Below are 569,879 nucleotides of genomic sequence, written 5' to 3'. Positions count from 1 at the left end.
GAACAGATCCACCGTACCTGTCGTGGGACTTAAGCATCTCAGACACGCCCTTTGTCATGGCCCTCAGTGCATGTGATGGCACAGGTGCCCGTCGCGTGTGTGGAGCCTGCTGAAGACAGATAGAGCACGCCTGGGCAGTCTGATGCATGGCACAAACTAAATCCCAACGGTGTATGCCGATGTTTATTTTTCTGGAGCTGCAACTTACATTCAGTACAAGCAAATACCAACATATGTGTGATGAATCTCCTGTACAGTGTGCACACAGATACATACGTGTGATCTCTCACTGGCATAAGAGGACCCCCAGCTGTGCCAAAACCTGTAGGATAGTGCTTTACTTAAGATGCACAGGCCCTAATCAGACAGACTCCAGTGTCACTGTGTTAGAACTGTGTATTATTATTATTATTATTTATTTTATTTTATTTTTTATTTCTTGGCAGACGCTCTTATCCAGGGCGACTTACAACAAAAGTGCAATACAAAGTGCAAGAATACAGTTAAGTACAAGGCATCAAACATTACAAATTCAAATTTGTGTATGCTAATGAGTGTACCTTCTGCAGTCATATCTCTTCCTGGGAGGAGAGTCCTGTTTTCCTTGGCACGCATTTACTGACATGACTGACATGAGTTTCCACACCAAAGGGAACACTCAGAGCACGGCCATGTATGTTAAAGCCAGTGTGATGCACAGCCAGTAGTGCGGTGGCGACCCCTACAGGCCAGGCAGCAGCAGGGGTGCCTATGGCAAGCCAAATTGTCATTTAGAGATTTCTCGAAATACAATTTATCTTAAATTTAATTGCAGATATCTCTAACTAACTCCAATTCGCGATATCTCAAATTGACTTCCTGTTATTTGAGATATCTTAAATTGCATTTTTTCATATCTCTTGAAGATATATCTTATTTCCAGATATGTCTAAATAACTATTTGGCTTGCCATGTGTTTCAGACTGTGTGATGAAACCAGTAAAGCCAATAAGACTCGCTGTAGTACACCAGCACGAGGTTAGTCTTAGTACCTAAATCATGGCAAAGATCAAAAAGCTATCTAGAGATTTAAAACAATCTTCTGGCTATAGACCTTTATATTCTCCTTAATCACCCTCCTAATACTCTACTGCTAATAGTAATATGAAGATACAGTAAATTCACAGGTACTTTACCATATTTACATATGTCTTCCACCTGCAGAGCTGAGCTATTACTAGCAAACAGCCTCAGACGGTGTGAACTTACTCGGGACTACTTTAGCAAAGCTACATTTATTTATCGACTGATTTCCGCTCAGAGGAGCTCCATCTTCCTCTCCTGCGGGTTGTTCATGTTCGCACCTTCATTTTTTACGATGCGCTACAGGAAGGCTATGTAATGGCTAGATGTAGGCTGTTATTAAGGCCAGCACTCCCTCTAGTGGTGTTGGTAGAAAAGTACATTCAGCATCTTAATGATACATCACAGCTGATTCCTTCGATTCCCACTGACAATATTGAAGCAAAACTGGAGCCACATTTTTAATATACGCAGCTGTGAGACAACTAGTGTCTAAGATTGTGTATAACAAACACTACACTGACACAGGGCAAAGACACACACACACACACACTGACACAGGGCAAAGACACACACACACTGACACACTGGCACAGGGCAAAGACACACACACACACACTGACACAGGGCAAAGACACACACACACTGACACACTGACACAGGGCAAAGACACACACACACACACTGACACAGGGCAAAGACACACACACACACACACACACACACACACTGACACAGGGCAAAGACACACACACACTGACACACTGACACAGGGCAAAGACACACACACACACACTGACACAGGGCAAAGACACACACACACTGACACACTGACACAGGGCAAAGACACACACACACACACACACACACACACTGACACAGGGCAAAGACACACACACACACACAAACATACACACTGACACAGGGCAAAGACACACACACACTGACACACTGACACAGGGCAAAGACACACACACACACACACTGACACAGGGCAAAGACACACACACACACACACACACACACACACTGACACAGGGCAAAGACACACACACACACACACACACACTGACACGGGGCAAAGACACACACATACACTGACAAAGGGTAAAGACACCCACACACACACTCTGGCACACATACCCACACCCACATACAGACATAAGGCACACACACACACTGACACAGGGCAGACACACACACCAGATCTGGTATTTCTGTACTATTTTAGAAGAATAACAGACCCAAAGTGAAGCACAAAAACTAACCAGAGGTGTTGCAACCAGTGAGGGAATTTTAATATGTCATTAAACAGGAAGGTGAAATGGAGACAGGGGAGAACTGAACCGGATGAGGAGGGAGTCTAGTCTTGATTCTGGCCACAGCTAAGATCTGTTTCCCAGCAGAAAATGGGGAAGTGATACTGAGCAGAAACTTTCCCTCTTTCAAAAAGATGAGAGAAATCATCATCATCATCATAGTAAAGCAGAGATTAGAACATGAATTCCACCAGCTTTACCCATAAAACCTGAATCTATTTATTACACACTTAAAAAAAAAGTACAGTAGCTAACTGGCAGCAGACGTATTGCAAATAAGTTAATAAGTTAAGTGTCAAACTGTACACTTTACAGTACATATATATAGACCAAATATTCCAGAGGCTTGGCCAGTTTGGGTGGGTTTTGAATCTGTTCTGAGCGCAGCCCAGTGCAGCTCAGTGTATGGTGTGCAGAAGAATACCAGAAGGCAACTGGAAAACAGGAAATTCAGCCACTCATATCAAACACACCTGGAGGTATAAAAGCAGCTATAAAATTTAAATTTAAAAACGAAATATAACTATAAATAATATCCCAACATAATACAAAGAACATAAATTGTTTGATAAAGACCCTACCAATATAAGGAAAGAATTAGGAAATTATCCAACCAAAAACACAGACACCCAGAAAACCCAGATTTACGGCTTAGTTACTATGAAACACTGAAACACTATAAACACACACTCTGAACAAAAAGAACAACATAACCCACAGCAGTAATCAAGGAGTCCAACAAAAAAAGGATTCTGGGAAAACAAGTCAAAACCTGAAGAATTGTCCATCCAAAATGGAGATTCAACACACTGATAAATTTATTCAAAATAATATCAGTATGGAACTAAAAATAATGGAATTGGCATTTATATACAAAGGACCCCCTGGACTGCCCCATTACTAGGAGCAGTTCTCATTAGGCGAAGCTGCACGCCCTGCAGCCCAGGAGAGCCTGCAGGTCTGTTGGCATCTCCACTGCGATGCAGAAACAGCAGCCCTGCAGCGCTGTGACCTGGGGCTCAGTGTGGACGACTGGAATCAAGGACTGATCTCCCCATTGATAACAGTGGAGACAAGTTGGACCTCAACAACCACCACCTGGGGCATCTGTGAGCAGTAACCTGGGAAGGTGTTCTGCAGTGCCCGGACAATGTATCGGCTCCTGGGAGAGGAGACCAGCTGTATTATTATGAGTGTTATTATTAATCTATTTAATAAAGATGATGTGTGCAAATGATTCTCAGCACTCGTTAACTCTCTACCGCTGCTCTTGTTGCTTACCACTGTGCTGGAGACCCAGGTACACACATATATGTTAATAAAACGTTTTTGTCATTGACACAGTTTGTGTGCCAAAGAAGAACAACAAGAAAAAGAACAAACAAACATTACTATTACTGTCATTATTATTTATACTCATTATCAGAGAAAACGAAAGAGCCCAAAGCACAGGAGCATGAGGCTTAAAGAGGAAAAGTGATGTGTACTGACAGTTTCGTAAGGCACAATACTGGCATTGGTTAATGGGGAGCTGGAAGGACACCTTGCTCAATTATAGTGTGCTGTGGGAGCCGCAGCACCGGGACAATGCAAAGACACAAACCACAGGACACACTCTGAGTCACTCACACAGGACAGACTCCTGCAGAGAGATAACGCCTCTGATGTTCATGGTATTTTGTATAAAACAAATTATAATTATTGTCTTATTATAATTATAATTGTATTATTATTATTACATATCTATTTAATCATTCATTTTTTATTTTGTTATGATGTCAGCACAATATTTTGCACTACCCACCTGCTATATAAATATAAATAGGTCATTCCATAACATTCTTCCAGGGAAGCTGCCCGACCCTCCCAGATTAAGCTAGAAAAATTCTAGAGTGTTCTGACGTATGCTGAGTCTTAAATGCTAGTCATTACTATTTTTTAAATTTCCCCTTTGACCTATGACCTGCCACACGTTGATCTAATGTGCAAAAAGGACCATGACAATAAAAATCACTCTGGGCTCATCTTAGACACTGCAATGTGTAGCAGCTCGTTCAATCTGTAAGGGATAGCGCCTTCAGGAAAAAAATACCAGGAGCCCTTGAGTCACGTGATAGAAACTTGTCTTGTCAGTGACCAGTTTTATTCAGACTCCAGCCCTGTAGACAAGACCCTGCAGTATCTGATAGCTGTTCACACATGTCACAGGCCCTGACGTGGATGGCTTACTGGAGATGTGTCATTATCTGTTTTTTTTTTTTAAACTTTCCCTGCAGGTGTTGTGTTTATCTGGAAAGGTAGCACTGCTGTCCCTGTATATCGAGAGAGGAAATTAGGGTAACCTCTTTATGATGTCATGGCACACATCGCCAGGAGGTGGAAACTGGGAAACTGAGCAGCCGACCATTTCCTGTCTGTCCACTGGGCCTTGGCCAGGTATCGAGACATGACAGTAATCAATTATCTCTGTGTCTTAGCAGCAATCTGCTTTCCATTTATGTATTGCAATGAAGAAAATATAATTTAAGAAGTTTGTGGTCACATTTAGTAGACTGTCACTGTGCTGAAGTGTAGACATGAGTGTGGCTGTCAGTAAGGTTGCACCACTACTGGACATGCAACTAAAGTGATACCAAACACACACACCCTGCGGAACAGTCACAAACGGAGAGCAAATGGCGGACACATTATGTCGCTAGAGATTTCAAGGGAAATCACGTAGGTCAGATCCAGTTACATATACTGTATTAGAATTGGGGGGTCACTGGTCCATGTGCTGTACAACTAAGACTCTTTGAGAAAACGTTAGGAGGAAAAAACGTATCAACCATTCAATATTTTTCAAATTTCCTTTGATACCGACGATTCCCTGGTTATGCAAGATGCACAGCTTAGGGACTGTGCATGACGTGCAGTTCCACCGTGTCTCCACTGTCCTACAGCTGGGATTTCTCCCCCCTGTGTGTCCCTGGCACTGTGTCTGCTTCCCCTTTCTACGCTAATGGAATTTCACTGAGCATTCACACTTCCTCTCTGTGCACGAGTTTGTGTGCGTCTGTGTTCCTGATGTCAAGTACTTGGATGGGTATTTGCTCCATTATATGATATATTAATTTATTTTCCATCCTACAGTGAAGCGAATCCCAAGCTCCAGTGGGACGATTACAGAGCAGGCGCCACTGCAGGGAGCACGTCCGTGTTGGTCGTGCGTATCTTTCTCCGATCTGCTCTGTGTTTATTATGTCTGTTACATATACGGTAGTTTATTTTCTTTCATACCTATACATATGATGATGTGTGCAAATGATTCTCAGCACTCGTTACCTCTCTACCACTGCTCTTGTTGCTTACCACTGTGCTGGAGACCCAGGTACACACAGATGTTAATAAAGCTTTCTTATCTAGCTTCAGTCACCTTCATGGCTGAGATCCTGGGCACAGTTTGTGTGCCAAAGAAGAACAACAACAAGAAAAAGAACAAACAAACATTACTATTACTGTCATTATTATTTATACTCATTATCAGAGAAAACGAAAGAGCCCAAAGCACAGGAGCATGAGGCTTAAAGAGGAAAGGTGAGGTGTACTGACAGTTTCGTAAGGCACAATACTGGCATTGGCTAATGGGGAGCATGAAGGACACCTTGCTCAAGTGTGCTGAGGGAGCTGCAGCGCCGGGACAATGCAAAGACACAAACCACAGCGCATTTCATTAAAGTGCAATAAAGGTGTGTGGCTGCAAGGCTACAAATCCTTTCCTGTGAAAATGGAACAGAGGAACTCCAGTGGTGCAACACACTGTTTAATGAAAGCCTGGTGCTGAGGGCGTGTCCTGGAGACATCCTGGAGGCCCTGCTGTGATGAAATCCAACAGGAAATAGGAGGATGGAAAGAATGCATCTTACACACACACACACACACACACACACGCACAAACACAAAACCATCAGCACCTCCATGTGCTCTGACTGCAGCAACCCTGCCGGCCATCTAGACATCAGGAACCCAGAGAGCTCCCACACTTCACCCCCTCCCAATGTGCAAAGGTGGAAATACACCTGTGGAGCAGAGCAGGAAACCAGAAAAGTGTCTGTCCTGTTGCCAGACTTTCTCACCGCGTCAGTTCTCAGCACTGAAATGCAGGCCCATGGCAACAGACTTGGCACGGCGGCCTTGCAATTGATATGCCCGTCTGTTTGCCACAGCAGATGCTTCACTTCCTGTGCTGTGTGCCAGCTCTAGGTACCACGGCCGCAACAGCTGCTCATGCACCCATGCAGTTAAATCAGTTTCCTGTTTCGGGAGTGAGGAATTTCTGCGAGAGTCAATTAGTGAATTAGTTCACTGACCATCCGCGTCAGATCTTTATCTGGCTACTCATGCTACAGGAAAGGAGTCAGCAAAACTCAAAGCCTATACTGAGAGAAAGGATTTTTTTTTCTTGGGACATCAAATTATTAATGATATACATGTAATAATTATTTCACCCAGTGTCCCTATACCTCATGCACCTTGTTTCAACATAAAATAAATGGCCAGCTTAGGAGTTTCAGGAGTTTGGAAACCCTAACAGACATTTGTAGAAGAAGGCAAATAAGACTGAGGGAGCGATGGTCCGGCCACAAGGGTGAGGTCATCGGAAGCACCCCCCCACGACCCCCCAACTAGATGGTTGTCTGTATTCCTGAAATTTAGTTAGCTATTTATGTTACATCAAATTGAGGTGCATGAGGTGTATAGGGACACTGGATAGGGTAAGTATGACATCTTAATTTGCCAAAACAAATCCATTCTCTCAGCATATGCTTTCTGTTTCGCTGACTCGTCTCCTGTAGCATGTGTCTTGCAATAGCAAACTGACGCAGATTACTCAACAAATCCCCTGACTTACGATCTGAGAAATTCCTTGCTGCCTTCCTCTGGGCCAGGTTGTGGGCCGAAAATAAACTCCACATAGTTTTTACTAGATACATCTGTTGGGGTTGTCCGTGACCCAGCCTGGAATCTCACTAGAACAGGGGATAAGAAAAGTTCATTGGTCTATTGCACAGCCAATGGCCTGACCAGTATCCTGCTCCATTAGCAGAGGGCATCAGAACGTGTAAACTGCTTAGGGCAATCACACAGAAGCAAGGGAGACCCAGTGTTTCTGGCTGTGCCTGTCTCATTTTTACCCATGCAGGTCAATTTTTATGTTCTCTCCCAGGAGGTTATACTAGTTTGCGCACGCGTTGTGTGAGAGCAAACCCCCTGAACACACAAGATTACAGGCATGTCACTTTTGTTTCCATTCTTTTCCAAACAAACTGCCTTTGTTGACACTGTACACCAGCTCCACCACTCAATGCCGGGGGTTCCCAGAAGACTGCGGGGTTCTGTGATTTTATAGATAAATACATAGGTAGATGGATAGATGGATGGATAGATAGAGATATGGATATACAATTCTCAGGAGGATTGTCTTATCTCAGATAAAGAGAAGTGGATTATTTCCAAAATCAGATTATAGAGAAACAACAACTTCCACAAACAAAAAAACACTCTTGCCACAATCCAAACATTTCTTAAACAGTGCCCCTACAGCTGCAAGACTGACGATATTCACCGTTATCTGGACTTCACCACAGCAACCAGTTTGACTCCAGGCCCCTGTAGTGTCAGATCACAGGAGAAGCCACAATAGCAGGTGGGTCTGTAAATAAGCAACTTTTATACGACCAGGTTCGTATAGCATGAGCTATGAGCTGACCCACCCACGAAGAGCAAATTACAGACTTGTACCTTCTTGCGTTTTCATGTGTTAGTAGTAGAACACACACAGTTTTGATTTGATCTAGGTCTAACTATAGCCATGTGATGTATCCTGGAGAGGCTATTCTTGGAAGATGTTATTTAAGAAAAGCTGCTGGGTGACAGGACTAGGCTTGGATCATATGCCCTACTGAAAAACCTGACAGCCTTTACCGACTGCTCTTACCTTTTACTGAAACAGCTTGTCCAATTATTGATAATAAACAGTGACAATACTGTTCATATCATTAGGAAAAGTGCATGGTCCCATTGATGCACAGTTAGGTAACAGTAAAATCAGATCATGCTCACAGTGCCATTTGGCAGCCTACATCAGACATGTGTCATGACAAAGATTCCCTCTGTGAAACATTTGCAGGCAATTTATGAATGATTGCTGCAGTTTCGGATAACTTGTTGTAGGAAATAACATTGAATTAACATTAGTTTCAAGTATCAAGTTGAATTAACATAAGTTTCAAGACTGAAAACCAGGGATTCTTTAGGTTCTTTTGGGGATTCTTTAGGTTCATTAAAATAAATAGCATTTCTTTTTTTTATAATTAGTTCCCCAGAAACTCTAGGACTTTCCTCTAGGACTGACATGGGGGAAGGGTTATGGTCCTAGTGTGGAATGTAATTTCTTTAGTTTATAGGTTAATGTTGTTTCTTCTATGTAACCACTCTATGTAAACTTATTTTGGCAATGTATGTTTGGGGTTGTGTAATTTTATTTATTCTTGCTACCATGATTGTCTAATGGTTTGGTCCAGGGGGTGGGGCTAAATGGACTATAGTAGAAAAGCGGGACGAAGGAGTTAGTGCGGAAGATGGTGCTGGAGTGGGTTGGATGGTAAAGTGGGCCTTTGCTAAATATATAGTTAACAGCGAACCTGGGACTGGGAAGCTGTGTGGCAGTAGTTATCCTGCTGGTGGGGTTTTTGGTTCTTTTGTTTTTGTTTCTTTTTTGGACTGTGTTTTGTTGGAATCTGTTATTCCTTATGGCCGTTTTTCATAACCAGTGACTATGAATAAACTGTACGTTTTTCTGCACACCTGTTCCTGTTTTTTTTTTCCTAACATCTGGCCCTTGGTCCACAACAGTTCCCAATACATGTTGCACCACTTTATTGAAGTCAAATGTGATTGTGGAATAAAAAGTACAAGCTAATCTCATCTCTTACTCTTTCTTCACCCCGGGTGTTCTCAGGAGTGAGTGTTACAGTTTCAAATTGCGTCCTGGGTGAATACATTACACTTTGCCAATGAGATGCGTGTATGTGAACGAACATGCATTCGCTGCCCGAAAAAAAAAAAGAAAAAAAAACTTTCCAATTTGCCCCAAAATCCCACCAATGTTCCAATAAATGAAAACCAAACAAAACCAAACAAAACCAAACAAGACCAAATGAAACTCTGGAATGTACTGTCGATTTCATTTTGTTTCCTCATTTTATTTTATTTTTAATTGCCTTGTGCTTCAGTTGAGTTGCAGGTCCAGTTAAAGCCCCATTCACACATAAACTTTTGCAGCTTTTCATGGCATCAAGGTCTGTGTGAAAGGGTCTAATCCGGCATATCGACACCAGAAATTTTCCACCTCAGGACCTAGTCAAAATGCAACCAAATTTGTGGCAATGGGTCTAAGTGAATGGAGCAGGAATAAGAATGCTGGTTTATGACGTGTCATGTCTTTGCATTGTCGACGCAGTACGTTTGCTAACTGGAGTAAACAATCAAAGATTGAAGTATTTCCCTCCTGACTATTTGTTGTTTTCAAGAGGCTGGGTCCTGAGTACGAACTGAACCGATGCCCTGCTTGGAACCAATAGCCCGGTAAACACAATGGAAAGAACGTGGCAAAAAGGGGAAATTATTGAACTTTTACAAATATGTCCAGAATATCGGTCTGTGTCTGCTCTCCCAAATCCACATGCTTCTGTTGCACGTTGATCCCAAGGCTACAACGTTCTTGCCAGCATTTTCTGTTTTGTGTGTGAAAGGGGACCTCCCAGCATTTTACCGTCTTTCAAAGTCAGTTTGAATGGGGGTGTCAATAGGAAAAAAGCAAGCAAATGCTGCCTGCATTGTATTGGTATTTGAGTGTGAAAGGGGCTTTAGACTGGGCCTCAAGCTATGGCCGTTTCGGCAGCAGAGCCCTGGAGGGGGATGAGGGGCACGCTTTGTACTCCATATGTCAAAGGCAAAAGCCGTTGACACAACTGCTTGCATACAGTACGCAGCTCCGAAGGCGTGTTAATGTGCCTGAAAGCCTCAACAGCAGACAGGACTTGATGTCCGAGAATTCGGGACTCAAGACATTGAGAAAGGCTTTTACCCGGGAAGTGAAGCAATACTGCAGGCAATTCCTTACTCAGGTTTCTACATGCAATCGCATTGCAAAACATGTTTCATCGCGCCGCATTTACCATGTCTTATGTAAGAAAAACACTTTTTCATAATGTGAGACTTTTTAGTGGAGATTTTACAGAAATACAAACATTGAATCAGGGCAAACAAACTCCTCAAATTTTTTTACCTAATTATTATTACTTATTTATTACCAGATGCCCTTGTCCACCTACATTTTACTAATTCTAATTGACACAAGTGTATACGAGATATACAGTAAACAATATATAAGGTCTTACATCCTGGATTGTAAAAGCTGAGAGCAGACAAGCAGTCAAGGGCCAAGGAAAAGGGAGCATAGGGGAAATCAAAATAACAATACGAGTACTAGTAATGCAAGGCAAGTAGTATGACAAAACATTGTAAAGTGCAATCTTACAGTAGAGTAAATGACTAAATTATAAGTACTGTCTGAAAAGATGTGTCTTGAGTAAGCACTGGAAGGAGGTCAGAGACTCTGCTGTTTTGACTTCGGTGGGCAGGTCGTTCCACCACGTAGGGGCCAGGGATGAGAAGGAGCGGCTCTGGAGGAAGGAGAGTGGAGAGGAAGCAGAGTTAGTCTTCTGGCACTGGAATGTGGCCAGGCTAACTGAATATTAAATAATAATAATCACTATGGTCAACATTTCCAGTAAAGCATAGGAAAAAACAAACACAACCAAAAATCCAGCTTGTTTAAATAGGCTCTAACGATGGCACAGGAGTGTCAGTGATGTTACTGGACATTAGGGTATTCTTTCCTGTTGTCTGAAACCAGTCTTGCCATCATCACTTCCTTTAGTTGACACAGCATGACACACCTTGCTCCTTTGCATTAAGCAGGGCATGGAAATACAACAAGCAGGAACTGAAAGATGATTCAACGATGAATTTCATGTTTGCCTTAAACCAGTTTTAGCATCCTGTCACATAAAAGTTTATTCCTTTGTTTCAAAACAACAACACATTTCAAGCACTTCATGAAAACTCAAGTTATATGATTTTGTATGATTTATATGATTTATCAAAAGCAGGTACACAGTATGTTCTGTTACCCCAGGGTCACAATGTGTGGCCCCCACAAACCTCATGTGCAAAACCCCCTGGCTCTGTGCAACTGCTGTATTTGTAATTAGTTGACTATTAGTATTAGTTTACTGTAAGGGATAGAAAGGCGTTCGATGACAGAAACAAATAAACAAAAAGAAGCAAAACAAATATATCAGCGACCATGTATGGTTTTTCAATCCAGGTCACTACATTCTTATCTCTCCCGGCGGCCTGTGGGATGTGTCTTCCTTCTGCTTCAGCCCCCCTCCCACCCTCAAGCCTTTTGAAAACAAACAGCAGCTCCCTCGCCCAGGAGTGCTATTGTTTTCTTCCCCCAGTTGTTTTGCTATTGTAGGGTCCAGCTTTTTCAGGTTTTTAATTATTTTATGGATGATTGTTTTTAAAACGATTTTAAAATGAATCTTAACTGTTTTTAAAGATTTAGTTGTTTTTAAATCACTAATTGTTTAGGGGTTTTTCTGGTTTAGGTTTGTTATATTTTTTTGTCAAATACATTGTCCGTTTTGGATTTAATTTTAAATGCATTGGACCTTTTTTGTTTGTTTTTTATTTTTACCTTTTTAATGGTTTCTTTATTTTGTCCAATGCATTTTCAGTTATTTTCAATGTATTTGACTTTTATGTTGGTGAGCAGTTTTGCTTTAATCACGTTTGTTTTGTTGTTTTGTGCACATGTTTATTTGAAGTTAATTATTTTGTTTTTCGTTAAATCACAAAGATTTTAAAAATTTTAAGTGATTTTAAGAATTGATTTTAAAAGTTTTTAATCATAAGTATTAAAAATTTGAATTGTTTTTATATGTAAATGTAAAATACTATACACAATAAAACAGTATTTTTCAGGTTTTTAAGACTTCCTAAGTTGAAAGTCACTTACTAATAACTACGATAACAAACATCACTACAGAAACTAGTCCATCTTGTTCTTAATTCTTCCCCTTTATATCTGACAACCCCAACGCATTTACATGATCACCACTCAGGAAACTCTTTGCAAAAAACAACAACAACAAAACAATAAACAAAAACATGGCTGCCAACATGGTCTGGTGTGAGAAACTGTTTTCCTGAAAAGTCTTATTGCAACATCCAATATTTAATCTGATATCAAACATCTCTGCACATCATTTTTCAACTACATATGCTGGACTGTAAAAAGCAATGAGCTTTCATTTGGAATAGGAAAACGTGTGACCTGTTAGCCTGTCGTTTACTCTGAACTTCTGCCATAAAATGTATATGTCATTTTGCAAAGCAAGAAATTCAGCAAATTCACCTCTACAGTGTGATTTTGTTTTTTATTTTATATGTTTATCCAGCAATGTACAATTTCCAGCTTGCTTTACAGCAAAGCACGTATCACCCCAATGTTTTGGTCCTGTGTCTGGCAGTGTACAGCATGCTTTTGGACTGGTTTCAGAATCCACTCCACTGTCAGCACGACGACCAGCATGTCAGCTCAGGACACAAACAGGTCACACAGGGCCCAGCTGCCGCACCCTGCCCTCTTCAATCACAATAACAATAGCAGTATTCATACTAATTATATTCGCAATCAACGACCGACATTGTTTGTTTATCTTATTGGGACAGGGTCACATTTACACTTTAAGTCCCCATATCCTGAGTCTGAAATGACACCAGGTTCTACACAGATCATGGCACTAGGGTGCGTAAATGATGTGCCAAGACAATAATAATGATTCAGTGAGTATAGAAAACATATTTTATATGTATACAAATTGAATTCCATACATACAAATGGAATTTGCCATAAGGTTGAACCGAGGAACGTATGGAAGGCTGTTTCCCGACCCCCCCCCCCCCAAAAAAAAATAAAATAAAATAAAAATAAAAACCTTCTTTCTTTCTTTCTTGGTTCACGCAGTGTCTCCTTATTTGGACTTAGTATCTCAAAATATCAACTTACTGTGATGAACTGTGAGTATAAACATGTTAATTAACTGTAAGAGAAGCTGGCAGTTGAGGCTCCTGGTTTGCGTTTGGCCTGTTGATTTATTTTAATGAATGTAATATGTTAATACAGTAATCACTTGATTATAAGTGCAGGCTGTGTGCGTTGTGATTGTATTACATTCTTGCTCGTTGTGACGTCAGCGTTGTGCCTCTTTTTTATTAGTAATGTAAGTGATCAGCATGAGTCTATCATGAGTTGTCCTGCCTCATTCATGATTAATGAATTAATTACACATCCAGGTACAATTGCGTTAGCACAGGCGTTACTAATCCAGATCTCCCAAAAAGTTAAAAAATGTGTGACCCTGTGGCGCGGTGATCATCAGGACACTGAGACAGCCGGGATTGTAAACTTGCCTTCAAACGGAAAGACCGCTAGTTTATCTGCTCAAACATCCACATGGTTGTACTGTATTATTGCCCTTTTGTATTGCTCATGTAAACTGCAAGTCGCCCTGCAATGGCGTCTACAAATAAATAGGATATATATATATATATATATATATATATAATGGTTTGGTAAAGTTAGTTAGCACACCAGTAGATATTGCGGATTGTTGGGGGGGTCAACAGAAGTGTTCAAGTGGGATGAGGAACATTTGGTAGAAACAGCACACAACTGAAGATGCAGTTTTCACCAGTACAGACTAACATTGCTCATGTACTATTGCCTCCAAAATCTGGCCACTTAACGTCAAACGTATACAGGGAGTCCAAACAACCCGTGCAATGACACTAGAGACAAGAAGCGCACGGGTCCGACCACAAGCCAGCGGCGTGGCATGAAAGATCGATCATTAATGGCCATATTGTGTTGATTGTGCGTATCATGGAAAAATACGACCTCACAAATGCAGGGTGACTTTTGGTTATGATAGTTCTTTTGTGTATGTGTGAAAATAAAAATATGTTAAGCGCTTAAAATGTAATGTATAGATATGCGTGCATTGTAATGCAACATTTATGACAAAATGTGTTAATCTTGCATGTGAAGCAATTTGGGGGATCATGGAAAAATGAAAAACAAACAACAAAAAACAAAAAGTGAAACCCGACAAACTGGCCGGGCCGGTGCCGCACACTGCACGCCCTTCCTGCCCGGCCCGCCCACAACTGGAAGTTCCCAGATAATTGAATAAAAGAGACCGGCGGGCTCTGACTGCAGCAAACCAGCAGCACAGCTACAGTTGCAGTTACAGCTGAGTAACTCTTCACAACCAGCAGGTAGGAATTGAAATAATACATTACCATCGATTAAGGATTACAATGAAAATATCATGGTCAATAGGGTGCGTTGTCAATTGAGCTAAATATGTCTATAGCACTTCTAAAATAATAATCATTACATATTAATAATATATTACTTGTATATTATTAATAATATATTTTCTTATCAGATGATTTTGTCCAGGGGACTTGTATATCATTAGTCAAAGTAAAGATCTCTAAATGTAGAAACTTTTGCCTTCTCTCTATATTTGAAAGGAGAAGTTGCAGTAAAAACAATTAAGTGTTTTATCCTAGTTTAGTGTTATGAAGGTTATTTCAGGCAAATACGTTAAAGCTGAATCGCATTTGTGGAGCAGATGCTTTGCCAATATGTGCAGAAAAGTGACTGTAAGTGTAATTATATGCGTAGGCGTCACTGTAATTGTTGCATCTCTTTGTGTTTGTTCCAGCTTCAAATAACAATGAACAGCCACTGCTTGGACATCAGCTCAGCCATGAGCAGGTAAGAGAATCTGTGATTTGATGATAAACCCTGACTTTGTATTCGTATTGTCTTCAGTATCACATACGTATATATTTTTTAATTGAAAAAGGCTGCATTTATATGTATTTTTACACAAAGCAGAAAATGTAAAAAAACTAATAATACAATACAATTGCTATAATACACTATACACCGCTAGTTAACAAAATGCTGGAAACGTATAACCTGTGATACACAATGTCTTTTTCAAACCGGTAAACTATTTTGTCACCAGAAAACAAAAAAAGCAAAAACGATTCAACTGAATACAAATGAAGCTACAGTTATTTTTTATTCTTTATCTTATTTTCTAACGTTCTGCTGACTTTGGTCTTTGCAGTGACAGTGCCAGCATGAGTATGGTGGAGGTGGACAGCCCATGGGCAGCTGAGGTGAGTCACTGCAGCACTTATTTAAAGCCCTTAATGTGCCCCTGACACATCCCTTATTAAAACGAATCTGCTTCATTGAAAATCTGTTCACAAAAGTGATGAAGATAGAAATGATGGCATACACATATGTACATGCAGTGACGAATGTGTGGATTCCCATAAAATGAGCAATGAAGTTCCTGATTAATGTCGCTTTTAAAATAACTCGGTTTCTGCTGGAGATGAACTGGTTGACATAATCCAATCGCTATCAGTCCAGCTGTGTTTGGCGTGAAGAAGATGAAGACGCCCAAAAGCCTCCCCTTCATTTGATTGTACGCACTCCTGGATCACTTGAATTTATTTTAAAACCATCAAAAAGAGGCTCCTGTTAGATAAGACGATTGACAGGTGTGGGCCGCAGGAGCAGAGAGTCTGACTCCCCCTCTCTCCCCACAGAGCTGCTACGCAAGGGATGGCCTGTGCTCACACAAAGCGTGGCACCGCTTGGGCGAGGGGCTGGAGCTGGAGCTGTCGGTCCAGCACGGCATGCACAGCATGAGGCAGGTGGCCACGCTGGTCATCGCCCTGGAGAGGATGAAGAACGTGCATGAGAAGACGCTGAGCACCGAGTTCACAGATGACGACCTGTTCAACATCCTCATGGACCAGATGGTGGAAGGTGGGTGTCTCTTCAGTGCCGGCAGTGTGTAGTGTGCTGACAGTCATGTACATCAGTATCTATGGTAGATTATTATTATTTTATAAGGGGGACGGGACTGTTTATTTATTTATTTATTGGCAGACATGCTTGCCCAGGGTGACTCACAGATGTAAAAAAAACACACACTGCACAAAATGTATTATGTAAACGCATAAAACTTAAATGAGTACACAATTAAAACATGAGTCATAACTAAAGCAAATAAAACTGAAACAAAACCCAGTTCAAGAGCCTGATCAGGGGCAGTTCAGGTAAAAGCAGAGAGGTGATAATTGATGCATTAGTGCTACATCTGGTGGACTTCGATGAGGAGGAGAAAGCTCACCTGTGTTTTTTGCCCCCCCAGAGTGCGTAGTGCTGGAGGTGTTTCCGGAGAAGCTTGCGCAAGAGCCTGTGTTCCAGCAACAGCAGACGGGCCTGGTTTACAGCTTGCGTGACCAGAGACAGAAGTGCTGGATTCTGAACGAGCTGCCAGGGCGGGCAGCTGAGCTGCTGGCTGTCACCCTGCAGGGACCCAATGCCTCCCGGAGAGGTAAGACAGTACAGCGCCACACTCTCTGCCCTGCCCACTGTCACACAGCGCCCGACTGCACTCTGCACTCCCCACTCCCACCTAGCACTGCAGCTACATGGCAAACTTGGCAAACTGTACAAGCCGATGAAAGACTCTGACGCCCCCTTGTGTTTGTCTGTGCAGTGCAGCTGAACCTGTCCACCTACATACCCCAGCCTATTGCCCTCAGGCAGGGCCAGCCTGTCACCCTGAAGATCGACGGGCGCAACCTCTACCTGTCCTGCTCCAAAGGCAACGGCAACCCCATCCTCCAGGTCGAGGTAAGCACAATACTCTGTGTTTCACAAGGCAGCGAGGCGCCCAAGAGACGGTGGTTTGAGTCATGGGGGGGGGGGTGGGGGTTGTTGTTGTTGACTGACCTTGATTAGCAATTGGGTGACCCAAGACCAGAGTCTGAAACCAGCTCACAGAGTGTCTAACCCATGGCTCCTCTCCGATCTGTGCCCCGCAGGAAGTGACTGACAAGAGCAGTCTGAGCACCCTCCACTCCAGCAGCGACATGGCACGCTTCCTCTTCTACAAGAAGGATGGCGGCAACTCCAACACCACCTTCGAGTCGGCCATGTTCCCCAGCTGGTACATCAGCACTGCCGTGCGTGATGAGCGCCGCCCGGTGGCCATGTGTTCCGAGGAGCAGTCCGATCGCATCATCAACTTCATGGTCAGCGCAGAGTGAAGAGAGGGGGTTGAGGCGGCTCAAACCCACCGCCCCGTAAAAGCCAAGGGTTGAGGGTATGTACCAAGTACAGGCTTCACAAGATTTCTTCAAACTGCTCAGACTTTCAAGAGCTTTAAGAGCTGTCAAAGGTCATTTATATTTGATCTTATTTTATGTATGTATGTATTTATTTATTTATTTATTATGTTCTCCCCCTAACCATGATGGTAGATGAAGCTGAATATACCAGTACAAATATTTTCTATTTTGGGGGACTCAAACTGGAGAGTGGGTGTGTATATCAATGTAAAAATGGCCCAATGTACTTTTTAAAACTTTGGAAGAATGCAGTTTGTGAGTCACGAGACGTATATACATAATGTATGTGTGATCATATGTAATGCCCCATTCATATTGAATGCCCATTACAGATACTGTATGTAAAGCTTGACTGATGCTAGTTCTCTATATATATTGTGATGTTTCAATACTGGCTCGTACTGTTTCTCCATCTGTTCATTCCAATGAAATGAGTGTTTTGTTACATGGTGGTAAATGCAGCAGCTGAATTATAATTCACGACTGAAGCAAATGATATTTGTGTGGAATGTTAATCTGCAATGCATGTGCTCATGAAAATTATATATTTAATATTTTTTATACTTATATATTTATTATTATAATTATCCTTATTATTTATTTCTTGGCAGATGCCCTTTTATTTATACTATGCATAACTGGATTATGTATTTGCACTTTTTTAACATTGTTTTTTTTTTTTAATAAAGCTTTATTTATTTGTATTCTGAATTGTTGGGCTAAAATTGACCCCTATGTATTGTATATACCCACTGTATAACTGTTAGAAAATATAAGAAACTTTCCAGTAAGTTACTAGTTAAAACTTGTTCTTATTAGGATTTCTCTGCTCAGACTTATCTGTGTGGCCGTGGACATTATTGGGGTAACGAACCGAAATGATCTATTAACACGTTTTTATTAGGACAGTGTGGCCTTGGTTAGTTAGTTTAAGCATGGAGGCTTTGATATCAAAGACACAGTAAACAAAATTGCAGGTTTTCTTTGTAATTAGTTCAGACATGGAAGCTACCAGCGCTTCCATGTCTGAACTAATTACAAAGAAAACCTGCAATTTTGTTTACTGTGTCTTTGATATCAAAGCCTCCATGCTTAAACTAATTATAAAGAATACCTTATTAATGATCACTTTACTGCCCGTAAAATACATGTAAAATAAGGCACTGTTTGTGGATCTGAGAATAGATCTGTTCCACAAACAGTGCCCCAGCATAACACCACTGCAGGTTTAAAGGGGACCCTTAATACTATCAGTAGGACCTAAAAATATTTGTAGGTAGTATTGTACCTTAATGCCACTATAACTTTTACAAATTCTGTTGAGTTTAACAAATTGTAGAAAATGTGTATTCATTATTATTTGTATTATTATTATTTTTGTTGTTATTATTACCATTAAAGTATTAATATTATTTACACTATGTAATACAATATTTTCAATTAAAACACACGTTTCTGAAGCCCAGTGTAAGTATTGTTCTGTTTTGGACGTCTTTGTAAATCTTTCCACTGTTCCGACGATCCAGCTTTTCCCCAGATCCCCCAGTGATGAATCAATTGCCTCGCCAATCAATTATTTAATGTAATAGAAAACCTAATGCTACTGTGGATCAGGTGATCGGTTTTTAATAATGATTAATTTGCAGTGGTAAATACTGATATCTGAACTCACTAAACTCGGGACATAGCTGTTTGCAATTAAAGAAAAGAAAGCGCTTTATCACCAATAACCTGAACGATCTAGGGCACACACCTCGTACGCATGCGTAGTTCTTTGTTTTGTTCTCATCCATAACCCCGCCCACAACAAGTGTCCAGTAGCCAATAGCAGTGCCGGAATGTGCGTGCTCAGCCACGTGCCTCATCCCCCCGCCGGGTTCCGCGCCACGAGTGGCTGGTTTAAACATTTGAACTGACCAATCAGAGGGAAGGGGCGTGAACCCCGGAAAAGTCAGTTTGCGCGATTGCATAGAGGCTGCAGCCGGTGTTTTGTGTGTATTTGTTGTTATTTTGCGGTAGATTAATATACAACCGCAACAATAATCAAATAAGTAAACATCGATCATATTATAATTGTAAAGTATTTGATAACCGAAGTGTGATACCAGATCGTGGAGTGGAAGTGGGGCACTATGGACAGATGCGATGGAGGGGTCGTCCCCATCCTTTCGGCTCAAGGTATTATTCTTATTCTATTAATCACTCACATCCTAATTTATGTTTTGTCTTTTGAGTCTATATCACTAACGACTGTCTGTAGCTTTCGAGTACTTTGATTTCGATCACTCAATTGGCAACTGTGCTCAACTTACTAGTAGCAAGTTACAACTACGTGTGATCGTTGTTAAATTACTACTAACAGTACAGCTACTACAACTCCCAGTGGACCGCAGTGCTGTTGCAAAGTCGCAGATACTCTGGAGTTGCATTGCGGGCTGAAGTCTTTCCAGTTTCAGTCTGTCAAGTATGTCTGCATTGCACGTTTACTGCATCTGACAAGGAAACCCCACAACACAGCCCCAGACCTGCGCGACATTCCTATTCGTCTGTAAGACAATTCAACCCTGTGCAGACCGGATTGATTTTAATGTATAACATCTAGGCTACTTTGTTGTAAAATACATTAATAAGACACAACTGGAATGAAGAGAACAAAAGAGATTTGGAATTGGATTATAATTAGTCGCAATACATGTAGTCGTCGATAGATGGCACTATTTGCTAAATTGTTTTAAATGTTTTAAAATAATGGAAAAGCTATTTACTGCTTGTATACATATGAAAGATGAATGAATCGGTAGTTGTCTAGAGAAAGATGCCAGGCCAAAACTGCCTACGTCAAGTTGTCCATAGAAAATATTAAGAAGAAATATTAGGAAGATTGCAAATGTATACTATTTAGTTCACTATACTATTCAGAGCACTGATTTCTACCTGTGTTAAATGCAAGGATGGATGCTGAACACATTTGTGGTGGGGAAGATGGCAGTTAAACACTTCGCCTACTCAGCTCATGGCATGACAAGATGGCAAATAATGTTGACTCTCACTTCTTTTCTTTGCACTTTGATTAGGCAGGTGTTAGTGTTATCTACAAGTGAAGAATCATTGCAAATTATGAATCTACACTATTCTCTTTAATTGGCTGAGAATGATACAAAAATACTTTTGCATCAAAATCACCTACTTGTTTACATCACAACGGCACATACATTGTGCTCAAGAAGGCATAGTGTAAGAAGCGTGTAATGTTTTGTATGCTGAATCGTCTAGATCATTTTATTATGTGTGTAATCTTTTTCTACACTTGTTTTTTCCAAATGTTTTAAGTGAGTTTTACATTTCTTTTGTTATAAATCTGACTGTGTTTGGGACATTAACATGTTAAATAACGTGTTAAAGAAGCAACAAACATTCCCTTATGCACTGTAACATGTTTTCCATTTGACATTGTATTGTTCTGTGTCTGAGTTGGGATTAAAAGGTGCTCATAACTTCAGGACACACACTACCATCACAACCAAACAGCCAGACCATAGTTTCCCCCTGGGTATACGAAGCTTGTCCCCGAAGCTGCCTTGAAACAGTATGTCGAACACCTATCTTCCCATTAAACTCATGCAGAAAAAAAAATGACCCGAGCAGCTAAAGTAGTGTTTAACTGCCACCTTCCCACAAAACATGTAGGCCTATTCAACACCCATCTTCACAAACGCATAAACCAATGAGCTGACTAGGCTAACTGTTTATCTCGCAACCTGATATACTGAAAATTGTTTGTTTTGATCCACAGAGCTGCGGAAACAGAAACTGGTGGAGTACCTGGCAGCCAAAGGAAAGCTGAAACCTCCTAACCCAAAGTAAGAAGTGTCCTACTTTCTTCTGGTGTCCTGTGTCCATGTCGCATACAGTATATTTCCTGCCAGCAGTACTTCCCCACCTTGGATAAACTAGGGGTGTCTCCAGGCGGGGGGTCCAGGAGGCTGCATCTCGGATCAAGACCACATTTCATTATTAAAATATGTACAGTTGTGCCTGAATGATTGAAACAATGGATTAATTCAGCCATCCAGGGCTCCAGCAGGGATGCCAAGGCCCAGCACACAGTGGCCCTGCAGGAGCTGAGCTGGAGAGTGCTGCACGAGTACAGTACGGGTGTCATGTTACTGGCAAATATTTGGTCGTTTTTGTTTTTTCTTTCACTGACATCCTGAATGCCTTTATGTGGAGGCGTTTGTCTTTGTTTTTGGTGTTTCATCACGTTATCCCGTGTTTGCCTATTTTATTGTTGAGTGATTAGAGGGAAAAAATAAAATAATAATAACATGCATGCTTATCTGATGTGAAATGTGTGGAAATTAAAGAAGTAGGGGGGAAACAAGTGAAAATCCCAAAATACTAAATGTGACCAAGCTAATCTTAAATTAGGGATATAGATGAATGTAGGTATGATCTATTCTACTTTTTGAAGTTAAATTGTCAAATCGGTAACATTATGGTCAGGGCTAGGGTTATGGTTAGAGTTCCCAATAAACTTAGGCTTTCAGTAGTGTTGCTTTTCTACTGACTTAACTGAATTGGGTGTAGATTTGTATGGGTCTACCTTGATTCTTGAAACTTGGACATTGCCTAGGGCTGGGGTTCAGGCAGTGGCTTGGCCTTTAACTGGGACAGATAACCTAGTGATGTAATAAACTGGGTTATAATGAAATGTAAGTCGGAATTGTCAACCTTTGAACTATGATATACATAAAAATGAGAAATATGAATGAATTAAATCAATTATACACAGCAAACAGAGACATCCGTTGATATACTAGTGTACAGCAATGTTAGCCACACGCACTGATAAAACCTGACTATTTCAAATGGATACGTTTTTAGACAGAGGACGTAGTCTCTTAGCTGAGAAAGTTAATACAGAAGAGCCTAGTGTGAAAAAAATGAAATTGCGAAAATTTGGCGACTCGTACATAAAATATGGCTTCATGGAATATAGTGACGGCAGACCACAGTGCACGTTGTGCTTGAAGATTTTATCTGTTGAAGCGCTGAAACCATATAAACTCAACCGACATCTCGTAACAATTCATCCGGAGCATGCAAATAAAAGTGAGGATTTTTTCCAGAGAAAGAAAGAAGAATATGTAAAGCAAAAGGCACAACTGACTAACATCACGACAATTCCTGAGAAAGCGCAGCAAGCATCTTATCTTGCAGCCCTGCGAATAGCCAAATGCAAAAAGCCGCACACGATTGGGGAGGAATTAATACTTCCAGCAGCAGTGGATATGTGCAGAGTGATGGTCGGGGAGGAGACGGCAAACGATTAAATCCATACCACTGTCCAACGATACAGTAGGCAGACGGATCAAGGACCTGTCTTTTGATGTGAAATGTCAACTGACTGAAAGATTGCGATCGTGTGAGCAGTTTGCGCTTCAGCTTGATGAATGCACTGAAGTTAGCAGTGCAGCACAATTGTTTGTGTTGGTTCGATATTCATGAGATAATACAATTTTGGAAGTTATTTTATTTCCCAAAGAACTCGAGGGGCGAGCTACGGGTGAGGAAATGTTGGACGCTTTCACGATAGAAAAACACTCTTAGGATGAGGTGTAATCAGCAGACCCCAGCAGAATTTGGGCCCATGGTTGCAAAGGAGTACAAGGAGGTTGCTTTTCAGGCCATGAGAATATTTTTGTCTTTCCCAACCACATATCTTTGTGAGACATCTACAATGGAAATGGTAAATGAATGTTCAATAATATTATTCACTTTTGTTTCACTTTTCCAAGACAAAAAATTCTGGAAGTATCAGTTTCAACACAAAACTATTTCTAACTGTCAAAACAGTTTTATGACAATTTGTTCATTTTATGAAATATAGAATTTATCATAAATTCTGTGTAATCAAACATCAGAGAAATAAGGCTACCAACCAAAAGAATTGATGTTCCAGCATTGCATAATTTAATATGTTTTTGGTTTAATTAAAATTGTAAGTTTGAGATTGTTTTGTGTCATGAATTTTCTTTGGGGGGCCACAAAGGGATGCACCCTACACAAGGGGGGCCCCACAATGAAAAAGTTTGAGAACCACTGTTTTAGAACAACTCAATATTTCCAGGTTTTATTGAAATGTACATAGTTTAATGCCTCAGTGTACTTAAATTAAAGCATAGAACAAATAAACAATTGGAGATAAAAAGAAAGCATGGAATAGTTTTGTTTAAAAAAAAATGTAACCCCTTAAGCTGAGAAACCCCTCTGGTACCCTGAAAAGGGCACCAAATCCATGTGCTTCTCTTTAATCTCATGTGTACTCCCACTTGTTTGCCAAGTGTTTGGTATTCCATGAAAGCTGAGACTCTCTGCTTTCTAACCATGTGAAGCAAAACATTTTTTATTTTTTATTTTATACCCCGGCTACTGAAATGGGTGTCTAAGTAGGAATACAAAATCTCAGAAAATATTGACAATTATGACATATTCTGGAATCAGACAGTCTATTCATCAAAAAAAACCATCCACGTTTTGGTAGAAGCAACACACACCAGTAGACCGTTCAAAATGTCAAGATGGAAAACTGTTTACAGTGTACTAATACACAACATTTTTACATAATTGCATGTGAAATTCTCTGTTTTATAGAACATGACAGGCTCTGAATGATGCCGGGCGACATGGAAACTGTAAATCGGATGTGTTTGAGAGTGAAACGCGCTGGTAGCCAAGAGAATAAGCATTCAAATGATGTGCGCATTGTAGGAATACCGTGTAACTTCTATGCACAGGAGCTGTGTGTAACACTGCCAAATAATGCTTAAGAGGGTGTAGTAACAGTATATAACTGACATGTACATTATTTTTCAGGTTTTGGTAACCTAAACTTTTTTTTTTTTTTAACCTCTGGCAGTTAACTGCTTACCTTTGTACCATTTCAGGTTATTCACTGGACTTGAACTGCTTACATTTCAATACAAACTGGAAAAAGGGGGTGTTCTAAAACTGTTGACCAGTAGTGTACATGGTCATGACTTCGTAGACCCTGGTCAGGAAACCCTACTATCGCAACCTTTTCCAAGAAACCATTCCCAATCTAGAGTGTGTTTACAGCCATTGTTCAATGAGTGAGTTTTTCCTAAAAGAAAAAAAAAAAAACAGTCCTGCAAAACATCTGCTTTGACCCACTCACAGCACTGACACAAAGGAGATTTATGGACAGACTTGAACATTGTTCAGGGCCTTGATCATGCCGGGCACCTGTTGAGTACCTCGATTGTTAGAACAGAAGCGGGCGTGAAATTCTCAGAGCGAGACCGGTGCACAGTGTGTTGAAAGTCCTAGTAAAAATGTATGTTCATGGTTTATTATTTGATGGCAGACCAAATGGGAAAATATAGGGAGGGCATTAGGAAGTGTCGAACTGTAAAGGCACACACTTTGAAAAGGAATTGTTTTGATTCAATAAAAGTGTGGATGTGTGCTGTGATTATTGACAAGAAACGTGTTTAAAAACGTGTTGCGTTTACTGGAGCTGGTGAAATACTAGCTGTGTCTAGGCCTTTTATACATAAATTCTTCTACAGTATACTACTAACTGATCAAAAGAGCACAATATTACATTACATATGTTAAGTAAATGTTAAAACAGCATTATTCATCTTGATTTTCAACTATGGACATTCAAGTAACGGGCGGCACGGTGACCCCGTGGTTAGCGCTGCTGCCTCACAGCTCCAGGGGTCCCGGGTTCGAGTCTTGGCATGGGGGCCTGTCTTTGTGGAGTTTGCATGTTCTCCCCATGTCCGCGTGGGTTTCCTTTGGGTGCTCCGGTTTCCTCCCACCGTCCAAAAACATGCAGGTTAGGTTAATTGGCCACACTAAATTGCCCTGTAGGCAGGTGTATGTGCTGTCCAGCGATGGCCTGGTGTCCCATCCTGGGTGTATTCCTGCCTTGCGCCCTTTGCCTTGCTGGGATCGGCTCCGGCTTCCCCGCAATCCTCACCAGGATAAGTGGTTTTGAAAATGGATGGATGGATGGACATTTGTTTAACTAGTTAGTTTTCCTTCCTCCTCGACAGTTTCTCTGAGTGTGTCATTACAATTGAACTTGTTATTTATATGAACTTGATTATGAACAAATATTCTAACACCGGATACACTCTGAGTAAAGGGGTTCAGTTTGGCCCATCTACTATTGAGATGCCTAGCAGCAGTTGCACACAGCTCCTCGTGGGAATGCGGGTGAATTACTCACATTGGCTCAATACATGTTAGCAACAGTCATTTAGTAGCTGAGGCTGATGGCACAAATGTGAAAAATGGAGAAAACCAAACCAAAATATTGATCTAATTTTCCCTTCTAGGACGTTTCAGTTGCTGCCATATCTGGCTGTATTCTGTAATGGAAAATGTGTATTCTGAAATAGAAACTGTGATCTAACTATAAGCCCTTTGACACAATGCCTCAAGGAAATGAGCCAGCAAGTTTATGGAAACAATAATAATGTTTTAAATGATTTCTTGCCAAACTTGGATGGCTTCCATTTTGTTCCTCCCAACCACTTGCACCTGGCCACCTTGAGCCATCAGTGTCTTGTGTCAAAGACTTCGGATGCAGTCGGGACTGGGTCCGTTTGGACCTTATTCTTCTTTTCCTTACACAGATCTGTCTCTTCCACCAAGGCTTTTATAAATGGAGAGTAGAAGGCCTGCCTGTTGGGGATTCTCAAAATATTATTTCATTAATATAATTAATTAGATCTGTCTAAATATTCTGCACTGTGGAGACAAATGTGTTCTCGCACACAGCAAAGCATTCTTTTCCATATATTTGCTGATGGCGACAAGCTTCAATATTATTTTTAAGTTTAAGTAAATTACTAAATGTACTGTGGGGAAATGTTTCACTTTAGTGGGTATGTTATTATGTTTTCTAAATGAACATCCACAAAAGAAAATAACTAACCTTATTGAATACATATATATTCAGATAATACACTTTCAGTAAAACGAATTATTTTATCCAGAAAAAACAATGCTTTTGTATGATCCTTTTGGGATTTGATCCTCCATTTTAAAGCATTGGAATGTTCAACAAAAGCCTATAAACTGTGGGATTGAATAGAATCCTCATTGCCAGCTGGGTCAGGTAGCCTGTCTTTGTTTCATCCAAGTAGTAATGAATACATTCTGTCTGACTACAGCAATAAATAAGAACCCCACATTCCACTGTGTTTTCATTAGATTCTTCACATAAGGCCGTATGTGTGAACTGTTATGGGACTTCTCACAATAACCTTTCCTCCAAAACAGATGCATTGAAAGGGAGAGAGCGTTTCCATTTTAACCCTAGCCTTTCCTCTACAACTCTGACACTCGTCTCTCTTGTATGTGTGCACAGGCCCTACCTGAAAGAAAACATGATCAAGAGCAAGCCGCCTCCTGCCTCTGTGGTGAAAACGGCTCCTGTAAGTACAAGGGTAGAGACCCTCTGTCAGACCCGTTTACATGGCACTAGTATTTGGAGGATTAAGCACAAACGGATGCACACTGCCAGGGGTAAAAAAACAACTAATATTATATTGAAACTACTGGAAGATGCACACCCGAAGTCCATTTAACTTCTGAATGTTCACATTGGCAGATTAAACATAGGATAAATGAAGATGAAATGTTGTTAATCTTGAACCTATAATAAACAAATGACTGCAATAAATAACTGAATTACATAAGTTCAAATACCATTTACACAAACTCAAATGTATAAATCCAATATAACACAAATATTCATAACTCAAATAACTCAAACATTTAAACATCAACATTTGTACTGTTTGCTTCAGTATGTGTTCTGCAGTGACATGGCTCTCATGGCCAGGTGCCCCTCTCAAAACTCGTATCGTTAACCGTCCCCCATGGCAAATTGTAATTTCAGATGTGCTCCCCACACATGCCCCGTCACTGTAAAGCATTAGTTATGTGGCTGATGTCAGGATGCACTTCATTAAGCCTGGGGTACTGGGCGTGTCAGGTCCAAAGGCTCGAAGAAATCAAATCTGACGCAAAATCCCAAACCTCAGCTCGTCAGAGACCAGAACTGCTGGATTTACAGGCATAACTGGAGCTGCCAAGAGATGTCAATGTGACGGCTGTATTAAAAACATCAATATTATAATGAAAGTTCAAAGAATCTGTTTTGATTCATAGTTTTTAAGTACATCAAGTACAAACTAAATAAAGCAGGTTATATAGCAAGTCCTAAAATGCAAATAGGCTACATGTAGCCAAAACTTGAATGCTGAAACGGCTGACAAGTAAATGTCAGCAAGAACTAAAGAGGTAAAAACTGAAATGTTGATTTGCATAAGAATTCAGACTTGTCAAACACTTTTGGCAGCAAGTTTTTTTGGGCAAGTCTCTGCTAGGTTTAGATACTGTTTCTGAACCAAGAGTATTGTATGAAATTGTAGTGTAAATACTCTATGCATGGTATATGACATGAGCCCGACTGGTCCTGCATTGCTTTAGAAATATAACTGGATTGATAACATTTATATAATGTATATAATACTTGCAAAATAGTCTCCCTTATTGTGGAAGCTCACTGTTGACACTGGACATGCATTCATAGTGCTCAGCTCTCTCACTGCTTGAACTACCTCCCTTCACTGTACCTTCCTTTTAAACTTCTGTGGTAATCTCAGGGATAGCTATTTGCATTTTACGGGCATGCCTGATTGAAGGGTGCAGATGTAGTATGTGCAGTTAATTTCAACTCTGCGTGTATTTGTGATCCTGGTGTGATCAGCCATCATAACATCCTTGCTCCAGTTGTGTATTGGAAGAGTGCTGCACATTTAGTCATTAGCAATATCTGCTCCCAAATTAAACTATGATATTTCAAGTCTTGGCAAAATGCCTGACAATCATATTTTCGAACTCCCAAAATATATTAAATACAGGCCTACTGCATGGATGTAATTTGAATATGAGAGAGAAGACTGTGTAGCATTTGAAGATGGTGTTCCTTTTTGTAGATGCTCCTGGACACTGGTTTGTGGAAACATAACTTCTTATACACTTCGGGACCCTCACTCTGTCATTTTTGCAGACATCTCAAAAGTGACCTGTATAGGTACAGGTATTCTCCGCTGTGCTTGATCCACTATGCACAGGTTCGTTATAGCACAAATTGATTTAAATTAATTTAAAAAAATCATTACAATATCATGACAACACTAAAAGCCTTGCTTTGCATAGATGAATGGCATTGCTCTTTAAAAAATGTGAAGGCATATGTAACGTAATTTAAAAACATGATTCAAATTTTGAGTCAGAAATCAAACAAAGTGCCTGTTCCTTCCCTACAGTCAGTCTGACTGCACCTCCCCTTGAATAAAGTGTTGAAAATGACAGATCTGTTTTGGTTCACTTTTTGTTAACTGATTCGCTGCTGTACAACTCTGTGCCCCAGTCGGCCCAAGCAAGATGGCTGCCAACGTTCCAGTCTGACCTGCAAAAAGGAGCTGCTTTCTTCCTGTCCTGTCATCTACCTGTCACATTATTGCACACTGTCACTAATCTGGTCCCATACACATGATATACACCGATCAGCCATAACATTATGACCACCTGCATAATATTGTGTAGGTCTCACTTTTGCTGCCAAAACGGCCCTGACCCGTCGAGGCATGGACTCCACTAGACCTCTGAAGGTGTGCTGTGGTATCTGGCACCAAGACACTAGCAGCAGATCCTTAAAGTCCTGTAAGTTGCGAGGTGGGGCCTCCATGGATTGGACTTGTTTGTCCAGCACATCCCACAGATGCTCGATTGGATTGAGATCTGGGGAATTTGGAGGCCAAGTCAACACCTTGAACTCGTGATTCATCAGACCAGGCCACCTTCTTCCATTGCTCCGTGGTCCAGTTTTGGTAGGTACTGACCACTGCAGACCGACAACACCCCACAAGAGCTGCAGTTTTGGAGATGCTCTGACCCAGTCGTCTAGCCATCACAATTTGGCCCTTGTCAAAGTCGCTCAGATCCTTACGCTGCCCATTTTTCCTGCTTCTAACACATCAACTTTGAGGACAAAATGTTCACTTGCTGCCTAATATATCCCACCCACTGACAGGTGGCATGATAACGAGATTATCAGTGTTATTCACTTCACCTGTCAGTGGTCACAATGTTATGGCTGATCGGTGTATAATAAAGTAAGCAGTGCTGTGCACATTCCAACACAGGGATTATTCTGTATTCGATGTACACATGGGAAGCCCGTACCGTACAACCTCAGTTACACAGCAGTGACTTAAATCATAATGGTTTTTGAAATACAATTTATGCTTGAACTGCAACACTCAGGGTATGTGCAGTACATTTCCACTGCCCCCCACTCCATGCAAGGATTAATTGTAATTTTCATGACTTCTCTAGTCATTTAACTTCTACATTAGTATGCTGAAAACTGCCTTAATGCTGGCACCTTCTGAAAGAGGCTGATGTCCTGGTTTAATTTTCAAAGATGGTCCATTTTACCGTAGGCGCCAAAATGTTGTTTTTGCAGTAATTCAAACCGGGAAGGGGAGGTGTAAGATATCGGAATACACCACATGACCTTTTACACGGAACACTACATAGCCATCCCCACAAGTTTGGGGGTGATGAATTATTGCATCCTGACATCTTGATCATTCTAGTATGCTCCCCCAGTTTGCACATCCCAGTTGTGTGTGTAGTGAGGTCATCAGTCAAAAGGACATTTTTGTTTAGACCAAAATGGTGAGGTGACGCTTGTGAATAAATTGTAAATAAAGACACATCCACGGAAAAATATCATTTTCGTCTACAGACAGCTCACGTTAGTCATAATACTCTCTTTGATGGTTTTGTACTACTTGATCTGCATATGTTACACATTTTTAAAATAATCTTCTCAGACTTTTTATTGCTTGCTCTCCTTTATTGGCTAACCTAGCTGCTTGTTTTCTTGCTTATTTTGTTGTCTGTCTGTACTGTCCTGCTGTTTTGCATATTTTTACTGTGTTTTGACTGTTGCTTGAGTGTAGTGCGTGGGTATAATAAGCGCATTATAAATACAATGTATAATAATGTAGTTGAGGAGCTTGCGAGACGCACACCAGTTCAAGTAATGGGAAAGGCTGAGTACTTTGTGCGGTTTAAACAGATCCAATGTGCAACTTTTCGGATCCAGAGGCAGCGGCCTGCACCAGCTGAGCCTCTCTCTCCAGCGCTCTGCGTCACTGTCGTGATCGCCATGGAGGTCAGCTGTGCACACGTCTCCCGTGTCAATTCAATGTCAAGTGCTCCTGTACTTTCCACGGATGTAGCTGCTGCCTCCGCTATCTCTCAAGATTAGATTTAGTAGCTGCACCCCAGGTAGAGCCAATTAATCAATGATTCATTACATTTTAAGATTTTAGTAGATTTTAATAATAGACTTTATCGTTAAGTTGTTGCAGTCCGCTGTTGCAGCCCGCGGGACTTGTAGTTTTCGTTGCCTTCTCGGTTAAATGCGACAACCCACAACCGAACTACATTTCCCACATTTTCTACCGTAATAAAGATTAGTGTAAAATATCGTTATTAATCATGTCAATGTAATATTTCCTTATTGAGTTAAAATAAAAATATTCGCACTGTGTGCCCAAAATGTATTTCACACTCTCACAAAATTATATTTACTCGCAAATGTGAGTAAAACGCTCCCACTGTAGATATGAAATAATGTTATGGGTCAGCACTACTGCATACTCTTTTTGACCCTGATCATGAGGCATTGAAATCAGAGGGGCTGTCGCGTTATCCTGATTATAGGCAAAACTTGCAGCTCACTCTGGGATCGTTAGTTTATTTTATGCATAGTAATGTGGGTTTGATTGGGGAAGGAAAAAAAAAAAAGTTATGAGTTATGCGTGTCTGTTTGAGAAAAGTCTCCCAAGCAGTATAGAACACTCAGGAGCCCAGACTAGGAAATGGGTTAATTTGGTGTCAGGCCCTTTGCCCTAATGATTACTGCAGTGCTTGTAAAAAGTGGCTGAAGATGGGAAGTCACTTTCTGATCTCTCATTCTAGTTCAGAGTAGTCTCCCTCTACCCCTGTGTTACATTCCCTGCTTCTTGGCAGGGTGTGCTGAAAGGGGCTGCTCCTTCATACATTTCCGTTCCATTTATTCAAGGGCTTGAAGGAAGTAATAAGTCACTTAGCTTAAGGCAGATTGTTTTTAATTAATTTTGGAACGGCAAACAAGTTTCCATTAAGTGCTGGGGGGGATATTTACTTTGTTCTTATCTTGCGCTTATGTTTGTTCCAGGTCTTGAAGCAGAAAGAAAACAAGCCCAAACGATCCGAGACAAACATCCAGTCCACCCCAGCACTGCTACGACCATCCCACCCAGCCGCGCCAGCCAGAGCTGCCCCTTCCAGGCCTGCCAGCAACTTCGCTCAGACTGCACACAAAAGGGCCACCGTGGGATCGCAGCCTGCTCAGGCCAGACCTGTCCCCGCTAATCCAGTGCAGCGGCCTATTCTGAGCAAAACGGCAGCTCAGAGATCTTGGTGCCCACCTACTACTAATGCTGCCCGTCCTAAGTCCGCTATAATGCAAATGGCTCAGCCCAAAATGACTCCAGCAAGGTCTGCAGTACTGGGGAACCCAGCCAGGACGGCAGAGAACAAGGTTCAGGCAAACAGCGCCCAGGCTAAACCACTTGTGTGTCCAGGCCCTGCTAAGGCTGCTCCCAAGAGACCACTCCAGACACGGCCTACCCTCATGGGTCCTGGGGTTCAGTCCTCCAGAGTAGGGACCCAGACCCAAGCCCCTGCAGATCCTCTGGGCCTCCCTGCTGCCCCCCGGGCAAGGAGCATGAGGGGGACTGGGTTGAATGAGGTCCAAAGGCAGCATTGTGCTCTGAAGAGAGCTCTGGGACTGGCTTCGGCTGTGCTGGGGGTAGAGGCCCAGCATGTTGGAGCTGCGACTCGGGTCAGCCACAGTGTGGGGGGAGCAGGGAATCACAGCTGCCCTGCTGGAGAAAGAGCAAGCACTGGAGCGGGGCAGGGCAAACGTGGTAATACTGCTGGGTTAAAAGAGCAGCAGAGGGGTCAGGGGAGCAGCACCAGTGCCTCCAAGAGACCGAGCCGCAACTCCTGTTTCCAAGCTGAGCCAGGGCAGCCAGGGGTGGCAGCAGGGAGGCCGACACGAGAGCGCAAGAGCACGGGGCCGCCCTGGCAGTGCAGAGCAGCCAGCTTGGCCGGTACGGCAGCAGAGGCCAGGCCCAAACCCCACCCTACCACTATGGCCCTGGCCCACACCAGACCCGGGAGTCAGGGCCCAGCTGTGAGGACCATGTCCACGGAGCCTGCAAGGATTAACGGTGGCAGGACTGGCACTCACAGTAGCAGCGGAGAGCAGGGTACAGTGCGTCCCGAGAAGACATTCAGTAATGCGCAGGAGGAAAGGATGTAAGGATGATGTTTTTTTGGATTAACCTCCTGCTTGCTTTTCTGAAATCCTGAGATTCCATTCGATTTCTCTCCCTTCCCCATTAATTTACCCTTCTTGCTCCAGAGCCCAGAGAGCATCAGGTTTCGTGTGGCAGTTTTTCAAGGGAGTGTGCGGTAGCTCTCAGTGCAGTACGGCACACAGGCAGGGCTGCAGCCCATCTGGGTTTGGAGTTCAGGGCCCTAGAGTATTGTACTTGTAGGGTAGCTAGCTAGTGAGGTTTGGTTCTGTAAAATTCTTTAGTGCTAAGTATTGCTTCTCTTTGCTTCATGCCCACAAACACACATACATGAGTACACCTCTCCCCTTCTTTATTGTATTAATATTTATGTTAAGGGGTGCTAGTCAGACCTTTTCTCAAATCCATTAATATTTCCAGCAAGAGAGCTGCCAAAAAGCATACGGACACACACTAACACAGAAATGATGATGAAATTACTTATTGTAAAACCACATTACAAACAGATTCATACAAATGTGCAACACCAAGTTTACTTGGAATCGCACCATCTGTTGTATTTCTGACACACTATGCAGTAACTACTTGGCCAGGCTGGTGACAACCCCGGAAGACGTAGTAAGAGATGTATCTGTTTACATTCCATTGTTCTAATTTTCCCATAGACCTTCATTTTATTAACTTTAATTTGTGAATGAAATCTTAGTGATGTTGCTGCCCTTGTGACTGAGTATTTGAATATTAGAAAGGATTTTACTATTCGATTACTGGAGAGTAGTTCAATTTTGGGAGATAAAAAAAAGTCTAGGTATATTTAAAAAATGAAAAACCTTTGTCTAAATCAAATATAAAAAATAGCTTCCTGGGTTACATTTTCCTAAGGGTTGTGATATTACAAATCATTAAAAATCAAAGCACTCACTCACACGGCACTGCTCCCCCCCACGGTACAGCTAGCACATCAAAACTGCCGCGGTTTAGATCACATAGCAAGAGGCCAGTCTTGACACACAACTCGTGGGCACCCTTGCTGAGTACACTGCCTCACTGGGCTCCTGCAGGATGAATCTTTTACATTCCAGGTTTGTGTCGGTTCCTGCCAAACCAACTGAAAATAAAGGCCTCTGCTGGTTCCCTTACCTTTTTATTTGTGTTCAAACTCGTGTCCATTTTCCGTCTCTCCTCTGCCCAGGCGGAAGCTGCAGGAGTGGCGCGAGTCGAGGGGCATCTCGTACAAGCGCCCGCCCATGCCCACCCCCAGGAAGTCGGCAAAGAAGAAGAAGCCGCCAGCCCCACGCCAGTCCTTCTGGAGTGCCATCGAGGAGGAGGACCAGGTCAACAGCCTGGTGACAAGTGTGGAGGCCACGCTGGCCGACTGCCTGAAGCTGCTGGAGGAGGTCAGTGTGGCAGCCGGGGCCCTGGCAGCCCATCTTATCGCTAGTCTTAGTTCATATTAACGGTCTGTGGCTTGGAGTGCCCTGCTGTGTGTACTAATGGATTATAATATAATATACTAAATATACTAATATAATAAATTGTTGTATGAATTGCCATAGTAAAGTGCAGTAAAGGAATGCAAAATTATAGTACAGCAAGGAGGGGTACAAGAAGGCCCTCTGCTAAGAAATCTATATTGAATAGTATTGTGGTATGACACAATCTATACAGCCACAGCAAAGCAGAGCACATGCATAAGGCAAGCTGCCAGATTATTGTGTGCTGAATTTTCATTACATTGCACATCGCTAATGATTGTGAATGTAGTTTGTCGAGAAGAGGAGAGACTGTGTGAAAGTGAAGGCGTCTTGTGCTGCTGTTAATGGTGACTCTGTGTGTGAAGGGCTTTCCCTCCCAGGAGGTGTCCACTCTGCTGTCTCGGGTGCCCATGGCCCAGAGGTTTGCCCGGTACTGGATCTGCCGGGTGCGACTGATGGAGCGAGCCGGAGACTACGAGGTGCTCCCGCTGTTCGAGGAGGCTGTGCGGGTGGTGCTGGAGGTGAGGCCAGGCGGATATTGGAGGGGAGGGGTTGAGAGCAGTCTGTGACGGTGTTGGCCGGGGTCGGGGTGGGTGGCAAGGTAATGTCAGTCATTCTCATTGTTATATGTCATTGTTAATTTAGTAATCATTTTTTTTTTTTTTTTTTTTAGCCGTAGTCTTAGTCAGGTAGACTAAATGTCATATTTTAGTCATGCACTTTTCGTTTTAATCACATTTTCATCATATTGACCTAAAACTTGCATATGTTTAATCCAGTTTTAGTCTTTAAATAAATTATTAACTTACCCTTTTTAACATTAAAATGAAAAATCCTAATCTGTTAGCATTTAAATCCCTACAATAATTGTGGGGCAACTTATTACTTGCAAAACAATTTAAACAACGAACAATTAATAAAAAAGATAAGGAATCTTAACTATTACTCTAAGATAGGGCTGGGTGATATTGCCAAAAATGTTATCACAATTAAAAAAACTTCATATCAGTCGATATCGATAATTATCACGATAAATGTCAAATCATTATTTCTTTCAAGTTTAAAGGACGATTTTTGCTCCTGAGTGAAAGTTGAAGAAACCTGATGGTTAATTGTGGTTTTAAACTATTCTTTATGGCAGTGGATCATTTCACAAATCTGAGGTAGAACATTCAAAACAATTATAATGATTCAATCTTTTTTCAACATAAAAATATGCATGAGTAAAATTAAGTAAAATCCCTTTTCAGTCCTTTTTCTCCTCCACAACAAATGATCTGCCACACGGCCGGTTTCACAGACAGCTGTGGGGCGCTGAGCCGGTGTGGAGGCGCTGTGCTGCAGTGCTGCTCCTCTCAACGGCTACTGTCACTCCTCCGTGCTGCTGCTGCGTCACAGGGGAACTGGACTGCTGTACCTAATTATCGACATTATCTTTATATCGTTTTCGAGATAGGTAATTACCACGATAATTATTGTTATCGATTTATCGCCCAGCCCTACTCTAAGAATATATAACAATTGCTGACTAACATCCATTCAGAACAATTATTTTACCTCCAAAAGCCTTCACATGTTTGTCTAAGAAATAAACAAAACTCTTACAAATGGAATTTGATTTTCACTCTTCAGATGTTGCTTCAAATTCGTTGTATTTTTTCCATATTGTAGCCACATTCGGTTTCTTCTACTGCAGTTAATCTTACAAGACGTTTTCTTTGTTTTCTCATTGTATTTGACTGCAGATTTCTTCCAATAACTGAATTAATGTTTACATGCCATCTAGGAACTAACCAGTTGTATCGACTTTGCTGAAATTGGCTGCTATTTGTCAGATAGGCAGGCAGTAAAAGTGCAGTGAGTTCTGAGTTTTAGTCAAACTGCTGCTTGTCTTATTTTCCCAAAATAAAAATGCAAAAACATTTAGTCGTTGTCGTTATCATCTTGGATTATTTATAGTCAGCTTTTCATTTTCATTAACTAAAATGAAAGTTATTTGACGAATATTTTTGTCATCAATTTCTTCAACAAAGTTAACACTGGTCGTGGTGGAGGGCTAATGAATTTGAGCAGATATCCTTAAAAATAAACTATGATTTTGTAGCTCCTTTTTAATCTTTATTTTATTAACCTCTATAGAGCAAATGAAAATGTGGGCTACCAAACATAGCTTTGATGACTTCACAAAACAATCTGTATTTTCTCTGAATTGTTTTCATTTCACTATCTAGCCATATGTCCTCAAATGTACTGATGCATTTTCAGTAGCTCATATCTTAAAAGTGTAGGTTAATAATGATATCATGAAAACAGTTCAAACCACACAACTATATGAACTAATCCACATTATTATAATTTAAACTATATGCATTTAACTGGAACACATTTCCATTAAAAACAATGCAATACAATGGAGTATGCAATTATCCCATATGGAATTATAAGGAGTGGACTGTAATTACTTTTCTTTCCTGGATTGGTCACTGAGTATCTGAGACATGTACTGCGGCCAGGGCTGAGCTCCAGGGAACTGCACTGGAATTACCGTAAGCTAGTGGTCCCTTGCTGTAAACTGTGATGAAAACGGTGATTAGAAGCGTCTATTGTATGGTTGGACAGGATCCCAGACACTGATGATAGTGAGGTGCATAGCGATGTGATTTATTATTTTGCACTTATGTTGTAAGTCGCCCTGGATAAGGACGTCTGCCAATAAATAAATAAAATAATAATAATGATAATTGTGTAATAGCTGCAAGCATGTGATTCTCAGTAAGCCAGGTCTTCCCAAAACCCTATGCTGTTCCTGGGTTTTTTTCTGTCACTGAATACCCCCAGTAGTCTTCTCTCCCTGCTGATATGTGTGGGTGGTGAATTGTTGTCTTGCTTCTCCCACCCCCAAATGTTTAGGGAACTCAATACTAGGTACATGTCCTGGAAGTAATGTTGTGCATTTGCTGAACCAATTATAATGCATCACTTATCATGCATACACATTATCTCTGAAAAAAGGTAATGATCACAATCACCACTCTAAATGCTTTTCATCCCAAGCTACTAGACATTAAAGCCCATAAAACAAGCTTTATGGTGCCTCAGGGCTTCCAGAGCCCTCTTACAGACTCCACAAAACAGTCTTATGAGCAAATGGCAGGCTGCCATTGGTATATTCAACTGTTACCTTGCAGTAACAGCCTGTAACTACAGAACTGAAGCCTATTTATGTGTATTATGTAGCAAAAACTGGGATGTTATCCTCGTTTTACAATATTCAGTAGAGATCATATGCAATATATTAGGGCTGCAACTAACGATTATTTTGATAATCGATTAATCAGTTGATTATTTTTCGATTAATCTGATAAAAAGCTAAACAGTTTTTCAATTCGATTGTTTTGTTTATTATAACTAAATAAAACCCTAAATCAGGGTATTTGTGTAAAAGTGTATTTTAAAAAGTGCAAATGCCATATGTTGAGTTTTACTAATATAATCTTAAATTTTTAAACCTTAAATGTAACCATCGTTTGTCCATGATTTTATGCAGCAAAACTTTAAATATCCAAAATATAAATAATCAAAAACAAAGCCATAAATTGTTTTAAAAATTTAATCCTCACATTATAAAAAAAAAATCAATTTTTTAAACAACAGTAAAACGTCTTTAAATATCCAAAATATAAATAACGAAAACAAAATATTAAGTTGTACTCATATAAACTTCACATTATGAAATTAGGACACAAATTGTAATTAGATATTAAGCAGCAGAATTTGTTGAAATATCGAAATTAAAAATAATTAACAAACCACAAATGTTACTGTTTGATACAGAGGTAGAAGAGGAAAACTGTCACTGTTCAGTGTTGTTCATGTGAACATGTTTCTTATTCACTCTTCCAAAACTTTGAATTGGAATGTAAAAATGTCAGCATGTCCACATGCTCAGGGCTGAGGCTGGCTCTCTTTTTGCAAGCTATGTTACCTGCAGCAGAGAACAGATGCTCAGATAGTGTTGAGGTGCTTGGGCAACACAAGTAGGATTTAGCGAATTTTGCCAAGGTGGGATATTTATCTTTATTATCTCTCCACCAATCCAATGAACATCCAATTAATAATAATTAAAGGATATACACTCACCTAAAGGATTATTAGGAACACCTGTTCAATTTCTCATTAATGTAATTATCTAACCAACCAATCACATGGCAGTTGCTTCAATGCATTTAGGGGTGTGGTCCTGGTCAAGACAATCTCCTGAACTCCAAACTGAATGTCTGAATGGGAAAGAAAGGTGATTTAAGCAATTTTGAGCGTGGCATGGTTGTTGGTGCCAGACGGGCCGGTCTGAGTATTTCACAATCTGCTCAGTTACTGGGATTTTCACGCACAACCATTTCTAGGGTTTACAAAGAATGGTGTGAAAAGGGAAAAACATCCAGTATGCGGCAGTCCTGTGGGCGAAAATGCCTTGTTGATGCTAGAGGTCAGAGGAGAATGGGCCGACTGATTCAAGCTGATAGAAGAGCAACTTTGACTGAAATAACCACTCGTTACAACCGAGGTATGCAGCAAAGCATTTGTGAAGCCACAACACGTACAACCTTGAGGCGGATGGGCTACAACAGCAGAAGACCCCACCGGGTACCACTCATCTCCACTACAAATAGGAAAAAGAGGCTACAATTTGCACAAGCTCACCAAAATTGGACAGTTGAAGACTGGAAAAATGTTGCCTGGTCTGATGAGTCTCGATTTCTGTTGAGACATTCAGATGGTAGAGTCAGAATTTGGCGTAAACAGAATGAGAACATGGATCCATCATGCCTTGTTACCACTGTGCAGGCTGGTGGTGGTGGTGTAATGGTGTGGGGGATGTTTTCTTGGCACACTTTTGGCCCCTTAGTGCCAATTGGGCATCGTTTAAATGCCACGGCCTACCTGAGCATTGTTTCTGACCATGTCCATCCCTTTATGACCACCATGTACCCATCCTCTGATGGCTACTTCCAGCAGGATAATGCACCATGTCACAAAGGTCGAATCATTTCAAATTGGTTTTTTGAACATGACAATGAGTTCACTGTACTAAACTGGCCCCCACAGTCACCAGATCTCAACCCAATAGAGCATCATTGGGATGTGGTGGAACGGGAGCTTCGTGCCCTGGATGTGCATCCCACAAATCTCCATCAACTGCAAGATGCTATCCTATCAATATGGGCCAACATTTCTAAAGAATGCTTTCAGCACCTTGTTGAATCAATGCCACGTAGAATTAAGGCAGTTCTGAAGGCGAAAGGGGGTCAAACACAGTATTAGTATGGTGTTCCTAATAATCCTTTAGGTGAGTGTAAAGATACATTAAATATAGGAAGACTGAAAACAAGCATGTGAACGTAGTAGAGCCGCAGTAGATTGTGTTTGAAAAACAGATAAAAGTTAATTGTAGTAGACAAATGCTATAAAAATGGAACAAAACGGAGAAATGCAGCAAGCTAACAGGCTTTGATAAAAAGAAAAGGAAAAATTAAGCATTTGTGCACAAGTGCATAAGCATTCACTGAAAACCACTGCAGTACTTATATACAGTGAGGGGAAAAAAGTATTTGATCCCCTGCTGATTTTGTACGTTTGCCCACTGACAAAGAAATGATCAGTCTATAATTTTAATGGTAGGTGTATTTTAACAGTGAGAGACAGAATAACAACAAAAAAAATCCAGAGAAACGCATTTAAAAAAAGTTATAAATTGATTTGCATGATAATGAGGGAAATAAGTATTTGATCCCCGATCAATCAGCAAGATTTCTGGCTCCCAGGTGTCTTTTATACAGGTAACGAGCTGAGATTAGGAGCACTCTCTTAAAGGGAGTGCTCCTAATCTCAGCTTGTTACCTGTATAAAAGACACCTGTCCACAGAAGCAATCAATCAGATTCCAAACTCTCCACCATGGCCAAGAATGAAGAGTTGTCCAAGGATGTCAGAGACAAGATTGTAGACCTACACAAGGCTGGAATGGGCTACAAGACCATCGCCAAGCAGCTTGGTGAGAAGGAGACAACAGTTGGTGCGATTATTCGCAAATGGAAGAAACACAAAATAACTGTCAGTCTCCCTCGGTCTGGGGCTCCATGCAAGATCTCACCTCGTGGAGTTTCAATGATCATGAGAACGGTGAGGAATCAGCCCAGAACTACACGGGAGGATCTTGTTAATGATCTCAAGGCAGCTGGGACCATAGTTACCAAGAAAACAATTGGTAACACACTACGCCGTGAAGGACTGAAATCCTGCAGCGACCGCAAGGTCCCCCTGCTCAAGAAAGCACATGTACAGGCCCGTCTGAAGTTTCCCAATGAACATCTGAATGATTCAGAGGAGAACTGGGTGAAAGTGTTGTGGTCAGATGAGACCAAAATCGAGCTCTTTGGCATCAACTCAACCATGTTTGGAGGAGGAGGAATGACCCCAAGAACACCATCCCCACCGTCAAACATGGAGGTGGAAACATTATGCTTTGGGGGTGTTTTTCTACTAAGGGGACAGGACAACTGCACCGCATCAAAGGGACGATGGACGGGGTCATGTACTGTCAAATCTTGGGTGAGAACCTCCTTCCCTCAGCCAGGGCATTAAAAATGGGTCAAACATACAGCCAAGGCAACAAAGGAGTGGCTCAAGTAGAAGCACATTAAGGTCCTGGAGTGGCCTAGCCAGTCTCCAGACCTTAATCCCATAGAAAATCTGTGGAGGGAGCTGAAGGTTCGAGTTGCCAAACGTCAGCCTCAAAACCTTAATGACTTGGAGAGGATCTGCAAAGAGGAGTGGGACAAAATCCCTCCTGAGATGTGTGCAAACCTGGTGGCCAACTACAAGAAACGTCTGACCTCTGTGATTGCCAACAAGGGTTTTGCCACCAAGTACTAAGTCGAAGGGGTCAAATACTTATTTCACTCATTAACATGCAAATCAATTTATAACTTTTTTTTTTAATGCATTTTTCTGGATTTTTTTGTTGTTATTCTGTCTCTCACTGTTAAAAGACACCTACCATTAAAAATATTGTCTGATTATTTCTTTGTCAGTGGGCAAACGTACAAAATCAGCAGGGGATCAAATACTTTGTTCCCCCACTTTGTGTGTATATATATATAATTTATGCTGCTGTTATTAACTGCCTTTAGATGTAGTGCTTCACTTTGTTCACACCATTTTAATTTAACCTGTTTTTGTGGTAGCACTATTTTAATCTATCACTATGTTGCGCAACCTGATAGCTGATTGCACAACCTGATGCTCGAGACAAAATAGATGTAGTGTGACTCTCCCGAAGTTAGTAAACGAAGTTTGTAATAGGTCTATCGCATAAGAACATTTAGTTATATGTATTGTCAGTCTTTTTTTTACTTTGGTATATCTTTGAAAACGATGTTTCCTTTAAATCATTCAATATTAATTTAGCTCACTTATTCAATGGTTGTAATTTTATATTTCTACAGTATCCTTAAAATCCTTACTCTTTCCCTACTTCACTCATCTTAAATCCAAGGTCTAATTTTAACTTTTACTTCAGGTATTTTATGCTAGGCACCAATAACCAAACATTTTCTGAAAGTAAGACTATAATATGTCACTATTCTGTTTTCATTCTCCTGCCTGGATTTTACATCAGGCTGTCTGTCTCGTATTTCCTGTTTTCTCAGGCTATCAGGGCTGCACCAGTCTCTGCTCGGTGCTGCTCATGTGGATTCCAGCCTTTCATTTCCTTTAATTTGACTTTACAGAATTTGTCCATAATATGATTTTTAACAATCAAATCCTTGTCCTTCTGAGTCTTAGAGGACACCATGACTATTTATTTATTATTATTATTATTATTATTATTATTATTATTATTATTAATCTATTTATTTAATGTTTATTGAGTATTACTTGTATTACATCACTCTTACAGTAGAACATATTCTTTCTTACTTATTTCTGATGCCTTAGGAACTCTGTTTACAATTACATGTTTAAATCTTCATGAATCTGTTTTTAAAACATCAATAACTATTTTTTAAATATAATTCTGAAATTATTGGTTACTTCCTATCTTAGTCTTATTCTGGGCTATGCACAACATTAAAAATACAATACATAAGAAACATAGACATTTACCTTACATAACCTTCAGACTATACATATAGATAAACACACAAAGCACATACACATTGATATCCAAAGATAATTCAGATATCAAATTTGTGGTGTGTTTTATTGACCCTGCAGTGTCTCAAACAGTCCTTATCATTTATTTATTTATTATTTTATTTATTTATAAAGCTTATTATTTAGCATAACATGTAAAATCTCTCTCAATTATTTCACTACTTCTGTGTTTTCTTGATTCTGTTACTCTGTTACCTGGGAGTCCAGTCAGGATCCCACTTTGCCTTTTCTATTTTAACTTCTCTTGTAGTGTAAGGTACACTTATAAATTTCAGTTCAAAGAAGTGAATTTATAGTATCACCTTATCAAGAATCCTAGAATCTTGAAGAACTAAATTTCTGCAATAATTGGACGCAGACACCAATGCCAAAGATATACATTCTCAAATTTATTACAAACAAAGATAAAATGTAGCACTACACTAGTTATACAAAAAGGGAAAACACTAATTAAAATTCACTCAAGATCAACAAATCAAAGACAAATCACTTCCATGACCAAATCAAAGACCATGGAATGGCATATGATGACACAAAACGTTACACAAAATTACAAACACATTGACTACAATACCGGTTAGTAAGACGAAGGTGAGTCTCTCATTATTATTGTTAGTCGTACATTAAATAACTAATGCAGGTTAGTATTTAAGTCAAATAACTTCTCGTTATATATATCAGTCTCATTTACGTTTGGGTGCCGAGAAAGATTCTATCATTTCTTGTTACCGTAATTCTCCATAATTGATTACTGTTCAATGATTAAGGATAGACAGGGCCACCTATAATCTAGTGTCTATTAACGTGTGTCAATTTCAGACTAAACAGTTAAACAGGAATGAGAAGATATTTCTCGGCGTTGACAGATTTTATTTCTAAAATTGTCAAACAAAACCGTTTAATGCAACACTCATTTATATTTAATTATATTATATTTATCTGAACTTCGTCGCAGAGAAACCTCTCTGTCTTCGGGCTCAAATAACAGCACACAACACGACGTCCGTGTGGTTTGGAACAAAGGCAGTCCGGTTCGGCTTTGTCCAATAACTTCCACTCAGTCGATGCACCTGGAAGTTGGGGTTTCGCGAATGTAGTCTTTTCCAAACAGATTTTCCACTGGTTTGAAGGCTCCAAGGTTGTGCACAAAATCTTCTTTGCAAGCAGGGTTTCCACCATAGTTACTTGAAGACAAAGTCTTTGAGGAAAGCAGGGCCCTGTTCGTTTCCAAGGGTCAAGTTACTTAAGACTCAATAGCTATTTAAATGACTGAACACTTTCGTATTGCAGTCGACTTAGTCAATTGTCCAGCTGTAAAACTCCACTGATCAGATGAGTACAGGCGGGCATGCACAGTTTCTAAAGTTCTTTAAAGAATTCTTCGTACGGTTCAATCTCCTTCTCCCAGTTTAACTCTTCTGTTGCTGGCAAAGACTTAGTTAGTTTCTGGTTCTGGCAACAGAGCTACAGGTTTAGCTGTGGCATCGAGTTACTAGAGAGAGAGAGAGAGAGAGAGAGAGACCGTGCGCTGCCTTTTAATGCCTGTCAGATCAATAGATGATTGGTTCTTGAGTTTGTGAGATAGGATATCGGTTTCAGCCCCCAGTGTCCAATTGGAGGGGGGCTCGATTTATGACTGATGTCAATCCATGCCATCTTTTGGAAATGCCGGTTGGCCCGGGTTCGTAGCTCTGTTTCGGGATTTCGGCTCTCGTCCACTTCAAAGCCTTTTTATTACCTCTAGGCCCTATTCCTCAGACATTTCACCCCAGGGATTCCAAGCCATTTGTCCCATTCTCGGTGCCGTCCTCCCAAGACTGCCACTTTGATATAGAACAGTTCACGTGCTGAAGAGCTAAGGAAATCTGATAACTTTGGGGGAAAGGTCTTCTTTAGATCAGAGCCAAAATGCTCTATCAAAATACACCCCCCCCTTAACGCTACACTCTCATAGCTATTCACATACAGACATGTCCTCGGACACCATTATGCCAATCCTATCTTTTGCAAGTGATGGGGCTAATCTTTGGTCTTACAGTACCTCAGGTTCAGTTTGGCTATTGACCGCCACCAACACTGGCCTTCGCATACAAGGATTTTCTTGCGTAACATAGGGCTCAGTATGCCTTGCCATGCCGTTCAGTTCCCTTGGCATCAATCCACGAAGATCTGCCTCAACCTGGAGTTCTCCTCGCTGAGCTTCTCCGCTGCGCAGTCACTAACACACAATACACATAACAACTGTACAGTCATACATTTACCCTTTATCTTCTGTGTTTGTACTTCACTGGTTCAATTTTAAATTACACTCGAGCCTCGAAAAGTCCTGAGACCAAATCTAAATATAGAGGGTGGCAGAATAAAAATACTCACCCATTTTGGTCCCGGGAGTGGAGGCAAGTTCAGATCCTCATTCGTGACACCAAGTGTTGAACCCAGGTAAAGAATTGATGTCTTCAAGCACAGAGGATAATGTATGTATTTAACATGCCCAGCCTGGAAGGCCCTGACATGGAAGCTCTCCACCTGTGCAGAGTCTCTCTGAACAGCAAAAGTTTTATACAATGCATGACATGTGGTGCTGTGGGCAGGGTCACTCACATGTTTCCAAGAAGTCTTGCCTCCAGGTCAGGTTCCTGGCCCTTGTAATGTTCGTGGTTGTCTTCCTGGGGGAAGGTGTGGGATGCGGAAACCAGATGGCTTCCTTGCATATACTGGGAGAGGTCCGGTCCCATGGTCATCACTAGCAACTGTTAATCAATAACCATGATGTGACCTCATCAGCCTTAAGATAAGCCACAGAACACCTTGAAGCAAATGCGCCCAATTAAAAGTTTACAATACAAAAAAAATGCTTAATTAAGTTTTATCGGTCTCGGAAGCAGTACAATGTTCAAAACATCCCTCATTTGACTCTCACTTATTGAACACTTTTCACCATTTTTTCCATCTCCTTGCAATACGAAAAATCATATTCAGTCACCTTACCATGAGCTCCATATGTTATGGGATCATGTGTGGTCACAGCCTCGCAGGCTAGATGGTTTTCCGAGTTTACGAAATACCCCAAAAATGGGCCCCTTTCTATTAAGACTTCAGTTGACTCGACCTCTGTGAACTCCAGCTATATACACAAGTTTAACCGCGTAGCAATGTGAAATGACCAAACTGTAGGCTGTCAGGAGACACAGGCTCTCACACGGAGAACTGTTTTTCAGTGCACACACTTTGATCTCATGTACAGTTAGGTCCATAAATATCTGGGCAGTGGTACAATTGTCATCATTTTGACAGCTTTTTTAAAATGCTTTATTGCTACATTCTTGTTTTTCAGTATAAAAGCAAAAGTGTCAATGTGTGTTACTGTCCAAATATTTTTGGACCTAACTGTATATATTTATGCGTATACTGTTTGATCGCCATTTTCTTTTCATTTGTCTTTCAGCCCGTGGAAGAGCTCCGGACAATAGTGTTTGAAATCCTGAAGAAAAAACCTCAGGCCAAAGGTAATTTGTATGAAGCTGTAGTGTTACCTGGCGAGACTGTAGATAGTGAGGCTGTGATTTGATTGTATTTACTGTATTCATCAGATTGACTTTCGGACCTGTTTGCAGAAGTCAAATGACAGGATTGTAAAATGATTAAGCTTTCTCCTTTATTGAAATAACGATAAGAACTAAAACATTATTTCCATTGATTTTATTTGTATAGATGATGCTAGTGAATTATAATGTTTTACTTGGATGATATACTGTACCACTATCAGGATCTGGGAATAACACAATTTCATGAACCATACCGCCTCGATTTATTGTTGAAAGAGCAACGGCAACAGCGAGAACAAGATGTGTTCATTAAAACACTGTACTAGTTTTCTGTAATTTAACTCTGAGTCATTATTAAATCTGCTACTGTACCTGCAGCACAAGAGCATGGTTTTCAGTTATAGCACCATAGCAGTTGCACAACAGAAGTACTAAAGAAATAGTGTTTAGGTTGAGTTTTCCTGAAAATTATGTAGTTGGAATGCAAAGGAAAGTATAAAAATCCACCAAAACAAAATCAAAGAAAATATAGAAATACCCTTATGTTACAATCCCCATGCAGCCAGATTTAACGAACAAAAATGTGGGCATGCTTGTGTTTCTTTCAACAAACAACATAACTGATCCACTGTTTGTTCCCTGACTATCCCCAACTGAGAAATGGCTATGTTGGAGAACAACAACTAAAGTCTTTCGGGGGGATGAACACATCGTGCTCCGAGTTTGCCAATGTAGATTACGTGTGCTGAAACAAGTAATATGATAGGAATTTGTTTTTCTTCATTCAATTCCCCAGCAGTGCCGGAGACAGATGAGGAAGAAGTGAGGGGCCGGGATGAAGGCAGCAGCCCGGGGCTGGCAGGAGCCGACCCCGTGACCCCAAGGGTCGTGTGCGCCAAGATCCGCGGAGAAAAGGAGGGCTCGTCTGTGGTGAAGTACAAGATCACAGCTACACCAGGGTGAGCCCTGTGCCTCCGCGGCCATTCTATCGGCCACCACTAACACCAGGCTCCCTGTTAGAAAAGCAAGCGGATCCCGTCACTGCCTCACACACCAGACGCTACATCAAGCTCTCCACATCAGTATGAAATGCCTGCTCACTGTATCCTTTCATGATGCCCAGAAATGACTACAAAAAGTGCCAAGAATAGCACTGCTGAATAAAACTTCTGGAAAATAGTATTTGCTTAACTCATTAATAACTGACGTGTTCACAGTATCTAGAAATTGGTGATTTAGGGTAACCTATAACAAAGTGGACTGGGGCTCTCCAGGACCAGGGTTGGAGACCACTGGCCTAGAATAACAGAAACATTCAAGCTTTAAACTATAATCCATTAACAGAGAAATGCACATCTTCAGCCATACAACCTTCCCAAAAAGAATGCTAAAATCTGAAACCTACTGATATAGCGTAGAAGCCTTAAAAGTTGAATGCAAGTTCTAGTTATCAGCAGCAGTCATTTCAGGTAAATCATAGCCACTGTCAATGATGGCTGTGTGTGAGTGTGACTCTCGTCTGTGTGTGTCTGCAGAGGGAGGGCGAGCCAGCAGGAGGTGATGCGATTGGATGGCCAGGAGCTGCGGTTCTTCACGCCGGTGCGCCGGTCCCTGCGCATAGAGAGAGCAGCCGCCCGCTACCCTGCGGCTCTGCAGGAGCACGGCGCCTGCGTGGCCTCCTTCCAGGACATGCTGGCGGAGGAGGAAGAGGAAGGGGTGGGGCAGAGTGCCGGGCCCACCGAGACACCGCTGTACATCTACCGCGAGAACGAGGCCCTTGGGGACCAGGTCCACATTGAGCTCCTGCAGTCCTGAGCAGGGGGAGGGGTGGGGAAGCCCCACCAGGAGGGTGCCCCGGGTCGACCCGTGGGAGCACAGCACAGTGTCCGAGGAATCGGCCTCTGTGGACGGGTGCTGTGCTGCGAGACCAGAGTGGAAAACGTCCACCTTGTGGTCCAAGCGTGAACGATTTTACAAAATTCTGTTTCTTGTTCATTGGGACAAGTGAATCGTGAGTAAACTATTCAAGGACTTTGACCTGTGCTAAAGCAAGCACACTTATTCTTTACTTTATTTTTGTTTAGTTATGCTTTTGAAAGCTCCAATTTTTAAACCCCTTCAAGTCGTCTCCTTGCTCTCTGTGCCTTGTGGTTTACAGAGCAACATGTAGGGTTATAGTCCATTATTCATCCCAGAGTGAGCTGCCTGAAGTACACCAGCCATGGCTTCCACAGGCTTTGAAAAAAATAAATATTGATGCTGTGCACCTTCATTCAGAGAGAGAGCCCCCCAGGCCTTGACTGATCCGCCTTCCAAGGGCATGATCAGAGAAGAAACTGTCCCCTTTTCGGTAAATTATCTGTGTGTGTATAATGTATGTATAATCGTGCGCCGCTGCCTCCTCCAACAGGACAGTGCTTTTCTCTGTGACCAATCACAAATGCCCCAGCAATGTTAGTGTGGGCTTTGTACAAGTTATTGTGAAGGAAAGTTAATATGAATGGTGTACAGAAGCAGTTTTTATGGGATTACACTTAGGAGTACGAAAGAATAGAATGTATTTAAAAAAAAAAAAAAGTGTACATGAACTTATATCCATAACAATGGAGAGAAAAAAATAATAAACTGCTTTTTTAACACTAACAATTGATGGAAGGGTTTTCATTTTCTGTGGATCTGCCATCATAATGGGCTTTGTGTGGGCCCGGTTCAGGGACACCCCCTTACTCAAGCAAGCCTCCAGTCTGTAGATCTGTAAATGCTTGGTTGGTTTTTGTTATTTTATTTTAATAAACTCTAACACTTCTTTCAGTTTAATTTAAAGGTTGCATATATTGGCAATCTTTGAAGTGCCTCGCTGGGGTTTTGCAGTAAGAGCATGGTGCTTATGATTTATGCAGCCCAAGAATTGTGGAAATGTTCCCGTGTGTCACTGTAGACCAGGGGTCAGCAACCCAAATGAGTAAAGGAGCCATTTTGTTCAGTTTGGGTCAACAATACCATACCTAAGGAGTCACAAGTTGAATGACAAAACATATAATCCCACTCCAGGATTTTTATCGGATCCAGTCTCCGCCCCTACATTGCATTTCATTTTGGCACTCTTCATGCTGAGCCAGTGTGTGAAACAAAACCCTGACACACAATATGTGTTACGTTCAGTCACTACCATCGCGCTACTTTAAGCAACGTTTAACGAGGTATATTGGATTTCATTATGGGACAACTAATTTACTACATCCTGTAATGCAATACCCTGATATTGGTTGTATTTCAACATGTACGTGTATTTTGGCACAAGAAAGCTTCCATAGTCTTTCTCTGAATTTCATCAGAAAACCATCTGTCAGCTCAACAGAAACTTTAGTTCAGGACGTTCATTCCAGCTGATATTAATAACATCCAAATGTTTTTTCATATGTATTAGTCTATTTATTACGCGCATTGGAGTTTTCATGTGATTTATGCATGAGATAAGAACATAAGTTTACAAACAAGAGGAGGCCATTTGACCCATCATGCTCGTTTGGTGTCCATTAATAACTAAGTGATCCAAGGATCCTATTCAGTCTATTTTCAAATGTTCACAGATGTTCAGCTTCAGCCACATCACTGGGGAGTTTGTTCAGATTGTGTCGTCTCTCTGTGAAGAAGTGTCTCCTGTTTTCTGTCTCGAATGCCCTGAAGCCCAATTTCCATTTGTGTCCCCGGGTCTGTGTGTCCCTGCTGATCTGGAAAAGCTCCTCTGGTTTGATGTGTTCGATGCCTTTCATGATTTTGAAGACTTGAATCAAGTCCCCACGTAGTCTCCTCTGTTCCAGGGTGAAAAGGCTCAGGTCCCTCAGTCTCTCAGTAGGACATTCCCTTCAGACCTGGAATAAGTCTGGTTGCTCTCCTCTGAACTGCCTCTAGAGCAGCAATATCTTCTTGAAGTGTGGAGCCCAGAACTGTCCACAGTATCCAGATGAGCTCTAACTAGTGCATTGTACAGTCTTAACATTACTGCCCTTGTTCTCAATTCTACACTTTTGACAATATACCCTAACATTCTGTTTGCCTTTTTTATTGCTTCCCCACATTGTTTGGATGGAGAAAGTGAGGAGTCCATGTAGACTTCTAGGTCTTTCTCATGTGTTACTTCATCCAGTTCTATTCCTCCCATAGTGTAATTATAGTGGACATTTTTGTCACCTGCATGTAATACCTTGCACTTGTCCACATTGAATTTCATTTGCCAGGTGTCGTCCACAACTGAATATTATCTAAGTTCCTTTGAATAGCCTGTGCTGCCGAGATTGTATCTGCTGAGCCACCTATTTTAGTATCATCTGCAAATTTGACAAGTTTGCTAACTATCCCAGAGTCCAGATCATTAATATAGATTAGAAAAAGCAAAGGCCCTAGTACTGATCCCTGTGGAACTCCACTAACAACCTCACTCCAGTTAGAAGCAACTCCTCTTATCGACACCCTCTGTTTCCTATACATCAACCAGTTCATAATCCATCTACTTACATTACCCTGAATGCCTACAGCTTCCAATTTGAGGATCAGTCTTTGGTGTGGAACCTTATCAAAAGCTTTTTGAAAATCTAAGTACATCATATCATATGCTTTCACATGATCTACAGCTGCAGTTCTAATAAATTAGTAAGACATGATCTGCCTCGTCTAATCCCATGTTGACTATCTCCAAGAATATGGTTTTCATTAAGATGCTCCTCGATTTTCAGTCTAATCATTTTTTCCAACATTTTACAAGTAATGCAGGTGAGACTGATTGGTCTGTAATATCCTGGCTCAGTTTTGTCCCCTTTCTTGTGGATTGGTATGACATTTGCTGTCTTCCAGTCAGTTGGCACATCCCCTGTTCTAAGTGTCATTTGGAATATTTGAGTTAGAGGCCCATAAATGTTCCCTCATGTCTTTAAGTACTGTTGGAAATATACCATCTGGTCCAGGTGATTTGTTTGTTTTTAATTCTGCTAGTCCCTTTAGTACCTCCTCATTTAACATGATCTCTCTTATGGTTTGACTGGACTGGTTGTTAACCAGTGGCATGCTATGTGTTTATTCTTTTGTAAAAAAACTGTGAAATACTCATTTAGAACATTTGCCATTTGTTTTCCAAGATACTTCCATTCTTGCCCTTTATCTGTTTCACTTCCTCCTTTATTGACCTCTTGCTGTTCTAGTATTGAAAAAAGCTCTTTGCATTAGTTTTAGCTCCAATAACTGTTTCTTTCTATCTCTCTTTGCTTTCCTGATCCCTTTCTTAATATCTTTTCACAGCTCAACATATTCTTTGTATTTTGTTTAGTCTCCATTCCTTTTGTATGTGCTATACAACATTTTCTTTCTCTTGATATTGTTTTCAATACCTCTATTAAACCATTTTGGCCAATGCTTTTTGGTCCTCAATTTGCTAAGTTTTGGCACAAATTTCTCCTGAGTCTCAAGTAGTATATTCTTAAAATATAACCATCCATTTTCAACTAACTCTGTATCCAGTCTACCTCTTCTAAGTGCCGCCTCATACCTTCAAGGTTTGCTTTTCAAAAATTGTAGACCATTGTTTTAGACTTGGTCCTTGTTTTTTGAAAGAATGCCTCAAAGCTAACCATATTGTGATCACAGTTTGCCATTGGTTCTCTAACTAGTGTCCCTCTGACTCTATCTTGGTCATTTGAAAAGATCAAGTCAATGCATGCTCTCGCTGGTTGGTTCCCTGAGAAATTGAGTTAGAAATGGTTGAGATGGTAAATGACTGCTTTCTATTTCTGCTTCTGTAGTCCCAACTGGGCTTTCCCAGTCTATGTTTGGGAAACTGAAATCCCCCATTATAACAGCTACAGTGAGGGGAAAAAAGTATTTGATCCCCTGCTGATTTTGTATGTTTGCCCACTGACAAAGAAATGATCAGTGTATAATTTTAATGGTAGGTGTATTTTAACAGTGAGAGACAGAATAACAACAAACAAATCCAGAAAAACGCATTTCAAAAAAGTTATAAATTGATTTGCATGTTAATGAGTGAAATAAGTATTTGACCCCTTCGACTTAGTACTTGGTGGCAAAACCCTTGTTGGCAATCACAGAGGTCAGACGTTTCTTGTAGTTGGCCACCAGGTTTGCACACATCTCAGGAGGGATTTTGTCCCACTCCTCTTTGCAGATCCTCTCCAAGTCATTAAGGTTTCGAGGCTGACGTTTAGCAACTCGAACCTTCAGCTCCCTCCACAGATTTTCTATGGGATTAAGGTCTGGAGACTGGCTAGGCCACTCCAGGACCTTAATGTGCTTCTTCTTGAGCCACTCCTTTGTTGCCTTGGCTGTATGTTTGACCCATTTTCAATGCCCTGGCTGAGGGAAGGAGGTTCTCACCCAAGATTTGACAGTACATGGCCCCGTCCATCGTCCCTTTGATGCGGTGCAGTTGTCCTGTCCCCTTAGCAGAGAAAGGCCCCCAAAGCATAATGTTTCCACCTCCATGTTTGACGGTGGGGATGGTGTTCTTGGGGTCATTCCTCCTCCTCCAAACACGGCGAGTAGAGTTGATGCCAAAGAGCTCGATTTTGGTCTCATCTGACCACAACACTTTCACCCAGTTCTCCTCTGAATCATTCAGATGTTCATTGGCAAACTTCAGACGGGCCTGTACATGTGCTTTCTTGAGCAGGGGGACCTTCTGGGCTCTGCAGGATTTCAGTCCTTCACGGCGTAGTGTGTTACCAATTGTTTTCTTGGTGACAATGGTCCCAGCTGCCTTGAGATCATTAACAAGATCCTCCCGTGTAGTTCTGGGCTGATTCCTCACCGTTCTCATGATCATTGAAACTCCACGAGGTGAGATCTTGCATGGAGCCCCAGACCGAGGGAGACTGACATTTATTTTGTGTTTCTTCCATTTGCGAATAATCGCACCAACTGTTGTCTCCTTCTCACCAAGCTGCTTGGCGATGGTCTTGTAGCCCATTCCAGCCTTGTGTAGGTCTACAATCTTGTCCCTGACATCCTTGGACAGCTCTTTGGTCTTGGCCATGGTGGAGAGTTTGGAATCTGATTGATTGATTGCTTCTGTGGACAGGTGTCTTTTATACAGGTAACGAGCTGAGATTAGGAGCTCTCCCTTTAAGAGAGTGCTCCTAATCTCAGCTCGTTTCCTGTATAAAAGACACCTTGGAGCCAGAAATCTTGCTGATTGATAGGGGATCAAATACTTATTTCCCTCATTAACATGCAAATCAATTTATAACTTTTTTGAAATGCGTTTTTCTGGATTTGTTTGTTGTTATTCTGTCTCTCACTGTTAAAATACACCTACCATTAAAATTATAGACTGATCATTTCTTTGTCAGTGGGCAAACATACAAAATCAGCAGGGGATCAAATACTTTTTTCCCTCACTGTATATATAATTTTAATTGCCTTTTGACTGCTTTTGGTGCTAGTACTAGGTAGGCTAAGTTGAAGTGTCAGTGCTTCTAGTGTTTAACCATCCCTGAGCAAGTTTTACACATCTGATTACAGATCTAAATGGATCTACAGGAAATAAATATATCAAATTTAGAGAGAGTTATTCATAATACATCTTGACAATGACTAAAAATAATAATAATATTACAGGTGATGTTTAAAGGTGTGTGTGAGTGTGAAAGGGTTCACAAAATGCAGCTCCTACAAAGGACCTGCTCTGTGGTTTATAAGACTGCCAGCAGGCTTGTTTTTTTAGGTTTGTTTTCATTTGTAATCTTTTATTTATTTTGTGTATTTCATTGTATAAACACTTCTCAAAAGGAAATTAAGACCTATTCAAACCAGAGGGAACATAATTTATTTTTTCCCAGCGCAATTACGGGTGATAATTCTTTAAACCTCTGGGGCCGTCAAATCTGAGTACAATCAGTTTTTATTAAGAATTTAAGACCCACACAGAGAGGAAAGAAAAGGGAGATGAAATTTTAGAGAATCTCAGGGACATGTTAACATTGATTCAAAGTAGGTAGCAGAGTCCAGGGAAGGGGTGCATATCAATCATCAAACGCTGTAGAACTATTATGCAGTAATCAACAAAAATGTGTGTTATGCAGATAGTAACTGGATAGTAACTGGAGGTTAACCCCTGTGAACTGGGCCTAGACAATATCATAATTTGAAACCTGTTCATCTTGTAAAACAAATGGGTATATTTTGGAACCTGCTAATTTAGGGGTATCCACTGTATAAATACTGCCTGTGTGTGGATGTAAACCTCAGAGAAGTTATTGGTATTGTGACAACTGCTCCCATAATCTGGTTCTTCTCTCCCGGGTCATCGTTTTAGTCATCGTTTAATCTTAATCAGGTTGACTAAAATGTGACATTTTAGTCATGCACTTATTTTTATTCTACTAAACAATTACTAAAATCTTTGTTAATCTTTAGTTTAATTTTGTCATATTGACCTAAAACCTGCATACAGTTAATTCAGGTTTAGTCTTTGGAATATTCAATACATTACAATAATTTACCTTTTGTAAATTTAGAATTCAGACCGTTCTAATTTGTTAGCATTTAAATCCATACAAAGATTGTGTGGCAACTTGTTACTTACAAAACAATTTAAGCAACAAACAATTAATAAAACAGGTTAAGAATCTTAACTATTACTCTAAGAATATATAGGAATCATGGACTAACTTCCATTCAGAATAATTATTTTACCATCAATGCCTTCACATGTTTGTCTAAGAAATAAACACAAAAATCTTACAAATGGAATTTGGAATTTGATATTATTCTTCAGATTTGTTGTATTTTCAACATATTATATTTTTCAGTACTTCCAAGTACTGAATGAATGGTTACTCGCAATCTAGGAAATGTTGTATCGACCGTCTTAGGTAGCATAGTTACTCCTTTGTTTTATCAGTTTATTGTGTATAATAGCTATTGATGATAACAGTAACAATATAGATAACATAACAAGTTTTTATCAAACACTCTTTGATAAAATGTTCATTAGGGAGGAAATGATCGCACTCTCAGAACTCTTGATTCTTTCCCCGCTCCTCCTTCACCAGCCTGTGCTCTAGATCCCAGTTGTGTTCAGCCAATATAAGCTGCACTGCATCTCAGCAACAGTCGTACTGCCTGAGATTGGCTGCTATTTGACAGATAGGCAGGTGCTAAAAGCACAAAAGCACATAAGAGTTCGGAGTTTTCGTCCGATTTCGTCATGTAATATTTTTGCTAAAGAAAATACAAAAACGTTTAGTCATCGTTGTCCTTTTAAAGGATTTTAGTAAGATTTTCGTCTTCATTTACTAAAATGAAAAAGTTTTTGATTTAACATTTTCACCATCAATTTCATCAACAAAATAACACTGCTGTGACACATGATTTAGTATGTCTCATGCTGCTGGTGTATGGATTCCTCATCCACCCCCAACCTCTCCTCACAGGTGTAACCCAAGGCTCTGTCCTGGGCCCCCTCCTGTTCTCTCTCTACACTCGCTCCCTGGGCCCCCTCATCACATCCCATGGTTTCTCCTACCACTTTTATGCTGATGATGCCCAGATCTTCCTGTCTTTTCCTCTTCTGACCCTCTCATCCCCTCTTGCATCTCTTCCTGCTTGTCTGCTATCTCCGCCTGCATGCACTCGCACTACCTCAAGCTCAACCTCTCTAAATCGGATCTCCTGTTTTTCCCCCACTCTTCCTCACCTTCTGCTGATCTCTCCATTTCAATCCACTTGGAATCCACTGCACTCTCTCCTTCTTCTTCCACTAAAAATCTAGGAGTCACCCTTGATCCTGTGCTCTCCTACACTCACCACACTGACAGGCACCTGCAGATTTTTCCTGAGCAACATACGCCAAATCTGACCATTGGATCCATTAAAGCATCACAAAGTACACAACCTTTCCAGGTTATTGCACTGGTGTGAGTTTCTTTAACTCCTCAACTACAAAAATAATATAATTATAATAACAATTAGCCAATAATCAATTGTATTTATAACGCGCTTTTCTCATACCCAATACCGCTACAAGTCAAACAGTCAAAACAGACAAGATCAAACAGACAACACCGCAGAGCAGCTCAAGACTATTTATAAAACTTGCAACTAATAGAGATCCAAAAGCTTTTTTTAATGCTACAGTCGTTTGTAATGGGGGTGCTGGAGAAATAAGATTTTACATTATTTTTTACAGTAATGTAAATAAATAAAGACCTAATCACACACAAACTACACCTCACTATAAAGACACAAAAGCAGAATGCACGGTTCAACATTATAAGAACATAAGAAAGTGTCCAATCGAGAGGAGGCCATTCGACCCATCATGCTTGTTTGGTGTCCATTAATAACTGAGTGATCCAAGGATCCTATCCAGTCTATTTTTAAATGTTCCCAAATTTTCAGCTTCAACCACATTGCTGGGGAGTTTGTTCAGATTGTGATGCCTCTCTGTGTGAAGAAGTGTCTCCTGTTTTCTGTCTTGAATGCCTTGAAGCCTAATTTCCATTTGTGTCCCCGGGTGCGTGTGTCCCTGCTGATCTGGAAAAGCTCCTCTGGTTTGATGTGGTCGATACCTTTCATGATTTTGAAGACTTGAATCAAGTCCCCACGTAGACTCCTCTGTTCCAGGGTGAAAAGGTTCAGTTCCCTCAGTCTCTCAGTCTCTCTTATATTGTTTATTTGAAAGTGCAAATCTTTGTAAATAATATAAGTCATATTTTCGGTGTAGAAAACCAGACTTGTCTACACCCATAATAACCTAGTATTTGTTGAAATCTGCCGGTTGCAAAATCTCTCAACACTAAACGCAGCTTCAAATGTTTTGGTAATTATGACTGCGCTTCGATGTAGGTCCTAAAACAGGATCAGTTATGTCTGTGAGGTTAAATATGCTTCATGATGTTAATCTGTACTGCTTTAAATACCAGGGTCTGCATGTTTGACGCCGCCAAACTAGATGAAGTCTACAGAGTTCCAGCACTTTAAAAAGTCGCATCAAGCTCTGATCCTGATTTAAAGCAGGATAATTTTTGAGTTCAGATTGTACCTTCAGACCCTTGTCTCTCCATACATCCCCTCCAGACCACTACCTGGTGCCAGAAGACTAACTCTGCTTCCTCTCCACTCTCCTTCCTCCAGAGCCGCTCCTTCTAATCCCTGGCCCCACTGAAGTCAAAACACTAGCGGACTTTGACGCTTCACACACAAGTTGCACACAAAAAAGAGATCCCTACAAACCAACAAAAAACTAACAAACCAAAGACAGTTTAAATCAGACAATCTGCAAAAAGCCTCAGTCAGGAATATGTGCTCCTACTTCCTGACATCTAACTTTTAACAGGACTGCAAAAGAAGTAAACACACTTATAAAAGGAAAACAAAAATACACCAAAACACCCGCAGCGTCCCGCGTCGTAGCCCACCTCATACAGGTATGTGGATTTCATTTCATTAAACATGGGCATGTATTAAGGTAATCTGCATTTGTTATACATATAATAACTGAGGTTTCAAGGTTATTTATTCAAAGTTAAGAGATCTGCGTGACCATAATGACCTGCCAGATCTCATCACAATGCACTTCATCACAAGGGAACATTACAATGTCTGGACCATGACCAATATACCAAGTCAAGGACAACTCCAAATGAAAAAGTTATATTAATATACAATGATCATTAGATAATTTGGGGTCTTAAACATGTGAAATTGAAATGGAGCTCTGCAGGTGCCATTGAGTTTCTCGGTCTGTTTCTCTTAATGGAGTTTTACACCAAAGTTCGGGAAGAAGGTACCCCTGAATTCCCCTGACTTCAATCCTCCCCAGCACTAGTGTCCAGCAAGAAACGCTCTGTGGACATTCACAGAACGCCCTCACTCTGATTCTTGGGACACACAGTCTGGTTGGGTGCCATGTGCGCCCTATGGGTAATTCATGTTTTGTGATCTGAAAGTGTGTTTGTCTTTGTTGTTTGCACCAGGGCACTACATTTCAACATTAGGCCATAAGAAATGAGATCCAGGTTATGTAACCGGACTGTACTAAGATGTCCTGTGATCGGAACGTACAGGAACATAAAAGGTTCTTGGATATTAAACAATACAGCAATCTGTCATACAAGATAGCAATTCAGTGAAGGAAATCATTCATATCTGCAAAGAAAAAATCCTACACGTCTAAAAGGGGGGTATTGTCGTTGCTTCCTGTGTTCAAGTTATTTAAGATGGCAAACTATCTGCGCGGTTCCCGTTTGTCAAGAAATATACATACACAGTGACATAAATCCATAATCTATATAGTTTAATGGGGCGACCACTTCCAAAAATACCCAGTTCCTTAATGGTGAACCTTTTTAAAACAGACCCTTTGAATAAGCAAAATCTTTCAGCACCAAGTTTATTTTCTGATATTGTGAAACCTTTAAAGAAACAATAAACCAGGAGCTAAACTTTTTTGTATCATTCCTAAACTGCAGAAAGCATGATTGATCTTTTGAAGGGCACAGTTAGTGGGCCGAGACAAGATGCTGATTGCCGGTTCCTATCTAACCACGGTTTGCAGAATTCACCTTGTGTCCTCTGATGTCAGCGAATGGCGAATTCGGCAGCTTCATCTTTGTGGAGTTAACAACATGTGTTGGGAGGTCCTCATGGCAAGAATACTCCAAATTTCTTTGTATAACACCACTTTGTATAGGCTAGTTCGTAGACTGGTGCCTGTGGGCCATTCTGAACGTTTGTGAAATGTCGGTGGCTGTGCTCCAAATATCAAGGATATTTTATAATACTGAATACTGAAAATACTGAATACAAAGCCAAGACAAAACATGAGACACACAAGAGTACAGGGAGGGTCAGGTAATGCAACTGCAGTTTGTAACCACTATTAACACAATGTTTATGCACACAATAATCCATTCCAAATTTTTCTTCAAATGATTTTATAGCACATTTACAGCTATTCATAAGTCCAATTCCAATACTGTGCGCAAGTAGCAGAGGCACAAAAACAACCTCTGCACTTCAATTCAATTTAATTCCACTCGTTATTTAGTAATGCAAATATAATGCCGACAGGTTCAGGCTGTGGGGATCAAATAAATCCTCAGAGGCCATGCAAGAATCCTGTTGACTTCTTCTGTCATTTTCTAGGGGCTTCTGGTTTCTGTTCCCATCTCATCTGTTCTGTGTTCTACTTTCCTGTGTTTTGTATAAAGGTTTTGTATAAACAGTTTCTAAATCTAGACTCCGAAAGTATGTCTATGAGACAGACTATGAACAGAGGAAAGGCAGTAAACAGCCTCAGAACACTACTGTACCCAGTTCAACCTTTTTTTCTTTTTCTTTTTTTTTGATTCAGGAATTATAAAATACTATAATCTGTTATTGTGAAACAAACTCACGATATCAGAAAATCAACATCCTGTGCTGAATAAGTGGTTATTCATTGTGTTTTGTATTGTTAAAAAAATGTAATCCATTATTGAACTGATCTATATTACATGCCAACATTTTCAATCCAGGACAAATAAGAACAATCTGTTACTGATTGTTTCAGTCAGAAATTACCACTTATTTTATGGGATGAAAAATAATAATATTTACATGAATTAGATACCGTTTCAATAGCACACCACCAAAACAAAAGTAGCTTAGTGTGTGACAGTGTGAGAAAGTGTGCGTGTATGTGAGAGTGTGAGTGTGAATGTGTGTGTGTGTGTATACAGAGGATTAAATATGTATTCACCCCCCCCCCCCCAAGGACTTTTGCACATTGTGGAATGTTACTATTTGGAACTAAAATTAATTTAATTGGGATTTTCTGTCACTGATCTATGCAAATTCCCTAATGTTGATTTTAGGGAAAACATATAGTATCTTCTTTAATTAGCTACAAATAAAAAAAACTGAAAAGACTTGATTGCGTAAGTATTCAACTTTGTTATGACACACTTATATATGTCAGAGAGCATATCCATTTCCATAACAATTTCAAAACAAGCCTGAGGGAAAGTTCAACTTTTTGGCCTACATGCTAAATGCTGTGTGTGGCATAAAGTCAGCACTGCTCATCTCCCGGAGAACATCATCCCCACGGTAAAGCATGGTGGTGGCAACATCGTGTTATAGGGATGCCTTTCATCGTCAGGGACTGGGAAACTTATCAGGACTGAGGGAAAGATGGATGGAGCCAAATACACTAGCACCTCAACATTTGCAAGGGATATGTCCCTTAAACTCTCACAGAAGTAAAAATTTGCGAATAAGCATTTTGATCTGATTATACTACCCCCACTTAGTATACAACCTTCATATTGTCTCATACTTAACACTAAACCTTAAATTAGTGTTCTTAGGCTAGAAAACCGTGAAAACCAGAAAATGTGAATAAAAACAAAAATGTATACTTTCTGAAGCACAGTTCGTTGATCTGTTTGAAGTTGATTCACTTGTACCAGATGTAAAAACATGTTTAAGTAAAAATCCTAACAGGAAATAAAAAATAACTAAGTTAATACATCAAAATGCAAGAGATGACTAAAAGTAATGAAAAGCAGAGCAAAAAGGTCTTGGGAAAATATCCAGATGTAAACAGGGGTGGCGTAGTGTGTGACGTCACAGCGTGGTTTTGAACCATTGTAGTACGTACTAGTATTTTGGGTTTATAGTCATCTCCTTAGGCAATGTGATCTCAGGACTGTCTACTGTTAAGTTTCTAGCCTAAGGACATCACACACGTACATGCCCAAGGCAGGATTTGAACCTGTGACCTTAAGGTTAGAGGGCAGGCATGCTACCTACCTAGCAGACAAGGAAAGCTTTTCAACATTTTTAAAAGCTTTAAAAAAATAATAAAATGTGAATGCAGAACTCACAGATGCTGAGGTGCTGGTGTATAGGAAAATCCTACAGGAGACCTTGTACTGGGGCACAGGTTCACCCTTCAGCAATACAATGATCCTAAACACACAGCCAAGGCTACACAGGAGTGGCCTAACAACAATCCAATTGAGAATCTGTGGAAATAATCTGTGGAATAATACAACTGTACTGTACTGTTTTCTATTTTATATTAATAACTATGCAACACTATCTATCTGGGTCTCTTTGACTAGTGGTTTAGCTGGGGAGGAGTGACATCCTCAGCTAACAAAGGGTCAGTATGGTGGTAACACGGGAGGTGGAAGGTCTGACTATACATTTTTTCAAAACAGTAATTTTTACTTGTCTTTACATACTGTAATTATAGTATCAAAAAGTGGTACACATACACTCAAAAAAGGTAGCCATGGTAGGGTATATTGATAGTTGTAGTTAGTATTTATTGGGCCATTGTGTAAGGATTGATAGAAAAAACATTCTGTGAGATGACAAATTGTGCTGTTTTGGTAGACTTATTTGATTTTGTGACATATATTCAATGTTTTGGGTGTCTTTGTGCATTTTGCATATGAAATGCATCATTGTGGCAAACACGATTCAGTTTTGGCAGCTGTGCTAATTGTTTTGCAAAAGTGACTTCTGTTTGGAGAAATGTGCTCAAGCAACATAGAAAACCTGTAATTGCCAGTCTGTACAGGTCAGGGCTCTTTACAGTAATGCATTTCCTAACAATATCTAGTTGCAGACAGTGGCTACCCATGTTCATTTTGTGTTTCCATTGAGGCAAATGTGTTGCCACATGTATATACATGGATGAAGCGATTAGAGTTTTTCTTGATTGCTTGAGCACATTTGTCCAAACAGAATTAACTTTTTCAAAACAATTAACACACCTCCCCAAACTGAAACACATTGCCTGAAATGAAACCTTTAATTTGCAAAATGCACTGAGACTCTCAAAACATTAAATACATGACACAAAATAAGCTACCTCCATCAAAACATACAACCTGTGATCAAATGGAAAGATATTTCAATCATTCATTACATAAAAGCCCAATTAATTCTAACTACAACTTTCAATATCCCCTAACATGGTTAACCTACTTTGACGTGTCTGTGTCATTTGTTTATACTATAATTATAGTTATCATGTTATCACAGCATGCGCTGTATTCTTTTTTTCCCTAAAATATTTTGACCAAAGATGATCAATGCAGAAAAAATGTCACTCAAGATCAGGAATAACCAGAACCAACAGGCTATATTTCACCTTCTTTCATTTTGTCCTTTACAAATGCAATGATGCTATAGAAACAGAGAATACAAATAAAATACTCCAAGCTGACAAAACAATCAAAACAAAGCCATGTTAAAACAGGCAACACAAATAGAGTATACACCACAGTCAGTCCATTCGTTGCTTTCAATCAGGCCACGTTTTCATCAAAATCACACTGGATGCTTTCCCTTGTAATGCAGCGAGGAACAAATCTCCTTGCGTGGCACATCCATGCTTGGCCGTCCTCTGCAGTGATTTCCAGACAACTGGCATTCATTGCATCTAAGAGAGACATCTGGTCATGTGGACAGAAATTATAAACTTTCCACCTCCAAGCAGAGAAGAATTGCATCACAATTACTGGGTGGGCTGCAAACCATTCAGTACCCAGATGGGAGAGGTGGAAAGCAACATTGTCCCATATGATGAAGAAGCAGGAAATGTCAGGTCTCACCAGCCCTCTCTTGTCTGGTGGAACCACTCTCTGGTGCATCAAGCATTGTGAGGAGATGTCCTGTATCGTATGGGCCAGTTGTAGGGATGTGGTAAAGAACCCCACCGCTGGAGAGAGCGGCACACATGGTGATGTGTACACCCCTTTGCACATTCACAGTGGCCCTCTTACCAGCGGGGTTCCTCCCTCGACTCGACTTACATTTGAAAGGTTGAAGGCGGCTTCACTCACATAAATTGCAGTAATGTAAGGGGAGTTGCGTTGCCCAGCATCTCTCATGGAAAGGCCATAATTGACAAAATGGTCAATAATTGTGGCACAAATGTAATCTGAAACAGTAGCTCTTTGTATTCCCCTTTGAGCTACTCCACCACCACACATCTGATCCCCTCTTCCTCTACCTCTCCTTTGTCCTTGCCCTTGTGCATGTACTTGTCCTTGCCCTCGCCCTCCACCTTGCCCTCAGCCTCTTACTTGGTCCATCCTTGCAAACAGCTCAAATGTGGGCTCTTTTATGCATGAAGAAGGACTGCTTACTAAATGAACAGTTGTGCAAAGATGTTTTGCACACGTGCAGAAGAGGTTCACATTCACGGCAGTAATTTGTAGTAGATGTGACCAAATGTTTTAATTTTGTTTGACATGATTTACTCAACTGAGTTTTGTGTCTTTTGTAGAGAATTGTGTTTACAGTTTTGCAAAACTGTGCTTAACATTTGCATTATGTGTGAAAGCTATGAGAAATGACTACTGTTTTGCTCATTAGATTAAGATGGAGATCAAGTTGACCCCAGTTTCATTAAAAGTGCCTTAGCAATCGAGAAAAACTGTAAATTTGTCTTGCGTGAGTAGACACGGGAGGAGCCTCATCATGTATTTACTGTTTTGAGAGTCTGAGTGCATTTTGCAAAGGATTTGTGTCATTTTGGCCAAACGTGTTTTAGTTTGTTTTGAAAAAGTTTATTCTGTTTGGAGAAATGTGCTCAAGCAATCGAGAGAAACAATTAAAACAATTTCATTCCAGATTGTAACATAACAAAATGTGAAAAAGTCCTTGGGGGGTGAATTCTTACAGTGGCTCTCAAAAGTTTTCACCCCCCTTGGACTTTTCCACATTTCATTGTGTTACAACATGAAATCAGACTGGATTTAATCAGGGGTTTGTGCCAATGATCATCACAGAAAATATCCATAATGTCAAACTTAAAAATATAATCTGCAAATTGTTCGAAATTAATTACAAATACAAAACAGAAAATAACTGAATGCTTAAGTAATCACCCCCTTTGCTATGACGCACCTGACTGAGCTGTGGTGAAACCGATTGTCTTTAGAAGTTACTTCATTAGTCCACATAGTTGATTAAGGTGTGTCACATAATTTCAGTTTAAATGTTTGTCTCTGGGAGGTTCCACAGTTGGTTAGTACAACACCTATCAAAAACTACATCATGAAGACGAAGGAACATTCAATGCAAATTATTTAAGATTAAGAACATTTAATCTTAAATAATTTGCATTGAATGTTCCTTCGTCTTCATGATGTAGTTTTTGATAGGTGTTGTACTAACCAACTGTGGAACCTCCCAGAGACAAACATTTAAACTGAAATTATGTGACACACCTTAATCAACTATGTGGACTAATGAAGTAACTTCTAAAGACAATCGGTTTCACCACAGCTCAGTCAGGTGCGTCATAGCAAAGGGGGTGATTACTTAAGCATTCAGTTATTTTCTGTTTTGTATTTGTAATTAATTTCGAACAATTTGCAGATTATATTTTTAAGTTTGACATTATGGATATTTTCTGTGATGATCATTGGCACAAACCCCTGATTAAATCCAGTCTGATTTCATGTTGTAACACAATGAAATGTGGAAAAGTCCAAGGGGTGAATACTTTTGACAGCCACTGTACGTGAGTGTGTGAGTGTGTGTGTATGTGAGTGAGACAGTGAGTGTGTGTGTGTGCATGTGTGAGAGTGTGTGTACAGACGTGCTCAAATTTGTTGGTACCCCTCCACAAAAACAAAGAATGCACAATTTCCTCTGAAATAACTTGATACTGACAAAAGTAATTGCCATCCACCATTGTTTATTCCACATTTAATAGAAATCAGACTTTGCTTTTAATTTTGTTTTTCAACATAATATTGTAAATAATAAAACAAATGAAAATGGCATGGACACAAATGATGGGACCCTCAACCTAATATTTTGTTGCACAACCTTTAGAGGCAATCACTGCAATCAAACGTTTTCTGTAGCTCTCAATGAGACTTCTGCACCTCAATTTTTTCAATTCTTTCCATAAATGTTCGATAGGATTCAGATCAGGACTCATAGAAGGCCACTTCAGAACAGTTCAATGTTTTGTTCTTATCCATTCTTGGGTGCTTTTAGCTGTGTGTTTTGGGTCATTATCCTGTTGGAGGACCGATGACCTGTGACTGAGACAGACAGAGACACTGGGCAGTAGATTTCGCTCCAGAATGCCTTGATAGTCTTGATTTCATTGTGCTCTGCACAGATTCAAGGCACCCTGTGCCAGGCGCAGCAAAGCAGCCCCAAAACATAACTGAGCCTCATCCATGTTTCACTGTGGGTATGGTGTTCTTCTATGAAAGCTTCATTTCTTCGTCTGCGATCATAGAGCCGATGTGACTTGCCAAAGAGCTCCAGTTTTGACTCATCTGTCCAAAGGACATTCTCCCAGAAGGATTGTGGCTCGTCAATATGCCTTTTAGCATATTCCAGTTTGGCTTTTTTATGTTTTTCTTTCAAAAGTGGAGTCCTCCTGGGTCTTCTTCCATGGAGGCCACTTTCGCCCAAAAAGCGACGGATGGTGCGATCAGAAACTGACGTACCTTCACCTTGGAGTTCAGTATCTCTTTGGCAGTTATTCTTGGTTCTTTTTCTGCCATTTGCACTATCCTTCTGTTCAATCTGGGGTCGATTTCACTATGTAACACAATTTTTGTTCCTGGGTCCTGGGTAGTAAGTGTTATTTTCTAATTGCTTATGCCTTAAAAGTATAGAAAATGGCTATTATTCCCCACAAACTTTGCTTTTGTGACCAGGACAGTGATATTTAGAAATTTACTTATTTCCAATGAGAAAATGTACAAATTTGTGTCTTTTCGTTCACATAAAGTCAGAAAAAAAAAACATATGAATCCAAATTAACATGCATTTATACTAAAGTAATTAGTTATTAAAATTAAGTTATTAAAATTATTAAAATTATAGACTGATCATTTTTTTGTCAGTGGGCAAACGTACAAAATCAGCAGGGGATGAAATACTTTTTTCCCTCACTGTATAAAGTGGACATTAATTGTGCTATTAGTAGTCCTGCATGGGAGGGAGTGCCATCCTGACAGCCTTTTGTCATTCAACACAACACAGGTGTGCACTGTCCTAATTAGTTACAGGTGAAGTATTTAACAGCCCCCTAGACCTCTGCACCAGCAGCCTTCAGTGCCCCCCTTCCGAAGGGCCCCATCTCCAAAGGGCAGGTAGCTATGGGACTCCAGTGAGGAGACACCGCACAGCAACAGCAGGAAGCCATGACGATCTCTCCGATTCCCGCCCTGCTCTCTCCATCTTCTCGGCCTGCACCTGCCCACCATTGCTTCCCTAATCCCTCCAACCTCATCTCCCTTCATCTCCCCTCCTCCTCCCTCCCCTCTACTCCCCTCTCTGGAGGCCTGTGGAACTGCCACTCAGCTTCCAACAAGGCTGACTTCATCTCCGCCTTCGCCTCCCACCAGTCTCTGGATTTCCTCGATCTCACCGAGACATGGATCTCCCTGGACAACTCAACCACCCCTGCTGCCTTATCCTCTCTATTTGTCCTGTCCCACTCCTCCCGTCTTACCGGGCGGGGAGGAGGAACAGGGCTCCTGCTCTCCCCTTCTCTCCTCTTCTCTGTCCCCCCCTCTCTCTCCTCTATCACGACTAACAGCTTTGAATTCCACACAGTGGAACTCGCCTCTCCCTCACACCTCTTCCTTCTAGTTCTCTACCGTCCTCCTGGTCCACTCACCTCCTTCCTGGATGAACTCGACTTTCTTCTCTCCTCCCTTCCCTCGCTGTCCTCACCTACCACCCTCCTTGGAGACTTCAACATCCATCTCTCCAACCCCTCCCACTGTGCCGAATTTCTTCCTCTCCTTCACTCCTTTAACTTCTCTCTCTCCCCGTCTCCCCCCACTCACAGGGGAGGCCGCCAGCTAGACCTCATCTTCTCCAGAGGCTGCTCCCCTTCAACACTCTCCATGACACCCATGGACATCTCAGACCGCCACTTCATCTCCTTCTCCCTTTCTCTCCCCTCCCTCCCCGCCCCACCCACTCCCCGCCCCACCCACTCCCTCTGTCACCTTCCGCCAGAATCTCCGCTCCATCTCCCCCACCATCCTTGCCTCCGCTGCGCTCACCCTCTTACCTTCCATTGACTGTTTTTCCCATCTATCTGTCAACTGTGCTACCTCCTCTTTTTTCTCCTCCCCCACCTGCTCCCTTGACTCTCTCTGTCCTCTCACATCTTGTCCTGTCCGTCCTGCTGTTCTCCGCTCAAGCTGAACTAGTCTGCATGCCACTGAACAGAAGTGGAAAAGGACCAAACTCCCAGCTGCCCGAACTCTACCGCTCTCTACTGTCCACATTCTCCTCCTCACTCACCTCAGCCAAGAAGTCTTACTTCCAATCACTCTTTGAATCCACTGTCAACAACCCCCGCAAACTCTACTCCACCTTCTCCTCCCTCTTTGCCCCACCTCCCCCTCCTCCTCCCTCATCTCTCACTGCTGATTATTTCACCTCCTTCTTCTCCTCCAAGATTGCAGACATCCGCAAGCTCTTCAACAAACCCCCCCTCCTCTTTCATGTCACCCAAACCTCCCACCGACCAAGCTTCCTTTTCTTCATTCTCACCTCTCTAGGACTCTGAAGTTTCCTTTCTCCTCCTATGTCACAAACCTACAACGAGTGCCCTGGACCCTCTCCCGGCTTGCCTCCTCCAAGCGACCGCTCCTGATCTACACCTCTTCATCTCCTCCCTCCTCAACTCCTCACTCCTCTCTGGCTGTTTCCCCTCTGCATTTAAACAAGCTGCTGTCATCCCACTGCTCAAGAAACCAACCCTTGACCCCACCTCCCCTCAGAACTACACCCTGTCTCCCTACTTCCCTTCCTCTCAAAAACCCTCGAGTGTGCAGTCCACCATCAGCTCTCTGCCTTTCTGTCCCATCACTCACTCCTGGATCCTCTGCAATCCGACTTCCGCACAGCTCACTCCACTGAGACGGCTCTCCTGGCAGTCACTGACTCCCTCAGCTGTGCTCGAGCACCTCCCTCTCCTCAGTCCTCATCCTCCTTGATCTCTCTGCAGCATTCCCCAAGGCTCTGTCCTGGGCCCCCTCCTGTTCTCTCTCTACACTCACTCCCTGGGCCCCCTCATCACATCCCATGGTTTCTCCTACCACTTCTACACTGATGATGCCCAGATCTTCCTGTCTTTTCCCTCCTCTGACCCTCTCATCCCGTCTCATCCCGTCTCGCATCTCTTCCTGTTTGTCTGCTATCTCCACCTGGATGCACTCACACCACCTCAAGCTCAACCTCTCCAAATCAGATCTCCTGTTTTTCCCCCACTCTTCCTCACCTTTTGCTGATCTCTCCATCTCCATCTCCTTGGAATCCACCACACTCTCTCCTTCTTCCGCTAAAATTCTAGGAGTCACCCTCGATCCTGCGCTCTCCTACACTCAGCACATCACCACGCTGACACACACCTGCAGATTCTTCCTGAGCAACATACACCGAATCCGTCCTTTCCTCACCAACTACTCGACTCAGCTGCTCATCCAGTCACTGGTCTTCTCCTGCCTGGACTACTGCAACCTCCTCCTGGCCGGCCTGCCTGCAACTACTACCCGCCGCTCCAGCTCATCCAGAACTCTGTAGCTCGTCTGGTATTCTCTCTGCCCCGATTCACACATGCTACTCCACTGCTCTGCTCCCTCCACTGGCCCCCGATACCGGCACGCATTCAGATCAAGACACTGACCCTCACTTACCACACTGTACCAAGTTACCTTCAGACCCTCATCTCTCCATACATCCCCTCCAGACCACTGCGGTCTTCCAGTGCCAAAAAACTAACTCTGCCTCCTCTCCACTCCCCTTCCTCCAGAGCTGATCCTTCTCATCCCTGGCCCCTAAATGGTGGAACGACCTTCCCACCGAAGTCAAAACAGCCAACTCCTTGACCTCCTTCTGGCGCTTACTCAAGACACACTGTACTTACCTATGTAATTGGAAGTTGTAAAATGTATTATATTTTGAATTGCTCTGTTTAATGTAAATTTGAATTTGTAATGTTTGATGCCTTGTAATGAACTGTATTCTTGCACTTTGTATTGCACTTATGTTGTAAGTCGCCCTGGATAAGAGCGTCTGCCAAGAAATAAAATAATAAAATAATAATGTTCTCATTATACAGTCCTTGGTAGCAGCGTTCAAAGTCCAGTATATCCTGGTGGAAGTGCTCCTCCGAGTATGCTCCCATGTTCTCCTTGAATTTATCAAGATGAGCATCAAGGATATGGACTTTGCGGGACATCCTATAGCCCATTGTGCCGTAGTTCTTCACCAGAGTCTCAACCAACTCCACATAGTTTTTGGCCTTGTGATTGCCCAGGAAGCCCTGAACCACTGCGACAAAGCTGTTCCATGCCGCTTTCTCCTTACTAGTAAGCTTCTTGGGGAATTCATTGTACTCCAGGATCTTCTTTATCTGTGGTCCGACGAAGACACCGGCTTTGACCTTTGCCTCAGACAGCTTAGGGAAGAAGTCTTGAAGGTACTTGAAGGCTGCCAACTCCTTATCTAGAGCTATGACAAATTGTTTCAAAAGGCCCAATTTGATGTGCAGTGGTGGCATCAGCGCCTTCCGGGGGTCCACCAGTGGCTCCCACTTGACATTGTTCCTCCCCACAGAGAACTCAGTCCGCTGTGGCCAGTCCCACCTGTGGTAGTGCGCCTTGGTGTCCCGGTCGTCCCAAAGGCAAAGATAGAAGGGAAACTTGGTAAAACTGCCTTGGAGACCCACCAGGAATGCCACCATTTATAACTCTCCTATGATCTCCCAGCTGTACTCATCATACTTCAAGAAGTCCAACAAGGTCTTGATGCTGTTGTAATCCTCTTTGAGGTTCACCGAGTGAGCCAGGGGAAGAGATGGGTACTTGTTACTATTATGGAGCAGCATGGCTTTGAGGCTCCTGGATGAGCTGTCAATGTAGAGGCCCCCCTCCTTCTGGTTACAGGCGATTCCGATTGCCTCGAACAGACTGGTCACATTGTCGCAGACGCAGAGCCCATCTTGATGGGTGAAGAAGCTGGAAAAAGGTTGGTGAATGCTGATCTGCAACTTGCACACTTTCATCCAACAAGTTCCACTGCTTGAGCCTAGACGTCAAAATCTCTGCATTGGACTTGGTGAGACCAAGATCTCTAATCAATTCGTTGAGGTCTTTTTGATTGGGGTATAATATGGGTTTCTCTCCTCAGCTCCACCTCTGAAATTGTCATCTGGATCTACAACGTCTTCCTCGCTTTCTGACTTGCTGCTCTCTTCTAAAGACGGCTGCTCTCTATCTGAAGGAGTGGGTACAGGGAGCTCTTGGCAGTGTGTGAAGGAAGGTCCGGATACGTGATAGCAGGTGCATTCTTGCCAGTCCAATGTTTGGAAGGGTCCACCATGCAGAAGTAGCAGTTGTTTGAGTGGTCAGTGGGTTCCTGCCAAATTCTTGGGAGAGCGAACTTCATGGCTCTCTCTTCCCCTCTGTACCATCCTACAAAAATACATTTATTTCACCCATGACTAATGTGTAAGAGATTCTCGCATTTTTCAGATATATTTTTTCAAAAACATTGAAATTTGTAAAACATTTTAAAATTAAAAACTTTTATGAAATTTGTTATAACATAAAATTTCGAGCAACAATTGTTCATCTTAACTTCCAGAGTTTTTTTGCAGTGCTCGCAGGTGAAATTAGGTGCCCAGGCAGACCGAAATATGCCTACTTTTTCGCTCTTGTCTTGATAAATTGGCCACAGACATAGCAAAATGAGTTGCCGGATGCTTGCAGCCTCTTGATGCCATCTCAGAAAAATGCAGATATGTATCCACTTAGGCAGCTGGAACTAAACTGAATTGGTGGGCTTTTTGAACTGGTGGTCTGCATTTTTCTGAGATGGCATCAATTCTGCGGCCAATTTATCAAGACAAGAGCGTATTTATACTACTATTTATATTACTGGAAAGTTCTAGAAAGTTCTGGAAAATAGGTAAATTTCAAAATATTTAAAATTATTCAAAATATTTTGTCCTGGTCACAAAAGCAAAGTTTGTGGGGAATACTTTTCTATGCTTTTGAGGCATAAGCAATTAGGAAATAACACTTACTACCCAGGAACCAAAAAAAACAAAAACATGTTAGACGGTGTTTTCCTCTTGCGGCCGCGCCCAGGGAGGTTGGCTACAGTTCCACGGACCTTGAACTTCTTAATAATATTTGCAACTGTTATCACAAGAACATTAAGCTGCTTGGAGATGGTCTTGTAGCCTTTACCTTTACCATGCTAGTCTATTTTCTTTCTGATCTCCTCAAACAACTCTCTCCTTTGCTTTCTCTGGTCCATGCTCTGTGTGGTGCACACAATGATACCAAACAGCACAGTGACTACTTTCCTCCATTTAAATAGGCTGAACGACTGATTACAAGATTGTAGACGTGTGATACTAATTAAAGAAAATAATTAGTTTGGAATATCACTATAATCCAATTACTTATTATCTTTTCTAAGGGGTACCAACAAATGTGTCCAGGCCATTTTAGAATATCTTTGAATGAGCAATAATTAATCTATTTTCACAGCTTCTGTGCTTTATTCTATGACATACCAAAGGCATGCAAGTATACATGATGCAATAGCTTTTAATTTAGTCATGTTTCAGGAGGAATGAAGCATTATTTCAATGAGCTGTAAGGGTACCAACACATTTGAGCATGTCTGTATGGGTGTCTATGTGTGTGTGTGTGTGTGTGTGTGTGTTGTGTGTCTCTGTGTGTTGTGTGTGTGTTTGTGTATGTGTGCCCGCCTGTTTTCTATTCTCTAGGAACAATTAACAATCTTTCTTATCGCCACACACAGCAGGTCGTGAGGCAGTTTCCCACATTGAGATGCTGGTGATGTTGAAAATAGTTGGCAGGTAGAAGCATGTGCTGACCTACAGTACGCTACAAATGGGTGCTTTTTTTTTTAAGAGCCCTTGTCGTACTCTTGGTTGTTTCTATAACTGCACGCCCCTCTGGCTCCAGCAGAGTGAGTCACATGACCCTCTGGACCTGCAATAAAACACCAGCACTCTCCTGCTTTACACTCAGTGTGCCTCCGCAGTAAACATGGCAAGCGGTTTGAGAACAGCAACATCTCCTAAGCCGGTAAGACGATATGCATGCCTTAGTGTTATTTGCTGTAGACAATGCTGTGTGTAAACATGTCAATTCTGACTGCATAATCAAAGACCTACATTGTGCTTGTGGTGTTTAATCCTTTCATTGATAACGCATCCTGCCTCTGCTAGATACCAGTGTGGAAATGTTGGTTTAGTCTGTCTTTCATACAGCAAGACGTGTTCGGATTCCTCAGTATCATCAGGTTGTTTTTATGAGTTGGTTTAAACCCAAGAGAGCTAGAATGGCCAGTAATAAAATAAAATCAACCAATTCAATCGTGCAGAGACTTAAACGATTTAGACACAGCCAGCACAGTTGAACTGTTTCAACTCTGAGAACTTTGGCACAAGTCCTTTTCTTTTCGTTAAAACATTGTATGACTCTCACTCCACCATAAAATGATAGTGTTGCACTTATGTATTGGCTTCTGCTCAAGACTTGTAAACCGACTGTGGGAAATAGATAGATAGTGTGACTCTAGGGTGACGTTTCACAGCATGGAGCAATGCCAGCGTTCAGATGTCTGCAGATCACTCCCACTGGGGTTTACAATCTTCAGGGTTAAAATAGCACAGATTAAATATGTTAGTGTTGGCTGTGACGTCAAAGTCCTCGTAGTGAATTAACCTAAAAAAAAGCCACCATTAAACCTGTGATACCCTGTGTTGCAAATATCCAACAATATTTTGAAAGAACACAAAAATCATGTAATTATGAGTTAAAAACTACATTTTCCTTCTCCTAAGACTGTGGTCTGGGTGCATCCTTTGGCTGTGGCCATTTGTACCTCATATCCACGACACTGCAACACTTAGTTTAGTTATTACCATGGCTCCCATTAGGTACGGCGTCATTAACCGTAATGAAACTTTCCTGGGGACAGCCTAGCATGCTTTCATGACTATGACACCTGAGTACCGTGCAGACAGTATGGAAACAAAATGTGTCGAATTGAGGTATTAGTTAAATTAATATAGTTAGCTTCTGAATCCAGGAAAACCGGTTTGTTTGCTTTTCTCTCCATCTAAATATGGTTCTGTCAACATTTCAGGTAAGTGAATAATCTAACTTTTTATATATAATATTGAGTAATTGAAGCTGAGACAGAACAAATAATGCCTTTGAAATCTTATCTGGGATCCATTTTGTACAATATAATATTGGGATCAGGTGGTCAGTCCCTTTAAATTGACAATGAACGTAAAACGAACTGCAGTGCCATGCCAGGATGAAATATGCACACACACACACACACACACACACACATACACACACATACACACACACACACACACACACACACAAACACACACATATATATATATATATATATATATATATATATATATATATATATATATATATATATATATATATATATATATATATATATATATATATATATATATATATATATAACATGTTTTTATGAAATGCACCATAAAGATATACCCAATTGCCAATGTCCTTGCACGTCTTTAATTTTTGATTCATCTGACTGGAGTGCCTTGCACACTAATTATGTGCACATTTTCAAATATATAGATGCACAGATCAATAGGTATACATATAACAGGACTTTAGCTGGCCCCTTTATGCAGGGTTATGGTGGAGTGTACATTTGATTCTGCCATTGCACTGTAATCCTGTTGCAGCAGAGTGTGTTGCATATCCTGTGCAAAGTTTTGTGGGGTCGTGAGTGGGGTCATCTAACGCATTCCTTCCCCCTGCGCCAGGAGCTCCTTCCATAGCACCGCAACCACACCAAATAAACTCCATGACTTCAACCCACCTGCTTCTGGGGGTTGTCTGCAGATACTGAAATGAGATGAGTTAAAGCTGCTGTCAGTCGCCATACTTGCAATTGCAACAGTTAGGAAAAGAAAACTCTGCAGCGATTATTGAACTATGTTGCTGTTACCACAATCGTTAAAGCCAGTAGCTGCTGTGCGAGTGACACACTGCTCGGTATTTGGTGTGGCACAGTGTGACGTGATCGGCTCGTTCGATTGCTGTTCATTTAAGGAAGAGAGGTGGACAAGCAGAGGTGCCAGTTGGGTGGGGGTTTCAGGCTGCCAGTCTGTCTGCCCAGCACTATGCCCTTCCACTGGGGGAGAAGGGAAGGGCAGGGTCAGAAGAGACCCCGCCAACAATTGCAAAACAATGACTTAAACAATTACTTGTCCAGCCAAAATCCGCTCACACCCCCCGCACAATTTTTAAAATGTGGTCTGGCACTCCGGCGAAAGCTCTATCATGTTGTTGCCGTCAGCTCCGCCCCCCCCCCCCCGCTTTTACACGTTTTTCCCAGCAGCACGCCCCCACCACCGCGGCGATGCCTCCGCCACACGCAGGGCCGAGGGGCACACCGCTGCGCACGGCGGGTTGAAATTCCTCCCGGCCTGAGACGGTGATCAGGAGCCGGCTGTACTAACAGGAGCTGAAAGCAGCATCGGATCCGGGCTCACTGGATCCGGATCATGAAGGCCCTGTACGAAGCAGATCGTGATCCGGCTCCGCTGATCCGATTACTAAGCAGCGCTGCTGCTCCTCAGTCACGTCTGTGAGGTTAAATGTTTTATTTTATTGTTGTAGCCTATATGCTCAGTTCACAAAGTTTGTGAAGAGTTCATTCAACCGACTACTTTAAATAAAATGCATTGTGTTGTATTGCTGTTTAAATGTAGGCTATTACATGGCTATTTAAAACATATGTCCGGTAGTTGTTCTATATGGCCGGAATTTCTGGAATATTAACGTCTACCGCCTCCGACCCTGACGCATAATGGTCTGTACAATCAGCAGTAGCACAGGGAGACAGAGATCACATGGACAAACAGACAGCATACTGGGCCCTGAACTCAAGGGTTTTAATGCCAAATTTAAATGACCAATAGTTTATTTTTTTCCTAAGATGAATACAAATCAAAATAAAGTAAAAAAAAAATCTCAGTCGTAGTGCCAGCATTTTAAATCTGTGGATGTTTAAGTCATTGTTTTGCAATTGTTGGCGGGGTCTCTTCTGACCCTGCCCTTCCCTTCTCCCCCAGTGGAAGGGCATAGTGCTGGGCAGACAGACTGGCAGCCTGAAACCCCCACCCAACTGGCACCTCTGCTTGTCCACAGAGGCGGAAAGGGTGTGGTAGGGCATATGTAACAATAGGCTGGCCATGCACTATCCCGCCAGTGCTATTTAATCGGATAAATAAATCTTATCTTGCTAAAATATGCAATATACTCATTCTGCTGTCACACCTCCTCATTAGCACATCCTCTCTTGGTGTGATATGTTTACTTTAATGAATGAGTAACGAGATGTTGACTTTCCTCTGTTTCAATACAATGTCCTGTCTTAGAAAGCCAGGCTTCTCCTTATCACTCATAGAAAAGGAGCAGAGCAAGTAGCCAGTTGGCCCGGATCCCTGGCTTGAGCACTGGTCCTTACTGCTGACAGCACATGTTAATAGACTGTGTTTTCGATTGCATCAGCCTAACCCGTCCAAAACCACTTTAAGGACAGCGCACATTGCAAAAGGGGTTCTGATCTGGAAAAAGCCATAAATCAAAACTAGCTGTAACGCCGGAGGGTCCTAGGGGCTAGTGAACCCAGGTACAGAGCACAGGGGACGGGTCAGAACAGGAGAGGTGATTAAAGCCAGTCAAGAAATAAAACCGGGGCAAGACAAAACTCATGGTCAGAAAAACGAGCGGGTGGTCAAGGGATCAGCCAAACATAGACTGGGGAATCCGGAATGAGAGGGGGAGATGACCAAAAAAATATGTTTAAGGGACTCGCACTACTGTTGTATATTTTTATATAAGCAAAACAATCGCCATTAATTAGCATCGCAACACTGATTGTAATATGAACACAAGTCAACAGAGTAAACACGTACGTGATCCACGAACACAAACTAGGTATTAGGTAGAGATTGAGTTTGCAGCAGATGTCTTGATGTCTGGATAGCAGTTACTTAAGTGTGCGATGAGTGGATGTAATATTATTTTGAAGTGATGTCCAATCAAAGCACAGGTAACATACATTTAAACTCCTACACACAAAGATAGGGAACAAAGGGTTATATGCTCTGTAATGAGAGCTAGGGAGCTAGTGTGCGGAATAATGGGGAAATGATTAATTAACCAATTGAGCAGTAATTAGGGGAAAAAACAGGAGAAAACAAAACTAGAATTCGGGAGACAGGGACCTCTGGAGGCGGACTGGGGATGAGTGATTAGGAGACCTAATACCAGTTTATCGTTTTTCCTTTGGCCTTGCAAATACTCTGTGGAGAAGCAGAGCCTCAGTGCAGCCTGCCTCGTTAATGTAGGACTTGGCCCGGAAGGAAAAACAAACCAACGAATTAATGAAAAATGTATTTCAGAACTAACTGGAAAAAAAAGCACATGCCAGAGTATGTTTCTCCTGGACCGGAGTCAACGTAGGCCTGCTGTGCAGTGGTGGAGCTTGTGGACCAGACACACACCAGTCCCTGACTTCACAGTGCATTCCATTCCAGCTCATTTCATGTCACTGTCTTTTATGTTTTACAGAAAGCAAAAGTAATGCTGCAGACGTCCAACAACAAAATAGTCAAAATTGAGACGTTCCCAGCACTGCAGATCTGTGCGAAAGACCTGCAGATACAAGCAGTACACCCAAATGAAGGTAAGCATCTCAGTCAGACCGAGGAAGTGTCAGACATGTCACAGCCAGGAGTTCACCTAGGCCAAATACCACCAAAGTGCCCCCCAAAATTGCATTATTAAAATGTAAAAGTACATAAGTTAACAGGCATTAAATGATAGTAAATACTCATTGAGTCACATTTAAATTAAATAAAGAATATTCATTTTACTTAATTCACACTTTAATAACATATGAACATCAAAAGCCAGCTCATAGGTTAATGCTGACAAACTTCTGATTACTTAAATTCAGGCAAAATGAGAGTTCAAGAAATAGTTGCTCAGTTTGTACTTTTAATGTGAAAAATGTCTGATTAGTTTGACATGACCAAATCATAATAAACAATAGTTGTATTTTCTTAAATGTTTAATATTTTTCATTAACCATATCAAAATGTATTGCATATTTAAATCTGTTACACAAAGCAAATTTGATTTAGATTTGAAACAATTTTGTACAGTTTGAAGCTCCAGCAATTTCAACTTGTCCCTCTTGCAACATTGAAGATCATACAAGATTGAGAATGACAGCGATGTACAAATCAAATATTTCCTCATGAAATTCTGAAAGCAATACGCAGACAAAAATTACAATCATGATAAAAATCTTAGAATGAGCAAACAATTAATCTTAGAATAATTTACATTTGATACAACTCACTTTACAGTTGAAGATCAAGTCCAACAAAAAATATTCACAATACAGATTTACAACTATGTGTACATATACAAATCTGTACTTAGTACAATCCAATTACATATAACCGCCCCCCCATGTGCAGTAGTACTACAGTAGTACTTATTGGTAAATGTTATTATATGTTATTGTTATAGCTGTATAACCTAGTCAATCCACAGTCAGAATTTTCCATTTTCAGGATTTGCAGGTTATAATGCAGTGATATTCCGCCACTAAACGATGGTGCCCTATGATACGGTGGCCTAGTGGTGGCACCAGTACTGATACTAAGAACTTTTGACTTTTAGTTCTGCTGTCACCACCTGCTTTGTTAATCCAATTCTCAACTGGAACAGAGAAATCACACTTTTATATCCTTCAAACGGATGCTAACAATACTATTAGCATAATGAACTCAGTCACTGTTTTGAGTGACAGGAAAGATCCAGAGAGGGTATATGTCAGCAGTAGTGTTTCTGAGATTGGCACCGGGTGAGTCTGCACCCTTCACATTGTCTTACGAAATTAACATTGAAAGCAGGTCCCCCGTATACACGGTACAGCGAACACTGAGACGGAAGCACTGCATCCCTATAAGCATGTCTCTCCTCGATTGCAGTGGCTGTGACACAGCACTTCTACAATGAAGACCAAGACCAGACCAATATCGCTTTTGCCTTTTGGAAGAACAACAAATACTACTACCCGTTTGTGGAGGGAGAGCAGCTAAAGGTAACGGGCTGTTCCTAAAGGTGTTCCTATCTGTCTCTGACATATACAGGTGCATCTGCAAGTCTCCACACCCTGAGTCGGGAGTTCTAATCAGAATTTATTACGTGCATGGGAAGAACAGCAGACACAGAACTCAAGAGATTTTAGGCTAGCAATAGACTGTTCTTCAAATGTTTTGAGGTAGAACAAAGCTTTTATATCCATCCTTGGACATGCCCACAAGGGGCTTTAACATTTCATAAACAGTGTCTGATTGGTCATTTCTGATAACATTAGCAGTGATTTCATTGGCATTCTAAACTAAGCCTTCGCTTGCAGATAATACGTTGCAACGTTGATAGAAAAGTTAAGACAAGAATGCAAGCCATTAAGGTTACTAATGCGAACTCCAGAGTCATGGCACACAAAATACAAAGAAAGACTAGAATATAAATATTTCCCCTACAAGTGTTGTTTCATTATTTGCTCTCTTACAGTTTTAACCTGTGCTATACCTGTGTGTTACCTGTGCTATCCCTGTGTGATACTTGTGTTATACCTGTGTGTTACCTCCATGTTCCTGTGCTCTCCCTGTGTTACCTGTGTTATACCTGTGTTTTTTGTTTGCAGCTGGATGAAAAGGAAGGTCTGCAAACCCCCATAGACTCGAAATATAAATTCAAGTGGAACTGTGAGAAGATCGAGTCCGTTGCCAAGCCTGACTGGTTCCTCACTATGGAAGAGGGAGGGACGGTCAAAATAGACACAAGATCAGACTCCGTCTTCAAGCAGTCAGTGATCTCAGAATCTTAAACATAAACATCATCAACGAATTATTAAAAGTACTGGGACATCCAGAAAAAAAATGTAAAAAAAAAACGAATACACCCCTAAATACATAAGTACAGCAGAACATCATGAATTGAATTGGGCGTAGGCCTGAGTGACAGCTGGGCTTGCTAGGGGGCTGGAGTGGGAGGCTGTCACAGCGTACTGTCGGGTGGCGAGCCAAGAGTGTGTCCCGCACATTGAGCTGAGCCAAGATATGAGCCGAAACAGAAAACTTCATTAAAGTTCATTAAAGGAGAAATTTAGGGTCATTATAGGAGAAATTTGTTCACAGCATTTGCAGTCTGGCACCTCAATCTGGAAACGCTAGCAAAAACAGGTACACCAAAAAACCCAACACATTCATAGTCACAGAGGTCAGTCTGAAGACAATCTCCAATCTGTTTTGCAAGATGCAAGTTTTTCCTCATTACGTGTTGTGGAGTAGGCAAGCCTAACTTCCCTCCGGCATAGTTTCACCACAGCTGGCCTACGCTACAGTGTTATCCCGAATACCATAATGTCTTCACTGGGGGTTATTGCTGCCTTTGGTAAGATTCTGGTAAGATTCAACAGCCATGGTCTCTGCTCTGGCTTGTCCCACTGCTCTTAGTTCCAGTTTAGTTGTGGGGGGGAGGGGGGCCGATGAAAATACCAGTGTAGGACATTTTTGTATCTGCCTGTGTAGGAGTAACTTGCTCTTCGAGGAGGATGGTCATTAGGGTAGTATGACCACAAACACAACCAACGCAATGTTACATTGAATAGTCTACATGTTGTTGTCTAGCGTTTAGTTTTTAGCTGCATCTACAAATCACCCTAACAAACACAGTATATCTTTTAATAGGTCTGAAATATTATTTCCCCCTCCACTGACATGTATTCATTCCAACTTTTTATTACTGTTATTATCAAGAATCTGACTTAACTAATCTTGTATTGTTTTACTACACTAATGTATTCAAGTTATTCTTGTAACTTTTTTTAAAATACTAATAACTATTATAATCTTTGATATTGTTCCTTTGATATGTATTGTAGCCATTCAGCAATGAAAACTGTATTAATAAAACATGATTTTAAAACTGAAAATATGTCAGATAATATTTTATAATATCTGGCATCGCATCTGGACTCACTTCATTATTATTATTATTATTATTATTATTATTATTATTATTATTATTATTATTATTATACATACATTGTGTAGTTTCTCAAGTAAATTCAGCAACGTGTTAGAGAAAAGTAGTTGTGAGAAATTGATCGTTTTGTGAGAAAGGGAGAAAAGCATCCAATACAAGCTGAAGTGAGGGCAGCAGTGGAGGTTCCAGCAAGAAGCAATAGCCGAAAATATGACGAAGCTTATTTAATACTGGGCTTTACATGGAGCAGTTTAACTGCAATTAAAACCAAATATCACTCCCGGCTTTCTTTAGTAGATGACTTATGTCTTTTCCTGTCTAAATTGCAACCCCAAATGCCACTACTTCAAGTACAAATACAGCCTTCCCACTGATAAGGTAGAAATAATGCATATTATACTGAATTGATCTATCTTTGTGTCATGTTTCTTAACTGGTTGTAAAGTTGTATTTTAGCTGTTTCCATTTCTACGGTTTTTGATCTCAAAATGTATACTTCTGTAACTCACACTGATGTATATATTGATCAAATCCATACTTTTGTATTCATGATTTTGCAACATATTGGTGTATTGTTTTAGTAAACTATGGGGAGGCACAGTATTGTGATAAAAATTGAGAGTGGGGGGGGGTGGGTAAATCAAATCCTGCTTAGGGCCCCCAAAAGGCCAGAAACGGCCCTGATATATATATATATATATATATATATATATATACCTTATATTAATTAAAAAAACACCATCACGTGTGTTTTATTAATTTATTTCTCACTTTAACTATATATATATATATATATATATATATATATATATATATATATATATATATATATATATATGTATTGCTGTTAATTGTATTGATTGAACTGATTGAACAATGCATTAATGAAGTATAATGTTGATGGTTTGGTTTAAAGCGTATTTCCACAGTTTTGTTGAAATGCTTTATTTAGAGAGAGATCACAGTATATCACAGACTTCTAACAGAATCTTGTTTTCAATCTAGTGTATAGTTCACCATTGAAAGTGATTTTTTGCAACATTGGAAAGCAAATTATTAAACAATAATAATAATTAAATAATAATAATAATAATAATAATAATAATAATAATAATAAGCCTGGCCTATTAGCCTACTTCTACAATGAAGCAATTTCTCCAGGCTCTTCTTACCCCGCTTGAGTCCGCGATGTCTTTTTATTTATGAATGTTTAATACAATCGCCGTCTCCGGGGCCTCTTGCAGTTATTTGCAATAAACGCTGGGGGCGTTTAACTGAAGTTGAACTTCACTATCATATCGCAGCTAATCCTCCATTTGTTTTTGCCAAGATGCAAGGAAATGGTAATAAAATATTGAGTTTCTGGAAATGTTAAAATACTATTACTCATACGAATATGTTCCATTAAAACATGGAAGCATAACATGTTTTAGCGATTCGTTTTTAAAGAAATAGTGTGTGAGTAGGTTTGTGTCTTTTTGTAGGTTGCAAAATACATAGCTTTCTTATGGTGATAACACATCAATTGAGAGAGTTCTCTTAATTGTATATTGTGTAGTTTACTAACAAATCTCAAGTGCAAAATAATAGTCAGCAAATTCACAAATAAAAAAATAAGGGTCTAGTCTCCATACTTTACACACTAAGCTACACTTATGAACCATGAACAACGGGAACTAATTTGTATAATTTCTCTGCAGGCAAAATACATTAGAAATAACGTTGTTTCAACGTCATATTTCAACGTTGAATATACATTGAATTTTGATTGGATTTGCAAATGGAATCGATGTTGAATTTTCAACGGTGAATAAACAACATTGAAATTTAGCTGCAAATTGGTTGCATTTGCAAATGGAATCAGTCGAATTGTCAACATTCCTTCAACATCAATGTAATCAGCAAATGCAAACAACCACAGAAAGAGAGAGAGTGATGACAGTTAATCTGGGGGGAGAAGAAAAGAAAACAACTAAAATACACTTTCTTGGTGTTAACTATACCAAAACACTAGAGGAATAAACACTGTACAGCTTCAGGATGAACCTAGAATGAAAACTCCTAACATCATTTTTTTGGATGTGTTAGAAGAAAGACAGTACCCTGCACATATTGTGTAGAAAATAACACAAAATGTGTCATAGGACTAGTAACACATTTTGACTAGTAACACATTTTTTTTTGTGTAGAATTTCTACAAATTACTTCTAAGAGTGTATATTAAACCACCTGAAAAACAGAGTTTAAAAATGCTATCAATCTTTTTAAAAATAGTTCCATGCAAGTTATGGTTAGAGAGCACTTTTATACACACCCACAGTTTTTCCAATATGTTTTATACAGGTCTCCAGCTGAATTAAAGTTAAAAAAACAACAACAACAAAAAACGATGGATGCTGACATTTTTCAAATTTCAAACGGTCACTGATAAAATATTTTAATTGTAGTTACTATTTTGATAATACATTTGATTAATGCACGCATAATACAATTTTGTTATCCTGCACTGAATTACTTTTCTAGTAAAATATTTGAGTTAAACTAGCCTTATTTAAATTAACGAACACTCACAAATATTTTTCCTTTAGAGGAATGTGCTTAAATTCTAATTATATACCTTCATCCATTTCTACAGTATATAGCAGTTAAACATTCAAGCAGCAAAAACCCTTTCAATAGCCTACACAAAAAAATATATATATATACTCTTACTGGAGAAAACCTTCCTCCACACAGCCAGCTTAAGTTAAAATAGAGGTTCTTCCCAGGCTGTGTTCAACTTTAGAGGCTTTCCCGCTTTCATCTAATTGTACACATATGTATGTGTATTTATATATATATGGATATATTAATGGATATATATTTGTTTATTTATTAAGTGGAAAATATACTTTAACTTTGTGCACTCTCAGCATGGCGATACTGTAGCTTTAGACGTATTAACATAAAATGCACGTTGTATTATTTACTACTGAGACATTAAACGCGATGGGGAGTTGGCTATTATTAATATGAACTTGGTTGTCATTTTTGCTTCCCCATGTCTGCCTTGGAACTGTAACCTACCCGCAATTCATACTCCTTATTGATGTAATCAATACACATTAATTACGATTACGACCACACGGAAATATTTGGCATCCCCCCTTGAGACAACATGGGGTGCCAAATATTGCAATATCCCTGCTGTAATAATTGGCATCCTCTGGAGCGCATGCGTCAAATCAATGTAGAGCGGTCTGCGCATGTGCGGAATCAAGGCGCTTGCTAGAGGATGCACCCTATCCAGAGGTTACGGGATTCATCATAACACCTGGACTTCTGCGGGGTGACAATGAGGGGAGCCAGGCCGTTCACATACATTAAAACACAAATACTTTTAAAGGTTTCAATATGTATAAAATCACAAACACAGACCCAGTGAGCAGTACAGACGAGAGGAGCCAGTGTTGATTTTAAACACATATTTCTGCCATTAAAATGAAAGCTGCTTTGCACTGCACGGGGACTGGAGGACAACACAAATCAAGAGCAAATGTGTAAAACATGCTTCTAATTAAAGTTAACAAAGCCGACAAACGTGCCGTGGGCTGAGACTGTCACAGTAATATAAAGCATCCATTGTCACTGATATCCAGAACATGTGTTTTAGGTTTACACATGCTAGCGCTTGACTGAATTGTGTACTCGGGTTCAAAACAATGGCCAAGATCCTGAACTGGCTGCGCACTGATTACTGAAACGAATGCTAATTCATTTTTCTGTTACACAATCTGCACGGATGACATGGTTAAGTAATTTAGCAATATGCTGCTTGAGGACAAACACTGTTATGTTGCCACCACGTTGTCCCAGGACGTTGATGATGGCACGGTGTCCGATGATATTTCTGTTTTTGCATGGTTGAAACATATATTAGCTCACGATGCACTGCTGCTTCTTCTAGCTCCATGACTCTGAAAGAGACGAGACAAAACAATGTAGCACAGTACGAACAGACAGGGGTCAGGCAATGTGATGCAGCACCAGATCCAGTACCAATGATAGGATAGTATAGCTTACCTGCACACATTCATATCTCAGTTGAGTTTCTTTGGAAAGGGACTCTGTACAGCTGCTTCATCCTAATTTGATTGCGTTTGAGTAGACGAGACTCACTCTGTTGATGTCTTGCAATGTGGTGTTATCTGCCATTATGTGGTCCTGCAGTTCTCTGAGTCTGATGCACTTATTTACAATGACCATGTTTACAATGTGGGTCTCCTGCTCTGGGGTGAACAGTCGACGTCTTCCACCAGATACTGGTTTTCTTGCAGTTCTGTAAAAACATTTGAATGGTTTTAGTGATAGATCCTTCTCATTATGAAATTACGGTACTTATTACTGTACCAGTAAGAGTACAGCACATACAATTACTTTACATATTTGGTTGAACCCGTGGCCCAGCCTCCCTCATGTTCATCCTATGGTTGACAACATGGTCAACCACAGTCACTCTGATTTCATCAGTTATTGTGTTCCTGACTCCTCTTCCCCATCCTCTCCTTCTTCCCCATCCTACTTCACATCTTCCATCTCCTCCTGCTCTTGTTCTCACCCCTCTTAAGGCTGGTTTATATTCTGCGCCTGCGTCTTTGCGTACATGCGCAGACGGTCACAGCTGCGTGCCAACATACCTGCACGTAAGAGTGACGCGTCCATAGGGGGCAGTGTCGCATTAACATCTCAATCTACAGAAACGAAACTCGATATCTATCTAATGTAAATTAACACATACTGTTAATGACTTGTTATTTTATTATTATTACAGAAACTACACACACACATACAAATTGCATCCTGTATGTGCAGATCTCTATTGTCTTGCTATAGTTGGCTAGACACTTAACACTAGAACATACATACACACGTCTCCGCGTGTGTGGATTTCTCCTGCATATCCGTTCTTATATGTTACTATATATTTGAATTAGATACATCTGTGATACAGCTGTGTAAATGAGTAAAAAATAATGTGATGTGGGTGTCTGCTAAGAAATCAAGTAATAATAATACATACATCAAGAACTTAAATAAGTACATTATAATGAAGTATAATAAGATTTTCTCTCGCACTTGCAAGTACTAACTATGCAATCATGTATGCACTTTGTCTGTATGACATTGGTCAGCTCCTTGGTTTTTATATTAAAGATAAATAAATATGTTTTATTTTTAGTCAGATGATGGTGATGAGCGACTAACAAATCCCATCTCCTTAACTTCGTCGCTGATGGTGACCCCTGGTGACAGGCCTTGGTATTGCATCTGAACGGGTCCCCTTCTCTGAACCGCAATGAAAAGGACAAATTAAGACAATTAAGGGAATGGCGCCCACTGGTGGCCGCAGACGCACTAGGTTACAGGCACTTGCAGGTGAAGTGAAATGAAAACTCCAGTGCCCAGCTGGTCTCTCGGGTTGCAGTGAGTTATCCAATGCTATGGACCTCAATACACAATCCTACTTCATTTGACCTCAGCGTGCTGTGCACCCAGCTGAGCTCTCTGTGTCAGTGCTGAATTTAATTAGGTGCAAACTACATACATGGCAGCGTTTTTAATTAAGTCATATGAAACAATTAACTCACGAAAGCCAAATAAACACACCCTGCTATTGAACTCTCTTCCTTTCCTCCACTCGTGTCGCTGTTCGCAGTATTAAGAATCGAAAAATAATCATAATCATCATCATAATAACAGTTTTCGTGCTGTGGACCCTGGAGGATGTTGCGCGCAGTACAGTGTCTCCGTGTGCGTGTGAGCAGAGCCGGCAGCCGCTGCGCATTCTGGGCACATGGCAACACGGGCTAAATATAGCGCAGCCGGCAATGCTGTCAGCTGCACTGCTCCAGTTTGAATGGGATCCCTTATTCATGCAACCAACGTCTCCCTCCCCCTCCTTGCCTCTCTCTCTCTCCCGGTAGGTTTCGGCTGCGTTTTCCCGGTTGATACCCCGATAGACAGGCACCCAGTACGCTTATCCGGACAGGAGTTTGTTACTGCCTGTCACACAAAGCAGCTAATCCCATTGCAGTCACTATCCCGCCTCAAGGTCAGTCTACAGTGTGTGACAAAGAACTGACGAGAAGAGAAATTCTGCACATTGATTATCTGTCTTCTTTATTTTCCCACCGATTATGTACAACTTTTTTCATATTTTAAATGCACTGGGCTGTGCAAAAGAACCTGAGGGTCTACAGATCACCTAGCAATGTGTCACATTGACTGCTCTGTGTACCTGTTACCTGATCCAAGTCTGTGTCTATTGTGATGTCTCTCATGGCTCAGTCTAGCCTAGATGTAAGGGCCCCAGGTCTCAGCTGTGGACACTGGCTACCTCAGCTAGTCAGGGGCTTTTCAACACTTTTCAGAGGGTGAAGGTTGCATTTGTTTTTTTTTTCAGGCAGGGGGGCCCTCGGGGAGTTCAGAGGTGCCGTCCGATCCGGTCCTGCTCATGTGAAGTGAAGGACAGGAGTGTGGAGTGTGCAGCTCACATGTGTGTGTGCGTGTGCATGTGTGTGTGACATGACACTCGTCACAAGGCACCGGGCTGCAAGTCTCAGCTCTCTCAGCAGGATGTCCCATCCATGTGAAATAATCCCAGCTTTGTCTGGATGGAGGCCCAGTATGGTTATTGCTCGCCCTTGTGCCTTTGACCTTTCCGTCTCCCTGCATTATTGTCCATGGGGGGGTGCAAGTGGAGCAGTGAGTGCTAGGCTGGAGGATGCACACACACACACTCTGTTGCTCTCAGGGGGAGGGACTGGTTATTTTGTCTTTAATTGCTGTCACACCAGGGACAGCGCGTCAATGATTAGAGTGCAGCATCCCTTCAGCAGCCCCGAGCTACAAGCACTGACAGCAACAGCTCAGCAACCCCTCCCCTCCCCTCCCTCTGCCCCCCGACTCCCTCCCTGCCTGCCTGCCTGGCTGCCTAAGTAAATTAGTAAAGAGCTACAACAGACAGCTGCTCAGGGCTGTTTTCCAAAGCTTGTTGCTCCTCAGCAGAATCATCTTCCTGAAGACGAAACTGGGAAAGCTGCAAATCCAGCAAGGCAACCCGACAGTTTGGGAAATTTTTGATGGTGGTGTAGAGTCCGCACCACATCTCTGAACCTAAACAAAATGTAGTTTTGGAGAAGACAGATGGTTCTAATACAGTGTAATAAAGTGTTTTCTTCGTTTCATTTAACCGTATTGTGATAGTGGCTCCCTCCTTGTTTGACTCTTTCCTTTTCCTCCTGGATGTGGAGAGATGAATTGCCCGTAGCACGTAAAATGTTTGTTGTTCTTAACTCTCACAGAAACACACGATGAGAGCAGGGGTGTGAGAGAAAGAGCATTCGCACACGTCCCCGATTCGGCCCTAGAACGGGCTCGAGGGCCCAGAACCACTCTGCTGTGGCTGCGCACTGCACCTCTTCCTACTGCTGTAGGAGCCGAGGCCCGTGGGGATCAATTACATCATCCTCAGGCAAGCCCTGCTAATACCACCTCTGGAATACTGGGTAACGACACACAATCAGCTCACGGTCCCGATAATACAGCAGGCTGGGTTACTTCTCTCTGTATTATCCACTCCTCCAGATGTGAGGCACTGTTGTCTTAATTAGCCTGGGTAACAAACAAACAAACAAATAAAGAAAGAATTGATTCTTGATTCAGGCAGTTAACAAGCTCAGGTGGACGGAAAGGCTGAAGGTATTGTGCAGGTGGACATGGTGCTCACTCACCTCCATGCCTAACCTAATTAGACTGACTGATCATCTCTGTGGGTGTGAGGCTCCACACAAGCCAAAATACTACCACTCTGACCGGAACGTTTTACGAAGCATTCCCTATTTTAGTTTAACCTGTAGCCATGTCTGACTAGACTATATACACACACACACTCCCATCACATTTTTTTAATCTGTTTTTCAGACTGTAAAAGAAAGAAGATGACACAGCCCTGGGGGGCTTGAGAGGGAGGCAATCTCATGCTTTTTGTTAATTATAGGTTTCTTTATTTGATACAAACATACATTACATTTCTAAATATAGACTGTAAAACTCCCATTTGCAAAAAAACAAAACCAAAAAAAACAAAAGGTGACTAAGCAAGAGCATCGGCAAGTGGTAGAGGGGCGGCGCAGCGACCCTGAGGGGTTTGCTGGACAGTGGTGTGTCTGGGTCTCTGCCGCTGTGCTGGCCATCGGTGTTGGAGATTTTGCTGGGAAGTCCACTCTCCAGCCCCCCCACCCCAGAGTAGACCCCAACCCTCCCCGGCCCACCCTGCTGCTACAGAGAAAAGCACTGACAGAAAAGTTTTGCTGCATCTCTCGAAAGCTGACCTCTGGATATCAGTAATAATAATAATAATGATGATGATGATGTTGGGACTGCAGCCCTGCTATGGGTGTGTGTGGTTGTGGTTTCCGTTACCGAAATGGTCCTGGAAGCATTTCAGACGGAGGTGTACAAACTGACATTAAGCCCAGAGACTACCAAATACTTCCTCACCAGGGAACCCAAACCAGGGATCGCCATAAATGCCCGTTTCATATCCACTTTCCCCGTCCACCTCCTTCCCTGCTGGGGAGGAGCTGTGTCTGACCTCGGCCCTGTCCTGGTCCATGGAGACCCTGTAGGTTCCAGTCATCAAAAACAGTAACGCTCTTTCGCAGGTTCGCGGTTCTGGAACGCACAACGCGGCTCTACACCACACCCCCTATTGATCTCTTCCTCCTGGTGTTACAAACTCGTCCTTTTCCAGACGCCGTCCCCATTCCAAGACCTATAGGAATGGCTCTGAGCAAGCTGTGGAGCTGAAGGCTAGGCCAGATTAAGATTTTAAGAGGCCCAGTCGTATTACCAAAAAAAAAAGGATTATTGTAACACAAAGGACCACGAGAGTAGAAATTTGCATCCGTACATAGTCTATGGCACAATAAAAAGTAATTACAATCTAACTGAAACAGATATCTCACAATAGAGCTGTAGTTTATTTATCGTAGCTCATGGCAAAATCCAACATGGCTAAAGGTTTGAAATTCAGGCTGTTCAACTCCCCCAGTGACCTTCCCATTCCATCACCACCTACCCCCGCCTCCCTCACGCAGCCACAGCGCTCCACACACAGTCATCACCTCCCTACCAGCATGCCCCAGACACCCGCCAGGCAGCCCCTCGCCTCCCTCAACACTTACTGTGCCTTGACAAGTCATTGACGGGGAAGATTTCAAACTGACTCGAGTCAGTAAAGGGATCAACCCCACCATCATCAACTAAGCATCTGACAACCCCCCCTGTATCCACAAATAAAAAAAGCAACCTACAGAAAACATCTCCAGAGCTCCAACGCTCCTTTCCTACCATTCCCTCCCCAGCCTGACACACTGTGCCGATTCCTTCACAATAGCTCCCCTGGCATTGAGCAAAGCTGTGCGTTTAGATGGCATTCTTTAAGTCTAATGCCCCACAGACGGTTAAGACAAAGTGTGAATACTGTCGTTGTTGTTGTTTGTAGCCCATGGGCATACATCAAAGTGAGCATGCGTTCTTGTGGCAGTGGGTTTGTTTAAGACACAAGGTGATGTTTCTGACCCTGATTGAACTCTGCCTGTAGTGTTCTTTAGACAGCAGCAGTGAGGTAGCGCACAGAACAAAACCCCCAACTTCTCCACTCTGATTCACACTGCTCATCGGCTTGCAAGTGTTATTTGAAGTCAGCATTATATATATATACAGCTCTGGAAAAAGAGACCACTCCAAGTTCAGAAATCAACGTTACGTGGTCTCTTAATTTTTCCCAGAGCTGTATATATATATACATATGAGTGTGTGTGTTGACTTTGCTTTCAAAATATACACAGGTACGCTAAGTATTTTTTAAATCCTGATTTTCCCCCTTTCTACAAATTGTTTCAATACTGTGCAAGACATTTAGTCCACATGTTATATAATTACATGTAACACATAACAATAATAGTAGTAATAGAAGCAGCGTCAAATGTTTCACTGAGAATGAAATGCAGAATCCAGTTCATCCAGAGGACCGTGGGGGTGGCTGCACTCTCTGCCAGCCCCTCGGGGAGACACCAGAAATGTCAGCCCCGTATGTGTGGCAGTAATTGAACGGGAGCAGCCCCTCATATCCCCCCCCCCGCAGATCTACGCTGAATGTCTCTGTTATTCACAGCCCACACAGCACACAGGAGAAAGGCTGTGTTGGGGTTCTGTGACCGTACTGCACGGCACTCAAAGTCAGGGAAATATCAATGCAGCAAATCTGATATTGCGGGGACAGTTCCTCCCAGGTGGCCCTTAAGTGGCCCTGTCCTTTGCTGGTGATCCTTGGGTGTGTCCCCTTTAGTGGGAGGGCGTTATATCAACCTCCCCCCTTCATGGCTGCTGTCTCACCTCTGACCCGCAATGCCAGAGCAGCTGAACCACAACTATCTCACACAGCTGTCACAGCAAAGCACACACCTGCTGACTCTTGATCCCCCAGCAAACACACACAGGGTCCCTGTCTCGACACACATACCATCCACGTCTCAGTGAAACGCTCGCACACACAGTCTGCTGACTAATGGAAACGCTCATATACACACACACATAAGTCGCACGTGCTCCGTCCCAAGCAACACCTGCAGTCACTAGCCTCGACTTGTCCCCACATCACTTCCCTTTGCTCTCTCTCCCACACCCCCCCACCCCAGAGCTGCAGAAAAAACTATTATGCGCATTCCAGCAGGGAAGCAGATTCCCCTAATAGTGATCAAGGACAAGGATGTATACATCTACATATCTTTTTTTCCCAGTACACTGTAATCATTAAAACCTGAACACATGCTTGGGTGGAGTCTTCCTTTGCCCATGCAACTCTCTCTTTCACTTTCTCTCTCTTTCTCTGCCACTAGGTGCAAAATTCCCAATCCCATCTCCTCCCCCATTTGAGTGCTGATGAATCAATGCAGGGGGCTGGCTGGCTGGCAGCTGTTCTTTCGGTTTAAAAGTGCTATTCAGGTCAGTGTCACTCCCAGTGAAGAAAAAAAACACTCAACGGATAATCATGTCCTACAGCTCTCCCGACCCCTGCGCAGACCCACACACGCCATACAGCATCACACAGCACAGTACAGCTGTTGCCAGTCTCTTTAACACGCAAAGAGGTTTAATTATGTATATTTTAACTCCTTTCTCTGGCTTTTATTATTCAAGGGTTAAATGGAAGTGAGGCCAGCATTAATTCAGCCCCAGTTATGTAATCAAAACATGTTTATGTCAGGGAGTAAACGTGCGTTTGTCACACAACATGAACACATCCCCCCCAATCTCTGGCCTTCAATGATTGTAACTGGTCCTTTGGAGGGTGAACGAGGAGGGCGGAGGGAATACACACCAGAGGAGCTGCACAGCGGTCACTCTTTCGGTTTTCTGGTGTATTTTTACACATATCTCTCACACGCCAGCCAAGGCATCCCCTCGTGTCATAGCACACATCTCACTCTTTCTCTGCGTGCTCGCTCTCCCCATGGCTCTGGATGAGGGGAGGCTCTGCTCTGCCTGCCCACAGCCGCCCCAGTTCATGGGAGAAAAGTGAATAAATATATCTGCGCCTTTTTAAGGGATGATGTACGAGGCCCATCCCTCACCAGCACCGCATCAACTCTCTGAACACACCCTCACTCTCACCGTCAGCGTCGCACGCTCTCCCTGTGTGTGTCTGAGCCCAGAGCCAGAGTGAATGAGTGTAACCCATGATCCTAGACAACAGTCATCAGATCTCCTGGTTTCCCAGAGCTCGGGAACATCTCAGCACTCAAACCTAAGCTATATAACCTAGGATCTAGGATTTTTCCTTTTTCCTGATTTTGAACTACCGTTTGAAATACTCAGGGCAGTTTACACATTCACATCCACTTGGATCTGGAAGCTGGACAGCTGCAAGGGCTGGGGGGCTGCAGATACGCTGCCACCAATAGCAAAACACCAAACTTTAAGGTTGTGAGAACTTATGGGCGGAGTGAACAGCATGGAGACGTTTCAGCTGCCTGTCTCGTGTCTTCTGCAGTCACTTCCTACTGCCTGCACACAGACTGGATTTATTTTATATCGAACACGTGCGAGTTTGACCGATACCAACCCCCTCTCCCCCTCCGAGACAGTGCAGCATGGCCCGCTGATGGTAAGAGTGATATTTATTTTTATTTTGAAGTTGAAAGTTTTAATAAAATACAGAGAGCCTCTGAGAGGAGATGGGGTGACTTGCTCTGAATGCCCCCCAGCCCTGATTGTGCAGATTTTGCAAGACCTGGGGAAGAACAGCAGATGTGTCCAAAACCCCTCAATGTGTTGTTACGCAATTAATAACTTGCCTACAGCGTGTGGCCCTCTATTTGAGAATGAATGTATGCCTGCACCCCAGGGCGCCCCTCGACGACACAAGAAGTGACCTGCCTGCTCTAGTGTGCGTGTCCCCCCTGAGCTGGAGACATGCAGGGCCTGAACCAAGAACCCGTCATCGGTTCCTGAAGTGCAGTAGGCTCTGCTGCTTTTCTCTTCCCATCTTAAGCTCTCGATTACCTCAGCTGATCTAATTACAGGCTCAGCTGGTCGCAGTTAGTATGCCCCCCCCCCCCCCCAGGTCTTTTACAAGCGAGCATAAAAAGTGCACTTGCTTTTGAAATACAGTACACAGTACAATCATTGAGGGGATGCAGGAAAGCACAGATCACTTCGTAAACCAGACCAATTAGGTAACAAAAAACTTGAGAAGAATGAACAAATAATCATTAAAAATAAGTTTACGTAAAGAAGAAAAAAAATCCTGAAGAGATGAGAGGCTGCCCCCAGGGACCCTTTCAGACCTGTACCCTGCACCTCAGAGTAACTGCAGCTACACCAGGCTGCACCCAGCAGAAACCAGGCAACAGCAGAAGCAAACACACAGAAAAGGTGTTTTCAGAGCAGATTCGAGTGGCAGGGCTTCTTCATAGTGGACTGCCCCTGCACAATCCTCACTGCCCATCCGACCGCCGTGAGCTTCCATCCTCAGTCCCCGGCCTTGTGTCCCACAGTCCACTGCAGTGCTGAGCGTGGTCGCCGTCCTCGGACAGTGAAACTGGCGAGGAATGTCCTCCTCCTGTATATCAAACAGCTGCCCATTCTCAACCTACAGCAATTTGCAGCACAGTCACCCGGCAGCCTCAATCTCACAGCTGCCATGATTGTAGACTCTTACAAAAAGGGGTGGGCTGGTGTGTTGTACAGTACAGTTCATATAATTCAATGAAGGGCAAAGGAAAAGGTGAGTAACTGAGCCTGCTTCAGTTGGCCATCTTGGCTCCAACTTATTCCCTGCTCCTTATGCAGGGTGCAGAGGGGACCTCGGATGCAAACTGGCACCAGTTTCATAGCCTTAATTGCATTGGTATACCTTCACCCCCCTCCCAGTCTCCCCTGTCTACCCATCACCTTCTTGTCTTGAAGGGGATCAAAATTTGCCTGCTGAAAAGTGTGAAGTCTGTTTTCCTCAGCAAAGAATTTTTTTTTTTTTTTTAATATACGTTTATTTATTATTGAAAGGAACTTGATAGAATATTACAGCAGAACACATGACTGAAAACAGCTGCCATATCACGTAACACAGTACAGGAATAAGGTTGTAGTTAAAACTATATATATAATGATAGTAATATTAAAAAACAGAAAAAAACACTATTGCTCCCATAGGGTTTGAATGAGAAATTCTTTGCTGTGGAGAAGAGTAGTTAAATTAAAAAGAAAAAAAATCACATCAAACTTAAAAAAAAAAAAAAATGTACTCTACAGTGAAATAAAGTTCATTTTTTTCCTTTTTTTTTTTTTTAAAGTGCAACAGATGACACGTGTCAGAAACACAACACATTCTAGTCTGTATCAGAGAATCAATTTAGTTAACTTTGTTTATCAATTAAGAGGGGGGGAAAGCTGTCCTTTCAGACTGGGAATCAAAACTAAGCAAGCTCTGCCACAAGACCTTGATGTGGACAGGTAAGCTTTGTCGTTTGATGCGTAGTTCTGGTTTGCTTTGTTTTGTTAAAAAAAAAAAAGTATAGAGCTGATTAATACCAACATACAGTAATCAGAATATGCAATAAATTAACACAAGGCAGCTCCAAATTAGAACAGGCATGCACAGTTTAAAAATACTAAAGGACCACAGTTGAGATGGATATACTCTCCTGCTAAATCTTGTGCTAAATTAATACAGCTAACCCTGGAATGAATAGCAAACTACTCACTTCCAAACTGGGACAGATTTCACCAATTACATAAAGACAGCAGAGGTGTTGTTTTGGGGGTTCAGGGAGGGCAAGGGTATCCGAGCTCTAAAAATACACAGTCAAGATTTTTCTTATTTGTTTTTGTTCAATTGTAGAGGGGTTTATACTCCATTTTTCATTTTTTTTCCTCACAAACTACTAAAAAAATAAAATAAAAATGAAGACCATAAAAACAAAAAAATGAAATCCTCCCGGACGAATCTTCACCACATCCCAGCACAGTTTGTGAAATAAACCTGTTTTGCAAGCATTATAATTCCGTAATTCATATATATATATATATATATATATATATTTTCATTTGGTTATTTAAAAAATAATTTCTGCTGTTTGTTCAAAGACTGATTTTTCTTCTTTAAGTATAACCTCCAATATTATGTATAGATGTTTTTTTCTTTTTTAAACCACCCATCCATGCATGCATTTATGTCCACAAACACAAAATTGTGTTCCTTCCTTGACACACTTGATTTTATTTTTTCCCAAAAAATATTCTCCTCTCCAATTTCTCAGTTCTTAAACGTCTTGCTGTAAAAGAATGGTTGCCTGGCGATCTGAACTCCAGGGCAGGCTGCTGGTTTGATCTCGCAGCGTGCTTCCCTTTAAGGGACAAAACCAGGCTCTTCCCAGGGTTAGTTCTTTCACAGCCCTGGGAGAAACAGTAGCAGTTTTCCGTGCGTTGGGAACACTTCGGGAGCTGCAATGTTATGTAGTGTGGTGTCCGGCTACTTGGTTCACTTTCTCCAAACTCCAGTTTTTCTTTTACACATCTGCAGCTTAAGACGACTAGAAACCTATTCTCTTTCCCCCACCAATAGACACCATAACACGCCCTGTTCTTTACACTGTATCTGTTGATACCTAATTAATAATTTTTTAACCGGGAACAATAAAGTCACCCGCGGAGACTTAATCCCCCTTAACCAGGATATCCTGGATAACATCAAATATATAACTATATATATATATATTTATTTGAAAATTAAAAAATACTAATTCTGTACCCCAATTGACCCCTCCCCCCACACTCACGAGCTTCATAACCAATACTAGTCATGACTATTACCATTAGTCTTTTTCTTTCCTTTTTTAAATGAAAATATTTCACTACCGCATCCGATCCCCCCAACCCCGGGCACGACGACGCCGTGGTCTTCATTGTGCCCCTGTCGTTTCTACAGGCGCACCATCGGGTCAGGGCAACAATGTGATTTTAAGTAACAGTTTCCAAATATTTCTCCATCTGAATTTAGTGCCATTGTTTTATCTGCCCCCCATCCCCCTACACGTGGTGCCCACACCAGCGATTCTGGAATCTTTCAAACTTCCATTAAAGGACAGGGGCGGTGGAGGAATTCCTTCCGGACTGCTCATAAAAATAAAAAATAAAGTATCCCCAAACCGCCAAAAGCACACAAGACCGTGTAAAAACCGTCAAATACAACAGATGCTGGTTTCCTTATTATGTTTTCGTTAAATAGAACATGTATATATATATATATATATATATATATATATATATATATATATATACACACATACATACACACACATATATATATATACACACATATATATATATATATATAAGAATGTTATAGTACTTTATGAATTCAAGTCCAGGTGAATTCCGTAACTTTGTGTAGGACTAATTATCTCAAAAGAAAGGATTATAAAGATTAAAAACGGGGTTGCTGGTTTACAAGGGCGATCTTTTCGTTCGTGACCAGAAAAAGACGATTATATTTAATATCCAAACCGAGGAAGGAATCTCTCATTACACCCTCTACATACACGGCTTCCTTCTCTCGTTATTAGTCCGCCTAAAAAAACTCGAACAAGCTTGGTTTTACTCTTATGCGACAATATCTCAGTCAAATGTACTGAACTCCACGATATATTTGTTTAGTATTTATGCTCGATTCGTCATGCACTTAAATTCTCTCATGTATTTCTGCTTTTTTTTTTTTCTTCGTCATGTTATTATAATTCTTACTGCGTTTTTTTTTCTTCTCTCTCTCTCTCTCTTTAACTCTCATGAACCGAGTAGATCAGTCGTCGTCCACGTCCTCCCCCTCGGACTCCTCTCCTCTCCTCTCGTACATTTTGTCCCGCTGTCTCTCCTGGATCTCCTTCATCTCCTCGGCGTAGCGGCAGAAGGCCCCCCCGAACTTGCTCCACGCTTTGTAGGGGACGGTGATGGAGTTCCGGTAGCTGGGCTTCACCTCGCTCACCCGCAGGAACACCCCGTATTTGTTGGATCCCACGTCGAAAAAAAACCTCTTGGAGTCCACCATGATGGAGGTGCCCTCGGGAAGTTCTCCGTATCCGCCGGCCCCTGCGCCGCCGGCCAGCTCCTCATCGTCGCCGCCATAGTCGTCTATCAGTTTGGCCAGGGCATCTCGGAACTCGATCAAGCCCTGCGCGGGGAGGGCGATGGTCTGCCCGGCCTGCATGCTCCCTCCGGGGCCGCCACCCCCGCCGACTCCGAACCCGGGCCCGCGGTTGACGGTCTGTCGGATCCGTAGGAACCTCCCCCGCTGGTTCTCCTTCAGATCGAGGTAGTATTTGCGGTTCTCACGGACAAGGAACTCGCTCTTCAGGGCCCGGCGCGGTCCGCCGTCCTCGCCGCCCGCAGACTGTGCGATCTGCTCGGGGCTGCTGGGCCCGAGTTGGGCGTAGTGCTCGATGAAATCCCCCAGGTAGTCGCGGAACTCCGCAGCCACGGACATGGAGAGGGTCAGGCGGCTCTTGGAGCCCCCGGCTCCGACCTCGGCGATCTTAATGAATCTGCCCTTCGAGTTCTGCTTCACGTCCAGGTAGAAGCGCTTGTTCTGGATGTCCAGCCTCTTGGAGGCCAGCTCTTGGGTCTCCTGCTCCCGCTGGAAGTGCTGGAACCCACTGCCGGCTCCCCCTCCGCCGCCACTGCTGCCACCGCGCTCGCTCCCACTGTCTCCATCCGCCATCTTCGCCACCAGCAGCCAGTTTCTCCCTCCTGCGTTTCTCTCTCCCGCACACACCCCCTTCATGGACGCCACGACGTCCCGCCCCGTAGAAGTGCACCGACCGCGGTCATTGGTGGTTGTTCTGCCAATCACCATCGCTCAGCCCACATCTGTCTCTTCATTGGTCGCGTTGTGTTATCAATCACTGCCATTTTCCCAATTCTGCCCTTTCTTATTGGTCCATTTTATTAATCCTCCATTATAGCTTCACTTGTTTCCATCTGGATTGGGCCCTTCTCCTGTTCAATCACCGGCCTAGTCGCCATCTCTGCGGACGCTATTGGTCAGCACTTGACTGTCATGTCGGAATTCTGCCTCACGACTGTGCTGGTATAGAGCAGGCGAGCTGTCAATCAGTCTTAACTGGGCGCCAAAAGTGCACATTATTGCCCCGCTTGCTTGTCAATCAATATTTTATAATCGATTTTCTATTCTACCTTTTAGTTGCCAAGGTTCGTGGCGTGAAGGGGAGGCTGAAACTGCCACCATTGTGGCTCACGTATGGAATGCGCATTATTAAATGAACAATTAACGTGTTGGAGCCAAGATGGCGTAGATATAGTTGCAGTTTCATAAGAGTGCAAGAAACCTTCCATCCTTGTTTTTTCCTTTTGGTTTTCCCACTTTCGTCATAAAACGTATATAGGAAACGTTTTAAAACAGATGTATTTATTTTTCTTGACAGATTCTATTAGTTGTACACTTTGCCGGCCACATTTAGGTGGCTTGGTCCCATAGGTGTATTTGGCTGTCACTCTTCTTCCCTTTGGCCGGGGATTGGGTCATCTCACTGTCCCGCCCACTTTGTAGGTCCGTGCGCAAAAAAATGAAAAAAAGGCCGTTGAAGCTTGATCTCGGATGTGGGGGAAGGGCACACATCGTACAAGCAGCGCTGTCATTGGCTGGGGAGATATTTCAAACCAGCATCGCTGTCCGCCATTGGTCGGCCGCTCTGCTCGCGAGGGTCCTCGCGCACAGGCTCGCGGAGGGGTTTATTGTTTCTCTCTGTCTCGAGCGGAAAATTGTCTCCGACCTCTCGATTCCTGACAGGAATTTCAATAAAATATAATAAATAAACAGCGAAAATGGTAATTAGACGAATAATTTATTCACTTCTTCGTGATAATAATTTGGTTAATCTTCCGGTGTAATGTTGGGAGACGTGGGGTGTTTTTTTTTTTAGTGTGATTTTATTTTAAAGGCTTAGGGTATTTATTTTACGGGTGATACTGTAAGGGATGTTTAGGTACATTATGTGTTTATACATGTTTCGATTAGTGTACTTTTTAACCGTAGAGAATTGTATTATTTTTATCGCATGCTTTTCAGAAAATAATTGTTAGTTGGAAGGGATTGTAAAATAATTGTAAATGATTCTATTTCCTTATATCAATAATATGCTTCTTTAATTTTTAAATCTGTTTTTGGTGATGTTTGGTTATAGTAATAAGAAAAACATCTGCATTTCTTTTACTTTATCATTCAGAAACAACGTGATTTTTTTTTTTAAAGAAATCGAGGTAACTTCAATGTGTTGGCGGGAAAAGTCTCTTACAGTGTGTAGTTGTATGTGTGTGTGGAGTGGGGTGTCGGTGTAATGTGAACGCAAATAATCATCATAAATGAATATTAGTCCCGGTGTAATTGGAGAAAGAAACGTGCAGTGGAGAATTAAAATGTTTAAAAAGATCAAACTCTGTGACTCGTAGCTTATGCGGCGTTTGCAGCTCCGTGTGTCACAGTCCGCCTGGCAGCCGACTTGGGATTAACCTCTGACCATCTGGAAGGAGCTGGAGCCTCTTCTGATTTCCCTCCATATGGGGATATTTGTGCTGCATTGGAGTCTCTAATTCCATATCTGTCTGTAGCTGCACCGCTGAGAGGTTGGCACACATTGGCGTGTTTCATACATGCAATAGTATATGATAAAGCTGCCACATCCATCAGTCTTTGGGTGGTAAAAATGTCTTATAAAATACCAGTAGCTCATGAGTTCTTGGCAGTGGCTGTCTGGCCCAGTGTGTATAATTGACTAGTATGGGGGCAGGTAGAGCACCTGCCCACGCCGTGTCAGAGGCGAGCGGCCGCGGTTTATTGGGCTGAACATGTGCGTCTAGTCCGTGACTGTCCAACGCTTGGGGAAGTGTTTTTGAGAAGTTGGCTATGGGTCGGACCGCAGTTAACAGTAAAGTTATGCAGTGTGTAGTTACCTGTTGGACAGGATGTACACTTGGTACATTACTTTTTACAGGGATGGGCGCAGTTGCGTGTAGGTTTGGAATAGCGTCAGATTTCATATCCTTTGCAGGCGGATTTAGCGGGATTACCCTTGGTTGATCGTCCCGTTTCCCCCTAAAGTGGCTGATCTGTGAATCCGTTAATATCGGAAGCGGCGTGTTTGGTCAATTTAAGGAAGCAGCAGCAGCCGCCGTGCATTGGGCTCCGGCCATAATACGCCTGTTGAACATGCACCTTGTGACCCAAAGACGGCCAGTTTTCAATCTATACGGATCTGTAAAATAACATGAAATGTATATTACATTTATTATCATTATTTTAAATGTATAGAGCATCTGATGTAAGCTGGCTCCAGGCCGAGTGATGCTAATGTTGAGCTGAGCAATATTAGAAACGCGTGGTATCTGGAGCGCTGTGAAGGGAAAGGCATTCGCCTGTGCGCAGCAACCCGGGAAGCGACGAGTGTGAAGTCGGAGGAGTTGAACCCCAGTGGGCGTGTTGTACTTTACACAGTCTTGTATTGTGTGCTGGGGACAGAGCACTGCTGTAATCGAAGTGCGTGTGCAGAGCTGATGTCAAGGCAGATCGTCTTGTGTCTTTGACAGATGTCGTAGGAAGCACTCGGTCAGGTAAAAGCATGTTTATAGAGTCCTACTCGAAGCATTGAGTCTCTGCTTATTCCCGTGGGAATTCTGCACTGTTCCGTTGATGTTTTTTTGTTGTGTAGTGTGTCTGGACACATTGTTTCAAACATTTATTTCCAATAATTAATGTTGTTCAGTCTTCAGATAGGGGCTTAATAATGTACCAGTTTAGTGTTGGTCAGCCTCGAGATTGCAGTAGCCTTTTTGTATTTATGCAACAGCACAAGTTTATCAAATGCCTGGAATAGTTAATATTCCCAAACCAATGGCATTGCTGCTAAAATCTTAATATGGAGCTGATATGAAGATATCTATGTTATCTGGTTCTGTGGGAAGGGTATCCCCTCCTTTTTTTTCCCCTGCTCTTCATTATTAGAGAGCTGTTAAGTGCCCGAAATGGTGAGGATTGGCTTTGCTTATGTAGAAACCCGAAGGTAAAATAACATTTTCAATGATGGACAGGTTTATTCTTTAACTGTGGTATGTTTTTTATTTATTCATTTATTTATTTATTTGTAAAGGACTGGATTTATGTTAGTTCTATAACTTTTTTTCCTTCTCTCAAGCTGTTTGTTTCTGAAAGTTGAATGGTGCAATACACCCAGTTGACTTAAATATCTAGGCCTGGCGGGTGTGATTTTTACACATAGTTACAGGCTTACTGGAAATCTGTGACTTATCATTGATGTATGCTTTGTTCATTTAGTTATTAATTTAGGGAAATATTAGTTGCTAATATAGAATAGTTAAGTCTGTTCAGTCTCTGTGGCTGATATGAGTGTAGAGCATGTTCTCTAGCAGTTTCATAAGCGCCCCCCCTGGTCACAGCTTAGTATGCTCAGTAAACATTTGCCAACCAGTGTAGAAGACCTGTAGTTCTACCTTTCAATAACTCTTGCATTACGGGAGGAGAAACCCTTACAAACAGGCCGGACCACAAAATGTTAATAGCCAGTCTGTCCCATTGTCTTGGCGACAATGACTTTTCATTTAAAGATGGTCGGGCTATCGGACAAAGACATTCTGGAGCTGTTTGAGAGCAAACCTCGTCTTCAGATGCCTTGGAGGTGCAGCGTGTTTGAGGAGCTCTGACCTGAAGCCCCCTGACTAATGTCTTGTTCTTCTCTCCCAGGCAGGAGGGAAAGCTGGAAAAGACAGCGGCAAGGCAAAGGCTAAAGCGGTGTCTCGCTCACAGAGGGCTGGTTTGCAGGTAACATGTTCTGCATTCAGATTTTATGTGATTTCACACAATGGCAAACAAAAATTTTTTTTTTTTCCTCAACTCCTTTACAAACTTGATTACGCTTGATTTGTGCTGACAAAATGCTTTGTTTTTAATAATAATGTAAGCTTTCATAGAGAAAAACAAACACATTTTTCTTTGTTTTATTGTTTTAATACAAGTTTTCTACAACTGAGATGCTCTTGTACAGCAGTTATACTCATCCCCTGATCCTGGAAAGTCTCATACTTGCATGTATTTGGAGGGTTTTAAGTAGCCTATATGGCTAAAGGCTTGGAAACTATTGAGATCAATTTAGTCAATAATGGACTCAATTAAGTAATTAAGATTAATGAAAAGCACAAAGCCCTGTGGCTCTCCAGGACCAAGAGTGGGTATCTGCTCTACTGTTTCAACAGTTCAGGCTGTTTGTTTTCTTTCTCTCTCTAGTGGTATACAACTACTTAAGCACCTTCCTGCAAATACTATGTTTATCACATAAGCTTGTGCTGTTGCCTTTGGGAACATTTGAATTCTTGCCCCTCTCTTGCTCACAATGCTGTTATTTTTATAATATGATGTAATCCATATTACTGCATGGTTTATGTAACTTAATAGATTTCTCTCCTTAATTTTTTTTTAGGGTGTATTCATTTAGATTTGTTTATTATTAAATACCAAACTGTCCCTCTCACACAGTTCCCAGTGGGTCGTATCCATAGACACTTGAAGACCCGCACCACAAGCCACGGGCGTGTGGGGGCTACAGCAGCCGTGTACAGCGCCGCCATCCTTGAATACCTTACTGCTGAGGTGAGGCTCTCCGAGGAACATGGCCATTATACGAGGAGAGGTGTTGGGGGGCGAAACGCACTACAGAGAAGGAGTTGTTTTTTCCTCCTGAATCAGCTGTGAAGTTTTAATCCTCGGGCCGGAGGAAATGATTTCAAGGCAGCTGGCTGTTGGAATGTCTTAGTCTGTGACGTCACTGTTGGCCATGACAAGCATCGTCCTCTTGTGTGGCCTCGGTTTCCTTGTTTAGTAGTGGCACAGTGTGTGTATTTGGGTTGGTAAATGGACTACCCTCACCCATCATAGGTTCCCATCCACTCCTGTGTCCCGACCTGCTCCCTCCTGCACACGCACACTCCACATCCCGTGTCTACCTTGGGCTAACCAGCCTCTTGCTAATGGAGCCGTTTCAACTGTAATAAGTCTGAGGAAGCACTTCAAAAAAGAATGAAAGAAAGGATAGGCTGCTGGAGGAGATCTTGGTTCTTTTAAGCAGAATGAAACTGCTGCCCTACTGGATCCTCGCTCCAGCGCTTCAGTGGAGGCTGAAGCGTGTGTGTGCAGTGAAAATGGGATATAGACGTATATATATCCACACGTAGAGAGCCTTTTCTAGATTATTTTTCTGTTCGGGTGCTATTTATAGAAAGCTATTTAATTAAATGGAGATCAAAGTATTAGTTTAGGTAGTACTTTTTTGCGTTTCTGGAAAAGCCCGTAGCTGAGCGCATGATTGCTGCACATGCAACATAAACTTTCCCCTGCTGGGATTTTAGAGAACAGAATTTACTCAAGTCCCTGTTCTCATGGTAGAAACTCAACACCCCATCCCCCCCCACCATCATCTCTGAGGAAGAACAGCCTCAGCCTGTCTGATTGTAGGCAGCCCCGTATTTGAACACTATGCCAGCTATCTTGAGTGGGTAACCTGGAGCGTGGTATTGCCACAGATGTCAGTGCTTTATGTGTTGAAATGTGCTGTGTAAGTCACCACACATTTTAGTGCTTAAATTGGAAATTTACACTTAAATCGTTTTTTTTGTTTTTGTTTTGGTTGATTTTAATTTATATAGGAATTGCTTTTGGGTAATGACTTTTTGCTAAATGGATGGTATCTTAGGACGATGAACGAGCTCCTTTAAGGCCTGCAGCAGATCCCGTTTGAGGTTCTTTTGATACTCGACAGATCCTCTTTCAAGTTGAAGGTTTTCCACATTCTTTCTATAAGCCAATGGCTGCTGCTGGGAGTTTGTGGATGGAATAAGCGGGGAAAGCAGTACGTGTCCTTGGCTGTCCCACAGACGAGACATCGCAGAGATTTGTTTTGAACAGACGGAAGGCAGCGAGCTCTTCTCCACAGTGTTCCCATAGTAGGGAGGGCTGGGCAGAGTAAAGTGTCTGTAGAAATTTTTATGAGGTGGTTCATGGACTCTGGGCTGTGCCAGTCCTGGGTGGATCCTCTGTGCTCGGTGCTGACGGAGCTGTGTGTGTCTGTAGGTGTTGGAGTTGGCAGGAAATGCCTCCAAAGACCTGAAGGTGAAGCGCATCACCCCTCGCCACTTGCAGCTCGCCATCCGTGGAGACGAGGAGCTCGACTCACTCATCAAGGCCACCATTGCTGGGGGAGGTGAGTATCTGTGGCAATGAGCAATGGGATGTTTGAATGTATGTTTCTGAAGGAAAAACTGTTGCATGTTATTGAATGTGAAATAAGCATTGAAAAGAGTGAGCACTGAAATGTTTTGTAGGACATACAAGAATATTGTCAGCTGCCCATTACATAAAATATATGAAGTAGTAGAATATATATGGAATGGAATCAAAAACATGTTTAATATATTTTTATTTTAACAAGCTCTGAAAATGTTATTAAAATGAATGTATAATGAGTAGAGAATCTTAGGCTTACCCATTGCCGAGCGACTTTCAATGTGATGGATATTTAAGTGTAAATTTCTCGCAACATATTGATCTTCCTGTCTTCTTGTATTCAGGTGTCATTCCTCACATTCACAAATCCCTCATTGGGAAGAAGGGGCAACAGAAGACTGCATAGAGGAGCGGGTGAAGGGGGCGGCCCTCTCGCTGCGCTGTTGCGGGGACGGGCTGCAAGATTATTCCTTTTCCCATTTATTTTTTTTTTATTTTTTTTAAACCGTAGTTCAAGTTCAAGGAACGATTGTTAGGTTTTTTTTGTTTGTTTGTTTTGGTTTTTTTTTTAGTTGTAATAATACAAAACAAGAAGAAGAAAAAAAAACTGCAAAAGGAAAAAAAATACTATATAAAACATTTGTACGTTCTTTTAGATTTTTGTTTGATGGACAGGGGAAAAAAATGTATTGTCATGTTGTGGACGCAAATTTGTTGATTGGCTAGGGGTTCAACAGTGTTTTATACAAAAAAAATGGAATTGTTAAACCATTTTTTACAAAAGAGACAGTCTCCTGGTTTTCTTTTGGCTTTACTAGGGTGAAAAGACCTTGAGGGTTAAATTGATCAGCCATCTAGCTTCATGTGGTCAACGCCTTGATTCTAATCAGCTGAACTAGCCGTTTTGGCAAGTGTCCTAAACACAGCACTACACTGGACTCTCTGCCCCTGTGTGATGCCTCCGTACACTGTGCCACACTTCTTTTAAACACACACTGATCTATACATGTGTGTGTATGTATATGTGTATATATATATATATGTGTGTGTATGTGTATAGATCAATTTCCCCTAGCGGTTTTGTATCCATTCATTTTATTCACTGTGCAGACGAGTACTTCCGCTAATCTATATTTATGCCCTAGAGAGAGACTGAAGTGAATTGGAAATGATTTGGACAGAAAGAGGAGACTGCCCAAACGGGCAGTGAGTTGGAAAGGCACACTCTGAAATGCCACATCCTTATCTTATACAAAATGTTCTGATTCTCTTTCCATGGGAGCACTGGCACACAGTAGTTTACATGTATACCGAGGTCTAGGATTAAATCTTCCTGGTGTCACTCGCGACTCGTGCTTCAGTGGAGGTGGCCTGACTTTGAGAACGCCTCTCTGGGTCTCTGGTCTTGCTGAGCGGCAAATGTTCTCCCATCTGCGGTGCGCGTCGCAAAGGGAGAGATCTGAGCTGTGTGGAGCAGCTGTGATCACGTCCGATAGCGTTCCTCTTCAGGGTCCGGTGTGTGACTGCGGTCATAAGGTTTTACAGTGTACTGTGGTATGACCTTAAAACCTTGTTTGCGGTGTATCACTCGAGCTGCTGAGGTTTCAAAGCTAAAGTGTGATACTGGTGCAGGGAGAGAGGTTGGTGAAGAAGACTGAAGTATGAATGTGGCTTCATAATAAACCTACTTCCAGTCTGTAGAACTATGGAAAATAAAATCTGTTCCTGCATAAGCACACAAAAAAGCACTGAATAAAAAAATACACAAAGGCAAAATTCACTTTTGAGAACATTCTGAACCTATACTTTCCACTTTTTTGTTTTAAACCTTATGAATGTCAGTCCAATGACAATGTTGGGAATGCACAAATGACATGAATTGAGTTTCCGGGGTGGTGTTCAGTCATTCATTAGCAGAGGGCGACAGGGTGATTTGTGCAGCGCCGCATGGAAGGGAACTGGTGTGAAACCTGTGGCTTCAAACTGATGAACCTGTATAGAGCTGCTAATTCGTGGCGCTGATCTGATGGATGCAGCCCTTCAACACGCCACCGCAGCCCTGCACCTACTTTACACTGGTAAAGCACACCATAGAGCGTATTAGAAGCGCACCCAGGTTTCGCATGATCTTACTGTGTGCGTTTCTCTAGTGCACCAGGTCTTTTCCCTGCTCGTATTATATTGATGATCATTTCTCCGCACAGGGCTATAATAATCCACACGCTTGTGAGATGTTATATCCTCGTTCGCCAATAGAGGATGTTATAACACCGCTAGAGCCCAATACATGTACAGAGTGTGTGACGTGCGCCGCCGGGAACATGTCAACACAGCAGCGTTAAAGAAAGCCTCTCCTCGTACTCTCAATGGCGCCGCCGTTTGGATGCGTTTCGGTACTACAGTCACATTGTGTTCACCTGAGCCACACTACCACAAACTTCTTTTTTTCGTTTTTATTTATGTATCAGGGGGGAGAAAGTTTCACAAAACTAAAGTCGATTAAATGAAAATGCCGGATTGGCAGGCGGGAGACCACGCCCACTAATCCGAATACGGGCATCAGAATACAAAGAGGCCGCCGCCACCTGTCAATCACCGACAGCGTGAAGATAGTTTAAAACAGATTGTTAGAAGATAGTAATAGCTAATAAGTAATAACTAATAAGGTTACCATTTTAGTTACGACATAGCCTACTATCTCGTATATATATAGTATTAGTATTATAGTAGTGGTTATTGCACATGTAAGAAGTTTTCCGAGAGCTGCGAATAACCCCCGGCGTGTGGGAGAGAAACCATTAAGGTAGGTATCTCTTTGATGTGCTCCTCCAGTTTTAATGTTTTACTTCCTTTAGGAGTCTCCAGTCGAGACACTAATGGCCCAGTTTAGCTTTTTATTATGGACGGCTTGACCTGTTTTATGGTAATTGTTAATTTGAGGCGTCGGACACGTTTCCCTCATAATTTGACATAGCGCTGCTTTATTTTATTGTTTTTTCCCCCCTCGTTTGTAGTTGCGGTTATTCAAATGTAATGATTTAAAGTACACTGCAGTACATTCACAACCATAGGCTGTGATGAACTTAAAGTCAGAGTTTGTAAGACGCAATAAAGGGAGATGACGATAATAAACATGGGAAGGAAACAATTATATGTTCATACAAATGGGATTTTATTTTTAAAACAAAAAAACAACCCCACTGTTCAAAAACATCACAAAAAAGTACAATTAAAACTATGCAATATACTTTTTAAAAAGAAACCAAATCTCATCCGTTTAGAAATAATAGTAGTCTGTACATTTTTATAATTAAATAGATCACAAAACAATTATAACATAACAACAATAATGATTGCACTGTGCCCTGGACTGTAAACACTGATTTGTATTTATTTCTTCTCTCTCCTCACACACCTGTACCCAATTCCTTCACCCTGAAACAACCGCAGACTAATACTTCTCTGGCAGGAGTCTGTGGCGGTCCAGTCTAATAGCGCGGGCTGTACGGGTGGTACCTGGGCAGGATGGTGGCTCCTGTACCCCCGGGTGGCAGGAACATGGGGGCCACACTGTAGGGGTAGAGCGGCGTCTCCATCGCCAGGGGGGAGGGGGCATAAGGTAGGCCGGGAGGCGCTGGGTACGTGGCCGGGCAGTCCTGGCCAGGGTAGTAGCCGGAGTAAGGGGCGGTAGGCCCGAAAGCCTGGAGCTCGGGGTAGTGCAGCAGCTGGGAGGCCACCTTGGCATGGCAGGCCTGAGCCAGAGCGTCCTGCAGGGTCCGCTTCAGCTTCATCCTGCGGTTCTGGAACCAATTTTTAATCTGGAGAGAGAGAGAGAGAGAGAGACGAGGTGAGACTCTTAGCATGTGAGTTTCAGTCGATATGTAATGTGTGTGTGTGTGTGTGTGTGTGTGTGTGTGAGACACAGTGCCAAGACTTGGTGGATGCAGATCAGTGTGGCGGGGGTCAGGGCTCAGGGGTCAGGGGGTGGCACCTTACCTGCTTCTCGGACAGGTTGAGTTTGCGGCAGAGCTCCTCCTTTTCACGTGTGCCCAGGTATGCGTGCTTCTTGAAGGTGCGCTCCAGGCGGCTGATCTGCTCGGCAGTGAAGGCCGTCCGGGGGCGGCGTCCGGGGGGGCTGGGGGACGAAGAGGAGGAGGCGGAGGAAGGTGATGGGGAGGGGGGGCCTCCGGTATCACCCTGCTGGGCAGCTGATGATGCAGATCGGCCCCCTTCGCTCTCGTATCCTGATGTTTCCTCTTCCTCTGCGCCGCTGCTGAAACCTGCTTCTAGTGCTGAGGAGAGGAAAAGGGAGGGAGGGAGTGAGTGAGGGAGTATTTCAGATACACCTGGTTTAACTATTTCAAGGACTCCTGCTAAGTAGCCAAGTTTTGCAGCAATGCTTTTTTACATACAAACACACACACACACACACACACATACACACACACACAGGAACAAGGACTAATATTCAACAGCTTGCACAGGTCTGCGTGGCAGGGGACTGCATTTTGCATTTCTGGGGAACACAGACAGACAGTTCAGCCCAGCAAGGGAGAGAGGCAGGCTGGGAGAGAACATCTTGTTTGCTGAGATCAGTAGTTGGGAATCCCCTTTTGATGTGTAAGACAGACAGCAATCCTGTAGCAGCTAGATAAGCCAATCTCAGCCCGTTTGCAGTGTGTGCAACCTTGTCAGGAACTTAGTGCTTTATCAGTACTGCTAGGAGTGTTTTCGTAATGTAGTACAAACTCACGCTCAATTGAAATCAGACTAGGCAACAGACCTTTATAAAGTGTTACATTAATTATTAGCTGAGTGATAACACATGATAATACAAAATAAAATAAAAAAAAATATATATATATTAAAAATAATGTGTTGCTTGACTTGGCGGCTTCATTTATTGACACATTACATTTAACCCTGTCCTGTGCGGGCTCCCTGGCCTGGCCGCTCTCTTTCTCAGTATTGTGCGGGTCTGACTGAGCCGAGGTGCCCAGCAGTAGATAAATACGGCCCATAAATAGAGCCCATGTGTTTTGGTCCCTCACTCAAAGCCTGCTGGCACCTCTGATCTACAACTCACTGTACAGCGTAGCCTCTGCGGGGTCAACTCTCACTCACAGGGCCCCTGAGGCCCAGCTGGTTTTGTCCAGCACTGGGCAGCCTAAACCCCTATAAACCTCCTCAATTAACTTCTGCGTTGTAAACCTGAGGTAAAGGCAGGAGCCAGATTTCATTCCACCATTACCCTTCCCTTCAGCGCAACAACAACACAAAACTGGATATAACAAGCAGGCTGATGGAGCCAGAGTGGAGCACAGGCACCATATAAACACACACACACACACACGCACACATACATATATGGGCTATTATAAAAGCAGTACACAATTTAAACGGGCTATTATAATCAAACAACATATTTCTGATACACAAATAATGATGTCAATGGAAACAGTAACTTGCCATTATCTTAGTTTTCTTTTTTCAGTTTATAGATGCTCGTGAGGAGCTCTGTGGGTAACCCTGACAACTATTTGTGTATGAGAAATGTACCGCTGGAGGCGACCTCTTCCCCTGTCCGTCACAGAGGAGAGCGTTGCCCCAGCCACCCCTCCATCAAGAGTGTCTTACCATGGGCGCTGGTTCTGTGGCTGAGATCAGGCCTGCCAGCTGGGTTGAGCTCTGGCTGCAGTGAGACCGAGGGGCTCCCCTGGGCCGAGTGTGGGGCGATTCCCGGTAGCCTCCGAGGACCTGGATGTGGCACCCCCCAGCTGCTGTAGAACCCGGGCAGGCTCTCGGGGGCGGTGCTGGAGGTGCAGGGTCCAGGCAAGGCCGTGTCTCTGGGCTCCGGCCCGGTCTTCTGACTGCTCTGGGACAGCCACTCGATGGAAAAGTGTCCCTTCATGGCAGAGATCTTTAGTGTCGCAAACAAGAGAGGAAGTGTACTCCACGAGGAAGGAGAATTGGGACTAAGAATAATGATAGGGATAATAATATGAATATTGGGGAAAATCCAGGTATGAGCTCCCGTCTGTTTGTCCCTTTGAGATTCCGCAATTAAAAGAAACAAATAGATCAAGTTCTTGGCGATGTTTCCCAAACTTTCCGGCTGAGATGCAGTGGTGAGCTGTGCTGCCGAGGGAGCCGTCCCCTGTGTGTGTCGTGTCCGTGTGAGAGCAGCTCTGATCCTCTCCTCCCGCTTCTGTGGTTTTTGCCGAATCTGTCAATGCCCCCCCTGTCCTGGCTTCTGTATTTATAGAGGGCTTCCCTGCTTCATTTACAATTCATTTAGAGGAAGATCAAAGGAACCCCCCCCCTGCACTCCCACCCCTTGAGTTTTCACAAGTGCAGTAATTAAGATGTCTCATTCGACTCCGAATGAAGCACATTAATCCTGGCTCCAGTGAGTCTAGGGAGGACCCCCCCACCCCCCCATGTCTCCACTCTCCACACATACACAGCACCACCACCCCCCTCTCCAACCCCTCCCTCCCTCAACAACACTGTCCCTCTAATCTATGTGTGTGAGAGAGAGTAAATGTGTGTGTGTGTGAGACTCGAGGGGAACAAGTTCAACCTGCATGCTGTTGCTGTGGTGAGCTGTTTCCCTGGGAGATCTCTCCTATGTGCTCTTATTAACTTGGCGTCCCATGCCTTGCGATAACACCTCGGAGCGGCGGAGAGGGTGAGGACATTTTTAAGAGACCTATACTATGGCGATGCGGTTTGCCAAATGGAATGAAAGGCCATGTTCACAGGCCTTTATGCAAATGTGGTGTCACCTCTTCCCTTCAACGCAGAACAAAAGAAAAACACACAAACAAACAAACAAAAAGTGTGTTTTAAGAAGCTCTGGGTGTGCGGTCAAGCGACACACTGGGTGTGCAGTCAGGCGTACTGCGTTTATACGCACGCTGTGTTTCCCAGGCATCAGGAGCTTGTGCAAGAGACGTCCTGCTCTGAGAGGTGTGTGCATAGAGATGTATATCTTTTACTTATAATAAACTATATAAGTAGGCTGAAGGTTTATGAAAATTGATTGTTCCCCTGTCACATCACGTGGGCTGAGCTGTCCGGTCATTGAGGGGGACGGGGGCTCGGTGTGGGGGGTCTCAGCCTGGGGGAATCTGGGCCCCGAGTTTCCTTTCAGCTGAGCTCTCAGTCACTGAATTAAAGTAAGAATTTTTGGAATGAGATTTGTTTGCAGCACAAAAATAAGAACCTCTTAGGAGACAAAAACACTCGAATGAAAGATCCAGTTAAGAATTATAAGTAAATATGAATTTGCTGACAACAATGATTAGAAGAGGGAATTAAATCAGGATTAATCAATGGATAACAATGACTGAATCATGACCCAACCCACCCCCCCAAAACAAACAAACAAAACCTTTATTTATTTCTACATGTATCTGCGTTTCTGTATGTATATTGAATGAATTGACAAATCTACTCAGCTTTGCATAAATGTATGTATTTACTGTAGTTTTGCCAAGGTTATCCAGGCAATTGTTTACATCATTTTCTGTTTTATTTACTTCAAACAGAAGTACACAATACATGTTGATGTACTTTTCCAATAATATATTTAATTGCATCGATCAATCCGGTGTCTTGTGACCATAATCACCATAATCATAATTCACATTTGATGTCCAAGCTAAGCAAAACGAAATGTATCACCATGACAAATCACGTAAAAATGAATAATTGAAGTCATAATTGAATACGTTGTTGACAAGACACAGTATTAAATCTATCCCCTGGGAGCGGGAGATGTGTTGCACGGACACCCACTTAAATGCAAATTAATGTGTCGTCGTCAGTTGCTAAATCGTTTCGTATTTGTCACGTAGGGCACTTTGATGCCTCCAGTTCGTTAAAAGTTTAATGCCTTTCATCCGAATGATTATACGATTATGAAAACTGTAGATTAAAAAAATGAATTGTGGTGTCCATCTGTAAGCAGGAATATGAAAATTGCCCACTGGCCAGTTTTGGAAGCTATTTATCTACATATGTGTGTGTGTGTGTCTGAGCGAAACCCAGTTGTTATTGATTTGTTGCTTTATTTCTCCAGAAGTTGTCCAGGTGTTGTTGACTCGGTGTTAAAGAAAACAGTTTACCTTGTAATGAATACCTGCCCTGGGCCAGCCGCCGACTTAATCATTAAACACGCAGGATGCCCGAGTTTGTGTGCCACTGTAAATATACTGTTTGCAGGGGTGTGGGGCTGGGGGGCTGGGGGGCAATAATGAGAAGGAGATATGAGGAATGATTGTTTAAAAATAACTACGTTAATACACTGGTACAATTCTTTTGCGACGAGATTAAAAGTTCCCAGTTTACGTTTCAGATAAGAAACGGCAATGAAAAAACAAAACAAATACTTAGTTTAATGTTCTACAATATGAAAGAAACGTCGCCCTGATGAAGCTGTAGTGTTGAGTTAATTAATTCCCTCACACATTTACAGAGGACAGAGGTGGATATGAGTAGATGTAACAGATATCTATAATTATAACAATAATAAGTGTACACTGTGAATATGTGCATGCTCGGGCGGATCTTTTCTGACTTGTCCGCACATGTTGGTATTGCAATCAAAGTGCCGGCCTCTTTGATGTGCCGCCGGGTGGTTAATTGCCTATTAGTGGCGCTCAGACGGCCGTCTCGGGCTGCTGAGATAGCCGCTCCGGCCCGGCTCCATTCACACGGGACAGGCGCTAATTATCTTATCAATCGGCTAATTGGTGATGGCCCCATTGATGCCGTGCGCAATACATTACTGTTCACGATGCCCTTTGATTGCACCCCCCACTCCTCCCTCCTACCATTCTCTCCTTCCAATCTCCTCCATTGATACAGAATGATACCCCGTTATCGCCTCCGATGCCCAGGATAGACTAAGCTGTAGTTTATCCACATTTTAAAAACTCAATAGAGAAATGAATAAATGACAATCGGCTCAATGGGACTGAGACACAAGGCGCCTAACCACTGACCACTTTCAGGGATCTGCGGCCTAAATATGCAAAACGCTGCATAAATTGGTTATTGGTCGTTATTGTTTTTAACAGAGGCAACATTTAAAGACAATGAGCCGCAGAGGTGTAAAAGTGATCTATATAGTGCATTAGGAAATTGTTAAAATGCAATGAAATCGCGTTATTTCAGAACGGATTCCCCACCTGCTGTGTTATGTCCCTTACCGACTTTAAAAACATATATTTTCATATACAAATTGGGAACAGCTAATCGATGGGAAAGTTGATGCTAAATATTGGTAATTTAAATGTTTATCCTTTGAGATCAAACAGAAAATCATATCCCATTCACTTGTTATGCAATACATTGATCATGTATTTATTTATTTGTATTATTATTATTGAGATTAACTGGATTATCCTCCAACTTTAAGAAATTGCTCATTTTAAAAACATTTTATTTTATATAGCCCACACATAGGAAGAAATCATTTTAATTATTCAACATGGATCCCTGTTATCTATAACTTACATTTTAATGACTAACAAATATCCTAGTCGGCTACCAACTATCAAGGATCTTTTCCACTTTTTTATAATTATGATTGAACATTTATGAAAAGCAAACACTTGGCCATAGTTACATAATGCGCTTTAATAACAATGAAATGTGTGTAAAGGAGTATAAAACTGAATATTATAATAGCATAAAATAACAGTGAAAAGGTGTTTCCATCAGTTGAGCTATTTGAGTCTCTGTCCCTCATCTCCGTCCAAAGGTTTGCAATCGGTAGGACATATTGACCTATTGTTGATATAGTTGATTGTATTTAATTTTTAACATTTTAAAAAAGTGCATTCCCAGTCAATATTAAACAATAATGGCACCTTTGAGGTTTATCTGGTAATCACTCTGGTTTCAAACACAATTAAAGCACTGGAGCCTCCTGTCTGACAGGGGTCTAATGGGCGGTCTCGTTCACACTTCAATTATTGTGTAAATAAAACAATTAAACCCTGGGCCACAGTGTAGCAGTTTTCATCTGATGTTAAAAAATATGCTGTGGTCTTTTTTAAAGCGACTATCAATTTTTGAAGATGTTTGATTACCCGTTTGTTTGTGAATGTGGAGAGGCAAGAGGGGCGGATGGTTGAAGCAGAGTTGTAGTTATAGTCTATTGTGTTCGATAAATAAACGGTTTCATCAAGAAATACGGAATTGAATGGACCTGCCCAGTTTAGAGTGAACATTATTATTATAATCATTATTGTTGTGGAACACTATCATTTTATATCCCACTCATTTGTATAGTCTACTAGGACAGCAATGGTTCAAAGCACTATTCATTACATTTGTTTGTTTTTAGGAAAACATCTCCTGTAAATACTGACCACTTGGGGTTGAATTTCTGACATAATGTATCTTTCTCTTAATCTTTTCAATTAATTTAAAATATGTAACTCTGTAGTCATGTATATAATTTAATAAATGAACCTCATGGAATTAAGGTGTCTGTGATAAAATCTGTGATCAAATTAAACTGAATAACCAGAATTTATTTTTTAGTGAGTGGATACCGTTATCTAGAGCTTCAAAGTATATGCAGAATAAATGATCCAGATTGTATACAGAACCCCCTCTCTCTGAGTTAATCAGAACTGGTCTTGTCATGTCTTCTCACAAACACACACTCGCACACACAGAGATAAAGTAAAGTAAATCTAACATATACTTGTACACACAGTAAAAACTAACTAAATCTGCCCTTTAGTTCCAATACATTTGTTGGCTGGGAATGGATGACACAGAGACGGCCTATCTTATCCACCTCCTGATATGTGCTGATGATGATAATACCACCTTTGATGTTGGGAGCAGTGGGTTGCGGAGGGATACCGTTCAGACGGGAGCCTGCTTTAACTGATGACTGAGGGAGGGGCAGGAGACGTGGCTGCTCCTACAGGGTTCCTGGGATTCCTTCAAAGGTGAAAATGAGGAGAGGTTCCAGTCAGCGGCTAATTGCTCGTGCATTGTTGCTCTGTTTATGCATTCGTCTGCACTCACAAGATTGTAGGTCTCTTATGTTTATAGTGTGGGGGCCTGTTTTCGCCAAGACTGTCCCTAGCCAAGACAAGTCGCAACATTTCTTCCCCCTCTCCTCCGTCTCCTTATTGTACCAGTGTCTGTTTTTTTCCCTTTCTAATTTTACTAATTAAGTGGCAGTTTGCATTCTCACTGTGTGTACAGCAGCCTGAAGGACCCTCTGGATGGGTTGGGGGGGTCTGGTCTCTCTCTGATGGGATGAACTGCTTCCAAATTGAAGCTGTCTGACTGGTAAAGTTACTGTGTCCTTTTCTTGTTTTGGGAAGAGATTACTTCTTGATCAGAAGTTGCTTCCATCTTTAAAAAGTATATAATAATAATAATAATAATAATAATAATAATAATAATAATAATATGACTGTGGTGTTTCCGGGTGGCTGAGGGCTGTTCTTCAGAGCTGCCACGGTCTCTCTCTCAGAAACTTTGCTGTTGCGTCACACAGTGGGGTGTTTCTGTAAAATGTGCTGTGGCCGGATTGTGTACAGCAGGAGAAAGCTTGCCTTGGGGCGGAAAGGCATTTGCAGCTCTTTTGCACGGTACCATATTAGATCACACGGGAGAGGGCGGGCCAGGGTGCCCAGACTCACACACCCCAGACACCCCCCACCCTTCCTTGTACATCATGAACTTTTGAAGATACACCTCTTTTTCCTTCTTCTTGTTAACTATGAATTATTCTACTTTTACACATATATATGTGTGTGTGTGTGTAAAGATAACAACAACATAACAACCTCTTACTCAGTGCAATGGTGTGATTGAAGGCTTGACGCTGTCCTCATGTCCACAGTGGCTGACCCCAGAGGGAGCAGGGCTTTAGCCTGTCCTGTATGAGGCTGTCCTGCTATCAGAGGCGGCCTGCAGCTCCCAGCCCTGAGAAGACACACACGGCCCCCCAGGCTGAACACAGACCGCTGTCTTTTAGGCTAATGGGCTCCCATGGAGACACTCTTTGATTGCCGTCAATGAGCCCCTTTCATCTCTAATGGGGCTGTTTGCTGCCCTGTTACAGACACAAACGCCTCGGCCCTGCCTGTCAGGCTCAGTAACTGAGCCCTGTAGACGAGGGATTAGCATTCTGGGAATCAAAGAGCAGCCTTCCTCTACACAATGTGTGTATGTCTTGTGCAAGTGGGTCATGGTGCAGGACAACAGGGGGAGCTGCTGCTGGGGTTCTCAGGACAGGTAGGGCAGCCACGTGTCACACTGAGCTGAAAAATAACAACCCCGTCCTTGTGACGGACAGTAGTATTTGTAAGATCACGTGTTTCCAGTGGCAGGGATAATAGAGTGTTCAAATATACTCGTTGTGACATGTCTCAGAATTTATTTCACACTCGGGGAAAGGCAGGTGTATACTGTATAAAAAACAGACAACACTTTGCACAAATAAAACTGATACTGTAACAGCATGAATTTTCAAAAGAGGGCTGAGCACCATGCTTGTGTGTCCCTTTCTTTAGGTGAATATGTGCATTTATGGAATGACTCATTTCCCTCGGCACCCCACCTCAGGGCAGCGTGCTGTACTGGTTTATTTGTTGATTACTGACTCCTCAGGGGGAGGAGGAGGAAGAAGAGGGAGACTTTCTTGCCCAAATGTGATGGTCCTGAATAGAACCATGCATCGCAGTTTGAATTTGCTCTTAGTTGACTGTCCTCTTCTCGGGACTAATGTTTTATATATTATATTGTATTTCCTTGCTCTGCAGTGATCTGTGTTTCTTGAAATTTGTATTTTGTGAGAGCAGTGGCAGTAAGTTGCTTTGGGTAAGGGCATCCACTTATATATAAAAAAAACAATAAACAAAATAAATAAATATGTGTAATAGCCATGCAAGCTGACTCTTCTCAAGAGTGGCTTGTGATTATGCGCCTGGTGGCAGGTCTGATGGCTGCTGGGGGGCCACGGAGACTGTCCCCCAGCCAGGGCATTGTTTCAGTCTCTCCTGGAGCAGACGTCCTCCCTGCTTCCTCACTCACTGCTTCTCTCCCTCCCCCCCAACAACAGAAAAAGAAGGTGGTGGTGTTTGTTTCTCATTCAAAACTTTTGTTTCACACGCCTGGCGCGGGGAAATAGTGTGAAGGAGATTATCCGCCATTCATCCGGGCCCATCCCATCCCACCCAATATGGAAAAGCTGCCCCTGTGCCCCCTACAGGCTTCCTGGATTGTTTTAGGAAGATTCAAGGAAACCAGCCTAACATGCCTGCCTGTGAATGCTTAGTTGAGGGTTTTGTTCTTCTTTATAAAACAAAAACAACATCTACATTTGTTTTGTTATTCCTATTTCTGGGGAATTTTATATGCAATTGTAAAAGGGAAAACAAGTATCTGTGTGTGTGTGTGTGTGTGTGTGTGAGAGAGAGAGAGAGAGAGAGAGAGAGAGAGAGAGAGAGAGAGACTGATTTCTTTGATGAGGTAAGAAGTGAAGGTCTTACTTCTTGAACTTCGACTCTTCAAAGCATCTTTCTGAGAAGTACGGTGTCAGTCCGGCTCACTGGTGGGTTTGAATGGGAGCTTTTCAGAAGCTTCAGATCACATTTACACCTCGATTTAGCATTTGCTGATCCGGTCTCGCAGTGTCTAAACCCTGCTTTTGAAGAAGGCAGCTTGGAGAGCCTGGCTTAGGCTGAGCGGGTTACACTTATTCTAGTGTGGAAAAGGCAATAGAAATTATGCAGTAACAAATCACTGGGAAAACCCCCCAAAAAACTCCCTTTGAAACCAGGAAAATCCAAGGCATGCAAACACTGGGTGTGATCCCGTACTGAGCTCTTACTAACCAAACTCAAACTCACACTGTACCATAAAGGAATGGGGTCAAAAAGTTGGCGATGATTTTGGTTTAATGTTTTTCTGTCCTGTTATTTTTGTCAATATAAAAAAAAAAAAAATTATTTTAAACACCTTAATTTGAAAGGATAAACCACATTAATGTGCACAGTAATATTCTTGATTACAATCAATTTTGGGGGTTGCAGACACATTGGACGATGCTTAGATGGGGTCTTGGCGAATTTGTGAATCTGGGAGGTGCTGCCCTGGACGCTTTTTACTAGTCTGTCAATGTCACAATAACATCCCACTAGTCTGTACGGGACAGGGAGGGAGTCGAGTAAAACTGAAGCTCTTGCAAACTGTGTTCATTTTTAATATTTTTATATATATTTGTTTTGTTTTTCTCCAAAGAGAGCAGCCCTGGCCCAGCAGCAGACCTTCGGCCTCAGTGAGAACACCTACCTGCAGGTTCTGACCGTCCTGTACTTTCTTTCCTCCCCGGGAATCTCAGGTGAGGTAGTGGTTAAGGCTGTGCTCGGTGCACAGCAGGGACACACTGGCTTCTCACGTGCCTGAAAGGTCTTGTTTGCAAGGCCTAATGGCGTAACTGCACTACAATGCCACTGAACGTATTTCTGCACCCTGCACCTTGAGCCAGGAGGGACGCAGCCCTGGGCCTCCTGGGTCCTGAGCCCGTCTCACCTGTGTCCCACCTGACATCTTAATTGCGTCATCTTTTCTTAATTGCTTGTTTAATGGGGGTGATTGTGACTTTAACTGTCAGTGAATCAGAACAGTGGATCAGATTCCAGTTGAAAAATAAACAAATGGACCCTGAGGTTTCCTGGACCCCAGAGGGCCTGTTTCTATTCCTGTGATGTTTTCATACAGAGACAGTGCTGCTGCTGGTGGCAATATCAGATGTGCGGCCGTTCCTTTACCCACCAGGCCAGTCAGGCTATAGGCTCTGTCAGTTACACACACTCGAGCCCTTGCCACTGACCATGCTGACCGGCTGCAGGTTGCAGTGTGTTGTGAAGGATCCAGGTGAAAGAATGGGAATTTCACCGCAGATGAGAGCATTTGGTCGACAGCTCTCGTGGCACAAAGTTTGAAAAGAAAAAAAAAAAAAAAAAAAAAGGATTATACATTTTTCCACATTTAATTAACATTCAAAAATCATGTTGAAGTATACAATTAGTAGTCATAGTAATAATAAATATTATAATACAATCCACATCTGTCATTTCAATAAATATGTACAACAGTGGTAAAAGGATTTTTATTGCATTGAAAACAGTTCTTCAGGTTCTGTGCAATTCGAGCTCCTCTGATCTGCTCTTAGTGCTTCAACACTGTGTCTCTCACAGACTGGACAAGAGCAGTCGCTTACACAGTACTAGTAATCACTACACTCACAAGCACACACGCACGCACAACATAGACACACACACACACACATGAATGAATGCGTGAATGATTCCCATGTTCTGTGGGATGCACTGCACTGCTCAAGAACCGCTAACACAAGATGGCAGACAGCGTACAGGGAAGAGCTTTTCTGTAGTGTCCCATTGCTCAGATGCCTCCCTTACTGGCAGCTTGGTGGCTATCCAGTCCAGCCCTCAGGTCGCGTTTCCTGTACCCGGGGGGGAGGACGGGAGGTGGGAGGACTTGGTATGATTTCTTCCAATTTCCCATTAAAAAACAATTCATCTTTGCGTCTGGACGGTTGGCTCTTCTATCTTCCCTCAGACTCCCTGACTCTTCACAGCGGGCTTGGGAGGCAGCTTGTCTCTCATCTCATGGCAGGTAGGCAGGCGAATGGCCTCCTGCACAGAAATGGGAACATCCGAGTTCGATGGTAATCCCCCTGGTTTACGGAGGGGGGAGCTGGCTGGACTGTCTCAGGGGGAGGAATTGAGTGAAATTAAACTGGAGTTGAGGTTTGCAGCCCCTCCAGGTTCTGTCTGTCTCGCAATCTGGGCTGAGCGGCTCGCTACAGCTTTCTACAGGCCCGGCTTAAGCGGGACACCGAACCCACCAGTGCTGAGTGTTGATACGCCCATTGCAGCCTCCACTCAGCTATGGGGTTTTGTTATTGTGTATTTCACTCCGAGCCTGCCTGTGTGTGTGTGCACGCCTGCCTTTCTGGTGACACAACCCAACCCAGCCATGCCCAGTCCAGCCCGGCCCAGGGCCTTATCCCCCAGGCTTCAGCACCAGGTGAAAGTCCGGCCGACCATGTGGAAGAAGTGCTGGTTGGGCTCCTTGAAATATTTGCAGAGGGTGCGCAGGACGATGGGGCTCAGCTCGGGGTGGGGGCGGCCCTTGGACTCGTCCAGGCACTTGTCATGGCCATCGGAGAGCAGGCAGTAGAAGCCCTTGGTGCTGTTGAAGTAGAAGTTGGAGGGGGTGATCCTGGGGGGCAGCCGCAGGAACCTCTCCACTCGGTGGATCTCGGGGAAGGGGTCCCGGATCAGGGCGTCTCCGTCCACCACGTGGATCTGTGCCGAGGGGAAGTAGCGCAGCCAGTTGCGCAGGTGTAGGTGGTACAGGCTGCGCTGGATGGCCTTGTAGTTGGTGTTGAGCTGCCCCTCGTGCATCAGCAGCTGCTCCAGGGGTGGGTAGGGCTTGTGGCGCTGGAGGCGGTTGTGCCGCACCTGCGTGTAGTCGGAGACGAGGCGCTCCGCCGGGTCACGCACGATCAGCAGCAGCCGCAGCGCTGGGTTCATCCCCTTCGCCCGCGCCGGCGCCTGCGGGGCTGTGAAGTAGCCCGGGGTCTTCTCCACCGTTACCTGGCCCGGCAGCGCCATCGGCATCTGGGCGCGGTACCAATCCAGGCCGCGGTGGTAGTGGTCGTCCAGGTTGAAGAAGTGCACCTCGGCCTTGGCCACCTCCACGCCTGGGTGTAGGTTGAGCATCTCCAGCAGTGCCCGCGTGCCACCCTTGCGCACGCCGATGATGATGGCGCTCGGCAGGCTCTGGCTGGCGTTGGCGGGCGGGGCAGCGCCGCGCAGCTCCTGCAGACACGTGCACACCTGGCTCTGCAGGAGCAATAGGAGCAGCAGGGCAATCAGGACGAGCAGCACCGCCCACATGGTCTCACACGCAGGGGGGAGAGAGGGGATATGGTCTTCAGGGGTCAGTGGAGCAGTCAGCTAGTGGAGGGGGCCAGGAGTCTGTGTCTGCAGGCAGGCTGGTGGGGTCAGGGGTCGAGGCCTGTGGCACAAAGAGTTTGGCAGGACCCTCACTGACAGGATGCCGCCCCCGTGGCCCGGAGTGTCCGTCTGTGACCTCCCGTCAGGGTCACACGGGGCAGATCTGCGGTGGAGAGATCAGAGGAGATGATATGTCACTTTTCTTGTTTTCACTTGAGTGATCTGTGTGTTTCAGCTCGGTATTTTCCATGCTGTTAACCTTGTGAGTTTGAATGCTGGGCCAGCTGTACTCGGATCATGGCGCTGCACAGAAGGGGGTCAATGTAAAGCGCTGTCAGACTATAGAGCTCAGCAGAGCAAATTAAACCAGGATAACAAAGCATGCAGTGTAAACACCACCGTGAATGTGACCTGGGAATGGAATTACCCATTTTCATTGTGACTGATAGGTAGAAAATTACTCCATCGATAGAAGGAACACTCATGGCCCGATTTAATTAGAATAATACCAAAGTCGTTTATTCAGTTATAACAAGGAGGCCAGTCTGGAAGATTCATCTGAAGTTTTCAAAAGAACATACTATCATATAGAAGATTACTCCCATGGTTGCTGAGCAACTGCATGATGTCAGTGAGGTTACTAAGGTACCCCAAACTTTATCACAGACTCCTTCTTTGTCCTGCCTTCTCTATGGCCTTGGATGGAGATATTTTTCTAAAAATTGGCTACAAAGAACTACTGCGCCTGGCCTCTCCGGAGACGGTGTCAGTCAGTTAGTACTGATCTACACAGACGCTCGTTTAGACTCATAATGAACATTAACATGTTTTCTTTGTTAAAATATTAAATATGTTAATGGTATGGAGGTAAAAACGTCCCATTAAATCCACATCTTAAGAAGACAAATGCTTTTACCCGGCAGCCCAGGATTAGAAAGCTTTTAAAATAAATGCATTAATCTGTGATGCTTTAAATTGGCGGCGAGGTGGGGGGCGGGTGGCTGTTAAGTTGCATTACATTATCTCTCATATTATAAAACCAGAACGGAAATGCACTTCAAAGTTTCTTGTTAAAAGCATCGCTGAATGTGCAAGCGAGACATCTGCGGGTCTGCGGGTCTGCGGGACGGCGGGACGGCGGGACGGCGGGTCTGCGGGACGGTGGGACGGTGGGTCTGCGGGACGGTGGGACGGCGGGACGGCGGGTCTGCGGGACGGTGGGACGGCGGGTCTGCGGGACGGTGGGACGGTGGGTCTGCGGGACGGTGGGACGGCGGGACGGCGGGTCTGCGGGACGGTGGGACGGCGGGTCTGCGGGACGGTGGGACGGTTGGACGGCGGGACGCGTCCAGACAGTCGCTGTGCTTCGCTCTGAGAAGCGGAACGAGGGACGCCCGTGTCGGGGGGCCTCTGTCGCCGCCCAGCGGTGACTATTGGCATCACAGGCCGCACAGAGCCGCGACTGGTTTGACGCAACACGGACGGTATTGATTGCGTTGTGTTTCATAACCACCTGGATTTCTTGATAGGCTTGAAATGCGATCATTCGAAGCGATAGGCGTAATGAATACAGAGATGCTCGTTGATTTATGTAATTAAACTTTACATTACATTCATGTGATCCTTACAAGTCTGACTGAGACGTATCAAAAACCACTACATTCCTCGGCCCAAGATTTAATTGCATCCAATCTTGTAAAACTTAAAAATCAATGAATCAATGAATGGATTTATCATTCACAAAACAAAACGCAAACACACTTTTGATGTTTAACCCCCATTAAGTGGACGATCCTCAGTAGGGAGGTGATCAGTACGATTAAAACCATGTCTTCGTGCTGTGCAGTAATGAATGCTATATGCCTACACGGCTGCACTGTATGTAGTTCAATTGATGCGCTAATGTCGTCCCGGCCCGGGAGACGGTCGGTCCTCGCTCTTCTGCCTCACATCCTCCCCCGGGCCGCAGCGAGCTGTGCGGGCGTCTCTCCGGGGCTCCCCGCGGCGCGTCACCGGGATCTGAGCTGCCGAGCCCGGCGTCACCGGCCCCCGCCTGAGACTCGTCCTGCGTCGTTTCTTGTTGTTGTTAGGTTTCTTTTTCTCACACCTTCTCTATTTCTACTTCTTGCAATTAGAAAAGTTTGGAAAAGGTAGAATACGATGGAGGGATATAGTGAGCGACTCATACACAGTCATGTGTCAGGAGATCTTTTAAAGTATGGGAATAGCAAATTAAATACTTAAACGCAAAGGCAGTTTATTGTATTATTATTATTAATATTAATAATAATACAATAATAATAATAATAATAATAATAATAATAATAATAATATAGTTAAAGGCTTTCTGCTGTGTCCTGGTTATTAATTAGCCCATACTATAGATTTGGCTTTCCTAGTTTCCTAGATTTTTCCTGTTTACTGAACTTAATTGCCCTTTTGGGGATATCACGTCCCTGCACAGTCCCCTGAGTCTGTGACTCTGTTGTTGCGAATTTGTATGATAAATGGCTACATATCCATTGTGATTTTTGTTATTATTACTGTTATTGTGATTATGATAATTTTGTGACTAAATCCTAGGGACTTGCAGTCTCACCCCAGTGTCTCTTTCAATTCATACAACACATCCCAGTCCCGCCGACTGGTTAATCGATGTTATGATTTCTTTCATTGTGTGTGTGTTGTGGTGGGGGGGAAGTGTGTGTGTGTGTGAGAGAGAGAGAGAGATTCTCATTGAGTGAGACAAGTGAGTTGTGTGTGTGTTATCTGCATGTGCGTTTGTGGGGTTTTATGAGCACAGTTGTGTGTGAATGCACGTAAGAGTGCTCCAATAAGGCAGGCGAATGTGTATCAGTGTGTAATGCTATTTCTGGCAGTAGAGAAAAGGAGGGGATTAATGCTGTAATGTGAGCCTTTAGGAGGGAGGGTGGAGCGGCTGGTGTGTGTGTGTGTGGGTATTGGTGTTCTCAGTGACAACTGAGGGGTGGGGTGTGGGCATAGTGTACAACAGAGTGAGAGATTGCTCCTGGTGGGGGTCGTCTTGGCTAAAGACACCGATTACCCCCCCTCGGCAGCTCCAGTGCTGTGTGCTCCTGATAAACCACACATTACACACTCTCAGTCACACACTGACAACAGCTGTGGTATCTCACACACACACACACACTCCTCTACAGCAAGGGTGAACGAGGGAGAGGAAGATTAGAAAGGGGGAATTGAAGGATAGGCAGGGAAGGGGAATTGGGGGATTTGGGGGAAAAGAGGGAAGGAAAACTGAACTGGAGGTTTTCTTTTTAAGAAAACAAAAAACCCAAAAACAATGACAAAGAAAGGGCTGTCACTGACTGTCATGGCTTGGGGGAGGATGGCACAAAGAGATTGTTTGCACAAGCAGTGTGCTATAAATAGGGCTGAGTTTTTTGGGTTTGTGTATTGTTTTTTTCTGCTTGTCAGTATGGAGGAGTCCCAGGTCCTCCAGAAAGCAATGACTCGCAAACCGCCTGTCGGTAAGTCGTTGTCATAAGCCACCGTGTAAACCCGGTCCAACGTGGGGGCGGACGCACTGCTGCTGCTGGCAGTTCACACATTTTTACAATACACCTGACGTTACATTTTCTTTAACACCACAATCAAACCGTGATCAGGCAAGAGCTCGTGTCTCAATGCGTGTTTATGACCAGCTGTGTGAGATGAGCAGGTGAAGGTTCTCTGTTTCCGTTCAAGCAAACAAACACACAAACAATGTGCACATCTGTTTTTCAAGAGCAAAAAACAAACTAGACATAAAAGTGAAACGCTGGGTTGTTCGAGTTGACCCCCAAACTTCAAATGTGAGGCGAACAGAAGGTGGAACATCTGTTACAGGCTGGTTTCTTGCAATGTTTTTACCGCCGAGTGGCTGGCATGACAGAGAGGATCCCCATGCCGGTCCACTGGTACAGACAGGCTCGTGCTGTAGGCCCGTGGTGCCACAGAGTGACGGCAGTGGCCAATGACAAGCAGCGCCATCGAGTGAAGCTCTGTATCGGTGACTCTGGAGCACGGCGACACACTGGCATCCCGGCACTCCAGGTGGACAAAGAACTTATTTAGCTTATCATAAAGGACAATAAAAAAAGAAAAGAGATCAATTAATCTACATAGCTCTGGAGATAAGCAGGCTTGGTTTGTTTCTTTCTTTCCTCCACCTCCCTCATCTTCCCTCAAAATTGTATCATCTTCCTTTATTTTATTTCATTTTCTCTCTCTGCGTTGAACGTGACCTTCGCTGGAGCTCCGCAGCGTTTGCAGACTGACGTCCAGCTGTGTTTCAAATTAGACGCTTTATAAACCCCAAACTCCCGCAACTTCACAGATCTGGGTCAATCGTATAAGACATCGAAAAGCCTGCCCTCCATCCCGCCAGCTCCCTTATTGACAATGAGAGCGCAGAGAAGGGGGGCACAGCTTAGACTGCTCTAATTAAATGAGCTCTGGCAAACGGCAGCTTGGCGGCAGCAGTGGGTCGATTGGCCGACATACCCCTGCCCCCCACAGCCCAGAGACTCTCTCTCTCACCCTTGTCTCTGACTGGTGTCTCTGTACCTCCTGTTCTGTTTGGGCCGAGGATGTCTCGATGGACCCTTAACGTTTCTTTGTTTGGTTTGTTTGTTTGTTTGTTTTTTAAAAGCAGACTGATAACACGGCTACTGCTACATTAGATCTTGCCAGACTGTTCTCCTCCTCCTTCTGCTGCTGCTCTTTCTTCTCTGGATTCTGCTTCAGCATCCATCCCTAGCCAAGACACTATCACTCAATTTCTCCTGCTTTGCCTTCCTCTCACTTCAGTCTCTGAGTCGAAGGAGGTGTTGGGGGCACCCTGGAGCTCAGCGCATCGCAGTCAGTACGGTGGCTCAGGGCAAGAGGTGCTGGGTTCGCTACTTGAGGCAGTGGGGACCGAGCAGGAGGGGGAGGAGTGAGTCGAGAGGGGTTTCCGAGAGAGGAGAGAGGGAGAGAAAGGAGAGGAAGAGCTAGAGAGAAAGAGAAGGAAAGGGAGCGAGGGGAGAGGGGTGGGAGATGATGACACGGGTGGGAAGACGAGGCTGTCAGCTCACAGGGCGCAGGTGCTCCTCAGCTCATTATAGCCTGACAGGTGAGGAAGTTAATATAGACTGGGGGTGTGGGGGCTGGGGAGACGCAGCGCACCTCTCACTATGGCAACCATTCATTAAAACACAACAACATCTGCGGGGTGGGGGGACACACAAGATGCAGAGAGAGAAGCAGAGTCGGGCTGGAGTGTAGCAACGTCTTCATTCACTTGCTGCCGGTGTGTCGTTCTCTCAGTCCTGTGGGTGAAGACCCAGTTAAGCCCATTAACTCAGCTACTCCTGTCGTCCACTTCCTTTTGCAGTCTGGACTCACACACACACACACTAGCGCCACTTCCTGCAAATAGGATGACTGACTTCTCACTACACAACATGGCGCTTTACCAAATCTGAAGCTACATTTTGTTGTCTTTTGTCTCTTAATCACCCCCCCACCCTCGTATGTCCTGTGGTCTGAAGTCTAAATCGCGGCAGTGAAGTGCTGCTCGGTCCTGCCATCAGTCATCCCGTCAGCCTGCAGCGGGGAGCTGGTAATGGTGCTGTAATGCACCATGTCCCCGGAGAGGGGAGGCCCGGCAGACACTGTGCTCATCTGGACAGGGAGACATTAAGCCGGGGGCCAGCTCCGGCCCTCAGGTTTTTACGATCCCCGGGACCACTAATGGCAAAGCCTCGCCTGGTCATAAGGACGCTTCCGCAGCTGTTCTCTCCAGAGCCGAGCGCAGTTCCTCAGCTACAGGCCAGGGAGGTGGGGTGTACCTGGGCAACATGCTGCACCTGACACTGTATTGTATTGATACCTATGCTATATTACTACAAGATAACTTGCATTTTCCTCTGAGTTGGTATATAGTGATTGCTAAACTTAGTACACTCTCAAGGTCTGCTCTTTTCCACTCAGGCCTCAGCCTCTCTCTCTCTATCCCTTTGTTCTCCACCAGCCTCTTTATCAGCCCACCTGACCTCACCTGTGTTTGACAACTGTGTCTGATGTGTGATCGGGGAGGATGATTTGCTGCAGACCGAGGCCCCTGCAGGTCACTGTACTGGTACTGCAGGCCTCCTTGGGGAATAGCTGACATATCTCTCTTGTGTCACCAGTCCTCACACTTCACCTTATACTGTAGGTGATTTTTACTCATTTTCTACGTACATAGTTTTCGAAGAGATGCTGGTTAGCCGCTCCACGTTCCTGTGCTGTGTTGTCAGTGTGGGATGTGAAAGAGAGACAGCTAGCGAGCCACAGCGACTCCCTACGGGTTCAACAGGCCTTCTCTGAGCACCATTGTAACTCAACTTTACCAGACTGACCTCCACATATATAAATGTCTGCTCTATAAAGACATGACATCAAGACAGAGACATAGATTGGCCTTTTCGAGAAATGCACAAATGACGTCTGTTCTATATGGATGTCCTTGCTGGGGCATCTGAGCCAGCCCAGTGTAATAAGGTGACCTGGAAGGGCGACAGTCTAGCAAAACAAAGAACCAAACCAACACACTTCTCGGCCCCGGCACACTCGGCAGATGGCACAGAGGGGGCTGAGGCGCGTGCCAGCCCAACCGTGGCTCAGAGTTTTTGAGTCTGAATTGGAATGATCGTCTGCTGGGGAGCAGTCCCCCCGCCTTCCCCCCCTGCTGGGCTCAGCCTAGCGCTCTCCCAGAGCAAGACAGCAGCCCCACAGCCCCCTCACTCAATTACAGCGAACAGGAGCCGCGGATAATGAAGCCATTCCTACAAACGAAGACAAATTGTGTTGTGTACCTGTTGGGGGGGGACCTCAGCTGGAGAGAATGGTAAAATGTTTTGAACATGAATGGAGGAAGAAAAAGCAAACAGATTACACCCTCTCCCCAGCCCCCCTCTGCCTCCCTCCCTTCCGCTGCCGTCCCTCTCTCTCTCCCTCCCTCCTTGCCCCTCTCTCTCCGTCTGCTTTCTCAGATTGCGGAATACACATTGTTACGTGGGGGTTACTGGGGGTTAATCACTCTTAAATAGACCATTTATACAGAGTGGCCCTCCCCTGGGGCAGGGAAGCGGTAATTTGTACACACATTACGGGCTCTCCGCGTTCGCAGAGCGGCCTCCCGACACAGAACATCATCTATTCATTACTGTCAGTCTGGCGCAGGATAGAGCTGCAGCTGCCCGTGGAGCAAAATCTCTTTTCGTTCCCCTCCTGCACTAACTCGCAATGCACCAGCCGCGGCCCTTCTCCCTTCTCCCTGCTCTCTCTCCCTCCCTCTATCTCACTATCTCTCGCTCTCTCCATTTCCTTCCTCGCTCTCTATTTCCCCCGGCTGCAGATTGAGTTCTCCACAGGGCCCAGGGTCATAATGGAAGGTGTCTGCCTACATATGCTAAAGATGTCTGTCCTGTGACACGGGAAATTGTCTTTCGCAGCACTGGCCTAATTTATTTTGATTTTTTAATGCAAGGTTCTTGAAGCCAGTAGGACACGGGCAGGAGAGAGGCTGTGAGCTGGTCCTCGCTGCGGAAAGGGACGCAGCAGTCGCAGTTTGAAAGAGACACTTCTGTGGGATTCGTGTTGTATTGATTCAGAGCAGCTGCTCAGTGCAGAGTCTGATTTCCAAAATCTGCAGTTCTCTTTAATAATAAGGAAATCATCCGAACAATAGCACTAATGAAATAATTAGCAATACTTCAGTCAAGAATCAAGAGTGATTGAAAATCCTTATAAACAAATACTGTGATGAGTGATGAGATTCTTATTTTCTACTTCATGTTTTGAAAACTCGACACTTCCTGTCTTAAAAAACAAAAACAAACCACCACCACTGTCCCGGGTCACATGACCAGCCTGTTTCACAATCGACAGTATTGGAGAAACCCATATGGCTTTCAACAGTAACAAGGTCACTGTCCCATATTTCAGCACAGACCCCAGGGGCATCATTGATCGGAGGCCTCTCTGAAAACAAATCAGCTCCCATCTCTCTGTCTGTCTGCCACAGATAATGTTTATGTTTTTTTTGTGTTTGTTTGTTCTGTGTGGCGCAGATATCTAGGGGACACTATCAGTCCACCTCTCTCTCTCTCTCTCTCTCTCTCTCTCTCTCTCTCTCTCTCTCTCTGTAAGTATCCCATATTTCTGTCTATGATGTAGCTATTGACTGACTGTGTGTACATCTCTTTGTACCTGTCTGTCTGCCCATGTCTGTTTCCGGTCTACTGACTGTTCTCCGTCACGCCTCAAAGCCCTTCAGGTCTTCAAGGTCAAGGGCAGGTGAGGATAGGGGAGTGCTGTCCGCTCAGCTCTGGGGGGTTAGCTGTGACCCTGACAGGTGCAGTGAGGGAGCGAGGGAGTGTGGGGGCACAGGGGCGAAGGAGAGAGGGAGTGCAGGGGCTCTGTGACTCTAGATGACTCTATAATTAGATGACTCTAATTACCACAGATAGGGCAGGCAGCTTGTAGTGCCACCCAGCCCTTCAGCCAAGGGCTCAGTGGGCAGCCTTGAATACAGATGTCAGCACCAGTTTTCGCAGTCCCCCCACCCCCCCCAGTAAAACAGATTACAGTCAAGTCCTTGTTTGTGCTCCTCTTCACTCCCCGTGTGACTCACTGCACATTGTATTGTGCGTGTGTCCCTGCGCACCAGACCAAGTGGGTGTTCCTCTGCATTGGGTGCCAGTACTCGTCTGTAATACACCTCCCCTCAAGATGGGAGTTCCAGGTGAATGTTAGAGGAAGGGATGAAGACAAAGATGACCTTTCTGCAAAATTCTTCATTAATAAAAAGACGTTTCGGGGACTTGAAATATGTTATCGATGTTGTGAATCTGCTTGTCTCTGTGCCGCCTGCAGCTGGCTGACTGCAGAGAACACGGAGGGAACAAGTCCTCAGAGACTACTGTGGGGGGTTCTGTCTCATTTCACACTTTGCTCTCTTTATGACTCTTCACTCTCTGCTCTACTGCGTCTCCATCCTCGCTCAGCTACTGTGGCTGGACAGAGACCCCAGGGTGTGGCCACTGGACTAGAAGCTGTGGTTTGGTCAGCAAACTTTTAATACCTTCGTGTTACGATAGCAACAGACCTGGGTAGGCTGGTTGGGTCAGGCCAGGACAGGGCGAGCGTGCGTGTGGATGCCAGGAGCTCGGTCATAAATGCCAACTCTAGCGCAGGCCTCCCTTTCGCTCCCTGCCAGGTTTTTTTGTTCCTCACATTTGGGAGCCCAGAGACAATAGCAAACATTGTGTGACACTGTGACACTGCGTAGGAAGAGTGTAGGGACTCTGGGCGCTGAGCCACAGGGGTCTCTCTGGGTCAGCCAGACTGGGGCTCTCAGATCAGTTAGTGAGAAGCAACCGGACAGGCCGTCTTTTCCAGGGAGAGCACGAGAGAGCTTTTCTCTTTCACTTTTTAATCTTTTCTCTGTAAAGTGCCGTGAGAATACTTGGTAATGAAAGACACTACACAAAATACAGGTGTTATTATTATTATTTGGGATATATTCTTATTTTACATTGTGCTCTGTACTCGGTCCAAAATGGATTTGGTCTGGGGGAGGATTGCATGAGGCAAAAAATGGTCAGGCGACACCTTTACAGAGTCACTCGTCATCTATTTCCAATTGATAATGGGTTTGTGCTTTTCCACTGCTGGTATTTGTGCCGGCTCTGACCCCCTGCCCACAGCATCAGCGTATCTGCTTCCACATGCCTGCTTATAGCTGCACTGCCTGGAGGAGGGTCGTGCTCTAGGACTTGGATTTGATTTTAGTGTTGTTTACATTCAACTAGGGTTGACATGGTATGCTATATGCATTGTTATTTTTGTATTATTTTTTGTGGCAGTTTTATATGTTGTGACAGCTGTGTGTCACGCTTGATAAGGCTGTCTGCTAAGAAATCAATACTACTACTACTACTACTACTACTCATAATAATAATAATAATAATAATAATACCCATAACGTGGAAGGTGTAGAGAAGAGTATGTGTGACTTACAGACCCATATGTAACATACTACACTAGGGAAGCTAACATTTAGCAAATGATTTCTGATGAAAAACGCATGGAAATTGATTGTGGGTTATATCAGATTCAGCCGCCCACTCCTGAAGCACATTCTTGGCTATCTGTTTCAAGAGTCTGACCGGCTCTGACGCAGTGCCCCCCGGTGCCCCCCGGTGCCCCCCCAAGATACAGGCGGACTATGTAAGGATAGGCGCATATGGAGACCCTGTGCATTTTAGCGTGGGCGCAGGCGAGTTACTCCAGCACGCCTCCCTCATCAATAATGAGTGGGTTTATTCACACAGCGTGTCTTCATGTCTCGCAATGTGGACAGAAAGGAACACAGAAGGCAACACGAAGGGCCTGACCTGGGCTCGTATGCACAAAGTAACCACCACAAGGACAGTGGGACAGTTTCTGTGTGTTTCGTGACTGTGACATATGCGCGCCCGCACACACACACATACTTGCGTGCGATCCTTTCGGCGGTTGTTGAAACTAAATATTAAAAATTTAAATGTTCAAGATCGTTATTCTTTAATGCATATCTGTGATTTTTTTAATGAGATTCCAGAAAACACATATGAACCTGAGATCCTGAGAGGCTGCTCTTTTAGGACCCAAGAGGCAGGAGGAGCGGGTTTGAAAGGCAGACCGCTGTGGCCACATCTGGGAGCCAGGTCTGACATTCAGCCGCACTGTGCCGATCTCTGGCCGACTTCTTACCGATGTCTGGTATTGGCATTAATAATAAAACACCTTGTCACAGCATTTTATAAAAACAAAATCCCACAAAGCTAAAATACATGTATATATATATATAAAAAAACTGTCATCTAAACTAAACTGCTCAGTTGTGAATTTCAAATGCAGAGAGAGAAACTGAAAATGTTGCAAATAATTATTTGTGAAGTACAGGGGTTTCTGAGCTCGGCCCAGGGTGCCAAGAGATTCCGCTCTGGTCTGCTGACACATGGCTCTCAGCAGCAGTAATCTTTAATAAACCAACGGCTTCAGTGCCAGGGATTAGTGCTCCAGCAAAGTACTACGGCCAAACAGAAATATAACACCGACAGACACATTACTACTGTGTTTGATTACGGTGTCTTTCTCTGACAAAAGGCTCTCAGTGCAGTTCAAATCAGAGGTATGTGGCCTGGAAACGAATCTGTTAGCGAGCACTGACATCAATCAAGATCTCCTTCTTGTCCACAGAGCTTTATTTTTATAGATAAACTAAACAACAGAGGGAACTAAGTAACTTCGGAGTGCACTGCATTTATTTATTAAAAAACATGTTGATATTGAATCACACTCTAAATAACACCTTATACCCCCCCAACCCCTTCAATAAAGCATCAGCTTGTGGTATAACCCTGTTGGTGGGGTGAACACATTAACAAAGACTTGCATGCTGCCTGTTTTCCCTCAAGCCTACCAGCCACAGACACCAACTATTAGTTCATCTTCCCTGAAGTCCTGACGCTGAGTCACAAGGAGTGACGGGCAACTTTTCCCCCCATTCCTGTCTGCCACCTGAAGGCGCGATGAGATAAAATGATTGTATAAAGGGGTTTTCCCTTTCCCTTTACTCACTGATACAAAATAACCATCACTGTAAAAATAACAACAATCATTACAAATACATATCCAAACTGAACTGCCAGCAAGACCAGTTTTGAAGGGAGATGTGTCCCTAAAGATGACATGTTCAAGCCCAGACTAGCAGCTCCTATCCCTTGGATGCTCTATGTTTTTTAATAGTGGAACATAACCCACAATGAACTGATAAATAAATAAATAAATACATACATGCATATATACATACATAAAAATAAGAAAAGTGTGGCTTCAACACGACGCTTTGCAGGTGACTATTCTGGTTCAGTACCAGAAGGCAGGACATTAATAGGGGCAAACATTAAAACTTTATCAGCATGAAGAGCTCAGAAGTACAGAGGTTGTGGGGGGGGGGGGGGTCTTTTGACTGCTGTTCTAAAGAGAGAGAAAAACAGAGCAGCCAGCTGCACAGGGAGGGGTTGGGAGAAGAGGCAGGGAAAGTGCCAAGTGCAGAAACGTACCTGTATCAGGGCAGCGGCGCGGGGGGGCAGGCCGAGAGCAGTCTGTGCAGGTGGTCAGAGCCACGGGTCATCAGCACTGGACACTGCAGGCTGAGGGGCAGAGGGATCCTCCCGTCTCCTCCTTTCCCGTGCCTCTGCTTTGTTTCCCCTCTGCCTGTGTATCTACCTTCCTGGCTTCTTGTGAGATCTGTAGTTTTTTTTCCTCTTCTTCTTCTTTTTCTGTTTTGTCCTTAGCTCACCAGCTTCCTGGCTGCTCAGAGAGTGCAGGCTGTGTGAGAGGAATGTGTGTGTCTCCGAATCAAAGGCTTGAGCGAAAGCGAAAGAGAGAGACAGACAGAGAGAGAGAGACCTTTGTGACTTGGAGCTCCTCTGCCTGTTTAAGCGAGCAAGTGACTGAGTGAGAGAGTGTGAGCGAGTAAGAGGGGGGGGGTAGAGAGAGAGAGAGAGAGAGAGAGAGAGAGAGAGAGAGAGAGCCCAGTTAGCACAAACACTCATTTTTCCACTGGGAAATTTCCACTTCCCCTCCCTCTCCCTCTTCACCCTCCCCTTTTCCTTCTTTTCCTCTCTCTCTCTCTCTCTCTCTCTCTCTCTCTCTCTCTCTCTCTCTCTCTCTCTCTCTCTCTTTCTTTCTTTCAAATTTCACCCCACCTTTCTTCTCTCTCTCTCTTTCCTGTGTTATTTTACATTATCCTTCATTCCTATCTCTCTCTCTCACCTGTACCCTCTCTAACTCTGTTTATGTTACCCCTCAGCCTTCGCCATATCTTTTCCCTCCTGTTTTCCCTCTATGGGATATGTGTCTGTTTACCATCTACTGTTTTTCACGCATGTGCTAAATTAATATTTGCTTGGTGCTCATGTTAGAATCCTGCCAGCATATTCTCTCAATCAAACACACACACTCACACTCTCTCTCACACACACACACTGTAACAAATCCCTGTGAACAGACATGCTTAAAAACTGATTTTTATTTTGGATACAAACACAACAGACAACAGAGTGAATGCCTGTATTGTTTATGACATATCTGTGATATTCTGAAGTGCCTGGGAATTTCAGCAATACTAACAAGGGCAACTGAAAAAGTGTTTCAAAATAATGTGCGATAGGCTAATAGGGTGTGAAGATATTATTATTATTATTCTTTTTATTGTTGCTATTTATTGATGTATGTATTTGTTTATTAAAAAGAGATTCAGGAAGTTAGAAAATATTAAATAATCAAAAAAACAAAAGCTAGGAGTTTTATTTAATCTGTCAGGGCGGTGACTCTGGGTGTAGCTGCAGGGGGTGAGTGCTGCATGCTGGGAATCAGGGGCTGATGTTGGGCTCGTGGTGACTGGGAGCAACTGGTCTCAGGCTGGGGATTCCCCTGGGAGGACTGGCGGAGATGAACTGTGCTGGAATATCAGATAGGCAGATTTAATTTGGTTTGTCAGGCAGGTTGTGCGCAATGGTTTCAACAGAAGTACTCCTGCCAGTTTGATTGAATGCACATCTCTACATATATATATATATATATATATATATATATATATATATATATATATATATATATATATATAAATACGGTATGTGTAGAATAATGCAGCTGAGCTAGTTATCTATTGGTTTGAATATAAACATACATAGACATAAATGTCAGATTGAATCAAAACCCCAGCGGTGGAATGTGGTGGAAGCCCTTTATCAGTTTGTGTGTTTTTCTTATTTATTGATTTATCAGTTGACTGATTTGAGGGTTGTTGTTGACTCGTCCCCCCCTTCCCCCCACGGTGTCATTTTCCTTTTAGCCTATTCTGTAAGTCTCTGAGTCCAGACTATGGACAACCCGAATCTGTTCTCAGTTGATTTCCCTTCTTAAATAATGATAAACATTATCATTGATTAATTGATTTACTAGTTGGTTAGTTGCCCAAGTGATAAAACGATAAAAGTGACAAACCCATAACCCAATAGTTCCATTATTGTCCTTAAACCAAGTAATCACACATCCTTGTCTTCAGTCCAAACCCAAGGCAAAGGTAAATTCTCCTCAAACATCTGCAGAACAGGTGTGTTGACCTTGGGGCATGCACCACCTATCGACCACCTGTGTCGGCATCCATCTACAAACTAGGGCACTAGGGCAACAAGTGGATGGGGGCCCAACTTCACAGTTTACTCCCCCTGTGACCAAGCATGCCCTCCGGTTGTGCCCTGCCAAGGTTTTACTCAGCTTTGTCTAGATTATTCATGTATTGATTTATTTTACATGTAGTAGAAGTAGTAGTTGTCATAAAAGTAACAGCAGTAGGATTTCTCTGATTGTTGTTGTAATAATTGCTGTGGCACCTTTTTAACAATTTATCTCCTCTGCATAAGCGTTGGGAAGAACTGAACAGGGCGGAAAAAGAAAAGGAGTACGAGCATCTCAGCCCCCCAGTGTCAAGCCAGGCGGAGCGCTCTGCCGTCGTGAGCAGGTGGGAGGAGGGAGAGAGAGGGAAAGGGAAGGGAAGGGAAGGGGGGGAAGGTGGTGGTGGTGGTGGTGGTGGTGGGGAGGGTGACTGGCTGTGTGTTTGGAAGATGGAAACTAAGCCCCCCTGTGCTATTTTAACTTTCAAAGACCGCCCCCCCCTCCACCACCCTATTCGCTTTGTTACCCCCCCCCGCGGCTCTCATCCTCAGTTCCCCAGCTCTGGGATTACTGCGCATTAAATACTAAAAAAGAAAGGAAAAAAGGAAAAAAGCCCCTCTCTGCGAGCTCTCTGCAGGGGGTGCGCTCGGCTCGCTATCCTGCTCTCCTTCAAACATGCGGTGCATCCTCTCAGCCCGCCTGCCTCTCATCCCCAGCTTTGTCGAAACACTCCTTCTCCAGAACAGCCGGCTCTTATACTCAGAGCTGCTGTCACTAATTGCCATTGTTATCATCTTCATCATCGCTGGTGTTGGCATTGTCAGCGCGGCTGCATGTGCGAAATGCCACTCTGTCATCTCCTCCCCCCCCCCCCCCCCCCCCCAAAGAGGCAGCTCCTTGTGCAGCCCTTTACTCAACAACTTTCTTTTTAAAATAAATAAATATGTTTATTTATTTATTCATTCCTTTATTCATTTTCATAATAGGACGTGTTGGGGATTTACTGTGTGTCCTAAAGCTTCCTCTTACTAATGCAAGAAGAAAATTAAATAAATAAAAAGGAGGGGGGGCTTGATGCTAGGCCAAATTTCTTGTATTAATCACCAGCTTTGCAGAACACTCATTAACATACAGGGGGGTTAATAAACAAATATCCCAATCTCTCTTCTTTTAAGTATGCGTCGTCATAGACAAGGCAGTGGAAGTAGGTTAATCTTAGGCAATGCGTGTGGATTTTGTTTCCTGCTTATTTGCCAGCATGTCACTGTGATACCCTGTATCGTGATGTATATTTGTGTACTGTATACACTATATATATATATATATATATATATATATATATATATATATATATATATATATATATATATATATGTGTGTGTGTGTGTGTGCTCAAGTCATGGTCCAGGATGGGCCGCAGTGTCTCCAGGTTTTCTGTTTCACCCTGAGCTCTCCGCTCCCTAATTCGTTCTCATGGTAGTATAAACAGATCCAGTGTGACTCTGATTCCCCATTTCTGAGAGGGGTGGGAGTGCACAGAGGGGCTGAAGCCCTGCTGGGTGGAGGCCCCTCCAGGACGGTGTTTAATGTTGTCTCCCCAGCTGTGATCGTCCAGGATTATTCACTGTACTGAATTTACCTGCTGGACAGCACAGCTCCAGACCCTCCCCCCAAAAAGCCATTCAGTTAAATTCAAGAGGGAAGAAGAGATGTATGTCTGGACAATTTAAGCTTAGCCTTTCTCTCTCCCTCCCTCCCTCCCTCTGTCTTTCTCTCTCTCTCTCCATGTTAATAAGAGTGTGTGTCTATAAGTGGGGGGAGATGAATAGAAGGTCAACTGTGAATTTAGGGGAATTAATAAAGTCTTCACTGGAGGATCAAAATGCAGCGGCACAACACAGAGCAGGGGCCTGACTCTAGGGCAACAGGAGCGAGGGGGGATAGCAAGGGAATAAGGTACAGATGAGTGTTAGATCAGAAGAAACAGATAAACAGAGGGAGGAAGAAATGCAAACCGAGGGATGTACCAAAGAACATTGTTTAGGGAGCAGCTGGGACCCTCAAAATGCGTAAACCACTGCATTATTGAACAGTGGAGCTGCCTATCGATTTATTAATTTATTTCCCCCTTTAACCGGAGCATCAGCTTCTAAGTGTTAAAGGCACCTTTTCCACTGAAGGGTTAAAGCCAAGGAGGGAAATTAGGCTTGAATCAATTTATGCAACTGCCCAGTGTAAATCAGCAAAGGGGCAGTAGCAGAGTGCACCCACCAGGGGCCGTTTCTGTTGGCAATTTCTCTCCAAACGTCCGATGTGTGGATTCAGGTTATTAGCTGGGGCTGTGGATCCCCTTGGTAGCAACCACTGCATATATTAAAATAACGAGCTCCCATGAAAGAGCTCTGATATCACTTGATTCCTCTTCACACCCATTTGATTCCTCATTAACGTTATTGAAATTAATATCAGGCCAGCCCCGAGCTCAGATCTTACCCGTGGCGTGTTGCAATTTTACACTATCCTTGGTGTTTGAGAAATCCCTGGGTGACTGGATACTTTTAACGAGGGACCGGTTATGCTAATTAACACACCGAAACACCCAAACCTTAAAAAAAACTATCATAAATTGATCATCCCGAATTTCGTTGTGCTCCTTAATGAAGCGTTGTAGAGTTTCAGCTTATTAAATCTTTATGACGCATGAATGAATAATGAAGTTGATTTTCTAGCCTTTGAACCCTAAAAAAAACCAACATGCTGTAAAATACATACAGATTATACCAATGCAGAAACGCCAAGAGGTGTCACTGACCACATATTTGGCAGTCGTGTGAGTATGTAGTGTGAATGTGTAGTGTGTGTGTGAGAGTGTAGTGTGTGTGAGTATAATGTAGTATGAGTGTGCAGTGTGTGTGTGTGTGTAGTGTGTGTATGTAGTGTGTGAGTGTGTAGTGTGAGTGTGTGTGAGTGTGTGAGTGCCCGAGCGTGAGTGTGTAGTGTGTGTGGAGGGAGAGAAGGGCTATGACTGCATGAGACCTTGCTCGGGATGCCTGTGCAGCCAGGCTAATTACCTGCCGTTAGAGCGAGCGTCTCGGGCTCCTATTCCTCAGGCGATCAGAAAAGCAATTTGCGGCGGGCAGAGGGCGGTGCGCTGAGCTGCGGCCCTGCAAGCCTGTCAGGGGAGCTCCTGGGCTGCCACGGGATCTCAGCAAAAATTAAAGAACATTTACAGCAATCCGATCAATCAATACAGCCCTGGAAAGAGCCTTCCCTCCTCCCTCCTGCCTGCTCTCCTGTGTGCAAACACTATTCATTTTCATCCGTAGCGCTCCTCCCTGTGGCCCAGTCTGTGGAGGCTTGAGTTCAGCTCTCAGGCAGACTGGAGCAGGCTGACGGGGTGGGTTAGGTTTCACACACACACACTAGCTCCAATGTTTGTCTCCATCTTTGCACTGCAACTGATTAATGTGACAGTACTTTAAACCCGGGGCCAAACTGCTGTGGATCTCAGCCGGGTCGTGCGTGTCTCAGCCTGTCCAGTGGGGATGTGCGAGACTGCAGTACTTGAGATGAGGTGGACACACGTGGGTGTATAGTATGCTGGGAAGGGTGTGCTAAAAGTTGGGCATCTAACCTAGTTTTTTATCAAATGTTTTTTAATTAATAAAACCAAACATACAAACAACACAATTATGTACTTTTGTCCCACCCCCTCTTCCCCTCTTCCCTTCTTCCTCCAGATTGCAATGCTGCCACAACCTTATTTGGTGAGCTGGGAAGCCAAAAGGTCCCATTTCCCGCAAGCTGCAGCTCCTTTAAATATTTGCTCGCTTGTCACGCTCTTGGCGCCAATTATCTTTCATGTTTCTTCCCTTCGCAGCCTAATGGCAAAAGACTGCACGCTGCACGGCCCTTAAACCGAGGTCCCGCCGTATTAATATTCAAGGGTAGTGTGTCATTTCGGCTGTTCTCCTCGATCGCCCCGAGCTCGGTGCTGCCTGCGCCCCCCGCTGAGAGACACGGCGGGGATGGGGTTGGGGGGGGGGGGCGGCAGGATCAGGCCAGTGCGCTCAGTTTGGAAGTGTAAGCACATTTGCCCAGAATGGAGGGAGGTTGTTCTTGCAGCTGGGAATGGGGCTTCAAAACACAGAGAAGAGCAACACAAATCACAGCGCAAAAGCAGAGAAGCTCAGGGAAGTGTCTAAGGTGTGGGAGACCAGAAGTCACACAAATGGGAAAGATATATATATATATATATATATATATATATATATATATATATATATAATTATATATACAGGTGGCCAATGTGCAGGGCCTTCCATCATCTTAAACCAGGAATCAAAAGTTCCCTCCTCTTCTCCCTCTCCTCACTCCTCTTCTCCCTCTCTCACCACTCTGTTCTCTCTCTCTCCTCTACTCACTGCTGCTCACTCCTCTTCTCCCTCTCTCCTCACTCCTGCTCACTCCTCTTCCCCCTCTCCCCACTCCTCTTCTCCCTGCCATGCCTCATCCTCACACGCCACTCATCGCCGGATCAGACACACAGGAGGTAAAACCAACAAACCCCCCCAGCATGCAACACCCAGGAGAGCCAGCCCAGAAGCCACAGAAACGGATTCCTTCACGGCAGACACCTGTAAACACGATAAGAGACCGCAGCAAAGTAGCGGATTCCCTCGCAGCCCTTGAAATGAATAATTATGCAAGAGTACGGTTTCAGACGTTTCCTTTTTTCTTCTTCTCCGTTTTATGTCAGTAAAGTTCGCTTTCATCTAAAAAATCATCTAACGTGCCATGCCAAAACAATCATAATAAATTAATAATTAAAAGAAGAAGAAAAAGCAGTTGAGTGTTGTGTTAGGGCTACAGTGAAGTCAATCTGCTACAGTTACCCCCCACACACACACACACACTCCTAACCCCCCAGGCACTTTCCTGCCTCTGCTGGCACAGTGTGTTAGCCAGCAGCCCATTGGTTTCAGGGCTGGAATTCATACGGCACCCGACACCTCCTGAACCCCCCTTCTCCCATGCCATTATTAATATTATTATTATTATTATTATTATTATTATTATTTCTTGGCAGACACCCTTATCCAGGGCGACTTACAACATAAGTGCAAAAATACAGTGAAGTACAAGGCATCAATCATAACAAAATCAATTTAGCTAAAACAGCAATTCAGAAAAATACATTTTACAAATTCCAATTTACAATTTACACAAGTACAGTAAGTGAGGTCCTACATCCTGGACGGTGAAAGCTAAGTGCTGTCAAGATGTAGGGTTACAGACGAGGGCTGAATTCGGTGGGCAGGTCGTTCCACCATTTAGGGGCCAGGGATGAGAAGGAGCGGCTCTGGAGGAAGGAGAGTGGAGAGGAAGCAGAGTTAGTCTTCTGGCACTGGGGGAACGCAGTGGTCTGGAGGGGATGTATGGAGAGACGAGGGTCTGAAGGTAGCTTGGTGCAGTGTGGTCGAGACAGCAGTAGGTGAGGGTCAGTGTCTTGAACTGAATGCGTGCCGCTATCGGGAGCCAGTGGAGGGAGAGGAGCAGTGGAGTAGCGTGTGCGAATCGGGGCAGAGAGAATACCAGACGAGCCGCAGAGCTGAGCTGGAGCAGGCGGGTCTTAGATGCAGGCAGGCCGGCCAGGAGGGGGTTGCAGTAGTCCAGGCGGGAGAGGACCAGTGACTGGACGAGTAGCTGAGTCGAGTAGTCGAGTAGGTGAGGAAGGGACGGATCCGGCGTATGTTGCTCCGGAAGAATATACAGGTGCGCGTCAGCGTGGTGATGTGCTGTGTGTAGAAGAGCGCAGGATCGAGGGTGACTCCTAGATTCCAAGGGGATCGAGATGGGGAGGTCAGCAGAAGGTGAGGAAGAGTGGGGGGAAAAGAGGAGATCCGATTTGGAGAGGTTGAGCTTGAGGTGGTGCGAGTGCATCCAGGCGGAAATAGCAGACAAGCAGGAAGAGATGCAAGAGGGGATGAGAGGGTCAGGAGAGGGAAAAGACAGGAAGATCTGGGCATCATCAGCGTAGAAGTGGTAGGAGAAACCATGGGATGTGATGAGGGGGCCCAGGGAGCGAGTGTGGAGAGAGAACAGGAGCGGGCCCAGGACGGAGCCTTGGGGAACGCCTGTGAGGAGAGGCTGGGGGGTGGATGAGGAGCCTCGCCATGTCACTTGGTAGGACCGGTCACAGAGGTAGGAGGAGAACCAGGTGAGAGCAGTCCCAGAGATTCCAAGGTCAGCGAGGCAGGAGAGGAGGATGGAGTGATCAACGGTGTCAAATGCTGCGGAGAGGTCAAGGGGGATGAGGACTGAGGAGAGGGAGGCCGCCTGAGCACAGCTGAGGGAGTCAGTGACTGCCAGGAGAGCCGTCTCAGTGGAGTGAGCTGTGCGGAAGTCGGATTGCAGAGGATCAAGGAGTGAGTGATGGGACAGAAATTCCGAGAGCTGACGTGGACCGCCCGCTCGAGAGTCTTGGAGAGGAAGAGGAGTAGGGAGACAGGGCGGTAGTTCTGAGGAGAGGTGGAATCAAGGGTTGGTTTCTTGAGCAGTGGGATGACAGCAGCTTGTTTAAATGCAGAGGGGAAACAGCCAGAGAGGAGGGAGGAGTTGAGGAGGGAGGAGATGAAGGGGAGGAGATCAGGAGCGGTTGCTTGGAAGAGACAAGAAGGGATAGGGTCCAGGGCACACGTTGTGGGTTTGTGATGTAGGAGGAGAACAGAAACTTCAGCATCTGAGAGGGGTGAGAATGAAGAAAAGGAAGCTAGATCGGTGGGAGGTTTTGTGTTATGGGAGATGAGGGTGCAGTAGTGAAGAGCCTGTGGATGTCTGCAATCTTGGAGGAGAAGAAGGAGGCGAAATCATCAGCAGTGAGAGATGGGGGAGGAGGAGGGGGAGGGGGGGCAAGGAGGGAGGAGAAGGTCGAGAAGAGTTTGTGGGGGTTGTTGACAGTGGATTTGAAGAGAGATTGGAAGTAAGACTTCTTGGCTGAGGTGAGAGAGGACGAGAATGTGGACAGTAGAGAGCGGTAGACTTAGAGGGCAGCTGGGAGTTTGGTCCTTTTCCACTTCTGTTCGGTGGCACGCAGACTAGTTTGGGTTGCGCGGAGAACAGCAGAGAGCCAAGGCTGAGGAGGGGAGGGATGGGCAGGACGAGACGTGAGAGGACAGAGAGAGTCAAGGGAGGAGGTGAGGGAGGAGAACAAAGAGGAGGTAGCACAGTTGACAGATAGATGGGAAAAACAGTCAATGGAAGGTAAGAGAGTGAGGGCAGTGGAGGCAAGGGTAGAGGGGGAGACAGAGCGGAGATTACGGCGGAAGGTGACAGAGGGAGTGGGTGGGGCAGGGAGGGACGGGAGGGAAAGGGAGAAGGAAATGAAGTGGTGGTCTGAGATGTCCATGGGTGTCACAGAGAGTGTTGAAGGGGAGCAGCCTCTAGAGAAGATAGAGGCTGCGCTAATACCCCCCCCCCCACTCCCAGGGAAGTCACACTGTGGTTTTAGTGCCCCCCCCACTCCCCTGCTTATCCCACACAGAGATATCAAGGCCCAGTGCAGCAGTGCGGTTGTGTCTTTTACAGCTACATCTTTCCCTGCTTAGTTAACATCCAGCCCTTACTGTACATGTTTGTTCTCTCTCTCTCTCTCTCTCTCTCTCTCTCTGCAGGTGTTCTCCATCCATGACTCATTCACCGGCCCATAAAACTTTAACATCATCCTAAATTTACCAGCCGTTTTATGTTATATTTAAGATGAGACGCAAACACCCAATGGCACTAACATTTATTTATGTATTAAGGCTGCTGCAGCTGGTATGTACTATATATCAGATATACTACATATTTATATACATATATATATATAGGGGGAAAAATAAACTCCTTGGGACTCAGCACACTTGATTTCACAATCAGTCTTTTCTGGTTCACAGCGTCTGTGTTTGCAGGTTGGCTGGTTCTGTGAGGCCGGTGTGGTGAATTACCCTCCTCGCTCATACCACCGTAAGCTCATCGTCTCCAGAGATACCTGCCGACTTGGGGGTGGGGGTGTTTGTGAGCAGGGCCAAGTGCAGAGCTCTTCAAATCAAGATCGGTCTTTATAGCATCGCCTGCATTAGACCTGCTGCAGGACGCGGGCTGTATTAGGCCAATTCAGGGCCTGGCTAGTTCAATTAACCAATTACGACTCTGGGGTAGAGTGGGAAGCAGGCCCAGGAGGTGTGTTCGTCTGAGGAGGGGATGCTGGGTAATCCATGTCTGTGGGTTTACTGTGTAAGCGGCTCTTTGCTGTGAGGGAGAAGGCCGGCGGCGTGTCCTTTGTTTAAGACTCCCACTGCTGCAAGTGAGAAAAACACTAAAAACAAGCTCAAAAATAAAAACTCTCCAAGCGAGAAAGCTGATGAATAATTCAGATGCATATCAAAAATTAGCCATGATCTGTCAGGAACATGACCTAGCTTTCGCTCTCTTCCCCCGAGACCCCACTGAGCCTCTCTCTCTCTCGCTCTCCATCTCCACATCTTGTTTTTTTCTTCCGTTATCTGCGTTCACATTTGATCGGCAACAAGATCGTTGGAGCTTTCCCAGAGCAAATGCTGTCAGCGCGCTCCCCTTGGTCTCCATGTCAGGTTAAATCGTCCTCCATCGCTCCCCCATCATGTAAAACAGAGCCCTCGTTCTCTGCTGTTTAGTTTCAGATGCTGCGTTCACTCCGCTAGCCGCTCTCCACCTGCCGGGAGAGCAGCCACTTAGTTTGTCACCATTATACACTTGAGAAAGCAGGCGGGAAAACAAGACGGTGTGCAAATCTATTTTGTTTTCCCTCTGTTTAATGTTAAAGGTCCCCCCCCTGCCCCTCCCTCATCACCATCCCCGCCTCACAACCCCACCACCCTAGCACCTCTCCAAGTAAAAATTTGAAGCTGGTTCAGAAAGACCCAGAGCAGTGTGGGACAATGTGGACAGTGGAGAATTATACACATCTGAGCAACGAGAGAAAGGTTTTACACTCGGACTGTCAGTCATTCCCCCTGAAAAACTCCTCTTACTTCTCATCTGAAGCAAAACTTAGCTTCTGTAACAGTTGGGTACAGCCGAATGCGATGGTTTCGAACCTGGGCAGCTATTCTTTTTTCTGCTACCCAGTTTTAGTGCCAGAGGAAACACCTTGAACAAATACACCTGTCACAAGTGACTGGGCAGCAGTGATGCTGAGAAACACTTTTGGATAAGAGGTGTCTAATAACCAATAACATTGAAGTTGTATCCCCATGCATGAACCCAGCCATACAACCCTCCTCCCTTTCCTCCGTCCCTCTCTTCTCTCTTTTCAAGTGAAAAATCTATCAGTAACACCCAGAAGCCCCATGTGTTATGCATTCATTACAGGAGGCCGTTAAGTAGTCATACGAATCTGAAATGCAAAACTGCAGAGGTCTGAATGTGGCACTTGATGGCAACTGAAGACTGAGGAGAGAGAGAAGGCAGTGCCAAGGGTTGAAGAGGGTAAATTGGGAGGAGAGAGAGGGAGCGAGAGAGAGAGAGAGGAAGAGAGAAGGGGGGGCTGTGGCGTCAAAGCGGCTGTGTTAATGGCTTTTGCCGAGTGTTGCTGTTGGGGCCAGGTCTCCATCAATATTACAGCACGCAGGGCGAGGGCACGGAGGAGAGCAGATCAAATATTCATCAAGGGCCTTTTACTTACTTTTTTTTTTTTTTATTTGTGTTATTTTTTCCTTGCAAATTCCTAACAGAATAACCTCACAGAAGAACTTGGCCGTCCCCCATACACTGCCGAAGGTGTTGCTCTGTGGGACAAGCGGTGGCAGCAGTCTTAGATTACACTGGACAACGTCTCCTCTCGTCCGGCCCAGCAGGGGACCCACGCTGAGGTCAGATCCTCTTTAGCACGGCTGGAAGGGGTGGAGGGAGGGAAAGGAAAGGAAACCAAGAGAGGGGGAGGAAAGTTAATGGAGAGGGAAAGAGAGAGAGGGAGGGAGGGTGAGAGAGAACCACACCACACACACACATCAGAATTCCCCCCCCCCCCATCTCAAAATCAACAGAGGAGCATTACTGGTGTCTAATTTCTTGTCCCCAGGGTGTTTTAACCAGGAGGGGGTGGTGAGGCAATGCAGAACAGACAGGGACAAACGGGGACACGTGTGTGGAGAGGGGAGACTGGGACAGGGTACCGGGTCCCTCTGCACTCACAGCAACTCTCACGCAGGTACTAGAATATATCCAGATGAGCAATGATCTTTCTTTAGGAACACGATGTCAATCCGCACCCACGAGCAACACTGAGTAACACACATAGGCCTAAATGTGTCCCGCCAGCGCTGATGTCACTCCCGCACGGGACAGCGGGTAACAGGACCCAGTGTCCAAGAAGAATACCAAAGGAAAAACAAACGTACGTATTTTTTTATATATTTTTTCGGTTTGTTGGGTTGTCGTTTTAGCTTTGGTACGAAGTGTGTTGTGTTCTGGAATTCGCAATTCTACCTGGGAACTCCTTCCTGTGATGGGCAGTGCCACCTAGTGGTCCACCAGCACCACTGCACTGCACTGCACTCTAACCTCAGACCCAAGCTGTCCTGAGAGCTGTTTTTTTCTTTTCCAGGAGGGAAAGGGGGGAGGGCAGCGTCTCAAAGTTTTCATGCAGGGTGTGAATCATCTCTCTCTCTCTCTAAACTGCTGTGGAGAAGAGGCGTGACAGGAGTTATTCTGACTCAGACACCCTGTCCCTTCTCCGCAGACAGCCGTTACTGGAAAATGTGCAGAGAAGTGAGGAGAAATGCAGGTGCCCCCCCCCCCCCACCAGAGAGAGAAGGAGCATCTCTTTACCCTGTAACACAGCACAGAGGCAATCCAACACCCAAAACAACAAACACAATTCAAAGCCTAAAAAATAAATAGCTAAATATATACATCTCCAAACCTTCAAAGCACAGGGGTTTGGACTGGAAAAGAACTTAAAATGAACAGGAAAGGAATGTGCAGGCCCAGTTGTTTATTGTGGTTTTATTCCCATCGGCTTCAGCTTCAGTTTTTCATGGCCCTGTTTCCACCCTCCACTGAGTGGCGTTACATAACCGGAGCGGAGAGAGAGACGGAGAGAGGGGAATGAGATCATATCATGTGGAACAGACACCCCAAGACACTTCAGTAATGGATTTTAAAACCTCAGCACAGCAGTCTCTAAAGTTTTCATAACACCGCGTTGTTTAATAAACAAAACAAAACAAAAAAACACTGCCTTTGGATCTCTAAACACGAAACCAGTCGAATCTGTAGACAAACTGAAAGAGACAAGTCTGAGCAAACACTTCGGCTTTCGCCTCTTTCAGCAGTGTCCGTCTCCTCCCCAGTCTCACAAAGAGCTGACAGGCATGAATTAACAGCTTCCAGTAAGAGAATCGCCGCGAACCCCAAAAAGAACAGAAAATAAATTACAATAAAAAATAAAATAAAGAACACTGGAGAGAAGAAGTTGAAACGTTTCTTTCGGGTCCCGACATAAAACGAGTCTCCGCCGCTGCCTGGGGGTCCTGGCAACCTGCACTGGGGGGGCCGCAGACTCAGAAAAAGCCTGACAACAACAACTTCCTCCGATAAAAGTTGCAAATTCAGCATCCCCTTCAATTTTTTATATAAAGATAAAAGCCAAGCTAAACGGGGATTAGATCGATGAGCTTCAGTCGGTCTCCGTCAGCAGGCCTGACTGGAATGTACAGAGAGAGCCTGGAATCTCCCGTCTGCTCCGGCTGTGGAAACTCCACGCGGTCCTCCCCATAGGAAGAGTGACATAGGACACGCCAATCACATTGTCCTGGTCCACTCTGGACATTTATATGGGACATCTCTGCTGTACGACCCCCTCGGTGGGGGGTGTGGGTGGCAAGGGGAGGTCAGAGGTCAGAGGGGAGCTCAGGCGTTCCTCTCAGATGGAGGGATATAGTCCAGTCCTAAATGGGTGAAAATCTCCTCTTCTGAGCTGGCAGGCAGGAACTTTTTCTGAGACAAGAGATTGATAGATCAGAATACTACTACTATTATTACTATTATTATCCACAAGAGGGAGGTGGGTTGACTGTAGAATATAAGGTGTGTGTTCATTACAGGTTCATACAAACAACACGTGCTTCTCTGCTGACATTGGATATGTATGTACAAACACGTGTGTGTGTGTGTGTGTGTGTGTGTTGGGGGAGGGGGGGGTATTATTACTTCAAATAGCAATCAAGAAGATTTTAAAGGCCCATTCTGAGGATTTAATTTGAATAGAGGAGTTTTTACTTGTTTAATCTTTGATGTTGCCTTTTAATTACTTGTGTTTTACATCTAGTAATAGTACGTGCTACAGTCTTAGAGGAAATGTGTGTCTGCATTATCCCAGGGTATGTATGAGTGTGTGTGTGTGTGTGTGTGTGTGTGTTTGGGCGAGTGTGTGAGTGTTTCATCCTTACCTGCCTCCTGTCAAACAGAGCGTGGCTGTTCAGGGACATCTGCTTCTCCTGCCCAGCCCAGCGGCGCAGCTCTCTCTCAAAGTGCTGCAGGACAGAGACAGAGGGTTAGAGGGAGGGGGAGAGGTAGGAAATAAATTAATAAATAAAAGAATGAAGACTGTGACAGCAGGGGAAAGTAAGAACAAACAGACGGCACAAGAGCATCAGGAAATGAGTGAGAGAAGAGAGACAGGAGGAAAGGAGGACAGAGGGTTGGGGGCAGCAACCGGAACACAGTTTGTTAATTAACCTGAGGCAGGCGGATAATTGAGTAATTAGCACATGATTCCCCCAGTTTGTGACACCGGATTGTGAGACTGTGACGAGCAATTAGAACAGCATAATTGTCACTGTGTCCATAGGCCATTTGTCTCAATAATAACGGCGAAATCCACGAGACAGATCCATCGTGTCCAACGGCACGGCAGCTGTCAGAGCATTGTTTAATGGGCTGCCGGTTCAGCCCAAGATCACAAAGAAGCAATTATCAAATTATTTCATTTTATTATCTATCACCGTGTTTGTCTTGTCTAAATTAGCTGGTTGTTTATGAAGAATTATAATTTGCAGTTGTGAAATAATTAAGTCCATGATTGCAGACACAACAGGCTGTTTCTGTAGAGTGGCCCAACACAGCTGCAGCAATCCAGTCACATGTCAATCTTTGTCTCCTTTGTTTTTGGGGAAGTTTGTCTCAAACTGTAAAAACCTCATGAAGATTTTGTCATCTGTGAGAAGATTAATAATAATGATTATACTTGCACACTCTCCAGCCAAAGGAGACCAAATAGATCTCATATTAAGAAAAAGTACATTTATACTTTATATATGTGAAAAAATATATAACATGAAGTGACCCACAGCAAATGAGGAGCGGAAACAATATACTAATTAACTGTGCTTTCTTTCAGTTTCCAGTGCAACAAAGCCCTGGATGCAGTACCTGTGACCCAGTCCAGCCTAGCAGGGCGAATGCAAACTGACTGATGGGCGTCACCACCAGGTCCACACGCACGGCCTTCCAGCCCCGGGGCTCGCATGCACCCTGCCCCCCGAGAGGTGCACTTCCCTGGGCCTCCCCGGCACTCGAGGCCCCAGGCTGCTGTGTCCCGGAGGCAGGCTGGTCCAGCCTGAAGATGGAGAAGCACCTCTCAAAGCGATCCATGCTGCTCACGGGGCGGCTGTGCAGCTCCTTCGCCTCCCCATACGAGTTCTCGTTCATCTTATTGTATAGCAGGAGGTCCTGTGAGAGAGAGAGAGACTGCATCAGCAGGGACAGACACACAGTTCTCCCATTGTGTTCTCCTGGCCCCAGATAGCAGTACTGCCAGCCAGTCAAGCCTCTTTGCTTTGTGTATTATATAAAAACACAACCTCCTTCAAGCTCAACATTTCAGACTCACTGGTGGTGGTGGGTGGGGAGGGTTAGAGAGTAGAGAACAAAACTGGGTTCTCATCCTGTTGTTTACACGCTCAAACATTAAAATCAGTTGCACCGAATTACAGTGAAAGGCATGCTACAGTTACAGCTGGGGGCTGCTGTTCCGTTGCACCACTCAGACTCTTTGTGTATAAGCAGTCGGTTTGTGTTTGTGTGTTTGGGTTTCAGGAACGTTCCTCCTCGTGGTCATGTGGCAATGGAAGCCCTATTTGGCTCCTCCACTTTACCTGGCTTTCCAACCAGCTGATGACTTTGGGCAGAAGCCCTTCCTCCTTGCCCTCCTCGGGGTGCGTGATGAGGAAGTCCACATCGTGGCCTGTCTGTTTCCCTCTACACGGAGACAGACAGACGGGGGGGTGGGGGTAGGGAAGAAAACTGAAATAGTGATACAACTGGAGACGGCATGACAGAACTGCAGCCCGTTCCCTGCAGTCCCTGATCTCTGCTTCACAGTCGCTTCTATGTGAAAGGCAAGTCAATACCGGCTCCCTCCTCACATTAGAACAGGGATGTCAAGATCCATTCCTCAGGGGAGGCACCGTCTTCTGTTTTTCCCTTTTTTTTGTTCTAGACAACCCAGCTCTCAGCTACTAAAGCTTGGATGAACTGAATACAGCTCTGCAGCCTCCCAGTAGCTCTGCAGTGTATTTTAAGCTGTCAGCTGTATTTCAAAACAAAAAGATGAACATGTAATTAAATTTTCTTAAATAAGCTTTAGTGAGAAAATAAATTAATTTAGTGACAGAGTACTGCAGCTGGTATGAAAGCCAGAAGAAAACATTTAAAGTTAAAATCGTATACATGCCACCCCAACACAGCTTGGGTCTCTGCCCACCTTCTGAACCCTCCAGTGAGAGTGAGCTGCACCCCCGGCAGGACAGCAAGGACTGCCTCTTTGACAATCCGCTCAATGGCACGTGCCTCTGCCCTGGTCACCGGGATGCTGAGGTGTTTGTAGTGCCGCACGCCTGCGTGAGAGAGCAGAGGGGTGTGACCACAGAGAGACAGGAAAACATGCTACTAAATAAACATTATTAAATATTACTAAAATATTATGAAACATCTTTCTAGATTTTGAAATTAATTAATTTCTGTCTATCTGGACCCCTAAAGCAGCCTATTCAAATTGAATTGAGCTGAAATATAATGCAGAACAAATTAAATTGAGAGGCAGTAATTACCTATATTGGCAATATCAGGGATAATGACAGTGCGTTTATCATTGCAGTCTTTGAACTCCAAACACTGTGCAGAAAGGGTCCTGGGAGCTGCTGTGCAAGACAGCGGCAGGGACTCCCATAGCCCTGAGGTAATTTCATACCCCATCCCCTCTCCCCTCCCAGGTCAAACTATTAATCTGCACATGGAACCTGGGACTCAGACCCAAGGTGCCCTTCCTCTCCCTCCCATCCATCACTCCATCCCTCTCCAGCCGGGCTGCGTGCTGGCTCTCCAGACCAGACCAGTCCCAGTAGCCGCTTCTCCTGTGCCTGTCATTTGTAGCAGAACTTCAAGGGGCCGTTGCCCACAATGCACTGCCCCAACCCTCACAGCGAGGGACACGCCAGATGCTTTTACCAAATGTAAGACTTTTTCCTCATACAAAAAACTGACCTTCATGATTCATTCATTTATGTTTTTAATAACTATTATTTTTAGTAGTACGCCACCTGCCAAGCACCGTGGTATTAGGAGCAAATAGGGGGCTTGTCTTTTATCATGGCATGCCCAAATTATGTAGGAACTGCGGGGCCCTGGGTCATTTAGCCGCAGCCTGTACCGTTGTTAAGTGCAAGGTCTGCGGCGGGGAACATCAGACCAGGGCCTGCAAGCAGGAGAGGGCCTGCAACCTGTGCGGTGGGGGAGGGCACCTCTTTAGGAATTGTCCCTCCTCCTATGCAAATAGGGCGCGGGCCCTCGGGGGTGGTGGAGAGAGAGAAAACCAAGCGGAGGCTCCTCCAAAGGTGATACCCCAAGATGGGGGTAGAGAGGAAACAATCCTCAGGAGCCTCATAGGCTCCCTCTCTGACTCTGGGTCAGAAGTGGAGGCAGAGGGAGAGTGGACAGTGGTAGCGGGGAAGAGAAGGAGGGCTGAGAAGAGGAGCATGGGTAGGGGGGGTATGATGAAAAAGAGGATTCATTCTGCAGATTCTCCCCCCCCTGCCGGCTCCTCCCCCGCTCCAGAGTCCCCTCCCTCTAATTTCTATACGCCCCACTCTGACTCCGGAGAGGAGAGCGGTGGGCCTTCTCCACTGCCCCGAGTGGGCAGCCTGGTAGATGAGAGGCCCCCTAGAAATAACATTCCTCCTGCCCCACAACTGAGACTCTCCCAGGGGAGGGGTCAGGTATGCCCTCCCGGCGGTAGTGGGAGAGCCGCAGGTCCTCAGGAGACGAGAGTCGGCGCCAGTGTCCTTTCCCAGAAAGACATCAGGGACGTGATGGCAAGGTCACTGGCGCTGGGGGAGGAGGCCTGCGGCGGCAGACAGCCGGGAAGGGAGAGACCACCCCCTCCCCCACCATTAGTTAAAAGAACGACTAGCGGGGTCTATACAGTTTTCTCCCCAGTCGTACATAAAGCCTCTGCCCTGCCATCTGTTCGTCGGGCCTCGGCCTCAAAGGAACCAGGGAGAACCTCCAGCACCACGGGCCCTGAGCCCAGTGGAGTTTTGCCCGCCTTACCGGGTGGCGGGAGCCGAGCCCCCCCCATAGTCTTCCTAGAGGATCAAGCGGTGAGGCAAATGATTGAAATGATGGGTGCTAGCGCTAAGCTAGGTGAGGGAGAAGAGAGGAGTGGGGAAGAGAAAGGTTTCTTTACATGATTGTTACGGAGCGGGTAATTGCCCTCACAGCCATTATGGCATTAACCATTATTTCAATTAATGTGAGGAGCATTGCTGAGGTGAAAAAGAGGACCGATGTTTTAAACTCTCTGGCTGGCATGAAGGCGGATATTATCTGTTTGCAGGAGTGCGGCATCCCGTTCCAAAAAGAATACAAAGATTTCCGGGACACTTGGACCCTAGGAGAATCCTTCTGGTCGGGGTCCAATGTGTCCCGAGCGGACGGGATTGCCGTACTCCTGAAAAACCCCTTCTTAATAGTTAAAACATTCAAGGTTATAGAGGCGGGCAGACTGGCCAGCCTCGATTTTAAATACAAGGGGGCTGTATTGAGGCTGGTCAATGTCTATGCCCCCACCAGCCAGAGAGAGAGAGTCCTCTTTCTCCCTCAGCTACGCCCGCTCCTGATCGGCACCTTGCCAGTTATCATTTCAGGTGATTTCAACTGTGCTCTGAGGGATGTAGACCGGAGTAAGCCCCGCAACGATAGATCCAGCAGGGACCTCGCTGCGTTCGTGGAGGACTTTGAACTCTGCGACGCAGGTCGGGACCTGGTCCCCTTGTTCACCTGGGTGAGTTCTTCTGGCTCCTCCTTCTCCAGGATAGATCTCGTCCTCCTCAGCAAGCCACTGGAGAGGACCGCCATGTCTTCGGAGGCGGTCTTCTTTTCAGACCACAGGCTCCTGACGACAGAGGTGCTCATTCCGAGCACACGGGAGTCGGGGCCTGGGGTCTGGAAGCTCAACACCTCTCTGCTCGATGACCCTCGTGTGATTAAGACCTTTAGCAGACGCCTCGAGGAGTGGAGGACCCTGAAGGACCTTTTTGATTCTCCCATAGAGTGGTGGGAGATGATGAAGAAAAGAACCAAGGGCTACTTCATTCAGCTGGGGAAACGGAAAGCTCGCGAGAGGCGGGCGAGATATTTCCATCTAAACGCCCGCCTCCAGCGCCTGAGTCTTTTACAGCTCAGAGGCTTCGACCTAGCTGAGGAGGTGGCCCGGGTCAAACTGAGTCTCTCCGCCCTCTATCGGGAGGAGCAAGAGAAGATCAAGGTCCTTTCCAGGGTCCGCATCATGGAGGACGATGAGAAATGCAGCCGCTTCTTCTTCAAGAAAACGAAGGAGAGGCGGCCTGCAATGTCCTCCATGATCGACTCCTCGGGGCAAGAGGTGGAGGGCAGAGAGGCTGTTGAGACAGTGGTGCGGGATTTCTACAGGGAGTTGTACGACCAGAAGGTGGTGGATCAAAATCTGATCCATCACTTTCTGTCCCTGTTGGAGTCCCGCAATGAGGGGGACGAGGAGGAGGAGGAGGATCCAGAGATCACCACCACTGAACTCTCCCAGGTGATAAAGAGTCTTAACTCTGGAAGGACACCGGGTCCCGACGGGATCCCTGCTGAGTTCTATAAGATCTTTTGGGAGGTGCTTAAGGAAGATCTGGGCCAGGTCCTGGGGTCGATGTACAGAGAGGGCAGATTGGCCCCTTCGATGAAGAAGAGTATCCTCTCCCTTCTTCACAAGAAGGGAGACACGAAAGATCTGAGGAACTGGCGGCCAGTCAGCCTCCTGTGCACCGACTACAAGATACTGGCCAAAGCACTGACGCTCCGGCTGCAGCGGCCACTCCCTCAAGTCGTGGGTCCCGACCAGGTCTGTGGTGCCCGGGGGAGATCGGCGGCCGACAACGCCATGCTGCTCAGGGATGTCGTGGCCTACTCGAACGAGAGAGGGCTTCCCCTGGTCCTAATCAGCTTGGACCAGGAGAAAGCCTTCGACAGAGTGGGCCACGAATACCTGCAGCTTGTTATGGAGAGGATGGGTCTCGCTCTTGGCCTGAGGAGGTGGGTTAAGATCATCTACAGCGGCCTAAGCAGCAGGGTCCTTGTGAACCGCCACCTGACCGAACCATTTCCGGTCAGGTCGGGGGTCCGGCAGGGTTGTCCCCTGTCGGCCCTGCTGTACGTCCTCTGCTTGGAGCCGTTCATGCAGGCGATCCGCCGGGACGTCCGGGTGACAGGTTTCCATCTCCCGGGTTCCGGCGGAGAGCAACTGAAGGCCCTGGCCTATATGGACGACGTGGCCGTGGTCTGCACGGACGCTCCGTCCGTGGCCAGGGTCGAGGAACTGCTGGACGGCTTCTGCAGGGCGACGGGGGCCGCTGTGAACAAGGCCAAGAGCGAGGTCTACCTCTCCAGGGCATGGCCTGTCGGCCGGGGCCCGCCGACCGTGTTCCCTGTGAAGCCGTTTATCAAGGTTCTGGGGATCACGATCGGCGGGACCAACACGGGCACCCGGAGCTGGGAGGAGGCCATAGCAAAGGTCCAAAGGAAGATCCACGGCTGGAGCACAAGGACCTTGACGATGGCTGGTAAGGTGCTGGTCGTAAAGGCCATCCTCTTCCCGATACTCCTCTACGTAGGAATGATCTTCCCCCCAGACAAGGTCATCGCAAAATTAGTGACCCGAATTATATTTCGGTTTGTCTGGGGGAGCAAAATGGAGAGGCTGAAAAGAGTGCAGATGGTGAAGGGTACCCTGGATGGAGGCAGGGGGGTCCCGGACGTTGTGCGGCTGATAAAGGCGCAGGGGCTGGCCTATGTGGTCAAGAACATCCAGGCTGCTGGCAAGAAAGTGAGTTTCATGAACCGCTTTTATTTTGCCAGCAGCCTGAGACCATTCGGCCTCTGCGCCATGGACAACACCAGGCCGCACTCGTGGGATCCCCCGCCGTTCTACAGGGCGCTCCGAGCCTTTGCGCTCGAAGTAGGCCTCCATAAAGTCGTGCTGGCCTCCTGGGATTATAAGACCATCTGTAGTCAGATGAGATCTGCCCAGGAGACCAGCCGGATAGAAGATTTCCCTCCCGAAACCTGCCGGTTTATCTGGGCTAACGCTACGCACGTTTGCCTCACGAACACGCAGAAAGATGTCTCCTGGATGGCTGTGAGTCGGTGTCTCCCCACCCGAGTGTTTATGCACAGAAGGGGCATAGCTCCTTATGACACCTGCCCCTATAAGGGTTGCTTGGGGAAGGAGACGGAGGCTCACATCTTTAGTGAGTGCCCCTCCGCCCACAGGGTCTGGCTCCTGTTTTCTCCGTTCCTCCACAGGTTCGCCGTTCCTGCGCGGGCGACCGCCCAGCAGATCCTATACGGTCCAGCCAAGGGAATTTCTACATCTACCTTGAGGTGCTGGTGGCGTGTCGTCTGCGCAGTGAAGCAGGCACTGTGGGAGGGACGGAACATCTGTTTGTTCAATAAGCAGGAGCTGGACCCGATCGTCATCGCGCGGAGGGGCATGGTGTTTGTAAAAGACTACGTCAATCTGGAGGTCCATCAGAGGGGCAAGGAGGAAGCCTTTAAGAACTGGCGCATACAAGATCTGGGGGAGCTCAGGATCCCGTGATGGGACCCACCTCCGGGGACGGTTAGTTCCCCCTGCTGGAGCCCGAGTCCAAGATCTTTTAAAGATTTTATGAATGATTGTTTTAAAAGAAGATTTTAAATAATGATTCTTAATTGTTTTTAAAGATTTAGTTGTTTTTAAATCACACTGTTTAGGGTTTTTTAGGTATAGTTTTGTTATATTTTGTTGTCAGATACATTGACCGTTTTGGGTTTAATTTAAAATGCATTGGACCTTTTTTGTTTGTTTTTTATTTTTTCCTTTTTAATTGTTTTTTTAATTTGTTCAATGCATTTTCAGTTATTTTCAATGTATCTGACTCTTTTGTTGGTGTGCAATTTTTTGCTTTTATCACGTTTTGTTTATTTGATTTGAGCACGTTTATTTTAAAGTTAATTGTTTTAGTTTGGTTAAAAATCACAAGATTTTAAAAATTTTAAGTGATTTTAAGGATTGGTATTTTAACGATTTTAATCATAAGTATTAAATATTGAATTGTTTTTATTGATGAAAAGAAAATACTTAACCCAATAAACAGTAGTGGGAGAGCCGCAGGTCCTCAGGAGATGAGAGTCGGCGCCAGTGTCCTTTCCCAGAAAGACATCAGGGACGTGATGGTAAGGTCACTGGCGCTGGGGGAGGAGGCCTGCGGCGGCAGACAGCCGGGAAGGGAGAGACCACCCCCTCCCCCACCATTAGTTAAAAGAACAACTAGCGGGGTCTACACAGTTTTCTCCCCAGTTGTACATAAAGCCTCTGCCCTGCCATCTGTTCGTCGGGCCTCGGCCTCAAAGGAACCAGGGAGAACCTCCAGCACCACGGGCCCTGAGCCCAGTGGAGTTTTGCCAGCCTTACCGGGTGGCGGGAGCCGAGCCCCCCCCATAGTCTTCCTAGAGGATCAAGCGGTGAGGCAAATGATTGAAATGATGGGTGCTAGCGCTAAGCTAGGTGAGGGAGAAGAGAGGAGTGGGGAAGAGAAAGGTTTCTTTACATGATTGTTACGGAGCGGGTAATTGCCCTCACAGCCATTATGGCATTAACTATCATTTCAATAAATGTGAGGAGCATTGCTGAGGTGAAAAAGAGGACCGATGTTTTAAACTCTCTGGCTGGAATGAAGGCAGACAATATTTGTTTACAGGAGTGCGGCATCCCGTTCCAAAAAGAATATAAAGACCTCCGGGACACTTGGACCCTAGGAGAATCCTTCTGGTCGGGGTCCAATGTGTCCCGAGCGGACGGGATTGCCGTACTCCTGAAAAACCCCTTCTTAACAGTAAAAACATTTAAGGTAATAGAGGCGGGCAGACTGGCCAGCCTCGATTTTAAATACAAGGGGGCTGTATTGAGGCTGGTCAATGTCTATGCCCCCACCAGCCAGAGAGAGAGAGTCCTCTTTCTCCCTCAGCTACGCCCGCTCCTGATCGGCACCTTGCCAGTTATCATTTCAGGTGATTTCAACTGTGCTCTGAGGGATGTAGACCGGAGTAAGCCCCGCAACGATAGATCCAGCAGGGACCTCGCTGCGTTCGTGGAGGACTTTGAACTCTGCGACGCAGGTCGGGACCTGGTCCCCTTGTTCACCTGGGTGAGTTCTTCTGGCTCCTCCTTCTCCAGGATAGATCTCGTCCTCCTCAGCAAGCCACTGGAGAGGACCGCCATGTCTTCGGAGGCGGTCTTCTTTTCAGACCACAGGCTCCTGACGACAGAGGTGCTCATTCCGAGCACACGGGAGTCGGGGCCTGGGGTCTGGAAGCTCAACACCTCTCTGCTCGATGACCCTCGTGTGATTAAGACCTTTAGCAGACGCCTCGAGGAGTGGAGGACCCTGAAGGACCTTTTTGATTCTCCCATAGAGTGGTGGGAGATGATGAAGAAAAGAACCAAGGGCTACTTCATTCAGCTGGGGAAACGGAAAGCTCGCGAGAGGCGGGCGAGATATTCCCATCTAAACGCCCGCCTCCAGCGCCTGAGTCTTTTACAGCTCAGAGGCTTCGACCTAGCTGAGGAGGTGGCCCGGGTCAAACTGAGTCTCTCCGCCCTCTATCGGGAGGAGCAAGAGAAGATCAAGGTCCTTTCCAGGGTCCGCATCATGGAGGACGATGAGAAATGCAGCCGCTTCTTCTTCAAGAAAACGAAGGAGAGGCGGCCTGCAATGTCCTCCATGATCGACTCCTCCGGGCAAGAGGTGGAGGGCAGAGAGGCTGTTGAGACAGTGGTGCGGGATTTCTACAGGGAGTTGTACGACCAGAAGGTGGTGGATCAAAATCTGATCCATCACTTTCTGTCCCTGTTGGAGTCCCGCAATGAGGGGGACGAGGAGGAGGATCCAGAGATCACCACCACTGAACTCTCCCAGGTGATAAAGAGTCTTAACTCTGGAAGGACACCGGGTCCCGACGGGATCCCTGCTGAGTTCTATAAGATCTTTTGGGAGGTGCTTAAGGAAGATCTGGGCCAGGTCCTGGGGTCGATGTACAGAGAGGGCAGATTGGCCCCTTCGATGAAGAAGAGTATCCTCTCCCTTCTTCACAAGAAGGGAGACCCGAAAGATCTGAGGAACTGGAGGCCAGTCAGCCTCCTGTGCACCGACTACAAGATACTGGCCAAAGCACTGACGCTCCGGCTGCAGCGGCCACTCCCTCAAGTCGTGGGTCCCGACCAGGTCTGTGGTGCCCGGGGGAGATCGGCGGCCGACAACGCCATGCTGCTCAGGGATGTCGTGGCCTACTCGAACGAGAGAGGGCTTCCCCTGGTCCAAATCAGCTTGGACCAGGAGAAAGCCTTCGAAGGCCACGAATACCTGCAGCTCGTTATGGAGAGGATGGGTCTCGCTCTTGGCCTGAGGAAGTGGGTCAAGATCATCTACAGCGGCCTAAGCAGCAAGGTCCTTGTGAACCGCCACCTGACCGAACCATTTCCGGTCAGGTCGGGGGTCCGGCAGGGATGTCCCCTGTCGGCCCTGCTGTACGTCCTCTGCTTGGAGCCGTTCATGCAGGCGATCCGCCGGGACGTCCGGGTGACAGGTTTCCATCTCCCGGGTTCCGGCGGAGAGCAACTGAAGGCCCTGGCCTATATGGACGACGTGGCCGTGGTCTGCACGGACGCTCCGTCCGTGGCCAGGGTCGAGGAACTGCTGGACGGCTTCTGCAGGGCGACGGGGGCCGCTGTGAACAAGGCCAAGAGCGAGGTCTACCTCTCCAGGGCATCGCCTGTCGGCCGGGGCCCGCCGACCGTGTTCCCTGTGAAGCCGTCTATCAAGGTTCTGGGGATCACGATCGACGGGACCAACACGGGCACCCGGAGCTGGGAGGAGGCCATAGCGAAGGTCCAAAGGAAGATCCACGGCTGGAGCACAAGGACCTTGACGATGGCTGGTAAGGTGCTGGTCGTAAAGGCCATCCTCTTCCCGATACTCCTCTACGTAGGAATGATCATCCCCCCAGACAAGGTCATCGCAAAACTAGTGACCCGAATTATATTTCGGTTTGTCTGGGGGAGCAAAATGGAGAGGCTGAAAAGAGTGCAGATGGTGAAGGGTACCCTGGATGGAGGCAGGGGGGTCCCGGACGTTGTGCGGCTGATAAAGGTGCAGGGGCTGGCCTATGTGGTCAAGAACATCCAGGCTGCTGGCAAGAAAGTGAGTTTCATGAACCGCTTTTATTTTGCCAGCAGCCTGAGACCATTCGGCCTCTGCGCCATGGACAACACCAGGCCGCACTCGTGGGATCCCCCGCCGTTCTACAGGGCGCTCCGAGCCTTTGCGCTCGAAGTAGGCCTCCATAAAGTCGTGCTGGCCTCCTGGGATTACAAGACCATCTGTAGTCAGATGAGATCTACCCAGGAGACCAGCCGGATAGAAGATTTCCCTCCCGAAACCTGCCGGTTTATCTGGGCTAACGCTACGCACGTTTGCCTCACGAACACGCAAAAAGATGTCTCCTGGATGGCTGTGAGTCGGTGTCTCCCCACCCGAGTGTTCATGCACAGAAGGGGCATAGCTCCTTATGACACCTGCCCCTATAAGGGTTGCCTGGGGAAGGAGACGGAGGCTCACATCTTTAGTGAGTGCCCCTCCGCCCACAGGGTCTGGCTCCTGTTTTCTCCGTTCCTCCACAGGTTTGCCGTTCCTGCGCGGGCGACCGCCCAGCAGATCCTGTACGGTCCGGCCAGGGGAATATCAACATCTACCCTGAGGTGCTGGTGGCGTGTCGTCTGCGCAGTGAAGCAGGCACTGTGGGAGGGACGGAACATCTGTTTGTTCAATAAGCAGGAGCTGGACCCGATCGTCATCGTGCGGAGGGGCATGGTGTTTGTAAGAGACTATGTCAATCTGGAGGTCCATCAGAGGGGCAAGGAGGAAGCCTACAAGAACTGGCGTATACAAGATCTGGGGGAGCTCAGGATCCCATGATGGGACCCACCTCCGGGGACGGTTAGTTCCCCCTGCTGGAGCCCGAGTCCAAGATCTTTTAAAGATTTTAAGGATGATTGTTTTTAAAAAGATTTTAAATAACGAATCTTAAATGTTTTTAAAGATTTAGTTGTTTTTAAATCACATTGTTCAGGGTTTATTGGTATAGTTTTGTTATATTTTGTTGTCAAATACATTGACCGTTTTGGGTTTAATTTAAAATGCATTAGACCTTTTTTGTTTGTTTTTTATTTTTACTTTTTAATTGTTTCTTTAATTTGTTTAATGCATTTTCAGTTATTTTCAATGTATTTGACCCTTTTGTTGGTGTGCAGTTTTTGCTTTTATCACGTTTGTTTTGTTGATTTGAGCACGTTTATTTTAAAGTTAATTGTTTTAGTTTGTGTTAAAATCACAAAGATTTTAAAAAATGTTAAGTGATTTTAAGGACTGACATTTTAATGATTTTAATCAAAAGTATTAAAAATTGAATTGTTTTTATTTACGCAATGTAAAATACTCAACCCAATAAACAGTATTATTTTTAATACGAAATGGACAGTTCTGTTTCTTGGTATGCCTTGACGTATTGAAAACGTTAGTCATTACTGATCTTGGTTCACCTCTGCAAACTTCCACACCGGAGGCATGAGACAACAAAACACAGACACAGTCCACCCCCACATCTAGAACATAATAATATAAGAAAGTTTACAAATGAGAGGAGGCCATTCGCCCCATCGTGCTCGTTTGGTTTCCATTAATAACTGAGTGATCCAAGGATCCTATTCAATCTATTTTTAAATGTTCCCAAACTTTCAGCTTCTACCACAACGCTGGGGAGTTTGTTCAGATTGTGACGCCTCTCTGTGTGAAGAAGTGTCTCCTGTTTTCTGTCTTGAATGCCTTGAAGCCCAATTTCCATTTGTGTCCCCGGGTCCGTGTGTCCCTGCTGATCTGGAAAAGCTCCTCTGGTTTGATGTGGTTGATGCCCTTCATGATTTTGAAGACTTGAATCAAGTCCCCACGTAGTCTCTGAAAAGGTTCAGTTCCTCAGTCTCTCAGTAGGACATTCCCTTCAGACCTGGAATAAGTCTGGTTGCTCTCCTCTGAACTGCCTCTAGAGCAGCGATATCTCTCTTGAAGTGTGGAGCCCACTCACCACACAAGCACACAACAGGGAACATCAGAGCATCACCCCGAGATCTGACGCAGCTGTCCCCGCTGATTCTCTTTATGACAGTATGACCAGGGCCAAGGTGACTGTCTCCGTGGGTTGACCACCCAGGATTTGTCATGCCTTTGCTATGAACACCACAGCCCTGAACACAGACTCCCGCTGCGAGGTGCACCAGTCCTAGCCTGGGCCGTGAAAGGAGAGTTGGGGCCTGGCAGACTGGTGTCCCATTTCAGGAATTACAGCACAGTGACCACACGTACCTGCCTCCTGCTCCCGGGTCAGTCTCCGGCCAGAGGTCACAAGTTCACCTGGGGTCCTCACCCCCTCCCTGAACCAGCGGTCAGCTGTCTTCACCCCCACACCGAAGACAGAGGTCAGCACCTGCCATACAGAGACAGAGGAAAAGAAAGAGAGACAGAGCGAGAGAGAAAGAGAACCTGTTAGACATCTGGGCAAACAGACCTGTCTGTTGCTGAGAGGGGCCGACTAAATGAGAAGATGCTCCTGACCAGTGGAGACCCACCTTCAAAACCTGGTAGCGCTCAGACTCCAGCACTGCCTTTACCTCCCTGGACACACCATACTTCAGGATCTCCTGAAAATAAAGAGACGGGGAAAAGTGTGGTGCATATCTTAATATTAATGTCTGCTACAAAATAAAGAATTACAAATTATGCATAAAATGGATCACAGCAGCCCCCTCCTCCCTGAATTCTCTCAGATGGTGTGGCCTCACCTTGATGACTCTCTGTGAGTGCTCCCCCAGACATGGTACGCCCCGCAGGTCTTCCATACTCTGCACATCCAGGGGAAGAGCCTTCAGAACTGACCCTGCCTTCCGAAAGGCCAGGCTCCGCCCCTCACTCTCATGGAATTGCGCGTTCTCTGCCAGGACCTCCAGGGCATCCTGAGGGCGGGACAAACAGCTGGGCTGGGCTGAGCTGACCAATAGCTGGAACAAGCTGCTATTCAACTACGCAGTAGAGTGAAACTGGTCTCTTTGCAGTCACTGACTCCCTCAACTCTGCCCGGGCAGCGTCCCTCTCCTCAGTCCTGATCCTCCTTGATCTCTCTGTAACCTTCAACACTGTTGATCACTCCATCCTCCTCTCCTCTCTTGCAGACCTTGGAATCTCTGAAACCACTTTCACCTGTTTCTCCTCTGACTTCAATGCACCTACCAGGTGACATGGCTTGGATCTTCTTCCGCACTGCAACTTCTCCTCACAGGTGTGCCCCAAGGCTCTGTCCTAGGCCCCCTCCTGTTCTCTCTACACCTGCTCTCTGGGCCACTCATCACATCCCATGAGTTCTCCTACCATTTCTATGCAGATGAGTATTAGAGCTTCTGGTCTTTTCCCTCTTCTGACCCCCTCATCCTCTCTCGCATCTCTTCCTGTCTGTCTGCTATCTCCTCCTGGATGCACTCCCATCACCTCAGACTCATTCTCTCTAAGTCTTTCCCTCCTCCTCACCTTCTACTGATCTCTCTCTCGCTCTCTTAATTCCCTTAGAAAATATGTCTCTAAACACAGGCCGCTCAGCTGTTTGAGGGTGGGCCTGCAAGACCGGATTGATACATTTCAATGAGAAGTGTACTTTTTTTTTTTTTTAATGCGGACATAATTTACTATGAGGATGCTGTTATGGTGCTGCAGGGGGGTCCTCCTCTGGCAGGCGTAGGGGCTCACTGTCTGCTCTCTGGCATCACAGATGGGCAGAGTCGGCACCTGGAAATCAGAGTGAGTTGGTCAGCATCACAATGTCACAGTGAGTGATCAGCATCACGAGGTCTCAGAGGGGGAGAGACTGATCTGCTGAGCATGTGGCTGCAGACTATATCACCTGAGCCTTTTACCACTTACCTCCAGCATGTGTCTGTCCTCAATGTCTACAGGCCTGGACGCCCCCATGCTGTCTGTGAACCAGCTGATGTCCAGCAGGTGGAGGGGTCTGTGCGTCTGTCTCCTGGGAGCCTGTGTGTCCAGCCACTCCTGCACCTCGCCTCCTGAGTTACCCTCTGACACCACGTGGGTGACCACAGTGCTGGAAAACAAAAAAACATCTGCATGATATTTGGTTAATTTGTTAATTAAATACAAAATGGTTGTCAGTACTTTGCAGTGGTGTGCTGGAACCACTAGTAAGTTAAAGTGGGACTTATTTGCATCTGAAAAGTGTTCTGTTAAAGAGAAACTAGTCAAGATGGTGGTTAAAACTTGGCTCGTCATAATATCGTCACTGGGTATTGTTCAATCACTTGATCAGTGAACTTCTCTGCTTTACAGAGTATTTGTCTGAGTCCCACCTGAATGACTCCTCCACGTGGAAGCCCTTGCTCCTGCCCAGGCGCGTGAGGAAGGCCCTGCGGCTCGAGCCCATTCTTCGTTCCAGCAGGAAAATGACGACATGGGGGTACTTGATGGCGTCATGGGTCTCGCCGCTCACGTCACGCTTTCGCCGCTTCAGGGGAACCATCATCTGTCGGGTCGTGTGTCAGGGCCGTGAGATGACCTATTCGTCGCCCGGCGGCAACTGCTGATCACCAGAGTAAAGCTGAAAGTAAAAATACTGAAACTCAATGCAATCTCTAGAAAAGCAGACTTACAGAAACTCTTGTTCCTCAACAAAACGGATCCGCTACTAAGTTGCACGGAGTTTTCGAAGAAAGGGTAGAAAGTTCTTCAGAGCCACACAGTGTTAATAGGCGTTAGTGTGCACTCGCAGTCTGGCGGGTAGACTCACTGGCACCACAGTCGCTATGAAATGTAAAACACGAGTATCGTGTGGGCCGAGCAGCGCCGGCTGCTGTTTCACTTCCTGGCTGCCGCAGATGCTCGCCGGCGCAGCTGCACTATTTCTAACCTCAGTTACGAGTCAAACATGCCGCTGTGTCGCATGTAAATACGACCGGGAGGCAAACAAACCACCACAACTTTTCAGTTCCTTAGTTATAATGTACCTTCAAAGTAATTATATATATATACGCCTATCCTATTGTAAATGTTGTACCGTATTTCCAGTGCTATTACAGAATTAGTATTTCGGCATCATTGTATAACTTACTTCGTGTACAACATGATAAACGTACTGTTATTCACTGTACATGGGCTTGGTTCAAGGGCTCGGTCATGTTAGGAAGAATGTATAAAATGGCATGTGGGTTGGAGGTATTTGTGTGTGTGTCCCCTTTTGGCAGTAAACGGTTTGTCTAATCGCATCACTCTTCTCAACCGCTCTTTTCGGACTTTGTAATCTAATCAAACAATCAAACAATGCTTCCTGTCCACCTTCGCTCCTAAATTGTGCCATATAACACAATAACATATATATATATATATATATATATACCAAAGGTACAACTGACTAACTTTCCAATTGTGTAGGCTGATTGGTTCAAAATTCAAAATACAAAATAGTGGGGAATGCTGGTTGGCTGGTATTAATGTAAATCAATGGTATTGCAAAGCAACAAATGTAGCCTATATGATGTCCAATCAGAATCGTGCATTGTAATTAGCATGTTTGTACACCATTCAAGTTGCATAATAATATGCAGATGTTTTGTGACACCGTTGCTAATTTTCAGTAAGCAACCACGGCTTAAAACCAGCCCAAAATATACCAACAAGCGGCAAAGCTAAAATATAAGCGACTGCGTGGTCGGACGAGCCCAGTTCCGCGGGTTATAAGCAGAACCGGAACCCTGTGCGAGTGATACCGGACAGCTGTCTTATTAAACTCTGCTCTCAATTACTCATGTGCATGGTTAGCACTTCTGACACCAGGGACTGAACTCCATGCTTGCACAAGGATGTACTGCACTTTATGTGTTGAAAATGTTTCTGGTGAAAGGGCTAATGGCGTCAAATAAATAAATAGTAATAATAAAAGTAGCAGTAGTCATATTTTTTGTTCAGCTTTTTACCAGACTATTTCCAATAAATGAATCATAATTCCGACATTGCTGCGTGGTAGGCAGCGGAAGCGCGGCTCTTGCGCAACTGCAGCCTCTGGGATGCGGATCAATGCCGTGACGGGAGCCAGAGCGCAGGCGTCAATCAAGGGGCACAATTGCGCTAGGCCCCGCCTCCTCACGGCCGTGATTGGCTGCTTCAAAGCGACCGCCTTCACTGTGCGATTGTGATTGGCCAACTAAGCACTTCTCCTTTACGGCGAAGACGTAAAGCGCATGCGTCCCCCAGGCGAGTCCGGCTGAAGCGAGTGGTTTATTCAGTGAATTACACAAGTTATGCAAAACACATTGTACAATATCATTCGCTGCGTGTTTTTATATTTACACGTATATAATATTCCCCAATCGTTTTTTTAAAGAGATATATAAATCATGGAGAGATCTGATTAGCTACAACAAAACATTTGTATTAGTGCATTCCCAAGACCACAGGGTTTCATGATGGAGTAGGTTTATGGGGTAGGAGACCGGCAGAAGTGCTGTGTTTGCTTGTTTATGAACTGCGATGCGGATACAAGACAATTCATACCGACGGACACACTTCTCTTTCAACGCCCACCTAAAAATCAGCGAGGCAGTCATATGACCGCCCGGCCCGAGTTCAGGGTTACTTTCCACTTCCTCAAAGTTTGCGCCAGCAGCCCCTCTGCGCTTTCAGACTCACTGCGTGTTTGTCTTTCGTCGCGCCCGGGCGAGTGCATGCTGCGCAGCCCGACACAGCGGCCGCTTCTGTGGAGAGAGACTGAGCGGGACAGCCCGATGGCCGGCTCGGAGGCGACGGTGTCTCCCGGGGTAGAGGCTCGGTGGCGGGGCCGCTGCCGCACTCCCACCGCGGTGCTGCTGGTGCTGTGTACCTGTCTGCTCAGGTGCGCCGGCTGCACCAAGCCCAGCAACATCGTGCTCATTCTCACGGACGACCAGGATGTGGAACTGGGAGGGATGGTGAGAGTCCCTGTGCTCGTTATAATTACATGATTATTAGTTGTCTAGGAGTACAGTAAGAGTGGGAGGATTTAATATTCAAAATTCAGATACGTCGAAAGCTAACACGCATGAGTTCAAACTATTGTGTGTCGTTAGGTATGTGCAAATATTATAAATCATAACAATACTGTCTTGTTTAACAATAGGATGCATCTGCTCTTGGTGTCATGTGCCGTCTCGTCACAATCCTGTAATCAACACTGGTACAAAAAGTCGCTTGAAAATATCCAACTAAGCGGTTTCTCTGGTCGATTTGAAATGCGTTTAAGCCCACCATGGGTGGCGAGCACGCCTGGTGTTTGGGGGGTTTAGTGTTGAAGTCCTCCGTGTCTGGTGGAGCTGCGGTGAGAGCCTGTGCTTCAGGCAGTGGGTTGCGGGTCATGTGCTCCTTCTCTGCCTGAGAGCAGCTGGCCAGGCTGAGCGGAGTGAGAGAGTCCACCTGCTCCCATTCTCTCTTCTTTCCTCTGCTGTCTTTCTCTTTCACTTCTCTGCTTTCTCATGCACAGCCCCGCTCTCCTTCACCCTCTATTTCACTGCTGTCTGTCTTTTGCTCTCTTGGCCCCTCTTTGTCGGCCACACATTCTCCTTCCTGCCTTCTCCTAGTGTCTCTCCTTCAGCCTCTGTCTGTCCATCTTTGACTTTCACAGAGGCATTATTTCTCCTTCTTTCTCTCCTGTCCAACGCTGTTTTCAGTGAATTTTTCGACTGCCGTGATGGTTTGCAGGCTTGACCATGGGAGATGAAATAACTGCTTTCTAACCATTGAATCATCATAAAACTGCCAAATTTAGATGCAAATAAATGGATGTTCAATATTAACCTTTTTACAGTGTCTAAAATTTCGATCTGTGACTGAAGTTGAAATTTTGAAAGGAAGCGCTAACTGAATTGAGTTAGAACATAAGAAAGCTTACAAATGAGAGGAGGCCATTCGACCCATCGTGCTCGTTTGGTGTTCATTAATATCTAAGTTTTTTTTAAAGAAAAATTCAAAAGCAAGGCAGTAGAAGGTGATTTCCCCTAAGTTATAACAAGGAATCACCAGGAGATACCCCTGCTTTCTGGGATACCCCCATCGCTCAATATGCAAATAGCGAAACAGTTACTGCTGGAGAACACAGTGGCCGCTGATCGCATAGATTTTGTCATACCTATTCTCAGTGTCCCCCTTTCAGTGTGACACCGTCCCTCTGTTCTCCTCTCTCTGTGTGTCTCTCACGCCCCCTCTCTGACTGTCTCTGTCCCTCTACAGACGCCCATGAAGAAGGCCCGAACTCTGATAGGTGATTCTGGAGCCACCTTCTCCAACGCGGTGAGTCTGTCTGTGGGCGCAGGGGTCATGGCCAGACCTGTTACTTGGGGGGGGGTGAAACCATGTAGATTCCTGTGTGTTTGCAAACTCATTAATTAAAACTGAGCTGGATGTTTATGCTCTCAAAATAAATATATATTTAAATATTAAGTACTTAAGTACTTAATTACCTTAATTAACTAGCCTTGTGCTAAAGGTTTAATACATCCTAGCCTCTGTCTCTCTGTTTGCACAGACTCTATTACTGTGTGTCTCTGGACATAGTTCACGGTGACTGTGTGTGCGTCTCTGGGCCCAGTTCAGTGACTGTGTGTGTCTGTGCCCAGTTCACAGTGACGCCACTGTGCTGTCCCAGCCGCAGCAGTATCCTCTCAGGCAAGTACCCTCACAACCACCAGGTGCGGAACAACTCCCTGAGTGGCAACTGCAGCAGCCCGGCCTGGCAGCGGGAGCAGGAGACGCAGGCCTTCCCTGTGTACCTGCACAAGCTCAACTACCAGACCTTCTACGCTGGCAAATACCTCAACCAGGTAACCCGCTGGGCACACTGTCTCTCTCTCTCCGTGTCCGTCTGTCTAACAGTCCCTCTCCCTTTCTCTCTCTCTCTCCGCCCCCCCCTTGCACTCTTACCCAGTCTGACCTCTCTCTTTCTCCCCCCCCCCCAGTATGGGAAGCCTCAGGCAGGAGGCGTGAGTCATGTACCGCCTGGCTGGGACCAATGGCACGCACTGGTAAGTTACAAACTGCACACACTGTCGCACACTGACACTGAGAAACACACACACTCTCATACAGACACACTGACACTGAGAAACACACACAATCTGTTATACAGAGTACACGGCCTCAAAACAAATTTAACAGTAGGGTATGACAGGAAATAGTCTCTAAATCTGTAACTGGCCGGGGGACACCTGAAATTCAGTCTTAAGTCAGTCTGTATGTGTGCGAGTGGGCGCTTGTGTGTATCTATGTCTCTATATATCTTGTGTATATATATGTGTATGTGTGTGTTACGAGTTGGGCCATGCAGAATGCCCCCTGTTGTCAGTGATCGTCCTGTGTGTGCTGTGTGCAGGTGGGGAACTCTCAGTACTACAACTACAGCCTGTCTGTGAACGGCAAGGAGGAGCAGCACGGGGACCACTACGCCACAGACTACCTCACCGACCTCATAGTGAGTCACTCCGCCACTTGGTCATCACATGGCCTTGACGTTGCCCATCTTCCCCACCCTGTGTGTGTTTTGAATGTATATGCTTCTTATTTTTTTATGTTGCATTGCTTTCTCATGCTGCCTGACAGATCCTGTACAGAGATCTGGGGGAGAGATATAAAAACAGTGTGACGGGGAAACGGTCATCGTTCTCAGTCTGTTGCTATAGTCGGGGGCACTGCACTGTGTCCCTCCACACTGTTGCTGTTGCTCTTCAAGGATGAATCCAGCAGCTCTCGCCAAGACTTAAATAAATTCACAACACGACTGTCGATAACCTGAGGGAAAACGGGCCACTGAAAGCATGGCGTTTTCCGTTCGAGTTCCCTGCAACCTGACCAGTCAGTTTATCGCTCGCAGGTGTGGGAGAGACACCGTCCTCGGCCCCGTGTTGGCACATGCAAGATGCCCTCCTCCAGCAGCCCTGACCGCCGGGGCCCTGAGGCTGCTTCACACTACGCTTCATAACTTTTTAATAAAACAAAAAGAAAAGGAAACTATTTAAACCAGGAATACAAGATAGACGGGTTATTTAGACATTCGTAGCTATATGTGAAAGGGAGGAAGGGAGTTTTTAATTTGTGTATATTGAGAGGTGAAGAGAGAGTGAGAGAATAGGGAAAAAAGGAAAGCACAATCCCAGCGACCCTAGTCGAACTTTCCTCTTAAAGCTTTGGCCAGTGAGGGAGACCTACCATGGAAGGACAGATGATGGCACTCGCCTGGTTTTACTGAACTGTTAGTGTCTGAAAACGTGTCCCGTCTCTGGGCGCCTCCCAATTCTAGGACAATGGCTGTAAACAAGGCGTTGGAATGTTCCTCAGGGGGGATTGTTACTGTCTCTTACTGGCCTTTACTGTTTTGTTGCATGTAGATTTCTATCAGAAATTTCTGTTGGGTCTCAGGCAGTTGTCAGTGGGGCAGGTCCTGTGAAGGCCACCCTCAGGGCCTGGAGCTTCCCATTCCTGGCAGCCTTCTCTGTGGCCTGACATGCACATGCACTTTCTCTTCACTTCCTGGCATTAATATCGCAGTACAGAGAGGCCTCGGTAAGCAAGAGGAATGGCACAGTCGGCAGACCGCAGGCGATCACGCAGGTGGGGTCCGTGACTGGCGAGGAGTCAAGCGTGAAGTGCTGTGGGCGAGGCGAACAGTGTGGCTGTCCTGCTCCCAGTGCTTTCTCTTTATTTCTGTTATTTTTATTTAGTGTTTTTTCCTTTCTCATGATAGCTGACTTTTCCTGTCATGCAAAGGTGTCAAGGGCAAAGGATATCATTCTCAGTGTGTTGCTTTTGCCAGGTTGTGGTCAGGGGGGACAGCACTGCGTCCTGTTCCTGCCACGCTTTTTTACGGCCGCTGCTCTTGGAAACGTGCACTCCAGCACGCAGGACGTCAAAATTCCCGCTCTTTCGCCCAGCTCTCTCCATCTCTCCTCTCCTCCCTCTGCAGGTAAACAGGTCCGTGGAGTTCCTGGACCACCGCAGGAAGAACCAGCCGTTTTTCCTGATGCTGTCTTCCCCCGCGCCCCATTCCCCCTGGACCCCTGCCCCCCATTACCAGGACTCCTTTGTCAGCACCAAGGCCCCTCGGGACGGCAGCTTCAACAAGCCCGGCGGCAAGGTAAGGGACCACAGCTTGGCCTGTGTGGCTGTCGTTCATACCTAGCTGCAGGCCTCAGTATGAGTCTGAGGTTCATGTTGACACAAAGACGCAGGAAACACTGGAGATTTAATCCGAACGGTTCTTAATGGAACCCAGAAGGTAGTTTGTTGTGTGTGTGTTTCTCTCTCTCTCTCTCTTCATTCCTTCTGCACTATCAAGTTGCTCTGATATTGATATATTGATCTTTCCTGCCACCCAGTGGACAGCAGCTATACTGCAACCCAGGAACTCTTATACAGCTTCTTGTTGTTTTTTTTTTTTTTTTTCTCTGGAGGCTGAAACAGCAGAGTAGAACAGCAGCCCCAGTACAAACCACATGAAAGAGGATGAGAGAGACTTAAATAATGACAACAATCTGAACTTCCGCTTTTACCGCTGTGGGCAGTTGGCACGGCACCCAGCACATCGGCCAACTAAACAAACGTCGGCCTACACAGACACTGTATTGCAAAGGGTATTTAATCCAAAAGAATGCGCCGGAAAGTAGGGGTCAGACAGGGGTGAGATGGCGTGCCTGTGTTTGTCAGCATTTACACTGTCTTGCTGTCTGTATCCCCCCACCCATCCGCACAGGACAAGCACTGGCTCCTGAGACAGCCTCACAGCCCCATGGCCAACAGCTCCATCGACTTCCTGGATAATGCATTCCGTCGCAGGTGAGACACTGCTGAGAGAGAGAGAGAGAGAGAGAGAGAGAGAGAGAGAGAGAGAGAGAGAGAGAGAGAGAGAGAGAGAGAGAGCTTGGTCTCAAGCTTGGACATAAAAGGACACAATTAGCTGAAACGACTGACTGCAATCTCCATTCCGGCCTCCAGGTGGCAGACCCTGCTGTCTGTGGATGACTTGGTGGAGAAGGTAGTGCTCAAGCTGCAGGAGTTGAAGGAGCTGAACAACACCTACATCTTCTACACCTCCGATCACGGCTACCACACAGGTACACGCTGACCCCACGCATGTATGCAGATTTCAGGATCTCTCCGTGGGGTACCTGGTGCCAGACAATCCACTGACACGGAAGAGAGCCAGAGCTGATGCCCGCGTGGCTCTCCTCCGTGTCAGTGGATTGTTCGGCGCCAGCAACCCCACGGAGAGATCCTGAAATCTGATATTAAGTCGTCCTGCATTCTGTTTCAAACCGAACCATAACGACAACAATAATAATAATTTTGATAACATTCATTATAATAAAATAGCTCATTCCAGCAACAGCGCACACCCATGCAAATCTGCAGGGAAGAGCGGTGCTGTGGCTCCGTGGAGGGAGACAGAGCCGTCTTTGTCTGCTGGTGCTTTGCTTTGGCCCCGGTGGGTTAAGTCCTTCTAATTGTGTGAATGCAAAGCACGCTTATCTCGGCCTGCTGCTCCCAGCCAGGCTGTCTGTTTCTGTCTGCGACACTGTGTGTGTGAGTGTGTGGCCCTCAGTATGTATGTGTGTGTGTTACATTCTTTGTGTGTGGGTCGGTAGCCCTCTCTGTGTGACTGCGTGCATTTCTTCGCAGGTCAGTTCTCGCTGCCCATTGACAAGAGGCAGCTGTACGAGTTCGATATCCGTGTCCCGCTGATGGTCCGTGGCCCAGGAATCAAGCCCAACCAGACCCTGCAGGTGGGGCACACAGGGAGGGGACCAGAGCCCTTGATGGTCACGGTCTTTCTGTAGAAAAATGTATCGATCCCAACTACTGTGAAAGCAAGATAAAGGAACCAAAGCAGGACCACCCCCTGCACGGTTCAGATACCTGAGAGAAATGCAGCTGGTTTACTTGAATTCCCAGAAGATTCCCCCACCCCCGATTTATATTTTTGTTTGTTTTTCCTTCTTTGGAATGAGTCATTCTATGCATGAGTATTAAAATAAAAAGATAACACATCTCTAAAAGCAACACCTTATCTCTTTTGTCTTTAGAATAAAAAGCAATAAAACCACACAATTATCATGCTGGTACTGGAAGTAGAACTGGAAGTCATGTTCTGTTGTGTTCATTTCACATGACTGATGTCCAGTGAGTAACCTCTGTGTCTCTGTGTGTGTTTGTGCCCCTCTGTCTTCCCCAGGGACCAGTGTTGAACATTGACCTGGGCCCCACCTTCCTGGACATTGCGGGGGTCGACGTGTCCCGCACCACCATGGACGGACAGTCTTTCCTGCCCCTTATGGTGGGTGATGGGAGGTGCTTGAGGTGGGAGGGGAGCTCCTTCGGCCAGCAGTCGTGTGTGTGTGTCTGTTTGTGTGTGGCCATGATACAGGCACAGCCTCACTGCGTGTCTCTCCCACAGGCCCCTTCTCTGCGCAATGGCACCTCAAGGCCCTACTTCCTGGTTGAGTACACAGGAGAAGGACACACTGACCAAGACCCCGCCTGTCCTTTGTTGGGCCCTGGACTTTCTGTGAGTATGAGAGTGTGCGTGTGGCGTCTCTCTGTATTTGCTACTGGTGTTCTCTAGTTGAAGCAGTACATACAAAACCCTCAGTGGCCAAAAGGTACCCGTAATTGGAACAAATGCAGTATCTTCGGAGATCACTTCTGTGACGCACACAGCAAAACAGGATATCCTGCACAAACAAACAGGCCTTTATTAACGGGCAGTTAGAAGTTACAAGATCTAACCACAGTGCGGAGGCAGTGGTGTCTCGGCAGGATGATCCAGCAGGCTGATTGTATCTCACCACCTCTGTCTCGCTGTGTTGCTTCCCCCAGCAATGCTTCCCAGACTGCGTGTGTGAGGATGCCTTCAACAACACGTACGCCTGCGTCAGGACACTGAGCAGCGTCAACCTGCAGTACTGCGAGTTTGCGGACACTGAGGTGGGTCCCCCGGGCTACTGGGTCACACGGTGCGACATACCTGAGCCCCCTCCCAGCAGACTGCCGACAGGAGGGGCGCAGAGAGGTGCAGCTCGGAGGCCTTGTCCTGTTTGTTTATTTTTTAGAGGGATGAAAGTTTTAAACACTGTCTGGTGTGGCACGCTCCCAAAGTGTGCACGAGTATTATTTGTATTTCTTTCTTTTTTTCTTAGCAGATGCCCTTATCCAGGGTGAATAGATGGTATCTTCCCTGTGGTTATCATAGTGTTTGCAGAAGTGTTTGGATTGTGTACAGACAAGTGTAAATGTGTCAGTCTGTGTGTGTGCCGGCTTTTGAGAGTCAGCGTCTTGCAATCTTTTGCTTCAATCAATTGTGCTAAGCTAACTAAATGATCACTTCAAATTTCTACAAACTGGGTGCACAGAATTATAAAAAGGTTTCCATGGATTCGTATGACTCTGGGTGAGTAAGACACCAGGCTAAAATGCCAAAATAACAAAGTATCCCTTTAAGGAAGTACCATGAAATAAACAGTTAACACTCACTCCACTCAGTGAACCCTCCCGTTAGGCGGCCCGGTCACAGCACAGGCTTGACCAGTGTACGCCCCAGTGCCCAGCTAAAGCCTGCCAGGGCTGCTGTCTATTTCAAACACTAACATCTATTCATGGCGATGATGCAGGCAGGACATCCTGTGAGAGCTGATCCACTGGCTTTCAGAAACCACGTGTCTGGGAGTGTGTGGGAATCGCTCAAAGGCAGGTGCTGTGTGCTGTTGTCCTCAGTCTCCACCTCATCTTGAGTCTCTCTCCCCCTCTCCCTCCCCCCAGTCCTTCGTGGAGGTGTACAACTTGACCTCTGACCCCCACCAGCTGGAAAACATTCTGAAGAAAGTGGACCCCAGCCTCCTGCAGAGCATGAACCAGCGGCTCATCCGCCTGCAGTCCTGCACGGGCGCTGCCTGCAGAGACACCAAGCACTGAGTCTCGGCCGGCACAGGCAGCCAGGTGCGTTTCTACAGCGCCTTGTAAACACACATGCGTCTCGCGCTGCTTTACACGGGTTAAGATAATATTGTTATTATATTTTTACATTCGTTCTCCTTGCCTGCATTTCCCCAGAACATTTTAGAAAAGAGCAGAATGTGTTATATAATCATCCTAATTGAAGTCAACTAATGCATAGTACGGAATATAGAGCAGGATTCTCATCATCAGTTATTTTTAATGCATATTTTAGTGTGTGGTAATTAATTGCTTTTGAATACAGAGCAGGATTGTCATGCATCTGTTTGCAAGAACTTTGTTGCAGCATTAACGTCATTACAACAATCGCGTGAGTTGCTTGTTTCCCATTTGCAACGTGGCAGTTTCCTGTTTATTGCTGCAGATCTGTCGGGGGTGCTACAGGGTTGCGTGTGTCAGCTGGGGGGGGGTTGAGATCGGTGTAGCAGAGGCCTCCTGGCGTGGGCCTGTCTGTTCAATGCACAGGGATACTGTGTCTCCCTGTCTGCTCTTTCTATGACCTTTTCCAGAAGAACAACCACCACCACCACCAACTGGCACGAAGTGTTGAAGAACAGAGCAAACATGATTCCTGACTTTTTTTTGTGCTGCTCACTCTGCTGATGTTTGCCCCCCGCCCCACCCTGTAACTGCAGTTTGGGATACAGCTCTATTCCACAGCCTCCTCTCTGCCCTCACACCTGACTCTGGGGAAAGAGCAGAAACACAAGTCTTAATGAGCCTTTTCCTACGTTTTCTCTGATGTTCCCCTGGAGAAGGTCAAAGTTCACTGCCGATGACTGACTATGCCCCTCCCATTTATACCTGAAACCAGACAGGGTGCCAGACAGCAGCCTCCTCACTGTAGGTTTGAGAGACAAAAGAAAACCCCTAGGACACACCGGGGGCCCAGAGGAGATGGGGAAGACGGTCGATTCATTATTGTGTGTTTTGGTTTGGTTTTGAATGTCGTTGCTTTAATGGGTGGTGGTGGCTGAACCCTGTCTTTGTCTTGCAGGATGTGAAGCACTTTCCCTCGGTGGTGGTGAAAAGCAGATAAGTCTGCAAGTCATCAATGTGAAACCAAAGACTGTACTTTTTTGTATTTTTTTCCTCTAATTGTGTTTTTTTTTTTTTTTTTGTAATGATCACAAGCTTTTTAAATGAATAAGGGATGAAGGAGGAGGCGGTGGTGTGGGTGAATGCAGAAATGTCCCAGCCCAGTAATAACAACAACTGCAATAATTATTAATGATGATAATTTTACTCTGCGCTATGGATCGATTGCAGCAAAAGGAGGACAAGTGTTTGTTGTCATGGGATGAGATCAAACCATCTGTAAAGACAGTGAATGTGCACAGTCAGATTTTTTTGCTAAAGCTGTGATGGTTGGGCAGTGGTTGATTACACTAGATTTGCTTTCACTCAGTCCTGACCTCAGGGTGTGTAAAATACAATAATCACTTTTTTTGTATTCTTTTTTTTTTTTATCATTACCTCCCTCAACACAAGCTGTGATTACCATTCGAGGTGTTTGCTTATTTGCTAATTAATGATTAGCAAGTGGCTTGTAGACATTGTATGGGACATTGTTTTGTTTGCTTACGATAAAAAAATTAAAATAAAATTATTTAAAAGGACAGCCAATGGCTTATCATGCGTTATTAAGCCACGTGGTTCACCTGACCAGCCCAGAGTGGATGTCTCTGCAATCGCAGCTGCTTCAGTGAGTGAGTCAGTATCACTTCCTGGTGCCTGTTTCCCTATCAGGTAAAGCAGAAATAGCACTTTTGAGCTTTTGTGTCCTTCAAGCTCCCCCTCATTTGGCACACGGTGGGGAGAGCACCTCTGACCTCCCCTCTTACTGCACCAGCACAAAATAGACCTGTTTTTCTTATTCTTAGGTCTTATTTTAGTTTTTTTATCTTTTAATTCAGTAGCGATTTGTAACTCTATTGGCAGCAAAATTACATTTTATGTTGTATTGTCTGTATGCGGTTTTCTGATGTGGTGTACAAAAGTGGATTGCACCGTGCAACCGGTCTCTGCAGAATGAGCGTCTCTGCCTAAACCGCGATGCCAGGACATGTAGGACAGCAGAGCATGGTCGGCTGCAGCAGCTTTCTTGACGAGCTCCACTTCAGAAGCACGGCTGGCTGACTAGTTCATCCCAATGCAACCTCCGTCCCCCACAATGTTTTGCCTCCTGTCTCTGTTTATTATGTGTAATTGGTGGATGGGAGCAGTTACTCTCACAGTCATAACCTAAGTGTGCGGGTGGGTTCACCTCTCAACACCTCCTACACTGTCTCGTATACTGCCTCCTGTCTGCATGCAACAGGTCCCGCCATTCACCAGTCTCCCTCTCTCCTCTCTCGCCCACCCGCCGGCACAGTCGTATGTTTCTATTCCTCTCAGAGTAAACGGTGCCCATGTGAAATCCTGTAATTAAAGTGCTTGCTATGAGAGGCTGATGGGGGGGCAGTAGTTGGGCTCGGGTCACACTCGTTTTTCGCGCCCAATTCTGTGTCTGCACTGCCGTGTAACTGTCTGACCCCCGGGGCCCCAGGCACCTCGCTGCCTCTGACGAGAGCCGCTCTGAACTGCCCATGCACCCGGCCTGCAGCTCGATTTGCATAAATTTTCCTGCTTGGCCGCCTCAGGCTCACTCCGCAATAATGAGCACTTTGTTGGTATAGTGAGGGGGAGGAGGAGGAAGAGCAGGCGAGGCCATGCAGCTTCCGTGTTCTATGACTATCTCCCTCTTCATTAATTCTCAGGTTTCTGTTTTCATCCAGGACAAGAGCCTCATTGTGCGCCAGTCCCCCCCCACCAGTCACAGCACGCAGTGGGCTGCTCTATTCTGTGCTGGTGGGGGTGTAGGGAGAGAGTAGTGCTGGGGCAGTACAATATGTGTGGGTTGTATCAGGGATGAGAACATTTCCCTGTGTCTTTGGCTCCTCACTGCTGGATCGATCATGTTCAGATCACGGGTTTGCTGTTGTACTGAAATACACGCATGTACCATGTGTAAGCCAGTGCTCCCCACCCCCCACCACACCGCTCCACCAAGTAGAGGGATAAAACTGCTCCTGCAAGAGGCCGGCTCGCCCGATTTATACACACTACTGGTTGCATTTCATACAGGAGAAATGTCACCCTCCGGGTCACGGCACCATTACAAGCTCATGTACGAAATGAGCCCCGATACACATATAGTTTAAAAAAAAAAATAATAATAAATAATAATAATAATGTGAATAAAATAATGGCCTTTGTGGGGGGGTTATGCTTGAAGGGCCTGTAAAAAGGTATTTGTTCCTGCTGTTCTTTACTTTATCTACAACGCATCCTCTATGCAGTGTCCCGTGGTGCTGCCGTGGTCTCGGAGAGCTGCTGGACAGAGTTTCCGAGTGTTTTGGTGTATCGGTGGGAACACTTCGCTGGCAACGCTATGAGGAGAATCCATCTGTTGGGCCAACGGGAAGTTAAAGACCTAGCTGTAGCTGATGGTCACCTGGCTGACATCTATTGATGTGTGAATTTGATTATGAATCTATTATTGTAGATTTTTTTCCTAAACCAATGAATAATGTATAGTACAGTGGCTCTCAAAAGTATTCACCCCCTTGGACATTTCCCCATTTCATTGTGTAACAACATTAAATCAGACAGGATTTTTTATCCACTGATCAACACAGAAAATGTCCATAATGTCAAAGTGAAAAATAAAATCTGCAGATTGTTCTAATTATAAATACAAAACAGAAAATAATTGAATACATCTTCAGTCAATATGTGGTAGAGGCACCACAGCAATTGCAGCCATGAGTCTATGTGGATAGGTCTCTACCAGCTTTGCACATCTGGACACAGCAATTTTCAACTCTTTCCACATATTTTCAATCGAATTGAGGTCCGGGCTTTACATACGGCCAACATTGTGATTTAGTGTTTAGTGAAAAATCCAAGGGGGGTGAACCCTTTTGAGAGCCACTGTATTTACACTCTCCATGTGAATCTGTGATTTAAGTTAATAAATAGTGTTAATTAAACTACACTTGTTTATTAAATGTATATGTTCAAGGTGTGTTGAGCACTATAATGCTAGTTGACTGAGCTGTGTAAGAGACAAGACCAGAGAAATCAATGAAGTTTGTTATATATACACTCACCTAAAGGATTATTAGGAACACCATACTAATACTGTGTTTGACCCCCTTTCGCCTTCAGAACTGCCTTAATTCTACGTGGCATTGATTCAACAAGGTGCTGAAAGCATTCTTTAGAAATGTTGGCCCATATTGATAGGATAGCATCTTGCAGTTGATGGAGATTTGTGGGATGCACATCCAGGGCACGAAGCTCCCGTTCCACCACATCCCAAAGATGCTCTATTGGGTTGAGATCTGGTGACTGTGGGGGCCAGTTTAGTACAGTGAACTCATTGTCATGTTCAAGAAACCAATTTGAAATGATTCGACCTTTGTGACATGGTGCATTATCCTGCTGGAAGTAGCCATCAGAGGATGGGTACATGGTGGTCATAAAGGGATGGACATGGTCAGAAACAATGCTCAGGTAGGCCGTGGCATTTAAACGATGCCCAATTGGCACTAAGGGGCCTAAAGTGTGCCAAGAAAACATCCCCCACACCATTACACCACCACCACCAGCCTGCACAGTGGTAACAAGGCATGATGGATCCATGTTCTCATTCTGTTTACGCCAAATTCTGACTCTACCATCTGAATGTCTCAACAGAAATCGAGACTCATCAGACTAGGCAACATTTTTCCAGTCTTCAACTGTCCAATTTCAGTGAGCTTGTGCAAATTGTAGCCTCTTTTTCCTATTTGTAGTGGAGATGAGTGGTACCCGGTGGGGTCTTCTGCTGTTGTAGCCCATCCGCCTCAAGGTTGTACGTGTTGTGGGTTCACAAATGCTTTGCTGCATACCTCGGTTGTAACGAGTGGTTATTTCAGTCAAAGTTGCTCTTCTATCAGCTTGAATCAGTCGGCCCATTCTCCTCTGACCTCTAGCATCAACAAGGCATTTTCGCCCACAGGACTGCCGCATACTGGATGTTTTTCCCTTTTCACACCATTCTTTGTAAACCCTAGAAATGGTTGTGCGTGAAAATCCCAGTAACTGAGCAGATTGTGAAATACTCAGACCGGCCCGTCTGGCACCAACAACCATGCCACGCTCAAAATTGCTTAAATCACCTTTCTTTCCCATTCAGACATTCAGTTTGGAGTTCAGGAGATTGTCTTGACCAGGACCACACCCCTAAATGCATTGAAGCAACTGCCATGTGATTGGTTGGTTAGATAATTGCATTAATGAGAAATTGAACAGGTGTTCCTAATAATCCTTTAGGTGAGTGTACATTTGTATATACAAAACATCTGTATTTTGAAGTAATTTTAACTTTTGTTGCAATCTGCAACCTATAAGACCTTAATAACGCAACAGAGATTGAGCAGCTGCTGGTTTGTTTTTGAAATAGCCCAGCAAACCGAGTCACACAGCGCCACTTCTGTAAACGAGGAGCCGGGATTCATATCTTATCTGCGCTCAGCCAAACCGAAAGTGCAGCAGGTGGTTCCTGACCCAGGCAGGCAGCCCGTCTCTGCACCAGCTCAGCCAGGTAACCGGACTGCTGTTCTTATGTTAAATTATATATATATATATATATATATATATATATGAACTCTAAACTGTACTTCCTGGCCACAGTGCAGTAACGGGATAGAGCAACGCGGGGGAGAGACGGAGATATGCAAACGAGTTGGCTGTGAAGGCAACCGTGCCCTGCTTTTAATCGTCTATTTCCATTTCTCTTTCTCTTTTCCTTTTTTTTGTTTTTTTTGTTGTTGTTGGAATGTCTATTTGCATCCGAGATCCAGAGGAGAAGGTTCAGTTTCCAGATGAGTTGAGAACAAGATAAGACGAGACCCCCCCCCCCTGCACCACTACATCCACCAGCAAGACAATGGTAACGTATGGGTTTTCATCCTAATGATGAAGGGGAGAGGATTAGTCGTGAGACTGCAGGGTGTCTGTGCGCCCGGCTTTGACTTTCTGGGATTGAAGGACAAGAGAGAGAGAGAGAGAGAGGAAGGTCCTGGCTGCTCCGAGCAAAGCATGTTTACCAATTTACGGGTGGGGAGGCTCATAGTTTACTATTATTATTATTATTATTATTATTATTATTATTATTACTGTTATTGTAGTATTAACGAGAGCTTTGGCTGTCATTTATGTGTCGTGTTTTGTGAAATCTAGGTCGCGCTGCATTTCTTTAACGCTGTGTAATAATACGTTCATTCTTGTATTGTGTGCGTAATTTATACAGTTACATTACATAAGAAAGTGTATTTTTTATTCATAATTTTGATATTTGTTGTGAACTGCAAGGAGTTGTTTGTTGACAGACTGAGGAGATGCGTGTTTTTCTGCGCTCTATCGGTGTCATTAAAACGGATTCTAATAGCTGGGTTTCTTTATGCTTGGTTTTATAGTGATCGTTATCACTGCTAGAAGTTGTAGTAATAGGACAGTGTTAGTGGTATTAATTGAACAAACAGTGAAAGAGGCAGGGGAGTGACAGTGCTGGCAAAGTGACGACTGACTGCTGCGGCCCTTTCACTACTGTACTGACTGCAGCGCATTCATTGCGCCGGCCTGTGCACTTTGCACCTCTTTGCACTCTCTCTCTCTCCCTTTGAATGCACCTCAGCAACATGACAGGGCAGCCGGAAAACCCACCCCTCCCTGAGAGAAAAGAGAAGAAAAGAAGAGAGAAGTGTGTGTTGCCAGGTTCTGTACTCTTGTGTGACTCTTCTACTGCTGCTGCCTCGTCCGGCTCTGTAGATGTCAATGTAACAACCTCTGTTTGGGAACTGTCTTAACTTCACACTGGGGTCTGGATGAGTACCAGACCACACTCCCTTCAGAGGAGAAAATGCATAATGCGCCTCCAAGAGACAACAATCCTCTGGGGGGGGCTCTTCTAATAACTTGTGTGGAGTCGAGGTGGGGAAGCATTTGAGTGTTACGCAGCCCTCGGTGTGTGACTGCAACAATATGGACCCTCAGCCGTGCTACAGTAAGGGCACCCACATCTGCATGCTTTCAGCCAACTTGATCATTTTGAAGATGCAAGTCCACTTTCTCGGTGCCCCTGGCCTTTTCCAACGTTTAACATTTTTTCTTTGGTCCACCTTTAGTGAATCATTCGCTAAATGCGTTGGAGTCGCGCTGACTAATAGATCACTTCCCTGCTCAGTCCAGCTCAGAATAACACACTCGGTTCCTGTTGGCAGTCAGGCTACAACTCATCAGTTTTGCTCCTACACTAATCTATTGACTTCTTTTCTCTACCTTATTCCCTTTTTTTTTCCTGAAGCGATTATTAACTCGAATCAAGGACGAGCCAAGGAGGCCAAGCAGAAAAACACCGCCAACTTCCTTGTGTGTCTGGATTTTTCCGTGAAACCTCAGGCTTTTGATTGTGGCTTTGCTTAAAGGTCTTGCTGTCCTGTCTTGTCAAGCTGTCTCTCTCTGTCTCACTTTCTCTCATTCGATCACTCACTCAGTCAGTTGCATTTTTTAATAACACCTGTTGGTGCTGGCCTGTCTCGCACACGGGGAAAAAAAAAATAGCAATGAAAACATAGTGATTTGATGCACTTGCCTCTTTTAACCGCCCGTCTGTCTCTTTCTTTCCCCCTCCAGAGTTTCTTCAGCAAGTTAAAAAACACGTAAGTGTCAAAGCAGACCTCCAGCAGTGTGGTTGGGATAAAGAAATGAAATGTAGTTGTATCAATTGTGTGTCTGTGTTTATGTATTTAAATGATGCAGTCATGCCAGCACTATGCCAGTAACATATTTCCCCATCCACAATGCTGTGTATCTAAGTCATCGGTGTGTGGTTAAGTACAGCTGGTCTCTGCATCTTCAGTTCAAGCAGTTTGTCATGATGCTGCTTCAGAGGACTTTCTGCTCCTTTTGAAATTGATTTATTTTAACTGTAGGACGGCTGTGATTCCTGTCTGTTTCAGGATTGTTCGGTACATTGTGTAATTTAGAGAGTCCCTGTATACTGGCACTGCAGATTATAATACCAGGCTCTGTGCTTTGTGTGTGTGTAGTTTAAATTACCTTCACTATAGAGGGGCCTACAGGTATCTACAGAACACTGACGGCGCCTTCTGGCTTGTTGAACTCTGACCTCTGCGCTGACCCCCTTGATTTTTGTTTTTCTGTCTCCCAGGCATATTCCTCCCCCAGCCCCGCCCAGAAGGATAGGTAAGGCCATCTCATTGGTCGGTTGCAGTGCCTGGCCTGTGTTATTGTGTTATTGATCTTCTTATTGATGGGTGTGACTCTGTCGTCGCAGCTTCGGTGTTTCGTTTGTCGTCACAGTTTTCTCTTCCCTTTTTGCAGATAACGGCGCAGCCTACGGGTGGTCCGTCGATGGCTGCGTAAGTGTGTTTGATTTGATCGCTAAGATATTTTAGTCACTGTCTAGACTGTCCGTGTGTGTGGCAGCAGGGACTCTTGGCCCGTCTGTCTGTCTCTTTTTTTTCTCTCTCTTTCTCTGTCTCTCTGTAGTTCCCTCTTTCTGCCTCAAGATCTTTTAAAGATTTTATGAATGATTGTTTTTAAAAGAAGATTTTAAATAATGAATCTTAATTGTTTTTAAAGATTAAGTTGTTTTTAAATCACATTGTTTAGGGCTTTTTAGGTATAGTTTTGTTATATTTTTTTGTCAAATACATTGACCGTTTTTGGGTTTAATTTAAAATGCATTAGACTTTTTTTTGTTTGTTTTTTATTTTTACTTTTTAATTGTTTTTTTTAATTTGTCTAATGCATTTTCTGTTATTTTCAATGTATTTGACTCTTTTGTTGGTGTGCAGTTTTTGCTTTTATCACGTTTTCTTTATTTGATTTGAGCACGTTTAGTTTAAAGTTTATTGTTTTAGTTTGGTTAAAAATCACAAAGATTTTAAAATTTTTTAAGTGATTTTAAGGATTAATATGTCAATGTTTTTAATCACAAGTATTAAAAATTGAATTGTTTTTATTGATGAAAAGAAAATACTAAATCCAATAAAATAGTATTTCTGCCTCTTTTGTTATCTCTCTCTCTCTTTTCCCTTTCTTAAACTGGTTGGGGACGTAAGGTGAGGTCGGTAGCAGACAGTCTTTTTCTATGCCCAAATTTTGTGTCCGTAGATGATGGGGAGTAGGTGGGATGTGAAGTAATTGATATCAGCGGTGTGTGTTACGGTCTGGGTATTTACACTTCATGGGGTGGAGGTGAGTGGCTAGAATATAGGGGTTCTCTGCTCCCAAAATTGTATTTAAAATTTTAAATATTAAAAACATGTGGTGATGTATTTTAAATATATCTTAGTCTGAAATCTATAGATTTATTTTACATGTTGATACTTTACTGTAGACGTACACACACAGTTGTACGCAGACACATCAGTGCCTCAAATTTAGATGCGCCCCTGCAAACGCACACAGTGGGGATTATTTCTGCCTACACTTCCTGAGAGAAAATTCCCCCACACACTCGCACACGCATACATGCACAAAGTCACACACACACACCTGGCTTCCTCTTCGCTGTCTCTGTAATCTGTTCTTGTCAAAAGCTTCAATGTATCTCTCTCTCTCTCTCTCTTTCTCAATTAGTTTAAAATTTAATTTTAAAAAGCTTTATAGGCATGACTAATTGACGTCAGTGTTGCCAACACTTTGACAGACAGGGCCAGCGCTCAGGAACATGGCAATAGGAACAATAAATGCAGCAATTATACAAGTTAGACTTTAACGTATGTTTACAGTCAATCGTTGTGGAGTGCTCCGTGCGTGGCAGGCAGTGATGTATTGTTCCTCTCTATGCTGTCTGTGTGTCCTCCCCGGTCTGTTGTCCCTGCCTGGGTAGTTGAGGTCAGGGGTCAGGCCTGCGAGTGTGTGGAAGTAGCCCTGATGGCAGTGTATTTGTGGCAGTGCAGCAGGTAGTCTCATGTTTCTCCTGCACGCAAACAGCAGAGCCCCTGTGTATCTGTACTGACTGCGTCTCTCTGTCCCCCTGCAGGATGAGGACGGAGACACCTACGAGGCCCCCCCCTGTGAGCGCCCCGCCATGAAGGTGTTCCCCGGACAGGTGGAGGAGAATGTCTACCTGGGTGAGGGGATCGACAGCAGCTCTGTTTCCTGGGGCGGTCATTTCGATGATGTCATGTTGTTTGGTTTTTGTTCGCTGTCCGTGTTCTTGCGGAGCACTGACCCTTGTGATGTTGTGATGCGTGTGTCGGTGATGTCACACTGTGTTCTCTCCTCAGAGAGGACTTCAACCCCCCCAGTCCTTAGACAGGCGGCGCCGCCCCCCCGGCCTATCAAAGCACAGCCAGGGAAAACCCCGGTAACCAACCGACCAACCGACCTATCTGTCTGTCTGTCTGTCTTTCTGCATGTGTGTCAGTCAGTTTGTTTCTCTGTCCGTGTGTGTTCGTCAGTTCATCGGTCTGTCTCTGCCGGTCTGTCTGGGTTGAAAATAAGAATAGTTTCCAAGCACTGTGAGTCTTGTACACACTATATAATGCTGAACAAATATGTTGAAATGCCAAAAATCTATTTGTGTATATTGTGTATAATAAACATATTACTTTAACTACACCCAAAATAATAATACTAAATTAAATCTCTGGTAGCACACCCGAAATATGCAGAGCCTGTGTCTCACCTGTAGTTTTGTTTTCGCAGAAGCCTGAGCCGCAGGAGGATGCAGATGACACATACATTGACCCCAGCGCCAACAACCGTGAGGCCCTGATCTGCCTTCCATACTCCCCGACCCTGAGAAACTCACTCCCTGTGTGCCAAAGTGACCAGCATGCTAACTGCAGCATTGAAATTAAACAAATTACCCTGATCTCTGGAATACCCTGCTATTGCCTGTGGAGTAGAGTTTATTATTATTATTATTAATAATAATAATAATAATAATAATAATATTATTATTGATAACTATTTTTATGATTTACCTTCTTGATCATGTATTTGATGGGGCGATGCTTTTATCCACGTTTGAGCTGCTATTCTGAGAACGTACCCACATTTTTCATCACATTATCTATTAAACATAACCACCCCCCCAGATAAAAATGAAAAAACGGGCCAAGGCTGAGATCAATACTGTCTTCTCCCCTCAATCTCTCTCTACATCTTTCACAATCTGTCTCTCTGTCCTTCAGCCCCTCAGGTGAACCGTAAGGACAAGCCAGGAAAGAAGACTCCCCCAAAACAGATCCTTCCCCCTCGGCCTGCGCAGGGCTCAGCCTCGCTGCCAGAGGAAGGTGAGGGGCACTGGTAGGGTGGGCTGGACTGCAAACTGGCCCCATTGCCTGCTAGGATTGTAGTTCCTGCACGGTGGCACCCCACTGTGGCCACACAGTGCCAGTGTGCCTGTCAGTGCTCATTTTTGCTTTGGATCATTTTTTGGGTTGGTTGATTGATTGATTGCTCTGGGCTCAGTGTCTTCCCTGTTCTGTATCGGGCTTGGTCTCTCTGCCCGTTTAAAACACAGCAGCGCTATGAGGGTGTAAAAGCGTTAAGTGTTACCAGTAACAGGCCAGCGCTGCAGAGCTGCACCGCCCTCACACTGACCGTCTCCCTCTGCTCTTCCAGATGTGTACCTGGACCCCAACGAAGGCCAGGTGAGACACGCAGCTGCACAGCTGTTAGAGCAGTACTGCAGAGCGCCCGGATGTTTTCAGTCTTTTTTAATTACTATTGTGTGTGTGATGCCTGGGCTGGGTAACGCATTGGGATGAAAAATAAAAAGCAAAAAGTTCCCATTGTAAAATATATTTATTCTTTCATACTTATCTATGTTAATTGCTTGTGATGCCCATCCTATAGGCGATCTCTTGAGTGGCGTTTCATTAACACTGTGGTCGGTCTCTTGCTTTAGGATGACGAACTGTACCTGGAGCCGAACCCCGGTGAGTCCCACTGACGCCCTTCTCCCTGCCGTGTGTCTGTGTGTGTGTGTCTGTGTGTGTCTGTGTAGGTAGGTCTCCTGCTTCTTTGACTGGGTGATCACCTGTGTTCCCCCCCCCCCCCCCCCCCCCCCCCCCCCGTCACACAGCACAACCCCCCAGCCCTCGAGTGGTTGCCAAGCCGACGCCTCCTTTTCCAGCTTCGGCCCCCCGGGGTGGACCCCTCCCCATGTGAGTAACCCCCCCGAGGAGCGAGAGCAAGTTGGGCAGGAGGAGCCGCAGCATCAGAGAGCTGCTGACCTCGGTGTGGTTTTGAAGGGGAAAGAGATCTCTCCAGGGTGCAGCCTTTATGAGAAATGTCATAAATAAAAATAATATAATGAATGTGAACTCACTGAACTGATCCTTGAAGGGGAAAGATTTGAGCTTTCGCACATCCTCCCCACAGAAATGAGCTGTATCATCCTCCTCAGTCACTGCAACCATACTGAACCCGTCAGGAATGAAAACACTGCCGGGATGTCTTTTTATTATAGCCCGCTATTAATGCACACACTCTCTTTCTCTCTCATCCTCTCTCCCTCTGTTGGGTTTCCCTTTGCAGGACGAAGCCCCCTATTCCCAGAGCCAAGTCTGTACGTATCTCCCGAGTGATTTTTTTTTTTTTTTTTAAGATGGTTACGAAATGATTGATAATCACAGACATATAAAGTTTTCTCTTTTATTCTTATTGGTTTTGTGCATAACCTGTGCACCATTAGTGTGTGATTAGGGACAGGTAGGCTCCAGAGACCAGCCTGTGCCTGTGACAACACCCATCACTCCTGGTGAGCTGGAGACTCTTGAGTGCTGTCTGATGTCATGTGTCTCTCTCTCTTGTCTTTTTCACAGAAGGTGGACCTGCCCAGTGATGGTACAGTGCCTCCCCAGATCCTCTTCTCTCTGGCCAGCCTCTCTCACTACACCCTACACTACACACTACATACTACACACTTACACAAATGCTGCACAAACCTAGAACTCTGAGTTTTTACTGCCTATACCGGAAGAAAATGGCAAACACTTGTTTTCCAGTTGGAAAATGTGCATTCCTTTTTCTAACTAGCAGATCAGCTTTGTTAGCGGAAATTATCTGGACATGAAGTCAAAAGAAGCATCACGTGAATGTAGTTTTTATTTTTTATGTGTTGCACTTTGCTTCAGGCAATTAGCAGCGCCGGTCTGAGACCAACGAAACTGTGAACATAGCCAAGCCAGGGGCTGTGTTCTCCTCATGTCCCTCTATACTTAATGGGATCAGACTCTCGCAGGTAAAATCAACACACTGATCTCTGCGTCTGCTTACTATACAGATCTCCTCTCCCCCCCACCCCCCCTCACAGGTCAGGAAGCCAGAAGGACGTCTTTCCCAATCAAGGTGCCCCCCCTGACGTCAACAGCCAAGCCCCCCCTGCCCTCCCAACTCAAAGAGCCCAAGCCCAGGTAGGGGAGGCCGGGCCGAGAGGGGTGTTTTTTAGTGTCCCTGGACAAAGGTGTCAGCGAGTTACATACATTGATTGACTGATTGATTACTAGAATGTAGTATTATATGGTTATTGAAAACGGATGCATGGATGGATACAGTAATATAATACAGTCTGGTGGGGTTCAGTCTGGCGGTTTGCAGGTTGTGCATGAATCATGATTGCATCGGGGGGGGGGGGATTGCAGGAAAACTGGACATGCTGTCTTCATTTAATAGAGAAAGAAAAAGAGCAAACAAAAGCACAGAAACCTGACTCTCCCTGTGTCTGTCCCATTCCGTCCCCACAGCCCTCCAATCCCCAGAGCCCTGGCGGACAGTCCCGGAGGTAAGAGCATGTTGTATCCCTGTGTCCTTCTCTTTATATAACTTGTTCGATGTCCTACGTTTAACATGTCGGCTTCTGCTCGTCACTAATGGGCACGAGCTCGGCTCCCCACCAGAGATCTGCAGTGTTTTTGAGTGACAGACTCCTTCAGTCCCGTCTGCTCATCATTTTCCCCCGTTCTATTTATTTATTTATTTACTCTAATACTTACTTTCTCCCACAACAGCCAATCACACACCGCCCAGGTCGTCCTTCCTGTCAGGGCCAGAGGTGGGTGTGTCAGTCATTTAATTTGGCCTGCCTTCCCTTCTCTGTGATGTTTATGTAGTGTTATTATTATTATTATTATTATTCCTTTTTAATTGGGGTGTGGGGGTACTGTTACTGAGAGGATGCTGATTGTGACGATGCTGGTTCCCCAGGAGGCCAACCTGCAGGGCAAGGAGTGGTTTGCAGGAAGCTGTGATCGCAAAACTGCAGAAGCAGTGCTCCACAAAGTCAAAAAGGTAAGGACATGCTGACACTGACACACTGACATACTGACCCACTAACACTGACACACTGACACTGGCACAGAGACTGACCCACTGACACACTGAGACTGATCAGCACTTAAATGTCTTGAAAGACGATAAAGACCCGTATCAAGCGTCTGTGTTTTACAGTTTTGATTGACATCATTCACACCTGTCGGTATTCTCTGGTTACAGTTCACTAATTAAACTACACCCACTCATCAGTATATATGTGCCCAATGTGTTGAACTCTTGATGTAGCATACAGAGATGATGATAAAGAGTCCAGTGGATTGAACTGAATTAAAATGATTATTTGGTGTCTAGCACTTCATTGATTTTCTGTGGGTTGATAATAAATAACCTTTTAAAAACAGTCAACCACACTTTTGTAATTAACAGCCGAATGACCTCAAGTGCAACATATAGCTAAACAGAAACTAATATTTGAATGTATAGTACAACACTCCAACTACTGGTGATAGTAAGAATAATGCATATTTATAAATACTGAATATGTATTAACCACACTATTAATTAACTACACTATTTATATTAACCACACTATTAATTAAGTATATTATTTATATTAACTACACTAATTAACTACACTATATTAACCACACTATTAAAGAACTACATTATGTATATGTTAACAACACTACTTATATGTTAACCAGACTATTAATTAGCAACACTATTTATATATGAACCCTGCTGTTCAGAAATTAACCCATCATTTCATTATTTAATTGAGCAGAGCTAAAAATAATATAAAATATATATAATAATAGAAAATAGTAGAGGAAGAAAAATAAGAAATGAACTTTAGTGGTCATCTTAAATTGAACATCATTGTATATGTTAACCACACTGCAAAATCATCAACTGTATCTATTAAACGCATATCTATATATATATATAATATAGATATATATACATCAATACATTATGATTTAATGTATACTATTACTCAAGCTACTAATTAATATTAAACATTTATATATAAATAAACCACATGTTTATAAATTAAACAATGTATAATGCATTTAATGGCACCTCATAAAGTGCAGCTAAATGTGCTATAATAATTATTATTACATTTTACCCAAATTAATCCTACATTGAAACTGAATGTAAGCTACTATGATTGGTCAAAATGATAATATATGTATAAATAAATCATCTTTAAAATGAATGTACCATATTGCTTAAAAAATTAATGAATGGTATCAGAAAATACAATACAATGTTAATTATAATAACCTGAATAGAGTGAGATTATGATTTGATCTACTTTATTATCCCCGAGGGGGATAATGTGCAGACATAGAATCACAACAATATAATGACATAATACAAAGCAAGATAGAACTATTAAAATAATTTAAAAATTACATATCAGTCTCATGTCAGTCATACAATCCAATAGCAAAATAATATAAAACACAGTCCAAAGTCTCTGCATGTTTCAATATATAGGTAATAAGTAAGTAAATAAATACGTCATAGTTTATAAATGAGTGTCAAAAAGAGCAATGGCAGATTAAATTAAGACGTTTCTTGTCCTGGTGCTCTTAGTGTGAGGTGCCCGGAGGTGATGTGCTGAAGTTCATTATAGAGGGGGTGTCGTGGGTTTGTCAACAGCCCAGGTGTTATAGAGGCACTGACGCCGTCTTGTTTGGCACCCGGAATTTTTCTGAAAATATTTATCGTCTTATTCAGCATGTGTTTCTGGGAGACATTTGTGTTGCCAAACCAACACACAAAATGTTCAAATGCTTTCAATGAAGGCTTTTAAAAAATATATTAAGACAGCTCGAACTGTGTTGAAAGATGAGAGCTCCCTTAAGAAGTGCAGAGGCTGTTGACTTTTCCTGTAAGCGTGCTCTGTATGCTGATCCCATGTGAGTGTATTATCGATAAAGACAAGATATTTATATCCGTCGGTGGATTCCTGCAGGGCTGACGGCCTGTCCCAGCCTGTGGAGGGAGAGGAGGGAGACAGTTGGCAGATGAATCACAGTATAAATACAAAGAAGCACTGTTTGAAATCAGAGAAATGCGCTGAATGTATAGAGAGCAGTGTCGACCGCACAGTGATTCACATTATTATAATAATAATCATTTATGTGGTCTGTCTGTGTTCATGCATAATAATAATCATAATATAATAAACACAATAATTAACTTGATGTGTGTATTAATAATAATGACGATTCTGCTATGTGACAGGACGGGGCGTTCCTGGTCAGGCTGAGCTCGGCCCAGACGGGTCGGCAGCCCTACACCCTGGTGGTGCTGTACCAGGGGAAGGTCTACAACATTCCTGTGCGCTACCTGGAGGACAGCCGCCGCTACGCACTGGGCAAGGAGGGCAAGAGGAGTGAGGAGGTGAGGGCAGACTGGGACACAGAGATTATACACAGCCCCCAGCATGCACTGACGGCCGCATTGACAGGGTCTCTCTCTCTCTCTCTCTCTCTCCCTCTCCCTCCTCCAGTTCTTTGAGACTCTCTCGGACATCATCTCCCACCACACGAAGAACCCCCTCCTACTGATTGACAGTAAGAGCCAGACCAAGAACACCACCTACCTCGCCCACCCTGCCCGCCCCTGACACCCCCTGACCAACCCCTCACCTACGGACTGACTGACTGACTGATGGACGGACAGACTGGCTGACTGTTGGATGCATTGAATGACGGAAACACTCGAGCTGTCACGCTGGCACTGGCGTCCCGAGAGGAGCCCAGGGAACCCGAGTGCCTGTGACAACAGGGCTGAACGCCTGTCCCAGCCTGTGGAGGGAGGAGGAGGAAAACAGTTAGCAGAAAGCCAAGGTAAACAAAGGCACTTGTCTACATACAGGACTGTAGCTCCCCCGACAGATTCCACGTCACCTCACCCCTGTTGAAACCAAGAGTAAAACGGACTGTGTTTCGACAACCACAACGACTGGAAATCCCTCCTTTCTCTGTGGCATTGCATGTGCGAGGGAAGACACGGGGTGAGCCGGCTAAAGTCCATGACCAGCCCACCACATCAGCCCCGGAATATGAACCCCAATAGAACACACGGGAGCATCTTGATCCATTCCCTCCCTGCAGGAAATGGGGAAACAGGGTAAAGGTGAGACCAGAGCAAAGACACCCACCACAGCACAGCACACTCCTGCTACAGCACAGCCACAGTGCTGCAGGTGTGCTCTGGTGCTGAGACCTGGGAGAGGCCCTCTGTAGCTGGTGAGTGGCCCTTCAGGCTCTGGGGAGTCGTGCTGGCCGCTGCTCTGACTCATGTTACTGTGGCTCACGCCTGCGATGATCATGATCATGTATTTACAGTGTCTTTGAGTAGACTCTGCTGCTGTCTCTGGTTACTTATATACGAGTGTACATCAACATATACAGGTATATCGATACTGCGGCGTGTATATGTCAAGTAGCGGGGACTGAATTACTATATACAATGTTTTTATGTAGAGCGTTGCAATCCTCTGAACAACACTACAGTGTTCAACAACATGACATTACATTTATTTAATTCTATATATATTTGGTTTTTTCCCAGTTATTCTGATATAGGTTTTAATTATCCATCTTAGCACATTTTTAAACTATATACATTCTATTTTCTGGAATTGATTTTCCTTCAAATCGTGTTGTTTTTGATTGTAAGCGGGGTGATGGTTTATACAGTTTTCTGTGTCTGTACTGCATGATCTCCTGAAGAATCCCCTCCGCACACTGCAGCCCCGCAGCAACACCAGTGATAGAAGGCTCAGCATTTTACAATATGAATCACTGTACAGCCCTCTCTCCCCTTTGCGACCTCTGGACTGATGTCACCAGCACTACGACACCACCTCTCTGACACACTGCCTCTCTGACACACTGCCTCTCTGACACACTGCCTCACTTTCACACTGCCTCACTTTCACACTGCCTCTCTAACACGCCTCCTTTCTGACACACTGTGTAAGTGCCTTTCATCTGATTCACAGTGTTTTGCTCCTACACATTTCCCTGCTGTGCCATATTACTTATGGAATCATGCTGCAAGGTAATAACAATATAGGTTGTAAAGAGAGAAATAAAATAAACAAACCACTGCACTAGTTTGCAGTCCCTTTGTGAGTTTGACCAGACTGGATATATATAGTCTTAAATATGGTTTGTGAATTTAAATGCATATAACAAAATAACCATTCTTTGAAAATAACAAAATGACAGTATATGTGTGTGTGTGTGTTTAGTCATTGAAATACTATAAATAGTAAATATACTCTTAATAAATAAATTTTAACAGTAGTGTAATGATGCTGAATGCAAATTGAAATGCTTCTTAACCTTCATCAGTAACCAGCTACACTGGCTGCTGAGGTCAGATTTACCAACTGAGACTAATAATTTCAATTATTCTTATTTGGGATTAGTTGAATATATGTATATTTTTTCAAAAGGTTTATATATAATATATATATATATATATAGTGTGTGTGTGAGATTATTTTTTTAAATAACCAAATTGTTTTTGTGCAATCAATATTTGAATAATAAAACAAGTAATTTCCTTAGTTGAACATATACATTTTAATTTTAATTGTATTTTGTATTCATTCTTAATTTGATTTTGTATTGAATTGTAACGCTGCATTTGCTTGTGTAACCTGTAAGTTGCCCTGGATAAGAGTGACTGCCAATAAATAAATAATAGTAAATAATATAATAACATGTAAATTGATGAGCAATAAATATTCTCATTAAGCAATATAAACCACATACAAGAACAACATAAATCAAATATAGTCATGAAATACAGTCCTGTTCTGAAACGGGTTCTGTGAGCAGTCAGTATTGGGCTTCACTGGAGGCCTGCGTTCACATTACAGAAACCAGCTCGGTCTGCAAGGGTTAAAACGGCTGGTTTTCTTCACACTGCAGGGTTGCAAATTTGGGTAATTTGTAAACCGATACTTTTCTTCCTCACGGGGTGGCGCCAAAATCCTACTTGTGTTTCCAACTTCTTTATTATTTTAATATCAATTATAAACTTTCACTTCAAAGTGATTATTTGCTTTTCCATTTCTGGTTACCAAAGTTAGATTCTATTTATTTAAAATTGATTGTGATCCAATCTTACAGTATTTAAAAACAGTTTAAGGGATGGACTGATCAGCTGGAGGACTGTTATCTCAATAGTAATAATTAAATATGTAGATAGAAATATGTTGATTGTTTGATTTTACACCTGATTAATTGATTTTTCAGGTTTTTGTTCCACCAGAGATGCATTACTTGGCATGCTTTGGAAACTCAATTAAGCTGCAATACTTTAATTTCTCTCCGTCTCTCACCTGAACCACCTCCAATTGTTCAAAATATTCAAGACCTCAGCTGGCACAGAACTAGCTGAATGCTTTCAATTAAGCAATTAGGGCTTAATTGAGTTTCCAATTAAGCAATTAATAGCAAACCAAACAAACCTGAAGGCACCGGGGGACTGCAGCACCAGGGCTGAAAACTAGTATTAACTGTGCTGTTGACTGATACCATACACTGGGAACCCCACAACACCTGGACAGAGCAGCACTGGTCTTGTCTGGACCTCTCACCCACCTCCATCCCGACTAGATGCTTCCTTAGCTAACATGATCCATTTAGTTACAGAGGACGCTCATGCTAATTAAAATTAATAAATATTGGAATTAATAAATAACTAAATTGTATCTATACATCTGCACAGCAGCACATTTATTTCAGCATTCATCCATTTATGTTTATATCACCACTTTGCTTTTTATATTCCAGTGTCTCCATTTAAATGTCTGCTGCCACTGTAAATGGTAAAGGAATAGAGATGAAAACAGACATAAAAAGCCAAGTAGCAACACATTAGTAAACAATTATATGTGTGTAGAAATAATGAGATTTATTAATAAATGGGGAATTATTGAAACATGTTCATGTCCAGAGATTGTGATAATTTGGTGTAGGAGATTCCCATCTGTTCATTATATATTTGGAATATAGTAAATGTATAAATTAGTAACATGCATGAACTTTAATTTTAGAGGGAGAAAACCAAAAGTTAGTGTCAGCAGGTGAAATGCCATTCCTGCCTCAGGTACTAGGGCAGTATACCGGTGTAACTTACAGCAGTATTGAGGCCGACCCCCCCCCCCCACCGAGTGGGAGACGCAGCTGCAGGGTTATTTTATACACTGCTGGGTTTGCAACTTTACTCCTGTGCCTGAAGTGCACAGTGCAGACTTCCTATAGCAGCTGGAGATTGAAGAATGGCAGCTGCACCCCACTGCTGCAAACCCAGTCACGCTCCACTGCCTTCTTGCCTCCAGCACACTTCCCACAGACAAATGGAAGATACCACTGAGCAGCTGCAGCCTGGAGAGGACATCAATCCATACTTTTCCACTGTGCAGCCTGTCCCCTCCCCCATTAAATGTCAGATGTTCAGGCCAAGGTGCACATTACCAAAACGCACATGGCCATAACTGAACAGAGGACTCTGGCAACCTGTAGAGCACAAATCCCACCAAGAACTTGCAGATACAAGTTCATCTAGGCAGGGTTGCATAGAAATACATGCAGCGGGCACAGAACAGCAAAGCAAGGCATCATACAGAGCCCTCCAACCACATTAGCATAGCCAGTAGAGGCCAACCATGCCACCAGACAACTTTTACCTCACTTGTACCTGTGCAAAAAATAAATTGACCCAGACACCCAGTCATGCCCCTGTGGCTTGGTGCCCTTTACCATTACCTGCACCTGGTTTATGGGGGGGGGGGGGGGCAAATCACCTTCCTCTCTCCCTCACTGTAAATTCAAGCATCAGATCTCTTGCTTAGGCAAGTCAAGAGCACAAATGAGGCAGGAAAAGCTACCAGGCAGTCGGCACAAGCACAGCAACTTCGTCATTTAAAAGCAATGAGGGAAGTCGAGCCCTGAATGGAGACTGAACACATGTAAGCCGTGCAGCAGTTCTCTCCTGGACCTGCCAAGAAAACAAATAACCAGCCAGACCGAATTCCATTTAAAGGAGTTTTGCCCCCACTTTATTTTAAATTGTTTATAAACAAAAACAAATCAAGTGCCACAAGGTAGCAACACTCAAGACAGACTAGGGGATGGGAGGAGAGGTGGGGGGGTGAAAAAAAAAAAAAAAAATCTCCATCGGGGCTTGCAAATGGGAATGCGAAGGGTGAGCGGTCAGAGGTTGGAGGTCAAGGGGCTCAGAGCTGGCCACAGTCTGCGATGGTGATTTTAGCAGAAGTCTTTCCGCTGTTGGAGCCGAAGCCCTCCACCTTCCGGATGATGTCCATGCCGCCGACCACATTGCCGAACACGACGTGCTTCCCGTCCAGCCTGGAAGGAACAGGGGAGAGGTTAGGACTGGGCTGAGGGGGAAGTCTTGGCAACAAACCTACAATGCAGTTGCTATTCTGAATGAAGGGGCAGTCATTGAAGTTGTGACAACATTCCGGGTCTTTGAATGGCTATTCTACACGACTACTGCATGTACAGTTCTGCACAGGCACTCCCAGCAGCACCCGGGTCGGGCTGGCACTCACCAGGCGGTCTTTTCTGTGCAGATGAAGAACTGGGAGCCATTGGTGTTGGGCCCAGCGTTGGCCATGGAGAGGGTGCCTGGCCCCTCATGCTTCAGAACGAAGTTCTCATCTGCAAATTTGTTCCCGTAGATGGACTTGCCTCCAGTTCCGTTGTGGTTTGTGAAGTCGCCGCCCTGTGGAGGGAGAGGGGGACATTTCATACAGGAGGATTGAAAATGAGATTACAATTAGTAGCAGAAACAATTAACTTAAGGCCACCACACACAGCTATTCACTAAGAGCTTCAGGACTTCTCGTACAATTGCTACAGTGAAGACCCATCAGATTCTCTGGGAACACGCAGAAATCTGCACATCCTCTTACAATACCCCTTCACTGTACAGATCAGATCTCCGACTCGCCCCACCACCCAAAAAGCCAGCCTGCCACTGCTGCTGCCCCCAGCTCACCTGGCACATGAACCCTGGGATGACACGGTGGAAGCTGGAGTTCTTGTAGCCAAAGCCCTTCTCTCCGGTGCACAGGGCACGGAAGTTCTCTGCAGACCAAAGGGACAGACATCAGAACAATATTCACCTAATAGTTTATTCATGTATAAGTGGACTAACACTAGGGCAATTGCTTTGGAAAGGGAATTAAAAGAAATCAAACCAGGAACCACAAAACATCTGCAGTCAAGAGACCGTATATCCTCATCTACCAAGATGAGAGGAGATTCAAGATTCCTAGGAACACATTTACACTCAAGGCATTAGCCCAACTAAACAGACAGCCATACTGGACTGAACAATGCCACTGGTTTGAGTTACAGCAAGTGGGGGTGCCAGAGGGAGGAAGACCAGCTTTCAAAGGCATCAGTTACAACAAGAAGTGTGGCACAGTGAGCAGGGAAGTGATGGGCTCAGCCAGGTGCCTCTACACTACAGACACTTAAGGGAGGAATAAAAATCATACCTGCAGTTTTTGGGACCTTGTCAGCCCTCAGCTATGGAGAAGGAGAAAAAAATCATGAAGTCAGTGAGATGGTTAAGATTACATCAGAAATACCCATGAATGCTAAACATTGTCAGACTGCTACACTGGAAAAGACACCCTCTACTGCTCTACAGTTAAAACTACAGCTTTAACCCTATTGAAAAACAGTGTATTGTCCATGAATAGTGCGGATAGCGTGACAAAGTAAAGCAGGGGGGGTTGCACGAGTCTACACCTAGAGGCACGCCCCACATGCATGGGGCACAATGGCTGCTGCCGCCAGAGGGGAAGTTCATTGCCGTTTCCCTGCGGTCCACACGCAGCTGTGCCAGAGGAAGCCATGGGCGGTGTCGGCACACCCGGAGAGAAGCGCCCGAGCCGGGGGCACCCAACCCAGAGTACTCGGTCTGGATTGCAAACCAGTTTTAAGAGTTGTTATCCATCTGAAGCAGTTGTAAACGGGAGACTTGGGAGAAAGTAAAGCAGCATCTTTCTATAGCATGAGAAATTGGTGCTGAATAAAGCAAACCCTGGAGACTGAAGTGTATCCACTAGTGGCAGGACAGAAATCAGCCAGGAATGTTGGACAGTAAGACATAGGATCTGAAAATGTACTGAAGGTTAACATTTAATTCTTTAGCTGTAGGCTTTAGATCCTGCTTCAATACTCTAATGCAATTGACTTAATGGTTCTAAAATTAATTCAATTGCCCTCACGCATGATTCGAGTTTCTAATCTCAAACGAGCTGGTCTCCGGGGCCATGAACGCGACCCTGTTCTCCCGCAGTGCAGGCGGCAGGACTCCATGGCAGCCATGTTGTCTACCGTGAGAGTCCGCAGACTCGGGGTTAACAGGTCGTTGAGCGGAGACCCGAGGCTCGCCGTTGGGGGGACGGGGGTGAATACAGCTATGCGCCCATAGCATATGAACTTCGCCGCCAGTGGGGGAGGGGACCCCGCAGCCCCGCACACTCACTCGCTGCGTTTTCCGCCGAACCGGCAGCAGGACGCGCCCGAGTCACGACAGCCCGGCGCGACAGGCCCCGCCCCCCGTGACGCCACCCCTATAGGAAGCGCCGAGCACGTGGCAGCGCGCGGGCCGGCGCCAGACAGAGGCTCTGCACGCGGCCTGCTCCCGCGCGCACAGTGACAGTGCGGCCCGCGCGCCGACTGCGGGAAGCCCCCCCCCCCCCGGGGCATCTGCCCCCCCCCGCATGGGAGGCATCTGGTATCCAACTGAAGTGACGCCGCCTCGGTTCTTCTGGAGAAGCGACCGAGCCGCGCCCGCTTCATTCCCGCCAGCCAAGACCCTACATGTTCGCGATCACTGGCCCGCCCGCCCGCCCCAGGAGCGGCACCGCAGAGGCCCCGCAGAGGCACCGCAGAGGCCCCGCAGAGGCCCCGCAGAGGCCCCGCAGAGGCCCCGCAGAGGCCCCGCCGCTACTCGCTGGCAGTTTGAACATGAAGCTGCTCTTCCCCCCGCGCGGAGGCCCAGGCTCGCCCACGCGCAGCCGCTCTGCCAACAAAGACGCCGCGCGCTGCAGCGGGGTCCCCAGAAGCAGGAAACGCGCGTCTCCCAGCGCGGGCAGTTGCGTGACGTCGGCCCGCCACCGCAGAGACGCGCAGCGCCCTAATGCCACCCCAGTCTAGTCTAAAGCCGTGATCCTGGAAGATCGTCCGATAGCGACTATCGGCGAATACGTCCATGCGTGAAGCCGAGGGAGTGCCGACAGGTTGCTCAAGACGCCATTCCCCAACTCGGCATTTCTGCTGCAGAACAAAAGACCCCGCCCGGCTGCGAGCGTCTGACCGCGAGCAGGGCACCGCGACCCCCCGCCACGACCCCCGAGGCACGCGGCGCCGCGCGGGGACACCACGCACCCTCGAGCCCACTGCTCGAAAGCAGAGGTTTTCCCCCAAAATGGCCCCTTCCGCGGCATGCACGGATGACAATGAAAATGGCGCCCGTCTTAATACAAATAAGACCAACTGGACCGGGATACAGAAAACACGCAATTCTTACAGAATTCGGTTTTCCGTACACTCTACACATCACTTAAGGCAATTTAAACATGTTGCATACATTCACGTTCTACAAATGCATTGCATTTTAATTCCACCGGCAAATGCCCAACGAAAATGTAGATTAAAATGTGCTCCAGCTCCCACCCTGCAGTTACGTCACATCACCTCATCAATACCTGAGCGAATGCATCACTGCGGCAGAGCAAGCCGCACAGAGGGGGGGCCGCTGCATCAAGTCGCGTATTAAAGCCCTGCGGACATTTAAGCACGTGTACCTTATTACCCCGATATGGATAAATTGATGCGCAGCTGCATCCATACCGGGACACAGCACGACCCCCAGCAGCCACACGCAGGCAAGCACGCTGGATCACATCCGTACGCGATTACAGATTGAGAAGCAGCAAGACCCGAGAGCTGCTTGCCGCAGAGCTCAAAGCACACATTTACCTGCATGGTCACTCGACCGATCACTTTGCCATCAACGGCGATATCAAAGAAGACTTGTGGGGTGGCCATTCTTGAAGATGTGGGGTTCTGGTTTCCTGCTAAAGCACTTCAATTGGGGATTCAGTCACAATCCGAGCCGTGCCACAGCTGAATCGGAACAAAAAGGGTGCCGGCTAAGGCTGAACATTTATACGGTGAAAGTCAGCCCCGGAGACTGGCTCAGCCAATGGGGAGAAGGCGATTCATTGAGTGGCGTAGCGCTTAGCCAATGACACGTCAGACAGGCAGATACACCCCAACCTCCGCCTCAGAAGGCGGTGAGCGGAAGTGAGAGGCAAGAGCTGTGACTTTTAGGGAACTTTGTGAATGATGGCCAAGTCGCTTGTCCAATCAGATTCAAATATAGTCGATGGGCGGGCCTTATCCACCCAACCATCAGTAGCTTGTTTCAAAATGTCTGGAAACTGGCGGCCATTAGGGCTCCACTCTCGGTTGCCTTTCGTAATGGCGCCAGTAACTGTATACTCTGCGTTCAGTGTAGTGCGCATGTAATTTATTTATTTATATAATTAGCTCCGCATCATGACTTGTGTGGGAAATATACATTAATCATCATTCGGAGAGAACATCCAAACGATTAATTCCAGACTGTGGTATCTGTAATTAACACAGTCGTTTTGTAAATTAGAACTTGTACTTATTTTGTAGCTCTTGTAGGAAACCCCGTCTGTGACGTCATTGTACACCTCCCATGTTATGAAGGCCTATCATAAAAAGTAAATGTAGGAATTACTGTTGATATTCCACTGTCTGATAATGGTATAATCGATCGGGTATAAAAGTATTAAAACCTGCCGTATTCAAATATAAAACACATAAAAACACCTGATATTTGTGTATGTTAGCAATATAACTTCAGCGAATCTTGTCTGCACTTGTTAACTATTAGAATTAGGATATACGACATTTATTCTATATTAACTGTATATTTTACCCGTCCACTTATGTAATTTTGAAACTAATTTGTATTAGGCCTGATTTGCACTTTTGCCCTGGACTAGGGCGTCTGCAATGAAATAAGGATGAATATATATGAAGTGAGCAAATTAAGTGCTATGTAAACTTTTACATATATATACGAAGATTATGAGGCAGGCTAATAATATTGAATATGTTGGTTATTTTATTTTTGTAGCTGTATGTATTTTAATTTTTAAGTTTCTGTTGGGTGCATGTGAATGGGAGGAATCCTGAACAGCGGCTCAACAGGAGTTATTCTGGAGTCAGTGGGAATTAGGGCAAAAGTATTATTGCACTGCAGAATTAACGCAAATTGTACATATGTACAGGTGACGGAAGAATACAAGAATTAAAAGGTCTGTCTGTCGTAAATATTTGAATGAATTCAAAAGTTTATCTTAATGCTGCTAGTTAGTAACGTCTTGTGGCTCCCTGTCCCACACTGTCGGTGCTGGATCTCTGCAGGTTTTGATGCACCTTTCATTTAGTAACGGATTAATATCTGGAAATAGTGGCTAGGTGATTAGTTCAATTATCTAATTCATGCCCTCTAGAGATTCCCATTATTTCCCATTATATTAATGAGTCGGTCCGAGACGCATTTAAGACATCAGGCACTCGCAGTCCTTATTTCAATTAGACCAAGATCCAAATGGCATTGAGAAGCACAGGCCAGACGTGGGCCCTCGAGGACCCTGGCTGACCCTCCATGGCCTGTCAGAACAAAAGGCTCTGAAGGCTTTTAAGAAAGTAGCTCCCTCCCACTTCATTTTCCGTAGGCCAACAGAGGCCCATGGAAAATGAAGTGAGAGGGAGCTACTTTCTAATAAGCCTTCAGGTTGATTTTGACCCCCTACCACACATGCACCTCCCACACAGACCATGGAACCATTGAGACAGACACACTGGGTACACCAATTATCTTTATTAATAATAATAATTATAATAACATTATTAATAATAATAAAAAAGATGAATATGATACACATATAACTTGAAACAAAACACAGTTGCACATCAAGGAACTCCCACTTGATCTGGGTCTTTATCATACAAACTGCGCAGAGCCAGCACCGAGTGAGGCAGCAGTCATAAATAATAAGATCAGACAGGGCTGGGAAAGGAACAGCTTTCCTCACTTCCTTCTGATTGTCCTCGGCAAGATCAAGACAGACAGGAAGTGAGCGGCGGAGAGAGGGAGGGAGGGAGGGTGTGTTCATATGCAGTCTCATTATAGTGTTTTAAATATTTACAGGGAGAAAAATGTATTGTGCTTTAAAAAAAATAATAATAATAATAATAATAAATCATCCTCTGCACATCTATTATGGTTATCCCAGATGTCATTGCTCTCCCAAGATCCTACCCAACGTTTCTTTTTAGTCCCCTTTAGTTATCATAAATGTAACTTGTTTGTTACTTGAAGTATTGATCCACAGTGTGCATTATAGGATTGAAAACCAATCAGGCCCGATGTCGTGATCTGGAGATGAAAGACAGCGCGGGAGGCGTGTGCATGTAAATCTGTCCTTCAAGAGTCAGAACGAGGACTCGAATCCTCAGAGTAAGAGATACATATACAGAAACAAATTAAAATTGCAAATAAAAAAATAATAAACAGAGTTGGGAAGGGATTCTGAAGAGCTCGGTGTGGAAATAAGGACAGGCCTGTTCTCTGGGTACATTTTACTCTCAACACCAGCTACTGAGCCACATGGAAACCAATCTCGGGATTTAAAATTTGCATCTTCTATAAAAAGGCTTCCTGTGGCCTAGATTCTCCAGATTGAGGCAGTGTCAGTGTGGGTCTGGGGGGCGAGCGCTCGTCTAAACACAGCTCCGGTGCAGTTTTCCCTTCAGTTTGGCCCTGCAGTGTTCCTAGACTTTAAGGAGCGACACGAGCGCCTCGACCCATTGAAGTCAATAGGCCGCTTAAATGGAAAGCTGCTTATGTCATTAACTTATTCGATAGTCAAGGTGTTTTAAGTAATTGGCCCCAGGGTTGAGTCTCGGAGGCCCATTAGATGGTGCTTTAAGTACTGCAGTAATTTTGCACTGGGCAGGCAGCAGCTCCGGCTGGCACCAGTATCCAGGCAGCAGTCGCCCACAGTGCCGTCTCGCAGGGCAATGCCGTGGGACGGGGCGGGCGGCACTCGGCTCAGACTGGGTGAAGCTGGTCCGAGAGGCTGCAGAGCTGTGGCAGGCTGCACGGAGGGAGGCCTTGGTGTCTTTCCACTGCATTTTAAATGTCTACACTGTTGATATTATAAATTAAAGAGGCAGGGAAACTAAATAAAATGCAACTTTCTGTGGGAAGGCCGAGCTCAACTGCATGTGCACGAAGGGGAGGACTGCGTTGTGTCGCCGCGCCCTCACAGACAGGACGGGGGTGAAGACGAGAATAGCACCTGGCCCTCTCCTGCTATACGAGTGAACAGACCGTGAAGCAGAAGTGGTCCTGGATCCCGGAGATGCGTTTCCCAATGCTGTGGACCCAGGGAGCAGTTTGTCCTCAGCCCAACAGCCAGGGGCCAAATCCAGCCAAACCAGAGGAGTTCACATCACAGCAGGCACCAGGCCTCAGTCATGAACTGCCAGTGACAGGAGCGAAGGAGTAAAAACACTCGGGTCTGTCATTAGGTCACGATGCATTTCTGTCTTTTCTTTTCGGTTTAAAATCACATCAAATAGGAAACCCTGTTCCGGTCAAATTAAAATTAAGAACGAATACAAATGTGCTTCACGTTAACGATGCCCAGCGTGTTGGGTATTGTGCTCTAGTACTCCGTGCGTATCACACACACACCCTGCTTGTGCCACTGACTCTGGAGGACTGCCAGATCGGGGAGCAGTCGGAGAGGGGGGAGGGGAGGGGAAGGTGGGACAAGCAAATAAACAGATTGACCTTTAGACTCTCACCCTGTAGGGTAGACTCCAGGTCTGTGCCAGAGCGGCAGACAGACTGGGGCAGTGGAGAGAGGAGGAGGAGGGAGGGAGACGACGACACACAAATCGCAACGGAGGGTTTAGTCACACAGCGTTCTGTGGCAGAGCTCACTTCGTCCAAGCCTTTATATGGACAAGAAAGGAGAATTGCTTATGGTTTTATGGCAACCTATGAATAAATGACTCCGTGAGCATCCAAGATTGCGGTTGCCTGGCCTCTCGCATGCGTCCCTTCACAAGACACAGGCTGCCACTACAGTCCAAGCTTCAGCTGCCAATCCTCAGCACACAAAGCTGCACTTTTGTGGGTCTGCTTCTACCCAGTGGCAACCTCCCATGAGGCCCAGGGAATGGCAGGCGCAGCTAGGTTTGATGTCTTGATTTTAATCCATGACGCAGTTAAAAAATATATATAAATGGACCAAAGAAAAAATAAAAATAAAGTCAAACACAATCTTGTTTGGTCTCTCGAGTGGGGCGGGGGTACTGGGTGATTAAAAAAAAAAAAAAAAGCCTTTTTGTTTAGAGGGCCTGGGAAACTTGAACTCAAATTGACATGAAATACATTGAAGCCAGTTCAGCGATGAGCATGTCACCCTGCTCTACAGAGGATCGTCGCAGGCTAGAGAACAGGAGTCTGAGGAGAAAACGAAATTCAAAAACTGTGGCTGGACACGGCGCGATGAGACGCCTCCCACTGGACCTCATCGAAGTGGGACAGGTGGTCAGGCGGGCGCTCAGTACAGCTCTGGGATCAATACAATGCTCTACTTTTTCCTATAGATTTTTTGTTGTTTGTTGTCTTCTAAAGAAGAAATATATATAAAAAACATACAAACAAAACAATTTAAAACCATTTCTCGCACTTTTAAAACAATTTCTTTCCCCAGAACACCCCCCTCAGGGACAGTCCTGGGGGGCGATGGCCTGTGGTTCCGGGACCAGGTTGTGCAGCGTGGTGGCATACAGGTAAAAAATAAAATAAAAATGCTTATAAAATAAGAAGAGGACACCCCTGCTGGAGCCAGAGGTGGCACCGGAAGACGACGTCTGGGCACAGGGGCAAGCACCTGCGTGCGGCAGTGTGGAGCCCATGGAGTCGGGGTCTTGGGTGCGGGCACAGGTGGGGCGGTGGAGGGCCCTGGTCAGCAGTATGGTCTCCCCCTGGTTCCTGTCCGTCTCAGCTGGAAGTTTCCAGATTATGGGACAATTTCTATTCTTCCTTTATTTTTTCCTTCCTTTTTATTTTTAAAAATGTTGTTCCTTCATTCATCGATTACATTTAGTAACTACATTAAATTTAATCTTTTGTGGGTTTTGTAGTCCTCAATTGTTGCCCCCATCCTCTGCCCTCAACTCTGAGCCACACTGCCCCTCTGCAGAAGCAGGGTTGGCCGATTGGCTACCCCACCACCTTCATCACCACCAAAGGAACGCCGCAGTCAGAGACCTGCCCTAAAGGCTGCTGAGAGATGCTATTTGCAGTGGCACACATGGATACAAATGCCAGACTCACATGACAGTGGCTGTGATGGCTTTTGGGGTGGGGGGGGTGGGGGGGTATAGAAAGCAAGTCAGGAGGGTGTCCCTCTGGTTCAGAGTTGAAAGGTCATGGCCCAATAATTGTGTGTGCTGTAGTCCTGTGCCACACACACAGATCGGCACCACACTGCTGCCCTTTAAAAGTTTTCAAGTCTGCCCTAAGGAATTGTGGGAAATGTGTGTTTTTTTTTTTTTGTTTTTTTTGCAGTTTCCAGCTGCAGGGGACTAAAGTAGTTCATTATTTTCCAATTGTTTTCTTCTCATCCCCCTCAATGGATTCTGCAAACTGGAGGCAAAGTGTCCGTCTCTGGAGAGGATCTCGGGATATGAGGTTTCTCAGTCCCTGTGGGGGACGGGGGGCGGGGGCCATGGGGGCATGCTCAGTTATTCTCAAACAGCGAGAGCAGGTCGTCGTTGCTGTTGTTGGGAAGGTCGGGGGGGCCGAGGTATGACAGCAGCTCATCCGGGTTTGTCAGCTCTGGGAGCAACTGCACAGAGGGAGAGAGAGAGAGAGAGAGAGAGAGAGAGAGAGAGAGAGAGAGAAGGGAGATTTAGAGAGAGGAAATGGTAGGGACTGGAAAGAGGTCCCTAATAAACGGAAAAAAACTGACACGGATGCAGGGGAGAGTCACATATCGAGAGGAAGAAATCTTGAGACAGGTTGCAGTCTCTCTGCAACAGAGGCACATGCAAAAGCAGACAAACTCACGTCAAGAGAAGGTTCCGGTACCTCCCCTGGCCCTCCCGGCCCCCCCAGCCCAAAGGAGCCCTCCGTGTGTAGCCGGGGATTCTGGGAAGGGTTGCGGGAATGGAGGGATGGCCCTCCCTGCCCCCCCCCTAGGTGGGAGTTACCATGGAGACCCGGATGCTGCTGCTGTTGTTGCTGCTGCATGGGATTGTGGGAAGGGTCCATGCGCCCAGAGTGAGGCATCTGGAGGTGGAAGAGAGGCCAGGGCGGCGAGGGTTAGTTGATGTTGGGAACAGTGAGTATAAGCATAATTTCACAAAAGATAGCAGCACTAAATTATAAAATATATTCTGCGAGAAAGGAAATAAAATCCTATGAAGACAGCCAGCGTGAGGATTCACAGCCATGAGGCCCTGAAATGGATCTGGTTTGCACAAATAAACTGGGCTCTTATGGGGGGGAAAGTCTCGCCACAGGAACGGTTTAAATAAACATCTGAAGGCCCTGATGACTAACTAATAAAACACTGACAGTGTTGTGGCCAGAGTCGACTGAGAGGAGTGCGCTGTTTTCTGCAGGAGAGAAACCTGTCAGTGACAGCGGGGGGGTAGATTGTGCTGCTGTCACTACCAGATGCACTCTAAAACACATGTGCGAGGCATACAGCAGTGGGCTCCGACTTACCTGTGCAGACATAGGGTGCCCCAGCGGTTTCTCGGGGGTCAACAGCCCACTGGGCAGGTCGGCCTGGTAGGACAGAGGAGGGGGTCCCGAGGTGAACTCGCCCAGGGTGGGGGTCCCCGGGGCATTTGGGGGGAAGTCAGGGAAGTTGGGCTGGCCGGAGTAGCCCGAACCTGCAGAAGAGCAAAGACGTTAAATCCACCAAGCGGCACAGAGACTGGGAACCACCTCCAAAACAACAGCAGCAGCTCTCAAACTCCCCCTGCACTGATGTATAACATGCTGTTGCCCCCACCCCATACAGCAGTAGTTCCTTGCCTCCCATAGCCTAATTAAGTCAACGAGACGCATACAGTAGCTAGACCTCCAGGCTGCGGCACAGAGAGTGTACAGTGGGAACCAGGGCAGTGCTGCCGCACACTGCATCCTTAACAACGACTTCCTGTCTGCAGACATTTACGACAATCCAAAAGAGCGCTTCTGTGCGCTGCAGAGCCAACCCCAGGCTGCGGCCATGGGCAGCCCTAATAATGCTCCAATTCCCAGCCTTGTTTGTTGCTCTTACCCCAGTTGAGGTGGATGTATATTAATCTTGCCCTGGAGAGGGGGGTGGGGTTATAATTCTTAACCTATTCTGGATGGGTTACTTTCCATTCCTACCCCAGGCGAGTGAGTCATTGTCGGAAAGCGGAGTGTTTCGGTTACCCTGGCTGCGGTGCCTGTTTCTCTTACCCTGGCTGGGGTACTCAGGTGTGCTGTTGCTGCCCCCCTGTGGCAGCGGGGGATAGGGCGTGGAGCCAGGGCCCAGGGAGGCGATCATCTCCATGACGTTGGGCAAGATCATGTGACTGGGGCTCAGCGTGCGGCAGCGCTTCAGCGCCGGCCCATCCGGGTCCTCCTTGATATGCAGGTCGGGCTTCACCGGCACTGGCTTCCAGCTGCACAGCGGGTCGATCGTGATCTCCTCGTAGTCCGAGCTGAGGGAGGGAGAGGGGGTTTGTACATTTACAGAGGCCTCCGCTACGGCTTCTTACACAAAGAAATATTCTTACACATAAAAAAAAAAAAAAAAGATTTCCATTTAAAGATTGCTATTCAGAAAAGGGCCAGAGAGGGAGGGAGCAGACTTACTTCTGGATGTAGATGAGAATCCCTAGCATGTACTGGTCCACCTCCAGTCCCTCCAGCAGAGCGGTCTTACTGCAGATACAGAGACGGGGACAGTGAGGCACAGCCACAGTGGGAACCCTGCGCATTGTTCAGCTGCGTTCCTGTGTGTACTGAATCCCTGTGCTCGACACACTCAGTGTCTGTTTCTAACCGAGGGTTGTACAGACGTGCAGGCAGAAGGCAGTCATCTCTTGTGTCTCATGGCTGAGAGGTGGGAGGTACACAATGTATGTTCTTACAGGCGTGCTACAGACAGGTGTGAGCAGTATCTTACTTGCACACTGGGCAGCGCCAGGTTCCTCTCTCACAGTTTAGCTGCAGGTAGGACTCCAAATCAAAGCACTGCACACAGAGAGAGAGAGAGAGAGAGAGAGAGAGAGAGAGGTGTTACTGGGATTCCTATGAGAGATGGGTAGTTGGTGGGGAGGCTGGCACAGAGTACCCAGTCATGTAGCTGTATGTGACTCGGACCAGCTCCCCAGGTTGATGACGTTCAGTTGCAACAAACTAGCTCTGTCCGGCCCCTTCTCTCTATCTGAAGCCTTCCCTCAGTCCCAACCCCGGATCAGCTGTCCCTGCCCAGCAGCAGAGCGAGAGACTGGGCTGAGCGGCACAACGCCATGGGCCTCGGCTGCTCACCTGTATGTGCCGACAGTCGTGCCCCCTGGCCGGCAGCTGGATACGGCGGAAGGTGATGGGACATTTGAGCGATACTTTGATGGCTGTCTGCTCCACCCCGTCCTCCCCGTTCAGCCCTGGGGTGCCTGGGATTGTGCCACTGCTGAAGTTACGCTTTACTGCACAGGGAGAGAGAGAGACGTTCATTAATCCTCTCTGCGAGGAAGAGAAGCGAAGGCGTTTTAGCAGGTGCAGTGTTGGGGCATCCGGTGCCCTGGGGTGTCAGTGTTGGGTTACAGGCTGGTGTGCGTTCGTTACAGCCCATCACTGTGCGATACAGGGGTCACAGCAGGATGCATTACAAGGCAGGACTTACTCTTAGTGACGCAGTGCTCTGCTGGCAGCAGACGCTTCTTCATTAAACCCTGCAGCACCGAGCGTACAGAGGGTCGGTGCACCAGCTGCAGCACGAACAGGTGAGACTGCGGAGAGGAGAGGAGAGGGAGAGTCGTGTCAGACTGACTGACACGCACACCCGCCCAGTCTACGTCCGTCAGTCAGCAGGTGTCGCTCAGTTGATGTGTCCGTCTGTCAGTCAGCTGGTGTAACTCACACAGCAGCAGGCGGTGACCGTGATCTGGATGGTGTTCCTGCCTGGCTGGCACACTTGCTTCAGGTACAGGGGCTTGTGGGAGGTCTTGTTGTCGCCCCTCTCGATGGTGAGGGGCGTGGCGTTCACGCTGACCTGCACGGAGGCCGGCCAGTTGGTGTTCATCTGCCGGTCCTCGTGGTGGTAGCACTTGAACTGCAGCTCCAGGTCCGGCCTGCAGGGGGAGACAGACGCACACCACTGAGGCTGGGAGACTGGAGTGGACACCCTGAGGGATGGCAGTTGGCAGACAGATCGTGCCCACCACAACATTTCCCTAGCCTTCCAGTGTCACCAGGCAGTGAGCACGGGTATGTAAATGTTCACGGATGTGGACGAAGCGACAAAGCAACACAAACGCAAAGCAAGAGTATAAACAGGCCAAGCTCACTCTGACAATCTCACTGAAACGTGTCACATCACACTGCTCTCTGTGTAGGTTATCTTTGGGTTGCAACGGTACCCTTCCCTCCTCCTCACCTCATCATCAGGGTCTTGTAAACGGAGTCCCGCAGCTGGAACACGTGGTTACTGACTGCCAGGTTGTGCTCCAATCGGAACGGCTCCAGCACAACCCCGTCCCGCACGGGAAAGGTCAGCCGGAGGTCATCACTGGGGTTTCCTGAGGAGGAAGAGTCAGAGAAGATATGCCAAGCTGCTACCCAGAGCAGAGCCCACACTGCCTTTCAATGCATTACACAGACCACACTGACCCACATGGGCTCCAGTAAATCATCTTCATTAGTACATTTATTTATTATTTTTGCAACTTATTTTGTCAGAAATTGAAAGCAGAGCAGCTTATTGAATTGTTTTTTATTTCCTTATTGTGCATCGACCCTGCAATGCCCTTGTCCTACCTGTTGGGGGTGGCGGCAGCGAGCTGATGTTGGGTTTGATGTCAGGCAGGAAGGGAGACTTCACATCCTGCCCTGGGGACATGTAGGGGGCCATGTTACTGCCTGGGGTCATAGGGGGGGTAGGGTTCCCTGGGAGGGGTGAACTGGGGTACCCCGGCATTGCTCGTCCCGGCTGGAGAGAGAGAGAGAGAGAAATGGAAGGAGCGGTTAGACCAAACTGCTCAGATCAGTCAGGTATTTAAAGTGGAAGCTCAGTCCAAAATACATCAAAACAAAAACCTAAGCATCCCTAACCACAGCTTTTCACTCCAGCACTTAATATTAAATTAATAATACATTAACAAAAAAACAACTGTGGTAAACAACAATGACAAATCTCAACAAGTGTATTGTGCAGATGAAGGCAGAACATGTGAAGACACACAGATGAGAGGGGAAGCCAGGACTGCCCCCCTCAGAGGGCAGGTAAGCCAGCCTTACCCCATTGACAGCAGGCTGGTTGAAGTTGGTGTAGCCGCCTCCTCCCCCTCCTGCTCCAGACAGGCCGCTGTTCTGTCCGTTGAATTGCTCAGGCGCCTGGGGGGGCGAGTAACACAAGCAGATCAGAAGTGAGACACGATCATAGGATCACACAGAGCGCTATGGGCGTCCGGGACAATCCACCCCCAACTCTGGAATCGGCCACTCAGAAAAACGCTAACAACAGGCCTCAAAAGACAGACTGCTGCACCCGAGATTGACTTCCTGGGTCGACAATGAAAACTACAGTCACCTGAAACGGTGCAACTCACCTTGTAATACTGCCCTGGGTTGCCTGGTGCGGGGGGGTACTGCCCCATGCCACCCTGCTGCATTGGCATCCTGTGGCCAGGGTAGGAGGGAGAGGGGGCAGAGCGCTGGGCGCTAGGGTGGTACTGCATGGGCTGGCCTGGGTACGGGCCGGCACTGCCCATCCCAGGGCCATACTGCTGCTGCCCAGGGAATCCCTGCGAGAGAGAGAGAGAGAGAGACACACACAGAGATTTGAGTGTCCACATCATACTTTTGGGTGCACTCACAGATCGCCTCAAAAGCCCTGCCACCAGTGCCAGCCCTGTTCACTGCACCCTCCATTCAGATGCACAACCCAGAGCAGATCTCCCACACAGATGACACAAAATCACACTGCTCTCAGACACAGATCACTTCATAGCTACAATTTATCATCTCTATTGCTGCCCTTTTTTCCCCCCAAATCCAACGGCAGCAGTTGAGCAAGTTTTTCAGGCCTCTTCCAATTATTCCCTGGGTTAGATGTGACGAGAAAAAAAGGCTTAAATTCATTCGTTAATTGAATAATTAACTAAATTAATTAAGAGATCGGGTTGAATGAAAAGCAGAAGTACTGAGAGCGGGAGAGAGAGCCAGATCCCACACTCACCTCGGAGTTGTACGGTCTTTTAAGGCCCTGCTGGGTCCGGAGAGGCCCCTGCTGCCCCCCTGGGTACCCTGGGTGCTGGGGCAGCCGCTGGCCCTGCGTGTTATACATGGGCCCCATGGAGGGGGGTCGGGAGGGGCCCATGCCCGTGCCTCCCATGCCGGGGGGGCCCCTGGGTCCCCCGTGAGGTACGAACTGACTATTGTAGGAGGAAGCACCACCCATCTAGAAAGTCAAAGAGACGCACCAACAATTTTACCACCACACTTTTTCATCTCTTCACAATGAAGTGTATTTCAGTATACTAGAGGTATAATATTAAATTGACAAAGATGCACTGAATCCTTGTGTGTGTGTGTGTGTGTGTGTGTGTGTGTGTGTGTGTGTGTGTGCTCTCTTACAACTCCATCTTCGCACCGTGTCATTTCAGGAAGTCGTTTCAGTCCCACAGTGACAATTTGTGCTACAGCAATACAGACCTCCCCCCAAATCCTACACCTCACAGACCTTGTGATGGTCGAGTGGATTGGTGAATTATAAAGCACAGCATACCACAGCATTTACCAATATAGACACCTAGACAAATCCAAGACATACGTGAACTTGCATGTATTAACATGACTGCCAATGTACTGACTAAAAAATGAAACCGCTCATTCCAAATCACACTGCAAGCATAAGGCACACCACAGAGATCATTCACAGAGGTTCAACACAGCCTCACTGCAGTAAGACTGACTTGCCAACTCCGGCCACAAGAGGGAGCAGCACCTGCAGACATGGTACCCGAGATAGTGTTTGGCAGCATCTGCAAGTGTGTGAAGTGTGTGGGGGTTAGTGTGTCTGTGTCATGCAGCGGGTTCTGAGTCAGCGGGGGCAGGGTTGCTAGTGTCATGGATTCCGTGTCTCTGTCACGGTGTCAGGATGTTTGGCTGGAGAGTCACTGACTGCCCCTTACTGCACCCTGCGTCTCTGGTGCCGTGTGCATCTGCAGTGTGGGTCAGTACTCTGGTGCCGTGTGCGAGTGGCTCACCGGTCCGTAGTTCAGCTCCTGGTTCTGTTTCTCCTGCAGCGCTGCCACCGTTGCCGTTGCTGTAGCGGTTGCGGTGGCGGCTGCCGCAGCCACTGCTGCCGCCGCTGCCGCCTGGGTGAAGTCCGAAGGGGGACGAACGCCATGAGGGGGCACCCCCATTGAACCCCCACCACTGTTCTGGTAACTGGGAGTGAGACAGAGAAAGGAGCAGAGATGGAAAGAGAGGGGAGAGAAGATTAATTTATTTGAGTACGAAGATGATGTGCACCTTTGTAAAGAGGGTCCAGGTTTTGAGGGTTTATGTCTAAGTTAAAAAAAAAAAAAACTATAGCAATAAAGAAACGTGTGATTTCGTGTCGACGGGCGTTTTGGTTTGCTCTTCCCTGACGGCTGTCATGATTGTGTCTTGCATTCGGTTAACCGGTGCCTCCTTGGAGACTTGCAGACCTGTGCACCCGGTGCCATTACCCACGCTACTTTGCACCGAGCTCCTGCCACACAATCTGACTCCCAGCAGGGGCGATGGGGAGATCAAATTACAGCTGCCGCAGGTCACTGATGCAAATGCAGTGGCTCTGATTGGGGGTGGGGGAGGGCAGAAGGCGTGAAAAATTGGGGGTAAAAAAAGAAAGATTTTGCAGTGATTCATAATGGTCTATTTGGAAGCCCGGCTTAGAAGCACTTTTGTTTGTTTTCTGTAGATAACGAATGTCACGTGACAAGAGGAGACCTGACTCGACGGAAAAACAGAGAGGGGATTGTGTCGCGCCAGGAAATCTAAGCAGCTGCTCCAAACTCTCATTGCCGGACGAAGGGGAGCGGCCACTCCTGGGCACCATCTCTGTCGGTACTCCATTGCCACCCTTCAACTCCTCCACCCCGAGTTGGTGGACACTCACGTGGCACTTAGAGCTTCACTGCAGGTGGGGACGCGTGTACTGCCATCAAGGGCCACGTATAGCATGCAAGCCCTGGGTTCTCTTGTTTAGGGAATCGAAGCTTACTGCACACTGTGATAATGTTTCTTCTTATTACAGTGTGCGAGTCAGTGCGTGTCAGAGCGAGAGAGAGACGCCTTACCTGCCCCCATATCCCGGCCCTGTGGGGTACCCTCCCCCGGGCCGTCCGTACTGCATGTATCCCTTGTTAGGCTCTGGGTAGCCCTGCTGACCCATGAACTGCGGGGAGTTCATGCCAGGGCTACTGCCGGGCATCATATGGTTGCCAGCGGAGTTTCCACCTGGACCCATCGGCGTGCCCAGCACCTGCTGAGAGAGAGAGGGTTCAAGGTTAGGACTGAAAAAGAAAAGCAAGAAACACACATCCCCACAAAACCCCCACATGCCTGAACCGATCGGGAAGCATAAAGAGGTACAAAGATCGCCATCGGCCCCTACCTGGCTGGGCGAGGGATTAGTCACCCCCCACACAGTGGTTACCACGGAGAGGGAACCTGCCGGCTGATTGGTGCCTTGTTGCCAGGAGACAGGGTCATACGGGAAGGAGCCGTCACTGGTAGTGCAGAAGACAGAGAAAAACCATTATTTTAGGATAGTACAGAAGGGATTTCTAATTAATATTAATTATTTTGATTAATGAATTAATTCTGCTTCTCAAATGGCAGTTGTCCCACTATCTGATTCACAGCCTGTGTGTCATTCATTGACAGGGTGAGTAAGGCTATGTGGGCGTTTGTCTTCCTGCCTGCCTGTCTGTCTGTCTGTCGCAGTGAGATTGTGGATTCTTGTAGTATCACACCGTAGCCCATGCCTTGTGAACTCATACAGTGAGTGTGTGTGTGAGGGAGCAGGCAAACATCTCAGTTATGCACAACCCTCCAAAGGGATTTTGTGGAGAAAGGAGAACAAAAAAAATGAAAGTAAACCCTAAACAAGGTCAAAAAGTCACACCAGTAACAGGAAATGGAGAGCAGGTGAATTCAGGGCTGAAATTTAAGCTTTTCTGACCTCAATAAATAAAAATAATCAAATCATAAATATACACACATACACATACACTCACCTAAAGGATTATTAGGAACACCATACTAATACTGTGTTTGACCCCCTTTCGCCTTCAGAACTGCCTTAATTCTACGTGGCATTGATTCAACAAGGTGCTGAAAGCATTCTTTAGAAATGTCGGCCCATATTGATAGGATAGCATCTTGCAGTTGATGGAGATTTGTGGGATGCACATCCAGGGCACGAAGCTCCCGTTCCACCACATCCCAAAGATGCTCTATTGGGTTGAGATCTGGTGACTGTGGGGGCCAGTTTAGTACAGTGAACTCATTGTCATGTTCAAGAAACCAATTTGAAATGATTCGACCTTTGTGACATGGTGCATTATCCTGCTGGAAGTAGCCATCAGAGGATGGGTACATGGTGGTCATAAAGGGATGGACATGTTCAGAAACAATGCTCAGGTAGGCCGTGGCATTTAAACGATGCCCAATTGGCACTAAGGGGCCTAAAGTGTGCCAAGAAAACATCCCCCACACCATCACACCACCACCACCAGCCTGCACAGTGGTAACAAGGCATGATGGATCCATGTTCTCATTCTGTTTACGCCAAATTCTGACTCTACCATCTGAATGTCTCAACAGAAATCGAGACTCATCAGACCAGGCAACATTTTTCCAGTCTTCAACTGTCCAATTTTGGTGAGCTTGTGCAAATTGTAGCCTCTTTTTCCTATTTGTAGTGGAGATGAGTGGTACCCGGTGGGGTCTTCTGCTGTTGTAGCCCATCCGCCTCAAGGTTGTACGTGTTGTGGCTTCACAAATGCTTTGCTGCATACCTCGGTTGTAACGAGTGGTTATTTCAGTCAAAGTTGCTCTTCTATCAGCTTGAATCAGTCGGCCCATTCTCCTCTGACCTCTAGCATCAACAAGGCATTTTCGCCCACAGGACTGCCGCATACTGGATGTTTTTCCCTTTTCACACCATTCTTTGTAAACCCTAGAAATGGTTGTGCGTGAAAATCCCAGTAACTGAGCAGATTGTGAAATACTCAGACCGGCCCGTCTGGCACCAACAACCATGCCACGCTCAAAATTGCTTAAATCACCTTTCTTTCCCATTCAGACATTCAGTTTGGAGTTCAGGAGATTGTCTTGACCAGGACCACACCCCTAAATGCATTGAAGCAACTGCCATGTGATTGGTTGGTTAGATAATTGCATTAATGAGAAATTGAACAGGTGTTCCTAATAATCCTTTAGGTGAGTGTATGTATGCATGCATATATGCAAGTATGGCAGGGGAGCACAGATGCAGCCCTGTGGATGGAGCGACTGGGAGGCTGTGAGGGACAGTTGAATGAGGTTCTGTCATTGATTATTCAATGATCATCTGAAGGAGTGTGATTGGCAGCACAAGGAGCTCCCCTCAGGCGTCTCATATTGTAGTGCGTTTCAATACATCACTGTGCGTGTGTGAGTGTAATACACACACACACACACACACACACACACACATATAGTACTGTGCAAAAGGTTTAGGAAGGTGTGAAAAAATGCTGTAAAGTAAGAATGCTTTCAAAAATAGACATGTTAATAGATTATATATAATTAAATGCAAAGTGAGTGACCAGAAGAAAAATCTAAATCAAATCCATATTTGGTGTGACCACCCTTTGCCTTCAAAACAGCATCAGTTCATCTAGGTACACTTGCTGAGTTCCTTCAAAAATTGTGTGCAGGTAGGTTGGCCAAAACATCTTGGAGAACTAACCACAGCTCTTCTGTGGATTTAGGCAGCCTCAGTTGCTTCTCTCTTCATGTAATCCCAGACAGACTCGATGATGTTGAGATCAGGGCTCTGTGGGGGCCAAACCGTCACTTCCAGGACTCCTTGTTCTTCTTTACGCTGAAGATAGTTCTTAATGACTGTCGCTGTATGTTTGGGGTCGTTGTCATGCTGCAGAATACATTTGGGATCAATCAGATGCCTCCCTGATGGTATTGCATGATGGATAAGTATCTGCCTGTATTTCTTAGCATTGAGGAGACCATTAATTCTGACCAAATCCCCAACTCCATTTGCAGAAATGCAGCCCAAACTTGCAAGGAACCTCCACCATGCTTCACAGTTGCCTGCAGACACTCATTCGTGTATCGCTCTCCAGCCCTTCGGTGAACAAACTGCCTTCTGCTACAGCCAGATATTTCACATTTTGATTCATCAGTCCAGAGCACCTGCTGCCATTTTTCTGCACCCCAGTTCCTGTGTTGTTGTGCATAGTTGAGTCACTTGGCCTTGTTGCCATGTCAGAGGTGTGGCTATTTGGCTGCAAGTCTTCCATGAAGGCCACTTCTGACCAGACTCCCCAGACAGTAGATGGGTGTACCAGGGTCCCACTGTTTTCTGCCAATTCTGAGCTGATGGCACTGCTGGACATCTTCCGACTGCGAAGGGAAGTAAGCATGATGCGTCTTTCATCTGCTGCAGTAAGTTTCCATGGCCGACCACTGCGTCTACGGTCCTCAACGTTGCCCGTTTCTTTGTGCTTCTTCAAAAGAGCTTGGACAGCACATCTGGAAACCCCTGTCTGCCTGGGAGAGACCTTGCTGATGCAGTAGAACTACCTTGTGTCTTGTTGCTATGCTCAGTCTTGCCACGGTGTAGGACTTTTGACAGTAAACTGTCTTCAGCAACCTCACCTTGTGAGCTGAGTTTGGCTGTTCCTCACCCAGTTTTATTCCTCCTACACAGCGGTTTCTGTTTCAGTTAATGATTGTGTTTCAACCTACATATTGAATTGATGATCATTAGCACCTGTTTGGTATAATTGTTTAATCATACACCTGACTATACGCCTACAAAATCCCTGACTTAGGGACCCTGTACCTAGAAGAACTGATGCTGTTTTTAAGGCAAAGGGTGGTCACACCAAATATGGATTTGATGTAGATTTTCCTTCTGTTCACTCACTTTGCATTTAGTTAATTGATAAATATAATCTATTAACATGTCTATTTCTGAAAGCATTCTTACTTTACAGCATTTTTTCACACCTGCCTAAAACTTTTGCACAGTACTGCATGTATGTACACCAATCAGCCATAACATTATGACCACCTGCCTAATATTGTGTAGGTCCCCCTTTTGCCGTCAAAACAGCCCTGACCCGTCGTAACATGGACTCCACTGTGGTATCTGGCACCAAGACGTTAGCAGCAGATCCTTTAAGTCCTGCAAGTTGCGAGGTGGGACTCCATGGATCGAACTTGTTTGTCCGGCACATCCCACAGATGCTCCATTGGATTGAGATCTGGGGAATTTGGAGGCCAAGTCAACACCTTGAACTCATGATTCATCAGACCAGGTCACCTTCTTCCATTGCTCCGTGGTCCAGTTCTGATGCTCATGTGCCCATTGTAGGCGCTTTCGGCAGTAGACAGGGGTCAGCATGGGCACCCTGACTGGTCTGCAGCTACGCAGCTCCATACGCAACAAACTGCGATGCACTGTGTGTTCTGACACCTTTCCATCAGAACCAGCATTAACTTTTTCAGCAATCTGAGCTACAGTAGCTCGTCTGTTGGATCGGACCACACGGGCCAGCCTTCTCTCCCCACGTGCATCAATGAGCCTTGGCCGCCCATGACCCTGTCGCCGGTTCACCGCTTTTCCTTCCTTGGACCACTTTTGATAGGTACTGACCACTGCAGACCGACAACACCCCACAAGAGCTGCAGTTTTGGAGATGCTCTGACCCAGTCGTCTAGCCATCACAATTTAGCCCTTGTCAAAGTCGCTCAGATCCTTACGCTGCCCATTTTTCCTGCTTCTAACACATCAACTTTGAGGACAAAATGTTCACTTGCTGCCTAATATATCCCACCCACTGACAGATGCCATGATAACGAGATTATCAGTGTTATTCACTTCACCTGTCAGTGGTCATAATGTTATGGCTGATCGGTGTATGTATGCATTATATGAGAGAGAGAGAGAGAGGGAGAGTAATTTAATATACGTGTGTGTGTGCGTTTGAGAGTAATATATATCATATATAGGTGTGTGAGCGTAATATGTACATTTGTGTAATATTATATATGTATGTATGAATGTAAAATGTGTGAGTGAGATAAATATCTATATAGTATTGTGTGTGAGATGTTCACACAGTCACATGCTCCAGCAGCAGCACCGCGCTCTCCACTCGGTTTCCATGGAGACACTACTGTCACCTAGAGACGAGGAAGAGCGGTTGTGCCTCAGAGAGAGAGGGAGGGAGTGTGCGTGTCATGGTGAAGATTAGTTTGTGTAACTCATACTGGATTCAAGAGGACTGCTTTTATGATCCCTCTGGCTTTCCATAATTAAACCCCAGAGTGCGCACTGCTCCACTGGGCCAACACGGTCGCCCAAACCCCGCCGGGCATTAGTGTTCAACCCTCTCAAGCCCAAACGTCCCGCAGCCGAAATGAAACGCACTGCAAGAGAAGCGTCCTGCAGCTCCAGCACATTGTGGGAGAAGCATGAGGGTCAGTCTGTAACCAGGCTGACCACAAAAACAACTACAGACAATCACACAAAACAGACAAACATCTAAAATCCACACTCATAAGGAGCGAAGCAGCAGCAGCTGCAAGAGCAGATGGAGAAGACAGCCGGAGTGGTTCCCCAGGCTGACGAACTGGAGTTCCCACAGTCCCGGTGCCATCTAGCCATTATGAAAGTGACAGCAAAAAGGTCTCGTCTCCCTTCCTCTCTCTCTCTCTCTCTTCTGCTTTTAGTCTAATTTCGAACGTGCCGGATCCTTTTTCCCACACGTTTAGCTGGAGATTCCCCATCCTGTGCACTGCTGTGCTTTCCCGCTCTTATTGTGCTGTGTCACACTGCACTTTCCCCCCCGGTGCCCTTTCACTGGACTCTCTCACTACCTTCCTGTCCGAGGGCAGCCGCTGTGCTGAGCTGTACTGGAGTAGAACACTGAAGACGGCAGCCCCCCGGGGACAGGGGGCTTCAGAGAAGGATCTGTGGGGTTGTAAACTGTAGCCCTTTTGTTCCTGATGCACAGAGTCAAAGTGATGCACTGAACAATACTGTACTGTGCAACAATACTGTGGATGGTGTTAGGAGACTGTGCTGTAGTGGGTTAGGGTGCTCTACTGCAGTACAGAAGTGCTGTAAATGACTAGTATACTGCAAGGGTACTGTACCAAACAGTACTGAAGTAAAGCTAAGAGCACTATAACCCACAGTGGTAGAGAAGTTGCCTCACTTTACTGCTCAACTGAGTGCGAGGGGACTGCTGCGGTCAGCCTCCTGAGAGGCTTTATGTCGAACAGTTTCCCCTCCTCAAACCACAGGAAGTCAGGCCCTCAGCAACAGGAAACCAGTGTTCCTGAGCAAACGTCTACAGCGAACCCTCACAGCCAATGAGCCGCGAGGATCCGGCTCTGTACACTCTGCTCAACCAATGGGCCGGTGAGCCACCCAACCAACGGTAATAAGTAAATAGATGACAAGATAAATTAATTACACATAATAAAAAAAATACATTGAAATAAAAGCGATTAAATGTCTTGCTTCGGATTGGATGGATGGGCGGACAGCGGGATTTCAGAGGACGTGTGCGCATGCGTCCCCGTGTGTGAGCCATCAATAATAGGGCTCTTATCTTGGCATTTCAGTGTTTCCAAATTGGGAAACTATTGCAGAAAATAAAATTGGCTCCTTCCATTTTTTTATGTTATTATTCATTGAATTCATTATTAATGCCTTCATTGAAGCCAGAAGCCCGACCAGAGAATCACAACAGCCCCTGTATAAAGGGTGCTGATGAATCGAGAGTCAGATACAGCACAGGCACTCGGTGTGAGTGAGTTAAAGTACAAACAGGCTTCCCCCACACACTATAACAATATTGCTGAACTATCTTGTTTTCCCATAGTATCATATTAGATTTCAAAGCTGGCATTTTGAATTAGACATCCATGAGTTCAGGCGGCTGACTGGATGTCATTTATAGAACCAACTGCAAGCTGCTCTAGGTGTCTGACAAACACAAACAACAAAAGGTTCAGCTCTTCCTCTGAACCCAACACCTCCCCCAGCTGCTTCTGACCAGGGAGAAACAGCATCTGGTTTGTCTACACAGGTGCAATCAGGAATCGGTGAGGAGCTGGTATTTGTTTCCGTGTTTGAGTGTCTATGGAGTGAGTCTGTGTGTGCATGTGTGTGCATGTGTGTGTGCGTGTAGTACGACGGCAAGGGCACTGACCTGTGTGGCGTTGGAGGCAGGGCGGGTTTCATGGGGTTGATTGGGTTCATCGGAGGGGCGTGGGGATCAGTAGGGAGCCCCAGACACCACAACCCAGCAGGCAGCCTGAGAGAGGGACACAGAGAGAGGAGTGGGAGTCACCGACACTGACAATGGACTGGACACACAATTGCAATACCTCTCACACGACCTGTGACTTTGGGCCAACAAGACATTTCAAGGCAGGTCCTGGGGAGGACTGCAGACCAGACAGCTTGCCACAAACCAAGAGAGCCGAGCCAGTGTCTCCAGCACTCTCAGCTGGAGGCGGACGTCCAGCACAGGACAAGAGCTGGGTGGACACAAGGACACTGAGACACAACGGCGCCCCTCTAACACCACAACAGTACTGCCAAGCAAGCGTCAACACTTCTCTCTGGCAGTTTGACTCTGCCACTCCTGGCGTACGAGAGCTTTCGTGTAGATGGAAAGGGAGAGGGGCGAAGTCTTGCACTGTGCTCGTGTAATTGAGGTTTGGTGCGTTTGTCCTAATCAACAAGTCGTTTGAGTGAATTTTGTTAATAATTTTGCACCTTTTCAACTGCACTATGGAAACTTGGAAACCAGCTCATTCATAACCAACACACAACCAAGCCAACACATAACCCCCACCCTCTGCACACGGCTCGGTCAGCCTCCCCTGCTCCTAGTGATCCCTGGGTGACGAAGAGCAGGGGAGATCACCATGGGAAGGTGCCTTAAGCTGTCTGGCGGGTGGAGGGGGGGGTAAACGGGCCAAGCTGGGGTCCAAACCTCCTGGTATGAAGACCTCATCCTCGATGATCATTTTGTGCCCACCTCCACGGCTGCATTCTCCGCTAGTGCTCCTATCAGCGCCCTGCCTGGGCCGTAGTCTCCCTCTCTGTGGTTTTTATAGAACTGCCACAGAGTTATTTAAAGCGCTCGGCAGGGATTGTGCAACGCAGCTCTCACGAACACAAAGAGGTCGATTTCTCAATAACTCGGAAGCATCAACGAGAGGGGGGGGCTACACTGCCATGCATCGCTGATATTTATTTATTCATTTGCTTATTTCTTTTACACACTAATTTATTCACGAGGGCTAGCGATCCTGTAGGCAGCTTACGATGGGAGATTTTATTTGTCTCTGACAGAAGATGAGACGTGGTGTTACCAGTCAGCTAAAAATAACACCGTAGAGAGAAAATATAGAAGAAAGGAGGGAGGGGGGTGGAGAAAAAGAAAAAGAAAAAAAAAAAAAAAAAAAAAATGGAGAATGAAAAAGGTAGATGACTTTGGATATGTTCAGTGTCTTGCAAGAGCAGGACTGACCAGCGCGTGAGGGAGGCTACAGACATGGCAAGCAAAACCAAATCTGTCATGTTGCAGACGCTTTTGTCTGTGCCACACGCACAGTGGGGCATCAACCAGCCCCTGGGAGGAGCTGGGGGTCTGAACCACCTGGTTTCAAGGCCTTGTCCTTCAACCACTGGAGCACCAAGCCTGCAGTCGGCTGTCCCCCTCAGCCTAGCCTTCCATTAGAGACACGAGTTCAAGGTTACAGCAACCCCATCCACCTCGCAGGCTTCCTTGCTCAGTAAGTGCCTGGCTGTTTGTCCCCCTGACCCCCTTCCCTGTACTCCCCTCCCCCCAACCCAGATGCCCCACCCCCCCGCTGTTTAAGTGAAGGAGGTCAGTTATCCAAGCCATATTCACCCTGCCAATCTCAGGGATAAACTATATTTACCGACATGCTAATTTGTAACAAACATCACTGCCTTTCACCCTCCCTCCCCCGATTTAGGTCACTCACCAAAGCAGACAGCCTACAGCTGGAAGAGAGAAAAGGAGCAAAAGAGAAGGGGGGGGGGGGGAGAGCAAAAGACAGACACACGCACGCACTCACGCACACACGCACACAGAAAAGCAGGGGAACGTTAGGGAGAGGAGAGAAGGACAATGATATTGGATGGGAGGGAGGGAGGGGGCACAATGAGCGAGAGTGAAGGAAATTATATGCACAGAGAACATGTGTGTTGAGAGAGAGACTAACGAGAGGGGAAGGAGAAAGGTGAGGGAAAGCAGCAGAGATTTGGAGCGGTGCCTCAAGCCCGCCAGCACCGCTGCAGACAGGAAACAAGTCCTCTGTCGCCCAATAGTTAACTGTTACACTGCCCCCGAGACACACACAGACCTGCACACACACGGATATACTGCAACTGCACATATGGACACACACACACACACTTTGTGTACAGGTCTGCTATTCATGGGGACTCCTAAAAATCCCCCCCCTCCACTCCGCACACTTCAGAGAACAGTGCTGTATTCCAGTGTGCTACGCTCTCAACTGACTGGGATGATAAATACTAACACATCTACTCTACACTTGCACAAACACTGCTCTCAAACATGCACACAGCTCAATGTAGACAACCACAGCGCTACACCCTGCAGTGTTGCTGCCCAGTACACACACGGATGCCCACAGACACACACAGGTGTGTTGGCAGTCCTGTGCAGGATTGTCGCTCCTCTCTGCAGCAGGACCGATGCTTTTTATGAGCGGTGAGCTACTGAAGCATGGAAGCCCACTCGCCCCCCCCCAATCCACCGCCCAATGCACCGCCTCCCCCCCGCTCCGCGTGTGACGGAGTTCGGAGCACACACTGTTCCTGCCCTGGAATGAACAGAACGCACTGTTCTCGATCTCCCCTCCTCCTTTTCTCTCCTTGCTACTTTCTCCTCATCTCCACCCCTGCTTCCCTGTTGCCTTCTCTCTCACTCCATCTCTTAATCCACCACTCCCTTCCTCTACCTTGGCATTCTCTGTCCCCCGGACCACATTCATGACAGGAAGAGCAAAAGGGGACAAATGTGAAACGGGCCAAGGGGTGGGAAAGGAGGAATTAAACTCCCTTGCCTTCCTCTGCTCACAGGGAAGACTGACTGAAACCTTGTTTAGTTCTCTTACAGTGGATTGAATCTCTACCCCATATTTATCATTATTAAGAATCATTGTTTTAAATTTCTTCCTTTCCACGCAGCCCCAGTTGACAGCTGTGCGGACGTGTGTGTTGACCCAGCCTCCCTGTAGGGGAGATGATAATCTTGGGTGGCCACCACAAAACTGAGCCAGCACAGCACCCCACCCCAAATAATCTGCTTACAGGGACAATGGGACCCAACCCACCTCACTGAGCCACTCTGCCCTGGAGCCTCAGCTCAGACTCCACAGCGGACACAGAGGTCAGTCAGGGAGACAGTGCACACATCACTGTGTCTCTCTGTGCGTGTGTGTGTGCGTCTGTCTCTCCCCTTCCATCTCCTCAGGCACTGCTTTTGCCCCCTCTCCTCAGGGGAGGCCCTGACTGCAGCTCTCCTGCAGGCTTAGCCACAGCCCTGGTTAAAGCGAGAACGCAGTGCCATCTCTGATCTGATTAATCATCTTTCATCCCCGCCAGGGGGGTGGTGGGGGCGAATGGCAAACAGGCGGCAGACAGATGGAACACATGGTGACATGGCTAGAAAAAAAAACAATACACACACCCCACCCTGCCTCCTCCTCTCCTCTACATCCCACAATGCATTGCAGGCCAGTGCTCTTCAGGTTATGACAACTGTAAGGCTCCTTGCATACAAGCCAAGACCAAAATCTCATGCTTGCTGCCTTATCTAATGTATGTCTGCACTGACCACTAATCAAATATTAGCCACCAACACAAGCTACGCAAACATTACAAAATGGTCATTACAAAACTGAATTTCCATTCAAAAATACCAAGGGGGAAGCTATTGTCCTCCATACTAGATCCACTCTTCCACAGCATCTGGCACATTCCCTACCAGCCCCATAGTGGCTGGACAGGTTGATGTAGGTGAAACCAAGGTGCCAAGGTGCTGCAGTGCCAGTGGATTGTGCGCGATACAGTCATGGAATCGGCACTCAAAACCCCCCTTGCCCCCAACAGTCTCCCGCACGCATGCACGCACACACTCTTGACCCTCACACACTAACCAACTCAATGACACACACGCATACATACTCCCACCCCAACCTCGCCGGCACACTTTCCTTCTCCCCACTGTGTTGTCTCGCAGTGCAGGGTCACTGTGACTGTACCACTGGGTTATAGGCACTTGCTGCTGGCACCTCCCTGGTCGAAGGTGGGTGAAAAAGCACATACGGCACACTTCCCTACACCCTCACAGGGTTAACCCACACACTACGTGTATGAGTAGAACAAACCCCAGTGTCACTCCTCTCTAGCACGGTGGGAAGATTACTGGGTCGGTGTCAAACTGTTAAGATGAACCGGACTGAGGTGCTAAACATTTAAAATACTAGCACACCTACAGGGTCCTGCGTAGATGGATGGGGGCCGTGTGTGCAACAGGAAGGTAAATCAATACACACACCCACACACCCCCACCCACCCCCACCCACCTACACTCACCCACACCAACCAAGCATGTAAGGGGTTCCCCTGGTAAAAGAGGAAACAGAATTCTTGGTCTGACTGCAATTTCCTGTTTTCTGTAAGAGCCCCTAGTCAGATGCCAAACTGCATTAGAACAGTTTCTCGCTTGACTTCGTAACTGGAATAACCCGACAACAACTAGGCTTAACACAGAGGGGAAATCAAGCAAACACTACCACCCTCCTCCACCACCAATCATTATTAAATCCTCTTAATAAACTGAATCTGGTTAATACAGTAACAGTTTCTCACAGATCTGCCTGACCCCCTGGCCAGTGGCAACATTATAAAAATACAAAAGTCCCTCCCTGCATCACTCTATGCATGTGATGGTTGGTTTGTTTATTTATTTATTGAAATGTCAATATAAAGCACTGCCCCCATTAAACTGGCGAGACTGCAGCAGCAGCGAGAATGGAGGGCGACAGTGTTGGGACACTTAGGAAATCAATCAATCAATGAATACATAAACATGTTTTGGGAAAGAGGAGTGACAGAAATGGGAGGCAAAAAGCCACTCTCAGCCTAATGAAAACCACATTGCAGGGAAACACGCACGCACACACACAGAAAACTATCTGGACAGAGCCCAGCCCCTCAGTATTACATAAACCATAACCGCAGCCACCCTTCCCCTCCCAGGACCAGACAGACCGCACTCCCACAGCCCCGTACTCCACTTGGCTTTCACTGGCTGCCATCAAACGAATTGATCGGCAGGTCAGTAGACGTCTCTGTGAGAGTGTGGCTCTGGTGGGTTCTGATGCATTTGGTTGGCGGACTTGTTTGTTCGACAAGCTCCCTGCAGTGCCAAAACATGGTTGCACAGTAAGCAAAGAGCTGGAGTGGAGAGAGAGAGAGGAAAAAAAAAAGGGGGGGGGGGGGGTTCCCATTCCAGAAAGTTACAAAGTGGCAGCGACTGCTTGTAACCAAGTCATGGATTCGTTTACACTACTCTGAACAGTGTACAAGCTAGACAACTCTAAACAGGAAGCACTCCTTATCACATCTCCCGCTGCGCCAAATGATACGCATGCAAATATAGGTAAAGAACTTCACAACTACTTTTTAATCTATACAGTGCTCCTCCATTGTACTGTGCCCTGTTACGACATCATTGGAAACAGTGCTGCTAACCACTATAAACACTATAAAACAACAACACTGATTGATAGGACTGACTGAGGGGCTGCTTGATTGGTTATAGAGTAGCTAAGTAACAGCTCTGGTTCTGAAGGTGGGAGTCGAGGCGTGCCTGCTCTTCCCGATTCTCTTGTGAATCATCTCTGGAGTTGAGGTCGTGACCCTGAGCAGACCCACCTCAATATTGTCAGTGGTATTCCCCAAGCACAGAGTTAGTCTCCGCTCTAAATGTACCTTCTGGCGATATCACTATTGTCATCACTACTGTTCTCATTATTATTGTTATAAATGTTTTTGACAATTGCGATTATTGCTTTGTCAATACGGTCATTGGTCATGCCAATAAAGCTTTCTGAATTTGAATCTGAATCAGAGAGAGACAGAGACAGTATGTGTTGTGAGAAAGACTCCTGTAGAGATTGTGATAATGTGCATAGTATTTAGTTATTTCTATTACGAATTTTCTATTTTATTGTAATTTTTATCATTGCTATTATTTATCTATTGAATCATTCATTACTTCATCTACTCAGTAATCATTAAACAGTGTCAGAGTCTACGCAATCTAAATGCATCCAAACAAAAAGCAACAGATGACAACCACAAAACCTGCCCTTGTCACAAAAGGTAATTTGTTTTGAGAAACTAGCAAGTAAATGTACGAAGAGTTTGGATTAAATTAATAAAAATTAAATGCCTAATGGTCAATCCATTCACCTGTGTCTATGGCACACAAAAGTATTTTTGCACTTATATTTTCAGCAGTATTGCCAATGCACTGGGTTGCTCTCTCCACTTTGGGACTTGGCATGTATGGCATCTAATAACATGCTGGTAAATGTACAGACGACCACAGCATGAACTTCTGCTGGCTCTACACGGTGGTCCAAAATATTGCAGTCAAGTTACCCTCAAAAAACACCAGCCACTGAGCCACCTAAATCTAACCCAGGAGAAACCCGGTTCACTCAGCTCCAATCCTGCACTGGCGGCCATCTTTACCAGAGCAGGCCGAGCCCAACCGCATTTACAGCGGTGGTGTCATTATTTACATTAGCCGGCCAAATGACCCCAAGTGTTTTCTAAGTGCTGAGAAAACAATCCCAAGGTTGAGATATAATACTTCCAGATAACCGGCGATAACCAACTTTCTCCTGATGCCGACGGCAGCAGTGTGCCCCATCAGCCATGCAAATCCAGCCAGAGTAAAAAAAGTCAAGCACGTCACGGGCCCCAGCGCTGCACATTCCTCCCCGGTGAGAACTGGGGGCAGCAGAGGGCAGCGGAGGACAGAGCCCTTTGGCGGTTGCTGAACTCCATAGACAGACTCACCGTCACACTCACCATGACTGGGCTGTTTCAGGAACACAGTCACCCATTCACACCGCTACAGACATACTGATTCACACACCACAGCCACCCACAGAGGGGGAGAGAGATGCACAGAAAGTTAGACAGAAATAGACATTGATTTTAAGTTAACGAGAGAGAGAGTCCTCAATCCAACAGAATCTAAACACATCGAATTGAGAAACATATAGGGGTAATCAAGTCACCGACGCACTCACGTTGGAACCAAAAAAAAAAAAACGATGACTCCCACAACCCTCATCACCAAGGGTAAAATGTGTTCCCTTCTTTTAAAAGCCACCAGCAAGTAACCATATGAAGAAATCTAAACTTATGAAGAAAAACAATACAGTGAAATGCCTTAATGTCAATCCATTCACCTGAAAGTGGGAAGCGAGAGTGTTTTGCATGTAAAACTCAAAAAGTCCCCTCGAAGCAAATCTCCTCCCACCTGCCGGGTTGGACATTAACCGCAACACAGGCCATTTCCCTGAGTTGCGGCCTCGAGCACTCAGTCACCTCTCACGGCCCGCTAGGCAGCTGCCGAGTGTCAAGGGCTGCACATCTCTACGCTGATCAATAAGCCAGATCCCTGTCACTCGGTCCCCTGACACCAGTACGACACCAATTCAACCAGGACCAGCCAGCCAACTGAACTGGGAGACATACAGGCTGTGAGTGATCTGTGCTGGACATTGATAAATTGACAATGTGTGTTTTTAGACACAATAAAACATCTCTCAGCGGTAACTAGACTTGGAATAATTCTGAAGTAGGGCAGTCTTGAAGTAAAAAGAATAATAAATAAAGGAAGTTGTGAAAGTGTGTTCTCTATTGTTTAAACAGTGGCTTCAGTTATCAGTTATTTAAGTGTCGCTTATGATTGTGTCCGAGTACAGGAAACCCACACACTGACAGGACTGCTCACCGCGGGGGTAACACAGACCCCTGCAGACCCCGGGGCCACTCCCCTCATGAGGAATATTACAGGGGGCCATGCAGGCTGCAGAGCCCACTGTTTCAACTGAACTGGAGTACTGGGCACCTTCTCCTCACCTCACTGTCCTTATCTGCAGTTATTTACAGCTGCCCATATAAAATGATTAAGATTATAAATTAGGGAAAGTGCTTCTTCAGAAAGTCCCCCTGCATGTCTGACACGTTCAGTTAAAGGCTGTTAGCGGTACACATGTAACAGGTCCCTTCCCCTCCCTTTGGCTCCCCCCAAACTGAGAAAAGCCATGCCAGTCAGAAGGCAGGCAAGAAGTTTGCATTCCCCTGGACAGGGGTGAGGGAACGCAGCTGGCACATGTGCAGAAGGCCGCCTCTGCAGCCCGCCTGGCTTCACTGCTACTACCGATAAGAGCATCATCTCGCCGGCTGCCGAGACTCCTGCTCTCACTCATTCGCTTGACAGCCAGACAAAGCACTGTCACCGGCGGACACGGCCTGTGATTAAGCAGGGATTTAGCACCGAGTCTGAGCTGCAGCCAGAGAGAGAAAGACAGGTCGATTCATCCTACAGTACCAGGGGCTTTCTCTGGCTGCCATGTCTCCAGGTATTTGTTGTCCCTCCTGAGAGCCTCGGCGAGCCAGTTCACATATGATGCATCTTAGATCCAATGGGACTTCTCTTCCCAGCTACTGAGCGTGCCCAGAGTGCAAACTAATTGCGAGTTGCGGGGGTGCAGTCCTCCAGACCCAGGACTGGCTGGGGATGCCCGTTCCCCACCAATGACCTCAAGTATTCCATGACATGGAGTACCTGCAGCCCCCCCAGAATGCACCAGGCTACAAGCAGAAACATTTCCTCTCTGCTCCCTAGTCAAGATATTTGGAAGGGACTGATAAACAACATAACGGAGCTCTTGTACACACACACACACACACACACAAATTGTCCCCATTGTGTGCTCCAACCCAAACAGGAATGCAAAAATATCACCCAAAGCATCTAATCCCATGCCGAGGATACCTGCATCGTCCCTCTCTGCAGGTGTATTGTGATCGCTGCTGATCAGAAGGTGCTAAATAATGCGTTCACCTGTCCATCCCCAACAGACACAGTGCGAGTGCCAGGGGCCATGTGTGTCCCCAACAGCAAGGTACAACAGAAGTCACAGGGCGCTCCCCCTCCCTTTCTGTAGAAAAGTCACAGGCAACTATCCCATGGGATTGTATGTCTGGCAGAGAAGGCGCCACACAGCCAGTCCCTGCATTACTTGCCTGGCGAGCTCATGGGAAGAGGGAGTGCGTTCAGCTCTAAAACCCCTGCCCCCATGTTTTCGCTGGGCCGACACATTCATGGGGTAGGGGGAAAGCCAGCGTGCATTTGACCTGACCCCCCGAATGTTTCAGGCGTTCCACCAGTGCTGATGTCAGAACACAGCCCGCAGTAGGAAGAACTAAAGCTACAGGAGAAGCGTCTCCTTTCAAAGCGTGCTGCTGCCAAATAACTTGCCACAGCTCTTCTGCGGCTGGGAAGTGAGAGTTCAGAGGCAGGCAGTGGTGTGGTCCAATATTGCCCGGGCCATGCTGGCAGCACCACACGCTGCAGCCCTGCCCCTCTCCCTGCAGACACCTGAGAAACAATGACCAGAAGCACATCCACACCATTGCTCGTCCACCAAGCACGCATACAGGACAGATGCTTTGCAAGAACAAAAGGTCTGGTTCACTGCAGTGGCTAAATATGGCCAACTGGAGCTCTGTCTACTAATCTGAATGTCTGTCTGTCCGCCTCTATGCTGCACAGGCCCAGCTGTGTGGAAAACACACCCAAAATGGGTCCAGAGGCCCAATTCACAATGACCTAGCAGGTCCTGCGTGGATCCAAAGCCTGCACTGCTGAGGGAGGGGTTTCCTCAAGGGAATAGGAGCTGTGAACCCATATCCACAGGGTAGTGGTGACGACAATACCCCACAGTGCATGGCAGTGTGCACTGCTCCTGCTTAAACAAAGAAGAGCGGCTGACATGAGCTGCTGGGCTTTTCAGATGTTTGACTCCGTTTTGACTACATTTGCATAGTTGAATGAATGGAATTATAATAACAAAATATAATAATGAAATTAATAATAATAATAAAACTGCTTGATGCAACCCGCACAGCCAGCCTGCAGATTGTAAAGGACCTGAGGGGAAACTGCTCTGTAAGAGGAGGGTCATTGAGTGTCACACCTTTCTTCTCTTCTCCATTTAAAGCCAGACTGTTCGACCAGGCCTACAATTATTTTATTTATTCCTCCTTGTTTTGTAAAAGTGCTTCGAGACATTTTACGATGCCCATGAGACGCCATCTAAGTATTATTTGACTGATGGATGGATGGATGGATGGATCCTACTCAGAGTGGGTGCCCGGGCATTCCTCCCGCCCCAGCTCAGAGACATGTGCAGGCCGGAGTCCGGGGCACGGCGATCTACCCCAACCCCTTCGTCAAAGCTGTGCAGCACAATCGCCTGCCCCCTTTTCACATGGAGTTAAATATAGCCGTGGCAGTGTATCTCGGCATAGCTCACATTGCACCGTCCCGGGCGCAGTTATAAAAAGCCCATGCTCCTGGCAGTGGCACACTGTGACCCACAATCACAGGGGGGAGATAACAGCAGCCCGAGGACAGGGGCTGCAGGGCAGGATGGCAATAATGCAATACCACAAAGCACTTCAGGGACTGCAACAGTAACTACATGAAAATGCTGTGTTAAAGGTGCCTTGGAGAGCTCTGCATGCCCACAAGGTGCACCACACTAAACCAGCACTTTGTACCCTGAACCAAGATGGGCCGGGACAATAGCCGGTTACAGTATACAGCCATACAGCGGAACTTTAAGACAAGTGACTTTCAGACTGCAAGAGGTTATGAATACATAAATAAAATGACAATGGCTGGATTTGTTCAACTAGTTGCAGAGACCCTGACTGAAACAACCAAACCTCAGACTGGACTCCAATACAACACATATTTCTAAAGTACTTTCCATAAAGACCACTATAAAAACACGGAAGAAATAAAAGTGTCCATTACATCAACTAATAAAAAGATTTTGCTAAGGGATACATTTTTAAAGTGTCAACGAGATTTCAGTTCTCAAGGACTTCAGCAAGAGTCCCACAAACAGGGAGGCCTGCACACCAAGTGGCCACTGCCAGAGTCCACCCTCCTCTCCCCTCCCCTCCCCTCGGTCTTCACACCAGTTTAAGGCAGATTAAGCCTGGTCCTATCCAGCAAATATTTTCTCCCTTGAAACGGACAGGGCTGTCTCTGAGCAGTGACACAAATCCTGCCCGGGGTAGCCTTGCTCTTCAGGGTCCTGTGAACAGTGGCCCAGACTGGAAGCCTGTCTCCAAAGTCTGGGAGGCCCAGAAATGTGGAGGAGAGACACTTGAACTCCCTAAAATTAATAATGAAAAATTATAATTCTTAAAGATCTCCTTGGTTCTGAAAGACCATCGCCTTTGTTGCACCGATTCACCACAGCTTGAACTCTTCACTCGGACACAAAACCCCAATAAGCATGTTGCACAGAGTTAAACTGCAGCTCAGGGGAGAATGACATGAATGACACACCGACATGAATATTAGTAAAGGTCATCCACAATTATTTTTTCTGCTTTGCTTACTAATTTCAAACCAGTCAAATATTTTCAGGAGGGATTTTCCTTTTTCAGTCAAGACAGTCCCTTAGAGGTGAAATCATAGACCATTTTAGCACATCCATTTTTTTTTTTTGGTTGAGGTTTTAGAAGAGAGATATGCTTTGAAATGTCATGACCCATCCTCAATAAAGCAGAGGAAGCTGCGCTCAGTCAAAATAACCCACTGCTCACCACCGTGCAGGGCGTTGTATTAATTCACCTTTTACTAGAGCATCTCTTACAAAGAACCGGCACTTTAAGATAGGAGTAAGTCATGCAGAGCACAGGGTGATCTTTATTCATGTTAATAATATTATTAGAAAGGCAAACCTGCATTGGTAACCAGGGTCTTTTTACAAGTTTATTCACAAACTGAGTATGAACACATGAGCTCAGCCGGGGGGGGGGGGAAGAGAACTAAAAAAAAAAAAAAAGTAAACCTGATGCGATTAAATGCTAAAAGGTAACTGTGGTTAGAGGCAGTAGTGATACCCATCTTCATTTCTGAGTAAACGGGTTTTCAAACTCTTTCAGTGACATGCGATTGGCCCATTCAGCTTTCTGGTGACATTTTCCAGAGTGCTTGGAAAAAAAAAAGTACAACAACAAAAAGGTTACAGACTAGAGGAGGCCTTGGGGCCCTGCTCTACAGGCTTGTGTTTTTCTATTATATATCTATACTATGCATTACATTTAACCTGGCTGTTGCTTTAACAAATAAAGAGTATGCTTCAATTGCCCCGTGTAATTAGTTGACTCCAGACCCCTACAACTCTTGGTGTAAAGAATCCCAATCCATGTTTCTGTATAGTAGCAGAAAGGTCACCGGACGCTGCCACCAAGGAAACCCAAGACCGAGACTCACATGGGCAGAGTTTGGACTCTGGACACACTGTCCTAGGGCAGCAGTGGGCACGTCGTGATCCCAGTTTTTCGGTCAAAGCAATTCCCAGAAATGGGTTTCGACCAGGCAAACATTGCAATCACGTTGGTTACAGCGACTGAAAACAGCGTGATCATCGTTTGCAGCCTGAAAACGAGGAAGCACCAGTTTGGGTTTGCATTTGATCTGCTCTCCTTCCAAAATGCAGTAGCACGACCATCTAACGCCTACGTCCCAAATCGTAACTAACCAGCAGCAAAGCCGTCGCCTTCACGACATCTGCAAGCGTGTCCTGTGTGGGGATCCAGCTAAAGCCTTGAACACTTCATTCCTACCGGCCAGCGCAAGATTTCAACAATAAATACAAAAAGAAGAGACCACAAAAGAGTACAAATAATCGGCAGGATGCGGCGCTGGCTCGTAGGTATCGTGCATTCGCCAGATGCACGCAGACGGGGTCTCACAGTAACGTGTGCCCGGCATGAAATAACAATGGAGGACATTTTGTCTCTCCTTGTAATACCAACACACTAATGCACGGGAGCAGAGCCCGACTCGGGGTTATTTGCAGGTACAACTCCCAGCTGGGCCTTCATTGGGACTGTATCGCACCCCGCAACAGCCACGCATCGGCCATTATTCAAGCACCGAAATACATGAGGGGAAAACGACAGTATATTTTTTAAGAAAGGATGGGGGGGGTGATTTTAGCGTAATTCTGCTCCTCCACATGCATTTTCAGCGAGGTTCAGCAGATGAATTAGTCGACCCGGCCGGGAGATCAGTGCACACAATCGGACCCAAACAGAAAAAAGAAACCGAGCGAGCAGGCTGGTCCGATCCAGCAATGTGGACGCGGCGGCGCTTCACTCACCTTCGACTCTAACTGCCCGAGGTTAGCGCTCTGCGATAGACTGCAAATCCTCGGCTGTGGAAATGAGCAGTAATACACGGCGCTTTAAAATGTGAAAATGCGCCGCGGTTTCTTCAGCTGTGTAGTTCACTCCCAAAGAAGGTAGTCCAGTTTGCACGTTTCCCCCCCTTTCTTTTCGCTCAGTCCCCACTGTACCGTGTCGTGTTGTCCTGTCCCCCCCCCCCGGTCGCTCACAAATGCCCAAATATTTCCCAGGCTAAGTTGTATTCTCCATCTCACGCTGTCTTAAGATGCTTCCCGGCGTCCCGGATCACTGTCTTGTTCACAAGGTCTAGGTCGGACAGCGGGGCTCGGACCCGGGGAGCTCTGCCGTGTAGCCCTGTGTCTCGGCCGGCATGAAGGTTGGAAAGTGAGGAGCCGACATGGACCGGTGCTGCTCTGTGCTCTGTAGGCTGTGCTCGCCTGGGCTCCGCGGCTTACCTCCCTCCGTGTTGCACAATGGACGGCTATAATTTATTCATGAGATCATGAGAATGGAGGTTCACTGTCGGAGGGGGAAAAGGGAGGTTTTCTCTCTCTCTCTCTCTCTCTCTCTCTCTCTCTCTCTCCGCCTTCCTGGCTGCCTCCCTCTCGCCCCGCCTGCCGCGCCTCCAGCCCAAACTATTCAATCGACGATCGGATCCCGAGCCCACTCGTTCGATTGCTCCGTCTCCAGTTTCATTCCGCTCGCCTGCTTCAGCCACGGCTCGAACGACCATCCAAAGCACACTGAGGACATCTTGGCTCAAACCACGGACCCCGCTTTTGCAACAGCGCCAGGAGCCAAGATGGCCGCCCCCATTGTGAGGAGAGCATGTTTGACGACTCTTGACTTCGGTGCTTTTGCACGGGCGTGCCTAGTTTAAACCCCCGATGCGCGGGGGTAGGCGCAGGGATTTAAAGTTTAGCTATCGACCGCGTTACTCTCCACTGTTGGACTCGCTTTGATTGTGAAATAGATTAGAAATAGTCCCTCATATGAAAAACAACAACTGTTCATTGTAGAGGAGTGATTTAGCCGTTGATGTCATATTTTTCTAGTCTTACTATACAGATATAGGGTGTGTGTAATTAGTCATATTATTTCCCATTTAAAAATTACGCATTTATCCCACGAATCGAGATTGCTTTTGGAAGAATGATATCTGCTCGCCAGTTTCTGCGGCGCTATGTATATTTGCACTGCACGATTTAGTATTGTGTTATATTTTACATGGTTTACATATTTTCATTATTACAGCTTTTCCAGTTCTTTTCTTATACTGCAATGTACGTGGGTCAGTTTGGATAAAAAGTAGTAATATCGCATTTAAAATCTATAACTAGCCAGCCCTATGCATGTCAGAGACACAAAACAAAAAATCCCAGCTATAAATATTAAATTTGAACATTGCTTATGTAACAACCATCAACATGAACCTAACCTCAGAAACGTTGCTTAAAAGGGCAGAATCTGTCAATGGCTGTGTATTTGCAATGCAAAACTCTGCTAATACCACTGTAACTATAAATTATTGTAACACCATCAGACACTGATGATCACTTTATTTTCTTGCAGAGGACTTCCAGACATAGCTATATAGGTGAATTAGTTTGGTATAACTTTGAGTGATGTAAGGTTAGCCTGTGATCATGTAAATCAGAAAGAAATATATCATATATATGTATAATGCAATAATAATATCCAAAGCAACCAAAGTCAGAAAAGACCCCAGATCAATTGAAGTGCTCCCACAGCCCTTTTAAACATTCCTATCAGATCATAGTCAACAATGACGATTAGTGACTAATAAAATTCAGCCACTTGCTTTTCCCCTGGTGAAGTTTTTCCCCCTCCAGGTTCAGTTCAGTCTTCTCAATCACGATTATGTCTTCTTGAGACTCTCTATCTTGTCATCGACTAATGATTAAGATACCAGCCAGAAGATGCACAAGGCCACTTCACAAACCCCACGCTGTTCCTGACAGGCCTGTATCTTTTGATGGCAGTTCAATTCGCATTCTGAAAAGACTCATTTCCCATCAAGCATGTTAGCCCACTCGAGCCCTTGCATTAGGTTACCCATCGGATGTCATATTGATCTGAAGTGCCAGTTGCTCAGACTGCTAATCAGCTCGGTGCTTCCGATGTAGCCAACCGTTGCCTCCCACCCCCGTCAAAAAGCCTACAGGTGGGACAGATCTTCCTGAACTGGGCTTGGACCCCCCAGGGCAGCCCAGACGTCAAACCTATACTGTGAAGTCACAACCTGATGTCCATGTGAAACAAACATTGGAATAGCAGGACTGGTTTGTGTTGTGTCTTTAAAGGACTCCAGGGGCGCTGGCTCATGAAGGGACCCTATATGCAGTACACAACACCATCTACCGTGTAATTCATCCAAGACTTTTCACTGAACATTCCCAAGATTGCAAGCTGTGCTGCGGGATCTGCAGTGATGACAAGTTCAAGTCTCTCACATGCAGAAGTCTGTACTTAACCCTGTGCACCAATCCACTCCACTGCCCTGTGTTTAGCTGAACTGAGTTTGGAATGTCGGGCACAGATTGTGAGTTATCTCAGGTCCTGTTCTAGGCGTGCTGTTTCTCACCCTATACCCAGTGTTCCCCACCCTTGTAGATGGCAGTACAGTAGCGGAGGTGGAGGGATGGGTGGGGGGGGGCACGTCAAGCTCTCTCCTGGCAGCGCTATCTGCCTGTATCAGCGTCAGGGCTTCATCTCGAGAGGGGGGCTGTCGGCCCACGGAAAAACACAAAGGGAAGGTCAAGAGAGTTCAAGCCTGGCCACACCCTCTGGGAGACTCGCCAACACCAGGCAAATTCCATTTCAAAGAGAGACAGAATGCATGAGAGAGAGAGAGAGAGAGAGAGGGGGAGAGGGAAAGTGGAAACGACAGGAGATATTGAGTGGAGGGAGAGACAGTCAAACGGGGAACGGGGAGCAGAACCACACGGGATAAGTCTCAACACAACACTTCTCACTCTCTCCCGTCCTCCTCACTCGTCCTTCTCCACTCATCCCCGTCTTCCATTTTTAATCGCATCTGAACTCATTTACAGTAGCTCAAACTAATATTTGCACCCTTCAACTTTATTTTGTTTTGTATCCAACTTATGTTCAGCTGCTGAAGTGTCAAACAGGTCCACAATGGTCACCGCCCCCTGTACCAAAGTGTGGTGCTTCAGAACTCTGTCACTTTGGAGGGCCTGGGGGACTTTTTGCAGCAGGGGGTTTGATACAGTGTAATCCCCAGCTGTGTCTGTATATAATTCACTTGAAACCTATTTAGAGGTATTTGTACAGTAATTGTTGAACAACCATTTTTTAAACAGGCTGATAACACAATGAACATTCTGTTTTTGCTTTTAATATCATATTTGGCAGACACCTTTAACATAAGACAACCAAGCCACTAAACAATTCAGAAAGACTGAGGGATACTGGGGGTACCCCAGACCAGGGACCGCAACACTGTGACTTAGAGGGCAACAAAGAAACAGCAGGACATTAACGCTGTAACAATGTCATTCTCTCTGTGTGAGCTCTACATTAGACACACACACTGCGGTCAAAATGTGTCTGATGTTTTCTTTTCTTCATATAAGACTTCCACAGACTGGTATGGCTCATCAGAGGGCAGGCGTCCAAAGGAGCTTTAAAAGCTGTGACCGTTTTAAAAAGGACAGCCTGAGTTAAACTGATATCACAGTCTATACCATCATAGTTGTGATATATTTCATAATATTTTAAAAAATGACAACAGTGCAACAGGTACTAAAATTAACTATATAATATAAAAAATATTGTGATATATTGTAACAAATGTGGGTCACACTGGAGTTGTCTGCTGAATTGAATAATCATACTAATAATGATAATAATAATAATAATAATAATAATAATAATAATAATAATAATAATAATAATAATAATGATAATAATGGGGGTATAGTTGCTGAGAGGTGAGGGTGATTGTGTCATTAAGGAATCTGTGCTCCCATTAACACAGCGATGAAACCACTGAGACACAGCACTGGGCAGAATGTAGATTAGGTATTGCAAAATCAAATAAATAAAAATGAAAAGTTAATTAAAAGAAAAGTGAATTCTAAACCTCTTCTGGGGATTTTTCCCCCTCTGAAGACCAACATATTCTCTAATTGCTCATCAACCACAAAATGAGTATCAACAGAAATGTCTGAAGTCCTTCCTCTGTGTAGATGAACAACACTGGCTGTGCACACCAAGCACCAAGAGGCGAGAGTGCACTGGAAACGCACAGCTGTTGCACTTCAGCCCTTTGCTCCGAGGCTGTCACTGGTTGCAACAGATTGACCTCCTCTGCCTCCTTAAGAGCTGACATATTAGTTCCACCTTTACAACAAGCAAAAAAAAAAAGCAGAGAGAGAAATATAAAAGAACAGTCTCTAAGACACCGAGTCAATAAGACACTTAACCAAGCGAGGATAGCAAGGGTCGTACCACAGCAACCACTACGAGACCACAGTGGGGGTGTCTTTAAATGGGCACTGTCATGGAGCAGATTTCGCCGTTCAGAAACACTCTTCTTTCCCTGTCCATGAGTGTCGGTTACTAAGAATAGAACTGGAGGACACAGCCACTCGTCAACTAAAACAATTTTAAAAACGAACATAAAGAAAGGTATAGACTCTCGGCCCCGCCACCCCCTACCCGCAGATGGTACGCCCTGCCTGCGAGTGCCGAAGCACATCATGGGAATTAGCCTGCACAGGAGCGGAGCTGTGGGCAGACCCGGGCTGTCGAGAGACGACTGACGGATGAGCGGCTGCCAACGCCAACGGCAGGGCAATTACACCCAATCCAATGCCAATGACAGGGCTATCACAGGCGAATCATTTGATTGGACCGAAGCAGGGAACTCTAACCCTGGTTAGCGGGGCATCTGATGGTATTGTTCCAACCCACACTTGATTACGTCACAGAATCAATTAACAATTGCAGAACAAGTGCAGAAACCTATACAACCTGAATTATTGGGGTTCCCCAGGATTAAGGCTTGCGAAAACGGGGTTAAAATATGTTGGTTGTGGCCTAGGGGTTGTAGGCTCTGTACCAAACATTATTATTATAATCATAATAATAATTTAGAATACATATACAACATATACAACCTGTTTTCCACAGTGGGCAGTGTTAAGTGGTACAGTGCTGGTGACAACAGTTTATAGGCTGCAGAAAGAGAGACTGTAGGGTGGCCAGGGTCTTTCGGGACAAACCCTTTTATACAGATGGAGAAGACAGAAGTTGGGCAATTCCTCTGAAAGGGATTTTGCTGCCTGCTTAGAGGGGTTTCGGCTAAAGGTCACCCAAGGGGAGGGGAGAGTCTTGTTCATTTCATGTGTGGAAGATTATAGTTTAATCCCCATGTCATTTAGACTTGATTCAGTGCCAGAGTTACATTGCGTACTGGAACATTTTCTGTCAGTCTAGAAAAAAGTGGGATTTCTGCAGGAAATAGTGTAATTTTAAACGTGGGAAAAAAACTTAATTAGCAATCATTACATGTCTTTAGTGGATATATATATATATATATACTGTACATATATATATATACAAACACACACACACATACATATGGACACATTTTTTAAAAATCTTCCCCAGTTTGCTATATGACAGTATTATTATTATTATTTATTATTATTATTATTAAACAGATACTTCTGTCTGAGTCGACTCACATCCAAGAAGCAAATGTCAAAGATTAAATAGTTCAAAGGTAGGGTAGGTGAATTAACAATACATTGAAAATCTGTAGGTAGCTGTATGGGTAAAGCTACACTGCAGTGAAACCTCCCCCTTGATGCCACTAGCACCGTGTAGCAACCTAGTGAAGATGTATGGATGGTACTACTGGGAAACTGTAACTCCACCCCACCACAGGCACTGAAACTGCCCCAGTGAAACACACAGCTACCACAGCCCACGCACACAGGGCCGCACACACGCCAGCGCTCCCCCCCCCAGTGTCTCAACCTGAGAGCGTCAAGGCAGCAGTGTGTGTGCGTGGGTCTGTGCGTCTGTGAGCCCCGTCCTCTGTGCAGCACAGTCCTGCAGTCTGCAGAACCCGGTTGCCCTGGAAACAGATGCTGTAATTTTCTGCATTTTCTACACTTTTTTTGTCTCTTCTCCCCCTGATCTACTGAGGAACTGTGCAGTCTGTCCCCCCCTATCATCTGTAGCACCACCAGTGACCGACCCACACACACACACTCCTCCGACCTGCTGCAGTCATTAAGCACTGTCAAAGCCCCCCCACCACACACACACACACACACACACACACACACACACACACACACACAGTCGGGGCCGGAATCCACGCTGTTATTGATCCTTGCAGGCGCTGGTGGCTGGACCCTGTGTTCTGGGGAAGGTCCTTCACTGCACTGCAACAATCTGACCTCCAGCTAATCATTGTACAGACAATGGCACAGGACTGGGAGCAGCGTGGGAGAGTATGTGTGTGTGAGTCTGTGTTAGTGTGTGCGTGTGTAAGTATGTGAATGAGTGTGTGAGTATGTGTGTGTGTACACCTACACCTTTGTGCACGTCCACTTTACTTAGTCACAGCGAGACAGAAACCGAACAGAGAACATTACATTAACCACTTATCACTCAATATACTTTTTTAAATGTATATTGAAATGCTTTTGGTTTTATGTGTGTGTGTGTGTGTGTGTGTATGGGAAGCTGAGCTTGACAGTGCTTAATGACTGCAGCAGGTCGGCGGAGTGTGTGTGTGTGTGTGTTTACACCTACACCTTTGTACACGCCCACTTTGCTTACTCACAGTGAGACAGAAACCAAACAGATAAAATGACATTATCCACTTACCAGATTAAATATATATATATATATATATATATATATATATATATATATATATATATATATATATATATATATATATATATATATATTATGTATATTGAAATGCTTTTGGTGTTGTATAAGGGGAATCCATACCATTAAAAGAATTAGCTTAGGTAATTCCACCTTTCAGGTGAATGCTTCAAAGACAAAGTTCTGTGTGGGTTTTCTTGCAGGCATACTATTCATGCAGTCTATTCACACACAATCTATTTTACCACTGAACAAAGACACACATGTATAACACACATACAAATATTAAACATACATGTGTGCGCGCACACACACACACAGTAGGGTTGAGATGCACTGAGCTGACACGGATGACTGCAATAGTAATCACAGAGAATCCTTTATACAATCACATTAAACTTGCTCATGAAGACTCTGAGAAGACGCACAAACACACACAGACACAGAAACATAGGCAGTCACACATACACAGGGCTGTGCTGTTCCATATTCTGGCCTTTTTAAGTCAATATTATTTTTTTACTGGGCGCTCTCCGCATTCCGATGCAGTGACTTCGCCTTTCTGGCCAGAAGACGAGCATTCCTGGGAAGTTGCTGACCGACAATAACAGCTCGTCACAGTGGCGCTGGGCAGGCCCAATGGGAGCTGCTCCCCTGAACCAGGGGCGGCCCAAAAAAAACATACACACACACACACACACACACACATACAAAGAGCACTGCCCCCCTCCCTCCCACCACCACCACCAGTGCTCTCCCATTAACACCAGTAAAGCAAAAACACGGAGGACTCCTCCGATACTAAAGGAGGCCTGATGGATTCCCAGGCTTTAAAAATTAGTCTGAAAAAATGCTCACAGAATCCGAGCTGCAATTACTGGAGAGAATGGGGAAAAAAGTATAAATACACAAGAAGAAATTAAAAATAACAAGTGAGCAACGGAGGAGTGTAAATTCCTATCGTGGGAGGGCTCTGGAAGACGGCTGAAGCCAAAGATGCAATAACCCCAGGAGTCATGAGCGCCGACGGCCTGCCGGGAAGTGCAGCCCTATATTACCACAGGCTGTGACACAACGGACACAATGTGAAAAGACAGCTTTTCACTGTGTATTAAAAAAGCCTCAGACCAGGCCTGGGCTTTACCGACTCCCACAGTCCTGAGGAACCTGGCTGTGCCCACAATGGCTGTAGCAGGAGAAGATTTAAGTTCATCCCAGAGGTGTTCTAGAGGAGCTCTGGACAGGGAAAGGAAATGTTTTCAGCCACCTTGATGACATTTGTTGACGTGGCGTGTAATTCGAGTGGTTAAAAATGTGCTTGGCCCTCCCCACCGGTCTGCGGCGCGGGAAACACGGATCTCCCCAGCACCACACAGCACACACACCAGTTGGTTGAGGTGACCTGCCTCCGCGCAGATCATGACTTACAGTAAAATCCATCAACATGTGCGGAAAGATGTTCCCCACGATCCATTTGTTTATTGCACACTATGTCTGGACAGAGAATGTCATCAACAAAGGCAGGGGTAAGAGCTGGAGAATTCAGGGGCTGAAACACTCTCAAGAAGTCCTCAGCTGAATAAGGCGACAGAGTCACAATGCCCCGCAGGTAAGGATCCTCAGATCAGATTGGAGCTTCAGCAAATTCACAATCAGGAGCCATCACTGGGAAGAAATACCAGCCAGAAATGATTATTATTAATCATCATAATAAATAATGAAAACTTTCCCAGTTAGAACAAACCTGCCCTCCAGACCTTGCTCCTCCGCATCAGACTCTTGTGCTAACGAGCGGCTGGGAGGGGGACAGGACGGCCTGAGTCATGTGACGTGTCACAGCGGAGGATGCCGAACAACAGTCCCTCAGGAAAAGCCATCTGACGCAAGGGGAGTCTTTCTCATTCAAAACAAGCTGTTGTGTTTCCTGCCGGAGATGATCTTTATTGCGGGGAGGTGGGCAAGGAGGTGGTGAGAAGCAGGTGGGCGGGGGCACCGCTGTCGTATAAACCCCGAGGCTACGACAGCCTGTGACACAGCCAGTGCTGCTGTGCCCGTTTCACGAGAGCCTGCCCCAATGTGTCCCGTTTATGTTCTTATTCGCCTGAAATGTTTATGATTTTAGGACATTAGGTCGCTCTCCCCTCCCCAGCCACCTGAACTAGTGGTGGACACACTTCCAGCAGACTGCGGCTACCTGCCCCTTACGGCCCCCTCGCCTCTCAGAACCAGCGCTGCGCTCCCGGTCTCTGGCTCCTGTGCTCATGTGTATTCTGGGCTGTTGTTTCACAATGTTATCGCTGTTAAAAACTGCTTGACCTGACCTGTGCTGCAAAACATCAATATCACACCTGGGTCTGCGGTGCTGTAAGTGCATTTTTCTGCCTTCCTTCCTGACCTATTCCCTCCAGCTCTTTCCCCTGCACCTGCACCCGCCCCCCACCACACACACACACACACACACACACACACACACATACACACAAAAAGACAAACACTCACAAATGCCTGCATAAACTACACATAAACTGCACAATTCCTAGAAATCTTACAAAACGTTTCCTTTTTCTCCGTGCCCTACTCTTACACAAGACCTACAGAGTGCTTGTGGGATGAAGCACACTAGCCTTGCCCCCTACTAGCCTGCTGAACTACCAGTACAAGATTTGTTTTTCTTTCTTACTTTTTTTTATCGTTTGCAAAGATCTCTCTTCCTCTCTCTCTCCTTCCACTTACCCCACCCCCCTCTCTCTCCCTTTCTCTCTCCCTTCCCCTGCCCCTCCCCCATTCTCCAGTCAACTGACTAACCAGGTCACTTGGAATTTACCCATAATTCTCCTGCCAAGCACACAGAGAGGAACATATGGATTGTATTAGGGGCTTATCTGACCTCTGCCCTTTGACTCGACCCTTAATAATACCTTCACCATAGCAAATCCTGTCCCTGTGATACAAATGGACTCCAAACGACTGATTCCTGACATAAACTGAGTTAGTGTTTTTTATTTTTGTATTGTCCATACCTCGTAAGCCTCTGAGAAGAACATGTGCCGGGTGTTTTTTTTTTGTTATGTTTTTTAAGGGGATGCTGTTGGTCTCTGGTACATCTTGGGAAAGGGCAGTCTCTAAGCTGTCCATATGGTCCGTTTGCCCTTCCAGAACACAGATCAAAGCTCCCATTCAGTCCCTATCGTGATGCCAAGTTGCACCTGATGCAGTGAATGTGCACTAATCATCTCGGCCTGCCTACAACAACAAGACAAGGACAACTCAGCTCGCGTGTGCTTTCCGTGCTCTGGATTTGACTCAGGACTTTATCAATGTCCTCCTGGTGTTAACGAGAGCAGTACCCAAATGCTTTTTGCCCCAGCAGGCGGTGACTGAGGTGCACCGCAACGTAAATCCCACTGTCTCCAACTGGGACTGGATATCTCGGTGCAGCCCTAACATGAAGGGCTGCCCAGTCTGAAACAGGACTGCCACACTCTGCACAGGTGCAACAGTCATGTGACAGCTGGAGTTTAAAGATGTACATTAGTACTCGTGAATCTAAAGTGTTAATATTGGCGTTTCACTTTCATTTTTTACACTCACGTTTCGGCTGCACGACTGCATGTCTCTTAACACAAGGACAAAGACATGTTAAGTCACGTAACACACAAACACGCAGGAAAACCAAAGCCTCTGTGTCACTACAGATTATTTTTCATTTTTTAACCAGTCGGCACTGCCTCGTGTAGTCAGTGGCTCTTTGTTTTAGTGATTTAATGTTGTTCTAAGTCAGAATTCAAAGCAGGTGCAGGACAGGCGTGTGCCCTGTGCTCGAGTCTGTGAGGCTGAAGGAAACACCTCCGCACATGCAGAATACAGGTTCTGGGGGAAGGCATGCCAACGAGAGCTTCGCACCGCTCCACTGGGACGGCGGGGGCTGAGGGGCGGCCGTGGACCAAGGCAGCTGAGCGCCAGGAACAGCTGCTGAGGGGAGGCCTGCACAGGAGAGCCTCAGATGTCTTCCGCGCGTAGAGGCCGGAGTGTGACGCACAGGGCAACTCAACCGCAGGCTGAGCACCGACCAGCTTCCCTCACTAGGCAGATCTCAGTGGATCAGATCTCAGGGGGCAGTGTAGTGCATTAAGCATAACACTCCCAGTAGCTTTCACTCAATTTGGAATGCATGTCTGAGCATTATTAAAGCACCAGAGCTCTTTACTTATATTTAATGCAATATCTGTATACTGGGTACACGTACGTACACACACATATATATTCATATATACACATACACACCAAATATGTAGTACATCAAATTCTTATTACACTTCATTGAAATCAATTCAAATCAGCTGAGGAAATTTTAGTATAAGTCAAGACTAAACCCGTCTGCCAGGCAAATCTTTCGGCACAACTCTGCGCAGATGGTGTTTGCAATGCTAATCAGGGTGTTTTAATATTACTGCAGGCTATATGGAAATATAAGCAACATCCTAGTTCACAGCTTTGGCCGCAATGGAAACACGGTGTCAAAAGCCATGGACTTCGGAGCCTCTCGGTTCAGGGAGTTGTTTTTTCTCTGCCGGGAGAGAGTCTGTGGGCACAACGCGCCTGTGACGTCATTGCAGCAGATTGTGGTGAGGACAAAGATCGCCATGACAACGCGGTGCAATGCAAGAGCGGAGCTCGAGTTACACGAAACCGGCACAAAGAGCAAACAGTGCGGGGGGGCGAGAAACACTGCGTCGCAGCATAGCCACGTCCGTCCATGCATTGGGGGTTTCAATTGCGCGTCGACGTTGAAGCACAATTCGATGTTACAAATATGCAAATGCGTCACAATTCCACTAGATCTCGTCCATTCTTTAGAACATTGCCCGCGGTTCAAAAATGCGGGAAGACAGGTACAGCCGGACAGCCAGGCGACAGTGTAAATATGAGGAAACAGCCACTGTCGAGGGCCATGCACACAACTCTAGGCGGTGTCTGGAGCCGTTTCAGAAGGTCATTCCTTTACGAAACGGATACAAAATGTGCGTCTTTTCTCTGCAGAGACAAAACATTAGGTTGCGCCTCGGCCGCTACAAGGCGAACGTTTAACTTGGCTTCGGAGCTGCTGACGCGGTGTTGTTGCGCCCTCTAGCGCCGCAATAGTGTAGTACCCGGTGCAACACCTCTGCCATGTAGCAAACTGCACAGAGCCGCTACATGTCGCAATTTAGACATCCAGATGTTACCAAAAATGTCCATGCCAAGATATTTCTGACATAGCGAAACCGTCAAGATTACACCACGAAGACATTAATGGCTGGAGAACATAGGGCAAGAAAAAATGTAATTAAACCGATGAACAAATTCCTACCCATATCAAGTGGTTTACAGTTCCAGGCAGTCACACTGTGTGGTCCCCTTGATTTATTTTACTGCTTTTGCAATGGTGTGCCTATTGTTTTATATTTGCTTGTTTAGGGAACTTTATACATGATTACTAGATACAGAATTAACTAAACTATAGAGAGACCGTGTGTCTGACCGAAGGAACTATAAAGACTAATCGAAGTCCCATTCCTCTTGATAGCAGGTGTCATGACATAGTTGGCATTGATTGCGCATGCGCAGTTTCAAACTGTACTATAACTGCTGTGAACAATAATTACGATCCTTTTTTAATTCGTTATTTTCATTATATACGAGTGACTTCACATTTGGCTTTATAAGACAGTCTGCAATGACAAGTCTTCACTTTAAAAAATATTTGAATTAATATTACAATGTACGTAGCTTTATTTTAAATGGCAAAATCTGCATGATTTATATTTAAACTTCCTGTAAATGGATGCAAATAATCTACCTTTTTAATGTAATAAAGCATGCACAGTTGGATGAAAAGTAAAGAATGTGCAATTATCCTTCAGATGCGCATGCGCAGTGACTGACAGTGATTGCCTCCCCAATCAGTCAGGAGATGCAGGATTCCAGGGGATGCCAAATATGTCATAACACCTGTTTTGGGCTCCTGGGTGCTGCTGGATCAAAGATAGATATCTACAGATAGAGGATCTTTGGCTGAATGGCTTTGATGCTTTAAACACATATACACAGAGCTGAGGAACTTGTATAGATAGAGGATCTTTGCTGTCTTGTTTATACAGAGGATCCTTGTTAGTCCTCCCTTAAGCTCCTTACCCGAGAAGCCTGACAGTGTATTGAGCTTCTGATACAGTTTGGAGACTCCTTGTTATGGATATTGCTGGTGTCAACTGTGACGGTCACTAGATGTGTCGCTAGTCGCATTCAATTTTTTTAGTTTTGTTTTTTTGTCAATAGGGATATAGTAAATTCACTAGATCTAGTGAAAAAAAGTTAGTAGCACTGATCCTCTAATACAGCAGAGGCGTGAGCGCTGCGGGGTCCCCCCATATATATCCCACCGACCACTGTGTTGCGCAACTGAACCAATCATTGGCCTAATTGCACAAGATTGACAGTGTTTACAGCCCCTGTGACACAGACCTGCAGGTTTCTCTAGTGAGCTAAAGAGCATGGCAGTCAGAAGTAATTATGGTCTTTAAGTATAGTTTTGTATAGTAAATGAGAGCTCCAGTGGAGTTATAGACAGATCCTCCTAGAAGCCATATATATATATACACATTTATATATACAATTAGGTCCATAAATATTTGGACAAAGAAACAACTGTCATCGTTTTGGCTCTGTACGCCACCACAATAGATTTGAAAGGAAACAATTAAGATGTTCTTTAAGTGTAGACTTTCATCTTTAATTTGAGGGTAGTTACATCCAAATTGGGTGAACGGTGTAGCAACTACACCCATTTTTATATGTGGTCCCACCAATTTTAGGGGCTAAAAAGTAATTGGTAAACTAACATAATAATGAATTAAATTGTGAGTTTCAATACTTTGTTGCAAATTGTTTGCAGTCAATGACTGCCTGAAGTCTGGAACCCATAGACATCACCAGATGCTGGGTTTCTTCCCTGGTGATGCTCTGCCAGGCCTGCACTGCAGCCGTCTTTAGCTCCTTATTGTTATTGGGGCGTTTTGCCTTCAGTTTGCCTTAGAAATCAAAACAAACCAATCAGAGAGATAGCAAAAACATTAGGTGTGGCCAAATCACCTGACCAATCACATGACCCGAATCCAGTTGACATGCATTTCACTTGCTGAAGTCAAAACTGAAGGCAAAACGCCCCAAGAACAAGCAGGAACTAAAGACAGCTGCAGTGCAGGACTGGCAGAGCATCACCAGGGAAGAAACCCAGCATCTGGTGATGTCTATGGGTTCCAGACTTCAGGCAGTCATTGACTGCAAAGGATAATTCCTACACCGTTCACTCAATTTGGATGTAACTACCCTCAAATTAAAGATGAAAGTCTACACTTAAAGCACATCTTAATTGTTTCCTTTCAAATCCATTGTGGTGGTGTACAGAGCCAAAAATATGACAATTGTGTCCTTGTCCAAATATGTTGCCCTGGGTTAGCTGGGAAAGGTCATTTCTCCATTAAAATTAAAGAGAATTGACTGAAACTTTCAGCAAAAAAAAGACTAAAGTATCATAAAAAAATGAGCCAATAACCCCTTTGGTAGACAGTGGAATTAATTTAATTTATTAATTAACTGATCAATTAATTAATTGACACTTCACCTAAAAATGCTCAAAATTCAAAAATAATGAAGGATATGACAAATGAATGATATTACAAATATATTGTTCTTAATATAGATTGATAATAGACTTCAGTAAGGTTAATTTGATGATGATTTGATGATGACATGCCATTTATTGATAGGGCACAAACTGAAGTAAAAACATTAAAAATAATATATTAACTGACAAAATCAATAATCATTCATTAGATAAAAAATAATATTGGAATGAAAACACATTTTTAAATATATATAAACATTTAAAATATTATCTGAGGTGAACAAATTTAACTTCAATGTACGTGGGAAAGTTTAACTGGGTCAGAATGAATGGCCATGTTCACAGATTTGTCAGCTTGCTGGTTTTATCATGGGAGATAAAAAACTACTTTTGAATCATTTAATCATCATGAAACATAATCAGTATTTAAATAAAACATAATATGAACACATCCACTACGCCAGGGGTTTTCAAACTGGTCCTGGAGTACCCCCTGCCCTGCTGGTTTTTGTTCCAACTGAGGGCTTAATTGCTTAATTGAACCCTTAATTGCCCTAACAAAGCAATATACCATTCAATTAAGTAAGTAAGACCTTGGCTGGAACAAAAACCAGCAGGGCAGGGGGTACTCCAGGACTGGTTTGAAAACACCTGCTCTACACCTATGGAGCTTGGCACACATTATTGGGGGGCACTATTAAACGTTCTCTCGGCATTGTGGGGTACGTGTCCCGTCTCCCCTAAACCTATGCCTATGAATTGTTGTATACCCATTAGCGATTTCTTCACAAATTGTATTCAATGTACAGATTAACACTATTGAGTTATGTAAACCAAAAACAGTGGGCCCCTGTCAAGCCACGGGCTGGGTGAATTATTTCGCCTTTTCACCCCATTTGCAATGCTCCTGTGTGTGTATATATACAGACGGGTGACAAATTAAAGGAAAACCAACATAAAGTGTGTCAGTGAGGTGTTGGCCACCACGAGCCGCCAGAACAGCTTCAGTGCTCTTGGCACAGATTCTACGAGTCTCTGGACTCTATTGGAGGGATGAACACCATTCTTCCAGAAGATATTCCCTCATTTGGTGTGTAGTGCTTTCAGTAAATCTCAGGATACACCGATGAAGAAGTAACATGTTTATTATACAAAATAAGAAATACAGGTTAACTTGGAGCCCTATTCTCACATGAAGTGAAGAAAATAACTAAGGATGTGAGTTGGAGAAGCCTTTTTGCATCTTTAGAAAGATAATAGGTTGCAGTCTTATCTATCAGAAGTGATTACATCTCATTAAAATACAGTTGTACAAAATAGTTTACCACATGCATAATAATTAAGATAGACCTAGTTCTCCTCAGAACTACCGCCATGTCTCCCTACTGCCCTTCCTCTCAAAGACTCTTGAGTGTACAGTCCACCGTCAGCTCTCTGCCTTTCTGTCCCATCACTCACTCCTGGATCCTATGCAATCCGGCTTCCGCACAGCTCACTCCACTGAGACGCCTCTCCTGGCTGTCACTGACTCCCTCAGCTGTGCTTGAGCGCCTCCCTCTCCTCAGTCCTCATCCTCCTTGACCTCTCCGCAGCATCTGACACCGTTGATCACTCCATCCTCCTCTCCTGCCTTGCTGACCTTGGGATCTCTGGGACTGCTCTCACCTGGTTCTCCTCCTACCTCAACGATCGGATCTACCAAGTGACATGGCGAGGCTCCTCATCCACCCCCCAACCTCTCCTCACAGGCGTACCCCAAGGCTCCGTCCTGGGCCCGCTCCTGTTCTCTCTCTACACTCGCTCCCTGGGCCCCCTCATCACATCCCATGGCTTCTCCTACCACTTCTACACAGATGATGCCCAGATCTTCCTGTCTTTTCCCTCTTCTGATCCTCTCATCCCCTCTCGCATCTCTTCCTGTTTGTCTGCTATCTCTGCCTGGATACACTCGCACCACCTCAAGCTCAACCTCTCCAAATCGGATCTCTTGTTTTTCCCCCACTCTTCCTCACTTTCTGCTGATCTCTACATCTCGATCCCCTTGGAATCCACCACACTCTCTCCTTCTTCTTCCGCTAAAAATCTAGGAGTCACCCTCGATCCTGCTCTCTCCTACACCCAGCACATCACCACGCTGACACGCACCTGCAGATTCTTCCTGAGCAACATACGCCAAATCCGTCCCTTCCTCACCGACTACTCGACTCAGCTACTCGTCCAGTTACTGGTCCTCTCCCACCTGGACTACTGCAACTCCCTCCTGGCCGGCCTGCCTGCATCTACTACCCGCCGCTCCAGCTCATCCAGAACTCTGCGGCTCGTCTGGTGTCTCTCTGCCCGATTCACACACGCTACTCCACTTCTCCGCTCCCTCCACTGGCTCCGATACCGGCACACATTCAGTTCAAGACTTTGATCCTCACCTACCGCTGTCTTGACCACACTGCACCAAGCTACCTTCAGACACTCGTCTCCCCATACATCCCCTCCAGACCACTGTGGTCTTCCGGTGCCAGAAGACTAACTCTGCCTCCTCTGCACTCTCCTTCCTCCAGAGCCGCTCCTTCTCATCCCTGAACCCTAAATAGTGGAATGACCTGCCCACCGAAGTCAAAACAGCCGAGTCCTTGTCCTCCTTCCGGTGCTTACTCAAGACACATCTTTTCAGACAATACTTGTAATATTCGTCCTTTTAATCCCTGTTAGGTAGCACTTCATAGCATTTTATCATGCTTCTTGCATTATTGATTGATTTCCTCTTTGCTGCCTTTCCCGTAACCCTTGACTGTCACCCTACATCTTGACGGCACTTAGCTTTACTTTCCAGGATGTATGTCCGCACTTACTGTACTTATCTGTATAAATTGGAAGTTGTAAAATGTATTACATCTTGAATTGCTTTGTTTAATGTAAATTTGAATTTGTAATGTTTGATGCCTTGTACTTAACTGTATTCTTGCACTTTGTATTGCACTTATGTTGTAAGTCCACCTGGATAAGAGCGTCTGCCAAGAAATAAAAAATAATGATAATAATAATAATAAGTTTGTTGCTGATGTTGAAGTGTTTGATGAGTTGATTGGTGCTGGTCAGCATTCATCAGGTAGCAGATGTTTATCAGATACATTGTTTTAAGCCCTTAATCCAATACCTGTGCCCCAAAACACACAACCTTCATACTGTTTAATGGTTTTAGATGATTGAATCATTCTAAAGACAATAGTTGATTGAAATCATGAAATGAAAATGCTTTATTGAAGTAACCTCTCAGACAGAAATGCATTAAGAATTAATAGTTAAAGTGGTTCCCATGAAGGGCTAAATACAAGCAAATGATTGTTTTATAGATGAAACTGAAACAATTAATACTATAACAACATGAAACAATTAATAATATAGAAATAATATACAGAAAAATAGTACAAGTAAATTTTCCCACTACAGGTGTTTTGATGATGGTGGTGGAGAGCACTGTCCTTCACGTCGGTCCAAAATCTCCCATAGGTGTTCAATTGGGTTGAGATCTGGTGACTGTGAAGGCCATAGCATATGATTCACATCATTTTCATACTCATCAAACCATTCAGTGACTCCTCATGGCCTGTGGATGGGGGCATTGTCATCCTGGAAGAGACCACTGCCATCAGGATAGAAATGTGTCACCATAGGATAGAGGTGATCACTCAGAATAACTTTGTAATGATTTGCAGTGACCCTTCCCTCTAAGGGGACAAGTGGACCCAAACCATGCCAGGAAAATGCCTCCCACAGCATAACAGAGCCTCCATACCTGGTGAAGGATGACTCATCTGTCCATATCACTTTTTTCCACATCTCTGTAGACCAGTGCCTATGTGCATTTGTCTTTGTAATGAGGGGTTTCTGCACTGCAGCCCTATTAAAATATCCCTCTCTGTGTCGTTCTCGCCGGACTGTTCTTGCTGACACAGTCTGATCACGTCCTGCATTGACATTCTCAGTCACCTGGGAAGGAGATGCTCTTCTGTTTCTCCTACCTTTTAACAGTAATGCATGAGCATCAGTCATTAAATGTGGGCTTTCCACCACAATTTCCAACCCTATTTACTGATGTCTTTCCCATAGATCTAAATGCAGATGTAACTTTAGTCACTGTTCCTATTGAAACACTAGCCAGCTGAGCGTCTTTGTGACTGAAGCTCCTGCCATTCGTGCCACAATAGTGACCCCTCTTTTCAAGTCACTTAGATCCTTTCCTCTTGCCATCTTGATCCAAAATCAAGGTCAACTGGACCTGCTCAACATTTGTATACATGCCACTGTGCATGATATCATGTTAATAGCTTAATTGTATCATACAGTATACCTGTTTGGAGGCATCTGCATTCGTTATGTTCCTCCACTCATTTATTCAGGTTTTTCCTTTAATTTGTCACCCGTCTGTATATATATATATATATTAGAAACAGATATAAAATCTGCTTTCATGGCACTGCTGATTTCTGCACGTGTGCGCTCTAATCAATACCATACTAATATCAGGTTAATGTAATGCTGTTTGATAGTATGAAATACAATTAAAAAAAATAATAATAATAATAATAAAAAAAATATATATTTATTTATTTATTTATTTATTTTTAATTATATATATATATATATAGGACCACACCCCTAAATGCATTGAAGCAACTGCCATGTGATTGGTTGATTAGAAAATTGCATTAATGAGAAATTGAACAGGTGTTCCTAATAATCCTTTAGGTGAGTGTATATAAAGATATTTACAGATTGTCTCCTCAAATTCAAAAACACAAACTGCATTACACATTTACAGTAAAGATTGTACAGTGGACAATCTAAGAACTGTAAAAATACAATACTACATAATACAATAACAGAGTAGCAATTTACAGTTAGGGAGTTACAGTAGTATTAGAAAGTAAGTAAGGGTTACCCTAAGCATTTTTTAATTCATGGCGGTCGGAGAAAGGCGTTCATTAAATATAACTAACTGTAACTACTAAATCCAGACATTGCTACTTTCACTTTCACTACTGGCCTGCTGGAGTCGAAGGTCGCATTCGTGCAGCGCAGATATCCACACTTCTGCGCAGATCTGCAGAATCCCACCGATCCCAATTGGCTGAGCCGCGCAGAGCTGCGGACATCTGCGCTACACGGACGCGTCCTATGATTGGCCGTTGCGCTTTCCGTCCACTTGCCTGGCTGTGTGGGGGCTCAGGGCGGTGCGGCTCCCAAACAAGTTTCCCGTCTCCGTGCGAAGCAGAAGTCAGCTCTCCTCGGGACAACACAACGGAGAAGAGTCGAGTGAGTATTGATTCAGCCTCTCCGTCTCCTAACCCACTGAATAAAGCAAAACATCTCCACAACAGACACGTTTCATGCGCTGCGAGTGTGTCTGCAAATGATACAACCCCGGAAAGCACTGGGACTGTGGCGCGCTGCTATTATTACTGCGTTAGTGTCTCCATTAAGATGCTTATATTATCATTATTATCTGAGTCTGAAGTGTGGACACGCAGTGGAAAGGGAAGGTCCTGTTTGAAGAGCTCTTGAGTTTCCCTTTCGCCACAAACGAAACTGAAATTAAACTAGGAGTCATGGGATTTATGACCAACACAGGGAGAAACAGATGTAGTCCTGATTTATATTCATTAAAATACACATGGGCTATTACATTTCAAATAAAGACCAGTGTTTACTTGCGGACCGATTGACCTTTAAAATGCAACGGAGTGACCTTTAACCCACACCGGGGCCAATGTAATGTCCATGGCTGAAAATGTAGTGGGCAGCAGGTTGGTGGTGTAGAGCTTACAGCAGGGGGACCAAGCCCCTGCCCTCCTGGTCAAGTGTCCTCTCCCACCCTCGGTAAGTGCGCTTGTTCTGCATGAGCCTGCTCTGTTATTACCTGTCCACACTTCATCAGCACTCCCCAAACGTGCCCCTGTCTGTCAAATTAAAGTTGGCTGTCTGTGTGCATTCTCTTAATTCCAACTTTTAGCAATGGATGGCTCTAATACGTTAAATACCTTACTGGAAAAACACTGACCTATAACCAGGGTGATGTAATTTAATACTTGCAGTTGCAACACATATTTCTGTGACTAGTAGTTAGAAAACACCAAAATCAGATATTTAAAACTGCAGGGATGGGGTGGGGTGAGGGATTACATGGGACTGTCCACGGAAAAATATATTTATTTATCTATCTTATCTAGGCTCTATGTCTTTGATTTCTAAACACGTCCTTGCGTATCTGTGACATGGCGAGTTTTGCCTTCAGAAGACAGCACTCAGATTTACTGCTCTTCTTCTGAATAGTGGTCGACATCGTAAAAAAGGGGAGTATTTTTGATACACAAAATCACTTCACCTCCAAAGGGCATGTCCCTCGAAGTATTGCAAGAACATTATGATGGATGGTTAATTAAAGGAAAGATTGTAACTTACTGTACAAAAGTTCACACAACAGGCCACAACAAGTGCCGCTCAAACTGCAACATACAGTTCTGAAAACTTAGCTGCTGCTTCAGCCTGCTGACATCCACCTACTGACACCTTCAATTCAAATTTAGGACTTTGAGAGCAGTAGACATGGACTCTACAGAAGAGCCTTCAGGAGAGAGGGAAGTGGTTCCAATGGAAGTCGACGGAGAGCCAGGGGAGCTTGCCTCAGAAACGACCACAGAAAAAGTCCCCTGCAAGGTACACGATTCCCGGGAGGGACCCAGACAGGAGCAGGCAGGCCAGGAGTCCCCGTTGGGCGATGCAGCTGCTAAGAGCTCGGGATTGAAACCTAGAATGGACATGACTAGAGAAGAACTGATTGAAGAACTTGCCAAAATGGATGAAATTGTGAAGAGACTTGAGGAATTGAACCGAGCAAAATCAGCCACAAAAGATGCACAGATGTTGACTGCCAACATAGAAACAAATGTGGAAAACACATCGCCGATAGAGGAGACAATTGATCAAATGAATGACGGAGACCCAGTGGCAGTTTCTCGGCAGGAGGAGCTCACGCAGGGCACTGACGCAGACAGCGCAGGTAACCAGATATCTGCCCAGATTTGTTGCATTATCCCCTTCAGATGCATGGTCGGTGATTGTGCCTGATAGAAGTGGTTTACACAGTGACCAAAGGGGTTATTTTATGTATTTTTAATGTTTGTCTTTCATAACGATGGAGGCATACCATGTGGAAAAAGCATTGTTTTCGCTAAAAGTTAAGCATTTCGAAGTTGTGGAAAATAATGTAATTCATGGCGGTTAGAGAAAGGCGGTAAACCTATTTTTGGCAAATCTTCAGTTTAATCTTTCATAATATACTTCCAAATAAACAAATAAATACACAGCCACAAATTCTCCTCTGTGTTCCTGTGATGGTGATGATGACGATGGTGATTATATCACTCATTCTTGAGCCAATTAGTTTTTTATAATCCATATCGATTACTCTTCCTTTGTTTTCCCCCTCCACACTCTTTTACAGACATGTCGAACCGCTCTCAGGACAGTTCTCAAGTGAAAGAGCTGCTTTCAGATTCAACTGCAACAATGGGGGACCAGAAGAGCTCAACCCACAAACACAGAAACGCAGAAAAGAGCCCTACAAAGTCCTCTGATGAAGACCTGATGAGTTTCAATAACTGTGGCAGACACGCAGACACGCATCAAAAGAGGTCCACCAGCAGCGAGTGCAGCAGGGCAGCGAGGGAGCTGAGCATGAGTTTCCTGACGGAGATGAAGAAAACCCCAGGTTGCAGCACCTCCTTGGGAAAACTGGAATTCGGACGCAATCACACTGTGCTCGTAAACGTAAGGCCATGCAATCCTCCACTTCCATTTATGCTTCCCTTTGTGTACTGTAGGACTTTCAAGACTGTTCCGGCAAGTTAATTTGTCACACAGACATGCACACACGCACGCACTCACACTCACACATGCACACACATAGACACACGCACTCACACTCATACACACACAAGTAAACACAGTTCGTGGTCAGTTAAGGAAGTGTGGCTCAGACTGCTCCTCAAGGGGAGTCCGACATCTGCTTGGAGCCAATGAATAAATTGTCACATTCATGAAGACCAGAGCTGCTCAGGGCAGCTCACAGTAGCCTAATGTTGCCATAAGCGAATCTTGTTACCCTTCATAAATCTGTTTAGCTCAGAAACAAACCTCTCGAGCACCAGAGAGGGTCCTGTGGTGCCACTGGCCTTCACTTCTTTCTGTTGCACTTTCAGGTGGATGCTTACAACAGCAAAAAGGCCCTAATACCCCAAACGGGACGAGACCTGTGGAGCAGTGACTATGTGAGAATGCCGTGCTCTGATTCGAGCCACTACACCAAAGGCACGGTAGGTACATTCAGGTCCTTTGTGTAGAGAAGTGTGTGTGTGCGCTGTTGTTGTGGCATTTCCACCTGTTTCTTGAATGTTTTATACTGTGTATATATACTGTTATACATGTTGGCTGTGATAATGGTTGTGGGTGGATGATTCACTGACTTTTGCCTTGTCTTTAGTTTATTCCGGGGGAAGAAAGTCGCTGGAAGGCCATTAAGAAAAGCCTGGAGAAGCTGCCCCAGAAACCTTCTGTTCAGGACGTCGAGGTGAGAGCCGAGGGCATCGAGATAAACGAGGGACGAGTCGGAAAAATTAAATGTTTGTGAAGCCATACCAGGACCAAGACTGCTAACCCCTAGAAACCAGTGAGGTCCTCTTCATTAGTACCAGTGCAGCTTATTGAAGCACAGGCATCCAGTGAAGAGCAGAGCTATGGGTGGTCGCCCTGTCTTGTACAGGCCCGGTCTCAGTGTCAGGGCTCTAAACTGGGAGAGGTCCAGCATCCCGTTACAGCCGCCGCCAGCATCGCCCCGCGGCAGGAGGGTCACTGGCAACCCAACCCTCACTCCTGTCTCTGTCTTTGTTTCTCCAGAAGGCGATATTGAAGTACAACCCGAAGTACAAGAATGACTGGAATTTTGATGCGCTGCATTCGTTTTTCGAGGTGAGTAAAGCCTGCACCCCCGTTGTGCTGAGTGACTACTGCCCCCTCTGGTGGTAGTGCTTCCTTTTCCTGTTCTCCGGTGCTAACTGTGCCGTTCTGCGGCTCTGGTCTACACAGCTCTTGTTTGGGTTATCCTGGGGGAATGCCATCTCCTGACCCAGTGTGAAAGAAGAAATGCACAACGTGTAGCTGTGCACTAACTCTCCTCTCTCTCCCTCGCTCCCTCTCCCTCTTCTCCCAACAGCACTTTCCGAAGCAATACAGAGAAACTCACTCCAGGACTCTATACAAGATCGCAGAGCTGGCTCTCCAACTCCCTAAGTTGTGCCCAAAAGTAAGGGGTCCCTGAGCGTTACAGCACAGCTCCAGTGCTTCTCCACGATGTCAGCTTGTGCGTTGGCACACTGACGCTGGTTTGAGCTGCAGTGTTCTTGTGTCGCCCTGTCGCTTGCAGGCCATCCCCTTGTTGAAGCAGGGCCGAGACCATGCCATCACTCTGTCCCAGATGCAGATCGCCTGCCTGCTGGCCAATGCCTTCTACTGCACCTTCCCCTTCCGCAACAGCACCAATCCACGCGCCGAGTACGCCAACTACCCCGACATCAACTTCCACAGGTCAGGGGCCCTGTGGAACACACACATCCACTCACAAATATTCCCAAATTCACACACACACACTGAAACTCATTCATACACAAGAATCTGCATCTCTTTCTAGTCTTTCTAGTCCTGTCACAGGGCTGCTGTAACCCACTCTTCCTCTTGCAGACTGTTTGGACAGTGGTCAGAAAGGAAGCTGGAGAAATTCAAGACAATCTTCCATTACTTCAAGACTGTGACAGACAAAGGTATCCCCTCCCTGATCCAGACTCTGATCACTGCTCCTCTGACACCGCTGTTCTGACTGAGCTCTCTGCTGCCAAGATCTGGCTTCAGCACGCTATTGCGGAGATGTCAGTCAGGAAACTGGAATCTCTGCTTGAAGGTCCTGTTGTGAACAGCGTTGTGTTTTTCTCTTGTCAGTCTAAGATCTCTTCTGAAAAAGAGACAGGCCACTCACACTGTGAGATGACTTACCACAGTATATTGATAGGCAGGGTACAGTATCATTGTGTGCTTGGCTGTAACTGTAGTCTGTAAGGGAGCGAGTGTCCAGGGAGGAGGCTGACCTGTGCTTTCTGCTTGACCCCACGTAGAGCCCCACGGCCTGGTGACCTTTGAGAGACGACATCTGACAAAACCCTACTCATGGGATTGGTAATTATCCTTTATTCCCAGTTCAGCAAACCAGCCAGCTGCATGGGCTCTGGCTGGAGAGGCAGCCGGCTTCGGTGCCCGATGGAGTGAGTGGTGAAAGCTGGCTTCTGTGTGTTATGAACACGTAGACCTTGCTACCTTGTGCCTTGCTACCCTTGTGAGAAAAGAAGCACAGTTAAGTACACCACGAGTATACTGGAGCAAACTACGTGTACATTTTGTTTACTAGACTATACTTGTAGTTTACTTAATTGTACTCCTCTTTTACAACACTTCTAGTGTAATTCTGAGTACAAAGTTTCGGGCATTTCAGAGGTATGTGGTTCAGTGGTGGTTTACGATACCCAGTACTACTGAGTAAATGTTGATATGGAAAAGAAATGCCATTGAGAGTTTCAATGAGACACATGCAATACCTACTCAAAAAAGCATTGTGGCGCGTTTTGTAATTCATTCATATCAGAGAAACTGAGAGATGAGACTTGTTGGTGTTTGTATAAATATACACATCACATCTCTCTCAATTCAATTCAATTCAAGGGTGCTTTATTGGCATGACAAACAGTTTCGTAGTGTTGCCAAAGCAGTTAATATTATATACATACATTGAAAAATAATAAAAGGTAAGAAAAAGGAAAAAAAAAAATTGAAACAGTATAATATAATTTATAAATAAAATCTTTTAATTTATAGTTATCAAGTTTACAGCTGGTGCTCATGTATGTTTTCACAGTGAGCCCCTCAGGCTGTGGCAGGCGGCTACATATTGGGCGGCCAGGGGGGCTGTGTGTCCCTCCCCCAGGAGGATAGCTATTTTTTTTTCCATTTATCAATTCAGAAAATCATTTTATAATATTTATGAATTTATTAAAGAATGTGTCCCTTATTTTGGCATATTTATTGCAGTGCAGGAGGAAGTGCGTCTGTGTCTTCACCTCTCCTGTCTCGCAGTGACACAGCGCCGCTCCTCTCTGGGCAGCCAGCTCTGCCTGTGTCGGCCCGTCTCTCTGGCCAGGCTGTGGGCACTGAGCTGGTACTGAGTCAGGATCTGTCTCTGCCCGATAGCAATCCAGTTTACTTTGGGATTTGGTTGCATTGTTCCAATGTTCCAGATAGGAGGTTTTGGTTATCTTTATGATTTGGTTGACTCTGATTGGGGGCAGGTAAGCAGTGCTGACCTGAAGCTGGTCTCTGTTCGCAGTATTAGCGGGGGTCAGTGCCGTGAGCTTCAGGGCCAGCTGACTCAGGGGGCTCTTTTCAGGGCTGAGCTCTTGGGTTTGGAGGGCCTTGTACTGGAGTGAGTCTGACTCACTTTTCTTCAGGTGCATCCTGAATTTCAGTGCTCTTTTCTTTATATTAATGAGGGTTGGGAAGCGGCCTAATTCTGCCCTGCATGCGTGGTTTGGTGTGCTCCTGTGCACCTGCAGTATGTTTTTATAGAGTTCAGCATGCAGGGTCTCTATTGGATGTTTGTCCCACCTAGTGTAGTCCTGTTGACTGAGTGGACCCCATACTTCACTACCGTACAGCGCAATGGGCTGGATCACACTGTCAATTAGTTTGAGCCAGATTTTGACTGGAATATTAATGTTATAGAATCTTATTCTGATTGCGTAGAAATCTCTTCTTGCTTTAACTTTGAGTGCCTTCACTGCCAGGTTAAAACCCCCTGACGCACTAATAGTCAGGCCCAGGTAAGTGTAGTGTGAGGTGTGTTCTAGGGTAGTGTTGCCTAGCGTGAAGTGGTATTTGTTTCCCTGAGGTCTGGCCTTTTTTTGGAAGATCATGATCTTTGTCTTCTTCATGTTTACTGCCAGGGCCCAGGACTGACAGTACTGCTCTAGCAGTGCCAGGTTTTGAAGCCCCTGCTCTGTGGGCGACAGCAGGACTAGGTCATCTGCATAGAGCAGGAATTTGACTTCTGTGTCATTTAGGGTGAGGCCAGGGGCATCAGACTGCTCCAACACTATTGCCAACTCATTGATGTAGATGTTGAACAGTGTTGGGCTCAGACTGCAGCCCTGCCTCACTCCCCGCCCCTGAGTGAAGAACTCTGTTCTTTTGTTGCCAATTTTTACTGCACATTTGTTTTTGGTGTGCATTGATTTTATAATATCATAGACTTTACCCCCTACACCGCTTTGAAGAATTCTGTAATAAAGTCCCTCGTGCCAAATGGAATCAAATGCCTTTTTGAAATCAATGAAACAGGCCTTTTTTGGTGGATGTGTTTGTCTATGAGGGTGTGTAGGGTGTAAATATGATCTGTAGTGCGGTGATTTGGGAGGAAGCCAATCTGACTCTTACTCAGGACACTGTGCTCGGTAAGGAAGGCCAGTATCTGGGCGTTTGATGATACTGCAGAACACCTTCCCCAGGTTACTGCTCACACAGATGTCCCGGTAGTTGTTGGGTCGAATTTGTCTCCACTCTTATAGATTGGGGTGATAAGCCCCTGGTTCCAGATGTCAGGGAAGTAACTCTCTCTCTCTCTCTCTGTGCTGCTGCATAGTGCCAATGAAAAACTGACTGACTTGCATGTTACAGCTGAGGGTAACATTGAGACCGAGGGCAAGGAGATGCTGCAGGTAAGGGGTAGCACTCACACATTAAATCAATTCAAAATTTCAAATAGGAAATCTCAGTCTTTGTGCATGTGTCACATGCTGTGTGTGTTATAGACCATGTGTGGACATACAGAACTATCAACGTGGGACAAAAGGAATTTGGAAAATGTCGACTGGAAAATTGCTTTGACTAAATAGACCTTGTTTTAAACAGCCTAAGCAGTGATTGTTTTTTTTGTTTGATTGCAACTACATGCAAGGAAAGGAGTAGTTTAATAAAGATATAGAGTCAAAGTTCCCAGAAAACAGGTGTGTGTGTTACTGTATGTTGATCCTGTGTATGTACGAGTGCGATTCTTTCTTGATCGAACGCTGTGTTTCTGTACGTGTGTGTGTGCAGGTGGACTTTGCCTGTAAACTGGTGGGCGGAGGGGTGCTGGGCTCTGGACTGGTGCAAGAGGAGATCCGCTTCCTCATCAACACAGAGCTCATTGTGTCCCGGCTCTTCACCGAAAAACTGGGGGACCAGGATTGCCTGCGCATCATCGGTAAGCCAGCGCTGACCGGCATGGAGAGGTGTGTGAAGGCAGCCCTCGCAGCGCCATCTGACAGCGTGTGAGGTGATGAGGCTTGTGTGTATGTGTAGCTGGTGCGGTCGGAGCTCCCCTGCGCACCCCAGGCGCTCCTCCGAGCTCTGCACCGCAGCGACTCCAGAGCCCGCCGTTAAGCTTGCTGCGCCAAAAGACCAGGTCTCCCAATGCGGGAGTCTTAACACCGTTCTGCTTTTACTGAGGGGTTACATTTACTTGTAATGTGCTCTTTATACTGAATGAGCCCCGTTGGATTAGGCCTCTGTGTGCTATGCAGCTTTTCCCATCTTGCAAGGACAGAACCAGAGTTGAAACTCACAAGATAAGCCTCTGTGAGGCGATCAAGTCAAGGCACAGACATGCACACAAGCAGAGCAGAGCTATATCAGAGCACTAATATTATTGGCTGATATTGGCCTTTTACAGAAATATTCCTCCGATAATGCACTGATAAAGATTCTCAGAAATCTGTTGGCTAAATTGGTCAATGTCTGGCCAGAATAACCAAAGTCAAGCGTGTCATAAACGAACCCAATATCTATGGTCATCAAGTGTTGATGCAGCAGCCAACCCGTACGATGAAACAAATGTTAATTACACAGTTTAAGCATTTTTCTTTCAAATTACCAGAAAATCCTTCGTCAGACAAAAAATGAATACTGTATCGTGCAATGTGTGAAGACAAGACCCATTGCATGTGCGTCTATCAAGTACGAAATCCCCAAATTCTCATTTTTCTCATTCTCATCACGTCATGATTTTGGCATTTTTAGGTATACTTCGTTGTTTGACCGTTACGACAATATTAGTCTGTTTTACCAATCATGAAAAGAGGACACATGCATTCATGCTTGAGCTTGTTATACTGGAATATCTATCAACAGCAACCACGTCTGAGTTTGTCTTGCACATGAGGATATCAAGTTTACAAAACAGCCGGGAACCAGAAATCGGTGATATTTTATGTTAAATACGTTAGTGTTAGTCAGAGTGCTTTTTTTCTATTCCATTTAATGTGCTGATATATGTAGTTCATGAATTGATAGTCCTGACGCAGTGGGTGACATAGTCAGTGATTAAGTATTCCCGTCTATTTAATGTTCTTACTTTAAATACAAGCTTAAGTAAAACTTATTTTAGCAAATGCATTGTGTTTATTCATTAATTGAGTCTGTTCACATGAAATGAGCAACAATAACCTTGGGTCAAGCACCCAACAAATTGAAAATCACAAAGAAAAATTAAAACAAAATTGGATATTGCGGGAAAAAAAAAAATTGAAATGGGGGGTGCAGGTCTATTAGGATGAATACGGTACATGTTTATTTGGTTTTACAGTCGTTATTATATTTATTTAGCATTGTTTTTAACATAGCTGGAAGCTTCCGAATCCACAGCGATTCTCATGAAGAGCAGCGCTGTGGGGAAATGGGGATTGAACGCCATGGTGAAACAAAAACACACCCATTGAGAAACATAGGGCTAATAAACCAATAGAAATTTGTTTTACTAAAACCCACTAAAAACCAATAGAATATATTTTTGAAAGCAGTGCTCCATTTGAGTATCTATGATTTTGGTTAGTGTTACCGTATATATTATGGTATTGAAGTGCATTTTTTAATGAAAAGTAAATTAAATTGCTTTTCAAAATAGCAATTAAAATAAAGAAAAACAGTAAATGTTTTCTGAAGACTCCAAATGACATGCAAGCTCAGATCACAGTGAAAACATTCACCTCTCAGACACTGTGGGATACCTTGTTCTTCATTCTAATGTATAGAACATGCATATTTTTATATTTCTTCCTCTACTTTCCCTTATTCTAATTTAAATAATTTATTTTTGAAATATTTGATTTGGTAATTTACTATGATAATTAATGGTAAAATCCTGCCTTCAGTGCATATCTTCGTCACAATTTTCTCTTTGAGAGCTAAATTTGAGGGATCCATGCTAGAAAATGTCGGTTTTGCATGCTAACAAAAAAAGGTCATTTTGCTCCCCACAATCGTTATCAGACCCCAAAAACCTGTATTGGTCGGGCTCTAACGCACACCACACTCTGAGCCGTGACGAGAGGGCCCGCTATGTGACGCACTGTAGTACGCTTAGTGGGACATGCCATGCACGGTCCAGAGAGTGGAAGGTGTGCGAGAGCTATTTGTCAGTCAATCCCAAATTGGAGGAGAATATTTATTTTGTATAGTTTGTGGCTCGAGGCTGATGGGATACCCAGTGAAGGAGAGCCACTCAGTGCCCATTGGAGCTGCTAAGCCATTAAAGACACAACACAGAGACTGCAGCTCTCACTCTCTCCCTCTCTCTCTAGGAACGCAGCGCTACAGTATATACTCCGGCTACAGCGACAGCTACAAGTGGGACGGACCTTTTGAAGATCTGACTCCACGGTAATGCTCTCAAACACAGCAGGGCAGACTGTCTCACAATGAAAAATGAAAATGAAAGAAGTCCTGAAATTCAGTAGAAATAATAATACTGATGGTTTTGAATTACCTTTACAGCATCCAAAATCACTTGCATTTCTACTCTAATGCTGCCGGTCCCAGGATGGCATGAGAAGATATGTAGATTTTTACGTAACTTAGTAGTAGTTGTAATAATACAAATATTTCATCCCCCGCAGTGATGAGTGGCACAGACGCATTACAGAAATCGTGGCCATTGACGCACTTGAGTTCAAACACTACAACGAGCAGTTTAATATTGGCAAGGTGAATCGAGAGCTCAACAAGGTGAGTGTCTGACTGTGGCAACAGCAGGAGCAGGGAGGCAGCAGTGGGCATCTGATTACAGCAACCCAGTGTCATGCGTGTGTGTGACTGGTGACTCTGTTCGTGTGTTGCAGGCTTTCTGTGGATTCCAGGGAGATCGCAGAACAGACCCATCACTGCAGTCTGCCGTCGCCACTGGGAACTGGGGCTGCGGGGCCTTCAAAGGAGACGCCAAACTCAAAGGTGTTTGTGTGGGGGGGAACAATGTCAAAGGCAGGGATGGGCAGTGCTCTGGCATGTACTGGGGAATTAAAAGGCCTGCGGAGAAGAGAGAGTGGCTGCAGGCAGGTGCGCTCAGAGCTGACGAAGGCACAGCTGCAGACCAGGCAGACGTTGGTCTCCAGTGGGAGCTGGGAACTGTTGCTCTGGGGACAGAACTCGAGCTCCTCTTGTGTGTTCCCTGAGCGTTCTAGAACCCCTCACTATTGCCTTTCATTCTCTGTCTCTCACTTTCACCCCCGACTCCTCTCAGTGTTAATTTCGTCAACTACATCTATGACGAAAAGTATTTGTCAATAGCCTATTTTCAGTGACGATAACAAGACAGAATACTTTGGAAAAATAATAACTAAAAAGAAATGCCTTCTAATTTTAGTTTACTAAAATGTAACACAACGAAAATTCAACACAAGACAAATGGACATAAATGACTATTTTGCGAGGCGGCCGGTCAGGGAGCTGTTTCATGGTCTAATCATAATCATGCATGCCTTGACTCGGTCATTGCCTGTTCTTTTGTATACAGGACTGATGCGGGTCTTGTAATTGGTAAAGTTAGGATCTAATGGTTAACTCATAAGTACAGTAAGCCACGTTATGCGCTTACAGCATGAAGCGCAATTCACACTTGACTACAGTAGAGGTTAACAATATGCTTATACTTTTAATATCACTAAATATCCAATCTTTTGTGTATCAGCGGGGGAAGTCTTTGAAAATGATGTTAAAGTAAAAGCTATTTGAAATGTTAATATCGTCAGTGAATGTGCGTACTGGAATATAAAAATACAAATGGCATGATTGTATTTGCATTTTGACCTAAATAAAGCATGCATAAGTGGAAAATGAAAATGCAATTGTGGGATTACATTTGCATTTGAATAAAGTCCACTATATACTTCCATACTGTTCTTGTAACAAGACAGAATTCAAACTGTGAATTCAAAAATGTGAATTACAGTAATTTGTGACCATAAAGTTTACAATAGCGGTTTGTGACTTGATCTCAAATACATTTCAAATTAAGTCAATCAAGATGTTTATGTTTTGCATCCATCCACTAATTGAAGTAAACATCCGGCATCAGACATACACAATGGTGATAATGAATATAAAAAATACATTGACTAAATGTGACTAAAATTTGACTAAAATGCCAGGAGTTTTCGTCGACTAATATTAGCTAAAACTAATGAAAGATGAAATGACTAAAATGCGACTAAAACTGATAAGCATTTTAGTGAAAAGAGTAAGACTAAATCTAAAATAGGTGCCAAAATGAACACTGCTCACACTCCTCCAACTATACCTCCCTCTCCCACAGCTCAGTCCTTCTCTAACCTGCCTTTCCCTCTCTCTCCCCACATCTTCAGCTCTGATCCAGATGATGGCCGCCTCTGCAGCCAGGAGAAACCTTGTGTACTTCACTTTCGGAGACCAGGATCTGAGAGGGAAACTCGAAAACATTCACAGCTTCCTGCGTGAGCAGAACGTGACAATTGGTGAGTGCAGTTTCCACTCTGCTTCTGTTGTTTGAGCACACACTCCAACGCACACACAATGTGGTCAACATGATGCTAGACCAGGCCTCCCTAGTCGGGGTCCTGTAGGGGCCTCCACCCAGTAGGGCCCCTCTGTGCAGCCCCCGGGACACTGCGGCCCGTCCAGGACCAGGACTGGGGACACCTGTGATGGAGGCCTGCTTCTCTGGAAGGTTTCAAATCCACACGGGAGACCTAACCTGCACCTCTGTGTCTCTCGCTGCAGCCAGACTGTACAGCGTGCTGGAGATGTACTGCAGAAAACCGGGCCACTCGAGAGAGCCGAACGACCTTTACACGTTCATTTCCAACAGCATTCTGGACACCAAGAGCAAGCACTGAGGAGGGCAACTGAAATACCAGCGGCAAGAGCCAGCCCCGCTTGGTCTCTGTCCAGCATCAACTGGCCGAGGGCACGACTTTAAACTGCGGCTTTAAACAACTCTAAATCGCAACTGATTAGATCAATAGATCTAGTCAACCAATACAAAATAAAATGTTACATATGAGTATGAATCCACTCTGAGGTTATTGGATTTTGTTTAATCCCCGGACACCCCCCCACCCCGTTCCATCTGTCCCATCCCCCCCAGGCGAGGGCGAACCTGTGGCACAAAGAGCCGTATATATTGGCACACCAACGAAGTGTTTTTTCCAGCTCGCCCCTCAGTTAACTGTTTGGCACTTTAGAAAACCAGTCAGTTTGTTTTGCAAGGATGGCCCCGGTCCCCAGCTAATTGAGCAACACCAACCTTATTATCTGAATATGCTTTTTTGTATGTTGTGTTGACTGTTTTATGGTGCTGTGCTGCACTCAGGAGCTGGTGGAAGCTACTCAAACAGTCATTCTGTCAGTGTAATTATGGTCAGCAATGGACGTAGATGCAGGAAAGAAGGATTTTGTTTGTACTATGTACACATGTACTATGTGTGGATACTCATTTATTTCATGGTAGTTTTCATAAAAAAAATAAATAAAGCAGTGCTATAAACGGTACATTAATCTGTTACAAAATGTAAAAGCAGTAGATCATTTGAAAATAAAAAATGAAGGTACACTGGTAAGGATAGGTTCAATGCAATTGTAAACAGAACAGTATGGAAGGGTAACTGATGCAGTCAAATGAACAAACCTCTGTGGGACTTTGTGGACTCGTGGAGGGGCTGACTGCAACCCGGCCGCTCCGAGTGCTGCGAGACCGAAGGCAAACGAGGAGTGCACGTGTGACATCACCAGCCATGAGTGCCTCTGCTGAAGGATGATGCATTGTGATTTATTTTAATGTACTTTGGCATTCAAATTCTCAAACTTCATGCATTTTACTGCACTGTAGAAATACTGCAACATTTAAATGGCTTTCATTGTATGATGCACGTATTCTTTTTTTTTTTTATCTTGAGACATGCTTCAGAAAGGTGTTCCACTATGTACAATTAAGAGTGGTTTCTCTTTTTTTTTTTTTTTTTTAAATGGACTAAAGATTCTCCTTGTCCAAAATAAAAAATCAGCCTAGGGCAGTGCTATTACTATTGCAAAAATTGAATGAAGGACAAAACAAACCTGCAGTTATAATCTTTCTTGAGTCAGAATTGGCACCCTTGGCACCCTTGGCACGTGTACAGTTAGGTCCATAAATATTTGGACAGGGACACAATTGTCATCATTTCCATCATCCACAATGGATTTGAAAAGAGACAATTATGATGCGTTTTAAATGCCCCAAGAACATGAACTAAAGACACTGCAGTGCAGGCCTGGCAGAACATCACCAGAGAAGAAACCCAGCATCTGGTGATGTCTATGGGTTCCAGACTTCAGGAGTCATTGACTGCAAAGGATTTGCAACCAAGTATTGAAACTCACAATTTAATTCATGATTATGTTAGTTTATCCAAATAGTTTTGAGCCCCTAAAGTTGGGGGGAACACATATAACAATTCCTTACAATTCAGTGTAATTCCTACACTGTTCACCCAATTTGGATGTAACTTCTCTCAAATTAAAAATGAAAGTCTACACTTAAAGCACATCTTGATTGTCTCCTTTGAAATCCATTGTGGTGGCGTACAGAGCCAAAATGATGACAGATGTGTCACTGTCCAAATATTTATGGACCTAACTGTCTGCTAAATGGAATATGCAAGTTTTACCACACTTACAGCATACTGTGCACTTTATTTCTATGGGTGCCTGTAAAGAAGCACTCCCAGTTTCTCGATGGGGGAGCGAGACAAAGGAGCAGTGCAAAAAAAGTTTATTTCAAAATGGGGCAGTGTTCAAGCAGGAAACCAAAAATCAGTACAAAACAAAAAAATATTAAGTAAAATTAACAATAAAATAAAGTCAACCTAAACTTAACTTTGTGTTTTCCATAAAATTCCCCAAAACAATAAATAACCGATTCCACTGTTCATCAATATACCCCCATAGATAAACTTGCCCTTCCCCACCCCTTTAAATACCATGCCATGGTGGCCTCCCCCCCTTTAATTCAACAATAATGGCGATGCCCACAAACATGCATGTCACAAAACACAGGATACAACAAAGATCTTAATAACACAGCTAAACTTAATGAAATTACTGATTGTCCTTATCAAAAGGAGACGTTGGAGCAAGTTTGCCTCCTCACAGTGCCTATATGACACCAACTGCAAAGAGTTGCCATGTTTGGGGAAGCTGTGACGTGCAGGCTGGTGCAATTCCGTTGGCACGCTGGTTTTCATTTGGTGCTACAAGGGGTGCCATTATTGATTTAGAGATTGGTTGAATGTGGGGGTTCACTATAGTTCACTGATCAGATCGGTGGAGGGGGTGATGTAATACTGGGATCTGTACAAGATGAGTCATAACTTAAGGGTGTACAATGAGGCTCACCCCTCCAGGGAGGTCGATCTGTACCCAGGTGACCTTGCAGCTTCTGAACGGCTGGGACTGCAGGCGTCTTCCCTCCTGTGGGTGAGAACTAACCCCATCTGGGATCTGCTCTGCTTCCCGAAACCGGGCTCCTGCCTGGCAGTGCCACACATTAGGCCCCGCCCCCCTCCGATGTGCTACACTGTTGGACTCGGAGCAAAACAATTCACTCCTAAAAGGCCAGTGTTCGCCTGTGTTTGTCTATATATAAATAGTTTTAATATTACAAATGGAATCATCCAGTGCAAGTTTTGAACAGAAAACAAAACGGTGCAGAGTCTGAAATGAAAAAGTACTGAAATCTGACAGGAATAGGCTCTTGTTCTCTCCTTTCATTTGCTAACGGTCAGAGCACAGAAACACCATTGTTAACAAGCTATCTAAATATCTCAAGCTGGGTATGTCCACTGATTGTCTACTTAGTTTCCTGAAATACGGCTTTTTGAATACATCCTTTTACACAAACACACCAACGCCAGTGAGAAGATAATGTCTTTATTGAACGAAGCAAAATAATACAATGGAAAAATGTAATCACCTATATGAAAAATAAATAAATAAACGAGGCGCGTTATCCGTGAGATTCCGGGTGATTTAATTTTGTTTTGCTTTTGCGCTACGTTTTTTTAATTCAAATCACTTATTTATCATGTCTGCTCTCTATTTTTCTTAGGTAGTTAATTCAATATTATTTTCCTTTCTTTTTCGTAAGAAGTTGCCTGTAACATTATCTTGGCTTTGGCACGGAAGAGCAGAGAGAGAGAGAGAGAGAGAGAGAGAGAAAGAAAGAAAGAAAGAGGGCAAGAGACAAGACAGTGTGAGAAACGGGTGGAGGCCGTGCCTGGCGATCCTTGCCCCTCTTTCCGAGGTGGGATACAGCTTTGGAACTCGAGAGCGGAGATGCTGCAGTGGAAATGAACTGATTGCCCAAACTACAAACACAGCCCAGAGCACGGATCTCTACGGATGCCTACTGAAATGCCAGCAACGCGCCCTTCACAAATCACACACGCGCCACTTCCTGCCAATAAAAATTCTCGGCCGCGATAACATATAATCCGCACCTGCAGTCCACATATACTCCTCTGTCAGCATTACAGACATTGTTTTTTCGGGTGCACGTCTGTGGTTTTCGCCTCTCGCTTTCCCAGCGCAGGGGAAGAAGGCGCTCCCAGCAAGGCGAGAAACAGCCGAGAAACTCAACTGAACCCGACTGCGCGCTTGCCATCATTTCTGCCCTCAATTTGGTGACCCTTGCTAGTGTGTTCTGGTGCGGACAGAATCTGTCAATCCCATTTCTTATACAAAAAACGAAACAAAATAAAACAGGACAGGAAAAAAAAATATATAAAACCATAGTGAAACGGAAGTGGAGTTCATCGGGGGCGAGGACAGTGGCAGGAGTTGGTAGCATGTACAGGTGGGAGGGTCCTGTGAAAGCTGGGGCTGTACGACAGAGGGGGGGGTCAGCCTCGTGCATGGCCAGCTAATGTACCATATTCACAGGGCGCCCCTCGAGGAGTCTAACGAGGCTGGCGTGGGAATTCGGAGCCTCTGCCTGCCTGCTAGTGTCAGTGATACATCAGCCTGTAGGGGCTCTGTGCGAATCTGCCCTGAGCGGTGGACGTGTGGGGGCGGGGGACACCGGTCAGTCTGCCGGGCCGAAGCTCAATAAGAAATCAAGTGTCCTGTAAAATATTGCAGGCGGAAAAAGAAAGCGAATTAAAAAAAAAAAAAAAAACACTAAAGTGTGGTGGAGCTTGTGAGGTGATTCTGATCTGACTGGGCTGGAAAGGACATGGGGATGGGGGGGGTGAGACGGAGAAGGCAGGCAGACGGAGGGGTGGGGGGGTTAGGGTTGCTCTGAGCGCTGCCGTGCGAGTCCGGGAGCGGTGTGTGGGACGGAGGAGGAGTGTGTGTGTGTGTGTGTGTGTGTGTGTGTAGGAGGAGGTAGGGAGGTGTATGGAGCAGTGGCCCCCACTTCCCCCTGCCGCCAGCCCGAAGTGTGGAGCTGGGGGGGTTAGACACGGCTCTGGAAGGAGTCCAGGTTCAAGGCAGTGTCCAGGAAGCGCTTCAGCTCCTGCAGGTGGGCGTTCTTGTTTCCAGTGGCCGGAGCAGCAGCGGGGTCACGACCTGCGTACCTTTGTGCACAGAGAGAGACAACACATATACCATGAGAACACACACACACACACAGTGAGAACTCTCACACGCACACGCACAGAGAGAACTCTGGCAGCATACCAGACGGGCCGGGTGCGCTCAATGGTGGTGCGGATGCGGGGCTTGACATAGTCGTAGTATCCCTGGTTCTTGTGCTCCTCCTGGCACCACACCAGCTCTGCCTCGGGGTACTTCTCCGCTTCGGCCTTCACCAGGTCAAAGGGGAATGGAGAGAGCTGTGGGGGAGAGAGTGTGTGTGTGAGCGAGCTGTGAGCAAGGATTGTGTGTATGTGTGCATGTGTGAGTGGCTGTACCTGCTCAATGCGACTGATGGCAACCTGGGCCTCCAGCCCACGGGTCTTACGCTCCCGGGTCAGTTCATAATACACCTTCCCTGTGCAGAAGATGACGCGCCGCACCCCCTCTGGGGCCTGTGCTGCCGCCCCATTGTCCGGGATGAGGCGCAGGAAGCGAGTCCCTGCAACACACGCAGAGTCAGCTCCTCAGAGATGCCTCACTGATGGACACACACACAGGTACTGCCAGTAGGTATCTGTGTAGTTACAGTACGAGTGCATGTGTACAGTGTCTCAGTGTGTGTATACAGTGGGGGACTCACCGGGCAGCATGTCATCAAAGCTGGACTTGGCCTCAGGGTGTCTCAGCAGGGACTTGGGGGTGAAAATGATCAGCTGAGGACAAACACACAAGAGTATAAACACAACCGCACAGCAGGGCAGTGGAACCCCCTACCTGTGCCAGGCTCTGCAGTCGGGTCTGTCCCCCGCGGCTCTCTTACCGGCTTCCTGAAGGGCTGCAGGATCTGCCTCCTCAGCACATGGAAGTAGTTGGCCGGGTTGGAGCAGTTCACCACGATCCAGTTACAGTCGTACAGCTGACGCACCGCAAAGTCCTCCGAGATCTTCTGCAAGGGGAGCCAAGTCAGAACACGATTACAATAAAATAAAAACCTCAAAAATATATCTGGATATGTATGTATTTTATGAGTTATTTTTATATCACAATAAAGAGTCAATAAGGTGCAACCAGCTGAACCATCAAACACAAACTGTCAAAACAGGGTGAGTTGGAAGGCACTGCTTTGCATTGTGGGAAAGATGGCTAAAGGCTGCATGTGACCTACTGGAAGCACATCTGGGTCATCGTTGCACATCTGCAGGAACCTCTCTGGGCGAGCGGACGAGTGCTCTGGACCCTGCGCAGATAGAGAGAGTTGGGGGTTAGAGAAGAAGAGAGAGAGAGGAGAGACTATCCACGCCAGTGCAATCCACGGGCCGTACCATTCCCTCCATGCCGTGGGGGAGCAGCAGCACGATGCCGTTCTGGCGCACCCACTTGGCCTGGCCGGGGCAGATGAACTGGTCGATGATGGCCTGCGCGGTGTTGTGGAAATCCCCGAACTGGGCCTCCCACAGTACCAGGGCATTGGGGCTGGCCATGGCGAAGCCCAGTTCAAATCCTGGAGGAGGAGGAGAAGAGAGAGAAAGAGGGAGGAGGACAGGAGCGAGAGGGAAAGGTTACAGTACACGTCTGCCCCAGCAGGAGCTGGTGCTGTGTGAGCGGGTTTTTCATGGCAGCAGGGCTCACCCAGGACGCCATACTCGGACAGGGAGCTGTTGCACACGGTGTAGGGGGCCTGGTTGGCTGAGATGTGGTTCATGGGAATGCAGGTCCTCTTGTCCACGTTCTGATCGTGCAGCACATGGTGACGATGACTGAAGAGAGAGAGAAAAAAAAAAAAAAAAAAAAAAAAAAAAAAATCAGTGACAACAGTGAAAGAGGGAGAGGGAGAGGGAGAAGGAGAAGGAGATGGGCGGGCGGGCGGGCGGGCGGGCTGGCTATTGGCGATTGGTTTGCCATACCTGAAGGTGCCCCTCTCCACGTCCTGGCCGCTTAGACGCACGTGGATGCCCTCCTTAAGCAGTGAGCCGAACGCCATGTACTCCCCCAGCGCCCAGTCCACCGTGCGGTTCCGGATCATCTCCCCGCGGCCCTTCAGGATGCGGCTCAGACCTACACACACACACACACACACACACGCAGTCAGTGACCCGCAGACGAGCTCGAGTGCCAGGGAGGGAGTCGGCAGAACCAGGCGGGGGGGGCGTACCTCCGTGGATGGTGAAGTCCTCGACTGGCACCGAGGAAGCCACCTGCCCGATGTGGCCGAGGTCCTCCTCCCCCAGGCCCGTGGACGGGCATGTCATGCTCTTGGGCTGGCCATCCAGGGTGAAGAAACCTGCCGGGGGGAGGGTGAGGCGTTTAATGATTTCATGTTTTTCTCGATGAAAACAAGCCTGTTTGGGTCGGGGACGGGGGCTCACCGGGCCAGGGGGAGTCCAGCCAGTGCTTGATATGCATGATCTTCTCATCCTTGGAGCGCGCGTGGGCCTCCTCACAGATCTTGTCGTACTTGGAGATCTCCTCCTGGGGACGGGGAGGGACGCGGGTCAGAATTTTTGGTTTCTGATGTCTTACGAATGGAATGCTAACATAAACAACGTCAACAAAAACTAAACGTTCCAAAAAGGATATATGGCCAGTGAATGAAGTGTTTTTCTTCTGGTTGTGTGATCCTTGTCCACTTACAAAACCTGATTACTGTGGGGTCTGTCTCATTTCAAACCTGCTCCTCAGACCGGCTCACCCCGACCCTGAATACACACGTCAATCGCTTTAGCCCGAGTGAGTAAGGTGCCACGATGCGTAGCACCTTCCTCACTCGTGCTAAAGCGACTGACGTGTGTATTCAGGGTCGGGGCGAGCCGGTCTGATGACAGCTGAGCAGCTTTGAAAGGAGACTATGCTCACGAGCTCAGGTACAGGGCCAAGTTGAGATCTCGGGGCCTCCAGGGGCCACGGGACACGCGGTAATCAGAAGGCGTACCTCATACTCCTGCCGGGTCACGGCCCCCTCGGCGATCAGCTTCTCGGCATACTTCTGCAGTACCGGCTTCTGCTTCTTGATCTGCTTGTACATCAGCGGCTGCGTGAACATGGGCTCGTCCATCTCGTTGTGGCCGTTCCGCCTGTAGCTCACCTGAAGGACCCAGGGGAAGATGATTTACTTTATAGCAACTACCATATAAGTATTACCTACAGCATAAACAAAGAAAAAGAATGATAGAGAACGAGAAATAGCTCACCAGATCCACCACCACGTCCTTGTGGAAAGTGGCCCTCCACTCGGCCGCCACGTTGCACACATACACCACGGCCTCGGGGTCATCCGCGTTGACGTGGAAGATGGGCGCATTGACGACTCGCGCCACATCCGTGGGGTACGGAGAGGAGCGCGCCATGCGGGGGTCGGTGGTGAAGCCAATCTGGGGGAGGCGTAGGGAACACATTGCGGAGGGGGTTATTGATAGATTGATTTATTATTTTTCCCCCGTGTGTGTGTGTGTGGCTTCCCCGTGTTGGCGCTGACCTGGTTGTTGACGACCACATGCACGGTACCGTGGGTGGTGTAGGAGGGCAGATCGCTCAGGTGGAAGGTCTCGTACACGATGCCCTGTCCGGCAAACGCAGCGTCCCCGTGCATCAGGATGGACAGCACCTGCAACACACACAGTTTGGTACCGCAGCAGCCCTATGTACAATCACGCACATGCCAGCACACACACACACACGTCAGTCATACCCATCCTTGCCACTGCAGAGCTGCAACACACCCAGTGGAAGCATAACACGCTCACAGCACAGGGAGAGACACAGAGACCCAACAAGACAGACATGCTGACACCAATTACAGATGCACACCACTACACCCACACATAGTTCATATTACCTTATTTTGTCAAATATATATGCAAATTCTTATACTTTCCAAATTGAGATATTTAGGCTTGTCGTAAAGGACTTAAGGAGACGGCTCTGAAGTTCTGCGTTTTACAATACAGGCCTGTGCTCAGCAAAGCACGACAGAAAACACATCCATGCTGGAGATCCCCCCCAACTGACATATGGGCTGCCATGCCCATCTCCACAGAGACCAGCACCACATTGCAATTGAATTATTTTGTGAAACAGACATTCAAGGTAGTTTACATATAACCAGAGCAACAAACCCAAATGCAAACTACATGCTGCTTCTCCCTCAGTTTGATAACAAACAATAAAAGGGACTTCAGACTAACTTACTGACACTTCTACCTCAACACAAAAACATGCAAAAGCCATGTTTGGTCTTAAAAGAAAGAACATTAGCTAAAACAACCATTGGACCATTTATATTTCACATACAATGCAACATTAACATTTGGTAAGATAATTATTCACACATCCTAAGTCATCCACTGACATGGGCTTCAGACCAGCCCCCCCTGGAATTAACATTACTGTAAAACACCTGGCCTGTATGGTATCAACTGTAGGGTCCTGCTTTGAGGGACTTGAAAATGTAATTGATAGAACTAAAACTTGAAAATATAGAGTTACAAACTCTAGCTAACATTTGTACCAGTGTCACATTCCTTAAAGCCATCACACCCCCAATACACATTCTGCAGGAATCAAGGGAGAGGAATGGCAAAGACAGCTTCGATTTGAATTATAATTGTATTACTCCAAACCTACCAATCAGAAATTTGGAGGCAGATAGGTTAGAATCTGTCTAAAACGTATAAAAACAGTTAAAACTAGCAATTTGGAGTAGAGTATTTGAGAATTAGATCTTTTCCATCCTGCTTGTCTCTAACCTATCTTTGCAATTACATGTTGTCCATTTACATTTTTAATAAACCTATAACTTGTATAAAATGAAACCGGTGAATTCATGCAGATCAACCTCACCGCTAATCTGAATTCATCTTAGTAAGGTATTGTGGTAACCAGCGTACCAACCCGGTCTAATTTTCAGAGAACCTGACCATATATACTAGATAACTAGGACTTTATTCAGCCATTATTATTCCTTCTGATATCGATGCCAGATAAACAATCCACACTCCAGGTTAAAGTCCAAGGCCAATCGAAAGTACTTACTAATAAAACAATAACTCTAATGATTAAGTAAAACAATTTGTCCATTGCAACATCTTGGCTGTATCTTAACAGATCAGCATCCTGTCCCTTATTAGACTATGTACACCGATCAGCCATACCATTATTACCACCTGCCTAATATTGTGTAGGTCCCAAAAAAGCCCGGCCAGAGGCATGGACTCCACTAGACCTCTGAAGGTGTGCTGTGGTATCTGGCACCAAGACGTTAGCAGCAGATCCTTTAAGTCCTGTAAGTTGCGAGGTGGGGCCTCCATGGATCGGACTTGTTTGTCCAGCACATCCCAAAGATTCTCCATTGGATTGAGATCTGGGGAATTTGGAGGCCAAGTCAACATCTTGAACTCGTGATTCATCAGACCAGGCCACCTTCTTCCATTGCTCCGTGGTCCAGTTGATGCTCACGTGCCCATTGTAGGTGCTTTAGCATGGGCACCCTGACTGGTCTGCGGCTACGCAGCCCCATAAGCAACAAACTGCGAAGCACTGTGTGTTCTGACACCTTTCTATCAGAACCAGCATGAACTCTTTCCACCAATCTGAGCTACAGTAGCTCGTCTGTTGGATCGGACCACACGGGCCAGCCTTCGCTCCCCACGTGCATCAATGAGCCTTGGCCGCCCATGACCCTGTCGCCGGTTCACCGCTTTTCCTTCCTTGGACCACTTTTGATAGGTACTGACCACTGCAGACCGGGAACACCCCACAAGAGCTGCAGTTTTGGAGATGCTCTGACCCAGTCGTCTAGCCATCACAATCTGGCCCTTGTCAAAGCCGCTCAGATCCTTACACTTGCCCATTTTTCCTGCTTCTAACACATCAACTTTGAGGACAAAATGTTCACTTACTGCCTAATATATCCCACCCACTGACAGCTGCCATGATAACGAGATTATCAGTGTTATTCACTTCACCTGTCAGTGGTCATAATGTTATGGCTGATCGGTGTACATGTGGGTGTAGTGGTGTATGTGTGTAACTGGTGTCAGCACGTCTATAGCTCTCTGCGCACACAGCCACATTCTCAACAAACATACACTGAGAAGGACAGGTTAAGAATGATGGTCCATGCAACAGAGAGACAGAGGGACAGAGATGGCTGGCCAGCCCACAGCAGCTGTACCCTGTTGCCGTCTGTGTCCCCACAGTAGAACTGCTCTGCCTTGGTCTTGCCCTGCACCACCGGGTCCACGGCCTCCAGGTGGGAGGGGTTGGCCACCAGCGACAGGGTGATATTGCGATCGGTCACGCGGTTGATCCGCCGGTGGTACATGCCCAGGTGGTACTTCACATCGCCCGAGCCCTGGGAGAGACACCGAGAGGAAGAGGGGTGGGACGGGCGGAGAGAGAGAGAGAGAGAGAGAGAGAGCAAGCGAGTCAACATCAACGGCACACACAACCACAGGAAGTACAATTCTACAGTTACGGTCCTGCAGCAGTTTATACAGACAGACAGGCACACTGACAGTACAGCACTGACCTCATCAGCAGCTTCCAGCTTGGAGTCAAACTGGCAGAATATCTGCTCCAGCTCCTTGCGGATCACATTGGCCAAGACATTCAGACGCCCCCTGACAGAGAGAGACAGACGGAGAGAGAGAAAGAGAGTAGGGGGAGAGATGAGACGCATGCTCTCATTGCACTGCACTGTGGTGTGGTGTGGATCCTGGGGAGCGGACCTGTGAGGCATGCCCATGATGACCGTCTCCACGCCATTCTCGCTGGACTTGTCGATGATGGTCTTGAGCGCCGGGATCAGGGACTCGCTGCCCTCTAGGCCGAAGCGCTTCTCCGAGGACCACTTCCGCTGCAGGAACTCCTCAAACCTGCGGCACAGGACACGCCCCCATCACACACTGCCCTCTCGCAAACTCAAACACACACACTCCAGCTGCTTATGCGTCAAGCCTGGTCATGGAGAGCTAAAGACACAGGTATTATACAAGGGTTTTAAAATGTTAAACCTACAGAGCCCTGACATTCACTGAAGAGCCCGTTTCCCTGCCCCCATGGCTTTGCAAGATGGATGATTCCCAGCTAACTGATTAACTGTCCGACTATCTGACCGACACACAGACTGGACAGAGTGGACAGTGGTGCTGCTGCCCTGTTCCTGGGGACGGTGCCACAAGGCTGACCTGGTGGAGCGGACCATTCTGGCCAGCAGGGTGCGCTTCTCCTCCAGAGTGAACTGCATCACCCCCGGCTTCTCGAACTTCTCCCGGATCCACTGGCACTGGTCCAGGTCGTTGATAAACATGAACTCCACCCCAATGTGCTGGCAGTAAGCCATCTGCAGCAGAGAGCACAAACATCACACTCACTCAAACATGTTTTTTTCTATTTGTCGTTTTTCTCTTTGTAGCCCTGCCCATTTCCCTTCTGATTTCATGCTCGTATCCACACTTCTAGTATTGTTTTTTACTTAAGTGGTTTGGATGGGGTTTTTCTTAAGTGTAAAACTGAAATTCAAGCATTCTTTCTCCATAGTTTGGAAAGCAAAATTTTACAGTGTCTTACCTCCAGGCGCCGTATGATCTCCCGAAGAGGCAGAGCGCTCTCGTTGCCACCGATGAAGGTGGTGGTGGGCAAGCGGAACACCTTGTCCAGGTCCGACTCGTCCAGCCCATAAAACCCTGGGCGATGAGGCGGGGGTGGTGTGTGGGGAGGGGGATGGTGGGGAGGGTGGGGGGGTGGTGGTGGTAGCAGAAAACAGGAGGGGAGGAGAAGGTCAAGGGGAAGGAAAGCCAGTCCAAGAACAGAACACGGAGCCGCAAAGCATGGTGGGATGGGCGAGAGGGAAAAAATTAATAATTAAAAAAAAGACAACCAGAAAAAGATTAGAGAGAAGGGTGAAAAAAAAAAAAAAAAAAAAAAATCAAGCAGCACAGTATTAAAGCAAAATCAAAATGCAACAGTGTGTTAACAAAAAGTAAAACGTATTATGGTTTTTGCATTATTGAGGACAATGCAAAACACAATGGATGCAAAAGCATGGTGTTCACAAAGCACAGGGACAAAGACAGGTGGCAGCATCGGTGGACAGGGACAGAGAGAGAGATGCAGGAGGAATGCAGTGTTAGAAGGAGGAGATCGGGTAGGGGGGTGGTGGGGGGGGGGATTATAAAACAAGCACAAGTGTGAGAAATATTCATGAGGTTCAGCAGAGCACACACCTGTGCAGGGAGACGGGCCAAGAGTGCCTTATCTATAAGTGCCCTAAATTATACATATCCTATAATAATACTGATGATAAAATGTGTGTTAACACTTTAAACCCCAATTGTGACATATCCCAAACATATAACAGGCTTGACAAAAAATAGACTTCAATATAATTATTCTTATAGGAAGCATTTACTTCTATAAGGACAAACCTAGCTATATTAATGAAATTGGAATGTTTTAATTTTTTTAAATCCACCAAACGATTTTCTCGGCCAGTCTGTATACAGTCAAGTCAACGAGGCGCATTGGCCAAGTGTAAAGAGGTCAAGTTAAGATGAGGTCTGGGGTCAAGGTGGAGAGGGGGTCAGGAGCGTTTTAACAAGATAGGGGTACGGGGTGGGATTACAATCTGAGTGAGCGGCCCAAGGGCTTGAGGCCAACTAGGAGCACAAAGGAGAAGGACAGGGGAGGAAGGGAGAGCTCTTGGGCCACAGTCACAAGACTCAAAGCCAATACCTGCTTATCTGTACCGGGTTATCACAGTTACTTTAGGATGATAAATGCAAAATCAACATGATTTTATTGTATATAAACATGAGGCACCAGTCATCAGTGCGTGCTGCTGTCAGACCAAGGGAAGGCCCAGGTTGTTGGGAGATTAGAAGCGATTCAAACTGCAGTCACTTTAGGAACACATGTGCTGCCCAGCCCAGCTACTTCCTGTCCACCAGTGAGAAACAGACCAGCTCACACCATTAATAATGGAGGGAAGCCCTTCCACTTCAGTGAGGCAACCAGCATGTGTACGAAAGAGATCACTACTGCGCACGTCAAGAACCACACACGCACCCACCCACCCCCACACTCTAGAGGCTCAGGTAGTCACTGCACAAACACACGGCTACAGACTTGGGTGGAGCTGGAAACAGCGCTATACCAGTTCTGGAGCATAGCACAGGCATGGGCTAAAGGTTCAGAAGAGGAGGAGGAGGAGGACAGGAGGGACAGACTACACCAGTCCCCCCCACCCCCACTTGAGGATCTCTTTCATGGTTATGCTCTGTCGATGCAGTCCAGTTTACAAAAGCTTGGTCAGCTCACAGAAAAAAAACTAAAAAGCACAGTGCTGAGACATGAACCAACAAGCTCACAATGAGGGGCGGGGCGGAGTCTCAAACAGAGCTGTGAGCTGCGGAACACACACGGGAAAGGGAGGAACGCTTTAGAGAGAGAACGAGGTAGTAGAGTGAAGGGGGGGAAAAAACAGGGAAAGAAAAAGACTAAACAGTAACAGAGTAACTTTTTATTTATTATTTCTGCGAGTGTGCGACTCTACCCAAGGAATGGTCAACAGGGCAAAAAGGACAAAGACTGGCATTTCAACAAAAGTCTTCTCCCGGAAGGTGCGGCCCATCTAGTATTATTCCTGGCAGCGTTACAGTGTTGATTGTCTCGTTTGACAATGCATCTGTGTGCGCGTCTGTGCATAAGACAATCTTGCCTTGAAGGAATGCACCAGTATATGTGGCGGAAATATTTTCTTCAGGTCTGCAACACACAGACTCATTACAGACCCTTGGTTATTGTACAAAGAACTAACTCAGTGCAGCTCCTGACCCATCATGCACTGAAATGCACTGCAGTGCTTCAAATAAGAGCTTCCTCAATGTGGGCTCACAGATCTGCGAGGCCCCGAGAGCCTTGTAGGGCACACTAGAGCAACGGCCAGGGATCTGCTGTCAGAAATACATTAAACTAAAATTAAAAAGTGAAGCCCATTTCAAAAACATAGAATAATCTTTAAATATAAAAAGGAAAAAACTAAATATAAAACCACAAAAAAAACAAAAAAGAAAAACACAAAACCTTGCAACACCCACATTCTACATCCTACATGACTTCAAGCGCACAACCACACATCTAAAACTGAAGGCCACTGTACTCCCCTACAGGAACACCAGACAGAGACAGTGGAGGCGCTGCAGAGAAGCAGTACTGAACAATTAATCAGCAAGTGCATTATAACTAAAGTGCACAATTATTTTCAGAATAGAAAACGATGCTCACAAACAGCGTCGGTTACCAAGGTATCCACTAAGGTGAATAAGATGGGGGGAGCCATTGAAATGGTAATTAAGACACTTGCACGGTCTCTTTGCTTTGAAGCATCAGACAGAACTAGCAACAGACAAAGAGAGCTATCTAACTCAATAAATAAACAAACACATACATAAGGAGCCCACACAGTGAGCAATACACACAGACTCCATTTCAGTCTGTTGGGCTGCCGGTGCAAATTAAACTCAGGAGTCATAAAACCAAAGGAACATTTATTTATTCATTTGCACACCTTGTACTAATGCTTTCAATCTGTAAAGCAGTCTGTGGGTACCTTGCAAATAGCGCTATACTAAATTAAAATTGGTCCATTGGTTAATCAAATCGCTGGTTCACTGACGGGGCTCTGTGCAACCATCCACTTGTGTCACCAGCAGCAGGCTCCTACGCGAAGCCCCAAAAGGAATGGCACAGAAGCGGGGGCCTTCTGGTCAGGGCTGGAACTGAGCTGAACTATTTAAGACAGATTGCAGCTTCAGACACCAATTATATGATCTAATAAATGACAAGGGGCTCCACCAGCCAATCACAAGCGGAGGACACTGCTCCAGCCAGGATATGGTGTTTGTTTGTTTATTATTTTCTGTTCTTGCAGAGGAAGGGCTGAGAGAGAAGAGAGAGGGAGTGAGAGAGTGAGAGAGAGAGAGATGCCTAGGCACACAACAAGCGAGAGAGAGAACAAGAGAGAGGATGAGAGAGAGCAGGTGCGTACCTCCGACAGTCAGAACGCTCAGCCGCTCCTTGAACACGGCAAGGTCTGGGGGAGGCAGCAGGGGAGAGAGACTCAGGACAGTTAGAGATGGCCCCACAGGGCCAATGCAGCCTACACCCCACCCCTCCACAGACACACCCCAGACGCAGCACTATGGCCAACCACACTGAACAGCCAAGCTAAGAGCCTGATCCTTATCACCATATACATACACACACACACTCACAGATATATATATATATATATATATATATATATATATATAGATATATATAGATATAGATATATATATAGATATAGATATATATAGATATAGATATATACACACACATACATACATACATACATACATACATACATACATACATACAGTGAGGGAAAAAAGTATTTGATCCCCTGCTGATTTTGTACGTTTTCCCACTGATAAAGAAATTATCAGTCTATAATTTTAATGGTAGGTGTATTTTAACAGTGAGAGTGAAATCCAGAAAAACACATTTCAAAAAAGTTATAAATTGATTTGCATGTTAATGAGGGAAATAAGTATTTGATCCCCTATCAATCGGCAAGATTTCTGGCTCCCAGGTGTCTTTTATACAGGTAACGAGCTGAGATTAGGAGCAGTCTCTTAAAGGGAGTGCTCCTAATCTCAGCTCGTTACCTGTATAAAAGACACCTGTCCACAGAAGCAAATCAATCAATCAGATTCCAAACTCTCCACCATGGCCAAGACCAAAGAGCTGTCCAAGGATGTCAGGGACAAGATTGTAGACCTACACAAGGCTGGAATGGGCTACAAGACCATCGCCAAGCAGCTTGGTGAGAAGGTGACAACAGTTGGTGCGATTATTCGCAAATGGAAGAAACACAAAATAACTGTCAGTCTCCCTCGGTCTGGGGCTCCATGCAAGATCTCACCTCGTGGAGTTTCAATGATCATGAGAACGGTGAGGAATCAGCCCAGAACTACACGGGAGGATCTTGTTAATGATCTCAAGGCAGCTGGGACCATAGTCACCAAGAAAACAATTGGTAACACACTACGCCGTGAAGGACTGAAATCCTGCAGTGCCCGCAAGGTCCCCCTGCTCAAGAAAGCACATGTACAGGCCCGTCTGAAGTTTGCCAACATCTGAATGATTCAGAGGAGAACTGGGTGAAAGTGTTGTGGTCAGATGAGACCAAAATCGAGCTCTTCGGCATCAACACAACTCGCCGTGTTTGGAGGAGGAGGAATGACCACAAGAACACCATCCCCACCGTCAAACATGGAGGTGGAAACATTATGCTTTGGGGGTGTTTTTCTGCTAAGGGGACAGGACAACTGCACCGCATCAAAGGGACGATGGACGGGGCCATGTACCGTCAAATCTTGGGTGAGAACCTCCTTCCCTCAGCCAGGGCATTGAAAATGGGTCGTGGATGGGTATTCCAGCATGACAATGACCCAAAACACACAGCCAAGGCAACAAAGGAGGGGCTCAAGTAGAAGCACATTAAGGTCCTGGAGTGGCCTAGCCAGTCTCCAGACCTTAATCCCATAGAAAATCTGTGGAGGGAGCTGAAGGTTCGAGTTGCCAAACATCAGCCTCGAGACCTTAATGACTTGGAGAGGATCTGCAAAGAGGAGTGGGACAAAATCCCTCCTGAGATGTGTGCAAACCTGGTGGCCAACTACAAGAAACGTCTGACCTCTGTGATTGCCAACAAGGGTTTTGCCACCAAGTACTAAGTCGAAGGGGTCAAATACTTATTTCCCTCATTAACATGCAAATCAATTTATAACTTTTTTGAAATGCGTTTTTCTGGATTTTTTGTTGTTGTTATTCTGTCTCTCACTGTTAAAATACACCTACCATTAAAATTATAGACTGATCATTTTTTATCAGTGGGCAAACGTACAAAATCAGCAGGGGATCAAATACTTTTTTCCCTCACTGTATACACACATGATCGTATATATATATTTATGCTTATTATATGTGTATATACATATACACACACATACATATATATACACACATACATATATATATATATATATATATATATATATATGATCGTATCTATCTATATATATTATATATATATATATGATCGTATCTATCTATATATATTATATATATATATATATGCTTATTATATGTGTGTGTGTGTGTGTGTATATATATATATATATATATATATGTATACACACACACATATAATAAGCATAAATATATATATATACGATATATATATTCATCTGGCAAATGGCAAATCTACCTGGCTGAGGAGCCTCACTGTGGTGCAGCCAGAAATGACAACTGAATAATAATGAGGACCCCAACCCCTACATAGCTCTACCAGTGAACCAGCAGGAGCCAAACTGCCTGCTTACTGAGCAACAGTGGAGGACAATTCCTTTGACTTATTTTTATTTAATGGGGGAAGGGGAAAGATAAAAAGCCAAAAACAACAAAATCAGGTAATTTCCCAACTCCTCTCATGCATGACTCGCACTCATCGAGCTGAGCAAAAGGCCAAAGACACAAAGCTGATGCCACACAGCCGTCAATGCGTGCACACTACAGCTCAGTGCCACGGGAACTCTGCCCGTTGTGATGGCGGAGCTTCTTCATTCGACTCGGCTGCGCCTCGTGTGACATGAAGAGGACTGGAAACTGGAAGTTGGATTTAGATGCTTCTCAATATCACTTCTTGACAACTCTTCAGCTGTCGATTGCTGGTCAGAGTTCCTTAACAAGCAGGGGTCATCTCCAGGTCAATGGAGCCCACTGACTGAGTGCACAGGGGTCATTGGGGTCATTTAAACCAATTCAGACAGCACAAACAGAGAGACAGGGCGGGTGGAAAACCTATCAAACAAAAAACAAACATCCTGCACAGAGAAGATATTTGCACTACAGTGCAGTTCTGATCACATCCATGCCATTTTTAAACTGCATGTATATTATGACTGAACTTCCCCGGTGTGCGCTGTGTGCAGCTAACTGCTACAAGCCAGCGTCTTCGTCATTACCAACCAATCGAAGGCCTGGCTGACTGTGTCGAGACTCCCTGGCATAAACCCGGACCGAATACAAAATGCACAGGGCTTCGGTCTCCTGCAGTGGTCACACACACACACGCACACGCACACACACAAAAGTGACACGGCAACAGTAACTACTTAAACAAACATATAAAATAAATCTTATCGGAAGCGGGGAGTGCTTAATGTCTGGATTGTCTGATGTCATGGGACACAGGACCCCGAATGCGGAACACACATTTCAGCACAGCATCGAGGAGCCAGAAGCGTCCACCCCAATAATGTCACTCCCACAGGCCCTCTCTCTCGCACAAGCACTTCTTCCTTCAGTCTGGAAAAACACAGCAGCGGACTACGGCGCAGGTTGACAGGGCAGGGGTTATGGTATGTTAACAATAACCTGTCTGTCACCACTATCCATCCACCACTGCACTCCCCCGGCCCAGTGCCCTGGTCATGTGTGTTCTATTGGGTTGAAAGATGCTCACCGTGTTAGTGATATGATTTGCTCTTGGCTTCTGTTAGTTTTCAATCCCATCTCTTGCATTAACACCCCCCCCCCCCCAGCCCCCAAAGTGCAGCTGTTGGAGATGCTCCCCACCCTCACACCCAGGGGTTTTCAATAGGTGTCTAAATACCCTGTTAATTTGGAGCTTGCCAATCATTGGTTGAATCAATTAATCTGTTTGAAATGAAAACCTCTTGGCTCTGTAGCTCTCCAGGCTGAAGAGGAACAGCCAATCACAGGTACCACAGAGAGCAGCGAGAACAAGTGATGGACCAATCAGAGTCACTGTCAGAGATGGCAGGAGTGGCTGATAGGTTGGTGCGATTCCACATCTGCCTCCTCCAGGGTCACACACTAACAGAAGGCAGATGCTGCATTTCAGCCATTTCCCAGCAGTTTCTGACCACCACAGTGACCTGCAGCCTGCCTTTGTGGTGCAGGGAAGTGGGGCACCCCAGCACCCACGCAGCGCAGCGTTAGTGCAGCGGAGGGTTAGTACAGCACAGTACGGCTTCCCCAGGTGCTGCGGAAGGATAAGGCTGAGGCAGCCGTGCAGTCAGTTGTTAGAGTGATCCAAGGGGAGAAGAGCTCGGAAACTCAGAGCGAAAGGCATGAAAATCAATAAACAAACATTTCAATGAATAAAAGACAGCTATATAAATAGTGAAGTGTGTTCTATGGAGACTGCCATCACGGTCACAGGTTTCCAATGGGTAAAATCCCCACAAATAAAGAATGAACAATTGCACTAAGGTGAAGACAACGGACAAGAGCCCCCCCATGCTGGCAGGACTTAATTTTTGGGACTTAAAATACACTTCTACAGTACACTCCTGGGTAACGCAATTCATAAGGCGCAATCAACAAAAACGTCACGCGATTAATAAGGAGGGAATAAAGATGATACATTTATCGTGAAGGTTTGTTGATTTAAACACTAAACTGTACCCAGCTGGTCTGAACACTTAACTTATGCGATCTATGTATTTGTAGCGAGTGTCACTCAGGGTCCGAGAGAGGTGGGAGAGGGGGATGTGTTCGCTCGCAACGCAGGATGTCTTGCAGTGTTTACCCATTGCAAAGTGCCGTGGAGAAGAGACAATAAAATAAAACTGCCTAATCATAATAATAATGACAATCACTGTAAGTGAAATTAGAAACTATTTAAGCCAGGGAAAGTAAAATATACGCCAACTTGTTGAGAACAGAGAATTGTGATGCGTTCTCACGCTCTCTCTCTTTCTCTCCGTCTCCTTCTCTCTCTGTCATGACCAAAAGGCATGCAAGAGGAGCACAGACAGTGAGGGAGAGAGTGGAGCTGACACAGTGAAGACAGCTCCAGCACAGCACTCTCTATTTCTGTCTTTGTGTATTTGCTTGTCTGTGTGCGTGTTTCCTCTTGGTTAGTGAGGGAGTGGGGCAGTTGGTTAATCAGTCAGTCGTCAGACGGTCGGTCCCTCACCGAGTTTGTCCGGGGACGTGATTAAATCGGACAGAACGACAGAGTCCAGATCGGCGTCCATGATCCCCAGGGGGTCCAGCTGAGCAACATGGTGCCCACGTATCTACAGGGAACACGGGTTCGAGAAGGGATAAAAATAAAAATAAAGGGGTGTATTGGGGGGTGTGAGAGGAGGAGGAGGGTTGGAAGAGCGGAGGTTGTGTAGAAAAAGAAAAAAAGCAGAGAGAGAAGGAGGAGGAAGAAATGGGGAAAATGCAACATTAACACAAACAAGTTCATTGTTTCAGTTTATGGTGTCTTTTTTTTTTTTTTTTTTTTAAGCACACAGCAGAGGAACATTTCTCACCAACATGCGGGAACCCCACAGTAACGGGGGCCTCGTCAAAATTTACACAACTGATGCCCAGAGGATCAAGTTTGGCAATGTGATGCCCTCTCACCTGCAAACAAGGCAACAGCAAGGATGTAACACAAAAGACAAAAGAATGCAAAAAAACAACAGAGGCACAGACTGCAGCCCACAGCCCGGCCGGCCTTCAGGAGCGCTGGACTGACTGGACCATGGGGGGCAGAAGAGGCTGCCGTCAATGCAATCACGAGTGGTGATTTTTATCCAACTACAAAAGGGACTTACTAATGGATATTCAGCCAATGCAGTTACTTGACTGCTATCTGTTCTAAGAGGGACCTAATTAAAGACAGAACCCAGGTTTGCTTGTGTCTGTAGAAGAGGGGGAGACATTTCCTCTGCGAGTAACATGTCTGGGACAATCAGGGCCCCTTAAAAGTGTGGAATTCACTAGAGCTGGAAGCTGTGTGTCACAGTCCTGTTTGCAGGGACCTAAAGGTCTCCCTTGCGTTACAAATTAAGCAAAATCAGAACAAAACAGATTTTTTTTTTTTTTTAAAGAACAGAAGATGCAGCATAAGCAACACTTTTACAAAACTGCTTCCTGCTCTCTCTCAGAACAAGACATGTAAGCAAATAATACAGGAGCAATTTGATACCATATTACATTGTCTTCTCCTTCTGTTGCTTACCTTCCGAGTCCTAAAGCACACAACATAGCATTCACACAGCACCACTGACATGCAGCTGTTCAGAAAGGTGTCAAATCATGTCTTCAGCAATATAATCATGCACATTCAACCCCTATGTAAAGAAACATCCTGCATCTGCATTTTCTGACTGGAGTATCTCGCATTGTAAAACAGGAGGAGGGGGGACTGCAGACTTTAGGATTGTACCATCTACACAGCAGGCGGGGGGGTTGTGTGGGAGTGGGATAAGATGCGTGTGGGGGGTTGAGTAAAGGCTCTGGAGATAATAATGATCAGTCTTTCTTTTGTGTGTGCCTTTGTTACGCCTACACAGAAACGAACACATTAATGAAAATAAGAAAGATGAGAGGCTGCCCCCCCTGCCAAAAACAAAGAGTAGGAACTTGAGGGGGGGGGGGGGGGGGCAGGGAAGAAGCTGAAGCACTGTATTGCTTCCTGTAGACGTCCTGAGAAGCCTCTCTCCTGCATTCAGCATAATCTGAATTACAGCAAAAAAAAAAAAAAAAAACTAATCTGCATTCCCCGGACTCTAGAGAGGGGGAGAACAGGTTCAAACCCACTGCAGTCAAACGAACCGCAGTCCCCCATGTCTAAAAGGTGGCTGATCCGTTTCGGGGACTATGGGTGTCAGGGAAGTGACAAAGCTACTGATGTTGGGGGTGGTGGGGGGGGCTATACGGCGCGCAGCGAGGGACACACTGACCTGATAGGCTCTGATGAGCGACTGCACAGCCAGGTGGTCCTCCACCAGTTTCTCCACATTCGGTTGGGCGTTCACCAGGGACTGGACCTGGGCCAGACCAGACAGACTGGCCCCCAGGGGAGGGGGGCTCTGGTACGCCATGCCTGGAGGGGCGCCTGCATTAGCATTGCGGAAGAAAATGTCCCAGGACTGTAAAGAGCAGAGGGAGAGAAGAGAGCGAGAAAAAATAGAAGGGTCACAGAGAAATAGAGGGGTGGTGTAGGGCAGAATGGAGGAGGGGGGGAGCAGGGAAGAGGGTGATGTAGGGATGGGATGGAGAGAAAAACAGCACAGGTGAGAAGGGTGGTGGGAGGGAGAGAGAGAGAGAGAGAGGAGAATAAATATGAGTGACAGCACAGATTTCTCTCCTTAAACTTCCAAACAAAATCATCTAAAGACCCGGCAGGGATCACATTCACAGGGAAAAGTGGACAGAAAAACAGCCACTTCACTGCGGACACAACTGGTCTGGCTGAGAAGAGGACAGGGCAAGACTGGATGAGGAGTCTGTTTGAAGGACACTAAACCAAGAAAGGCTCAGGGCTGGACTACAAAAACATTGTGACCCACACACTCAGAGTAGAAATACACATCTAACCTTGCAAACAGTAAAAACAACAACAACAACAACAAAAAAACTGATAAAATAAAAAAGCAACTGAATAGATTAAGAAGCCACCACTAAGTACAAGTATTTTATGGGTAATTCTCCCAAAACATCACTAGTATTACGAGAGACTCAAGAATCGGACATATTATCCATTATATTCTTCTATTTTTATTATTATGAAATGCCTCATCTAAAGACATTGGTCTGAAAAAAAGATAATCAGCCAGCTGCATGTTGTGCTACTGGCATGTTTGTACCACCCCCCAGGGTTTTGATTGGAACAAAGGCACCAAATAGGTGTACAAAATGTATGTAAACAAATATCTTGTGTTCTTGGTCATCTGATATGTTCATTTTAACATATCAACAATGTCTGCATGCATCTGTGGCTGTTCATGAGTCTGAGTGGATATCACATTTTTAAAAAGGAGGGTGCTGCAGCCATGTTTGGGTTTCTGTTTCACTTTCTGGTACACCCAACATAACATTTTGCTACATGTTTGGGTTATTTATCATTGCTTTCTGATGTTTTGGAGCTGTATACTTGCACAAAACGTTGTCACAGTAAATAGTGAATGAGTTAACTAAATATGGGTTGGTGTAGCTAGTGGGATCTGTGGAATTCTCAGGCTCTGTGCAACAAGAACGCAACCTGCAACAAGCACACAAACAAAAACAAACAAAAACCAAAAAGACTCGTGACCACTGAAAACCATCTTAAATTACCTTAAATTCAAGTCAATCTCTTTTGCTGACTGAAGTCTCTGTGGTAGCCTGAATTACAAATGAGACGCCTCCAACCAAACCGCTCATTTCACAAAATTGTGTGCTTAAAGAAAGTGTTTCGACCTCGACGTGGGAAAAAAAAAAAAAAGATTGTAAATGGTAAACTATCTACATGATTTATTTCATTATCAATTAGGCCGAATGTTATATCAGTGTAAATTGTATTTATAATGAATAAGGCAGACAATTATGTGTTATTTAGTGAAAAAAGATACTCATGTTTGTGATGACTACAAAGCATTTGACAAAAATGGCATCTAAAAAACTGCAATTTTACGTGATCAGATTATGAACTACATGAAAATGGTAAGGATTTCACTATTGAAACATCATTATTACTTCATTTTGTATGCATTCTAACAATGCATGTTAAGATATGTATTAATTTTTTTTTTTTTTTTCTCCTATTGCCAAGTTGTTAATGCCAGAGGTACATGTTTTCGGAGAGTGACCCATTATACACCGATCAGCCATAACATTATGACCATATGCCTAATATTGTGTAGATCCCAAAACAGCCCTGACCCGTCGAGGCATGGACTCCACTAGACCTCTGAAGGTGTGCTGTGGTATCTGGCACCAAGACATTAGCAGCAGATCCTTTAAGTCCTGTAAGTTGCGAGGTGGGGCTTCCATGGATCGGACTTGTTTGTCCAGCACATCCCACAGATGCTCGATTGGATTGAGATCTGGGGAATTTGGAGGCCAAGTCAACACCTTGAACTCGTGATTCATCAGACCAGGCCACCTTCTTCCATTGCTCCGTGGTCCAGTTCTGATGCTCACGTGCCCATTGTAGGCGCTTTCGGCAGTGGACAGGGGTCAACATGGGCACCCTGACTGGTCTGCGGCTACGCAGCCCCATACGCAACAAACTGCGATGCACTGTGTGTTCTGACACCTTTCTATCAGAACCAGCATTCACTTTTTCAGCAATTTGAGCTACAGTAGCTCGTCTGTTGGATCGGACCACACGGGCCAGCCTTCGCTCCCCACGTGCATCAGTGAGCCTTGGCTGCCCATGACCCTGTCACCGGTTCACCACTTTTCCTTCCTTGGACCACTTTTGATAGGTACTGACCACTGCAGACCGGGAACACCCCACAAGAGCTGCAGTTTTGGAGATGCTCTGACCCAGTCGTCTAGCCATCACAATCTGGCCCTTGTCAAAGTCGCTCAGATCCTTACGCTGCCCATTTTTCCTGCTTCTAACGCATCAACTTTGAGGACAAAATGCTCACTTGCTGCCTAATATATCCCACCCACTGACAGGTGCCATGATAACGAGATTATCAGTGTTATTCACTTCACCTGTCAGTGGTCATAATGTTATGGCTGAGCGGTGTATATTTGCGTTTTAGCAGATGCAAAACTTTGATTTAATTTCAGCCTCAGTCTGGAGGCCAGTTGAATTAATGGGCCATTTGGATAATATTATGCATATGAAACTTGGGCTATCGATTCATTCTTGTATTCTAATATTACAACAAAAAAGTAGCAGGTTTAACGAGGTCAAACTGAGGACTGATCTGCGGATGTGCTGTAACTCCAAATGTTAACTGGCCTTTTCTGAGGGGGATGTTTATGCCGTTTAAGTAAAATTAAAAATCGAAAACACCAAGAACAAAGTCTGTTACAGGGGGCTATGCAAAACAACCCACCCCCACCCCTCTGCAGACTCAGTCCGATCCACTCCTGTTGACATCTTAAGAACCATGAGGAGTGTAGAATCCTAGAGGTCTGTGACACGGGAGCTGAACCCCCACCGCCGACCCAAAATTCACTCAGCGCATCTCTGTACAGATACAACCAAGATCCTGAGCTGTAACACAGGTAGTGTACTCTACAACAAACCTGCGCCCATTCCACAGCATAGGACCGCACTCGCAATATTGACCTACACATATAATAATCACTGCCCACCACCACAAAGCACACACAATTCTATTCCTATCCGCTCACAGACTGGACAGGATGCAGGAGCAACAGGAAATGAGTGGCAGGGACGAGAGTGCGGCGACTGAAGAACCACACGCACATCCTGCACGATGGAGAGACAGGAACACTGGACAGAGCAGCCACTCTGAGGGCCCTCTGGGACCACCAGGGCTCCAGAAGTTCACCAATGCACAGGAATCTTTGGCAGCTCCTTTATATCACTTGCTGTTCTCGTCCTTTATTATTAATATGCCCATATTTTTACTGTTATTAGTTTTTAGGCGATATGCAGCACAAATATAAAGGCTATTCAGATTTACGGAGGAAGGTTGACAGATAATTACTGCTTGAGAAAATAAAGACGTCACTTTCAGAACTGTGAGAGACAGCATTTCTCTAGCCTGCAGAGGCACACTGACGTACACAAAAGCACACTGATTCAAACAAAGGCACACAGACAGAAGCCCACCCCACCGCAGACTATCACACTTGGCCTCCGAGTGCCCACTCGGGTTATGCTAATTAGGCAAACCCAGTGCAAGCGACTAATTTAGTCTGAAACCGTGAGCGGTTGCCCGAGGCCGAAGGCAGCAGCGGAGAGCTCGTCCTGCTTATCCATAGTGAAATGCACAGACACCTCAATGTTACTCTACAAGGCTTCCCAGAAAACACAGTTCATTCATCAGGCAGCTTCCCCTGCCAACCAGCGAGGCCATCTATAATTGCCACGTGTCCCCGCGTGTCTCTGTGTTTAATCCCCCTCTCTCGACTCTGCCCTGACCTTCGCATCCTGACTCTGCCTGAGAGATTACTCAACCCCCCCGGACCATGCGCCTCACTCTCTCGAACCCTGGGTGCATCTCTCCCACCACCAAGCTTCTCCCTCCCGTTGGGGCACTAATTGGCTTTGCCGCTTTAAAAAGGATCAGGAGCTCAATGCATTTCAGCTGCAGAGGACTGGGGGGGCCGGGTGCCCACTGTGGCCAGGCCAACGGCTCGGAGGAGAAGAATAACCAGACCGTATGCGAGGCCCGGCGACATGCCTGCCCAGGATAAGGAGAGAAGGTCAAAGTGCAAAGAGGAGATGCACTTAAGAGTCTAGAATGACCACAACTTCAGAGCACGACTGTAGAAGAACAAGGGGAATTGTGTCCTGGGTCAGGCCTGCTGTGAGGTTTGAAAGAAAAAGTCTGTAAACAGAACAGGCCGCAGCCTGGTGCAGGACTGGAGGGGCTCGGGGGAAACTGAAGCAACAGGGTTATTCCCACCCATTTCCTTGTGAGTTTATGAGGACATTGTGTTCTGAACACAGGCTGTCTTTGGTAAAGATGTGTGACGAATTAATACACTCAGTCAGAGTGAAATGAGACGGTTGGCTCAGGCCTTGCTGCCTGTTTTTTTTATTAGTTAAAGACACTGAGTGCCACACAGCCGGTGCAGCCATCACAAGACACACCCATGCAGCGTAATTCTGCAGCACGGAGCCCTGTACTGGAACAGAGCATCACTGCAGCTGTAATAGAGACCTGCAAAGACGGCTGCAACTGTAGCTGTGCGCTCTATGCCCGGTCACCCGGCACCCTGACAGGTCTCTCCTGAGACTGGGACAACGGTCACATGACCAGAGCGTCAGAGCAAGGAGAATGTGGACCAACATAGAGAGACAAAAACAAAATTAAAACTTTCCTGTAGTCACATGGGTTTTCAGACACTGGACTGTGAAAGAGGCACCACACTGACAGGTTACATTTAAATTAATTGTATTTTGTTTTTCGTACCAGGTAATATAACACAAGTTAATTCAGTTATACATGTTTGTATTAGATTAGCCTGTGAAAGGTGTGCCCGACACAACTCAGGTTCCTGTCATCGGGAAATCAGGCATTTGGTTGGCACTTGGGAGGACAGTGCAAGTATCCAGGACATAGAAATACTTGTCTTTGCAGCCCGTACAGCAGGGGGCCTCTGTACTGGTCACAGTACTGCCACACAGCCTCAGCAATTCAATCCTCAGTGAGTCGACTGCCCAAGCCCTATGCAAGTTTAAAATGAATATATAAATGAATAAAGAAAAGAATGAAAGTCTTCAGTGACAGAGAAACGCACAGAGGATTTCAATGCTGCAGGATGTGGGAAGAACTATGCTGCTGACACGGTTGGCATAGTGTCATCTGGGCATTTTGCTCAGGCAGACTCTAAGAAGTCTGCAGTCAAGCCAAGTTCATTGAGTTTTACTTTCTGTCTCCCTCTTTCCCACAGACAGAGAGAGACTGACTGACAGGCTCACTTACTCTGTCTCTGTCTCCTGGCACCAGATTAAAACACATACCTTGGGCAGTAAAGCACTCTGGGGGATCGGAAACTTGATTGCAACAGTGAGGGGCGACCAGCAATCACTAACACAGCAACCACACCTCCCCTAACCTACTCCACCAGTTGATTGTGCTGTGCTCACATTTGATTATTTTTAATAAAGATACACAGGCCTGCTCATGTTGTAGCACAGCTCCAAGTTCTTAAAGAAAATCAGAGTAACGTCTGGACCGAACCATGAGCCTTTTGGAAATGCTCTGCCGAACTCAATCTTCCCATCAAATCAAATACATAAATAAAATCTAAAAAGCACTTGAGGTCGAGGCGCATTAAGGATTGTCAGGACCTGTGTTGCTGGGGCTTTGTAGCGCAGTGCAGCAGACCTGGCGAGAACAGGCTAATAATAGCTGTGCACACAGCTTCTGTTCGGGCCGAGCGAAGGGCACCTCGGCCGTGTGACTGTGCTCCAGTGCATGTCTATTAATATACGCCTCAGGGTTCAACTGTTTGACCCTCAATAACAGGTGGTAGGGCACATAAAATGCATATATATATATATATATATATATATATATATATATATATATATATATATATATATATATATATATATATATATATATATATATATATATATAACACACACACACACACACACACACACACACACACACACAGTATGTGTTTCTTAATATAAAATGCAAAATGCAAACTCTGGGTTGAGAGGTGCTTTCAGTTTCAGGCAGGAAAAACTGGTTCCTATGCAGACAAAGCCCCTACAGCACACGCGCACACACAGATATGTGAAGGTCACTGGAATACTGTATCTTACCACGACTAACTATAAGAAGCAGGAAGTGAATATACAGCTCTGGAAAAAAATTACATTGATTTCTGAACTTGGAGTGGTCTAATTTTTTTTCAGAGTTGTGAGTGTGTATATATATATATACACTCACCTAAAGGATTATTAGGAACACCATACTAATACTGTGTTTGACCCCCTTTCGCCTTCAGAACTGCCTTAATTCTACGTGGCATTGATTCAACAAGGTGCTGAAAGCATTCTTTAGAAATGTTGGCCCATATTGATAGGATAGCATCTTGCAGTTGATGGAGATTTGTGGGATGCACATCCAGGGCACGAAGCTCCCGTTCCACCACATCCCAAAGATGCTCTATTGGGTTGAGATCTGGTGACTGTGGGGGCCAGTTTAGTACAGTGAACTCATTGTCATGTTCAAGAAACCAATTTGAAATGATTCGACCTTTGTGACATGGTGCATTATCCTGCTGGAAGTAGCCATCGGAGGATGGGTACATAGTGGTCATAAAGGGATGGACATGGTCAGAAACAATGCTCAGGTAGGCCATGGCATTTAAACGATGCCCAATTGGCACTAAGGGGCCTAAAGTGTGCCAAGAAAACATCCCCCACACCATTACACCACCACCACCAGCCTGCACAGTGGTAACAAGGCATGATGGATCCATGTTCTCATTCTGTTTACGCCAAATTCTGACTCTACCATCTGAATGTCTCAACAGAAATCGAGACTCATCAGACCAGGCAACATTTTTCCAGTCTTCAACTGTCCAATTTTGGTGAGCTTGTGCAAATTGTAGCCTCTTTTTCCTATTTGTAGTGGAGATGAGTGGTACCCGGTGGGGTCTTCTGCTGTTGTAGCTCATCCGCCTCAAGGTTGTACGTGTTGTGGCTTCACAAATGCTTTGCTGCATACCTCGGTTGTAACGAGTGGTTATTTCAGTCAAAGTTGCTCTTCTATCAGCTTGAATCAGTCGGCCCATTCACCTCTGACCTCTAGCATCAACAAGGCATTTTCGCCCACAGGACTGCCGCATACTGGATGTTTTTCCCTTTTCACACCATTCTTTGTAAATCCTAGAAATGGTTGTGCGTGAAAATCCCAGTAACTGAGCAGATTGTGAAATACTCAGACCGGCCCCGTCTGGCACCAACAACCATGCCACGCTCAAAATTGCTTAAATCACCTTTCTTTCCCATTCAGACATTCAGTTTGGAGTTCAGGAGATTGTCTTGACCAGGACCACACCCCTAAATGCATTGAAGCAACTGCCATGTGATTGGTTGGTTAGATAATTGCATTAATGAGAAATTGAACAGGTGTTCCTAATAATCCTTTAGGTGAGTGTATATACGTATATGTGTATATATATGTGTGTTTATGTATATGTATATACACACACACACAGTATGTGTTTCTTAATATAAAATGCAAAATGCAAACTCTGGGTTGAGAGGTGCTTTCAGTTTCAGGCAGGAAAAACTGGTTCCTATGCAGACAAAGCCCCTACAGCACACGCGCACACACAGATATGTGAAGGTCACTGGAATACTGCATCTTACCACGACTAACTATAAGAAGCAGGAAGTGAATATACAGCTCTGGAAAAAAATTACATTGATTTCTGAACTTGGAGTGGTCTAATTTTTTTCCAGAGCTGTGTGTGTGTGTGTGTGTATATATATATATATATATACGTATAGGTGTATATATATGTGTGTTTATGTATATGTATATATACACACACACACACACACACACACACACACAGAGTACTGTGCGAAAGTTTTAGGCAGGTGTGAAAAAATGCTGTAAAGTAGGAATGCTTTCAAAAATAGACATGTTAATAGATTATATTTATCAATTAACTAAATGCAAAGTGAGTGAACAGAAGAAAAAACACCCTTTGCCTTCAAAACAGCATCAATTTTCTAGGTATATTTGCACAAAGTCAGGGATTTTGTAGGCATATAGTCAGGTGTATGATTAAACAATTATACCAAACAGGTGCTAATGATCATAAATTCAATATGTAGGTTGAAACAATCATTTACTGAAACACAAACTGCTGTGTAGGAGGAATAAAACTGGGTGAGGAACAGCCAAACTCAGCTAACAAGGTGAGGTTGCTGAAGACAGTTTACTGTCAAAAGTCAAACACCGTGGCAAGACTAAGCACAGCAACAAGACACAAGGTAGTTCTACTGCATCAGCAAGGTCTCTCCCAGGCAGACAGGGGTTTCCAGATGTGCTGTCCAAGCTCTTTTGAAGAAGCACAAAGAAATGGGCAACGTTGAGGACCGTAGACGCAGTGGTCGGCCAAGGAAACTTTCTGCAGCAGATGAAAGATGCATCATGCTTACTTCCCTTCGCAGTCGGAAGATGTCCAGCAGTGCCATCAGCTCAGAATTGGCAGAAAACAGTGGGACCCAGGTACATCCAGACGGCATCTGGTCAGAAGTGGCCTTTATGGAAGACATGCGGCCAAATAGCCACACCTCTGACATGGCAACAAGGCCAAGCGACTCAACTATGCACAACAACACAGGAACTGGGGTGCAGAAAAATTGCAGCAGGTGCACTGGACTGATGAATCAAAATGTGAAATATCTGGCTGTAGCAGAAGGCAGTTTGTTCACCGAAGGGCTGGAGAGCGATACACGAATGAGTGTCTGCAGGCAACTGTGAAGCATGGTGGAGGTTCCTTGCAAGTTTGGGGCTGCATTTCTGCAAATGGAGTTGGGGATTTGCTCAAAATGAACGGTCTCCTCAATGCTGAGAAGTGCAGGCAGATACTTATCCATCATGCAATACCATCAGGGAGGCATCTGATTGGCCCCAAATGTATTCTGCAGCATGACAACGACCTCAAACATACAGCGACAGTCATTAAGAACTATCTTCAGCGTAAAGAAGAACAAGGAGTCCTGGAAGTGACGGTTTGGCCCCCACAGAGCCCTGATCTCAACATCATCGAGTCTGTCTGGGATTACATGAAGAGAGAAGCAACTGAGGCTGCCTAAATCCACAGAAGAACTGTGGTTAGTTCTCCAAGATGTTTTGGCCAACCTACCTGCCGAGTTCCTTCAAAAACAGTGTGCAAGTGTACCTAGAAGAATTGATGCAATTTTGAAGCCAAAATGTGATGATGTGTTGGGCAATGGCGGTCAGGTACTGCCCTGCACTTCCCCGAACCTCGGGGGTGGATATGACTGGTGCAACAGCTGTTGACGCTGTTCCCTATGTGACTGGCTCACTTCCTCCATAAAACTAAGCAGCACCCGACTTCCTCTGTTGGGCAGGCATGAAGAGAGTCTGGGAAGAGGGTATGTAGGAGACAAGTGTGTGAGTACAGAGAAGAAGACGGATTGCTTTTGGTTAACAGGACTTTATGTTTATGAATTTACTATCTTTGATCACTGACTTTGCTTGTTTGCTGCCCGAGTTTTTGTTTAGATATAGAGGACTTGTACATGTGTTTTAGTTTTTGTTTGTTTTCGTACACTGTAATAAACTCGCACATATTTCCCCACATCCCTGCCTTACTGTGTCCTTAAACATGCCTCAGAGCCCCCCACACTGTCACACACACACACATTATATATATATATATATATAAAAAATCAAGAGATGAAAAAAGACCGGGAAGACTACAACATAGAGGATGGGAAGATGAAATCATACACTTTGCAGGTGTGACACAGAAAACAGAAGGTAATATATCGCAGCAAGTGGAAATGTCCTGGGGAGGCCTTCATCCAGCAGTGGATCAATACAGGCCGACGGTCACCATTTCCTTCTTAGCCCCGGTTCTTCTGTGAGTGGGACAGCCCTCCTGGCCTGGACACTAAGGGGTCCGATATCCCAGAGCTGTTATTTTATCTATTTCAGGAGTGGGAGTTACTGTAACATACTTACAACTTATATACTTACACAAGAGAGCTGCACAAAAGCCCCCACATAAAAGACAATACTGAATTAAAACGACAAAACACACAACGGCCCAAAGCCCCGGTCTCCAACACCACAACTCCAATCAGCGGGAGCGTGGCCCCTGGGTGCAGCCGGCCCTGCTCGCTTGTGTCGGCCTTACCTTATGCACACTCTTGGGGTTTTCCAGCCAAGCATAGTACATCTCCTCCACATAGTTGGAGCTAGTCCCACTGAGGAAGGGCTCGGCGGCCACAGGTGCAGTGTAGCACCTGATTGGCTGAAACGTCCTGGGGGCCGCCGGCCTCTTCTGTGAAAATTTCGGAGCAGTCTGGGAGGCCGTCAGGGGCCTCAGCTTAGCAGCACAAGTCCTTAAGCGGTGCATCGCAGTCTCTTACTCGCACACACACACGAAACTCCACCTCCACCCGCAACTGGGGGTTCTCTTGTGTTGTTGTGGTCTTTTTCCTTCCCTTTCCTCTTCCTCTCTTTCCTCACCGTCGTCCCCTGGCAATCACTCTCCTTTCTCTTTCTGCCTGGTCCTCTCTGCAGTCGTAGCCCAAACACAATCAAAACAAAAAGACAGTTAGAATATGTTCATTCTTGTGTTTCACTGCATACATTATACAGAATGTGTTTTGACATATGGCATTGCCGAGAAATGCAATACAAGTAAGGCTCAAGTCTCACTAATTCATTGTAACAGGTATCCAGGTCTGTTCCATCTGGAGCAGAGCGGAGCAGAGCAAATAATGTAATAAAATGTAACAATTACAAGCACACTTTTCACGAAAACACAGTAATAAAAAACAGAAACATCTGCAGAGACTCCACCCTCCCGACACGAGGGTTTACTTAGCCAAGCCCAAACTGTGGGACATTTTCACACATTATACAGCCTACATAGATTTTACTAGGTGATGTTTACACTTGTATTAAATGCAGATCTCCCTTCCTTCACTGGCACCAAAAGGCTGCAGCAAAGTCAGTGAAAACACTAAACTGTTTTATTATTTCTCTAATCTGATTTGATTCTCTGTGACTCATAAAACACTGTGCTCAAGGACCGGAGCCCTGTTAATTATACACAGCAGATCTGAATGCTGAGCCAGTGAGCAGACAGAGTGCCTGTGAGAGGCGAGCACAGGCTTGAAAGCTTTACTTTTAACTACAGAGAGCGCGAATCATAACCGATAATTGTGCCAAAAGAAACCAAACAAAACAAGGAAAAGACTCCCTCCGATTCACCCCCAATCATATTTCTTGTGTCAAACAGAAAAACAGTAACTTGCAAGGTCTTTATGGTGACGACTTTACTTCTAAATCCCACCCAACCAGAACAATCTGTTCCCTCGAGTACAATGGTTCCGGCACATACGGCAGCACAGGCCCACGGACACACTCCATGTGGAGGGGCAGTGTTTGCCCCACAGAAGGGATGGCAGGCAGCCCACCCCACCGTCCCAGATTTCAGGCTCACCTCCTTGTCCACATGAGCTGAAATGTATTTATTTAGTTCAAACTTGCATCACTAGGCATTTGGCACTAGCCTGATGGGAGCTGCAGCGACTCGCAGCACAGGGCCCTGCAGCTGTGTAGCAGAGTGCAGACACCGCCACCCTATTTGTGCTCATCTACATCACTATGCTGTGTGTCAACACCATAGGAGATGACAATGAAAAACAGAAACAGATTTTTAATAAATAAATAATACTGTCTGCCTGAAGATTAAGTCACTAACTGCCGATCTGTGTTTTATTCCACTGAGACCAGCCTAGGGCAGAACACCAGTAGCAGTCACATTCCTAAAGCTGAAAATTCCTTCTACCCAAATCAGGTGTGTCCCAGCTGTTTAAGAAGGTTATCGGTTCAATCAGACCGACACAAATTTGGTTTAGGGGTCTTCTACAGCTGCCAGCTTTAGAGATTCTTCTGGTGTCAAGGGGCCACTACCTGCACCATCGACTGCCGCCTGGAGAGAAGCGTTACACTCATCCAGTCAAATCAGCCGGGCAGAACCATTTCAATTACAGGGACCTTGGTGGGAACAAAGGCACCGCTTCAGGGAACACTGTCATTCCCTTCAGCTGTACAACCTGCACTGCAGCGAGAGACTGTTGGTTCCTGCAACCTGATCCCAGATACACTGTCCCAGTTTATCAAAGAAGTGTTCCACAGAAAGGGCCTGGAGGGTCTTCTGATTTTGGTCCCACCAGGAGTTCTCTTGATTACTTTGTTGGCCTGCTCCTTTAATGAATTCAACTTGGACAAACATCCTTTACAGGTGTTTTTCAGTTGTGTGGCTTTACATGGCACTTTTGCATCAAGGTGCTGCTAGCTGTAATCATTAGCAGCCTTTTTGGGAAGATAAGGAGTCTACAAATGCCTACAAGAAGGGGTTTGGTTTTGTGTTGCCAATCACACAAGAAAAAGTCTCGTTTGCTGCAACACTACAGAGCATGGCCCCCCGAGAGAGACTGTGCATCCCTGTCCAGTGAACAATAGCATCCATAGCTCACTATTCATGAACCGCTTTAACTCACTCATTTGTACAAGTATTTGTTTTGAGGTGATCTCCTGTGCAAGCGCCTCCCCCTGCCGTGCTACCGAGACACACGGAGTGCACAGTAGATAAGCAGCACAATTAACAATTGAGAAACTGCTTACCCTCTACTCGCCGGGTGCTGATTGTGTGGGGTTGGGGGCTGTACGGAGGGGAACTTTGCTCTCGTTACACACATCAGCATAATAATGCTGAGCTTGTTCACTTGCAAGCGTTGGAGTAGTTCGTCCTCCCCTCATTATGTATTGATTGCTGTGCTCAGCATTTTACAGAAAGAAGGAGAGACTATGGTGCTGTGCAGCGCTGTGTAACGTGCGACAGACTCTCCCTCTCTAAAGAGTATGCGCGGCTGTTTCCAGCAAGACGCACAGCGACTATGTTGGATCGAGGCAGTTATGTAACTATAACGTTTTTATTTTTCCCTCCACAGGTCCGGGCTGCAGGACCCGTTTGCGTTGTCGCCGCACAGCCCCTGCCCGGCGCCGTGCCCCCCCCGGGTGCGGAGTCGTTGCGTTTTTGACCTTGTGTCCCCGCTACACACAGCACTCAACCAAGCCCAGTCCCGCCCGGCACAGCCCGCCCCCTTTCTGTGCCAAACGGCGCTGATTGGCCCACAGACGGCCAGGCCGGCGCGAGAGGAGCGTTCCAGCGCTGTGATTGGGCCTCTCAGCCTGTCCATCAGCGTGCTGGTGTCCTTTCTTGCAGACCGGGTTACAGAAACACTTCAGGCTTATCGAGAATTTCCTGGGTAAAGGTCTGACAATGCGGCGGATGAACCACAGCCCAATGTCCCCGAAGCCAGGCCGGGACTTCCCTCCGCCATTACTCGACCAGCTCCGGCAAACAGAGCCGAAGTAACTTCTGTGTGCTGAGCTGCATTTGCCTCGTCCCTCGTTTTGTTGTCCCTAACTGGTTTCATGAAGCTAAAATATGTAAAACACGAAGCAGACTTACGGTGGTGCCCGGTGTGCGGCTGCTGTGCTGAGGCGTGTCGTGTGAGCGCGCTCACTCCGCAGTGTTCCGCCGCGCGCCCGCGAACTCTCCCGACTGGCGGTGACAGCGCGAGGAAGGCGCTCCGGCTGCTGCGTCACGGCGCGCTGACGTCACCGGAATGTGGGCGTGCTTGGCAGTCCGCCCAGTGGCCGCGTGAAAATCAAATATGCGCGCATCTACATAGCTAATATTAGTATTAGGTGCATACTGTTCCTGCAATATAATAATAACAGTATGACAAGTACTAGTGATTATTTAAAACATATTTTAATATGCAATTGTGTTCTATATTGTATTACACAAGAAGAGGTTTTGTATTGTCTCCTGGTGATTTAGCATTGATGTCAGTTCAGCCATGTTTTGAGCACTTAATTTCTGCTCATTATCACCCATGCATTTGTGCTCATGGATACCACCAGCCAGTTGCTGAAGTTGGGGGCAGTGGTCTTCTCGCCCTGTTGACAACTGCGCGTTGCAAACCTCAGATTGTTGCGGTGGTGATCGTTGTGCTCCCTGTTCTGGATGTATTCTATTAAAATCACAAAAAAGTTATTTGAACAGATAGTACTTTAAAATGAAAGATGAAATATCGAGTGGATAGTCTTAATGCAGTGGTTTTCACACCAAGATCATTCTTTCACCTGTGTTAAAATGTTCCAAATATATATGAATTCAATAAGGTTAGTTAGAGTTACAGTCTTTTGTGGACATTCATTTATAAACCACCCACTAAAGTGATTGTTCCCCACTGTACACTGTATCCTGAGATCATTGCACACGTTTCTCCCTCACAATCGTGTAATACATTCCAAATGCACTGTACATTTGTAATATTATCAATTCTAAAATACAAGTCTCTCATATGGGTTAAAGTGTGGATGTGACTGGGCTCCCTGGGTGCAGTATGTGAGGGCAGGGAGCAGGACAGGCCAGTGTGAGCTGCTGCTGTGTTTCTCTGCATCGATGAGGGCCAGCAGTGGGTAGTGGCTCTGATGTCATACCCATCCCAGGCCAGACCCCTCCGTCCTTCGTGACCGACACACACCTCTGACACACACCACCGACGTCAGTGGATGCACAGTGCAGCGCCGCCCACTGGGGCGACCAACTCTGAACCCTGACCCGGTCTCCTGAGGAACAAACACTGTTGGCGGAGTCCTCCCCTGCCAGTCAACGGCAGGTCCTGTACAGTGCAGCGTGTGCGTGTGCGTGTGCGTGCGTGAGAGTGTGTCTAACCTTGCCTTTGTGCCCTAGAACGTGCTGTGTGGTGCGTACGTGTTGCTCACTCACAGTGCCCGCCCATCTTTGATGTGTCTCCCTCTGCAGCACTGAGTGAGCCTGTCTATATTCAGACACTGTGGACAGAGACGTGCAGTGCAGCCCCCCGGAGTGTGTGTGCGTCAGTGTAGGGTGTGTGCGTGTGTGTGTGTGTGTGTGTGTGTGTGTGTGTGTGTGTTCTGCCCTTTGCGCTGTTATTAGTTTATGTTGTGTGTGAGGGAGGCAAGAGGTGGTTGTGGAGGAGACTTTGGCCTATGTTTTGAAATAAACACCGGCACACAAAGACTGCAGTTCATTCCAGCAAGAAGGAGTGAGGCCTGCAGGGCCTGGGTGTCTTTAACTGGCACAAACGAGTGGACCGAGGGCAAGACTTCCAATGTCAGCTGATCCACAGCACGATTGACACCAGTGCCCAGGGACTTTTGCCACCACCTCCTGTCATGTGACCAAAAACCTCCCATGATTCCCCCTGGTCTGTAAAGTCACACGATGACATCTGCCTGACCTTTTCTTTGGCTCGCCACAGGTGCTGCTCCTTCAAAGTGACATTCTAGGCCTCTTTATAGACCAGGAGCCCCCAGTTACACCATTAACTGAATTAATTCCCCAGTTCGGACTATTTATGATGTTCCCAATTTACTGTTACAGCTGATAACTAAGAGAGTGTGAAATTCAACCAGTTAATATTTTAATTAGTCCCACTGTGGGGCTGTAAGCTGGGCAAAGACAACAGCCAGAGGACACCTCCCTGGACCTCCAGGTAGAGAGGGGAGAGAGGAGAGGCAGCATTGCAAGGAGAGACAGACACAGAGCGAGTTTTGTATTGAAGTCATTTTTGTTTTATTGATAACATCTTAACACATTTCCTTAAGTTAGAGAACACATAGAGCACATTAGAGAACAGAGCAGTATAGAATCAGAATAATCGGAGAAATAGGATCATTTAATATCGTCATAGAAACCAGAACTGACAAAAACTAACAGAAGAAAGAAAAGGTTCAGAGAAACTATATATATATATATATATATATATATATATATATATATATATATATATATATATATATATATATATATATATATATATATAGGTTCCTTTTTAAAAAGTCAGAAAAGGGAAAAAGAAGAAAAAGAAGGAAAAGAGAAGGAAGGAAGAACACCACAGAGAGTGGATCGCTCGGTGTTGGCGGCTGCGACCGGGAGGCCGTGAGGCGGAGTGAGAGTGCAGGGCCATACAGAGACGATCAGGGCAACGGCAGAGCACAGACACACAAGCCACACTCGGAGGCCCACATACAATATTTAGTTTAAATGAAGTTTTTTGTGTTTGTTTTTTCTTTATATATATATATATATATATATATATGCACAGTAAATTAGGTCAGATTACTGATCATTGTGGACAAACTGGGAGCCTTTGTACTTAAAGGGATCACATAAACCCGTCGAAAGTCGCTTGGCTTATTTGGTCAGAATCCCCACATGACAGGATGTGATTCAATCCTTATATTAGTGCTTATATTTATATATAAAGTGCTTCACAGAGAGCGATTTTAAATGGTTTTCAAATGTAAACTTGAAGAGGCTCTTCCCCAGAGTTGGGACAGTGTCCTCTGGCACAGACACGAACAAAGTTTCGATATCAAAAGCTTTGTTCAAATTTCTGTGCACTTTAATAATAATTATGATAATAGAGAAAGCATATTTTCCTAAAGTGCTTTATAATAGGAACACTCTGTGTGTGTGTGTGTGTGTGTCGCTTCCAGGGGTGTTCAGGAAGAGAGAGGAAGTGCGGACAGCCCCAGAAAAGACAAGGCCCTGTTTGCATTTTACAAGGGCTGCAATCCACTCCAATCAGGTGGGGATCCTGCACATGCAACCAAAGGGACTTAAAAGATCATGTGAACCCTTTACTACCACCTAGTGGACACTGAAGGAACACGCAGCTCCTGTAATGGTTCAGGAGGGTAGTTCTCTGGGAGGGGAGGTGGGCATCTGTGTGTACAGTTTGAAGAGTTGTGTGTGTGTGTCTGTGCGGGCAAATGACTGGTCCACAGACACAGGCTCTGTATGGGGCGCGCTGTTTAGATGCCCACAGCACACACACTCCCCCGCGCCGCAGCGGCCGTACGGAGCGCTGTACAACAACAAAGCATGCCGTAGAATTGTCATTACAGGTTAATTATAATCATCGTCATCATCGTCGTCATCATCATCATCTTGAGACAAAAATAGTTTTATGCACTTACAAAGCTCAGAAAATAGATGAGAGAAAGGTTCATAGTATACCAGCATTCAGTAAAAAAAAAAAACAGAAAAGCAAACACTGAACTCACTGTCCTGTTGAATGTCATGCAAAGAAATCCCATCTATGATATTACTAGGAAACGGCAGGATGGCACTCGATTTTACATTTTTTTAGTTTTTTTTTTTTCCTTTAAATGATTCTTCTTTTCGATGCTTATCACACTAAAGAGCAGAACTAAAGAGCAACACTCTCAAACATGCGGATTGCTCCCGTTTCTTTTCTAAAGGGGTGGGGGGTAAATAGAGATTTTGTGTTTACATATTCTTTTACATTTTGCTTGTCTTCGATTGTTTATCTTAAACTGGAGATCACGCACACACATGCGCACACACACATGCACACACACAAGCACTTGAAATTAAAGTAACATGACATTTTAAAAGAAAAGGATGAAATGAATACTGTATTCTTGAGGTGGGATGGGTTTGGTTGACTTCTATAAAAAAAACAAAAAAAACAGCATATAATTGTTTCTTTCTCTCCACTGGACCCCTCTTCCTCGGAAGTGTGCTGTTCTCTCTGCGCAGCTGGGTGCAGGCGTGACCAGTCTCCCACGCGGCTGTGTTCACAGAGGAGCCTGCAGTCTCTGTGCTACAGTGACTGCTGTGCCGACGCCCCTCAGGGCTGCTCCCCTTAACGCCCCTCACAGAGCTTTCAAAGATGCTCTCATGGGCGACACAGAGGAAAAGCAAGCACATGATTATATTGATTTTTAATACAATAAAATAAAATAAATACAAAACGAATTCATCCAGCTGTTAAAAGCCTTACAAAGAATAAATAAATCATCAGACAGCCTCAGTCAGTTCACAAAGACCCAGCGGGCTCCGTGTCCAGGCCAGCCCTGTCACAACGCGCCGGGCAGCACCGACCTTCTGAGGTACTGTGTGGACTAGACTGTGGATGAGTTTAGACACAATCGCACACAGTCGCACCTCAGTGTACAATAGAAAAACAAATCAGTTTTGCAATACAGTCTGTTGTTTTGACTCTGTCCAGCACTGATTTTTTTGGATTGGACACTGAAGCCTTCTGCACTGCCCTACACTGCACTGTGCTGTACTGTACTGTACTGTACTACACCTCACTGTGCTGCCTTGCCATTGTCCTTGCACCGCTCATGATTACACCGCACTGCTGCAGACCCCACACACAAAACAATACACACCAAAAGCAAAAGCAACAGCAACACCGGCTGTAACTGCCACCTGCTGTGTTTGTGCCTGCTACGTTTTGTGCTTGGCTTTTGTGTTTTATGCGAGTGATGATCTGTTCCCCATGTCTACCAAACCCCCCCCCACATGGCAGACACACGGCTCCCTGCCTCCCTATTGACACAGGCTGGGGGTCCGGCTCCAAATACTGGGTATGATCCCCCCACCTGTCATCTGCACCCCGTCTGTTACAATCATAGCCTTACACCAGTCATATTCATAATAATAATTATTCAAAATAATAATAATCATCATACTATAACTAATAACATTCAAATACACCCATTTCTGAACCCCCCACACCAAATAAAAAAGTAAAAATATTCATAACAATAATAATAATGTTTAAAGAAAGAGAAGTTGCAGGTTCCTCACTCAACACAAACGTAAGAAATCAAAAACCGTCCAAGAGCCAACGATCTTCTCACGTACAGCTAATTCTCCATGTTAAAATCTCTCTACCCCCCCGACTGCTTCCAATACAGCAGACAGGAAATGATTGATATGCTTCAGTTCCTGGCCCGTGTATGAAAGGGAGCCGCACTGCTGCCGCCCCTCCAGTTTCTCCAACGCGGTGATCTCTGGGAGTCCCTGGGAGAGAAACCCAGGAAGAGAGCGAGACGTTTCGGGGGTCTTCGCAAAAGTGAGTCTCTCCACTGTAGAAGCAAACAAGAGACGAGCACCATAATGCAACGCAACAACGTCAGTCCGAGGCCCAGGGGCGGTACACAAAAAACCCTCAAAAAAACTAAACCACCAAATGGCTCCCAAAATAAACAACAGAAGCTGCCACCACACCACAACTTTCGTCACCCACCACCTTGTTGCCAACGTCCTCTTTCCTGCCTGTAGCAAATCTTACACCGAATCAACCCTTCTCTGCACACATCCCTGAAACCCGGCCCAGCGCAGTCCAGCATTCACAAACTGCGGCACGAGTCCGCACCCTGCGTCAGTGCTCCAGTCCTTTACCCACAGTGACTTGCGTTTGGCGTCTCAGAAATGCACATTCACGCAGGCTGACATCATGCACTCCTACTCTCGACGGCTGTTAGGTGGCACTAACAGACAAACCAATAATCATAATAGTAATAATACTAATCATAATAACAAGAACAATACTAGTGATGATGGCACACCTCATTGCTGCAGAGTGTCTGGATTTGAATCATAGGAACCAAGGCCTGTGTACGGCACTATACTGCATTACTTAGGATCAGTGGTAGCAGGGGATGTTAGTACAGCTTGGAGCAGTGCACTATGGGTAATATGAGTTTCGATGGAGAATGCAGTGTTTTGTGGGGAGTGTCAGCAGAGGACAGGAGGCACCCAGCGGTCCAGATGGAACAGGGAAGGCTGCTTCGGAGCCCACCGGCACAGCATGGCACTGGGCACTGCGGATGAGGGGGGTTAGGGGTGTTCGTGATGTGCCAGGGGGCAGAGCTGGGCTTTAAAAGGTGTGCAGGAGTGCCGGGTGCTACAGCGGAGGGGATGTGGTGAGATGTCAGAGGTCAGAGGTGGGAGGTCAAGGGTGTCAATGTGGAGCAGTAAGGGGTTAGGATGGCACAGAGATGAATAATAGATGTACACAGTAATATAGGAGTGCTGTGCTGTGGCGGGTTCAGAGTGGCGCTGCCCTGTAAAATGTATAATATATGACTGGGGTTAGTATAGCAGAGCGTGGCACAGTGTAGTATAGCAGCCACATGCAGTAGGGAGTAGGAACATTGGAGGACTACAGAGTGAGGACTTCTGGGTGCTCCAGACCCCAGGAGTCCGTCACCGAGGCCCCCATGTGACCCTGAGTGCAGCAGTATGAGTATCGTTAGCCCAGACACTAGCAGCTGCCTCTGCCAGGAGGATCAGGCATTTCTAAGAACTGTTCCTGTTCATCCGATGTGTGCAACTCACAGACTATTCTCTCAGTCAACGTCAATTTAGTCAGTCTTTGCTGTTCCTTCACCAAAATGTATGAACACACACACACACACACACACACACACACAGGGATGCAGTCCCCACACAGACTCTGAGACGGATCGGATTGGGGGGAGAGGGGGCGGGGACTGACTGTCAGGGAGACCGAAGATCAGCCCAGCCAATCGCAATGGCGTAGCCGGGCAATTTAAACCAATCGTGTGCCGCTGCTGCTGCTGCTGCTGCAACAAATCAATAAATAAAAACAGAGCAGCAGCCGAAGCCCCTCCCACCCCCTCTGAGATCAGAGCCCCCCACCAACCCAACATTAAATGACCGTTCAGTACTCGAACCCGGGCTTCTGAAGCACTGTGATCATTAACAGACAAGCTTCTACAGAAACGGCCAATGGGGGTTTTGTTGCTCAGTCAAGCACGATAACAACAGCCCACAAGAACACTGACCAGAAAACAGAAACAAACAACCAAAAAAAAAAAAACAGTCATGCTTTTTAAGAAATAAAATTAAATAAATTGTCTATTTTTTTTTTTTTTCAACTTTTTTCTTTTTAAATCTCTGGAAAACCACTGGCATCAAGAATATGAGTTGTACAAATTACATATACAATCGCCATATTATAGTAACCATAATAATAATATTAATAATAATAATAATAATAATAATAATATTTCATCGAAAACTTTACATACTGTTTCCCAGAGCCCGCGCATGCCCAGGGATAACACAGCCAGTCGACACACAGGCAGAACGGTGTGAAAATCAGCCAACAGGAGACACACGCGTGAGCAGGGCAGGGCTGGACCGGCAGTTCAGTTTGTTGTGTGGAAACACTGCTGCTGCTGCTGCTGCTGCTGCCACTCGTGCCGGGACTCGCCTGGATTCTGGGTTTGGATTTAGCTGAAGGGCGGCTGGGCGAGTGTCGGTTGTCAGACGGTGGGTGGCCCGGTCAGCTGAATGGACGGTGGGTCGGTTGCTTGTTGGGGGTTTCTCAGAAGGTTGGTTTTGGTAGGTTGGTATTTAGTTGGCCGGTTGGCAAGGTAGTTGGCGTTCAGTTGGTATGGTTGGCTGGGTGGCAGGTGTGTCTGGTCGTTGGTTGCATTAGCAGGTGCAGCGCAGCAGCGGGCGGTAGTAAAGATGTGCATGCGGGTGAGGGCGTGGGCCCAGCGCCGGGCGAGGGCTCAAAACTCGAACCCTGGAATCGCTCTCGCTCTCGCTCTCTCTCTCTCTCCCTTTCTCTCTCTCTCTCTCCCCCTCCTCCCTCTCTCTCAGTAGTGCCCTGTCAGAGTAGGGCCCCACGGCCTCCCCTGAAACGCAGCAGAACAGAGGCCAGCGGTCAGCACATCCACTCGCCTGCACCCTGACCAGAGACGTCACAGAACGACTCGGTCATGTGACTTACACTGCTGTTATTTACACACTGAAGAACAAAAAAGGATGAGGAGGGGGAAGAGTAAGGGACAGGCAGAGAGAGATGAAGAACAAGAAGGAGGAGGAGGTGTGTTGGGAAATTAGGAGAGGTGTGTGTGTGCTGTACTCTCACTGTATAACAGTAACAATAAGCATAGTTATACCTTCACTGTAGCGGCGCGGCGGGGGCCCCTGAGCAGTGGAAGTGGACGTTCTGCCACTTGCTGTCGCGGCGGTGCCACACGCGCGTCTCCTCTGACTGGGAGCTGCGCGGCCGTCCCTGCGCATCCACAAACTGCGTCAGGCGGATGTAGGCTATGCAGGCCGCGTCCTCGCCGATCAGGTGCACGTGGGGGTTCAGGATGGTGGTGTGGATGGGCTTGCTGTTCTTTGACAGCACTGGGGAGAGGAGAGGAGAGGGGAGGGCAGCAGGGCAGGAGAAAGAATAGAAGAGAAGAGGGACAGAGAGAGAGAGAGAAAGGATTGTTTTAAGGGTATAAAAATAATAGTAATTATACAGCTCAACACATGTCCTGAGCAACCTAGTGATTAAAGTCACATGACCTTCTGCAATGCAGTCAGACACCTCATGAAGGCTCTTCTTTTCTTTCTTTTCTTGTCTTTTCCTTTTCTTTCCCCCATCTCAGTCTCCCACCTCCCACCCTATCCCTCCCCTTCTCTCCATTTCTCTCCCTCCCTCCCCCTTTCCCATTAGTCGTACAGTTCTCAAAGTAGAATCGATGAAAGTCCATGCCCTCCACCAGGTTGCCCAGGGCCTCGGGTTCGAAGGAGGTCAGCCCGGGGTCACAGATCTTCCTGTGGAGGAGAAACATCAGACATGTCAGGAGAGTGACGACGTCACCTTCCAAGACACCAACATCACACACAGCGAGGCACCGACATCACACACCCATACTCACGCATAGGCGTCAAAGTCCCCATTGTTGACGGCCTCGATCAGCTGCTCGGTGATCTTGATGATTTCCTGTTTGCGTGCTGCAGAGACACAACACCACTTGTCATTGCATACAACCAATCACATCACCCCTTGTCACCCCAGCAGCCAATCCACAGCATCCACACTTTCACAAATGGCCAATAACAGTGCAGGAGACTCACAAACCCCGGGCATAGGGGGTTGGATTCGCACCTGGACACTATCTTACAAACACATACACAACAATGCACACACACAGACACAGACACACACACACACAATCACAATCACAATCATACAGACACAAACACACAAAGAGTTGTATTCAGTGTACTGGTCAGTGGCTCCGTCACTGGTTCTGGTTCCTCAACCATCTGACCCATGAAAAGTGGATCACTATACAGAGCTCTCCCTACTCTTTCTAAACAAGTGAGGAACAAACAAGGAACTGGACCAGACACACACAGTCTCACACAACTCATCACAACCCACTGTCCCAGTCAGCGTCTCTCTGGCCCACTCCAAGACACGCTGAGCGACTGTGTCAGACGCTTGGTGGGACACAGGTGCAGGTGAGGAAAAAGCCGCCCAGTCTACCTCCCAGCTTACCTGCCAGGTTCTCATTCATGGCGATCAGTCACTCAGGGCCATTCCATACCTCTCTCTCTTTTTCTCTTTCTCTCTCTCTCTTTCGCTCATTCAGACACACCCACATCACACTGACCCTGACTCTCTCGCTCTCTCTCTCTCTCTCATTTCCTTAAACGCTCTCACTCACACATTCCTCCTCTCATGTCAGTGATGCACTCACACGCTTCTCTCTCCCACTCTCTCTCTCACAGTCATGCATGTCCCCTCACTCCCTCCCTCATGCATTCTCTCCCCAGACCTCCCAACCTCCAAAGACCCTAGCAAAGCATTTTTACAGCATTTTCATAGAGCAGCTAAAAGTCCCAGAGAACAGACCAAAAAAAGACGGATAAATCAGCTTTGCCTAATCCCTCTCCTTCCTCTTCTCTTAATTGCCCTTCCTCTCCTTGCCCCTCCACCTGCGCTCTCTCCGTTTCATGAACTCTAGTCTATATGCGTCTCGCTGACATCAGTAGGCTATTCTCATCTCTGCGTTGTTTAGATCAGATTTACCAGCCCCCCCCAGGCAGGGGCTCAATAGCTCCCAGGCTCTGCGGATCCCAGGGATGGTCATAATCTCCATAAGCAGAAGGCTGATTAGCGGTTCACAGTTAACAAGAGGATAATCCTGAAGATCCTGACACAAGCCCCGCTCCAAACTGCGCTGTAATGCTCCATACTGCACTGTAACGGACCGCAATGCGCTGTAACGCTCCATACTGCACTGTACTCGAATGCACTGCCTCCCAGGACTGTGCTGACTTCCTCTGCTTTCGCTGAGGCCAGTGCGTTACTCTGCTGGGCTGAAGGGTGACCTGAGGTGCTGCACTGGGGACTCTGAACCTTCAATACAGAGCCCTGTGCAGGTGCACTACACTTTAGACCCCCCCACCATCCTACACCCCCCCCAACCTCCCCCAGCAGCAGTACTCACTCTGAGACACAGAGGGGCTGGAGAGGGGGAGTGTGTGGGGGGGGGAGCGGGGCGGGGGAGCGGAGGGCCGGGCCATGGACCCCCCCTCAGAGTCAGACTGGGGGCCGGACCCCCGACGCACACTGCTCACAATGTCCGTCAGCCGGGACGCTGGGTGGGGGAGGGGCCACGGTGAGGGAGAGGGTGAGGGGGAGAGTGTCGAGAGAGGGAAACAGACAAGAGGGGAGAGGAAGAAAAGAAAACAGGAGAAATGAAACAGAAGACAGCTGGGGAGGGGGAGAAGAAAAAGAGGTGGATGAAATACAGATTCACAGACAGATAGACAGACATTCACTGATAACGCAGTGTAACGCAGATCCACAGAGTGCCATATGCTGTGGGCCCGGACACTGAGAGAGACCATGTGAGCTGAGCACCTCCTGGTGGAAACTGATATTACCGTGGGAGGCGTTACTCTGCACACAGCACGTGATCCAGTCCCAGAGAGGAGAGACAGTGGGCACAAGAGACAAGAAAACCAGACGATGTCATGTGGTGAGTGAGACACAGGCCAGAGCAGACTGACATCAAAGCATCCACTGATGGGTACAGGCAGTGAGGGTGTGTGTGTGTGTTAGTGTGAGTGCGTGTGTGTGTGAGCGAGTGTTAGTATGAGTGTGTGTGCGTGAGTGAGTGTAGCCTGTCCCACTCTCCATACTGTACTTACTCTGGATGGGAATGACAGGGGTGCGGAGGGGGGAAAGGCCCCGGGGGTGTGCTGGGGGGTTGCTGGCCCCCCCCTCGCTGTCGGACACGGGTCCTGAGCCCCTCCGCACACAGCCCAGGATATCGGTCAGTTTGGAGGCTGAGACGTGGGGAGGAGGCGGCGTGGAGGAGAAGCAGAGAGGTTGTGAAAAGGAGGAGAGAGGAGTAAGAGGGAGAAGAAGAAGAGGAGAATGGAGTGTGGGAGGGTAGGGGCTTGGGGTCAAAGGTCATGCACCCCAGGTGTCACACACACAGTGTCTGTGTCGCAGACAGACTGACAGCTAGCCAGTATATAAATACTGCTCAGTCTCTATGTGTACAGAAACGTTTCAATGGTTACTGCAAAAAACAAAAACAGGGACATGCTTTAACGTGTTAAGAACAATCCCAGGCACTGCCGCCCCTGTGCAGCAGCATGCTGGTCATTGCGCATTGTGGAGCACACAGCACTGCTGCAGTATCCGGCGCACCACCGCAGTGCCACTTCACACCACAGGAGGGCACAAGGGAACCCGGCTGCCTTTTATACTCCAGCACCTGGGCGAACGCACTGATGGCAGCAGTAGGGGAGGAGACGGGTGGGCGGATCATTCCACATCAGGAGGGGAGAGGGGGAAGCTCGGTGATTCACATTAAGAAGACGGCGTGCCAAACTATTTTAATCCATTGCAATAGGTGTCCTACTTTCTCTATCTCTCTCCTGCACACACATACACACATTCACTCATTCACCCACACTCACACCAGTTTTGTTTCAGGCTCTGTTTAACTGCAACACGACTCTGTCTGAAGGATTCCTCCTCCTCCTCCTCCTCAGGACCGCACGATAATTTCTAACGCAGGAAATCCAAACTGTCTGGGCTACCTGTGGGCGAACACGGAGACCCACAATCCCTCACTCATAGGGACAGCCAGATGTTATAAATCCCCCCTGCCCAGAAACAAAATGCAACTCAAATACATTGATCTTGCGGTCTGTGTGTCCTGACCATGCACCTGCAAAATCACAACACAATGCAGTGTGCAGGTTTAGCATGATTACTATTGTTTATTGTCTCTATTATTGTGATCAGTTTTGTTTATAGGCTGATCAGTCCTAATGATCCTAAATGAAGAATAGGAGGTAACACAGGAAATGTTCTCCTGGCTGAATTGCATTCTAAGTTACTGGGAATTTTTAAATAAAGTAATAGTAATAAATTCCAGAATTCGTCACTCGTCTCTGCGGTGCTTTATTGCAATTTACTGCGAATCTAATGCATTGTAATACTAGACTAAAGTAATGAAGAGCCACAATGCATTCAGGAAGGTTTAACCCTTGATTTAACCATGTGTCTCTTCCATTTTGTGGAATCCACTGCATTGTGAGAGTTTTCTGGGTCACGGGGTCAAAAGATCACCTTCACTGTTAATCAGATACACACAAACACACACACACACACACACAGTGATCAGTGTGGATTAGTGGGGTGTGGGGCAGGAGCAAGGGGCGGGGCTGTGGCCAGCGGGACTGAGCATGCTCAGATGGACTTACAGAACACAGCGGGAGGCGGGCTGTGTGGCGATTGACCGGGAGAGCTGGGGCTGGGATGAGTCTTTAGTGCGCTGCTGTCTACGCTCTTCCCTGCCCGGCAGAGCATGAGGCACAGAGCAAAGGGGAGGGGGAATGGGAAACAATGGATGAGAGCATGAGATGGAAACTCAGGGAAGGACAGGAAAAATTACAGGTGACGTGGAAGGGAAAGGGAGGGCAGTGGTGTGGAAGCGCAGGTGACTGGAGGGGGGGGGGGGCAGGTTCAGAGGTTGCAGCAAGCTCCTGTCTGGGGGGGTGGGGGGGTCTGCACACAGCTGCCAGCACACCACCCAGCCCGGGCAATGGGCTCTGAAATCCCCGGCTTCACTGAGGAGCAATCTGACCCACATGTTAGCCTCCTGTGACAATACTGGATTTCTGAGAGATTTACAAGCACGTCAATTAATTAACTAAAAAAACTGTTTGCAGGAGTTATTTATTTTTAAATATGTTGGTTGGCATATTTTCCTCTCCTGAGCCTGGGGTTCTGTTGGTTCATTGCATCAAAACACAAGTGTTCAACACTTGTACTAAACAGGGCAGCTTCTCCCCGGAAGAGGCCCACTGCCTCCAGGTGTGCTCTTCAGGGAGAGCTGAGGCTCTACGTTATCTGATGTTATGCAGCCAGGCTCTGGACTTTGATTGACAGGCTTCACAGGAGATTCCACCACACTGAAGATAGAGACTGGCAGCTTGGTTCAGTTCTGCCCCAGGCTCCTGCCACAGCCCACACAGGCCTGCCTGCTCCTCACAGCCCCACACACGAGACTGAGCCACCTTCTATGAATATTCATAGCCAGTCATCAGTATGCGTACCTGAAGATGAATATTCATACAGTGCTTTGATTGGTATTTATTTTTGTTATCATTTGCAAAGGAAGAAAAATAAAACATTGTCCCCGTCCACAGACTCTGGCACCGGGAGAGAAGTGCACTCTCTGCTTACAGTAAACAGTTAATCTGAAAGGACACTTGGGATGTGTGTGTGTGTGTGTGTCCTGACGTGGGCCCTGTGTGAAGGAGCATTATGATAGGCTAGTGTTGTAGTGCGTAAGACAAGTGTGTCTGTTCTGTGCTTGTTGTCTCTTTTTCTTTATGGTATATAAACACACACTCACACACTGACTGACACACATACACTCTCACACACACACACACACACACTCTCACACTCATTCTCACACTCACTCACTCTTTCTCTCTTTCTCACACAAACTGCACACACTTTCTCTCTCTCACTCCAGGCCCATTGTTCTATCTCTTGTTTTGCTGCAGTGCAGTTTTCCTGTTCTCTCCATCTCTCACAAGTGTCATTGAGAACAGGCTGCTCACTTTCCCACCTTGTCTCTCCCTGCTCTCCCTCTGTCTGTTTTTCCTCACCTCGCTAAAAATACACCCCAAGGTGCCCTTGGCCCCTCCCTGGGCACTTGTTCCCGTCTCCGCTGTGTGCAGCCGTACTGCAGCGCGGCCAGTCGCCTCACACAGCTCCACTTTAATTTTCCTCTGAGTTTCTCACATAGTGTGTGTGTGTGTTCAGTGACATTCTGTGTGTGTATGCAGTGTCAGTGTGTGTGTGTGTGTGTGACAGTGACTGTGTGTGGACGCAGCATCATTCTGTGTGTCTGTGTGCAGATGCAGTGTTAGTGTGTTGTGTGTGTGTGTGTGTGTGTGTGTGTGTGTGTCTGTGGACACAGTGTCAGTGTGTGTGCAGTGCTGGGCGGACGTACCTTTGACATCCTCGTCCTCGATGGTGGTGTTACTGCTGTCAGAAGACTCCTGCAGAGAGGGGAGACACCAATTACTGAACACTCTCACACCCGTTCCTCAACACACTCTCAACCTGTGGCTGAGCACACTTGGCAGCCATGCCTGAACACACACACTCCCCTGACCCTAAACATACACTCTCTTGCCTGCATCTCCCCACATGCACCAAATCTGACCAAATACAGGAAGCTATCACAGCACATTGACACACACACACGCATGGGTCACAACACACAGACGCACAGGCCTGCCTCACTCTGTCCCCTCCTGTTATGGCTGCACACCATCGGACACTGAACACCGAGAGGGGAGCGGCAACTCAGACGTATCTCGCTGAGGCAGCGAATGGCATCGCAGCTCTGGGTAGTGCAGTTAATTGGCCTGTGGCAGCCTGGGATTGGAGGTGCCTGCAACAGCCCTGTTACCCAGCTGCCCCATCTGAAACCAACAGAACTCACTGCCTGCAAACCCCAGCTGTGTCCACCATGTGGCAGTGTCGTGCCAAGAGTGTGACAGGCACAGAGACAGCAGCGCCTGCTTGCTCACCCCTGCCTACACACAAACACACACAAACACACACAAACACACACAAACACACACACACACACCTCACTAGTCTCCTGCATAGACATCTGTGGTTCTACACATACATAAAATTACACATGGAAAGCTGGGTCACAGGCGGCACACGTGTGGTAAGTGCTTTTCCGTGGCCATTTCTTTCATTAAATGGGTATTTAGTGTGGGACAAAACAGATGCTTGCCCGTGTCCCCCTCTAACACCACAGCGGCCTCCCCTTTTCCGTTACCGATACAACGCCACCCCTCCCCCCCCCGAGACATCCACTGCAGTGCTCTCTCATCTAGCTTCCTCATTATGATGATCACACGGTGGCCGGACCACGCGGGGACAAGAGACGACAGACAGGGAGACAAGAGGAACAATAATAAAACGCTACAGGAACAAAAGCCAAACTCCACCAGAGGGACGGGGCTGCGCGTCCTGTGAGGGTGGGTGGCGACAGAGTACACCACGCTTCAGTTGTACCGGGCAAAGAGCACTGCTCACAACTGGGCACATCGTGTGGCACAAGTCGGTGGAGTGGAGTGGAGTGGAGATGTGCGCAATGCAGGACGAGACAGAGACAGGGACAGGGACAGGGAGTGGCGAGACTGAAGGACAGCTGACAGTCAGGACATGTACCCACCCCACCCAGTTCCCCTATCTCTAACCCCCAGCCCACCCAGCCCAAGAATTCAGCCTGACAGGTCAGAAGTCCCACTGGTGCATCGAACTACTTCCCATCAGCTGTGACTCACTTCTACCGGGGTTTTCTGCTGCCAGTGAGGGGGCTTCTCAGCACCGCAGACACAGGCCTGTGCAGATGCACTCCCACACCCCAATGGCTTCGGTGGCCATTTGAAGAACAGACACACCTAGACCAGACACTGCCCTGTGCTGCAGTACCACCCAGGAGCCACAGTGGGGTGGTGTTGTGCATAAGGAATTGTGCCTCTTGCCTCTACTCTGCCCAGACTGATTACGTGTCACTTCAATCACCCCCCACCCCCACCAAGAAACCACTATGAACCACAGGACTTTTCACACACAGGATGGGTGACAGGGGGCGATCTGCAGAGGACAGCAGATGTCTTTAGGAATCGAGAGAGGCAGGACAGTCTGACAGAGGGAGACAGAGAGGGACAGTGGGAGGGAGACAGAGAGAGAGGGGTGAAGGCAAAAGGATGTACCTTGGTCCCATCCACTGGGTTATGGATAACAGTGGTCTGAGGCTCCTAGAAAGAGAGAAAGATAGAAAGAAAGAAAAAGAAAGAAAGAAAGAAAGAAAGAAAGAAAGAGAGAGAGAAGGAAAGAGCAGGAAGGCATGTGGTGAAGCGGGCAGGAAGGGGGTGACAGGTGGGAGATGGACAGAGGAGGAATAGAGAGGAAAAGGGAGCCCAGAAGTGAGAGAAGAAAATAAAAGAAAGATGAAGAGAAGAAGGAAAATAAAGGAGTTTTAGTTTCAAGAAAGAGGAATAAAATAAATAAAATCAAACATAAGAAGAGGATCTCTAGTGATCGAGTGGAGAGGTGAAGCCTGGAGCCCAAGCAGTAGTTGGAGCTGATGAACAGACGTGCCCAGGGTTAATACAGCATCGATACCCTTGTCCTGTTCTGCTCTGCTCTGCCTGAACCCAGCTCTGGCACTGGAACTGGGAACCCCCCCCACCCCAGATATGCCCGTGCCCAATGAAGGAGCTGGGACAGTGCCAACCTCACACACACACACAGGTTACCAGTCCAGTGCTCATGAGGGCTCACTGACCCTGGTGATGGTGCTGAAGGGGAAGGTCTGTGTGAATGGACTGAAACTTAAGTCTCACCGTTTACACCCCCCCATCCTGCCCAGACCTTCACAGTCTCCCCTTGTGCTTAATTAACACTAATTACTAACATTGCATAGCATATTAACTACATACCAGCTTCTGCAGCAGAGTCTCTACATACTATACCATAATGTACTACTCTCTAATACACTATACCATAATTTACTACACTCTAGTATACTACACTGCATTGTTTCCCAGATGATCAAGCCTCAACATTTTGGGTGGCACACCAGCCCTCCAGGCCCGGTCCCGAGGCAGAGAGCAGTTGAATCCTGGCGGCATCATTTCTGTTTCCTCCTGTGCGTCTTTTCCACAATACTCGAAATGGGAAGATTTGACAATGGTAAGTTTTTAATGATCTCCTTTCGACGGTGCCCTGCAGTCCCCGCAATCAGAATGAAGGCTCTGAGTATAATTATGGTGCAAGGCTAATTAATTGCTGCATGTGTATTAACTGAAGATTAAATTCACAATAACAAAAGAAGATAATCCAAAATTAGAAGCCTAGATTGTATGAGGGATATAGGGAGGAACGAACTAACGGTCACATTTAGGTTGTTCAGGGGGCATTTAAAAAAAAAAAAAAAGTTTCATTCTGGTTGGGGTTGCTTTTCTACTGAACTGGGGTGTAGAATTGTACAGGCCTAGCTTGAAATTCTGATGTTTGGCCTTAAAATGAGGCAGGTCACCTACTGAAGGTATGAAACACTTCATAGTTAAAAGTCACTCAGTTCAGCACAGACTTCATCCCAACACCCTCGGGTCTCACCGGTGTCCATCCCAGCCCTGTGGGGCCCCCGGGTACACACGTTCGATTTGTACACCTGGTAACAGTAAAGGCCGACAAGCTCCGAGTGCAGCCACAGCGCAACTCTGTACGCCCCGTCCGCCCCCCTTGTCATTGCACTGCCGTATTCGTGTCAGTGACTGTCAGTCTCAGCTGTGTTTGAGGCTGAGGCCCCCAGCACAGACACAAATGCGAACCAGCCCACACTGGAACCCCCCACCCGCTGCCCCCTCGAACTTCACTCCGAACCGCCAATCACCAGCCTCCCTCGCTACCATGACATCATTGCCATGGCAACAGTCACCCTCGGAGACGACAGTGACGACAACAGGGCCACGAACACTAGTCATCCTAACACTAGTCATCCCAAAAATAAATACCTGCTGCTGCTAAAGAGACAGCAGGAGGGGGGCAGGGGATGCTGAACCAAGGGGGGAAGAAGGGGGGGAGTGTCAGTTCCCTGTGTGTGCGGTGGGAGTCCTGGCAGCGAGACAGCCCCCCTCCCTACACATCCCTACACCTAGCACAAAACAGAGCACACAGGAACACCTCAGTGTGTGGGGTGCGTACGTGTGTGTGTGTGAGTATGTGCGCGTGCCTGTGTGTGTGTCTGTGCATCCCCATGCCAGGGCCCCCGAGGCAATCTGCATGGGACAGACTTGTCTTGTCATGGCAGCTGACGGGAGGGCAGAGAGGTGGGCTGCTGTAGATCGCCGCCCCCTCCTCTGCACTGCTGGGAATGTGCCAGGAGCGCCACCACAAGAGCCCGGCTCTGAAGAACACCATCCTGACACTCGCTGGAATGAGGCTGGCAGGTCGCTCAGCATCCACACCACAGGGCGCTCACACGCACCACAGCGGAGAGAGTGAATGTGCGTGTGTGTGCGTGTGTGTGTGCGTGTGTGCGTGTGTGCGTGTGTGCGCGTGTGTGCGTGTGTGCGTGTGTGTGTGTGTGTGTGTGTGTGTGTGTGACTGTTTGAGTATGTGTGTGAGTGCGTGTGAGTGGTTCGATGAGCCTCCACACCGCAGGGCGCTCACTCGCACCACAGTGGAGAGAGGCCAGGACCACGTCACCAAGACTACAGGCCACAGCACAGAAAAGTATTGACAACCCCCACCCCTCCTTGTGTAGAAGCCGCAGAGGAGAGCGACACAGACTCGGGAGGAAAGAGCGCGAGAGCGACTAGACAAGAGAATTGGCAAAGGGGAGAAAAATAAAACGTCAACGAACTGAAATAAGTTAATTAACAATAGGATAGGAGATGCATTCGAAACCTGTCTTTGAGAAAAGAGGCGAGACACAAACACAAACCAACATACATACACACAAAACATACATACAAAATTATACCTATACACATACACACACACACACAAGTGGTCAGTGGCTGAAAGGTCGTGTGTGTGTGGGGGGGGGGCAGGGAATGCGACAATACAGCACAACTTCTGTATCTCTCCCCATCTCTCTACTTATTTCCTCACCGGCTATGGTGACCAATCAGATCCTCCACAGGCTCTCCGTCCCTCCAATAAGCACTGGGGAGGGACACAGCGTGGGGGGGGGGGGGGGGGTTGGGGCTGGAGGAGCCGCCCTGTCAGGCATGCTCATACTCAAGTCAGGGCCACACGAGATTGCGTGTCTTCTCTGTATCCCTGTACCCAACACCCACGCCTACACAACCGCTAAAAACTAAAACAATAATACGAACAACAATCACAACAATTATATTAATCATAACTCAGTGAAGCACAGCCCTTTCCGAGCCGCCGCTCACGCCAGCCTCCGCTGAGCAAGAGGGGGCGGTGATGTAGTCTCACCACTTTCAAGCGTCCAATTATTATTATTATTATTATTATTATTATTATTATTATTATTATTATTATTACTATATTCTTTCCTATACACCCCCCCAGTTACGCAATTGTCAAATGTGAGCCAGGGCTGCAGTAAGACAAGGCCAGAGCTATGTGGCAGTCCTGTAGCCCTGAATATAGGTGCTGTATTGTGCCTTCCAGTAACCCAGCCCTAGCAGGAGGGAAAGCGCAGTGTGAAAAGTGTATGTGTGTATCAGTGTGTGTGACCTGTCCTGGGACATCTGGTAATTAACCTTATAATAATAAAATAGTAGTAGTAATAATAATAATAATCACAATCATAATAGTCGAGAATGTGAAGCTGTGAAGGGGCTGTTGTGTTTGAACAGGACAGGAACCGTGTCAGATCCGTGTAACACTGAGTATCAGAGCCACAAGGAACAGCTGTCACAGGTGTGGACACAGACAGAGACGCAGAGACAGGGAGAAAGAGGGAGAAAAAGAGGGTGAGAGTGATAGAAAGAAAAAGAGGTAAATACCAGAGCAGAAGGCATGTTTCCTTTGGGGCTGGTGACTATGCTGTTTTTCGTGCTGTTTGACTGCGGCTGTGCGGAAAACACAACACAACGTTAAAGTAAAGTAAATAAAACCAGAGTGGAATAAAAAAGAAGAAAAATAAACAGACACACACACACACCAGCACACAAACAAAAGTAAACAGAAGAAAGTAGCTGGTCAAAAGCCGGTGTGGCCAGCCCCTGCGCCGTGAACGGTGAGTCCGACTGGCCAATCAAATGTGCTCATTGCCCTCATCTGCCCACCATCAGTGACACCGCCCAACCAATCAAAAGCGGTGGTTTGTCACCAGGGTTTCAAGAGTCAAGCTCTGCTGTCAGTGGTTCTTGCACGAGCTTTGATGGTGGGCCAATCAGAGGTGCCCGTTCAAATTAGCGGGGACATGTCCAGACAGCAGAGGAGGAAACGCGGCTGGAAGGAGCCCAAGCAGTGATGGGAAGTGCTGAACACAGACATGGGAGCGAGGCCGTCTCTGTAGTCTTGTACTCCAGGAATGGGCCCAAGATGCAGGGAGGAAATCACACACGCGCACACACAAACACACACGGAACAATAAGAGCAAGAACACAGAGCACAGGCTCCAGCAAACAGAAACAGCACGACAGGCGCCGCCACTCACACACCAACACGTCCCCCACATGATAAACAAACAGCACCCCGGTCAAATTCTGACCCGCTCTGAGAACATACGAATGGCCGCAGGGAGCCGATACACTGTTAGCTCACAAAGACGCGTCAACCATACAAGATCCACTGGGGAATCGCTAAAAAAAACTAACAAATAAGAAAAAACACAAATCGCATCTCAGTATTCAACAGAGAGCTTGAAAGACTAAGCACAAGATAGTTTATCCACCTGCAGGTTAAGAGGAAGGTTAACAATGCACTCACAAACACACCAAGAACAAAATTAGAAAAAAACTAAACGAATCTGGGCCACAGCAGTGCCACAGACGAACAGGCCAGGACCGCCCCATGTGCCACGCGGTCAGGTTCACGATTCTCAGGAGCGCTGGCAGTCCAACTACCTTTGCAGTTCCATTACAGTTGTGCTGTGCATGGATACAGCTTCCCATCGGTCACATGACCCCGCTTCCCCAGGCTGGTGGGCCGCAGGAGTGTTAAAGCTGTCCCTGAATACAAATCATCTGCCGCCCCCACTATTTCCTTTTCCCCATTGGTCTTCTTGATATTAATTACTTTTACTCTTTTTTGTTGTTTATGAATATATATAGAGCGGAAACAATTATCCTTTGTCAGGATCTGGCCACGATACGTCTTGTCTTGTCCCTCTCTCTCTCATTGCCCACTCCAGCGAGCCCCTCTCTGAGCGCAGGCTGATACAGATAGAGTCAGACATGTTTACAGATGCATACATTAATACACAAATATGTATGCAGCACATCCTGCAAGTTGGCGAATGCGAAAACAGCTCTGAGCATTCCCTGCGAGCTCTCACTCTTTTCTTCTCTTTTACCTCCCCACCTTTTCCTTCTCCTCACTGCATAGCACCCCCCCCCCACCCACACACACACACACACACACACCACCCCCTCCTCTGTAATGCAGTGTCTGTATTACATTTCGCCATTTGCAGGTTGGGAAGCGGAGAGGCCAGGCCATACTCCACTGGGGACGCAGCTCGGACAGCGCGAGAGGACGAGCGCACAGATGCAAAACCTCTGATCCTCTTTTGTCATTTTAAGAAACATATACAGTGTTTTTATGATTTATTTCTATTAAAAAACACTGTATAAAGTGCGTTTAAATGAGGGACATTTTTATGCTCCTTCCCTGTGGCATCTGACTTCTCTCCTGTCTCCTCTCTTCCCTGTTTCTGTTCCTCCCTTCTCCTGCCTCCTGCCTTTCCAAATCTCTACTTAACCCGGCACCCTTCCATTTCTCTCTCTCTCTCTCTCTCTCTCTTTGGTCCTGTACTCCCACCCCTCTTTGTCCCTTCCTCCTCCTCCTCATCCCTGTCCACCCACTCTCTCTTCCTCACCGAGTGGAGGAGGTGTCACAGGCTGGTAATCCCCTGGTAAAGATGTCTTCACTGTATATTACTTAGTTTGACTAAACATGTCAAGTGGCCCTGGATACAGGCATCTGCTCACTTACAATAATAATAATAATATATTCTTATTAATTAAACAGTCCCTCTTCCCTGGTCACTTCAGTCCACTGTTCGGACTCAAATGGGGGAACACAGGACTTTTTTTTTACGAATTAGGCGTCGTTCAATTGTTGGGAGTTTTTCCTGGAGCAGAAGCTCAGCTCATGTTCAGTCATGCTGGCACATTTTATTATTGCTTGTGCCACATGCCAGGACCCCTTGAAAGCGAAGCTTCAATCTCGGTGGGTGAAATAAATACATACATAAATAAAGTCCATTTGCTAAATCCTAAACCAGTGTAAAGGCAGTGCAAAGGTTTGTCTCTGTATAGGGAGAGAATACTCTACTGCTACGGCTGTGTCTCACAGGGTGGACACGCTGTGATGACATCACGGCACGGTGACTCTCTCAAGCTGCAATGAAGGCCCAAAACAAAAACTAACAAACAAATATATACTGGATTAAAAATTGTCATGGTTTCAAAAAACAGAAATACGTACAAAACTAAAAAGAAAGAAAAAGAGGAAAAATAGGCGGAATGGGCAGAAGTGGGATTGGATGAGCTCTACAAAAGGGATAAGGAGAGAGAAGACAGGAGGGGCTGTTCACGAGAGAGAGAGAGAGAGAGAGAATGAGAGGGAGATAGACTGGGATTAAAAATGGCAATCCTCACCATGTACTGAACAGTAGAGCTGGATTTCCGTTTCTGTGCCACCGATGGAGGGATGGAGGGGAGAGAGAATGAGACAGTGTGAATGTCATGGAGACGGTCTGCTCAGATCCTGCTTTTCTTGCGGTTATCTGCTAGGTATTTATCGATTTATATGTTTTACTGTGTGCTTGTTTTCTCTCTCGTGTTGTTGCGGGGTCGGGCTGCCAAGACAATGGTCTCCGTGTCGAACCCAGGAAGACACTGGGAAACAAGCGCTAGGTGTTCGTGCGTTGTGGCGTTTTGTCATATTTTGTTTTGCTGCCACAGTAAAATTTAAGCATGACATCCTAACAGCGCTGCTATCTGAGGCATGGGAAAGGGGTATAGTCACTGGTCACAAACAATAATAATAATAATTATTATAATAATCATAATGACAAAGAAGGGGAATTGCAACTGTGGTTTAAATAATAAACAACAATGAGAATTGTTGGGATGGTAAAATCATTGCATTAATAGATATATATTTCTAAATTACATACACAGAGAAAGGATTATACAACTGCAGAACTGATATGCATCTGTTAGTAGGCAATGGTGAGAAATGTATCATTGTTTTGAAGCACCAGGGGGCGCTGTCCCCTGAGTCTGCAACAGCACCAGCACCAGCAAAAGCACAACTGAAGCCTCTGATTTTATATTATTTTATTGATGAACAGAGTCTGCAGGGAGGGCATCTTGGGAGGGCCAGAGAGGTGGGGGTGGGGGGGTGAGGGAAAGATATGAGAGAGAGCTTCCCGTGTATGCATGTAGTGTGTAATTGCTTTGGCAACACTGCTAATTGTGAGCCATGCCAATAATGCACCTTAAATTGAAAATTGAAATGGAAATTGAATTGGTGCATGCTCCGTGTTATGCTCAGTGTTGCGCCTGTCTCATACCGTACTCAGTCTGAGCTCAATGCAGCAGGAAAGCAGAGCTGCAGCAGTTTGATTTAGTGTCGCGCTCCTCTATGTTCCTCTCCTGCCATCTCCCCTTAGTCCCTCTAATAAGGGTCTGCCAGACGAGCGAGTGACTGCGGACTTCGTGGCACTCAGGTGTCATTCCACACGGCACAGTTATATCCACCAGAGGGACTGTCCTCGATTTCACACAGAGGTGGGCAGGAGAACACACAAGTCACTCAGCATAGGAAATAATTAGTGTTTTATATTTTTTAAATGAATGAATATTGAAGAATTATACTTTTTTTTCTTTTTGTTTTAACACTGAATAAATTAAAAATAGCAAGAAACAGATGGTTGGCTGCAAGTGAAAATACAATCGAAATTAAATGAAATTATTAAATACACAGTCATGGGGGAGTATGAGTGAATGTATGTGTGTGAGTGTGTGGGGGTGGAATGTGTGTGTGTGGCAGGAGGGGAGTATGTGTGTGTGTGTGTGTGTGTGTAGCTGTGTGGGGATATGGGAGGCCAGGAGGGAGCGTCGAGCTGTGAGGTGTTTTGCATTAAAGAGAGTGAAGGGGGCGGAGAGTACATTAATAAATAAATAAATAACCAAGGGAAAAATAACATTTTAAAAATTAACCAAACCAGCCAGTCCCCCCAGCCCCAGAATTTGAAAACGCGGGTACACGGGGGGGATGGTTGCCTAGCAATGCGTGAGGCACAGTGACAGTGGAGCGGCTATTTCTGTCTGGGTGTTTCTAGGGTTCAAAAGCAGGAGTTATTCCTGGAGCCGCAGCCACATTCCCAGCTGAACTGACACACAGCATTGAGGCGGGGGGAGGAAAGAGAGGGAGGGAGGGAGGGGGTAGGTAGAGGTTGAGAGTGGGAGGGAGGGTGTGGTGAGGTAGAGGAAGAGTCGTTGAGAGGGAGAGAGAGAGGCAGGGAAAGGGAGATATGAAAGTTGGGGGTGTGGGAGTTTTTGATATATGGTTGGTTTGGAGGGATGGAGAGAGGGAGGAGAGAGGGGAGGAGGTAAGGGAGGTGGAGGAGAGCAAAAGAGATCAGAGGGCGGGAGAGGGAGAGGGAGAGGGAGGAGAAAGGCAGGAGGGGGTGAGTAATGGAGGTTGGGTAGTGGGGGGGAAGAAAGATGGTCTGAGGAAAGAAGAAGAGGAGGAGGAGGAAGGAGGAGAGGGTGGAAGAGTAGAGTGGAGAGCTGAGGGAGCGATTTCAGAGGAGAGAGAGAGAAAGAGAAGGAGCAGTTCTCTGTAACTGATGCTGCACTAGATTATTGTTACGTAAATATCTGTACTGTGTTTTTCTGTGTTATTCCACAGAGGTGCTCAGGCCTGGGGTCTCGTAAGAGGAACCTCCTGTCCAGTATCCCAAATACAGCTGTCTGTCAATCGTAAAAAGTGAACAGGAAGTCAACACAGAACCAGGTAGTCAAAAACTGATCCCTACATCGTCCTCTCTCACAAATGGCTTCATTCGCTCAACAACAGGACGCTATAAAACACAGGCAGTGCGTCATCTTTTGTGGGTTTTACGTTCTCCAACAAGTATGGGTGGAAAACGATACTGAGAGAAAGGAATAACCTGGAATACACACAACAGCAGAAACAACTGCAACCACAGCAACACAACACGACCTCACACGGGTGCCTGTGCAGGGAAGGCTAGTCAGGTGCCCGATGCTCCCTGTGATTGGAGTTGCAATCCCTGTCCATTCCAGTTCTGTTCTACTCCCATCACAACACCAAACCCACGCTGTGCCCATCATTACCCGACTCGACCCGCAGGGGGCTCCACAAACAGCTGGCCTTGCCTCACGCGTTCCCCCGCTTGAGAGGTTGATCGGCCGCTACCTTACTCGTGTGTGACGCTACAGTTACTAAGCGTAGGCAGACCACTTCCCTGTGAAGAAACACCGTCGCACATCTCAGCCTCTCTGACGGCCTCTCGCGTGCATTGAGCCTGTGCCAGAGACTGTCGGCTCAATACTGATTCCCACATTACTGCACAGTGGGCAGGTCTCGCTCCAGTCCAGTACGGCATGGCTTGGGCCCACATGGCTCTCTCTCTTAATCACTGGGTATAAACGCCTCTGAACACAATACCCTTCACCCCAAGGACGGCGCACTGTCTGCCTAATGCCTCAACCCCTCGATGCACAGAGAGAGGCCAGACCACACACTTCTGTTCACTCTACAGCCTACAGCCCACCCAGGCTGACCAGGGCCATCACCGTATAAAACACGCAAGGGCACGCTCGCTCACACGCAGAAACACACAGTCAAAACGGTACCACAAAAAAACAACATACAGAACGGCAGTGGCGGCAGCGCACGCTAAGCCAGAGGAGCCAGAGGAACAGCAGGGAAAGGAGAGCAGGATAGACAGAGAGCTTGAGAAAGAGAGAGTGCACAGGCAAGCGAAATATGGAAAGAGAGAGATGGGAATTTGGTTGGCTTACCTTGACGTCAGCCTTCTTGTTCAGTAGACTCTTGGCTGCTGCAGAGGGGAGAGAGCAACAGACTCAGTCAGGGGGGGCACACAGGGGCGAGCGGACAGGGCAGAGCCGGTCAGGCTGTGGGGGGAGGGGTGGACACTGACAGGACTGACAGCAGCCCTGATCTGTGGGCAGCAGAGAGGGCCCCACACAGCTATGCAAGACTTAAAACATCAGAAAAAAATAAAATCATAATTTAATAATAATAATAATAAAGATTCCGACAAACAAGGCCCAGGCAATATCTGTACAGAACTGGCAGGAAGCGACACTTCGACCACAAGGACGACAGGTAAGACTGCCATGAAAACTCAGACAGCAGCAATGTATTTCTGTAATATATTGTAAAGCCATGCCGGCAGGTGCAGGACCTAGTTCAAGAGCCTTCTGGGGCCGCACCACTGCGCCCTTGCCGACTCTGCATCACAGTATATAGGTACATATTAAAAAAAAACAATAATAATAAAACAAACAAATGATAATAACCAGTGTGTTCATGAAAACAGAATGAGTTCAATCATCGCACGGAAACAGGGCAAAGACGCGGACAGCACTGCAGTCACAGAGTCCCTGCTTTGGAGGGGGGTTAGATGGGGAGACTTGAAAATGGGGACCACCATGTATATGGCTGTGCTTTTCTCTTCACCCAGGAGTGAAGAGATCAAACAGGCCCAGTTTGGACTACAGTTGGGTCTCCAGGTTGCCCTTCGTTCCCTGTTAGGACCAGCACTTTAATTACTTGAGCACAGAGTCTATAGGCCATACCAGAGCTAGCCTATGAATCTGCACAGTGGTTTGGGAGCTGAGTGGGGCATGAGGGGTGGGACGCTATCCCTCTGTAGCATGGGGCCCCAGAGCGAAACCCTTCCTTACCTTGCAACACATTTTACAGAAGAAGCGAGAGAGCGCAGAGGACAGAGGGAACGAGAAAGAGAGGTTAAAACAAGAGCTGCAGAGAGAGAGGGAGACAGAGAGGGCACCCTGTCCGTGACCCTCGGCACACGGACACACAAGCAGGGCCCTACAGAGCAGAGCAGGAGCAGAGGGAGGGTAGGGGGTTCGCAGAGAGAGAGAGGCTAGTGTCGCTGCAAGAGGCCCTGCGCTGATCTGAGCGGAACTGGAGAGAACGATTGGAGGGTCAGTGGTTGATCATATAGATCAGACATGGTAGGAGCAGGGGGGCAGGTACGATGGACGGACGAAGCTGAGCATCAGTGCAAAACCTCCAAATATTCAAGCAGGCCATCCTGACGCTCATTAGGGGATGTCTTACAAGCTAGTGTACGCTTGGCGGGGGTATCACCGCAGTGGCTGCTGTTGTCGATTACGAGGTTTTCAGTCTTATCGTTCCAGCCAGCAGGGGTTGCTGAGGTGCAACACACACACCCACACACACACAAAAGGTGACTCCACAGAGACACCTGCTGGCAGCTAGAACTAATTTATCAATAAAACACCCTCCCCATTAATGTCAGCTGTCAAAGAGCAGTAAATCTCAACAGCGTTTTATCCATTTTATTTCTCTAAACTCAATGAGAATGGTTCCTTTGCTGCGCAATGGCCTGACAGTGGCTCCCTAAATTGCTTTTGAACTGACCCGGCCAGCTCGTTTCGGAGTATTACAAGGGCTTTTCGGCAGTGTTGCCATCAGTAAAACCACTGCCATGGTGTTGCAAGGCCCTGACATATGTCCCTGTTGTACTACACTGCCCCGGGCTGCGTGTTTACTATAGTGTGCTTACTATGGTGTGCCATTGTAGACTCCCATACAGGTACAGTATTGCTGCCCAACACCGCCAAGGGTCAGTATAAGACTGACATTGTTAAGTAGCTCCCCACACAAGGGAGAGCAAAACATCCTCACGAAATTATAATTTATATATATATATATATATATATATATACATACACATATACACACACACACATATACACAGTGGCTATAGAAAGTCGACACCCCTTTGAACTTTTTTCACATTTTGTTGTGTCAGTGCCTCTGAGTTTCATGCATTTAAATGAGTATTTTTTCCCCACTTATCTACAGACCATTCTCCCCATTGTTCAGGTGAAAAAAAAATGTATTGTGTAAAAATATATATATATATATATATATATATATATATATATATAAAATATACAAAACTGAAGTCTCAACCCCATTGACTTAATACTTGGTGGAAGCACCTTTGACGGAAGTTACAGCTTTGAGTCTGTCGGGATAGGTCTCTACGACCTTTGCACACACAGATTTGTCAATATTGGACTTTTCTTCATTACAAAACTGTTCAAGCTCCGTCAAGTTCCTTGGGGAGTGTTGATGGACAGCAATCTTCAAGTCATGCCACACATTTTTGACTGAATTTAGGACAGAGTTCTGACTGTGCCACTCAAGGACTTTTATATTTTTGTTCCTTAAGTCACTCCAGTGTAGTTTTGGCTGTGTACTTCAGGTCACTGTCATGCTGAAATGTGAACTGTCCCAGTTTCAGCTTTCTTGTCGAGAGCAGCATGTTTTAGAACATAAGAAAGTTTACAAACGAGAGGAGGCCATCATGCTCGTTTGGTGTCCATTTATAACTAAGTGATCCAAGGATACTATCCTTTCTATTTTTAAATGTTCCCAAATTTTCAGCTTCAGCCACATCGCTGGGGAGTTTGTTCAGATTGTGACGACTCTCTGTGTAAAGAAGTGTCTCCTGTTTTCTGTCTGAATGCCTTGAAGCCCAATTTCCATTTGTGTCCCCGGGTGCGTGTGTCCCTGCTGATCTGGAAAAGCTCCTCTGGTTTGATGTGGTCGATGCCTTTCATGATTTTGAAGACTTGATACAAGTCCCCATGTAGTCTCCTCTGTTCCAGGGTGAAAAGGTTCAGTTCCCTCAGTCTCTCAGTAGGACATTTGGGGAACTGTACACAGTATCCAGATGAGCTCTAACTAGTGCATTGTACAGTCTGAACATCACTGCCCTTGTTTTAAATTCTACACTTTTGACAATATACCCTAACATTCCGCACGTGGGGAGCGAAGGCTGGCCCGTGTGGTCCGATCCAACAGACGAGCTACTGTAGCTCAAATTGCTGAAAAAGTTAATGCTGGTTCTGATAGAAAGGTGTCAGAACACACAGTGCGTCGCAGTTTGTTGCGTATGGGGCTGCGTAGCCGCAGACCAGTCAGGGTGCCCATGCTGACCCCTGTCCACTGCCGAAAGCGCCTACAATGGGCACGTGAGCATCAGAACTGGACCACGGAGCAATGGAAGAAGGTGGCCTGGTCTGATGAATCACGAGTTCAAGATGTTGACAAGGCCTACAAATTCCCCAGATCTCAATCCAATCGAGCATCTGTGGGATGTGCTGGACAAACAAGTCTGATCCATGGAGGCCCCACCTCGCAACTTACAGGACTTAAAGGATCTGCTGCTAACGTCTTGATGCCAGATACCACAGCACACCTTCAGAGGTCTAGTGGAGTCTCAAAGGGTCAGGGCTGTTTTGGCGGCAAAAGGGGGACCTACACAATATTAGGCAGGTGGTCATAATGGTATGGCTGATCAGTGTAATATCATATGCTTTCACATGATCTACAGGACTTTTCTGTACTTTGCTCCATTAATCTATATATCCTGACAAGTACCCCAGATAAGAAACATCTCCATAACATGATGCTACCACCACCATGCTTCACAGTAGGGATGGTGTTCTTTGGGTGATACGCTACAGAATCTCAAAATCTCTTGAGAGTTTTTTTGCATCATTCAAACAGGATTCAAAGTGGGCTTTGGAGTGCTTGGGATATTGTTGTCACATGCACCCTTTGACCAGTCTTGTTTTGCTCCAAGAGAGATTCAAAGCCTTTGAGATTTTTTTATACCCATCCCCTGATCTGTGCCTTTCAACAACTGTCCTGAAGTTCTTTTGAAAGCTCCCTTGTGCTCATGGTTGAGTACCTGCTTTAAATTGCACTACCCAGCAGCAGGAAAGCTCAGGAACTACTGGATTTATCCTGAAATCATGTGAATCACTACAGGTTTAACACAGGTGGAGGCCACTTAACTTCGGGTGTGAATTTGAAGGCGATTGCTTAAATCAAAAGGTAATTTTGGATTGCTATTACTAAGGGCAGTGGACACTTATCCAACTAAGCTATTTCAGTTATTATTTTTTATACATTTTCTAGACATTTCTAGAATATTGTTTTAATTTGGAAGTTGTGGGATAGAATGTGTAGATAAATTGAAAAAATATAAATTTGAATTCCAAGCTATGAGACAACTAAAGGTGAAAAGGGGATGTAGACTTTCTGAAGACACTGTCTACAGATGAAGGTGTATATGTGTGTTTTATACCCTAGCTCCTCCTGGGTACAGACTGTTCATACAGAACCCCCTAACCTGAAACATAGATATCATACAGTGTTCTTATACTGGATATATCTGCAATCTTACATGCACCCCGCCCCCATTTCCCTATTCATGCACCATTCCAGTGCTCAAGTCACATGCAGCATTCAGCACACCAGCGGGCAGACAGTACCATCCTTGAAAAAGAGGGGGGGGGGGCAGGGGACTGAGGGGAAAGACTGACAGAGAGAAACAGAGATAGAGACGGAGGGAGGGAGGGAGAGAGGGAAGGGGGTGAGAGGGAGCAGAGTTTGGGGGGGACCAAGGGTGGTAGAAAGATAATAAAAGAGTGAGAAGCAGGAGGGTAGAACGAGGAAAAGAAAGAAAGACTAAAGATGGGAGGAGAGAGAGATGAAGGAAGAATGAAGTAAAGAAAAAGACTCATGCAAGAGTCACATGACACTGGTCTGAGAGAAGGGGGGGTGAGTGATTGATGATGGATGATGTAGCCATGATGCCACTGTGACAGAAAACCTACATCCCTGAGAGAGAGACAGAGAGATGGAGGAGAAAGACAGAGAGAGGGAGGGAGGGATAAGAGAGTGGGGGAGGGATGGAGGAGAGAGGGAGGGGCAGAGAGAGGGAGGAAAGGAGGAGAGACAGGAAAAGAAAAGGTGGGATAGAGGAGAGACAGGAAGAGAGAAGGAGGGATAAAGGAGAGAGACAGGGGTGGCTGTAATATGCAGAAATGGAGGCTGCTCTGTCACTTTGCACCCCACAGCTGACCAAGCTTAGTCCAACAGTCAGGCAGAGAGGAAGACAGATAGACAGACAGACAGTGGCAGAGGCTGTCAATGCATCTCTGAGAATGGGGCGGGGAGCAGCAGACCCAGCCCAATGGGATGGGAATGAAGTTTAACGAGCTTAACGAAGCTAAGGATGGAGACGAGGGCAGAGGGCGGTGATGAAGAACTGCATCACGACTGCATGCCTGCGCTCCATGCTGCAGGAAGGGGGGCTTGGGGGAATGAGAGGTACAGAGAGGTAGAAGAAGAGCGGGGGATGAGAGGAGAGGAGAAGAGGAAAGGAGAGAACGGGAGAGCCCCCCCTCCCAGAGGTGTGTGGCTACCTTGTTCCACCAGCCCTGCGGTGGTGCCGGCCGCGGCGGCAGCGGCAGTGACTGTAGCCGGAGCTGTAGTCTGCCGGCCAACTGTTAGTGTCACGCAACAACATCGACGACAACAACGAGAGAGAGAGAGAGGGAGAGAAAGGGGGAGAGAGTCAAAGAGAGAAAGAGAGGGGGAGGAGAGCGAGAGAGAGAAGGGAAAGGAGAGAAGAACTGCCGTTAGTCAGAAAAAGGGGAAAATGGTCAGTTACACACACGCCAGTGCAAACACCTCCTTCACCTGCGGGAGCACCCCTCCCCCCTCTCTCTCGCTCTCTCCCCGCCTCCTTCAAACAGAGGAACAAAAAAAGAACAACTAGGTCTAGTGGAAGAAAGCGAGTTTCGTAGACGTTGGCGTCCCAGGGAGTGTGTGCAGTTGCTCCAGTGTTCTTGCCTGCTCTGCCCCAGGGGTAAGTAGGCTAAGTAGACCTGAGCCCAATCCCCCACGCACAAGCATGCATATATTTACACTCTCACCAACAAACACACACACGTGTTGCGCACACAATCATTGCCCAGAACTCGAATCTATGTAATAAGGACAGCATTTGCACTTTTATGCAAATAACTGGTACAAACTGCACAGATGGAGGAGAGAAGTAGCTTGTGTGTACAAGTCTATAGAAGACTCTATACTACACAAATGGATGCGAAGCTACACAAATGGGAGCAAGGCTATATAATCAGACACCAGACTAAACAAATGGATGCCAGGCTATACAATTAGATGCCAGACTATACAAATTAATCACAGACAATATAATTAAACGCCAGACTATACAAATGGATCATAGACAATATAATTGGACACCAGACTATACAAATGGCCGACAGACTATACAATTGGACTCCACACTATACAGACACACTCAGGACAAAGTATCTGCCGCCACTGCCGGCTCTGACCCTGGACCCAGGAGGCTCAGGATTGGGGGGTCCTGGAGTCGCCTGGGGGCAAACTGGTGTGGGAGACAGGTGGCTACACAGGGACACTCCACTGCAGCTCTGTGAGGCAGGCCAGCTGAGGTCCCTTTCCCTTCTGATTTGGTCGATTCAACGCATCCCTTCACAGCATCTCTGGGGCAGGAGAACCGAGCACGAGCCCAAGCCAGAGCTGAACTCTATTACATTATTTAAAAAAAATTCTTTTCAAACTCTGCCACTACACCCTTGTTCTCCTGAGTGATGAGTCAGTTGAAAGCGGTGCTGATCTGATAATTACAGTAATGAGGGGTGATAATGATAAGGTGTGTGTCTGGGGGCTGCGAGGAGTGCTGGGTGAGAGGTGCTGTGTGGGAGCCTGGCAGACACGAGAGCAGCCCCCCGCCTTCTCTTACAGGGAGCTGTGGCCAAGCCCGGTCTGGCAGTCTCCTCACGCCAGGAGCAGGAGGGACGGCAGGGCGGGCGAGACACACAGAACCCGCAGTCCCATTGCTGTGCTGAGGGAGCTCTGCCACACCACACAACGAGTCTGAGAAAACAGTCTCACATACACTCACATACACAAGTCACACGCACACTCTCAAAAGAACAACCCAGGAAGGAATAGAAGCCACTGTCTTTTTTTCTTTCTTCTTTTTTTCTCAGCAGGGGCAGGGTTTTTTTTCTCACCAGAGTCCCAATCAAGTGACCATTCCCTGCCCTGACACTTGACTTGACCTGTAACGGCCCTGTCTTACACAGTGCCTGTCTAGCTGAGAGTATACCTCTCTCTGCTACTCTCTCCTGCTTCTAAGCCCTCTAGCGATATTAAACTGTGTGTGTGAGTGTTTGTGTTTGCATGTGTTTACAGCGTCCCCAAATTGGGCACCAGGAGTTTCGTTACACTAAGCATTCCCTTCTTTCTCAGGAAGAAGGCCAATTGGCAAGGAGCCGGAGTGGCAGGCCCGGCCAGGGAAGCAGCACTGCCGAGAGGGGAAGTGGCAGACGACCTTTGACCTGTCACGCTGGGGATAAAAGGGAAGCTGCCGGCAATGGTTTAAACGAGATAGGTGTTACGGTTTAAATAGTCCCCCTGCACAGCTGCTGCACATTAATCAGTTCCACAGCTGACACAGCCGCACACTCACCAGAGAAGTTCCTAGTGGCCAGCATGGTGGTCAGGATGGCCCCCTGCAGAGAGAGGATAAGGAAACAGGATGATGTCATGGTCTGGGGCATCACCATCGCCTCGCCTCCCCAGCAAACACTGGGTCTCCAGTCATCTCATCTCACCCTTTTCAGTGTGACACATACGAATGGCCACTCTCTCTCTCTATCTCTCTTGCTCTATCCCCTTCCCTCCCTTTCCCTCAGTCACCAGTCCCTCTCTCTCTCCATCCCTCCCTCCCTGTCCAAGTAGCTGTGCAGACTCACCTTCAGTTTCCTCCTGGCGTTGAATTTCTTCAGACACTCCACTGTCTCCTGCCTGTGCATCATGGAGGCCACGGTGGAGCGTTGCTGTGAGAGAGGTAGAGAGAGAGGGAGTTGATTTACTCATATTAGTAAAGTAGTGGATCATGGTAGAGTAGCAGTACATTTGTGGTAATCGTTGCAGTAGTAGTGGATACAAGAAATTGCACCTTTGTGAGGGTTTGTATTTGGGGTGTGTGACTATGCGAGTGTGTGTATATCAGTGTCCGTGAGTATTAGTATACAGTGCTTGTGTGTGTGTGTGTGTGTGTGTGTGTGTGTGTGTGTGCTTGTGCTGATACTCACGCAGACCCACGGGTGCTTGAGGGCCTCCTGGGCAGTGATCCTCTTGGCGGGGTTGATGGTCAACATCTGGTTGATGAGATTCTTGGCTTCAGGGGTGACTGTGTCCCACTCCGGGGAGGGGAACTGCAGCAGAGGGAGGGGGAGGCAGTGAGTCAACAGCTGACTGACCAGTCGCACACTGCTCACACAATGGCTCGACTGACACACTTATATGCACACACACACACACACACACACACACAGACTGACACCCGGACACACAGGAAGATATATGCAGACTGAAACAACATCCAGTAAACACAGACTCACACAGACAGACTGGGGAATTGAAGGACTGACAAAGACAGATAGACAGACAGACGGGCAGACAGGCAGGCCACACTCACATCGTAAGCTCCAGCTTTAATCTGCTGGTACAGTTTGTGCTGGTCTTCATCCCAGAAGGGAGGGTAGCCCACCAGCAGGATGTACAGAATCACACCTGGAGAGAGAGAGAGGGAGTGTCACAAAACATTTTCAATTTAATATATATATTGTAGTATTGGTGTCTGTTTTTAAGGGCTATGTAAGTGTGTATGTGTGTGTGTGAGTCAGTGTGAGTGTGTGAGCGCAGTTGGGAGCATCTATATATAAGTGTGGGTGAGAGTTCCTGTGTGTGTGTCTGTCTGTGTGTGGATGTGAGTCAGCATGAGTCAGCGCCGGCCCAGCACTCACCACAGGCCCAGATATCCACCGGCTTCCCGTACGCCTCCTTGCGCAGGACCTCCGGAGACAGGTACCCTGGCGTGCCTGCGAAGCCTGCCCCGCAAAACAGGAAACAAACGATCAGTACAGATCAGCCAGGGAGTGGGCCGGGAGTCTCCCCTGCTCCGGTGAAGAGACCTCGTTGGGCCCACGTTCTCAGTCAGACAGTCAGGCAACACAGGCTTGGAGTGGCTCCTGCCAGTCCTCGAAGCCAGTCCGATCTGTCCAGCGTGCCGTTTCCGAGGTGGTGACGGTGCTGTTCAGTTGGCACTCCAAAGCACTTTCCCGGTGACAAATCCTGCCCAGGCACCGACTGTGCTGCCATGCGAGACTGACAAGGTTGCCTTGGGCTTAATAAGGTTCATGAGCCAGCCAGCCAGCTATTCGGTCAGGGTATCAGTCAGTGCTTCTGTCAGAGAGTCGGACAGTCAGACAGTGAGTCAGTCAGTCACCCAGTGTATCAGTCAACCACCCACCCAGCCAGAGAGCCAGACAGCCAGCCCGAAAGACCTAACCTAGCTCAGACTCTGCTGCTCTACAGTGGAAGTCAGGTGGTCAAAGACATCTCTTCCACCCCCCAGTGCTTGTGCTTAATGGCTTACTGTAGTTTTGTAATGATAACAGACACCTGTGTCGTCTCCAATGTGCAAAGCGCTCTGTGGCGACTCGGCGACGGGCGCTATGCCAAATAAAGATCATCTTGATTGACTGATTTGTGGGCCCAGCTCTGGTGTCTCCCCCCTGCCCTACGTACCAAACCAGGCCTGCTGGTCGCCCTGCACCTCGATGGCCAGTCCAAAGTCAGCCAGCTTCACCGCCGCATTCTTGCACTTGCTGGCCAGGAGCAGGTTCTCTGGCTGGGGGAGAGGGAGGGGAGCAGGATGGGGGCAGGTCAGATTAATCCAGTTCCACTGCAGTACACACTCACACTGACACTCAGATACATACTGACACCGCAGCAACACTGAGACACACTCGCACTCACATAAAAACACAGGCAGACAGGCAAATACAAATCACCCTTGACAGCCACTGGCACCCATACACACACACACACTGTGACACACACAATCCCACTCATAATGACGCACACCAACACTAATGTAGCTCACACTGACACGCAGATAGACACACACACACACACACACACTTCCAGAAAAGCAGCCAAGCCTCACACAGGCACACACTCACAGTAACGCACATACATTCAAGTATCAATGTGTTTAACTGACACCCACTCACTTGATCAGCAAACGACAGGACAGACACCCTTGCAAACAGATCACCGCCCCCCCATAAAAATAAAACAAACAAGACAAAACCTGGCCGGTACAGACAATAACACTGTGACAGCCGGTCGCCCACACGGTGTATAGCAGACTACAGCACAGTGGGGCTGGGCCGTCCCCCTGCTACGGCAACCCAGCGGGGACTCTGCCACGGCACAGGCTGTGTCAGGATGCGATCAGGCTCGAAGGAAGTAAGAACCGCCACACAGGAACCTGGCGGGGCGATCAGGGTCGGTGTTGAGAGGCTAAAAGCAGGGCGGGGTGCACTGACCCTTCCCAGAATGCACTTTTCCTGCCTTTGTGTTATTATTTTTACAATCCCTTTTCCTGTTACTTTCTTGGGCAGTATTTTGTTTCTCTTCTCCTGCCCAACCTCAGCCAAAGGGCAAGGTGATGCAGTATCTGCTCGCACACACACTCTCACACAGATGCACATCTTAATAATAATAATAATAATAATAATAATATTATTATTATTATTATTATTATTATTATTTTATTAGCAGATGCCCTTGTCCAGGGCGACTTACAAAATATACATACACAAACAGAGACACACAGACATCCACCCACGCATCCACCCACACAGGCACACCTGCAGAGCCAGCAGGTACACTACAGTACCTACAGTACGGCACACTGCACCGGATGCATCGACAATCACTGCCATGGCTCTACCCCTGCATTGCAGCTGCTCATTACTGCTGAAGACAGTCTCTCTCCTTCTCTCTCCCCCCTTCTCTCTTCGTCAATTTTCTCCTTTTTCCTTTAGCTTCTCTCCCTCTATTCACTATTCTCTCTCCATCTCTTCCCTTCTCACCTCTCGCGCTCTCCTTTCTTGGCTCTTTTCTCTTTTTTCTCTCTCTATCTATCTCCTCTTTCCTGTCTTTTCTCTCTCTGATACACTGAGCAGCCCTGGACCCTATCTCAGACTCAGACCCACACTGGGGTCTCATTCTTTCTTTCTCTTTCTTTTTTGTTTCTGCATTCCCCTCCCTATCTTTCTTCTCCTTCTTTCCTCCCTCTCTTTTGATTGTCTAACAGTTTAAATTCAGTTTCCACATCTCTGTGACGAGTCTTGAACAAACAGAGCAATGGACTGGTGCAATTAAAGATTTCGCAAAAGTTGATTGCTTTGAATTTGGTTTAATATGTTGCCGCTCTCTCTCTGTGTCTCCCTCTCAGAAGGTTTCGATGTGATTCCAATCAAAGCCCAGCCTTGTCTTGCTTTCCAAACACATGAAGACACCCATCCTGTGCTGCCGGACACCTCGCTGAGCGCATGTCATGTCCAGTTCAGTGGGCTACGATTCACAACCTTTCATAGGGCATCCTCTACCTGGGTCTGGACACGAGCTCACACAGCCAATACTGTAAATTCACACAAACACACACACACACACACACACACACACACACACACACAGGGAAGGACAGACATACACGCAGAAACAGTCACGGGCCCACAAGGCCTGCAGACAGCCCCCAAAACATACATGCATTATCCTGCAGTATCCAGCATGTCAAATCCCATAGACTGCACCTATACATCACACCACAGAAACTAGGGTAGCTTCTTTCCACTCGAGTGGGTATAACTGTGGGTTAATGTTAGAGAGACAGAGAGAGAGTGAGACGGAGGAGCTACTGTGCGGGTGTCTTCAGGAATGGATAGAGGGAAGAGGAGAAAGTAGAGAGAGAAAGAAATGAAAATGAACACCATCTCCCTCCCAAAATGCCACCTCTATTTATTTTTGGAGTGGCTGTAGGGCAAGAAAGCAAGAAAGAAAGGAAGATTCTGTTTGTCTTCTCTTGCTCTGGGCCACATGGAACCCGCTGGGGTCCAGGGGCCACAGGAAACATTGACAGATCCCATGAGGAGAGCAGGATCAGCACAGAGCTCCAGCCCCGGAGCACAGCGGCCTCTCCACCCACACAAACACCCCCCCAACCCCCGTCTCGTCAGCAGGGCCAAGCGAGGCTCGCACGCTGCCCCAGGACCTTCCATCTCCTGTAAAGCCAACTGGACGGTCACCCGCAGGCTCTGCAGCGGGCTGGAACAGAACCGAGAGAGAATAATACGCATGCAGCTCCTGGTAATGCAATCGACAGAGAGAGAGAGAGAGAGAGCACTGTCGTCTCCTATTTGGACACAGCCATACAATGTAGCCGGGCTCCAGGAACTGAACTCACACACAGGCCTCTCCTCTACTAAGCACCCCCCCACCTCCACAGCATCACGGATGTCAGAAGTGGAAAAGTACTGAAGACTCAGATAGTGGGTGAACGGGAGAGAAAAAGAAGTAGAATAAGAAAAAAAAATTGGCATCTGCGAACTCCCTGGCACCGCGCTCTGACGCAGACCTGAGACGGCAGCAGTACTGCTGGCTGGACCGCAGCGGGGGAGCACAGTCAGTTCTTGACCCAGGTCGAACCACTTTCCCACCTGTGAGTGTGGTTCCATCCACACTAAAGACAATCAGAACCCCAGGCTGCCAGGCCAGAACCGGGGCTGGTGGGCGAGTGTGGAAGGGGCTCCAGAGAGAAGCGAGACTGCAGAGACGGGCTTCCCCTGGGACATCTGATAAGAGCAGCACGGTCATGCTGCCTCTGGCCAGGATCAGCAGCCCTGCCCTGCACTGCGCACAGACGCCTTATTGGACTCGTCCATTGTTCTCTGTCTCCTTCTGTTCCTGAGCTACCTGGCACAGCTGCACTCTCCTTTCCTGGTCCACCCTGAGCTGTGCCAGTAATCTAGTGGAAGAAGGAGTTATTACCCCAGGACTCTGGTTCCACACCACAAATATTGCACCGGTCCAGGACTCCAGGACACAAGGTGCACGGAGCCCACACCTCCCCTCCTGAGCTGTGTGTTTGTGTTGTGACCCTGCTGACGTGAATTCTGGGGTAAAAACTTTACTTTAGTTCTCCTGTGCGACTTCACCCGTGTACTCTCACACACACACACACACACACACACACACATGCAAGAAAGACTGGAAAGACTGCACTATAGTTGGCTTGGGTTTTGAAAGGAAAGAGCTGGTCCCTCCCTCCTGCAGGCTTGCGTTGTCCAGCACTGGGCAGGGGGGGAACAGTGTCCCATTTCCCCTCACACTTCTTGCCACCATGTGAACTAGCAAGCTTTGACACCACTAGGCACCTGGGAGCCAAGTGTGCATGATGAAAACAATTACATTCAAAAGAAGAAAAGGTATACATTACACTCTGCTCCTGGACCTTTTAGGGCCCAGCTTGACATGAAGTCTTAGAACAGAGAGGTGAGAAAGTTTCTGACGTTTACACAGACACATTGCACGGGGGGGGGGGGTTACACAGAGTCAAGAGCCGTCCTCTCTCATGCAGGACCAGACACGGACACAAGAGACGCGCATAAACACACACACACGCACGCACACATGCACAATGCAAGACAGCATAGCCAGCAAGCCAATCGGAGCGAATGCAGCCAGTCGTGTTCTCAGATTTGGAGTTGTTCCAGGTCATAGGGGTCCCCAGTATTGCCACCCCTCTCAAGGAGAGAGACAGGGAAGCTCAGAAAACAAGAGCACTGCATTGAAGAGTCACTCTCTTTAAGTCACCACACCCTGCCACCATCTTTAATCATAGCTTTGTAATTTAGATTTAATATGTATAATATACACCATACATATTTATAATGCACATATCATAAATACATATGGTATGGATTGCTTTCAGTCCAGAATCAAAGTGAGTCTAGATAAACGCATGCATATAAAGTCATCAATTTGAGAAAAATAAATTCCATTAAAATATTCCATAAATAATAGTAACATATACAAATGCAAGTGTGCTTAAGACCTCTGCTGAGACCACAGGGCAGAGACAGTCAGAGAAGATGCTCAAGGTGCAGAAACGATGCACTCAAACCTGGACCCTCGATCCACTGCAGCATAGGACCAGCTGTCTACTGGGGTGCCACAGTCATTCCATACATGGCCTTTACCACAGTGTGGGGCTCTGTAGTGACTGGTCCGTACATTTATATATGGCCTATAGTGTATGCTGTCTCTCTGGGCTGATCAGCGCATGTGCATGCAAGTATGTTAAACATAGTCTGTCCATAGGGAGGGGTCTGTTCACTTGTATGTCCATAAGGAATGGTCATTGCATTTGTGTATCACTTGGTTGCCTCTAGATATTGCATCAGTACATGTACAGCCTATTTTGTGGTGATCGGTCATTTAACTGTCTACAGAGAATATTCACTGCACTTGTACGTCACCTTTCCCCTGTGTCTACAGTGATCAGCCAATCTATAGTCTTTGTAAGACCTATATTATGGTCATGTGACTGCTGGGGGTTAGCGGTTGGGCTGTACTGGCCTCAGCTAGCTGACGCACACTTACCCATTTAGTTTCAAGTGACTACGGCGCACATACAAACATAGATACACTCAGACACAGACACATAGAGAAACTCGAACAGAACATACGGCTGTTGGCTACTGCTGTGTGGACCCTTAGAAATATGAATGTCACGGCAGGAAGTGTGACCCTGCCACACACAGGCAAACACAGGCCCTTCAGCTACACAAGGCTGGTTGTCATGTCTCGATGCCCCATACAGGGGCCGATGCGCTAGATATTTCCGACTGCACTAGGCTCTGATAAGACTGCCTCTCTCTCAGTTTGCAGTATGAGTATGTGCACGTGTGCGTGTGTCAGTATGTGTGTTTGCGTACATTCACGTGTGCGCGTGTGTTGGGGGGGCAGGGAGCGGACAACACGAGCGCGGACAATCCACACAAAAATAGTCACAGGCTCGCACCCGTGATTCACACAGACTCACACAGACACCCAAACCCACACACACAGTGACCTAGTGACAACACACACTCCCACACACACAGGGGGACGCCACGTGGAGTGAGCCATCACTCACCTTCAAGTCTCGGTGCACCACGCCCATTTGGTGGCAGTGAAGCACCGCCTCCAGGATCTGCTGGATGCAATGACTGCATGCAAACACCAGGGGGCGCGTGTTAGTCAGAGCAGCGCTACAGTCCCGTGCACAGGCAAGGCCGGGGGGCAGGGCTCCCTCAGCATACCCCTGCCCCCGTCCCCACCCCCACTCCCACTCCCACCCTCAACCCAACCCTAACCCCAGCTAAACCCACTACACTGAGCCCTGTCCACTCCGCACCTCCCTGGACAGCTGCTCTTGTCGCTAAGCGGAAGAGCTGGCTGCTGTACAGTTCTGTGCTGCAATGGACCGCACTGGACTGGACTGGCCGGGCTGTGTGCTGAATGGGCCAAAGGAGGCTGGGGGCTCCATAGATTTAACCCTATTCTTTAGATTGTGATAATAAGAAACTTATATAATATATATACTTTACAGTATATAATATGTATACGTTCGCAATATATATATTTATTGTGTTGTATAATATGCACTGGACGAAAATAAAGAATGGACCTTTAGTTATTGCCAGTTCACACAACACTGTGGGCCCGGCCCTGGAAAGACCCCAGCAGCCTTTTGGCTTTCATTCAGAGCGCACTCTCAGTTACTGCACGGAACCAAACAACGGGCTCCGGTGAATCAACAGGGGCATCAACAGGCTTTCCGGGATCGGGATCAGGGGCCCGCGGCTCTCTGCTCTAGCAGGATGGGCGGTAGGGGATGTTCCTTTTGCTTAAATTTTTCAGGTACTTTTTTTTCTTCTTCAATCAGCCCATTTTTTTTACACGTTTTCAAACGAAGCAGGAGTTCTGAGCAGGTCTAGGCCTGGGTCTGCATAAAGCAGCACAGATGCACAGGGTTGCCTGTGTGCTGCATATAGTATATACAATAAACACACTCGTTTTCTGTTGTATAATGCCATCTGCACTCTGAAGCCGAGTATCGTCCGTTGACGGTCTGGGCGATTTGGGTGTCCAGTCCTGAGAGAGGTAAACTACAGCCCCTAGTCACTGTCAGTCCTACCACCCTTGCCCCCCACCCTGGGTCAGGGATCTGATTGTGGGACAGACTGACACCCCTCATCAAACCCCACCCCAGAGACAGACAGGCAGACAGACCAAGAGAATGAGAGAGAACAAGAACAAATGTGGGACTTATTCATTTAAAGAATACCTCTCAGTTTCAAATCTCTCTCTCATTTAAATAATTCCACTCATTATCATAAGCCTGATCTCTCTCTTGCTCTCTCTCTTAATCTTTCTCTCCGTTTTCCCCCTTACTTGACTATCCTATTAACGTCACAGTGTTTTGGGACTGTGCAAAAAGACAGAAAGTGAGAGCGTGTGAGAGAGGACAGGGAGGAAGGGAAGGAGAGGGAGACGGTGAGACTGTTGGCGTGTCTCTCTGTGCCAGGCAGTGATGCCATCGCTGTCAGGTTTAGGGCTGTAAATTAGTTCCTTGCATCTTTGTTTTCAACTGTCTCAAACAGAATCAGCTTACAGAGTCACTGTGTGTGTTTGTCCAATTATGCATGTGTGTGTAAGGGGGGGTCTTTGAGAACACTTGTATGTGTAAAGAGAATATGACAATGTAGTATTAGGACTGTGGAGATTGTGTGAGTGAGTGTGAGAGTGAGTGGTTACAGTTGCCAGCTGGATGCAAAATAACCAGCAAGGGAGTGTGAAGTGAAATGGCAGTGCCAGTGTGTTTAAGCAGATCAGTCTGTGCATTGGTGCTGTTGGAGCTGTAGGTTAAATGAGATACTTTACTTTACTTTGGTTTCCTTAAAGCAGGGGTCAGATTTTCTTTACAGTTAAATAAATAAATAAATAAATAAATAAATCTAGATACCCAAATAATAATAATAATAATAATACATAATATCCCTGAGTTTTAAAACAGCATGTATTCATAAAAAATGTGTTAAAAAGGTGTGAATTGCAGCATCCTGCCTGCTCCTTCCTCCACAGCCTGTGTGCTTATGACGCACTTCTTCAAGAGCGATTCAAGGAGTAGACTGCAAAAATATAGGAATCAATTCACCAATGCACACAGGTGAGCAAGACAGGAGCCTGAGAAGAAGGGTGGGACTCTGATCCTGCCTTAAGGAGTTGGTGTGCATCCATGTGTGTCAGTATTGTCCGTCTGCCTGCCTGTGTGAGTGAGTGAGCGAGCGAGCCAGTGTGCGTCTGTCTGTCTGTGTTGTGCTGGACGGACCTCCGCTTCTAATTTAGCCAAATGGGTACCAGTGAAACCCCCTGCACACCCTCGGGCCCCACCTGTCCCTCGCTCAGCTCTCCAAACTGATGGCTGTCAACAGTGACTGTGCGTGTGAGGAAGGGAAGGTGGGGGTTGGAAGAGCGGTTGGTTGGGGTTGGGGTGTGTGTTGGAAAGGTGGGGGGCAGGGGGAGGATACCATGCACAACAAGGACTGGCTTTATCATCATAGTCACCATCTTCATAGATATGTTACTGTCACACTGAGGGCAGACTGTAGCCCCGGGGACACACATGAGAGGACACTGTGGCCCCGGGGTTGGGGGACGGGACGGCACACGAGAGCGGTCACTGACTAGGCAACAGTTCAGAGGCAGCGGTGACACTACGGAGGCAGGTTGACCAGGGTCAGTATTAGAACCTTATTCTAATCTTTTTATTCACCCCTTCACACCACCGATCTTCCCTCGGGTCCAACCCAGGTTACGGCTTGGCTGGCTGGCCGGCTGCCCCACCCTTCTGGGGCAGGTTGCTCTTGATCCGGGTCAACCCACTTTCCCACCCATGTGTGCACTTCCTTTCACACTAAAGACGGTGTGCTAGTGTGGAAGGGGCTTTGGACTCGGCACGCTGGACGAGTCTTGAGCGAGCGCCCGTCAGCTGCTATGGAGTTGAGGGGGGGGCCCAGATTGAATAAAATACACAGCCATGGAGGAATACATCAGGTGGTAAAGTACACCACATATCACCATCCCAGCACATCTTGTTACTTTTGTACGCCTGACCTTTTCCACTGACTCACCTAATTGTGTCTTAACAAGCCTTAACAAGGGTACAGAACAGAGGGGAGATGCACTTTTTGTTCTGTACAGAAGCCAGCCTCGCTCACGATCCCTAGTGTCACCGCTGACATGAAACCTGTGTTCACTCCATGTTCAAAAATACACATCCCAGCTGCCCATATTGTCATCAGATTAGTGTGAGTCAATCCAAGATATATTTCTCTTCAGAATCCTATTAAGAATTTCAGGATCTTAACAGTAACATATTTGCATAACTTATAAAAAATATAAAGTAAAAGTAAATAAATTATAATACAGCAATAAAACATATGTATACATGTACATATAGATACACATATACAGTGTATATATGTGTACTGTATATATATATATATATATATATATATATACACACACACACACACAAACATACATATTTCAACATACAACACAAAATAAAATGAACATAAGATCAACCAAATAAAAGAATGATCACAATAATAATAATTATAATCATCATCATCAATAAATTAAGAGCACCAATGCTGTCGAGTTAAGATTCAGGGTGAGAGTTAGACAGGTGAGAGAGCAGTCAGTGCAGCAGGAGCAAGCTGAGAGTGCTAGAGACGGACAGTCAGACAAACAGACGGACGGACAGACGGACACACTGGCCTGGGCCAGTCCAGGACGGTACAGCACTACACATACTGACCTTCAGGTCCCTGTGAACTATGTCATGTTGGTGAATGTGATAGACACTGTCTAGAATCTGATGGATACAGTGACTGTGAAGACAAAACAGGGGGAGGAGAGAAAAGGGGACGAGAGGGAGGGAAGATGAAGAGGGGAAGAGGAGAGGAGGAGAGGAAGGGAAGGAAGGGATGGAGGGGAGGGGAGGGAGATGATAAAGGCACGGTGTGTGAGAAGTGACAGGGAAGATGAGTGTGGAAGAGAAAAAGAGGGGGAGGAAGGGGATGGGGAGAGGGGGGGGTGGGAAGAGAACAGGAGAGCACAGATAGGGAGTGGAGGGGGAAGGAGAGAGAGGGAGATGAGGAGAGGAGTGAATGCAGTGAGGAGGAGTGAGGAGACAAAACAGACAGTTTTAACAGGATGAGACTCCAAGACAAGACTACCTACAACACAGCAGCACAGTCAGCCAGGCTCAACACTGAGAGACAGAGAGAGAGGGAGAGAGGGAGCAAGAAACAGACAGGAGAGAGGGCAATAGAGAGCGAAAGAGAAAGGCAGAGGGTGACAGGAGAGACAGAAGAGCAAAGCATTAAGAGAGAGGAGTGGGTGGCAGAGAGAGAAAAATTGAATGATGGAGGATAGAGAAAGGAGGTAGAGAGGAAACAAAAGCAGGCAGGTTGGATCAGTGTGTGTTGATTGTTGTTGTGCATCTCTAACATTAACAATGTCAGTCCTACAAAACACACACACACGCAGACATACATATGTATACAAACACACAATCTCACTTTCACACACAGATGCATACATACACACACACAGCAACACACACACATCAATAACAACTATTTCTGTCACAAAGCTGCATGAACCAAAAAATGCAGTATTAGAGTATTACAGCAGAGGACGAAGACTCCTCGCTCTGCCAGTAGAGGTCACTACACTGTACAGAGGCCGCTTCATGCCCACTGTGTAGTGCACTGCCAGAACCAATGCCAATTTTACAGCCATGTCTCTCTATAAACAAATGGTCTAGCTAATAACACAGATCTGCCTGCACTCCACACTCTCCCCCCAGCCCTCCCCAGGACCAAGACTTTGTAGGGAATGGGTTAAGTGCAGCAAACGGGCACATGCACTGCTCTGTAGAGGAGGCAACTAACAGCTGCAGCACAAAGTCAGCCTACAGGGACTCTCAGTCTGCAGCGTGGGAGGATACTAACGCACAGACACTCACTGAGACACACACACACACAGTCACTCAGACACACAGATGCAAACACTCACAGACACTCACTCAGAAACACACACACACACACACACACACACACAGTGACACTCACTCAGGCACAGACACGCACACAGACAGAGACACACTCACACTTGCACTCACACACACACACTCCCACACAGAGAGAGGGAGTGAGTCAGGAGCATAACACAACAGAAATCTGGATTTTGCTCTTTAAACCCTAACTCTGGCTTCCGAAAGATCTCGCCTGCTGCCTGAGGGTAGCTCCCTCTTTAGCAGTGTTTAACTCTTGATTAAGATCTCATTGTTAGGGCCCAGCTCATTCGCTCTGACATTGCAGTAGCACTAAGTCTGCACTACTGTAGTTCTGCTCACAGCCACTGTTGGTCCTCTGTCTGTGTATCTGAATCACACTCACACTCACTTGCACTCCCTCACACACACACAGATGTAATTGAGAGTATTCCCACCCTTCATTTGAAAAATGTCACGCCGCGATTCCTTTAATGTCACGATTGTGGTTCGTTAAGCTGCACTTACTTAGAGGGGTGATATTTGAGCCCGGAGAGGAGGCTGTAAAGATCGCAGCTGATTGGCACAGGAGTTGGAGCACGGTATGTTTACACACTATATTGTACCCCCCCCCCCAACATCCAGGATGGAGAGGGTTAATGATCCTCAATTAACGAGCGCCAGGAGAGCTCTAATTATCTGTGCTAATTGAATTCCTACATTGTGCTCGTCTCCCCGGTAAAGGAGGGTTGGTGGGGGGGGACTCTGTGGGTCTGGTTAGCGATGCATTAGCGCCACAGTAATTAGGGCTGATGGGAAAATAATCCCACAGCCTCACCTTGACACCCACTATGCACAGTAAACACACTGAACACATTGTACTCACGCTAACTGCACACTGTAACACACTGAACACAGGTTAAGTACTGCACACATACCATACGGGACACACACACTGACACATTAATTATACACTATACACAGTAACTCCAGACTGGACACCCTGGCACACCGACGACATCAGCCACTTCTAACCCACCGAACCACACTGCTGCTCTATACCAGTCCAAACCACTGTCTCACCCCCTGTTCACCCAGGGGCACTGGGCGGCACAGCGGGCCACTGAGGAATGCCCTGTTCACGCCAGCACAGAGGCTGCCTCCCAAGCCCCATTCGTTAATTCTGAGGACACTGGCCACTCGCAATATATATATATATATATATGATGTGTGTGCATGTGCGTGTGCATGTGAGTGTGCGTGTGCATACGTGTGCAAGAGAGAGGTAGAAAAAAGAAAATAACTAAAAGAGAGGTGATGAGGAAATGAGAGAAAGAGAAAGACAGAGAGAGGAGAAGATCAGAGTGGAAGGAGAAAGAAAAGGAATAGGAAGATTACACGAGGGAGAGAGAGAGACAGATGGATAGAGAGAGAGAGAGAGAGAGAGCGAGAGAGAGAGAGAGAGAAAAAAATGGGACATGGGCCCTGTTTGGAAAATCTTAGCTGCAAATAACCAAGGTTCTTAAACCCTAATCTGCAATGTGAAATGGGAGAGGAGGCTCACAGGACCTTCCTCGCTGTAATAGCTACTTAGGTCTGGCCGGCAATTTAATAATAATGTGAGTCCTGGCTACCAATCTCCCAGAGCAGACAATACAAGCAGCCGGCAAGGGCTGTTGGGCTCACCTGCCAGTTAAACGGCTCGATGTGATGTTTACTCTGCCCTGCTCTGGTATACAAATGTGAAGCGGCTGTTGTCGACAGAGTGGCCCTATCCTACCTAATGATGATCATCAATTAAAAAAAAAAATAGACAAAAACACAAAACAAAACTCTAAAATGTGTGTGGGAGAGATGGGGAGAGAGAAAGAGAAAGAGAGAGAGACGGGAGATGAGCAAAAGGAGAAACAGGGAAGGCGGGCAAGAGAGAGAGCGAGAGGGAAGAAAGGGAGGTTGGTAGAGGGAGGAAGAGAAAAGAAAAAGAGATGAAAGGTCATCTTACCTGGCATCGGCCTCGCTGTAGTACTCTCTGGCTACAATGTCCTCAAACAGCTCTCCTCCAGTCACCCTGAAAGACAAGACAGACATAGACACAGACACACAAAGCACAGAGACACACACAGACACGAATGGTAACACACAGACACACACAATCACAAACAGAGCCAAGCACAGAAACACACACACACACATACACACACACAATCACAGAGCCAGAGAGACACAGACACACACAAACACAGAGGGTGAGAAAAAATACAATTGGCAAACAGACACCAAATCCAGCAATATCAGGGCTTGTAAAATGTTTAGTTTTCATGTTGCTTTAGTACAGCACATCGCTGTATTACCTCAGAGACACTGCCCCGTCTAATGCCCATGCAAAGAGCTATCAATAGGAAGATCTGCAACAGCTGTGAGGTTCAGTACAGTTCTTCTTGATAGTTCATTAGTATCCCCTCCCACACCCTGCAGTATCTCTCCTCTCTCTCTCTCTCTCTCTCTCTCTCTCTCTCCCCCCTCCATCTGTTTTATTCTCTTTCCCCTCACCCTCTACCATGTTTCTCACTGTGAGTCGCTTCTCTTTCTCCCTTTCCTTCCCCTCTCCCTCTTCCTCTCCCCTCTTTCTCTGCAGTAAGGGATTCCTCTCCCCTCTCTTCTCTTTCTCCCTCTCCTTCTTCCTTTCTCTGTCTCTCTCTCTCTGCAGTAAGGGATTCCTCTCCCCTGCAGGAAGCCGCTCAGTGAGGAAAGCCCCTGCCTGATGGAGGATTCCCATTCGCTGGGCAGCCCAGCTCTGTTGCCATGGAAACTACAAGACCATGCGCTATAACCACTCTGAGAGAAGGAGAGTACCATGTGTGTGTGCGCGCATGTGTCGGGGGGGACAGGAGACTTTTGCACTGAGAAAAGCAGAGAGGTTTTGAGGGGAGTGATGGAGAGAGAGAGATGGGAGGTAGAATGCCGGAGAGGAGAGAAAGTTAGAGGGAGAGCGAGAGACAAAAGGAAATCAATAGATACTCACAGGTCAAAGAGGAGGTAGTGGAATCCTTCTTCTGATATACTGTCATGGAGACGAACTGTAAAAGAGGACAGGGTTACAGACAGACAGACACAAAGACATGACCAGAAACACAGCCACACACACAGAAACACACAAATGGCCTCACACACAGAAACACACATACACACATCCTCTCACCGATATTGGAGTGCTTTAGCAGGCGACAGATACGAGCCTCGCGCTCCAACTTCTGATGATCTGGAGAGAGAGAGGGGGAGAGAGAGATAGGTCAAGATTAATAACTGTTCCAATTAACTTAATTTGGAAAGCCAGACCCATTGTCAGTCCAGCACCATCACGGGGGTCAACAGTTCCAGTGCAGCACTGTTTTACAACACACCACAATTAGTCAAATTAACCAATTAAGAGGGATAACTCTTTTTGTTCAGGTGAGGGGTCAGTACAGACTCCAGGTGACTCCAGTTTCGAAAGAAGCAGTGTGTGCTGTCTTTATTTTTGCTCACTGGCCCCAGACCAGCGTGCAGGGGAACGATCTTCCTGCACCCCAATAAACAGACTCTGTTTGGGGAGGTAGAAGGTGCTCCTGCCAATGCGACCAGGATTCCCAGAGGGATGCCTGCCAGGGCCCAGCAGGGTGAGTGGGGCTTCAGGTCAGGCAGGGTTTCCTCAGATTGTAGTAAGAGTGCCCTCTATGCCTTATCCTCAAATACAGGGGTCTGCAACCCTGCTCTGGGGGCCACACTGCCCTCCTGGTTTGTGTTCCAGCACAGCTTGGAGTCACTTCATACTTGGTGTACAAACAGTTCAAGAATTCAAATGCCTGATGCCATTTTGCATTGCTCCCCAACTAATTTAAAAGCTCCCAATAGCATAGCCCATTACTTCAGATAAGGGTTCGATACAGTCATCGAGATCTTAGCTGGTAAGAATAACAGAGCAGGGCAGAGGGGCCCCAAGGCCTAGGCTTGAGGACTGCGGCCCCAGTGCAATGCCCTCTAAACGAGTCGAGGCCTGAGAAATAAGTGAACTTAATTAAGTCCCAATTAAGTGGCTTATTCATGAATTAATTTAGATCTCGGCAACTGTGACCGAAACCGGCAGATCCGGTGCCTTGCGGGGGCAGGAGCTGCAGTAGCCCTGATGCCTTGAGTGTACTAATGCACCAATGCAGAACCCGGGTCACAAACTGTCACCAGGCACACAACACACACACACACACACACACACTGACTAGCATACTAAGGCACTCACACTGATACACACACTGATACTGTCACACACTCTCAAACACACACACAGCATTTGTCGATTCCTGTCACGTCAGCTGGGGCAGCTCTGGGCTCTCAGCAGCCTTATTAGTCCACATTAATGTGATATTAGCTGGGGAAAGAGATTCATCTCTGCTGGGAGAGACAGAGAGCGAGGGATGGGGGGGAGGGGGGGAGAGAGAGAGCAGGAGAGAGAGAGGGGAGAGAATGGAAGAGGGAAGGAAATGGAAAGAGCTGAAGTGATGGAGAGGCAGAGGCAATGAAAGTCAGAGATGGAGAGCGCAAATGTGAGGGGCAGAGAGGCAGATGGAGACGGGCACGAATACTGCACTGAGAGAGAGAGATGGAAGGAGGGAGATAGAGATAGAGAGAGAGAGAGAGAGGGATGGAGGGAGAGAGAATGGGGAATAAGCCTGCACAGTACGCACTCAGAACAGCGAAGATCTGAGCTGCAAAGAGCTACAGGATTTTAATTATTATTATTAGTTTAATACATTCCTACTATTATTAGGCAGGGTGTACATATCTTCTAAACTATTATTATAACTATGCTGTGCAATCACTCCTCAGAGAGAGAAAGTGTGTGTGTGTGTGTGTGTGTGTGTGTGTGTGTGTGAGAAAGTGTGTTTGCGTGCCTGCATGTGCGTGGGTGTGCGGCCATGTGTATGTTTGTCAGTACTGTGAAAAAACCTCTGACACACACTCGCTCAGTCTGCTAATAAGTGGTGGCCTCTCTCTTTCTGTGCCTCTCTCTCTGCCTCTCTTTCCCTCTGCGCTGTCAGCTCAAGGGCTCCCATCACTCACTCAGTTCCCTCTCTAAACAAGCTGACAGGTCCCCTCTTCGTTACTGTGACAATAGCCCCTCCAGCCTCCTCTCCCAATTTAAAGAGAACCTGATCTGAGTCTGGTTGGGTGATAAAAGGTGAGGGACAACCCTGGCTGTGTGTGTGTGTGTGTGGGTGCGTGTGTGTGTGCGTGTGCGTGTGTGGTGGTATGAACTGGTGAGTGTGTGTGTGTGTGTGTGTGTAAAATATGTGTAGCTGTGTGCAATGTGTCTGTCAGTGAGAGTGTGGCTCAGGGGGAGATGGTCAATAATAATGAGCAGGGGAAGACAAACAAGTACAAAACACATCTGCAGACAGACATGACTGGAATACACACACACACACACACTAGATATAGCACCACTCACACACACTTATACAATCATGCACACTCGATACAGCACCACTCACAGACACACACACACAATCACACACACTCGATACAGCACCACTCACATACACAATTACACAAAACACAGCGTCACACACACTCTCAATGCAGTAGCACCACCCACACACTGACCACATCACACCACACACACTGTCCGTTGCGACCTGTACAAATACAGCCACCTTACAGAGCAGCCCAGCGAGAAAAACACAGAACCACACAGCTAATATATATGCAGAGTTGTGAGCACGATTTAGATACATCATGGAAATGGCCATTTTAATAAAATAATTCACACATTCCCCATGTGAAACTCCTGCTCCTGAAGGAGCCATGGTGTCTTCAGGCAGGTGCTCATACCCAGAAGCAGCGGCCGCCACATTAGTACCAATTGGCTTGTACAGGCTCCGGATTACTGAATAATGTAGATCAGGTTCCCATAGCTGCACAGTAATTGTCCACAAAACGGCCACAGCTCTTCTAACCAGGTTTACCGCCAGCCATGTGTGTGGTGAGCACACCCAGCCGCCCTCTCCTTAACTCAGCATGGACAGCAAGCATAGGCAGGCCCGTATACTTTTTTTTTTTTTTTTTAAGGCATTTCTTCCAATCTCTCCAGTGTGACTGCATAGTGCTTATTTTTGTTGCTTAATCAACAGTGTGAATTTTTAATTATACATTTTTAATAAGGGTTGGTTATCTATTTATGTATGTAAATCAAATGCTGAATTTTCCACGAATTTGATCTTGTAGACATTTTAAACTATTGAAGTAAACTGTAAATGTAAGCTGAAGACACTGGCTACACTAACAGGGAGGGACAAGGGCTGGGGAGACTGATCACGGCACCACTGGCACCCCGAGGGCCTGGGAGAGTGGCCCAGGGCTGTGTGCAGTGAGTAATACAATCTACAGGAAGGTCCAGTACCACTTATTTACTGATCTGCCACTGCTGCTGCTGCTGCTGAGGAAGAATACAGGCGCTGCTGGCGTTTTCTCGTGACTCATCCGCATTTGCAGAAAAAGAGGAGAGGGAAGGAGGAGAAAAAAAAATAAAAGAAGAAAAAAAGGGATGACTGTCTCGAGATAAAGGAATGAAATCCTCCCTCCGATGTCTTTCTTTTTTCTGAAGCCCACGCTGTTCTCCTTCCACCCCCCTCCACTGGCAGTAACCCTCTCTGTGCTGGACCCCAGGGCGGCCCAGTTCCGATCAATCGCCCACACTGGCGAGGGCAGACACCTCGCTGGCTACTCAGGTCTACACAGTGACACCGTCAATCAGTAACACACATTAGAAAGATAACACGCACTCACATAGACACACACACTCACGCACACACACAGCTGTAGGCTACTGGTTTAAGGCTGGGTCTGGAGTCACGTCTGCATGTTTTGCATAATCGTGCAACCTGCAATTTAACCTTCAGTCTGTAAAGTGTAACGCATTTAAATATGAACTACTTTCAGCGTACTACAGACACCGCGCAGCTCTCCACACAAGCCCTGGATTTAATTACCGGCGCTCTCAGGAAGCAGGGGCTGCAGTACAGTGCACTACAGCGCAGCACCGTGCCGGGCAGCAGCACTTCGCACATGTTCCCTCTGCCTTCCTTCTCACAGGTGTGTCTGTGGGCCATTGCGATGCCTCCCAACACCAAACACAGCCTGGGGTTTTACCATGGGGAATCTTCTTCAATCCATTTTCTTACAATAATGGAAATGTGGTTTGCTCTCCCACCCCCCCCAGGAATCAGTCTCTGTACTTGAACACCAAAGGGAGCACAGACACCGATCCCACCAGCCTCTCATCTCTCAGGGTAATAGCCTCTCTGGGTCTGATCTAGTGGGGTTACAATGCATGAGACGCTTATCGCTAATTGTTCCACCTCCACACCACAATGAAGCTGAGTAGTAAATCTAATAGACGCCAACTGTTTTATCTGTGAAAGCCCCTCTCCGACGCACCGGAGAGATGTGGCACAGCGGTGCCAGGCCCGTGCGGTGCTGGGAGTGTAATGGGAAGGAATTATATTTGATAGTCCTGTCTTTGTGGTTGTGACTGATCTGCTCTGCAATACGGGAAGATTAATGCAGCAAAAGAACGCCTAGGATCAAAAGGAGGAGGCACTCAAATATGCACACAAACACGCACGCACACACACACTCAACACAATACATATACACACTCAACACACATACACACATTCGACGCACAAGCACAAACACATACACACTCAGTGCACACATGCACTCAGGGCACACACTCAATGTCCAAGAAAAACTACTCGTCTCCCTCGTTTTGTAGGGTCTTTACTCATTCAGTGACTTCTATCTCTCTCCCTCCCATTTTCTCTCTCTCATTCTCTTCCTCACACCCCCTCAATTCCCTCTGTCTTTCTCCTTCTCTCCCCTATCTCTTGCCTCCCCCACTTCCACCTTTCCCTGCCAGTCCTGACGGAGGAGTAGGAAGCAAGAGAAGAGAAAAGGAGAAGGAGCAGTAGAGATGGGGAGAAAGGGGGGGGGGATACTGTTTGTCGACCCCCGAGGCTCTGCCTGGCCAAGGATCTGTGATTGTGCAGGCTCAGTGCAAACGTCTTCCAGCAGTGGCCAAGTAACACACACACACACACACACACACACACACACACACACACACACGAATGAGACACAAATGCAAACATGCACGCACACAGAGGGCTTACACATACACACACTGCCACTAAGAAACAACACGTTAACCCTCGCAGGGCTGGTGGCCTAGTGCCCCGTCCCCTCTGACTTCCTGTGACATCACCAGTCGCACTGTGACGACACAGCCTGTCACTTGTCATGGCCTCAGTGCTGTTTGTGCTCAGGTCACATCTCATACCTCATACAAACAGCTGGACTCCAGGCTGGCTGGGGCTTAAGGGAGCACAGAGGGGGGGATGCACATCGATGCCACACAGCACTCTGAAGCCCACTGAAGTACATGCATGTGACACTGATAGTCTGCCCCACACACCCTGTTTCCTCCTAGTGCACTGCGATCAGCCAGCAGGGCAGAGAGCGGGCCAGGCAGAAGTAACACTACACACAAAAAGAGATAACATGAACTTTGGTGATAAAGGTATTGATGTATACAGTTTAAAAGTGTGAACTGTTATTAACAAATACAAAGTAGTAACGTTGTTTTGTTTTGATTTTTCATTTTTGGGGGGTACTTTTTACAGTTGCTCTATTATAACGTGGTTTTGTTTTGTTTTGGATAGTGTTCTCATTTCAGATGAAAGCAACAGGTAAATAATATTAATAGGTTTACTCATTCGCTTTACAGTCACATGGGCGGTCTGTTTTGGATTCCCTTTGGTGCAGCAACAAAGCAAGCTCTTAACTATTTTATTAACTATTTTGGATCAAGTGCAGTCACTTAAACGTCCTATCAGAAGGACATCGAAACCTCGGGTGGCACGGGAATAAAACTGGCGCGTTCCCCAACCGCTTAGGTTTAAACTATGTTTTAATTATTTGGCAACGGGGATTCACTGTAGTTCAAAAATAAAATAATAAAATGCTACACATGGCTCCCGTGCCGACCCGCCGCCAAGCAGTCCAGCCGGGTAAATCCAGGTCAGCGCGCTACTGCATTGCAGGTCCTGCCGAGCATGCGCGTTGACCAATCACGGCGGCCTGCCAAGCCATCCCGCGCGTCCTCATTGGCTACGAGCGAGTTCGATTTTGAGGCCCCGCCTTCCACAGCAGGGAGCCGCTCCGATCATCGGCTGCCCGGCCTGCCAATAACCGCAGCCCGCCCCCGGGCCCGCCCCCGGGCCCGCCCCCTCACACTTGCTCCAGTTTCCACCATATGGTTTCCACTCGCTGCACGGGTGTGTTTAACCATTTCACTTCCGAACGAAAATAAGCCAGAAACTTGCACTCAATTTAAACCGAAAGCACTAGCATAACATTAGATTTTCCAAAACTGTTTTCGTTTCGTTAATTAAAAAATGTGGCCAATTTTCAAAATATGATCAGGATTACAATACGCAAAAGGTGGCGTGAATATACTCCGTGAACAAAACTGCACCGTAGCCATTACTGCTACAAACGCTGCACAATTAAAATTGCTGTGTATTTGCAATAAAATGAGAACTCATTCTAGGTCAGTGATTCTCAGAAGAAGCCACTTTGACTGAATGAGGCCACCAGGATGGAGCTGGGATGGAGCTCCCCAGTGGGAGATCTGCAGTGCTCGCTTCTCTGGCGATGCATCCTTCACACACTGCTGCAAATACCAGTCAGCAGCATTCAGCGCTGTCTCCCAGCACGGACGGGCAACACGCTGTATAGGGCAGAAGAGCTGGTGACAATTATAGCCAGATTCACTGTTCTTTTCCAATTGTAATGTTTTTCTGCATATGTCAGTAGCCATACTAAAAAATAAAGAACAAATAAAGATGCATTTAAATCCATTTAAAAAGTGCATGCTCGTTTCCTAGCAGTTTCTATTAATTCTCTGTGCTGCTTAACCATGTCTTGTGGAGTTATTCTGTTTCACTGAAGAACTTGTTAAAATGCTCTTGACTACCAGGCTTTTGTACAATGTAACAATGTCCTGTTCCCTGTGCAACTCTGTTTCCTTGGATACATAATAATAACTAGAATTTAAACAATCTGAAGATATGTTGCATGTGACAGTACTTTTAACACAATGTATTATTGAATATTAATGTTTTGTATGATGGTATACACATTTATATCAGTGATAGTTTGTGTAGTAGTAGTAGAAATTAAAGTGGGTCTGTTGTTAGTGTCCATGACAGTGTGTCAGTAGAAGTATTTGTGTGTAAGAAGCAGTGATAATACAGCAGTACGCATGTAATAATACTACACTGTACTACAGTATACTACAGTGTCATGCACTTCAGCACTGCACTACACAGCATTATATAACACTACAGCAATATATATATATATATATATATATATATATATATATATATATATATATATATATATATATATACACACACACACACAATATATTTTACTAAACTATTATTTAACACTACAATACTACACTACAGTATATTACACTACAGTATTATATAACATTACAGTACTACACTGCACTACAATATATTTCACTACACTGTATTATACATTTGTGACATTCCCTTTGTGGTGCTGCAGTTTAACATCAATAGAAACTGCTGGTTATGATACAGAAAACAGGGACAGAAATCAAGTCACCATCAAATATACTTTGGCCGGATGGACTAGGACAACCCAGTGCAATAACACACAGAGCACAAATTTACTAGGTTATTTTACCGAACAGAGTGGAAGTGGAACAGAACAGAAAAGGGAAAAGTTTGAACACACAATTCAAAGTTAGAGCGCTACTCACGTCTCAAAAGATCAACACAATCAATCACATACAATCACTCATACAAGCAACTTTTCTTGAGGCTGGCATAGTCTCATATAACTTAACAATCCACTTGCATTGCCCAACATCTCGTTTCTTCATTATAAGTATTTAATGTGCTCAGTGCCCGCCCCCAAGGGCAGGTCGCCCCGTTAATGGTCACAATCTTGGGTGGGGTTATAGTTGCACAGGGGTGTAGTAACTTTAATGACAAACGGTCTCATTGAAGGAGAGCTGGGTGGAGTATTAAACATTAAATACAAATTATAATAATGTATTCAAATCATGCAGTTCTGCGCTATTATATAAGTGATGAGAATTCACGGAGCAGCACAAGCATGTGGAGAGGAGCGGCGTTACTGACAGGGAATGGACTGACATACATAAGAACATAAAGTTTACAAACGAGAGGAGGCCATTCAACTCATCGTTACCATACATGACCGTTACTTCATTACATGTTGAATTGACCATGAGACACGCAAGGGGCTTTATTCTGGACATTCCACCATTCCGTTCAGTGTCATTTTTTATTGGAATCAATCCTAAAATCAATAATTCTTGATCATATCCAGTAAAAAGTGCACATGTAACCTACTAGGTATCAAGAACCTCTGTATGAAGGTTGGTAGATGTGTCAGGAGTTAGTAATCGCAATACTAATGAAGATAATGATAACAACATAAAAACAACATAGTTTCCCCCTAAAAACACATCACTATCACATGCTTCTAATCTGAAGAAGTGCACCACTGCTGCTTATCAGACTTCTCCACACAGCCTGGTTTACCTCAAATCAGCCGTACAGCAGATCACATCCACATGGTGCACACACAACACAACCCACCAGCCACAGCTCTAAACACAACCAGCACTGTGGGTTAGAGCCGATGCCGCTGTACTGGTAATTCAGAGGCCTGCGAACCGCATAGCCGGACAGAATCGGGGACGGAAGCAGCTACAAGGTTTTCGACACAGATCGAATCTGTCACGCCATGAGACTGTCACTAACACCTGATCATCACCCCAAACTCAAAACAGGTCAAATTAACCCCCTGTACAAATCAATCTTTAAACACTTACCAATCACACCTGCTGCTGTTAAGAGACCAGTGCGGTTTGGTTCTTTTCTGTCAAATATTTACTCCCACTGACATTTTCAAATATTATCTACTGTAAATATAGTAAGAGTAAACTATTATATTCACTAAATCAAAGAAACAGCTCTGTCTGTCGCTGGCCTGCAGGAAACCACACAGTAATGCTCTCCGGTTCTCTGCTGAGATGAAGGAGCCAGAGCTGATGTCCATGGCAGCATTTAACCCTTGCCCTGCCACAAGAAATAGTCACAAGCTCACCATTAAAAAACCAAAAACACGTTGTTTCAATGACTCATTTTGGGGAAGTTTAATATACACTGTTCATTACACCGCACTTATGTACCAGTGACATATATATTGTGCAGGGGATGGGTGAACCATCAGTTCCCGCAGTTCCATCCACATGAACCTCACAGGGCGCTCTCTCAAGCCTAGGGCTGAATCACCGTCTCGACTCGCCGCAGAACAGACATCAGAGGAACACAGGTAGGGCTTAGAAGGAACAATATTGGTCAGACTGAAGAGGTGATCCCTGTGGGACAATCTCGAATGAGTAGTGTGAAAATGAAAACAGGAAAATCTCTCTCCCTGCCACTCGGAAGCAGGGGGATGTGGGGCGGCCTACCTCTTGCCGAGAGCTTTTTGGTGTTGATGATTTTGGCGGCATACTCCTGGCCCGTGCACAGCTTGACGCAGCGGCGCACCACAGAAAAGGCTCCCCTGGGAAAAGGAGGACAAGAAACACAGCGTCAGCAGTTCCTTAATTCCCTTTTTTAATAATTTATAATAATTTATATCAGATGGCATTAAAGCAATCCTGCAACCTGTGCTGCTACCTGAAAATGAAAATCACTTGCATAATAATAAAAGGAATAACAAGAATAATAATAAAACTGATGTCATGTTATCCAGCACTGCTACACACAGTGCACTCATTTTAGCTTACCTTGTTTTTGTAACACAATATTTTGTTCTCTGTTACAGGGTCCCCAGTGGCCCGCTCTGCTAAATCAGCTAATAGTGTAATGTGTAAGAGGAACTGGTGGCAGAGTGGAGTCTGTCTGGGGCAGAGGGGGATGGTTTAAGGGGGATGTATATCCCTTTCCAGAACTACCAGCCCCTTTGTGAAACTGTCCAGCGCGCTATAGGCCTGAATCATTTCAGACAGCACACTCTCCCCCTCCCTAAGAGTAGTGAGTGTTGGGGTGGTTGTGGTTCTAGGCAGATCAGGAACACAGGAACAAATAATCCCCCCAACGCTGATTAGAGATCCTGCAGCCCGAAAGGAAGCCGCTTGCGACTGTGTTCATGAACGCTGGGAGCCAGCACAGACAGCGCAGTGCACCGGAGGGGGAGAGAGAAAGAGAGAGCACCCCCGCACACAGACAGCGGACTTGCCCACCTTCCCTGGGGGGCTTCCACAGTTCTGCAGAGGTTGTGGGGTCAGTTAAAGCTCATCCGGAAAGCAAAAGCATAGAGAAGATAAGGCAGAGTGGCAACAAGCAAACAGACAAACGAATAGTCATTAAAAAACGTGTGTAATCAGTATTCAGCCGAACTATTACCAAGCCAGGGTATGCATTTATACATCGAGGGGCTTTTCTTGTGTGTGTGAAGCGCAGGTGGGAGCAACAGTGTTCAGCAACCAGCGCTGGTCTGTGTTCTGCACTGGATATCCTGCAAGCGACCTGCCATAGTCACTGCATGGGGGAAAAGGGGGCAGCGCTGGGCAAGCCGCAAGACAGCTCAGTTTCAGCCCGAAGGAACTATCCGTCTTTCTACATGGGAGGGCAGATTTAATTCAGGCCTAGGGCAGTGGACACTGCGTTGAGGTTCAGTGCGTTAATGCTGTAACCCAGAGTCATGTCTCTGATCCTTGGCTCTGCCTGAGTGGATATTCAGTTTGCGTTTCATCTGAAAGTATACAAAAACAATAAAAAAACTGTACTATTTCTTTCTTAAATACTGTTTTGTTTTCGTGTTCTTTGTTCTTCCCCGGGTTATGTATTCGATGCTGTTCTCTGTGCATCTTGTTTCTCATCTCTGGCCGCTCGCTGTGTTCTGCCATCTGTATTTCTGTCAGGTTGGGGCCGTGGCGTCTGTGACAGGACAGTTATTCTGGCAAACGACACCGCAGCTCCTGGCAGGATTGCTCTCGAATTATGTTTCACGCAGTGCGGTGCTGAGTGGACAAAAACAAGCAAGTTTTGCTAATCTGCGAGGAGATAAACGAGACTCCCGCTGCACAGCTGTCTGACCCATTTCGGGTTTCATATCTGCACTGCGAACGCTATAATGAATGTGGTTTTCGTGTGATTACGCGCTCGTCCATCACAGGAGACCAGCCAGGGTCACAATAGGGCCCCTCCATCCTGCTCCCCATATTGCAGCACTGTCTCCTGGTTCTAAATGCTGCTGAGCTCTCAGTTACTTGATTCAGCTAATTTGCTAATTAGAGCTTAAAGTACAACAAAAAACATACATAAATTAATCACCTCCCAAGCTGTTTGAACTTTCACCTCTAAATCGTCATCATTGACTCAAGACCTGCAACAATATGGCAGCTAGCCTGAAAACGATGAAAGAGGCCTAATTATCAATCCGATTCTTCAATCAGTGAAAGGTTCAGCTGGGACAAAATCCATTGGACACAGCGGTCCGAGGCCCTGGAATGCAAATCACAGAGCATCATATATACAAGGGGAGACTTTTTAACGCCACAGATGCAGGAGTGGTCTATCCACAGTGTAGTATGGTGCAGTGTGGTACAGTACAGTGTGGTATATTGCGGTACAGTGCTTACAACAATGAAGAAAAGTAATAAACAGAGTGCAGGTTCAGCACACACACAGTAAAGGACCACAGCAACACAGGACCAAGAGACGCTCTATGGGCATTTGGCCGAAGTAGGCTGTGAGATAATGACGTGGAGGAAGTGATTTTTTTTTTATATCGCTCTTACTCTGCGTGTCTGTCCCCGGACCCTGACTCACAATAAGGCACCGAACGCGAAACTGTTAGCAGCTGGTGTGGGCGTGTACTGTAAACAAGCCAGCCTGCCACTCACAGCCAACCCTGAAGTGGCTGGCAGGGCCGCCGAATGAGAGCTTTGGCTGGCATTCTGGAATGTATGAGGCTGCCTGGCGCAACAGTGAAATCTGTCCCCGTCACCCCCACCCCCTGCAGCTGTGGTTCCGGAAGGCCTCTGGGGGGTGGGCCTCTCAAGCAGAACACGCAGAAAAGGCTCACTGGTAAAGCAACACAACAGACATAATCTCTAATCCTCCCTTCAGTCAGAGCAACATCCAGAAGGAATCTGCCCAGCCCTGCCCTGCCCTGCCCTACCCAGCCCTACCCAGCCCATGTGGATATTTGCAACTGATGTGTTAACAAAGTGCTTTTCATTTCCGCCTGATCTCACCACGCACGTCTCTGAAGAGATATTAAAAGTGATTTACTGCCCTACGGCCTGTCACAGGAGGAGGCCGGAGCGGGAGAGGGCCCTGCTGCCCTGCACCAGAGAGCCAGAGCTCTCTCTCCCTGGCATTGCTGGAATACCTTGAGAGGCTATGTGATCAGCAGAGTGCGCGCGCGCACGCGCACACACACACACACACACACACACACACACACACACACACACACACAGAACATATCATGAGTTTGTTTTGTAGGCAAGATAAAAATCCACTCCTCTTTCTAGATAACTCTTTTAAACACTTACCATAAACATGTTTGCCATTATCAATTAAGCTATATTAAGTTTGCTTGGCCTGTTGTAAATCTTAATGAAACTGAATATGATTGTAATTTAATTATGATCACAATCTGGCCAATTTCCATTTTTAAAGCAGGCTAGGTTTTTGTCGGGTCTGTGTTTTAAATATAAACAGCATTTACACAACACTAGAGAGATTTTCACTTCAAATTCAGGCCAGTTTTCATATTGACAGTTAAAGACAGCTGACAGACACACACACACACACACACACACACACACACACAAACAAGTGCATGAATATGAAGACAGTTCCAGCACAAAGACACGCTCACGCGGATCTCGCACTAACGCCCACACACCCGGTGACACACAAATTCTCAGACACACAACTGCGTAGCCAAAGATACAGCACACACTCACAGTCAGTGACACAAACCGTAACAGATAAGAGGGGACTGACAACTGCCCCCAGCATGGACACAATGCTGAGTAAACCAACAATGCATGTGTTTGCTTGTCTACAAAACAAATACCACAAGAAAAATGGCATCCCCTCACACAGCTGCTGCCCCGGGGGGGACGGGGACAGATTCTAGTATTGAACAAACACGTTCTTGGCCTGTGCCTTCACTCAGTGCTAGGTCACTGACATTTTGTAACTTCAACCACACTCAAACAAAACGGATTTATAGGAGCTAAGACAAAAAAATAATTTAAATAAAATTTTAAAAAAATTGTATCCACCTTCTTCTCCAGCCAAGCTATGCGAGATTTTGTGAATGAGTTAAAAGTAAAGACACGCAAAATCATTTTCTATAGGTGTGGAAGAAAAAATACAACAACAAAGCATGAAACAACCCTGGACACAGTAAATGTCCTCACTTCATTGACTCTTTAGGGGAATGTTGCTCCTGGAGTCAAATTAAGTAACAACAGGCATCCAAGTAGACAGCTCTACTGTTCTACAGAAAAGTCTGCTCTGATTAGAGGAACTGGGTTTCTGCTTGTTTTTTATGTACAACAGTGGTTCCCAAACCTGGTCCTGTGGGAGCCCCTACCCTGCTGGTTTATGTTCCAACCCAGCTCTCAATTACTTAATTGAACCCTTAATTGAAGTCATAATTAGCTTACATTTGACTTTTTAAATTGTGTAACTGATACAAAGTCAGTTCCTTAATAAGATAAGTCCCTTATACAATTATACACTTCTACTTAAAACCTCTACTGTTTAAAATAACTAAAAGGTTCTGATTTAGTAAATTATTAATTAAATTAACTGTTCAATTAAGAAATTCAGACCTTGAGAAGGGGGTCCTTCCACTGATGTAGAAGACATGATTTTACACAAGTATTTTCTTGGGGGGGTTCACAAATTATTAACTGACCACTCTGGATGCCTATACTTAAGTATGCCCAGGTTCAACCCCCCCCAACCCACACACACACACGTGCCCCCCCCTCCTCCCTGTTTAATATGCTATATCAGTATCCATATTGCAGACGAGAGTCTTTTCATAATGCCTGTAGGGAAGGAAGGATTCATATTTTAATGGGTGGCCACACATGTGGATATGAGAAAAAAGAAAAAACACTTCACAGACATAGATATGGCTTATTACCATGTGTCGTGTCAGTCTGTAACGTCATTTCATCCTGTTATTCGTTCAAAAACGCCTTAAAAAAAAAAAAAAAAAAAAAAAAACTAACACGGCAGCCCCGAACCAACGGATGTGAAGCACACACACACAAAAATACATTTCCTTATTTACATGGTTTAATAACTGAGCCATTCCGAAAAAGCTGTTTTACTGAATGATAGGGGGGGGGGAAGACGAGGGGAACTGGAGAAGGGTCTGAATCCCATTTTGACCGCTTCTGTGTTTTGTTTCGTTTTTTCAATAAAAAGGCGAGATCAGGAAATACTTTATTTCATTTCTTTGCACCCTGCTGTGGGGTTGGCTTCTCGATAGCTGCACAGCTCTTCATATAATAGCAGTGAGTGACTGCCTGGGCTGGGAGTGTTTGTTTGTCAAGCAGGGGATAAATAACACTCAAGTCTTCAAAGTCCCGAGTCGCACATGAGCGCACCATTACACAGCACCCTTTATCAGGGCCACCCACACACGCAAACACAATTACAACAATTACACACAATATCATAATAACCCAACCACAAACAACAACTTTGCAAGTCATCTGTAAGCGTAGGGGAAGCACGTCTCGCTGCTGTAGATAATGGGGCTGGGTAATAAGCAGCCCTCGTATTTATGACATTAATAATGTATAGGCTCCTTGCTGAAATGTCACAGGAGACTAGGGAGGAGGTGGGGGGGGGGGGAGACATGTAAAACACGGCATGATCCGACACCCAGACCGGTACACTGCGGACCTGAGCGACAGAGGGGCACTTTAGAGGGCACCGCTGCCCCATTGCCACCAGCTCCAGAAGGACCACAACATCTGCTGTAAATGAAGTGTCCCTCTCGGCTCAGGACCCTCCAGTTCACAGGATAGAAAGTCAGCCATAGCCGTCTCCTTTAAATATCAACTTATACAATATCCCCCCCCCCCACACCCCCCGTACGCATATCATGACGCGCAGCTCTAACTATATCCACATTACCATCCCAGCCATCCGGACTGGACGTGTGAGCCTCTGACACGGGTCCGGCTACCGTCACCCCCGCCATCATACCGAGCGGCGCTGTTATTACCAGTATGAAAGCGAGCATTATTTCATATCTCAGCCGAGTGCAGCGTACAGGCAAAGGCAAGCCAGCGGGGAGTGGAGTGGGGGGTTGACAAAAAAATACTCCGCTCACGTCAGGGAAGAGGCATGTTACCCCCCGACACATATTACAGACACCAGACAGCCGCTGTGCGCATTTGACAGCTCAAAATGTCACTGTCTGAGAGAGGGAGAGAGGGAGAGAGAGCGATACAAAACAAATAAGGCGACGTTGCTTTTCGCGGACGGTTTACTCGCCACTCGGTTATAAAGCAGGCGAGTGTGTGTGTGTGTGTGTGTGTGTGTAGGTAACTGTAACGTTGTTAAATGTTGTGTGCTACTACCCGGGAAACAATGTAACGTTGCAGCACGGTTGTTAAATGTTGCAAAATGCTGTGGGTTATTAGGGAGAGAGTGTGTGTGTCTTTATTTTGAGAAGCACTGCGCTGCCCTCTGAACACTGGCTCACACACGGACCACAAGCGGCACAATCACGCTCATCACACACAGCATGCCACGGAGCAGGACGGGCGCTTACTTGCCGAGCTCTTCGTACAGCTGGTACTCGTCGGTGAAGCGCGTGCAGGTTGTCGTGGCCATGTCTGCTGTCGTCGCGGGGTGCGTTTCTATGGCGCTACAGCTGTCTTCTGTTCGCTATTAATAAATGCGCGCTGGGCTGGCGGCTCTCCGGTTCCGCAGGCGGCTGCTCGGTTGTACCTGCTACTAGCAGATATGCATTCAAGTAAAAGAGAGGTTTGCTAGCTGGCTACCTGACACTCTCTCTCTCTCTCTCTCTCTCGTCTCTCCCTCCCTCTCTCTCTCCCTCTCTCTCTGTCGCTCCACAGCGCCTCCCTGTCGCCGCCTGTCGGCCGCCCCTGTCAGTGCGTGCGTGGGCCGGGATCTGTAGTTCACGGCGCGGTATTTCCTTTTGGGGCCTAATATGAGAAAAAGAAATGAAATACAAATGCCAGTCCGATTTAAATAAGTCAATACACGGAGCGCAACGAGAGAGCGAAGCCTTCAATGTAGCAATAAACGCTCTAAACATGCTTTTGAAAAAGAAAATGAACACCTGGCTTGTAGTAAATGACAGAGTAAAGAAAGTTAATCTGTCCAACTCTCGACCACACAAACCCTGTCACACAAGACGTGTCCTGTCCCTCTCTCTCTGTCACACAAGACGTGTCCTGTCACACGCACCCTGTCCCTCTCTCTCTGTCACACAAGACGTGTCCTGTCACACGCACCCTGTCCCTCTCTCTCTGTCACACAAGACGTGTCCTGTCACACGCACCCTGTCCCTCTCTCTCTGTCACACAAGACGTGTCCTGTCACACGCACCCTGTCCCTCTCTCTCTGTCACACAAGACGTGTCCTGTCCCTCTCTCTCTGTCACACAAGACGTGTCCTGTCACACGCACCCTGTCCCTCTCTCTCTGTCACACAAGACGTGTCCTGTCCCTCTCTCTCTGTCACACAAGACGTGTCCTGTCCCTCTCTCTCTGTCACACAAGACGTGTCCTGTCACACGCACCCTGTCCCTCTCTCTCTGTCACACAAGACGTGTCCTGTCACACGCACCCTGTCCCTCTCTCTCTGTCACACAAGACGTGTCCTGTCCCTCTCTCTCTGTCACACAAGACGTGTCCTGTCACACGCACCCTGTCCCTCTCTCTCTGTCACACAAGACGTGTCCTGTCCCTCTCTCTCTGTCACACAAGACGTGTCCTGTCACACGCACCCTGTCCCTCTCTCTCTGTCACACAAGACGTGTCCTGTCACACGCACCCTGTCCCTCTCTCTCTGTCACACACACACCCTGTCCCTCTCTGACACACAAACCCTGACACATAATACATGTCCTGTCACACACACCCTGTCCCTCTCTCCCTGTCACACAATACATGTCCTGTCACACACGCTTGTCCCTCTCTGAAACACAAACCCTGTCACACAATACGTGTCCTATCACACACACCCTGTCCCTATAGTCCATATAATGTAGATTTTATTTATTGCCCTGTGTTATGAAAGGCAATTGTAACTGTAATTTAGTAGCTTTAGCCCTTGATCGTGTGCTGCACCCCTGTTGCTGTAGTTGATTGTGTGAATAAACCCATGTACCTGTGCTCAGGTGTCTGTGGTGCATTCCTTGAGATTCTGCCTAACCTGCACAGGGAGAAGGAGGATTTGCGAGCCCCATCACGCTGTAAATAAAATATCTAGTGAAATTAGTGATTCAGTGTGCATGTACCCCAGTGGCACTGTCACACACACACACACACTGTTACAACACGTTCTGACATGTTCCCATGTTCTCAGTGTCTAGGAGAGTTAGAGGAGTATTGTCCAGGGTGGAGAGGAGAGCGATTCCCCAGAGGACGAGTAAGCAGCCTCGTCTCTATGACGCTTAACAGGGAAGAGGAACAGAGGGGAACAGTGGGGCTCTGTTGCAGACAAGGCCACAGTTTATGTATCCATGTCAACTCAGATAAAATAAATGAAAAAATAATATATATATGTATGTATATATATAAACACATAAAATATGCAATGTATTACTTAAAGGTTCTTCATAAATTACTCAGCAGGTTAATAAATAAATCAGGGTTTTGAAGCGATTTTTTTTGGTTCGAGAACAAAGAGTTCCAAATCCCGAAATAGCATTCACCTGCAGGGCCAGTTTGCTCTCTCTGTGAGATTAAAACTATCAACAACAATACAATATTAATATTCTACCTAAAACACAAAACCACCCCCCCTCCCTCTCCCAGAATCGTAATTAAAATACATACTTATAGAGCGTTTTCTTTATCTTTTACTCGATCTGATTAGGGAGTTGAAATCCCACTCACGCACACACGAGGGGACTTGGCTCAGGTTATTTTTATTCCAGAATATATGTATATATAAAAATAAATGCAGAAAAGTGTAAACTGCCTATGCGCGTAAATAGAAATCTCCCGTTTGTCTCCGGTGTACATCAGACTCGACACCTGTCCCGAGAAATTAAAAATAAGCATTAACGAAAAATACATGCTAGCTTCACGGTGTGCAGAGCCGGAGCCGGACCACCCGTCAGGCGGCACAGGGCAGTGCAGGGCAGGCAAGGTGCCCACACTGAAGACACGATGCGCATGTTGATGTCGGTCTCTGGTGGAGAGCTGAGCTCACTGCAACACGGGAGTGTCCGACGGAGGCTCTTCCACTGCCTCGGTCGCCGTAGGAAAGGTGGCTGCCTTCCCGCATCGTGTCCTACTACGTTAAAAGCGTTACGTCTGGAGTACGAGTGCCAACACGCCCTTCTCCTTCTGCGCAAACGTATATTGGTGCTTTGGAGATAGTCTATCAGACTGTAGTCAGGAGAGGAGCAGGGACAAGGGGAGGGAAACCCGAGGTAGTCAGTACACAACCCCCCACACTTCCAACACAAACACAACTCGGCTTTAAAATCAAGTTTGAATTTTATTTCCATTAAATACAAATACAATTTAAAAATACCAAAAGGTCAAACAGGCTGTACTGTTCACATGCCCCGGCACGCCACTCCTGCCCCAAACCACTGCCCTCATTGCCCCAGTCCTGCGCCCCACTGCTGCTCTCCTGTTACAGGCTCACACCCCCTGCAGTCAACTGGGGGGTGGGGGTGCTGCCGCCGATTAGAGGCCATAGTCATTTTTAGTGGGTAGTTTGGAATGTCTAATTACAATTATAATCGTAAATCTTGAAAAACTACTCACTTCTAAATCTAAATCCCCATCCCAGGCCCTAAAGCGCGTCCCAGGTGTGTGTGTGTTTTTTTTTTTTTTTATTACATGTGATGTCCTCTTAGATTTCTCAGGGACACCGGCCACCATCCCCCTGCTTCATTAAGCCCTCCCTCACTGCTTCCCCGGCAGCTGCCCTGCAAACGGGGGGGAGATGATGCCCCATCCTCCGGCCACGGAACTCCGGAGCGCCGTCCAACGGAAGCAGAACACGGAGATGGAATCCTCCACAGTGCCCCCCCAGCTCTCAGGCCTGAACACTAGCTGTAGTGGGTTGGGTTTCTTTTTGTTAATACAGCCGGGGGAAGAGCTGTGGTCCTGGAGGGAATGGGGTGGAGGGGGGCTGGCTCAATTTCCCACTCCACCCCAGCTCTTGACTGGCCACTGGTTTAGCATGTTTAGATCTTCAGCTGGGGTTTTCATAATGGAACACAAGTTGGCAGCGGGAGAGAATGTCTGAACTGATGTCATTTATTTAATTTATATATATATATATATATATATATATGAGCTCTTGAACATGTACAGTTCTGTAATCAAGCAAATGGTATTGGAGGAAAAGGAAAAAAAAAAAAATCTTAGCCAGGCAGGCGAACCTCAGAGCTCAGCCACTCACAAAAAAACAAGAGCGAGAGAAAGAGGGAGAGGGAGAGAGCAAGCGAGATAGAGAGAGAAAGAAAGCGAGCAAGCGAGTGAGAGAGAGTGAGTAAGCGAGCGAAAGAGAGAGAGAAAGAGAAAGGATTCAGTCCAGTCAGCTGGACCCAGACAGACAGACTAACACCCCAGCCAGGAGGGAGCAGTACTCTGTCCGTCTGCCTGTGTGTCAAGCGCGTCCTGTGCAGTCCGGTGTGTCTGCCCTCAGAACTGCACGGCGCTTGGCGGGATGTTGAACATGGCAGGGTCGAACTCCTGGCCTTTGAAGGGGGAGCCCTCTGCGTCCCAGCCCTTCTTCAGCATGTTGTGCACCTTCTGCAACACAACACAAGCGCACACACACATTTGTTTAGTGTATGCGAGGGATGTTGGTTTTTCGTCACGTCTCCACACGGGCTGTCAAACATGCTAAGCAGAAATGGGGTAGACAGAACCTACAGTGCCCCACAGAGTGCTAGGCCTGGTTCCCACAGGAGCGCTCTCTCACCCAGTGAATTTAATGGTTTCTCCCAGTTTAGGATTATTCACAGGTATCACATTTTAACTTTTACAACTCATAACCCGAGATACACTAAACTCCCTCGAGACACGGGACCCCCAGCAACACTTTGGGAGTCTGGAGAGTCTTATATTCCTTCACCTCATCACTTAATCGGGACCTCTGAGGAGCCGAAGGCTGTCTGTTATAGCTTTTGGTGCAAACAAAATACAGGAGTTAATACTTAAATGTTAATGAATTAATGAGCTGGTGCTTAATGTCCACTGCAGGGTAAGACAAGGAACCTCCCCGCCCTGCGTACCGTCTCGTGGCTCTGCGGCAGGCCCTGCAGTTTCTGGTGGTAGTCAAAGGTGAGCCGGTCCAGCACGGCATGCTCCTCTTCGTCCACCGTAGCCATGGAGCGCTCGCGGTTGATCCGGTTCACATCGATCTGCTGCTCCCCTTCCAGCACTGCCGACCACCAGAACTCCCCGCTCTTACTGAGGGACAGCTATGGGACAGAGAGCGCTGCAGGGTAGAGCAATGTGCTGCAGTGCGTAGTACTGTGATGCTGTAGTGTACTACAATGTCTTACAGGGTGTAGTACAGTGTGTCGCAGTCTGTTTGTATCAGTGTTGCGCAGTGGGCGCGAGTGTGTCATCTCACCAGCACACAGCGGCCCGGCTCCAGGCTCCACAGCGAGGTCTCCGTGTTGATCTTGTGGGTCAGCGCTCCCTCCATCAGCACCCGCTCCCCTCCCCCCTCCAGCACAGCCACACGTATATGGCCTGGCTGCAGACTCACGGACACCTGGGGGGAGCAAAAGGAGTGTGAGTTGCAAAATCAGAGCCAAACCCCACCCCACCTCAGGGCACTGAGCCCCCAACCTGCCCCAGTCTCTCACTGTACTCCTCTCTCACTCTCTCTTTCCCCCAGTGTTTTTTCTCTGCCTCTGTATCTCCACATATCTGTATCTTTATTTCCCTCTCTCCCCCTCTGTGCCAGTGTGCCCCACTCTCTCTGCCTCTCTGTACCTGTTTGCCCTTGCGCACTGTGCTGGGGACATGCACTTTGACCTCCACATCAGTGTAGTCCTGAGACCAGGTGTAGTTGTCTCTCACGGCGCCGTTGTAGCTGTCAGGGTTTGCCTGGAACTGCTCCTGCACCCTGTGGACACAGTCAGGGTTACTGAGCATTATATACACATGCACACGCACGTGCACACACCCCACGCGCACACACACACACACAGTCAGGGTTACTGAGAATTACACACACAGACACATATAAATAGTCAGGGTTACTGAGCAATAAACCATATTCACATTGAAACAACTGCCGTCAATTTGGCATCAATTTGGCATAAAAAAATGTGCCGGCAAGGTCTGTGTGAATGGAGCAGGACGCATCAATTCCTTGCGTGTCAACGCATTGCGTCAGCTAACTGACGTAACCAATCAGAATAGGGGCACATTTTTGTGACTCAAACACAAAGGTTAAGCCACCTTTGACCAAGAACTTGTGACCATAATGAGAAACAGACAGGGTCATTAGAAATGGCTGAAAATAATATAGTTGCAGCAATTGCAGTGTTATTGATGAACCAACAGGTTGGCGTATGTAATACTAACTATTGTCACACATATGCCAGATCTTATATACCAATAAATCATGCAAAATATATTATCTCTATACAGGCAAACGTGTTACCCTCTCACACTGGGTTTGTTTCAAACTGTTTGTTTGCTTTGAAACAATGTATCAGTCAGTGCGCTGCTGTTCACACTTGCCTTGTGTACAAACATGCTCAGTTCATAACTCGGGTTGGTCATTGTGGTTCACTTCCGTGTTTCCGTGGACTCATATTGCAATAGTCAAGTGAGCTTGTTTTGTTTTGTATGAATAAAACACTGGATATTTACATTTTACATGATTAGTGCATATACAAAATGGCAGCATAACGTGTACAATAACAAATGCATATGACAGTAGTAAAGTAAGTAACTACATGCAGTAGTCTAACACATTTGACAGTCTAGACTTCTGATACAACCAAATATACATGGGCGCGTTCACGTTTTGCAGGATGTGCGCAGATCTGACCAGCAAAGCAATTCAGTTTCACAATCTGTGACGATTGTCTGTATCATTAGCCCTTTCAATATTTAAACACACTGTGTGCAGTTACTGAACACAACAATTTGCTGCTATACTTGTGACTATTACAATCAGTGCACGTTGCGCTGTAGAATGGTGATTGTTTTGCCTATATACAAATACACAGATCAGCCATAACATTATGACCACTGACAGGTGATAATCTCGTTATCATGGCACCTGTCAGTGGGTGGGATATATTAGGCAGCAAGTGAACATTTTGTCCTCAAAGTTGATGTGTTAGAAGCAGGAAAAATGGGCAGCGTAAGGATCTGAGCGACTTTGACAAGGGCCAAATTGTGATGGCTAGACGACTGGGTCAGAGCATCTCCAAAACTGCAGCTCTTGTGGGGTGTTCCCGGTCTGCAGTGCTCAGTACCTATCAAAAGTGGTCCAAGGAAGGAAAAGCGGTGAACCGGCGACAGGGTCATGGGCGGCCAAGGCTCATCGATGCACGTGGGGAGCGAAGGCTGGCCCGTGTGGTCCGATCCAACAGACGAGCTACTAAAGCTCAAATTGCTGAAAAAGTGAATGCTGGTTCTGATAGAAAGGTGTCAGAACACACAGTGCATTGCAGTTTGTTGCGTATGGGGCTGCGTAGCCGCAGACCAGTCAGGGTGCCCATGCTGACCCCTGTCCACTGCCGAAAGCACCTACAATGGGCACGTGAGCATCAGAACTGGACCACGGAGCAATGGAAGAAGGTGGCCTGGTCTGATGAATCACGAGTTCAAGGTGTTGACTTGGCCTCCAAATTCCCCAGATCTCAATCCAATCGCGCATCTGTGGGATGTGCTGGACAAACAAGTCCGATCCATGGAGGCCCCACCTCGCAACTTACAGGACTTAAAGGATCTGCTGCTAACATCTTGGCGCCAGATACCACAGCACACCTTCAGAGGTCTAGTGGAGTCCATGCCTCGACGGGTCAGGGCTGTTTTGGCGGCAAAAGGGGGACCTACACAATATTAGGCAGGTGGTCATAATGTTATGGCTTATCAGTACAAATAAGCTCACACGCAGCATCTTTCAATAAAATTGTACGTTCTGATGTATTAACTTCAATTTGCATTATTTTCCATTTCGAAACTGGTCACATTCAAGTTTTCCAATCGAACCGAACTCAATTATTTTGCCAAATGGACGGAGACCAACTCTTTCATTGTCTCAGTTTGTTTCGGTTTTGCCAATCAAAATTTGTTCACACTTCTCCAAAAGAACCGAACTGCACTGAATACGAAAAAAACCTCTAGTGTGAACGAGCCTTTAGACTGCATTACAGTGACACTGTTGGTAGTTTGTTTCGAATTATTTAATTTGATTTTAATGTGTGAATGGATCCTTGCCGGCAATTTCCCGGCATTCAAAGTCAGTGTGAATGGGGGGAAACAGGAAAAAACAGGCAAAAGTTGCTGGCAAATTTCCAGCATTTCAGTGTGGAAAACACACACAATCACTTACTTGTCTGGATTGCTGGGGTCTGCACTGGGCTCAGTGTGGGCCCCATCTGCTGGGATGTTGGCGTCAGCGCAGGCAGCCTCTACACAGGGAGGAGAAGTTTGCTCCTGTTTTGTGGGGGTGGTCTGCACAGGTTCCTCCTTTGGTTGGACCAGAACCTCCTTTTCAGGCTCAGACTTTACGATCACCTCCACCACGACAGGGGGAGCCTGCCTCCTCTCCCTCAACCGCTCCCTCTCCTCCGCCTCCAGTGCACTCCTCGACCGGTCCTGGACTGCCATTTGCTCAAACAGCCTGAAGGTCTGGAGAAGAGAAAGAGATGGCGAGTTATACACTATGGCTGTACTTCATTACAGGATGATGTGCTGTCTGAATGCGCCGGTGGCGCTTGCTGATGACGCTATCTTGGAATATACCAGGATTGAAACCGAGAGGGAGAGCCAGAAAGAGAAAGGGCACAGAAATGAGAGAACGGAGAAAGAATAAGTTAGGGCTTCAGAAAGAGAGATGCAGATGAAGGAATGAAAGGAGAGGGAAGTGAATGGGCTGGGCATCCTACACAGCGTCTTCTGGTATTGGATCCATCTGGAGTGCTCAGTACTAAAACAAACTGAATGATCTTCTCTGTTGGGCCTCTAGAACATTCTCAGGATTAAAACATATTTCATAAAATGGTTTATATCATGCTCCCATTGTCTACGGAAGCGGAGAAAAGTCTAACAGAAAACATTCATTTTTTTTGGTGAAACTCAGACCATTATATATGTATAGTAATCCCGCAAGAGCTGATTTCCTGGAAAACTTTGTATAGGCAAGAATCATGCAAATCGGGGAACATTATCACAGCAAACAATGGAAATGTAGGCATATTTTATACACCTCTATTACCCAAGGTAACAAAATGAAGATGTTTCAGTCAATACTTTATTCATACAGCTTGTTTTTTTTAGGTATTCCATATAAGCAAAATAAAACATCCCATTGTAGTTTAAAATAATCTCGAGCAGTAATCATGTTTTTATTTTTTTTTTCAAGCACATGGTTTATGTAGGCTACATGCGTTTTATTTTACTAAGTTAACCTTTCAGTAAAATAGCACCTTAATCATAAATCCAATTAAAGGAACTGCATCTGACTTAAGGTAAATATTTTTATTTATTTAATTGTAGTAGTAAAAAAAAAAAATGGTTACACATAATAAACACACAGCAGTATAGAACATAGTAACGTAACATTTACATCTGGCAGGTGGGGGTCAGGGCTGTTTTTCAGAAGACATTTTATATTAATGAAATGATCTGTGTACGCATACATTTTGTGTTTCATATTCATCATATAGCATCTTGCACATCTGTAAATGCACCCTTATGGTTTAACACAGGGGTCTCCAACCCTGGTCATGGAGAGCTCCTATCCAGCAGGTTTTGGAGATCACCTTTCTATCACCACTAAACACCTGAAAGTATTTAATTCAAAACCATTATGCAGGTGGTTTGGTAAATTCAGTCATTTAGAAACCATTGGAGCAATCATCTGAACACCTGCTGAGTTCAAGAAATCCCTTGGTTGAGTTGCTTAAATGATTGATAACTCCCATGTGTTCCCAGTATTTACAAATTGTTAAGGTGACCTATATGATTAAGTGGATTGGGGCTCTTCAGGACCAGTGCTGGGGGTCACTGGTTTAACAATGTTCTGGACCAATGCCCCAGCCGAGCCGGCCTGGTGCGGGTCAGGTGTTTTTCCACTGCACTACCCGAGCTGAGGTTAATGACGTCACACGCTGTGGACGTCGAGTGACGTGCATGACGCTGAACGATAGGCGGGTTTTTCAAAGAAGGATCTTGAACGTGATGACGAGTTAATTTATCTCCTCCCCCTGGCCCGGCTGTACGGCCTGCAACTCAGTTTCCCATGGAGCCAAAGGGTGACGCGTCACAACTTCCTCAGCTGCTCTCAAACGATCTTCATTAATTAAGTTTTACCAAGATAACAGATGCATTTAAAATAGACTTCAGTTCTTGGTCGTGCACTTTGGGTCTGGCAATTATGACTGCTTGCTGCCCTCAATTTTATATTTCTATGACGTGCAATTATATTAGTCCTACAATTCAGGAGTCGCAAAAAATAACTTTGCATTCATTGTTCAAGTGCATGCACGTGAAATGAAACTAAATGACGGCGTGTCCAGCGAAGCGCATTTCTGGTTTAATTATAGATGCATCACAAGCATTTGGTAAAATAATCTCCTGCCGGGGCTCTGCTTTCTCCGGCTCGGATGTGCGTTTATAAACCGCGTACCTGGCATCGCGGAGGGATCACGGGGTATAAATAGTTACTGTGGCTCTCGTTTCCACCCGGCCGAAAGCGGTAGACAAAACACAGCGGCAGCGCTCGGACACGCAGCGCGGGCAAAACCAGTCCGGATCATATCTCGGCGGGTTTACCTACCTTCAGGACCATCTTCTCGGCCACCCCCGGGGGGAAGCCCATGCGGTCCTCGGGGCTCTGCAGCAGTCTGTAGAAGTCCGTCTTGCGGTAGAGGAAGCCGAAGTAGACCTGCAGAAACTGCTGTATGTTTCCGACGTGCTGCAGTATCCCGAGCAGAGCGTTGTCGTACAGCTCCGTCATCTCCCCCGAGGAGGCCATGGCCCGGCCCGTGTGATGGACGCCCCTGCGCACAGACGCCGCTCTCCCGCCGGCGGTGAAGCTGTCTTTGCTCGGGTGTGTTGCGCTGCTGCACTGGGTGCCGTTGTGTTGTGTTGTTGTGTTGTGCTGTCTGTCCCGTCCGCGCCTCGCGTTTTCCCGTCCGTGTGGAAACAAGAGCCGCAGTCACTTCGTTCTGTCACGCAAACCCCTCCGCACACGACACATTCACAGACCGCTGCTGTAACGGTGCCCTGATTTTAAAAATAAATCGTTCATTTTTAACGTGAAACTCAATATAAATATTAGGCTATATCAACCAAATCATAAGACCATAAATCAGTAAAATACAAAATATTCTGGAACTCACAACGTAATGTTTAAGAAAACTGCCCCCCCCCCAAAAAAAAAAAAAAATCTGCGCTGCTCCGCCAATGGGATCGGGGGATTCTGCAGATCTGCGCAGATCTGTGGAAATCGGCGCTACAAGAACGCGACCATCGTTGTAACTCCTTATTGTCCCTGTTGTAAGTGTTCCCACAATCCAATGCGTGACTCAAGATGGCGGCGTCCTTGTGCATTGGAGGTGTCGTTCTCTCGGTGAGAGAGCCTTCAGAAATTAGTCAATCTGCTTTCACAATTAAGCTTATTAATTACAGTTCAAGTTCGGATAAATTAAATATCAAGCGGGTATAACAACTCAAATGTCTTAGTGTTTAATAATAAATGGGGGTCATCCGTTTAGAATAGCCGAGCTGCGTTATATTGTTGCTCTAAAAATAGTAATTGGTACCGAGATACGTGTTCATAATTTGTGTAGCGTGTCTTATATTTGCATTTGAAGTTTTTCATGGGCTGTTCTGCAATAAGGTTAACCTGTTGACACGTTGTGGTCGAGGTGCAGCGACTCCCGAATCGACATAGTGAAGAGTCTCGGAACCAGATTTCCAATGGCATCCCCAGTCCCGGTGACTGATCGATCTCTCTCTCTCTCTCAGGGCCCGGTGACCCGACTCGGATGTATAGTGTTGTCCCGTCCCGGTACACGAGCAATCCAGACCAGCGCGGTTTGCTTGAAGGTAAGATCGCATTATTCTCTCTAGGGCCGAATGAATGTCAAACCTCTAAGATGCCATGGGTTCATAAGTTTACTCTACTTTAGAGAGTAATGTTTATTCAGCTGAATGAATCACTGACGGGCAGTAGGTTTCAGGTATAACTGCCTGTGTGTGGGTGGGAGCGAGTCTGTCCCTTATTGTATTTGACAACTGTCTCCTCTCTCCCCCATCTCTCATTTTCTCTCTTCTCTATACCCTTGCCCTGCCATCTCCCCCTCCTTGCGCTCTCTCTGTCTGTCTCTGTGCAGAACCGTGCTGCGCGGGTGCGAGTGGGGAAGGGCGATAGGCCGGTGACATACGAGCATGCCCTGCGCCCCCATGACATCGGCCACCGGAAGGGCTGGCTCTCCCAGCACACCAGTGAGTCTGCAGCCCTGTCCAGCACACACACTATACTCCCGCAGTCTGACTAAAAAGACCACCTACCAGTAATAATAATTAACCATAATAATGAATAATACAGTGGGGGAGGAGATTGGAGGCTACAAGGACTTCCACACTCCATTCTAATCCCTGCACACTCCCCTCCCTCGCGTATCGCGCCGGGCCAGCCGCCTCACCCTCACTCCTCTTGCCCCCCCCTAGGTAACCTGTGCGGGGAGGAGGGCGCGGCGGACCGGGTCGTGGAGGACGTGTTCGTGCGGCGCTTCATCTTCGGCACGTTCCACGGCTGCCTGGCCAACGAGCTCATCATCAAGCGCCGCGGCAACCTGCTGCTCATCTGCGCCCTCATGCTGCAGAAGCTGCCGCCCCAGAAGTTCTACTTCCTGGTGGGCTACACCGAGGCGCTGCTCTCGCACTTCTACAAGTGTCCCGTCAAGATGGAGGTGCAGACGCTGGAGCAGCCAGTCGTGTACAAGTACCTCTGAGCTGCGGCGGCCCGTGGGGTGGGGTGGGAAGGGGGTATTCGGCTGGGGGCGATAGTTCAGCGCGGGCTAACGCTAGTCCTGGAGAGCCACTGTGTTGTGAACTAAAGTGCTTTCCTGCAGCCTGCACCTCTTTCATGGGGTGAGGGGCACAGGGTCACTGATGCATGGCAAGAGAGAGGGAAAAAAAGACTATACCTGTACAGCACTGACTGGCTCAGCACACCTGCAGACATAGAGCTCCCACTTCAGCATAGGGATGGGGGCCACACAGCCAGGCTAGCGTGACAGAGCATGTTGCCCTGCAGGAGGCTGGTGTGACGCGATGTACAGAGCACTACCTGGGCTCTTTGCTGGTGTGGGGAGAGGCAGAGAAGGGGTAATAAAACCGTTCCAAATTTGCAGAATGTAGATCGTCATTTTGGTTTTGTGTTATCTGTGTGTGTGTGTGTACACACACACAAGTGCACCTCTGTTGTCCAGCTGAGCACACCGTGTATAAAGATGTGAACTTGCAAAGATATACCCACACACACGCACACCCCTGCAGACTCTCTCTCTCACAAACACTCTCTCTCACACACATACACACTGACACAGAGGCTCAGGTCTGTCTGAAGTTATGGTATTTATTGCCTTGGAAAGAGAGAGAGAAGTGCCTGAGAGTTTGAACAAGATGCATTACTGAGAGAGAGAGGGCCAGGCATGCACTGGACAGACAGACAGACTGTGGGAAGAGAGAGACAAGGTTGTGGATGGACAGAGACAGTCTAGAGTGAGACAGGGACATAGACCAAGACTGGGGACAGATGGACACAGACCGTTGTGCTCAAGGGAGCAGCTTTAGAGAGCTGACGTGGACGTGGTACAGGAAGTCGGGGTAGGATGCCCCTCCGTTAGGGCTCTTGTCTTCCACCAGGAGGCGCTGCAGAGCCTCCTCACTGCCCTGCCCCTGCTTCACCACCTGCAACTGGACATACACACACACAGGCAGGTGAGTATACAGAGAGACAAGCAGTAAGATTAGGCATATAAATAGACAGGTACAGAGAGAGGCAGGCAGTTTGTGTCAGTTGGTGCTTCTCACCCTGAGGGAGTGCGCGGAGCGGCGGCGCAGGGTGTCGATGAGGCCCCTCACTCGCTGAGACACGGCATTGTCCAGCACCGGCAGACAGCACTGCAGGACACAGACAGGAGGAGGAAAAGTAACCCAATCAATAAAGAGGGGCGAGGAACTGTGGCCAGTAAACAACATAAGTGTCTGTGTGATTTCTTCCCTGACAACCAGAGCGATACAGGGCTACAGACAGACAGATAGTGTAAAGCGCTCCCAGCTGTGTGTCCTGGGAGGGACTGTCCCGCTCACCTCTCCGCTGGGCAGCACGGGAAAGGAGGGGGTGTTGAACAGGCAGGAGAGGAACGATGGGGGGGCATGGTGGCCCACCCACAGCACCAGGCCCAGGGCATCATGGGCCAGATACACCCCCTCCTCCTCCAGACTGAGCCTGGAGCAGCGCACCGCACACACTGCCTCCTCACACTGGTGCTGCAGGGAGACGGAGGGACAGGGAGATTCGGACAGAGGGGAACAAACTCATTAATTGATTCAATTAACTGGACTGGTTCTGCAGGGCGAGGGCCGTGTCTCACCAGGGGGAGGAGTTGGGGATAGAAGTGGGCAGCAGTGCTGGCGGTATCCATGGTGACGAGCTGGCTGCGCAGCTGCAGGCGGAGAGGGACGGAGCCACGCAGGCCGGGCAGCAGGACCTCGCTCCTGCGCAGACTGTTCAGCATTACCGGCAGAGACTTCAGGCCCTGGGGCAGGACCAGCTGTGCACAGCAGAGACAGCATCACTCGCAGGCTGGGATGGCCATGGCCACACAGCAGCCCCTCTCCGGCCCCACACACCACTGCAGGGTCCAGGACACCCTGGGGCAGCACAGGGCCGAGACTCACACTGAGGTCAAGACATTAGTGGGTGCAGGTAAGAATGGTCTGATGGTCACACGATAGTCGTTTTAGCGTGATATGGTGAGTAGTTTAGCCATGGTTTTGGAATAGATTGGTAGCGATTACTGAAGGCAAAAATAATGCATCATTTTTAATACAATACATGAAACACTGGATCACGTCTCACTGCATTTCCCTCCCTCCCTCACCTGTCCATGTGTCAAGGCCGTGGTGGAGCAGTGCTGTCGGTAGCAGGTCAGCATGGCCGTCAGCTCTGTCAGCAGCTCGTCCCTCAGGTCCTGCAGGGGCCGGGTCAGCACTGCACAGTACACTGGACAGACACACGGACACACTGGTCAGCACCGCACAGTACGCTAGACAAACACACAGACACTGGTCAGCACTGCACAGTATGCTGGACAGACACAAGGACACACTGGTCAGCACCGCACAGTACGCTGGACAGACACAAGGACACACTGGTCAGCACCGCACAGTACGCTGGACAGATACACGGACACACTGGTCAGCACTGCACAGTACGTTGGACAGACACACGGACACACTGGTCAGCGCTGCATTAAAGCGACAGTAAAGTAAGGCTACATTGGCAATGAGTCCCTTAACTCCAGGGAAGGAAGGAGGAGAGAGAGGGAAAAAGACAAAGGACAGCTCCCAGAGGATGGGAGGACAGCCGGGCAGGGTCTGACCTCTCTTGCAGTAGAAGGTGAGCAGTGTTTCGGCCTGGCAGTTGCGGAAGGTGTCCACCAGGTGGCGAGAGCAGCGCAAGCTCAGGCTGTGCACACGGGTCCTCCTCTCCCCCAGAGACGACGTGTAGGACAGGGCCACCTGACACACGACACATACAGGGACACAAAGGGAAACACACACAGAATTACACATGTGAACAAGGAAACAGAGATGCAGGAACACAGAAACACCCACACACACACAAAATGTTCTAGCTTCCAGTGATCTTTCAGCTCAGCCTTTCACACATTTGCAGGAAAGTGAGAACCAGCCCGCCACCCCCTCACCTGTATGACCACGCCCCTCTCCTCGTCCAATGGGCTGTGGTGTGTGAACTGCACTGCGAGGGCCGTGTGCCAATCGATGGTGGCTAGGCGGATGTGGGCAGGGTCAGGGCCGGGGGTGAACGCCCCAAAACACCCAGACACTCGCAGACCTGCAACACAGGGACACATTGAGACCCACAGACACACACAGGGACACACATTCCCTCTGAGCCACCAGTAGGTCCAATACCTTTGCTTACAGAGACTTGCATCTCCACCCTGTAGCCTGTCTCTGTGTCCACACACCTCCTTAGGTCACTGTGGAACTGCTCTGAGTCCACCTGTCCCTGAAGAGACAGAGAACCTTCAGAGTTAATTTCTTTGGCTTATTTGACTTCTGTCTGCTGGGCCCCTTCAGAAACTCACCTGCAAGCAGCCATAGCTATACACCCCACCCCCAGTCAAATAAGGGGTGTGTCCTGGCCAGGCCCCTCCCACTGCCTGTTGGGAGAACAGGAAGAGATGGAAGCTGCAGCCCTGAGCGACACACTCCTGAGCCAACGCGACGCAGTGCTCCGGGGGCTGGAACAGTGACTGTGGGGAGAAGAGAGAAAGAGAGATTGAGACATTGAAACCACAAAAGACACGGACTGTCCACACAAGATACTCACTGACACACACAGTGACAGACACAAACACACAGGCGCACACACACCTTCTCTTTGCTGGAGCTGAAGAAGCCAGAGGAGCCGCTGCTGCAGTTCAGGCTCCCGTCACTGGGGGGCGCTGTGTGGAAAAACAGCACCTTCCCTGGACAGCCAGCCACCTGGAATTGGGTTAGAGGGAGTGAGGGGGAGGCAGACTGTGTATTGTGTACTGAGTGTGTGTGGGTGTGGGTGTGCGCTGACCTTCAGGATGTGGAGGCCGTAGTGCACGGGCAGCTCCTGGGATGCCGGAGAGTCCTCTGCCTCCGAGAACAGACTGGGGATCTGCTGCAGCACCCTACACACACAGTGCACACAGCAATTACACAACCACCACACGCCAACATAGCGACAACGGCACAGAACCAGCCTGCCACTCAGGAGTGGCGGGAAGCCTGCCTCAAGGGTGGGTTCCTTCCATCTCAACTCCCAATTAGTTAATTGAACCAATCAAGCAGCACACCCAGGTCGTGAGCAGATGTGGGATTCATAGACTTGTAAAATCTACAGCTGTTAATTGCTTAATTAACGTAATTCACATAATTTACCAACTCGCATCCCAAAGGCAGCTGGGGCTGTCAGTCACCTCTCTCTTTATGTACAGACTGTGCATTAGGGCTGGCAATGTGTGCTCACTTGTCAATGGCTGTCCTACAGTCTCTCAGTGGGACCAGTAGACCCTCCCACACCGGCAGCTCCAGTTCCTCAGTCTGCGTGATAACCAGCATGTGGGGGCGAGACAGGGCGGGGTTAAGGTTGTAGAGGTGAAGACTGCTGTGGTAGGTGACTACTCCCACTCTCAGTTGCGACTGGTCCGAGCCGCTGTCCCTTCGACCAATCAGAAGGGCAGTCTTTGTTAAAAGCAATCCTGGTACTTGTCAAATTTGGTATAGGTCTACAGCAGGTGTGCGTGCGTGCGTGCGTGCGTGCGTGCGTGCGTGCGTGCGCCCATGTGCTTATGTACAGTGTATTTGAAGTCTGTGAGAATAGTGTGTGCTTTGTGTGTGTGCAAAGTCTAAGTAGTGTGCAGTGCTTGTGTGCAAGTGTATCTGACATGTATGAGTAGGTTGTGTGCAGTTTGTGTGTGGTTTTTGAGGAGTGTGTGAGTAGTGTGCACGTGATACCTCTGCAGGGAGTCGAGGAAAGAGCGGAGCTGTTGACAGATGTGGGTCAGCTGACCTCCTCTCACGGCCTGACTGGACACATCCACTGCCAATAGGAGAGCAGGACACTCCCGCTGCAGACAGACACACACACACAGTCAGTACAAGCACACAGATGAATACAATACAGACAGAGGCATTGTGTGTATGATCTCTGGGTCGGATGCGTCATGCCTGTTGTCCCTGCGTTTCCAGAATTTCGTAGGAGCCGTGGCTGAGCTCCGCTCGCTGCTCAGCGTCCACGCGCCGCGTTCTCCCCCGCGCCGTGGGCTGGTAGCACTGCCAGGGCACTGACAGACAGGGACAGAGACAGCAGGACATTAATTGGCAGCTCCAGCAGGACAGTGAGACCCTCAGGACCAGGGCTGAGAGTCTTCAGCTATAGTCCTGTAGAGTGGACTGACCCTCAGTGACGTGCCCGCAGAAAGGGCAGTGGAACCTCTGTCCACAGTCCTGCCAGGTGAAAGAGGGGCACATTTGAGCGGCGCACCCCCCGCAGCACAGCACACAGGCGCCCTCCTCACTGCGGGACACCTGCACCAGGGGGCGCTGCGGAGACACGCACAGTCAGCTGGGGGGCAGGGACAACAAAGTAGCCAGGGCAACGCATGACACTGATACGAGAACAGAGTGCTGTAGCCCTCACACTGGCAGTGAGCGAGAGAGAGAGAGAGGGGGAGGGAGCTGACCTCTCCTGCCCCAGGCTGGGCGAGCGGGGTGATGATGGCCCCCAGGGGCAGGTGGCAGCGCTGGGCCGCCCCCCCTTCACTGGGAAAAGAGTACGAGGTGCAGCGGATAAACCGGGGACTGGCACTGCCTGGAGAGAGCGTAACATGAAGAGGAGAGAGATACAGAAAGAGGGGGGGGGGGAGAGAAAAAGGAGAGGAAATGAGAAGGTGACATTGAGATCCAGAGAAAAACCCGTTTTTATTTCTTATTGTGATGACTATTATACCCATAGTTCTTATAATTATAGGAAGGAGGGATGGAGAGGCAAAGGGAGAAGAAGGAGAGGGGAGGGGTGCCAGGGTCCGGGGCATCTGCTGCCGTACCTACATCCTCCACCGTGCACTCAGTACTGGACAGGGGGGGCAGCTGTCCACTGGAGTCTGACACAAACACCCGCCCCTCCCACTGGGCCCTGTCCTCCTCAATGACCGTCACCTGCAGAGGGACAGAGATCTACATCATACACCGTCTAAGAGAAGGAGCGAGGGAGGGAATGGCAGACAGCAGAAAGGTGTTGGTAGAGAGAGAGAGAGACAGACTGTAAGAGATAGGATGGTGGAGGACAGAACACAGACAAAGATAAGGGAGTCAGAAGGGGTGAAGGGCCAATGGACAGACTCACCGCACTGGGGATGAGCTGGGGGTCCAGGCCGTAACGAGAGCCAGGGCTCTGAACACTGCAGTCCTGAGAGAGAGAGAAAGAGACACAGTGGAGAAAGGGAGAGAGTAGGGGGAGTTGGAGAGGAAGGGAGAGAGGATCGTTATGGCAGTGCGGTCGCTGTTTTTACCCCCCTCTGTAGTTCAGCACAGAGCTGTAACTCTCTGGTGCATGAAGGCGCAGGGATAGCTGAGACACAGAGCACTGAAGGTCTGTAACCCGACTGTACAGCAGATTACAGGATGCGGTTTAGCGCTCCCTTCACACGACACACCACCCCCCCACAGCAGCCCTGGAGCGTCAAATGATCAGTTTCACCTGCTTAGTGCTGCCGCCCCCCAGTGGCAGCCGTGTGTCATTATGGCCAGACTGGTCAGGGCTCGACTCCCAAGGCTCAACTACACCTGGAAGACAGAGCGAGAGAGAGGGAGCAATAGAGGGAAAGAGGGAGGAAAAAAAGAATCGAAGACGGAAGGAGAGAAAGAGAAGGGAGAGACATGCACACAGACACACAGAAAGAGTGTGGGAAGGGGGGAGAGAGAGAGAGAGAGAGAGCGCGAGTTTGTTTTCGGATCCAAATCTTAGGGAGGTTGATTGAATAATGAGTAACTGGGAGAGGTGGGGTTTTGGTTGGCTTACCGTTGGCTATAGGGGGTAATGTTGACAGGCTGGGGCATGGAGGGGGTGGGGCGAGAGGTGGGGCCCCCCAGTGCTGCTGCCACTCGAACCCTGATCCAGAGGACGGGGGAGGTGGGGCAGACAGGTGCTGGGAGGGGTCCAAACTCAGAGGTGCAGGGACTGTTGGCACCCCTCTGATTGGACAGTAGGTTGGTGCAACTGCAGCACTGTGGACTACAATAGGCGAGTTATTCAGGTGGATGGGAGGAGGTCGGGCGCTGTAGCCCTGTGGATGCTGCCAGGGCTGACAGCTCCTGTAGCTCTGATTGGCCATGGGCACGTCCATCTCCCTGGTGAGGTGCGCACCAATTTGCTGATTCCAACAGGGAGCGCGGGTCTGCATTGACACAGCTGGGACAGAGAGAAGAGAATTAAAAGTGTGGTGAAAGTGCAGGATAGTTTATTGAAGAAAGTTATGAAAACGTTTTGAAGAAAATCATACATGGAGAGATTACACGACTGAAAACTATCATGGGGACTAAAACATGTCTTACACGGAGAGCAAGGGAGGAAGTTTCATTGAAGCGCTTTTATTTTATTGCACAGTTCTTGGACACTTCTCACGATTCACGGAAAAAGATCAGTGATCTCAACTGTCGTCTCTTCAAATTCACCCAATACGCAGCCGAGCAGCATTTGCCAGAACTCACAGTCAAACGCTCTTACAATCTACCTGTATCTCTAAATTCATATTTTATCTCTAGAAGCAGTGCGCATTCACTCACACAGGGATGGGCCGGCTCCTAAACTGTCACTGCCTCAGGAGGGGTTATATAGTTGTAAATAGGGGTATCCAATTTAGGTGCTTTCATTAAGGGAGAGTCAATACAAGTCAATAAATGATAATAATAATAATAATAATAATAATAATAATAATAATAGATGTCTGTGATACTGTACAGTCAGAATATGATATTGCATAAGCAGAGATACTACAGTATGTAGGTTAGTAATAGTGGTGTATGTATAGGTTAATGTCTGATAGTGTAGCAGGAGGACAATGGCGTGTCATGGGAGACGGGCATGTCGTGGGGGACAGGAGCGTGTTGTAGGGGACATGGGCGTGTCATAGGGGACAGGAGCGTGTCGTGGGGGACAGGGGCATGTTGTAGGGGACATGGGCACGTCGTGGGGGACAGGAGCCTGTTGTAGGGGACAGGGGTGTGTCGTGGGGGACAGGAGCGCGTCGTGAGGGACATGGGTGTGTCATTGTAGGGGAGGGGCGTGTTGTAGGGGACAGGAGCGCGTCATGGGGGACAGGAGCCTGTTGTAAGGGACAGGGGCGTGTTGTGTGTTGTTGTAGGGGACAGGGGCATGTTGTATGTTGTTGTAGGGGACAGGGGCGTGTCGTATGGGACATGGGCGTGTCGTAGGGGACAGGGATGTGTCGTAGGGGAGGGGCGTGTTGTAGGGGACAGGAGCGCGTCATGGGGGACAGGAGCCTGTTGTAGGGGACAGGGGCGTGTTGCGTGTTGTTGTAGGGGACAGGGGTATGTTGTTGTAGGGGACAGGGGCGTGTCGTAGGGGAGGGCATGTTGTAGTGGACAGGAGAGAGTCATGGGGGACAGGAACCTGTTGTAGGGGACAGTGGCGTGTCGTAGGGGACAGGGGACAGACAGACTTATTATATTTTAATACAAAATACAGTTGTGATCATTCACTGTGTAATGTAGGAGAGAAGTCTGTTTGTAGCACAGTACAGCTCACTACACTTCACAGTATTGTCACCACACACAGCACATAATACATTATTATTACGATTATTATTATCGCGCCAAGTCCGTTCAATTTGGTGGCGTTTGTAGGGACAGTCTGACTGATACTTGCGAGGCTCGACCATCACAAACTGCACTAATGAAACCGAATTAAACTCACCCCCCGGACCAGACCCGGCCTCACTGCCGCCTCAGTGCCGCCTCACTGCCGCTCCGCTCCCCGCACAACCCCGGGCTCCTCCTGCTGGGAGCATCGCTGCCCTCTGCCCTGGGTCCCGCTGTGTCACTGACCACCGTGCTGGCCGCTCTCTTTCTCCCCTTCTCTCTCTCCGTAGTCTTATAGCATGTTCCAATGCTGTCTGTGTCGGTCTTTATTAACACACCGGTACAAAGACCGCTCCGCAGGCCAGCAGCTGTTGATGACGTCACACGCAGCGGCGTCCTCGGCGTGTTCACGGCAGGCGCAATTAGATGCTGTTGAGGATGGATGCAAGGCAAACTGAGAGAGAATACAATGCAAAAGGCAAATACACTGCCACCAGGGACTCACCCAGCAGGGAGAACAAACCAGTCATCCTGCTGGGGGAGGACGCACAGACAGCAGAGAGAGCGGTGCAATACATCACTGCCTTCCACACACTGAGAGACACTATGGCTACAGTGTATACAACAATTATATGCAACATGTCTGTATATGTTAAGAGCATAAGTTCTGTGTTGATTGTTCCTATTGTCGTTTTCCTGAACACTGGAAATGTCTGTCAATGCTTTGGCAACATTGATGTCAATTAGTCATGCCAATAAAGCTTTTTTATTGAATTGAGGAGGGGTTGGTACAGGGTGCAGACAGCGTGGGTGGGGAACTTTTCTTCTGATGAAATAGCACCTGAGTTTTCCTATAGTTTGTCACGCTGGTTATATGTTCACAGCAGCATTTACCGCAATCTGTAGTGTATAAAATGCTTAAAAAATAAAGAACATTGACTTAAGAGCAACTGAATTCTTAACAGTAACAAAAAAGAGAGAGAGACCAGTCTTCCACAATGATTTACTTTGTTTGCATTCTCTTTATTGTTATTATTAGCAATATTTGTCAAAACTTTTTTTTGTTGTTTAATTGGAACAAATAAAACAACATATATAATTCTATAAAAACACCATTCCCCCACTTCCTCTCTCCACACACTCTTCGGTCACCCAAATCAGTTGCCTGTTCATCGGGTTTATCCTCAATACATTCAATTGCCAATCCCCTGCCAGAGGGGGTAAGAGAACGGCGGCCAGACAGTCAACAGGCAGGTGGGTGAGTTGGCGGGCACTGGGACCCAGGCAGGAGATTTTGAAGGAGGAGCAGAGGAAGTTCATTCAAGTATTCAACACGCTGGAGAAGGATAGACAGTCAGTCAGTCAGTCAGTCTCCAGGGCAGCTTCATGATCTCACACACACACACTCTCTCACTCACTGTTTCACTCTCACACTCAACCTTACACACATTCTCACTCACTCTCACACAGCCACAGTCTCGGTGGCTCGTGCTGTTTATAGTGCTGCGTTTTCTCCAGGGTGATTGACAGAGCTGCGCATTTACTCTGTTTCCCTCCCTGATTTGGAATGCAAACGAGCAGCAACCCAAGCCCAGAGAGAGAGAACCTCCCCACCCATCTCCTCTCTTTCAACCTGTGCCAACCTTCCCTCCCTCCCTCTTGCTCTTTTCTCTTCCAGTGCTGTTCTGCTTTTGTTCTTCTTGTATACTCTCCAGCCTGCGCTTTCAGAGTCTCTCACTGTCCTCCCTCTCAGGCACAGTGGGAACTCTGCGCACCTTCCAATGCCTTCCCCCCTGAACTTCCTGCAGGTCAGGTGGGGTAGACTGGACTGTTGTCCCAGACTGCGCAGACCTCACTGCCCATGTGCTGTGCATCAGGGCACAGAGAGAGAGGGGGATAGAGATAGAGTGATAGAGATGGGGAAGGACCAGGGAGAAGGAGAGAGAAAGGAGGCTGTGGAGGATGAGGTTGTTTACACAGGCCTGTCTGTGTTGTAGCTGCAGTGTCCCGGGCTGGGTTGACCAAAGTAGGAGAATGGGGAGGCCGACTGTTTGGGCTGCAGTCCGAGTTCAGTCAGGCCGGAGTCTCTGAGCTGGAAGGGCGGGCGCTGGGGGGGGCAGCAGGAGGGTGAGGATAGGGGGCAGGGGGCCTGGGGGGGGCTGCCCAGGGGATCCAGGGAGTGGGGGGGTGGCGGCCGGGCGAGGGAGAGGTGGCTGATGGGGCTGTAGTAGGGGTAGCTGGGTTTGGGGGGCAGTGATTTGGGGCCCCAGCTGCTGTATGGGGGGTATCCCATATACACCTCCTCGTAGGGGTTCAGCAGCCTCCCCACTGGGGCCCCAGGACCGTTCTTGCACACCTCCGCAGGCAGGTGGCGCTCTTTCTTGCGCCATTTCGCCCGGCGATTCTTGAACCACACCTGGAGAGAGGGACAGAGAGACAGAGAGAGAGAGAGAGAGAGAGAGAGAGAGAGAGAGAGGGGATAATAATTGAGTACAAATATAAGAATTTAAGAAAGAAGACACTTGATCCCCCACTCCCTCTACCACACTCCTCCTCCTCCCTCTCTTCCTCCCGCTCACCCTCACGCGTGTCTCGCTCAGGCTGGTCCAGGAGGCGATGTCCTGCCGGGTGTCCAGGTCAGGGTAGCGGTTCCTGAGGAAGGTGGACTCCAGCTCCTGCAGCTGCTGGCTGGTGAAGTGGGTGCGCTGGCGCCGCTGCTTCCTGTCCAGACCCCGGGGGGGGGAATGCAGGGGTGGGGCAGCCGGGGTGGCGAGGAGGGGAGGTGTTGGGCTGACCGTCCCCTCACTGCTGCTGGACTCTGAGCAGGACTGCTGCACCCCCACACTGTACACTGAGGGGAGGAGGGTGGCAGAGGCAGACACAGGAGGAGGGGGGAGGGGAGGAGAGGAAATGTAAGAGAGTGAGAGATGGAGCATAGGGAGAGACAGGGGAAAGAGGGAGTGGGGCAGAGCAGACAAGGAGAGAGAAGGGGGGCAGGTGGAACGAGAGGAGAGGTGAAGGAGGCAACGATTATTTTGTATAATTTGTGTATTTATTGCTATGTTTTCTTACAAAGGTGACTTATCATTTTTGTATTTGTTTTTTTATTTATTGTACAGATGGGAGAGGGGTCAGGGGCCGAGGAACAGGTTTGCTCGACTGTAAGCAGTAACTTTTCATATCCCTATTATGCACTTATGCGTTAAACACATAAATGAAATGATAATAGCCTATTGATGACTCCAGCGTCAACAGAGACAAGTGAAAACACATGAACAAGTCCGTACATTTTTCAACAATTCACCTAGTCGTTATGAAAAACCAAATGAAAACAATACATTCTGATTATTATATTTTTCGCTTTTATGATAATTGGTATGATGTGTAATTGTATATTAGTTTAGCGTGCAATTTTAAATCCAAAGATTTGTCACTTTATCAGTTTTTCCAGTTCATCGGTCTTGCATTTCGAACTGTGATTAATCGAAACAGAAGTTAAAACTGAACCAAATTTGAGTTCTTACTTTTGGAAATAAAACTCCTGCTAAACGCACAGTCCTTTACACATTTTTATTGTATTCTTGCTCACGTTATGTTTGCAATAATCTTTGACTAAAAATAAAGTATTGTTTTTGCAAATACACATTTGACGTTTTTGATTTGAAATTAACTGTATGAGTCAATCTGACCCGGAACAGATGTGAAATGCGAGAAACAAATTAAGCAAATAAAACAGTATTTCCATTATAGCATAACATTTTGGCAAATTGTGTGATTTATGAATAAAACAATTCAATAAATATAAGACACATATGGTATATGTGGAATAAAAAATAAAGTAATAATGATATTCATAGTTAAGTGACTTGCTGCTCATTAAGGTAAAATATTTTTGAGGTGACGTATAAAGCACTCAGTTTGACCCAGAACATAAAGGGTTAGAGCAAGCGAATACATCCCGTTTGATAAAATAGAGAAAATATAAGATGTTTCAAAAACAGCCCCAGAAAACACGAATAGGAAGACTGGTACCGGGCTCCGTGTTTCCACACGCCTACGGAAAATTACACCCAAATATTCACAACCGTCACTAGACTGATTCATACTTTTTTGGCCCAAATCTCAGAGCACCCCCACTAGCGCCAGACTGAGAATCAGACACTATATACTGACTTACAATTGGGATAATATGTATATAATTTGAATCAATTATTTACTTATCTTATGCTAGTCGGTCTCAATAAAGATCTATATACAAGTTTAAGAACTAAACTATGTTGGATTAAATAGGCCTCAACAGAATTCTTCCAACGTGTGCGGTGCAGCACAATACACTTAAATCACCATATTGTGTTGGGGGATAATGAGGGAGCAGCAAATTAAACAAAGGATGGAAGACAGGCCCGCACATTGCAATTGCAGGCCCTGGCTGTGCCGTCTCCAGGTGTGCTCACCTGCCTGCGAGCGGCCGGGACAAATGAGACGCGCTCTGCGGTCGGAGCACCTTTATTTACTTTGTTTATTTACGATCCTTCTGCATGTGATCATGGTCCATTTTAATAGTGGACCAATAATAAATAAAATAAGAAGCAGAAAATTACAAATGTTTTGATCACAGTAAGGTAAAATTATTATCTATTTTTTTATAATTAGGCTATTATTATTATTATTATTATTATTATTATTATTATTATTATTATTATTATTATATAATTTAGTGTTATGTGTTATTGAGAAGTGAAATTAATATTGCCCACCGTTTTGTAAGAACTGTCTGCAGAGACTTCTTAAATAAGTGTTTGAATATCGCTCGGTTCTTACAGATCGCAGTTTGGGTGTCAAATGTAATAAAAATAAAATAAATAAAAAGTTGTGCAAAGTTGTATACATTTGTATTAAGCGAATGTATTTACCGGTGTACCGAAACGCTGGGATATCTAAAAATTACAAGTTCTGCACATCTTTGTATTTCACATAGCCTACTATATGCGTGGGAAATTAAGTAAAATGTGGACAATCTGAAAAGTCTTAAAAATACTCAGGCATGACTAAATTGTTTGGTGCTATTTTCTGATTTATTTAGTACTGGTTAGAATATTGTAAGTTCTTCCGCTGAATATCGATATAGCCTGCGTGTTAGATAGGAAACATACCTACTTTGTATATTGACCCGTCTTCACGTCGTCCTATAAACTTTATAATGCCCATGATAACGTCACAGTACAGTCACAGTAAGTGTCGTGTGCTGGATTTCGAGTTCTCTACCGCTGCCCATAGTGCCAGCGCAGTGTGTGTGGACAATACTCAAAATTGCTTTCATTGTTTAATTATTATTTGTATTATTATTTATTTCTTGGCAGACGCCCTTATCCAGCACGACTTACAAAACACACGAGCAATATAATAACGCTCATATACCTCACCTCTGTTCATTAAATTTATCCTCAACCCGACCCCTTCAATAGTGACAAAAGAAAAAGTACGGTTCTCCTACATGAATTGAAAGGATTAATTCATAAATAATGGATTGCATTGATCAATTAATTCATTATACTGGTGTTCTATAGGCCTGGTCAATTGGTGATAATGTTGGCCAAGCATGTTGAATAGGCTACCCCACTGTTCCTGCGGGTTCAAGAGTAGGCCCGCAACACAATCAACCCCCAGCTTCTCCAGGTAGCAGTTGCTCAACGTCGTTACTGTGTTCAGTCGTTCGCCTCTCATTACTGTGCACTGTATTATTATTATTATTATTATTATTATTATTATTATTATTATTATAGATGGTAAGCTGTGCTCTTATTCTAAGTCTAATACTAACAACAATTATATTAACAGTAGCCTACTAATAACAACATTATTGCATTGTCTTAGGAGATATTGACTTGTCGTTAGAATAATCATAATAATCATTAGGTTTGAGTATCACCCTAATAGATGACCAGAGACCCGCACGCTTGTATCTCTGAAATCTTTCGGTAATTAAGGTAATAAAGGTATGTGTGTGTGTGTGTGTGTGTGTGTGAGAGAGAGAGAGAGAGAGAGAGAGAGAGAGAGAGAGAGAGAGAGAGAGAGAGAGGAGAGAAAAATGCAGCCCAAAATTCAAGTCGGACTTGTTCAACAACTCACAAATCGTGACCAGCAGCATCTCCACTATTGTAGCGCGACCTATTTAAAGCGATCCCACCCACAGAACAAACACGCACGATAAACAGAGCTGGCGCACATGGGTGCCATACACCACACCACACTTCATTGTGTCCGTCCGTCTGTCTGTGTGTGTGAGTGTGAGTGTGACCGTGTCCGTCTGTCTGTGTGTGTGAGTGTGTGAGTGTGACCGTGTCCGTCTGTCTGTGTGTGTGAGTGTGTGAGTGTGACCGTGTCCGTCTGTCTGTGTGTGTGAGTGTGTGAGTGTGACCGTGTCCGTCTGTCTGTGTGTGTGAGTGTGTGAGTGTGACCGTGTCCGTCTGTCTGTGTGTGTGAGTGTGTGAGTGTGACCGTGTCCGTCTGTCTGTGTGTGTGAGTGTGTGAGTGTGACCGTGTCCGTCTGTCTGTGTGTGTGAGTGTGTGAGTGTGACCGTGTCCGTCCGTCTTTTACCGCCACTTATCCAGAATTGAGAACTTACTTACTTACCAACAACGACCTAAGGAGCTACGGCAGCTCTTTTACAGCATGTGTGTGTTCATCATATGGATGAGTTTAGCCCCAGGATACAAACTCTTTCAAATAAATAAGTAAATTGAGAGATTTAAGAAACGCAGGAATATATTATTCTATAAAGCATGTAATATAGAAGTGTGCTGACAGCCACACGATTCATTCAGATGAATGAATGAACGATCACCCGTCCGTGCGGTTAGTATTGTCGCAGAATGGGGCTGAAGTCGGGAGCGCAGACAACAGACACTTGACACATCATAATAAATCATCACCATCATCCTCAAATAAGTAATAATAATGATAACTATTATGATAATACATTGAAATAATTTCGTTGGCATAATCCCAGATTGTTGGTGACTTTCTTACAGTGCTTTGTAAGTTCGCAGAGTTTCCGAATGCAAGAAGAAACGGAAAAACAACCACCATAATAATAATAATAATAATAATAATATCTGAGTCTCCATCACATGCCCTCGCAGGTTAACACAGCAGCGCCCCGTCCCTGGTCCAGCTCTTACCTGCGCTGGGGATCCCGGGCAGGTCTCTGAGGTCCAGACTGGCACTCTCGGGCAGCCCCACTTCTGCCATGGCGAGACAACGGTAGCTGGCGCGGATGTAAACCCGTGAGAAGCAGTGTGCAATGCAGTGTGTGTGTGTGTGTGTGTGTGTGTGTGGTCCTCTACAGTGTGACCATACACACGAGGGGGCGACGTCCACTCCCTCTATAGCTAATGGATAATAACACACTGACAATGCAATCTCAATGCAATAAGAATAGTTTTTCAAAGTATGTCTGAACACGTCCAAAAGTGCCAAGCTGCTGTAATATCACGTCCCAGAGCACCGGGGATCTGGCACCCTGTCCGGCTGTGGCCGCAGCTCTGAGAGAAGGTGCGGACGGGATGGGCGGGGCTGTGCGGCTGCGCTGTGATTGATGCTCCGCCAAACTGGAATGTCAGGCGCCTGATTGGGTGGAGAGAGAGGGAACACCCTGTGCTACTGGGCCGTCACGTCACCTTCCCTAAGAGTTGCAGGTAGACCCGTCATTATTATATCGATGTTGATATAACACTGCTTAGTCATAAAATCAATTCACATCCTTATTTAAAAAAAAAAAACATGAACATGATAGTCACAGATCTTTCTAGATATACATGCGGAGACTGTCACAATAATGTACTTCTCTAGATTATATCACATACATATCTGTCAGACCATCGTTTTGCGTCTTTGAATCCTCAATCAATTTCACCACAGATATGATCCCATACAGTGTTCATATTTTGTAGTTCTTCTTTTATTATAATTTGATAATTTGATTATTTTATTCAGGGCTCTGCCCCCTCTCCCTCTCGCACGCAGGCCACTGTCAGGACTCTGAGAAATAAGGTTTCCACACCCACAAAATGTGTGGAAAATGTCTGTCATAGACATAGAAGCACGGCCGTTCAGATCGATTTATTATAAAGGGAACGTTTTGTTTTTCCCTCAAAATCATGGTTGGTTTGTTGTCTGTATGTATACATTAACTTGAATTCATGTGTAATTAATTGTAAACCCATTGTCAACACACCATGTAACTGTACAGGTCCTTGCATGCCTCTAACAGTTGTGTTCATCAAAAGCAGAACTTCATGGACAGAACTCTTTCATCTGAAGTGTCTGTGCTTTAACAGAGAGGTACAGGGGAGACAGGGGAGTGTGTGTGTGAGAGAGAGAGAGAGTGTGTGTGTGTGTGTGTGTGTGTGCGCGCGCCGGGTGTGGCACAGCCAGGGCATTCTGCCACATCGTCACCTCCACACCCTGCCTACTCTTCTGCTCCAGTCCCCGGGAGCAGAGACTCGGCAGCCTCGGCTTTAACCTCCCCAACCGGAGGTCCCCAACCAATCTGCCCAGATCTCTAGACACCTGCATCCATGGCATCCCTCACTGGGCACAGCAGGCCTGAGACATGAAGCAGACTGGCACGGCGCTCCTCCAGTCACTCCTTTCATATTTCACACAATATGAAGCCTGCATGAGGAGAAACGTTTTGTTTTCGTTTGCTTCTTTAGAGCTTGAGGTGTGTGTGGGCTTTTTTTCTTGTTTGCTTCTGTGTGTGTGTGTGTGTCTGTGGGGGGGGAGGGGTTGTGATCATAGTTCTACGTCGCTTTTGAGACATTCCGTGCGCCTCATAATCCGTATTGAATTGCTAACTTACCTGCCACCCCCCCCGTCTTCACTTCCCCCCTCCTGCCCCAAGGCAGTACATGTGAGTCACACAGTAACGCATGCGTTCGGCGGCTCCCTGCCTGATGCCAGCCTGGTGTGAGATCACACTGCATGCCCTGTGCCCGGAGAGAGCGGGAAGGAACCAAACCAAAGCAAACAAAACAAATGAGAGAGATGCGAATAAACGCTTCGTTGCAATACGCAGTGACACATGTAGTCATTGTTTTTCTTTTCTGACCTCGGAGTTCATTTTGTCTACAGCAAGTTAAAACAACAGCATTTATTTATTTATTTTGTTATTGTATTCATTCTATGCTTGTGTAAACGTGTCTTGCCAATAAAGCTCTTTTTGAATTTGAATTTTAGAAGGGGTGGGGGATAGCTGAATAAGACTTTTACTGGTTTACTATACTATACTCCACTGTGCTACACACTTTACACTACACACTTTGCTGTGGTGTCACAATGGTGCACTGCATTGGACTTATATAAAACTGTGACCAGAACACAACTCAACACAGTTTCAAACACGGCAGAAATGCAAACACAGACAGGGTTTGCCCGGGGAGGGGGGTGCAAGGGAAAAGGTGGGGGAGGGAGGAGGATCAAGAGAAGAAGAAGAAAAAGCAGAGGATGAATCCACAGCTCTGATCTCTGAGGGGTTCGGGACACTTGGGGGCAATCCATCATAGGGACGGGGGGAGCAGTTAAGAGAATATAAAAACACGAACAGGAAATCAACTTTGTTCCAGTTGGAGACAGGAAGGCCCGGCAGCCTTCATCCCACCCCAGCACGTTCCCAATGGACCCCCAAGACAAAAAGAAAAGTAGTGCACATCATTCACCTGATGACACAGCACCCTACTCCACTCCCTCCCTCTCTCTGTTTCTCTCTCTCCTTCTCTAGGTTTCTCTCCTCCCCCCTCTTCTTCTTTCTCAGGGTGCAAGTCTGGGGAAGAGTTTAGTGCTGCCTGGCTGATTAATGCTCTGTCATCAGTGGGGTGCAGATGGTTTAAAAGCATCCTGCCTGCCCCCCAGCCCCAACCCCAGCCCCAACCCCAGCCCCAACCCCAGCCCAGCACATGTAGGCTTTGCTCAACATTCTCTCTCTCTCCATCTCTCTATGTATCCATAGCCATGTATCTTCTGACAGCAGTGGTCTTAGAAGGGGTGGTCTGTCAAGGAGAATAAAGATCACGGGGACTAATTACAACAATCATTGGTTCTGCTGTCCAACCCCCCCACCCCCCAGTTTCCAGCTGTTTGCTTTTGCAACAGGATCGTGTGTCCCAGCCCTGGTGTCCCGGCGCTAATAAGCTGCTCACCCCACCTGTGACTGACAAAGCACAACACAGGGTTTGCATGGAGGCTGTGCTGGGGGGTCTGGCCCCAATTAGAGAGGGGGGATTAGCAGAGCCAGACCACGGCAGTGTGTGTGTACTCTGTGCTACAGCCCCTGGAGCCCCCCATGGCCCGAGCACCACATCCAAATAAACAGTCTTCTGCCCCCCTCAGTGTGCCTACCCCCCACCTCTCTTCCTGCCTCTCCTACAGCAGTAACACAGCAGCAGTCACAGTGCACACTGACACACTAGCACACTGACACACTAGCACACTGGCACACTAGGACACTGGCACTCTGCTCACTTACACACGGGCACACTGCACAAGCACACTGCAGCGAGGGTGAGCAAGTGAAAGCAGCACAGGAGATGCCGTGGATTGCATGAGATGCACTCTCCCTTTTTGTGCATGCTGTTGTGTAGCACATGCAGTCAAAGCCCCACCCCACCCCTCCCAAACAGCCCACCTCTTCATCTCCAAACACTGCAGGGTCGCTAGGGAACAAGTCTGCCTTCCTTTTGTATTTTGATGAGCAGGCTTGTGCGTGAGAGACTCTGTGCACGGAGACCATCCCCGCCACGCCCGCTCCTTCCGCAAAGTGCCAGCGGCACACTCCCGCACTTCCTGTTCGGAGAAAGAGCTCCCCTCATGAGTGACAGGCCCTGTCCTCAACAGTGACTAATTTATTTATTTTAGTTTCTGCATTTGCCTTATACTTCAATTCATTTAATTTGTATTCCTTTATTTTGTATGATTGCGCCGTCCATGGCCAGGGTTGAGGAACTGCTGGACGGCTTCTGCAGGGCGACGGGGGCCGCTGTCAATAGGGCCAAGAGCGAGGTCTACCTCTCCAGAGCATGGCCTGTCGGCCGGGGCCCGCCGACCGTGTTCCCTGTGAAGCCGTCCATCAAGGTTCTGGGGATCACGATCGACGGGACCAACACAGGCACCCGGAGCTGGGAGGAGGCTTTATCTAAAGTCCAAAGAAAGATCCACGGCTGGAGCACAAGGACCTTGACGATGGCCGGTAAGGTGCTGGTCGTAAAGGCCATCCTCTTCCCGATACTCCTCTACGTAGGAATGATCTTCCCCCCAGACAAGGTCGTTGCAAAACTAGTGACCAGAATTATATTTCGGTTTGTCTGGGGGAGCAAAATGGAGAGGCTGAAAAGAGTGCAAATGGTGAAGGGTACCCTGGATGGAGGCAGGGGGGTCTCGGATGTTGTGCGGCTGATAAAGGCGCAGGGGCTGGCCTATGTGGTCAAGAACATCCAAGCTGCTGGCAAGAAAGTGAGTTTTATGAACCGCTTTTATTTTGCCAGCAGCCTGAGACCATTCGACCTCTGCGCCATGGATAACACCAGGCCGCACTCGTGGGATCCCCCGCCGTTCTACAGGCGCTCCGAGCCTTTGCGCTCGAAGTAGGCCTCCATAAAGTCATGCTGGCCTCCTGGGATTATAAGACCATCTGTAGTCAGATGAGATCTACCCAGGAGACTAGCCGGAAAGAAGATTTCCCTCCAGAAACCTGCCCGTTTATCTGGGCTAACGCTACGCACGTTTGCCTCACAAATACGCAGAAAGATGTCTCCTGGATGGCTGTGAGTCGGTGTCTCCCCAACCGAGTGTTCATGCACAGAAGGGGCCTAGCCCCTTATGACATCTGCCCCTACAAGGGTTGCCTGGGGAAGGAGACGGAGGCTCACATCTTTAGAGAGTGCCCCTTTGCCTACAGGGTCTGTCTCCTGTTTTCTCTGTTCCTCCACAGGTTTGCCGTTTCATGTGCGGGCGACTGCCCAGCAGATCCTATATGGTCCAGCCAGGGGATTGACATCTTCTACCCTGAGGTGCTGGTGGCGTGTCGTCTGCGCAGTGAATCAGGCCCTGTGGGAGGGATGGAACATCTGTCTGTTTAACAAGCAGGAGCTGGACCCAATTGTCATCGCGCGGAGGGGCATGGTACTTGTGAGGGATTATGTCAATCTGGAGGTCCATCAGAGGGGCAAGGAGGAAGCCTTTAAGAACTGGCAGATACAAGATCTGGGGGAGCTCAGGATCCCATGATGGGACCCACCTCCGGGGATGGTCATCTCCCCCCGCTGGAGTCAGAGTCCAAGATCTTTTAACTATTTTATGAATATTGATTTTTAAAATGAATTTTAAAAATCGAATTTTAACTGTTTTTAAAGATTTAGTTATTTTTAAAAGCACTTGTTTTGTTTGTTTTTTAATTTGATTGTTATGTTCTATTTTTTTGTCAAATACATTGACCGTTTGGATTTAATTTTAAAATGCATCGGACTGTTTTGGTTTGTTTTTTATTTTTATCATTTTAATTGTTTTTTGATTTGTCCAGTGCATTTTCAGTTATTTTCAATGTATTTGACTCCTTTGTTGGTAGCAGTTTGCTTTAATCACGTTTGTTTTGTTTAAGCACATGTTTATTTGAGTAATTGTTTACGTTAATCACTAAGATTTTAAAATGTTTAAGTGATTTTAGAATATTGATTTTAACAAATTTTAAATCATAAGTATTTAAATTTCTTTTGATTGTTTTTATAATTGAAATGTAAAATACTTTCCCAATAAAACAGTATTTTGTATGATTTCATTATTTTAGGTGTCCCCCGGGTTGCTAGAGTGACAGATTTTTGAAAAGATAATATGAAAAACTATTTTAGCCGTAACAAACTGATGTCAACTGGCTTGTGCCAGGGGAAGTTTCAGTTTCTATGTCGTTAACGGAAATGGCGGAAATTTTATTTAATTTCCCCCCGAGTTTTCTGAAATATTTTTTATTTCACTGTATTGCTAAAACACTCCCTGCAAGTGCTCGGTTCCCCTGCAGCTCTCCCTGACGGTTGTTGTGTCTCAGAAAAACAAAGCCATTACAATATGAATTCAATCATAGTTCTGTTTTTTTTCTATTCTTCTTTTATACACATTGCTGCCCGGCCTGCTGCAGCCGCCTGCAGGGCCAGGGAAAACAGGAAGCTATCTGCATGATACAAACTGTTCAAACCAGGTCTCCTCTGGCGCCCACAGCAGCAGGCCACATCTTGTCGATTTGAGGTTTGGATTTGAGAGAGCGAGAGTGTGAATATCTGAAAATAGTCAAATGCTTCCGTTTTATCCTATAAAGTTGCCTTAAGAGTCTGAAGGCAATAGGACAGCTGAGAGGGAAGCTGCTCAAATTTAGTGTGAAAGCCGTTTAACGTGTAACATGTCTTAGGCCACATTTGTTGCTTTGCAGCTTCATCAAGAACTGCAGCAGCGTCCATGCGTCCGTTCCCTGTGTGGTAAGTGATGCCGGCACACTCTGGGGGGCAGCTCAGGTTACAGGAACAAAAATACGAGCAAAAATAAAAAACCCAGAAATAAAACACACACAAACCTCTGGGGACAGAGTGGAGACAGTTGTTGGCTGATTGGCAGCTGTCAGTTTCAGAGGATTGAAGAGGGGGTGGGAGCAGGAAAGTATGTGTAGGGGGATGGGGGGTTGAGGAATGTTCATTGTAATCCCTAGAGTCTGAAAACACATTCACTTACATAAACGTGCATGCAGAGAGAGGGAGAGAGAGAGGTGTGCAGACTGTTTGTTTTACGGAGTGCTGTGGTGACTGCGCCCCAATTAGAACAGACAGACTAAACATGACGGAGGCGGGGGGTACACAGGCTGCTGACACTGCTAATAGCCTGGCTCACCCCCCTCCTACACCCTGCCTCTTTCGCCAAAAACAGCAGTCCTGTGCCCCAGCGGAAAAAACAACAACTTTGAAACAGCATCCGTGCCCCATGCAAATCTCTGTGTAAACAACAGCAACACTGTGCAGCGGGAGGGAGCGAGAGGGAGAGAGAGAGAGGGAGAGGTGATATGAGAAATGGAGAGAGTGAAAGTGACAAGGAGAAAGTGACTGACAGAGAATGACCATGAGTAGGAGGTGGAGGACGAGTGCAGGGGTGAGTCAGTCAGACAGCCTGTGGGAAATTCCTGATGCCCGGAATGCAGTACATCTGAGAACCCAGGCGTGTGTGTGTGCGTGTGTGTGTGTGTGTGTCTGTCTGTCTGTCATTAGCAGCCCCACAGACTTGATCCCATCATCACCTAACTAATGAGTAACCTGTGTGCACTGCCACTTTTCCACAGCAGAGGGCAACGTTGTAACTAAAATATCTAAAGATACTTTTTCTGCATGATGTATTATTGCATGGTTGTATGCAGGTTAATATCAGTGTTCGTAATAGAAATAGAAGTAGTAGTAGTAGTAGTAGTAGTAGTAGTAGTAGTAGTAGTAGTAGTAGTAGTAGTAGTAGTAGTAGTAGTAGTAGAAGAAGAAGAAGAATTGAGGTTAAGAAGTAGCTTGCATCAGTAAAGCAATGTAGAAGTAGGCAGGAGTAGGTACACATGATAGTTTGTATATACTAAATGTACTATTAGTAGAAGTGGTAGTAGTATATTGTTATTTTTTACACAACAACAACAACAATAATAATAAGTGCTAAAGCCCTGTATATAGGCCCTACTCATTTTATTTCATATTATGAAATATTATGACCGCCACCCTCCCAAAGCACAGATTATTTGCAGTGATTATTGGTAGTGTTAATATTAGTGTTACATAGTCCCAATATCATAACAGCAAATCAAATAATCTGCGGTTTTAGCACCGCAATGGTAAATTATGGTGCAGCACAGCAATGCAGAGACAAACATTACTTCCACAAACACAGTGCATTTGACCCTTACTGTAAAGCACTGGGAATGTGAGCATAGTCCCACCATTGTTTCCAATCGATTGTAAATCAGTAATTATTGCTCATATCAGTACAACAACCCCAAGCAACTACTCAGTATCAATCGTGGAGAATCACAGTAGGGAGTGGTACGAGCTGCCATCTCCTCTGCGGGATTCATTTCTTCTCTACACCATGTCCGTAATTGTAGTTACCAGTATATAAGTTTGTGCTTCAGTTCCCTCTGAAGACTTTAATTGCCTTTGGATCATTCTTCAAATACAAGTCGCCCTGGGGGTTGGGTGTCATTCGGATACAGTAATTATTTAAACGATATCTCACCACCTCTCTTTTATTTCAAAGCATGCCAGATCCTCTCCCTCTCATTTAAATTGCATGAAACTCGGGGAGGAGGAGGGAGAGAGAGAAGACTAATAACGGTTACATGCCAGCAGCTGGAAACAGTACTGATACCAGCCCAGCAGGGCACAGCTCCCGAGACTGCACAAGTCTGCACTTTATTTTTCATTCAGGAATTCAACCTGATAGACAGAAAGGACCTTGCTCCACTTCAGGAATGGATTGCAAAGCTCACCTCCAAAGACAGCTAAATAGAGAAGACTTCTTTTGATAGATTTGTTTTTTTAGCTTTTGTTTAAATGCGTTTGTTTCTGTACAGACAACCCGTATTTGTCCTATGAGCCCCGAAGCAAAAGCAGAGCAACAGCACAGCAACACAACACAACCTCCAGTCGATTAACTGCACAGAGAGAGAGAGAGTGTGAGAGTGAAAGAGAAAGAGAGAGAGGGTGGGTGGGTTACACACACTGCCTCAAGCGTTAATGGGACAGACTTTTCCAAACAGAGGATGTGGAGAGTAAAATAAAGTGCCTGATTACAGACAGCCACCCCCACAGAGCAGCTGGTCTGACAGGATGGGTCACAGAAGTGCCAGGCTGGGACTGTGGGTTATAGCAAAGAGATTTTGGATTTACTAGAATTATTATGATTGACCTAGAAACCTCAATGGTGGCCCTTCATGTCTGATAGTGAAGATCATCTGCATTTGTTGACAAATTCTTCTTCCTCCCTACGAGACAACTTGCATCACTGAACACATTTCACTCAAAAAACAATCAAAACAATTCCACAGTTCAAAGGTCACACACGTACACACCAAAAAGCTTACACTTAGCTTGAGGCAGACGGGGCAAAGTATCTTAATGCTACATTAAAGTTTGCAAGTGTATTTAAAATGTGATGAAGAAAGTGATTTGAACGGTGTGTTCATCTACTGTTACCAATGAAAAGGATTAGGATTATTCATTCAACAGACTTGTAGGAATGAAGCTAACAGGAATCGAGAGATAAGCAAGAGCATCACTTCTTGATCAGACAGACGGACACACAAAGTACTACAATATAAGTTTATTCCACCAGAGGGTGCTAGAGTTGTACAATAGATCATTTTCAATTACAAGCTAATTAAACAATTGTTAATTATATTAGGGAAAAAAATAATAAACAAGAATCCCCAGCAGCATCATTCTTTGATCCAGTCTTTGCACAACGTCCGACCCGGGCAGAAGTACAGAAGACTGAAATCTACGTTCACAATTTGGCTCGGTTATCATAACCGTATATAGACAAGCATAGAAAAATAAACTGAAAGGCTACGATGTATTATTTCTATTACTCTCTATATTTATTTTTACAGATTAATAAACACTCGAAGACAGAGTGAAGTGTAGGTGGTTTATATTAAAACCGGGATCTGGCACTCGCTCCCAGCATCCAAACACTGCCCAGCGTGACTCCCTGCTCCTAAAAAGTATTAACAGGAAGCAATCTGCACACACCTGTCGCATGTGATGTAAAACAGTGAGCAAAGGAAGGCAGCGTAATCAGCGTTGCCGTTATTCCAGCACCATGGTAGCAGTCTGGGAAGAAGCACTTCTCAGACACAGCGGACCAGGGGTCAGGTGCAGATTGGGTCAGGTGACCTCACCAGGGTGGGAGACACGGGGAGCCCTTCTGGGGTGAGCACTGAGGACCACGGCATCAGAAGGAGTCTGGGCTGCAGTGCTTAGACAGGGCAGTTTGTGTGACCTAGCCCTACTGCAGGCAGTCCAGGCCAGCAGTCACAGAGAGCTGTAGCTGCACGTACATGTGCATTATTACAAAAATACAGAAAAATAGTCTGTGCCTGTGCTCATCTTATGTACAATAAATATGGTTTTATTATTCCGCTGTTATGACATGCATTTTATATGTGTAACTCCCCCTGTATTGTATTATTGCTGTGATTTTAAACTTCTACTCCGGTTTGCGTAGTGCAGGAACCACACAGTGTAAAAAACTAAACACCCCCAAACAAAACAACCGGCTTAAACAAAAATAAACAGATGTTGTGCATGCAGGCTGGAAATAAGGTACAACCGCCCCCAACAGCACGCCTCCACCCCACGCTGTCCCTGTCCCAGGTCAGACACGGGCCCCGGGGGAAGGGCTTTGCTCTTCTCCACACAATCCCATCAGATTCCCCTTTCAAACATTTTCAGCTAAAAAAAGGGAGTAAAATAAAATACAATACATCCAAGGATGACAGACAGATGGTCCCCTTCTTAGAAACCACTACCTCCTGCCCACCAGTCTCTCTATACCACAGGCCCTGCACAACCACACTGTCCCTTAAAAGGGGCTGTGCAGGGATAGAGGGATACAGAATGGTGTGCGCCGAACATTCATTCTGCCAGGGCAGTAGGATAGAGGGCCAAAGTGGCTCCCGGGGCCCCCGCTGTGGACTGCAAACAGACCAGTCAGTGTCTGAATGAGAGTTTCCGTCAGTGTCTCAGTGCCTCAGTATTGGAATAAATGTTTCAGGCAGTGTCTCAGTGTACCAGTCAGCCCCCCCACCCACACAGAACTTAAATTGTGAATATTTAATTAATTAAATCCTTAATTGCCCTAATGAATACGTTTATCCACCACCCAGCAGTAGGAGAGTTCGGAGCACCGGTCGTCAAGTGCATTTAGGACCCACACTGTGCAAATTTACCAACTCACGAGCCTTGCTGAGCGAGAGGAAGAGCAGCCCCGTCCACCCTGGCACCACAGCCAGCACAATACTGCCCCCCCACAAACACACAACTCCCCACAGAGAGAACACGCCTATAACCACAAAAATAAAAAAATAAAAAAGAAATAAATACTTTTCTTAAATACACTTTAAAAATAAGAAAAAAAATAAGAAAAAAAAGCACAGACATTGGAAGCCATTTCTCCCAGGGGTCAGGGGCTGGAATATTCATTTTCTGTGTGTGTGTTTTTAATTAATTAATTACATTTATTTATAACATTCTAACTGAATAAACACATTCAGCACCAGTGAGTTTTAGCAGTGTGAGGATGTGTACACAAGCCCTGAAGGAAAACCCAAACACTAAAATGCAGAGAGAGAAATAAGATGAAACAAAAAAACAACAATGACATTCTTGCGTAAAAGGGACATCCTAGGAGCTTCCTTCCAATAGCGGCTGCTGCAGCTCTGGAGGCGTCCACCAGGGGGAGTGTTTTATTTTTTTGTGCTGGTTTCCAGTTTTCGCTCCAGGTTGTGCCCACCTGCCCCCAAACCAACCAACCAGCACACAAGACTGCAGCCTCCGTTTTACAACAGTCAATTTCAAATCAAATATAAAATAAACGACAGAAGCGAATCCATCCATAAACAAACGCCATTTGGCACCGCAGACTCACTCACTCCTGCACAGCGAACATCCTCCTCCTCCTCACTGTGCGTTTCTGACCAGTGGAGCCACATAGTTAATTGTAAGGAAGTTGACTGGAAGCTACTGCTCCACCACAGTCCTGGGTCCTCGCCTCCGTCTCTGTCCCTCTCTGCCTCCCAGCCCCCGTCCTGTACTCCGATTGGCGGATGGGGAGGAGGAGGAGGGCCTCAGTGCTGCCCCGCCTCCCTGATGCGACAGGCCACTGCGGTGATCAGGGCCGCCCCCTTGCCGCTGCCGTCCTCCGATTGGACGAAGGAGACGTCGCACTGCGGGGCCAGGTCCCGGACGGTCTCGTGCAGAACGGTGGAGAAACTGTGGAGGAGAGCAGGAGTTACGCTCTGAAGCACTGACCATCTGCACGCATGGACATCAGTGCAGCGCTGGCTCTGTCTAGAAGCACGTGCGTGCGCACAGCAAGAAAGTACGGCCGATACAGTCAGCATAACTTCCCGTGCCGGCCACACTCAGCTGATGGAGAATAGCAATGTAGATACGGAGGTTTATTCTAGGTAAGACTCTGCTGATACAGTCTGTGTACATTCTGCACCGCAACGGGCTCTGTGTGGGTGCGGCCTGTGTGCAGGATTGGCACAATGGCAATGTAAATATGATCAAAATATACATTTGCACTGACAACACACAAGTATCAGTCTGCATGTCCCAGCTGGCACTCCGTAGCAGTAGGTTACCCACGATGCACCACTGTGGAAATGTCTTTGATTTGCTAACTTGACATTAACAGTTAAAAGGTTTGCAAGCCTTTTATCACGTGTGCTGTATTAGCTTGTGTAGACCGAGAGATGTCACTAACGTATTGAAGTACTTATTTATCTCGTGTAACTAGTGTTGTTTTTCGGGCTGTGATCGGCCAGTCCTCGAGCTGGTGTACCAGTAAGAATCTACCGGCAGCACCACCCGTGTGCCGTGTTACAGCTGTGTGTGCGGTTCTGCACTGAACTGCGTTGTGTCTGGAGAGTCACTCACTGTGGGTGCAGCTTGTACAGCGTGCCGTCCACCCCCACGGTCACCCGAAGCCGCTCCAGGCCGCGGTTGCAGCGGATCTTGTCCACCACGGCGGCCAGCCCCGCCCCGCACAGCTGGGCCCCCCGCCGGGCCACCACAGTGCACACCTCCTTCACGATGATGCTGTCGTCGCAGGTACTGTCTAGACCCAGGTGCTGCAGGATCGAGCGCACCTGACGCAGGGCCAGGCGGTCACTGAGAGAATAAAAATGATCAGTGAAACATAGGCATGCGAAGTCTAGGTCACAATAAATCTCCACCATTTGGAGTGATCCTCACGCAGACATGCACTCGCTCGCTCACCTCTCGATCTGCGACAGGAACTTGGTCTCGAAGATGCCGCGGGTCTTCAACCTCTCGGACACTCGCCCGCGGAACAGCAGGCCGCGCTTTGTGAAGTCTAGCAGCACGTTGCGCACGATCTCCCCCAGATACATCCCACTGATCATCTTCTCAAACCTGGGGGGTGGGAGAAGGAGAGAGAGAGATAAGCATTTAGAAGACAGAACTTGGGAGGGAGGGAGAGCCCTCCAGTGATGTTCCCGTCAAGATGGTTTGTGTGGGGGGCAGTTTAAGGGGTCACGGGGGAGTCATGGTACCTCTGTTTTCCAGGGTTGAGTGACAGCTCATCCACGGCCGTGTCGAAGGGTGTGCGCAGGTCATCCAGGCAGCCATTGTCCCCGTAGGCGCCCCACTCCATGTTGATGCACATGCGGCCCTCTGTGCCGGGGACCAGCTCCACGTTCCTCATCTCCTCCATGTAGCACGCATTGCTGCCGGTCCCTGCGCTCGCACACACAAGCAAGCACACAATTAGGATCACACACACACGCACACACACACACACACACGCACGCACGCACGCACGCACGCACGCACGCACAGGATAACAGACCCAAAGGAGTGCACCCTGACCCCTGACCCCTGACAAACTCACCCACAATCAGCCCCACTTCACACAGGGGGTCCTCATAGCCACAGGTCATCATGGTGCCCACGGTGTCATTGACCACCGCAACCACATCCAGGTCAAACTCCTGCAATTGAGAGACAGAATGTCACGGTTTGTGTAAACATGCGAGTGTGTATGGAAGAGACAGCATTGTTGTGAGTGAGAGCCAAGAAGTGGACTCTGACCTCCCGGCGGTGAATGGCATCCTTCAAGAGGGTGACCACATCCTCCCCTTCACAGCCCGTCGCCTTGAACCCCTTCGTCCACTTCAGCAGGATCCCCTGGAGAGAAATCAGTCCCCAGTTACTCCCAGTGCTGCTGTGCCTTCAGAGATTCTCCAGTGTCAGACAAGAGCAGTGCGTGTGTGTGTGTGAGTTGGGTTGTAGCTCACCTCATCCAGGCTGTTCTGCTGGCAGGGGAAGGAGAAGGTGAAGCCCATGGGCAGAGCCACGCCCTTCATGCCCATATACTCCAGGAAGTCAGCGATGCAGTGGACAATGTGGTCAAACAGCTGTAGAGGAGAGAGCGCAGTGTGAGACACTTCTGTCCCACCCCTTCTCTCCTGCATCACCCCTCTCCACACTTCTTCACTCCCTCCCCCTCCCCTGCTTCATACCTCCTCTCCAGTGCCCTGCATGGCCTCCCGGGGGATGGAGTAGATCTTGTTGTGCATCTCCACGCTGCGCTTCTTGCCGTTCCGCACGCGCACCAGCAGCACTCGGAAATTAGTGCCGCCCAGGTCCAGCGCCAGGAAATCCCCCCTCTCTGAGAGAGAGAAAGGGAGGGGGAGTGTGTTCAGTTAAAGTTCAGCTCTTTCCTCACTGCCACACCCCATCATCTCCAGGGGATCACATTGTGAGTTTTTTTTTTGCGTGTCTGACAGACCCACGCGAGATCCTAACCCCCTAACCCCCTCTACCCTCACCGGTGCCGTCGGGGGTGGAGCGGACGAAGGTGGGCAGCATCTTGACGGGCGCCTGGTCGTGCGTCTCCTTGTGAAGCCCCGCCTCCATCTCCTCCAGCATTCTCTGCTTGACCTGCAGCAGGGCGGGCCGGTCCAGCCGTAGCCCAGCCAGCGTGGCCTGTCTTTGGGCCCGCTGACTGGCCAGCCGGTACGCCACCGCTGTCACCATGGCCGCCCCCTTGCCGCTGCCATCCTCAGAGCGCATAAAGCGCACGTCGCAGTCCGGCACCAGGCGGCGCACCATCTTGTGAAGCCGACGCGCAAACCTGGAAGGAAGGGGAGGGAGGGTGGTGAGCATTTCCAGAGAGACAGGGCCAATGAGAGATAGTGGGGGAGATGGAAGGGCTCACTGTGGGTGTTTCCCAGACAAACAGACACTCATTGTGGGTGAGGGACAGAGGGACACACACAGTCAGAGAGACAGAGGGGGACACTGTGGACAGGGACACTCACTGTGGGTGTTTTTTGTAGACCGAGCCGTCCACCCCCACCGAGGTCCTCAGCCGCTCCAGGCCCTTGTTGTCACGGATCTGCCTCAGCACGGCGGCCAGTGCGGCGGCGCACAGGTGGGCGGCACGCGTGGACACCACCTGACAGATGCGCTGCGTCGCCACACAGTCCTCCTCTGACGGGGACAGGCCCAGCCGGCACAGCACCTCCCGCGCGTACTCCAGGCCCTCCTTGTCCCTGAGAGAGGGGTGGTGGGAAGGTTAACACAATGGGGTAGTCGCACGATCGCTCCTCCTCAAGCCTCACCCCCCCCCCTCCACAAAGTTACCGCCCCCCCCTACTCCGACACCCCCAGCGTACTTCTCGATGGTGGAGACAAAGCTCGTCTCGAAGTGGCCGGTGGTCAGCAGGTCAGCGGTGATCTGGCCCCCGAACAGCAGGTCCTCCTTCGCCATCTGCACCAGGATGAGACGCACAAGCTCCCCCATGTACATCCCACTGATCATCTTCTCAAACCTGAGAGAGAGAGAGAGAGAGAGAGAGAGAGAGAGAGAGAGAGAGAGAAAAAATATGGTGAATTCAAGCTCCTGTAACACCATAAGGTTGTTTAAGCAACTTAGTAACACAGAGTGGCTCTCAAAAGTATTCACCCCCCCTTGGACTTTTCCACGTTTCAACGTCAAAGTGAAATATATAATCTGCAAATTGTCCTAAATTGCTCACAGCTGCTTGCCGGGGTTGAGGGAACCCATGTCGATCTCGCGGTCGAAGGGCGTGCGGATGTCTTCCAGTGCCCCGTCGTCCCCGAAGGCACCCCACTCCATGTTCACACACATGCGCCCCTCGTCCCCCTCCGCCAGGTCCATGTGCCGCATCTCCTCCATGTAACACGCGTTGGTGCCAGTGCCTGCGGGTCACACGAGTGTAAGAGCAATGCAAATCAAGTCAGATCACCACCCTTCGCGGGACCCGGCCTTGGCTTTCCTGTGCCTCTCTGTTGCAGGCAGCACACTCACCCACGATCAGGCCAATCTCGCAGTTATGGTCGTCGTACCCACAGGTCATCATGGTTCCCACAGTGTCGTTCACCACCGCAACAACGTCGATGTCAAAGTCCTGCCAGAGGACACGCCATTATTAATCCCTCACTGCCCAGCCACTGCCTGCCAGCCAGCCCCTCTCCCTCTCCCTCTCCCTCTCCCTCTCCCCCCCCCACCCCCCCAAGGTGACAGCGTGAACTCACCCCTCTCTTCCTGATGGCCTTCCTGAGCAGGCTGACCACATCTTTGCCCTCCACTCCACTGGACTTGAACCCTTTCGTCCATGTCAACAGGATACTCTGACGGAGACAGACAGAGAGAGCAAGTTATATAATCTGACACACTCCTGCCGCCGACTCACTTCTTGCAGCAAGTGGTGCGCAGAGACGGGAAGTCTGTTGCCCGGGTGCCAGTCTCACCTCATCCAGTTTCTTCTGCTGGCAGGGGAAGGAGAAGGTGAAGCCCAGGGGCAGCTTCTTGTCCTTCATTTCCAGCTTCTCCAGGAAATTTCCCAGACACTCCGCGATGTGGTCAAACAGCTGGGTGGTTGGGCAAGATTTAGACAAATTAGACCCCCTCTACCCCCCACAGTGCCTCCTTCACCCACTCTCTCTACTTCCTCTTACTGTTTCTCCATCTCCCTAGCTGTGTGTGTGCGCATATCGTGGGTTTTTTATTGCATCAGTCTTGTCTCTGCATTTCAACGATTCAGCAAACCTCTCTCTCTCTCTCTCTCTCTCTCTCACCGCCGTGCCGCTGCCTCTCATGATGTCCTCGGGGATGGAATAGATCTGGTTCTTCATCTCCACTTTTTGCTTGCCGTTGTCGGACACCTTAACGTGCAGCACACGGAAATTTGTGCCGCCCAGATCCAGGGCCAGGAAGTCACCCTCCTCTGTACGCAGGCAGACAGACAGGCCACACACAGGGGAAATTTCAGGACATTTAATAACACTTCAATCGAACATCATGCACACAGCCCCCTCCCAACTCATTAACACCACCCCCACCGTCCCCTAACCGACGCCATAAAACACAAGATGTTGGTACTTGAGTTATTGACATCTCACTAAAACACACAGAGTCCTAATAAAATCCACTAACAACCTAGGAGAGATGGCGAGAGTGAGCAACAAAGAGGAAGGGGCAGAGCGAGGGGTATTTTGTCTATTTTTAGTTTGTTTTACTGTACTCTTATTTTATTTTCACTGTATGTGTAAATGCTTTGACAACACCTGTTTCAACTCGTACAATAATGCTTTCAATGGGAGAAAGAGAGAAAGTTGCTCTTGCTCTTATCACTATGAGTGCAGTTTAAGTGCCATATAATGACCTCAGTCAACAGCAAGTGCAAACAGTGCTCCTGTCAGCCTGCACAGTTGTACAACCAGCAGAGCCAAGACTTGAGAGACAGAGAGAGAGAGACAGAGGAGAGCAAGAGAGAGAGAGAGAGAGGAGAGCGAAAGAGAGAGAGAGAGGCAGGGGGCAAGATAAAGAGAGGCGCACAGGAACTGTCCACAACAGTGTGTGAACAAATGTGCATCAATGTGTGAGGAAACGTGCAATGAAACATGTCCGCCTGTGAGAGTGGAGGGGGATTTCAGGGGGGGGGGGTGGTGTTGACGGGTGGAAAACTTTAAGCTCGGACAGCAGTCCAACAATGGGAGGGGCAGGAGGGAAGGCCGTGAGGGACAGGCTGTGTATTTTGAATGATATAGTTTCTATTATTATTTCCCACTCTCTCAGGCAGCAGCACCCCGAGCACAAACATGCCTTGGGAGTCAGAGCCGCACAGGGGCCGGTTATCTGGTAGTTGCCAGTTTGTGTAATGTTTTGCATTCCTGTGCTCAAAAACAAGACCAAAAAAATTTAAATAATAAATGAATAAAACTGGCAGACCACAGCCCGTGAACAGCCCAGTTGGCACTCAACCCTGTCCTCGGTCCAGCTGTAGGGAGGCCAGGCCTTGCAGATCCCAGGCCCTTCCCAGAGCATTCCCATGGAGCCCAGCCACTGGGGCGTATCTGGAAATTTGTCTCCATCTGCTCTCTCAACACGCATTATATTCATGGAGATAGTTTTGAAGCATGCTTTTCTTGTACGAGAAAGTGCATGCACATTATGAATAATGATAATTAAAGAAAAAACATCTGTGTGTGAGAGAGACAGAGACAGAATGTAAGTGCGCACTGCCCAGGACAGCCCTCGTACCTGTGCCGTCGGGGGTGGAGCGGACGAAGGTGGGCAGCATCTTGACCGTCGCGGTGGGGTTGGTGTCGCGGCCCAGGCCCTTGTCCATCTCGCGGCGGAAGCGGTGGGAGATGTCCATCAGCACCTCGTCCGAGAGGCGCAGGTGGTAAAGGTATTTGTCCACCTGCAACAACACAAGGATCGTCACTCGTGCCGTCCCACACAGGGACTCGGACAGTCGGAGCGCCCTCACAGCAGAGCAGCCAGTGGCAAATGCCGTCGCACTCAGAATTCCAGCCAATCAGAAGTGCCATCACAAACTCTGTGACGAACTAGCTCAAACACTATCCAACAGCCAATTGCAAACACCAGCAGCGAGCTTACGTCTCACAGCCAATTGCGAACACCATGGCCAGGTTTGGGGCCACAGTTTTACGAGTTTGCTCTCCATGCAGCACACTTATTTTTCCCTGTTTGTTTAAGTCATGGGGGATAGTAGAATCACTGAATAATTTTCCAGGAATGGGACTTCCTGACAAACCCTTCTCTTAAACATCTACTTTAACACCCCTGTTTCAAAACATACGTAAGATTGAATTATAAATCCACCAGTGTTTACTCAAATCACTGATAAGAAGTGCCAGGACAGTGCTGTGCCAGCTCACCACTATCACTTTCCTAAATAGGTTTGAAGTTAAAAAAAAAAAAACAAGGAAAAAAAAAAGCCAATAAATAATGCTATTAAAGTTGCAATAAACATTCAACAGTGATTGGTCTGCCCACTCTGGCTGCCTGGCTCCGGTTATTTTTCAAGTTGTAAAAATAACAATCCCTCCCCACCCCCACAAAAAAAATTAAAAAAACAGAGCAGCACCATCTAAGATGATAAAGAATAGTATCTTCAAAGAATGCAGAGTCAGGGGGGGAGAATTAATTACTTAATCGGAATTACACAATAGATCACAATCCCTCCCTTGTGGTGTCATCTTTTTCGTACTCCCTTGCTACTCTTTCTTTCCAGGCCTGTCTGTCTATCTCCTCCTCTCTGCCTGTCTGCCTCCCTTAATGTCCACCTCTGCCCATCTCTCTCCGTCTGTCTGTGTCGCTGTCCCTCCCTCACTGTCCCTCTGCCCATCTCTGATAGCCAACAGAGCGCAGGGAGGTAGAGGGGGCCAGACATGCCCTGGGGAGACAGCACGGTGGGCTGGAGGAATTTTCTCCTCTCGTTTATGAACAGCCCATTACACCACTGCCTGGTTTTATGACACACACACACACACACACACACATACATACACATACATACACATACATACACATACATACACACACACGCTCTGCTAGGCTGCTTGTTCTCCTGGTCTCTCTTGCTCTCAATGAAATTGGGGTAGGACAACCTGAGGGGTCAGAGGTCAGTGATGAATTGTGAGGTTTGCTGTATACAGTAAAAGCCTGTGTGACACAGATGGTTTGAAAAAGACAGCATAACATTTAACAGCCCCAGACACACACACACACACTGCAGCAGGAGAGAGCTGTCTGCTTGCTAGACAGGGAGCAAAAGAGGAATGGCATCAGACAAGCGAGTGACTGAGGGAGGTGAGAGAGAGAGAGAGAGAGAGAGAGAGAGAGATGGAAAAACACTGGGTGAGTGAGGGATGGAGAGAGAGGTATGGAAAGAGTGAGGGAGGGAGGGAAGGGTGGGGAGAGAGAGGAGTGTATGTGCAGCCCTTCACGTTCCCAGACCATCAGACCACAGCGATGCAGCAACGGGGGTTTTCAGTGCGGTTACATAAGCCGCTAAGCATGGCAATCAAGCACAGCTGACTGGAGCCCAGTGCCGAGCAGGAGCCGGGGGAGGGCGTTTGGGAAAACCTCACCGAGAAAGGCGGGGAAATAGAGAGACACGCACACAGACAGACACCAGCTCTACATCTGACCAGGGCCACACACGGCCAGACTTGCATTTGTGGGCTACAGTGCTTCTGTTTAACTACCGTGCCTCCATCCGGTCATCCCCGTAGCTGTGGGGCGTCCTGGTGAACATCATCATTTAACCAAACCGACTTTCCCCAGCTTGATCACCACATGCATACATACTTAAAAACCGGGCCAGTTTTCAGGAGCTGGTTGATGACATCACTGCGGCACTCACTAACTACCTGCCCTGTGTAGGTTAACGCTTATCTTGGGTCACGTGCTACAGCTGGGTTCATGCTGGGGCTTGTTAGAGCACAGCCCTGTCAAATAACAGAAATTACACCACATAAAAATAAGGCTCTCGTCATCATGTTATAATTGTTTTTAATTATAATACTGCACATTGTAATGCTTAATCAAACTGTAAGTTCCCTGAATAAGGGTATTTTCCTATAAATACATAACTTAGTAAGAATGCCACCGGAAATTCCCCCTGGGCAGTTCTGTATGCTGGGAACGACTGTACTGCATTCACCCAGATCCACTGCAGCTAGGCATCTGTGGGCACGGGCGACTGGCAGGACGCCAAGCAGCCAGCTGTGTGAGGCAATACCTTATCTCTGCACAGTGTTTATATTGCGTACAGATAAGGGCTACAGTGCTGGCAGGCCTCCGCTGAGCTCTCACAGCTTTCAACTGCAGCGTCCGTCACCGGCGTGCGACGCAAAGTGGACAGTTTTAGTCCAGTTCATTTCAATTCATCTCGACCCTGGGAGTCTAATCCACACTGCACTCCCGTTTCGGGGGGCCTCCTCAGCAGGCCATCCCTGCGTTGTGGTTCCCTCCGAACCGACGCAGGCAGGATCCCCCACCAGGCGGCCCCTCCTGCAGTCAGCGAGTTTCACTTCGGTAACGCAAAACCCTGTCGGTGCACAAACGCCAGCTGCTCGAACAGCATAGGGTTGTGCAAAAAGCATGACGGATTTAAAATTACACTTTCTGTGACAGAGGGGACGTGACAAACACCACAGACATGCCATCTGACTCACGTGTAATCACTCAGACTCACATGCTTGAGATTTAGAGTGTGGCTTTAAACTCAGGTGTTGAATGTCACTCCCACACAGGTGTCGTACAGAAGAGATCAGTGCCTTAACAACATATAAAAACATAAGATGCATGTGTGGGAGAGGAAGGGAGCAGAGGGACAGAAGGATGCCCCCCTCAGAGTCTCACACTCATTGTCCCTACAGTATTCCCTCTTTACGTTTAATACGGGCTAAGGTCACAGATCGGTCAGATCCAGTCCTGGCTCCACGCTTGTGTGTAAAAAAAAAACAATCCATAATACAGAGGAGTTGTGAAGCAGGCAAGTCAACACAGGTTTAATATCAGTGTGTGACATCACCCACAAGTGCCTGTGTAAACTGTTGTCAGTAGGAAGAACCCAGGTGAAAAGAAAACGATTGGCTGACTTACTTGGTGTTGGGGTGAATCAAAGTGAGCAAACCACTGCTGTAGGAGTGGGACCTTATGGGATTGTCTGACTACAAGGAGAGGACAGAGACAGGGATTGGTCGACCTGCCTCTAACCAGCATGTCACAGTCCTCATATTACACACACAGACTGTATTGCTTAATGCCACGGGGGAAGGGAGGGTAGAGGAAAGGACAAGTTAATACTATAAGTATATATATATATATACACAAGTGGTGACCTTTAAGAGTCAGGTTCAAATGTAAATTAATATGGTCTACCTTCTCCATTGGATATGCCTTGAATATTATTAGTATGACAAATAGTACGTATATATCCAGGAGGATGTATAGGGTGTGCCGGTATTTCTGTGAAGGGGTGCCATTTAAGTGGTCGAACCAGTTAGTTTTCTAGGATCGAAGGCAGGCGCAGGGCATCACGGCCTAGACTACACATGGCCCGCTGCCCACTGGACAGTCTGCGTCTCAGTACCCAGTTGGTTAAATACTGCCTTCAGCTCTTGCCCCCACTAGCACTGTGTGTAAACCCGTCGACCGTGAAAGTCGAGATTGTTGGAGAGGTTCCTCTTTCCAACTCGTACACTCCCTCCAGCTACAGATAAGGTGTGTTGACCCAAATATCACCCTCCTTCAGCAAACTCTGACTCCATTCCTGACTTCCTGCAAGCCGACCGAACAAGTTCTCTGTAATGAGAATCTCACACGTTGATGACCTTGTCGTGACTCAGTTTTAATTGTGTGCTCATCGGTGTGCACTGCTCTGCATCCTATTACTGCTGTCGCGGTCATGCCCATAGAGAAACACAGTGCAAACCATTGCATTTTGTTAACCATGCCTGTTTTCAGTTTCAGTCAGTGGCGTGCTGCGCTATCCGGGATGTGGGGGTTTATTTGAATTATTGTGACAAGGTGGTTATTACGCAGCAGGTTTTCACTGCGTTTTTGATCATAATTAACAATCTGTTCTTGTGGGAGGGCTATCCTGGCATACGATCTAACGAGGAAGTTAACAAGAGAGCAGAAGTCGATGCAAGGACAGGATGTGGAAATAGGAGAAGGCGACGATTGCGTCAACCCTAACGCAGATTTCGCCACTTCCGCGCAGATCTGCAGAATCCCAGCCATCCCATTGGCGGAACTGCGGAAATCTGCGCAACGAGAGCGCAACCAGTGGCCCAAGAATGCGAGCGATTGTCAATAAAGTCGCAGTTAAAGGACTGGTTTTATAAAGTGCTTAAACATTGGGATGAAGTCAGAACAGAAAAGGAAACGAGAGCATCATCATCATCATCCAGATAGTAACACGCCGAGGGGAGAGCATGAGGAAGAGGGGGGTGTAACTGAAAGCCCCACTGCACACTTCCGAGTCACTTCTGGGAAGAGCTGCTCAGAGAGGGGGGGGTTTACTGTGAAGCGCAATGGAGTACGTGTGAGAAGTCATACGGCTCCCATCGCACACACTATCCACGGAAATACGCACTTTTTCAAGAACCATCAGGACCAATGGACCGGCCAACAGTGAATCAAGAAACCACATCCAGCTGCACTGAAGGATCGCCGTTTGTGGCTGTTAAAACAAAACTAAAACTCTAGCTGATTGAGTTCAACTTCTCTCACGCGTAAATAAATACAATCATTTCAGTCAACGCGTTTCAAACTTCGCCCAGTCCGGTCCCGGATTTTAGGCTGTATTGTCTGGGGACACGCACGTATTCAATTTTACAGTGGGATGCAAATAAAACGCCACCAAATTACAGGAGGGAAATCAAGTAGGTAGGAGCGAGGAGTGAAATTGCAGTAACTAAAAATACAGATCCCTCACTTTACTCCCAATTCCCAGCCGAGGTAACCAGAGTAAGCGCACGGAGCCCATTATCCTCCGCCACACGGGTATTGGCCCAGCTGGATCCCCGGGACCCGTGTTGTGCATAATGTAGAGGGGAAAAGAAAAGGAAACCAAGCTTTGTTTTAGATACTCACTTTCTGCACCTGGTCATGATTGAGCTCGGTGAAAAAGTATGCCAGTAGATGCGATGCAATCATGGTCACAGCCTCTTTTCCCTTTCAAACACAGATAAATAAATCAATATGTAGGCGATAAATAGGTGTTCCCTTTTGTCAACTCGGTCTCCAACCCTAGCACCCAAGTGGTAGATCTTCCGTCTGAATCCCCGGCCAGTGTCTGTGAAAGCGGTCACATGCGTCTCTCTACGAGCATCGCTGTCCCCACGCTGCTTCCGTACCGGCTGAGCGGCTCTCTTCACTGGGGGGGGCAGAGCGCGATCCCACATGTAACTCGAGCCCCTGTGACGTCACCGCGCCGCGCCCCGGATTGGCCGAGGGGAAGGTGTGGCATGACGGCGGCCAATCAGAAGCCACCGATTGAGTTGCGTGCATATATTAGCACCGTGCCACGGGCGACAAAGGTGGATTTTTTTTAATTTATTTTTTGTAATTCAATGGCTTTCACGTTGCTCCCTGGCACAGATCTGCGCTACAGTCAGTCGCCAGCACCCTTATGGAGCACCGGACTGTCTGACCCATGAGGCGCGTGTGATGGGCAGCGTGGTCCTGCATTGTCCCGTTGCTACTGGCGACGGACGACACAAAAGAGAAGTCTTCGGGAATGTGACGACCGCGCGTGACGGCGTGGGGGGTTAATGCGTCTGCAAACGTGTTCTCTCTCTTTAATTGTTCATCATTTTTAATGTGGTCATGGAATCGCTGCACGATGCTCGGTGAGGCGGCAGTGACTGCGGAGGTTGTGGTGAAGTTGTCCGCGACTTTCTCTCTGCTGCTCCTGTGACTGACGGACAGAGACAGCGACACGTCGTCTGCATAAAGGGAAAAGGCAGCTAAAGCGCAGCCGATTGTCTAAGAATTACAAGCTGACAAGCAAATACATGATAACAATGCATTAGTCAGTCTCATTCATTCAAATTTACTTGCAGAGCACAATAGGCGCAGAACACATTAAAGGGGCAGGGTGCAGATGGTGAGGTATTCAAACGATGGGCAGGGGCTCATTGAGGAAAAGGGAACTTGCAGGGGGCACTTTGGGGTTGGAGGGCACAGTCAATGACAAATGGGATGCTGCATTTCCCTGGTACCTGAAGGACAGGCACACAGGAGGCTCAGTGTCTTGCATGGGGATAGTGGAGCACTGTGAGACTGCAGCCCTGGACCTCTGGAGCCCCCTGCCCCCCAGACAGCAGCTTTTACTGCTCAGGTTTCAAAAGCAGCTGTGAAAGCCATACATAAATCAACTAAAGCAAGACACAATGTAGGCAGAAAAGAACAGCACATGCTTTTGTCCATTTTGTCCAAACCTCACCGTATTTTCATTTTTATTTTCCTCCAAGTAGCAGGAAGATAAACTAATGTCTCAGCTTTCTGCAAGCTGGGGGTTCCCAGTCCTGGTCCCGGCCGGGCCGCAGTGTCTCCAGGTTTTCCATTCCACCCTGAGATCTCTGCTCCCTAATTCTGTCTGGGGGTTGTGTGAACAGGTGCAGTGTGACTCTGCCTCCCCAGCTCTGAGAGGGTGGGGGTGTACAGAGGGGCTGGAACCCTGCTGCACGGAGGCCCCTCCAGGACTCGGACAGACAAAACTTAATAAGGGACTGTAAATTGCAGCCTTCCCACACCTGTGCATGCGATGATGAGCACAGCAACATATGGTGAGAATCCAGCCCTGAGTGCAGCACACCCTGTCAAGCATTCAACCCCAGAGACCAGGAACAGCTGACCAGGGTGGCAGTGTGCGTCACTGTGCTCCTGTGGGACGTCCTTGGGAGTTGGGCAGACTGCACAGCCCACGGGCCTTCAGAGCCACAGGGCCACAGCACCAATCTGGCCTCCATTCCAGCAGCTCTTAAACACTGCTTTCAGGTCACTGGCGGGCTGAACCGGCTCTCTGTCAGTATTTCCCCCACTGAGATTGGCAGCTTGTCTCTTGGCTTCCTGTAAACAAACTTAAATACAAATCTGTGTCCTGCTGAACCATCCACAGCTGCCTGCAATGAAGGGGTACACTGCCTCACAGGGCGGGGTGGGGGGCTCCTGGAGGGCCAGACACTGAGGGGTGCTACCTCTGTCGGCCTGCTGCTCTCCAGGGAAAAGGCAGCCAGCAAAGACAATAATTAGTTAAGAAAAGTGCAATCAATCAATCTTCCTCAATCACTCCTGATTTAATATAGTGCATTTCGAGAAAGAATGGACTGTACTGTGTGAGGGTCCCTCGAAAGGTGCTTTCTCATAAAACAGTGGATCCCAGTCCTGGTCCTGGGGACCCAGTGTGCTGCTGGTTTCTGATCCACCCTCAATTAACTAAAACCTTAATATAACTAATAATTTGCTGTTTTACTTTTAAAAATTAAATTACTATAAGATGGAAAATTTGGATACCAAATCCTGACGTCTTAAATGGTTTAAAAAATTGTATGAGCTCTGATTATACCAATTATTAGTTAAATTAAGTAATTGACACAAATAACCCAGGACCAGGTTTGGAACCACTGCCATAATGCATGTGTCTATCGGAGTGAGTGTGGGTCCTGTCCTCAGTGGCAGTGCACCATCACAGCGCTTGACTGTTTCCGCACTCCTAAGTGCGCTGTTTGTGTCAGTGGTTGTGGAGGTGGTGCTGTGCTGCATTGTGAGTGCCTTTCAGTCAGTGCTTTTTCCCTGGGCAGAGGTTTTGGGGTTTTTCCGCGGGTCGCGTGTCGGGGCTCCGCTGGCCAATGGAATCCGGTAAGCAGTTGCCATGGCGTTGCCGGGGCGACGGAGCGATTCGGAATCCCCCCCTCTCTCGCGCGGTACGTGACGTCTCGCATGCACATCCCGCTCACAGGGCAGCGGCGCCGGACACACCGCCCGAGTGCATCGCTTTATTTATCTTACAGTGCTTGTGGCTTAACGGCTTTTATCTATACAACACCAAGCACGGAAACCCCAAAGGATCTGCAACCCCCCTCTCCCAGCCCCACTGACACCCTCTCCAGCACGGCCGCTGTGATGGGGTCTAAGAGCCCGGAGCGAAATGCAGCTCACGAGTTGTTCGGATATTATCAACCCGTCAGTGGAAACAATACGCAATAACAATACAACCATCTGATCAAACGAGTTACAGACAGCACGTAGTGACGTCACCGCTGAGGTGTCGTACACCTCTAGATACCCTTACACGTGGGTTCTAACACAACTGACACTTTGCACTAATGAGCAGAGATTTCCCCCCAAAATGTGTTCAAATCGTATCCATTTAGAGATAACAATATCAGCAACAACACTGACAACAACTGCTGCTGCTCCAGTGGATTTCTCCTCTACTGTACAGATACACATACATATTTTACATTAAAGAGAAGAGCCGCCCACCACTCTTAAAGAAACAGAGGTGCAGTCAACCTCACACAGCTAGTTTCAGGGGGGTGTTAACCGGGAGGACGCACGGTTTGTCTCGATGGCACCCGGGAGTGTCTGATCAGTCACAGCCAATCACATGGCATTAACGGCGTGCTACTGACGTGGTTAAGCGTTTCTGAAGAGCACGTCACTTTCTTTCTGTAGGAGGAAATCGCATTCCCTTTGTATCGGAAATTGGGTGACTTTTGTTCCTAACTTGTCCACAAACCTGCCTGCTAGCAGGGACCAGCTATTGTTTTCAATGTGGAATCCAGTTTTGATCTGCTCCTGTTAACTACTACTACTACTACCTGTAGAACTAGTTTCTTCCACAAACGCAGTCCAAGTCCGGAGTCAGGCATCAACAGGGCTTATTTAAAAAGGACTCTGGGGAGTCAGAACAACCCACCCCCTGTCCTGTCTCCCTAACTCTGAATTCAGACCACCATCTGACAGACATTAGTTTAGTAACAACAACTCCATGTAAGGAACATTCAGACAGCAGATTTCAACAGAAACCATGATCACACTTCCGCTTTCGATCACCCTGAGTTTGTTATTGGGTCACAAAGTCGTTCTGTGTCCAGGACAGATGTCAGCCTGGCAGATGCTGCTGCGGTTTTATATATTAAGGATTAGCAAGCAGCCTGTCTATGAGTGAAGCGCTCTGCTTGTACTGTGGGATTGTACTTGGTCTGTAGTGTCTGTAAAGTACACAGTGATCAGATATGTATATATGGTATATATATTGTAGCAAGTTTCCCCAAATCAAATGTAAAGAGTAGACAGTCCAGCTGTCAAAGGGGGTTTATTTATACACAGGCGAACACAAGGCAGCTTCATAGCCAGGCACTACTGTGGAACAGCTCCACACCTATATGGGGACTGACTAAAGCAAACCAAACCAGACTATATACCGACTATGTGCGACTACGGTGCAGGTCCAACCCCCCTGCTGGTAGCACACCTATCCCCTGACTTACACTCATAGTGGCAAAGGCATGGAACCCACCACTCAGCCCTGCAGCTGAAGCTAGCTGTGTGGGACCCTGCAGGCTGAGTGAGGGATAGGGGAAATGTAGGTCCCCACTTCCCCCGTGTATGATACACACCACCATAGTATCAAACACATCAATCTTGCACCCCCCCCAATAGTGATGCCAGCCATCTCGTCTCCCTGCTTCAGAGTGGAATGGCTAAACACATCCGACTTGCGATGTTAATTACGGTAATTTAATCCACAGGAGGATAATGAGGCAAGGGCAGCAAGGGGAGTGGTCCACCCAGGGCAGGGGGAGTCTGTGTCAGTGTTGGCCAGGGTCTGAGCCGCAGAAGGCTGCCGTGTGACGCTGCGTCCTGGAAGGCTACGCTGAGGGTGACCTTTACTCAGTGTGGATTTTGAATTCCTCTTTCTTTACACGTTTATGACTGGAAGTGAAACCGTGAGGAAAGCCGAAACCCTCACCCCGTGCCTGCTCTGCTTTCCCCCCAGGCGCTGCAGGCAGAGTCAGTGGGCAGACGGGGGGAGATCGTCCGACACTGTGATGCAGTCTGTGGAGCAGATCCGGGGGGGAAGCGACACAGCAGGACACTTAGAGGACACAGCATTGAATTACCTTCTGTGAGTCAGTCATCCGGGCTGCTCAGCGCCTCTCCAGCTCACATGACTGCTGCTGAAACACCAGGTCCACAGATTCCACGCCCACCCTGGCGTTTGTCCTTCAAACAAAGCAGTCACACTGAGCAAACCTACTGCCCCAAGTATGTCCCGATCGCTATCAGGGCCTGGAACAATGGAGAGTGCGGTGCATTGTGTCTGAGCTCTGGAGGAGTGCATCCCTCGCTCTCTGTGTTCTTCATATTCCTTCTCTGCTGTTTTCTTATCTTTTAATCAGCGTTGATTGATACTCACCTTTCCTCTATTACTGCCATCCCTCCTCTTACTCTTCTTTTCCTTCTTGTATTCTTCCATTCTCCCCTCTTTCCTCCCCCACCATCTCTTTATTCCTACCAGCAGTGTAGCAGACCTTTACTTAAGAGACCAAACCTGAACCATGACCCCAGCTGAGCCACAACACACTTCCAGCTGAGATCGAATTCTGTTTCTGTTCTGTACTGACGGGTTGGGAATTTGCATTTTTCTTAATTACATCAAAAAGCTCCATCCATCCATCTATCTGTTTCTAACTATCTAACTATCTGTGTGTATCTGCCAGTTTCTAGGGCTGCCAAAAGGTGTCCCCTCTGTGACTGAGCAGTGAGGCAGTGGGACCAAGCATCCCCACTAAACCCCTGCACTGGAGTCCAGCCAGGGGGAGGGAGAGGGAGAAAGATACATTCCCACACGCACAAACTCTCACACGGAGAGGTTATGGGATTGGATTACAGCCCTACATAAGCAGATCATAAAAGCTCTTTTCATTGGGACAGCAGGATGCACGTCCTATTTACAACTGAGCACCAGTGCAGGAGACAAAAATAAATAAATAAGGAGAATGAAAGATGAAAGATGAGAGAGAGCTAGAGAGAAAGAGGAAGGAAGTAGATTGCATCAATTAGCAGTAAGGCTCGACATATTCAGCTCCCTTAGTCCTGCTGATGTCTTCAGTGCACATGCAAAAATAAATACATAAAAAGCACTCCCTGTAACGTAGTGTATTGCACTGTCCTGCCCACTGTTATACTGTTATTGCACATATTAACTACTGTGTCCTGCATTGTGTGAACTGCACTGTGGGGAAACTGCTGTAGTTCTTATCGCACCATATAACCTTTTACATATCTGTGACTGTACTGTGTTTTGTTTGCAGGTCGTATAGGGCACCTGATCCTCTGACAATGGGCAGCCTTGTATATCCTGCAGTGTGGCAGTTTCATACCCTCTTGTTATCTCTATACTGGACTGCCACTCTGAATACCGGTACCACACACTGTAAAATGCGTCCTTAAAACTTATATGTTTAATATTTAACTAATTAACTAATGGCTGTGAATCTTGGTCACTTAATGCAGAAATGGTTAAACTGTGGATGACACAAAGGAGCATGGACAGATTGGCTTGGAATAAAGTGAGGAGACAGAAAAATATATGAATGGATCAGAGAACATAGGAAAATGAAAAAGGGAAAATGTTTATAAAATGGCAGTGGGCTGGATACACTACAAGAAGAACAGATCATAGGTGGACAATGGAAGCTATTGAATGGATCCCAAGAGATGTAAAAGACCTAGAAAACAAGCCACATAGAAAATGGGAAGATGAAACTGTGAAATCAGAAATCATCAAATCAGGTGTGACATGGAACAGAGAATCTGTAGATTGAAGCAAGTGGAAACATCTTGGGGTGGCCTTCATCCAGCAGTGGATCGATATCCACTGATGGTGATGATATACACTCACCTAAAGGATTATTAGGAACACCTGTTCAATTTCTCATTAATGCAATTATCTAACCAACCAATCACATGGCAGTTGCTTCAATGCATTTAGGGGTGTGGTCCTGGTCAAGACAATCTCCTGAACTCCAAACTGAATGTCTGAATGGGAAAGAAAGGTGATTTAAGCAATTTTGAGCGTGGCATGGTTGTTGGTGCCAGACGGGCCGGTCTGAGTATTTCACAATCTGCTCAGTTACTGGGATTTTCACGCACAACCATTTCTAGGGTTTACAAAGAATGGTGTGAAAAGGGAAAAACATCCAGTATGCGGCAGTCCTGTGGGCGAAAATGCCTTGTTGATGCTAGAGGTCAGAGGGGAATGGGCCGACTGATTCAAGCTGATAGAAGAGCAACTTTGACTGAAATAACCACTCGTTACAACCGAGGTATGCAGCAAAGCATTTGTGAAGCCACAACACGTACAACCTTGAGGCGGATGGGCTACAACAGCAGAAGACCCCACCGGGTACCACTCATCTCCACTACAAATAGGAAAAAGAGGCTACAATTTGCACAAGCTCACCAAAATTGGACAGTTGAAGACTGGAAAAATGTTGCCTGGTCTGATGAGTCTCGATTTCTGTTGAGACATTCAGATGGTAGAGTCAGAATTTGGCGTAAACAGAATGAGAACATGGATCCATCATGCCTTGTTACCACTGTGCAGGCTGGTGGTGGTGGTGTAATGGTGTGGGGGATGTTTTCTTGGCACACTTTAGGCCCCTTAGTGCCAACTGGGCATCGTTTAAATGCCACGGCCTACCTGAGCATTGTTTCTGACCATGTCCATCCCTTTATGACCACCATGTACCCATCCTCTGATGGCTACTTCCAGCAGGATAATGCACCATGTCACAAAGGTCGAATCATTTCAAATTGGTTTCTTGAACATGACAATGAGTTCACTGTACTAAACTGGCCCCCACAGTCACCAGATCTCAACCCAATAGAGCATCTTTGGGATGTGGTGGAACGGGAGCTTCGTGTCCTGGATGTGCATCCCACAAATCTCCATCAACTGCAAGATGCTATCCTATCAATATGGGCCAACATTTCTAAAGAATGCTTTCAGCACCTTGTTGAATCAATGCCACGTAGAATTAAGGCAGTTCTGAAGGCGAAAGGGGGTCAAACACAGTATTAGTATGGTGTTCCTAATAATCCTTTAGGTGAGTGTATATGTATAAAACACACATGCAATTCTTCTGTAAAATATATTAGCAGCGGCAGATTCAGGTATAGGCGACATGGGCAGGCGCCTGCACAAATAAAATCGTAATGGTGACATTTGCAGATTGGTTTTCTAGCGCTCACTTGCACGTCACGTCAATGATGTCATGTCACTGTGTGGGACTGTGGGTCCATTAACCTTGTCAGAGCAGGCGCCCTGATTCCAGTTTGTGAGCTAGGCAGGGTACTGCCTGGGAAGGTCTCCCACTCAGAGGTACGAGGGAGGGGGGCGGATTAGTAAAATCAGTCACACTACGAAATGCTACCAAATAAACCACAATTAATTCATAATACTGTGGATATATAGTTTCACAGACATATTGTTGCATTGTCTTTAAGAATAATATAAAACCAGTCTGCACACCAGCAAGGTGAACTGGTTTAGTCTTGATTCTTGGTTGGCAGTGTTGGGGGATGGGTAATGTAGTGATGCTTGAGTGCCAAATCAACACAAATGGATAAGAAATGGTCTAAGCCAGGGGTTTTCAAACTGTACCCCTGCCCTGCTGTTTTTTGTTCCAACCAAGGTCTTAATTGCTTAATTGAATTCTTAATTGATCTAAAAAAGCAATATAGTATTCAATTAAGTAATTTAGACCTAGGTCTAAATTAAACCCTGATCTAAGCCATCAGATGTCCAGTTTAGAAAAAAAGAGGAAAGAAAAAAACATATATTCTTATTTATATAGTTTTAAATGTTATGTTTATTTATTCGTGTTCTTCCAAATGTCAGAATAAAAGTTATTTTTATTGTTTTTGTTTGGGGGGTGGGGGCGACGGGACACCATCAGTCTTGGGTTGCAGAGTACATCGGAAGTTAAACCTATGATTTGCAGATGCTGATGCGCCCTCTCTCTCATGGCTTTATCACTGAAAGCAGAAACACGTTTCAAACTGTGGCTCACGCCTGCCGCCGCCTGGTAATGTGGACGCACTGCTGGACACGCTGAAGGGACCATCCTCCCACACAACACAGTATTTTTGCTCTGGTAAGGCCATGCCGGGGCTGCAGCGATAACCTCTCCCTGACACGCAAGGATTGGTAAACGGCAAGTTCGCTTCAATAATTAGGAGACAGAAACACAAACCGTGTCCGTGCCCAGCTATAAAACATCATGTGCGTTTTGCAGCTTGCAGTTGTCCGCAGATCTGTAGAATCCCCCCGATCCCATTGGTGGAGCAGCGCAGACCCGCGCACAACTGCGCAAACGCGACCACAATAACACAAACACGTACTTTACTTCTTGCTTTCTTTGGAGAAGCATATACCATTCCCAGACCAGTACCCTGAGAAGTGCAGTCCTTCTCCCCTGCGCGGAGGGGTGCAGAAACACACCCGCCACTCCGGGGGGGACAATAAAAAACAACTTCACACCTGAATCAATCGAGACAACCTCAAAGTCACAGGTGCGCTGCAATTGGCTGCCATTAGTGTCATCAGCCTTCAAAGTGTCGATGACCCTGTCAATGACCTCAAATCAAAGCCAGGACAGATATTTCAAACGGGTCATTCGCACGCAGCTAGGAGCGGCTCAACTCACACAGATCTGGACGAGGCAGCGTCGTCTCCTTCTTAAGTGGCGACAGAGACAGGGACATTAACACTGACCGACACACGTCTAATAACTAGAAAACTAAACATTAAGAGACGCACTCTCGGCTGCATGTCGGCGCACGCGCTGCTGCTGGTGCCGGAGCGCGAGCTCATGGGCGACCTCGCGCACAGGACCCGGGGCGCCCGCGCGCTGCCCGTCCCCGCGGCCATCACGCGCTTCCGCCGCGCGCCCGGCGGGGGGTACCTGTCCACGGAGGACTGGCACGACATCGTCCGCAGGCGGCAGCTCGCCAACGCCAAGGAGAGGCAGCGGGTACGGGTGTGTGCAGGGCAATGCGTGCGGATACTGCTGCGGCTAATGACGGTGAGACTGCTCCACGTCCGCCTGTGCTCATGACCACGGGCCGCAACGTGTTGCTTTCTCACACGCTCAAGTTTCTTTGATAACGGCCTTAGGCCACGGTCGAGCTGCTGCTCTTTGGCAAACGGTGGGCTGAGGCATAGGGAGAGGGGAGGGAGTGACTGACTGTATTTGCTTAAGTATATTTTACTTCATAAATTGATCCCCAGCACTTTTCAAAAGCTTCCGGATTAATGCTGTCGAGTTCTTCTGACCGGTTGTGAAGGAGAGCTTAGAGTGAGCCCAGACATCCGGGCTTTTAGCTTAATTGCTTTTGCACTTTCCACTGCTAATGCTTCGGGGTAATTTGCTGGAATCTTAACCTGAATGTCAATCGTTTAGATGGGATGGAAAACTGAGGTCCTGCTGCCAGTAACCCTGAATCAGCAGTACAGTACAGTACAATGACACAGCAGTGAAGTGCAGTAGAGTACAGTGACAGTGCAGTAGGGTGACACGGGAGTACAGATGTTTTACACAAAACACCCCCCCCCCCCACACACAGATCCGGAACCTGAACAGCATGTTCTCGACTCTGAAGATGATGGTGCCACTTGTGCCACGGGACCGCAAGCCCAGCAAGGTGGACACCCTGCGTGCTGCAGCTGAGTACATCCGCCTGCTGCTGGGGGTACTACAGGACAGCGGGGGGGCGCAGGTATGGGGGAGGTCAGGTACTAAGGTGGTGCTAAGGATTAGAGCACCATGCTGGGCCACATCTTTGGAGGGGGGACTGGGACAGAGGACAACTTTCTCTCTCTCTCTCTCTCTCTCTCTCTCTCTCTCTCTCTCTCTCTCTCTCTCTCTCTCTCTCTCTCTCTCTCTCTCTCCAGAGGCTGGAGAGCGTGGTGGGGACGGAGATGCCCGAGGGGATCACGATGGCGGTTCCCATGATGGCGGCGGGCGTTGCTGGGGGCAACGGGCTGCTGATGGGGGCGGAGGCGGGTTGCAGGGGAGAGCTGGGGGGGGCATCGCTGCTGCTGCACCATTGCGTCATGCCAACCTACATCATCCAGCTGCCCCCCGAGCACAGCCTGGTACAGCACCCTCTCGCCCTCCACTGCTGTCTGGAGAAGCATCGTTATCATTAATACTATTATTTAATTACTATTATTACTATTTATTTTCCTCACACTTTCACAGACGACACAAAAGTTGCTGCTTTTTAAGAGCCAAAAGCAAAGCTGGTCCTGCAGAGCCGCAATGCGTTCTGCGTTACCTGCTTAATTGATCCAGTTGTTGGGCTCAGTTAGTCTCCATTTTCCCTGTGTTGCAGATGTCCAGTGATGAGTGATTTATGGAGAGCTGGGAGTGTGGCCCCCAGGAGCAGGGCTGCCCCCCCTGTTTAATAGCAACCCTTTACTGCAGTGCATGTTCTGTGTAAATGTTTATTAAAATGTTGAAAGTCGATTTGTACTTAATTTAATATTATGTGCAGATGTTCCAGACCAACTGAGCATGGTGTGCAGTGCCTCGTTTCCCAGTATCTCCATGAAAAAAGAGCACAGTGTATGGTAGGTGTCATTGCTGGAGGGGGGTGGGTGGTTTTAGCACATCCAGATCTTGAATTGAGCTTAATTAAGTGACTGCTAATTGGCAAACATGCATAAGCTGGTTGCATACATCCATTGAACAGGGCTCAGTGTTTGGGAACCATAGGATTGCAATCCCATGGTAACCTTAGGAATAATTGATGTGAATAATAAGTGACATTAAGGTGATAGTGCCCCTAGTGGAGAGTAATATGAAATGTTCAAATGCAATGATTTGAGCTTTCAGCTGTAAAATAAAGAAATACAATGATTAAGTAAATATTAACTCCACCTGATTAAGAACATAATTTAGGAACTGATATGGAATACAAAAAGAAGAACCTGGAGTTCTGAGGCCCTTGTGTCTTCAATCAATCCATTAAATACAGATCAGAAACAAATGACTTCTGACAGTTAATACTTCCTTTGTCTTTTGACTTCTCTTTCAGGGTCTGTGCCGGAAGGAATCTCCATTCGTTATTATTATTTATTGAATGTGTTTATATTTTTCTTGTGAAGCTAGTGGACAATGCAAATGTTTTGACTTATTTAAAGTTATCAATTTTGAGTGAAAGTTACTGTGTATATATTTATATCTATTTTTTGTACTTCTGAGTTCTGTTGTGCATTGTTGGCTGCGTGTTACTCATCAGTTGTTTATCAAGCATCTGTCAATAAACCGGTTGATCAGAGCACAGTTTGAGACTGCTTACTGTGCCCCCCCTGTCTGATTCCCACAGCAAGGAGGTCCCACTCACTGTATAGTACAGCAGCACCGGCCCGCTCGAGACCTCGGCGGTCGGGCTCCTGCAGGGCTGGGAGACTCCAGTCCTTGGGGGCTGCTGGGGTTGCTGTGTTTAGTTCAACCTCATGAATGAAGTCATTGTACAGATCAGAATTCAAATCAACCCGTATAACCTCAATAACCCTCTTTTTAAAGAAACAAAAAATAATAATCTGTAAAATAAATGAAAACAAAAATATTATGCACAAATCTTAACTTAGCCTAACTGAGACAGTGGTTCAGTTAATTTAGTAACTGAGGTGGAACAAGAACCAGAAGACCAGAAGCCCCCCAGAACTGAGGTTCCCACCCCAACCCTCCTTCTGCAGTCCATCCGCAGTTTGATACATATGGCTGGTCTGCCGGTCAGTGGGGCAGTCTGAGCTCAGGAGGAATGTGTTCATCTGCTGTACAGAGACCATGCTTGCCTGTCTACCTGCCAGTCCCATAAAATGTGAAACCAATTCAAACCCCAAGCCCCCACCCCCCTCTTTATAAGCACAACACTCTTATACTAACGTGTGAATAAGCCCAGCCTACAGAGCACCACCTAGAAAAAAAGACTGCTGAACAATATTTCATTTCCCCTGCAACCTATAATAACGTTGACCGGTCGCTGCTTTTAACTTGAAATGCCATTTTCTACTCGTCTATGCCCGAGCTATTCGCTTCCAGTAAGGGACACAAGAGGGCAGCGGTGTGCGGCGCAGCTTTTCCAGCAACCCACGTATCCACGCCGTCGCGCTTCGCTAATACCAGAGGTGCTGCATTGCCTGCAAAGCGACGGAGAAACGCAAATGCAATCGCACGGAGCTTTTCATCTGGTAGCGGTAATACTCGTACAGCAGTGCTAACAGCCGTGCCGTGAGCAGAAGGTTAGCACACCCGCCCCTGTGACCCCAGCGCGGTCGGTGGCGCGAACACGCAGGCGTGGCCGGAGCTCGCGGCGCACCCGCGCGGGGGACGGCGTGGGGCGAGGACAGGCGCGCGCTGCGGGCTGCTCGTGTGAGGGCCGGCGTCACCAGACACCAAGCACTCGCCAAATACCCCCACCCTGAACCCCAGCAACATCCAGCAATAGCAAGGACTGCCTTTTCCAGATTGCCAGCCAGGAGGAGGCTCGGGGGATGCTGTAACAAGGTAAGCGGCGCTCATTTCGCGAAAAGCCAGACCGTTATCCATAACCTGTCTCTGCGGTAATGCGCCGAGCGTTACAGGGGACGTTTCTGATACCGTGTCGTGTCTTTGGTGGTTTGGTGGAAGATTGCACCATTGTTATAATCACGGCATTCCTGGTATTGGAGCTCCTGCAATATGAGCGAGGGGGCGACAGGGCATCTCTGCAAGATCAATGCGATAGCGATGTGAATGTTCATATATCGTTATCATTGGCTGTGTCTGTGCTTTCTCGGTGCTGATGTGGTGTTGTACAGTACAATGGAGGCTGCGTGTGTTGTTGTACAGTACAAAGGACGGGGCTCTTGTTTGGAGCCTGTCTACCATGCGGGCTATATAGCGCCCTGCCGTCGCTCCAGTGCTGCCCGCAGGCTGTGCGCACCGAGGGCCGGCGTCGCTGCGCTGCTGATTTATTGCCTGTTCCAGCATCCCGGGGCTCGGCGACACCGCGGCGAATTGCTCCATCTGTGCGCATTGTCACTTATCTCCAGTCTCCCCCCTCGCCTAGCCGAAAGTAATGCCACTTCTATTTGTATTTTTTTGTATCTTTGTCGGCGCATTTCAATTGCAGATACAACGGCAAACGTTGCGAATAGCGTTGGGGTCGTCTCTGCAAAGCATTTGGTCCTGTCGGAGGCGTTGAGGATGAATGGCACTATCCATGTTGTTTAAGAGCGATGTGTGGCATTTTACTACTGTGCTGTGGCAGAGCGAGGAATGGCCAGTGAAATCCCTGCAGCTTTCAGATCTTATTTGAAATGAGATACAAATGGGTTTTATTTATGATGTATTATTATTATTATTATTATTATTATTATTATTATTCATAATAGCTAGACTATAGGAAATAGATATACCGAATTTGAAGGGGTGACCTATTTATAATACATCTGTGAGAGAGAATGAATGGTTTGTTTGGTATTGTATGAATACTGATGTGTGTGAACAGACGGGGATCCTCTGGGACGAGGCCCTGCGTGCGGCTGCTGTGGTGCTGATGCTGAGCCGCCTGTGTTGGTTGCTAAGCAGCTCGCAGCCCGCAGGACGGCAGCGCCGGGGAGGGAGTGTCGGATGGAGGGAGGAAAGGCAGCTCGCTGGGTCGGCGGCGGAGAGGCGGGGGGTGAGGAGGACAATGAAACGTTAAGCCCCCTGGCGGGTTCAGCTCATCTGTGCCGTATTTAAACCGCTTTCACTATTGCTCTTACTGTCACCGTCAGTACAGAGCGATTCTACCACCCGTAACCCATAACCTAGCAACGTGTGTGTTTTAAGATTACGAAAAGGCCTAATTGGATATCAGAGTCCCTGCTGTTTTTGTGGTCGTTTGGGATTAATTGTATAAGGATGTTGACTTTATATAGTAATTATTTACCAAAGAATCAGAAAATATGAACCTTTTGCACAAGTTGGGATATATATTTTGTATTTTCATTTTTTTCTCGGTGAAATACAGGACTAATGCACGCCTCATGTGACACATTTAGTGATCAGAGCCTCAAGGAGGCCAGATGCCCCAGCACTGAACAAAATAAACAACAAGACCCCTCCCTCTGCCAATTTGAATATTCGCCCAGCTATTCTCTGTCAGTGCCAATGCCCTATTCTGTCACAATGCCGTTTGGCGTGGCACATGTTATTTACTCACCACGGGCCTGTCTGTCTGAGCATTTCTGTGGTCCCTATGTTTCAGTCCAGCTACTGCCAACACAGCAGAGGGGGTTGTACCATACAGGGCAGCAGGGACACACAGGTGGGGCACAGACACACAACTTCCATCAGCTGTGAGGGGCTGAGCTGCAGGTGCAACCTCTGCAAGAGTTGAGTCCAGTCTGGAGTTTGCTTACTTATGAGCAAACATATTTGTATATCATTATAATTATTTTGTTATTATCATTATTATTATCATACACGCCTTCCGCACAGCAGAAGTGGATTATGGAGGTGGAAGAGTTCAGCACAGAGAAGGAACAACAATAGTAAATATATAAAATAAGAAAGTAAGTAAGTAAATAGATACATAAATAAATAAATGAAAACTATTTATGCGTTTTCTGCAATGCCAATCCCCAGCCCCTGGAGCAGCTCAGGCGCTGGGGAAATGTAACTGAGAGACAGAAAAACACTCCCTGTTTCACACAGAGGGAGGAGAGAGAGTGAAGGAGGAGAGGGAGCGGCTGCTCTTGGAGGAAGAGAATGAGACAAAGAGTCAGACAAACAGACAGACAGACAGACAGGGCTCAGGGGCTGTGTGCTATGGGAGACCCCTGCCTGTTTGGGCCAGGCTTGAGTCTCTGCTGCCTGTAGAAGATGCACAGAAGTGCTTGCTATTTCCTGCTTTCTTTCTTCTTCTGTATCACTTTCTGTTCTCTAACTTTCCTCTTCCTTCCCTCCCTTTGAATTTTTTCCCTTTCATTCTTCTTTTCCTCTCTCGATCTCTCTCTCTCTCTCTACCCTCATCTTCTCTCTCCCCCTCTTATGTGTTTTGGGCTGTCTCCCCATTGCAGCGTGGGCTGACGGTGTGGGTGAGGAGGCAGACTGACGCAGTTCGCTGAGTGTAGGCAAGCTGCAGCCAGGATATGAATGGCCTGTCTGCGTCTGAACGAGCTGTGTGTGTGTGTGTGTGTGTGTGTGTGTGCACAAGTGTGTGTGTGAGTGTGCTACTGTACAGGCACCCGGAGCCACAACCATCCACTCATTCTTCTATTTATCAATCTATTTATTTGTCTATGCAAATATCTGTCTATCTATATATCTATTTGTATTTCTGGCTGATGTATATAATTGTCTATCTATAGTTTTCTATATTTATTGCTATTTGTCTATCTGTCTATTTATCCATCTATGTATCCTTAGTTTCTATAGATATCTATCTATCTGTTTGTCTGTCTGTCTGTCTGTGTGGTATTTCCCATTAGGTTATGTAAGGCACTTAACACTGATTTAAAGACAGAGATGGGAGACCCATTTTGGACAAGAGAAGAAATCCGTAGCCATTACTAGGTCAAGGGAGTGGAAACTATTTAAAATAGAACTAATTAGAGCAGGAGAAATACATACATTATTTAACAGTTTAATTTATATATATATATATATATATATATATATATATATATATATATATATATATATATATATATATATATATATATATATATTAAATGACACTTAAAAGAGTCCCAAGAGACAGACGTTTCTAAATAAAGTCTGCTTCCAAAGAGTGGGTGCAGAAACAGGGTTTTCCTGTCAGTGAGAGATGACAGTCTGGAGACAGAAGCACAGATAGAAAGACAGATGAGAGGGACACACAAACAGATGGACAGACAGGCAGGGAGACGCACAGAGATCTGTAATAACAAAGTATCTGCCACACTTGCATCCTGACTTGTTACCTGGGTGGGTGTTGGGAATGGGGGACAAGGCAGGAGGCTTTGACTCACTGTATCTCTGTACCTGAAGGGAATGAGAGCGAGAGAGAGAGAGAGTGAGTCACTCTGATGTTGTTTGTTTGTGTTATGCACCTTTCACTAGTACTAAAACCATAAAATGTAAAATAATTGTCTTTTGAGAGGAAACAAAACCCAAAACAACAGTACAGTCTGCAGCGTTGGGGGTTGGGGTGTGGAGCTTGGGCTCAGGGCTGGCGAAAATGCATAGGATTATTTAACAGTTCCATTGTGTGTCCCATCCATCTACCCCCCTTCACCTCCCCATTGAAACACACACACTACAGTACAGCTGCCCCACTGGCAGCCCCATACCACACAGATCTAGCCCCCAGGCCCCACCCTCCCCTGCAACCCCCCACCCCCCATTTAGTCCACGCCCTCCTTCCTGCCATTGAGAGGACTGTATCTGTTATGCTGTCCGCAAGGTTTAAATTCCTGATCGATACAGACATTAATCTTGTAATTGTATGCCTGGCATCGTTCCCTCTGTGCATTTGTCTCCCTCTCCCTCCCCTCTCTGTGGGCTGAGGGTTGGGTTAGGGTTGGTTGCACCAGCTCTCTGCCTCAGGCATGTGAGAACAAAGGCAGGGGCACCGGAACCCATCTGCACCGGGACAGAGACGCAGTATTTACATCTTCTAACATATTATCAGACTGCTGGGCTCTGGAGTCTTGAATTCACAAAGCAGCTATTGACCAGGGTGTGGGGGCTATTCTTCCACCTATCTGTCTGTCTGTCTGTCTGTATTACCTATGTCTATCAATGGGAGACCCCTCTGTGAAAACCCCTCCATCCCTGCCTCCCAGGTAATACCAGCCGCACAGCGGGCTGGTCAGACTTCAGTGTGTGTCTCCAGCTGGGTGCCTGGGTTGCCTGTTTCTCTGTACAATGACTGCCTCCCCACCCCGCTGCTCACAAGAGACACACCCCTCTCACTAGCTCTGTCCCAGGGGAGAGGCACATGAGCAGGGGTTGAAAGGGAGGGTGTGTTCAGTCATGCAAATTTACCAGCTGCGAATCCCCCCCAGTCCCCTTTACCAAACAACCAAACACACTGACACTCACACACTCGACTGCATCAGCATCTGATGTCTGCATTCACAATTACAATCATGAAGTAGAAACAGGACTCAACTGTCCACACGAGATCTCAGAATCATTTTGAATGTTTTTTTTCACAATAAATAAACAAAACAATACTAAAACAACTGTAATGATGTACATACTATCATGTAAACCTGCTATTATACTGCTTAACTTAACGGCTTACTTACTTTAACATACTGTTTCTGATGCATACTTCTCCACACTGGAATTCTATTCTATTCTCTACTACTACTTCAATTACTATCATTATTATTAATAAGAATAATACATATCCAATAATAGATTGTGCTAAAAGTCCTGTCACCTGCAAAGTATCTTCAGATACTGTAAATTCTAGATATTATTATAACGATCACACAATCACTCAATCGAGATGTTCTGCGTAAAAACCTTTTACCTCCCAGTGCAATTCTAGGACCTTTGTAAAACCTTTGTAAAACACTGCCCATGACTGGCTTTTGTAATGTGGCCTGTTGTGTACATGAACTTGTTATGGTGACACAATCCCTCTGAATTTAGTAGAGTGGATAAATGTCCTGCGTCAGGAGACTGGTCTTTTGGCGTAGCGGGATTGTTGCTGTACTGGGTGGATCTATGTGGTGTGGAGCATTCGGAGGTGTGCCAGGGACAGCGTGGTTCGAATTTGAGCAGGGCCTCTGACCTGCACACCCTACACCTGTAGTGTGGTGTACTGTAGTAAAAACACAGTGAAGTGTAGTGTGCTATAAACACAGTAAAGTGCAGTGTGGTGTACTGTGGTATTAACACACTTAAGTGTAGTGTTGGGTACTGTTGTATGTAAAGTGTAGTATGTTGTACTGTAGTAAAAATACAGTAAAGTGCAGTGTGATATACTGTGGTATAAACAGTAAATTGTAGTGTGGTGTAGTATAAACACAGTAAGCTGTAGTGTGGTGTGGTATAAACACAGTAAAGTGTAGTGTGGTGTACTGTAGTAAAAACACAGTCAAGTGTAGTGTTGTGTTTCTTGGTATAAACACAGTAAAGTGTAGTGTGATGTACTGTGGTATAAAAACAGTAAAGTGTAGTGTGTTGCAGTGTGCTTTACTGTAGTAAAAACACAATAAAAAAACATCAGTGTGCCTGTCCTGACTTCAGGCTGGGGCATAGAGAGAGATGAAGGGAGAGGGAGGGAAGGACCTGCACAACCCAGCCACTCGCCCTGTGAGCTGGGGGAAGGAGGGGCATGGCTGTAACAGGTTATAATCAGGCCTGAGCGTCTGTGGGGCGGAGGCCATGCCAGTGTAGTGCGCGTGTGTCTGAGTGTCTGTGTGTTACTGTGGGAGCTCAATGCAGCAACAGTGGACTCCAGTGCAGGTTTCTCACAGGGGAGCACACAGCACCAGGAAGGACGACCCTGAAGGTATGGACAGAGACGCTTGACATGGGGGGGGTTTGCAGTCTATGATCATGCTAGGCTACCCGACTTTTTAGACAGGCCATTCCATCGCCTGACTGATGCTTTTTGTCCAGGGTGTGGGAGAATTAACTTCATAACTATCTCACAGCACACGTGCGAGTGCACTTGGGTTAAAATCTGCATTGAATTGATTAATAATCATCATTTAATTTATCAGATGGGTTTCTGTCAAAGCAACAAGGTTCACAGTCAATGGCTGTGCTGTATTCCAAGACCTCAGTGATCAAACCAGGAATGTGTTCTTCAACACTGGAGCCTCCTGGCCAACTATTGGCAACCCATGGACAAAAACAGCTCTTTAAGGTGGGAGATGGGCTTAGACAATAGATAATAAGTTCAATGAAGCAGCTGACAGAGAAGAGACAGACAGAGAGAGAGAGTGAGAGAGAGTGCTTGAGAGGCGCTGTGGATCTTGAGGATCTTCCTCACATAACTCCCATCACTCAGCAGTGGCAGGAGCTGCCATTAAGGCCCCCCCGCCCTCTCCCTGGCCCTGGCTGTCTGGTGCTGGGAGACTGCAGGCTTTTAAAGTGGAGCCGCAGAGCTCGGAGATGTGCAGAGTCTCCGCTAAGGCGCTCGGGGGGGCGGAGGGCCGGGCGGGATGGTGGGGGGGCTCGTCACTTAGAGAGCCACCACTGGTGTCCCTTCCCCCCGAATTATTGAGCCAAAAGTCTATTTTTTGTATATGTGTTTAAAATACATGGGATATATTTTACATGTATTTTTGTCTGTTATATATATATATATAACAATATAATTATGTAGATTAATTTAGATTGAGGTTAATTTCTAAAATATACTTTCACAATATATTAAATAAATCTATGCATTGTTCCCCATCTAGAATATATTAACAATTTGAGTTGTTCCATATGGGTGCCTCCTTAGTGACGGGTTTGGCACTGGGAACAGCTGCTCAAGGGGGGAGTCTGACTGGGAGAGCCAGGGGGGTGTGATATGTGCAAACCTGCTGCAGGAGTTCAGTAGTTAAGACTCATGCTACATATACAACTCCACAACAGCACCGCAGGCTGGGGGGATGACAGGGAGTCAGGGGCCCACCTTCAGCAGGGGCCCACCCCGGAGCCTGTCCCTGCTGTGGCAGAGTGTGATGAGACGCAGCATGAGGAGCAGCCCGGAGCTGCTCTCTCGCTCTGTCTCTCACACTCTGCGGTGAACGCGTGCTGAGATACAGGCAGCTTTCTGCATCCTTCTTGAGATGGGCAGTTGCAGAAGGATAGAGCAAGAGATCGAGATCGGGGAACAAGGGGAGAAGAGAGTAGGAGAGAGAGTGAGAGAGAAGGAGAGGGATGGGTGTGGCTCTTTATCTCCACTCTGCAGAAGGGTTTTTTCCCCCCAGACTTTCAGAGTGAAATATTCCTCTCTCTCTCTCCCGCTCTTCATTAACAGTAAACAACATGTTCCCTCTACCACTACCACACTGCTGACTGTTGCTAACCCTAGACACATGAATACACATATAAACATGCAAATATACACATGAATGTGCACATATACACTTAAACATGCACATATAGACACAAACACACACATATTAGTATTCACAGCACTTCACTTTTTCCACATTTTGTTATGTTACAGCCTTATTCCAAAATGGATTAAATTCATTATTTTCCTTAAAATTATACAAACAATACCCCATAATGACAACGTGAAAGAAGTTTGTTTGAAATCTTTGCAAATGTATTAAAAATAAAAAACACAAAAAGCACATGTACAGAAGTATTCACAGCCTTTGCTCAATACTTTGTTGAAGCACCTTTGGCACCAATTACAGCCTCAAGTCTGATGCTACAAGCTTGGCACACCTATTTTTGGGCAGTTTCTCTCATTCTTCTTTGCAGGACCTCTCAAGAGCCATCAGGTTGGATGGGGAACGGCGGTGCACAGCCATTTTCAGATCTCTCCAGAGATGTTCAATCGGGTTCAAGTCTGGGCTCTGGCTGGGCCACTCAAGGACATTCACAGAGTTGTCCTGTAGCCACTCCTTTGTTATCTTGGCTGTGTGCTTAGGGTCGTTGTCCTGTTGGAAGATGAACCTTCGCCCCAGGCTGAGGTCCAGAGCGCTCTGGAGCAGGTTTTCATCAAGGATGTCTCTGTACATTGCTGCATTCATCTTTCCCTCGATCCTCCCAGTTCCTGCCGCTGAAAAACCATCCCCAGAGCATGATGCTGCCACCACCATACTTCACTGTAGGGATGGTATTGGCCAGGTGATGAGCGGTGCCTGGTTTCCTCCAGACATGACGCTTGCCATTCAGGCCAAAGAGTTCAATCTTTGTTTCATCAGACCAGAGAATTTTGTTTCTCATGGTCTGAGAGTCCTTCAGGTGCCTTTTGGCAAACTCCAGGTGGGCTGTCATGTGCCTTTTACTGAGGAGTGGCTTCCGTCTGGCCACTCTACCATACAGGCCTGATTGATGGAGTGCTGCAGAGATGGTTGTTCTTCTGGAAGGTTCTCCTCTCTCCACAGAGACACGCTGGAGCTCTGTCAGAGTGACCATCGGGTTCTTGATCACCTCCCTGACTAAGGCCCTTCTCCCCCGATCGCTCAGTTTACTGGGCGGCCAGCTCTAGGAAGAGTCCTGGTGGTTCCAAACTTCTTCCATTTACGGATGATGGAGGCTACTGTGCTCATTGGGACCTTCAATGCTGCAGACATTTTTCTGTACAGTTCCCCAGATCTGTGCGTCGATACAATCCTGTCTCGGAGGTCTACAGACAATTCCTTGGACTTCATGGCTTGGTTTGTGCTCTGACATGCACTGTTAACTGTGGGACCTTATATAGACAGGTGTGTGCCTTCCCAAATCATGTCCAATCAACTGAATTTACCACAGGTGGACTCCAATCAAGTTGTAGAAACATCTCAAGGATGATCAGTGGAAACAGGATGCACCTGAGCTCAATTTTGAGTGTCATGGCAAAGGCTGTGAATACTTATGTACATGTGCTTTTTTTGTTTTTTATTTTTAATAAATTTGCAAAGATTTCAAACAAACTTCTTTCACGTTGTCATTATGGGGTATTGTTTGTAGAATTTTGAGGAAAATAATGAAGTTAATCAATTTAAAGAATAAGGCTGTAACATAACAAAATGTGGAAAAAGTGAAGCGCTGTGAATACTTTCCGGATGCACTGTACACATGCACATATACATGAACCAATGTAAACACTCACCTGCACTCACTCACACCTGGTCTAGCTGCAGGCCCAGGAGAATGCCTACCCTGCCAAAGCAGCAGGAGTCAGTCTGTATGTAGAGAGAGTCGTTCTGAGGGGGCAGTAACAGTTCTGTACTGATCTACCGTGTATGGCCTGACCAAGCCTCTGAGCAATGGCATCTATGGGCGGAGCACCTGCTACCATAGTAGATTTCTCTTTCCTTATATCACATGTTCATTTTCTCTTCCTTTTCTAGACTCACATCGTTATACCCCTTCCTGTGCTGGAACCACTTTACTATACTAGTCCTGTTCCAGAATCATGGTACATTCTTATGCACTTCCTGTTCTAGACCCACATGTTCTGGTACTATTCCTGTTCCAAAATTGTGCATTTTTATACTGCTCCGGTTCTAGATCCCCAAGTTCTCATGCTGCCACTGTGCTAGATTAAGAACATAAGAAGATAAGAACATTTACAAATGAGAGGAGGCCATTCGACCTATTGTGCTTGTTTGGTGTCCATTAATAACTAAGTGATCCAAGGATACTGATCTGGAAAATCTCCTCTGGTTTGATGTGGTCGATGCCTTTCATGATTTTGAAGACTGAATCAAGTCCTCACATAGTCTCCTCTGTTCCAGGGTGAAAAGGTTCAGTTCCCTCAGTCCCTCAGTCTGGAATAAGTCTGGTTGCTCTCCTCTGAACTGTGTCTAGAGCAGTGATATCTTTCTTGAAGTGTGGAGCTCAGAACTATACACAGTATTCCAGATGAGCTCTAACTAGTGCATTGTACAGTCATTGTACATTTCTTCCCTTGTTTTAAATTCTACACTTTTGACAATATACCCTAGCATTCTGTTTGCCTTTTTTATTGCTTCCCCACATTGTTTGGATGGAGAAAGTGAGGAGTCCACATAGACTCCTAGGTCTTTCTCATGCATTACTTCATCTAGTTCTTTCCTCCCATAGTGTAATTATAGTGGACATTTTTGTTACCTGCATGTAATACCTTGCACTTGTCCACATTGAATTTCATCTGACAGATGTCGGCCCACAGCTGAATATTAAATAAGTCCCTTTGAATAACCTGTGCTGCCGAGATTGTATCTGCTGAGCCACCTATTTTAGTATCATCTGCAAATTTGACAAGTTTGCTAACTATCCCAGAGTCCAGATCATTAATATAGATTAGAAAAAGCAAAGGCCCTAGTACTGATCCCTGTGGAACTCCACTAACAACCTCACTCCAGTTAGAAGCGACTCCTCTAATCGACACCCTCTGTTTCCTAGACATCAACCAGTTCATAATCCATCTACTTACATTACCCTGAATGCCTACAGCTTCCAATTTGAGGATCAGTCTTTGGTGTGGAACCTTATCAAAAGCTTTTTGAAAATCATGTGATCTACAGCTACAGTTGCAAGATTCCTTGACCATAATGTAAATCTTAATAAGTTTGTGATTTTCTCTTTCTCTCTCACTCCCATCTTTTTCTCTCCAGCTCTTTGGACCCTCTGCCCCCCAGCTGGCCGTCCCCTTTTGTGACCATGAGCAGTGACGCCCCCCCCGAGGGGCCCCCTTCTCCCTCTCCCTCACCCTGCCACTCCCCACAGAGGGAGCGATTTTCACGGCGCACCAGTGAAAGTGACCCTGACTTCCTGCGCCCCAGTGAATCGGCAACACCCCCTGGGCAAGACCTGGACTCCACGGAACACAAGAAACGTGTCTCAGTTATTCTCCAGAGCCCTGTGAGTAAGGGAGGGAGGGAGGAGAAGAGAGGAGGGATAGGGTTAGGAAGGGGGGATGGAAAAAGAGAAGGAGGGAGGCAGGGAGGGTTTGGAGAGGAGGGGGAGAAAGACCACAGGCAGAGAGACAGACACTCAAGACAGACACACACGCAGGCAGCAGAGCCAGTGTTTAAGTGAGCTACACAAACCCAGTAGGTCTCCACTCCTGGCTTGGCCTCTGTCAGTGCAGCTCACAGAAGGACAAAGACTGCAGCTGGAGACCCCCCTGTGTGTGTTTGAGTCCTGTGGTGGAATGATCAAGTAGGGGGGTGGGGAGGAAGAAAGAGGGCTGGGGAGGCAGGGTAGATGTAAGTAAACAACCCCCTCTTCCCTCCCTCCCTCCCTCCCTCTCTCTCTCCCTCCCTCCCTCTTCACCCCTCATTAAGATCACCAAAGTCCTGATTATCTGCCGCCCCTGACCTGCAGCTCAGATTAACAACTGGCACAAATCACTGTGTGACAGCTGCCCTCTGAGCTGAGCCCAGCAGGGAAAGAGGGAGAGAGAGAGAGAGAGAGAGAGAGAGAGAGAGAGAGAGAGAGAGAGAGAGAGAGGAGCGGGAGAGACAGAGAGAGATGGAGAGAGAAGGAGGGAGAGGGAGAGGGACAAAGAGCCGTGAAGCTGTTTGACGTGTGTGTTTGTGTGTGTATTTGATGCATGTGTTTGATGCGTATGTGTTTTTGATGTGAATGTGTGTTTGATGTGTGCGTGTGTTTGATGCGTGTATGTGTTTGATGCATGTGTGTGTTTGATGCGTGTGTTTCATGCATGTGTGTGTTTGATGCGTGTGTTTCATGCATGTGTGTGTTTGATGCGTGTGTTTGATGTGTGCAGGTGTTTGATGCGTTTGTTTGATACGCGTGTGTGTTTGATGCGCATGTGTGTTTGATGCGTGCGTTTGATGCGAGCATGTGTTTGATGCGTGTGTGTGTGCTCAGTCCTTTAGGGAGGAGCTGAACAGTTTGATCCAGGAGCAGATGACCAAGGGAAACAACTCCTCCAACCTATGGGCGCTGCGGCAGATTGCAGAGTTCATGGCCTCACAAGGCGCGCCCTCCGCCCTACCCATCTCTCCGTCCAGTGAGTACGCCCAGTCCTGCCACCACCTGCCAAACCCGCACTTACAGAACACTTACACACACACACACACACACACACACACACACACACACTCTCAGCCTCACACACACTGCCAGTAGAGCCCAGCCCCATGCCCAGCAGGCCTGCACTGCATTGAGTGAACACTTGTGAAATCACTGCCTGAGTGACTGAAAGAATCTGTAAATAAATTAATAAATTAATAGACATAGATACATAGATTAGTCAACCAATTGATCAGTCAGTCCATCAGTCAATACGTAAATTAAAGAATGGATAGATAGATAAATAGGTAAATACAAACCTTTTCTTTGTTTTTCTTACCTCTCTGTTTCCGGTCATCCACTACTCTCTCTAACCCTCTCTGCCTCCCTCGCTGTCTCCCAGATCTGATGATGGTGACCCCGATCAATGACCTGCAGGCCATGGAGCCGGGGGGTCTGGTGAAGGGCGAGAGGCTGATGCGCTGCAAGCTGGCCAGTGTGTACCGCCTGCTGGACCTGTATGGCTGGGCCCAGCTCTCCGGCACCTTCCTCACTGTGAGTGCGTCTGTTCATCTCTCCTGTCTCTCTGTTACTGTACCTGTATGGCTGGGCCCAGTTCTGCAGCACCCTCCTCACCCTTGCCCGCCTCTCTGTCCATCTCTCTCTCTGCGTCCCTCTGTCTGTATTACGGATACCTTTTTCCTGGCTCCACCCCCCCGCCTTGTCTGACCCTGTGTGTACCTGTTTGCTGCAGCTGAGAGTGAGCAAGGAGCAGGACCACTTCCTGATCATCCCCGAGGGTCTGTCCTACAGCGAGGTGACGGCGTCCAGCCTGGTGAGTAATGGAGAGATGGAGGAAGAAATACACTGAAGGAAGCGAAGGAAGTGTACTGAACAGCATTAAATATGATCTAGGGAAATAATATATAAAAAAACATAAGAAAAGTGTTATGCAGTTTACTTTAAATATTTGTTTCAGTGTCAGTGCAGTGTGTTGACATTGTGTATCGGAGTAATGTGGCTGTTGTGACTAGTCCAGGCTGTGTGCAGTACAGTGACTTTGTGCCCGGAACTATTGTGCCCAGGTGAAGGTGAACGTGCTGGGGGAGGTGGTGGAGAGGGGCAGTACGGCTCTCCAGGTCGATGCTGCAGGATTCCACCTGCACTCTGCGCTGTACTCTGCCCGACCAGACGTCCGTTGTGCCCTGCACCTGCACACCCCAGCCACCGCTGCGGTAATGCCCGGACCATCCCCTGGACACCACACGCCCACAGAGGCAGCCAATCGCAGACACACAGGCACAGAGACAGCCAGTCGCAGACAGACACTGTCACAGACACACACAGACAGACAATCACACAGATACATACACAGATATTACAAGACACACGCACAAATGTTCACAGAGAGTCAGGAGCTTGTACTTGGACCTGGCTCTGCTGACTTCCCACAGTGATACAGGTCATCCACGTTGTTGTCTTGGCTGCTCCCAGGTTTCAGCCATGAAGTGTGGACTCTTGCCCATATCCCACGAGGCCCTGCTGGTGGGGGGGGTGGCGTACGTTGACTACAATGGAGCAATGGATGAGGAGGAGGACAGGGTGGAGCTGCAGAAGAGCCTGGGGCCCACCTGCAAGGTGAGAGCGAGAGAGAGTAATTGAGAGAGGAAGAGAAGAAAAGGGGGAGCCTGTTAATGCATGTTAATCCCTGTGTTTGTGTCAGATTGTGTTTGTGTGAGTGAGCCAGTGTGTGAGCCTGTGTGCATGTGTGTGTGTTGTGTGATGTACAGGATGATGCAGCTGTCTGTGTGTTCTTAGGTGCTGGTGCTGAGGAACCATGGCATTGTGGCTCTGGGGGAGTCTGTGGAGGAAGCCTTCTACAGGATATACCACGCCCACGCGGCCTGCGAGATACAGGTCAGAGCAGCCTGGGCCAGACGTCACTGCGGCGCTGCTTACTGTGAACATTGTCTTATATCAAATGACTTAGTTGTCTTCATAATCCCATTATTACTTAATTTGTGAACATTCACTCCCTGCCTGTAGGTGGCAGCGCTGTGCAGTGCAGGCGGGGAGCAGAACCTGATCCTGCTGGACCGGGATAAACAGCGCCCCCACCAAGTCGGCTCGGTGGGCTGGGCAGGCTCCACCTTCGGCCCACTGCACAAAAGCCGTGTGGGAGAGCACGAGTTTGAGGCGCTAATGAGGACCCTGGACAACCTGGTGAGCCCCCACACTGGACACACTATACACCCACTGTATAATATTGACAGTCCACTGTAACGCTGACATGTTAAGCACTAGCATTATATAAGGTAAACAAACAATACACTATATAACACTGACACTATACATGTTACACACTTCATCATACACTGACACACACCCACACTGCCGACACTAAACACATCTATCCAACAGCCCACCATAGCAAATCTCCCCCTCCCTCTCCCTCTCTCCCACTCCTTCTCCACCTCTGCCTCCCTCCCCCTCTCATTCTCTTCCTCTTCCCCCCTGTGTGCGTCGCCAGGGATACCGGACGGGCTATGCTTATCGGCACCCAGTGCTGCTGGAGCGGGCCAAGGTGCGCAGTGAGGTGGAGATCCCGGCCACCTGCACGGCCTTCAGTTTCGAGGCGGAGGGCACGCCCCGGCCCGGCCCCCGGCCCCACGCGCACAAGCAGCAGCAGGAGAAGACGCGCTGGCTCAACACGCCCAACACATACCTGCGTGTCAGCCACGACCAGACCAGCGCAGCTCAGCCTCGGACCACGGTGAGACACGCGGGCCCTCTCTCTGCATTGCAGGTGGGGTGCCAGCCCCCCAGCTGCTGCAGTGCCTCTGACCTCTGGTCAGAAAGTGCGAACCAAACTAAACAATAACTATGAATGTCTCTGACAGTGGCTCAAGGCGGAGGAAGTGAAGCCCAGCAGCGGCACAGCCATCAAGATCGAGAACCCCAACCAGTTTGTGCCTCTCTTCACCAACCCCAAGGAGGTCCTAGAGACACGCAACAAGGTGCCTCTCACTCACAGTGCAGAACAGCACAGCATAGCAAAGTATAGCACAGCACAGCACAGTACGTGCAGTATGGCAGGTTATAGTATAATAGAGCACAGTATAGTGCAGTAGAGTACAGTACAGCATGTTCTGTATAATAAAGCTCAGTACATTATAGTATAATACAATACAGTATAATAGAGCATATAACCAGCAAGACTATTTCATAGTCTCTCTCTCTCACTCTATCAGATCCGGGAGCAGAATCGGCAGGACGTGAAGTGGGCCGGGCCGCAGTCCCAGGTGCTGGCCAGCGTCATCACGGACAAGAGCAGGAGCCCGGTATGACCTGCCACTGCCCCGCTGTCTAACTGTCTGTGTATGTGTCTGTGTGTGTGTCTGTCTGTGTCTGTGTGTCAGTGTGTGCTCCATCCCAGATGTGTGAAGCTCTCTATGTGCTCCAGTCCACAGATGCTGACCTGGCACTGGCTGGGGCCCCCCCAGAGTCAGACCAGGGCCCCCAGGAGCCCCCACCTCCCCCAGAGCCTGAGCCACCCAACCCCTTCAGCCAGCTGACCGACCAGGAGCTGGAGGAGTATAAGAGGGAGGTGCAGAGGAAGCAGGAGCATGGGCTGGATGGTCAGTAACTCAGTATATCAGTCAGTCAGTATATCAGTCAGTCAGTGTATCAGTCAGTCAGTCAGTGTATCATTCAGTCAGTCAATGTATCAGTCAGTGTGTCTGTTAGTCAGTCAGTGAGTCAGTGTGTCAGTCATCTAGACAGTGTTATCAGTCAGTCAGGCAGTCAGTGTGGTAGTTAGTCAGTTCATAACTGAGGCTTTTTGTCTGACTATTGCTATCTATCTATATATCTATCTGTCACCCTGTCCTCCTTTGTCTGTATTAATCTCTCTGTCTGTCTCAGACATTGAGGAGCATCTGGAGAATGAGGATGCCCCCCCCGCTGGTACACCCCCAACCAAGACCCCTGTCACCTCCCCCTCCAAATCACCGCCCACAGGTGAGCTCTGAGCACTGACACACTCCCTGTCAGACTGAGACAAACACTGACACACTGAGACAAACAATGACACACTCCCTCACACACTGGGACAAACACTGACGCACTGAGACAAACACTGATGCACTCCCTGCCACACTGACCCACTCTACAAGGCTGCCAACATGTTACTATAGTTTATCACAAGTAGGAACTATCTCTGTGTGCCTCTCAATCCCCCGCTGTAGACACAAACTTAAGCAACACACAGATACACACACATGCACACACAAACACACACATCCTGTACATGCAAATGACTATCACAGGCGTGTCACCAACCGTGTTTGCTGTCCTGTCGGTTGTGTTGCTGGGTCTGCTTCCTCGTGCCACGTCTGCTTTGTCCTGCCCTCTTGTCCTCTCTGTTGTTTCTCCGCCCCCTGGTCGCACTACGAAACATGAGACAGAATAAAATATAAAGACAAAAAAAAGCTACATATCCTGCAGGATTGACACACCCCCCACTCCCACCAGGACCAGGGCCCCCCAGCACTGCTCGACGTGTATCAGGGGTGTGTGTGTCATGTACTGGGGGGTCTGTGTGTGTCGTTACTGTGTACCACTGTGTTGTCTGCTGTGTTCTCCATCTGTCTCCACAACTGTACTGTGTCTCTTCTCTCTCTCTCTCTCTCTCTCTCTCTCTCTCTCTCTCTCTCTCTCTCTCTCTCTCTCCCTCCCTCCCTTCCCACCCCTCCCCCCCTCTCTCTCATCTTCGTCTCTGTCCCCCCCCTCCCCACCCTTAGGAATGTCCTCCGATACTGAGTTCTTGTCTCTATAGTAAGTATTGAGAAACTTTCAGACATTAAAATAATAATTATTAAATTAAAAAAGGAAAGGAAGGCTTTGTATGTTTGTTTTTCTGGGGGGTGCTATGACATCAGTTGCACAGTATGTAGTCTTGTCTTTTTTTGTTGTTGTTGTAAATACACTGTGTGCTAGGTGTGTGTCTATTTGTGCGTATGTGTGTACGCTATAGATATGCAATTATATTTGTGCGTATGTGTGTACGCTATAGATATGCAATTATACTAAACCAAAAAGGTAACTACAAAAATCTACAAAATAAATAAATAAAAACGGAAGCATACAACAATAAACAAACAGTAGCAGCACTGTCAATCGTTCTCAAATAACATGTGTTTTATCTGATCAACAAACTCCAGGTGCAGAGGTGTTTCATTTGTATTCATTTTTTGTATATTATTTATTGTCTTTTTTTCTGCCCCCACCCCCGGAGAAGATAAAGAGGCCAAGCCCACGGAGGTTTCGAAGGGCGTGTCCGATGGGCCAGCCGCAGTGGTGCTGAACGGGAAGGAGGAGGAGGAGCGGGGCCTGGAGAAGAGCATGCAGCAGCTGTCCACACGGGGCGACACCGAGACGCCCCCCCGAGCCAAGCCCGACGCCCCTCCCCCGGCCACCACGCCCGCGCCGCCAACCGCGCCCACCCTCTCCCCTGAGGGATCGCCGTCCAAGTCCCCCTCCAAAAAGAAGAAGAAGTTCAAGGCGCCTTCCTTTCTCAAAAAGAGCAAGAAGCAGAAGGAGAAGGCAGAAGCCTGATCCATAACTCCCTCACCCCGCTCTCTCTCTCTCTCTCTCTCTCTCTCTTTCTATCGCTGGCTGGCTGTTTACGCTCCCCCCCATACCACACATACACACACAAACCATAATTATGTAACTCACCCCCTCCACCCCTTCCCACCACCACCTCCTCCTGCCCGGTTTGAGGCTCATTACTGTTTCTCCAGCTCCTCCACCTCTCCTCTTCCACACCCTTCCTCTCTCCCTCTCTCTCTCTCTCTCTCTCTCTCTCTCTCTCTCTATTATTTTCATTATCTGATTGTTATGTTTATTTATTTATTTATTTATTTATTGATTGATTGTGATGCGAAAGGATAAGTCTTTCCAATCTTTGAAAGCTTTTTGCAGTGTGGCCACTTGACACACACACACACACACACACACACACACACACAGACAACGGTACACATATTGTGAATCACACAGTCACTACCACAACAGAGCACTGACCAGACCTGTGTAAGACACTGAAGAGTCAATCCTGGATGCAGGGATGCACTTATTTTAATCTTCCTGTACACTCTACACACCTATACACATAAACATGCTGTATACATTCCAGGCTGGAATGTCGTGCTTTATGACCCCGCCAGGTTTCCATAGTATGTCAGCCATCATGGTTCTCAGCTGTGTCCCTGCACGGTTTTGATCCAAGATGGCAATACGGGACTGGCAGGATTCAAAGAGCACTCAACACCCAGTCTGCAAAGCATATATCGCTACACAGGCACACACAGACATGTCGCAAAACTGTACACTGACAATAAAAAAGAAAAAGAAAAAAAGAAGTGATTCTTTAGTTTGGTTTTGTTCTTTCTCTTGTTTCTGTTACACTACAGCTTAAGAAAGGTGTGCACTGGTGTAAATAATATATAAATAAATATACAGTATAGTATCATGGTTTATATCAGCTATCTTGATATGTATCCACTGTTGCCTGTCCGACACGCTTCTGAGTACAGAGGACACATCAGGGAAAAAACAAACAAACATAAACTAAACAAAAACTATGAATAAGTTAAATTACTAATTAATAATTAGAAAATTCCACTGGATTAAGAATGAGATACAGACAGCACATTCCGCTTTTTGCGTGGCTTGTAGGCGCAGACAAAGCCTGACTCTGAAGGCACTTGACATTCCCTCTTTTGCAATTGTTTTTTTTTATAATATCTCTATAAAAAGACTCTTATTGCTGTACCTGTTACAATTGTAATTATATTTTATTGTTACTCTTTACAGTCATTGTTGTTATACATTTGCTGGAGTTTTTTTTATTTTCAGTTCTGGTTTTCCTTTTGTCTTTTTTTTGGTTTGTTTGTTTTTTGGTATTAGAATGCAAAAGTGAAATACTGGAATAAAAAATAAATGAAATAAAACATTAGTGATGTACCTGCCATTAAAGATGAGCTCAGCATGGTTTTCTAAATCCTCCTCTTCCTGCTTCTGACATTTCCTGGGCCTGCTGTACTTTTAATATACAGAGACAAGGGAAAGAGGAGACATAACTATTATTATTATTATTATTTCTTGGCAGATGCCCAAGGGGCAACTTACAAAATAAGTGCAATACAAAGTGCAATAATACAGTTCAGTACAAGGCATCAAACATTATAAATTAAAATTTACATTATACAAAGCAATTCAAAGCATAATACATTGTACACATTCCAATGTACACAAGTAAATACAATAATGAGGTCTTACATCCTGAAAGTAAAAGCTAAGTGCAGTCAAGATGTTAGGTCACAGTCAAGGGCTACGGGAAAGGGAGCAAGGGAAATCAATAATACAAGAATTAGTGATGCAAGAAGCATGATAAAATGCTGAGGAGACATCAGCAGAAGGTGAGGAAGAGTGAGGAAAAAAGAGGAGATCTGATTTGGAGAGGTTGAGTTTGAGGTGGTGAGAGTGCATCCAGGTGGAGATAGCAGACAAACAAGAAGAGATGCGAGAGGGGATGAGGGGGTCAGAAGAGGGAAAGGACAGGAAGATCTGGACATCATCTGCGTAGAAGTGGTAGGAGAAGCCATGGGATGTGGTGAGGGGGCCCAGGGAGCGAGTGTACAGAGAGAACAGGAGGGGGCAGAGCCTTGGGGTAAGCCTGTGAGGAGGATGAGGACTGAGGAGAGGGAGGCACCCGAGCACAGCTGAGGGAGTCAGTGACTGCCAGGAGAGCCATCTCAGTGGAGTGATCTGTGTGGAAGCCGGATTGCAGAGGATCAAGGATTGAGTGATGGGACAGAAAGGCAGAGAGCTGACGGTGGACCGCCCGCTTTGTCTTTGAGAGGAAGGGGAGTAGGGAGACAGGACGGTAGTTCTGAGGAGAGGTGGGGTCAAGGGTAGGTTTCTGGAGGAGTGGGATCACAGCAGCTTGTTTAAATGCAGAGGGGAAACAGCCAAAGAGGAGTGAGGAGTTGAGGAGGGAGGAGATGAAGGGGAGTAGATCAGGAGCAGTCGCTTGGAGGAGGCGAGTGGGGAGAGGGTCCAGGGCGCACGTTGTAGGTTTGTGATGTAGCAGGAGAGAGGAAAGTTCAGAGTCCGAGAGAGGTGAGAATGAAGAAAAGGAAGCTTGATCGGTGGGAGGTTTGGATGTGATGGGAGAGGAGGGGGGACTATTGAAGAGTTTGTGGATGTCAGTAATCTTGGAGGAGAAGAAGGAGGCAAAATCATCTGCAGTGAGAGACAAAGGAAGAGGAGGGGGAGGGGGGGCGAAGAGGGAGGAGAAGGTGGAGTAGAGTTTGCGGGGGTTGTTGACAGTGGATTCAAAGAGTGATTGGAAGTAAGACTTCTTGGCTGAGGTGAGTGAGGAGGAGAATGTGGACAGTAGAGAGCGGTAGAGTTCGGGCAGCTGGGAGTTTGGTCCTTTTCCACTTCTGTTCAGTGGTGTGCAGACTAGTTTGGGTTGAGCGGAGAACAGAAGAGATCCAAGACTGAGGAGGTGAGAGAGGAGAACAAAGAGGAGGCAGTGCAGTTGACAGATAGATGGGAAAAAGAGTTCATCCAGGAAGGGGGCAAGTGGACCGGGAGGATGGTAGAGAACTAGAGAGGGAGAGGCGAGTTCCACTGTGTGGAATTCAAAGCTGTTGGTCGTGATAGAGGAGAGAGAGGGGGGGACAGAGAAGGGGAGAGCAGGAGCCCTGTTCCTCCTCCCCGCCCGGTAAGAAGGGAGGTGTGGGACAGGATGAATAGAGAGGATAAGGCAGCAGGGGTGGTTGAGTTGTCCACGGAGATCCATGTCACGGTGAGATCGAGGAAATCCAGACACTGGTTGGAGGCGAAGGCGGAGATGAAGTCAGCCTTGTTGGAAGCTGAGTGGCAGTTCCACAGGCCTCCAGAGAGGGGAGTAGAGGGGAGGGAGGAGGAGGAGGGGAGAGGAAGGGAGATGAGGTTAGAGGGATTAGGGTGCACACCGAGAAGTAGGAGAGAGCAGGATGGGAATTGGAGAGATCGTCATGGCTTCCTGCTGTTGCTGTGCGGTGTCTCCTCGCTGGAGTCCCACAGCTAGAGTCCCTGCCCTTTGGAGATGGGGCCCTTCGGAAGGGGGGCACTGAAGGCTGCTGGCGCAGAGGTCCTGGGGGCTGTTAAACAATTGACTTGTAACTAATTAGGACAGCGCACACCTGTGTTGCGTTGAATGACACAAGGCTGTCAGGATGGCAATCCCTCCCACAAAGGACTGCTAATAGCACAATTAATGGCCTATGAACTATGAACTGTGTTTTGCATGCCTCTGCTTTTAAACTGTATTTCAGTCATGCAAAACGCAGGGCCTTCATTATAAGCATGTGTGTATATATTAGCAGTTGTCCTTCTTCTCAGTGCCCCCCTGCAAATCTCCTAGGTCTAGAAATCCCCCCATATATAGTGTTAGCCTCACTTCCTGCCAGTTTCAGTGCTTGCCCTAGATTTACACTCAGACCAACCTATGAATTGTACAACAGTGCAAAACCTGTACCCTAATCAAGTCTTTATTTATTCATAAGTTGTAGAAAAGGTGTCTTATGGTGATTAATTAAACCACAACGGGGTTTAAGAAAGGGAAGAAAGGAAGGAGACGAATGCAAAAGAACAACAGCACTGTGAATCAGTAAAGGGTCACATGCGACAGGAAAAAGAGTGGAATAGGTAGAGGAGGGATATTTTCACAGGGACCACAGGGAGCTTTTCACTGATGCAGCAGGACAGGAATGTCCATTAATTACAGGTGACCAGACGCCACCTACAGCAGCCAACAACAACCCCATTAAAAACAACCTAAGAATGGGAATGGGAATGGGAATGGGAATGTGGTATAATATAAAAGCCTTTAAGCCTCATTGGGAAGCATCTCACGCTGTTGCTCAGTTGTTGTAAGACAGAAGAGCAATATGCAACTATTAAGAGTGTAAGTAAATGCTACGTGTTCTCAGAAATGCTACTGAACAACATCCTATCAGTCACAATGGCACGCTACTAACACCCCCCTCCTCCACAACACAGCGGTAATGGCCGCCCTGCGCTAGGGGTCGCTGTCGCGATGGCAAGGGGGGCGCCGTGCGCGGAACTCAGAGTGGAGACCGTGTTTGCAGGGGAACATAATAAGCGCTGCAGCAGCCCGACATTCTGGCAGTTTCTCGACCGCGGAGTTTGTTTTGTTTCTGTGTTTGTGTTTTTCTCCGGATCCCCGGCGTGTTTCAGCTGCTGCCGCCCCGCAGGCTGTGTGTCCAGTAATGGTGCGAAGCAGGAGTCGCTCTCCACCGAGACGAGGTCAGTATCATACTCTGTAGGCTGGATGTCAGCGCCCGTATGATTTATCCCCGCCCGCCGCCGTCGATAATGTTTACACTTATTGTTCACATTAGGCGACATTAAGCATCACTACTGACACAAATACAAATAAAGTTAAACGTGTTACATACGGGAATCAAACGTCATTCAATAAGTACAAGTTGATCTGGATACTACGACTACCTTCCGACGATGTAGCCTATTCAGTAATCTAAAGCAGAAATAACAAGACGTGATGCAGTATTTCACTTACCCAGTCAAGGTGATGCCCGTTTAAGTGGAGGGGTTTTCCAGCACTGCGTGTGGCGCCTCAATGCCTGAGCTTCACGGATTTTGTGATGCGTGCTTAACACGTTGCCACATGGTGGTTTTCGGTCTTGCATCGCAGATGTGCGCAATTTTACCAATCCCATTAGAGAACTGCGCACATCTGCGCCACAGCAGCACCACTGAAGTGTGATGTAAAAGCATTCCAGTGTTATTCGTACTGAAATGCACACAGTTAGTTACAGTTCTAGTCTTCCCCACAATGTGACCATCGCAGATTATAGATAGAGATCACCACCATCCTGTAGATCCGCTGCTGGGTGAAGGTATCTCACTGATGTTCCCACTTGCTTCGATCTACAGCTTCTCTTCTGCGTCACGCCTGCAAAGGGTATGCTTTCGTCTTTCGCTATTGTTTAATCTCTCGGGATCCATGTGATAGCTCATTTTGTCCATCTTTGATCTGTTCTTGGAGTGTATCCAGCCCACTGCCATGTGAACATGTCGATGTCACACTTTCATTTGTCCTCTGCTGCTTTTCTTTACTTTTCTATCTCTTGTTGTTCCACGCATAGCCTACATATTTCCATAATCCTTTGTCATCTGCAGTTTCTGTATCATTTTTGGATTAACTGACCAGGTTTCACAGCCATAAGTGACCACTGGTAGACCACATTTTCTCTTCATGTAAATCATTTCAGCTGTGGTGTTGCTTTATATTGCTTTATTTTGATTTCTTTATAATATCTCAATTTGTGCTGGTGTGTGCTGTCCAAGGTAGACAACCGTCTGAACTCCTTAGGGTAAATAACTTCAGTTTTCTTAGCTTTAACAGAGTTGTTAATCATTACTTTGGTTTCCTGCTGGTTCATTTTAAGTCAAGTTTTCTTGCTTGCATCTGAGAGGTCTTATAATTGAATATAATATAGAATATAGTTGTCATGCATTTGTGCAAATGTGATTTTCATTGCAAATCCTAAATTGTTCAAATAACTTTAGTTTAACTTCAATCCTCTTGAACACTTCAAGAGTAGCTGTGAAGTGGTTTGGAGAGATTCTCCTTGATGTACTCCTCTACAAATCTTGATCTTGTGTTTGTCTTGGTGGAGTCAGTTTGTTGTTGCATTGTTGCAGGTATATTTAAAAAGAGTTAAATGTTTCCTCAATGTTTTTTGATTTCTCAGAGCTCTGATTTGAGTTTGTATATATTGCTTGAAATGCTTTCTCAAGGTCAGCAAAGCCCAGGCACTGAGGAAGTTCATTCTCTGCTTCTTTCCAATGCTTCTCATACAACTTGTAAATGATCCATTCTGTTAAATCCATCTCTGAATCCTGCTTGTTCTCTTGGTTGGGCAAAGTCCAGTGTGTCTTGAAAGCAGTGTGTTAATATATCTTTGTAAATACTTTACATGAGAAGTAGACTGACTGGCCTATATTTCTTCAGATCTCTCTCCCCTTTCTTGTGAAGGAGAATGACAGTTGCATTGTTCCACTGATCTGGCATTTGTTTAATCTTGAGACACTTTGTGTTTTGTCAGAATCGTCTCCATTTCTTCTGCAGCCTCTTTTAGGACCTCCACTGTGATTCCATCATCTCAAGGTGCTTTCTGTGTTGAACGGGTGTGATTTACGTCATGAATTTTCTGCCTGATGTATAGCTCTAATAAAATAAGTTATTAAATATGGTTTCTTATGTGCTACTGAAAACTTCTGTCACGGTAATTAATACGTTTGTGGAGCCTTTTAAATTGTCATCCTGAAAAAGATCTGTCCATTACCACCTGATTCATTAGTCATGTTTTTTTTTTTTTTTTTTTCCTCTCTCTCTTCAGAGAGACGTCGTTCTCGTTCTGCCTCCCGAGAGCGCGAGAGGCGGCGGAGAGAGAGGGAGCGCTCTCGCTCTCGTGACCGGGACAGGAGGAGGTCTCGCTCCAGGTCCCCACACAGGAGGCGCTCCAGGTGAGATCACAGCTGTCTCCACAAGGACTCATTACGGTTAAGGCTAGTAAACCCTGAGAGCTGGGTCGTAGAGTTCCTCCCCAGTCTGGGACAGTCCAGTCAGTTTCCCTCACTTCCCACAGAGCTGTGTATTCATTGCCAACTCCTGCCGTTCTCATGGAGAGTGCCGTCGTCTCACTAGTCAAGCAGTGTGTTTACGCAGCTCCTCACCCTGCCCTGCCATCAGCTCTGCCTAGGCCCTCGTATGACTGTCCTCTGTCCCCAGGTCCCCCAGGCGCCACAGGTCGTCCTCCCTGTCTCCACTGAGGGCGAAGGACCGGCGGGATGACGACAAGACGGACAGCAAGCCGGCGAAGGAGCACGAGATCTCGGGTTGGTTGGAGGAGGCAGGCCCCCGTCAGGGCTGCAGAATTATGGAAGCATTTGATGTTAATAACTCTTCATACTGCAACACCCACACAGTTTTTACTGTGATGTAAACCTTATCCTATATAAGTGAATGCTGTGCTGTGTTTCAGAGGAGGACCTGCAGGGGAAGACTGAGGACGAGATTGAGATGATGAAGCTCATGGGGTTCAGCACCTTCGACACAACCAAGGTGAGGAGACCCTGCTAGCTACAGTCAAACGTGGTGCCAGAGCACCAGATCTGAATTGCTTGAAAAAATAGAGTAGACCTGCAAGTCCACACTTCACCACAAGGTGTCTCCCCAGTGCTGCAGTGATGAGCTTGTGTAGTACGGCACGCCTGGGGTACGAGCATGTTTACTGGACTGATGCCTTCGTTACTCAACACTAGAGCAGGCGTGGTTAAGGCAGTAGGCTGGTAGAGCTGGCGAGAGGGAATCTCGGCAGGGAGATGGGCCGAGCACACGAGAAGCACCCACAGTGTGCAGTGTGGAGCTGTGCTGGTGATGATGGGTGTGTTTTGTCTTGGCAGGGAAGGAAGATGGATGGCTCGGTGAATGCGTTTGCTGTCAACGTCTCCCAGAAGAGGAAATACAGGTCTGTGTTTGTCTGCTACCCGAGACACAGATTTAAACAACCACCCCCCCCCGTTCAGTCCATGCTTGACAAGTTGCAGGCTTGTGAATAAGGCACCTCCAAGTCCTGGATGCTTCAAGGTTGTTTAAAGTGAATCTATGTAAGGACAGGCGCACGCTGGGTTAAAAATAACCCAGAATATAATCACCATCTGCCTGATTGCTGCCAATCTGTACAAGAACCTGTGCTTCTAAGGCCTGAACAGCACCAAACGGCTGTACCCTGGATGGCTGCCCTGTGTGCTAGGTCTGCAGGCCTCGTGCGTCTCCTGTGCAGCTCAATGGAGTTTAACCGAAGTTTGAGAGAAGGACGACCCCAATTCCGTGTCTGGTGAATATAGCGGGCGGTCGTCGCTCTGTGCCCGAGCTCTGCTCACTGGTCACCTCTGCAGTGTGCCATGCTGTACCAGCAGCGACTGCATGTGAGTCACGGGCGCTGTCCCTGACAGGACAACAAGATCGATCGCTCCCACCCCGGCCCTGCTTACGCAGCCTGTTCGCTTTTGTAATGCAGCTGTACTGTAGCATAAGCTTTCCTTGTGCCGACTCTGGCCTTTGATATCCGCTACGTGCCTCCCTGACCTGCATATATGAGTGTGCGCAGTCAGTCCTTTTTTCTGTTCCTTCCCCTGCCAATTCTGTACTTCCTATTCCCCCCGTGCCCGAGTATACCTCCTGCGCCGCGTGAGAGCTGAGGTTGGCACAGAGACCGTGTGAGGTGGAAGGGGAGACTCCGGAGAGAGAGGCAGCCAATCGCAGGGCTTTGGAATGTCCTCTAATCAGCAGGTGTTCCATTGCAGGGAGAGCAGTCATCCCATTGGTGGAAAATGATGTAATGTGTTAGAGGGGGGAAAATAATGATGTAATCTTTCTTTTTTTTCCTAGGCAATACATGAACAGAAAAGGTGGATTTAACAGACCCCTGGATTTCATTGCTTGAAGAAAAAGAACCGGACTGTGTGCAACAAGGTCACCAATGTTTTTCTTTCCTGCAGATGTTTGTAAGATTTCCAGTGCTAGAGTTGTTTATTTTTATTTTTTTTTATTCCCCCCTCCTGCATATTTATGGAAATTGCAGTCTTGGGAGCCGGTCCAGGCTGACTCTAGGTGATCTAAAATGCAGATTATTTTTTCCCAGTCCACAACAATACAGCGTTAATGCCTTGCCCTACAGATCCACCTTTACCCTGTGCCAGCAGACCCCCCTGTGTAGCGCACTGCGGACTGCAAGGTTGACATGCACAGTCCCCCAGAGCGGCCGTGTAGATCACTTTCCACACGGCCAGTGTCCCTGTAAAGTAGTGTGGCTGTTTGTATTGCCCTATGAATTTGCTTTTTTTTCCCTGGTTCGTTTTCTCAGTGAATGGTAGTGCCAGTGTGGGCAGTGTGCTGCAGGGGGCGTTTGCTTGGTGGTGTTGGTTTTCAGGGCAGTTTGTTGCAGCTGCTCCTCAGGGTAGTTCAGGTGAAAGGTTTAATTAGTTGTATTTTGCATTTCTGCTCCTAAAGGAAGGTGTGTGAGGCATTGGAGGGCAGCTGGGGCAGTGAGTCACAGTCCAGGGCAGGTGCAGAACAGCAGTGCCTCCTCAGTCCTGCCTGGCTCACCTCCACTCACCTTCCAGCTCAAACAGCCAGAGTCCGTCTCTTCTGCATGTGTGTCAAAGTTATCTGCAATTGTTTTTGCAGAACACAGGTTTGTTTCCTGTTCAAACAGCCAGCCACCCCCTTTCACCTCCCAGATGATCTGTTTTGCATAACTTTAGTTTCCTCTGCAGGACAGCTCCCAATGTATTACAACAGCAGAATTTACTCTGACTTGTGTTTGTGTTCTGGCTCTGATTATTTTTACTTCATGTAATCCGCATAAAGAAGCCTGATCATTTCCATTTATGTAACTGCGGTATTTCGTAAGTCTTGATATTTAAATAATAAAAACCCTTGTATGAGTCTAGTCTGCTTAAGATATTTTCTTTATTTTCAACCACATGCCTTGCACAATTTGAAGCACAAATGGCAGCGTCCTGTGGTGTCACACCCTGGCTGAATAGAATGCGCTTTCTTCATTACTGGTCAAAACCAGTCTAATAAACAGTCTCCTTAAAGCAATTAATGTTCCTGTTGCGTGATCACTTGTGTAGTTTTCATTCTGCTAAAGAGCTCTTCGGTTTCACCTGGACACTCGGATGACCGTGAAAGCGCTGTAATATCAATGGTCCAAATATATCTGTGCAGAGACCTGTGCTGCTACCGCACAGCCTTTACCGCTCCATTGTAGAAATCCCTGCATCTGCATCCTACACTCCACTTCTGTTAAACCCATCATGTGCTGCACAACTATTAATACATTTGCATTGATATTGCTGTATCCAGCAGCTTTATTACAGTTACTGATTGGAACAGGAACAGTGCTGCTGGAGTATTTTAACAAATTCAAGAATATTCCCCTATTTGTTTAAGATCCTGAATTATTAAACTCTTGCTTTTGTATGTTCCACATTTTTGGTGGATCCACTACGAATCCTACATACTTTTAATAGGTTTGCAAAATCAAACCCACTTCGACCTTCTGTTGATTTACACCTGCATTTAACATCCAACCCTGACATTGTTAATGGAATTATTATTTTTATGTGAGTCTCCTCTAAATACATAAGATGATGATAGTGTGTTTAAACAAGCCCTGCCTACCAGGTTTCTTAAGGATTTTGTTCTGGGGCCTATGTACTGTTGATCCTGTGAAGAGATTACTTTACTTTTATGGGATGCATGCGTTGAATGCTACATTACACCTGTACTGACATTCCTTTCTATCTGACCTGGTTCTGTTCATTTTCCGAATGTTGTATTTACACAGTATATTGCTTTGTTTTGTATATGATTATTTGCTGTACATAAAGACAGTATTACTTTATTGTACAATGCAAGTAGACTTGCTGCATTAAACGGTGCTCTTTAACAGATTCAAATGTTAAGTTCGACCAACATTTTCACAATCTACATATCTAAGTTGTTGAATGCGTGATCTGAAAGACGAAAAAAAAAAACAAAAAAAAAAACGACAGATTGGATACTTATTCTATAAATATGGGCATATTTATTTCTAAAAACCCACGACACAACTTCCGTATTACATCACCTAAAGGCGGCCAGCTGAAATGCAATTGGCTGCGAATGTGACCCTACGCGTGGAATCCCTCGCTTCGCACCAATCACCAGCAAGGTGTGGGCGGGACACCCGAAAACAGCAGCCAATCACAGCGTGCAGAGCGGAGTCTGCATGGCAAAACAAGCACGGGAATGGGGTGTTTTTTTAGGTGTGGAGGCGTGACCGAGTAGCGCGTGGAAAGTGTGAACCAATCAAATCTTCAGAGTCCAGTGACAGGCAACGCTAACGGACCAATGAAAATCGACATCAACACGACACGGATCGATGCCGTTGGAAACAACAGCCATTGTGGCTCTCACCCGGGAGGCACTGCGTATCCTAGGATGAGGGAAGAAAGTGAAGTCAGGAGCCAAAATGGCGATCTCCGGTTGGCAGTTACACAACTTCAGCTGCTTTTGACAGGTTGACAAGTGCTTAGGCTTTGTGTACTTTGGCGAAACCGACAGGCAGCGCGTCCAATTCGGTACCTGTGCACCGTGTTCCGTCTCCAATCAGGGCCCGGGTGGCGGCGCGGTGGGCGGGCTGCGCGGCGCTGCTGGGGTTAGGTTGACTCGGTCAGGGTTTTCTGGGCTGTTTTTTTAAATAAACAAACCGCTTTTCCGCCGCTGTCAGTCGGTGCAGCTGCAGCTCCACGGTCACGGTCGCTTCATACCAACAATATTTTATTTTACAAATTAGCACGAATACCGAGGATCATTTTTTAAACATTACTTTGCGTTTTGTTTTTAATAAGAGCATTTTAAAGCCTTTTTGTGTAAACAACCGACCGACCTGAGGCGACTACTATATTAAAATTAATTGACGTTTGTACGGTATATATATATATATATATATATATATATATATATTATAAATATAATTTTTTAACAGAAACTTTGGAGGTGAAGAATTGTTTTATTATACATAGATCTATTTTTAATTTGTAGTCTATTTATGACCAAATGAAGGAAACTTGATACAGCTAAAAACAACAACATTTTAAACTGAATATATCCTGGATTGTGTGCTATCATTCCTGCTCTTTTTGCATCAGTATTTTCGGGAGCACTTCGGGATTCAGATACCGTGTCTCTAACTTATTTATTTTTACCACATATTTGCGTTTGACCCCGATTCGGAGTGAAACCGTAGCAGAGCGGCTTCCATCTTCGCTCTTTTGTTGTGCGCCCGAATCCGGACACTCCGGACACCTCTCTATCCAGGGGCAGAGACGTGACGTCACGCAGGCTACCGACCACGGCTCTATATCAGTTTAATCCCCCGTCTCTGCCGGATTGTGCGTTTTTATTATTAGTATTGTTGAAAATGGCGGCTGTCGGAATGGTGCAGATGCTGATTGAAGCGGCGGAGTACCTTGAGCGAAGGGAGAGAGGTAAACACACATTTTAAGTAATTAATTTATCTATCTATCTATTATACATTGGTGTATTTTTTCTAACACTTCCATAAACAATATCCTTCCTGCAAGAGAAATTTGCCAGACTGCAAAGCTGCATGTGATTATAAATGTGTGTGTGTGTGTGTGTATAGAATATTACATACATAATATATAGACACATACACACATAATCCACCAAATATTGAATCTGCTCATGGTAATTTGTATTATTTTTTTGTTTCTTCTGTTAAACAGTAGCAGTAACTGGGCATGTTTGTCTTAATATTGCACGTAAGCAGTACTTCTCGTGTTGATATAAACACCGTGCAAATTGTATTTCTATTGATTGTGACCACTGTACTACAGTGCAAACCAACCCCCTCATTCGCAGCAAATGGGACTAATTTTAAATGCAAGAGGCTGAAAGAAAATCGATGCAGAACCATCATATTTGTATATATGCTTCCCAACAACAGGTGACTTTTAAATGTCTTCTGGTGTGTATTTTAAACATTGGGAGCCCATTCAGAGCAGTTTTCCTCTTCTGTGTTTTGCTCGTGTGTTGTGGTTTCAGCAGCGGGTTTACTAGAGTTCAGATGACATCATATAGCTGTAGCCACCGCCAGCAGCCTGACTGAAGCGCCCAGTGCGTCTTAATATGGGTAAACTGGTGGCATATTAAGAAAATAGAGTTAAAGAGATGGATCTGAACCAGCAGTCGGCAGTGTTTGTGTGTGTGTGAGGGCGTGATGTGGTCCTATTCATTATTGTGTAGCTCTTCAGGCTGATCATCAATTAGAGAGCAAGTGTAATTCCCTGGTTCTCATTTACCCCGCTGCCTGATGGAATTATTTTTTATCATTTATTTTGCAGAAGCAGAACACGGTTACGCCTCTATGCTACCCTACAGTAACAGCAAAGAAAGAGACAGCTTGAAACGAAAAAATAAAGCCAAGAAAAACTCCAACAGCAGGTATCTCCTCCGTTGTGTGTGTGTGTGTGTGTATGTGAGATTTTGATTTTTAATACCTTTTATTTTACAAAAAAAACTAACAATACACTAAAAACAAACTAGAAACACATAAAAACATGAAAGATACTTCAGACATATCTCATTCTAAAAACCCTCAATTAAAAAAACACTACACATGTGCTACCAATAAAAGATTCAAATGAATAAAACCAGTTGGTTGGTGTGTTTGACGTCAATGGCACAGAGGGCCTCCACATCCACAGAAAAGTGTCCATAACCCCGTCAGACTATAGAAACTGTAATCCAGTCGCACTCTGGAGCGCACGAGAGACCTGAAGAGGGAGAGGCACACTGCTGCCTCACGCGCTCAATCCCACTTCTCTTACTGCTCAGGACAGCCAGCTTAGCCTGCCCCACTAGAAAGTTTGCTAATTGACAAACATGTCTGTGTCGCTGCCTGTACTTCACTCCTAAAATAAACACAGTGCGAGAGAAAAAGAGCCCCTCCAGTGTGGTGAACAGCGGCTCTAATCTAGGGCAGTGGCAGTGGCAGAAAAACAGTGTCTCTCAATCCCCGCAGTTGGGGGCAGACGTCGCACACCCGGGGGTCCAGTGTGTGTGCAAAAGAGTTTGTTGCGCTGCCGCCGTGCAGAAGCCTCCACTGCAGGTCTGCGGAGCGCTTGGGGAGCAGGGGCTTGTACAGGCTCCTCCAGGCCTGGCGGGTGTCCTCCCCCAGAACCAGGTGCTCCCTCCAGGGGGTGTTAGGGAGGGGCTGAAGCTGCTGATGATGCAGCTCCCTCACACTGAACTGGTAGAGCTCCTGGCGCTGGCCTGCGGAGACAGACACACTACACAGACTGTGAGGTGACAGAAAGTGGCCTGAGGAGCTGGGGGGACTGAGAGACACAGATACACAAGGGGAAAGATGGGGTTGGGGTCCTGGGGCCAGCAGCACTGTGTGAGGGCCTGGGAGAGCCGCTCCACAGTGCCTATGGGAAGGCCGTTCTGCACTGCCCAGAGAAGTCTGGCTATGACTCTCAGTGACCGCACACCCAGCCTCGCAGCCAGGCTGTCGCCACCAACCCCCCTGTTAAAATCCAACAAATCTCCCAGCCGGATCATGCCGGCCTTTAGAAGGACCAACCTGAAGCTGCTGGAGAGCAGGAGTGGGCAGCTAAACACTGGGTTCCATAGCAGTGGCTCCTAACAGCCAATAGCAGACTGCTGCCCCCCACCTCCCTACCCAGGGAGAAGTGCTGACACACCTTTAAAACCGCATAATAAAAACCAGGAAGGGAAGGAAGGAGATGGGGAGGGGTCTTAAGTAAAAACATGGTCTGTCATAACGCAGTCCCCCCTGCTGCAGAGGCAAGAAGTGTCCAGGGTGGGGGACACTGGGGGTCTGGAGGATACAGCAGCCTCTGAGCTACCAACCCCTGCCCCCTGTCCTGGAGCAGCAGGTACAGCAATGTTTTGAGCACCCAGTGCAGCCCATCCCAGAAGAAATCCAGGAGCAGGGTCTGTATCTGGGACACCAGGGCCATGGTGGGGGTCCAGACAGGCAAAAGTGTGCCAGAGCACCGAGGCCACCAAGTTCTGAATAACAATTGCTCTCCCCCTGAAGGAGAGCTGGGGCAGCAACCAGTGCTACACCCTCAGCTTACCCTGCACCCTCTCCAGCAGGCCAGTCCAGTTCTCCTGCGTCTCACCCAGCACCCGGGGTCCTCAGCAAGACCCCTGCAGCCCCACAGGGAGTGCAGGGAGTACAGCTCCCTATAGAACTGGGTGGCATGAGTGTGCATCTCCTGCAGCACGCGGGCCTCAGCTGTCCTCAGGCTGAGCATCACCCTGCTCTACTGCTGCCTACGCTCCAGCCCAAAGAAGAACTTGTTGGGTGCATCCATCTGTGTCAGGCTCTGGAACCGCGAGCGCACCATTGCTCTGACAATGCTTGCTGCTTAGCTTTGAGGTTCTCTAATGCCCCCGAATCTCCAGAGTCCAGGGCTTGGTGGAGCGCCTGAATCTCTCCTTCTAGCTCCTTCATAGATTCATTCAAGCTGTCAGTTCAGTCCTATGCTCAGTGTACTGCAGACAGAAGAGCCTGGTCTGAACCTTGCCAATGTCCCACCACTGCTTCAGGGAGGCAAACCTAGGGTGCTCTTGTCTCCACCTCTACCAAAAGAAAATAATAGAATCACAAAATTCCTGTCCTGCAGCAGCCACTCACAGTGATGAGACAGTGGTCAGACAGGCCAGTAGGGGTGATACGGCAGCCACTGATAAGATTGAGATTAAGAGCGAAATAATGCTGGAACGCAGCCTCACCCAGGTGTACTGTTTCACCTTCGGGATGGCATTCTTCCAGACATCAACCAGATTGTGCAGCTGTATAATACCTTCCAGCTGTTTTGCCGACTGTGGACTGGGCTCCAAATTATCCCTATCTAATCTATAGTCCACAGTACAGTTCCAATCACCCCCCAAAACCAAGATCTCCTCATAGCCCCACAGTCTGCTAGCGCTTTGCTGAGCACCGAAAACCCTGACAGTCTGTCTCTACAGCATTGGGGGCATAGATATTAGGACACGAAAGACCTTCCCCTGCTCTCAGCCTTAACCATCAATAATCTTCCACTAACCAACTCTATTTTCTTAAAACAATCCAATTTAAAAGTGTGTGAAAATAAAATCCCCACTCACACTAGACCCGTGCCTGAACACATTCTCTCCTTTCCACTCACACTCATTCACACTCTCTGTGTGTGTATCTTGTACGAATAAAACCTTGAGTCTGTGTCTCTGCGTGCACTGCAGCAGCGCCGTGCGCTTCACACTGCCCTCCCACCATTAATATTGATGCTGCCCCACAACACCCACACAGTCTCTGGGCTCTTCCTCGCCAGCCGTTCTCGCAACATTCGCCTTTTTAGGCACTGTATCGACGGCCTCGGAAGACAGGGCAGACCGCTTCCACTGTCTTTTCCTGGGCGCTTTACACCCGTCCTCATTGGCTAGGTGTTCAGTCTCGGTGACGGCCGCAGCAGCAGCAGCACCTCCTCGACAAACTGAGCCCAGGGCCGCTCTGCAGCCTCACTGCTAGTAGCTTCCCCACTAGGCTCCCCTTCTCTGTCCCCACCAAGGCCAGCAGCGCTCGCCACCGCCTCCCCCTCATCCCTTGCTCGCCCCCCCACCGGAGCCTCTCCCTGAGGGCAAGAGCACCTGATGTGCGCCCAACAACTGAAACCCCTCATTGTATCAGATGATACAAACGCTACATACACTACCCCCTCGATCTTGAACCTCAAAGACACAGACTCATCCAAGCCATCTGCCAGCACCATGAAAGCCTGTCTGTGGTTGGAGAGAACGTGTTTCAGCTCCGGGGCGCTGCAGCTCAGCGGCACCCTCCTAATGGCGCAGGTGAGCCGGCCATACCGATACCACCAGCAGATCGTTGCTCAGGAAGGGGGGCACATTGGAAATAACCACCTTAACTGCCGGGGTGGCCAGAGGGAGCGCGGGCAGGAAAGTCCCCTTCACCGTGACCCCCTCCTCCACCACATCATTCACCAGCGCCTCAGACTTTAGGAACACCACGATGCCTTGATTCATTCGAGCCGCAGAGACGATGTTCTGGAACCCTACCTTCCTGGCGATCTCCATCGCACAGTCCTCCACCGTGGGATATGAGTTTGAATCCGTGCCTCCTGGTCAGGGTTTCGTAAGTAAAGGAAACGCTGTGTCGCTCTGAAATGAAATGCAAAACCGAATTCTTTAAAACCAACAAAAAGTTGTATAAAAACCAGAAAGGAAAGAAAAAGAGTAATACACACACACACTCTCCAATGAAACCTCCTGCCACCACTGACTCCTCCCACAAACTCCCAGCATGCACGAGAGAGAGACAGAAAGTTTCCATGCCATAAAAGAGGACGTCAGAACTCACAAAAGCAAAACAAGATATCTATTGTGCCTTGTGCTCTGGGAGTGAAGCAGGACCCCGAGTTATCGGTGTTGTGTGTGTCTATTTATTTCTTTCCTTTTTTTTGTTTTGTTTTTTGTTTTTTTAATATTGTGCCCCATTTCTACGTATTAGTAAAGAGAACTCATAATCTAAGTGGTGGAGCGAGTCTGAACCTTGTTAATGTTAGGAATATACACATTTACTCTATATATTGATCTATGTTGCCTTGAAAGTAGGTAATCCACTATAATTACTATATTAATATTATTGTACTTCTAAGTCCACGTTGTATCCAGTACAGAGGTTGTGAGAGAGGTGCAGACTGTTCTGAAGTCAGTACAGTGCAGGCCTCCTCATCACTTCCAGGGCCTTCATCGGCACATGACACACATGTTCCAGTTCACCTGGCTCTCCTCTCAGTACTCCCAGCAGTGTGCTCTGTCTCTTAAAGAGAAACCGACTGGTCAGCTCATGCTGAAAGCGCATTTCCCTGCGGTCTGGTTCATTCCTAAAGTGTCTTGTAATCGGCTGCTGTTAATAGTATAAGTATTATTTAATTATTTGTCTTGGGTGACCTCTTTTCACCAATGTGACTTGCACTCAGGAGTGAGCTGTCCCAGGAGTTACACTTCTCAGAGTGGGGTGTAACAGGCATTGGTACAATGAAACCGCGCTCCTGCTCCAGCTGCTAGCTCACAGGAATGCAGGGCAGAAAGTAAAATACTGTTTATTTGGTTGAGTATTTCACATTTTACATAAATAAAAACAATTCCAATTTTAATACTTATGATTAAAATCATTTAAAATATCAGTTCTTAAAATCACTTAAAAATTTTTAAAATCTTGTGATTTTTAACAAAACTAAAACAATTAACTTTAAAATAAACGTGCTCAAATCAAATAAACAAAACGTGATAAAAGCAAAAACTGCACACCAACAAAAAAGTCAAATACATTGAAAATAACTGAAAATGCATTAGACAAAATAAAGAAACAATTAAAAAGGAAAAAATAAAAAACAAACAAAAAAGTCTAATGCATTTTAAATTAAACCCAAAAACGGTCAATGTATTTGCAGGGCAGAAAGGAAATGACAGTTTAAACCGTCAACCCCTTTTTCATTTACAACAGTTTAGGAATAACTGTAGAGCTCTGTCCTTCGGTCCAGAGAGTCCGGGCCGGTTGGGGGTTGAGGCAGTGGGGTCTGTGACCTGTGGTTTATGTGGTCAAACTGTGCATCACGTATAGCACAGCCCTCTCACGAATACCTCCATCATATTGACTGAGAGATTTTCTCTCTCTCTAACTCTCCACACATAGGTGTTGGCATTTAAGAGGCAGGCATGCTATTAAAAACAAAGGGCTGACGATGATTCATGGTAACAGTGTGTTTGGAAGGCTGTGTTGGCCTCAGACACCTCACAGAGTAGGGTTAAGGCTAGCACAGAACTCTCCAGATTACCCACGCACCACACTCTATTTCTTCCCCCCTTTCCCCCACCCCCTTCTCCTTCCCTCTCTTTTGTTCTCTCAACCCCGGGGGAAGTGAAATGGGGAAATACTGGAGAAGACACCGCACTGTGCGCACCAGTAGGTGACCCAGCAGGTGCTTAGCACTCTTAAAGCAGCTGGGAGAGTCTGCTGACAAACTGACACTCGATGGCTGCAAAACAGGTTATCAAGATGCCCTTGTCTGCCTCAGAGGAGCATCGGATCGAGCTCACCTGACCGCACTTCCAGGTGTCGCCCGCAGGCCCTAATCGCACATGGAACCTAATTAAAGTACTCCTTCTCCCTTGATTACATAACTGGAACACCCTGATTAGCGATCCGGAGAAAAACCAAAGCCGAAAGCCTCCCACGATCACTCGTGTTGAACCCCTCCTAGTAACCTTTGTCTGGATAATGTTTTTAGTCGGCTATAATAAAAGGATTAAAAAACAAACACTACACTGAAGCGGACAGACCCTCACAAGGTGGGGGGGGATCTTCACCAGAATAATGGAGTTAATCTGTGACATGATGCATGATGCTAAACTCCTTTTCCTTTTTTCCCTATTATAATCTGCTCTGCATTACAGAAGGAGAGAGTGCAGTAGCCATTTCACTTTGGTAGATTAACTGAAACACAATCCCAAAATAATTAAATCAAACGCTATTTTAAAATTCAGCAGTTATGCATATATCTCTCATATATATCTCCCCCTCTCTCTCTCTCTCTCTCTATATATATATATATATATATAATATATGTGCTGCTGTTTATGGATGATTTGGTTTATTTTGTCTCTGCATCATGCTGGAGAATTGGGGAGGGGTCAAGAGGACAGTGGTGGGAAGGCCTGGGTCAAGGTGTCCTCGGTCACGAACCTTTATCAGAAGGGAAGTGACCTGCTTTTACTCAGATTATGTAGACACCTATCCCAAAAGCTAATCTGTTGTGGGAATGTTGTTTGATGTGTAACTCTAGATAACTGGATATTAAAGCTAAACAGGGGTGAGTTAGGGGCCGTTTCTATTTATACCTAAGCCTGCTGGGTAATAGGAACCTTACCTTATTCAAATATTAGGTTTGGCCTATTTGAAACTGCCATTTACCATGTGGCGCTCAGTGCTTATCGTCTTACTGTCCTTTTAGCTTGATTTTGCGTGACGGCGAGCTCATCTATCGCACAGCATTCGGCACGGAGGTGGTTAGGTGTTGATCAGAGTGTCCTAAGGTTTTTTTTTTTTTTTAACCTTTATTTTTATTAGTTTTTTTCTTTTAGGTTTTAAATTTTATTTTGGCCTAACATCTGTCAAAGAAGAGCAGAATTGCAGCTGTAGATGAGTCGCGGAGCTGTATATTGTATATTGATAAGTGTACGTGCTCATGTAAACAGGATTACACTACTGTAGGATAGAATAAACATGGGGGGCATAAAAAGAAAACAATGATATATATATATATTTTTTGGCATATTGTTGTCATTGAGACTGAAGTCTGGGCTTCTGCGTCTCTGCTGCCATGCTGCACAAACCGAAAACAGAAACAAAACTGCTGTCAGGGCGGTGAAACCCAGAGAAACGGCCAGGCCCCAGTCCCGTCTCTCATCCTGCTGCGGTGTTCGTAGGGGCCTTTCACAGCGGGTCACAGGAGCCTGATGAGGAACGACACAGCAAGTTGGATGCGTGTCGCTCCTCCGAGACAACACAGTTGGTCAGCTGGTGTGGTGTAATTCACGTTGCCAGCCAGACCTGTTGTCTTTCTGATTCTCTGCACTATTTTTTGTTAATTTGTTATGTTTTATGGAGACCTTGGTAGAGTGTGGAGCTACCCTGACTGCGTGTGTGTGAGGATGCCTGGCTATTTTAAGATTAGATTTGTGTTTTGCAACTCTCCCGCTCCCCCTCCCCCGTCCTTGTGCCAGCGCTCTGTCTAGTAAGCCCCATGGCTTAGGCATAAGTACCCAACCTTGCATTGAATAACCTCAGCTTTTTGACTGGGTGTGTCTTCATGTATATATATAACATAATGTACACACCCTTCAGCCACAAAGCAGAAGTTAACCTTATCTTTCCTGACACATACCCCACACACACAAGCCATTCTACCTCTCCCCACAGTGTGTGAAGCCAGTGCAATCCTGCAGTTGGGTGCGTCGCCAGCTGTAGTTGCCAGTAGGCTCAGTGGATGTGCATTAATGTGGGCAGCCTCTGTGGGGATCCTGCACACGGGGCTGGCAGCTGCCACCCAGCCTGCTGTTATTTCGCACTGTTATTCCAGCTGTGCTCTCGCTGCCTGGTCACCATCTGCGTCCTGAGAGGCTCTGGTGGGAACGCCCTCTGCCCCTCGCACTTGCACGTCCTGTTACCTGCCTTCACAGTAGTGTCCTCTCTGTGTTGGGCTACAGGGTTAGGCAGCTCCTGCTGTATGTACAGTAAGCAGCCTACTCTGCATACCAACCCAGCAGGGCTTGCATCATGTACAGTGAGCAGGATCGAGCTGTAGGAGTTGTTATGCAATTCTTAAACATGACACCTGGGATATATATACAGCGGTGTGGACGAGCGCAAGTCCCCATGCATTCCTCAGTCATGCGAGGCGCAGCTGTCCTCCTCATCATCGGCTGCAGTGGTAACTAATTATTATTTTTCTGACTGTCCCTATGTCCCAGAGAAGACGGGGCTGGACTGGCAGGGGTGCAGGGTATTTTTGGGAGCAGATATGGAGGGAAAGGGAGTGGTGGTGGGGCTCTCAATGTGCTGTTGCTGTTGAGCCCTGCAGCTCAAACCGGGCTGGACTGTGAGTTCTGGTGTTTGAGTCCATTCTGCACGTTTGGCTGTCAACAGAAAGAGGAGTTGTAGATTTTCAATCAAGCCATAACCGGCTCTGCGGGGGGCAGGGCAGAGAGACGAGGGTTTGTGATGCACTGGCCCCGGTGCAAGGCTCCCGCAGCCTCCAGTGTTTCTGGTTACTGTTGCTAAGTTTACCTCCAGGCTAGGCCAGGGTTTACAGTGTCAGGGGTAAGGGGGGAGCACCAAGGGAAACATCCCACAGATCAGCCTTCAATTACAGCTTGAGGACAGGCTGTAGTGGCGGCTGTGGTCTTGCATCTGTCTGCTGCTAATCCCCCAGCAGTCTCATGATGCTGCCCTGCTGATTGGGTCATTCTGGGATGGATGTTCACCTCTCTTTGTTGTTATTTTTTTCCTTTATTTGAGAGGGGAAGGGAAAGGAAACTGGAGATTTCTTATTTTCTATGTGCTGGTGACTCTTAAAAGGCTGCAGGTTGTCCTCACCCACCCCATCTCCTCGGAGTTCATTTAAAAAAACATTAAATAGCATTAGGCGGCATGGCGGCGGTCCTGCATAGTGGGGCAGCTCTCACCCCGTGCCCTGGCTGGCAGCCTGAGTTCTGAGTAAGCGGTCTTCTTACTGGCGCCATACCCGGTCCACGAACACTTAGATAACTGCTAAGACCCCCCCAGACCTGGGAGTATGAGCCCATATGTCTCTTGGCAGCTCTCAAGTCTTCTGTTTTTTTATATATATATATATATATATATATATATATAGTGATTAAACCATTATTTATTTTTTAATCTCAGATTTTGTGTCTTTTTGTACTTGGATGGCATAGCAGCTCTTTGTAAAATGTTTTTCCCATAATCCATGCTCTTCATGCTGTGTGTGTCTGCGTACATTGAGTGTGAATGTGTGCACATCTGTGTCTGTGCTTGTGTTTGTCTGTCCGTCTTTTTGAGCAGTCTGTCAGCAGTGGCTGCAGCTCTGCTGGGATTCGGTGCGAGTCTCATGGCTTTGCTAACTGACGGATAGGAAAGCGATGACATCACCCCTCCACTCAGTGCAGCCTGCACAACCAGGCTTCCTCTGTGATATGTGGTGCTAAAGTGGGAAACTGCAGCTCGCCTGCAAGCCTGGTGATAACAACAAAAGACACATTTTATATAGTGCCTTTCATAAAAATAATAAACATGCCAAAAACCTATACAATCAATAAAGGCCCAGCAGAACTCAGAAATAGGAAAATGCTCATAGTTAGATCATATCTGTTACTATATAATTACAATCTATGCAGTTTAAAAATATAAAAAAAGCTGCACAAAGGTGTGTTTTGAGATGTAGAAATTGGGGATGGACTGTGTAAGTGCGTTGGCCTTTGGAAGGTCATTCCAGTCCTGGTGCAGTGCAGCAAGAGGCTGTTGCTTGTGGCTACCAAGTATCAGAGTTCTCATTTTTGTTTTGTGTGTTTTCGTTCTTCATTTTCTTGTGTGTTCTTTTTCTTTCTCAACACTACAAACCCAAAGGCAGTCTCTAATAGCAGGATGTTGAAAGAGAAGCCAGCCTGAGTGGGCACCCGCGCTCTTGTTATCTGCAGTGTGCTTCGCTGTTAATCAGGCCTGACGCCCACACGTCACCTCATGTTTGCGTGCGATATTGCTGTACTCTTGACTGACTGTCCTGGGCGATTCCTAACTGAGCACAATCCTGCGCGTGGGGGCAGAGACATGCCAGTCTGTTCAGCTAGCGTGCTGTCGTCTGCGTCTCACGGGTTACTGTTTGTCAGCAGCCGGGGGTGAATTAAAGTGAAGGCCGCTTGTTCCGGCTCTGTGCGCTTAATCACAGAGCCACGAGGCATGCCAAATATGGCTTCAGATTTCATCTTTCCGGGTCAGTCTGTGCGAGAGTCAGCATGGCAGTGGGGCAAGGCAAGGCAGATGACTAACCTCTCCTTTCTCTCTTTCCTCCTGCAGGTCAACGCACAATGAAATGGAAAAAAACAGGTAAGGTCCAGTGTTGTTTGTTACAAAGTGACCACATTGCTTTTTTGTTGTTGTCTCATATGGATGATTTTCTTGGAGTTTCCTGTTCCCTGTGTCTTTGTGTGAGTGTCTTTGTCTGTCTGTCTGTCTGTCTGTCTATTTGTGCCTGTCTTTCTGTGTGTGTGTGACCTTATTCCAGGTGCTGTGTGTTGAGACAAGGATGTACAGTAGGGGGTGTGTTAATTGCGCACTGGACGATGACGATAGAGGTTGGCTTCGCAGCGTCTTTATAAACGGCGTCTCTTTCGGCAGCAATTACCACAGCAGAGGAGTGCGTTCACAGCCCAGCCATCTGCCGGCACAGAAATCCACGGCAGGCCAGAGCACGATACAGTCTTCACCTCGGCCCAGCGAGAACAGATCACTCTCGGAATAGCAACGTGAAACCCGTTACCGTGACAATCAGGCCAGTTGCCCCTTCCTCAGTTTCCTGCTCCCTTCCCATCCAGTTCCCGAACAGCAGCGTCCTTTTTCATTATTTAATTTTATCTTTTCATTTAGGAGGAAGTAAGAAAACTAATCAATCCATAGGTGCATGTTCTGCGTAAGAAATGCAGATCGAATTGATGACACAGATGGATGCCACCACCAGTAAAGCCTCACAGTTTTGGCCTGGTGCGTTGCCATAGCAATGTCAGGAAAAACAAAAAAATTGAATTGAAGGTGCCGCTTTTTTTGTAGCATTATGGTAGACTGGGGGTCTGTAGGGATACTCAGTGAACACGTGACGCATGCATGTAGAAAGTGTGTTGGGGGGGGCGGGGGGATCATGCCGAAGAAGATTTGTGCAGAGGGTCTGAGCGGTCTCTGTTGACTGCAGGTGGGTGGTGGGTTGTGTGTGTGGGAAGCCTGCAGTTGTAAATTGTCGTGTACAGCTGTGGAGGGCGGCTTTGAATAATGCATTGGCTGGTAAGCGAGCGAGACTGGGTGGGTGCGCACTGGGATGGTCTGTATGGATTGTATAGATTTAATGAACTACAGGCACATAATGAAAAGGCTTTATTCTGTCACTTTTTATTATTTGGTCTTCTCTTTCACACACAGCTCATTCAGTGTGGGTCTGAAGTGTCGCACACAGAGTAGATATCCTTGCTCTGTAGGCTTTTGGGGGGGGGATTCACAAGAGCTTTCCTTGGCACTTTCTTCCTGGAAAGTGCAGTCCTGGCTCTTCTTCCGGGAGTTCGAACGCGTGTCGCAATTACAGGAATCACAGTTGGTGACTGGAACTGTCAGACCGCAAGAGCGAACCAGCAGCTGATTTTGAAAGAGTGTGACAGTCATTGTCAGTCAGGCCTCAATGCATGATTAAGGAAGATGAAAACATATCGTTGGTCAGTGCCACACCGAGGTTACATCACGTGCAGCACGAGGCATTCCTGTGGGTTTGTTTCCTTTCTCAATGCAGTGCATTACAGAGAGATGGTTCCTCATTGCTCACACACAGTCACATGCACATGCTCATATCTGGAACCTGAAACTGAGGACATAGGGGCCGGTGCCAGTGATGTGTTCAAATTGTTGAAATTCTAGCCCAGCTACACTTAAGGAATACGGAACCTAAAAGTTGTCTGACCCTTTTCTTTCGTTTCTGTTTTTTGTGTGCGCTAATCCTCCTAATTTGTTGAAGCAGCCCATGGGTGTAGTCTCTTCTTGGCGTCATTGCAAATTGCTAGTCTTTTGCCTCCCCCCCCCTTCCCTCCCTCCGTCCTGTACATTACAAAGGGTGCGCTCCTTTGTTGAGTGCCAGTAATTATACCCGGGTTGCAGTTGGGGTCAGCAGGGCGAAGCACAGGTCACCTGGTCGATTGCCTCAATGCAATGCAGCCCTGAGCTCCCGAACCGGCTCACTGCACAGGGCCGGCTGTGTGTTTAATGAGGGCAGGGGGTCAGCACGGGCTCCATATCTTCTCCTACAGTCCGGCCTGAACGCACTACAGTTTATTGGCCAGGGCTCAGGAATGGGGATCTCAAGAGAGAGGATCTGAGGAATAAAACAGTGGGTCTGAAGCACTGCGCTCCTTACTTCGGAGTCCTTTTCCATTTCTTTAGCCCATGTTCCCAAAACAGCTAAATCCAACCTTTCCCAGCATGAAGGCAATATATTATAGTGATACCTATTCATTTTTGTAGTAATTATATTTATTTATTTATTTATATTATTGTTAGAATCATTCAAGCCACCTGTGGCTCTGTCTGCACAGATCATCCTTCAGCACAGCCAGGCAGCTGCTTCACTTGTTTGGGCAATCACGCCTGGCCAACATGAGAACTTAAAACCTCAATGCAATCTGATCTGGTCTGCAATCATCTCGTGATGATGGGGAAATGAATCGTGGTCAAGCAGACACTTCCCCACCTCCCATCAACCAAAAAGGCGTGTGACCTGCACCAGGAGCTGGAGGGGTGCTGTGGCAGTGGGGCGTACTCCGCTCACCATCCTGTTCATGAGCCCCTTCACTGTGCGGAGGTGACATTCAGGCGCTGTCTCTCACACGCACCGTTGGCCCAGAGGGGATCTGTGCCTGAGAGCCTCCCGTCTAATTTGCTTGTAGATGAGGATCAATGTAAAAGGTCTCACTAAAACACAGCGGCTTGAGCTGTTCCCCACAGTTACGTTTGGCTTTATTATGAAGTTATTAAATATCTGAGGGTAATTTATTTATATCTGACGGTCTTGAGAGGCAGCAGATCAGGGTCACTGTATGTCAAGAATCTATCAGCATGGGGTCAGTCTGTGTCGTTTATCTCCATGTCTCTACCTTAACAAGCGCTGGAGCCACTCCTGGTTACAGACTTGATAATAGAATAAAAATATAGGTCTTGCTTTAATTAGTCTGTAATTGCCCTAAGTAGTTTGAGGATGTGGCATCGTGAGGTTCTTGGGGCAAGTATTGCTTTATTTTGTTCTGCTACTGTTTCTGTCTCTCCGGCTTCCATTGTGGGACTAGCACAGGCAGGCCTCTGACAGGGCCCGGACACCCTCCCCTGCCTCCCTTGGGCCTGCTCACTGTGGTGTCAGTTTTTCCCTGCCCCTGGCTGCACAGGGTGTAGGAATGCAGGCCCATCTGTTGTTACCGTACTCTGAAACCTTCCTTGAAAATAACATCACTACCCCCTCCCAAGCCCCCCTGAAGAAACTGTGCTGTTACTGCTTTTACAAGACATAGGGAGGCTGTGGCTTCTTCCAGGTTAAAACTGTCTAAACCGCTTTTTCCAGCTTTGGGAAAATTATATATTGACAAAGGAGTTTCTTTCCCCTGAGTGAAACTCAGTGTTTGTTTAGTGAGATCCATCCTTCTGGTAATAACACACAGAGTAAAACACATTTTAAATGCATTTGGTTTAGAGTGCATGCAAAGGTTATGTTTATATTATTTTAAATACCTCATCTTCAGTTTTCGGATAATTTTGTGACCGTTATTAAACAGTTCCCAGGTAGTTGGTGGCCACTATCAGGACAGTGTAATATCATCTTATACCAGGGCACTTGTGAGTTGAGGTGGGCTGTTGAAACCGCGTTGCGAAAAACCTTTGCATGGTGGATCAATCATGTGGTTTGGTATGTAATCAAATTGGATTGTGGTGAAAGCCCAATGCACCATCACACTGCACTCTCTAACACTGCGCACTGTGAACCCTGTGTCGTGCCACCAGGGACGCAGGCAGTGGTCTCCCAGAGCTGTCCTCTGATGGGTGCTGTCCTTTTCCCCCAGGTCTCTGACTCTCTGTGTGTCTGTGTACGTGCGGCTCAGCGGCCCTGTCCCTGTTTGTACTGCTTCCGGTCCGTGTTGTTGTCTGATTGAAGTGTTTTTGGTAGCTGAATGCAGAGCTGGCTGTCAGAGCTGTGGCGGGGTGCGGAGGTGAGTGTGAGTCTGGGGGGGGGGCTTAATACATTTTGATGTGGGGTGTCACAGGCAGTACCTCCCAAACTCCACCTGTGTTCAAGGATGCGGTGTGTTGTATGGGGACTGGGGGAACAACCAAGGCAAGTCTGAGCTGGAATGTTGTGATAAAGAAGGAATACATGTCATATGCAGTGTGGTTTTAAACCTTTCTCTTGTAACTTTCTCTTGGTTTTCCTAATAGAAACATGTTGTTTGTTATGATATTCAAATCAGATTATACGTGGGCTGGATATATGAATTAGGTGTGTATCTCTTGAGGCGTTGGACTTGAAATAGCACTCTAATTATGCAGATCAGTCATAGGACCCTGCTGGCACTGCCTTCTGAATGAACATAACAGTGGGCTGGTTGCAGGTTGTGCCACAGCTGGAGGGCAGGGCAGCGTGATTTGTGGGAGATGGGAGACAGGACGCAGAAGGGGGAATGAGGGGGGGAGTTCTGTCACCTGCAGGACCTTAAAGGTCATTTTAGAGACTCGCCCCCCCAAGATTGTCAGTAATCAGGTCTAACCAAGGACTAACTCCATTGTCGTGGCTCTTGAGGTTTGACAGAGATGCTGCCGGGATGCCCTGTGTGTAAAAGGGAGACGCACGCCTTCCACCTGCAGTGTGGCATTTAGGTGGCAGTGCAGGGAGGGATGATCTGACCTGTGTTGAAACGACGCCCTCACAGCCACCCAGAAAACAAACAAAACTAACCAAATGGAAGAAAACAAAACTGGAGGATCGCAGTTGCCTCCTCCCAGCCGCCTCCACCTTTCGCCAAAAAGACTCCTTCCTCACTTAGCCTGCACGTTTCCAGCCGTGCCTTTCAAGCGCATGATCCGCCTGCATGATATCCAGAGTCACCTTTTAGCTTCTGTTGACTCGTTTGTAACCTCCCCACCCAGTGAGATAAGAAAAGACCATGTGATCGATGATGGATTAAAAAAAATACAAAGATGGAAAGACTGTAAAAAATGAAACCAAAACCAAGCAAACATGGGTGTGTGTACAGCTTCTGGTTCAGACCAGCTTGGTGGTGAACAGCCATTCAGTGGCTTCCACTTGTATTGAGCTCTTGCACCAAAGGTGGCCGCCAACCTGCCACAGGACATCCCCATAGAGAGACCCAGTTACCTCCCAGGGGAGCCTCCAGCCTTACATGGCAGTGATTCTGAAGCTCAAAGACAGTTTCCAGTGTACAATAATTCAGCATTAACTTAATAATAATAATAGCTTAATAAATAACTGAAGAAATGAATATCAGAACAGCCCATTCAAAACCAATGTGGGCACAAATGTAAATGTTTACTGATCCATACAGGGGCAGTTCCTGTGCTGCCACGTACTAGTACTGGAGAGATGTGTTCTGTTGTGCGTTTCCCCGGAGATTTATTGCCTTCATTATTTTCTTACTGGGTGGCGATATCGATTTTGCCTCATACCCAGTACCCTAATAAAAACCTGCTGCGCAGTGGCTGTGCAACGCTTTTGCAAGTTCAAAGTCCGTAATGATCAGGCGAGACGGCCGATGGCGTTTATTGGTGCTGTTCTTGTTCTCATTATCTCCCCCACAGGGCTGAGCGCTATGCGGATCTCGTTCCTGAAGCTTGTTTTTTTCGAGTATCGACCAAAACCAAAAGAGCAAACCAAAATAGAAACTGACTCACCCCCCACCTCGCCCTGCTGCCCTGCCCCACTGCACTCCCTTATCTGCTGTCTGTTTGGTCTGCCTGTCTCATGACTTGCCCCACGATCAAAGCCTGTCTTCACCTGCATGACACACCCACCTCGTACCACAGGCACACACACTAGGGTGGGGCAATAGACTGGGATCAAAGTTGCACCAGTATTCCTTTTTTTAACAACAATAATATGATGGGAATTAAAATATACTGATGTTCACAAACAGTCCACAAATAAAGATAAGTGTCTAAAGAAAGAACAACAACATGGTGTTCAATTGAACAAACGAAAGCTATTCTATCAAATCTACATCATGCACTGACTCAGGTGTGGCGTGTCCCCCTGCTCAGCTCGAGTCTCATGAGCGGATACATTAGAACGGCCATTGAATAAATATTGCCCACCCCTGACAGGCATGCACACTCACACACACCTCACACTCACCTCACACACACTTTATAAAAATGTCTCGGCACACAGCAGCCCCTGACCCATGGACCCCAGCCTGCAGCCACAGGCGAGTGTGAAGGGCTTTTGTGCCCTCGTTCTAGTCTCTCACTCTGACGGAGGGCTGGGAGAGGCGCACTCTGACCACGGCGACGCCTCCCACAGCTGACACGCTGCGGTTCTTAGTTTAGTTTTGACTTTACTGTCGTCACATGCAAGGTAAAGCCAGACTGGTAGAGACAGTGAGACCAGAGGACACTGTGCTGTTTCACTGAAACAGAACAAAACCAAACTAACTTGTATTTTATCTGTCACTCGTGGCGTCTCCACTGTCCTCTGTGGTCTCCGCCACAAGAGCCTCTATCAGGAACTGAACACCCACGCACACAAAAAAATAAATATAGTGCATTCTTTCAGGTGTCACCCTGCAGATTGGGAGTCTGTGTCCCCAGCTGTGTTTGGGCTCTAGAATACACTGTTTCTGCTTGTTTCCCCCTCTGGCAGACGGGCCCATTTGCGGCTCTGCTTAGAACGCTTGAAGTCGCTGGTGCCGCTGGGACCAGACTCCAACAGGCACACCACACTCAGCCTGCTAATGAAGGCAAAGGTGCACATCAAGGTAAGAGCAGCACAAGCACTGCGCTGTGTGTGTGTTGGGGGTGCAGATGAGTGGCATGTGGCGTGTGTGTACGTGCATGTGTGTGCAGAGCAGTGACTCTGTGTTGCTCTCTCTTCCTGTGTGTCCTGTAGAAGCTGGAGGAGAGCGAACGGCGGGCGCAGCACCAGATTGACCAGCTACAGCGGGAGCAGAGGCACCTAAAGAGGCGGCTGGAGCAGCTGGGTGGGGAGCGGACGCGCATGGACAGTGTGGGCTCGGCCGTGTCCTCCGAGAAATCCGACTCTGACCAGGGTGAGGGCGCCACACAGGGCTCTGTGCCCGGCACCGGCCCCAGACACGGCCGCTCGTTCAAAACACAGGCACTGTTCACCAACCCACGCAGGGCGTGACCCCCCCAGTGCAGTCGAGCACAGGCACACCACTCACACACTGCAGTGCAGACCCCGACACACACTGTGGTACACATCCCGACTTGCACACTGACACACATGGGAAGCAATGGGGTGCCCCTGGGTGTAAGGGATGGGCAGCATGGTTCTTCTTACCCTGGGCTGTGGAGCCATAGTGGCTTTAATCAGGGCTACAACAGTATCATGGTGAGCTGAGTAATTAAGGAGGATTGATTTTAATCTGTGAAACGAGTATTCCATAAACCTCCATGGATAGTATGATTGTGAGAGAGAGAGCGAGAGGGAGCGAGAGAGAGTGGGTGGGTCAGTGTGCTGGGGAACTGACAGTGCTTTCTCTCATCCTCCTGTGTTGCAGAAGAGATTGACGTGGACGTGGAGGGCACAGACTACCTGATGGGGGATCTGGAGTGGAGCAACAGCAGCGTCAGTGACTCGGACGAACGGGGCAGCCTGCGCAGCAGCTGCAGCGACGAGGGCTACTCCAGTGCCAGCCTTCGCAGACTCAAAGTGCAGCAGCTGTCTGCCGCCCACGCCAAGGCCCTGGGCTGCAGCCTATAAGAAAGCGATATGCCCGCCCAAGCCCGCCACCTTGTCCGGTCCAATCAGATAGTCAAACCTGACCCCGCACCGACTCCCCGTTTCAGATCCACGGGCTCCTCTGAGACTCCCGAGTCGGACCTGCTTCGACCTGTCCCGTCCTGTCCCGCCCTCCCCCCCACATCTGGTCCAATCCCACTCTCGGACTTGCTCTGCTGTGACCGGGCCCCGCCCACTCCACTCTGCCCGGTCCAATCAGATTCAAGGCTTCGGCAGGGATGTCATCGAGCCCCCTGCTACCCTCTTCCCCTCTCTTGGCCTTGCCCACTCTAGGCTGGTTAGATCCAGTGGCCTGCAGCCACACCTTCCCCGCCCCCCACTCCTCCTCTGTTCCACCAAGCGAGCACTAGGGGGTTGCGGTCCCAGGGAGGGGCAGGGTGATGCCCTCCTCACACTATGGTCGACTGAAGACATTTGCACTTAAGAGTTTGTCTCTCCAGATCTTGGGGGATTGTTTGCTTGTTTTGTTTTTGTTTTTACATTTTTGTGCAACAGAAACGCACCACGTCTCCGAGGGTCCGTTACAAAGTGACGGGGGGGGTGGTGTGTGTTAGTATCGTTGTTGGCCCTACAGTTATTACAACAGGGTGTGAGCGGAGCGGAGCAGTGGGGTCTGCTAGCGCATCAGTCAGTCAGGTGACAGGTTTGACTGTGGATTCCTTCCTTTCTAGGACTGTTGGGGGTTTAAAACAAGAAAAAAAAAAAAAAAAGGTTATGGGTTTTCTTCATCTTAAGTCCATTTCTTACATTAGACCAACGCCTGCCATTTTAAAGTTTTATTACGGAAGAAAATATATATATATATATATGAATTGAAAAGCCTAATGTTATTGAAACCTAAAGAACAATGTGCAGCATGAGATTGTGAAGGGGGGGACGGGTTTTTTGTTTTTGTTTTTGTGGGGTGGGGGTTTGCTCTTCTACTGCCTCCACACCTCTCTCTCTGATTACAGTCCCTGGGGTTTGTGTGCTTCTTCATGGCTGGCGTACATCTTAGTTTTCATTACTTGGTGCAATTAAGGTAACTAGTAATGTGAATAAGGGGGAATGAAAAGGGAAAACTAACCCAACCTAACCTGCAGCAAAACCACATTCCATTAGTGAAACGGAAGCCCTTACGAGCGGGGCCCACGCCTCCTGGCCCCTGCTCCTAGGCGTGGCCCCTGCTTGTCGGTGGTGTGGCCCTGCTCCTTGCGGTGCACTGCGATGTGCCACTGTGTCCGCTATTTAATACGAAATTTTATTTCAGCAAAATGTAGCAATTTTTATGTAAATAATTTAAGAAAATATATATATATATATATATATATATATAAAAATTATATATATATATATATAAAAAAATTATATATGATCTAAAAAATACTACAAAAAATATTTAAGATTATAGTTAGTTACTGCTTGAATCGCTGTTGTTTTTTGAGCTCTGTAAATGTGTGTGGAATAAATAGTTCAGTGTTATTATTTATCTACAGCTTTAAAACAAAAGATTTCACTGTGTGTGTGTGTGTGTGTGTGTGTGTGTGTGTGTGTGTGTGTGTGTGTGTCTCGGCGGGCCGTATTGGCATAGTTTTTTAGACGGGTAAAGTTGTTCCTAGAGTTAAATATATTTATCTTAGTTGCTGGTAATTCCTGAAGGAGATTTCTATCTGTTTTGCTATGAAAACACCCTTTCTTGTGCCACAATGTCTTCTTTACCTGAAGACGGAATCTATAATTATTTTTCCAATCGCGTCTTTAATTCCCTCCCTGTGGAAAGTCTATGGAAGAAAGACAGCTGCCTCCCCCCTGCAGGCACAGTCCCCTGTCACATGCTTCTGTCGGTACGCTTACTTCTTCCCCTCTTCCTTTCTTTCTCTTCCTGTCTTGTTTTGTCCTCCGGGTCTGGACTTGTGGGTCCAGACCAGCGATTTTGCACTCCAGGGAGTGTCGCTCCTCGGTGGGCTGTGCTGTCCACCGAGGACATCTCCCAGCCTTTCAACTCCAGGGCCCCTGTCATCAGAGCGAGCCGCCGGGCCACTGGGTGTGGAGGGGCAGTAGGGGTGGGGTGGCAGGGCTGGGCTGAGGTGCGCTGTGGTTGGCTCATTTCGTTAAAGCAGCCAATTTGTGAAAGTTGCATTGGATTTTCTGTTCATTTTTGTTTTATCGTAAGGGTGCAAAAAAAGTCCACTTGCTGAGACCTCGCTCACAAGCGTTGCCCCTGCCCTGGTGCGTTCATTTGTGTGGTTGTTACGTTCAGTTTTGTTGTCATTTATGGTTCCTGTCGTGATCCCTCTTCCCCTCACAGCCCCCAGTGTTTTAACTGGTTTACAGTGATATGATACCAGCCCCGCCAGGGTTCCTCCTGCTGGCACAACAGCAGAAGGCCGGTCAGGTGAGACTCCTGGCTGGATGCGACTCTGTGGTTACTTGCACTTCCTGTTCCTGTTCGTGTGAAAGAAGCGTCTGCACAGTCCCTGGTGCTTCATCTGCACAACCGCAGGTGTGGATCTTAAGACACAGACATCTAATTCAAATGCAATCGCACAAATGTTTGTAGTCAACAAATATATATATATATATATATATATATATATATATACATACAAGAGAATAGCCTTAAATCCAAATCCAACAAGAACCTTTCCAAAAGTTCCCAGTCATCCCCTCAATCCTGTAATTATTATTATTATTAGTGTTGGTGTTCCTGTTGCTGGTGTTTGTGCCTTTTTCAGTTCTCCCTTCATTTCACACCCTCCCCCCCCTCCCCCCACACACACACAGGGGAAACAGTCTTCATGTCACCCCCCTGTCACAGCCGACGCTCTCCCTGAGACGGGTCGGAGGAGGTTGTTCATGGATGTGGACGTTTTTGTGCACTGATTGATCTTTAGAGTTGGGAGTGGAGAAGGGATGAAGAAACGAACGACAACAAAAAATAAAAAATAAAGCATTTTTTCTGTGAAAATGTGGAGCAGTACTTTATATTTGCCAGTAAAGAAAATACAAATAAAATACACTTGTTTACCTACACTTCCTGCGGTCGTCTTTTCACATTTATTGGACAGAATGATATTTAAAAATGATATATATTAATGTATTAAAATTGGAAATGTCTGCATTAGGTTGGGATCGCTATGGAAATGCCATTCAGGAACGGAGGAGGAAAACGCAAAACAAAATGGAAACCAAGCTTTCGTCCCCACAAGCAGTGTGGTGATCCATTCGTTTTCACGTTTTTGTAACATTTTCTGTCACTATTTAGACTCTGGAATCATTCTGGTGGCTATAGAGCCTGGACCAGCATTATTTAGTCTTAATAATAATAATAATAATAATTATTATTATTAATAATAATATATTAGTAGTGGCTGAGTATGTGTGAGTGCTTGTATGTAATTTCTCACCTCAACAACCTACAATCATTTTAACAGCTAAAAATTCAATAAATCTAAGTTTCCAATTAAGTAATTTTGGGCTCCAGTAGAATGGCATAAGCAGTAGACAGGGTTACTCTAGAACTAGAACCAGGGGCAAGAGCTACTTCATATTCAGGAACACTGCAGCTGCCTTTAGGACCGCTGTGTAAGGAGGCTTCAGTATGCCTGTGTTGCATGTGCAGCCCTGGCATAGCTCCAGGCCCCAGGACGCCCTGGGCACCTAGACACTCTGAATCGGGCCCGTCTTCACCACGAGGACACGTGGCTGCGTGTTGTAATGGGTAGTATGAGGAAAGAACACACACAAGTTTCTGTCTAGTAGGGCATGGATGGCAAGTGACTACGGACTGACTAGCTGATAAAGAATCCTCTTCCCTCTCCTTTGAGTGTGAGTAGCAGATACACTGGCCATTCACAGGTCTGTGGCAGGAACAGGAAGATTCATTAGAGGTGCTGGAAGCGACACGGGGGGGTCCGCAGGAGCGCATAGCCTACGTTAAACTGCAAGACAAAGGAGAGGATCCTGAGACGGAGCAGGTCTGGACTGGGCTCTTCATTCTGAAGCATCGCAGCCTCCTTGGGGGTGTGTGTGTGTTTGTGAGAGTATGTGTGTGCGTGCAAGTGTGTGTTTACAACTACAGAGTTCGCACTGACAGCCTGTGGGCATCTGTACACTCCCGCCTCGTCCAGTTGGGTGCTGCTTCATGGAAACACGCTGGAATACAGTTACAGGGTCATGAGTGCAGCAGCCCAGTCAGCGAGTGTAGAGCAGGACCGGGACAGTCCCCTGCCCTGTGCCTTCCTGCAGCGCTGCGTCACGTGGTGCATTTACAGGCACATTCGAGGTTCATGGGAAGACGGGGGATGTTTGCATATCGCCTTCATGGAGAGTGCCAGACACTTTTTGTTGTCGTTCTAACACCCCTTTCCAGTTTCCCACCGGCAGTTCTTCCTCTTATTCAGGGTCCAGCACGATGCAGTCCCACAGGAGAATGATGAGGAGCAGCCCAGGGGTCCCTCAGGGCTGGACTGCAGTGGTGCATGTGTGTGCGTGTGTGTGTGTGTGTGCGTGTGCATGTGCTGCCTGTGGGTCCCACTGAGCACCATGCAGGGGGGCGTTGACTCAACTCCTGGTGTAGGTTTTACTATCCCCCATCCCTGCCAACTGTTGTATTTTGCAAGATAATTTATATCCTGTGGAGCAATGGGCATGAGAGCGCCTAAAAACACACACACATGAATGAATGCAGAAATGAATGAGAGAGAACCAGATTTAATGTACTTATTTATTTGTTGATGTTACTGTTGTAATCTATGCAGTGTGCCTCACCAGTAGCACAGCCGCAGATTCACACGCCCGTCCATCCAGTGAGAATGAGGTCAGACCGTCCTGCTGGTTGTCCCTGGATCTCCCTCTGAGATGGGGGAGCTCGCTGCCTGCGCTGGGAATGGCTGGAGCCACTGTGGAGGATATCTGATCCAGTCCAATCTGATCAGTGGCCTGGTTGGTCAGCGATGTGTGTGGCCGGCCCCTGGCCTGATGACCTCTCTGCCTTTGTATGTGTCAAATTAGCCCACTCCTCCCGGTCTAGCCTGACCTGACCCGGCCGCTTAAGTGGCTTAACTGACACCTGTCACTCTCTCTCTCCCAGGCTGTCACAGGATGATGGAGTCAAGAGACTCATGAACCAGAGAGTCTCAGCCCCTGGCCCTCGAGTAGCCCTGTCTTCTGCATTTTTCTTTTTTCTTGTGCTAGCTGATCTAAAAGACTGATCACGACACACAGGAGTGAACGGGACGCTGTCTGTCTCAACAGGCAGCCGGTTTAACAGTTGAAAATGGATCCGTTTCAGACTCGTTCGAGCAGCCAAGAGCTCTACAGGAACAACCACCACCTAACAGGCAGGGGAAACCCAGGTGCCCAGGGCTGAGAAGAAGCCAGGACTGGGTCAGGGGTGACGCTATGGAGAAGTTTCCACTGAGGCCTCCACAGAACAGAGCTCTACGGCCTTCCCTGCACAGCCGAGAGCACCCCAGGCTGCCTGGGCGCTGATCTTGCGGCGAGCGCGGCCTCCATCTGCTCACCTGCCCATTCCCCGTGAGCAGGAATGAATCGGCGTGTTTTTCACGACAGAGCGAGACGCTGTGACCGCAAGAAAGGCGCTGCGGTCGGTTTCTTCTGGTTTCCTTTTCCTCTTTTTCTTTTTGCTTTGCTTTTTAACGGTTTTCTTTATTTATATTTAGAATCGTGCCCAACAGACTGAATTTGTTCCAGGGTAGTCGGACGTCTGTCAGGTGGGGTGTGTGTGTTTGTGTGCGCACGTGTGTGGAATTCAGCTCAACTGCCCGATATGTGAACCCAGAGGAACTTGCTGTCTGCCATGTAGGCGTGTTAGCAAGCATGTGTGTATGAAGATAATAGTGTGTTCATTGCTTTTGTTTGTTGGTGTGTGTTTGTCATTGCATAGGTGTGTGTGCATATTTGTATTTGTATTTGGGTGTGTGTTTGCACAAGAATGTGTGTGTGTGTGAGGGTGTCTGGGTGTGGGCAGTGATAGTGAGCAATGAGGTTAGGGCAGACAGACAGGCTGCACCTGAGTGTGGTGCTTTACAATCCTTCTCAGATAAGTGCAAAACGCCCCGCAGCGCATTCCTCACGCCAGAGCTGTGTACCTGCCCTCACACACATACTGATCTGAACATTGGACCATGGAAGCCTGGGGCGTTTGCAGTGTGCTGGTACGAGGAGCCACACAACCCCCTACAGTCAATAGTTTACAGCAGGTGAGAGCTGGCGAGACAGTTCTCCTACGGTTCCTGCAGAAACGAGACGTCTCAGAGATGAGACACGAAAACCACATCCAACGCCAACAACACCTCGACAGTGAAGATCAGGCGATGGCCATTATTAATCATCAGCTCGTCAGGGTGGCGGGGTCAGTGTCCTCAGACTTGCCTGAGACAGTGAGTCAGTCTATACAGTGGCTATAGGAAGTATTGCATCAACATACACATCACAAATTCAGGTTGTAACACAACAAAGTCCATAGGGGTTGAACACTTTCTATAGCCACTGTACATACATACACACATACATATATAAAAGGCCATTATCTCACAAAAAAACAAAACACAACTAGCAAAGGTTCTATCCATTTCCTGTTTAAGTTTAAAATGTGTATTGTTGTTATTGTTATGAGTAGTATTGCTGCAATTGCTAGCACTTGTGTGGTCAAGGTGGTGTGTCCCGTTCATTTCCTGTTGTCTGGGTTCTGGCAGCGGCTGACTGGAATGCAGGGAGCAGCCTGATTAATTAATTCCCCCTGCCTGTAATTGAGTGCTATATTTAATTGATTAATGAATTCCCCCTGCCTGTAATTGGGTGCTGTATTTAACTGAGCGCTCATTCCAATTGCTTTTGCTTCCTGAGAGGAGAGAGCCTCCCTTCCGGTCCCGCGGCGTGCACAGAGAGGGAGGTGACGCCGGCCCACAGAGTGTGTGCACGGATCCCAAACTGCTGCCCTCACGTGTGTGTTCCCCAGCCGTGTGCGTGACAAGATAACGCAGAAAATGGTTCAATTCGGGGCTCGGAATCCAGTGGGGAAACCCCACTCTGGAAGTTTCTCTTTCTCTGTTCCCCTCTGGAGTGTGTGTGTGTGTGTGTGTGTATGTGTGTGTGTGTGTGTGTGTGTGTGTGTAGGGAGGTCTCCTGCACAGACACCTCACAGCACAGGAGCCCCACAGACGACAACCGACCAACCCCCTCCCACTATGCTTGTATACAGCCACCCAACAGTGAGGTTGCAGTCTCCTTAAACTGCCCCCTGGCTACAGTGAAATGATGACACAGGTTTTTCACTTCCCAGCAAGTCCACACAAGGCTGTAGTGACGGTAACGCAGTCAGAAGAGGCTTTATTTATTGGGTTCTTGTTTTACACGACACACATTCCATAAGTATGACCTGGACTGACATGTGAGTGTAGCTATGTGTGTGTTAATGTGTCTGTGTGTATTAATGTGTCTGTGTCAAGTAACTGAAAACAAACAGGAAAAATCCTTCCAATTCACCATGGCAACAATTCTGACTAAACTCCTTCACTGACGTCTCACTCGTGTCTCAGCTGACTGACTGCACTGGAAAACACCGCTGTTGTAAAACTGCACTCCACTCCTCCTCAAGTGCCCTTTCAAATCCTCTCTCTCTCTCTCTCTCTCTCTCTCTCTCTCTCTCTCTCTCTCTCTCTCTCTCTCTCTCTCACCCTTCAGTTTCCAAAAAAGGGAAAACCCCAAAATGGATCATACTGCTATGCCAGTGGAGGGTTCCCTCATTCCTTGGCAGGGTGCCGGTGGCGGGCCTGTTCCTGATCCAGCTCACAGTCAGGGGCTCCCAGCTCCTCCCCCGTCGTTACCAATATTATTCTGATGATGATAATGATAATGATAACCCCCTTTCTCTCTCTCTCTGTTAGTGTGAGCCACTCTTCCTCTCCTCTCTCTCTCTCTATCTCGATATCCGGCCTCCTCCTTCACTCCACACCCACACGCTCCCGCTCTCCCGCCTGCCCCCAGCTGACTGAGTCACTGGGGTCCGACCTGACGCTCTGAAGTGGGGCTCTACTTCCATCCCTGAATCATCCCCCACACTGCGGAGAGCTCAGCACTGCTACACTGCCACTGGGCTACACCTGCACCACTGCTACACTGTTCCCACTGATGAACTGCCACCAGGACTACACTGGTTCTACTGCCTCACAAGCCACCTGCTAGCTTTCTGTCAGTCAGTGGTGTCACTGTTCATTTGCTTCTAGTCAATAAAAAAAAAAAAAAATACGTTTTATTATTATTATTATTATTATACCATCTTTGTAAATTCATATTAATCTGTCTGCACTCTAAGGTATGTTTGGGTTTGTTGCGGTTTGGAAAGTTGCAGTGTCTGGCGCCCTCTAGTGCGCAGCTGTGGAGTTGCTCCTGTCGTTGGCCAAAGCGTGTAAATGAGTCACGCATTGGACGCCCTCTGGTGGCGAACAGACGCTAAAGCGCAATGTATTATTATTACCATTAAACTTCAGCGGGAACCGTCGATTTCAAAACGAGTTCTTCCTGCCTCGTCCTATCGCTGGAAGGCCTTTCATAGCTGACATTTATTTTGACGTCGCTCTTCATTCAACAGCTCTTTCTTTGATACTGTATGTTGATTCTGAAGTATCCCAATGTATGTGCGTCTTTCTCCCAAAACATGTACCACTGAGGGTGATCACCAACTTGGCATTAGTTAATACACATCTTACATACATTGTTAGTATGCATACAAAATTAAGAAATCAATATAATATTGCATTAGGCATCAAATAAAAGCATCTATTCTGCATTTAGAAATAACCTACTGTTGGTGGGAACACAATAAACACAGTATAATAATAATAATATAAGAACACAATATAATATTAGTTTTTGTTCACCTGTTTGGTGTTTTTGTTCCAATCAATCAAAAGTCTAGGGGTGTGGTAAAAACATGCCACTAGCACAAAATGTAGCTGGCTGATTATCTTTTTTCATACAGATGCCTTTAGATAAGGCATTTCATACAGTTTTTCTCAATTGATATTGACATTTCTCCAAACCAAGGTCTGTGTTTTCAAAACAGTTAAACCTAAACCTAAACTCTTGATATAGTAAGCAAAACTAACAGAAACTTTTTGCTGGTTTTCACACAAATTATAAAAATGCACAGACCATTTTTCCAAACACAACAAATAAAACTCTACATAAAGTCCAACTTTCAATTCAATTTGCCATCTTGTCAAATTCACACAGCAAGTGCTCAATTGCTAATAAATCGATGTCAGCTGGGTTAGTAAAGCACACAAAACAGGAAGTGCAACTTGCTAAATTGTTCACACAGCAATCAGCATTTCGCTACGTATAAAAGAAGTCACCTAAAGCCCTGGAGCCTGATAAACAATGGAGGAGCCTGGAGAAAGAGTTAGAAGACGAGGTGTAAAAATGAGAGGAGCTAGAGTAGGTGGGGAAAGGAGAGGGGAGAGGGGAGAGGGGAGAGGAAGAGGAAGAGGAAGAGGAAGAGGAGAGAGGAGAGGAAGAGTGTACAGAAGAAGGATCTCAAATGAGTTGAGAGCAACTCTAATTGATCATGTCATCAAAGACTGATTGGTCAGCATGCCACGGTCAATGTCCCTGGTCAATGCAAAGGCAACATTAACATCTGTTGAGTTCTGCAGTCTCAATGAATGGGGTAGTGGCCAACTCGGGCCATACAATACAGCAAGACTCCTCAATGTTTTGAGTTCCCTCAGTGACACCCTCATTCTACAAGAAGAACAAGCCCTGGAACCACCACAATGGATGCAGTTCGTGGTGGTTTGGGACAATGTTAGATTCCACCATTCAGCACTGGTACGTGAGTGGTTTGAAAGCCACCCACATTTTGTGATGGTGTTCCTTCCACCATACTCTCCATTTCTAAACCCAGTTGAGGAGTTATTTTCCTCCTGGAGATGGAAGGTGTTTGAACACAACCCACATGAGAGGGTAACACTTCTCCAGGCCATCAAGGAGGCCTGTGGAGACATAGAGGTAAATGCATGCCAACGTTCACCCCATTTTTTCTCTCGATGTATGGCTCAAGAAGTCAATTTTTTAGATTGATGAAATACTCATAGACTGACAGACATAAAAGGCTGGATGAATAAATTAATTGTTTACAACAGTAAACATGTTTGTGGTTTACTTTTGAAGTAAATTGCAATTTCTTGTCTTCATCAATACTTCTGCCTTCTTAGAGTTATATATGTGTCACACAGACAAACATGTAAAAAAATCTCAGATGTAGCAAAATTGAAAACCTACCACATACGAAACTGTGAAATATTACATATTGTATTTCCAAAATTGTGAGGAACTGCCATTTTGCTTACAGTAAAGAAAAACATTTCCACACATCATGGAAAAACTTAACAAAAAAATTAGGATTGTGGAACTTTACGAAAATTTGTTTTACCATTAGTATTCCTGTGTGGTTATACCTGCATATGTTATCCAATCAATAGATTACATTTCTGTAGTTTTGATGAATATACAGTACTGTGCACAAGTTTTAGGCACGTGTGGAAAAAATGCTGTAAAGTAAGAATGCTTTCAAAAATAGACATGTTAATAGATTATATTTATCAATTAACTAAATGCAAAGTGAGTGAGCAGAAGAAAAATCTAAATCAAATCCGTATTTGGTGTGACCACCCTTTGCCTTCTAGGTACACTTGCACACAGTTTTTGAAGGAACTCGGCAGGTAGGTTGGCCCAAACATCTTGGAGAACTGACCACAGTTCTTCTGTGGATTTAGGCAGCCTCAGTTGCTTCTCTCTCTTCATGTCATCCCAGACAGACTCGATGATGTTGAGATCAGGGCTCTGTGGGGGCCAAACCGTCACTTCCAGGACTCCTTGTTCTTCTTTACGCTGAAGATAGTTCTTAATGACTGTCGCTGTATGTTTGGGGTCGTTGTCATGCTGCAGAATACATTTGGGATCAATCAGATGCCTCCCTGATGGTATTGCATGATGGATAAGTATCTGCCTGAACTTCTCAGCATTGAGGAGACCATTAATTCTGACCAAATCCCCAACTCCATTTGCAGAAATGCAGCCCAAACTTGCAAGGAACCTCCACCATGCTTCACAGTTGCCTGCAGACACTCATTCGTGTATCGCTCTCCAGCCCTTCGGTGAACAAACTGCCTTCTGCTACAGACAGATATTTCACATTTTTCCTCATCAGTCCAGAGCACCTGCTGCAATTTTTCTGCACCCCAGTTCCTGAGTTTTCGTGCATAGTTGAGTCGCTTGGCCTTGTTTTCACGTTGGAGGTGTGGCTTTTTGGCTGCAAGTCTTCCATGAAGGTCACTTCTGACCAGACTCCCCGGACAGTAGATGGGTGTACCAGGGTCCCACTGTTTTCTGCCAATTCTGAGCTGATGGCACTGCTGGACATCTTCCGACTGCGAAGGGAAGTAAGCATGATGCGTCTTTCATCTGCTGCAGTAAGTTTCCATGGCCGACCACTGCATCTATGGTCCTCAACGTTGCCTGTTTCTTTGTGCTTCTTCAAAAGAGCTTGGACAGCACATCTGGAAACCCCTGTCTGCCTGGGAGAGACCTTGCTGATGCAGTAGAACTACCTTGTGTCTTGTTGCTATGCTCAGTCATGCCATGGTTTATGACTTTTGACAGTAAACTGTCTTCAGCAACCTCACCTTGTTAGCTGAGTTTGGCTGTTCCTCACCCAGTTTTATTCCTCCTACACAGCGGTTTGTGTTTCAGTAAATGATTGTTTCAACCTACATATTGAATTGATGATCATTAGCACCTGTTTGGTATAATTGTTTAATCATACACCTGACTATATGCCTACGAAATCACTGACTTTGTGCAAATATACCTAGAAGAATTGATGCTGTTTTGAAGGCAAAGGGTGTTTTTTCTTCTGTTCACTCACTTTGCATTTAGTGAATTGATTAATATAATCTATTAACGTCTATTTTTGAAAGCATTCTTACTTTACAGCATTTTTTCACACCTGCCTAAAACTTTTGCACAGTACTGTATATATATGTATATTTTTATAAAGATGTTATCTGAAAAGAAAGCAGCAATGGAATTGGGCTGTTTTGCAAAATGTTTTAATGGCTATGTTAACTGTTTTGAGAGCAGAAACATGTCAAATCAATTGAGAACAACTGTAATTATAAAACACAAGGATATAACAGAGAATGATATGCCCCATTTTTAACTCTTTTGTAACATGGGAGAATGGCCCATGTGTGTATATGAAAATGTTAAAAGTGCAATGGGCTGAGAAAACACTGCAAAACAAACAGGCCAAAGATGGACAAAAGAAGCGATAGAATGGATCTCAAGAGATTAAAAAAGACCCAGAAGACTACATAAAAGATGGAAAGGAGACCAGACATAAAGGCTGATGATAATATTTAAGTATATAAAACCAATATAATGATGTATAGGATTTATTATATTGTATTATTTATTATATTATAATTTACAGCTGCACACATACACAATTAAAAGGGTACAATACAGAACATGTGTAGAACAGAGTGTGCTAACTCCACTGCTACCACTAAACAGATAAAACTAGAATGTAACGTTTCTGAAGATACTTTTCATGTGAGTACTTTTTGTGTCATAGATATGTATTATATTTATGGCGGGATGCAGGTTTATAACAGTGATAGTTTGTAATCAATGTAGTAATAGTATAGTTTAGGTTAGGAGAAGTATGTGTCTGTAATAATTGTAAAAATAAGTATGTTAGTAGCTGTTGTATAATATCAGGCATGTTCATAATAGTATTATTATTATTATTATTATTATTATTATTATTATTATTATTATTATTATTATGGGAATGGGAATGACAATGGGAATAGTCCCAAGTGTAATTAAGGTGTTTTTTACATCATGTTAATAATGTGGTAAAAATATGATGTATCTTAAGTCTTATGTCTTTTAAGAAAGTGCTTAAATTAAACTTTTCCCTTTTCTGTTCTGTTATACTTTTATTCTGTTCTCCCAAAATTTAAAAAACTTTGTCTGATAAATTTTGCTTACAGGAACAGTGAAGGTAACTCTATTCCTGTCCCCGTTTCCTCTGTCGTAACCAGGACAGTCTCTACTGGCAACACCACAAATGGAATAATCGCAAATGGATTTCTTTTTAAATATAATTACATAAGGCTCCAATGCATCACCTCTGTAGATAAAGTAATGGTTCCCTGCAAAGTCATGGTTATCCTCCCCTCCGCCTCCTGCTGCAGCACTGGCCTTGTGCAGAAAACCACTGCGACTGTCCTGACAGGAGAGCCCTGGTTATACGGGTGGAGCCCTGCTGTCTCCCGCTGTGTTCACTGTATCCTGGCCTATTCAGAAGCAAACACACACACACACCTTACACACACACACACACACACACACACACTGACTGAAAAACACAGAGACCATTGAAGGGGTAAAATGAGAAGATACAGGCCCACTATATGAGTCAAAGATAAGGCTGTAATATACTGTAGTGCAGTGTAGTTGTCAGTGATGGGAACCTGATTTACACCACATGAAGACATTGTACATTAAGATACTTTAAATTCGAGTTATTATTATGATTATGATTATTATTATTATAACTGATGTTTTAGTGGTAGCAGTGGATTTAGCACATAATATCGTCAGCAAATACAGCAGCATTAGTATCCTGTGGTCCCTGTTAAAAAAAACTACACCAAAAAAAAAAGTTGAAGTTGATTTTGAAATTAAACTGATCTTCGGCGCTGGTGGCCTCATAAAAGATAGCACTTTACAATGTTTTATCACACTACTTGCCTTGCGTTACTAGTACTCGTATTATTTTGATTTCCCCTATGCTGCCTTTCCCGTGGCCCTTGACTGTGACCTAACATCTTGTCTGCACTCGGCTTTTACAATCCAGGATGTAAGACCTTGTATATTGTGTAAATTGGAACGTGTATTATGCTTTGAATTGCACTGTATTATGTACATTTAAATTTGTAATGTTTTATGACTTGAACTGCACTGTATTTTTGCACTTTGTATTGCGCTTATATTTTGTAAGTCGCCCTGGATAAGGGCATCTGCTAAGAAATAAATAATAATAATAATTAATAATAAAAGGCTGAATGCAGTTTGTTTTCAAAGGCCTGTGTATCAGTAAAATACCATAAACCATATTTTCCTCAGAGGGTGAGGGGCGTGAGTTCAGCACCACGGAGAGCGCTCCCTCCCTCCTGTCTCTGAGCTCAACACAGCTCTCACCCCGCCCTCCCTGTCCCTCAGCCCTCACTGTGGCCCCCGAGGGCCAGCGGGGAAGCGGTCGATTGCTGGGCTCGAGTCCCGGGTCGATGAGACAGGCAGTCTGAGCGGCCAGTCAAACGACCTTCGATCCGCCGCTCCCTGTGCGGCGACTGCAGTGGCGCACGGACAGCATCGCATAAATTCACCAAAAAGCAATAAGAGCTGAAGTCACACTCTCCTGCTGCCGTAATTTGCAACGTTAACTCGCGTTTACAATGCAACTCATGCATCGCCATCTACGCCCTTTTCATCTCTTCTTCTCGTTTAGAAATGTATTTATTATGGCGATATTAATATTTTGAATTTTAAACAGGTGTCAGATTTTGCGGTGCAATCATTTTACCGTGCCCTATAGATAGGTGAGTTGAAAAGTCCTTCAGGAAAGCAAGAAGACGGTTTTAACCCCCCCACCCCCGCACCTCCCCTCATCTGGAAATATGCCACGTGTCTAGTATAAAATATCTGCCTTTGTCGCACAATTGTAACAGGATGGTGCTACTATTGGTAGCCACTGGAATAAAATTGATGCGTTAAATGAAGACGAATACAGCAGTATTAAACAAAACCTTTAAGAATGAAACAGAAATCCTTTGCAATATCTAGGCTTTTCATTATTCTCTAAAGTTGCTTTAGTAAAACCTTTTTGCTTTAACCTCAAATCCTTCTTAAACATTTGCAATAAATACAGCTTTGTGTGCTGGTTGCTGGTAAAGAGGCGATATTATTTTGTTGTTATTTCTCTATTATTTATTATCTTAAGCATATACACTTGTTTATATTTTACTTTATTTTACATATATTTTTATCCTGTCTCCGTCTTGTGTCTTTTCAGTTAAAATATGAAGCCGTGACGTCAGATTTTGAAAGAGCAATGTTTTTTTCATGAGCCACTGCTGGTATAAAAAATTACAATCCCTGGAAAAACATCCGACAAGCATCTCTGGTCAACACGGGACAACGACAAAGTAGCAGAGGAGGGCATTTCATTTCAACTAACTAACAACGAAATAAGCTATATTAAAAAAATAAACTGTAGGCGACCTTCAATCACTCACCCTGCCTCCCACCAAATCTACACACACTGACCTCCCTCTCTCTATCTCTCTCTCCCGCAGACGCTCCACCATGCTTTAATTAATTCACTGCAAAGCACGCAGGACCACGGACCTGTCAGCACAGCCTCTTATTTCATATGCGGGTATTGCAGTGATAGGGGTGGGGTGGGGGCGCGATTATTTGAATAAAATACACATAAAAAAATATAAAAACTGCAGTAAAGTCTAACAGGAAAGTGTTCGTGATAAATACGGAAACGGTCCTATTCCTTGCAGTGAAGTGTTTTAGCTCTGATTAACATCTCTCCAGAAAAGCCACGCCGTTGTCTGCAATCTTTAAAATCCGCGTCGCTCCAGCTCAGCTCTCACAGAGGCGATGCATCCCCCTCCCCCACCCTCCTTTATCGATTTATGTTTTCTACTTGACAGCAATAAAACGGGTATATTCTGTCTGGACTGCGATACTTCACAATGTTTTACTGTACAATTAGTGTTTGGGGCCCCAACCCAAAGCTGAAACACGAACACCTGACCTCCTTCTCTAGGCGTGGGCTCCCTGAGACCATCTAGGCTGGAATAAATGCAGAAACTCGGCAATCAGGCATGGCTGAGCCCATGCATTGCAGTGATATTGCACTACACATCTCCACACTTCAAATACCCCTTGTAATATTAACGGCCAATTGCAGAACCATCTGAACCTCAAAATATGAATATAAAAAACTTTGTACTTACATTAAATCCGAGTTGAAGTCCCCACACTGCATCTTGTTCAACCTCTTTTCATTTATAAACTTTTTTTGGCTGCCACTAAAATATATGCATACATATATTTTATAACGCCCTTTCTGGGGAAGCTGCAATATCACCGTATAGTGTTCATTGCCCCGTCAAGTCCTTCTGCCCCGTAACGCACATTGGCTAGTTCAACGGCCAATTACTGTGAACTTCACATACAACGAGTTGTACGGTACTCCAGTCGGCACACCTTTGTAGTAAAATCAACGGAGGGTAACCCTGCTCAGTCACAAGCTACTTCTCGATTTGATCACATTAACTCATTAGCGTGTGCTGTCATGCTAGGGAATGATTCGAATAACATTAAATAGGGTTGAATGCATGTTGAATTTAAGTGCCGACCTACACTATATCCCACACGCAATGCAACTGGATTTGTTTTAACTTGAATCATTCCTAACCGTTACAAGAGTTATAGAAATCATACCAGTAAGAAATCTGTTTAGTGATGACAAGCTTGGTTGGGTGTTGGTCTATTTCGTTAGGTGCTTCATACAATGGTTCCACGATTCACAATAGCCTATATAGTTTTGCTGTATTGCTGCTATGAATGATTAGAGAAGTGAGATGGCAACATTTCGCGATATAATTGCATTGCATTTTGGTTGCTGCATCAACAACGTGGAGAAAAAGAGGGATGCGATGATGAGGGGGAAAAAAGTGTGTGGTGATTTGTGCCCCCTCCCTCCCTTTCTCAGGGGACCTGGGCTTTTTTGCAGATGTTTGCAGGTTTGCCCGTCTGCGCCGCCTTCTGCCCGTCAGATGACGCTGCCGGTGTTGGGCTATAAAAGCACCTGAGCCACAGGACCGCATTGGCATCTCTCCTCCATTCCGTCTCACTCCCACTCACTCCCAGGAGCACCGGCGGGCACAGACAGCAGCGACAGGGAGACAGAAAAACCGCAACCATGAGTTTCTCCAGTGACATCTACTCATCCAGCTCCTATCGGAAGATATTCGGCGACGCTCCTCGAGTTTCCTCCCGCATCTCGGTCGGCAGCAGCCCGTCCAGGATCTCCGGGTACCGCTCCGCCCCGGCTCCGCACCACCGCAGCTATGGCTCGTCCTCTGCCGTCTCCTCCTCCTCCTACCGCAAGATCGGCACCGGCAGGAGCGCCTACTCCTCCGTGTCCGAGAGCTTCGACCTGTCTCAGTCCACGGCCGTCACCAACGAGCTCAAGATCATCCGCACCAACGAGAAGGAGCAGCTGCAGGGGCTCAACGACCGCTTCGTGACGTTCATCGAGAAGGTGCACCAGCTGGAGCAGCAGAACAAGCTGCTGGAGGCCGAGGTGACCCTGCTGCGCCGGCGCCAGGCCGAGCCCTCGCGCCTGCACGAGCTCTACGAGCAGGAGATCCGCGAGCTGCGCAGCCGCGTGGAGGAGCTGAGCCACGAGAAGAGCCAGATGCACCAGGACTGCGCGCAGATGAGCGAGGCGCTGGAGCGCGTCCGGGAGAAGCTGGAGGAGGAGACGCGGCTGCGGGAGGAGGCGGAGGGCACGCTCAAGGGCTACCGAAAGGACGTGGACGACGCCACCCTCGCCCGCCTGGAGCTGGAGAAGAAGGTGGAGTCGCTGCTGGACGAGATCGCCTTCCTCAGGAAAGTGCACGAGGAGGAGGTGCAGGAGATGCAGGTCTCCATGCAAGCATCCCAGGTAACGCGGTCGCAACCAGTACTGTCGCTGTGCTTCTAGAAATTCCGACCACGTATTTTGGGCCCCCGATAGAGTGGCCGGGGAGCTCTGAGGGAGTACAGGGGTGGGAGGGCACAGCATGTCAAAACGACTGCCGATGTAGGGGCTTCGGGTGATCTGAAGTGTATGAATACTGAACACACCCCGTCGTGTTAGACGTTAAAAATGATACCCGAGTTTGAATGCCGCATCTCGACTGTGCGGGATCTCCCTGCTCGATAAAACTTAACAGGCACTGCAGTCACAGCCGACTGCACCCGCCCCCGCGCACACCGCGTCTGTGCAGCCCCCCCTCTGGTGCTCCTGTGGGACTGCGCAGCGCTGACCGCAAAAGTGTTATTTCTTTGGAAGGGAGCCAAAACCAAACTGTCGATCTCCTCGAACATCGCCGTCGTCAGCCACCCGTTTTTGTAACGCAGGAGCTAAGAAAGAACACGTGCAAAATGCACATGCTTTACCTTACCCTATGTTGCGCGAGGTCGGTCAGGGGTGCGACGGGCATGTGCGAGCCGCGCGGCCGGGCGCGAGACGAGGCGCAGTATTCTGGGTGTGGCCCGCAGGAGGGCGCGCGGCCGGCCGATTAGAACGCTGTCCCGGCCAATCACAGTCTCTGTCAAACACTCGCCAAGGGTGCATTTTAGAAGTTCGTATACTTGCATAAAAGTAACAGGTCCAAACAAGATACACTTAAAATCCGTTGATAATTGCCTTAAAAAGGTGAAAAACTTTCCAGCGTATATTTTAACTGCATTTAGGACACCTAATGCGCCTGAGACAAGTTTTATTTTATTTAGACATTAGATCTTCAGTTTCTGTATATTTGCAACATTTTAAATAAAAGCTTAAATAAGGTTGAATAAGTTTAAGATTGATAAGAAGTGACACATCTTGCCTCTTAGTCCCTCTGAAATAAATCGCTGTTAGCGCATTCTGGGTATCTTGTTGCCCTATGACTTTCTCGCTCCTACACACCCCAATACAGCGTCTGTGTAGCCTCATACGCCGCTGTAAAAACCAACCACTGCGTGTCTTTAATTCCGGTTTTGAGATGCTGAGTTGTGGTGCTGATGTGAGCCGTTAAACTCAACAGAGAAGTCAGCTGCGCTCTAGTCATACAACATTTAGGTGTTTATTTTGTATTTTGTTTTACCCATGTTAAAAAAGCCAAACCGCTTTAGTAATTCTTCATAAATGGTGTGCTGTTATTGTAAAGTGGGATAGGTGTGATTTGTGTACAAGGTCAGCAGGGTAAATCTTGTTGAAATTGCAGACAGCCCCGCAGTGCGTGCTGCCCCGCTGCCCTGCCCGCGCACACTGCGCTGCGCGAGCCGTCTGTAACCTTGCAGCACGCGGCTGTGTGACCTTCTCGTGCCTCGCACAAAATAGGCTCTGTGGCTTTTTTTTTTTTTTAACAAACTACTCTCCTGAAACAAACCACCAAACAATTAAATACATCAAATATGATACTTTATCTGCTCTGCAGTCAAATTAAGGCATATAAAAGGTTCTTAAATAGAAATTGCACCTGCTGCTTTACAGGGTGCTGTAGGCTAAGGCAGTGGTTTTCAAAACGGTCCTGGAGTACCCCCTGCCCCGCCTCTTTGTTCCAACCAAGGTCTTAATTGCTTAATTGAATCCTTAATTGACCTAACAAAGCAATATACAATTCAATTAAGTAATTAAGACCTAGTTTGGAACAAAACCAGCAGGGCAGGGGGTACTCCAGGACTGGTTTGAAAACCCCTGGGCTAAGGCAACCAAGAAAGTCCTGTCTGAACACTGAACATAATTAACCCTCAATATGATCACAAGTTAGCCACAATATTCTATTGCAATTCATACCCATGCTTTTATAGTATGTTTTGCCAATTTACATTGATAATCATAGAAAATATAAGAATGAACATTTGCATTGTATTGAAAGCAGTTTTTGCTGCAGCTCTGCCCTCTGTCAATCTCCACTTAACATTCTCCTCTGTCTTGTGGTGAAGGTCAGAGCTGCTACACGGCAAGGCACTCTAACCCAAGAGCTCTCTGATTTCAATGTGGTCTACAGTGCAACCCTCAAAAAATTAAATAATGAGGAATCCAATTAGGCTCCATTGCTCTTCCTTCAGTCTCTCTGCACAGCAGGCTGTTTATACAGAAGAGTGAACTGCTTTGCAGCAGCTGGAAATGTGCCAAGTACACCGTGCATAATACAAATAAGGGAAAAAAAAAAAACTAACAGAAAAACAATTACTTGACATTGAGCTCTGAGCTTCTTTACGGTATAAACCCTCAATTAAGAAAAGGGAAACAAAGCAACCATGTCCTGCCTTTTAAATATATAGATTTTACAAACATAAAACTTTAAACTGAAATGCTCATAGAGAGCAGCTTCAGCCTGCTGCATTCTCGGGATGTAAGATGCACAGATGTAGCTACAGTGTGGGAAAAGCAACGCTGATGGTACTACTGATGGCTCTTCCAGTCAGTGGTCTGGCAGAACAGTGATGTTACCATGAAGGGTTGGGTTTGGCCTGTGTGGAGACAGGGGTGGATCTCCCCAGAGAGGAGCAGTAACTTTATTACAGTTTGTAACTCAATAGCCCCTTTCAAGTTAGTATTACTGAGAAAAAGAATACAAAAAATGGCAAATTTCACCATGGGAGCAAAGAAACAAAATAGTGACCCAGCAACACCACAAAAATTGAGAAAATCAATCCTGCTAATTCCCCCATCCATCTTGTCTTCTGTGCATCTGTCCCTCTGTCTGCACGGCGGCCAGGTCTCTGTGGAGATGGACATGAGCAAGCCGGACCTGGCGGTGGCGCTGCGCGATATCCGGGCGCAGTATGAGAACCTGTCTGCCAAGAACCAGCAGCTGGCTGAGGAGTGGTACAAGTCCAAGTTCGCCAGTGTGTCGGAGGCGGCGGTGCGCAACACCGATGCCATCAAGCAGACGAAGGAGGAGCTGAGCGAATACCGCCGGCAGGTGCAGGCACGCACCCTGGAGATCGACGCTCTGCGCAACCATAACGAGGCGCTGGAGCGGCAGCTGCAGGAGATGGAGGACCGCCACGCCGGGGAGACCAGGGAGCTGCAGGTGAGGGGTGGAGTGAACTGTACGACCCTACACAACACTGTGCCACACTGCACCACAATACACTGTGCCACACTACACTGCGCCACGTTGTTCCACCCTGCACTAAACGCACACTGCATAACACCATGCTGACAACACTGTCCACTGACCGTACATGGGCACATGTCTGAGCTCTGTTTCCCAGCACCGCCATGTTATGTGTTATAAGTGAATGTGATGTGATGCACTGTGAGCTGAGCCCCCGTGTCTGTTTCCGTGGTGGTCGTAGGACATGATCCAGCAGCTGGAGACGGCGCTGAGGAACACGAAGGGAGAGATGGCCCGTCACCTGCGAGAGTACCAGGACCTGCTAAATGTCAAGATGGCACTGGACATCGAGATCGCTGCCTACAGGTACGGCTGGCCTCTGGGTGAGACTGGCACTGTCCCGCCCCACACTGTGAGGGTCAAAACATTAAAGATATATATATATATATAAATTGGCAAGCAGTACAGTTGCTCATGTATAGTTCACCTCCTAGTCTTGCTATCTTGCTTTGGAAAACCCTGTTAAATAATGTATCGTTCTCTCTGCTCTCTCCCTCACACATTGCAGGAAGCTGTTGGAGGGTGAGGAGACCCGCCTGAGCACAGTAGGAGGCGCTCTCATGCATTCCGGCTATTCCGGCTTCTCGTCCGCCTCCCTCTACTCCAGGTCCTACGCCATGAGCTCCAGCGCCCCCTACAGGAGGGCCGAGGCCAAGCCTGAGGAGCCGGAAGAGGAAGAGGAGGATGAGGATGAGGCAGAGAATGGGGAGGAGGTAGAGGTGGAGGAAGGAGAGGGAGAAGATGAGGGAGGAGAGGATGAGGAGGAGGAGGAGGAGGAAGAGAAAGATAAGAAGGGGAAACCTGCCACCAAAACCAGCAAGAGCTAAACACCCATAAGCCCCCATTTTTCTCCACCCCCACCCACCCCAGAGTGGCATCGCTGATTCCACCCTGTTCCATACCGCCCCCCAACACATCATCCCCCAACCCACACCCACAGAAACCACCGCACTCAGAGTCACACCGTCTGAATCCAACATGAGCACGAACGCCAAGTTTAAAGGAAAACGTTGAAAAACACACAGTTCAAATTGCTATTGAAAAGGCTGATCGAATTGCGATTCACCACTGCGATACCATACTATGCCTTAAAACATGAATATATCCACACTGAACAACTCCAGTGCTTCTCTCACAATCGTGTGATGTGTCTTACTGTGAAACGTAGTGAATTGTAAAGTAGAATGTGCAGGGGATGAATCTAGGCCTAGTGCACATCGAGGCTTCTTCATAGGCCAGCAAAGACAGGCCTCTCCCGTGCAAATCACACATCATGTGTAGTACAACACAGTGCAAACAAAACCGCTAAAACCCATGCAGCTTGATGAGGAGAGGATCTGGCTCATGGTTTTGGTGCCTGACTGATGGTGTTATCCCACTGCCCCGGCACCAGCACAATGCGCTAAAGCACAGCCCTGCCCCCGCCTGACTCCGCAGAGCTCAGCGTCAGACGCCACCCACACACACGTGTCTCTCTGCGCGGAGTTCATTTTACATCACAAAGCACAGCGGTCAGTATCGGGCAGTGGAGGGAAGCAGAGAGTGGACGGGCCCCTGACCTGAGACCAGGGCGAGGTCTCAAGCAGAGATTTTGCTTGGGCGGGCCGTTGTCTGCCTGTCTGGTAGAGGAAAGGCAAACGCAGATCTGGATCACAACTGATTTTAACTGAACTGCAGTGAATCAACCTAGGTGCTATTCACCCCAACCCTCAGCCATGTCCACTTCTCGTTTCTTCAGGCCGGTCCAGCAGAGTGCAGAAGCCAAAATGAAAGACGTCAACAAACAAAGAAATGAAGTGAAAACTTTCCAAGAAACGTTGGAAAGAAACCAAACCAGAAAGTTTAAAGTGTTATGAATTAAGAAAAGAATGGGAATGGTCAGAAATCAGTGAGGATGAGAGATGGGCAGACAAGAGCAGACGCAAGCAAGCATGGCAATGGCGATAGTAAAGGTATGAGACAGACAGGGACTTCGTGAAAACAGCCTTTAAAGCATTAAGAGCCAGCCACAGATTACCACTTGTCTCGGACTCCCCAGTTTTATTTTAGGTTGGGTATTCCAAGACTAGTGTTAATGTCTCTCGCACACAAACACACATCTAAATATACGTCTGCTCTTCACTTCTGTCACTTGTCCAGAGAGGGAACACAGAAACCTACATCTTCGCACGGTTCCCCCCAACACAGCAAACAGCAAAAACATTCCAGAGAAAAAGCAGAATGCATCATGTTTATAAATATATAAATCAACGCCTCAGAAAAATCGTCACGTATCATGGAAACAGTAGAGCAGAAGTGATAACAGCTTCTTCCACAGGACCACCACACCCCAAAGGGCTGAGTGGAGAGCTGGTCCCCACGATGCAACAAGCTTTGCCGCAATCTACTGTACTGTAACTTTCAGCACCGCTGTTTGTTGAATATTTATCTATCCATCTACAGCTACATCTACTGAGCGAAGAACACCCCCCACACCAAACGCAGCCTCTCATCCCCTCGGTGCAGTTCAGCGGTGCAGTCCTCTCGGACGTGGCGCTGTCAGGAACAGGCCGGCGGTCTGCCTCGGGCCACCTGCGCCTGACAGAGCGACACTTTACAGTAGCTGCAGGGCAAGGCTGGTGAGGAATATATGGACTTATTGTTATATAACCAACGCCCCAAGCCAGCAGCACCAGTTCAGGTATAGGGTGCCCCTCCACCCTCACCTGCTCTGTGCTCTTACTGCAGGTGCTGTATTTCAAAGGGGCTGTGCGGTCCCATTGTCTTAGACAGGAAACTAATCGATGTATTTGTTTATTTTGTTGCTGTAGTCCTGGGCAGGAGTAGATTGAGACACTAGCAGGTGGAAGAGGCAGGGGGATATACCTGTACAGCCATCTGGCTCCGGTATGAGGAGGCTGCAGCAGAGCACTGGCCTGGCGTTTCTTGGCATTGTGCAGTTTAAGTGATTTATATGGCAATGAAACCGAGGCGGGTCAATGTGTCTGGTAACCAGGCAGAATCAGCATGATCCCAAATGAAATATTGAATACAGTGAACCACAATATATTAAATAAATAAATACACCAATTAACAAATACATTAATCAACAGTGATGCACGGCCTGATGATGCGAGCCTCATACAGATGGGTAACAGAGATTTGCTTACAGAGTGTAAAATGTGTTAATTGCCTTAAACATTAAGAATTAAAAAAAAAATAGGAGAAAAAAACAAAAAACTATCATCTTTCACTGCATATCACACCCGGCAAGAGAGGCTGAAGAGACTGTGGGACTCGACACGCTGTGCTTCCCACTGTGACGCTGTCTCTGCGGAGAGAGACTGCTGCTTCCTCACATACCCTGGAGTGACATTCTTCCCAATGCCAAATAAAGCCATTTATTAACCAAATCACTGACTTGTGTTTTTATTACTAGTGATATTACCTTTAATTATATATATATATATATATATATATATATATATATATATATTGTGTAACCTTTCATACCAGTAAGGGTTCCAGTGCTTTTCCATCACATTCTTGTCACAAGACGATTGGCTCTCTCTCTTCTTCAGACCCCCCCCACGGCTCCAGTATTGGTGTACAGAAAAAGGTCAGATGCGAACACAGCAGCTTCCCCGTCGAGCCAGCCTGCCACATAGCAGCATTTAACTCCAGGAACACGTGAGGGGTAGAACAAGGGTAAACAAGCTCCACACAAAATGTTTTATGCAGCAGCAAACCTACAGAGAAGATTGGGATTCTTCACAAGACCACATTTTTAGGATTGGTCCATCTCTTCCCTTCTCTCTCTCTCAGCTGTCTGCACCTGCCCTTCCCACACCACACACAGTGTCGATTAAACCACACTCGCTTCACTTTGTAACCACCAACCCCCTGAAATGGCAACCAAGGGTCAGTCAGCAGGTGGAGCGGGGAACAGGCTGTGAGCAGGTAAAGAGATGGGATTCTTGTTCTGGTTTCGGTCCAGTATACATCAGGCTTGATTGGTACCGAAGCTTTTAAGGGGGAAACACAGGGGTGACTAATGCGCCCTGTGTGTGTGTGTGTGTGTGTGTTTGTGTGACTTTTAAAATGTCAGCAGCCCCTGTACATGGCAGACAACCTGTCGACCAGCCTGAGGCAGCAGCTATAGAGTTGTTAAGATGATAACAAAAAAAAAAATGAAAATAGAGAGACGAAATTGTGATGTCTGGAAAATGAAGAAAAGAAAAAAAGAGCCAAAGCAATTTAGGTCGGTGATAAATGGAAAGCAATTCCACAGGGCTGCCAAAGTGTTTTTTTTTTCTCCTTTATTTTTCTTTCGTATGAAATAATCACCCCAGCTCACTGGAGCAGAGAGAAGTGCTTCTTTACGGAGATGGATGCCAGATAATCTGCAACAGAAACGTGTCCAGGGTGAAGACATCCTTTCTGGAGGACGGGATTTAGCACTGACTGATGTGTTACCGGAGGAAACACGATCATTCTGGCCTGTTTATCAATAACCCACGGCAGTGCGAGACAGAAGAGAGTGACAGCCAACAGCAAAGGAGACGTACACCCCAGATAACCTCTGTCCGGTAATTACCAACCACAAATTACACTCCTGGGGCTGTTATGTTTGTCCCACCCAAAACCAAAAAGGACGTGTTAACACTGAAGACCCTTAATGATGTATTGTACTGCAGTGCTGTCAATGGGCTGCATTCCACTCACATAGGACACGTTCATCCACAACCCCAAACAAATAAATTAAAACAAATAAAGCTTTTTACATTTATTTGCAGATCTGCACGGTTCTTCCTTTTCTTCTCAAGGCATTACAAAAAATAAAACATTGGGGAAAGCAGCAGAGACGGCTACACTTACATCCCACATCAACACAACAGCAGAGCTAGACTGTCATTATCCTGACTGGCCTGCTGTTATTAATACGATTCTTGAGGGGAAGTTAATTACAAGGGTACCGGAGGGGCGGGAGTGGGAGGCAGCAGTGGTGCGGGTTTGCTGTGGCCGAGTATGGATGCACCGTTTTATTAGCGTGCGTCTCAGAGGACAGCGGCTCACAGCCCAATTATGCACGGCTTTCCAGGAAGCAGAAGCTGCTGACTGATCATCTCCAAGACTGAGCTGCTTCAAGGTCGCCTCGCTGCAGACATCCCTCTCGTCTCTACAGCATATGTTGCCCTCACACACACACACACACTGCACCTAGTGCATTGTGGGGTGTTCTCTGATTGTCATTGTTTAGATGGCAGGACAATATGTTACTTATTACTTACAATATGCACTTCCTTCCCTTTTTCTTTTAAATGGATTTAGACATTTATAACTGTTCCTTTCTGAATGAGAGGCCTTGAAAACAGTGCGTAATTCCTAGAAGCTATCAGTACAATATCATACACCTACATGTGGCTGGTTTAGTCTGTTTCTCTTAGAACTCTCCTGTCTTTTTGCTTTCCAGAATCCAGAAAACCTATTTGTTTTTTCCCTTTTCTGTGTGATGGCAGCTGGTTGCGAGCGAGGCACAGCGCAGTGTTCAGTAAGTGCTCTCTGCTCCCATCGCCCTCCCCCAGCCCGCCACCTTTCACCTTACAAACCCCATCATGTCATTTAAAGTCATTGCCTGTCAATAGTGACATTCTTTGATTAATCTCTTTTGGTTATATTTCCTTTGAGAAATCTGTACCCTTCCCCTCAATTGTACATACATATTTAGATTGACTGAACAGCTTTAATGACACGCATCATGTTGCTGGAGGTAATGAAGCCGTACTAATGTATGGCACAACTGTAATGGCTGGCAATTAACGAAAAACCCATTTTGAAAATTAATAACACTGCAATCATGGATCCGGGGGCGGGGGTGGGGGTCGTGTACACAGGGGATGATCTTTAAAGTGCAGTGCAGGGCTTTTACTTTTGAGTGTCAGGCCGGCGTTTCCAGACACACAGATGAACAACACTGTGGCAACACAAAATACGCTTCTTTTGCACATAGAAATAACCAGAAAGGAAGTTTTAAAAGGGTGGTTTCTGCTCTCATCTCCAGCTCACTGTCGTCGTCCCCCCCCCCGCAGTAGTGGATACAATATGCTTGACACCGACAGGGATCTTGGATTACTATGCTGTGTAAGAACGGCGCTGCAGTGCTGTTTTGATGAAGCATTTTTAATTAGACAGTTCATGCATATTGTTAGTGTGTGCGCGTTGGGGGGGGGAGAGACAGAGAGGGAGAGAAAAGGATAATGATGCAGAGACACTGAGGCCATCATGAGTCTAGTGAGAAACCCAGCAGTGCTCATCTAGGTGATGATGTCACTGTGCTGTACGCCCCCAGTGTAGGTGGAGTGTGTGATGTCACTGTGCCCCCTCTATTCCCTAGATCTGTGTCCCTCATTGCCCCATCTTTCCTGGTTCAATATAGAACATAAGAACATAAGAAAGTTTACAAACGAGAGGAGGTCATTCGACCCATCGTGCTCGTTTGGTGTCCATTAATATCTAAGTGATCCAAGGATCCTATCCAGTCTATTTTTAAATGTTCCCAAACTTTCATCTTCTACCACATCGCTGGGGAGTTTGTTCCAGATTGTGATGCCTCTCTGTGTGAAGTGTCTCCTGTTTTCTGTCTTGCCTACTGCTGGGTTCCTCTCTTGCTCTCCTCTGAACTGCCTCTAGAGCAGCGATATCTTTCTTGAAGTGTGGAGCCCAGAACTGTACACAGTATCCAGCTCTAACTAGTGCATTGTACAGTCTAAACATGACTGCCCTTGTTTTAATTTTGACTGCTTCACCTGTAACCACACCACCAAAAAAAACACAGAACAGATTTCTTACTCTGTGAGGTCTATGCAGGCCATACAGACCATCACATACTAACTGAAGTTTGGGAGTGTTCAGCCACTTTTCGGTGGAGCTGTGTATTGACTTCAGCGTGTTGGGGTGTTTTGGGTAACACTCCTTAAACAGGGACACTTTAACAGGGAAAACCTTAAGGTCTACATCAAATCCAAGCCTTTGACCTTCCTGCGAACCACAAGTTACAAACTTGTACCCCGCCACGCTGTTGCACATGGAACAAGTGCCTTGTTACGATAAATTAATCAGTGACTGGGAAAAGGATTGTAAATTGTGGTTCTGGTGTTGTACTGATACAAGCGATCCGATCTATTCCACTGGGTTCTAGAGCTCCACTTCATCCATCACCAAGTTCAACTATATAGTTATTCCAGACCTTCCCCCATTTTCCTGTGACTGCGTTTCAAATCTATGTTTCCATGTATGCCCCTGTGTTTTTCTCAGTGTGTTCAGTTTGTGAGGCATACTGGTACTTGCAGTCACTCAGAAAGACATGCATCCCCGTTGCAACCTCTGCAATTTGACAGTGTGTCAACCCCACCCTGCTCTTCCCTCCCTTTAACCTGGTCCCCTTTCCTCTCCCCTTTCCCCTTCCTGCTGTTTTTTTTAACTTTCTTTAATCTCCAATCCTTCCACCATTAACCCTGCCCCCCCCCCTCCCTCCCTCCCTCTCCTCCTCCCTCTTTCTCCTTCTCCATCTCTTTTTTAAAATGTCCTGTTTCCTCCCTCGCAACCCTTTCCGCCCTTCCCCATCATTTGTTCTTTTGCAATTCTCCCTGCGATCTCTCCTCTCCTCTCCTCTCCTCTCTCCCTTCCCCTCCCTCACGGTCTATCTGGCACCTCCCTCACCTCCTGCTATATATAGACCCCTGCATTGCAGATATCCCATAGACCTGCAGTTGTTTCAAAGCCACTATATTACAGCCCTGAGCTGGTCCAACAGGCAGGAGAGACTCAGACAAGAGGATTTCAACCCCCCTGTCTAAACACTAAACTGTACCTTGTGCATGTTACTGCATTACAAGCCTGACACCCCCCCAACCCACACATACACACACACACACCACTACCACCACCACCACCAATTAATTAATATTACTTCACATATTTTTTTCATTCAATTAAACAAATCAGGGACATGGAAATTTAAAACATAAAAAAGGTTTGTGTAACTTTGGCTCTATGTGATTTTTTTATGGTTCCTGGCTTGTAAATACAGCAGCGTTTTGTTTTGTTTTTTGTGTGGGGGGGGGGTGGTTCTTGAAAGGCTTAGATAAAGGCAGGAGCCAATACAAGGACAACAACAACAATATTACAGAGTACAGTAACTTCCAGGAGTGCTTGGACATCATTTTGGTTTCCCCCTCTTTTCTAAAACCTATTTGCTTCCATTTAAAGAAATATTCACATGCATAATTTAATAAAACCAAAAACATCACAGACAGCCAAGGCAGCTTAACTTAATCAAATCTGCAGTGCTGTCTGGAGTTTTTACCTTCAATATGAGCACATTGTAGTTCACATCCCTGGCCTCACGTATACGGTATTCCTGTATACAGTAAATAAATAAAGACAGGATTTTTAAGTGATCTAATGATGGCTGATTATGCTGATGGGATTCAGTTAGCCTGGCGATTTGTGTTTTTTTATTTGCAGTGGAGCAGATTATTTTGGTTCACAGCATGTATTCTGATACACTGCACCTGCCAAGTGTGATAATCAGCCAGTCTTTACAAAAGCATTCTGTTGCTTTAAAAAAAAAAACCTTCATCAGCCAAGAATCAACAAATAAATAAACACTCTCACTTGCTGAGAACCTGCTTCCCAGAATCCCAGAGAAGCGTTACCTTCTCTGAACTCAAACTCAGTGGGCAGGCCATGAAGCATTTATACTGTTTGTCTCTCACGACATGGGGACGGTATTAAACAACACTTTCTGGTTCTTTGCAAGATGCTCAAACCTAATTAAAAAAAGATTAAGGAAATAAACAAAGTCCAAAGTCTTCATCAGTAAGATTAGGAAATTTAGAGCAACGTTAAACCAGTGATGTGTGCAGCTGCGTATCGACTTCTCTAATGTTTTTCCCCCCTTCTTTTTTTAGGTTGCATTAGAAAAAAAGTCACTGTGCTTTCTCGCATTATTCTGTGTATGTTTTATTCATGGTCCAGGCTGCAGCCTCTCTCTCTCTATATATATATATTTTTTTTTTTGCTGTAAGTATAATTGAGAGCGAGCCCCAGAGGGGTGATTTTGTCACACACAGATGGCCCGGTGGTGTATCTGCATTACCAGGGCGTCTGCAAAAGCTAAAACTCAAATCTAATAGGCTAGAGTCCCTAGCATGATGCAGGCTATAGAAAGCTGGTACCCTTCTGCACAAGACTAACAGGCCTTTTCTAAAAATCCAATTCCAATTCCAATTAACGCCATTTTGAAGGCAGGCAATAAAGATTCCGGAACCCAATTTGGAATCAATCAAACTGCCTTTAAATAAAGAACTTCCATAAGAAAAGAACAAGTTAGTTTTTATATATATATATATATATACACTCACCTAAAGGATTATTAGGAACACCATACTAATACTGTGTTTGACCCCCTTTCGCCTTCAGAACTGCCTTAATTCTACGTGGCATTGATTCAACAAGGTGCTGAAAGCATTCTTTAGAAATGTTGGCCCATATTGATAGGATAGCATCTTGCAGTTGATGGAGATTTGTGGGATGCACATACAGGGCACGAAGCTCCCGTTCCACCACATCCCAAAGATGCTCTATTGGGTTGAGATCTGGTGACTGTGGGGGCCAGTTTAGTACAGTGAACTCATTGTCATGTTCAAGAAACCAATTTGAAATGATTCGACCTTTGTGACATGGTGCATTATCCTGCTGGAAGTAGCCATCAGAGGATGGGTACATGGTGGTCATAAAGGGATGGACATGGTCAGAAACAATGCTCAGGTAGGCCGTGGCATTTAAACGATGCCCAATTGGCACTAAGGGGCCTAAAGTGTGCCAAGAAAACATCCCCCACACCATTACACCACCACCACCAGCCTGCACAGTGGTAACAAGGCATGATGGATCCATGTTCTCATTCTGTTTACGCCAAATTCTGACTCTACCATCTGAATGTCTCAACAGAAATCGAGACTCATCAGACCAAGCAACATTTTTCCAGTCTTCAACTGTCCAATTTTGGTGAGCTTGTGCAAATTGTAGCCTCTTTTTCCTATTTGTAGTGGAGATGAGTGGTACCCGGTGGGGTCTTCTGCTGTTGTAGCCCATCCGCCTCAAGGTTGTACGTGTTGTGGCTTCACAAATGCTTTGCTGCATACCTCGGTTGTAACAAGTGGTTATTTCAGTCAAAGTTGCTCTTCTATCAGCTTGAATCAGTCGGCCCATTCTCCTCTGACCTCTAGCATCAACAAGGCATTTTCGCCCACAGGACTGCCGCATACTGGATGTTTTTCCCTTTTCACACCATTCTTTGTAAACCCTAGAAATGGTTGTGCGTGAAAATCCCAGTAACCGAGCAGATTGTGAAATACTCAGACCGGCCCGTCTGGCACCAACAACCATGCCACACTCAAAATTGCTTAAATCACCTTTCTTTCCCATTCAGACATTCAGTTTGGAGTTCAGGAGATTGTCTTGACCAGGACCACACCCCTAAATGCATTGAAGCAACTGCCATGTGATTGGTTGGTTAGATAATTGCATTAATGAGAAATTGAACAGGTGTTCCTAATAATCCTTTAGGTGAGTGTATATATATATATATATATATATATATATATATATATATATATATATATATATATATATAGGCTTTTATAAGCAAGGGTAAACTACATATAGTGGTAAGGGTGAAAGCAGGAATGGCCTTAAGGTCACACTCAGGTTCATATTTTGACTAAAGAAACATTTTTAATTAGATTTAATTTCACAAATTAAATTAGGATTACATTTTGGCTAGCGTTAGGGTTAGAATCCCTTGTAAACATAGGCTTTCATTAAGGTTGGGATTACTTTTCTACTGACTCAACTGAATCAGGTTTAGATATGTACAGTATACGTAATTAATTGGGGATGTTGGATGTTTTAAAAAACTATAAAGGAAAATACACTTAACAATGTAAATAAACTAATAATTCACAGGCTCTTATAAAAGTTTCAGATGGCTAGTCATACGTCAGCTCTCTTCACAAGAATCTTACTATAAAATATAGGCCTACATTATTTTGTGAAGTACTCTGCATTTTCTGCCTTCTTTGTAATATTCAACTTTAAGAATATATATATTTTGATCACACCCTTTGATAATGAATGGGAATGGGAAATTCCAAATATAAAAAGAAACTGTAAGCATTTGTGGAAACATTGATTAAAGTGTGGAAGGCCAGTACGTGTGTATTGCTAATACTGATCTGCATGATCTTACTGTGTTTTGTTAAACTGCACTGTACCAGCACGGTGTCCAGTCTAGCTCTCGGCCACGATTGTGGTGGCAGCCGAACAAGGAAGTCTAGGTTTTGGTAAACGTTTGCTGCTACCTGGTGTCACTTAATGGTATTGCACTCCTGGTTTTAAAATTAAACTTTCAGATTAGTCTATAAAGTTGGTTTCCTGCACATATAAATGTATGCATATGCAATTCATTTTCAAATTAAATCATATAAATTATGATGATAATGCATGTTCACTATATTTTAAAACTATGCATCATATGATTATATCATTGCTGTCTGATTTTAAAAATAATATTACATTCCCTTCTTCAAGTTATTATTATTATTATTATTATTATTATTATTATTATTATTATTATTATTATTATATACAATCATTACTTCTGTTGGGTATCAGTGTAAAGTAAAAACTAAAAATGTGCATTTGCAGATTTGAGTGCAAATGTTAAAAGCTTTTTTGACAGATGTTAAATTAATAAATATAATTACTCAACACTAATACAATGTACAATATTTGGTAGCAATTGCTAGTAATGTAAAATGTAAGAAAACCTATTAACTATGTTCAGTAAACAAAAAATCTTGATATTGTTTAATTTAATCAGTGAAGTTAGCTCCATAAGTAAGTTTAATTAGCATATTAGCTGATAAGCAATTCAGTTACTTGGTTTAAGCAATCCTGATAGAACAAGTAAATCCAAGTACTAAAGTATTAAATTGTGCTATTTTGTTGTGTTTTTAGAGACAGATACATCTACAAAAAGATGGTGTCTCAACAGCCTCTGCATTATCAGATTTTCCTGGTCGCCTTTTAAATGGTAAGGAGGAGACTGTTCAAAAGCAAATACCTTTCAATAAATAAACTCAAACTTTTTGTCTATTTTTTTTATTTTTTTTATGCAGCATCACATTTTACACAGTGAAAACAAAAAACACACTAGGCTAATAATTCATCTAAGTTAATGCCTGGTTTACACCATTGGTGCTCATGTCAAGAGTTTATTCACTTTATTGCAGATTTAGCTATGTTTAGAGGTCAGACGTCTGACACATCGACTCCAGGAATGAAGATGAGTGGTCAGCCTGTACATAGCTATATGGACATGATAATCAGTTGAAAGCAAGATATTTAAAGATCAATGGCCACCATTACCCTTGCACAAAGGGTTAAGAAAAACGGGCGTGGCCGGATTGTGTGAGAGGATATGACGTATGTAATTATCCAATACGTTCTAGCGTTACGTGTCATGGAAACGTCACAATCGTCTCTCCAGCGGAAAACAAGTGCATAGACTCAGGAGCCGGTGGATGAGGAAGGTGTATATGTAAATCCGACCAAAAATGAAGTGAGTTTTTCCTTTATTGATGTGTCAATGTGTTGCTTCATGTGTGACTGAATGTGTATCTGATGTGTTTTGTTCTTACGTTGTCTTAGGACGATATCGGCGATGCCGGCCTGTCCGCCGTGGCGCTGTTCCAGTGCTCGCGGTGCCGGGGCTCCGTGCAGCCCCCGATCAAGCAGTGCCGCGGCGGGCATCTGATGTGCAAGAGCTGCCGGTCGTACCAGAAATTCTGTCCGAGCTGTTCCGGCTGTCACAGGATCAATGTCAGAAACTTAGCCATGGACAAAGTGGCCTTGATTCTTCGCTTTACCTACGACAGGGTGAGTATTTAGATCATCCATACAAAAATATCCTTATTTGAAAACTGTATTTTTTGTTTTCCTTGATTCCTATGAAAATGCTGCGTTACTTTTGTTCAATGTATTGGATTTGTTCTCCGCTTCTTCCTTAATTAATGATTGCCTGTGTGTTTCCTTCCCTTGTATTAGTACTGTGGCGTTTCAGCCGCCGATGCCCTGTCGGCCAAAGCGGAAGACGTGATTGAGCTGTTCCAGTGTCCGGTGTGTTTCGACTTCGTGCTGCCGCAGATCCGGCAATGCAAGTCCGGGCACCTGATCTGCGGACGGTGTCGGCCGAAGCTGCGGCGCTGCCCGGTGTGCCTGCGCTCTCTGAGGGCCGGGGTCAGGAACGTGGCCATGGAGACGGTGGCTGAGACCCTTCCCGTCCCCTGCGAGGTGAGTGTGGCCCCGGCCTGGCATCCCGTCCTGATCGCTTGTAGAACTGGTCAGATTTAGACAAACTTACATTTATTAAGGCCTTTAGTCATTTGAAAGCTCATCCTTACAGTGGTGGTGTTTGGTGTATGTACCTGCCAGTCTCCATCTATTTATCTTTCAGTTGATCTGTTTATCTATATTGGTTAAGTGAACCGGCATTGACTAGCTGTTGTACGATTGGCTTACTCTGAAATCCTGTGGACTAGTTGGGTTCCCAGGGCTCGGAGGTGTGATGTAGTGGAAAAAAAAAAAAATCTCTATTATTGGCAAGTTGGCAATCTGCAGAAAGCTTGTGGGTTTGCGATTGACCAGTACAGCAGTGAATTAAGTTAGGTTCATCTTCTGTTGCCCAGATCACTCACTGAGTTAGGGTGTAATGTGTGCTCCTTGAGTCATTTAAAGCAGTGGTTCCCATCCCTGGTCCTGGAAGCCCCCCAAACCTGCTTGGTTTTTGTTCCAACAGAGCTCTCAATGACTTAATTGAACTAATAAAATTAGAGCTAGTGAAGATTTTAACCAGTAGGGGTTTTAGGTTCAATATACACTCACCTAAAGGATTATTAGGAACACCTGTTCAATTTCTCATTAATGCAATTATCTAACCAACCAATCACATGGCAGTTGCTTCAATGCATTTAGGGGTGTGGTCCTGGTCAAGACAATCTCCTGAACTCCAAATTGAATGTCTGAATGGGAAAGAAAGGTGATTTATGCAATTTTGAGCGTGGCATGGTTGTTGGTGCCAGACGGGCCGGTCTGAGTATTTCACAATCTGCTCAGTTACTGGGATTTTCACGCACAACCATTTCTAGGGTTTACAAAGAATGGTGTGAAAAGGGAAAAACATCCAGTATGCGGCAGTCCTGTGGGCGAAAATGCCTTGTTGATGCTAGAGGTCAGAGGAGAATGGGCCGACTGATTCAAGCTGATAGAAGAGCAACTTTGACTGAAATAACCACTCGTTACAACCGAGGTATGCAGCAAAGCATTTGTGAAGCCACAACACGTACAACCTTGAGGCGGATGGGCTACAACAGCAGAAGACCCCACCGGGTACCACTCATCTCCACTACAAATAGGAAAAAGAGGCTACAATTTGCACAAGCTCACCAAAATTGGACAGTTGAAGACTGGAAAAATGTTGCCTGGTCTGATGAGTCTCGATTTCTGTTGAGACATTCAGATGGTAGAGTCAGAATTTGGCGTAAACAGAATGAGAACATGGATCCATCATGCCTTGTTACCACTGTGCAGGCTGGTGGTGGTGGTGTAATGGTGTGGGGATGTTTTCTTGGCACACTTTAGGCCCCTTAGTGCCAATTGGGCATCGTTTAAATGCCACGGCCTACCTGAGCATTGTTTCTGACCATGTCCATCCCTTTATGACCACCATGTACCCATCCTCTGATGGCTACTTCCAGCAGGATAATGCACCATGTCACAAAGGTCGAATCATTTCAAATTGGTTTCTTGAACATGACAATGAGTTCACTGTACTAAACTGGCCCCCACAGTCACCAGATCTCAACCCAATAGAGAATCTTTGGGATGTGGTGGAACGGGAGCTTCGTGCCCTGGATGTGCATCCCACAAATCTCCATCAACTGCAAGATGCTATCCTATCAATATGGGCCAACATTTCTAAAGAATGCTTTCAGCACCTTGTTGAATCAATGCCACGTAGAATTAAGGCAGTTCTGAAGGCGAAAGGGGGTCAAACACAGTATTAGTATGGTGTTCCTAATAATCCTTTAGGTGAGTGTAGAACTGTATAAATAACTTATTAAAGAACCAAGTTTTTTATTACACAATTGAAAAAGTCAAATCTAACCAGATTTATGCTTCGATTAAGGTTCAATTAAGCAATTAAGAGCTCAGTTTTAAATTGAAGGTTAAAAACACCCATCTAAGAGAAAAGGTCTCTAGTGGGGTTTTGACATTCAACAGCTGATGGTAAGAAAGTTGTAATCCTCAACGTGAGCTGTGTTGGTACATTTTCTGTCTTAGTCTTAGACATCAATTTCTTTCATAATTATTTGATTTATTTGATTTGTTTTTTCCTTATGTTGTATTAGTACTGATAAGCAGATAAAGCTCCCATGTGAGCTGTGATGAATACAAGCCACCTTTTTAAGGAATTGTAGCTTTAAAGCAGCTTCACAGCTTTTGTCTGGAAGGATACATGAGAGTTTTGCATTTGACCTTACAGGAAGGTCAAAGGTCATGAGAAGTGGTATTTTCAGATTGATCATACATGGTTGCCTATATAAGTATGAGTGCACTATGTAAGGAGTTATGAGTCAGTTCTCACTTTGACCTGAATGAAAGGTCAAAGGTCACGGTGGAGGACATTTTTGAAAAGACCTTATGAGTTCCTATCTGAGTTCTGTAGCAATTGGTAGTCTATCTACACTCTTTAGGCAATATGAACTATTTTAAGCATTGATTGACCTTAAAGGGGAGGTCAAAGGTCAAGATTAAGGTTGCATGTACTATTTTCACAGTAAATCTATGATTTTTATTACAAATCTGAGGTCAGGTTGCAGCTTTGTGTTTTACAACTCGGATAATAACATGCGTGCCTCGAGGTGCACCTATTGCACTTTTAAATTTGCATTTTTTAATGCTTGAAAAATAGAACTAGATGCATCACAATGTCAGTACCTATTATATGCACGTTGTTGAGTTTTGCACCATGTATTCGCTATTTGAGGTTCATTTTCTCAGGTGAAACCCGAGGTCCGTACCGCAGATCTTTGTGTTAATATGTACTAAACCACTCGCAGGTGAATCCAGAGTGGGACTCGGCCTGGAGGCAATTCCATACAAAGGACCCCAAAAAGCCATTCCTGCAATGGGTCAAAGAGGCGCTGAGGTGTCCCTGCAAAAAGAACAACCACGAAGAGGTACATTGTACTCACTCCCTCTCTCGTAAGTAAGGTGCTTTATTGTCAGGATTAACAGATATCCAGTTTTGCACAAGCAATTAAACATTACACATATGTGTGGAAAAATAAATAAAATTACTTATAAAATCAGTCTTATAAACTATACTACAGGACAAAACTAAAAAGCACAATATTAATAAAATCTTAATATACATGAAGATTGACTTTTAAATTATTTTTAGTCAAATAATATAAACTAAAAGAAAATGTATCAGAATAATAATAGTCTACAATGAACATATTTCCTTTCCCAGACTGTGCTGTGGATTATTATCCTTTCACTCAGCTTTATACGAATGGATTAGTGTGCTTTACTGAAAGCATGGGCTGCTTTAGTTCAGTTCGATTGCATCTAATGTCAAGATGTACACTTTGATATGCCATGGGAAGACAGAAGACACACACAGAACTGATTTCTGTATGTTATTGCATTGGTGTATTAGTTTGGCTGTTGATGCTGCAGCCCTGTGTTTAGCTCCTCCGCCTGAGTGTCACACAGCCACACAGGATGCATGATGACATCAGCAGTGGAGCTCTGTCTGTCTGTGGTGTTTGTACTGAGACTCTGACCTGATCTGCCCTGTCTGCACACAGAACCTGCCCACACAACCAGGACCTGCAGGCCAGGCCAGAGCAGAGCAGAGGGGCATCTCCCATCAGGTATTGCTGGGGCAAGGGATGGAAGGGACTGGTTAGCAGGGGGAGGGAGGACAGAAACCATGATTCATGATCTTCCCTCTGTTTCAGGGGCCAGGGGGGCAGCGACCTCCATGTGGAATCACGTCTGTAACTTTTGCTGCTGTCTGTGCTGTGTGATATCCATGACGAGGGAGCTGGATTCGTACTACCAGACTGTACAGGATGAACTGGAGCCCACTTGGGTGTCAAATTCAGCTACGCTGTTGGAATTGCTCTTCACCATTCCCTTGACGCGCTGATGTTATACCAGATATAAATCATGTGGGGCTGACTGGGACTCTGCACTGTAACCATATGTAAGTGAATGTGAAGGCTGTGTAGATATTTTAGAAACCAAACCTCTCCAATTTGTTCCAAACTGAGTCAAAGCTAAATCAAAGCTGTTTTAGTAGGTTCACACGTATTTAAACAAATTAACTGAAACATATATGCAGAAAGAAAGAAACTTTTAAGAAGACAAAACGTTTGAGAGAATTTTAAAGAGCTGAATAACTGTCCTGTTCTGTATTGTGTGTTTAAGTATAGCTTTTAGGAAATTGATCTTTTATTTATATCGAGGGCTTTCCAATATCTAATCTTAGAGAAGAACGATGCTGTGTTAATATTTTAAAAAAATATTTATATTATTATTACAATTCAGGGGGGAGAGGGGGACAGAAAACTTGATTCATGATTCTCTCTCTGTTTCAGGGGCTGGGGAGACAGCGGCCCAGGCCACAACTATGAGGTGCCGTTTGGGAGAGAATTCTCTCCATTGTACATACAGTATACGTGTATGAGTTCACTCCACGAGACGCACGCTGTGAGGTCACTCCACGAGACGCACGCTGTGAGGTCACTCCGGTAGACGCACGCTGTGAGGTCACTCCGGTAGACGCACGCTGTGAGGTCACTCCGCGAGACGCACGCTGTGAGGTCACTCCGCGAGACGCGCGCTGTGAGGTCACTCCGCGAGACGCGCGCTGTGAGTTCACTCCGCGAGACGCGCGCTGTGAGTTCACTCCGCGAGACGCGCGCTGTGAGTTCACTCCGCGAGACGCGCGCTGTGAGTTCACTCCGGTAGACGCGCGCTGTGAGTTCACTCCGGTAGACGCGCGCTGTGAGTTCACTCCGGTAGACGCGCGCTGTGAGGTCACTCCGCGAGACGCGCGCTGTGAGTTCACTCCGGTAGACGCGCGCTGTGAGGTCACTCCGGTAGACGCGCGCTGTGAGGTCACTCCGCGAGACGCACGCTGTGAGGTCACTCCGCGAGACGCACGCTGTGAGGTCACTCCGCGAGACGCACGCTGTGAGGTCACTCCGCGAGACGCACGCTGTGAGTTCACTCCGCGAGACGCACGCTGTGAGGTCACACTCAGATCCTTCCCTATACATTGTTGTCTGGCAATACATCCCACTAGAATTAGCTCTTTTGGAGGAGAACAGCTGAAAAGAAAAGTCACAAAAATAATTTAAAACAAACATTTTATCGAAATATTATTTTATTTGAGGGACGACGTGTAGAGTACAGCAGAGTGCAAACTGTGCAAGCTTGTTCTCCAAAGAGGAATCCGGCTCTTTGTTTTAATCTTCTTCAGTCTTCTCGCTTCTGCCAGCAGTCAGATTAAAACAAAGAGCCGGATTCCTCTTTGGAGAACAAGCTTGCACAGTTTGCACTCTGCTGTACTCTACACGTCGTCCCTCAAATAAAATAATCATGTAAGATGATAGTGACAGATCTGGGTTGTGAACCAACCGATGTTTTTTTTTTTTGAAAAATAGGGTGATGGGGTATTTCGATAAAATGTTTGTTTTAAATTATTTTTGTGACTTTTCTGATTTTCTCCATTCACTTCCAGCAAAGCAGCTCCAGAGTTACCACCTGTGTGATGTCATGGCATATTTCACGATCGCTGATTTCTGTTGCATAGAATGAGCTGGACATGGAACACTCACTGCACAGAATATGTTTCTACTAATAGAATAACCTGTGAATTTAGAAACTGGAATTTCGGTGGAGATCCCCTTTAAGCCCTGCATATAATCAATTTGAATGTGAATTTTAAATGTTGAGGAGCATAATATGGCTTACTGTACTGAAAACCAACCTGTTTGCATCCAAACATCATAAATGACAAGACAGACACCCATGACAAAAAACTTGATGCTTTTAATATTTCTTAAAACATAAGTATCTTGTGAAGCATTATGGTAGTTAAGTGTAAATTGCACTTAATGTGGGGAAAATGCTCAACATGGCTTTACTGCACTTATAATGTAACCACGTATACCGATCAGCCATAACATTATGACCACCTGCCTAATATTGTGTTGGTCCCCATTTGGCTGCCAAAACAGCCCTGACCCGTCGAGGCATGGACTCCACTAGACCTCTGAAGGTGTGCTGTGGTATCTGGCACCAAGACGTTAGCAGCAGATCCTTTAAGTCCTGTAAGTTGCGAGGTGGGGCCTCCATGGATTGGACTTGTTTGTCCAGCACATCCCACAGATTCTCGATTGGATTGAGATCTGGGGAATTTGGAGGCCAAGTCAACACCTTGAACTCGTGATTCATCAGACCAGGCCACCTTCTTCCATTGCTCCGTGGTCCAGTTCTGATGCTCACGAGTCCATTGTAGGTGCTTTCGGCAGTGGACAGGGGTCAGCATGGGCACCCTGACTGGTCTGCGGCTACGCAGCCCCATACGCAACAAACTGCAATGCACTGTGTGTTCTGACACCTTTCTTTCAGAACCAGCATTAACGTGAGCTACAGTAGCTCGTCTGTTGGATTGGACCACACGGGCCAGCCTTTGCTCCCCACGTGCATTAGTGAGCCTTGGCCGCCCATGACCCTGTCGCCGGTTCACCGCTTTTCCTTCCTTGGACCACTTTTGATAGGTACTGAGCACTGCAGACTGGGAACACCCAACAAGAGCTGCAGTTTTGGAGATGCTCTGACCCAGTCGTCTAGCCATCACAATTTGGCCCTTGTCAAAGTCGCTCAGATCGTTATGCTGCCCATTTTTCCTGCTTCTAATACATCAACTTTGAGGTCAAAATGTTCACTTGCTGCCTAATATATCCCACCCAATGACAGGTGCCATGATAAGGAGATTAGCAGTGTTATTCACGTCACCTGTCAGTGGTCATAATGTTATGGCAGATCAGTGTACATCCAAAATATACAACAGTCACCGGTCCCATATACAAAATATTGGATATCTACATAAATACGACTGTTATACTTATTATAACCAATTGCGGTTAATGTTAATGGGGCTTAACATGATGATACTTATGTTTTTAATATTGCTTGAAATGCTATTCTTGAAAGTACTGGTCTGATAGGTGTCTGTCTTTTAATTTTTAAAGTTTTAATATAAATAATGTTTAAAGTACATTCATTAAACACCTACCCATCCTTTATTCATAGGATTAGGAATTGGCTATCTGTAAATGTACAAACCCTGAAAATGAATGGGTATATTAAAGCACATTAAGCAATGTTAAGCTTTTTCCGTATTAAGTGTGTAGACCTGCCCGTAAACGTATTTTTAACCAACTGTTTTTAATTTGCATTTCAAAGGTGTTTTATGAAGGAGGTGCAGATGTTGCGGGTGTGGCAGTTGTATTTAGTCTGAAATCTTGGCGGTTCTAGTGGAACATGATTACATTTTCTACTGTATTGGACTACACCCCATCTCCCCCCCCCTCCCCCCCCACGGTTATTGGTTATTTCTTATATAGCGCAACATTATTGTAATTTTCCATAAACCTGTCACGGAAGACAGCTGTTCTCTTCCAAAAGAGCTAATTCTAGTGGGACATCTTCCCAGACAATAATTCAAATGGATTTTTAAAGAAATAAATCTCTGCCCTGGCTACACCTGATGCTATATCTTAAAAGTGGCATATGTGTGAACAAATGGGTGTGGACCTGACACTGATGACCATTCTCACTGTGTGCGGTAGTATCTCAGGATAGTGTGTGAGCAGAAATCTCATCGTACGCGTCTCACTATATAGTGTGTGCACCACGGAGTGAATTCCCTAATGGCGCCTCATACACAACACCCTCCACGTGCGATCATGTCTGTGACCTTCTTCTCCCATCTGTGCTGTGCGACGCCTGAGACGAAGGAGCTGGATTAAGAACTAGATCACTATAGCTTTTGGAAAATGTATATTTGATTTATATTGAGGACTTTCCAATATCTCATCTTATAGAAGAATGATGCTGTGTTAATAATAAAAAAATAAAAATAAAAAGTTTAATATTAAGCTCAAAAGTAGATGAGTCTTCATTTGCATTCATGTTCCTCTGGATGGGGTGACTGACTGGTCCACTGTGTTTTCTACAACCTCTTTGTAATCAATTTAGCAAGGGGAAGGGCTCTAGTATAATATTTGTGTACTATGTTGACCCAATATACTTTTAGCACTACTTTTTCACAAAGAATGTTAAATGTCACATCAGTTTATTTGTCCTATCAAACTAGCCTTGCTTATAGCTAACTTCCATTGCTTTTAATAAATGATAATGAAGTGAGAGTAACATTCAAGATCATTGTAATTCCACAGATCTGTCTGACTGTAAAAATAACACATCTTATAAAACCCATTTGCTTGTAAATATAGCATGCTACTTTAGCAGTTGCATCTCCTGATTTACAATCTCAAAACTACCTCATCCATTTACTAACATCAAGCCAACTCTTCCATAGTAACACAGCACTGAGGCACATGTGTTACCTCCTTTTGTGACCAATCGACAATTTCCTTGGGCAGGTGATTAATTGACAATCATTTCCTGCAAAGTGATTGGCTGCATAAAATATGATCAATGCCAGTGCTTTGAATTCTGTCTGGGCGTAGCCTGCCCTGAGAAGGTGCCTGGGAGGGCCCCACACCACAGTGTCCAAGTACTCTAAATGGGGCCAAGAAACACTACAATGGTAAATTAATTGTTGATGGTACAACCTATAACATAGAACTCCAAAAACAGTCCATCACAAAAAACATTTTATTGCAACAGATCCACCCTCCTAATAACAGCCACACAGGAGAAGATGAGGTCAGCTTTAAAACTCCTTGACATAATAAGTTTCTATTTAGATTTCTACCTGGATCACGTTTTTGTGATCAGGGCTGGAGGAGAAAAGCAGTTGAGCAGGGGAGCCCACAGCATGACCCGGTACTTCATCTCAGCACAGGGAAAAGACAACAAATAATAATAATAACAATAAATGTCTCCCATGACATGTATTGAATTACAACCTCACTGTATCTTCCAGGGTCACATCAAGGTCCTTATACTGTACAATACTACACACAATAGCACTTTATAGACAAGCTAAATAGCTCCACTGAAGTCCATACATATTTTTCAGTACAGACTGATGTGTGTGTGTCAGTGAGTGTGAGAGAGAGTGTGTGTGAGTGTCAGAGAACAAGAGGAATGATGCTGCCACTGTCTCTTCATTCCCATTGCCATGTTATACTCATTGGAGGTCAGTGTTAAGGAGTAATGTGTTTAAAGCCATAGCTACGCCAGTTATAAAATCAATTGATCAAAAAATACTCTGCATACCTGGTCCAGCAGTCTGTCCTGAACCACCTTGTTCTCCTCAAACTCCTCACTGACATCCAGGACCAGGACTGGGGTTTTCTTCAGGTGCTCAAAGTGCAGCCTGGAGGAGTGGGTTACACTGCCTGTCTCTTAATATGAAAATCGTACGGCTAGAACAAAGTCCACACTTCAACCTCTCCTCACAGGTTTACCCCAAGGCTCTGTCCTAGGCCCCCTCCTGTTCTTTCTCTACACTCGCTTCCTGGGCCCCCTCATTGCATCCCATGGTTTCTCCTATAATTATTATAATTATTATTATTTATTTCTTAGCATATGCCCTTATCCTTATCCAAGTACAAAAAGTGCCAAAATGCAGTGCAGTTCAAGGCACAAAACATTACAAATTCCAATTTACACAAGTGTATACAATATATGAGGTCTTACATCCTGGATTGAAAGAGCTGAGAGCAGAAAAGGTGTTAGGTCACAGTCAAGGGCCAAGGGAAAAGGAGCATTGGGGAAATCAAAATGCAGTGTGGTCTTGAACTGAATGCGTGCCAGTATCGGGAGCCAATGGAGGGAGCGGAGCAGTGGAGTAGCGTGTGCGAATCGGGCAGAGAGACACCAGACGAGCCGCAGAGTTGCAGTAGTAGTAGTAGTTGCAGGCAGACCGGCCAGGAGGGAGTTGCAGTAGTCCAGGCGGGAGAGGACCAGTAACTGGGTGAGCAGCTCAGTCGAGTAGTTGGTGTGGAAGGGTCAGATTTGGTGTATGTTGCTCAAGAAGAATCTGCAGGTGCGTGTCAGCGTGGTGATGGAGTGTAGGAGAGCACAGGATTGAGGGTGACTCCTACATTCTTAGCAGAAGAAGAAGAAGAGAGTGTTGTAGATTCCAAGGAGATTGAGATGGAGAGATCAGCAGAAGGTGATCAGAGTGGGGAAAAAAGAGGAGATCCGATTTGGAGAGGTTGAGCTTGAGGTGGTGCGAGTGCATCCAGGCGGAGATAACAGACAAGCAGGAAGAGATGCGAGGGAAAAGACAGGAAGATCTGGGCATCATCTGCGTAGAAGTGGTAGGAGAAACCATGGGGTGCGATGAGGGGGCCCGGGGAGCGAGTGTAGAGAGAGAGCAGGAGGGGGCCCAGGACGATGCCTTGGGGTACGCCTGTGAGGAGAGGCTGGGGGTGGATGAGGAACCTCACCATGTCACTTGGTAGATCCGGTCGTTGAGGTAGGAGGAGAACCAGGCATTTCCAGAGATTCCAAGGTCAGTGAGGCAGGAGAGGAGGATGGAGTGAGAAGAGGGAGGCTGCCCGAGCACAGCTGAGGGAGTCAGTGACTGCCAGGAGAGCAGTCTCAGTGGAGTGAGCTGTGCGGAAGCCGGATTGCAGAGGATCCAGGAGTGAGTGATGGGACAGAAAGGCAGAGAGCTGATGGTGGACCGCCTGCTCGAGAGTCTTTGAGAGGAAGGGGAGTAGGGAGACAGGGCGGTAGTTCTGAGGAGAGGTGGGGTCAAGGGTAGGTTTCTTGAGGAGTGGGATGACAGCAGCTTGTTTAAATGCAGAGGGGAAACAGCCAGAGAGGAGGGAGGAGTTATGGAGGGAGGAGATGAAGGGGAGTAGATCAGGAGCGGTCGCTTGGAGGAGGCGAGTAGGGAGAGGGTCCAGGGCACACGTTGTAGGTTTGTGACTTAGGAGGAGAGAGGAAAGTTCAGAGTCCGAGAGAGGTGAGAATGAAGAAAAGGAAGCTTGGTCGGTAGGAGACGTGATTCTCGTACCATGTCTACACAGATGATGCCCAGATCTTCCTGTCTTTTCCCTCATCCGACACTCTTATCCCCTCTCGCATCTCTTCCTGCTTGTCTGCTATCTCTGCCTGGATGTACTCGCACCACCTCAAGCTCAACCTCTTCAAATCGGATCTCCTCTTTTCCCCCCCCTCTTCCTCAATCTCAATCCCCTTGGAATCTACAACACTCTCTCTTCTTTCACTAAGAACCTAGGAGTCACCCTCGATCCTGCGCTCTCCTACACTTGGAATTTGTAAATTGCATTCTGCTTTGAACTGTACTGTATTACTGCACTTCGTATTGCTCTTATATTTTGTAAGTCGCCCTGGATAAGGATATCTGCTAATAAATAAATAATAATGATAATATAAACATAAATATGCTCCCCCACACACACAAACACACACACACACACCACAGCTGGACCTTAATGTGACCCATATAGGAGAAGGTCTGGAATGTGTAGGACCAGCACAGGGGTTCCTGGTACATCATCTGCAGCAGGTTATTGCCCATCTGCTGGGAGGACACCTCACCCTGAAGAGGGGAGGGGATGGAGGTGGTTACAAACACCCTGATGACACAAAGGGAGGGAGAGGGACAGAGGTGGAGGGAATTACATTGATGTTACAGAGTAAAGGACAGACAGGCAGTCAGGCCAAAGAAAGATAAACAGTAAGAGAGAGAGAGAGAGAGAGAGAGAGAGAGATTAGATATACACTGAGCACCTGAAGGGAGAAGGGGGGAGAGAATATCCACAGTTAGCAGACAGGAAAGCTCCACCGCAGCCAAGGCTTGGGTAGCTGGGCTCAGGGCCGTGCCCGGCTGTTGGCCCCAGTCCTGGCTCTTCTGGTTTCCACTCCACACCTTTTATTCCACTCCTCTTGGTGGATCACCCAAGCCATTTTAACCCTGTCCCCGTGCCCCGGCTGGAGACCCGGCTAAGGGCTGGTGGGGGGACCTGTGAACAGTGATGGTGTGCAGAAGCCCAAAGAGCAAAACCCATTTCACAGCCTGTCCTCTCCCGTCACAGCATTTTGTCTGAGGCGTTTTATCTCCAGTTCTTAACTTTCCTAATTTTAGCAGATTAAAACCTACCTGGCACCCAGCACACACAGCGTACACATATAGAGCAGTCAGTTACAACTAACTGGTTCTGATTCATTGACCTTGATTAACAGTTCTTCCACGGCTGCAGACTCCTTCACGAGTAGAGTGGCAACCACAATCAAAACCTTTAGGAGTCAACTGTGAAGAATAACCTATGAACAATGTTCAACAGGTCTGAAAAAATAATTGTTTAAGTAATTGAGAGCTGAGGTTGGAATGAAAACTGAAAGATGCTGGGGTACTCTAGGGAGTGGAGTTTTGTGGTTGTGGCTTCCAATTCACACAATAAATATTTTGTAATGCAACATCATCTTTGATGGCATAGAAACACACCTTTGAGAGACCCTTTTGATGTAAAACTCAGTGCTGAGTTTACATCCATGTCCAAATCTTCAATGACAGCGCAGTAATGTTTTTTCAGTAGAAAAAAGCAGGTTAGAGGCAACAGAACACATAATGGCACACTCTCTCTCTATAGATATATCATAGTCTTCAGATCTCTTAGAGCAGTCCTCCAGTCATGTCGAAATGTAGCTGTATCTGCAATAAAGGGATTCATGATATATTATGTAGTTATTTATTTATGTATGTTAATGAGTTATGGATTAGTTTAAACTGTGTAATTAGATCAGAAATGTGATAAAATGAAAGCTTCAACAACCTTAACCAGATACTATTATTTATTTATGTATTATTTTGGATGTCGTCCTTGGAGGATGCTTGCACTCAAATACACTGCGATGGAATGGGCATCGTACAAAACTGAAGTTATAAAACTATATTAACTGAAGCAATAAACCTCAGTCAATAGAAATTACGTCATGATTACTAGTTAGGATATAAGGCATCGCTGTGCAATGAAACTTAACAGCGCCGCTGGTGTAGTGGTATCATGCAAGATTCCCATTCTTGCGACCCGGGTTCGATTCCCGGGCGGCGCACATGTTTTTATTTACGTCTTTTGTTGCCATTATTGTATAAGTAGGCTACTGCTATGCACACATCGTTAACACATTTTAATTAAAATACAAATGCACATGATAAATTACATTCCGGGTTATAATCGACCACGTAATACCAGGATTACCCAACATTTTCAATAAACGGACCAATGGTGATGCACGCTCTGCCCAGCCCGCTGGACTGATCTCAGCCCCCGCTCCCCCCAGTGCGCATGCGCGACGGTATATCCGCTCCGACTCCGCCGCCATCTTGTGTCGCTTTTCTATTGTTCAAAACAGGAGCAGGCGGCGACGGGAGAGTTTGTGCTGTTTGAAAGCCACTCGGACACAATCCGTCAGAAATATAACGCGCTAAGGATTTACTCTCAGGGTCGCAGCACTCTCTGGACGAAGATGATGGACGAAGAGCAACCCAAGACCCTGTGAGTATATTTCCATCTTCGCTGTCTGTCTCCGTATCCGCGCCGCGGCTGCTCCATTCAAACACGCTTTCTTCTGGGCGCTTTTATACCTCAAAATACGTGTTATCCCCCATCGCTCGGGTCGCAGTCCTCCAGCAGCTCAGCTACACGGCATCTGCGTCCTGCTAATCACAGGTCTGTGTCCACGACGAGGATCAGACTGGCGTTTCATTTCGCAGTGTGTGGATTGGGGGGGAAAAAAGGCCCAGGTCCATTTTCCATCTGTTCAGACGGAGCTCGCCGGGCTGCGGAATGACGACGTGACTCTTTTAGTGTCAGATGTACAAACGCACAAATCTACACGTGATCGACAAATGTGAATATAAACGCCTTTTTATTTCTGCACGTCGGCTGCATCGGGCGGGAGTGTGCGTTTCTGTGCTAGTTTCACAGTTGTGTGGAGCTTAGGGAAGGCCTGGTCCTCGCCAGCCAACTAATGGACTTTGTGACATTTCAGTTTGAGCGGGCTGCTTGTGTTTAGACCTTTGGTTGGCCTAATCCGTCGCTTTCCCAATGTCCAGGGGTCATTTAATCACCCCCATCGGTATCCCAAATGAACGGGAATGTGTAGCGAATCGCACACGGCCCGACCTCTTGATTAATAATAGTGTGCAGCTCAATGCAATGGCGACCGGGTATTTCCCCCCGTATAAAACTCCTCTTTGTGCTCAGTGATGCATCCGACTCGGTCTGCCCAGCTTTTATTTGGTCTCCACTCTATAGTCTCAGTGCTTAATTTTATTCTGTGTATTAATCTCGACGAGGGTCTTTATTTGTGACTGGCCGTGTATACAAAGGCGCCTCGGTGCTGGCGTTTGATTTGTAGGCAATTAAAATGGTCGCTTGCGGGTTGAGCGCAATAACTGAGTTAACTGTGGTTTTGCCCATCACCTTTGGGGGCTGTATAGTGATGTATGTCTCGATGTGTAATTGCTGTGCGAGTCCTCGGGTCTCTGTGCCACGAAAGCTGGGTTTTGGCTGGATGAAGCTCTGCCCGTGCCAATACGCGGCGTTTACTCGCGTATGTGAGGGTTTACGTGTCAGTTGCGGAAATGATGAAACGTGTTTCGTCTTGGAAATGAAGGATGTTTTACGAAAACAATGCAACCAAAAAAAAGTTAACCTCTTATAAACGCCATCCTGTAAAATCACGAAATGGATTATTTGTTACTTTGTGATAAATAGCTACTGACGTCCCCCCCGGCATATCATGTACAAATCCTTATGGGATTTCCTATATATATATATATATATATATATATATATATATATATATATATATATATATATATAATTAGTGAGGTAAGCATGGGTTTAGTTTTGCAGGCGTGTCACACCAGTTTAGTGGAGCTGTGCTTTCCGGGGAAGACATGCAGTACAAGTCCACACGCTTTCTAAGAAACTCCGGTACTTCAGACTCCGCATTAGGACTTTTGCGGTCAGCCTTGCAATGTATGACGTCATTCTCAGTGTTGATCAGATGGTAAATCATACTTAGTTTGTGTTTTTACTTGTAATAATAAATCATGTAACAATACCTGAGCTGCTTTATAGGAAGTACTACACTGGGGTGTTTTAATTTGCTGCTTGACTGTGGTACAGTGCCCGGGCAGTAATGCTGAGCTCCATCACGCCTGTTGTTCTACACCGTTTCTATTGTGTTCTCCACCTGTGTTGCAGGTATGTTGGGAACCTGTCTCGAGATGTGACGGAAGCCCTTATTCTCCAGCTGTTCAGTCAGATCGGGCCGTGCAAAAGCTGTAAAATGATTGTGGATGTAAGTACTGCAGTTTTCTTTATTGAAACAACTCATTGAATTGTTTGCAATGCTTGGGTGTATGTATATATATATATATATATATATATATATATATATATATATATATATATATATATATATAACGTAAGTTTAATCTTTATAGCCTAATAAAGGTGAAAATTGTGAGCAGCCATTTTTTTGGTTTTACTATTGGGCTGTTTTACCGCTCACCTCCTCACAGGGAAGATCCAGATGTTTGTAGTCTGCCAGTGCCTTAAAAAGCCTATTTTATTACCCAGAATGTGCACCAGCTTTTTAGGACTAATCCCACAGCACTACTCTAATGGGACCAATCCTTTGTCAGTGCGTGTTGGTGCTTGGCTGTGCTTGCTTGCTCACCGAGTCTAGACCTGCACTGGCCTAACCAACGTGGTCATCTGCAGGGAAATTGGTTTGGGCATGGACCTACTTTTACTCGTTGACCACTATTGAGCAGAGTGACAAGCACCCTTGGAAGTGGTAGCTTACCTGTTTGTGTTGTGGCTTTCTCTCCTTTTGAGGTTCTCCACTTGCACAGGTTACAGTTCTCTCTCAAGGCTGTTGGGTTGTGTGGAAGAAAGAGAGCACTATGAGGTGGTTTGTCGGGGCAAGTTGAAATGGAACTTGATGTTTGAATGGGTTCGGGCTGGGTGGCTGGCGGGACAGGGCCTTGTGTTTACTGACCATGATGGGTTTGTTGCTGTCCACAGACGGCTGGAAACGACCCGTACTGTTTCGTGGAGTTCTATGAGCACCGGCACGCGGCCGCTGCCTTGGCTGCCATGAACGGACGTAAAATAATGGGTAAGGTAAGCTATCGTATCTACAGGGTGAGTTGGGACGGGTGGGGATGGAAGTATGATTTGTGCAGATTGTTTTTTTTTCCCTCCCCAGCAGGGTTCCTGTAGACCTTGTGAGTTAGTCTCCCATCCCTTTAAAGCTCAAGGCAAAGCTCCTAAACTTTCAAATTTTTGTGTGGCACACCATCCCCTCCTGCCCACTGACATGCACGTGCACCCTTTTTTGATTCTGTGCACACTGGCAGAAAAATAATTTAGTATACGGCACAGCGCCTTGAAAATTGTTTGCCATGTTTTAGAGACTTTTGTAGAATTGGCAAATACTTTAAAGCTAATTTCTGTTCTGATTTGGCAAACCTGAAATACTGTTTTAATGAGTCTGAAAAAGGTAATAGTTAAAAAAAAATTAGTTAATGGATTTTATTCCTTCCTTTTCCCAAAGAGTAATATCCCAAGAACAGAATTTTGGTATTTCTGGAGGATTGCTAAAATTAGATTGTCCTTTGAAATTTGTGATGGAAATGGCATGCTTTTTCATTAAAACGTACCATAAGCAGTTGCTTCTTTTTAAACAGGTAAGTAATTTCTGAAGCACTCTAGTAGTTTCAGGTCATAAAATGCCGCCCCTTAACCTAGCATGACCCATTGACACGGTGCCTCTGAGGACCAAGGAGCTCTGTTTCACCGTCACCGTCACCCTCACGCTCTGGAGAGCTCACTGTGTTGGAAGCAATAAACCACTGTGTTTAAGGATTCGTTAATCAAATGGGTTAAAACGATGTTTTGCTCTTCCCTTATTCACTTTAACAGTGAACACTTATGATTATTTTTATATTTTATTTTATTTTTTTGCCTACTTGACCACAAGATTTGCTGTAGATTTTTTGTTGAACTGATTTTTCTACTGACCTTCAGGGTTCTGAAATCACATTTATAATTTTAGAAAAACTGCACAAATGGCACGTTTTAAGATTTTGTTTTTCTGCAAATATGACAATGATCTTGTAGTGTAAATTATAATGTAAGCCTCACTTTTGCAATTGAAACTGTGCTGATGTGGTCAAATTAATTTAAGAATTTTGTTTTTTGGAGAGAAACTAAAAAAAAAAAAATACATTTCACTAACAAATTATGTCAGCAGTTTTCAGTTTACGCTGGTCACATGAGAGGAAAGATATTTGAATATCAAACTTTTTCTTTTTTTTGGGCTAGTTTAAATATAGGTGTTGAAATGCCTGTAGCTTTTGCAGGAAAATGTTTTACTTTGCTTCATTTAAATAAATAATACATCTATATACTTGCATAAACTACTGAAAGTCTTGGGACACCTGATTTCTGTAGATGGCAGCTCGCAGGGTGTGAAATGTTTTGGCCCCTGTGATTTTAGTTTTGCAAATTCTCTTCACGGCCCCTAAAGGGCCTTGTGAACCTCAACTCTGCCCTGGATTGCCGCCCTTGTGGTTTGTAACAGTTTGTCAGTGGAGATGGCCCTCACAAGATCATTTTAGTTTCTGCTTCGCAAATGTATATTGTTGCAAAGCGGGGGTTGGGGCTGGTGTCCCCTCACTGAAATATCAAGGCCTTCTGATATAACCCTTTTGCATCAGACCCTGTCTGTCTGGCTACCGGTTTAGGAAAAACCCCACTGACCTTTTCCACCCAACTCTGTAGCTGCCCCTACGCATGGAAACCCCTCTTGGCTCGGCGCATGGGGCCTTGCGGTCTTGTCACCGCTTCGTACCAGGGCACTACCTTTTTGGATGAGTTTTGAAAATGCACCCTTTGCCATTTCCATAGTTTAGAAAAGGACCCCCAGGGTGTTTTGGCTGAATGCCCAACTTGGGCTCCTTCAATACAGCCTGCTGAAATTCTCCCTTTTCTCTGTGTTGATTAGCCAAGTCACTGCTTGCTTCTCCACCCTGGGGAACCAGGCCAGAGGCAGCTTCGCTTCAGTGGAAGCTACTTGTCTTGCAAATTTATTGTATAGTGTGTTGGGTGAGAGACATAGTAAATGTACGCCTCCAGTCCCCACATCTCCCTTCCGGGTGATTCTCGGCAAGGCTCACGCACCCGCTTTCTCAACGTCTTGTAACAGCATCGCTCTGCTACACAGTGCCACTGTGATCCTTCACAAGTATAATTTTTGTTTCTGACTGGGTGTCCCATGGCTTTTGTTGTGGTAGTCAATATCAATCTAAATCTGAAATAAATAGGGTGGATTTTAAGTGTTGTGACTTGTACCTCCCTTCTCTCACTGCACAGTAGTCCCCAAGTGCCTTGCCCTATACCCACCCACATCTGCATCATGTCTTTATTTAATTTTACTCTTTATCTTTGCAAAACCTGTAGCTTTAAAAGACAGACATTCAGTTTCAAATATTTTATCCTCAACAGGTAATGAAGGACCATTGAGGAGTTAAACAAGTTCATATTTTCACTCGTTTGTAAGTTCCCTGTTATTTAGACCTTTTTACTTACATTTATTTTTTCCAAATTATCACGGAAATTGTGGAGAGAGGGGGGTGGGGGGGCTGGAATGTATATACACTATTTTTTTTCTTATGATTGTGATCAGGTTTGGTCTCATCAGTGGAAAAACAGTGGCAGCAGCAGCTCACATTTGAGCATAGGATTGTAGTTTAATCGTCACAAACCGTGACGTTACAAGTGTGGACTGAATATGAGTAAAGATGTTTTATCTTTTATTTTCTCTCTCTCCCCTGCCCCGTGCCCCCTCCCTCCCTTCTTCCCTCCTATAGGAAGTTAAAGTGAACTGGGCAACCACACCAAGCAGCCAGAAGAAAGACACAAGCAGTGAGTATCCCTCTCTCCGTATATGCCAGCGGCAACAAAGAATAGTATCTCTGCCCTGCAGCTTTAGGAATAAGTTCTACTTTTTGTCCTTTAGGAAGCCAATTTATTTTGGGTAGGAAGGCACACCGCAAGATATCAATTTTTATCCTTTTCCCTCCACTATAGATCACTTCCATGTCTTCGTTGGCGACCTGAGCCCAGAAATCACCACAGAAGACATCAAGGCGGCTTTTGCTCCCTTCGGAAGGATATCGTAAGTGCAGAAACGGCACTGTTGCGAAATCCAACATCTGTTAACATGCTCAGTTTGACTTGAATCGTATTTGGTTCGTATGTGATCTGACGGAGCACTTTTTTTTTCTTCCAACAGTGATGCCCGTGTGGTGAAAGACATGGCGACCGGCAAATCGAAAGGCTATGGATTTGTCTCTTTCTTCAACAAATGGGTAGGTTTTTTTTATCCCAAATTTTCCGTCTTGTTAAATGTGAGGCAGTTTGCAGGTATTCAGATGTTTCTGCTCACTCTGGAAGGCCTTGAGCATGACCAGATTTTATTAATACTTTTCTCCCCTAATTGTTTTAATCATGACCGTTGTCGATTTTTTGCTCCTGGTTCAGGATGCGGAGAATGCCATCCAGCAGATGGGAGGCCAGTGGCTGGGAGGCAGGCAGATCAGAACGAACTGGGCCACAAGGAAGCCCCCGGCTCCCAAGTCTACCTATGAAAGTAAGTTCCCTCGCTAATGTACAGGCTTTCCCACTGCGTGTGCAGTACAGACATCTGCAGTCCTCCACAGCTGTTTGCCAATCCACATATAACAGTGGTTTGCTATTGGGTTTCCTGGCACTTCCTGTCAAAGTGAACTTGCTTTTTTTTTTTTTTTTTTTTTTTTTTTTTTTCCTCTTCCCTTACTTTTAGCTTTTATTTTATTTTCTTTTTTTTCCTAGCAGCAAATACCAAACATCTGTCGTTCGATGAGGTAGTCAACCAGTCCAGCCCAAGCAACTGCACAGTCTATTGTGGTGGTGTGACATCTGGCCTAACTGGTGAGTGCTCAAAACTTTTTTTTTTTTGGGCTAGGGGTGGTTAAAAACTGGCCTGTAGGAGGTTATATGTATGAATTATCTGGCAAGTGAAAATCTGTGCTTGATTTAGGATTGGAAGCCTGAACCTGCACACTGTTATGTGACGCCTTCCATTCCTCTGGTCAGATTAATCTTTTGCTGTAGTTACTTTATACAGATGTTCTTCACTTGCGTATCAATCATGTATTTCACTTTCACTTTCAGGCCAGTTATTGACTTTGGTTTTGTTTTTGTTTTCAGAGCAGCTGATGAGACAGACTTTCTCCCCCTTCGGGCAGATCATGGAGATCAGAGTTTTCCCAGACAAGGGATACTCATTTGTGAGGTGTGTGAATCTCCTGTCTGCTAGCCTTCGCTGTAGGTCATAGATGTGTATCTGCAGGTCTAAAACATGGATTGGCTCGATCAAGCAAAGCCCTAAATTCAACCCAGTTCATCCAGAACTAAGAGTTTATTTATAACCAGATCTCATCCAGTAGTTCCTAAGAATACTGCTGCAGCCTGCAGGCCTTGATTGCGAGAGCTGTGGAGTAGTGGGCAGAGGTGCTTCAAACTGCACCTGTTCTTTATTTTCAGCATCTCTCTCCTTAAAGCTTGAGGTTGTGCTGGGAGTCTTGATATGAATGCATTTTTATTTATTTTTTTCCTCCCTTCAAGGTTTAACTCCCATGAAGGAGCAGCCCATGCCATCGTGTCTGTGAATGGCACCTCAATAGAGGGCCATGTTGTCAAGTGTTACTGGGGTAAGGAGACCCCCGACATGATGAACCCTATGCAGCAGGTACAGGTGCCCCAGGTAAGTGACAACACTACCCGTTTCCTTGGTCATTTCTGCTCAGTCTCTCCGGTTGAGTTCCTGGGTTGTGTCAAGACAGAGTGCCGATGCCACACTAGTGCTTGTTTTGTTTTGGCGCAGTAATTGACAATGATGGCTGATTTGGGATTGGATGTAGCTGATCTTTCTGTACAAAGCTGGCACAATCCCTGAAATCGAGTGATTGAAATTTAGTATTTTGCGTTTGTTTTAAAGTGCTCATCAAACTGAATATGTATTTTTTTTGTTTGTTTTTTTCTTCACTTTCCAGCAAAATAAAGTAGGCTTTGCCCAGCCTTATGGGCAGTGGGGACAGTGGTACGGCAACGCCCAGCAGATTGGCCAGTATGTGCCCAATGGATGGCAAGTGCCTACGTATGGAGTTTATGGGCAGGCCTGGAACCAGCAGGGCTTCAAGTAAGTAAGCGCAGTGTCTGCCAAGCTGATGAGTTAAAGATAAAAATAAAGATTTTCTAGGACACACGACATACTTTGAAGATTTCCCGAGTTCCAAGGAAAAGATTTTGGGAGATTCCTGCATTTACTGAGTATTTTCAGCTTTATTTTTGGTCCATGCTTTTTTTTTTTTTTTTTTTTTTTCCCCCCCCCCCCCCCCCCTTGTTTTAATTCAATAAAAGGCACATCCCCCCTCCTACAGCACGCGCCTCCCCCATCTTCCACACTTGTTGAACATTACGAACTGCAGACCCCATCTAGCCCCTCACGTGCGAGAGGAATGGCGATTTGGACAGACGAACCAGCGCCTCCGCCCCCCTCCTCCATGAGGCGCCTCCTTATTTACGGAATACAGTTTTCTAAGCGGATCAGTCGATTTATTCGTCCCAATTGGAGTGCTATTGAAACATTTTATTTGGTACATGAGCAGACCTCCAACTTCTTATTTTTCCATTGCCCTCCAGAAATGTGTATAACTGTTTTTTTTTTTCTTTTTAAACAAATTGTTATCTTCTGAATTTTGAACTGAATTGTTTTTGTAACCGATCGTGTTGCTGATGTGCTTCAGAACATAGTATAAAAGTGCAATTTAAAACTTTTTTTGGGTAATACAATGGGATTTATGTTTAATGCTTTAGTGGTCTACTGTCCAGAGTGAACTGGTAATGATGTGTTTTAGACATTGTACAGTTTTAATTGGACTGGGACTGCTTTTTCTTCTGAATTGTTCTTTTCCAAACAAGAACTTGCTGCAACACAACTTTTTTTTCCTTCATTCTGTGCATAACCAGCAGAGTCCAAAGATAACCAGGACCCCACTCACTTCAGTGAATTTGTTTAAAATATACACAAGCCAAACCAATATCTTCAATTTGTCAGACACGTAGAGAAAAAAGGGTTTTTTCAGTGTTTAAATGAATGAATAAATGCTTGAATTCCTGATTGGGTGTCTCCAATGCCCTTGGAGAGAGCAAGCAGGTTTTGCAACATTTAACCTTGTTGGTCTGCACTGGCCTTGCTGCGGTACCTTGAGGAACTGGGTTTCGGCTCCTGTGGGAGTCGGCAGAGCATGCGGTCTCAGTGTAGCTGCCCTGGGGAATACGACGCAGCCAGATGGACTCGGCTCATGACAGCGGATTTGTTAAAGCCAATTTTATTTGATGCCCCCCCCCCCCCCCCACCACTACCCGACTGAGACTTACTCATACTCTACTGCGTCTTATTTGTGCCAACCTAGTCAGCATTGCCACTTATAGGGTTGTGGGTCTCGCCTGGCAGGGTGCTTGTGGTTCAGGACTGGGGGGGTGTTGGTATGGTACTGCAAATTGTGTGAATCTTCAGGGTAGGCTGGAGGTAAGGGACGACAGGGAATGAGTTCCCTGACAGGAGCAGCTTCCCCCCCCCCCCCCACGTGCCTTCTCGTGCAGACAAACCAGGGGCCATAGCAGCCACTCAAAACGGGGAGGACACATGTTGGTTTGCATAAACGGGTAATGTTACTGCATACCTGGCTGTGTCGGTAAAAAATTGGGCTGCAGGAGCATCAAGGCAACAGTGTAAAAGAACACCCCCACCCCAGAAGATCTGCTTCTTGGCTGGATAGACTAAGGAGAAAGTTATTTTTAGGTTTAGTTTTATTTTATCTTGCAAACCCTGGAGATTTGTAACTCTGTAGCAGCACCTTGAACACAACCTTTCCCCCTTTTACGCCCAGTGTTTGGTTTTTTTGCCTAACAGCTGTGTGGAAGTGTTACATTGCATGGAATCTGTTGATGGTAATTGTGAGGTGTTTTGCATGGGGGAAGGGGTAGTCTTGGTCCTCATTAGTTAGGGCAGTGCTCTGCACACTGTGCTTTCTGACCCAGTGCTTGTCAAAGTCTCTGCCTGTGATGTCTCCATGAGTTTTGTGGTGAAATTAAACTCGTGTACATATGACTTTTATTCTTTACATTTTTAATGCCACAAACTTATTTCCACCATGTTTGAAATCATTTTAAGTATTGCAGTCTTTTTCAATTGGGGGCAGGATTGTTTGGTTTTCTTACACTATTTTGACTGAGGCAGCACAGCTAGTTCTGATGCCAAGCTAATCCTGTGATCAGTGTGGGTGACACACACCTATCAGACCAGTGTAGGACTGGAGTTTTGCATCACCAGTCCTGATTTTTATTTTTTAACATTTTAAACTATAAAGTTTTAAAGCTTTTAGACTACACGTGTGGGACCAATTTGTATAAATCTTTAGAAGATGAGAAACCCGAATGGATCTCTGCCATCGCGCTTGTTCAGTGAAGTCCTAGAACGGTCTGTAGGTTTGAGGATTGCCTCACTGGTCCGGTCAACCCCACCTTCCAGGCCAAGCTGTGCAGCCATGGTTGGGAGACCCTGGTTTGGTTTACCTTCAGTGAATGACTGTGAAACCAAGCCCAGGACAAGTGTGTGAGATTTGGTATTTCTTGGACGCTTCGCTTCCTCCTTAGCTGCTTATGGACTTGACTGCATATTCCAGTAGCTTTACTTTATACAACTGCAAATAAAATTCCCTAATGAATGTATTTATACTTATTTTTTACAATTGACCTGGAGCGGAGATATTAAAATATATTGGAACGCAATGAACTGGGGTACTACCTGCAGAATCGGCACAGGTTGCATTACAACTACTGGGGGCAAAAATAAAATGCACATTGGCTCAAACTGCGAACTGGAGGGGTCCTGCTGCAGATTTTGATTTGATTTAAATGGCACAAAAGGGATCTGATGCTCAGTAGGAGGAACTGGCATTTGTGAAACCTCGACTAAATGAGTTTAGCAGCATGGGCTGTGATCGAGTAAATTGTATTCTTCATGCGCCAGTCTCTTGTGGTGTGTTGTGTGGAGCCTGAATGTATTGTGGTCCACCCCTGTGCCCCCCACCCCACACACTGCTTGTCCAGTGATTTTTAAGTAAGCGATTCCCTACTCCCATGTAATGTCAGGCCTCTTTTGTAATACCCCAGCCATTCTGGCCTCCCTAGCCAAGTAATCTCAGTGCAGATCAAGTAAGCCCTTTTAGGAAGAATTTAAGTCATGCCTGCAGCGTGTTTTAGTTCCCTCATTTTATTTTTCTTCTCTGCCACTTGTTGAAAGGTGGTGTCCACAAACTGGTTGTAGAACAGAAATCCTTAAAAATCCTCGTAATCGAGAAGCTGGAAAAGGTTTAATTGACTGGCCGCTATGTTCGTTCCCAGTTCCTCCTTGACGTCCTCCTTACGTTGGTATTTTCTCTTCCTTTGTCTAGTCAAACACAGGCCAGCGCTGCGTGGACGGGTGCTAACATGAGGGTTGAGCCCCCACAGGGACTGAATGGCTGTGTGATAGCTAACCAGGCAGGATTTGGCTCGCCGGGATACCAAGCGCAGTGATCACGCGTTCACACAGACAGACAGTATCCGATTCAACAAAAAAAGGACTATGCCTTTCGTACGTATACAGAAAAGGAAAACAAAATACATGTAGTGACTTTTTCTCTCTACAGTGAAATTGAAAGAAACCAATCTTTTTATATTAATTTGGTTTTTTTTTTTTTTTTTCATTATTTTGGGATTCATGTCATTTGGATTGTCAACATGAGATGGTTGTTTTTTTTGCGTGTCCGTGTGTCCAATACAGGAAAGAGACCCTAAGGAGGGGATAAGAAATAATCATGTGACAAGTTTAAGGACCTATTGCATTTGTGAAAATTTTTATGAAAAGTATTGGATGTTGGCTTTTTTTTCTTTTTTTTTAACTAAACCAATTGCAGGGATTACTGCCACTTTTCTTTTATGTAAGGCAGACAAATATTGCACAATACTATTACTAGTTGTTTTGTTTTTCACAAATTTGATGTACTTACACAAATTAGGGATTTTTACATTTTTTGCATTCCACTTTTTTCCTTTTGTTTTATTGGAGGGCTATTACAATACTGTTATGTATGTAAATAACCAAACAGTAAGTCTGTGCAGATGTTCTGAAACTGTATAAACGCAATTAAAATGTTAACTATGAAAAGCTTTTTTTTTTTTTTTTTTTTTCTCTCTCGACATTTTATATATAACTAAAATGGTCTGAAGCCACAGTAGAACACTGGTCTGGGGCATCCATTCGTAGTGCACATATATGATTCATCCAGGTGTGTCCAGTGCATTGCTATGCAGTGCAGAATTAGGTTTGATTAGACTTTAATAATTCACTGTATAAAACCTAATACTCTTGTGTTGGTTGGTTTGTTTTAAATACCTGTAAGGATCAGAGGTCTGCACTGTTGTCGATGGAGTTAATACCAGAATTGGACAAGACCCCATTGTATTGCCTTATTTCAGTTCCTTTTAATTTAAAGTGATCACTAAGAGTAGGCAGTGCCTAAGGACATTTTTCAGACATTTATGCTTTGACAGAGGTTTTTTTTTTTTTTTTTTTTTTTTAAATGTATATGCTACTATGTGTTCTTGCTTTGTCCCATTAAAATGCTGATGCATATAAATATAGCATCTGTTGCAGCTGGTGTGTGGTCATTTTCTCTTCCTTTCCAGGCTGAGAATATGGGCTATGGGTGGGGGGGGATGATGCATGCTGGTATTAAGATCTTGGTTGGTATAGCTGACCTGTGATCTGGCAGAGGACTGCAGGGAGCTCTTCTCATCCAAAGTGCCCAGTTTTCAAACTTGGTAATGAAATTTGCCCTTTGACATGACTGCTAACTACCTACTACAAAACTGCTGTTTTGGAGGATTAATGGGATTGCAGTTAAAGGTTGGAGTCTGTCTGACTTGCACAAACCAGCCTGAATTGGTCTTGAGGATTAGTTGGCTGATGGAGGATGTGAGGGTCACTGTTCTCAGCATGGGGTGCATTGCTGCTGTTTGGAGTGACTTCTGTGGCAGAATTATGGATTTAAGCAAACCACTATTGGCCTTGTGCAAGCTAAGTTGCTGTCCTCATGTTTTGAAAAGTAAGCTGAAGAAATTTTTTGTATGTGTATATATAATATACTGTATATTTATAAAAAGCCAATACACAATAGCGCAAGTATTGCCAATAATACTGCAACTCCCAGAATGCTCAGCAAGCCATCTCGCGCTCCTGTGATCCTGCCGGGCCAATCACGAGCCTCGTTACAGCCGCCGTTTGTAAGGAGCAATGGCGGCCACCCTGGAGGAGAGGCAGCCGCGGCCGCGACCGAACAGCCGGGAGGCGAGGTGGTAAAGAGCAGGTACCGTGGAGCCGAGGCCAGGCGTGCCGTAGCGCCTCACACACGACATTAAAATCGTATTGCGGCGGCAAAAATATGAACTGAAAGAGTTTCGGATCGCATTTCACTGCAAGCATTTTGGAGTGCATCTGCAGGAGTGTGGTGTTCAGCCTGAGGAAAGTGCGGAAAGAAAAGAGGAAATGACATCAGTGTTTTTAGATGAGATTTGGCAGTGGAATGAGCTACTGCAGCAAGAATTACAAATTATAGCTTTAAACGGATTCGTGTGTTAGATGCATGTTTTCTGTAAATATGAAAGTGGTGGTTTCTATGTAAAGGGAGGTTAATATTCGCCCTGCAGAAGTGGCAAGAGTGCAGCTCCAGTCCTGCGCAATAAATAGCGCGTCGCCCCCCTTCAGTAGAAGAGATTTCACGCCTGAATGGAGAACTAGGAATGACTTGCAGCAGAAAATCCTCATTTCCTAATTGTTCTCCATTAAACAATTCACACTGCGCAATGCTGTCTGTGTTAGTTAAGGTCTTGTAAGTGTTTAATAGACAGGGTTTGAAATGTGTGGCGCTCTGATAAATAAATAATGATGTCGATCAAATGCCAGCAGTTAAAATGTATACAGTACTGTGTGTTGTACTTACTGATGACTGAGGTTATGTTTAAAGATCCTGGGACAACTATATAAAATGTTATTTATTTCTTAGCAGATGCCATTGTCCAGGGTGATTTCCAAAATATAAGAGCAATACAGAGTGCAGTAATACAGTGCAGTTCAAAACAAGATGCAATTTACCAATTACAATTTACAAAAGTGTATAGGAGATATACATTAAACAGTATGTCTTAAATCCTAGATTGTAAAAGTATATACACCGATCAGCCATAGCATTATGACCACCTGCCTAATATTGTGTAGGTCCCAAAACAGCCCTGACCCATCGAGGCATGGACTCCACTAGACCTCTGAAGGTGTGCTGTGGTATCTGGCACCAAGACGTTAGCAGCAGATCCTTTAAGTCCTGTAAGTTGCGAGGTGGGGCCTCCATGGATCGGACCTGTTTGGCCAGCACATCCAACAGATGCTCGATTGGATTGAGATCTGGGGAATTTGGAGGCCAAGTCAACACCTTGAACTCGTGATTCATCAGACCAGGCCACCTTCTTCAATTGCTGGTCCAGTTCTAATGCTCACGAGCCCATTGTAGGTGCTTTCGGCAGTGGACAGGGGTCAGCATGGGCACCCTGACTGGTCTGTGGCTACGCAGCCCCATACGCAACAAACTGCGATGCACTGTGTGTTCTGACACCTTTCTATCAGAACCAGCATTAACTTTTTCAGCAATTTGACTTACAGTAGCTCGTCTGTTGGATCGGACCACACGGGCCAGCCTTCGCTCCCCACGTGCATTAGTGAGCCTTGGCCACCCATGACCCTGTCGCCGGTTCACCGCTTTTCCTTCCTTGGACACTTTTGATAGGTACTGACCACTGCAGACCGGGAACACCCCACAAGAGCTGCAGTTTTGGAGATGCTCTGACCCAGTCGTCTAGCCATCACAATTTGGCCCTTGTCAAAGTCGCTCAGATCCTTACGCTTGCCCATTTTTCCTGCTTCTAACACATCAACTTTGAGGACAAAATGTTCACTTGCTGCCTAATATATCCCACCCACTGACAGGTACCAGGATAACAAGATTATCAGTGTTATTCACTTCACTTGTCAGTGGTCATAATTTTATGACTGATCGGTGTACTTCACCATAATTACAACTGCCTCTAAAATAACTACCAATACAATCTCTAGTTGTATGCACATTTGCCCTCTCCTGTAAATGTTGAATAGGGACAAAATTAACATGCTTAAGACACAGGTGTGCCAGGGATGGCCAGGTCTGCTGAGCCACAGGTCTGTTGAGTCACCCATGGTGAGACCAGATTCCTCAGATGGATGCTGCTCACTTTGACCTGTGGCTCAAGTCATTTGTTCCAGCCTGCTTTGAGAGTCCAGAGTTCAGAATTAAACTGCTCTGCTCTGTACTGTGGCATCTCCCTCCCAACAGCTGACCTGTGTATATAAATCACTCCTTAAGGGTGTCATGTGAAGCCTGCAAGGTTGTCTCTCTAGTCGCCACTGTTGAGCCTTCCCCTGTCGCCCGCAGGCTCGCTGTGTGAGTGCAGAAGGGGCGGAGGGTGCGTGGATGGAGGGCAGCGTAGGGGGTGGCGGTGGGCTCCCTGCCGCCCCTGTGTCCGTGGGGGTGGCCGCTGCGGTGTCGCGGGACAGGACGAAAACGCCGCCGTTCCTCTCCAACCTGGGCAAGCCCACGCTCAGGGGCATCCGGAAGTGCCCGCAGTGTGGCACCTACAATGGCACGCGGGGCCTGAGCTGCAAGAACAAGGCGTGCGGCGCGGTGTTCAGGGGCGGGGCGCGCAAGATCCAGCCCTGCGCCGAGGCTGTGCGGGTGGTGACGGCTGGCGGTGGCAGCGGAGGGGACGAGGCGGGCGAGGAGGGAGCCGGGGCAGGGCAGGTGCAGGTCTTCTCTGTGCGCCAGAGGGGCCGTGGGCCAGAGCTGCGTGGCTTCGTGGAGCTGGGCCTGACGGAGACGGCCATCCCCACTGCGGACGGCACCCTGATCACCCACATCAGCCTGGGCCACTGTTACGTGCCCGCCTGCCGCCAGGGCTCCTCCGCGGGCCGGGGGACAGAGGCACTGTCCTCATCCGCTCCCCTACAGCCACAGGAGAGCCCCTGCCTGCACATGAAGCAGGCCATGGAATGCCAGGCCGAGGCCACGCCGCTGACCCTCAAGAGCTCCCTGCTGGCCGCTCTGCAGGCGCCCACCGACACCAAGCAGACCCTGTGGCAGCTGGCCATGCAGACACCCGGGCCCCTGGTGCAGCGCGTCTCCCGTGGGGCCATGGTGGTGAAGTGCCAGCGCAGCCAACTCCACCCGCTCGGCCTGCTGCACCTCAGCTTCCACGAGCGCAAGGAGGGGCCACGCTTTTACTGCGCCTGCCAGGTCGCTGCCAAGGGGGTAGAAGAGGATGGGGCAGGAGAGGTACCTATGTTGAAGGAGCGGGGGGACCCCTCTGCTCTCGTCCTCCCTGAGGCGGCCCCAGCCCCACACTGCCCTTCCCCCTCCTCCTCCGAGGCAGCTCCCTCCCCAGAGTTCTGCATTCACTTCTACGCCTGCATCTGCGCTTTCGCCAGCGACGACAAACTGGCCTCTGAGTTCTCTGGGTTCATGAACTACGACGTCAGTGGTAAGAGTGCGTGTGTGTGTGTGTGTGTGTGTGAGACAGACAGGGAGTGACCAAGTGAGTGCCTGAATGTGTTTTAAAAATTCATATCTTATTCTGTGGTTACACGGCTTTAATTTCCTGACTGACTTGTAATCTATCAATAAATACCTACTAAAAGATTTAATTAACATATTGTATTTTTCTGCAGGGCCTTTGACAGGAGCTTAGTAGTTCACAGCAGATAGTGTTGCAATTCCCTGCTCTGCCCGTCTATATTTGCCAGGTCTGAATGTGAGCCCAGGCTGCGCGGTGATGTACCCCAGTGAGCCCCAGCAGCTGTCAGAGTCCCCCCCCCACAAGTCTAAGAGGCTGAAGCTGGATGACAGCCTGGCAGGTGTGCAGCTCTCCCCCCTCCTCTCTGTCGCTCTATTGCTCTGTCTCTCTCACCCCGTTGCTGTTTTGGTCACTCCTCTTGTTCCCTCTCTGCAGTGAGCACCCCCAAAGAGGGGATCCACAGTCCTCTGCGAAAGCCCGGGCAGAGGAAGCATCCTGTCTCTACGGTGCTGAAGAAGCCAGGTGGGAGACGGTGGGGGGGGGGTGGTGGTGTTTGTAAATCAGAAAGTGCGATGTATATTTATTTTTTTTGTGCTTGATTTTTATTTCTTTATTTATTTTCCCTGTTTTCTGGTCAAGCAGCTAATGTTTGCAGGACATACGGTGGCAGCGGTCCTATGCAGTCCTGCTGTACCGTGTGCCCCCCGTGCAATGGGTTGGGTGCTCTCAGGGGGTGGGGGGGGATTTGGATTGCGGCGCAGGGGCATCTCTGCTCTGGTTGGGTTTAGGGGGAAGCCTGACCTGAGCAGAAGGGAATTTGCAGGTTGCGGTGCGCTTCTCAGAGTGATCCACAAGAAGGCGCCCTCACACACACACAGACTCTCACAGCTCCTGAACAAAGCGCTGTTTTCACACGACTCCTGGGCTGCGCAGAGCCCGGCCTGCGTTCAGTGCTGTGTGCTCCTGCTCTGGAAACTCATAAAAACAAGACCCTACCCCTATCAATCCAATAAGATATATATTTCTAATGTTATAATATGGCTTTAGGAAGCACAGCATCGCACCACCCTTCTCTCCTACCTTCATTTGATGCTCTGTAGTGTGCAGACTAACATTTTGTCATTTTTGATATATTACTGTTTATACAAACCAAGTTGCTCTGGATAACGATGTCTGCTAAATGACATCCTTAAAGATAATATTATTATTATTATTATTATTAATAATAATAATAATCACAACAAAGATATCATCCCCCTGAAGGCAGCTCCCAGCCAGTGGACGAAGCCCATGTGTCCCTGCCCTTCCAGCACTGGCTGGCCAGCGTGACGGAGCGGATTCACCAGACCATGCACTTTCAGTTCGATGGTGAGGCCCTCGCTGCACACTGTGCCCCCACTGTGTTCGTAGCCAGTATGCTGATCCACACTGAGTTACCTGTCAGCACTCCCCTGACAATACTGGCACACTGCGACAGGAGACTAAGGCATCAGATAAATAAATAATAATAATAATACACCTCTACCCTGATATAACGATACAGCTCTTTTTGTTAGAGCTGACACAGTGTGTGCAGTAAATACATCTGCTCTCCAATAGTTAAACTGTATCTCTTTTCTTTAATTACAATAATTATTTTATCAGCTTACTTAAAAGATTGTGTATTAACAACACAGGAACTAAACACTGCTAAATGTGGGTTTGGTTTCATCAACGTCAATCGTTTGGTCTGCGTGGAATGCTTAGGACAATGCCCAATTCACATACAATATCAGAAAACACTTTTAATTACACATTATAACAAATTATTGTAAAAAAGGATTTGGGTATTTTAGCAAATAGGAACATGGGCCACTTTGTCACCTCGCCCACTGTGTTATATGTAGATTAAGTCATGAACTGTCAGCTATTAAATAGTTTGAAAAAATTTTGGAAAATGGAGTTTTTATAGAAAAGGTTAAAATAAAGCTAAAAAAAATATAATCAACGGATTTCACTTTAAGACTAGATTATTTTTATGCGATGAAGATCGGAGTGAAAGTTTAAATATGCTGTCAATGTGCTCAGCTTTGTGATTTGACTTTCAAAAATGTTTTTCCTTTACCATGTTTGATCTGAATTTGCATTATATCGGTGTAGAGGTGTACTATTAATACTGCTACTGCTACTACCAACACTACAGCTGCTGCTGTTACTACTACTACTACTACTACTACTACTACTGTTACTTCTACTGCTATCTCTACTAATGCTACAGCCATCACTTCTGTTACTATGACTGCTGCTGCCTGTGTGCTGTGTGTCGGGTGTGATGGGTGTCCGCTCTGTCTGCCGCCCGCAGGGAAGCCGGAGCCCCTGGTGTTCCACATCCCACAGGCCTTCTTCAACGCTCTGCAGCAGCGGCTGTCCCTCGGCTCCAAGAAGAAGAGGCTGCCCAACTCCACCACAGGTACAGGCCTATCCCCTCCTCTCTCTCTGTCTCTCTATCTGTTTCTGACTCTCTCTCTCTCTCTCTCCCTCCCTCTCTCTCTCTCGCAAGATGCCTAGAGAGGAACACAGAGGTGTGTGAGCTGCTGCCCAAGTCTAAACCTTCATAGATTTTCATGTGTTTCTCAGACCCTGATTGGGGGTGTGCGTGTGGGTGGATGGTGTACAATTGTTGATTTGGAAAGTGAGTTGATCTTTTCCACATTAAGACAGAAATGGTATTAGTTTCGAGGCACAGCAATCTCACGTGACGTTGCTGCGATGTGGGGATTGTGAGTGTGTGAAGACCTGTGTGGTGCGTGTAGCTGAGTGGGGCTCTCTGTGCAGTGTAGTAACTCTGGTGTGATCCGTTACCTGTGTGTGGGACGGCTGTCCAGGTGCTTCTGTCGACTGCGTGTGCGTTGTAGTTTTAGTTTTCTCTGTGTGTTCTTCAGCGTTTGTGCGCCGAGACGCCCTGCCTCTGGGGACCTTCTCCAAGTACACCTGGCACATCACCAGCATCCTGCAGGTCAAGCAGATCTTCGACACTCCAGAGGTGAGCTGCCCCTCTTTCTGCCTGCTACACACACACGCACACAGACATAGACCTGCACACACACACACACACACACACAAATATGTGACAGTCTACAGACAGAACAATATTTTTTTTATTCTGTGTGAGTGCAATTGTAAATGCTAAGAAAAAATAAATGCTAGTAATTCTTCATGTATATCTATGTAAGTTTGTATGTATTACTACCGTAAGTATGTCTATAGTGTGTCACAGGTGTGTGGTCAGTGTGGTGTGGGCAGTGTGTCACAGGTGTGTGGTCAGTGTGGTGTGGGCAGTGTGTCACAGGTGTGTGGGGTCAGTGCTGTGGGTGTCTCTGTGCAGATGCCCCTGGAAGTGACCCAAAGCTTTGTGAAGAACCGCGACGGGTCGTTTGAACCGTTCCGCTGCCCTGAGGTGCCACTCGAACCTGTGGCCGAAGCATACAGCCGTGCAGACCGCCAGACCGCCATCCGGCCCCTGGAGCTGCGCACCTTCCTGCGTGTTGGTGAGGACGTGTGCACATTTGTGTGTGTTTGTGCGTGAGAGAATCAGAATGTGTGTGAGTTTGAGTCTGTGTGTGTGTGTGTAACAGAATGTGAGTTTTAAATTCCACCCAGTAGAAATGGATGTGGTTTATCTTTTTATATTTTGATTTGTTGTCTTTTTTGTGTGTGTGTGAACTTGCTCATCCCTACCTGTTTGCCAGGCAACACCTCAGCAGAGCAGAAGGAGCCCACGCCCTTCGTCATCGAGTGGATCCCAGACATCCTGCCCAAATCCAGGATCGGTGAGCTGCGGATCCGCTTCGAGTACGGGCACCTGCACAACGGCCACGTGGAGTACGCTGACGGCCAGGGTGGGGCGCCGCCCCTCGACATCTGCCGGGTCGGCGTGCCTTGACCCCCCCAGCTGTCAGCAGGCGGGGCCCAGAGCTCCCCCATTACATGGCTGGACCGTGTGCAATGCACGGCTGGACCTCCCAGCCTGTGAAAGATGAAGAACTTTGTGATGCCTGCGTCTCTCTCGCTCTGTGCTGTGAGGTGGAGGAGCTCTGTGCTGAGATCAGAGTTGTGCTGGAGCGGGACAGCCAGCCTTTCTGTGATGCAGGATGCCTGGCTGGCCTGGGGAGGGCCAGAGCTCTGCCCCCCGAGAGAGCAGGGCCTGTGTGCTGCCAGAGCAGTCTGCCTGCTGCTGGGGCTGAGAGGCCCTGTGGACCCTCTGCTGCCCCTGGGAGCCACGTCTCAGACCGGAGCCCCATGCTGCCACTGTGCCAGCATAGACTGTGTGCTGCTGCCAAGGTCGAGTGTAAGCAAGTGTGTATGTATTAGCGTGTGTGAGTGTGTGACTGTGCTCACTGTGTGCAGTGTGGCTGTGTTAGCCCTGTGCCCAGATGTGAGAAATGCTGTCTCAGTAAACGGGCCTCCTGCACTCAGCCCTGAGACTGAAACCCAGCCGTGTGGGTCAATGCTGTAACTGAAAATAACTGCAGCAACTCAGGTGGTAGGAAACTGGAAAAGCTGTCAGAGGTGAAAGTGCTTCAGGACAAGATACAGAGCAGAGGACAACGTGGAAGATCTGTGTTTTATACTGCGTTTACACTGTTACTCCTGTGCATCCTGTAGCTGAAAACCATCTGTGTGTGTATTGCGTGTCATGGGAAAATACATATTTTTCATATGTAGTTATTAAACAAAATAGATAACAGATCGGAAAACATGTTGCCTCTTACTTCCAGGACTGTCGGGATAAACACACATTTGTTATTTTTGTAAACTGGCTGCTCAGAAAAGAAAGGAAACTAGGGCAGCAGATATCAGACGGACTCTGAAGAGATGAGTCTTGTCATAGTGGAGGACCTCAACCAGTCCTCTGCCCATTTCCCATCATGTGTTTCTACAGCGTCCTTCTCCCTGGCGGTGTTCCTCGGGGAGCGGCTGGACATCCTGGTATGGAGGCGGTCAGGCTACACCCTCCAGTACGCGAGACGGTGAAAGGAAGCATCACCAATTTCTCATGCCAGATTTGTATCTGTCTGTTTTCTTATAAGATTGAATACCAAGTTTTCCACAACACTGTGCTAATATGGTCGTAATTGTAGTTTCCCTGAGTCGCCGGTCGCTGCGCACAGGGACACTGTGGATCTGCGTCACTTTGAGCTCTTAGTCTGCTGAGTGAGCGATGCCAACTCGTCTCGCCTGCCATTCAGTATTCTGGTGAACTCACCCAGCCACCTCCTACTGCCAGACAGGACACCAGGCTTCTTCATTGCCAGCAACACCAGGGACACCAGAAGGTAAACTTGCCAGACTGCCAGCCATGTTGTTTGCAATTCTGCTGTCTTTAATGCACTGTGTGTGTGTGTCTGTGTGTATATGTGTGTGTCAGGGCCAGTGTGTCTAATACAGAGATACTACAATTTTGCCATAGCAGCTACTGTTGTAGAGTGATGCTCTGCTCAAGGCAGGCTTCACGATGCGGTACTGTCACTTCCGAAGCACAGTGTATTGAAGTCTGGTGACACCTTGCCAGAAACCACGTGATCACTGCAAACTAAGTGTCCTTACGTCACACCAGCATCTGACAGTGTTGAATTGGTTTGGAATGCATGTCGGTGTATCAAACTCCCAAAATGCTTTAAGAGGTCTGAACCACCTCAAATCCGTGGGTTATAGAGAGGAGACAGATTTGCAGACGCTACAGAATACATGTATTGACAGAGAGAGGTATGTAGAGATAGAACAGCAAGTTAGATATATAGATGTAGATATAGTTATAGAGATATAGATTTAGCAATAGATGGATAGATACAGATGTAGATTGAGAGTGAGTAAGAGATAGAGAGATTGCATGTGTGTGAGAGAGAGAGATGGAGAAAAATGTTTAAATTACACCAATTGTCCAGTTGTATAATCATGTCCCTCCAACACATTTGCCTCTTCACCACATTCACTATTCTTGTTTTCTTGTTTATACAAGCACACACGGCTCTCTCTAGTTCACAAAATATAGTTTTATTTTGCCCTCTGTTATACACCACCACTTTCCCAGTTGCACACGCATATCTGTCTTATAAACAAAATGTCGGCTATACTCTATATTTGCATCATTTGGATCATTACACAACCAAATCCCTAGACATATAAATAGGACTGTTGGCTATATAGAGGCTATATAAAATGTAAACTAAACTTAACTAATCGCTAAACTATAACTTAATGTTACTTATACCTTGGTGACCGCACATTTTTGTACATCTACACATGGACATTTTATTTCCACATAACCTGTATTGAAGTCCAGATCACAGCCGGTGGGTTCATGTGTATATCGCCTAGCAGAGCTCTGCTGCCTTTCGCGTCACTCGATACAGCCGCAGTACCATGTATTGCCCAGCAGATGTCACTATGGAGAGCCTGTATTCAGCGCTTCGAAACTGAACCTGAAACTTTTTCGGTACAACAGGAAAGCTTCGTTTCCATCATCACTACTATTTTATAGGGTAAACTACGTGTTTTATATATATATATATATATATATATATATATATATATATATATATATATATATATACAGTGCGAGTTGCACTGTGGCTTTAAAGTTTTCCCTAGGAGAGATCTTGCTGTTTCTTCCCCCCTCATACTCTCTTGCTCCTTTCCCGCTTTCCTCCCTCCCCCTTTCTCTGTCCTTCTACTGTTCCCCACGCTTTTCCATAAGTGTCCTGCAACCCTTTTCTCATTTTCTTACAGTCTTCCTCCTTTCCCCACCTATGCTTTCCTTTGCCGCCCCCACACACCTGAGAGGCAACGCTGCCGGGGCTGAGGGTACCCTTTTCGGATTCAACCGACTTGTCAGTAACACACCTGAGTAATTGGGTTATTCAAATATTATTATTATTATTATTATTATTATTATTATTATTATTATTATTATTATTAGTAGTAGTAGTAGTAGTAGTAGTAGTATTAGTAGTAATAGTAGTAAGCGTTGAAGTGCGATGTATGATGATTTATGTGTTTTGCCCTGGAGTGGGAAACTGGCAGAGATACATTTTGAAAACTTGATTGATGATGCCCTGGTTTTATGTATTAATGTATGTATATATATATATATATATATATATACATACAATATTCCCATTTAAAAAAGTCCCTTAGATGTGGTTTAATCTCCCTTAACTTTTCTAAAGGAGAAGTAATGGGAGCTAAACGATTTAGAAGTTGAAGTGGGAAAAAAGTGTGAAGAATTGAAGCACTTGCCATAGGTTACTTAATATCGAGACCAATATGTGGACAATAAAAGTTGTTTATTTGTAAGTGAAGTGGCAGAAGATTTCATAAATATACAAATGAGTTTTTTTTTTTTTAACAATAACCCATCAAAATCCATGCAGATTGAATAAACAATTGTCACACTGAATTCGAACCAGTCAGTTTTATAATTCGTATTTGGTATACTTGCCCTGAAAATGTCTTTGAAGTTGGAAATGTTAATTTGGTAATGGAGCAAATTGTACTAATGTTTGTGTAGAATGACCAATGCAAAACAATTGTTTTGAGTATTTGAAATGCATTCAGTGAACTCAATTGGATTTAAAATACTTTTCCATACAACAGACATTCATATAATTGAAATCGAGAGTACTTGTAGTTCAGAATACACATATCAGGTGAAATACAAATAATTAAAATAAATACAAATTGTTACATCTTTTGTTAGTTATTTTTGATAAAGTTGAAAAACCAACTGCCTCTCTATGCTCACCAGATCATTTTTTACTGGTCAGGTGCTACTATTTTGTATGGCAAGTGCTACTGTTTTCCACTTTCATAACTTGACATCTCTGGTAATGCAGTGTTTGTGTGTCAGGGCCAATGTGTCTGTAATGCAGTGTGTTTGTGTGTCGTGTGTCTGTAATGCAGTGTGTGTTTGTGTGTCAGTGTGTCTGTAATGCAGTGTGTGTTTGTGTGTCAGTGTGTCTGTAATGCAGTGTGTGTTTGTGTGTCAGTGTGTCTGTAATGCAGTGTGTGTTTGTGTGTCAGTGTGTCTGTAATGCAGTGTGTGTTTGTGTGTCAGTGTGTCTGTAATGCAGTGTGTGTTTGTGTGTCAGTGTGTCTGTAATGCAGTGTGTGTTTGTGTGTCAGTGTGTCTGTGTGTCTGTAATGCAGTGTGTGTTTGTGTGTCAGTGTGTCTGTAATGCAGTGTGTCTTTGTGTGTCAGTGTGTCTGTAATGCAGTGTGTGTTTGTGTGTCAGGCCCAGTATGTTCTGCACCTCCTGGCACCTAAATGTCATCACACTCCAGTCGGCACAATCTGCTCAGGACACACAGAACAGTAAATAACCAAACTGGGAACAAGAGCATAAAATAGAAAGAAAGAAAGAAAGAAATAGAGAGAAGTTCCATCTTGACTTACCTCAGGTTTCATCAGTGTAGGTTTCCAAAGGCGTAATCCTGCATTCAGACACAAGGTGGCGATCTTGATCCACAGTTGGCTTGCAGCGGCCAGATGATCTTGCAGGACAGTCTGGTGCAGGTCGCAGTGATAGGATAACAATACAATATCATATTGACATAGTACAATATTAATACAATACAGTTGAACACAACACAAAGAGTGCCCTGCAGTACAGAACAGCTCAGCAAAAACAAAGCACAACACAAGGCCATGGAGAGAAGAACAGCACACAGCACAATCCTGCTCCCCTCCTGAACACCGGGCAGGCCTATGTTCTCGTGTCCTGGAAGTCCAGTGGTCTGGCTAAGAGTCGTGTCCCTGTGCCTCTGTCCTCTCTGACCTACAGACGACTAGTGCAGGCCAGGAACAGGCCGAGGGCGAGGCGCTGCCCCCTGGACGTCACCCCCCCGTCACCCCACAGGTTAGCGCCCTCCCTCTGAGCACACAGCTGGGTTTGTGACACACACACACTCTCTCACATACACAGTCTTATCAAACACACACGTGGACGTCTCCCTTTCGCAAGACAAATCCCATTAATCTGTCAGGAAACGGTGCTGCAGTGGTTCCTGTCAGCACTGGAAATAAATTGGAGAGAGAGAGAGAGGGGAGGAGGGAGAAGGAAATTAATGAGAAGGATTTCCCAGGAATTTATTCTAACCAACATCTTGTTTGTTTTGTTTTTGGCGTTGTGTGTGTGTGGAGGAGGAGGGTGGGGGATGATGTTTTAGCTCATGTCTTTGTCATTCATTTCACAAATTTTCCAAAGTGGGTTAACAGGAAGTGGACAGCGAAATCAAAGAGGCAGAAGTGATGCATCAGTCAATCAATCAGTGGATCAATCAGTGCAGCTTAGCAGGAAGTGACTCATATCAGAGGCGGGGCAGCAAGGCCCTGTGCGTCTCTCTTATCGGCTCTGCCTCCACGCTCTGCCTTTCTTTCCCTTCTTGTCCTCGGACACGTGATCGCCGCGCTCAGGGTTTCATCTCCCTGGAATTGGCAGCCAGATAAATATGTCTGTTACCCCGATGGCTTGGACTGCTCAAGGCATTAATATTATTAAAATCTGTCACGGGGGGGAAAGTGTCGGGGAAGATGAGTTAGTGCAGAGATTAGCGCCGCGAAATAAATAATCTGCCTGACTTTGTTAATGCTTATGGCCCCTTGGAACTCAGACATTCTCTCTGTTTATAGGCTGGGTTATTTTTCAAGGCCTTTAAGTATGTGTGTCTGTGTGTGTGTGTGTGAGAGAGCATGTGTTCATTCTGCTTCTTCTCTCTTGTGTATGTGTGCGTGTGTGTGTTTGCACGGCAGCTGTTGGGATTTTTAATGCAACTTAAAAATATAACTTCACCTGACCCTGGTTTTAACTAAATTAAACCTAAACTCATCGATCTTCCATTAGTGCAGCCCACCCCACGTACGCACCAATGCCTGGCACAGAGCACAGGCGACTGATGACTAATTAAAGTCACACAAAAGGCAGTGTGGCGATCCTCCCTGAGCCTCTCTCGGGGAGCCAGGAGCAGCTGTCCAGGGCTGGAGGTAGAAGTCCAGTGAGCGGGTCAGTGGTATGCACCCGCCTCGGAAAACTGTCTCTGCCAGGCCGGGCGAGGAAGCCAGCCAGAGGACTTATTGTTTGGAAATTGTTCCTCCTGTGACAGAGAGCCACTCGTGTGATGTGGAAGACTCTGGCTGCGCACTGTGCACATATGGGAGCTGGGCCGCAGTCAGGCCTAAGGGAATCCGGAGTGCTTGAGAGCCTCACAGTTGCCTGGCCGTGAGGGAGCCAAGCCAAGGTGTCGGCTGCAGCCTGTGTCCCAGTGAGACTTCAACGCAAGTGGACCTTCTGAGGGAACAATGTCTTGTGAAAACAGTGAAGGAGGTTCTGACCAGGTTCTGTATCTCTCTATCCACATCTGAGTTTCTCTCTCTCTCCCACTATGCCTGCTTTCGCCAGCTTTCTGTAACAATTATGTTTTATGGTTTACACATTTTGATGAAAAGAGCTGAGTAACGTCAATACAGTGTAAATACAACACTTTATCATCATTATTGAACAATCAACTTTGCCTGCGTACACCTAGACACGCATCAAGCCGAACAATCACACGTGTACACATAGACACGCATCAAGCACACACATGATGCACCAGAAAGCAGTAGTAGAGCCCCTGTGCTGTGAGAGCGAGAGGGCCTCATTAGTCCCCAGCTGCCTGTGAGCGTGTCATGCTCCAGTGGGCCGCAGTGCGCAGTGAGCATCTCCCTCTTTCCACACCAGCAGGCAAAGGGAATGGGCTGCTCATTAGTCCCCTGGATTCTGGGTCTTGCTCCTGCTTAATCAATCAATTAAAAAAAGACCAAAAAAAAGGCAGAGAGAGAGAGTGTTTATATCCTGGTCTGAGGGGAAGTTTATTCACGGGCTGGCTGCCGAATGCACCTCAGTGGAGGGCGCAGACCAGACCAAGCCCCTGCCCTGCAACCCCAGCGCCACAGAGCCCATGGGACTGTCCACACCCCTCCAGAGACGGCTCCGTCTCCATGACCGGCTCAGGAAAACCTGTCTGCTGGCAGCGAGTGTCTCCCTCCCTCTGTCTCTGTCTTCTGGTTTTGGCACAAGTTTCCAGCTTCTTTCTTACTGTGTTTGCCTGTCTCTTTCGTGCAGCAGTTCCTCCAAGAAATGTATCAATAATGATAATGAGATAAATATTTTGTTTTACACAAAAATCAACTTCTCTACATCATCTCCTGAGGAGAGCGGAGCTGCAGGGCCCCCTGTATACAGCCGTGTGGGTCACTGCTACACACAGTCTGATGGGTGTGGGGGGTGAGGAGGCTGTGCCAGCCTGCCACAACTGTGCCAGCGATACACAAAGAAATGAAGTACGCTGTTGTTCACAACAACGCACTGTGGGGCTGAGCTCCCCTGGTCCCATGCTCATCAAAACCACTGCAAGGCACTAACATTATCAAAGGGGGAAACTAATGCTTGACGTCCTTAAAAAACACAAAAATATTGTGATTTGTCAGCTTGTACAACAATTCCTGGTAAACAGAGACACACTCCTGCCTCCCTTGTCCCCCCATCTCCCTGTCCCCTAACCTCCCCCCATCTCTGCAGGGCTCCCCTCTGTGCCAAGTGGACCTGTGCTGTGCCATGTGCGTGGCGGTGTGGAGCAGCGTGGCAGAGCCCCCCTGCAGGACCAGCACAGCATCCTGGCCTCTGTCAACCTGAGCCACCAGCCCCATCGCACTAATGGCAGCCATGCAGGGGGCAGCAGCAGGAATGGGAACAATGGGAGTGAGGCTGGTGAGTGATAGAGAGAGAGGGTGAGGAAGGGAGAGAGAGAGACTGAGAGATAGAGGCAGAGAGGTGCAGAGGGAGAGAGTGAGCGTCTTGTCAAAAGCAGGCAGGGCGGACGAGAACTTGAGAGGGTGGCTGCCATGGGGTTCCCTTCGTTAAGGGGCTGCGGTGTCTAATTACCGGCCCAGTCTGTCTGTGTGGGGGTGGGGGTGGGGGTGGCGCTCTGTGCCGCGCTGCTCGATAAGTGCTGACAGGAAATAAACACGTTACTGTAATTGACCTTGACAGGCTAATGTGCCACTTGCAGCCGCAATGTGCTAATGATACAATTAATCCATAATTAAGACATGCATTGTAATAACAGCCGGACAGCCTGTTGCTGGGCATCCGTAATTGCAGAGTGGGGGGGTTTGCTGGGCGTCTCCCCCCGGGGCTCCAGCTCTGATGCAGGCCGAGTCTTCTTCTCTCCTCTCCTCCTCTTCCTTTTCTCCATATATAATCCCTGTGCTGTTTCAGAGCCTGGCAGCCTTCTCCTGTGCAGACCGGTTCCGAGATCCCCCTGCTGGTGGTGCTAGGGACTGCGGGCGCCACTGAATTTCACAGCCCCAATCAACTGATAGCTGGAGCACACAAACGCACACTAACAGACTCTGCTGGCCTCTGTATGCAGCAGTTTTTCATCAGCCACAATCACTACAATTGATTGAACAGTTCCATTACTATGTATACTTAAATACATTAAGAAAAATCAACAGAAAAACTAAAATACTATTTTATTGAATTTAGTATTTTCATTTCATAAATAAAAACAATTCAATTTTTTTAATACTTGTGATTAAAATCATTAAAATATCAGTCCTTAAAATCACTTAAAATTTTTAAAATCTGTGATTTTAACAAGGAACAAAACAATTAACTTAAAAATAAACGTGCCCAAAACAACAAAACAAACGTGATATAAGCAAAAACTGCTCACCAACAAAAGGTCAAATACATTGAAAATAACTGAAAATGCATTGAACAAAATAAAAAAACAATTAAAAAAGTAAAAATAAAAAACAAACAAAAAAGGTCCAATGCATTTAAAATTAATTCCAAAACGGTCAATGTATTTGACAACAGAATATAACAAAACTATACCAAAAACCCTAAACAATGTGATTTAAAAGCAACTAAATCTTTAAAAACAATTAAGATTCGTTTTTAAAATCTTTTTAAAAACAATCATCCGTAAAATCTTTAAAAGATCTTGGACTCGGGCTCCAGCAGGGGCAACTGACCGTCCCCGGAGGTGGGTCCCATCATGGGATCCTGAGCTCCCCCAGATCTTGTATATGCCAGTTCTTATAGGCTTCCTCCTTGCCCCTCTGATGGACCTCCAGATTGACGTAGTCCCTTACGAACACCATGCCCCTCCGCGCGATGACAATCGGGTCCAGCTCCTGCTTGTTGAACAGACAGATGTTCCGTCCCTCCCACAGTGCCTGCTTCACTGCGCAGACGACACGCCACCAGCACCTCAGGGTGGATGATGATATTCCCCTGGCCGGACCGTACAGGATCTGCTGGGCGGTCGCCCGCGCAGGAACGGCAAACCTGTGGAGGAACGGAGAAAACAGGAGCCAGACCCTGTGGGCGGAGGGGCACTCACTAAAGATGTGAGCCTCCGTCTCCTTCCCCAGGCAACCCTTGTAGGGGCAGATGTCATAAGGAGCTATGCCCCTTCTGTGCATGAACACTCGGGTGGGGAGACACCGACTCACAGCCATCCAGGAGACATCTTTCTGCGTATTCGTGAGGCAAACGTGCGTAGCGTTAGCCCAGATAAACCGGCAGGTTTCGGGAGGGAAATCTTCTATCCGGCTGGTCTCCTGGGCAGATCTCATCTGGCTACAGATGGTCTTATAATCCCAGGAGGCCAGCACGATTTTATGGAGGCCTACTTCGAGCGCAAAGGCTCGGAGCGCCCTGTAGAACGGCGGGGGATCCCACGAGTGCGGCCTGGTGTTATCCATGGCGCAGAGGCCGAATGGTCTCAGGCTGCTGGCAAAATAAAAGCGGTTCATGAAACTCACTTTCTTGCCAGCAGCCTGGATGTTCTTGACCACATAGGCCAGCCCCTGCGCCTTTATCAGCCGCACAACGTCCGGGACCCCCCTGCCTCCATCCAGGGTACCCTTCACCATCTGTGCTCTTTTCAGCCTCTCCATTTTGAAAAACTAAAATACTGTTTATTTGGTTGAGTATTTCACATTTTACATAAATAAAAACAATTCCAAATTGCAACAAATTGCAACAAACAACACGGTTCAGGCCCTGAGCACACAAGCACGGCACAACACCACTTGTGTGACCAGACCTCCAGCCCTGGGAGATGTCAAGTAGTGCAGTGCTGGTGACAGAAGTTGACAGGTTTTAAGGCAGAGAGATGCATCCTGGGAAACTGCACTTTTCTGCAGTGCTTTTGCTGCCTTCTCCTCTCTCTCAGTGCAGTCTGGAGTCGACTACAGCCTCGTTTAACACACTCACACTCGCAGATTGGTGTGTACGGTGTCCTGTCAGCCCTGTTTTTCATTTCTTGTCCTCTTTTTTTGTAATTGAGCTGTCACTTGAACAAAGCCCTCACTCCACAGACACTATCACAATTTGCAGCGGCTAAATGTCAGCGCAAGAATCCACAGATTAAATGCAGAGCCAGGCCCCCTCATCTGCTCTCTACCCCCCTCCTCAGTGTGAAGACTTTGAGCTGCTGTCCTGCCAGGCGCTGGACTCAATGGGCATTCCGTGCTTTCCACTTCTCCCCTCTCCTTCTTTTTATTTCTCTCTTTCTCCGTTCTGTCCCCCACGGCTTCTCTGTTCTTTATATGTATTTAGTATAAGGCCTCCAGCCGTGGACCCCCAGAGCTGTTTTCTCTCCTCTAACGTTCTCTGTCTCCCTAGGTGAGTTTGTTTTCCTGTTCTTGACTGCATGGCGCACCGTGGCCCCTTGTTTGCGAAAGGCGGATTCACTCAATACGAATCGGAACTGAACTGAATTTTCCCCCAGGTTTGTGATCACCAACCCAACTGCGGATTTCCCTCAATGTCTTCTGTGCCCCTTCAGCCTGAGGAGCGCAGTGACTGGTTGGCACAGCAGACTGCAGTCCTGCCGCTCCTCGGCCCCGCTCAGTACACAGAGCACTTGTTCAGTGTCTTTGATTACTGCATGGCTGTAGGAGCTGGTGGTGTTTGGGAGAGGGTGCCGGCCGGATCCTTGCCACCTGTCCCACTGCTTTCCCCTTGCAGCGCCAGTGAAGGGCAGGGGACTGGCGTGCACTCTCTCCTACACACACACGTGCACACAACACTCTTACACAGATTCCCACACTCACTCCAACACTGTGGCCAGCTGGGCAACCCGACCCCACTATGTGTGTGTGTGTGTGTGTGTGTGTGTGTCTGTGTGTGCGCCCAGCCCTCGCTGCGAGATGGCGAGCCCCTGTCCCTTTGTTGTCCGGAGATTGAAGCTAAGCGCATGTGAAGGCAGGGAATTACGCTGCGTTTAAGGGAAATGAGATGTTATTGTCAGTGGGGGCTGTGTGCTGGGCTGATGAGTGGAGCGGGACAGGCTGAGAGCCGGCCTTTCAACAGCTCCCTGATCAAAAGCTGCGCTGGGCCGCTTCCAGTACAGGGAAACGGAAACCACCTTACTGAGCAGGGATTTCTGCTTTTCTTTGTGTTTTTTCTTTGAGAATTTTTTTAAAAAGCATGAAAGAACCAGCAGGTATAAAAACTAAGGAAGGATAAGTTATGCTGTTGCTCTTCTGGTGGTGTCGCCCTGCAGGCAGCGGTAGGGGGCTAATGTGGGGTTACAGGCCTCAGACGAGCTGGTGCTGTACTGAACCTACACGGGGGGGCTCTCCCTGGGAATTAAGACCCCCCCCCCTTGTGTGGAGGATGAGAAACACCCAGAGGGAGACGGGGGAAGGCGTGGGCAAGGGAGGCAGTGGTTGGGGGGGTTCTGAAACATGTTGTTTCACTCAGGACACCCAGAGAGGAGCTGCCACTTTCCCCCTGCAGTCCAGCCACTGCACAGCTTCCTGAATGAACACGCTAACAGATCCGCACCCCCAGCCTGCCCTCTCGCACCGCGGCCCTGAGGCCACTCTGTCCTGCTGTGTGGCCCCGCTCAGCCTAGTGAGGGGAATGGACCAGCCTCAGAGGGGCCACAGTGGCAGCTACCCCACAACAATGATTCAACTTATATAGGGCACTGCATTTACACACACACACCCACACCCACGCCAAATTACACACACACACTCTCACACGGGCAGACACAGCAGCGAATGTGAAAAGATACTGATAGAGGCATGTATATATATATACATACTGTACACAGCCATTATCCTTTTGCTACACAGGTAAATAAGGCCCTGTGGAGAAGCCAGGCTTTTTTATTTTCTATCTATCAATCTATCTATTTTTATTTATTTATTTATTTATTTATGATGAGATGGCCAGGGTTTGGGGGTGAAATCCTGCCAGCCGTTAATTGAAATGTCACTCGGCCTGCTCTTGTCAGGGCCCCTTGTCAGGCCTGCTTTCCCCGGCCCCGAGACGTGTATGTTTGTCAGTTCATATTGACTATCTGTCACTCAGGGAAGATCGGGCCACGAAATGTCAAAACACAGTGGGCTCTCTAGCGTTCGGCGGCCTAATCCTAGGTGGCACGCGGTGCGGGGTAATGGAACACAGATGAAGAGAATTAGTTACAAGGGGTCAGGAATACTAACGCGGGTTGCAGCAGTCATGTGGCTTTCGTTAGGAACCTTTACTCTGTGATTTACAAGATACAGAGAGAGAGAGAGAGAGAGAGAGAGAGAGAGAGACGCACACACACTCGCACACAAACCAGAAAATGTGATTTTGGTACAGAAACTAAATCTCTGGGGCCTTTACAAGCCTGACCTATATAAACCAGCCCCTGGAGTCTACTGGAGACCCCTCCGGTTGTGCTTTGTAAACACTGTGTAGACACAATGACAAGAACAATATCCCGAGCTGCCATGTGGATGATAATTAATCACAGGTGAAACTGCTTGGGACACGTCCAGAGAACATGGCGAGGACTGCCAAACCTTACACGCCACCCCCCCCATCTCTTATTCATTCTTTCTGCCTGTCTTTCTTGCTTTACTTCTCAGCCTCCCCCCCCATCTCTGTCTCCTCCCCCAAGACATCGCTTTCGAAATAATTAATGGGAGCAAGAAGTTGACAGCTCCTTTGCATTCTGTTTCTTTCTTTTAAACTCATGTTTTTTTTCCACACAAAAAAATAAAACCCACAGAAGGAATCCACTCTGCGTCCCTCTGAGCTACAGCTCCAGTCCCCCCTCATCGTCAGACAGATCAGCCAATGCACAGCCCCCAAACGCAAGGTCTCTCACGGGGTAGGAACGGCACAGAGTGCTGAAGTGCACCTCAGCATTGCCGTCATCGCCTGCTGTGTGTGGCGCCACCTAGTGCCTGCTCCCTGGTACAGCCGGGGGCTTCTCTGAAGGCAGTCCCTGCCCATCACTGTGCCAGGTGGGATTTGTTTCCAGCTCCCAATTTCCGAGTTGGACTGATTACTGCGGCTTATCAAAGACTCTGCTTTTCTTTTCAACTCGCTCGTGAGGCTTTGAGTCGAGCTAAGCCATAGGATTTGAAGCAAAAGCTGCAATCTTCCAGAAAACGAGTTTAAAAAAAAAAAGTATAAATCGTCAACTGTAGTTACACTCGGCTCAGCTGCACCCAGGAGCCGCACCGAATGAAACCGGGGAGCTGAAGATCAGCCAGGAATGCTTTTAAAAACTCAGCAGTACATGTGGCGGTCTCAGAAAGTGAACAAAACCAGTGGCACCACAGAGTCCTCAGAGCTGTGGCGACCGTGCAGGTACTGGCGCTCCAGGTGTAACCAAGCTGGGCAGAGTATGGGGGAGCAGAACCGGTGGATCAGGCCTGGCAGAACTGCTGGATAGCTTTTCAATCGTAGTCCGGCCTGCTCACCAGGGCTGAGAAAGGGCAGGAGTTTGGCACACACCGGGGGTTTCTTCAAAGTGTATTTGCACAGCAATCCAGGCCAACTGGAAGCTTGAACTTTGAGCCACAGTGACACAGTCTGAGACTCAGTCTACCTGGGAGGCACCCCCCCCCCACACACAGCTTGCAAGCAAACTGTCTGGCTACCCTGCCCCCCCATTTTCTACTTTGTATGTTTTTATTTTTTATTTGTCGGTTTTCATCGAGGAGAATCTTAGCGTTGAAAGGCTCCTGTCACGGCCGTGGTAACCTGTCAGCACATTAATGAGGATAAACAGTGGCGCCTCATTGAGGTGCGTGGGGGGTGTGTGTATGTGTGTGTGTGAGAGAGAGAGAGAGAGAGAGACACACTCTGATGTGCTTTGGCTGGGCTTGCGTTGGCAGAAAGGTGAGAGGAGCTGCACTGTGATTCGTTCTGATCCGGGCTTTAAAATCCCCGGGCTGCAGATTTTGCTGATGCTGTCTGTGGAAATGTGCAGCACCCCCACAACTCCTGTGTCTCCAGCACTGCTCACACACACACACACACACACCTGCCCCAGCCCCACAGCCTCCACACTGTCCAGACAGCACAGCCGCATTTCCCACATTCTTGCCTGGAAACCTGTTTTTTCATGATGAAAGGAAACCCAACAATCAGATGAAGTGCACAGGGCCTGGACTGCATTGGCCACGGAGACAGGTGACCGATCGCTACAGGTTTGCGCTGCTGGGACAAAGCAGCTCTTTTATGTTGCAAAAGTTTAACAGTAGAAATAAAAAATGTAGCAGAAACAAAATCAAAAACAAACAGGAAAGTAATGTATTTTGGCTTGCAGAAAGAATGAGAGCCGGGTGAACTGGTCAGCTGGAAAACATGTGGAACTAATCTCTGTCGAAGACATTTCTCGTCAGTATCTGTATTATTATTCCTAATGTAATCGTTATTATTATTATTGTTTCTGTGAAGGGCTGTGTTGAGGCCGCCAGCGCCCCGCTCCCTGCGTAGGTGTGGGAAAATGCCGGAGTTTTGATGAGGAAACGAACAGCTTGTCAACAGCCCTATTCTCTTCCAAAGACAGTGTGGAGATGCCAGCACTTTTAAACATAACATGTGTTTATGCATTTTGTCACTCGCTCTTGAAAATGAGACATACAAGCCGGTTTCCAAAAAAAAAAAAAAAAAGCACTATTTATATTGTGTTTCGTGGCCGAGTTTTTCCTTTTTCCTCTGGCTGGATGTGCCGTTGAAAGGTTTATGGCTGGGCCGTGTGTAGAGAGGCCCGGGGGCTGGCACAGTGAGGGGGCGAGGGGTGAGTGTGGCGCTGATGAAAGGAGAGAGAAGAGGGGGAGTAGAGAGAGGCCGCTGACAGTGGGTTGTCAAAACACACATGTGGTTCCAGGAACTGGGGGAAAAGAACAAATTGCAGAGCACTTACAGGCCCGGTCCAGCCCTGACCCCACCGACAGGGGAGAGACGCGCTGAGAAACCCACCAGGTGATGTTGCAGGCAAGGCATCCCCACTCGCACTCCTCGGCCTCTCCGCTGAAGGACCCATTTGCTGTGACCCTCAAGAACCCAGTGTGATATACGGTGAAAAACATTTTCCAACTACTGGGAGAAGTCTCTCTGTGGCTCGTCCCATTACAGTCTACAGGGTGAGGCCAGTACCTGTGTTGGGAATGAGATTTAGGAGAGCATTTGAAACTGCCGTGTTAACTATTACAGTATTTGCTTTTGTTTGTGGCCATGCGATACAGAAATAAGAAAGCGGTTTAGCTGTTCCAGTTGTTCGGGCAAGGACCTAATTACTAGAAGGTGCTGGGTTCGAGTGCCGGTGGTGCCGCCGCCGAGTCACTGTCTGTCCCACTGAGTGCTGCGGCGCCCCCCCCGCGCTGGGCTCTGTCCTTTAGATGAGACATCAAAGCAAGATCCCGTTGCCAGTGACTTCTGCAACATCAGCGGCTCATGCCACCACTCCCCCCTGTAGTCACTGCCAGTCACTTTGGATTAAGCCGGCTGTAAACAGACTTATTATGAATATGATGGTATTTGTTTATTTATTTATTAAATCCCTGCAAACTCCTTTTATGATGCTGCTGCACCAACAGCAATAACAACCCCCCCCACAAAAAAAAGAGTGGATGTATGGAATGCTACCATAAAAAATGATGTAAGAATAAAAGAAACGGAAGAACCACAGTGAGGGAGAAGGGGGCCCCTGGGCCATGGGGCCACATCTCCCTCTCTGTGATAATGGAGCCATCAACTGACGGCTGCCCTTTCTATCACTCACTCAGCCACCCAGACCCCCTAAAACAGGTCATGCCGATGACACCAGTGGAACTGCGGAGTGGGCCGAGAAGAGCATCTCTCCACCAGCGCTCACAGACCACCTGGAGGACAGAGAGGTGGGAGGAGGAGCTGCCATCGTAGGCCACCGTTACTGTTTGTACCGTATCGAAGGCCTGCAGCCACCCTCGGACCCGACACACACACACACACACACACACACACACACAGTTCCCCAGAGCAATGCTGGAGGACTTCTGATCTCTGTGACGCCTGTCTGAATCCCTCAGTGAGGAGAGAGGCAGCGGAGACACTGGCTCAGGCTGACAAGCCCCGTTTGCCTGTGTCGCTTCTCATTAGGAAGACACAGAGGGGGGGGTGCAGGGGACAGGACAGTGACTCGTTACTGTGTGTGTGTGTGTGTGTGTGTGTGTGTGTGTGTGTGTGTGTGTCTGACGGGCAAAGGGTCTGTCAGCGGCCTTCCTGTCACCCAAGCTCCCTGGGCGAATGTAGCCCACTGACTTGACCCCCTCCCGGACTCTCAGCCAGCCAGGCGGGGTGGCGGCTCAGAGCTCAGCGTCATGGCTCTGCGCTGGCTGTGTACTTTTAAGCAGAAGGCAGTGGCTAGTCCTTCTCCACTCTGCCGTACGTAAGCGAGCTCCTCGGCATACGCTGGCAGATGTACATCACCGTGACAATGCTGGCGGAGGGTCGATGTTTTGGCGTCCACATTCCCGGGCCTTAAAAGGGCATATCTAGCTGCTGGATAGACTAAATCCTTTTTTAGATTTTTTAGATCCTCTTCTTTTTTCTCTCTCCAGGTACACTAGTTATCTCAAACAAACAAAAAACTCTATTAAACGTAAAGGGATAATATGGATGCACTTCAGGCAAACACACCCACACACACACACACTGTCCAAAGTACAGAGAGAGAGATCAGCAGGACTTTATCTAGCATCTCAACTCATCTCCCTCTGTGTCAGACGACAGACGTGCAGGGCTTACACTGCTAGCTGTCCATGACCATCGCCCGCACATCTGCCACGGCACGGAGGACACCACGCCGCCTAGCAAGAACCTGAAACCACAGGGTCAAAGGAAAGCATAAAGAGGAATACGATTGGCAACCCCCCCCCCCGGGAGATAGAGCCAGCACCAGGCCCTGCTTCCGCCTGGGTGGCGAGGGGCGGCACTGGAAGGTGGAGGTGGCGTGCAGAAAAAAAACGAGTATACAACGAAAGAGGAGGAGGAGAAATGG

General features: G+C 46.3%; 27 protein-coding genes and 1 non-coding gene across 56 annotated transcripts; 16 read left to right on the top strand and 12 right to left on the bottom strand.

Annotated features, from left to right (window-relative positions):
* The first annotated feature begins 14,773 nt into the window (after positions 1 to 14,773).
* On the top strand, positions 14,774 to 19,249 carry il1b (interleukin 1, beta). Its single transcript, XM_066714308.1, has 7 exons — positions 14,774 to 14,834; positions 15,290 to 15,342; positions 15,704 to 15,755; positions 16,194 to 16,416; positions 16,805 to 16,990; positions 17,156 to 17,292; positions 17,484 to 19,249. Exons 2-7 carry the CDS (start codon positions 15,302 to 15,304, stop codon positions 17,706 to 17,708), a joined length of 864 nt encoding a protein of 287 aa, XP_066570405.1. The 5' UTR covers positions 14,774 to 14,834; positions 15,290 to 15,301; the 3' UTR covers positions 17,709 to 19,249.
* A 475-nt stretch (positions 19,250 to 19,724) lies between these two features.
* Positions 19,725 to 49,111, top strand: ckap2l (cytoskeleton associated protein 2-like). Of its 2 annotated transcripts, none has more exons than XM_066714307.1 (9): positions 19,725 to 19,967; positions 21,583 to 21,649; positions 27,199 to 27,265; positions 32,137 to 33,284; positions 34,476 to 34,680; positions 35,124 to 35,279; positions 46,420 to 46,480; positions 47,319 to 47,478; positions 48,055 to 49,111. In XM_066714307.1, the coding sequence occupies exons 1-9, from the start codon at positions 19,922 to 19,924 to the stop codon at positions 48,332 to 48,334; spliced, it is 2,190 nt and encodes a 729-aa protein (XP_066570404.1). In that variant the 5' UTR covers positions 19,725 to 19,921; the 3' UTR covers positions 48,335 to 49,111. The 2 variants fall into 2 exon arrangements, with proteins under 2 accessions (XP_066570404.1, XP_066570403.1); XM_066714306.1 differs by having other exon boundaries at positions 47,316 to 47,478.
* A 45,723-nt stretch (positions 49,112 to 94,834) lies between these two features.
* Positions 94,835 to 98,085, bottom strand: purbb (purine-rich element binding protein Bb). Its single transcript, XM_066714303.1, has one exon. It carries the CDS (start codon positions 98,042 to 98,044, stop codon positions 97,130 to 97,132), a length of 915 nt encoding a protein of 304 aa, XP_066570400.1. The 5' UTR covers positions 98,045 to 98,085; the 3' UTR covers positions 94,835 to 97,129.
* A 938-nt stretch (positions 98,086 to 99,023) lies between these two features.
* On the top strand, positions 99,024 to 105,414 carry h2az2b (H2A.Z variant histone 2b). The gene is made up of 5 exons (XM_066714304.1): positions 99,024 to 99,171; positions 102,098 to 102,175; positions 102,887 to 103,000; positions 104,477 to 104,606; positions 104,974 to 105,414. Exons 1-5 carry the CDS (start codon positions 99,169 to 99,171, stop codon positions 105,033 to 105,035), a joined length of 387 nt encoding a protein of 128 aa, XP_066570401.1. The 5' UTR covers positions 99,024 to 99,168; the 3' UTR covers positions 105,036 to 105,414.
* A 2,321-nt stretch (positions 105,415 to 107,735) lies between these two features.
* Positions 107,736 to 110,988, bottom strand: ved (ventrally expressed dharma/bozozok antagonist). Its single transcript, XM_066712543.1, has 3 exons — positions 110,267 to 110,988; positions 108,626 to 108,921; positions 107,736 to 108,447 (listed from the first exon to the last, which is right to left on the bottom strand). The coding sequence occupies exons 1-3, from the start codon at positions 110,538 to 110,540 to the stop codon at positions 108,118 to 108,120; spliced, it is 900 nt and encodes a 299-aa protein (XP_066568640.1). The 5' UTR covers positions 110,541 to 110,988; the 3' UTR covers positions 107,736 to 108,117.
* An 8,786-nt stretch (positions 110,989 to 119,774) lies between these two features.
* hs3st1l2 (heparan sulfate (glucosamine) 3-O-sulfotransferase 1-like 2) lies at positions 119,775 to 134,293 on the bottom strand. The gene is made up of 2 exons (XM_066714302.1): positions 133,827 to 134,293; positions 119,775 to 121,831 (listed from the first exon to the last, which is right to left on the bottom strand). Exon 2 carries the CDS (start codon positions 121,606 to 121,608, stop codon positions 120,724 to 120,726), a length of 885 nt encoding a protein of 294 aa, XP_066570399.1. The 5' UTR covers positions 121,609 to 121,831; positions 133,827 to 134,293; the 3' UTR covers positions 119,775 to 120,723.
* A 12,654-nt stretch (positions 134,294 to 146,947) lies between these two features.
* polm (polymerase (DNA directed), mu) lies at positions 146,948 to 166,487 on the bottom strand. 3 transcript variants are annotated; one of them, XM_066714300.1, is made up of 12 exons: positions 166,383 to 166,487; positions 164,051 to 164,298; positions 163,608 to 163,788; positions 163,374 to 163,472; positions 162,479 to 162,649; positions 162,266 to 162,337; positions 162,003 to 162,123; positions 150,734 to 150,866; positions 150,126 to 150,228; positions 149,401 to 149,700; positions 148,419 to 148,502; positions 146,948 to 147,966 (listed from the first exon to the last, which is right to left on the bottom strand). In XM_066714300.1, the coding sequence occupies exons 2-12, from the start codon at positions 164,221 to 164,223 to the stop codon at positions 147,880 to 147,882; spliced, it is 1,524 nt and encodes a 507-aa protein (XP_066570397.1). In that variant the 5' UTR covers positions 164,224 to 164,298; positions 166,383 to 166,487; the 3' UTR covers positions 146,948 to 147,879. The 3 variants fall into 3 exon arrangements, with proteins under 3 accessions (XP_066570397.1, XP_066570396.1, XP_066570398.1); XM_066714299.1 differs by lacking the exon at positions 166,383 to 166,487 and adding an exon at positions 164,488 to 164,626; XM_066714301.1 differs by lacking the exon at positions 166,383 to 166,487 and having other exon boundaries at positions 163,608 to 163,807; positions 164,051 to 164,294.
* Positions 166,148 to 176,343, top strand: gnsb (glucosamine (N-acetyl)-6-sulfatase (Sanfilippo disease IIID), b). Its single transcript, XM_066714298.1, has 14 exons — positions 166,148 to 166,660; positions 167,955 to 168,014; positions 168,341 to 168,544; positions 168,680 to 168,745; positions 169,093 to 169,191; positions 170,680 to 170,850; positions 171,466 to 171,548; positions 171,708 to 171,826; positions 172,392 to 172,495; positions 172,945 to 173,046; positions 173,167 to 173,277; positions 173,589 to 173,696; positions 174,528 to 174,704; positions 175,720 to 176,343. Exons 1-13 carry the CDS (start codon positions 166,214 to 166,216, stop codon positions 174,678 to 174,680), a joined length of 1,827 nt encoding a protein of 608 aa, XP_066570395.1. The 5' UTR covers positions 166,148 to 166,213; the 3' UTR covers positions 174,681 to 174,704; positions 175,720 to 176,343.
* Positions 176,344 to 180,214: 3,871 nt separating this feature from the next.
* Positions 180,215 to 194,160, top strand: LOC136759343 (SH2 domain-containing protein 6). 2 transcript variants are annotated; one of them, XM_066714296.1, is made up of 20 exons: positions 180,215 to 180,354; positions 180,608 to 180,702; positions 182,445 to 182,470; positions 182,983 to 183,017; positions 183,156 to 183,193; positions 184,825 to 184,915; positions 185,072 to 185,151; positions 185,493 to 185,550; positions 185,984 to 186,085; positions 186,417 to 186,445; positions 186,703 to 186,733; positions 186,880 to 186,961; positions 187,335 to 187,365; positions 187,622 to 187,643; positions 188,113 to 188,212; positions 188,543 to 188,580; positions 188,807 to 188,850; positions 189,003 to 189,086; positions 191,331 to 191,489; positions 191,599 to 194,160. In XM_066714296.1, exons 2-20 carry the CDS (start codon positions 180,700 to 180,702, stop codon positions 191,713 to 191,715), a joined length of 1,170 nt encoding a protein of 389 aa, XP_066570393.1. In that variant the 5' UTR covers positions 180,215 to 180,354; positions 180,608 to 180,699; the 3' UTR covers positions 191,716 to 194,160. The 2 variants fall into 2 exon arrangements, with proteins under 2 accessions (XP_066570393.1, XP_066570394.1); XM_066714297.1 differs by lacking the exon at positions 180,215 to 180,354 and having other exon boundaries at positions 180,484 to 180,702.
* Positions 194,161 to 196,145: 1,985 nt separating this feature from the next.
* ppiab (peptidylprolyl isomerase Ab (cyclophilin A)) lies at positions 196,146 to 200,316 on the bottom strand. The gene is made up of 5 exons (XM_066714294.1): positions 200,141 to 200,316; positions 197,644 to 197,674; positions 197,139 to 197,227; positions 196,690 to 196,862; positions 196,146 to 196,483 (listed from the first exon to the last, which is right to left on the bottom strand). Exons 1-5 carry the CDS (start codon positions 200,207 to 200,209, stop codon positions 196,351 to 196,353), a joined length of 495 nt encoding a protein of 164 aa, XP_066570391.1. The 5' UTR covers positions 200,210 to 200,316; the 3' UTR covers positions 196,146 to 196,350.
* A 1,754-nt stretch (positions 200,317 to 202,070) lies between these two features.
* On the bottom strand, positions 202,071 to 234,908 carry zmiz2 (zinc finger, MIZ-type containing 2). 2 transcript variants are annotated; one of them, XM_066714292.1, is made up of 19 exons: positions 234,372 to 234,908; positions 221,006 to 221,110; positions 214,162 to 214,276; positions 213,845 to 214,032; positions 212,765 to 212,948; positions 211,735 to 211,956; positions 211,106 to 211,300; positions 210,795 to 210,890; positions 210,315 to 210,486; positions 209,935 to 210,076; positions 209,419 to 209,629; positions 209,182 to 209,287; positions 208,827 to 208,984; positions 208,462 to 208,529; positions 208,149 to 208,217; positions 207,750 to 207,994; positions 207,021 to 207,190; positions 206,358 to 206,579; positions 202,071 to 206,136 (listed from the first exon to the last, which is right to left on the bottom strand). In XM_066714292.1, the coding sequence occupies exons 2-19, from the start codon at positions 221,053 to 221,055 to the stop codon at positions 206,029 to 206,031; spliced, it is 2,721 nt and encodes a 906-aa protein (XP_066570389.1). In that variant the 5' UTR covers positions 221,056 to 221,110; positions 234,372 to 234,908; the 3' UTR covers positions 202,071 to 206,028. The 2 variants fall into 2 exon arrangements, with proteins under 2 accessions (XP_066570389.1, XP_066570390.1); XM_066714293.1 differs by having other exon boundaries at positions 213,845 to 214,029.
* A 19,236-nt stretch (positions 234,909 to 254,144) lies between these two features.
* pargl (poly (ADP-ribose) glycohydrolase, like) lies at positions 254,145 to 267,944 on the top strand. The gene is made up of 17 exons (XM_066714291.1): positions 254,145 to 254,272; positions 255,544 to 256,016; positions 256,461 to 256,786; positions 257,218 to 257,331; positions 257,499 to 257,585; positions 257,912 to 257,983; positions 258,228 to 258,317; positions 258,438 to 258,598; positions 258,752 to 258,831; positions 259,180 to 259,240; positions 261,753 to 261,828; positions 262,208 to 262,355; positions 264,730 to 264,808; positions 265,045 to 265,153; positions 265,267 to 265,375; positions 266,785 to 266,913; positions 267,179 to 267,944. The coding sequence occupies exons 2-17, from the start codon at positions 255,563 to 255,565 to the stop codon at positions 267,292 to 267,294; spliced, it is 2,211 nt and encodes a 736-aa protein (XP_066570388.1). The 5' UTR covers positions 254,145 to 254,272; positions 255,544 to 255,562; the 3' UTR covers positions 267,295 to 267,944.
* Positions 267,945 to 270,348: 2,404 nt separating this feature from the next.
* Positions 270,349 to 303,918, bottom strand: ogdhb (oxoglutarate dehydrogenase b). Of its 2 annotated transcripts, none has more exons than XM_066714290.1 (23): positions 303,785 to 303,918; positions 300,431 to 300,813; positions 289,825 to 290,013; positions 288,406 to 288,499; positions 279,578 to 279,693; positions 279,196 to 279,350; positions 278,737 to 278,883; positions 278,538 to 278,628; positions 278,181 to 278,360; positions 275,484 to 275,612; positions 275,200 to 275,379; positions 274,941 to 275,093; positions 274,378 to 274,480; positions 274,164 to 274,292; positions 273,916 to 274,066; positions 273,641 to 273,768; positions 273,334 to 273,512; positions 273,177 to 273,248; positions 272,832 to 272,957; positions 272,652 to 272,724; positions 272,347 to 272,510; positions 272,114 to 272,268; positions 270,349 to 272,010 (listed from the first exon to the last, which is right to left on the bottom strand). In XM_066714290.1, exons 2-23 carry the CDS (start codon positions 300,650 to 300,652, stop codon positions 271,890 to 271,892), a joined length of 3,057 nt encoding a protein of 1,018 aa, XP_066570387.1. In that variant the 5' UTR covers positions 300,653 to 300,813; positions 303,785 to 303,918; the 3' UTR covers positions 270,349 to 271,889. The 2 variants fall into 2 exon arrangements, with proteins under 2 accessions (XP_066570387.1, XP_066570386.1); XM_066714289.1 differs by lacking the exon at positions 288,406 to 288,499 and adding an exon at positions 288,060 to 288,162.
* Positions 303,919 to 306,448: 2,530 nt separating this feature from the next.
* camk2b2 (calcium/calmodulin-dependent protein kinase (CaM kinase) II beta 2) lies at positions 306,449 to 369,770 on the bottom strand. 14 transcript variants are annotated; one of them, XM_066714275.1, is made up of 21 exons: positions 369,481 to 369,768; positions 363,119 to 363,213; positions 353,678 to 353,737; positions 353,501 to 353,555; positions 352,481 to 352,546; positions 349,237 to 349,309; positions 340,044 to 340,146; positions 339,260 to 339,343; positions 338,932 to 339,026; positions 338,546 to 338,668; positions 338,204 to 338,287; positions 337,918 to 337,960; positions 335,813 to 335,893; positions 330,311 to 330,348; positions 324,086 to 324,151; positions 320,306 to 320,350; positions 318,514 to 318,562; positions 312,889 to 312,964; positions 312,690 to 312,784; positions 312,133 to 312,367; positions 306,449 to 311,865 (listed from the first exon to the last, which is right to left on the bottom strand). In XM_066714275.1, exons 1-20 carry the CDS (start codon positions 369,540 to 369,542, stop codon positions 312,135 to 312,137), a joined length of 1,626 nt encoding a protein of 541 aa, XP_066570372.1. In that variant the 5' UTR covers positions 369,543 to 369,768; the 3' UTR covers positions 306,449 to 311,865; positions 312,133 to 312,134. The 14 variants fall into 14 exon arrangements, with proteins under 14 accessions (XP_066570372.1, XP_066570371.1, XP_066570375.1 ...); XM_066714274.1 differs by lacking the exon at positions 349,237 to 349,309 and adding an exon at positions 345,505 to 345,577 and having other exon boundaries at positions 369,481 to 369,767; XM_066714278.1 differs by lacking the exons at positions 320,306 to 320,350; positions 324,086 to 324,151 and adding an exon at positions 326,909 to 326,941 and having other exon boundaries at positions 369,481 to 369,767.
* Positions 369,771 to 372,387: 2,617 nt separating this feature from the next.
* Positions 372,388 to 380,105, bottom strand: nudcd3 (NudC domain containing 3). The gene is made up of 6 exons (XM_066714268.1): positions 379,908 to 380,105; positions 377,460 to 377,758; positions 374,876 to 375,008; positions 374,508 to 374,651; positions 374,164 to 374,352; positions 372,388 to 373,678 (listed from the first exon to the last, which is right to left on the bottom strand). Exons 1-6 carry the CDS (start codon positions 380,103 to 380,105, stop codon positions 373,568 to 373,570), a joined length of 1,074 nt encoding a protein of 357 aa, XP_066570365.1. The 3' UTR covers positions 372,388 to 373,567.
* On the top strand, positions 380,045 to 382,493 carry mrps24 (mitochondrial ribosomal protein S24). Of its 2 annotated transcripts, none has more exons than XM_066714271.1 (4): positions 380,045 to 380,180; positions 381,101 to 381,181; positions 381,469 to 381,580; positions 381,806 to 382,493. In XM_066714271.1, exons 1-4 carry the CDS (start codon positions 380,121 to 380,123, stop codon positions 382,087 to 382,089), a joined length of 537 nt encoding a protein of 178 aa, XP_066570368.1. In that variant the 5' UTR covers positions 380,045 to 380,120; the 3' UTR covers positions 382,090 to 382,493. The 2 variants fall into 2 exon arrangements, with proteins under 2 accessions (XP_066570368.1, XP_066570369.1); XM_066714272.1 differs by lacking the exon at positions 380,045 to 380,180 and adding an exon at positions 380,613 to 380,702.
* Positions 382,494 to 382,695: 202 nt separating this feature from the next.
* On the bottom strand, positions 382,696 to 391,336 carry LOC136759335 (protein transport protein Sec24C). The gene is made up of 21 exons (XM_066714273.1): positions 390,861 to 391,336; positions 388,947 to 389,336; positions 388,626 to 388,711; positions 388,272 to 388,334; positions 387,973 to 388,084; positions 387,610 to 387,737; positions 387,325 to 387,469; positions 387,095 to 387,210; positions 386,882 to 386,988; positions 386,394 to 386,585; positions 385,962 to 386,055; positions 385,769 to 385,879; positions 385,480 to 385,647; positions 385,304 to 385,400; positions 385,075 to 385,223; positions 384,748 to 384,886; positions 384,247 to 384,368; positions 383,737 to 383,916; positions 383,453 to 383,632; positions 383,174 to 383,263; positions 382,696 to 383,056 (listed from the first exon to the last, which is right to left on the bottom strand). The coding sequence occupies exons 2-21, from the start codon at positions 389,326 to 389,328 to the stop codon at positions 382,916 to 382,918; spliced, it is 2,802 nt and encodes a 933-aa protein (XP_066570370.1). The 5' UTR covers positions 389,329 to 389,336; positions 390,861 to 391,336; the 3' UTR covers positions 382,696 to 382,915.
* A 411-nt stretch (positions 391,337 to 391,747) lies between these two features.
* Positions 391,748 to 398,287, bottom strand: LOC136759333 (pituitary homeobox 3). 2 transcript variants are annotated; one of them, XM_066714270.1, is made up of 3 exons: positions 397,928 to 398,287; positions 393,325 to 393,596; positions 391,748 to 393,161 (listed from the first exon to the last, which is right to left on the bottom strand). In XM_066714270.1, exons 1-3 carry the CDS (start codon positions 397,995 to 397,997, stop codon positions 392,718 to 392,720), a joined length of 786 nt encoding a protein of 261 aa, XP_066570367.1. In that variant the 5' UTR covers positions 397,998 to 398,287; the 3' UTR covers positions 391,748 to 392,717. The 2 variants fall into 2 exon arrangements, with proteins under 2 accessions (XP_066570367.1, XP_066570366.1); XM_066714269.1 differs by lacking the exon at positions 397,928 to 398,287 and having other exon boundaries at positions 393,325 to 395,400.
* Positions 398,288 to 407,111: 8,824 nt separating this feature from the next.
* hk2 (hexokinase 2) lies at positions 407,112 to 421,792 on the bottom strand. The gene is made up of 18 exons (XM_066714267.1): positions 421,503 to 421,792; positions 416,127 to 416,289; positions 414,662 to 414,810; positions 414,335 to 414,454; positions 414,119 to 414,214; positions 413,892 to 413,991; positions 413,599 to 413,782; positions 413,236 to 413,391; positions 412,879 to 413,112; positions 412,387 to 412,691; positions 412,078 to 412,226; positions 411,853 to 411,972; positions 411,647 to 411,742; positions 411,447 to 411,546; positions 411,109 to 411,292; positions 410,813 to 410,968; positions 410,471 to 410,704; positions 407,112 to 409,798 (listed from the first exon to the last, which is right to left on the bottom strand). Exons 1-18 carry the CDS (start codon positions 421,563 to 421,565, stop codon positions 409,654 to 409,656), a joined length of 2,754 nt encoding a protein of 917 aa, XP_066570364.1. The 5' UTR covers positions 421,566 to 421,792; the 3' UTR covers positions 407,112 to 409,653.
* A 9,296-nt stretch (positions 421,793 to 431,088) lies between these two features.
* Positions 431,089 to 433,772, top strand: figla (folliculogenesis specific bHLH transcription factor). The gene is made up of 5 exons (XM_066714266.1): positions 431,089 to 431,461; positions 432,054 to 432,206; positions 432,382 to 432,585; positions 432,987 to 433,062; positions 433,530 to 433,772. The coding sequence occupies exons 1-4, from the start codon at positions 431,258 to 431,260 to the stop codon at positions 433,002 to 433,004; spliced, it is 579 nt and encodes a 192-aa protein (XP_066570363.1). The 5' UTR covers positions 431,089 to 431,257; the 3' UTR covers positions 433,005 to 433,062; positions 433,530 to 433,772.
* Positions 433,773 to 434,589: 817 nt separating this feature from the next.
* add2 (adducin 2 (beta)) lies at positions 434,590 to 453,520 on the top strand. Of its 4 annotated transcripts, none has more exons than XM_066714265.1 (16): positions 434,590 to 435,004; positions 445,726 to 445,972; positions 446,948 to 447,089; positions 447,495 to 447,646; positions 447,846 to 447,926; positions 448,177 to 448,326; positions 448,586 to 448,729; positions 448,910 to 449,008; positions 449,138 to 449,314; positions 449,622 to 449,864; positions 449,992 to 450,108; positions 450,343 to 450,432; positions 450,555 to 450,729; positions 451,016 to 451,111; positions 451,894 to 451,927; positions 452,391 to 452,501. In XM_066714265.1, coding segments are annotated over exons 2-16 (1,902 nt in total). In that variant the 5' UTR covers positions 434,590 to 435,004; positions 445,726 to 445,771; the 3' UTR covers positions 452,392 to 452,501. The 4 variants fall into 4 exon arrangements, with proteins under 4 accessions (XP_066570362.1, XP_066570359.1, XP_066570361.1 ...); XM_066714264.1 differs by lacking the exons at positions 434,590 to 435,004; positions 451,894 to 451,927 and adding exons at positions 440,860 to 440,978; positions 444,478 to 444,545 and having other exon boundaries at positions 452,391 to 453,520; XM_066714262.1 differs by lacking the exon at positions 451,894 to 451,927 and having other exon boundaries at positions 452,391 to 453,520.
* Positions 453,521 to 457,299: 3,779 nt separating this feature from the next.
* On the top strand, positions 457,300 to 462,714 carry snrnp27 (small nuclear ribonucleoprotein 27 (U4/U6.U5)). Its single transcript, XM_066714261.1, has 6 exons — positions 457,300 to 457,477; positions 459,598 to 459,724; positions 459,990 to 460,096; positions 460,243 to 460,322; positions 460,664 to 460,728; positions 461,652 to 462,714. The coding sequence occupies exons 1-6, from the start codon at positions 457,441 to 457,443 to the stop codon at positions 461,704 to 461,706; spliced, it is 471 nt and encodes a 156-aa protein (XP_066570358.1). The 5' UTR covers positions 457,300 to 457,440; the 3' UTR covers positions 461,707 to 462,714.
* A 1,761-nt stretch (positions 462,715 to 464,475) lies between these two features.
* mxd1 (MAX dimerization protein 1) lies at positions 464,476 to 487,228 on the top strand. Of its 2 annotated transcripts, XM_066714259.1 has the most exons (7): positions 464,476 to 465,301; positions 466,181 to 466,280; positions 476,503 to 476,532; positions 480,285 to 480,431; positions 483,095 to 483,209; positions 483,341 to 483,500; positions 483,975 to 487,228. In XM_066714259.1, exons 1-7 carry the CDS (start codon positions 465,235 to 465,237, stop codon positions 484,175 to 484,177), a joined length of 822 nt encoding a protein of 273 aa, XP_066570356.1. In that variant the 5' UTR covers positions 464,476 to 465,234; the 3' UTR covers positions 484,178 to 487,228. The 2 variants fall into 2 exon arrangements, with proteins under 2 accessions (XP_066570356.1, XP_066570357.1); XM_066714260.1 differs by lacking the exon at positions 480,285 to 480,431 and having other exon boundaries at positions 464,488 to 465,301; positions 483,975 to 484,929.
* Positions 487,229 to 501,200: 13,972 nt separating this feature from the next.
* neff1 (neuronal intermediate filament family member 1) lies at positions 501,201 to 508,649 on the top strand. Its single transcript, XM_066714258.1, has 4 exons — positions 501,201 to 502,043; positions 504,853 to 505,170; positions 505,439 to 505,563; positions 505,766 to 508,649. The coding sequence occupies exons 1-4, from the start codon at positions 501,297 to 501,299 to the stop codon at positions 506,082 to 506,084; spliced, it is 1,509 nt and encodes a 502-aa protein (XP_066570355.1). The 5' UTR covers positions 501,201 to 501,296; the 3' UTR covers positions 506,085 to 508,649.
* Positions 508,650 to 517,823: 9,174 nt separating this feature from the next.
* On the top strand, positions 517,824 to 523,821 carry LOC136759325 (E3 ubiquitin-protein ligase siah2). 2 transcript variants are annotated; one of them, XR_010820023.1, is made up of 7 exons: positions 517,824 to 517,924; positions 518,014 to 518,241; positions 518,410 to 518,655; positions 521,484 to 521,628; positions 522,240 to 522,305; positions 522,393 to 522,640; positions 523,035 to 523,821. XR_010820023.1 is itself a non-coding variant. In XM_066714257.1 (6 exons), the coding sequence occupies exons 2-6, from the start codon at positions 518,119 to 518,121 to the stop codon at positions 522,459 to 522,461; spliced, it is 624 nt and encodes a 207-aa protein (XP_066570354.1). In that variant the 5' UTR covers positions 517,824 to 517,924; positions 518,014 to 518,118; the 3' UTR covers positions 522,462 to 522,556. The 2 variants fall into 2 exon arrangements, 1 of the variants encoding a protein (XP_066570354.1); XM_066714257.1 differs by lacking the exon at positions 523,035 to 523,821 and having other exon boundaries at positions 521,484 to 521,603; positions 522,393 to 522,556.
* Positions 523,822 to 531,661: 7,840 nt separating this feature from the next.
* Positions 531,662 to 531,732, top strand: trnag-ccc (transfer RNA glycine (anticodon CCC)). Its single transcript has one exon. It is a non-coding gene; the product is annotated as a tRNA-Gly (tRNA).
* A 243-nt stretch (positions 531,733 to 531,975) lies between these two features.
* Positions 531,976 to 544,494, top strand: tia1 (TIA1 cytotoxic granule-associated RNA binding protein). Of its 2 annotated transcripts, none has more exons than XM_066714254.1 (12): positions 531,976 to 532,175; positions 533,895 to 533,991; positions 534,723 to 534,821; positions 537,572 to 537,626; positions 537,792 to 537,879; positions 537,997 to 538,072; positions 538,245 to 538,353; positions 538,578 to 538,673; positions 538,953 to 539,037; positions 539,370 to 539,508; positions 539,798 to 539,943; positions 543,263 to 544,494. In XM_066714254.1, the coding sequence occupies exons 1-12, from the start codon at positions 532,147 to 532,149 to the stop codon at positions 543,384 to 543,386; spliced, it is 1,143 nt and encodes a 380-aa protein (XP_066570351.1). In that variant the 5' UTR covers positions 531,976 to 532,146; the 3' UTR covers positions 543,387 to 544,494. The 2 variants fall into 2 exon arrangements, with proteins under 2 accessions (XP_066570351.1, XP_066570352.1); XM_066714255.1 differs by having other exon boundaries at positions 531,978 to 532,175; positions 538,575 to 538,673.
* A 647-nt stretch (positions 544,495 to 545,141) lies between these two features.
* On the top strand, positions 545,142 to 553,232 carry c9h2orf42 (chromosome 9 C2orf42 homolog). Of its 2 annotated transcripts, none has more exons than XR_010820022.1 (9): positions 545,142 to 545,218; positions 547,370 to 548,471; positions 548,734 to 548,844; positions 548,940 to 549,026; positions 549,768 to 549,872; positions 550,846 to 550,953; positions 551,426 to 551,526; positions 551,847 to 552,031; positions 552,233 to 552,366. XR_010820022.1 is itself a non-coding variant. In XM_066714253.1 (9 exons), the coding sequence occupies exons 2-9, from the start codon at positions 547,409 to 547,411 to the stop codon at positions 552,424 to 552,426; spliced, it is 1,932 nt and encodes a 643-aa protein (XP_066570350.1). In that variant the 5' UTR covers positions 545,142 to 545,218; positions 547,370 to 547,408; the 3' UTR covers positions 552,427 to 553,232. The 2 variants fall into 2 exon arrangements, 1 of the variants encoding a protein (XP_066570350.1); XM_066714253.1 differs by having other exon boundaries at positions 551,869 to 552,031; positions 552,233 to 553,232.
* The last annotated feature ends 16,647 nt before the right edge of the window (positions 553,233 to 569,879 follow it).

This window comes from Amia ocellicauda, chromosome 9 (genome assembly GCF_036373705.1).
Source record: "Amia ocellicauda isolate fAmiCal2 chromosome 9, fAmiCal2.hap1, whole genome shotgun sequence".
NCBI classification, from domain to species: domain Eukaryota; kingdom Metazoa; phylum Chordata; class Actinopteri; order Amiiformes; family Amiidae; genus Amia; species Amia ocellicauda.
This window is presented reverse-complemented; position numbering and strand designations above follow the sequence as displayed.

Bases quoted from the DNA above. Each gene is read 5' to 3' on its own strand.
- add2 (XM_066714262.1), top strand. From the start codon at position 445,772: ATGAGCAGTGACGCCCCCCCCGAGGGGCCCCCTTCTCCCTCTCCCTCA. The intron at 449,315-449,621 runs GTGAGCCCCCAC...GTGCGTCGCCAG, and splicing joins TGAGGACCCTGGACAACCTG to GGATACCGGACGGGCTATGC. The intron at 451,112-452,390 runs GTGAGCTCTGAG...CCCCCGGAGAAG, and splicing joins CTCCAAATCACCGCCCACAG to ATAAAGAGGCCAAGCCCACG.
- LOC136759335 (XM_066714273.1), bottom strand. From the start codon at position 389,328: ATGCAGACCCGCGCTCCCTGTTGGAATCAGCAAATTGGTGCGCACCTC. The intron at 387,211-387,324 runs GTCAGTCCACTC...CCTGTCTGTCAG, and splicing joins CTGCGGGCACGTCACTGAGG to TGCCCTGGCAGTGCTACCAG. The intron at 386,989-387,094 runs GCATGACGCATC...CTGCAGCGGGAG, and splicing joins TGGAAACGCAGGGACAACAG to TGTCCTGCTCTCCTATTGGC.
- ved (XM_066712543.1), bottom strand. From the start codon at position 110,540: ATGAAGGGACACTTTTCCATCGAGTGGCTGTCCCAGAGCAGTCAGAAG. The intron at 108,922-110,266 runs GTAAGACACTCT...TCCTCTCCTCAG, and splicing joins CCACAGAACCAGCGCCCATG to CACTAGAAGCAGGTTTCAGC. The intron at 108,448-108,625 runs GTAAGGTGCCAC...CTCTCTCTCCAG, and splicing joins TCAACCTGTCCGAGAAGCAG to ATTAAAAATTGGTTCCAGAA.
- nudcd3 (XM_066714268.1), bottom strand. From the start codon at position 380,105: ATGGCCTCCTCGGGGGAGATGACGGAGCTGTACGACAACGCTCTGCTC. The intron at 377,759-379,907 runs GTAGGTAAACCC...TCTCTTCTCCAG, and splicing joins CCGAGAAGATGGTCCTGAAG to ACCTTCAGGCTGTTTGAGCA. The intron at 374,652-374,875 runs GTACAGAGAGGC...TGCTCCCCCCAG, and splicing joins CAGTGCGCAAGGGCAAACAG to GTGTCCGTGAGTCTGCAGCC.
- mxd1 (XM_066714259.1), top strand. From the start codon at position 465,235: ATGGCGGCTGTCGGAATGGTGCAGATGCTGATTGAAGCGGCGGAGTAC. The intron at 465,302-466,180 runs GTAAACACACAT...TTTATTTTGCAG, and splicing joins CCTTGAGCGAAGGGAGAGAG to AAGCAGAACACGGTTACGCC. The intron at 466,281-476,502 runs GTATCTCCTCCG...TTCCTCCTGCAG, and splicing joins AAGAAAAACTCCAACAGCAG to GTCAACGCACAATGAAATGG.
- ppiab (XM_066714294.1), bottom strand. From the start codon at position 200,209: ATGGCCACCCCACAAGTCTTCTTTGATATCGCCGTTGATGGCAAAGTG. The intron at 197,675-200,140 runs GTAAATGTGTGC...CCTTCTCCATAG, and splicing joins TCGGTCGAGTGACCATGCAG to CTGAGGGCTGACAAGGTCCC. The intron at 196,484-196,689 runs GTGAGTGCCAGC...TGTTCCTTCCAG, and splicing joins TGCACAGAAAAGACCGCCTG to GCTGGACGGGAAGCACGTCG.
- LOC136759333 (XM_066714269.1), bottom strand. From the start codon at position 393,681: ATGCTCCATCTCTCACTCTCTTACATTTCCTCTCCTCCCCTCCCCCCT. The intron at 393,162-393,324 runs GTGAGCGGGAGG...CCCTCTCTCCAG, and splicing joins TGAGCGAGACACGCGTGAGG to GTGTGGTTCAAGAATCGCCG.
- polm (XM_066714300.1), bottom strand. From the start codon at position 164,223: ATGATGGTTCCCCTGAAGCGGCGAAAGCGTGACGTGAGCGGCGAGACC. The intron at 162,124-162,265 runs GTGGGTCTCCAC...TCTGTATGGCAG, and splicing joins AGCGCTACCAGGTTTTGAAG to GTGCTGACCTCTGTCTTCGG. The intron at 150,867-162,002 runs GTACGTGTGGTC...TCTCTCACGCAG, and splicing joins GACCCGGGAGCAGGAGGCAG to GCGTGCGGCACTACAAACAC.
- ckap2l (XM_066714306.1), top strand. From the start codon at position 19,922: ATGGACAGATGCGATGGAGGGGTCGTCCCCATCCTTTCGGCTCAAG. The intron at 33,285-34,475 runs GTAAGGATGATG...TCCTCTGCCCAG, and splicing joins AATGCGCAGGAGGAAAGGAT to GCGGAAGCTGCAGGAGTGGC. The intron at 35,280-46,419 runs GTGAGGCCAGGC...TTTGTCTTTCAG, and splicing joins CTGTGCGGGTGGTGCTGGAG to CCCGTGGAAGAGCTCCGGAC.
- LOC136759343 (XM_066714296.1), top strand. The intron at 183,018-183,155 runs GTAAGGCCATCT...CCCTTTTTGCAG, and splicing joins AGCCCCGCCCAGAAGGATAG to ATAACGGCGCAGCCTACGGG. The intron at 186,446-186,702 runs GTGAGACACGCA...CTCTTGCTTTAG, and splicing joins TGGACCCCAACGAAGGCCAG to GATGACGAACTGTACCTGGA.
- tia1 (XM_066714255.1), top strand. From the start codon at position 532,147: ATGATGGACGAAGAGCAACCCAAGACCCT. The intron at 533,992-534,722 runs GTAAGTACTGCA...TGCTGTCCACAG, and splicing joins GCTGTAAAATGATTGTGGAT to ACGGCTGGAAACGACCCGTA. The intron at 539,944-543,262 runs GTAAGTAAGCGC...TCCTTTGTCTAG, and splicing joins TGGAACCAGCAGGGCTTCAA to TCAAACACAGGCCAGCGCTG.
- gnsb (XM_066714298.1), top strand. From the start codon at position 166,214: ATGAACTGCGATGCGGATACAAGACAATTCATACCGACGGACACACTT. The intron at 171,827-172,391 runs GTACACGCTGAC...ATTTCTTCGCAG, and splicing joins CGATCACGGCTACCACACAG to GTCAGTTCTCGCTGCCCATT. The intron at 173,697-174,527 runs GTGGGTCCCCCG...CCCTCCCCCCAG, and splicing joins GCGAGTTTGCGGACACTGAG to TCCTTCGTGGAGGTGTACAA.
- mrps24 (XM_066714271.1), top strand. From the start codon at position 380,121: ATGGACGCCCCTGCGCACAGACGCCGCTCTCCCGCCGGCGGTGAAGCT. The intron at 380,181-381,100 runs GTGTGTTGCGCT...TCTCTCTCTCAG, and splicing joins GTGAAGCTGTCTTTGCTCGG to GGCCCGGTGACCCGACTCGG. The intron at 381,182-381,468 runs GTAAGATCGCAT...GTCTCTGTGCAG, and splicing joins CCAGCGCGGTTTGCTTGAAG to AACCGTGCTGCGCGGGTGCG.
- hk2 (XM_066714267.1), bottom strand. From the start codon at position 421,565: ATGATTGCATCGCATCTACTGGCATACTTTTTCACCGAGCTCAATCAT. The intron at 413,392-413,598 runs GTGAGCAATTTA...TCTCTCTCTCAG, and splicing joins CTCAACCCCGGCAAGCAGCT to GTTTGAGAAGATGATCAGTG. The intron at 411,973-412,077 runs GTATGAAGCAGG...TCTCCTCTACAG, and splicing joins TGCAGGGCACTGGAGAGGAG to CTGTTTGACCACATTGTCCA.
- figla (XM_066714266.1), top strand. From the start codon at position 431,258: ATGTCGGCGCACGCGCTGCTGCTGGTGCCGGAGCGCGAGCTCATGGGC. The intron at 431,462-432,053 runs GTACGGGTGTGT...CCCCACACACAG, and splicing joins ACGCCAAGGAGAGGCAGCGG to ATCCGGAACCTGAACAGCAT. The intron at 432,207-432,381 runs GTATGGGGGAGG...CTCTCTCTCCAG, and splicing joins AGGACAGCGGGGGGGCGCAG to AGGCTGGAGAGCGTGGTGGG.
- snrnp27 (XM_066714261.1), top strand. From the start codon at position 457,441: ATGGTGCGAAGCAGGAGTCGCTCTCCACCGAGACGAG. The intron at 457,478-459,597 runs GTCAGTATCATA...CTCTCTCTTCAG, and splicing joins TCGCTCTCCACCGAGACGAG to AGAGACGTCGTTCTCGTTCT. The intron at 460,729-461,651 runs GTCTGTGTTTGT...TTTTTTTCCTAG, and splicing joins TCCCAGAAGAGGAAATACAG to GCAATACATGAACAGAAAAG.
- c9h2orf42 (XM_066714253.1), top strand. From the start codon at position 547,409: ATGGAGGGCAGCGTAGGGGGTGGCGGTGGGCTCCCTGCCGCCCCTGTG. The intron at 548,845-548,939 runs GTGTGCAGCTCT...CCCTCTCTGCAG, and splicing joins GCTGGATGACAGCCTGGCAG to TGAGCACCCCCAAAGAGGGG. The intron at 549,027-549,767 runs GTGGGAGACGGT...ATCCCCCTGAAG, and splicing joins TACGGTGCTGAAGAAGCCAG to GCAGCTCCCAGCCAGTGGAC.
- camk2b2 (XM_066714275.1), bottom strand. From the start codon at position 369,542: ATGGCCACGACAACCTGCACGCGCTTCACCGACGAGTACCAGCTGTAC. The intron at 339,344-340,043 runs GTACGTAGGGCA...TTTGCGGGGCAG, and splicing joins CGACCAGCAGGCCTGGTTTG to GCTTCGCAGGCACGCCAGGG. The intron at 330,349-335,812 runs GTAGCCACACAC...TCCCCTCTGCAG, and splicing joins CGCAGGGCTGGTGGAACAAG to CAGCCAAGAGTCTACTGAAC.
- il1b (XM_066714308.1), top strand. From the start codon at position 15,302: ATGAACAGCCACTGCTTGGACATCAGCTCAGCCATGAGCAG. The intron at 15,343-15,703 runs GTAAGAGAATCT...TGGTCTTTGCAG, and splicing joins ATCAGCTCAGCCATGAGCAG to TGACAGTGCCAGCATGAGTA. The intron at 15,756-16,193 runs GTGAGTCACTGC...CTCTCCCCACAG, and splicing joins ACAGCCCATGGGCAGCTGAG to AGCTGCTACGCAAGGGATGG.
- h2az2b (XM_066714304.1), top strand. The intron at 103,001-104,476 runs GTGAGGCTCTCC...GTGTGTCTGTAG, and splicing joins TTGAATACCTTACTGCTGAG to GTGTTGGAGTTGGCAGGAAA. The intron at 104,607-104,973 runs GTGAGTATCTGT...TCTTGTATTCAG, and splicing joins GGCCACCATTGCTGGGGGAG to GTGTCATTCCTCACATTCAC.
- purbb (XM_066714303.1), bottom strand. From the start codon at position 98,044: ATGGCGGATGGAGACAGTGGGAGCGAGCGCGGTGGCAGCAGTGGCGGC.
- ogdhb (XM_066714289.1), bottom strand. From the start codon at position 300,652: ATGCACCGCTTAAGGACTTGTGCTGCTAAGCTGAGGCCCCTGACGGCC. The intron at 278,629-278,736 runs GTCCGCTCCCCA...TCTCTCTGTCAG, and splicing joins ATCATGGGCATGCCTCACAG to GGGGCGTCTGAATGTCTTGG. The intron at 272,269-272,346 runs GTACAGCCACTC...TCTCCCCCACAG, and splicing joins CCATCAGTCGCATTGAGCAG to CTCTCTCCATTCCCCTTTGA.
- zmiz2 (XM_066714292.1), bottom strand. From the start codon at position 221,055: ATGAACCCAATCAACCCCATGAAACCCGCCCTGCCTCCAACGCCACAC. The intron at 211,301-211,734 runs GTGAGTGTGGGA...TCTCTCTCGCAG, and splicing joins AAAGACCGTACAACTCCGAG to GGATTCCCTGGGCAGCAGCA. The intron at 209,630-209,934 runs GTGAGGAGGAGG...CTCCCCCTGCAG, and splicing joins TACAAGACCCTGATGATGAG to GCCGGACCTGGAGCTGCAGT.
- neff1 (XM_066714258.1), top strand. From the start codon at position 501,297: ATGAGTTTCTCCAGTGACATCTACTCATCCAGCTCCTATCGGAAGATA. The intron at 502,044-504,852 runs GTAACGCGGTCG...CACGGCGGCCAG, and splicing joins TCTCCATGCAAGCATCCCAG to GTCTCTGTGGAGATGGACAT. The intron at 505,564-505,765 runs GTACGGCTGGCC...CACACATTGCAG, and splicing joins ATCGAGATCGCTGCCTACAG to GAAGCTGTTGGAGGGTGAGG.
- pargl (XM_066714291.1), top strand. From the start codon at position 255,563: ATGGACTCTACAGAAGAGCCTTCAGGAGAGAGGGAAGTGGTTCCAATG. The intron at 257,586-257,911 runs GTGAGAGCCGAG...TTGTTTCTCCAG, and splicing joins CTTCTGTTCAGGACGTCGAG to AAGGCGATATTGAAGTACAA. The intron at 258,318-258,437 runs GTAAGGGGTCCC...TGTCGCTTGCAG, and splicing joins TCCCTAAGTTGTGCCCAAAA to GCCATCCCCTTGTTGAAGCA.
- LOC136759325 (XM_066714257.1), top strand. From the start codon at position 518,119: ATGTGCAAGAGCTGCCGGTCGTACCAGAAATTCTGTCCGAGCTGTTCC. The intron at 518,242-518,409 runs GTGAGTATTTAG...CCCTTGTATTAG, and splicing joins TTCGCTTTACCTACGACAGG to TACTGTGGCGTTTCAGCCGC. The intron at 518,656-521,483 runs GTGAGTGTGGCC...AACCACTCGCAG, and splicing joins CCCTTCCCGTCCCCTGCGAG to GTGAATCCAGAGTGGGACTC.
- hs3st1l2 (XM_066714302.1), bottom strand. From the start codon at position 121,608: ATGTGGGCGGTGCTGCTCGTCCTGATTGCCCTGCTGCTCCTATTGCTC.